Below are 525353 nucleotides of genomic sequence, written 5' to 3' on the forward strand. Positions count from 1 at the left end.
ATGAATCAGAGCAGAGACTAACAAATATATAAAAGAAAGAAAATATGTGCCATTGCCAATATGGATAACAGGAAAGAGAGGAAAGTCAAAAACCAGCAGAAAGTTCAGATCAATCAAAATGTATAACAAGATAGTAAGCCTCATAGTTGCTGCTCGCTGCTCTGCAACCCAGGTTGCAGGAAAAACGCAGACATATGTCTAGATAAGCATATATATGCTGCATACATGCCCAGTATAGAATAGTTGATAATTGTATGCTGCAGAAAAGTGAAGTAGGACTGTTCAATTTAATATATGGGAAGTTATTAAAATAAAACAAATAAAACATAATTGAAACATATGTTTAATACATTCAGTTTGCCATTATGTCTTACAGACAATAGAAAGTAAACAAGTAGGAGGTTAAGGGTATTGTATGCTTTTTGTTAAGCAGTTCCCAGATGGGTCATCCAGCCAAGGGTTTGATAAATTCACAGTTGGGAAGGGGGTGCTTTTTCCCTTCCCACTTTAAACCATTCCTGGCAATTCCCAGTTTCAGCCAAACAGTGATCCTTTTATCAGGATCTTGATCTGAAACATGTAGTGCAATTTATTTAATAAAAGGATCGCTGTTTGGCTGAAACAGTTGTGAATTCAAGAAGATGTGGTGGAGCCTGGCTCTGTGTGATGAACCTGAAACATTAAGAACGACAGGGGAGGTCCAGCAGTTGATTTATACCTCTGAACTATTAGGCTGAGTCTGTGCTATAAAACCAGTGGTTCTGGATGCATAGTTGGCCACAGGAACATAAAGTGATTTGCATGCCTTATGTGAGAGTTAAACTCTCATTTTGGGTTCTAAGGCAGTGTATCGCACGAGGTAAGTAAATACCTTCTGTTTTCAGAAGGCTTTATACTGAATGTCTTGCACATTAAAGGAAAACTATACCCCCAAAATGAACACTTAAGCAACAGATAGTTCATATCATATTAAGTGGCATATTAAAGAATCTCACCAAACTGGAATATATATTTAAGTAAATATTGCCCTTTTACATCTTTTCCCTTGAACCACCATTTTGTGATGGACTCTGTGCTGTCTCAGAGATCACCTGACCAGAAATAATTAAACTCTAACTGTAACAGGAAGAAGTGTTGAAGCAAAAGACACAACTCTGTCTGTTAATTGGCTCATGTGACCTTACATGTGGTTTGTATGTGTGCACAGTGAATCCTACGATCCCAGGGGGCGGCCCTTATTTTTTAAAATGGCAATTTTCTATTTATGATTACCCAATGGCACATACTACTAGAAAAGAGTATTATTATGAAAATGGTTTATTTACATGAAGCAGGGTTTTACATATGAGCTGTTTTATGCAATATCTTTTTATAGAGACCTACATTGTTTGGGGGGTATAGTTTTCCTTTAAGGACTTTTGGCTCCTTTTAACCAGTCCCCTCGAACAAGTCTGGACTGAGAATTAAAATAGGTCCTGGCATTTCGGGTAAACAGAGGCCCAATCAGCCCACACAGAGGCCCACACAGCCCACCACCAGCCCACTAAATACTGACTTCCTATGGCACCTTAAAGCAGCCCCTCTGGCATTTGCCAGAACCTACAGATTGCCAGTCCGGGCCTGCCCTCGAAGTTGCCTCAAGAGGAAGCTTCGGGTGACTTCGGAAATCAAAGTGCCGTGAGTGCATTGGCCCAGGCGATTTTTCATTTTAGCAGGCAGGGGGGTGGCAGTTCTGGGAGATTGTCGGCCCGAAAAAGATGCGATTAGTTGCCAAGCAACTAAATCTCCCCGAATCTGCCCGTGTGCCCCAGTCCTTATTGTTTGTTCACTGGCTTTCTGGTTACAACCTGACATATAACTTCCCTTGTCCTTTTGACTATTTTCTGTATTGTCAAAATACCCTCACCCCAATGAAATGGCGGTAGGGGTGGTGGCATAGAAAATAGCCTTTAATATTTTTACACAAGCATAACTACATGAGGAAAACATAAATTTGTCCATAAACTAGACTATAACACAGCGCAAAGTATACCAGCATAGGTATTCTCTTGAAATAAGCATAATTCAGCAAAAAAAATCTATGGCATAGTTGGTCTTTAAGTAACAATAGTCTGAATAACATTTGTAGGTAACACAGTTATAAAATAATTCACTATTCAATTCATTTGGACATTTCTCATGCCCTCAAAGTCTCTCATCAAGATCAGCAAAACTCCCAATGGCTCCAATGGTGTTCTAGCACACTGTTTCTGCACAGTAATAACCAGTGACTGACAGGTCTCTCTTGCAGAATAAAAATTAATATTCAGAAATATTCTGTTTCATTATCACTGCCTGAGTTACTGGCATGTAATTAGGTAATGGTAATACAGGCTCTCTTTTTCCCTTTGGAAGTTTAGTCTGTGATACCAATAAACACACTGTGGGGCAGATTCACTAACTTCGAGTGAAGGATTCGAATGAAAAAAAATCGAATTTCAAAGTATTTTTTGGGTACTTCGACCATCGAATTGGTTAAATTCGTTCGAATTCGAACGAAATCGAACGAATCGAAGTAAAAATCGTTCGACTATTCGACCATTCGATAGTCGAAGTACTTTCCCTTTAAAAAAAACTTCGACCCCCTACTTCGGCAGATAAAACCTACCGAAGTCAATGTTAGCCTATGGGGAAGGTCCCCATAGGTTTGCTAACCTTTTTTTGATCGAAGGATTTTCCTTCGATCGTTGGATTAAAATCGTTCGAATCGTTCGATTCGAAGGATTTAATCGTTCGATCGAACGAAAAATCCTTCGATCGATCGATCGCAGGATTAGCGCTAAATCCTTCGACTTCGATATTCGAAGTCGAAGGATTTCAATTCGAGGGTCGAATTTCGAAGTATTTTTAACCTCGAAATTCGACCCTTAATGAATCTGCCCCATAGCTATATATTTACCCTGAGGTACACTCAGATATAAAAATGGTACATCCACTAATTTATTGGAAGTTATTCCGTATTTATTGAGATCTAACTGCCAAACCAATAGTTGAGCATTTGGCTGGATGCTAAGGGTTTTATTATGAGATAAAATGGAAGGCTAACAATTATCTAACTGAAAAGTATTGTTGAGCAGGCACTCAAATAAGGCAATCTTCCACCAGGTTGTTGCAGCAAAGTAAAAGATTTATTGTGTCCATAGCCTTTTGCGTTTCGTTTCTTTAAACACTTAAGTCATAGGCTAAATGTACAGAGCTATACACAGATATTTAAACATATGTGCACCAATCATATCGTCACAACAATTACTAGGCGAACCAATCACTGAACCCCTCACATAAAACAACTCCCATTGTGCAACTTGAACAGGTGCTTACAATAAAGCTACACGCAGTTCTCATTAAGTGCCATATTAGTACACCCTTAGTAAATTTGAGGTCAGTGGGAGCCATATTGATACACTCTAGATACAAAAGTGAAATTAAATATTATTATTATTAGATCTTATAATATCTTATAATATTATATTATTATATTATTAGATCTAATATTGATATTAGATCGAAATATTTACATATTTTCCTAACCATTTAAAATGTTGGATGTTTGAAGTAATTTATATTTCTCCATCCAACAAGATCCCCATCTTCTGTGACACACATGATTTATTTGTTACAATAATTAATTTATATCATTATTATTGTTTTAATATTTAAAACTGCTATATAAAAAGACCAGGGGCATAAGGGTAGTGTATTAATATTCCTTCTAAAGGGTCCAAGAGAATAGTATTATAAATATTACTTAAATTCAAGTGAAGAGTATCACCCTTTAAAAAACAACTCCACTTCCACAAGCACATGAGGAGAGACAAGTTGCTGGTCGAATGATAGGGTGCTGTTTCCATTTTCTGAAACTAGGCACTTACTTTCCCCAAAAAAATTGTTGCAACTCAGGCCTTGCCCTCGAACAAGGTATAAGAAGAGGAAGAAATTAAATATTGATTACATTTCTACTGTTGTAGAAATTGCCTTTTGTTAAAAGGAAAGTTATTACCTGTTTAAGATCCACCAGAACTCAACTCAATTTATAGATAAATTGCATCATTATAGTAGCTCACACACAATTTTTGTTTTTTGCAAGGGCCAGGCCCGGATTTCAATCTAAAGTGCCCGCCCGGCTGATTGTACCACCTGCCCCCCCCCGACCGCTCACACCCTATGCCCTTACTTACTTCCCACTGTTGCAGGTCACTGATTAACAGCACTGGGGGACTAAACAGATTCAAGCAACTGTCAACTTCCCCTGCCCAGTCTCTTGTTTAGATTCAGCTACCAGGTGGCATAATAGCCCAGACTTTTGCTGTGGCCTACTCACAAATCCAGGCCTAGCAAGGGCTTTGCTTATGTGTTATGGGGGTCTGAATAATAATCTATAGTCAAGCCAAGAGCAGCTGAAGGGTTATTGGGTACCAACGACCTTTCCCATAACTGTACCTGGATAGTTTTAGGACAGATCTTCTTAGTGGATTGATTGTCCCATGTTCAACATATATTGACGGCTAAATTATATTAAAGCAGATCTAAAACCAAACCATAGTTCTCTATAGAAGATGAAAAAACTTAATTATACATTCAAGAAAATTCAACAATGAAAATTCTTCTGACCAGAAACTTAATTATATATGCAAGAGAATTGACCAACGAGAAAGTTGATAACCTGCACTATATCATCTTGCAGTTATCTTATTATTATATCGTTCTTGCTTCATTATATTACATAGTAAGGGCATACATATTCGTAGGAAAAATGCAATTCAGTTTCCAACCCTTTGTTGTAGGACAAAAGGAAGTGAAGCCTGAATTGCACAAATCAGGTGGGATTCCCATTGTTGAATTACAGTACAGGTAAAGGATCCCTTATCCGGAAACCCGATATCCAGAAAGCTACGAATTACGGAATGGCTTTCTCTCATAAACTCCATTTTATCCAAATATCCAAATTTTTAAAAATGATTTCCTTTTTCTCTGTAATAATAAAACACTAGCTTGTACTTGATCCCAATTAAAATATAATTAATCCTTATTGGAAGCAAAACCAGCCTATTGGTTTATTTAATGTTTAAATTAATTTCTAGTAGACTTAAGGCATGAAGACTCAAATTACAGAAAGATCCGTTATCCGGAAACCCCCAGGTCCCGAGCATTCTGGATAACAGGTCAATGAAAACTGGAAATTTATTCCTCAGTGATCCACCAGTAGCTTTAGTAAATCAGACTCTTCCACAGACCAATGGAGTAGCCATCTCCACCTCAGTAACATGAAATAACAAGAAAGTCTGGAGAGTCTTTGCAAGTGTGTAGTTTTATTATCGCACTACATGTTTCGGACCCTGGATAACAGGTCCCATACCTGTACTGCATTTTAATGCAGCCACTGGTTCTGGAAAACTGGAGAAAAGTTTAATCGAGCTTTACTCCTTTAAGAACACATCCCTGATGGGATTTATAATCCAGAGCAAGTAGGTTAAGCAGGGCAGTGCAGCAATGTACATACCTTTTAAATAATGCCTATATAATCTATTAAACCACATAAATACAGTGGATCTTCGTTACAGACTGGCGTTGTACAGCTTTACTTTAGAATCTATCAGATTTCCAGGGGAGGAACTTAGTGAATTCCCAAAAGTGTCATCAAAAAATATAATTTCCGCACTCCCTCCCTTTGTATTAACTATAACTAAATATACAAGTAATTTCCATCAAATAAGTTATATGCGTGTATAATCAACAATATTAACCTCTGCTGTAATAATTTTTTATTACTATTTACAACAGTGCAGTATCCGGGGAACTAGAAGAAAGTAGGTCATTTAAAAAGAGGAATTTCCTTTTTAGATGGCGTTATGATATTTTTAACTGCAATGTTGTTCAGTCAATTAGACACATCCGACATAAAATAGTATCTTGGGAAATACAATTCTTCATGCAAATATTTTCAGTCTGTTTACGACCAGCAAGTTGACAGTGGGGAAGGCCTATAAAATAAAATAAATGGAAAACAAATGTAAAATACAAGAACTCTGATAGTAGGGAATATATAAGCAAATGTAGTGAAAAAGGCAGATGGGGGGAACATATCAATTTCCCAGAGAGTGGGAGCCAGGGATGTCCAGAGGAAGTAAGGATGGTCCAGGAAAAATTACAGTGGTCAGCCACAGAGAGTGAAGAGAATTATCAGAAACCAACCAAGGAACCTACCCAGTCATCGAAGACGAATGAGATAGTCCAGAGAAGAAGGGAGGAAGGGGTTCTGCTTGATGGGCCTAGAGCTCCACTAACATGAAAAGGAATCAGTGCAATGGCTGCCAAATTGCAACATGAATATGATCTGCCAAGTATATAAGAGACAGTTTATATACAGGCATGGTACTGGCACAATTACAAGTAAGAGCACCCATCGATGCCCAAATCTTTATTTGTACTTGCCCTGCTGCATCTATTTCACCTAATGGAAGATATACTTATTGGAAGATAGAGTTGCTTGTAAGATATTAGAACTCTACTGTGGGGGGACTGTAACTAAAAATGGACTGTTCTGGAAAGAGGGTCAGCTTGTATTGTGCTAAGTAGCCTAATACCGCTTGTATTTCCATTTGCAGGTACAGGTATGCGTCCTGTTATCCAAAATGCTCGGGATCTGGGGTTTTCTGGATAACAGATCTTTCCATAATTTAGAGCCTATACCTTAAGTCTACTCGAAAATCATGTTAACATTAAATAAACCCAATAGTCTGGTTTTGCTTCCATTAAGGATTAATTGTATTTTAGTTTGGATCAAGTACAAGGTACTGTTTTATTATTACAGACAAAAAGGAAATAATTTTAAAAAATTTGGATTATTTGGATAAAATAGAGTCTATGGGAGATGACCCTTCCATAATTTGGAGCTTTCTGGATATCAGATTTCTGGATAATGGATCCCATACCTGTACTGTGCAGTTGTATTAAATGTCACTTACTTTAACTTTATTAGCATATAAAGTTTTCTGTCATCACTATATCTGTGTTTTACTATTTTTATTACTAGTTGGACTACTTAAGATGTATCCCTAGCACCCAGTTATATACTTATTTTCCTAGTGCCCTTCGCCAGTACCAATGAGGAGGGTTCTGGTTGATTGCTGGCAGGTAGGTACCCTGCGTATGCTGGAGTGTATTCTACTCTTGGAGACAGTGCCAGGGAATGATTTTACTAGAAAAGTGAGAGTCCAGCTATGTTTATACCTACCTGATCCAGGGACCTAAGTTTTGCAGACTGAATCTCCTAGCAGTTCTGGAAGAGAGTCCTCTACCCCTGCCTTTAATTTTTTCATACCTATAGTGGCTACCTGCAAACTATTCCCCAATCAAGCGATTGTCTTAAAAGGCTTGTTCAACTTTAAAGGAAAACTATACCCCCAAACAATGTAGGTCTCTATAAAAATATATTGCATGAAAACAGCTTATTTGTAAAACTTTGTTTCATGTAAATAAACAATTTTCATAATAATATAGTTTTTTAATAGTATGTGCCTATCATAAATAGAATGTTGCAATTTTAGTCACTTATGCACACAAACAAACCAAGCAAACCATCTATGTTAGGTCGCATGAGCCAATTAACGGACAGAGTTGTGTCTTTCGCTTCCACACTTCTCCCTGATACAGTTAGAGCTGCAGTATTCTGGTCAGGTGATCTCTGCGGCAGCACAGAGTCCATCACAAAATGGTGGTTCAAGGCAAGAGATGTAAAAGGGCAATATTTACTTAAATATATATTCTAGTTCGGTAAGATTTTTTAATATGCCACTTAATTTGATATCTGGTGCTTACGTATTCATTTTGGGGGTATAGTTTTCCTTTAAGTTAACTTTTAGTATGTTATAAAATGTCCGATTCTAAGCAACTTTTCAAATGGTCTTCATTATTTTTGCCTTTTTCTTCTGCCCTTTTCCAGCTTTCAAATGGGGGGGTCACTGACCCCCATCTAAAAAATAAATGCTCTGTGAGCTACACATTAATTGTAATTGCTTTTTTTATTATATGTTTTTTTTTGGTCAGGTTCTCTCATATTCATTTTCCATTCTCTTATACAAAATGTTCCTGATTGTTGCATCATTGCTCCCCTGAAATAGCCTGAGTTTCAGTAGTCCTTTGCTGTTATGTGTGTGTAAGTTTTCATAATGAAATCCTCATTCTGCTACTTTTTTTATCAACTGGTTGCCCTGACCTATAGCCTCTTTATAAAAGACATATTGACTGCCTGCCTTGACTACTGCCAATTTATACAGACTTGTCACTCTCTACACTGGTGATCTCGACACCTGAGGTGCAGTAAAGCCCTGCTAAACACTGTTATTCAGATAAGAAAGCAGTGACAATGAGTGACAGACTGACTCCTATTGTCCCCTAAATATATTTTGAAGTGGGTGATTATACACATGAACAGAAATTGAAATGCTTACATTCCATATGGCTTTCCATGTGTTGGTCATCTACCATTTCACACATCAGCTGTGACAAACTTTCTGAATGTAGAAAAACTTGTTTTTTTCACTTTCTGGGCTGCTTCGAATTTTAATCTCCTCATTACTGACAAATGTTGTTCAGCGTTAACGCAGTAGTATAATTAACAACTTCCCTCTTTTATAATGATTTTCCATTTTTTGTACAAACTCTATAGTTATAATGTTGTACTCTTCACTTACATAATTTAGTTATGTAACAGTCTTCAAAAGAAACACATTTCAATGTACCGTGATTTTTGTTTGCTCTACTTCTGTTGAGTATTATTGTATCTCTCACTCTGCAGATTCATTTTATTAAAGGGGCAGTATATCCCCTTGTTCAACATGAGTTAAATAATTAGGTATTGTGCTGAACATACTTTTTGCCTGTTGTTTAATCATGAAAACCTGTGAGGTTTTTTTCATCTGAACAGAGCAAACAGGAAAAGTGAAGCTACTACATATGTGGGCCTTTGGTTCCTGATGCAGACAATTAGATTACCAGTGCTCAGACAAGCAGGAATACAATATTAAGGGGGTTATTTGAGTTTTGGTAATCTTTTAATCTACCTTGCATGGAGCAAACATGGAAAACCAGCTAAACAGTTTTCCCTATTCATTAAACGCGTTAAACAAACAGTATATTGCCCCTTTAGGGAGCTAGCACATGGGCATATTCGGGGAGATTTAGTCGCCTAGCGACTAATCACATCTTCTGCGGGCAACAATCTCCCCTGCCTTCCGCCTGCTATAATGAGAAAAGGCCAGTGCCAATGCACTTGCGGCGCTTCGATCTCGGAAGTCGCCCAAAGTTTCCTTGTGAGGCAACTTTGGGCGACTTCAGGAAATCGAAGTGCCGCGAGTGCATTGGCACAGGCGTTTTCTCATTATAGCAGGTGGAAGGCAGGGAAGCCAGTTTGGGGAGATTAGTCACCAGGCAACTAAATCTCCCCGAATCTGCCTGTGTGCTAGCTCCCTTAAAAGTTATGGTGGATATGCACCTGGAATTATCTCTCACCAAAATATATCAGGTACATGATACAGTATGTTAGCTACTCCCTCGCCAACATACAGGAGCTCATTTTCCATTAATAAAATCAATTCAGGGAGAGCAAAAAGTTGCATTTCATGGAATAGTGCAAAGTTCATTGCACTTTTCATAGTCCTTCTTTCTTTAAATGAGCCAGTATAGATGCCTTCTTATTGAGAAGATAAACACTAATAAATGATAAATCATCTGGCATGTATTATAAACTTAAAAGGGATGTAAACCTTTCCTAAACATAATTTTCTATGCCTAATAGATCTCTGAAGGGGCATCCTAGAGAGATACAAGTGGATTCTCCATTGAAAATGTTCCCTAAAAGGGATACTGTCATGGGAAAACATGTTTTTTTTCAAAATGCATCAGTTAATAGTGATACTCCAACAGACTTCTGCACTGAAATCCATTTTTCAAAAGAGCAAACTGCCCCCAGTGACTTGTGCTCTGATAAACTTCAATCACCCTTTACTGCTATACTGCAAGTCCCCCCCCAGCAACCTAACACCAGAACAATGGAAAAGTAACCAGATAGCAGCTCCCTAACACAAAATAACAGCTCCCTGGTAGATCTAAGAACAACAAACAATAGTAAAAGCCAAGTCCCACTTGCATGCACAAGTCACATGACTGGGGCAGCTGGGAAACTGACAATATGTCTAGCACCACGTCAGATTTTAAAATTGAATATAATAAAATCTGTTTGCTCTTTTGAGAATTGGATTTCAGTGCAGAAGTCCGCAGGAGCAGCACTATTAACTGATGCGTTTTGAAAAAAACATGTTTTCCCATGACCGTATCCCTTTAATTGCCCTATAATGGTTGTATCTGACATAGTGCTCTTGTCAATATTAAACTGTAACCAGCCATTTAGATCTAGAAAAAAAGTTTAAAATGCATCTGAACCTTCATTAAAACTATTCCATATGTCTCTGAAGATGAGCAAAAATGTAATTACAGATTGAAAACAGGAAGGTGATGAGTTTCTGGTATAAAGCTTGTTATCCTTCAGGCTGGTCGTGGACGCAGGGGATACTAGAGTAGTGGCATGGCAGTCCCGTCTGACCCTGGGCCCCCCAGTCTGACCCTGTTCTCACTCCAAATACATTAAAGTCATTGGGCGTTTTTGTTGTGGCGACTTTTTTGTGTCAGTGACTTTGTTGTCTTGGCGACTTTTTTGATGATTCGTAATTTTTCGCAGTGGATTTTTGCTAAATACAGGATCTCACTGCTTTTTTTTTTTTACTCTTCTTGTTAGCTTGGTTAAGTTTGTGACAGTCTCAGAGGCAGAGATGTTCTGTACTTCTGTATCCATCCTGTGGAGACCTTGATAAACTGCAAACTGCCAGAACAACTCCAAAGGTATAGTCAGCAACATCAGCAAATTACAAATCTGCCTCAAATCCACCACTTCTAATACAGCCTACCATGTTCTAATAAACACAAATATGTTCCTGTATAAGGAAGCTGTCATGCCTGGCTTGGCTGCTGCACTGATTCTGTACACACTGCAGAAATAGGTGCCTGGTAGATTTTCAAGGGAAATAGAAGTAAGTCTAAAGAGAAAATATTAAACAGCATAACAAAAGCAGGCTTTTCGGAAATAAAAAAGATCATTGACAATGCTATCATCTATTGATAAAAAGACAGATTGAAAGTTGAGATGTTTTGTAAATGGAAGTATACACTGACAGCTGTTTTTGTGTGTGCACAGACAATAGTATGACACATAATAAGAAATGGATTATGGTAGCTAGGCAAAACCTGTGATATGCAATCAATCATCCCAGGAGTCACTGTTTTATTCCAGGCAAAAATCCACCTGCAATAGATCATTCATCAAAGATAAATGAAATCTATATATGCATTCACTGGCTAATTATTGTGTTTATTTCACAATTGCAGGTGTATTTGTTTTAAACATGCAAGTGTTTCCAGGTACGTTTGTAATGTTGCATTTTTGTACAGGTAGCATAGTATAATAAAATGCATGTAGTTAAGGCACCCCTATGTAATAAATATGCAGAAAAGAAAAACACGTGCCTGTATCTCCTTAGCTGAGTGTATGTGAGGCAAAATTCCACCATCAAACATAAAAAATTTTTTATATGCATTTACCGGCCGCATTATTGTATTTATTTCCTATACAGGGTTTATCGGGGTTAGCATTAAACTTCCACGTTTCCAAGTACACATATAATATTGTAATTCTGTGCAGGAAGCATAGTATTATAAAATACCTGTCATTAAGGCACCCCTATGTAATGAATATGCAGAAAAGAAAAACACATACCTGTATATCCTAAACTGAGCGTCAGCATATTTTAAATCCAGCTAACTGCAAGGTTATACACTTTGACAAAAATAATACAAAAATGCAAGTTATATACTAAATGGCAATGTGTTGGGAGTTTCCTTAGCTGAGAAGTATCTAGGGGTTTTTGTAGATAACAAGTTGTCTAATTCTGGGCAGTGTCATTCTGTGGCTACTAAAGCAAATAAAGTTCTGTCTTGCATAAAAAAGGGCATTAACTCAAGGGATGAAAACATAATTATGTCTCTTTATAGGTCCCTGGTAAGGCCTCATCTGGAGTATGCAGTTCAGTTTTGGACTCCAGTCCTTAAGAGGGATATAAATGAGCTGGAGAGAGTGCAGAGACGTGCAACTAAATTGGTTAGAGGGATGGAAGACTTAAATTAGGAGGGGAGACTGTCAAGGTTGGGGTTGTTTTCTCTGGAAAAAAAAGTGCATGCGAGGGGACATGATTACACTTTACAAGTACATTAGAGGACATTATAGACAAATAGCAGGGGAACTTTTTACCCATAAAGAGGATCACAGTACCCTGGGGTGATCCTGGCCCCTCTGCTGCCTGAGCAGTTGCTGCTGCCCCCCCTCCCCCGAAAATTTGCTCTTAAAGTAACAGGAGCAGCATTTTTGCTGCCCCTGGTACCTAGTGGGGTTTTGCCGCCTGGGACTCTCCTCATTGGCGAAGCACCCCTGACAGTACCAGAGGCCACCCCTTTAGACTAGAAGAAAAGAACTTTGAAGCAACGTAGGGGGTTCTTCACATTGAGGACAGTAAGGTTGTCTAATGCACTGCCGATGCTGTGATGGCTGATTCAGTTAATGCCTTTAAGAGTGGCTTGGATGATTTCTTGGACAGACATAATATCAAAGGCTATTGTGATACTAAGCTCTATAGTAAGTGTATGAGTATATATGTAGTTTGTGTGAGTGTGTATGGATTCATTTGGACTTGATGGACTTTGGTCTTTTTTCAACCCGATCTAACTATGTAACTATATAACTGGATATCTACAAGCTAATGCTGAGGGGTTTTTGGGGATAGCCATTTGAACACTCTATGGTAATGAAAAATCTAACGATGTGAATTGGAATTGGGATTCTGCAAACTTGACCTTTCTCTAATTACAGTAGTACTGATGTTCAGTTTGTACAAAAATCAGAAATATTAACTAATAATTATTTCCATAATACTGCCTACAATTACAGTATTATATATAGCATAAATTAAAATTCTCTATTCTATGCCTTTAAAGTTCAAATTCTGGAACCTTGTGTCTACGCAAACTTTAAAGGGGATGTAAACCCACTTATAAACATATATACATTTTGTATAATATGTTTGCTTTTTTAATAATAAAACAAATGTAATTATAAACATAATTATAAAGCATAAATAGAATACATTCATTTTACATTTAAAATTATGTTTAAGCAGTATCTAAATTTGATTGTTCTTGAAACAGAATCTGTCCTTTAATATTCTTATTGGTCCTGATTACATGTACCATTGAAATATGGTTGTAGTGATAATAGTGATGAATGGGTAAATTGGAAATCAACGGTTCCATTTGGGTTTAACTGAGTGTTGGCTGGTTTAGGGCCCTAGGTGAGCAGGGCCCTTTGGTAGCTGATCTTGTATATCTATAACATCATGAGTGGCGTGTAGGACCAGGTTTTAGTCATAAATTGGAACAGGCCAGGTTGGGTGCTGTTGGAAATCAGTAGATTAGGTTCATCTACATGTTGAAACATATCCAATCTGCTCCTCGCTAGTCTGCTCCCCTCCAATTGCCACAATGTATTTTATGTTCAGTGATCAACACAGCTGTAAAGAAGGGGAATTGCAAAAAGTGTGCAAGATTCTATAGGAAATGCAGTCTTGGAATGGAAGAGAGTTGTACTATTTGGTTTTTACTGTTCACAGCTGGAACAGCATACAAGCATCTTGCAGAAGAAAGGGAATTCCTGGCAGTAGACTTAAAACGAGTGAACTCCTGAAATACAGTAAGACTGAGCCAGCACATTGGTGCCCGACTGTGGTTTCTCAGCGTTTCCAGCAAGACAAGCAGAGTAATTAGTGAAAATACCATCTTAGTATTAAGTAACAAGACTGAGATGAGATGTCTGTCTTGTTAGGATTAACATTGATATTGATAAATGATCTATTTTATAAACAATACAAGTTTTCACTCTTTGCTGTTTATTTTACAATCAGATTGTACTCAAAAGCATTTAATCAATTAGGCGAGGCGTTAGGGGCGGGCATAATAATATGGTGATGTAGGTTGACAGTTCTTGGTTAGCGGTTCTTTATGATGTGAATATTATCCTTGGCATGCTATTAAATAAAACTGGGACATACTATGCCTGGAGACATACAGAAACAGGAATAACTCTGTAATGAATTAGTTACAGCACATCTTCTTTCTTTCTTTCCCGTTGTGGGCTCCACCATTCCATCTTTCCAAGTTTTAAAATATCCTCCAGGTATTTAGACAGATTTTTTTCCTTTGTGATGCTGTGTTTTCCAGATCTGGAGAAAATCCTCCTTAATTGTGTTTTCAGCAGAAGAAAAACAAACCTATGGGCATCATGCATTACATAGTGCATCCAACATATATAACATAAAAGATCACATATTTTAACATGTATTCCAAAGCCACTTGTAAATTAATAATATACAGTAATAACATTCCCATGCAGAATTAGATATGACTATTATATTGATCATACTGTTTATTGTATATTTTAAAAATGATAAATCTTTAGAATTCTCAGAATCCTTAGAAGGAAGGGCTGAATTCACCTATTATAAGGGGGTTATTACTTAATAGTACTATTAAAATGCCAGACACAAGCACTGTTGGCTCGAATAGGTTACTACACATTGCACTTTCATGCGGTGCTGGTGTAGAGCATCTACACTTCTTCTTTGATGTTTTTTAATATTTTTACAACTGGTTATTTGTGACATACTTCTAACTCATTTTTAAATGCGGGTCATGGAAGTAGCACTAGCATGTGTGCATGATTTCCGTCTTGCGACACAAATGTCTGCATTCAAAGTAGCATGTTAATTGCACATTAAAACATTGGTGCACATTGCAGTGCGCATGCACTGGGCAAAAGTTTAACCTTTGGGGCCTTTTCAGTGCTGCTATACGTAAATAAATGAGTCTCAATTTTTATTGGGGTGTTGAGGTGATCACTCTTTGCAGAAGAGCCTGTCAAAGTTATTTCCATGCTTATTTTCTATAGTTGTGAGTTAACAAACATACATTTTAATTGTGAAAATAAAATCCCCAGAAGAACTTTAAAGGGATTCTGTCATGATTTTTATGGTGAAGTTTTTATTTCTAAATTTCAATGTTTACTCTGCAAACCTGGATTTTACTACTGAGTGCCGTTCTTATATCTTCAAGGCAGCTGTTATCTTGTTTTAGGGAGCTGTTATCTGGTTACCTTTCCATTGTTATGTTGCTAGGCTGCCAGGAGGCAGAAGGGAGGGGGGTGATATCACTCCAACTTGCAGTACAGCAGTAAAGAGTGATTGAAGTTTATCAGAGCACAAGTCACATGACTGGGGGCAGCAGGGAAACTAACAATATGTTGAGCCCCATGTCAGATTTCAAAATTAAATATAAATTCATCTGTTTGCTCTTTTGAGAAATGGATTTCAGTGCAGTTCAATTCTGCTGGAGCAGCACTATTAACTGATGTGTTTTGAAAATATAACATGTTTTCCTATGACTGGATGTAGCTAAACTCTTTCAGAGCTTTCTTTTAAATAATGTTTATATACTTTTTAATTCTGATTTATTTAGTTATTGGTGACATTTGAGGACAGGCAATGATTAATTTCCCATAACAAAAACAAAAAAAAAAAAGAAATTGAAGTAACCGAAAGGAAGATCAGTGGATTTCTCAGCATCTAATCCTTTTCACTCTGCAATACTTTGTCCAGGCCTTCAGGGGATTTACAAGAACATGAATGCAAGAATAAGTCTCTGAAGAGATGTGGTGGAAAGAGCTGAGAATACTGTAAATTGCAAAGCTCAATACACAGCTTGAAATAATGTATTCAGATTTCTTGTCTCATGGGAAAATAAAATCCCAAAGTGAAATATATATACGAGTGTGAGTTAATTCAACCACTCACACAATAACGTATGAACATTTGGTGGGTGGAGCAGACTCCATTCATAAAAAGAGAATTGTGGTTTCTAGGAAACACAAGCTGGAGTAAATCCCTCACCCGTGCTGCAACATGTAGGAGCCTTCAGTAACATATGTTCCAACTGTGAACAGAAACAAGGATGTATCCTGGTCCTAATAATAAAGCTCATGTAAAAGCGCCATGTAATAGACTGGAAGCAAAAAATGGACAGTCAAAAGGCATAATGATTTTGGCACATTTTCTACATAGTAACTCCTCTACTGCTGCTGGGTTAGGGTGCACTGTATTGCGTGCCTTCAGCATTGGTGGGGTGGAAAATCAATGACTGATTAATCCATAGTGCTTGTGTGTGTAGCATGGGATTTCTCTTATGAAAGATATTGATTTTGCCCTTTCACGTTTTATATTACATCCGTATAGTATTTTTGTGCATACTGTACATGCATCATCCAGCCTTTTTACATAGTTTCAATCAGTGTTTTGCAAGAAAAGGTTTTAGGCTGGGATTTCTCCCTCTGTGCATGTTCTGATACAGTATAACCAGTCAATATCACTTTATCTTTGACAATATGTTCAGCAATATATTCTTTGTAGCATAAGAATAAAAATCAGCAATCAATTGCTGCCAAGCTGAAAACATAGGCCTATATCACAAAAAAAAATGTATTTTGGCATTTAATCTTACAAAAATTACCTTAACAATGGCGTGTTCTAATTCTGACCTTTAGAAGTCTAAAGCAACAATCTGCTGCAAGGTTTTGATGTTTATCTAACGGCCAGTGACATGAATGCTGAGAGGACTGCTGGTTCCCATGATATCTGGAGCCTTTGCAGCATCGCAAGTTTCTAAAACCATTAGCAGTGAGTTTTCAATGCAGACTCCCCCTAACAAATGAATTCATTACAGTTTATTCAATTACAGTATAGCAATCAGTTATAACTTATATTGATAAAAAATAGTTAAACACTATCAAAGAAATTGATGGTGCCCCTTTTAGGGAAGCTCTATATTTTCTGTCCTTCTCATTATAGTGCACTTTGCTAGATACTGGAGCCAATGTAGTAATATGGCACAAATGTACTCAATTGCAGTGGGCCACATCATCAAATGAGCAACTAGCCTATATCATTCTAGTGTGGATACAATACTGTAGTAAAAGAAAATGTTTGTTATGTCTGGTTGTTGCTCCTGTGCTGAACTATAGTGCACCTGGTTAAAGACAGAGATAATGTAGCAGACACACAGGGTGATAGTGCTACAAGTGTATCACGCATAGTGAAAACATTCTAAAGGGAACTCCTCACACCCTATAATATGCAGTGCTTAATACAGAGATATAAAAAGGAAAGGCAAATCACTGAAGCACAGCCTCCTATGCATTGCCAGATCCTTGACATAAAACGTATACTGTCAGAGCTATTATGAGTATGGTTATTTCCCATCTGCCAGACCAGGTTTAAATCGCAGACCTTTCCTTGATCTATGAGACCTCCTCTGGGGTTTCAAGTCCAATGGAATAATGATAGTTATTATTTTTTTATGACCATCCATTCTTTTGTATTCATATAATGGAAGATAAAGAGGTCGGAAGGTCCCAGCTGCCAGCTTGATTGTGTTTTTCATCCAAATCATCTCCTACTATGACCTGATTTCTTAGCGGAGCAGAAGGAAGAGCGAGAAGCCTTTCTGACAGAGACCAACATGGAAGGCTTCTTATTCTCACTGCATCGATCAGTTCCTGACTAACAGCTGCAGCTTGACATACTGTATTCCATGGGTAGTTAGAATTTAACACAGTAAAAATACTGGCGTGCTGAGAAGTGTAACATAATTTCAAGATGTTAGATTTTTTTCAAAAACTTAACTTGACAGTATATTTGACCCATGTTCTGCTTTTATATGCACACACACACATACACATTTACACATGTGTATGCTGCATAGATAAAGCATGCTAAGTTACAGTTGACTACAATTCAAGAGCCCTGCATGGCACAGCCAGATATAAGCAAACCCTTTACCAGTCTGGTCTTGTTCTGTATGCAGTTAACATAATTATAAAAGGGTCTCCACAATGCATTGCTTATTTTCCTCAAACCTCCTCCTCTCCACTCACAGTGCAGCTTATCTACCTCTACATGTCAGTCTGCAGATAGGTGAAGACATCACACCGCTCCTGCATCTAATGCCTGTCACTTACAATCCTTGGGTCCCTGATAAGAAATGCCAGGAAAAGCTCATACTGTCTACTCTTTTATTATTAACTAAGTCTACAGTCTACAGTCTTTCCCTTGTATAAAAGTCCCTTTCACCTGTTAGACATGGCTCTTATGAACACAATGCAAGTATACAGTATATTAGCCTGTACTTGATCTTTATATCAATGAGCAGCAGGAAGTCAAGGTGGAGATGAAATTAGTGACCAAAATATCATGATGCTCAATTCACAAGTGTTGTGTTGCACATGCTCTATGAATAATACTAGGGAATAGAGAGATGGCAGATTCTTTACCTGATCTATCTCCATTCCATATTCAGGTTAGACTTCTTATTTTATAAGCAGAATTGAATTTGTGGTGTTATAAATATATGATGATAATATGTATCTATATTTTTGCTAGTGCATTTTGTATTCTTTCTTTCTTTCTTTCTTTCTTTCTTTCTTTCTTTCTTTCTTTCTTTCTTTCTTTCTTTCTTTCTTTCTTTCTTTCTTTCTTTCTTTCTTTCTTTCTTTCTTTCTTTCTTTCTTTCATTGTGAAGCAGATTGTGAAGCAGTAGGTACTGACCAACCAACCATATCTGCTAGAGAGATTTTTATATGATCCCCTTATATATTTAGACATAATTATCATTAGTGATGGGCGAATAAATTTGGCAGGCATGAATTTGCGGCGAATTTCTACATTTCGCTGCTTGGATATAAATAACCAACTATATTTGCTAGAGAGATTATTATATGATCCCCTTATATATTTATACATAGTTATCATTAGTGATGGGCGAATAAATTCGGCGGGCATGAATTCGCAGCGAATTTCCACATTTTGCCACTGGCAAATAAATTTGCGAAACTGCTGCGAAAATTCACTGGTGTCAAAAAATTTTGGATGCCCATCGGAAAAGTTGTTTGCATCAAAAGCAACATAGCAACATAGCCCCTCCACATGCCCCAACATTAGTGTCATCTATCTCAAAATCGTTTTGGGCAATTAAACGATTTATTTTGTTAATTAGAATATTGATTCTGTATGACAGCATTGATTTTGTAGTCTGCACTGTCAAACTGTGAACAAAAGGATTTTGTGAGATCTGACACTGTACCGTGGTATTTTTGGCTATGGAAGATATAGCAGAAATATAACAACATGGCTTATGAGTGGCAAATTCCTGTTGAAATCAGAGAAGTCATCCTGTCAATTTTCTTATTTAATGGAATGCAATAAAAAGAAACCTGCTGTTGGTATAAGGGCTTTATATTCCAGAACCCTATAGAGAGGGCCTATAGCTTCGCTGTTATACATGGGAACAATGAATGGCTACAGAAACACTTTATATGAATTTTCTATATCGAAAGAATGAAATACCAAGGTCTTTACCAATTCTCTGTTGGGAACTGAGAGAGAAGGCTTCAAACAAACATCTCTACAATACCACAAAGAAACAACAATAATAATAATAATAATAATAATAATAACTTCACAGACTTGAACCCTCATGTGAATCAACAACAATAGAACACTGTGAATCTAAGTCACATACAAAGCAAGGACAAACTTTATTCAGTCCCTAAGGGTCTGACATTCTATCCCACAAAACAGAATTTTGCAATGACATGGAAGACTTCTTCAGGTAATTACGCCGAAAGGAATTCTTCCATAACAGAGTGAATTCTAAACCAATGCATCCATGATAGAAGAACAAATCAAGGAGAGGAAACAACTGTCTTATATGAGCACCCAGTAAATGAAAGTTATATACCGTTGGGAAATAAAACAGAATGACCCAGATAGCTATCAAGTGTGGCTTTGAAGTGTACAAAATTAAATTGGCAAAAATGGCAACTGTCTGACATTAGGAACGAATGCAGACTACATTGGGTGTCTAGACAGACATACATAAGGTGAAATGAATAGAAATATATTTGCACAATGTAGTATAGGTCTCCAAGATAGCTAGGCATGTTGTAAATAGGACTAGGGCAGTAGAAAGACTTGTAGGACATACCTAATATTTTAGGGGACCCCCTGGTTTATATAGGAAGGGTGAAACATATTTAATATTTTGGCATCCTTCTGTGAGACAGAGGATGTAGGGAGTAGCCTAAAAGTCCCGTGACAGGAGGCATTAGGAAGAACTGCAACCAGGAAAAGGGTACTCCTTGACTAAGTGGAGTTACTGAGACATACTACTGTACATTTAGGTTCTTAAAGAGTGCCACTACAGTATTTATCTATACACTGAATCAGAAGGCTCATAAATGCCCCATAAGATATATGTCAACTAGCTTTATGTGGCAAAATAAATGCATTACAAAGAAAGATAACTTTGTAACCTTTAAGATTCCATCATCAATATCATATAGCTCACCTCATCTTGCATCTAATACCTGCAATGCCCACTCACTGTGCTCCAGTCAGGCTGCCTACCTATCAATACAGTGGGGCTTGAGCCTTATTTCTATAAGCTTTCTAAACAGTAACCACTTTGCCTCTATAGTGAATACATTAAGATGTAAGTATTACAGATGATTTATGTTTGGGCTCTAAATATATTATCCCATTCAAAAATGTAATAAACAGTAAAGCACTAAATACACAAGCATAAGTCTTGCCATTTATCACACTATCTGGGGAATGGAGAATTGGGTCAGTTGAGTTTGCTAGATGTCTGGTACATGTTATCATTAAAAACAGCCCACTTAACCTTTATTAGTGCTCCACATTGCCCAGTAACCTCATGGTTGTACTAGCACATTGCATGACTAGAGACAGACATGGTATGACTGGTAGTGAAGATTTACAAGCAACTAGTGATGGTGAATGAATCTGTCCCGTTTTGCTTCGCCGAGAAATTTGCGAAATGGAGAAAAATGCTAAACACATTGAATTTTGACATGAGCGACAATTTTTATACACGCATTAAAGTCAATAGGCGCCAGAATAATTTTGACATGCAACAATTTTGACGAGCGACAATGTTTTAGTTGCAGCGAATTTTCCCACAGTGAATTTTAGCTGCAGTTTTTCGAAGACATTTGCCATTGACGGAATCTGAAAATTTGCCGCAAATCCATGCCTGCCAAATAAATTTGCCCATCACTACAAGCAATAGGAATTTTATAGAAATACTTTTGTTCTTACCTTGGGTACATAGTCAAGCTGCAATATCTCAAGGTCCCCACATCCCCCAATTTTTACATTCATGTTCTTAGAATTCCTTTCAGACTTAGAAAAAGGTTTCTCTTGTAGCCAAAAAACATATCTTGAAGTTTCAGAATTTAACTATCAGCTGAGAAAATGCATTTTTACAGTAAGAGCAGTAAAGTTATGAAACGCCATTCTGCAAAAAAAATTCTTATTGGCGTATAGAATTGTATCTTGCTGATTATGATACAATAGATTTCAGCCTCAAAGGGCCTCCAGCTACTCAGCAATGAGCACATCATCCAGCAAACGCCGCTGCTCATCATTCTCCTCTCTATGTATATTTCACTTGTGTTATTTATATTGTATATGATGGTCCTCCAAAACCCTCTTCAATTCTTAAACAGGACTCTATTTGCAAAGATATGTCCAATAAAAGTAATACTGAAAGTTATTATTTAAATATATTATTTTTTCTTCGTTTTTTTAGTTATTTTAATACTGCATAATTCTTAATCTTTGTTTTGAGAATTTTTTTCTGCATAACACAGCAGGTAATTTAATTTAAAATTTCTCCTCAATCTCCTGTGCCCTTGAGCTGTGAGCATTACAACTTCACAAGGCAGTTTTATATAAACATGATAGTGTCTCCTCTCTGTCACTAGATGGTGTCTTTATTATTGTGTTAATTCACAGATGGTTCTGCTGAGGGTGTAAAGTGCAGCAAACTCATAACCCCACCCGAGAAATCATTTGGTACATCTCTATTGGTTTACCACTGATAATATGAAACTTTTCATAATTTGTTTCTTTCTTTCCTAATAATGGCCACAAGAATTATTTTTACCAATTGGCACCCTAAATAATAAAGAATACAAAGTCACATATTTTCTCCTTCATAAAGGCATAACCTCTATTTACTTTTCCTGACTTAGCATTATTGATGCCCAAGATGAGTTTTTTTATATTATCTCAAAATAAAAATGTTTCTCCATTTATTACATCTGTTAATACTTATTAATTGACTAACAACAAAGAAGTCACAATCTATTGTATACAGATACATATATCCATGAGCAGAATGTCTTACAAGAGATTGTTACAAACAAAAATACAGACACGCATACAAAAAAACCACAAGCACACAACCACCAATAAATATTTACTAATCTGCTCAATACCATAAGGTTCTTAGATAGGAACTCCCAAATGTAATTCTTTGTTGCTTTCTCTGGCACTGTATCCCTCACAACACAGTAAAACATTGTTCCTTGTAGGAGAGAAAGCGATAGAGTTATAAAGCTTGTTATTCTTTGGATTAACACAGGAATGCAAGAAAAACATATGTACTTTTCCTGAAAGTTTAATACAGGTACATGATCTCTTTTGTGGAAATCTGAATTACAGGAAGGCCATCTACCATATACCCCATTGTAAGCAAATAATGTTAGTTTTTAGCTTCTGTAATAATAAAACAGTACATTGTACTAGATTCCAACTAACTGATATTTAATCCATATTGGTGGTAAAACAATTCTATTGGGTTCATAAAATATTTGATTTATTTTTCAGTAAACTTAAGGTTTGACGATATAAATTATGGAAAGATCCCTTATCCAGAGAACCCCAGGTCCCAACCATTTTGGATATTCGGTCAAATGCCTGTACCTTATAAAATAAAGACAAACAAAGCAATTTAGGAATAATGGCTGACGTTTTTACCAGTTCTGTGATAGGCAAAGTGATTAATGTCAACGTTAAGTAAAATATTTCCACTAAACCACAATATTCTTCACGCTAGCCCAGCATTACCAATGAGCTTTTTGCTTACTTAATTATGCTAAAGTAGAAAGTGTCATATGTTCTTCAAAAAATATATGATGTATTTTTCTCTGAAAATTATCCAAATTATTTCTGAATTTAGAAAGCCAGTTGAATCACTGGCGAAACATCTTCAAGAAAAAACACCGATTTGACATATTTCGATTTCAAATTTTGACTTATTCCGACAGACATACCATGACATGGATAAATGTTCACAAACAAAATTATCCAAGATTCATTATTCAGATATTTGGTTTTTAGACATTAACAATCCAAGCATTAATGATGGGGTGAAGTTGAGAAGTGAAGCCACAGGTTTAGCTCCCAGTCAGTATAATATTTCTCAGTATGACTCACATATTTATTTTCAATACCAGTCCATTGTATATAATAAGTAGAAAGAAGGTGGAACTACATATTAATAATTATATTTATAGTAGGCCAAACAATGTGATTATAAATATACAATAAAATAAAGCAAAAGTAATAATTATTACTTAACCTTTAGTGCATACTGCGTCATTTGTACAATTGACCTTTCAATAATGTCTTGTTTTCAGTCACACACAAGCAGTTGCTTTATGGATAATGGGAGCTGAACAGTTGAAACTGGTAAAATCAAAGGTTAGAACAAAAATGTTTTCTGAGATGTGCATAAGCCATATGTCCAAATTCCTTGAAACTGCTATCCAGTAGCAGAAGCTGAGCAAATAAGCAGGAGTAGTGGGAGGAGGACAGGACACTTATTTTGGAGAGGGCCCTCAATTTGCATCAGCTGTAAGGTAGGATGAGGTCTTTTAAACCCCAGTGTTGCCACTTGTTTCAAGAGATCATCACTTGGAAATCCCTGCTTAGCACAAACCATAGCCATAGAGTTTCTCAATAGTCATGTAAATGTTCTACTTATTCAGAGGTATACCATCAAAAGGCTTTGCAAGAAGACCATAGTAGCCCGAGAAGTGTTTAAGCTATTTAAGTTAAAATGGTCACAGACACATTTTGTTGGGAAATAGGACTGGACTTCTTTGTAAATCTGGTCAAGTACAGTATGGCATCTTATGCCGTCCTACACTTTATTTTCCTAGAGGATCACAGTCAGTCTACCTGGAGTGAAACTGTAGTATTGCATTGACCCTAATCCCGTCGGATCGCGGCCGCATCTGTTCGTTGATGCAGTCCCGAGATTCGACCGCCCGTTAGCCATCGTTAGGATCCGATCGTTGGGCCCTAGGGCCCTTGATCGGATCAGCCCGACTGTGGGATATTGCCCACCTCAAGGTGGGCATATCGGGGAGAGATCCGCTCGTTTGGCGACATTGCCAAATGAGCGGATCTCTCCATGTATGGCCACCTTTAGGCATCTGCACATCCAACAGTTTAATGAATGAAGTGCTATTTGGGCATCCATGAGTATGTCATTGGATAAGTCACCTTTACAATTGTGCAGAGATTTGTGTTCCCCTGGTAAACCATGCTAATATACAGTAAATGAATCAGTTTGGGAACATGATGATGTTTTTTGCATGTCATTTAAAGTTTCCCTCAAACATGCAGTGTATTAAAGAAAGACCTTCTATTTCAGAGGCAGAAGACTTTGTTTAGAAAAAAAAGGGTGAGTATTGCAAAACAGATTCTGTACCTTTATATTTTGCTAAATATTTTGCTGGATTGTCCCAATTTACCTTAAACCTCTTCCTCTATGTGGGATTTCATGGCCTCACAGCAATCTGTGAGGATTAGTGCTTTCAGACAACAGACCACAAAATGATGCCTATGAAGCACATATGAAACAGTTTGGCTAACTCTGAGTATACCCCGTATCTGGCATATAAAAAACATTCCACAAGCCTTTTATTAAAAATGTTCCTTACTTTGAAAGTAGTCTGCCAATCACATAAGCACTATAAACTCTACATCGACTGTGATAGTCCCTCCCAAGCATATTAGCGTTTTATTGCCTGCACAGACCTTCATTTTTTCTTGTTAACCTACCCCCATAACCTTTGGCAAGTTAACTCAATGCACTTAACCTTTGGCAGGTTTGAAAACTGTAGTACCTCTTTTCTAGGAATTTCTAAGAGAAACCTTTTGCAATCACTCAGTTCACATCAAATTCACATGAAATACTTTTTTAAAAATAGACCAGTCCGCTACTAGTTTTATCTTATACCTGAAAGAATATATAAATGGAAATGAAGCAGCACACTTATTATCTACTCTTTCAAAACAGAAGTGCACAGTAAAAGAGACAGATATAATAGACTATAGCAATACTGAAGGAATTGTATTATTATGGCATCTTACAAAAGGGCTATATATATGGTAAGTTAGTTTAATAAGACCAGTAAGCACTGTAACATTATTAACTTTGAAAATGTTATGCTATTAAAGGTATTGGAAAGTGTGTTGAGTCACACTGTCTATTACATTTTTATTGGACATAAGGTCCTGCAGCAGACCCATGGGAACCACATAGTGTCTGGCACAGTGGTTTTTTTTAGGTTTAGATATTTCATTTTTTATGCATTTCTGATTCAGATGTTTTGAATCATTTCAAGGACCACACTTGGTGCTTATTGTCTGTGTCAATAGCTCTCCAAGCCCCTTGTTCACTCTGTTCCTACTCGCTAACTTCTCTATGACACTAAGGGGGTTATTTATCAAGGTCTGAATTTATCTCAGTATTTCTAATATCCAACTCCGAGCAACTCTGAATTCCTGAACGGACCTTATTTATGAAGAAAGAAGCCCGAAAACCTCAGAGCTTTCCCCGAAAACTCTGAATTGTTCGGAGTTTTCCCCAAAAACTACACTTTTTTCGTAGTTTTTTGCACCGAACCCCTGAAATCATATTGGTACGGACATCAGTGCAGACACTGGGACCTTCCTCATTGACTCATACAGGACCTCGACAGCTTTTAGATGTCGGGGTTTCAGATTCCGAGTTTTTAGACCATTGGACAACAAAAAAAATCTCGAAAAAATCTTCGTTTTTTTTTGCTCCGAAAACTATGAATTATTCAGGGTTTGGATATTCGGAGCTTGATAAATAACCCCCTAACCCCTCCAGCCATATCACAGCCTTCCCAACAACTGAATCGTTTACTGCAGGTATAGGATCCCTTATCCGGAAACCCAATATCCAGATAGCTCCAAATTATGGAATGGCTGTCTCCCATAGACTCCATTTTATCCAAATAATCCAAATTTTTAAAAATTGTACTTGAGCCCAACTAAGATATGATTAATTCTTATTGGAAGCAAAACCAGCCAATTGGGTTTATTTAATGTTTAAATGAATTTCTAGTAGACTTAAGGCATGAAGACCCAAATTACGGAAAGATCCATTATCCGGAAAACCCCAGGTCCCAATCATTCTCGATAACAGATCCCATACCTGTACTACTCAAAGTGAATAGAATAAATCACGCAATGCAACAGAAAAAAATAAGGGATTCTCTTCTGCTCCCTGGCACACTGCACTTTGTCTCTCTGTCTAATTTAGATGTGTACAAATTTCAACGTACATTTTTAATTTAAAAAATGTTGCATTAAATATTAGCCTTTGCATACTGTTTACAAATAAGCCTTACAGATATAACCATTTAGTACTTAGGGAAAAATAAATCACTGCCTTACTCTAAAGAACAATAAATAATTTTAAGGTAAAGATGGGTTACATGATAAAGTATAAGGTTCCACAAGGGGCCCTTGAGGCCTTAGGAGGACACAACACTACATTTCGCATGCTACAAAAGCAGTGCCATACATAAAAGGTTGTCTGCAAAGGCACAGTGATCCTAATTAATTTTAACTGCATATTTTAAAGTAGATTTGAATAATATAAATATACTGTATCTTACTGAAATGAAAGTTCTTTCCTTCCTGGCACTTTTAGGCTATACAAGAGGATATATTTTACTTGCAAGGGGAGGATGTGGCCGATGCAACTGCATTCAGCTTGAACTTTGTCAAAAGTAATTTTTGTAAAGATTTTTCAGTGCAGGTATTGCATAATTTTTGGTTCTCTGAATCAAAATGATGTCTGCACATAATTCTGTAGATGCATACAACTGCAATGAGATATGCAATGATAATAGACGCACTCGTGCATAATTTGCAACAGGAAGCGGGACAGAGGCAGAGTCACCAAGCTCAACTTTGCACATGTTCAAGGAACATTAAATGAATGGCATTCATTTGCATGATGTTTGTGAACCACAACTGCACTTGAAAATATAAATGAGCTACTGGGGTTAAACAATGCAAAAAAAAAACAAATGAACACATTTTGAGTGCCCTTAAGAAAGCAGGAGTCATTTAGGCACAGTCCTTGAGCTCTGACATTGCTAATAGGCCAAATAATCTGCACTAAAAGGGCAATAAATGCCTAGAACAGAAAACTGACTGATGGAATTATGCATGGGCTTGTCTTCATAAACCATAAATGATCTGGAATGCCAATATATGACAATGATTTGTCGATCTATTTACTGTAAATTCACAAGCTTCAAGCTATAATTAAGATATCTTTGTAATATATGTCTCCAACAGCCTGCATATTTTATATTAATATAAGACATTAGTTTCATATTAGGACTCTTCAAAAATATATATTGAATTGTTCATATTCTCGATAGCACCCATGGTTATACAGATGACACAATCATAGATCATCAGAGTCATACTTTACAGAAGAAGGCACCTAAACAAAACCTTTAGAATGTATCCATGGAAGCAAAGGCAAACCAAGCATGCAGTGTTTCACCAGGGCCTCAGTAACTCTACACCATGAAATACTTCAAAGACAGATATTGGAATGAAAAAGCAATATGTTGGCCTCAAATAAAACACTATGTTGTGAGCTATTTTTGTGATAATGACTTGAAAATGTAATTTATGAAATCATAGTTTTCTGTACCTGCTCTGGATAAATTACTATTTGCAGAGTGCACTTTCCCGGTCCTTAAATGGAAAATAAAATTCTCTTTCCCATAATTTCCTTATATCTCGACATTCCCAAACCATGTAATCAGCAGGTGTGTGGCTACATTTATGACAGATGTCCAGTGTAGTCGAATTAATCAGGTGTAGTCTATGAGGGGTTAAATCTATGCAAATATCTAAATTGTATCATTTTGTCTTTAGTACTAACAGTGCATTATGTGTTTCCAGGATATCTGACCACATTTTGGGAGTAAGGTTCAGTATATCCATTTCATGTAAAGAGCTGGTAAGACTGGGTTCTTTGGTGTGTTTAACAGGGAGTAGAATTTGGAGATTGGTTTTGACAACTCAGGGGTGAATATAATTTCCGCTAATCTCATGGGAGTGGAGTCTATAGCATAATTTCCAAACTGGGCTTTTCAAGCATGTCTAAATTGGATGTAACAGAAAAACACCTGGTTTGGTAAACTTTATTTAGCTTTCAGGGTATCAAAGGATAGTAGTGCCTCATTTTCTGTTATATGGTCTATATATTTAATAATGTATAGCGCCCATACCACGGGGTTTACCATATATGGTTAGAGCTGCTCTCCAGAGCTGTACCATGGGATAGGATGGCTTTCTTTAGAGTTCCTCTCACTGACTGGTTTACTGTATTTTCCTTGATTTCATTTTTAATTGAGATTTGTATTTCAAAAACATACACAACTAGTCAAACACCTGCTTACACCACTAAAAAGAAAGTGCTAAGGATGGTATTTCCTTTGACTCTGACTTTAACATATAAATGTACTAATATTCAAAGTGGTCTATAGAAATTTAAAATCCCTGTGTTATGCAGTCTGTATTTGTAATTTTAGCCACATTGCACAGTAACAGGATTGAAAACGTCTGTAGTTGACAAGGAAAAACTGGGTCATCTGAATACCTAATCGGTACATGTGGAAGAGGTCATTGGCCAACCTAAAGCACCCCTTCATTCAGAAGCAGATAATTAAAGACATTGTGCAAAATAGGTATTGATGTAATATCTCTGTTGGGGTACCCAAATTTATGCCCCTGTCTAATTTTATTATGATGCATATTGCATATTTTCTATTAACCCAATAAACTCTGTCACTGCTTAAATACTACTGTTTCCATAAGGCATGTTATATATTAAAAAGAAGTTGCTTCTTTGAAAGCTACATAAACATTTAGAGGCGATTTTTTTTAAACCACAACCTTTTCAGGTCAAGCTTTTAAAGACAAAAATCTGAAAAATTTGGAGAAAAAAATCACAACTTTTCCGGGATTTATTATAAGACAAAACTGCAATAATTTTGAATCTGAAAAAATACTCCAGCTAGAACCCATTACAAGCATGTAGAAGCCAATGGCAGATGCCCCTATCAAATGGAAGATCTTTCTTATGATTCATGGTTTTTGGGGTTTTTTAATGCTGGCTTTTGTGCGACAATACAAAAAGTCATAGTTGTTGTGCGACTTTTCTGCAACTTATCCTATTTGTGACATTTGTGGTTTTAGAGAAAGTGAGATTAATATATATATATATATATATATATATATATATATATATATATATATATATATATATATATATATACACAGGACAAAGTTCTTTTTGTACCAGGAACTTTAGGGGGCCGATTCACTAACTTCGAGTGAAGGATTCGAAGGTAAAAAACTTCAAATTTCGACCTTTTTTTTGGGCAACTTCGACCATCGAATAGGCTACTTCGACCTACGACTACGACTTTGAATCGAAGGATTCGTAGTAAAAATCGTTCGAATATTCGACCATTCGATAGTCAAAGTACTGTCTCTTTAAAAACAACTTCGACCCCCTAGTTCGCCATCTAAAAGCTACCGAAGTCAATGTTAGCCTATGGGGAAGGTCCCCATAGGCTTGCCTAACTTTTTTTGATCGAAGGATATTCCTTCGATCGTTGGATTAAAATCCTTTGAATCGTTAGATTCGAAGGATTTTATCGTTCAATCGAAGGAATTATCCTTCGATCGTTTGATCGAACTATCTGCGCTAAATCCTTCGACTTCGATATTCGAAGTCGAAGGATTTTAATTCCTAGTCGAATATCGAGGGTTAATTAACCCTCGATATTTGACCCTTAGTGAATCGGCCCCTAGGTATTCAGTTTTACCATCTTGGGGAATAAATATGGCCTACTGTAGCGGTGGATTCTGCAAAAATAAAAAATAAAATGCACCGTGGACCTTAATATATAAAACTCTGCGTAACTCTTAGAAACTTTGCAAATGTTCCATTACCTAACAGTTGATGCATTCAGGATTGAATTTACACCAAAGAAATAAGTATACTGCCACAGGAAAGACTGATGGCATCCCAACAGACAAGTCTATTTATGGCTAAATTTAAAAATGACTTTCAATCCACTTTACAATAGCCTGGGCTATTTCCACTTCATTGATCTCATCCTGATCATTTAGACTGACTGTGAAAAAGATCTCATCCAATTCCACAGAACATTTAATGATTTCCATATAACTATTAACCTCAAATTGAACCATTCTTATAAACAAATCAATTTTCTGGATACCACTATTTACATCAAGGACAAAACAATACTGATTTTGTGTTATCACAAGGTAGTTGATATACCTCAAATATGACACTTCTCATTCTAAACACAATAAAAATAGCAAATAACAGAAGACTTAATAAAAACATAAAGGTCGGAGAGGGATCTTCCTAAATGGGACACTATAACATCTTGTTTTATGTTTTTCCCCAAATTTATAGATACTGTACTTCTTAATGCTTAAAACCTCTTAATACTTTTTATTTTCTCATTATTTTATAGTGACCCGATCTGTTTACCTGCTCTTTATATTCTGAGCTCTGAAAGACCAACAGATTGTTCACTTTGTGACATTTTTAAGCATTTCTTCTCAGACTTAAACAGCTATTAAAATTAAGATGATCAGTCAGCTCCGATTAAAGGGGGTGTTGAAGTATATTTAGTTAAGCTTCGTATAGTTATTCGCATTTGCACTATTATACAGTACGATTAGGACACCAAGAAATAAAAGGTATCTGTGCATTGTTAAATAGTTAAAATATTAATAGCTTTTTAAAATACAGGCCTGATCTAATGGTCATGAGCTCACATATAACAATTCGCAACCTTGTCTTTAGCATAGATTACAAATAGAAAATTGTAATAAATTGGAGATCGTACTGAAAATCTGACCTGCTGCTGATCACAACGGCTATCTGTCTGCTGCTATGCACTAGTGAGAGTATTTTGGAGTTTCGAAACTAATTAAGGTGCTTATTACAATTATTGGCTTTGGGGATAATATGGATATGGGGAACTGTATTGTAGGTATGATTTGTAGTGAGAGGACAGCTGGGAATATAATTGGTTGTTTGGGCACTTCCTTTGGGGCATTAATAACTGTGGTGCTTCATATTGGTGGTATAAAGGAAGAACTGTGTTGGGGGCTTTATGGAGTGTATTTGTACTAAATTAGGGGCCTAACGTGCCACTATTTTGGCAAATTTGTGGCTGTTCAGAGGCAATTTATTGGGAGAAGCAGACTATGATGTCATGATACTGGGACATTATGGGATGTTGCAGTAGTGTGTTTGCTTTTATTTTCTACCTTATAGTAAACTGATCAAAATGAATTGCTGTGAGTAATTAAACTACTACTATTTAGCACTAATAATAGTAAACCAGCCCTTGTGCATGCACAGTAAGAAGCGCTCTCAACCAGAGCCTATCCAGAAAAGGTGGTATCCTATAAATTATGTAGATAAATAATATTAATGTATCCAGATATTGAATAGATTAGTGGAATGATCTGTTTTTCAATTCACTCTAGACCAATATAGTATCAAACTCATTAATACATGTTAAAGAGAAAAGCATGCACAATACAGACATTTGACAAGAAGCAATGGGGAACTACTTATTCCTGTTATTTTCCTTATTTCTGGTTTTTTTTTTTTTTTAAAAAAAAAACATCTACTCTACAAAGAGTTTCCAGATATGAAAAAGTAACCTGCAGTAACTAAACTGGCATTATGCCTTATATAAATCAAAGATATGATTTGGCATATACTCCTGTATTCAGAAACAATCATCCCTATACAAAAGGAAAAAATAAAACAATGAACATTTAACTGTGGATCATTTTAGTGGTATACATAATTACATGTTTAGAACACCCACTGTGGTTTCTCTGTTTAATGGAATGAATGTCATTTTGAAACCCTCAAAATAAGTTTAAATGGTTTCATGGTTAATTTTCATAGGTAAAAAATAAAAAATCTAAAGCGTAAACAAACATAAATGTTTTTAATTTGCTCAGTCAGTATGCATACACAGAAAACTGAGCACTAAAACATGGCACCAGAAAGACAGTATTACTGCACAAAAGTGTCTGACCTAAGATATCATCCAGATTTAGGATATTTCTATTCAAGGAGTAAAGACAAACTAAATATTCAGTATAAGGTTTCCATATAATATGTTTGAACAGGACACCTTTAAAACAGGTAAGGTATATTATCATCTTTTATTTATATAGTGCCAGTATAGCCCAAAGTACTTTAAAGAGGTTATCCATAATTCCTAATAGTCAGTAACCAGTTTGTTTTCATAAAAAACTTGGATAATGCATATGCAATGAGTGTTTATCAGCCATTTCTAAAAGAGTTATATAGCTAGCCTACAGATAAAGTTGAGCCAAGATTCTATTTTAACCAGGTTCTTGTGTTTTTTATAGACTCCAGTGCTGTTCGTAGTGTATAATGCTTAGAAGGATTCTTGTGCTTATAGGCTGTGACAGACATGTGAACATGTTGTTGTGTACATGGAGGTGGGAGGCAATACAAAGTTTTTCTTGACCCGCATATCTCTACACGGCATGGATAAGACAGACTTTCTAAATATTCAGCACAACCGTCCATTTTGGCAGAATGGACACAATTGCAGTAGATGCAACTGCGTCAAGAGAATCAGCCATTTCTGTCCACAATGTTGTCAGAATTCTTGGGAAAAATACTGTGTGGTGGGGAAAAACCTGGCAATTGTGCTCAAAATTGTACTTCGCGTACTGCGTCCAGATTATTCAATGTGCCTTACAGTTAATTTATGGTCTTTCTGGTGGTATGAAATTATCACTTTAATCTGTTGGGTCTTGGAAGCAGTATTAAACTACATCAAGAGTCTCAGCTTTCCTCTCCCAGCATAGAGGCTAGGGAGAGAACTTATATTGAGTTTAATTCTACTACAATTAGTAGTAATTGCAGTAACAGTAGTAGCAGCAATATTACACTGTAGTTAAAGGGGCTGTTCACCTCAGTATGACGTAGAGCGTGATATTATGAGACAATTTGCTATTGATTTTCATTTTTTCACATTTGTGGTTTTTGAGTTATTTAGCTTTTTGTTCAGCAGCTCTCCAGTTTGCCATTTCAGCAATCTGGTTTCTAAGATCCCTACCCTAGCATCATGCACTGATTTGAATGAGAGAATATAAATAGGAGAGGCCTGAATAGAAAGAGAATTAATAAGAGTAATAAAAAGTAGCAATAACATTAAATTTGTAGCCTTAGAGAGCATTCGTTTTTTTTAAATGGGGTCAATGAACTAGTGATGTGTGGGGTAGAGAAAAACTCAACCCATACCCGACCCTAACCCACTGGGCCCCAGCCCACGGGTAAACCCACTGGTCTCGTGGGCTTCAGGCTGGCCCACACAACACTTCAATGAACCCAATTTGAAAGCTAGAAGGAGTCAGAAGAAAAAGGCAAATAACTCAAAAACTATAAAATATAAATAATTAAGACAAATAGAAAGGTTGCTAGGAATCGAGCACTCTAAAACATACTAAAAGTTACCTCGAAAGTGAGCCACGCCTGTGGGTTCTGGTATAGGGTATATGGACGTCAATGGTGGAAAGGATTCTGTCACAGTTAGGCCGACTCTATGGCTACTGAAAATAACCAGAACAGAAGGTATGAATTGGGCAATACCTATAACTGGCAAATGGGTGTGTTAAGTGGAATATGATATATACTAAAACTGTATAAACACAAGCCTAGTTTGAATAGAGAAAGAGAGATGGTGGGAGAGAAGACACTCCCACGAGAGAATGCCAGAAGGAACATCAAGGCCTCAGAACCCTTCAACGTCAGGGTCACATAACATAATAGGCCAAGCAGCTTAGAATATCTTGTTTATGTGCCAAATTAATAACTGCATTCTACTTTGATGTATTCCATTGATGCCTAAAGGATTAAAATACTCTAACATATTTCTTGTGGATTTTGTGGGTTTTCAGAGAGTACCCTCCCTTTCACCTGGCAATCTTCTGGGTCAATAGGAAATATGAAAATAATTAATATGAGTTTTACAGCCCAGGAGGACTCATGAACATGTTTTATAGAGTGTTGCTTTAAGAGTCAATCTCTAAGGTTGCTGAACTGTGGTCGGGAAGAACAACACTTCCATAAAAGTTTATGTGACATTTAATGCAGTGACATTTGAAGCAAAATATTTACATTGAAAAATGCATGTATTGATTTTTTTTTAACTAGGACAGTTTCTACTTCCCAAGACCTATTGTTATCCAGCAGTGTATGTATTTGTCTCATAGGTCTTTGTGAAAGATCAAATACAAATGCACAGCTGAAAATTTGCACATCAAACATAACTGGTTTCTATGCATAAACCCTTATTCCAAGGGAAAAAAATCATTATATGAAATCCTTTAAAGGGGACATTAATGTTTCCAATCAACTTTGCCTCACCCAGATGTTGCTGGACTACAACACCTAGGGGCAGATGTATCAAGGGTCGAATATCGAGGGTTAATTAACCCTCGATATTCGACTGGCGAATTAAAATCCTTCAACTTCGAATATCAAAGTTGAAGGATTTTGCGCAATTCCATCGATCGAACGATTCGAAGGATTTTATTCCATCGATCGAAGGATTATCCTTTGATCAGAAAAAACTTGGAAAGCCTATGGGGACCTTCCCCATACGCTAACATTGGCCTCGGTAGGTTTTAGGTGGCGAACTAGGGGGTCGAAGACATTTTTAAAGAGATTATCAAATGGTCGAATAGTCGAACAATTTTTAGTTCAAATCGTTCGATTCGAAGTCGAAGGTCGTAGTTGAAGGTCGAAAGTAGCCGATTCGATGGTCGAAGTAGCCAAAAAAACCATTCGAAAATCGAAATATTTTTCCTCTATTCCTTGACTCGAACTTAGTGAATGGGACCCCCAGCATATTATCAATGATTAAAGCATGTTGGATTCTTAAAGATACACTGTACCATCACCATGCAAGTACTCCATGGCCATTAGCCTACTTTATAGTTTTATTAAACTTACCACCTAAACCATGCTACATCTGCACTTCTTACGTTAAATTTAAGTGTAATATTTGGAAGCAAAAACTGCACAGTAATCCCAGCATATTTGATATTAAGGTGACTAATGTAGTGCTAGTAAGGAATGAGATTTTTACTTCTCAGTATTACACTGCATTTTAAACTTCAGAGTGGATTTAGTGGCGTTCAGAGATAGAAAAGCATTTTTCAAGCCTTCAGCAATTATTATGTTAAATAAAAAGCAAGCAAGCAGAATAATGCATGGATAGGTCAATTGGAGGACTTATAAAAAGTTGTGCTGTGTTCCTTTAAGAATCCATCTCTGATGTTGATGGACTACAGCCCCCATCATGCTGTCCTGCTTGGTAATAAGATAGAGAATAGGGATGTAGCGAACGGCGGAAAAAATGTTCGCGAACATATTCGCGAACTTGCGTCAAAAATGCGAACGGTTCGTGAACGTCGCGAACCCCATAGACTTCAATGGGAAGGCGAATTTTAAAAGCTAGAAAAGACATTTCTGGCCAGAAAAATGATTTTAAAGTTGTTTAAAGGGTGCAACGACCTGGACAGTGGCATGCCAGATGGGGATCAAGGGCAAAAATGTATCTGAAAAATACATTGTTGACACAGCGCTGCGTTTTGTGCTGTAAAGGGCAGAAATCACACTACGTCACTCAGGTGATGTTTCTGGACATGGAATGTGAAAAAGCTCACACAGCTAGGTGGCACTTGGTTAAAGACTGGGCAAACAATGCCTGCAAGGGCAACGTATACAGTAGTGGATACGGAATATATTATTGCTGCTTGGAAAACGTCACTCAGGTGGTGTTTCTGGAGACGGTATTATTATTGATATTTAGACAGAATGTGAACAAGCTCACACAGCTAGGTGGCAGTTGTTTGAAGAACACACTGGGCAAACAATGCCTGCAAGTGCACTTCTATTGGTGCACTACTATGAAGAACAGCAAACAGCACTGGACACGTTAAAGAACAGTAAGATAAGTAAAATAAAAAAATATATATATGTATATTAAAAAAAAAAAAATTACTCTGGTTGGTGCTGAACTACTAGGAGCAGCACACCAGTCCCACTCCCCAACACAGCTAGACTAATAGCACTAGGCTCTTATAGTAGCAAAGTAAAAAACAAAAAAGAAAATAAAAGCAGTCCTTACAAGGACTATTGGGTTACAGGCAGCAGTCAGCAGATGAGAGATCAGCAGCAGGACAGCTGCCCACAGCAGCTACATACAGAGCACTGTAGTAGAAGGTAGATTACTAGCCAGCAAAGCTACCTAACCTAAAATGTCCCTCAAATCCCTGCAGAGTTCTGTCCCTACAATACAGAGCAGTATCAAGTAGATTACTAGCCAGCAAATTTACTATCAACTGTCCCTCAAATCACTCAACAGCTCTCTCCCTACACTAGCTCTTCCAAGCACACACAGGCAGAATGAAAAAACGCTGCAGGGCTTCAGTTTATATATGGAAGGGGAGTGGTCCAGGGAGTGTGGGGGTGGTCCAGGAGGGAGAGCTTCCTGATTGGCTGCCATGTATCTGCTGGTCTGGGGTGAGAGGTCAAAAATAAGCGCCAGCTAAGGCGAACCCAAATTGGCGAACGTCGCGCGACTTTCGCGAACATTCGGCGGACGCGAACAGTCGATGTTCGCGCGAATTAGTTCACGGGCGAACAGTCCGCGACATCCCTAATAGAGAATGTTGAGAGGTATAGTCCTGCAACAACCAACACAGCTACAGTATAAATGTTATTGTCTCTGCTAACTTATTTTATCAACAGCACTGTTTTTAAGCACATCTTTATGAATAAACTGTAACAATAGCAAGTGTAACCCCTTAGTTCTTTGGCTGGATATAGATTAGAATATCTGCGAATGATAGCCTATACACTGTGCTTTCTCTTGATAGGGGAATCACAGCACAATGTTACCCATTCTCTGCTAGAAAGGATTTATCTCCCAGCATCAACTAATTTCTCTTGAAGTAGGATGGATGATATGTTGTTTGTAAAAGATCAGCTTGGGGCATTGTGAATAATAAATAAAGTGGATGCATAAAGGAGAGAGAGACTGAAAAGTCTGTCCAGGCGCTAACGTTAGAGAGAGGGGAGTGGGCGTGCAGAGGAGGAATCTATGGTGTACAAAAGAACAGAATGCTTAGAGAAAGGGAATACAAAAAGCCATGAGCAGACTTAGTAAAAACAAAGCAAAGATGAAAAGACTATACAAAACAAGAAGAAGAAAATAAGACGGATCAATGAGATGGATTCACAAAGAGGAGTGAAACAGGGAAAGAAAGCAGGGAAGGAAATTATAAAAGGACAGCAAGAGAAATAGGGTGAAATACAGCAGGTATCACAGTGCCGCACTTGTACCGTCATTGGATGCTGGGAAACATCACGTGGCACTTTTTACCTCCTGTATCTGTCAGTTCTTGCATGCACGTCCTCTTTTGTACAGCACGGCGGAATATAATGGTCCTTTTAAACCATAAATTGGTCACGGTGCCAATGCATGTCAAATTAGTACAAATTAATCAGTCACACATCCTCTTCACTAGGGTGACAAGATGCTTTTTAAAAATTATTTTGTGCATGTACAAACCTGGGAAGAAAGAGCAAGAGCTGATATGGTATCTTATTAGGAGAAGGGTATTGTGACTAGTGGGTTGCTATGCCTACATCTCATACAAAGGATTCTTATAGAAAAGTCTTCTACTTATCTCTACAGGAGCATGAAGGGGAACTTCACAGACAGAAAAAGTAAGAAAAACTGAATCTTTGTGAATGGAGGAAACAGAAAACATATTTTTATTCTTTTTCCAGTGTGACATACAGAATGGGGGTTATTTATCAAAGTCTGAATTTATCTCAATATTTTCTGCTACAAACTCCAATCAAATCTGCTCCGGTTTTTTACGCATTATTATTATTTAATTTTCCCGAAAATTTCTTTGCGGGAAAAAAAAATCTGATTTTCACGATTCTTTCAGGTTTTTTCATCCGATTTTCGAGATTTTTTCCGATTTTTCACCCGAAAACTCAGATTTTTTATGCTTTTTGCCCGAAAACTCTGAAAACTTTGGGGTATTGCACGAAACCCAATGCAGATCAAAAAATCATTGGGACTTCTTCCATTGAATTATATGCAACCTCGACTGAAGGTCTGAACTGCAGGATTTTCTAATTCTGACTTTCCATCCACGGAGTTTAATAAATGCTAAAACTTTTTTAAAAGTCTGATTTTATAAAAGAAAATCACAAATTTCTCAGGATTTTTGAATTTGGATTTTAGTAAATAACCCCCTATGTGTGTGCAGTGGAGGAACAAGACCATGGTGGACTGAAATCATCACCTACAAATACCTTACAGTTACTTTATATTTCCATATTGATATCTACATAGGCCACTAAAACTGACTGGCTTTCGGTATGTCAGAACCTGCTCTAGTAAAGAAATTGGGAAGGCACAGCAACACAGGGCTCTGCCATGTTTAGTAGCAGAATGTAGACAGCATAACCTTTTGGAGGTTACTATCCATACTGTGAAGGATAAAGGGGAACTATAGCAAAAATTTAAATTCATTATAAGCTTCCTCATGATGAAGTAAGAAACTTTCTAAATACAACCAATTAAATATTCTGCATTCTTTCTGATATAATCATGTTTATGTTCACTATCCCTCTATCAGTATCTGTTTCACTTCATTCTCTCTTCATGCAGCAGTTGGGTGTCAGATGAATGTTCCAATATATCTTATGGGGGGGCTTCCTTTCCTAGTAGATGTATTAGAGCTCACTCAAATAACTGATTCCAGTACAAACAAAATCTAACAAAATATCTGCCTTTTGAACAAATTCTGCATGTAGAGAGACAGAATTTCAAGTGATTTTCATAGTGAGCTCTTATACATCTTCTAGGCAAAAGGACCCCCCCTATGAGATATATTGGATCATTCATCTGACACCCAACTCCTGAATGAAGACAGAATGAGGAGAAACAGACGCTGAGAGAGGCATAGTGAAGATAATTATTTCAGAAACGGTAAAGAATATGTAATTGATTGCATTTAGAAAGTTTCTTATTTCAGTATGCTGAAGCTTATATAAAATTTTCACAATAGTTCCCCTTTAAAAGGAGGCCCATCTTTGAAAGTTTCTGATATCCCCACTCTACCATTAAACGTGGTACAACTTATGGGGTTCCTATAAGTAGCATCCACCTTGCAAAAAAAAGTAAACAACAGAAGGAAACCACAAGAGAGTATTGTATATAATTGTTTGCCCAAAACATGCACAATTAGTAGTTCTGCCCCTGTTTGTCTTCAAGGATGTTTGAATTAGGGATGAGTGGGTCAAACTTTTCAATCCAACCCTTAACCCACTTTCAAACCTTCACACAACTCAGCCTGAAATCCTCTCCTGCTTTATGACCCACACCCAGCCCAACTTTCCATTGATGACATATATAAGCAGGATCAGCCACCACAAGGGAGGGGTCAGCACTATTAAATCACCAAAGGGGAGGGGCCATTTTGAAGTTTGACCTGCCACTAGCCTGAAGCCACAGCTGCAGCTTACCTTCTTGGCCCAAACTAACAGTGAACCAATGTTTCCCCCAAGTTAGGGCTCAACCTGCTCATCAATAGTTTGAATCTAGTTCCATCTTCTCTATTTGTTAGTAATAAACATTACTTTGAAAAGCATAAAGATATATATGAATTCAGTCACTGGGCAAATGTTTTACTAGGTTGGTAACTGATATTAACCTATGAGTAATTAGCTTTTTTTAACAGCCAGTATTCAGGTTCAACAATAAAAGCAAACATTTGACAATGCCATGTGTTTCTGACCCATGTAAATTTTGCCAAGTGTTGATAAATAAGCCCCATGTTGAACTTACTCTTTTGTAATGTCAGCCTGAATGTTGATAAGAAGTGAGCTCAATCCATGTGATGAGGAGTTATGATTTTGCAGTGTGGCACAAAAATACTTTTAGCAAAAATGCCATTACTCGTCCCTTCCTTGTTGGTATAAATCATTATTTTATAATATACTGAATATCAGTAGGGCTAATTTGTGTCTGATGCTGAAAATTTGCAAATCAATCTGTTTTTCAGAAGCAATGTGAATGAGCTTAAAAATTGTCGAAATACTTGCTGCACTGCATGTAAAAAGGGGCAAAACCATTTTCATTTATACAGGTGTGGGATCCGGAAACCCATTATCCAGAAAGATCTGAATTACGGCATGGCCATCTCCCGTAGACTCCTTTATAATCAAATAGTCTAAATTTTTGAAAATTATTTCCTTTTTCTGTGTAGTAATAAAACAGTACCTTGTACTTGATCCAAACTAAGATATAATTCATCCTTATAGGAAGCAAAACCAGTCTATTGGGTTTATTTAATGTTTACATGATTTTCTAGTAGACTTAAGTTATGAAGATCCAAATTATGGAAAGATCTGTTAGCCTGAAAACCCCAGGTCCGAGCATTCTGGATAACAGGTCCCATACCTGTATATGCATAACATACAAAATAAAATAATGTCTGTTTTTAGAATTCTGATAACATGACATCGCTATGAGGTGTGTCTACCTCCAGAATGTTTTTTTTCCTGGGGTGGAATTAATGTGTGAGCTCCTGGCAACTCTGCTGTACTATACTCTCTTTATAATAAAAGCACTAATGTTAATTAGGTGATTTCCTGGGAAAGGCAGAAGACAAGTCTCTTTGGCCCTCTAAATTCTCTTTTTGCAGGCCCTTGAATAATTTAATTTACAACATGTACATTTAAGTATTTTTATGTCTGATGTTTATGTGCATGTATATTATAAAAGTAACATGTCAAAAATATTTGCATTCCCTTATAAAAATTATATTTTACAGATACATGATGGGGCTTTTGTTTCCTTGCTGTACACATATACTGTAGCTCTTTAAAAATAAGTATGCTTCTAATTTTCAAAATCTTAAAATATTCTAAATACTAGTTCAGTTCCAACTTGTCCTTTGTTCCTTTAGTGCAGTTAGCCCATGTTTGACTGCCATTTGTTACTAGTAAGTTGTGGGTTTCCATCACATGATGGGCTAGGATGCATTACTTTGTCTTCTTGGGTTCCAAGCTAACAAATCTGTGTATACCTATCATTTAGATCAAAATGTCTTTGTATATCTTCAGACAAATGAAGAAATGTAAAAAAAGTTAAATTTCTTCAAGAGGATTTCTTGGATAAGCTACACCTAATGGACTTTATGTAAGCTAATTTAACAGTTTCTTACTATGAAGAACTGGAGACAGAATAGCTTGTGTTAAGGGGGGTCACTAAATTAAAGCTGGTCAATTTTTGGACCAGTTGTCCTGCAGTTATTGTAGGACAATGTTTTGAGGGGTAAACAGTAAACATATACAGCCATGAAGGGTTAGTGAAGCCATTATTGTAGGTTGAAGCCCTATGTGAGTTAAGTAAGTAAATAAGTTATGGGGTAACTTCCTATAATTTGTGACCTGATAAATGACACTGCCAGATCTGTTTATACGATTAGATAACATTTAAACATTGATCATTTTTAATCTACAATATAGTTTTGACAATTAAATTGCAGAGGCAACACTTTGTAAAACTAGAGTTGTCTGAGGCAAAAATCCCCACATACTTCCCCCAATAGCAGTCTAAAGACTGGGTAACCTGGGTGTAACCATGAACAGCAGTACTGAGATCAGAAGCCATGATAAACATTAAAAGAAAACTTTAATAAACTTAGGGAAGTGATTTAATAAGCAACTGTGCTCTCAATGAATGTTCAAACTTTACAGTAGAAAGGGAAGCCTGGGCCAGCGTTTGACAGGCACGGGACAAAGCTGCGAGGCAGGGGTTGTTAGTTTGGGCTTAGTTATGTAGTGGGTAGGGGGTGGAGTTACGTTTAATTTTGAAGCAGCAACAGTTAAGGAGGGTATCAATTTTGGAAAGAGAAAAGGAGTCCCACCCTCTCTTCCTTGGTTTAATCCTTTGTGCTAGTTGTCATAATTGTGGCCTGGGTTATTGGGATACAGGTTAAGTCAACATGGTATGGTAAGTATTTGGGGATGATGATTAAGCGGAGCTGCAAGGTGGATAGCCCATTGTCACAGCCGGGCAGCGGCTGGTCCCTGGCAATGGGGAGAGTTGGTTGACAAGAAGGATTTTAAGAAGTCCCTGTCAGGGGCCTTGAGGTTCCAACAGTGGAGGAGTCTGGACCATGGAGGAAGCCCAAGGGTTAAAATCCGATTCATGGTAGCCAAAGGGTTTAGGAATAAATGTGGTCAGGTTCAGGCAAAGTTCAAAGGGATGCAACACAGGATCAAGGTCAAAGTCAATAGCAAGGGTCATAAAGTCCAGAGAATAATTAAATTAGGAATACCCAGGAACACCAATATTTGGGACCCATAATTGGGCATTGAACCGGCATCCTGAGCGTCTTTTATTTTCAAATTTTGCACCAAACACAGGGTCATGACATCCCGCATCTACACGCCAACATCATGACGCCAGAGCCGGAACCTACCCCATCTTGGGAGTCACAATATATCACTCTGAAGAACCAATGCTTTTTCCGAACAGGTAATCATTTATTGAATTGCACTACATGTTTTGGATCATAGTGACCCTTCCTCAGGTGCTAGTGTTCATGTCCATCTTGGGAGCGCCACCAAGCACTCCTGACAGTCCCAAGTTGGTCAGTGGGATTTGGTTGGTGGGTTTCCTCTCTAAGAGCATTGGTGTCTGGAAGGGTATGTTACATTGGTTGAGGCATGCAATCAGGCATACCCACCATGCTGGAAGGCACAAGTGGCTGGTGGTTGGTACTATTGTCATGCACCTAATTGGGTCCATTGCCAGGGATCTTTCAGAGGATAAGTTATTTACTGTTATATCACTGTTGAATTCAGAACTGGGGAATCAATGAGCAGGGCTATCATCTCCCAAAGGTTCATAAAAAAGAGAGACCTCCTTTGGGGAGACCAATTATCTCTGGGATTGGTTCCTTAAATGAACACCTCTCAGAATGGATTGATGTACATCTCCAACCATTAGTAACACAATTAGATAGTTATACTAGGGATACTACACATAGTTACATAGTTAAATTTAAATTGGGTTGAAAAAAGACAAAGTCCATCAAGTTCAACCCCTCCAAATGAAAACCCAGCATCCATACACACACCCCTCCCTACTTTTAATTAAAATTCTATATACCCATACCTATATTAACTATAGAGTTTAGTATCACAATAGCCTTTAATATTATGTCTGTCCAAAAAATCATCCAAGCCATTCTTAAAGGCATTAACTGAATCAGCCATCACAACATCACCCGGCAGTGCATTCCACAACCTCACTGTCCTGACTGTGAAGAACCCTCTACGTTGCTTCAAATGAAAGTTCTTTTCTTCTAGTCTAAAGGGGTGGCCTCTGGTACGGTGATCCACTTTATGGGTAAAAAGGTCCCCTGCCATTTGTCTATAATGTCCTCTAATGTACTTGTAAAGTGTAATCATGTCCCCTCGCAAGCGCCTTTTTTCCAGAGAAAACAACCCCAACCTTGACAGTCTACCCTCATAATTTAAGTCTTCCGTCCCTCTAACCAATTTAGTTGCACGTCTCTGCACTCTCTCCAGCTCATTTATATCCCTCTTAAGGACTGGAGTCCAAAACTGAACTGCATACTCCAGATGAGGCCTTACCAGGGACCTATAAAGAGGCATAATTATGTTTTCATCCCTTGAGTTAATGCCCTTTTTTATGCAAGACAGAACTTTATTTGCTTTAGTAGCCACAGAATGACACTGCCCAGAATTAGACAACGTGTTATCTACAAAGACCCCTAGATCCTTTTCATTTAAGGAAACTCCCAACACATTGCCATTTAGTGTATAACTTGCATTTATATTATTTTTGCCAAAGTGCATAACCTTGCATTTATCAACATTGAACCTCATTTTCCAGTTTGCTGCCCAGTTTTCCAGTTTAGACAGATCACTTTGCAAAGTGGCAGCATCCTGCATGGAACCTATAGTTCTGCACAATTTAGTATCATCTGCAAAAATAGAAACAGTACTTTCAATGCCCACCTCCAGGTGACATATGTTACAACGTATAAATACTCTAGGATGGGCAGCAAATAATTCATGGGGTACACTGGATGTGGCCTCATTGTACTCCTCGATTCCACATGACAAAGGCATATGGGCAATTCGATATCATTTGATGAAATACAGTGATTAGTCAAGGGAATTGATAGACTTCCTATTGGATGCCATCAAATTCCTCCTGGAACATAATTATTTTACTTTTGATGCCAACTTTTATTTACAAAAACGAGGGACAGCTATGGATTGTGAAATTCGCACCCTCATATGCTAATTTGTATATGGGGTGGTGGGAGGAGACCCATATTTCTATTGAACAGAAGAAATATTTAAAATTGTACTTGCGTTATATAGACGATCTCTTGTGCATATGGCAAGGCACCCAGAGGGAGTTTGACGGCTTTGTGAAGGACATCAATACAAATGAATTGAATTTGAGGTTCACTAGTCAGTTCAGCTTAAATAAAATAGAATTTTTGGATGTGTTGTTGGTGGTGGAAGGGAATGAAATCAATACTAGCATTTTTCGCAAACCCTGCAGTGGAAATACTATCCTGCATGCCTCGTCCTGTCATCCCAGAAGGTTAATTGAAGGTATACCAGTTGGACAATTTCTGAGGCTTCGAAGAAATTGTTCCAGCAATAAGGATTTTGGTAAGCAGGCACGAGACATGCGGGAGAGATTCCTGAAAAAAGGATATAAACATAAAACTATACAGAAAGCATTCCAGAGAGCAAAAGGGAGTGATAGAAATGATCTGCTTAAGGGGAACGGTAATAGGACTAAAAATCAGGACTGGGTAGATAAAGTGGCACTTACCACCAGCTATAGTAAGCAATTTTTTGAAATTTCGAAAATTATTAAGAAATTTCTGCCCATCCTTTTCGGTGATGAGCACTTCTTCAGGATATTTAGCCCGGGGATTAATGTTATCCCTAAACGGGCTCATACCCTGAGGGACATGCTATCACTGAGCCATTTTAGATCGGAAGGACAAAAACGAGATCTGGGACCACTAACATCAATAGGGAATTACAAATGTGGGAGTCATAGATGCATAACCTGTAAACATGTGAATGTATCCTAGAAATTTAGGTCGACAGTGACAGGGAGAGAGTTTGACATCAAGGGGTGTATTAACTGTAACACCACTTTTGTGATCTACCTGATCACGTGCTTGAAGTGTAGGAAACAGTATGTTGGCTGCACAACGAGAAAACTTAAGGAAAGAGCAAGGGAGCATATTAGTCAGATATAGAGTTAATCCCCATTGAATGTCAATTGGTTTTAAACTTAATGGGAGGGGTCAACAGGGTACAAATACTAGTTGAAGCATGTTGTTAAACAGAGACACCTATGATTAAGTGCCGGAGGGTACGAAACACGTAAGGTGGACCATGTGAGGTCAGTATGTATCGCTTTTTTAATGTAACTTAAATAAATACTTTTGTTTTAACTATTTGAAAGCCTTGGGACCTATATCTTTTGAAATAAACTCTTTTGTACGTTGATTGCCTTTGGAACTGGGGCGAGTCCCTTTGGCTTAATGCATATAGAGATTAATTGCGGACTCCCATTCAAAGATTGATATAGGGCATGGAGGGACACAATGGTACAGGAACATTTACGAATTTGAACAGGTCTAGGAATCAGGAGCAAGGAACCAGAGGGGGTCACGTGAACTAGGAACTTGAACAAGGTTGGAGTTCACAGGAACCGGGAGCAAGATCACTGCAACAGTATAATGACCAAGCACTGAGCAAAGGTCAGGGGCAGTCTTATAAAGGGTCAGGATTGAATAATGAGATAGAGATGGGAATAATGAGATGGGTGGTGAGATAAAGCAGAAGGTAGGAGTATAACAGGTACAACAACAATAATGAGCAAGACATCACTAAGTTTTCTTATGCCTCCAGTGGCACAACAACTAAATGCATTAGTAAATCAGCGCAGAGTCCTGACATGCATAGCCATATCTTAGTTGGAAGACAAAGCTGTACTGATATGACCAATTGGCTTGACAATTATATTGTGCGTATGAACAGCTCTGGGTTTGCTGATCATCTCCATATATTCATTGATATGGTTCAAATAGGAGGAGGACTATGAGGAAACACTGATAAGGTTGGGGTTTCTCTGGCGAAAAGCGGACATGATAACTCTTTGCAAGTACTTTAGAGGACATTATAGACATAAAGTGCGGGATCTTTTGTCCCATGGAAAAGATCAATAGACTGCAGGATGTCCCTTTAGACTTGAGGATTTGAATTTTCACTAGAAGCAGTGTTGGTAGTTCTTTACGGTAAGGACATTGAGTTTGTGGAATACCCTTCTGGGTGATGTTGTCATGTTTGATTTATTAATAGCCTTTAGGAGTGGCTTGAATGATTTCTTAGACAAGCATAATTTCCAAGGCTATTGTGATCTTAAGATCTATAGTTAGTTAGTATAGATATTGATATTTATAGTTTATATATTTTATTGTAAAGCTAGGTCTGTATAGGTATGTATAATTTTATAAACTAATGTTCTGTTGGAGGAGTTGAACTTGATGGACTTCGTTTTTTTTTTTCACTAGAAGCAGTGTAGGTAGTTCAACCCAAAAAAATTTAACTATAGTCAAAAATAGTACTAAAAGGAGCACACCACACTGACTGATCAAATGCCTGGGTGCTATTAAATAATAAGCATTAAACAGGACTTCAAAAATATGTTTCAGTCATCACCTGTGCCCTTCTCAAGGGAAACAAACAAAAGACAACTACATAGTCATACAGTTTTGTTGGAAATTACCACATTTATGAAGTTTTCAGCCTATGTGTGGATAGATTTCTATATGTATACCATAACCTGTGTTATTTGATCAAGAAACAACATTTCTTTCTAGGCTTACCTTTGAAAGTTAAGAAGCCTTTGATAATTCCTCAAGTAGCATGAGTACGGGAATTTGCCTTTAGGTGCAGCTGCTAGCCAGCTTATGTAAAAATGAGAGGTGAAAAATACTGACAAAAGTTATTTTTAAACAAAATCTTGTTCCACTGTGCCCTCTACTAGATGACCAAAACATATTTGCAGATACAAATAGAAAATCATATTTAAGAAATACAGGATCTTTAATTAAGCAGAAGTAAAGTGTAATCAAGCAAAGGTGGTTTTATTCACCTGAAAAAAGTTTAGAGTATTGATTCCCAAACTGTGGGGCTTGAAAACATGGGGGCAGGGTGAGAAACCGGTATGGGGGGGAGAATAAGGCTCAAACTTGAAGGCCAAATAAGGTAAGAATTCATAGATCTGTAGTCATTTCATGATCTTAAGGGGTGCCCTAACCAAATTTTCAAGTAGAGATTGCTAACCACCGGTTTAGAGGCTTCCATGTAGATGTTAATACTAGTCAAGCTGCATGAAAGTTGCTGATAAATTGGCAACATTGCCAGTTTGAAACCTGAAAAATAATGAAACCATATTCTGCCAGAAAAAAGAACACGATTAACCACTTGACAAATTTTCATTGACTTCTGTAGCATCTCAGCAGGTTGAACTAACATGATTTAATTTTTTTGTAATTGCAGTTTTTTTTAATTATAAATAAAAAATAATTTTATTTTATCAACTTTTTTCTTCTTTTACTTGTATTTTAATTGCTGCTAAACTACAAATTGCTATTTCCCCTCTCTTTTCTTATTTCAAAGCAATATTTTCACACAAATGTCTTCAGAGTTGAAGCCAAGAATCTGCATTTCAATAGAGAGATCTGTGTATGTGTTTGTGGTTAGGACAAGGTAGAAAATCTATTTTAGGAGTTACAATGTTTGGAAAGTAGAAAAACTCACACCTGCATTTTAGCAGAGAATTTTAGATAAAACCAATTGCAGTTGTAGATTCATTTTCACTGTGGCTCACTTACCAGAGGTTTTATTCCATTCATTGTGACTTCTATTCGTTTTTAACAAACTCCTGTACAGGTTAGGGTTAGATTCCCATTGGTGTGGCTTCAGAGTGCAAAGCACTAGGATACAATTTTTTTTAACTCTTAAAATACAGAGATTCTGTAGTGGCATTTATACTTTCGGATTTCAGCCTCTCTTACTTTAATAAGAATACCAATAAATAAAAAAATGTCACATCATTCTTCCTGATTTAGTGTCAAAGGTTAAAAGATAGAAAACAAAGTAAAATGCTGACTTAACAAATGGAACGGATTTAGGTTGATATTAGGGAATAAATGTTAACGCACTTATCCTATTGTTAACTCAATATATGCTATATGTTTACTAAGCATGGTTGTTAACAGTCGAAAAATCTGTCAAATGTTTGAAATGGATATGTACTTTATTGCATTATATATATATATCTACAAAGTTCTCAGAAATACAAATATTTAAAAAGATAGAAAAGATAAAAATAGCTGAAGAGGACCCCAAACACCAGGACCCACCTGGGTTTTTCCATGTAACCCGGTAGGCCATAACCATAACTGACCTTCAAGGAAATTATAGGAGAGCATTCCTGTCAAATGTCTGCATAAGTGGCCTTTAGGTTGGGCCTCTCCATCCTATGCTTGGGGTTCCCATTGGGGGCAGCTCAACAATTTGGAAACTTGCTGATGCAGAGGTACAAATTGCTTTCATTTGGTACTTAAAAACTGATGGTAAGACTAATTACTGAGTAAAGAAGTGTGGAACAACTCCTTTAAAAGGTTGGTTTATTTTTTCTGACCTCCAATCAATCAAGCATTCAGTTTTCCCCTTTTTTTGCTTTCTTTCCTGACCTGCCATGCAATACTGTTGTAGACTGGAGCTTGTGGCCTCATCATACACATTAACATTGTATAAAACTTGCACTGCAAATCACAGCATACACAAATGATCTAAGCATACTGAGCGCTTTTTATAAATATAGGAAAACCACAATTTTTTTGAGATTCGTGAAAAAAAAACAAAATTCGATAAGTCAATAATTGGTTAGACATTTTGGGCAAAAAGCTACTAAAAATATCTTCCCCTTTAAACAAAACAGTGGTTGTTTGTCTATATATAGTGAGAAATATTCAAGCTGGCCAGTCTGGTCAGTCCTACTCTAACTATCATCTTATTCATTAAGCATTCTATTACCTCATTATACATTTTACAAATGGACTAAGTTTTACCTGCAATTTTATCAATTCCAACTGGTTGCCCTTTTAATTGGTTTTAGCTCCTATCCTCCCCATCTACAGACAGGAAATCCCCGGCCAATAAAAAGGGCAACAATTTGGGAGTTATATTCTTGGAATTCCAGGTAAAACTTAGTTCCTGTAAAAAACATATAATGGCTAAGGACAGCATCTCTTTACTATAAAACCTTTGTCTATGGAAGGGGATGGGGTTTGGATTCAACAGAAGTAAATATTGGCTAAATGAATGTATCATTCAAAAGATAAAGCTATAAAAATATCCTAGTAGTAAAAAAGAGAACAGAGTAAAACACTGAAGTGAAAGATTACAAAAAGAAAAAGAAAAAATATTAGTTTTTTTTTTTTTAAATAAAAACATCCTTCAAAATTGATGGTTGCATCATTACTTTGTATACATATGAATATATATATTTATTTATTTATTTTACCCAGCAATACTGCACCCAGACACAGTATTTTGATATTTTTTATCTTTCCTAACTTAGATACAATATTCCACAAATTCTGTGTGTCTTGCCTTCCTCTAAGCTCTAAGCTGCTGGCATTTTATTGTAGTGTTCGCATTTTTAGGAGGATTTTCATTAAATTTTAATAGCTGTTATCTGAAAGAAGCTACAACTAGCAGTTATAAAGTAAGAATCATTTTCAATACAAAATTCATTGTACATAGCTGTTGTGTCCAGGGCAAGACGTCTTTTCCTATGAGACGGGTTTAGAAATTGCTATACTGTTTAAAAATTAAGATGAGTACTAGTGATGGGCGAATTTATTTGCCAGGCGCGAATTCGCAGCGAATTTGCGCGATTCGCAGCGAATTTGCGTGATTCGCCACCAGCGTCAAAAAACGGGCGCCGGCATCAAATCACTAATGAGTACTAATCTATTACCTGAATTCACCCATCACTAATGAGTACTAATCTATTACCTGAAGTGACTCATAAGACTACATATACTATTATTCTTTTACTGAAGGGGAAATAGTTTTACTTTTTGGGTTATGGTTTTCCAAATAAATATTTATGGTTTTGGGATGTGTAGGGTTTGCGAAACCCTCCATAAATGCGTCCCTTTACCAGCACTGTCAGCCATCTTGTTCTTATCTTACATATGCAGAATAGTGTATAATTTTGGCTTCATGTTATCACTCTGCTGGGGGTGGGGTGTTGGTAACATATTGCTTTTTATTTGTTGTTTAACAGAATCAGAAAAGTTTTTAACTTCAGTTGCAGGAACAAAGAACATGGAGTCAGAATTACACAGATCAGATGGGATTTTCATTGGTGGATTCCTTTGCATACTAAATGGGCCGCTGTGGACCCCCATAGTTTAATTGTGCTTTAAACATACAACCCTTATATTCAGGCCTGAATTTGTGGAGAGGCCACCAAGGCCCGGGCCTAGGCAGGCAGGATTTTAGGGGGCGGCATGCTGCCCAACCACGCGCACATTGGTTCAGAAACACTGATGATGCACAGGAGATATAATAGTTTTTTACATTTCCTGTGAGCCAATCCCCATTGCTCCGTTCCTGATAAAAATGTCAGCGAATAAAAGGGAGGGGATGGGGGTGATGAACGACAGTGGGCCTAGGGGCGCCCACTATGTAAATCCAGGCCTGCTTATATTGCTCAACAACAGCTCCCAATATGCTTAAACCACTAATAATATAGTAGTATGTGCAGTGCATTGTAATGCAGCAAAATCTGAATAATGTTTGGCTAAGCAAACAGTGTTTTCTCCCCCTTTAAAATCTACCATTATTCCAGCTGAAATGGTCAGGTGCCAGACAAAGGCTACATGACAAAGAAATTAGTTGTCATATTGTGCATATTTATTATTTCAAATTCTGTTTTCTAGATTAACCTCACGCCCACCACCAAATCAATGTTATTGGAACCGCGGAACACAAATGGCCATACAAAGACAGCTATGCAAGTGATAACTCTCACACACATCTGCACACCAATCCTGTCATCTCAGCAATACAGCTGCACACTCCACTGGCTGGAATTCTAAACATGGGTTGCTTTTTTTTTTTGTTGAGAATATTAACACTGATTACAGATTCAATCAGTTGTTTGGAGTGGCCTGTACTCAGCTTTATCTGATATTAATTTAGATTCCGTTCCAGTACAGTGTTCTATTCATGTGTCTGTGGGTCTTTCTTGTTTTCCTCCCATTCCTGATCTTCTTTTATCAAATCTTTTTAATCCTGTCTTTGCGGTGGTAATTTTACCAGTCACAACCTCTGAGTTGACAAAACATTGTTGATGTGTCAGCTCCAGAAACTATTACATTTCTATTACAGGGAGATAATTAATTCACAAATTACACTAAACCTCTCACCATATTTCTTCTGCAAAGGTCTTAAATGTTTCCATTTTAAATACAGGCACTCTTGTTCCCTGCAAATCACACAAAAAAACAGACACACACAGGCTTATTGGTTATGTATAGCTTTCCCACACACCTAAACTAAGCAGATTTCTACCTAGAGGCCTTGCAGTATTGTGAGCTGCAAAATCTCATTCATGCTGTTCTATATTGTAGTTTGGCTTCCTGATTCCAGGACTCGTATATTATGTCAACTGTACCCTTTATGGACAAAAAAATCTTATTTTCTTTTGCCCATTTACACAATGAAACAAATTTAATGCAATGAAAAAGGCTTAATATCCCAGGGAACACAAAAATGAATATATAAAGTGTTTAGTAACCATACAAAAATAAATATTTCAAGTTCCGGAAGGAGGAGTGAAAAAAAATGATATGTATGTCTAGGAGGAACTCATTAAGGTGGAAAATGCATTATTTTTAAATCGGGTGTATAGTTGTATAACTACAATATACTGAAAAATGCATCTGATGTGGAGCTCTCAGGGACAACAATGCTGCCTGCATGCATACTGGATTATTTATATTAATATCTAACTGTTTTTTATTTTAACTGTTTTATTACTACTGAACCATGGCCATTTCTTTAGTGCAACCTCTTTGTCAACTAAGGTGATGACCAATAGGTTACAGTAATATATAGTCAGCAATATGATTTACAATAGGACAGGATAGATCTGTCTTTCATTGTTTTGTTTTAGTTCAGCTCAGCAAGAAGCCTGTAAAAGAAACCTCAATACTCTCTTTTAAACAATTTTTTCTTGGATCTCTCCTATGATAAATATCAAGGAGAGGAATTAAATTGTATTTGAGGAAACTACTGCTCAAAGACTTTCATATGTTCTTGCTATGAAAGTACTGGAGGCAGAATAACAGGATCAAAGGATGTGGTCAAACACAGTGATGGGCGAATAAATTCGGAAACAGTCAGACAAGCACAGTAACATCTGGTACAATTATTACAACATGGCAGGTATGTCTGGCCTGCCCCATGCTTGCTCTCAGCTCAGACATGAAGCAGGAAACAGGAACAGGAAGACAAATGGCAAAACCAAAATGTCTACATATGCATAGGTTACTACAAAATTAAATAATTCAAATATTTAAGCTACATCTGTTAAAACAAATATTTTTCTCCAGGACTAGGGAAAAAGTCAAGGTATACAATATGACTGAATGCATCCACAGCTAGTCTTTCTTGGTGAGTAAATTTACTTTAAAGATTTGTCTCTCTATTTAATTTTACTGCTCTGCATCAAGTGACTGTTCTTTAATGTATTATTTGCATTTTATTTAAGTATTAAAGCACATATTAAATCATTCTAGGTGTGAAAAGTAACAAAAAAGTCTTGAAAATGTTTTGCTATGAATATATCATTTCCCATCAGTCGCTTGAATCAGGGTGTTGGCAAGCTTCTTCAGAATGGATTCAAGAAATGACGAGAAAGGATAAAAATAATGCATGTCATTTGTTATTGCTGTAAAGATGCATCAGGTTAACGCGGATATAAAACAAGATGACACAGGATATGAGATTTTAAAAGTGCAACATAAAAGACAAACTGGGTGGCAAACATAGTTCATATCTAATGTCAATTAGTAACTATTTACTTGTGAATGAATATGTTTTACAAAGGAATCATGTAATGCCACTAAGCTAAACAATGGCCTCAGCATAATCGCACACTGTGTAATTTCACATCCAATGATCCAGCCACCTCGGGGGTGGTAATTTCACATTGTTTCTTCCTAATGTTCTCGTAGTGGATGTGAAAGCCCCCAGAGGAGGTGATAGAAAGAAGGGATGATGTTATCTGTATCCAATTACAGTTTGTTAGACTTAGACACAGAGAGAGATAGGGTGAGAAGGATATACTTAAGTTCACACTCTGTAGTTTGCCCTGCAGTTGCAAGGACAATATGCTGAGTTCTTTCACGTGCCATAGATCATCAGACATTAGGTTCAGGAGAAAGCAGGCGTGACTGCCAAATGAGAGCCTCTCAAAATTACAAAGATCACACATCTAGATTTCCTATTTCTGTAAAAACACACCGACTTGAATGTCTTTTAGTTTGTTTTATGATGCTCAAGATAAAAGAGACAAGTATTAAAATGCCAGTGCTAAACAAGGAAAGTTGTGCAGTGATACTGCACTGATGCACAAGTATACAGATGAATCATCATTATTCCAATTTTTTGTTATACATTAATGCCTCCTATGTATGCCATTACTCTATATATCTTACAGGGAATATAAACCTATCCCATTTACAACCCCTAGCTCTCAAAAGAAGCCACCATAAATTTATTTGCAGATGAAAATGTGGCAGAAATAATTATCAGTACCAGTGATACAAAAGGATGATGAAAACTGTAGTCCAGAAATAGAACATCGTTGCTTTTCTTCACTTGTACTTGCATTCATAATACATTATATAACAATATATATAATGTATATCACTGAGGAGCTAGCTAAAATAGAAGATAACTGGGGGATCTTAAATATAGATTATATAACATGGAAACGTTGGTGTCCCCCTTTTAGAATAATGCACCCTCTTAAAGATGCAGCTTTAAAATGGACAAATTATTCGCAGTGTGAAATTACCCCTTCCCAATTGTCCTCTTCTATTATAAAATTTAACAAGTATTTTACCTCAGAGGTACCTCAGAGGACTGGAGAGTCCAGCATTTCAAACTGATCCACCTGGGATACGGGAAGCTTTTTCGCAAAGATAAGGGATTAGGTCATGTCTCATTTTGCCCTAAATGTAAGCATGCGAATGTAGACCTGTTCCATTACTTTTGGAGTTGTCCCTGGATTAAGTTGGTCTGGCGAAGACTAAAAGACTTCATTAGTTCAAAGTTGAAAATATGCTTTAATTTCTCTCCAGCTTATGTCCTCTTAAATATTGATTAACTGGAACAAGGTGAAGCAGAGCACACTCTGGTATCTTTCATAAAGAACGCCTGGTGCACAGCGCAGAGAGTACGGCAACCCCCAATGTATAACTGAAGTAGAAAAATGATGGCACTCAAGGCAAGTGAAATGCAGGGTTCCCTCTTGCTGTTTATTTCTTGTGCGAACGTGCAACGTTTCGGGGCAAACCCTTGCTTGATAAAGGGGTTTGCCCCGAAATGTTGCACTTTCGCACAAGAAATAAACAGCAAGGGGGAACCCTGCATTTCACTTGCCTTGAGTGCCATCGTTTTTCTACTTCTCTTAAATATTGGCTCATCTTCTTTCTCTAAGATAAATCAATGCACTGCCAATGTTAGCCAACTTAATCCTTCGTTTTATTGCTGCTACGAAAAAAACTTTACTCTTATATTGGCTTTTAAATTCCCCCCCCCTCCATGAAAGATATTTTATCACAGATAAATCAATTGTGTTGGCAAGAAGCAATATGGGCAAAAACAGCTGAACCACATTTTAAGCGCAAATTCATGGATGACTGGTCTCTTTTTTTCAAACTAATTGATCATGGTCAAAAAACTAAAGTCTTAGAACTACTACAAATCTAAATATATTGAAATGTAAGGTGGCTTTACCAGTTCATGAATATTTTGGATACTTGATACTGCCATTTTTGTTGATAATTTTTTTTACATCAATTAGTAAATCCACTCAGTGAAGTTTGGTTTATTATTGTTTCTTTTACTTCATTATTTTATTTACTATGTTAATTATTTTCCTTTGGAATGTGTGCTTTTGATTATATATTTATAGATATTTGTTTGTATCTTTGGCATGTTATACAGCATTGTATATTCTTTTCTTTTGTTATCTTGACATACTCAATCTGCGTAATATATTCTATTGTGTTTATGGAAAACTCAATAAAATTATTGAAAACAAAAGAGTTTAGTTACACTACACAGAATTACAGGGGCATGACAGTGTCCTGAGTTTTCTCCAGTTTCTGCAAGAGTGAAGATCATACAATTGCAAGACTAACCTATCCTTTTTCTCCAGGACCTAGAGAGCACACTAGTATGCTATGAACAGTGGAACAGAAAGGGTAGTGGATTTCTGTACAGAAAGAGTCATTCACACCTCAGTCGCAAATCTGCCAGGGTGCCCTGAATGACAGTAATAAATCTCTAGTTGGAAAATAGAATGGAAATCTTATTTAGAAGATAATAAAGTGCACATGGCAATATCTGTGGCTCATATTTTATTGGTTAAATAAATAATAGTAGCTCCAGGATTGCTGCTAGTGATGTGATTTTAAACTGATAACACATGAAAGAAGTTTAGACAAGAGGCTATAATAGTTTGCTACATTCAAATAAAAAGGGATGGTTAACTATGCATGGAAGGGGAAAGGACTGTCAGAGAGAGTGAGACTGAAAGAGTAGAATGAGTCTGAATGAGAGAGAATAAAATGACACTGAATGAAACAGGACTATGTAAAATGCACACTCACAGGTTTATAAGTAGGTAGACAGTTAAATGATAGGTGGAGAGATAGATAGATGAATAAATATTTACACGTCACTGTTAGTCTGTGAAAGAGGAAGAAAATATGTGCAAACAGAAAACGAAATAAATATTGCCAGTATTGTAATACAGCCGTTGCACTCTAATCTTGGGGCTAATGCCATCTCGTTGTAACTTCAACATGAATTGGACACAATTATTATGAAAAGTCCGGCTGGCATAATTTCTGGTGATCGGCATGAGAGTTCATGCTGTTATTGACACAGGTTCCTATGGATTTCCCTGTATCAATATGTGCACCTGTCCTAGATTCAGAACAAGAGTCACAAGGAAGGTAGCAATATTGACTGCAACTATATAGAAGTACAAGGAGTGCATGTTGATGAATAGGATTTTTCTCACAACTGACACAGAAATATACAGATGTGTATGCCAGTAAATAGCTGCTATTAATGTGGCCAATAACAATAATCAACCACAGTTTATTAGATCTTCAGTCTCCCATCTGTGAGTTGAGGGTGAGTTGAAGGTAACCATATTTAAATGCTATTGGCTTATATATAACATCATTAGATAAACAAATGCAGTACATAAGATAAAACAGAAAGTCAATGTATGTCACACAACTGGAAACAATTCACAGATAAAGCAGGGTGTCAGAAGGCAGTCATTTCTGTCTGTCTCACTTGAGATAGTCATGACATTAAGTGACTGAAAAACAAAACTCTGAATTAACCTTTCTATCAGCCCAGGGTCCCAACAGAGCCCTGCTCTCCCAATTAATTACCAGTATCCATGCTGCACACTTTAGTTCTGTCAAGGATGAAGTTAGTTGGAAGTCAGTACAGACATGCTGTGGGAAGGAAATATGTGCAGTTCACTGCTGTTTCTTATTGATAACAGAGTAGTATATAACATTCAGCTGAATAAACAGAGAAGCATTCAGTAGCTGAAGAGTTTGGGTGTTAAAATGATTGCAGTGATACAAGGCTGCCACAATCCTTTTCTCAATTTATTTTTGTTATATTATAAAATATTGATTGCTAAATCATCCCTGTAGAGAAGTATGTTGCTCTAGCTACTGATACAGTTTTCATACCCTTGTGTCTTAATACAGGGAACTGGCAGCGCTTTTCATTCTTGGCTAAGGACAGACAACAGACATAACTTAAAAATGAAGAAAGTTTTTCTCTGCCACAATCTCGGACCCAGAATGAACCTTACATAGATAAAAGTCTGACCAGTGAGGAACATATAATCTATGCAAAGATGCAAAGTAACATTTTGCAGGCTTTTGAAGCAGCTGTCTGGCTCTTAGTGTTTTTGAAAACCAATAGTTGACCTTCATACTCAACACTCTTTAAAATATTAGATAGTACCTTCTGTAAGGTTTTTAGAAAATATAAAGCACTTATGAGAATAAAAATTCTGTAACAAAAAAAAACATATAAATGTACATAAGTGTTTATTTATAGATAGATTGATAGATGATAGATAGATAGATCGATAGATAATAGATAGATAGATAGATAGATAGATAATAGATGATAGATAGATAGATGATAGATAGATAGAGATATAAATACATACGCGCGTTCCTTTATATACAATCATTCAGCACTGGCTGTCTTGAAGAAGACATTTAGGTACATGACAGCAGATGCAGGAGAAAAGGTTTTTCCAGTGTTTGTAACATACAATTGACCTTTAAAGTGGTATGCGCTTACTTCCCAAAGACCACTCTTCCAATCTCTGTACTGAGTTGGAGGGTCTCTAGGGTTCCATCCTACTTGCAGCACTTATCTTATTAAATTCATATAGTTTAGGCCAAAGGCTACTCATAAGAGTGTGAAACAGCAGAGCAGTGTAAATGTCAGTCAGACTGATGCAGTATTGATTTGTTGAGTATGAACCCTCTCCACTTCGATCCATTCCATACCTTTCCTATCCACTGGCCTCTATCTTATTGTAAGCCCCAGGTAATACGGGATCATAGCCTGCATTCTGTGTTCACTGTGCCACTGATTAGAGCACTTTCTAATAGAAGCTAGAGGTAGAGAGCTGTGATTACAACTGATACCCATCTCTTGGCTGCACATCCGCTTTCAGACAATAAAAGAAGCACTTTTAGAAACACAGAATGGAACAATAAATAAAAGAATGTGACAAAAAAATAAGAAGTAATTGCTGTTTTCTGACCTGTGGTGAAATCTTGGAACCCATTAGATCCTTGACTTATTCTTGAATGTATGAAAGTTTAACACTTATAAAATATTTGATTGCTATATAATCCTACCTTCCTTCAGTAGAGACAGGGCGTTCTTTCATTGCCACAGTTTGGATACTTTGTGCATAGCCTACAATTGCTCTTACTAAGTGAAAACGGTGCCGTTATTTTAATTTATCCTTCTTCAGTACCTTACTAAGGATATACTGTACATCATTCACATCTTTACATGTTCCTGTGGAGCTTACAATCTAATGTCTCTCTCATATAAAATATCTATTTGAATAAAATCATGCTAGCCTATTTAAGCAGAAAAATTATAGTATTTTTAATCTACCGCAAAATGACTCACAAAGGAACCCATTCTATCTGACTGCAATGGAGTCTGCTTAGATAAAGAGTGAATATAGGTGCAAGGTTTACATATCTATGCATCTTAATAAGTATTCTGAGCACGGGATGAAGGGAGGAGGGAGATTATCTTCATTTAGTTGGAGTTACTTAGAAGCGTGATTCATTCCTTAAACGTGTCCTGATTTATGGCAGTATATTCAGCATCCAGGCGCTGGTGGAAAAAGTAAAGCTGCAATTTATATATAATATTGTCAGATCTGCATTATGTAGAAATTATTTTTCCATTCTGTTTAAGTAACATAGTTGTTCTGGACTTTTTTAATTTAAAAATTGAAAAATGTAAGGGGGAAATGTAATAAAATTTAGAGAACAAATTTTCGAATAAAAATTTGCATGTCGCAATGAAATATTCTTCATTAGGCTTTGCTTGCATTGCGAATCTTAATTGCCCATTGCAAATCGCCAACTATAAAATTTACAATCGCTATCGTACTGCCGTGTGAAGGGCAAAGTGTTTACAAAGGCAACATTTTTAACTTTGCCACGGATTTTGCAAATGTTCAGAGAAACGGGCAAAAGATTAGCAAAACGTGGATTTTGACTCCGGCGACAATTCACCAGCATCAAAATGGGCGCCAGCGTCAAAGAGGACACCAGCGGCCATTAAAGTCAATGGTCGCCTGTTAATCGGCACGAGCGTCTAAATTGTCACCGGTGTCAAAAAAACCTTTTTGCGCCAAATTAGCTAATTTATTTGCCGGTGGCGAAACGTGGAAATTCGCCCATCACTAATGTCCAATACAAAATAAGGAAAGGGAATACACTTACCAAGGAATGGGAGAGATAGGCATGGATTTGATGTCAGACACAAAAGGCACAATCTGGTGTAAGTCTTGAATCCCACAGGAGAAGACAGTATTGTCTATATAAATAAGTGGGAACATGGTTAGTGATGAGTATTGATAATGCTAGAAGGTGACTTTTTAATTGAAATATATATGATTTTGTTGTAGATGTCTCAAATGCCCTTTATGGATTAGGGTATTTCAGAGCTTAGCATTTACCAACTATAGTGTTTTGCAAGCTAAATCATATTCCATAATGATTTCACATTTGTGATATAGGCATATAATTGAGCCACCTATAAAACTCCACTAACTGGGTAACACTTACTAGGGTATTAAGCGTAAGACATACAGTAGTATAGGTTACCAACAACGGTTCAGGTTCACTTTCTCAATGTGGTTGAGAAGTTACAAGGACAACAATATCCTGTCGTTATTAGGTTGTCAGGTACAGAACCAGACAAGGAGCAGATCAGGAATTGGACTTAGGGCCAGGAAATAGGTATCAGAAAGAACAAAGAGCATGTACCACAAATTGCACCAAATAATTAGTCAAGGCAGACCTGCAGGGGAAACACATGATTAGCTGGAGGCTATTTGGCAGAATGTTTGAGTTAAGTACACTATTTGAAAAAAAGCACCATACTATGGTTTTGGAATTCTGTTCCATTTTGTTTTAAGACATGATAGATATTTTAACAAGTATACCAAATTTTTACTAATGACATATAATTACACAGGTATGGCATGTGCCATACTCTTTGAACACATGCAAGTATGCTTCGTTCCCCACCCACTAAACAATACCACTCCCATTTTACATATAATGCTGCCAACCGAAGTCATTAAAAAAGCGGATACTTTACTTTTGGTTTATATTTCCTTTCTGATTACTGAATATTACCTCCTACTTGACCCAAACAAATGTCAATGTGGTCTCAGAATTCTAGGACCAGTCCGTAGTGTGGGCTTTCATTGTTGCAGGAACTCTAAAAATCTGTTTATAACATACCGTGGCAAAGGTTCACATATATTAAAACTAAGCATTTGCTCATTCTCCATGGCACCTCCACTAGCTACAGGGTCTGATAATCCCCTTGACTAGTCTCTAGACACTGGGTAACAACAAATACGTTTTTGGTAACAAGGTTGATATTGTACAAGACTGCTAAATAATGCACAATTGTAACTTGTATATAAGAGTGGGGATTAAACAAGGATAATACAGCAGAGGTGAACTGTGTAATGTAAACATATTCAGTAAAAAGCAACCTCTTTATTAGGAACTATGCCTAAAACTAGTTAACTGTGTTTCCAATAAAGGATTTTTACAGACACTGAATGGATAGTTGCTGTATTTCACTTGCCCATGTTTAAATGCTCCATGGCCGAGAGGTTATCAAAGCACTTTAAGAAAAGACAAATGAATACGTGTTCTGTATATTGAACACTGAATTGAAAAAAAAACACTCTCTGTGAATGTTTCAGAAATCAATAACTCCATTTTGTTTGTATCTCCCTATGTTCTGTTCAGTGGCCATAGAAAATATTTTTCAGCTCTACATGATCATATCTTTCATGGCTGCTTTGCTAATATGACCTCATTTCCCTCTTTGTTTCGCTTAGAGGGGTTAACTTTTCAAGTGGACTTATGGATGAGTGCAGATGAGCAGACGAGTGATTCAGAGAGTCTTCCGTTGATGGAATGGTTTCAGAAATGGGTTTTGAGAGGTCCAATCTCAGAGAGACTGAGTGTGAAATAATTGAACTCGCCGGTATTCTCACCCTGGTGTATTTATATGTTAATCTTAAAACTTAGAAGGCTCTCATACAGTAACAGGGCTTCCAAGTGGTAATGGGAGGGGGTTAGCTTGATGCTCAGAGAAAAAGCTTTTTAAATGAAGCCAAAAATGCAAACAGACTGCATTTCTGTTATTTCTCTCTGCCACAGACCATCATCATATTACCTCTTGCTGTAATCGTCTCACAATATGAAGACATTTATTGTAAAAATAACCTGACAAAAAAGAAAGATTAATTGCATTAAATTATTTTAGGGCTATATAAATTACAGTTGCAGAAGACTCAAACTCTGCATAAGAAACCTGTGTACTGTACTGCGTGCAATAGCTCTGGCATGAAGCAATATCATAGCTTAAAATCTTGCGCGTAATCAATTCTTGACACCCAGACCCAACCCGAACCTGCAACCCACAGCCCGCGACCCAACTGCAACCCATATATTTATGCACTTGGATCTGCTACCTGGCCCACAACTGCCTTATCCTCAACCTCATCCAAAACTCACCAACCACCATTAAACAGGAAGTGCTGTTGCTGCAACCTGGAAGTGGGCAGAGGTAGAAAACATTTTGTCCAAGGAGAAAAATATAGACAATATAATATAAGAAATATAGTTATGACCCGCAACCTGCAGACCTGCATCTACACCGCACCCGAAAAATCCTGCTCTCATCCCAAAGGTACCCGATTTTTTTGCGTGTAACCCTCGGGTACCCGACCTGCTGCATACTCAATATGGGAGCTGCAGTAATGTTTACCTTCCCATCTCAGCACTAATGTGGTGGTGGGGGGTGTTCAACTTATATGTCAGAGCCCTGATCCTTTTTAAAATCCCTCCAAAGCGAAAAAAAAATCTTAATCTGCTCTAGTAGCAAAACTAAAATAAATTAATGTTACAAATATAGAACCAGTATATGCAGTATATTAAGTGCATTAGATGAGCGGTGGGCCTGGGTGCACACGCTCCAGACCTTCAGCAAAGGGAGGAAACATCAGAAGAGGCTGGCACAGGCCTGAACCCACAAAGTAGTAGAGCCGGAGTCAGATTGTAAAAGGTTAAAAAGCTTACATTTTTCTCTCCATAATTAAGAACCAAAGCCTCCCCCTGGTGCAAACAATCATTTGCCCATGTTCAATATAAAGCATCAAAAACCTCCCTAAGTTCCCTTAAAACAACTCCCCGAGTCCCCTTAAATAAGATGGCTACCAGTGCATCTGTGACTTTATTGTTAGTTACATCTTAATGTGCCTGCTGCTACCAGACAGTGCACATCATTCACTAAAATGGGATGCAATGACAGATCATTTCACACTCATGCAACCCAGACTGCCCTAGTTCTATGTGCTGGGAAAAAATATGTGATCTTGGGATTTCACTATTCTAAGCATCAGTTAAACTGGAACTAGGCATTTGTGGATCCTGTAACAGGAATATTATTCTTGCTTCCTCAAAGGCCATTAAGGGATGCTGAGAGTTCTTATTTACAATTAACTAAAGATATAAAGTTCCATAATCTGCCATATCATCTATTAAATACTTTTAACACATGTACATCCACTGCAGAAATGCATTTCCATGTAAAAGAAGTCTAATAATTCTACCACTGAGTTTTTTTTTTAGAATTTCTTCATTTACATGGCTTCATTACCAAGAAACTCATCTGGAGAACAGAAAAGCAGAATGGTTTGTTTAACACTGTGTCAATATGGAGCAAAGTCTTGTGTGTAGGAAAGTAAGGAGATGATTTAGGAGGGGATAGACTGCAGTTATTTCTGTCTCTCTATCTTGATAAGAACAAACATACAGCAGAAGCCAATAGTGCCTGCTGAAGGAGCATGAATCAAATCTATGCTCAAAGGGTAATGTCAAACTGCAAGGTTTCCAGCCCACCCAGTATATTCTAGAAGTGTCACTGGAGCCCAACCTTTAGCTGTTTTTCCTGACTGTTTTTCTGTAGCTTGTTTTAAATCTTGCTGCTGTATGCACCACTCCTGTAGAAAAGTAGCAATTTACCGAACTTTCAATGGATTTTTTCCCCATATGGAACAACCATTTTCTCTGTAGCTTGTTTTAAATCTTGCTGCTGTATGCACCACTCCTGTAGAAAAGTAGCAATTTACCGAACTTTCAATGGATTTTTTCCCCATATGGAACAACCATTTTCTCTCTCATAAGAGCCACTCCTTGTTTATTCATGTCATTATTAACACTTTGAAAAAAACAAACTATCAAAAGATATCAGCAAAATTGTAAAAGTAAGGAATTGTAACAACTTACCCTGGTGGTCTAGTAGGAGGGGGTCGGCAGGAACGCCTACCGCCCCCTCGACGGGGACGCCATCGCGAACTGCATCCTCTTCCTCTGTATGCACCTTTTCGGTGTTTATTGTTATTGTTGACGCCAGCGCTCAATGGCGCGAACTATGAAAATATTTAAAGGCCCATTATACAGGTTTTTATTGCCCGCTATAGGAGTTTGTTCCTGGTGCTTTCTGAGCTTTGTGCTAACCTGCTATTCTGAATCTGATTCCTGTATTGACCCCTGCCTGGCTATTTGACGATCCTGAATTCTGAATCCTGACCCTTGCCTGATTACCAACTTCGATTCTGCTTAACCCTTCTGATGGACTTCCTGGTTTGACCCTTGCCTGCCTGACTACGTTTATTGCCTGCCCCAACCCGGCCTGATCTGACTACTCTATTGCCTAACACCTTGTACCAGGACCTTCTGCCCAAAGACTTTGCCTACAATTGTGCCCCTCTGCCTGTCTAGAACTCCTCGCCTTGCACCTCTCGTTTTAAGACCTGGCGGCATCTGAGTAGCTGAGGGCTCCTCCCGAGGTCAAAGGTGGCTGCTACTGGCAGAAGCACGAGCCGAGACCAGGGTGCTTGGCATCAATTCTAGATTTAGGATGCCAACCGTTACAGGAATATACCAATTCACCAACGAGAATATTGTTCACAAGCACAATCAGCTGGGGAATATATTTGACTCATAGGTGAATTTTTTGCTTGAAAAATGACTCTGCTTCTACACAGTTGGAGTTTGTTTTGTAGATATTAAGGCCAGTGCTTGTTTACTTTGCTGTATATTCCTGTCTTTTCTCAAATTGAAGATAAAGTTTGCACTGACATAACAGCTCAAATGCCAGCTCTTTAACTGCTCTCTTCCTGAGATTTTTGGTCAATATTCTTGAAGTTTTAAGAGAACACTGTCAATCCCTATATAACATACCATATAATCGGCCGTAACTGTGCCCACCAACAGTCAACAAACATGGTAGGGCAAAGTTGATGTAGTGATAACAAGCTCAAAGTTCTAAATCAACAACTTTCTTTAACTCAGGCTAATAGAAATCAAACAAATCTGCAAGCTTGATCAAGGGCAAGTGACTTTCCAGAAACATTGCATTATGATGTGATTCTTTTAATACATGTTTTTCAGCAAATTACTAAACCTTGTGCTGCCTCTGCATCTTGGACTATATATATATATATATATATATACACACACACACACACACACACACACACACACACACACACAGATTTATTCACATTAATGTGACCTCATATTTACTGGGATCATACATACATAGCCAGGGTTATTAGTTTCCATTCAAAACCACAACAGAATCACATGATGTTATTATTGACACCACCTGCTGGAAGTATGATGGACACAGCTTAGCATGGACCCACTCTTTTGCTAATTTGCATCCAAACTTTTCTCTTTGCTCACTGCACTGCGTTAGTAAATGGTCCTTAAATACAGTGTAGTGCTGTACTGTCCAATGCACAGCCCTCCAAGCATCCTGAGCTAGCACTCTTTTAAAGCTCACTTCAGCTGGAAGTGTCTAATATTCAAGCTACTGCACTGATTAATCTTAATATGAATGGATGGAGGCCGGCACTGAGCACACAATAATGCCATAGCCCCCCAGTACAACTCAATAGAAATGTTTGCAATTGGTAAAGAAAGGAGAATGATCATCCTCACCTACTGCAAATCAATTCCAACTCCTACCTTATGTTTCTTTTGTCTCTCCCTCTCTGTCGCTCTGACACTCCCACACACTAGATGCTACAGCTGGCATGTGGGAGTGAAGGACTTTTTTTCTCTATTTGCTATTACCATAGCTTGATACACCCGCACTCTGAGAGATAAAATATCTGAGTAAAATCAGCGCATGAAATTATAAGCATTGATCACTAAATGCACTTGCATGTACTATGTACAGATGGCATGGGAATAAAGAATCACTGATTGATACTGTAACTAGTTATATGTTCTTGTTAAGTTTCCAAAAAAAATATCTATGGATTCTGTAGCATATATTAATAATGCAACAATTGGTCTGTTTCATAATTCAGTTGATATTTGCAGGTATAGGTATGGGATCTGTCATCCATAATGCTCGGGACCGGGGCTTTCTGGATACCAGATATTTAGATAATTTGGATCTTCATACCTTAAGTCTACTAGAAAATCATGCAAATATTAAATAAACCCAATAGGTTGGTTCTACTCCCAATAAGGATTAATTAAGGATTAATTATATTTTCGTTTGAATTATGTTCACGGTATTGGTCTATTATTACATAGAAGAAGGAAATAACTTCAGAACTTTAGAAATAAAATAAATTCAGAGCTTTCCGGATAATGGATTTTCCAATTATAAGATCCTATACCTGAATTGGAAAAAGATAATATTCCCACATAAGACTAAGAAGCATAAATGGCGGCGCTCACCCTCGTGTGGTAGCGTCCCCTAGTCGGTCACTGCTCTCGTTGGAGTTTGGCAACTTCCGAAACTTGCAATGCTTCAGATAAGTCTTACCGCCATTAGCGCTGACCAACATATCCAATGGAATCGCTACTGTTAATATCAATGCGGCTTTATTGAAACACACAACGTGACATTACCGTGGCAGTGGGTGTACAGACAAACTAACGTGTTTCATGCCTACAAGCTCAACACTTCCTCAGAGTCTCGTGTTTATCATGTGCTAACGAATTTAAATAGGCTCAGCAAGACGTATCAATCTGAATATTAAAGTTGAAGATAAAGTGCATACATAGTGATGAAGTTTAATGTTCCTGTCTCTAGTGTTTCAGTCTGGCAGCTCAGTGATCCAGGAGCACCTGAACTATTATAATTTGCTACATTCAGTGGTTAAATTAGTTGATACATGTCTCAGCAGTATCTGTGTAATATTAGCAACCATTGTATCAATTCTAACATCCTCCCATATGAAACTACGGGATTCTATTCCACAGGGACAAACATAACAAATGTGTCGATTTAGAACAGTTTAGAAGAGTTGGCCAACACTCCCCCCTCTCAGAGCTGCTCTAGAAGGTGAAAAATTAAACTTTACACTTCAATATTTGAAAAGCGGTCACATATAAAAAAAAATTAAAAAAAAATAGAAAGTAATTGGGAAAAAGTCTTCATTTCTAGTGAAACATTTCTCCAGAACCTCCCGCTGCCCCAAAAACTGACTATATGTAATAAAAACATCAAGGCAAGAAGCCATATTAACAGCCCAGAACAGTCTTTAGTCTCTTGGAGGCTAATACACCCATATTCAATAAAATATACCTTCTACTCACAGGGCGTTATTTATTAAAGTCACATGTTATTTATTATAGTCCGATTTTTTCAAAAACTTAAATTTTTTGGGATTTATTAAACTCTGATGGTGTTAAAAGTCTGAATAAAAAAGTTCTCCAACTCAGACCTGCCAAGTTCACGTAGAAGTCAATGGCAGATGTCACGTTGATATCCTGATCTGTGCTGAGTTTCCGAAGATTTTGTGGTTTCCGGGCGTCAAAATCCTAAAAAGTCAGAGGTTTGGGGCATCAAATTTGAAAAAGTCACAGTTTTCGGTGACAAATCGTAAAAAAATCATATGATTGTGAATTTTTTTCCTGCACAAGAAATTTTCCAAAAAATGTATTGATAAATAGGAGGGAAAGTCAGTTGGAGTCATTTTCAGAAACTAGTGGGAACTTTTCGGAGTTTGATAAATAACCCCCACAATATCATAAATCATACTCCAGGACGATTCTGTTCTTGGCAAAACCATAAACACTACAAATGATTGAAAAAGCAACTCTATAACAAACCACATTGATAGTCCATGCATTAATTGCATACATTAATTGCAGACATACATTTATGATGCTGAATTACAAGAAAATGTAAGGCTGAATATTAATAAAATTCTTCTTCCAGTTAATACGCTATGGGAAATAAAGTCACTGTAGAAATAAAAAAAAATACAAATAACCAAGCATTTCCCCTGCAATGTAGAAAATGCATTTACAGGTTTCTATAAAAAATAAGTTTACAACTTAAAGTATATTAACACACGACTATGTGTGTTAACACACGAAACGCGTTAGGAGGAGAAATGTTGGGGAAATAAAGTTACTTTTTAATCCACCGCTGACCTCTGGTTTGCGAAAGTGCACGCAGCTGTTTTGAAGTGATTGTCGGCTACAACTTAAAGTGATACTGACACAAAAAATTTTCTTTTCAAAATATTAATCTACATTAAAAGTTACCTATAGGTCATGCTGATAATTTTTCGCTGATAGTCCTGCTTTTGTAAGTAATTGTTACTTGAAATTCCTAAACCTGACTGTTTTGCCAAACTGACTGTCCTTCTTAATATGGCAGCCCCCTCATAGAGGAACATGGGGGGTAAGAAAGGTAATGTAAAAGCATCAGGGGAATACTTTTATGGCAAAATTATAAATATCATTCAAAGACAATGTTATGATATAAAAAAGGTTATTTTTGTTTTCAGAGGTGGTCTTCATGATGATCACACAGGGAACATTCTTGGGAAAGGATTTACTTGTGAATCACTTAGGGATAATACAGAGCACATTTAACAGTGTAGAAGATCAAGGACAATATGGTGGAGAAACAAAAAGGAAACAGAAACAAAAGAGTGCATTAATACAACAGCATAGATCATTGCAATCATACATTAACATTATTCACACCGCCACCTTGTGACCATTTTAATACTCCAGTGTTTTAGCATGCATGCTGTTGCATGTATTCCAACAATTTTCTGGTATCAGTATCTCTTTAAATGTGTTGTTTAAATCTTTGATTTAACTTTTTATATGATGTAGTGATAACAGTAATATTCTGAGATAGTCAGTAATTTGTCTTCATAATTGTCTTCATGTTTTTTTAACTTGTTTTATTTGGAATTTCAGCAGCTATCTGGTAGCGAGCACCAAATTTATAACCAGGCTTTTATGTGAACGAGCCTGGAAGATGAAAAGAGAGGGCCTGAATAGAAAGATAAGTAATAAAAACAACACAATTGTTGCCTCAAGTGCATTCGTTGTTGGCTGCCAGGGTCAGTAACTCCATACGAATGCTGCAAAGAGGAAAAAAAGAAGGCATATTAAAAAAAAACCAAAAAAAAAAACCTGAAGACTGAATGAAAAGTTGCTCAAAAAAGCCAATCTATAACATACTTATAGGCTTCTATTATCCATCCACACAAAAAAGAAATACAAAAAATACATCTAGGGTCCCAGACAATTACATTTATACAAACAGATCGAATCATGGCAAAAGTGTCAACATCTATATGAGAATTTCTGCAACATTAAACTCTGTTCACTGATGGATATACAAATAGGTTTTACAAAATGTCTAATTGGAGCCTTTAAAACTGCTAGGCAAAAATGGGTATTCATAAAGAAATGTTTTAACTGTCTACCCAACTCACTTTGTACAGAAATATAAAAATAGTATTAGCCAGGATACTACAACCACTACTCCCTACAATGATAACTAATGAACAGAATGGCTTTGCTAATAGATGACAGTCCTTGCAAGATTAATAGATCTAAGGCTTAGGCCACACTAGGCGATAGTGCCGCGATTTGACTCGCGGCGACTTTTCGCCGCGACTTTTAAGCCGCAATCGCTGGGGAAACTTTTGCGCTGGCGTCTATGGGGAATCGCGAAAAATCGGCAGCGTAAAAACACACGCGGCGATCTTTTCTCTACTGTCACTCGAAATTGCCTCGCTAGGCGATTTCGAGCGACAATAGAAAAAAGATCGCCGCGTGTGTTTTTACGCTGGCGATTTTTCCCGATTCCCCATAGACGCCAGCGCAAAAGTTTCCCCAGCGATTGCGGCTTAAAAGTCGCGGCGAAAAGTCGCCGCGAGTCAAATCGCGGCGCTATCGCCTAGTGTGGCCTTAGCCTAATTCAGGTGCTGACTGAATGGCATAAACCCTCAGTATTGCCCTAAATGTGGAGAAAACCTTCAACTGAGTCAATTAAGACTATATCAATCAAATGAGAAAATATACACTATCCTATAGCTTCATTGCTACTATAAAAGCACTCAACTTCTCCCCAACAGCCCAAGTTAATATAGATAGAGTTTCATCAGATTCATTTATCATAGCAAATGGCACAAGGCCAGGTTGCCCCTGTCTCCACAAATATATCTCATGTACTGAAGCTCTTATACAAACACATAAGAATCTAAGTATAAAAGGTCTTAAAAAACAAAACCAACAAGTACAATGAGCTTTTAAAGAAACATTTTAGATATTGAAATAGATCTGCAAAATTTGCTACTACAATCTTAAACATTTCCATAACACAAGCCCTCCCAATGAGGCAAAAACATATTGGTGTTCACAAACTAAAGAAACTATTTAAGCTAGACTGGCAAAATATAGCAATAAAGTACATGGAGAAGAACATTATTGCAGACCCAACATAGTTAATCGTTCGTATTTGTACAGCAAGACACCGACCTGAACTCATGGCAAACAACATATACAACATTGTTGGACTGAATTAACACAAAATTAAAATATTATATATATTTTGAGTGCTTCCTATACCTCTACTCTTATGACCTTTAGTTGGCATTCACAAACCAATAGTATAGATAGGCCATGAGACAGTATGCATGCTATACATCCTACCAATACAGACTAATGTAGGGGAAACTGTGGGACAACAAGCAACCTATTCTAAATAACACAGTAATGCAGAGTAGCATGAACTTAATTGATTTATTATGTCAAGTAATCAACTAACCCCTACATCCAGACCAAAGTCAATCAAAACTATGTGACAAAGCCTGAACACATTGTCTAACATATCCTGTTTCAAAAGATGTTTCTGAATTTTGGTTCAAGGCCTAACTACTGTATGTCAGGACAGGATAGTCAATATCTTAGAGCAAATGAATGAAAGAGAGCAGAGAAAGAAAGAAAGCAGATATCTGCACCCTGTGCACCACAGAATCCCAGTAAATAACCCAAAGATCACTTCTTTTATGGCAGTAAATATGGGGAGTTTCAATTTAACAAATATGCTGTACCTTAAACATTTGCATTGATTTTTTGAAGGTAGCCCTATCAAAACCAGTTCTGAAAAGTACCTCATCTATTGGGGTTATTTGATGTGTTATAACTGGTAAAAGTTCTGGTTATTTAATAAAACAACATGAGATAGATTTCCTTAGCCGGTCTATATGCTGCATGGTTTATAGAAATTCTGATGGTATTTTATATAAATGTATTGGGGCAATTGTAACTATACCCCTTCTGCAACCAATTGATTGCTAAGCCATCCAATACTTCTGGCTGTGAAGAAGTTAAAAATATTTGAAAAACTGCCAGGAAAATAAGCTTGGAGAAACTATCCAACAGCACTGAAAATAATTCAGTCGCACATACCGTTCCCAGGACAATCTGTTGTAGTGGTCTTCTAGAACACAAATATCTCTCAGTAATTTAAGAAACAACAATGAAGTGTTATTCAGGCAACAGAAGGATGCTGATCTAGCAAACATCATTAACGAGCTCTAATCTCTGTGCCTCCTGATAGTCAGGCCTACTATTTAATTCAGTCCCTCATCTAGCTGTCTGGCACACAGTCCTCCATGTTTTATGGTAAGCTCAGAACAGATTGTACCAACATGTATATGCCTCTCTTTTCAGAGTGCTGATGAAAGCATGCTATCCTCTCATCTCCCCTTCAACCAGGAGTAAGGAAGACGTTCGATTTCTGTCCAATAAGTCTTCTTCACGCAGTATGTCATAATTGGAATACAAATCCCTTTGCTCGCTAACTAATTCTGTGTAGCTTCACATTGTCACACATATTGACACAGAGATTGCTAAATTCTGAAACAGCTGCTTACAGCGAGAATGTGCATTTTTGCGGAATATATTTTGCCTTTATTTAGGAAATGGACTCAAACCTATACAGTATCTAGTAGAATCAAGTTAAAGGCAACTGGACATTTGAGTTGGTAGTTTTAAATTCAAATTTGTGTTTTTTGACCAAAAATAAAATTTGAAAATTTACCATTCGAACCTTAGTAAATCTGCCCCTAAATGTCCAGTTGCCTTTGAATTAATTCTACTAGATACTGTATATCATTACCTCCTGGATAAATGACAATCTTCATAGACATATTGCACTCAAATCTGGCTGACCATGTCCAATAATTTAAGAGCTGATTGTTCAATTGCATTCTGTTATGGATTTGCCATTTCAGGGTTTGCAGATCACTAAGTGGGTCATCTGAAGTGATGACCCATCATAATGTGTGTTGAAGTTTTTTTTCAAGTTAATAAAGGTATTTTTATGTTTTCTTTTTGACACTACTACGGTGTTATGAGGTGTGAGCTAAATTTATTACTTATTTTTTGCATGACAAATTACAACACGTTAGAAACATTAGCTTTAATGTTAAAACATTTACACTTCCCTTATAGTGTTGGGACTGATTTATGAACACAGGTGCTAAAGTGTACAAGTGCAGTTGCCAACAGCAACCAATCAGCAACCAACCAGCATAGTCTACAATTTAGAAAAAGAAAACTAATCCTTATTGTTTGCTGTTGGTAACTACACTTTCTCAATTTAGCAGTTAGTTTGTAAATTGGCCCCTTGTCCTCTCCTTAAAAGAAAATCTTATAATATTCTGAGTAAAGTTGTTCTCCCATGTATTTGTTCTTAAAAAGAAAAGTCTTAATGGTAGGAATGGTCCTCCTATGCCCGTATTAAATCCAAAAACATAATTAAAAGTACATGGACCTTGGGGAAAAATTAAAGCTTGACCATCCTACCCCCCTGCAAGAAAAAAATAAAAGAATAGCTGAGATATAATAAGTGTGGTCACAATAGTGGCAACATGTGAAAGAGACAGGGTGATAGTTCCCACTTGTTGTACTTGTTATCCAATGAAGAACTGCCATCTTAAATTACTTTATATTTATATTAATGGGGATGGTGCTAATTAGGGTGTACTTTGATTTTGCAGAACATGAGAGTGCACTTTAGATTTAGAATCTATCATTGGGAATGTCTTGGGACCTTGGATTTTGTGGATAAGAGGTATTTCCTTAATTATGAACACCATACCTAAATGCTACTAAAAACGAGTAAACATGAGAAAACTCAACAGGATTGCTTTACCACCATTATGGAATTATCGAGCTTGGTAACAAAGAAGTACAAGGTTATGTATTATAATTAAAACGAGAAAGGGGAATTGGTAAAAATAAGTATTGTATGCTCAAACTGAACTTAGCTGGTTTCCATATAGTAGATCCAATACCTGTACAGATATGCAGAACATGTCTACACTATATAAACATGTCTACACTAAGCTGCTTGAGCTCCATTGTTGCTAGTTTGCAATATACAAACACAATTGTGCACTTTGGTTGGTGGGCCTTCGAGAGTTTAGGTTCCTCATTTCATCACAGCCCCTGTAAGCATACTCTTGTGAAAATGATGCAGGCATTTTCATTTTCATTTTAATACCCAGAAAATACCCTGAATTTCTGAAAGGTGGATAGTTCTGATATACTGTAGCTAAATTTGTACACAAGATGTGATTTTGATATATAGCCATAGTTGAAAATAGCAGCATCTTGGGTTGTTGTTTATTAACATATTTGTACTGCTCCAGCACAGGGGTCAAACTTACAGAATTAATATGTTGGTGGGGGTGCTAATTGATATGTAAAATGTGTGTGTGTGATTATATACCCTAAGTGGGGTGCACAAAAACTATGATTCTATTGGGCCTAGTAGATTAATTTGCATTAGTATGTTGGGAATAAGGTTACATTTTCTTGGGGCTGCCAGCATCAAAGGAGGAAAACCTGTTCAACAAATGTTCAATGGACATATTATAAAGTGTAGCAATTACTAGTTATTTCCACTATGTGCATCAGGGATATTATGCCTGCAGCCCTCCAATTTTCATTGAATTGAACAGCATTCCTTCCACCACTCAAGTAATGAGAGCTGTGGTTGAGGCTGGAATAGTTTTAGAATGCATAATTCGGTTTTGTAGAAATGCACATTACTTGATTTAACACCAAACAACCTGTTTGATCTTATGTTTTGCATTCAGCAGTTCAAATGCTTATACCTACATATCCCTATAACCAGGCATTAAGCTTCAAATACTCCATTTTATGGAGATACTAAAGCTGAGCTTGAAATAACTGATTCCATTTCTAGTAAAGAGGATTATTTAATGCTCCTTGGCTAGTAAACCCACATGCAACAATTCAATACCTTCTATGTTCCCCAGACAGCAATCAGGCTTTGTGGTATTTGTACCATATAAGTATTGTTTAGAAATACACATTGTACACATTGTAAGACACTTGCATCTTAAAAGCAACAATGTAAACATAGGGAACCGATGGCATGTTTGATTATCATGTCCCCAACTCCCTTTTCTCTGTGCTCTTACTTCTAGTCTTTAAATTATAATGTACTTTTTCACAACTCTATTGAAATTCAATGATCACCACAGCCCAATAAATGGAACTCAAGGACCCTGCCTGAACAAAATAATGATTTTGGCACCACAAGATTGCATCCAAATGATGTAGGTGTTAAACAATGACTTGTCAGAAACACTGCATAATTCATACATTTTTCCAGACTTGACAATAGCTGAATTACCGGCTATTTTGTCTTCTAGTTTCACATGTTTCCTACAGAACAGGGCAGGGGGTACAAGTATATATTGCAGATACATTTAACTGTCAACCATCCTAACAAGGGGTCTTGTTTGCAATTCAGAAAACTCAGCAGTTCTACTAACTTCTCACCAAGGTGGCTACTTATTCCCTGTGGTTTCCTTGAAAGGAAAGAAAAGTGTTCAATGACGTTTCCAGCCTGGTACAAAGTGAAAGAGATGCCACTGCAGATCCAGATATGGAATGACAGGGATGTGAAATACAGCCAAAAAATACAACATATTTCTTCTCCTTTTTTTAGATAATCAATACTTGTACGACTATGCAACACTCTTAATCTAACATACTGTCCTCTGTGGGACAAGGAAGTTGATGCTGTGTCAGCAAAGGAAATTTATTGCAAAAACATAGCAAGATAGCAGCAGATGCTATGGGGGCAAAATGAGGGTGCTGATAGATGTGAAAATTCAGTAGTGAATTGGGAATTGTTTCACCTTCTACATTTTGGTTAAATTTTGGTTTAAATGGTTTTGCTAAGGTGGGGCAATTGCTAATAGTTATATTATAGTAATGGGACTTGTTATCCAGAATGCTCAGGACCTTGGGTCTCTTTCTGTAATTTGGATCTCTATACATTGTCAGCCTAAAATTAATTTAAACATTAAATAAATCCAATATAATTGTTTTACCACAAATAAAGATGAATTATACAATAGTTTGGCTAAAGAGCGTGGTACTGATTCTTTATTACAGAGAAAAAGGAAATCTATTTTAAAAATCTAAAGTCTATGGGAGATGCCCTTCCAGTAATTTGAGCTTTCTGGATCAATGGATTTCGAAAAATGGATCCCATACCTGTACTAGATAATCAGTTGTTACTTAAAGCAGTTCTGTACATCCTTTTGACACAAGTGTTTAACGATGAGTTACATTTTTCACCAGGTGAAATTCAGCATTTCCTAAACGTCCAACAGCAGCACACAATGAGATTCCCTCCCCCTAATTAGGACAGCAGGACCAATCGACAGCGTTTTACCTTCATAAGAACCCCCCCCTTCCCCCTTCCAACCGTGTTTTTTCTGTCCTACCTGGACAGTGGGCCGTTTTTTTCTTTTGTGGGGCTCGTGAGAGAGCTCAGGGACTTCCAGGGAGCCAGCTTCGGTTGGTGGTCCTTGGGGAGGGTAGAGGACACAGCTCCTACCCGTCCGTTCAGCGTGACTGCTGAGATGCGCGTCTGCACGGAGCAGGCTTTCAGGAGGCGCATAGCGATGACGTCATCACACAGTAAGGAAGCGCCGGTTTTAAAAAGCCAGCGTCTTTTTACCTTAGCTGCCTATTGTTACTTGTGGTCACGCTGCAAACAAGGGCTGTGCTAACTGAGGAAGCAATTAAGGTATTGCTGATCTTCTGATTGCCCTAAGTATGTCCCAGTATTATGAAGTGAAAATTGTATTATTTTCTTACTCTCTCTACAGATGTCCAGTCTGGAAACTAGATACGGGAAAAAGCGCTCTAAGACCAGACACTTGGCTTGTAGTCAATGTGAGGTGCCGCTCCCAGATAATTATGAGAGAGGTCGTTGTGTAACCTGTCTACAAAAAGCTAATGAAACCCCTAACACTGCAGAAACTGCAATGACCTGGTTAAAAGACTTCATGCAACAGTCTTTTTCGGAGATCAGGAGTTCTTTAACTCAGAACCTCAGTAATCCTGCTGAAAAATCACCTATATCGGTGGACGAACAGGATTACATGATTATTGATGAGGTGAATTCTTCTTCAGAGGATGAAGTAGATATGGCTGTGTTCCAATCAGAATCAATTTCAAAATTGATAAAAGCAGTTAAGGGTGCGATGGAAGATCAAGAGGGGAAGAGTGCTGAGCCAGAACAGGAGAAAGGATGGTCAAGGAAAGTACCTAGAGCCTTTCCGTTGCATCCAGTTATTAAAGATCTGATTGAATTTGAGGGGAAAAATCCAGACAGACCACCATCAATTAACAAGCGGTTTAAAACTCTTTTTCCCATATCTGAAGAATTCAAAAAATGGGAGGAGACTCCAAAGGTGGATATGGCAGTCGGCCGACTTTCAAAAAGAACCACAATTCCGGTGGAAGATGGGTCAGGCCTAAAGGATGTGATGGATAGGAAGGCGGAGACTTCCTTAAAGAGAATTTATACAGCTTCGGCTGCTCAGTGCAAGCCATTGATTGCAGCCTCAGAGGTATCGAGGGCTTTGAGGAACTGGCTGGTGCAGCTGGAGGAGGATATTCAGAACAAGGTCCCGAGAGAGGAATTGCTGAAAAATCTAAGAACAGTGAAATTGTCATCTGAATTTCTCTGTGACTCTTCCATTGAATCATTAAAGCTGGCTGCAAAAAATTTGGCACTCTCCACCACAGCGAGAAGAGCAATCTGGTTAAAACCATGGAGAGCAGATTCAACTTCGAAGATCAATCTGTGCAATATGGATTTTGAACCAGGTCAATTATTTGGAACAAAATTAGATTCTTTGATGGAAAAACTTTCAGATGATAAAGGAAAGTCACTTCCCCAAGACAGACAAAGAAACTGGAGAGGATCCTTTTTTCGCAAACAAAGGAGATCTCCACCAAGAAAAAGACAAGATAAACCTTACGATAAAGAGAAAGAGAGAACACAACCCTTTAGAGGTCAAGGGTATACAAGATCCTCTAGAGGAAGAGGGAGACCCCAGTTTGGGGACAGACAGAAAGGTTTCTGACGCCAGAAGATTGGAGGTGGGAGGAAGACTTTCGTTTTTTTACCATCAGTGGGAAAAACTCATGACAGATTCCTGGGTTCTGCAGCTTATAAGAGAAGGTTACAGGATAGAGTTTTTTCAAGACCCACCTCCTCGTTTTCTTATCACTCCAGAAAATTCTTCCCCTCAGAGGCAACTATTCTTGGAAGATTCAATCAGGAGTTATCTTCAAATGAGTGTATTAGAAGAGGTTCCACATTGCGAAAGGGGCCAGGGAACTTATTCTATAGTTTTTTTGGTCCCAAAGCCAAACGGAACTTTTCGCATGATAATCGATCTCAGGTGGGTGAATCGATTTATAAAGAAAAGGCATTTTCGCATGGAAACTATAAAGTCCGTTATTCAGATTCTCGAAGAAGGAGATTATCTCGCCACAATAGACTTAAAGGACGCCTATCTACATCTACCTATCTTTCATCACCACAGAAAGTTCCTGAGGATAGCGGTAGTTATTCAAAAAAAGCTACATCATTTCCAATTCAAGGCATTGCCTTTTGGAATAACGTCCGCACCACGAGTCTTCACCAAAGTGGTGGTAGCAGTGGTAGCAATTCTAAGGAGGGAAGGCATACATATAGTCCCGTATCTGGACGATTGGTTGTTGAAAGCAGTATCAGCCTCTCTTCTAGAAAAACAGGTTCAGAGAACTCTGGAGATTTTGGAGAAACTTGGCTGGATAATCAACAGAGAGAAATCTTCCGTCCTTCCATCCAGACAAAAACAGTTCCTGGGGAACAAACTGGATACAGTCAGGATGAAAGTTTTTCTAACTCAGGAGAGAGTGTTGTCTCTTCAGACCCAGATAAGAACTCTAGAAAGTTCTGGGCCGATATCTCTTCGTCAGAGGATGAAAGTCCTCGGTCTCATGTCGGCCTCCATAGAATCGGTACAATGGGCAAGATTGCACATGAGACCACTACAGAACGAACTGCTTTCCAGATGGGACAGAGACATAGACTCACTGGACAAAAAGTTTTTTGTATCAGCAGAAACCAAAGTCTCACTACATTGGTGGCTGCAGGAAGAAAGACTTACACAAGGAAAAAGCATAGTAGAGCCAGACTGGATTGTTGTGACAACAGACGCTTCTCTCAGCGGTTGGGGCGCTCATATGCAAGACAGGTCTGCCCAAGGGGTTTGGGACTCTATGGAAAAATCCCTTTCGTCGAACTTCAGGGAGTTAAAGGCAGTATCTCTTGCTCTAAAGTCTTTCCAGAAACATCTGATTGGTCGTGCGATAAAGATTCAGTCCGACAATACGGTAGTTGTGTCCTACTTAAACAGACAGGGAGGCACAAGATCCAGACTTCTCCTGAAGGAGACAATGAATATTCTGCACTGGGCAGAGGAAAATCTTTTGTCCCTAATGGCAGTTCATATTCGTGGTCAGGACAACAAGCTAGCAGACCGCCTGAGCAGGGTGGTGTTGGATCCGGGAGAATGGTCTCTGAATCAGAAGATGTTTCAGAGAATTATCAGGAGATGGGGGAGACCAGTGGTAGACCTGATGGCGACAAGAATGAATTCCAAACTGCCCAGGTTCTGCTCCCTCTACAGGAAAGACTAACCTTGGGTCCTGGACTCGCTGTCCATCAAGTGGGATTTCACCCTAGCGTATGTGTTTCCCCCTATTCCTCTCATAGGGAGAGTTTTGAAGAAGATTCGCATAGACCAGACTTCAGTTATTGCAGTCATACCGTTTTGGCCGAGGAGGAGCTGGTTTTCACTCCTAATGCAGATGAGTCGCGGGGAGTATTGGCACCTTCCTTGCAACAAGTCTCTGTTGTCCCAGAAGAGGGTTTTTCACACAGATCCTCAACGTTTGAACCTGACAGCCTGGAGATTGATAGGCCCCTATTAAATAATAAGGGACTCTCAGAGAAAGTAATCGGTACTCTAATGAGTGCAAGGAAAGAATCTACCTCAAAGGTTTATTCCAGAATTATAAAGGTTTTTAAGAACTGGTGTAACTTGGAAAAAAGTTGATTTCTCTTCAGTCTCTGTTAACAGTGTGTTAAATTTTCTTCAAACAGGCTTGGACAAGAATTTAAAACCTAACACTCTAAAGGTGCAAGTTTCGGCAATTTCAGCCTTCTTGGGCATAAAGCTTGCTGAAGATCCTCTTATTAGAAGATTTATAAGGGCAGCTTTTAAGTTAAGACCAACTGTTCTGGAACCTTGTCCGCAGTGGAACCTAAACATTGTGTTGGAGAAACTTTGTGATGTTCCTTTCGAGCCCATCGAGAATACAGACATTAAACATCTATCTTTTAAAGCACTGTTTCTAACGGCTATCACTTCTGCAAAAAGAGTAAGTGACCTTCAGGCACTCTCAGTAAGAGAGCCATACATCAGATTTTTTCAAGAACATGTAGTTCTGAGAACCGTACCCTTTTTTAGACCAAAAGTAGCATCTTGGACTAACATTAATCAGGAGATCTACCTTCCTGCCTTTTTTCCGCAACCTAAGACTCCAGAGGAGGAGAGGCTTCATCGGTTGGATGTGACAAGGGTTCTAAAAGAATATATAAGAAGAACAGAGGCATTCAGAAAGTCTGAGAAGCTCTTCATTTCTTTTGGGAAAAACAAGGGTCAAGGCACTTCAAAATTGACTCTAGCTAGATGGATAAAGGATACTATCCAGACATGCTATATTGCTGATAACAGATCTCCTCCAATATTTATAAAGGCACACTCTACTAGAGCGACAGCAGCATCTTGGGCAGAAAAGTTCCTTGTACCAGTGGAACAGATCTGCAGAGCAGCCTCGTGGACAACTCCACATACTTTTGCTACTCACTATAGGCTGGACATCAATGCTTCCCAGGATGCGGCCTTTGGGAGATCTATTCTACAAGCAATAACGAAAGAAGCTGCAACTTAAATCCCCCCCTTTTTGTTGTTACTTGTTATATCTCATTGTGTGCTGCTGTTGGACGTTTAGGAAAGTTGAAATTTTACTTACCGTAATTTCCCTTTCCTTTAGTCCAAGCAGCAGCACAAACAAACCCACCCTATTAAATAATTTCTGCATTCAGTGTTGTTGTATTACTTGCAAAGACACGGTTGGAAGGGGGAAGGGGGGGGTTCTTATGAAGGTAAAACGCTGTCGATTGGTCCTGCTGTCCTAATTAGGGGGAGGGAATCTCATTGTGTGCTGCTGCTTGGACTAAAGGAAAGGGAAATTACGGTAAGTAAAATTTCAACTTTTTCCCTCTGCAAATTTTATCATACAACCATGGCAAAATTTAGCTGTGACAAAAACTGACTCCAATATATTTTTTTCCCAGTGAAAAACAACAAATATCTTAGATGAAACCATGCTCCGGCTCATAGTGATATGGGTATATACCAGATTCACTAACATAAAAAAAACACCTGGGTGAACAATACCCACATTAGTTGCTAAACACTGGGGCAGATTTACTAAAGGGCGAAGTGAGTAAGGCTGGCGACGATTTGCCAGCGTTACCACTTTCAGGCACTTCACTAATGGGCGCAGGCGTAACTTCGCTAGCAAAAGAGACGGACGCTAGCGGTCATTCGCACTCTATAGGCAGGCGAATTTTGGCAAATGGACGTTACTCCGCAAATTCACTAATTTTTCTGAGCGCAGCCTCTTTCGCCAGAATTGCATTCGCCAGCTCAGACCAAGCGAAGTGCATTGGAGTCCATATATCTTTCTCAATCTTCTGTTACTTACATCATATTTTTAAGTGGAAAAAGTCCCCAAAACGCTGGTGTCTTTTCCTTTTTTCAGAGTGATAGCCTGCAAAAGTCCTTTAAATTATTTTGAGGTAACCTGGTCCCCCATACATTTTCTTACATGGAACATAAACAATACGGCTCATGTGTAGGGCATTATAACAACTCTATTTTCTTTATTAAGGTTCCCTGGACTTGTGTCATGTAATGTATTTGCTGCAACATATAAGTCCTTTCAACTTTAGATTTCCCGCTGTGTGCAAATTAGCCTCAGCGAAGACCTCTAATAAAGTTGAACGAGGCATAATTGAATGCTAGCGCATCTTCGATTTTATTGCCGAAGTGATGCTAGCGAAAATTCCCCAGCGTTCCGCACCCTGGATGCAACATTTTAGTAAATTATCGTTGCCTGATCTAATTTTTGCATGGCAATGGGTGCGAAGCCGTTGCCGGCGAATTTTCGCCGCTTATTAAATTTACCCCTAAACCTTTAATTTGTCTAATACATTAATTTCACCACTTAATAGATATAGAAGGAACGCTCATTAAGTTCAAGTCAGTGGTCCAGGTGCATAAGCCCCAAACCCATAGCTTGTGGTAGCCACCAGATAAACAAATCATGCCGTTGCTTAAAATATAATCTTTATTAGATCCATTAAAAGAAACGGAAAAGAAATAAATATGGAAAATAAACTAACTATATATGTAAAGAAAATGTTATATTGAATATTAAGTTATGCTGAATTTTTTTTGGAGTCACATTATAGTAGCAAAATGAAGCTGCTGGTTTCTATTTAATATGTACAGCTATAAAGTCACAGAGTATGTCTTTATTTTTACATGATTTCGCCCCACACAACTAATGCAAGATCTCTAACCAGTAGTGCCATTCATCAAGCATGAAACAATGTGTATCATATGTGCAATAAATACCACAGTATATATTGATTAAATTCTTAAAGGGACAATTTACGCAATTTATCTTCCATTTATTTTAGCTTTAATAGACAGTTAAACAATAAGGAACAGATTACCATGGCCACTGAACAGTCATTCTCTGCATAGCTACATTGAAATGAAATATGCAGTGGCTGCATAACTAATGATTTTGATATTTACATAGAGAATTTATTCATTTTACTCAAATCTAAGACACAGATCTACTGAATTTCAGAAAAACTATTTTCTACACCTCAGCCATTTACCTGTGTTTTTAAAACAGGTAAAAAAGGACTTTGCACAATTTACCATTATGCTGATATTTAGGGGCCGATTCACTAAGGGTCGAATATCGAGGGTTAATTAACCCTCGATATTCGACTAGGAATTAAAATCCTTCGTCTTCGAATATCGAAGTCGAAGGATTTAGCGCAGATAGTTCGATCGAACGATCGAAGGATAATTCCTTCGATCGAACGATTAAATCCTTTGAATCGAAAGATTCGAAGGATTTAAATCCAACGATCTAAGGAATATCCTTCAATCAAAAAAAGTTAGCCAAGCCTATGGGGACCTTCCCCATAGGCTAACATTGAGTTTGGTAGCTTTTAGATGGCGAACTAGGGGGTTGAAGTTTTTTTTAAAGAGACAGTACTTCGACTATCAAATGGTCGAATATTTGAACGATTTTTAGTTCGAATCCTTCGATTCGAAGTCGTAGTCGAAGGTCGTAGTAGCCCATTCGATGGTCGAAGTAGCCCAAAAAAAACTTTGAAATTCGAAGTTTTTTAACTTCGAATCCTTCACTCGAAGTTAGTGAATCGGCCCCTCAGATATTTTTCAGTTAAAACTATATTGTGTTTAAGTGTTTTAATATGTTAAAACTGAATATTCTGGCACTTCTAAAATAGTTAATTAAACAAAAAGTGTCAAACTATAGACTTTTGCTATAGGTTATAATGGTTCATGCCAGAGTAGAATGTAAATTTAGACTAATAAGAAAAAAATGAAAAAATGAAAAACGTGCTTAATAGCAAGAAAATAAATCCTAGGAATATAATCACATGCAATGGAAATCTTAAAAAATGTCACTTTGTGATGAGCCTAGTGATGGGCGAATTTATTCGGCAGGCGCGAATTTGCGGCAAATTCCTGCTATTCGTGAAACCGCCGCGAAAATTCACCGGTGTCAAAAAAAATGGACGCCGGCACATTTTTCAAAAAACGGACAACTTGAATATGGTAGCAAGGACAAGCTAATATTCTAAAATAGGCAAATGCAAGTAATAATAATGTTTTTTACAAGGTTATATTTTTTAAATTTTTGAAAAAGAGGTTCAAGTAGTGATGGGCGAATTTGGGGCGAAATGGCAAAAATTAGCGAAATGGCGCCGGGGTCTCGTTTTTTACGCCGGCGCCATTCCGCAAATTTTTTGCCGCTTCGTCCCACATTTGCCCATCACTACTTGAACCTCTTTTTCAAAATTTAAAAAAATACAACCTTGTAAAAAACATTATTATTACTTGCCTATTTTAGAATATTAGTAAATCAGCCTGTTTTTTTAAGAAAGTCCTTGCTACCTTATTCAAGGTGTGAATTAAAATGGTTTACATAGACGCTATTTCTTGTAAGGTCAGAATATGTGAGACCTGCTTGTCTAACTCCCCCTTTTGCTCTGTCACCATCTGTTGCCTTTATAACCAGGATAGATAAACACAGACTGCTTGCTTTTCCTTTAGTTTTAACCTCTGTTAAACCTGCTAGTGTATGATACCGTGAATCTAAGTGCTAGCTTTATTATGTTTGATATTATCATTTTAATGTCCAGGCTAAGATATGTTTAGCACCTGCAAAGCTAAAGAAATCATCTCTCCCTGGACAGGAAGAGAAAAAGAAAGAAAGGAGGGGAGACAGACAGACCAAGCAGGAGGCAGAGACAGGCAAAGAAAAAACTGGTAAATAATAGATTATGACAAGCAGCTCGAGGGATGACTGTTTGCAGACACACATTGTGTGATAATTCTGAACATAAAAAGGTCTAGATGAAGTGAGGCAAGCTCAGCTTCCATGGGACCTCATCTCTTAGTTTTCATCCTATTGTGCTCGTGTTGAAAGTCTTTGTTTTAACTCTCCATTGGTCCCCCATTCACCCGTGGGATGGCCTGAAAATAAAAACTTTACGTTGTTCTGCAGAAAATAAAATCAATGGAACAAAAAAGGAGAACAATTTCTAATCTGCTTAAAGGGCAGCAAAGCGTGGACGGGATCCCCAGATACATATGTGATAGAATCCTACTGCGGAGAGCAGCAGGTTTTATGATTCCCTATCATTTCTCCTCTCTGTCAATCATAATTTCCCCAGTTCCCCACACTGACTGTAGAGAAGTTGTGATGCAACAGGCTACGACCAAATCATATTGAAAAAGAAAAAATTTAACTCTATCAGAAAAAGCAAGCTGTTGCACGAATGCAGCACCATTGTGCTTAGGATGCTAAGGACAACCTATACACTACACTTCGGGCTGATTTATTAAGGGTCGACTTGAAAATTAGAATTTTTAAATATTTTTTATGGTCAAAACTGTAAAATTCGACTAGGGAATTATCCAAACTCGATTCGAGTTTTTAAAAAAATTAGAATTAGATTTTCTAGATTCATCAAACTCTGGCCCTTTAAGAATTCGACTATTCGCCACCTAAAACTTGTATAAGTCAATGGGACAGGTCCAATGACCAATTTGAAGATGTTTGTAGCCTTCCTGACATTGGAGTTTTTCTCAGAATCGAATTCGATTTGAGTTTTCGGGTCTGTAAAATTCATCCGAGTTTTAGATATTCAAATTTTTTCTTAAATAACCCTCCAGTTGAATTTCGAGTTTATTTCAATTTTAGGGAGTTTAGAACATTAGCAGAAAGTGAGGCTACATCTGTCATTGTAGGGTATGCTACAGAGCAGATTATTAATCAATTCCAATGCAGAATGTACTCTGAATCTGAATTCATTACTTATTGTTCAGACGTGCATTGTGAGTTTTACATTGTGTACATATTGTGTATTGTGTGAGTCAGTCCTATGAAACAATTCCATTTAGCATGTTTAGAGAATAGTGATGGCGCCGCCAGCAAATAAATTCGCAAAACGCCCGAGAAAATTCACGGCATCGAAAAATGGGCGCCGGCATCAAAAACGAGACGCCGGCGCCGTTTCGGGAATTTTTCGGCGAAGCGAAACGTCGCAAATTCGCCCATCACTATTAGAGAATAAATTTTTAAAGCTTTACTTCTCTTTTAAATAAAACGCTGTTAGGGTTAGTTCACACGAGGAGATTCAAGGCGCTTCAGGGAGATTTTGTCGCTGGGGACTAATCGCCTCTTCTTCTAGGCGATAATCTCCCCGAACTGCCTCTGCATGTCTTCCCATCCGCTATAATGAAAAGTCGCCTGCACTAAAGCACACGCGGCGATTTTAGCGGATGGGAAGACACGCAGAGGCAGTTCAGGGAGATTGGCCGGGCGACAAAATCTCACTGAATCTCCTCGTGTGGACTAACCCTTAAGGTGCAAAAATCTTTATTCAAGAGTTTGTGGGCAATATGTTATTGCCATTTTGGCCACCAATGCACAATCTGCATTATTCTTGACTACTTGTTATTGCCCATAAAATTCCGTGTGCGTTATTTTTATTCTCGGCCTCTGTGTGACACATAGGGGGTTATTTTTTAAAGTCCGAATGCAAAAACTCTAAAAAATTAGATTTTTTTTACTATTTTTCAAGATTTATTATACCCTGAGAATGGAAAAAGGCAGAATCTGAAAACCACCCTCCTCTGACATGCTGAGGTTTTATATAATCAATGGTAGATGTCCCTATCCTATTTGGAATTTTCTGTGGTCTGCACTGAATTAGCCCAAAAATCTGCCTAATTTGGATGTTTCTCACAAAAATCCAAAAAAATCTGTCTTTTCGGGAAAAAACCCTAAAAAATCTAGTGATTTGTGAAAAAACTCGTACATTTTGCATTGTCACTCGATTTTTTTCTGTGTTTGTCCCCGATCTAAAAAAATCATGCTTTTTTTAAATAAACAATGTCCAATCATGGATTTTAGTTTGGTCTGACTTTTTATGTTGAAATAGTGAGAATTTGGATTTTGATAAATAAGGCCCATAGTTTTGGGGTCCTATGCATGTTGGCTATTAAACTGTTCACAAGACCTCTGATATTCATATTATCCTATTCTGTAAGGATACACAGGACAAATGTAAGGTTTGAGGACATTTTGAAAAATTTCTTAAAAACTGACGTGTCCTGTGGCTTTAGCAGAAAGTTTGGTATTTTGCAGTAGACATATTTAGGCATGTTGGATTTGGCAGAATATTTTCAAAAATATGGTTTTCTGGGGTCTCCTTACTGTAAGAAACCTTATAACACTGGTGCTTATATTTGCAGCAGCCAAAGTGTCAGCCGTGAAAATGTAGATCTTTATTTTAGGATCCCTGCATGGCACATACTTTGGAAATTCTATGCATACTGGGTATCAAACTGTTACACTCTGGCATTCATACAATATTTGCAGTGTTTTATCTCTATACTTAATAATAAGTTGCTGCAAAGTGGAAGCTTTAAAACATTTTCAGAAATGTCATCAAAACTTCTAAATATACCAATGCTTTTAGGTTGAATAGTTTGTAGTAGAAAGGCACATTTACCAGTTTTATATGTTAGAATGTGCACACAGCAAAAATATATAGTTTTCTGGGGTAAAGCTACTGTAAGTGGAATTCTTGGCCTTGCAACTCCAAATATTTAGATTCTGGAGTGCTGTTTTTAACAGTTTTTTGTGTAATTCTGGGAGTTATTGCTCAATGTAAGGCAGAACCATAAGACTATACATAATGAGTTGGTGCATTGAGGAGACATGGGACTTTCCAAACCACTTTTGGAAACAAATAAATGAAAAAATATGCTTCTATATATATCAACATTATGTTTTACTGGAGTTCAATTATACAAAAACACCTAGAAAGTTAAGATTCAGAAATACAGCACATACTTTTCTAAGTAAACAATGGGGGGGGGGGCTTGTCGCGAGATCTTACAACCCAAGTTAGTGTTTGTTTCCCGAAAAGAGTCAAGCTAACCATGCAGCGTTTTAACATTGTCCAATAAAGATTTTGGCTTTTAACAGACAGTCCAGTGTGCGGAATTCATCTTTCCTGACAGTCCAGTGTGCGGAATTTATCTTTCCTCCATTGCATGCCGAGTGGGACACCAAGGCTCCCCTGCCCCCGGTCATGTGCTAAGGGCTGCTGGTCTTTAATTACAATAGTGCTGTGAGTCTGAGCGGTTACATCTTTCTTATAACACACAATGATTTCAATCTCCAATCTGAAAGTATTAGAAGCAACTTGGTTTATGCATTGAAACTTTATCCCAGTTGTTCACAAAGGGGGGGGGGAGTTACAGCACCTACCATCTTGTAGTTGGTTTTTGTCATTGTGACTAAAATAAAAGAACCAGTCACAAGGAAGATACACAAAGCAATGGCCTTGTGCTAAAACCACGTCATTGGAATCTGAGCAATGTAAAAACCATCTAATTTCCATAGCTCACATGGAAATGAAATAAGAACCTTGTTTGACACCATTGGTTTATCATTATTACACCTCCCCAGCCCCATCTAAAGTGTCACCTTCACTTGTAACACATGCTTGGCTTTTCCTCTGATTGCCAGTGGACCAGGCATGTCTTGGCTATCTAATTCTTTTTCCATCTGCACATTCTAGATTTGCAATTTATCAACTCATTTGGCTCCATTATCTTTGCTGTGCTAATGACATATGCATTTCTCTTCACTTCCCTGACTGCCTTCCTCTCTAATAATAGCCTTTTGGGCATTCCTTCATGGATGCCCTGTCATTACCTTAATATTACTAAGAGTGTAACTGAACATATTTAATTTACCAACAATCTCCAAATTGTGCCTTGAATGTTCTACCCCACTTCTTACATGTATTTCTTTATGCATGGCAAGTTTGCAGACATTTCTATGCCTAATGCTGCATGCAATAGTAGTAAATGAGGATAGCCTATTTTAAAGGTTATTACCAGGCAAACCCAAGCATTTTACCAACCATACTTTATGATAATCTGGCTTCTGTTGACACACTGTTATATCCATTGTATGATAACTTTTACCTCTATAGCATCAAAACTACGAAGCACTTACTGCGGTAACCTTTGCTCAAGAGTTTTACTGAATGGTTACATTGTTTATTCATGCAGTGACTGATTTTCAAAGATTTGCAAAGAAAAATGCTAAGGGGCCGATTTATTAACATTCAGATTTCTATTTCTTCACGAAGTGTATTTCGTTCCTGAACTGAAAAACCTGAACTTTTAGAGGTTTTGTATTTTTTTGCACTTTTTTCCCCATTGGTTTTTTTTCATAGAAGGATCTTTTAATAACTTTCATGACATTCATGATTTCAGAGAAATACAGTATAGTTTAATTGTGGTTTCAAAAAGCTCTAAAATCACTAACCTTTAATTCAACCTTTAATAAATGTGCCTCAAATCTTACAATTTCAGTTACCCACAGTGGCAGAACTACCCCCTGCAAGCCCACCTCCCCCTAGTTACGTTACTGGTTACCCATAGCAGTCACTCAAATCTTTGCTTTTATTTTGTAACTGGTTGCAAACTAATTAAAATGAATTGCTGATTGGTTGCTTTGGCAGCTGCACTTGCAAAATGAAGCCCCTATACGGTGGCATGTGATAAATGGCATTAAAAGAAGAAAAAAAAAAGATTTGTTCTCTGTGTGAATAATTTAGACTTTGTGCATATTTAAGAAAAGTTTGGCAAACGAAAACTCGCCAAGGAAAATAAAATGGCACAGTTTGGCATTTGAGCCACTGCACAGTGTGTGTAATAAATGTTTTACTGGAAAAGCTGTTATTTTGTCTCAAATAAATTTTAGCCACTAAGCAGGTCTTAAATATGGACAGTGTAACATGATGACATTGAGAAATTTAATTTTTTTATTCTTATTTTGTGGATCCCTTCTATGGGGGTAGTTAGTTAAAACTATAGTATCTGGAATGCTTTTCCTTTTCTCTAGAATAATGAGAATTGTATGTGAATAGGTTGCATGCATGCAAGGAATAGGGCTTGTGTTGAATATACTTTTTGCCTATTGTTTCAATCATATAAAATGTATGATTTTGTTATTTCTAGAGCTAGGCAAGACAGATAATTATATTACCAGTGCACAGACAATCCCCTTGCATAATGGACTCCTGCTAACAAAACAGTCACAACAGTGGGTGAAAGGAGGTGGCTGTTTACTGGGAATCAAATTATCTAACTTGCATGAAACAAACACAGAGTAGCTTTAATTTAATTGAATTAAAACAATAGACAAAATGTACAAGCCCTATTCATTGCACTTTTGTTTAACTACTGCTCCTTCAGAATGGCCTTCCTGAATGGACTCAATTATTTGAAGCTATTAAATACTATTTAAATGTTTTTATTAGCCACGGTGCTGCATATTACAGAAAGAAGCTTTATCCTTAAAATACCCAAGCACTCCACTTAAAAAAAATTCCATATACTGTACTATAATATTCCATATTCCATGTATATAACGGATCAAGCGTTTGGTACTTAACATTTAATGGAGCAAGCATTTCAGTATAAGCATATACTCCTTTTTGAATAAATAGGGGTCAAGTATTTGTCTTGGTTTATGTGTATGTGATCTGCCTTTGCTGATAATGGAAATTTTGAGAATGGAATACATTGCTTGGATGCCCCTAGCCTGTGCTATGCTATGAATCACATAATCATTGTGTGCGCCAGTGTTCCAATGTGCTACTGAATAAGAAGGCAGATGCCATGATTAAAATTTACTAAACAGTTCAAAGGTTAATTTCCTGTATTTTATTACTCTGAGCTGCAATGATGCTTGCCAGTATTTTCAATCAATTTACATAGGATAACTTCATTTCACACCTCCTAGAAAGCAACATCTGCAGAGTCACTTAAAGATTAGGCTTAATTAGCTTCTAGTAATTATTATTATTTTTTTTAATTTATTTTTGTCCCGCACCAATATTTACCCGTTTGTTGACGTGAACAGAACAACTGTGGAAACAACAGAAGAATGTTTCTGACTTCAAGAAGTGAAGAAAAAGGAAGAGCAGTCACATTACATTATCTTTGGGGCTGTTTCTAAGCAACATGAATGTAACAGTGAAACATGAACATGCAGCACCCAGAAGGATAAAGATAATTTATTAAATGCGAGGAACAAGTTCTGACTCATTGCATCCGCTTTGTAATGAGGGAAATTATTAACTTGCTAAACTGGCCATTATTCTTCCCCAGCTTTAGATGAGAAATACGCCTAATCAAATTGCCACAATTCCATGCATCACACCTGTTCCATTTTTTTAATGAAATAGATCGAAATCACTGACCAGAAAAAGGTAAACCTTACCCAGAAAGGGTAAGGGTTTTGGGTGAGCCCTAGACAATCAGTACCTGAACTCATAAGAGTTTGCTTTAGTGTAGCCCTTCAAAACTGCGTTGCTCCATCCAAATGTCAGTGACACCCAGTATATTCCAGCATAATATCAAGGGTTACACATTTTCTCTTTGGTAGTTAATAACCAAGATCATGCTGGGAATTGTAATGCAAGCAGCAGCAGCAGAAAAACAGACACATATTAATTCTAATTAATTACTAATTAGTAATTCTGCATTTTTGGCCTTGGTCAATATGCGGCATTACCTCTGTGCATCTGCTTGCAAAAAATTAAGCCCTGATCATTATAAAACATGGTGAAACCCCTATAAGTTATTGCTGACCACCCACTATCATATTGTTGTTACTTAACTAGTATATATATCTAAACATTGTTTTTAATCTGCCATGCATATGCATAGTAGACAGCAGGTGTAAGGGATCCCTGGAGTAAAGAAGATGGCAGCACTCAGTAGAATAGTACACTGGACCACCACATATTTCTACAAAGAGGTGTAATAGCCCGAGTTACAATGTGTCAAGTGTAAAACATGGATGCAAAACTTTGCATGTATTGATGCTATTCACAAAAGTACTGTGTCTAGGGGAAGGCAGTGGATACAAGGCTTTCCTGTGTACAACTGATGCACAAAATAGGGAAAGCCCATGTGCCACCTCTATGAATAAAATGTTCCTTAGCCCAGGTGTCACTGTATTCAGAGAAACGCGCAGCTCTCAGCACTCCATTCTAGGAGCAGAAATAGCTGGGCCTTTGGGTGTAACCCAAGAGACAGAATGCAAAAATCATGGCGCTTTTTTTGTCCCCAATAAAAGACACCTGTAATAAAAACCCAGACTTGTCATGATTGTTTTGCTGGCCCTTTAATGTTAGCTGGCATTTATTTCATTCATTCATTGCTTTGTTAATTTGCATACACAGAACAAGGGAATTTTTGGTAAAGGACAATCTCTAAATAAACACAGCTCATAACAAAAAGAAACAGGCAAGCACATAAAAAAGTATCAAAAAATATCAAGGACAATGAGTCAGAAGGGGACAAAAGCCAATGTGATTTTCATGCTTTTCATGCAATTTTGTTCACAAAAGGCTGAGTTTCAGAACTGCCTACACTGAAAATGGTGCCCCAAACATTAAGCAAATGAATCACCCTCCTATTTGCGGGTTTAACTTGCACACCAATTTATTTATTTCTTTATAAGCAGTATACATCAAGTAGCAGTATATAATCAAAAATATAACCTACCCATTTTTAAAAACGCATTCAGGCCCCAGTATTTTTAAAATAAACATAGCTTTAATTAGTTTCTGGTCTTCCAACAGCACTAGATATGAGCAAGATAAATCGAATTCAGCATTGAAACAGACAGAGAGGTAGAGAGTGGGAGATATCCATGAAATACACAAAAGGATACTACAGTATGTAGGGTTGCTGAGGCTAATCTGATACTAAGAAATAATTATATAAATAATGCATGCCTTTTTATGAAATATAAAGTTAGCAGATATCACCAGGGGTTTTGCCCTGAAAAAATAGAGTGACCATAGATAGATAGATGGATAGATAGATAGATAGATGATAGATGATAGATGGATAGATAGATAGATAGATAGATGATAGATGATAGATAGATGATAAATAGATAGATAGATAGATGATTGTAAGATTCGTCGGGAGATCTTCCGGTATTCTTGCCTCCCAGAACGTCAAGGACAAAGGTTCCTGTGTGGGACTGAAACGTTGGACAAATAAACCTTTTTTTCTTTTTTTGACATTTTTTGCCTGTTGTTGTTTAAATCCTGTATATATATATACAAATTCAAAGTCCTAGTGCACACCATCCATGAGTGACTCCAAAAATTAGATCACATACCTGAGTGCTACGCTGAAAAAAACCTGCAATATCCATATTCCACTGAAAAAGGTGCACACCAGGATTTTTCAGTTTAAAACTCCATATTTATTAAAAAAGTTTAAAACAGGAACCGGTAGTCGTTTCGGCCGGTTCCTGTTTTAAACTTATTTAATAAATATGGAGTTTTAAACTGAAAAATCCTGGTGTGCACCTTTTTCAGTGGAATATATATATATATATATATACATACACACACATTATATATATATTATCATCAAGATATTCAATAATATTATCAGGCTGCTCAGTGAGCCTTGCTCCTGTTCCCAGGAAAAGCACATAAGCAAATCCTGAATCATAAAAATTGAGGGTACTTGACCTAAATGTAGCATTCATTTTAATCAATAAAAGATTAAAATAATGTATTGCAATCACATATTACAAATTGAATGCTCTAACGGTCCTGGCTGTTTCAGGGTGTTTAACATCTCCTCTGTTTCCCTAGCCACTAAAATTCGCTGCAGTAGGTCTTTACAGAGTGTCACCAGCAGTGAGGGTTTCAAGCAGACAATCAGCTTTGAGAGTTCTTGTCTGTTAATGAGTCCACTGCGTTTTCAGATGGTCAGGAAGTGTTTCCACATATATAAATATATAATGTAGCTGCATTGTGCAGATAGATTTATCCCAGTGTGATGTGCTGTGACTGCTGAGAGAGTGCCATTTACAGATATATTGTCAGGCCATGCCTAGGCACTGGTAGGCCAAAAGAATGCTGATAAAGACATACAAGCATATGGTAGTGAATGAGTGAATGACAATTTAACAACAATTTGAGGGTGACAAGAAAATATACATATTAGATCATATTAGACAAATCTGCACTCAAAACTGGTTTCCTTCTAAAATAAAGTTGTTTATTTCTCAGTTAGAATACAATATTGTAAGAGTAGACAATGGAAAGAGAGAATAGCATTGTCACAACTTTGGTTGTTTGTGTAGCTGGCAATAAATTGTGTGAAATGGCACATATAATTAGATTTTCTGTACATTATAGTGTTCATTTACTTCTAACCCTGCCACAAGTACAAACACGCTAATTGCACCTCCCCTTTGTTAGTGTTTAATCTCAAATTGCTGCAAGGGGTATATCTAAACACTGCACCTCGCACAAGAGCAGGCAGGGTTCCATAATGCAATGGGGTCACTCCTAAGCCCTAACTTGTGAGTCTGTATGATGTACAAGTTAGGGACCTCTACATGTCTCCAGCACCATATTCATTGAAAGACACAGGTCTCTGAGCTTCATTTTTGAGCGGCAGAAACTCTACAAATTCAGAAAAGTTGCCAGATGCAGGACAGGGGGCAAAGGTTTAAAACACATGTGGGGGAATGTAATAAAAGTCGGTAACGGAAAAAATATTCACAATGCGAAAGTTATGCCTCTGTGCGAACAAATTTGCCTTTGCACAAATTTAATATAGATTTTGCAAACCCGGAAACTGTTTAGCGTCCACTTCCGACAGTGGAACCTAATTTGTGCCATTGCGCAGTGAATGTAATTAAACTTTTTACTGAAAAAGTTGCTACATTTGCTCCGAAAGATTACGACACCTTCAAGCACTTCTTAGAAGTCGACAATGCACAATGAAAATTCGCAATGTTATAACAGTTTAAGGAAGAATATTACATTGCAAAATGCCAATTTTTATTCTTATTAGTGCAAACTGTTTTGCTCTTTGTGACATTTATTACATTCCCCTAATGGTGTTTTTTTGCACTTTATACCATGTTCTTCACTTAGTATACTGTACCTTATGTATCTTATGATGGTTGTAACTTGATGATATGAGCCCAGGACTGCACTACATTGTGAAAAACTAATAATTCTCTAGCATCTTATTTGTTATTTGTAAATAGACTGATTTAGGCCTTGCATGTATAAGGCTATAGTAAAATGAACAGCCCTGTTGCTCTACACTAGTAGCTATACCCCAAGATATGCTCCGGATGAGACCTATATTCTTCAGGGGTGAGCCCTCATAGCGGTGTGGAGGCATGGTGAAGTATAGCTATAACAGTCAATAATTGGGCTCCAGTGGTTCTTGAACACTTAACCATAGAACAGATTATAGAGCAAGATAATTCACACGTTCAATCAGAGATAAGCAGGAACACAAAAAGCAGTGGATAGGCATATATTCACCAAGTACCATTGGTCTGTATAAGTCCCCACAGGGACAATAGCATTAACAGATTAACAGCGTCTAGGAATGTACACCCAGTTTTCAGCCTTTTCCATAAATGGAGCAAACTCTAGCATTTAAATTGCACTCTGCAAAATTACTGTGATAAATACACAGTCTGATTGTTTCCACATTGTGCTCTGTTGCTTCAGATATTTGTCCAAAAGTCACTCAATTAGCCATTAGATACCTACCCATGTCACTAGCAAACAGGGCCAGATTTACATAGTGGGTGCCCCTAGGCCTGCTGCTGTTTATTGCCCCTGTCCCCTCCCCTTTATACATGCAAATTCTCATCATTGGTAACAGAGCAATGGGGATTGGCGCACAGAAAATGTAAAGAACTATTTTATCTCCTACACATCCCCAGTGTTTCTGAACCAATATAGCTTTGGTTAGGCAACATACTGCCCCCTAAAATCCTGCCACCCTAGGCCCGCGCCTTGGTGGCCTTTCCCCAAATCCGGGTCTGCTAGCAAACAACATGCTCCCTACCATGACCCAAATTGCCCAAAAGGTAGGGGCAGATTCATTAAGGGTCGAATTTCGAAGTTAAAAATACTTCGAAATTCGACCCTCGAATTGAAATCCTTCGACTTCGAATATCGAAGTCGAAGGATTTAGCGCTAATCCTGCGATCGATCGATCGAAGGATTTTTCGTTCGGTCGAACGATTAAATCCTTCGAATCGAACGATTCGAAGGATTTTAATCCAACGATCGAAGGAAAATCCTTAGATCAAAAAAAGGTTAGCAAACCTATGGGGACCTTCCCCATAGGCTAACATTGACTTCGGTAGGTTTTATCTGCCGAAGTAGGGGGTCGAAGTTTTTTTTAAAGGGAAAGTACTTCGACTATCGAATGGTCGAATAGTCGAACGATTTTTCATTCGATTAGTTCGATTTCGTTCGAATTCGAACGAATTTAACCAATTCGATGGTCGAAGTACCCAAAAAATACTTCGAAATTCGAATTTTTTTCATTCGAATCCTTCACTCGAATTTAGTGAATCGGCCCCTTAGTGTTAGAGTTTGCTCCATTCAGGGAAAAGGTTGAAAGCCCTCACCTGGGCACGTCATCAAGTTAAAACCATCACTATATAAGATTCATAAGGGATGATTTACTAAGTGCAGGAAAGGATGTAAAGTGCAAAAAAACACCATTGGGGGAATGTAATAAAAGTCACAAAGTGCAAAACAATTTGCACAAATAAGAATAAAAATTAGCATTTCACAATGTAATATTCTTCCTTACAAATTTCCAAGGAACCATAATTAAGACTGAAGAGATCCTCTAATGCCCTACACATGAACCCACCCTAAAACAAATGTGCCATGTCCCTTAAATGTCTGGAAAAAAAATGTTAACACAAACATCTTTAATAGTTCGGACTTTTGAAGGCAATCTCGCTATAAAAAGGCAAAAGTCACCAGCGGTTTTTGCAACTTTAATGAATTTCTGGCATACAGGATATGATATCACTGACATAAGATTGAGGAAGATGTAACTTCGTTTTATCAGTTCGCCTGGTCTGAGGTGGCGAAGTAAACTCTGGCGTAAGAGGTAACATTCTGTAAAATTCGCATCTTAGTGAATTTGCGGATTAATGAACGTTCGCCATATCGAAAAGTTGGCTGTGATAGGGTGTGAACGAATACTAACGGTCTCATTTGCTAGCGAATTGTCGTCTACGCCTGTTAGTAAATTGGCAATGTCCCTGCGGATATGATTTCTGGCGAATTGTCGCTAGAGTCTGCCACTTCGACCACTTTGCCAATTACTGTAAGGCTAATACTTTAAGGTGAACCAGTAAATAACTCCTCCTCCATAAAGAAACAAAAAATACAACAGTGGCTGCTTAGCCAAATATAGGTCTCTGTGCAAGATCTACCATAAACCACTCAGCTTCAGGGCCCATACACACACCATCAAACAATACAGACATTGATCAAAAAACGGGTGCACGTCCTTAGCATTAGGTTTGAGTGATTTATGAGATAACCTTTTCAATAATAAGCAATACCATGTGAAAGCCACTTTTCTGCTCACTCTGCAAATTTACTGTGATAAATACACAGTCTCATTGTTTCCACATTGACCTCTGTTGCTTCAGACATTTGTTCAAAGGTCACTCAATTAGCCAATTCATTGACAGATACCTACCCATGTCACTAGCAAACAACATGCTCTCTATCATGGCCCAGAGTGTCTAGTTAATCTTTTATGCAGGGAAATATCAGTAATAGCAATCTTGGTAAAGATTTTTTACTTCTAAACCTATGCCTGTTGTTTTGAACTATAATCCTTCTTACCTACTCCCTAAGGGCAGAGACACACACTCAAATTCGGGGAGATAAGTCCCCAAATTTTAAATCACCTGTTCTTCGGGGCAACTATTTTCCCGAACTGCCTTTCCATGCCTTCCACCGGCTAGAATGTAAATCGCCAGTGGGATGGCACACTCATGAGGCAACTTTGGGTGACTTCGGAAAACGAAATGCCCTGAGTGCATCCCACCAACGATTTACATTCTAGCTGGCAGGAAGGCAGTTCGGGGAGATAAGTCGCCCTGAAGAAGAGGAGATTTGTCGCTGGGCAACTAATCTGCCCGAATCTGAGCATGATGCCCTTCCCTAAGCCATTTACAAAAATCAAACCATATACTGGAAGATCTGCAAGTAGTCCTGCTGAGATTTAAACCAAGGTCCTTCAAGCTCACACAACACACATACAAAGGCACTTTCTTCTAAACGGGAAGTGTACAGATTGGATACTGAATGTGAATTCCAAAAAGCCATTCCACCTTCTTTAACAGATTCTTACACTATTGCCTTTTCTTTTGATGTGATTGTTGGCATCCTATAAATTTAAAAAATCCATTATTACATTTTCAGTGACTTGCAGGACATTATCCTTGTCTGTGTGTTTTTACTTAAATAACACTAAAGAAAGTTTTACTAAAATCTTCCATTGAGCAGCCCTTGGTAATCACTGCCATGGTAATTACAATGGTAAGCCGGTGGCTCTCTATGCAAAGCTCTCTTGTATAGGCATGCATCTGCGGTTTTGATGAGCTAATGCCAGGGTGCCATCTTCTTGAGTCTCATAAGCCACACATGTAGTATTGTATACAGTTGCTCGCTGTCTTTCCATGTAATATTTTCACTTCTCACACTTTCCCTACCACTGTGAGTAATGACATTTCTGTTTACACCCATCAGGGCTCTGCTATCCAAAGAAAATTCACATTTTACCCGTTAAATGAAATGAGTTGACAATTTCTATTTTGTCTTGCAGGGTAAGGAAATGTGTGTGTATGTGTTGGGAGGGGAGGGGGTTGAGAGATGCTGTAATTATTAGCAAGAGCTAATTAGAGACAAGGAATGAGGTATCTATGTTCAGTAAATATAATTTTTCTCTTCCTCTCCTGTCTTTGATAAACACCTGCAGAAAGCAACATAACCAGTAATTATTTTTTTGCCGTGAAATAGCCCTAAAGGTGTGAAGTTATTAGTTACAGTTTCAATTATTTACATATCAATCAAGGCAAATTGTCAGGTTTGAGAATGGCTGCGACAAACCATTCCCATAACATATACAGTCGGCCTGTGAGAATGAGCTGAAATTATGGGAAGCCGCTGAATGATAAGCAATACATTTTACTAACATTTTAGCGGTATCTCTGAGATGTTTGTCAAAATAGCAAGGAACATTATTTTGTACTGGAATGATAAAAACAGAGCTCTACATAATATAATCCAAATACGCTGGCAATTGCTTTTTAACAAAAAATACATGTATGCAAACAAAACTAGTATTTCATAAAAGGAACTATTTATTGTTGGGGCAACTATGCCTTAATCTATCTTTGATCTTTCACTATGTATTTGTAAATTGTTGTAAATTATAAACAATAATAAAATGATCATTTCTATAACGCCATTACATATTCACGCGTTGCTTTAGATAGCTGACCAACTTTTAGTTTACACCTACGTTCCTCTGATCTCTTTATTGTGGCACAAGTCTGTTGACAAGTCTCCTGACAATTGCTTAGACCCACAATCGTGTGCCACGGCCCTCCAGGTACCCCCTCCTCTGCAGCCAAATTTAGTAGCCAAGTATCCAGTTATCTAGTGGCCCCTTAGAACTGCCATCCTAGGCACAGGTCCACTGGCGCCTATGTTTATAAATGTGGCGTGGGATATGCTAAGCACAATGCAGGAATAACTTATTGGTTATTTTGTGCAAATCCAAGAATTTTTATAGTTTTGATGGCTCAGAATACAAATAAATTATTCTTTATATAAAGAAAAATTACATTTTCTTTGTGGATAGTGAAATGCTATCCTGATTTACTATATTAGGATTCAGAGCATTCCTAGGATACAATGCTATGATTCTAAGTTTTTACAGGTTTTTGCCCAACCTGTAACCAACCACTGATCAAAACTTCTCAAAGGGCATCGGCACAGTGGGCAATTTTGAGCAGTTTATCTGAGTAGCCATTAGAAGCTCTGCAGTCATGCGACAAATGTTCAAAATTGTCCACTTTCGCTTGTATGGAAGCCAGATGTACAGATACATTCATTTGTCGGGCAATTGTCATTGAGAAAGCCAGTGACAGAATGTTATGCAGAGCCCCACATACCATTTACCATAATATGCCCTATTACCAGCCATCCCCCCCACTAGCTTTTTGCACTTTCATTTCATGTTGTCAACTATTGCAAAGCCGGTCAAGCAGAGTTTGTTTGCTCCTTTGCTAACACAGAGTCTTGATAAGTCTCTCAAGCAATTAAAGCAGGTAATTTCTTTTCAATCAGACCCTATTTGAATATGGAAATGATTTTAATTACTTGGAGTCAATATCATTTTAACACTAAAATTTGTTTGAATTAGGTCTTGCTGTATTTTCAGCACACTAATAAGCTGCAAGAAAATTGCATCTCCTGTTTAACTTTAACTTGCTATCCTTCGTTAGAATTGGTGTCCTTCTGCTGATCAGGATCTGTTTATTGAATGAGTAATGGGCTATCCTGCAGACTTTTTAGAGATATGTCCCATACAGCATTTTATCTGAGAACATGCAAATATGAAATTTTCCTGTAAGAATTGTTTTTTCATGACAATCTGGTTACATAGTTAGTTACATAGTTACATAGTTAAATCGGGTTGAAAAAAGACAAAGTCCATCAAGTGCAACCCCTCCAAATGAAAACCCAGCATCTACACACACCCCTCTCTACTCTCACATAAATTATATATACCCATACCTATACTAACTATAGAGTTTAGTATCATAGTATCAGTAGCATAATAGCCTATGGTTAATGTATTGTATTAGCTGCTTCTAAATTTATTATTCATTTAATTTAAAAAAAAAAAGTATACATTATTCTTTAACGCACTTTATAGTTGGATAGTGTAGGTCAGTGATCCCCAACAAGTGCCTGGTGAGCAACATATTGCCCACTAACCCATAACTCCCAATTGTCTCGTTTTCTGTAGGGCAGTTCTGATTTTCACAGCTCAGCCCACAGTTTTGGATTTGTCTTTAATCTCCTGCACTGAAAAAGATACAAAGTTTCTAAAACTTAATTCAGAACACTCAGCAGCTGCACTTAGATACCTTTGTAACATTTTAAAATAAGTAAAAGATACAGTTGTAACTATTTAAAATAAGCAGGTCTCTTGGGAGAACTTGCAGCTCACTGGTTGTTCTTCCTATGAGTAGTATGGCAACTCCAGATTGTACAAAACTAAAAATACTGCATCGGGTGATTAATCTCCCCAAACTGGTAGAATGTAAATCGCCGGTGGGATGGTTCACGGAATGCTTAGTTTTCCGCAGTTGGCTGAAGTTGCCTCACCCAAAGAGTAGCGATTTGTCGATGGGCAACTAATTTTCCAAAATAGCAGCATTTGTCTCTGCCATAAGGGTTTTACTGGTGCTGCATCTACAACTCTAAATATATGGTAATCTTCTCTTTACATTTAAATCCTTATCAATAGATAATTTTTAATCCCTAAGGGTATCGGCACACGCTAAGATTCGGGGAGATTTAGTCGCCCGGCAACAAATTGCCTCTTTTTCAGGCGACTAATCTCCCTGAAAAGTCTTCCTGCCAGCTAGAATGTAAATCGCCGGCGGGATAGCACTCAGATTGCTTCGTTTTCCAAAGTCACCCTTCCCCTAAACCTAACTTTGCATTTCAATTTTGTGACTCTACTTGCATCTAGGGCAATAGCAAATAACAAATTTTATATTTTTTTCTTGTGTTGGTGTATTTTCTCTCCCAGTGCTCTCATGTCCACAGGATGTTCCAGTATCATTTCACAATGCAAGTACTGGCAGGTTAATTGACTTCTGATGGAAATAAAATTGATAGTAAACTGTACAATGGAAAGAACTAATGTGAATTTGAAAGATGTATACAAAACAACTAATGATAATAATGCTCTTGCTTCGCTGCTATTAGGAGCAAGTCAGCAAATCAAGGTGTAACGAAAAGCCCACTCATGTTGCTCTTCTCATCCTCTGCATGTTCTACTGGCTCTTTTTCAGTTTATTTTCTGTGGTACACGACCAGTGATCTGTGCTCATAAGTTATCTAAGGGCTACAACCCCCCCTGCTCTCTTGTAGCACATCCCCTTGATCATACACCATTGCAAGGAAACATAATAATCCATGTAGGTTTCCTATATGTTTAGACACCTGCTGAAGATTTACTGAGCCACTGCAAATGATGTGCTCTCTAGACAGTTTCTCTCATATTTGCTTTATATTTCTAATAGTTTTGCTGTGCCACTTTTACTTATGTTCCAGTTAAGCAAAGAATGTCTGAGCCCAAGGTTCATGGCACACAGGCATTTGTGAAAACTGCAATACTTACAGGAAGAGCCACAGTGATCAAACTGCACATCTTCACTAGCAGACATTTCTAATGCACTTTAATGGCAAATCCTTTGCCTCTGACAAACTCAAGTACTGTGAAATAGGGGTTTACTCAGGAGCACAGAAGTCAGCAGTTTCTTAAATCATACCCAAAAACAGTCCTAGTGTGTTACAGCCAATGTATGTCCCATTTAGGCAACGGATGAGCAGTTATCACTTGAAACAGGCATTGTCATGACCCTGCAAGAAAGACCCAATGAAATAGCCTTGGAACAAAAATAATTGTTTTTATTAACAAATTAGCATTCTGTGTAGAGCCCCTTAGTGCCACAGTTTACTAAGTGGGAAAAAATAACCTTGATTGTATTTAGTTTTCTTGCAGTCTTATGGTTACAGATTGAGACAGCAGACAAGAACAATTGTATCTTGGCCATTCTGTTCTCTGTCTCCCTCACTCTTTCTAAGTCATCATTTCTTTTTGGATTTGCACTCTCTCTTACATTCAGGGCTATGGCACAAGACTTGATGATTGGCACTGCTGAGTAGCAAAAACTAAAAAAGAAAGGGTTTGCCACAGGTCATTTTTCATTGACAGTAATTGGAAGAGCTGTAAGTAGCCCTAGGTCTGCAACTGTCGACCCAAAGACACAATCAAAAGCCCTTGTATGCCACTGTCATTAGAGTTTTAGTTCTTGAGTTCACTACCTGTTATATCAGACAATATTCTCTGTAAAGTACAATCATGGTCACCAGTGGATTTTTCTTACAGGGACTGAGCATTTAACTTTGAAACACATGAACTGCAGTTGAATTGGGCATAACATAAAACAGAAAAGGCAATACACAGTTTTCGGTTGCCTTCTTTTTTGTGGTATAACATTCAACATTTCAGCAGGTTAGTACTGATAATGTGCAGCTACGCAGTATAACTATAAATAACTTGGCATGTCTGCAACAAATGTGTATGCTTCAAATTGAGATGTACCCATAAAGATGGCCACCACTCATCATATTCAATAAAAAAAAAATCATTGTTACAGTTTTTTTCCATTTTAGATTTGTATTAAAGGGGAGCATTCACCCGAAAAATTATTCCAAATCCTATTTTATCACATTAGTCAAACAAAATTAACTTTAATTACACTATATAAATCATTTGGATCTTGTTTCTTTTGGTCTGGAAACTCATAATGATAGCAACACAGCAGGAGCCATTTTGTGGACACTGTTATTAAGACAAGCCTTGCATCATCTCAAAATCTTGTTTGTGCACCAGAATGGGGGACCTGATGTCCATCCCCATCGACTGGTTACACAATTAGATGTTGAAGAAAGCTGGGGGAATGAGAGGAGTGCAGTGACATCTAGTAAGTGCTGAATGGAAAGTGAAAGTAATTACCTGTTCCACCTTAGATGCAGGCAATATTTGTTTGACAGCTGAGATTTTTAAATGAGTTTACCACAGCTATGAATGCTTTAATAAAAAAAAAAGAATTTAGATTTCATGTTTATTTTGAAATGGACTTATGTTATACAGCTTTTTATGTCTGGGTGACAGGTCCCCCTTAAGTATTTACAACAAAAGAAAAGAGCAGAGTGAATAAGAAAGGAAAAAGAGGACTTAAAGGGATACTGTCATGGGAAAATTTTTTTTTTCAAAATGCATCAGTTAAATATCAATTAAATGGGGCTAGACATATTGTCAATTTCACCCCACTCCCTTTTCCCCCCCAGCAGCCAAACAAAAGAACAATGGGAAGGTAACCAGATAACAGCTCCCTAACACAAGATAACAGCTGCCTGGTAGATCTAAGAACAACACTCAATAGTAAAAACCCATGTCCCACTGAGACACATTCAGTTACACTGAGAAGGAAAAACAGCAGCAGCCTGCCAGAAAGCATTTCTCTCCTAAAGTGCAGGCACAAGTCACATGACTTGGGGCAGCTGGGAAATTGACAAAATGTCTAGCCCCATGTCAGATTTCAAAATTGAATATAAAAAAATCTGTTTGCTCTTTTGAGAAATGGATTTCAGTGCAGAATTCTGCTGGAGTAGCACTATTAGCTGATGCATTTTGAAAAAAAACATGTTTTCCGATGACAGGATCCCTTTAAGTAAGTACAGCTTTCCGCTAAATGACAATACACTGAACAGACTGTAGTTACAAGGAAGCCTAGCCTTCTCAGCCTCTGCATCGCCTGCCTGCAGCTAAAACAAGGTGAGAATTAAGAAACAAAATCCTGGATTTGCTCACATCTCTGTTTATCAAAATAAGAAAGGTGTCTTAGGCTAAGAACATTATGGACCTTCTTATGCTATGGTCTAGGGTTTTGGGGTTATGATCCTCGGGAAATCACTGCTGATGGCAAATATCAATGCATGCCAAAGGTGAAATGCAGCTGGGATCTGGTTTCTAAACAGTATATTAGATATATATGGGTGCTAGTTGCTGATTTAGTACGGGGGGGGGGCACTCCATAAGCAGGGATATACAATTCACTGAAACCTAGTCTCTATAGTCCTTGCTTATGAGTATACCAAGATCTGTAAAAATTTCAGTTAGACTAACTATACAGAAAGTTCTGAGAAAGTCTCAAACTACAGCCAGTTTCAAACTACAAATAGTAGCTAGCACAACTAACTGTTATGTACGGTTATCTAAATTCAGAACAAGTGATAAGCTCCCGGTCATGACTCAATCTTCCGCCTGTAGCAGCCGCCCTTTGGCCTCGGGAAGAGCCCTCAGCTACTCAGTTGCTGCCAGGTCTTAACTTGAGATGAGCAAAGCGTTCTGAACAAGCAAAGGGGCATGCTCGTTACCAAGGATAGGAAGGAAGGTAACACCAGTTTCTTAAGCATGGTCATACAGGCCAGGGTCAGTACAGACAGAGTTCAAGATTCGTCAGACAGGCGGGGTTGGTGCAGGTAGAGTTTAAGGAATGGTCAGGCAGGCAAATGTAGGAATTGGCAGAATACAGCAGAGTCAGACAGGCAGAGATCAAAAACCAGATATACACAGACAGAAATCGCACCCAGGAACGAATCAAATAGGCCTAACAATGGGCAATGATTTTGGGCACCCTATAAATATTCAAATTTTTGTGCCAAATACATGATGATGTCATGCACACCATGCTTAAAACCTGGGAGTGCACGCCACATGCACCATAGGAGATCGGCGCTTAGGAAGAAGAGGATACCTGTGGCGGGTGTCCCACTAGACCACCAGGGTGAGTCTTTACACTAACCTACATCTAATGGAAAGATCAGTAACTCCATCGCCAAGAAACCCAATGCATATGGTTAGTGATGGGTGAATGAATTCGTCAGGCACCAATTTTAGTAGCGAATTTCCACATTTCTCCGCTGATGAATACATTCATAAAACTGCCGCAAAAATTCGCCAGGGAACAAAAAATTTTGGATGCGCGATGGAAAAGTCGCTTACATCAAAAATGTTGCACATCAACGTTATTCGTACGCCCATTGACTTTAACGCCAGCTTCAAAATTTACGCAAACGTCAGAATTGACAGGGGCATCAAAATTGACGTGGTCATCAAAATTCGCTAATTTTGCGCCGTTTCACAAATTTTGGGAATTTTTCAGCGGAACGGGACAAATTCACCCATCACTACATATGGACAAAGATGAACAACAATCCCAATATAACCCTCACATGTCAATCTTTTGTTGGTACACACTTTTCTGGACTCTTTTGGTGCAGTATTTTTCTGGTACAATTTTCTGAATAGCCTCAAAGTTGGACATATCTTTATTTGCTTCTTCTTGAATTTCTGTAGTTCCTAGACAACACTATGAGAATGAATTAGAGCTTGACCCCCCATCATTATAACATGACTTCTCTATATTTACATAAGGCTTATGGCACATATGTCCATGTGTGTGTGTCCAGATGCCATTAGTCAATGATGACACCAAAGTATTGACTGTGTTGATTTACGCATAAGGTTATATTTTTAGCGTATTCTTTGCTGTCATTATGGAAGCATAGTGACTTCATTTGTTAAGGTGGCCATACACGGGCAGATAAAGCTGCCGATATCGGTCGTTTGGACCAATTTGACAGCTTATCTGCCCGTGTATGGGGGCTTCCGATGGGCCTTTCCGATCGATATCTGGCCACGATATCGATCGGGAATGTTTGATTTTTACCCGACCGACCCGTCGGAGCCCCATGGCGTATCGTAATTCAATCATTTGGCCATACAGCCGAACGTTCGAATTACCCCCAATATAGCCCTGCCGTTAGTGGCATATCGGGGAAAATCCGCTCGTTTGGCGATGTCGCGAAACGAGCGGAGTCTATGGCCAGCTTTAACGTGTATATATGTGTGATATGTGTAGCTGCAGTGGAAAAACAGAATATTGATTAAATAAAATATATTGCTATTAAATTCCACAATCCCGAATGCATGGAACCATATAAAATGACATTTATCATATCTCTGCAACTTGACAAGAAGTCAACAGTAACAGTAGGTGGTTTAAGGGGTTGCTGAACTAGGCTTAATGCAGGGAACACCTTTAATTGTAGTTGCAAATGGAGCTTTATGGTGTTTTGCATTTAAAACCTTGATTGTTAGACCCTCCTTTTGGCTATTAGAGTGTTGTGGGAAAAGATAGTAGTGGACATGGCTTGAAAACAATGCAAGGCTAAACCTGCAAGCACCAGTAACATCTTCATATAAGCTAGAAAAGCAAAGCAAGAATCATGCCTTACATTACCTTTTAGACACAAAAACGAACATAAAATAAATACTTTTATTTACTACTGTCAACTAGGCAAAAAAACTTTTCCTTGGCAATTCTGGGCCTGTTCTTTGACAATGAGCATGCTTTATAAGCTCAGTCACAAGTACTTATAATGGACTTCTGGGCTTTTTAACACACTCTGTTTTATCAACCATTTAAATAGTGCACAATATGATTAGGGATGTAGCGAACGGCGGAAAAAATGTTCGCGAACATATTCGCGAACTTGCGTCAAAACTGCGAACGGTTCGCGAACGTCGCGAACCCCATAGACTTCAATGGGAAGGCGAATTTTAAAAGCTAGAAAAGACATTTCTGGCCAGAAAAATGATTTTAAAGTTGTTTAAAGGGTGCAACGACCTGGACAGTGGCATGCCAGAGGGGGATCAAGGGCAAAAATGTATCTGAAAAATACATTGTTGACACAGCGCTGCGTTTTGTGCTGTAAAGGGCAGAAATCACACTACGTCACTCAGGTGATGTTTCTGGACACGGAATGTGAAAAAGCTCACACAGCTAGGTGGCACTTGGTTAAAGACTGGGCAAACAAAGCCTGCAAGGTCAACGTATACACTACAGCAGTGGATACGGAATATATTATTGCTGCTTGGAAAACGTCACTCAGGTGGTGTTTCTGGAGACGGTATTATTATTGATATTTAGACAGAATGTCAACAAGCTCACACAGCTAGGTGGCAGTTGTTTGAAGAACACACTGGGCAAACAATGCCTGCAAGTGCACTACTATTGGTGCACTACTATGAAGAACAGCAAACAGCACTGGACACGTTAAAGAACAGTAAGATAAGTAAAATAAAAAAATATATATATGTATATTAAAAAAAAAAAAATTACTCTGGTTGGTGCTGAACTACTAGGAGCAGCACACCAGTCCCACTCCCCAACACAGCTAGACTAATAGCACTGGGCTCTTATAGTAGCAAAGTAAAAAAAACAAAAAAGAAAATAAAAGCAGTCCTTACAAGGACTATTGGGTTACAGGCAGCAGTCAGCAGATAGCAGATGAGAGATCAGAAGCAGTGCCCACAGCAGCTACATACAGAGCACTGCAGTAGAAGGTAGATTACTAGCCAGCAAAGCTACCTAACCTAAAATGTCCCTCAAATCCCTGCAGAGTTCTGTCCCTACAATACAGAGCAGTATCAAGTAGATTACTAGCCAGCAAAGTTACTATCAACTGTCCCTCAAATCACTAAACAGCTCTCTCCCTACACTAGCTCTTCCAAGCACACACAGGCAGAATGAAAAAACGCTGCAGGGCTTCAGTTTATATATGGAAGGGGAGTGGTCCAGGGGGTGTGGGGGTGGTCCAGGAGGGAGAGCTTCCTGATTGGCTGCCATGTATCTGCTGGTCTGGGGTGAGAGGTCAAAAATAAGCGCCAGCTAAGGCGAACCCAAATTGGCGAACGTCGCGCGACGTTCGCGAACATTCGGCGGACGCGAACAGTCGATGTTCGCGCGAATTAGTTCGCGGGCGAACAGTCCGCGACATCCCTAAATATGATAATCTTTTAATGTACATTTATAAACTCCTTCTTCCTTTAAAATGACACAGAATGAGCATAGCAGCAAAATAACTGTATTCATTGACCTTAAGTGGCTTATAATTAATAGAAGTCCATTAGTGTACATTTTGCAGTATCTGCCTCTGCCCTTTTTCTTCTTCCTTCCTTCATTTTACATTTCTCTCTCTCTTTCTCTTTTCTTTTTGCAGTTTAACCAACTATTTCCTGCAATCCCAGCCAGGGCAGTATTTGTCTCTGGAGACACTGGTATCATTTTGATTTATAAACAATGCCAGAGCTGTAATTGAAAGCCTAAAGTCTAGGGCGCTGATTTACACTGAACAAAGAAATCAAACTCTCTTCTTCGGATCTGAAATTTGAAGGGAATGCAGCCAGCAGATAATGCAAACTACTGAATTTTGTCTTGTGAGCATAAACGTAATGCTACAAAGATACCAGATGAGCTGAGACTGAATAACAAAAGATACATTTGAAAACAGATAGGTAAACATAACTTTTGAATGGTATTTAGCAAAATACAGTTTAATGCTTACCATTCTCATTCTTATATTAACTGCTTTTACTAACCAAAGAAAACTGAAACCAATTGAGGATTGATTTGTTACTTACAAAGAGTTACATGAGATTACGGAGGCCATTTAAGAAGACCTCACTGAAGACCAGAAGAAGTGAGACAGCACTAAGGGGACTAGAGCAGCCTCTTGTGCTCATTTATCAAGCACTTCTTCCCATAGCCTGGCTGCTGTCTACACCTTGTGAAGGCAAGGAGGCTTAGGCGCAACAGGGAAGCTAAGAGCTATGCTTCTTTTAGACTCCTGTCAGAGTCAGCTATAGCAAACAGACCTTAGCAGAGGTACTGGACTAAATCTACCTCTCATATAGGCTAGCAGCAATAATGGACAATATTGGCAGAAGATGATCATAAAGGTGACAACACTTTGTGTAAGAAGGCAATGATAAACCACTTCTTTAATTTACCAAAAAACCCAAAACATACTGTATAAATAGATGGAACAGATTGAATGTTGATAAGGTGCCAAAAGATGGTCTCCTCATGCTGGAAGTAACTAAATATATTACCAGAGATGAAGCGTTGGTATAAATGTTTTGGCTGAACTCACCCCTGGTTGTTTAGCTGCTAATGAGACAAAGCATAATTCAAAGAAAAAACTTCAAAACATGGTCAGAATATGGCATTCACAAAGTATGAATAAAGGTAGTAGGATGGATATGCATATGAATCAACATCTTATAAATCTATAAACTAAAATGGACTGGACTTTGCAATGTACTGTACCATGGATTTTTTTTAATTCCAAAATTTTAAAGGATACATGTACTGTTAATGAATTTTGTTACAACAGCACTACCTACTGGTCAGTTTCTGACCATTCTGACCACCAAGTAGTCAAGGAAATTGTCAGGAGAAAGAAGGGCTGGAAGGCTGCTGACAACTTCTTTGACTTCTTGGTGGTCGGAATGGTCGGAAACTGACCAGCGAGTGGAGTTGTAGTAAAATTCAATAATATTAACAGTACAGGTATTCTTTAGTATCTTGGAATTAAAAAAAAAAATAATGAATGTAAATTACAAAAGTGCTTAGAGTAGCGATCTCATCAATTTTACATTCACTTATTTTAAAGATTTATTTATCCTTTAAGCCCTAACAGCTAACGTGGATGAGAAATAAATTGAAACGTATTATGATCAGACAGAAGTAGTAAACAGCTTTTGTCTACTTTAATTGGTTATTAAAACCAAAGCATCCAGCAGCAAAGAAATGTAGCACAAAGTGGCACTTGGTTGAACAAGGATGACCTAGAAAAAAATCTTCAAATGTAATGATATCTCTATAAAAACTAATATTAGAATTGATTGGGCATTGGTATTTTCTGTTACTCTTTATGGGTGTGAAATCTTGAAAATGAAGAGGCAGGACAAGAATATGATTGATGCCTTTGAACTTTGGAGTTGAAGAAGACTTTAAAGAATACAGAGGACAATAAGGAAAATAAGCAATTGAATCCTTTGCTAAATCATGCTTGACCTTCCACTTGACGTAAAAAGCACTAGTATTATATTGTAAAAGTATATTGCAGATTGTATATACCAGAGGTACATTGAACACGAATCAATTCATTGAAAAAACATGTCTCCTAATTGACTTGCATGTTTTTCTTGTAGACTTCTAATCCTTCTAGATCTCTCTGCAGCCTTTGACACAGTTGACCACACACTCCTCCTTGACATTCTACACTCAGCTGGCATTCGGGACACTGCTCTTTCATGGTTTACATCTTATCTGTCTGACCGTTCCTTTAAAGTTTCCTTCTCTAACTCTACTTCTACTACTTTCCCACTCTCTGTTGGAGTTCCTCAAGGCTCTGTTCTTGGCCCCCTGCTGTTCTCGCTATATACAACTTCACTAGGAAAACTTATTCAGTCATTTGGACTTCAGTATTACCTTTATGCTGATGACACCCAACTCTACTTGTCTACTCCTGATCTTTCTAATTCTGTCCTTTCCCAAGTTACAGACTGTCTCTCTGCTGTCTCCTCCTGGATGTCACAGCGCCACCTGAAACTGAACCTATCTAAAACAGAACTCATTATATTTCCTCCAAGATCTTCCCCTGTCCCTCAGATATCACTCACCGTAAACACCACCACCTTTCATTCCACCACACAGGCACGCTGCCTAGGAGTTATCTTAGATTCTCATCTGTCTTTTTCACCACACATTCAAACACTTGCAAAATCTTGCCGTATTCAACTGCGCAACATTGCACGAATACGACCCTATCTCAGTTCAGAATCAACTCAAACACTGATTCAGTCTCTCATCATCTCCCGCCTTGATTACTGCAACTTACTCCTCATAGGTATTCCAACAAGTCACCTTTCACAACTCCAATCTGTTCTAAATGCGGCCGCTAGACTCATTCATCTAGCTCGCCGCTCAACATCAGCTGCTCCCATATGCATGTCCCTTCACTGGCTCCCAATCACTTCTAGAATCAAATTCAAATTACTTACACTCACATTCAAGGCCCTTAATAATGAAACCCCTCCCTATATTTCATCTCTAATCTCCAAATACACTCCTTCACGAAACCTACGCTCTGCTTCTGATCTTCGCCTCACTTCTCCTCTGGTCACTTCTGCCCATTCTCGTCTACAAGACTTCTCTCGGGCTTCTGCTTTTCTCTGGAACTCTCTGCCACAAGCTGTCAGACTTTCTCCTTCTTTTCAAACTTTCAAGCGTTACTTAAAGACCCACCTGTTTAAAGAGGCTTATTCGATGTACCTTAATTAATCATTGCTGTATCAAAAATGACAAAGTGTTTATATAATCCTAATGTCTCAATTGTACCCTAACCTTTTAGTTTGTAAACCCTAATCTCTAGGTCCTTCTAACCCTATTGTACTCTTTAATCCTTGTTTGTTATCCACCATTTATTCCCTGTTTGCTATAACTGCAGTAAAGCACTGCATATCTTGACAGCGCTATATAAATAAATGATGATGATGATGATGATGATGATGATGATGATGATGATGATGACTTAAGAAACCATGAGGTTTTTTTTTATCAAACTGGATCTAACCGGTCATGAGAAGACCCAGTTCAGAAAATATAATAATGTTCAGAAAATGCAAAGGGGAAAGAGGACAAGGATGACCCAAAGAGATGACAGAACATGGACATGGAGCAAAGCCAACTTGAAGGCACATGAAGATAATAATTTGAATAATAATAATAATAATAATCTTCCATTCCCTTTACTAATTAGGGGACTTTCTCTGAACTCTGTTTCAGCAATATACTATATACGTGCAAGAGATTAATACTGTACTGTGCATTCTACAGGTGATCTTACCAGTGTAAATATTTCCCTCACCTCCCATGAATGTATACTTTTACTATAAGACATTTATCATCAAAAAGCTGCTAAAATGATGTCCATTAAAATGTCATAGATAATAAGGCTCTTTTTCAAAGCAAGGGACACAAAAGCGTGGCCCTTAGTACTCATTCTAAGCGCATCTGGTCCCTTGGGTGTACTGCTCTTTGTAAGGAGAACAAGATCAAAAACCTAACACTCCCTGCAAAGAGCAGCATCAGGAGGCAAACTCCAGCCCTTATGCTGCCTGTACATCCTGCTGCTCTGTGCCTTGCTCATCTGAAACAGAGCACAAAGAGACCATGCAGTAGGCAAAGCCCCAAAAAAATGCCTTTGCTGATTGTTTGTGCCTATGCTAGTGCCAGAGCCAATTTGTCAAATATAACCACTTTGGTACATGGTGCAAGGAACAGAATATTCAGCTGATATAGAAATACTGCAATATATGAGAAAACAATACACAGCAACCTCAGCCTCATTTTTCTGAACATCTTTCAAACAGAAACAACAGACCGTCACGTGTATGCTGTATAATGTTGTGTTTGTTTCTTTTCTGCCTGGGGAAATAAAACAATTCTCTAGATAATCTATACTGGCAACAATTCATTCCACAGGTAATAATGCATGTTAACATATGGACAGAAAACCCATCTGGCTGTTGTTAGCATAATGATAAATGTATCAGTTTGTCTAGTACCACTTGCTTTTCCTGCTGGCTCAGTTTACGACTCACAAGCTAACCCACAGTATACTAAATAAAGCAATACGGTGCTGACAACACTAACAGGAAGAAAAAAGAAATATTATGCAGGTTATGTGATTATGCAGAACCGGTTTATAATAAAAAGCAATTCTCATTTTGAAACCATCTTCATTTTCCCTCTTTAACACTCTCTCAGACATCTTGAGCTGATTAACCCCCTGGCCCTTTTAGAGAGGCTTTTAAACTGTAATGAGTACAACACTTTCTCATCAAAAGTATTCGCAGTTCTTGTCTCCACGTTGACATCTCTAGCACACTTACACTAAAGACTTCTCTTCCTGCAGGGTCATTCAGTAGAGTTTTCTAACTCATAGCCTGCTGTCGACAACAAACCAGAAGTGCAATCACATTCCTCCAGGCTGCACAAACCTGTATACCATGAGTGTAGCACTTAGATTTGAAATCCATATTTCCATTCACTTATCAACGAAGACCATAAAAGAAAATAAGCGTTTAAAAAGTAACAAGTTATTTTTGTTAAATAATATTTACAAACTGATGGAAATTGATATATCGAATGTTATAGATCTATAGAATGTTATTTAAAAATGCAACATGAAAGAACATATTAAAGGGGTATTACACCTTTAAACGGGTGCTTCACCTTTTAAGTTTAATTTCAATATGTTATAGATGGCCAATTTTAAGCAACTTTCCAACTGGCCTTAATTTTTTTTCTTTTTTTTATAGTTTTTGAATTATTTGCCTTCTTCTTTTGACTCTAATCAGCTTTCAATATCTAAAAAAACACATGCTCTGTAAGGCTATATATTTAGGGGCACATTTACTTAGGGTCGAATATCGAAGTCTAAGGATTTAGCGATATTCGAACGATTTAGCGATATTCGAACGATCAAAGGAATAATCGTTCAAACTATTCGAAGGATTTTAATCCATCGATTGAACGATTTTCCTTCAATCACAAATTGGCTAGAAAGTCTATGGCTAACATTGAGGTTCGGTAGGTTTTAGGTGGCGAAGTAGGGGGTCGAAGTTTTTTTTAAAGAGACAGTACTTCGACTAACGAATGGTCGAATAGTCGAATGATTTTTAGTTTGAATCGTTCGATTCGAAGTCGTAGTCGAAGTTTGAAGTAGCCAATTCGATGGTCGAAGAAGCCAAAAATTCGGAGTATTTTTTATTCTATTCTTTCACTCGAGCTAAGTAAATGGGCCCCTTATTGTTATTGCTACTTTCTTCTACTCATCTTACTATTCAAAGCCTCTCCTCTTCATATTTCAGTCTCTTTCATATCAGTGCATGGTTGCTAGAGTAATTTGGACCCTAGCAAACAGATTGCTAAAACCAGAGAGTTGCGGAAGAAAAGATAAATAACTAAAAAGACACAAATAATAAAAACCAGAATATCACTCTCTACATCTTTATAAAAGTTAATTTAAAGGTGGACAACTCCTTTAAAATTACTTGAAGTATGATGCAGACTGCAATAATCTGAAATGTTTGCTATTAATCATCTTTTGTGTGGCAGAGAAGTTGGTCTGTATTCAGGACTCAAGAACTATGCTGCTGAACTTTAGGCATTGTGAGGCAGGTGTCCCCTACCATCATAGGACTGTGGGCAAACACCCATTATACCCTACCAAAATAGCATCCCTGCCCAGATCTGATTTTTTCACTTACCCATTTCAATCTGCCCCTTACTAAGAATAAAACTAAACACCAGTTTACAGAAGCCAACTATAGGTTTTTTTCATATTCAGCATTCAGCTATACTCTAGTAATAGTGCAGCAGCTCTTTCTAGAATATGAGACAATACCATTCCTCATTTAAATGATATCCAGCCTCTTACTTGAGCAATTACATAAAAATGTTAGTCTCCAAAACAGTTTTAGTACAGAGGTGTTTTACATTGTGAAATAAAGCACTTTTGGCTTTACTGGCTTATCACTGTGAGAACATATATCAGCTCTTTTTCACTGTACTAATGTGATAGACGAATGGAAGGCTGGTCTGGGATTGTAAAGATATCTGAACATGACTCTCATGTATATTAATTGAGGTTTAAACACGAATATAACACCATTTTTATGGACTCTGCGGTGAAGGAGAATGTGATCATTTGACTTTGCTTAAAGTCAATGATCAAAATAAAAGTTGCAGATAAGAATGACTGCAGTTTATAGTCAGTGGAGACAATTTTGTGGGGTAAGCCCAAATGTATGCAGTTAAGTTGAATGATAGAAAATGACAAGAGAGAATAGAGAAAGGGAAAAATAAAGAATGATACTCATAATTTGAAATTTAAAACAAAACAAATAATTATAAATATGGTATAGGGCTGAGGATGACTAACTGGAAATGATAATCATATGCTTTGAAGTGTGCATAATTTGGATTTTAAACCATGTTCAGCAAGAAGAATTCTATAACTTTAATTCACTGACATAAATGTGTTCATGTAACATGAACAATCATATATGTATCACATTACAGTAAGCAGAAGGCTCTGGTGAAAAATACTGATATTCGGTGACCGGTGCTGTAGCTGTGGGTCACTGGGTGGGGAGAGGGCTAAAATCCATGTGACTTGATGGAAAATTCCAGGTCAGTTGACTTGTCTGCCAAGATGTGTATTTTTTTTAAATAGACATGATTTTGATGAGTTTATGAAAATTCAAGTCCACAGCCGACAAGCATTTAATAAATAAATATATATCAAAGTCAAAATAAACTTTATTGTCATCTCAGCAGTATATGAATACACAATGAGACGAGACAACGTGGCTCCAGCTAGTACATATCACTAAAAGGCACTTAAAAATACACAACAAATATGTAAACATGAAATGTGCAATATATATATATATATATATATATATAACAAACAAGGGAAAGTTGTGCTCACCACTATTTTTTAAAACCATTAGGCGGGGGTGCAATGAGGGTGTGACCACAAAATACATATAGTCAACTACAAGAGGTCCTCTGCACTCAACCCATTATCAATATATTTAAGACAGAGACATTTTGTGCATACTGCTACTAAAAAATGCCTTACCCTTTAAACAACACAGGGATTGTTTGTCCATATATTGCAATATATTTAAGCTGGCCAACTACGTCAAAGTCATCCCATATCTGGCCAGTCCTACGCTTAATTTTCATCTGATTCATTAAGAATTCAATTGCTTAAACATTTTACAAAGGGACTAAGTTTTACCTGCAACTTACTAGCTGCTTTCAAAGTAAAACTCCCAAACTTGGCTGCCCTTTTATTAGACACCAGTGGGATCACCTGACTATAGCTGGGAGGGGTGGGAGCTACAACATAGAGCTGGTCACTGCTCCTGTATAACTATAACAAACAAGGGAAAGTTGTGCTCACCACTATTTTTTAAAACCATTAGGCGGGGGTGCAATGAGGGTGTGACCACAAAATACATATAGTCAACTACAAGAGGTCCTCTGCACTCAACCCATTATCAATATATTTAAGACAGAGACATTTTGTGCATACTGCTACTAAAAAATGCCTTACCCTTTAAACAACACAGGGATTGTTTGTCCATATATTGCAATATATTTAAGCTGGCCAACTACGTCAAAGTCATCCCATATCTGGCCAGTCCTACGCTTAATTTTCATAATTTTATATATATATATATATATATATATATATATATATATATATATATATATATATATGTATATGGGTGTGTGTATATACAGTACATACATACGTAGAGACACAATAGGATGCAGTTATATCAAAGCAGGAATCTAACATGGACATCTCTTGTTTGTCCTGAAAGTACTTGGGTAGCAAATGTTAGTTTGACTTGTATAAAAGCACTTGGCCATAGTTTTCATGCCTTTATATGGGCATGGATGTCCTGGGTAACTTCTAATATCCTTATATATGAAAAAAATTTTAATTACTGCGGCTTCCCTCTTAAGAGAAGGGCAAAGATAAGAGGCATCTAGGCAATAAACGTTGACTGTTACATTCTAACATGCTTGTTGGTTATCCTTGTCAAGGAACTGACCAGTGACTGAGCTTTTATCTCTGTCATTAACTAAATCTATCTCAATTGAAGAGAATCAGTAAAGGAATAGAGATGGGTGCAGAAGAGAAAGTACCATTTTAAATTATGGTATTTGGAAAAATTTTTGGTTATACCTAATGCTTTTGTGATGATTTCTCTTTTTATTTAAAACGGAAAACCGAACCTGGTTAGGGTGAGAAGGGCTGAAAGGAGCCAAAAAGGCCTTCATTAGCAAATACATGCTAGGCAGTGCTGCGTGTATGGCATGAGACAAGTAAATACCTTCTGATTCCAGAAGGCTTCACTTTGCATCTTTTTAATCAGAAAGCTTATACACAATAGCCCCACACTGTACCATTGTATATACTGTATATTGCAGACTAAATCATGGAATGAAGACCATAACTTGGAACAAGGAAATTAATCTAGTAAAATATGCAAATCTCTGTCTGATATCATAACTCTTATTGAAAAGTAGAGGAAGCGATATGAAGCAGATTTCTATAATATAAGAGAGGAATCTATTAGATTTCCCAGAGGTTCAATATTTGACCCATTTATCAATACAGAGAGAAAGATGTTTTAAAGCCAGTTGATTTGCCAATTTGTCAGAATATGTTTGACTTCCCTGATGGGGTCTATGGGGTGTTAAAGATCAGCAGCAACAATGAACTTTAACACCTAACCAAGGATTTTGACTTCGCAACACATGACATCACATTAACAAATCCTTTTTTATTTTTTTTGTGTGCCATTTTTGTATAATTTTACATTTATATTTTTTAAAAATGAATTTATTTCATTTTCTGCCTTAACTGTTAAGTCTCATATGATCATCATCCAACTGTATCATGAGTTGATACGTTTCATACCAACAACAGCTTCAGTCTTTGCGGAGCATGCTCCCTGACCTGAAAGCAACTAATGTATAAAATTGTAACAGAGCTCCAACTGGGAAACAAAACAGCTGAAACCTCATATATCTGAAAAACAGATTATCTTGCTAGGTTCATATATAGGGATGGGCGAATTTGACCTGTTTTGTTTCGCCAAAAATTCGGCGAAATGTCACAGACGCCCATTAAAGTCTATGGGCGTCAAAAAAATGTTGTTGCGCGCCAAAATTTTTTTTGAATGACGTCTTTTTATTTTGACTCACAACGCCATACAAGTCTATGGGTGTCATTTTTTCGGCGAAACAAGGCGAATAAATTTGCCCATCCCTATTGATATAGCTGGCATATAACTTGAAATGCCATTTCTTCCAAAACACATTTTCACATTTTGAGCTCCTAAAATGCATCCTCCAATGACAGCACAGCATTATTTAGATTGTAAGCTCTCAATAACAGATGCCTCATTAACATTTGTTTTGGCCTATATCTCTATGTCACTAATGGATACTATATTTTTATTCCAGCTCTGCAAATTTTGCTGGTGCTTTCTAAATAAATTAAAATATCATGGCTTAGCTGTCTGGTAAAATAGTTAAGTTTCCTAATGACATCTGTAATACTCTGCACACAAACAAGAATAAAGGTTATTACAAAACAACTACTGCAGAAATACACAAACAATAATAGCAAAATAATTATGTTGATATACTGTAAGAAAGGAACACAATGTAAATACACAAGCAATTGTTTGAAGACAAGGAAGGAATGAACAATAGCTATCAGTCATGAGCTGTAGGTCATGAACTGCTTCTCTTCATATCTTGGAACTCTTAGTTGATGACTCATGGTTGTGACAAAAATTTCAAGGCCCTTGGCCAAATTTTCAAGGTCCTGTACAGTCCCATTAATCATGTTTTGCATTAATTACATCTCACTGAGCTTTTATACATAGGATAATTAATGCATGAACTGTTAATTTACAAGATCTTATGGTTAGCTAGGGCCTTTCCACATATACTTCAACGTTCCTTATTTTGGACTATCTTTTGGTTACATTTTTGAATATTTAAATATTTCTGCTGGTAAATCTGTTATGTCAAAGACCCTGTCTCTAAAAACCCCTGTATGCTAAGCAATTGGAGGCTAATTAGTGGTGTATGCTCCTATTATACTGGGAGATTAGTAGATGTTGATGCTGCAAGAAGTATGACCCATTACTGTATCTCTTTTGTGACAAGCATAATGAGGAAGCCTTGTTTTCACCCATATACATTGAAAAAATGTTTTTGAAGTTACAAATATCAGTGCACATTATTGGCTTTATATTTTTTTATAGAGACTTACCAAGAAAATGCATTATTTGATTTAGAAAAATAAAGACTTTAAATGCAGGGTTTAAAAGTAAATAGAATTTCATTCTGTTGATGATGGATTATCTTAAAATGCAGCCACAATTTATGTATCTGAGGATTTGCATTAATCCGTATTTTCTTAAAGCGTCTCTCTTGCTTCCATGGCATCTTAGTTCTAATTTACTGTTAGCTTTACCTGGAAACTGAATCTGATATTTCATAAATGGGATGAAGCCTCGAGAGAATGGAAGATGCTATATAATTGCCATGTTTCATAGTTGTTTTACACACTGGAAACAATTTTCTTGATGTATAACCCTAGAATGAAAGCTTTAATGTGCAGGTAGGCATGGTATGCAATTTTACTGTGCCAACACAAATGTCACGCATGAGACTTCGTTTCACAGGCATCTGAAAAAGACATGGAAGAATAGATAATAAGGCTGCATGTTAACAGTCTCACTTCCAGAACATGCTTGCAAATACAGGTATTGGAGCTTTCTGGATAGGTTTAGGTATCCCAATTTACCTAAAAATTATCCAGAAAGCTCCAAATCACGAAAGGACATCTCCCATGGAGTCCATTTTAAGCAAATAATGTTTACAAATTATTTTGTATCTCTTTAACAGTAAAACAGTAACTTGTATTTGATGGTAGCTAAGATGCATGAATCCATATTGGTGGCAAAACAATTGGATCTATTTAATGTTTAAAGGGATACTGTCATGGGAAAAAACATTTTTTTCAAAATGAATCGGTTAATAGTGCTGCTTCAATTTTGAAATCTGACGTGGGGCTAGACATATTGTCAATTTCCCAGCTGCCCCAAGTCATGTGACTTGTGCTCTGGTAAACTTCAATCACTCTTTACTGCTGTACTGCAAGTTGGAGTGATATCACCCCCCTCCCTTTCCCCCCCAGCAGCCAAACAAAAGAACAATGGGAAGGTAACCAGATAACAGCTCCCTAACACAAGATAACAGCTGCCTGGTATATGTAAGAACAATATTCAATAGTAAAAACCCATGTCTCACTGAGACACATTCAGTTACATTGAGAAGGAAAAACAGCAGCCTGCCAGAAAGCATTTCTCTCCTAAAGTGCAGGCACAAGTCACATGACCAGAGGCAGCTGGGAAATTGGCAAAATGTCTAGCCCCATGTCAGATTTCAAAATTGAATATAAAAAAATCTGTTTGCTCTTTTGAGAAATGGATTTCAGTGCAGAATTCTGCTGGAGTAGCACTTTTAACTGATGTGTTTTGAAAAAAACATGTTTTCCGTTGACAGGATCCCTTTAAATATTTTTTCAAGCAGAATTAAGATATGGTGATCCAAATTATGGTAAAACTTCTTATCCGAAAACCCCCAGGTTCTACTTATTCCAAATAATAGATCCTAAACCTATGATTTAAGGAATAGTAAAACATAAATATTTGTTTGTCCATTTGAGAGCAAGTTATATAAAGCTGCAAGACTCCAAGTATGCCAGTATGTTTTTCAGAAATGACACCATGTTCTAAAGGCAGTGGGAACACAACCGTAGAACATGCTGTATACCTATTATCAGTTAAGCACTTCTCAAACAGCCCACACATTATATTGGGAAAAGAGAATGTTTACCAGATCATTTTGAATTATAAAATCAGACAATAATCCACAGCAGGTGTAAATGTTTATTCTTTTTCCTTATTATTCTTTATTCAAGGTAGCATTCAATGTGCATGGTGTCCTGTGGCCGTTTTTACTACCATTTAAGGATTATTTCTTAATCCTAATCTTGTTTTCCTTTGCTCCTGTCGACTGCCCACTATATCCTCCTCTGACCTCAGCACCGTGTACAAAATGCAGTTTTAAACAGAAGTCGCAATGTTTTTTTCAGATAATGTAGAATTTTTTTTCCCCTGGATCCCAGCATTATTGTAGCTGTATGGTAAACTGCATCTGCCAATGGCATTATCAGATTAAAGAAGGTGCTTTAATGTCTGAGGCTTAACCACAGCATTAGCGTTTGGCACAACCCACTGTAGGAACCCTTGAATTATTTCTACATCAAGGGCTCCTGGCTTCAAACTGCACAATTGTGCACTATTCATCAAATCAAACTGGCACTCAGCACAATTACACAGAAGTGCATGTTTAGCTGCAAGTACCTTTTATGAATATGGTTGACACAAATTTGCATCCATTTTTGTGTGCCAGACGAACAGTTGTAAATGAAGCCTTTGTGAATAAGCCCTAAGTCAGGGGTATCCAACCTTTTGGCTTCCCTGGGCCAAGAAAGAAGAATAAAAATGTTCTGGGGCCACACTCAAAATACACACAAACACTAAGGCTAACTTTTGATTTATTTTATTGTAAAAGTAAAAGAAAAGGGGGCATCATAAACCTAGTGGGATTTTTGACATTGTGTTTGAGAAACTAATGTATCAATATCTGGTTGAATGGAAGTAGTTGCAATTCTCAGTGAATTCTTGAGGTGCTCATCAGATAATTTGGTTCTAATTTTTCTCTTAGGGGCCGATTCACTAAGGGTCGAATATCGAGGGTTAATTAACCCTCGATATTCGACTGGGAATTAAAATCCTTCGACTTCGAATATCGAAGTCGAAGGATTTAGCGCAGATAGTACGATCGAACGATCGAAGGATTATTCCTTCGATCGAACGATTAAATCCTTTTAATCCAACGATCGAAGGAATATCCTTCGATCAAAAAAATTTAGGAAAGCCTATGGGGACCTTCCCCATAGGCTAACATTGAGTTCGGTAGGTTTTAGTGGCGAACTAGGGGGTCGAAGTTTTTTTTAAAGAGACAGTACTTCGACTATCGAATGGTCGAATAGTCAAACGATTTTTAGTTCGAATCCTTCGATTCAAAGTCGTAGTCGTAGTCGAAGGTCGAAGTAGCCCCTAAATGTGTGTTCATTCTTAAAAAAAGTTGTAGGCGCTGCATATATACCTAGCATAGCGGGCGATACCACTGAAGAATGCTTACCTTCCTTTGTAAATAACGGAACGCTCACATGTTAACCACTTTTCCTGCTCTAGGAAGCCACACACCGCACACCCCATGTAAAATTTAAAGCACACATGCACACAATTAGCGACCGTGTACATACACTCTCTGTGCGTCACATTGTAACATGACGTTTCCTCGATTGGCGGAAGTTCAAGCTGGGCCGCATTCATATCCATCCTGGGCCCTGTAAATTCATATGTAAATGTAGTAGGAGAGATCTGGCATTACAGAGTTTCATTTTTATTTCAGTTAGTTTCTTACAAGCCACATATTGTATATGATGGAGCTTACTCTTTAGTTCTTCCTGGGCTTGCTGAGATTCAGCCTCTGAAACATAATTCATATTTCAATATTTTTATAGGCTTCTCTTCTGTAATTTGTTCACAGGATAATTTAGAAAGCTTTAACAAAATGTTCTAGCTGGAAAAGAATTATCACAGGATTATTTGAAGTTAAAATTCTCCCTCTCTGTCTTGTGTTCCCCATCTGAAGAGTGTTCCCTGCTGTTTTTTTTTTTAGGATGATAACATCTTGCAATGCACAGTGCTGTCTTTTAAACGTTGGGCATGTGCACAGCTGAATTTGCATAAAATATTTTATGCCTCCTACAAACTGACATGATGGTTTGCACAGGAAACTAAATATAGTGTCCATGAAAGCCGAGAAAAATGATTTGGACTGTAATTTTTGCTGCAAGTTAAAGTGCAGAATATTTGGAGATGATTGTGAGCATAATAGCTGAAATAAACATGTTTTGTTTCAAAAAAAAGTAAAGACAGGACATTTCAAATGTAGGGACAAGCATATGTTTATTAAATCAGCAGCCTGTCCTAAATCAGGCACAATTCAGTCATGATAAATTATTTCAATCTGTGACTTTACAGTCACAGTAACCAGTATAGTGGTTATCAATTGCCTATTTAAATAATTTGGAATATCTGCAAAAAAAAAACCAAATTCATTAGTTATGCAAATGCTTTTTAACACAATTTTCTTGAAGAATGACTGGTTTGGGAGGAAGCTAGGGATTGTGGGGAGTCAAACGTCTTTCACAAAGGTAAAACTTACAAGACCAGAACTTAGTAGCAAAATGAGTAATAATGAAAGAAGACAATGAGACTAGTAACTTATTTTAAATAATCTTTCCTGGAAACCTTTATTTGTTAAAGGGATACTGTCATGGGAAAAAAAGTTTTTTTTTTTTTTTTAAAATGCATCAATTAATAGTGTTGCAGACTTCTGCACTGAAATTCATTTTTCAAAAGAGCAAACAGATGTTTTTTATATTTAATTTTGAAATCTGACATGGGGTTAGACATATTTTTAGTTTCCCAGATGCCCCCAGTCAAGTGACTTGTGCTCTAATAACCTTCAGTCACTCTTTACTGCTGCACTGAAAGTTGGAGTGATATCACCTCCCTCCCCATCCCCAGCAGCTCATCAGCAGAGCAATGGGAAGGAAACCAGATAACAGCAACCTGGTAGATATAAGAACAGCACTCAATAGTAAATATCCATGTCCCACTGTGAGTGAATTATGTGCAGTGTAAACAGCGTAATTTAGAAATAAAAACCACACCATAAAAAGCATGATAGAATTCCTTTAAACAACAAAATCCAGTCCTTGCCATACAATAACAAAGCCATCATTACCCAAACACCACCACAGTGGGCATGTAAAGTGAATCATATGAACTAATATCAAATGGCGAGTACATAATTATATACATTCAATTATATACATACAATTATATTTTTATTTTATTCCTCCAATTATCTCTTAAAATATACAGCAAATCATGATTACAAATAAAAATACAAATCACAACCCAAAAAAAATCACATCCATTAGAAGTGCATACAATGAAAACTGCTGTTTTCAAGAGTAACTGCAGTTCACATAGGTTAGGCACTTGGTTATATTAAAAACGCCTATTAACAGGTTCAATGCACACACTGAAATTGAGGCCCAGTGTGCCGAGGAGTAATTCATAAATTATGGGAATAATTTTCTGAAAATTATTTTTCAAAACATCATAAAGTTACTACATTTATGGCAAATGCATAGATCACATATAAACAGTTTAAAGCAGTTTAAATTATAGTTATAAAAGAGCAAAAACAAGATCTACAGTAGAAGTGTTATTCCCAAACCAATAACAGGTATGAGATCCATTTTACGGAAACCTGTTATCTAGAAAGTTCCGAATTACGGAAAGGCTGCCTCTTATAGACTCTATTTTATCCAAATAATCCAAATTTTTTAAAATGATTTCCTTTTTCTCTGTAATAACAAAACAGTACTTTGTACTAAGGTATAATTAATCCTTATTGAAAGTAGAACCAGCCCATGTTAATTTTTCATGATTTTCTAGTAGATTTAAGGTATGAAGATCCATATTACAGAAAGACCTGTTATCCAGAAAGTCCGAGGTCTTGAGAATTCTGGAAAATAGGTCCCATTACAATTATTATGATATTGTAAGTAACACAATGACCATTGGAACCAGACATCAAGGACATTTGCCATATGTTCTTAGGAATTATTATTTCCACTTTTTTTAGGTAGGTCTAGGCATTTGTATAGGGAATGACTATAGAAACAATATCTTGGGTTTGATTGTCACTTGGTGCAGTGGACAGTGTCCAATCATATTGGTGCATTTTAGAACCATCTTACTGTAACTGTATAATATAATGCAGTATAAACTAGTAAAAGAAACTTGGTAATGTTTTATTTCATGGATAAAAAAAAATATAGCTATGTAGGTGTATAACGTTAAATATGAATTTTAAATACATTCCTCTATGCCTATAGCTTTCTCTTGCAAAACCTTTTGTTTTCGATGACGTCATCATTGGAACGAAATTCACATATTTAAAGCACCCGCGGGCAAAAACATGCTGCCCAATGTAGGTCTATTTTCAATAGTTCCTGGGTGCACTATACTAGCGTTTGGATCTGTTTGTGACCCTGCCTGTCCCTGACCTCGTCTAGTCTGCTGCCTGTCCTGACTACTCTCCTCCTCAAGATGTTTCCAAGCATCTGAATAGCATTCTAGCATTAATCTCCTTTTTATATTTTGGGAAAGAGAATACAAATACAGTATATCCCACTCCAATACACAAAGGCACTCCATGTTTTTTTCAATACTTTCTAGAGCAGATTACCACAGTGCACAAAGACCAGGTAAGCACTACAATATACGACTACATTCCTACAATGCACTTAATGAACAACACAAGCAAGTGCTTGCTTTAGCAAAAACAAGGCATGTAATCTATGCCCCCTGTATTCATTTGTACAGTATGTGCCCATAAGTCTAGAAAGTCCCTACCACCGACAGCCTGTGAGACATGTAGGTTTTGACCACCTCTTAGAGTGAATTAGGTCAAATGCCTGCCTGCAGCTGCTTTAAGTTATTTAATGTGAAACACAAAACTTATTGCAGATACTGCCACTGTCACACAGAGATTACTTTATAAGTCACCCCCTGCCAATAATGTATCTATTTATTTATGCACTAGACTTCTGGGAAACAATATATAGCATGTTACTGGTCGCAATCTGTCACCTCAAATGGCTTTCAGCAAAAATATGCATAAAAATAAACCGTACCACAACAGCGTTGCACCAATATTTTGCAAGCACTGTTGTGGCATTGTTCACCATTATGCGCCAGGGCCCGCCCCCCTCTAGTTACATCACTGCTTTCTTCACACACACTCCAAAATCATACAGGCAGGCTTACGATGGAATGAACCTTAGGGGCAGATTTACTAAGCTCGAGTGCATAGTTTGAATCAAAAAATATTCGAATTTCGAAGTAATTTTTTGGGTACTTCAACCATCGAATTGGTCAAATTCGATCTAATTTGATTGAATTGAATGATTTGGACGATTCGAAGTAAAAATTGTTCGACCATTCGACCATTCGATAATCGAAGTACTGTCTGTCGACTTCATACTTCACCAAATTAAAGCTACCGAAGTCCAATGTTAGCCTATGGGGACCTTCTTCAGCACTCTTCTAAGTTTTTTTTGCTTAAAATCGTTCGAATCATTTGATTCTAATGATTTTATTGTTCGATCGAAATATTTTTATTCGATCGTTCGATCAAATCTCTTGCGCGAAAATCCTTCAAATTCAAAGGATTTTACTTCGAGGATCGAATTCGAGGGTTGCTTAACCCTCAAAATTCGACCCTTGATAAATCTGCCCCTTAGTGTAAAAGGGGGAAAATGAAATTTGGACTGCACCCTCTGCAAAAATAGATGCTAACTAATGTGAATAATGAAAAGTATATGTAAAACTCTAATGTAATGGTAGTATGCACTTAATAATACATTTTAATTTATTTAGAGTAATTCTCCAAATAGGCATTTGCTTCCTATTACAATGATCAGCTGCTGCCCCTTTATTCAACTCCAGTGACAGGGAAAACATACGCATTTGTATGTCTGTTTGTTATATACAGTATTTTACCTTTTCTTTTGCCACACATGGAAAATGTAATTTATTGAATGATTCTCTAGCTATTTTCAAGAAATGAGTTCTGAGTTTTTATTCAAGGAAACACAACATGGTAACAACAGTTTTATAAATGCAGATCCACATCATTTTTTCTTATCTCCTAGCATAAATGTACCATTTAGAGAAAGATAAATCCCTGTTACATTGTAAGTTCTTACTTTAGAATGTTAGATGAGGATAAAAGGTAAATGGAATATTGACATCTTCAAAAACTCCTCTCTTTTGTCATGTTGGCACTAATGCCATGGTTAGGACAGCAGTTTACTCTGAAGTCAGATTCATGATATGATTGAATACAATGGGTCTTTTCATTTTAAACCTCCATGAAGCAATTCTTGCAGCAAATGTTGTCGCTTACTTGCTTTCAATATTTCTTTGGTCATCAACAAAGTGGAAAAAAATATGCCTCATGTGAGAGTACTAAAATGAGTTCAGGATTGCTGCTTTTAAATACACGAAGCTTGAACCTATCTACTTGCAACTGGCACCACTGTGTTTTATTTGTTTTATATTGGAAACAATATAAAGTGGGATAGATTTAAATTGTGCTGGTTTCTGAGCTGACATATACCAATAATCTGAATTGTTTACTAATCAGCCTTATATTGTGACATTTACATTAAATATTCAGTATCTTGTTTGTCATTCCCTAAGCTCAGTAAGTGACAGCAGCACAGAGCATGTGCAGTGAATCAGCAGAAAAGAAGATGGGGAGCTACTGGGGCATCTTTGGAGACACAGATCTTTACTGCTAAAGGCTGTGGTTCCCTTGGGCTAGTACAGAAGTCCAAAACATACTGTAAGTTAATAAATACTAATACAGCTGAACACTTGCACCTGCAGTGTCATTTGTGTGTATTAGGCCAGTAGGGTTAACAGATCACACACAGTAAGAAAAACTAGTTTGAAAAACTAGTGTAGGTCAGTGATGGGCGAATTTCTTCCGAAAAATTCACGAAACTCAAAAATTGACGCCTGCGCTGCGTCCAAATAGTGTTGACACGTGATGGTTTTGATGTGAATGACACACGTCCAAAAAAAAAATTCCGCAGGAGTTTTGCGAATTTATTCGCTGCCGGTGAAACATGGAAAGTTGCTGCAAATTTGCGTCTGACAAATTTATTCGCCCATCACTAGTGTAGGTATATAGCTGTAGAATTGTGTACTTTCTCTTTTATTCAGTTTAACATAGCATCTGAGCACAATAGCAGCTGCTTAAAAGATGCTGTGGGTCCATAAAGTGGTGAAGTTGGAAAAATGTTTAAAGAAGTTGCAGGTTGTCTGGATTCTTTCTAACCTCACCTGTTTATAAAACGACAGCTTTGAAATGTTTCATACAGATATGGCCTGTCATATCTTCCAGTTTTTTTATTCACTTCACTGTCCACTTCAACAAAAACACTTCTGAAGTGACTTTAAAATGCTCAGACCTGGTGAACTCCCTTTAGAAGGATGAAAAATGTTAATTTCGCAACATACGAGAGAGAGAGAGAGAGAGAGAGAGGAAAAACAAAAAATAAAATATATATATATATATATAATACACAAAAGCCATGAATATCTTGTAAATTATATCCTTATAAACGGTGAGTTCTGATGTCATCAGTTATAAACGGTGAGTTCTGATGTCATTTCTGTCACATGACTCCCTAAAACGTGTGTATTATAATAAATAAAGTACCCCCAGTTGCAAAATATGAGGATATTAGAAGTTACCTCGGAGTTCCATGACCTGTATAAAAACACTCGGCCTTCGGCCTAGTGTTTTTATATGGTCATGAAACTCCTCGGTAACTTATAATATCCTTATATTTTACAAGAGGGGGTACTTTATTCACTGTAATATGCAAAAATGGACAGCACTCACGAATTCTATGCAAAAAGTTGTATTAAAGTGAAAAAAGCATATACATCACCATATGTGTACACATTTCGTAGCGACGTTTTGAGCCAATGTAGGCTCTTTCTCAAGCCATGTGAACAATGGTTTGAGAAAGAGCCTACATTGGCTCGAAACGTCGCTACGAAATGTGTACACATATGGTGATGTATATGCTTTTTTCACTTTAATACAACTTTTTGCATAGAATTCGTGAGTGCTGTCCATTTTTGCATATTACATAATGAGGGAAGACCGGAAAACCTCAATGGGACGTGCACCACATATAGTATACGAAGAGAACATAGCGTGAGTGCTGTTACTAACCAATACAAGCGAAAAAAAAAGAAAAGAAAAATATATATATATATATATATATATATATATATATATATATATATATATATATATATATATATATTGTATATAGTTTAACTACCTGACAATGATCTTGTTGACATTGTTGAAAAGAATGCTCGTGCCTGTGTTTTTCCAAATAACGGACCATTCCGTAATTTGGCTCTTTATACGGTAAGTCTACTAGAAAATCATGTAAACATCAAATAAACCCAATAGACTGGGTTTGCTTCCAATAAGGGTTAAGTATACCTTCATTTGGGTGAAATACAAGGTACTGTTTTATTATTACAGAGAAAAAGAAAATAATATTTACAAATTTGGATTATTTGGATAAAATGGAGTCTATGGGAGATGGCCTTTCCATAATTCAGATTTCTAGATAAAGGGTTTGGGTTATGGATGCCTGTATTACTTCACTCACCTCTATTATTGTGGAAAACAATTAAAATCTTTATAAACAGTCAATACTGGCATCAACTTCACTTTCTAAACTGACCTCTTAGGGGCAGATTTATCAAGGGTCTAATTTTGAGGGTTTAAAAACCCTCGAAGTAAAATCCTTTGAATTCGAATATCAAATCAAAGGATTTTAGCGCAAAAGGTTCGATCAAACAAAAATCGAATAAAATCCTTCTAATCGAACAAAAACTATCGATCGAATGATTTTTATTTGATCAAAAAAAAACGTCCCCATAGGCTAACATTGCACTTGGGAAGCTTTAATGTGGCGAAGTATGAAGTCGAAGATTATCGAATCGTCGAATAGTCGAACGATTTTTACTTTGAATCGTTCGAATCATTCGATTTGATCGAATTCGAACTCAAAAAAATACTTAAAAATTCGAATATTTTTGCATTCAAACTATTCACTCGAGCTTAGTAAATCTGCCCCTTAGTGTGCAATAAATTTCCAACCAACCAGCTGTCAGTTGCATAGAAAATGCTTGTGCCTATATGTGAAGATTTTTTAGCAACAAAAAGAATGGGTGAGTTTTTAAAGGGGAACATAAAGCATTATTTCAGTGTTGTTTTAAAACCATAACATGTATTTCCTCTTTAAAAATCACATAAAGCTCCTATACCACTCAACTCAAAGACTGTTAAATTACAACATCCAGAGTATGCAGAATCTTTATTTATTTAGATATGGCATGTTCTGCAGCGCTTTAGAGAGATTACACAACATTCAGATCATTCTCTGCACTAGCGGAGCTTACATATTTTTTAAGCAACTATCATGCACACAAGGAAAGTATTTACCAAAAGTCAATTAAACTGCCGGTATGATTTTTGAGAATGAGACTGGGGGATCAAAGTACAATGCAGAAACTCTTAAAATGACAGGAAGAACATAGTAGTCCATGTAGACAGTTCTTAGATTGGAATTAACTTTAGGATTCTAATACTGAATGGTAGTTTTGTTATCCACTGATTCACATGACCACTTCAATTATCAAGAATTAAAGCACACAGGAGGCTGTAGCCAATTAATGGATTAGTAAAGCAACATTACTTGGTGATTGTTTGCTCCATATTTCCAGGGCCCACATAAATGATGGGCCGCCTCCACTGAACATCAACAAAGTAGAGAAAATATGCCTCATGTGATATAGATTGTAGTAACACACAACAGTCAATGGCATCTTGGTCTTCAAATTCTATAGTAGCTCTTTGCAGGTTCCATGATGAAATCCCCATACTTTATATTTAGAGTGATGAAAACCCCCCATACTTTATATTTGAATACTTTTTATGGTTCGGTGATTATATGGGAATGTTGAGGCCATCACCTAAAATGAGCATCCAACTTTTCTCTTATAAATGTTGTGCTGCTCATAATTATTTTCAATAATAACTGCAACATGAACAATCTACTGCTGGTAGGAAGCCTTCTCAGTGGAGAAAATCTCCTTGCTTCTACCTAATTTTTATGTGTTATGTTGGCAAGTCAAAACTACATTTTAATCTCCCTATGTCATATAATAGTAAGCAATTGGCTACCTATCTTAGAGAGCTGGGGGGGAGGGGAAATTGAATAGTTTTATTTAAAGGGGAACTCCGGCTTCCAAACGAAAATTTGATAAAGAGGCCCACATTACACAGAAACCCCTAATATACCCATCACAGTTACCTGTTTCTTCAAAAAGTATGAATAAATGCCATTTTCTATGCTGTTGGTTAACGGTTCTTCTCTTTCTGCATCTTTTGAAATCCTGGCAGGGAAAGAGGGACTAAACACTGATGTTACAAAGTGTACATCTTCTCCACAGCATGCAGGAACTGCATAACCCACAATGCATTACATTGTGATGTTCCATTCCTTCTTGAAATCACGTGTGCAGGCAATTGTGGGGTTTGGAGGATGCAGGACAGCTGGCTGCTGATACAAAGTAACAGTAGTCAGCCAGCTCAGCAAAGTAGTCATAAGGATCAGCAGAAGAGCAGGGGCAAGGCTTAGGGAACTGTCAGAAACCATTAAAAATCATGAAAAGTCTGCATATTTTTTTATTGATGTATATTGCAAAGTTGCTTGAAATTATGTTTACTTTTTAAAAAGCTTGCGTTATGTTTTTGTAGAGTTCCCCTTTAAGGTTTATGTCCCCTTAGAAAAGAAGCTGGAGGAAATCTACTTGAGCATGATACAATATCAGAGAGTTTGGGTTCAACACAGATCAACAAACTATTCTGTCTAATAATACCAGTAGCTGTGCACTTCCTGATTTGCTAAAAATATTACCAACAACAACAATGACCTGTATCTTACTGCTTTGCTTCCCACAACTTCACAAATATAAAGAATTTTTACAGCTAAAGATGATTCTTCTTTCTTTGAATTTCAAAGGAAAGCCTTGTGTACTCTGGGAGTTCTATTAGTGAGCAAGTTCCCAGAGAGGAGTTTTTATGCGTGTTGGCCCACTGTAAAAAGCATCTTTTAATCTTTGAAGCTTTTTGACATTATGAGGCCTTTTTTATATGTCAGGGGTACCTTCATTCCTTGGCAACATCAAGGACATTCAAAGGCTTTTTGTACAGAAAAGAAAACTTAAAGAACGCAATGTGCTGGACACAGTAGAACAAGTTTAAACGAAAGTGGGCTTATTTAGGCATCAGACACAAAGACCAGCTCCAGTCAAATGATGTCATTCAAGAGAAAATTTCCCTTTTACTACTAATCAGAATAACGTAGGCAGCTCAACAGGAAGAAAAATTGCCTTGTCTCTGAGTAATATTGTTGCTCTGGTCTTTGTAGTAGGTTTGTAAAAAAACAAGACTTACATCATGGAGATGAACATACAGTATAAAGTACATTGATTTTATTGTGGTTACTCACTACAATGCTTAAAGGGATCCTGTCATCGGAAAACATGTTTTTTTCAAAACGCATCAGTTAATAGTGCTACTCCAGCAGAATTCTGCACTGAAATCCATTTCTCAAAAGAGCAAACAGATTTTTTTATATTCAATTTTGAAATCTGACATGGGGCTAGACATTTTGTCAATTTCCCAGCTGCCCCTGGTCATGTGACTTGTGCCTGCACTTTAGGAGAGAAATGCTTTCTGGCAGGCTGCTGTTTTTCCTTCTCAATGTAACTGAATGTGTCTCAGTGGGACATGGGTTTTTACTATTGAGTGTTGTTCTTAGATCTACCAGGCAGCTGTTTTCTTGTGTTAGGGAGCTGCTATCTGGTTACCTTCCCATTTAAATGACCACTAACATACTGCAATGTGTAGAATTCCAAATATGATTAATTGGAAGAAGTCCTAACTTATGTTTATCAAGGATAAAGAGCGAAAAATATGCAATATACACAAAAAGTCTCCATATGAGTGTCCTCAAAAGTTTAGCAATAAGAGATGTTATTTAAGGATACCGAAATATACATGCCACTTGTTAATTTGTAGCAAATTCACCCATTATCATGGGAATCTATTTACATACTTGTTGTGTCTCCTACAGCTGTTGATGTTTAGTATCCAAGGCATCCCAGCGAGCTGCATTGTACAGTAGTATTCTGATATAAGCCTTGGTTATTGCTGGAAGGCATTTCCTATTAATCGCTATGGGAAGTGGCCTGCAGGCATCCCAAGAGTTTAATGATTAAACCACCTTTGCTCTGTTTGGTGAGTACCCTCCCCTTGCCGATTGTAACTAATTGTAAACTCTAGGGGGCAGGTTCACTAAAGGACGAAGTGGCTAACACAAACGACAATTCACCAACATTGCCACCCGCAGGGACATCACCAATTCACTAACAGGCGCCAATTTGCTAGCAAAAGAGAAAGACACTAGCGTTCGTTCACACTCTATTGCCAGGTGACTTTTCTCTCTGATCGAAAGGTCGTTACTCCGCAAATTCAGGAAAGTGCTGATTTTACTGAACGTTACTTCTTTCGCCAGAGTTGCCTTGCCACCTCAGATCAGGCAAAGTGCTAAAAAGACGCTACATCTTCTTCAATCTTACATCATATCCTGTGAGCCAAAAATGCATCAAAGTTACAAAAAACTACGACTTTTCCTTTTTTGAAGCAGGATTGCCTGCAAAAGACCTAACAAACTTTTTTTCGGGAACCGGTTGTCTCCAGACACTTCCTAACATATGGAACATTCATTTTAAATTCTCTTGTCTTATTAAGGTTCCCTGGACATTTGTGATAAAAAGTGGTAACTTCAAGCATTTGCACCAACATTTATAATAAAGACCTCCATACAACTTTAAATTACCAGCTGTATGCAAATTGACCTAAGCGCAAGGTGATCTTCGCTATGAAATGCTCGCACTGCCGAAGTAACGCTAGCAAAAAGTCACCAGCATTCAGCGCCTAGGGCGCAACTTCATGCAACTTCATGCAACTTCATTAGTGAACTAGCGTAGTGGTAGCGAATTCGCACCTGGTGAAGTGGTGCGATGTGTGCAAAGCAGTCGCTGGCTGGTCGTTGGGACCCCAGCTCTACATTATACTTAAAGTTATCTCATAGGCTTACAATCCCTTTAATTGTTAAATTAAATTAAATTGTTAAATCTAATCACATTGCATTTGCACTTGCATTAATAAATAAGCCTGAGGTGTTTGCTCATAGAGCTCATTTAAGAGTGCAAGTGGAGTGAACAAGTTAGTATGTAAACTGTGTGTGGCCAATGCATTAAAACTTTTACACACACACTCAAAAACATTTCAGATGCCATTTTCTGTTTCACAACAACTGCACATGAGAAGAACTCACAAAAATTGCAGAGGTGCCGGTCTCATTCCGAAGATTACTGAAGCGGCTGAAGATGGCGCCCGTGAACTCTGCTAGACAGAATCTGCACGAAGGGGTAAGTAAAGTGTTAGGGGCATTTGCCCGGAGTAGCTAGGGGGGGAGGAGGGAAGGGGGTCTATGTAGGTTGTTAGGGGGTTAGGGTTTTTAAACTTTAGGGTTTAGGTCTCCTTTAAGGTTTCGTAGTTCCAGGTTTCTCCTGCATCAATAGGTACAAGTTCATTCATGAGAAAATGCATGGATTTACTTTAGATGAAGTACTTGTATTGAATAGCATTTTTTGTGCAAAGACTGGATCCATCATTGCATGACCGCAATTACAGTAATGATTAGTAAATGACTAGTGATGAGTGAAATTTTTCACCAGACATGAATTCATGGTGAAATTTTGTATCATGAAACCGCTGCAACATTTTAGCAAGTTTTCACAAAAATATTCACCATGAAAATAAACGTGACAACAAAATGCCCTTTGATGATATGGATTTTAAGTAAAGTCAATTGATTTCAATATAGTTTGCACATCTAAAACGTGCAGCAAAAAAACACGTCTTAAACTTTCCTGCAGTTTCAGAAAAAATATATTATGGGCAAAACGGGACAGATTCATTTGTCACGATAAATGACTCCTTGCATTTCTTTGAAATTTGTTTAACATAGCCTGACTGATAAACTTCATGAAAAAAATCTGTCTAAAGCCTGTCCTCAATTTTCTTTTGCAACATATTTCAGTGACGTTAGTGGCAGATTTATTCGTTTTCATGTGAACGTTTTGCCATAATTGCAATTTTTCCTGCCATTGAGTTGAAACAATTTAAATCTTGCCACCGATAACCAGAAGAGTTTATTATGACTGTGAAAATGATGCTGTTTTTTTTTTTCTTGCTTTCAAATAAATTGTTCAGGTTTGGCTCAGCTAAGGATTCAACTGAATCAATATACTGCATAAAGCCTTGGATTTATTGGTGGTATTAACAACCCATATGGCATATCTGTAAGGAAACATTTTACTGAATTTTATTTAATCACTGAGAATCAATATTGCAAATAAGTTTCCATGGTACCAACCCGTCTGATTAATTTCCATAAGATATCAAAATAATGGTTAAGCTGGACATTCACATAATAATTCACTGTGCATGAGTTCCTTATGATGGGTACCTAAAAGCAAAAAAAAAAAAAAAGCTGCCAGACATTGCCAGATATGCTCATTTGGTGAGGTCACCCTACAATCTATTCTGAGTCACAAATGTGCAGGGCCAAATTGGACTGAGGCAATTATTGGTCCTAAGGCTAACAATCAGATTATGCATTAGGGCCTGGTTAGAGCAATTAGACAGAGTGTGTGTGTGCCATAAGTGGTGCCTCCACCTATAATGCAACGCAATTTGTGTCAGTACATAACATTCATCAGTATACACATCAGCTAAATCAGTCTTTTCCTTAAAGAGTTTTAAATTATGATGTAGGCTTAAACAGTGTCTGGAAACAATGACAAAAATAATTTTCTGTCTTGCTATCCCTGATGATTTCCTATAAAATTCAGAATTATCTAGCGCTATTGCTAAGCCCTTCGGCTCAAAAACTTTTTTTTTAATGTAATGCAGGGAAAAAAGATTAATTTACACACTGAATACCTTGTATCTCAGAAAAGTAAAAATGAAGCATTCTGCAGTGTTATTGGTAGTGAGGAATAACGCAGGGTGCAATTTTCTTGCTTCTCTTCAAACCTTTTTAGAACACTACTTGGTACTTAATGTAATAGAAATAAACATGGAAGAAAAAGTCTGCAGCTGGCGTGCATGCCGATAGAATTGTATATACATATATACAGGGATGTGTTTTATTTGATTTAGCAAGCTTTTCCTTATCACTCTCCCACTCCATAACTAAAGTTTCACAAAATAATATGGATAAGTTTTCAAGGGGTGCTGGCAAAATGCAGTTTCTGGGTCTCATGCACAGCAATCTAGTTGCATTCAGAAATGGACCTAGAGAAGAGGAGAGTAGCTGTGTGTGTAACTGTCACACTAATCGTACAATTAGAAATAACTGTTTCAGCAGATCCATTGTCAGCCTATTGCATCACGATTGGTATGATCAAAACAAACATTCAAATTGAGAGTACCACTTATTAGAGCATGTAGGTGGACAGCTGACAACAGGGGGTAAATATCCATGTCACTTTTGTATTTGGTTCCCAGAATAAACAGCAAAAAGTTGCATTTGCACCTGGCACTGCTGCATACAAATACTGTGCTAAATGTATATGATGTGGGCATTCCCCTTGCACGTCCATTCTTTATGGCAATCCACATGCTTAGGGTAAGTGTTAAGCAAAGGCATCCCTTATACTGAATAGCACAATGCTTTTTGTTTTGTTTCCAACTGGCCATTAAAGAAAAACTATACCCCCCACACAAGGTAGGTCTCTATAAAAAGATATTGCATAAAACAGCTCATATGTAAAATCTAGCTTCATGTAAATAAACCATTTTCATAATAATATACTTTTCTAGTAGTATGTGCCATTGGGTAATCATAAATAGAAAATTGCCATTTTAAAAAATAAGGGCCGCCCCTGGGATCGTAGGATTCACTGTACTCACAAACATACCAACAAACCATACTTGTTAGGTCACATGAGCCAATTAACAGACAGTGTTGTGTCTTTTGCTTCCACACTTCTTCCTGTTACAGTTAGAGTTGTAGTATTTCAGGTCAGGTGATCTCTGAGACAGCACAGAGACCATCACGAAATTGTGGTTCAAGGCAAGAGATGTAAAAGGGCAATATTTACTTAAATATATATTCCAGTTTGGTAAGATTCTTTAATATGCCACTTAATATGATATGATCTGTTGCTTAAGTGTTCATTTTGGGGGTATAGTTTTCCTTTAAAGACACAAATGGTACATGTAGTTTGCCTGAGAGGTCAAACCTTACTTTCTGTATGAAGCACTGTTGAGGTCACATTCCTTGGGCAAAGGTTGCCAAGGCTGGTTTAACTCAATGTAGTAAGAGCTGTTGTGCTTCGCCTCTAGCTTAAAAGGGCTTAGGCTAGGCCAAATAATAAAAGTTTACTTCTGCCATGTTGCAAATAAGCACCAATGAACCTTGTTACATAGATCTTGGTATTGGTATAGAAATATAAAAAGGTCCTGCCCCCAAGTCAATTTTTTACAGATAAATCTACTGACACTTTTCTTCTTGTCAGCAAATTCTTGCTTATTATTTTTATTACTAAATATATTTTGCTCAACCTAAATATGTGATGTAACATGATTTTTATGATACATGTTTTTATGAAGCTATTCTTAGTTATTGATGTGTATTCAGTAGGATAAAGCGTTTATATATTTTTTCAACTATTTACATTATTGTTTCATAAAGAAACAGTATGCACCCATTTCAATGTGAGCTCAAAGAATACAGCTTGCATGGAACATACCTTTTACTAATTGTTTTAATTAAAGGAGGAGGAAAGGTTAAAACTAAATAAGCCTTATCTGAAAGGTCCATCTAAATATACCGGTAAACCCCCAAAGTAATGTTGCTCTGAGTCCCCTGTCAAAAGAAATACTGCATTTCTTTCCTTCTATTGTGTAAACATGGTCTTCTGTATCAGACTTCCTGCCTTCAGCTTAAACCTCATTGCCCTGGGCAAGAGCATGCTCAGTTTGCTCCCCCCCCTTCTCTTCTGTAATCTGAGCCCAGAGCAGGGAGAGACTCAGTCAGGAAGTGATCTCACACCACATTAATACTGCAGCTCCTATCCTAAACAAACAGAGAGTTTCTAGAGCTTTTTACTCAGGTATGGTAAAACATTCTACAGAATAAATATAGCATTCTAGCTTGCACTATTGCAGCTAATCTATTGGCAATAAAATGCCGTAGCTTTCCTTCTCCTTTAAGAAATATCTATGCTTTCTGTTATTTCAGGCACTTGACAAGAATATGAAGTCAGATTCACATTTAAGGCAGAGACACACTAATTTGCCCAAAATGCCTCCCATTGGCTAGACTGTTAATGCCCACAAGGAAACTTTGGGCGACTTCGGAAAACAAAGCGCTCCGAGTGCCATCCCACCGGCGTTTTAGATTCTAGCTGGCCGGAGGCATTTCGGGAGATTAGTCGCCCAGAAGAGGCGAGTTATTGCTGGGCGACTAAATCTCCTTGAATCTGAGCATGTGTCTCTTCCTCTAAATGTAACTGTCCAAAGATCCTCGAGGAACTGATAAAACCGATTGCCATTTCACAGAGAGAATGCTGCTGCTTAAAAAAGGAGTGGTTTGTTTTTTCAAAGGTAAATAATAAGCTTTGAACAAATTGCACTTTTTTTTATATTGGAACACGGATAAGTTCAGTGAAAATACACTTTCAAATGAGTGATTTACAGTACAATGGCATTTTAAAATATAATTTAACCTTAGGCAGAATATAATTTCAACACAAGTCCTATTTTTTGTGCCCGTTTTAGCTAAGGTGTTTTTTGGTGTATACTGCCCCTTTATTATTAACTTTAAGGTGTGGCATGTAAAGTAAGTAAAAAATATTCTTATAAGGAGTAAGATACCCCCAAGAATTTGTTTCTTACTCATTTCAGTTACCTAGCTTGATCTTTAGTCTGCTGGAACTGTGTCTGAAGAGACAGTATTTGAGCAGCAAATATACAATTCCAGTTCTATGCTGTGTGCGTTTAGCTGAATGTACTTTAATGGAATATAATGCAATATATATTGTATACTACAGTATTATGCAGTTGTTGGTTTTTCTTTATAGTAAATTGTGGGAAACTGTATCTCACCCTTATCAGGCATAAAAATGTAAAGGACGTTAACATTAATTTTAGGGTGTCTATTTCATGAACAATTTAAATTGCCTTTTCCATGTTGTTAATGTGCATGCAGTGTATAACAATAAAAGTATTCATTGATTGCACATTGAAGCTGTACCCAGGAAAGGGGACATAAACAAATGCAAATGCATAAAAAAAATGGAATAATCTGTAAATCTTAGTAAAGAAAACCGTGATATGCTATATAAAGATTTGCTATATTCTAATGCCATGGGGCAGATTTATAAAACATCACTTGTAACCAGTTACCACTTAATACAAATATCAAGCACTGATAATTTGACCCCTGTGTTTCTATATTGGAAGAGTAAGAATAACAAATATTTTCAGTTCACTTCCATTCCCATTTAGCAAAGCCCTTGGAACACATTCAGACATGGAGCTGCCAATCTTAAGTGTTCTTGAACATATACAATAAAATGAATAAAGCAACACTCAAATCTATTAACAAAATAGTGGATAGCGATTTCCAGTAAAAGCTACTGTAGAACAACAAGAGAAAATACACAAGGTGGAATAAGGCATCTATTGGCATGCCCAGCTCTGACTCAAGCATATGCAGCACTCATTATAATGTTAGAAATGTTCTTTTAAAAGGGAAAGGTATGGGTGCTGACTGTGATAAGCATGTGAGGCCTTGGTCCTCTAGCCCCACTGGACTACAACAAGGCCACTGTTCACTTCTTTAAATGTATATATCTATAATAAAAGCTTTTTTCAAATGAAACCTGAATCGTTTTTTTTATATTTTTATAACTGTCAATCATAAATAGGCTTATTTATCAACACTGGCGTAACTAGAAATCTTCAAAGGGCTCCGATCCAGATCGTCCAATCCCATCCCTCCCACCTCCACCTGAATCTCATCTGACTTGCTTCCCCTTTCCTCGCCAGTAAGAGAACACAGTTGGCATAAGGGTCTTAATTAGCTAAAGAGGAAGCAGACCCCACAGTCCAGGTACCCCCGGGCCCCTTTGCTACTGCGGGGTCTGTTTCCTCTATAGTTACTCCACTGTTTATCAACATTATCATTTCAGTAGTTTTAGAGGCTTTAGAAACCACGACTAAACTCAGTTTCTCTAAAACCACGAATGCCATAAAATTGATTAAAAGATCCAAATATAAAAAGTACAAATGAAAGAAATACTGACCAAACCAAGAAATTAAACTAACTCTAAAAATTTGCAGTTTTCATACAATTTCAAGCAAAAAGAAATCAGAAAAACTCAAAAACTCCAATAAGATCAGCGCAACTGTCATTGATTTCTATAAGACCTCAGCAACTTTTACCGGCCAAATTTTAGCATTAGAGGTTTGTGTGGTTTTTACACCTAATATATCTCAACTTTTTAGAGCTTTTAATAAATATAGAAAACCCACAATTTTTCGAGATTCGTGAAAAAAAAAATCAAAATCCCATTGTTAGTAAATGGGCCCTATATTGTCTTCCATACCTCTATGACAGTGGTACATCAATCATTTATTATACTGAACTTGATGACACCACCCTTTTTACATTTCTTGCATAGCCTGTTGTTGTGCATTTGAATCAAGGATTTAGGGATGCCATGAAGCTTGCCATGATGACTACATCCACAAAATGGCACCAGACTGCTTGCGGTGATATCATGGATTCCAGAAGGATTAAGGAAACACAATTTGACTGCTTTTTTAGTTCATGTAGGATTTCGCTTAAATCACACTGTAGGAATTATGTAATAGCTTGTCAGGTCCCCTTTAGGTAATTACTATATTTGTATTTTTCTCAAGAATTGTTTTTAAAACTGCACCAAGATTTTTCTATGCCGAACAATAAACCATGGGAAACTGAAGTATATGTGTTTATGCAATGCGTACTAGCAAAGGCATGCTTCTTAGAAGAACTCATAAGTACAGAAGAAAGATGACAGCATTTTAGAAAAGAAGTCCATGGAAAGGTGAATGTTACTTGGAAATTGGGTGGGATTTTACCACTATTTTTCCACTTCAGAATTGAGTTGTTTTGAGACAAGTGACTAAACCTGTTTCACATTTCTGCACACTTTATTTACTGAAGGAACCGATGATATTAATGGTCCAATTAGTCTAAAGAAAAAAAATAGTCTTTGTGAAAGTGTGAGATCATTCAAGCGAACACCTTGCCGTGGGCATGCATGCAGTGATAATTTGAAGACGACTCACACTAAACTTAAGGAAAAGAAGAGGAGACTTAATGATGTACTTGACTAATACCTTTCTGTTCTATTATAATATGTTTCTAGAGGAAAATCATCCAGTTGGAAAGCAGCCTGCAAGCAAGTAGTTCTGGCTTCCTTATGTCACACAAAAGCCCACACACATTACTTACTAGGTGGCAATCACATTTCACTAAGTCGGTAATGCAATAACATCACATAAAGTCAGTTAGCATCATGACAACATCCATTTTATCTGCTATCAAATGTCATGGTATCTTTACAGGTATTTTGTTGTTTGTTGCCACTGCTTGCTATTTGTGTAACTGAAATATTGTTTGTAAATCAATGCATTCAACAAACTCTCTATTGGAAATATTCCACACAGATCAGAGGCCAGAGAATCAGGACACATGGGCACAGGAATCTCAGCGCTGTCCAGAGTTCTAATCTGGGTACATCCTCAGACATACAAAAGACTATGAACGTTTTCATTCATCCAGGTCATGGTAGATCTAGTGGAAGTAAATCTAGAGCAACTGGAGTAATAATTGAAGACGTTTTACTCATTCTAGCAGATTCTTCAGTTAAACTGATCGGTAAGGGAAGTCCTCAGCATTTACACCCTTCTAATACTGCTAATAAATCTAATAATGCCCCTGTGCCCTGATCCCCTGGCCTCTGATCTGTGTTCTTGCCGTCTGCCCTGACCCCTGGTCTCTTTATTGACTCTATATATTGCCTGCCATGTGCCCTGACTAATAGCCTGAATACAGACCATGTATTCTAGCTTACCTTCTGTTCAGACCATTGGTCTTGTTCAATATGTATAACTACTATTGTTGTCCAACCCAGTACTTCAAACAGCGGTTGGGGATTATATAGGATTAAACATATAGTTGTGTCATCAAATCTACAAATTTACATTATACCCTTCTATAACTATGCCCATAAACAACATTATGCCAGCCGCCATGTTACCCAACATGCTTCACCTGCTAGTCAGCAAAACTTGTTTCTTTAGAAACTCTAACCCATATTCACACCCTATGTTTTTCACCTTAACTTTACAAACCAATCTAACCCGGTTTGACAAAATATAAAATATAAATGGGGCAGAAAGTGTATCTAATGCATAATACATCTACATGGTGCATGAACTTTTCCTGAAATGCCAGTGAATGTTTTTTCAGGCAGAAGTGTGCAAACAACTTCTCTAAACAATCAGAAAAACAACAGATATGGTCTTGTCAGCCTTTGAATATGTAAAAATGTAATTTGTCACAGTGAAAACATTCTTATTCATAAAGGAGTGAATGATAAACTGCTTTTAAAATTAGGAAGTCATTTGTTTTTAGTTTTACTGAATTGTTATTTATACTGTTTACACTCTCTGCCAGCTTGATTACATTCCTTCTCATCTCCATTGCCCTCTCTTCAGTTTTCAATGTACCATTAACTAACCTCGTATATTCTGTTTCCTCTTTTAGCTATTTTTCTGTCCAAACCAAATCATAGTGAAGTGTGGCTAAAATGTTTCATGTAATAGTTCTGCTATCAAATATACAACATTCTGTATTATTAATCTGTATTAAAAACAGCCTATGGGGTTTTCAAACAAGCAGTCCACATATGGCCTTTGTCCTCCACATGTAGAAAGGCCTTGAGACAACAGTGGCTGCACTTATAACCCTAATTAATTGTATCTATTCTCTTTAAAACTAAGGTTGACTTTCACTTTATTATTGTGCATATTTGCGGAAGTTAATACTGTTACAGTTGGTTGGGGACTTACCGTATATATGGCCCGTTGCAAATGTTTAATCAAAACATTTCGATTTAAACTACTAATGTAAAATTTTGGGGGGTATTTACTAAAACTATTTTTTTTCTCATATTTTACCAGAAACAAACTAACTCCCATCCATAAATGTGGCCAATTTACTAATAATTAAACGTGTAAAAATCAGATAGAAAAAAAACTTTTTTAAAATGAATATCTCAAATTTTTCGAGTTTATATGCTTAAAGGGATAGTGTCATGGGGAAATTTTTTTTTTCAAAATGAATCAGTTAATAGTGCTGCTCCAGCAGAATTCAGCACTGAAATCCATTTCTCAAAAGAGCAAACAGATTTTTTTATATTCAATTTTGAAATCTGACATGTGGCTAGACATTTTGTCAATTTCCCAGCTGCCCCTGGTCATGTGACTTGTGCCTGCCCTTTAGGAGAGAAATGCTTTCTGGCAGGCTGCTGTTTTTCCTTCTCAATGTAACTCAATGTGTCTCAGTGGGACATGCGTTTTTACTATTGAGTGTTGTTCTTAGATCTACCAGGCAGCTGTTATCTTGTGTTAGGGAGCTGTTATCTGGTTACCTTCCCATTGTTCTTTTGTTTGGCTGCTGGGGGGGAAAAGGGAGGGGGGCGATATCACTCCAACTTGCAGTACAGCAGTGATTGAAGTTTATCAGAGCACAAGTCACATGACTTGGGGCAGCTGGGAAATTGACAAAATGTCTAGCCCCATGTCAGATTTCAAAATTGAATATAAAAAAATCTGTTTGCTCTTTTGAGAAATGGATTTCAGTGCAGAATTCTGCTGGATCAGCACTATTAACTGATTCATTTTGAAAAAAATTTCAGTGCAGAATTCTGCTGGAGCAGCACTGTTAACTGATTCATTTTGAAAAAAATTTTTTTTCCCATGACAGTATCCCTTTAAATACTTCAATTTATTTTATAGGCTTAAAACCCTCAAATACTTTGCATTTAACAAGTTTTCGAGCGAAAATCAGTGTCAAATGCCCCAGAACTCCCACAATTCGTGAAGGTTAAAATCATCTTCAAATACTGTAGTTAAGGGTACAGCTGCCATTGACTTATACATGAATTCGACAGGTTTAAGATGAAGTATTTTTGGATTCGGACTTTTAACATATTTGGGGCATAATAAATCTGGAATAATTTTAGGTTTTTTTCTAAACATATGAGTAAAAATTTGAGTTTTTTTAGTGAAAAAACAGACTTTTTTGAGAAAAAATGGAGTTTAAATTAGAACTTTTAACATCCAGGTTTAAGTTTCAGCATACTATATTATGTCACTGAATCTTTTCCAGCTTATCTTAATGCTTGGATTTGATATCTACTAAATAGTCTACTATATAAATTCAATTATTCTGACACCCTGAGGATTCTTAGGCAAACAAATACACAAACATGCATTGTAGTTTCAAGTATTTCGAATCCATCTAAACATACAGTACGTACAAAAACACGGTATGTGTGTATGTAACTTTATTTATAAAGCCTTACTAGGATATGTAGTGCTATACAATCTTATAATGTAGAAAAGTACACAGGAGGACAAGCATTACAATACATAAAATAAATAATAGAAATATAGGGGGTTATTTACTAAAATCTGAAAATTTCTCATTATTTTAGTACAACCACTTAGAGCAAGCTCCCATCCACATTTTTACCTTATTTATCAATGAAGTAACTCGTCAAAACTGGCAAAAATTGGGAAAAGACTTGCTTTTAGCAGCAGTGTTTAATAAATCACGAAAAATTTGAGGGTTTTTTTTCTATGAAAAAGATTGTGTTTTTCCCTAAAAAATAGGAGTTTAGTAACTAACCCACCAAGTGTCAAATAGTAAAAGACACAGTAGGAAGGAGGTCACTGTCCCATAGAACTTACAGTCTAAGGCATTGTGGGAGATACAGTCCTCTGAACTCACCCCCTCAAACTCTATCATTCCTTCAGGCATGTTTGCATAATTTTGTTTGTGATGTCGGAATAGACACAATGACATGGGGGAACACTAGATGCTCTTGGCATTTCTAATTTTGGCACCAAAGCCATTTGTTATTTTTTATCTTACCCAAGCTGGCTACTGGACCTTACTTCTAGCCACCTCTCCTGACCTTGTACACCTCCACAATGAAGGGTCTTTTTAAAGCCTTATGTATGGCACTCAAAGTAAAAACTTATGTAAATACATTTTATTATATTAAATGAAATGATTACAGATAGAGGAAACATTAATGTATCAGTCATTCAGCTATACTTAGAATATCTAGGATAGCAAATAGATTTTCAATCCAACTGAAATTCAAGCTGAGTTTTGCATATACTATATAAAATAGACATTCTTAACTCTAATCGGCCTTCACTGGTCCAGACCCCCCCCCAGTTTGCCCCCATTATATCATTATGTATATAAATATATATAATCCTCTCCAGAAGAAGCCGCACAACTCAGGACTTATTGCAAAGTAATAAATTTATTAAACACACTAACGTTTCGGCTGCAACATCAGCCTTTGTCGACAAAGGCTGATGTTGCAGCCGAAACGTTAGTGTGTTTAATAAATTTATTACTTTGCAATAAGTCCTGAGTTGTGCGGCTTCTTCTGGAGAGGATCGTATGAAGTATCTTGATGCATGCACCCAGGCAATGAAAGTATATTTATCGTGAGTGCTGGGAGTTTGGGGGAGTATAAATATATATATATATAATATATAGTGAATAAAGTACCCCCTCTTGTAAAATATAAGGCTATTATAAGTTACCAAGAAGTTTCATGGCCATATAACCATATAAGGTCATGGAACTCCGAGGTAACTTATAATATCCTCATATTTTGCAACAGGGGGTACTTTATTTATTATAATACACAGATTTCAGTGAGTCATGTGACACAAATGACATCAGAACTCTTTGTTTATAACTGATGACATCAGAACTCACCGTTTATAAGGATATAAATTACAAGATATTCATGGCTTCTGTGTTTTATATATATATATATATATATATATATATATATATATATATATATATATAGAGATAGCAAGAAAGGTCCGCACACACAGGACTTGAGTGAAGAAAAAATTTTTTGTTTATTCAACGTTTCGGCCCAGTCACATGAGCCGTCTTCAGGAAGTCGGCTCATGTGACTGGGCCGAAACGTTGAATAAACAAAAAATTTTTTCTTCACTCAAGTCCTGTGTGTGCGGACCTTTCTTGCTATCTCCATAATATGTTTAATGGTTCCAGCACCTAGGCATCCATTTTGTGCTCTGTGTGCACCGACCCCTCTGTTGTTATATATATATATATATATATATATATATATATATATATATATATATACAATCGCAAAAAAGTCAGCACTACTCAGGTCTTAAAAATTAAACAGAATTTATTTAATAAAATAGCAGCAGACTGACGTTTCGGCTGACTGCTCAGCCTTTCTCAAAGTGAGTCAGCCTAAACGTCAGTCTGCTGCTATTTTATTAAATAAATTCTGTTTCATTTTTAAGACCTGAGTAGTGCTGATCCCCTTTTTGCGATTGTATGGAGATGTTTGTTGATCGTGCACCCAGGCAACTTATTGCATCTTATCGAGAGTGCCGGCTCCACATGGCTTTGTTTATATATATATATATATATATATATATATATATATATATATATATATATATATATATATATATATATAGTTCAATTTGAGAAAGCACTCATGCCACTTCAGCAAGTTTAAACAATATAGTAGAAAAACTTTATTCCTCCATAGTTACATCTACAACCTGATCCTGACGATGATCCCTTGAGGATCGAAACGCGTAGATGTAACTATGGAGGAATAAGGTTTTTTTACTATATTGCTTAAACTGAAGATTAAGCTGAAGTGCCATGAGTGCTTTCTCAGATTGAACTGTATTAAGAATGATAAGCACCTGGCCTATGACTTTTGGGATGGTGAGTGCAAATAAGATGGTATACACACACACACACACACACACACACACACACACACACACACACACACCACACACACACACACACACACACACACACAACACACACACACACACACACACACACACACACACCACACACACCACACACACACACACACACACACACACACACACACACACACACACACACACACACACACACACACACACACACACACACACACACACACACACACACACACACACACACACACACACACACACACTTATATAAAGTCTACTTACTGTAGGTTTTTGTTTATGCTTATTTGCTAAGTAGCACTGCTTACATTCGAGGGCATTCTCTATAGATAGTAGATAGTATGCATTTCACTGGTAAGACAGACATGTGGAGCAAAGATGAGAGCTGTTGAACTGTTTATTTGAACTGTTGTTCTAAATAAATTCTATTCTATATGACTAAGTGCTGGAGGGCACGAAACTCGTAAACAATATAGTAGAAAAACTTTATTCCTCCATAGTTACATCTACAACCTGATCCTGAGGATGATCCCTTGAGGATCGAAACGCGTAGATGTAACTATGGAGGAATAAGGTTTTTTTACTATATTGCTTAAACTGAAGATTAAGCTGAAGTGCCATGAGTGCTTTCTCAGATTGAACTGTATTAAGAATGATAAGCACCTGGCCTATGACTTTTGGGATGGTGAGTGCAAATAAGATGGTATATACACACACACACACACACACACACACACACACACACACACACACACACACACACACACACACACACACACACACACACACACACACACACACACACACACACACACACACACACACACACACACACACTTATATAAAGTCTACTTACTGTAGGTTTTTGTTTATGCTTATTTGCTAAGTAGCACTGCTTACATTCGAGGGCATTCTCTATAGATAGTAGATAGTATGCATTTCACTGGTAAGACAGACATGTGGAGCAAAGATGAGAGCTGTTGAACTGTTTATTTGAACTGTTGTTCTAAATAAATTCTATTCTATATGACTAAGTGCTGGAGGGCACGAAACTCGTAAGGTGGACCATGTGGGGTCAGTATGTATCTAATTTTTTAATGCAATCTTGAATAAACATTTTTTTTTACTTATGAAAAGCCTGGGGACATATATCTTTGGATATAACCATTTGTGTGGGTCAAAACTTTGTCTTTTGTAACTTATACCACAGAGATCAGTTTTAACAGAAAACCATACAATGACAAATGTGTTTCGAAAGTGCAATACCGGATTTTAAGAATGGCACTTATACCTACTGAAGACCTTTGAATGTAATGCTAAGAATTAGTTGTGAGTACTTTATACTGTATCCTGCTTCATTTATTACAGCATTTTAACAAGTAGAGGCTAAATAAAATGAAAATGCTGAGTAAGAGAGAGATATAAGAAGTCAATGAATGCAATGAAAGCTGGGCCATAACTGATTCAAAACATGTAATGTTATGCTTGCTGGCACTACTTAGAAATAGAAAACCACATAACACTGTTTAAACCTGTTTTAAAAGCCATTTTTCTTTTGTTGTTTATTTTAAAAAGGAAGCAATGTCTTGATATTTTGATTTTGAATTCCTTTCTTGGCAATCTATTTTCATTACTCCAAAGGAAACACTCCAGGCCATAGATAGATAAGAAGGAGAATAGTTGCCAACACTTTAAAGTAATTATCAAGGTTAGTTGACTGCCAAGCTGGCACACTTCTTTAAAGGCCACTAAAAAGGGCCATAAACATATTCAGAAATAATATTCCTTATTCTGGGGCTTCTTTATTAATGAGTAACAGTGGTATTTCCACAGGCCCTGCCAGGACTAGGAGGTCCATTATCAGCAAGCTAAACAGAGTACTGATTCTGAATGAAAATTTGTTAGTCAGGTAAGTTTTGGATTTAGTCAGATTATAGATAGTGAAGGCGCGAATTTGCGGGAATTTTCACGTTTTGCCGCTGGCGAATAAATTCACGAAATTGCCACAAAAAATCGCCAGCGAAAATTCGCTGGCGACCAAATATTTCTGACAATTCTGACGCCTTTTCATTTTTGATTCGTGGAAAAAAATCATAACTCAATTGTTAGTAAATGGGCCCCTTAGCTTCCAGATAGCGTATTGTTTAGATAACAGATAGAATAGAGTTTACAGAGCTAATTGCAAAAAACCACAGTAAATATCAGAGCCTGCATTACTACTGGTCAAAAGCTACAAGTCAGGGCTGGGCCCTAAAAATTGCATCTAAACAGCAGTATGTCTTGGGCAACATAACAGCAGTGAACACATAAATCTGAATCCTGTTTTATGGGACAGTTTAGAGATTTTAGAACGTGCATACTTTGCTATCCTTCAAGTTCATCTATAGAGCCATTCTTAAAGATGAAGTTCAGAAAATGCTGGAAACTGTTGGCATAAAAATAATTTTGGTGGGATGAAAATGTAAATTATTTAATATACTGCATAGATGTATCCATGGATTTTTGAGATTTCTAAAGGATCAAAACAAATAAACCATGTGTGGGATACCTGGAATACCTTACTTAGCTATTTAAAAAAACTGGTATCATAATTTGATCTTTAAAAAAAGGAATAGTGAAACATTTGAATGGAATTCCTAGATCCTAGATATATATTACAGTTATTGTTGAACTACAATTCTCAGTATACAACACAGCAGTCATAGGCTGCTGAATGTTTCCTTAATGCATATGCATTCTTCTACTTTGCTCTACCTCATGATTATTTCAGTGCAGCTCTGTAACAGAACATACCCAGAGGCTGCTGAATTTTTCACAACGAGTATCTTACAAAACATATTCATACACCAAAAAACAATTTTCTACATGATTTAAGGCCATCGCTTTGGATGAAGTCTCGTCAAGCTGTTTATTTTAGCTGTTCTGATCTGGGTGGCCTTACTACTCTACTGAATGTACTTTAAAAAATAAATAAATTAGAAATTAGAGAAAGAGACAGAAGAGACAGGCACCAAATCAAGGGACATAACGCAGCTCAGCAGAGCAGAAGAAGAGACCTAGATGATGTGGAAATAATACCTGTGGATAGGGGATTTCTACTCTCTGTATATAATTCAGTTTTATACTAGTGTTATGTCTCACTGCAGAATGGCAAACTGAGGCAGCTGTGCATGCCTGTGTCTGTTAGGCTACAAGTGACTGTTGTCTATGTCTGTTACAGTACAGGTGAATGTAATTCATACAGGAAATTCTGTAAATAAATAACAAAATATGAGGGTTTATTTATGACTTCATTGATCAAATGTAATTTTGAGTGCAATTGTCGTGTTTTTTTTTCTCACAATGCAGCAAGGCACATTGTGATTTGCCCTGATCCACCCTAAATGCTTCATAATTTTGGAGCTGTATTGGGACTTCTGGGAGATGATGGTCTGATTTTTATGAAGAAACACCAAGGCTGGTAACAGAATACTCCAGACCTAGCATATATATGTGAAAGTATTGTTATAGTCAATCCTGAGTTAACACTGTGCAATTAAAGATTTTACCTTGTGCTTAGTAAGAAGAAATTGCAGGCCATTTAGGATATCCAAGGCAATTTTTTTCTTTTGGTTGTTTTGTCCTACCTGTTATAACAAGAATAAGGCTGGTTTTAATCTACATTGATTAATTCAATTACATTGAATCTGGACCTTTTATACCAAGTACTTTGTATTCTATTTTAGTGACAACAAGCAATAAACTGTCTTTTATATTCTGGAGTCTACTCCTTTTCTTAAAGCCCATTCCCTGGCTCTTTTTTCTCTGGTCCCTTATGTTTGTTCATGCCACATTTTTTGCTTTCTTAATTTTTTGCTCTCTTTTTATCTCAGCCCAAAGTAATGTTCAGGACTGTTTTAGAATTTAAAGTTCATGCCCATATAATATGGTGATACTGTGAAAACTTGGTCCCCAAGGAAAGGGAGCAGGGTAGTAGGCTAGTCTGGAAAGTTAAATGTGACATTGCAAGGACAGCATTTGTGTGTAGAAGGGACCATAGTAACGATGTTTACCTGCCATGCTTGCAGTGCCCTGACTAATTCACCATCCCCAATGCCACAAAAATAGACAAAGAATAAGGCAGAAAAAACATTTGATAAGGGGATTGGATATAACATATTCAAGCAATGTCTCTGTTTCTAAATAATAAAATAATAAAACAAATTCAATATCAAATGTCCCATTGAATTTTATATTCCATGTGCCTCCAGGAGAAAGGGATGGAGTTTATGGGGCACATTTACTTAGGGTCAAATACCGAGGGTTAATTAACCCTCGATATTCGACCGTCGAGGTAAAATCCTTCGACTTCGAATATCGAAGTCGAAGGATTTACCGCATTTCCTACGATCGAACGATCGAAGGAAAAATCGTTCCCCATAAGCTAACATTGATGTTCGGTAGGTTTTAGGTGGCGAAGTACTTGGTCGAAGTTTTTTTTTTTAAAAGAGACAGTACTTCGACTATCGAATGGTCAAATAGTTGAACGATTTTTAGTTCAAATCGTTCAATTTGAAGTCAAAGTCGTAGTCGAAGTAGCCAATTGGATGGTCGAAGTAGCCAAAAAAATCATTTGAAATTCGAAGGTTTTTTTATTCTATTCCTTCACTCGAGCTAAGTAAATGTGCCCCCAAGTGTACAAATTTTTCTCCAATCATAAAATGCCATAACATCAGATCAAATGTTTACTTTAAAGCAGTAAATGCAAATTACCATAACTGAACCAAACTTTAAACTTGTTATTTTACCCCCCTCCCCAATTGATACGTGCTTGATACTCTCATCGATTTATGGGTGTAAACTCCTTTTATAGTCTTTATTCACTATCTCGATTAAAAATTTAAAAAGCTACTGTAGCAAAAAGAAATCACCTGGTATCATGGAATACTTTGTTCATGTTTTGTTCATTCCAGATTTTAAGAGAAGCATATAACCTCAGCAGATGTTCACACATTTTAAAAATATACACATAAAGGTGAAATTACTGATTGTTCGAGCACACCTCCTTATCAGACTGTCATGCAGTGGCAATTATTAAAGGAAAATGCAGACACTTTATTATCCATAATTTCTGTACTGTCATATTGAAAAGGGCATAGTTGTTGTTTGTACAGCGCAGTCCTAAAAGATGCAAAAGTGAAGCAGTGCGATCTCTGAGTGGCCACTGATATGTATAAATCAAGCAGAGAGGGATTATCCCAAATACTCAAAACATGGTCACATATCAGCAGACATTTGTGTATGTGTTTCCAGCCAATGTGTCAGCATGGGCCTCCAATGTGAACTGATTATTGGCATATTATTAGATAACGCTTCAATAATTTTGGAGGGATTTGCTCAAACCGGTATTGCTAAAGTCAAGGCAGAGTGGAGACATTAAATTTCCCTTTAAAGCAGTCTTCTCACAGCACTTTATTACTAATATTATCAATAGAGATTCACCCAAACAGCATATCAAATGCAGCTACTTTCAAACAACATAAAATTAAGTTGGACCCTCACTCTTCAGGGGTCTAATATGGATTCTCTTCCTAAAACACAATGAACACAATTAGCCAATTAGCCGGACAGCTCCCCATTTGCTACACTTCACTGCAACTCTCTTTTACTAGTGCATAGACTGGGACAGCCAGGGCTCTTCACTAGAACAGCCAATCCACCAGGTATTGGAGCCAACCACTTTGTCACCTAATGGAAGCTCTAACCTCTGCTACCACTTAATTGCTTGCCTGTAAGTAAAAATTAACCCTATATTATCGAAACCCTGTCTTATCCAGGCAAACATTTGCAGCCTATAATACAGGGCAGGCAGGTGAGTTTAGAAACCACCTTGTCACAAATATGTACTATGAGTTGCTACATACAACACATCCCTCTTTAACTGGGATCAAACAGATAAAGACAATTTATAAATTGAGTCTTATTTGATTTATTTGCTCGACAATGAAAATCCATTATTCAGTATAGAAAGTGTTTGAGGAAATTTATTCCTGAGCTTGACTGGACTGAACAGGACCTCAGTCCACAGGAAATGTATGTGTGTTCCCATAAATATGACATATTTTTGTAACCAACTGTAACCATTCTTACCATACTTTAACCATGCTTTTTATTTATTTATATAATAAACTGGTAATAAATTGATATCAATGTTATATTTTCTAATAACTAAGTTTGTGTGGTTTTGTATTAGAATTGCATTCTGACATTATTCGAGTCCCTGTAAATTAAAACATCTTTATATGTACAGACCAAAATATAATTTCTAGTACAATAAATTCATTTAACATGGCGGCATTTCACAAAGCATTTAATACAAAAGAAAGTGATTTACGTGGATCATTCAGTAGTAACTGAAAACTGCTCACATCAAGCCGTATATGTATAGTGTGCAGTATAAACTACCTTTCACCAAAAAGTCCCCTCTGTAACACTGCTACAGTAAAATCTGCAATCACGTATACTATGCAATATGTAATAGGGATACCAGCAGTAAAACTTGCAGTTAATGGGATAAGAATGGTCTCTAATGTAATCTATGCCTCAGTGTGTCTAAATATTAATAGCAACCATAAATGAATCAACTGGAAAAATGGATCAACAGAACAAGGGACTTCACACAGTTGTAAAGCCCAGTTGCAAACTAAATCTTCTCAGTGAAACTCATCAATTACTGACTCAATAAACACTGCTTTCAGTAGGAATTACATTTACAAATAAATATTAACCCATATTTTATTGCTTAGAGCTACTTTTTTTGTTAAAACACATTTCCTTTTTCTCTGTAATAAAAAAATAGTACCTTGTACACGATCCCAGCTATAATATAATTAATCCTTGTTGGTGGGAAAACAATTCTATCGTGTTTATGTAATGTTCATTTAATTATTTTAAATTTTTAATCTTTATTTAGAATTTATTTTTTTAGCAGATCTAAGGTATGGAGATCCAAATTACAGAAAGTTCCTTTATCCGGAAAACCCCAGGTCCAGAATGACAGGTCCCATACATGCATATGCTGTATTTTCCCACTGCAAGTGCAAGACGGCTTAGTGTTCATGCATATATTGCACAGGATTAGAAATGCAGTGTATCAAGCAGCATACCAGAAAGCCCAATAAATCTTTACACTCACCATATTGCAGCTTTGGTGCAAGATAGACATCTTTTATGTCTGAGAGCAAACCCTGTTTTCTGTGCTTTGCACCTTGCCCTATGCACCCTTTAGTATATGTTTGGAGGGTAGGAATGAGGATATTAGCCACCAGATACAAGGGATGATCTACTAAAATAGGTGCTAGGAGTTTAGGATTGATTAAAGTTCATGGCACTGCAATGTTAGATGATTTAAGGATTATATTCATTTTTGTTTTCCTTTAAAATATATGGTGAAAGTTGAGTTTGTTAATAATTGGTACAGGGGAAAATAAGGGTTATAGCTTGGTGGGCAAACAGGAGTCTTCTGTGAAATAAGGGAAAGATATAACAGGAGTAAGAATAGAAGCACATACTTATATAAATATACAACATTATTCCTTTTCCAAATGCAACATGAGGTTTTAGGATGAATCACCACAGTCCCTTCCCCCAAGCTTCATTTTAACTGGAGTCTTTTAATGGTGCTGTTTTTGCTGTTTTTCCAGAGAATACATACCCACACAGTTTAAGTTTCTCATGGAAATTTAAGAATTATTATATAGATGCAGCATATGAGTCCCGTGCATTTTATTTCAATCTGCACTGCTCATAACTAAACAGCTGTTGCTGGACTACAAATTCCAACATACTTTAACATAGGTTAACTCATAATCATGATTCTCATTTGTGAATTTTTTCCTTGTGTAATTAACTTCTATAGAGAACTAGGACGCGCAGTAGAACAAATTTACAGTAGGGTTAAGTGTCCCTTTAAAAAAGAGTTTTTGTTTTTACTATTGCTTTCACCATAAGTATACCCATTTACCTTGTATAAGTAGGAGTTAATTGCGAGCCTCTTTTGACTGACACATTACTTCTGTACATCCTCTCTGGGAGCCATTTTGCAAGGGCATTCTGGAATTGTTGTTTTAGCAATAATATTTGCAGACCACCACATTTAATTAATAAATTGTGGACCTTTCAGCGAGAGCAGGGTGCTAGTATTGTCCATTTCCAAATGTTTGCTCATCATGCTACTGTGAGGATACCTGATGTTTCTCTTTGGGTTATAGACATACTTCTCCAGACTCTAGCATTTGTCACACAGCCATCAGGTCATACACTGGCATGGCCAATTTTTATTCCGAACATGTACTACCATATTGTTGCATGCTCCCTACAAATGCGTATGTGAACTTTTGTCTGTGCTTGCGTTCTCCTTATCTTTGATCAATCTAGTTATGAGCTAAAAATTTTAGGCAGGTTTCGCAGAGAAAAAGGCACCCATAGACACCAATGGGTGAGAAAAATTGCTGCATGTCAAAAATTTGTCATCCATTGACTTCAATGCATTTGGCAAGTTTTCGGCAAAACGGGTCAGTCAATGACATTAACGTTTACCAGTGCCATTTTTGTGTATTTAAGGATATTAAGACACTTGCCTATCTTATCTTAATGCTTGTCATTAAGATTTTCTGTTGCAACCCTGGAAGTACTACTTCTTCCTGATTGTTCCACTGTATGGGTTCAGGACCATACCTGGGCATTCCATCCTAGAGGCGTACCTTCAACTAACCTGTTACCTCCACATGGTGTCCCATCTTGCTTTCTCTGCCTGACTGTCCTTGCCTGCCATTGCCTCTATGGATTGTGAGTATTAACCCTGTGGATCATTTGTCTTGATAAACATATAAATGTAACAAAAAAACTTGTTATATTGTTTGCTGCAAGAATTCCCTGGCATTCTTACTTTATTTTAAGCACAGTAGCCTCTGAGAGTTTTTTGTTGCTGTGGGTGCAGGGTCAAAGCATAATATGTAGTTCAAAAGAACCCGCACTCCAAAGTTAGTGAAATATCAGTGTTTTTATTCTTCAAACTTGCAAACTTGTACATCCAACGTTTCGGGCCACAATAGGATCTTTATCAAGGATGTATATATATATATATATATATATATATATATATATATATATATATATATATATATATATATATATAGATATATATATATATATACATTAAGTCATGATCAAAGGCTGATTAGGTATTAATTCAAATTTAGATTGAAATGAGGTGTAACATCAGAATGATTGCCCCACTACCAAGGGTGGTGTAGATGTAGAGATGTCTGTAACCTTCTGAAAGGATGTTCTGACTGGGCAGGGAAGGTTGGCATAAATCATCTGGACATTTAATGAAACACGTTAGAGGATATTATTAGCTACTCCTGTGTTTTCAAGGAAAGAATGGTTGGCATATGCCTGCTGTGTCTCCTGTGGAAGACATAATAAACATTTTGAAAATGTTTTCTGATGATAAAAAGAAAGTCTATGTGAATGAGCTAAAACTTTTGAGAACAAAAAATCCATTGTGATGTGGTGATGGTACTGTCATGTTGTGGGGATCATTATTCCCAGGGACTGGGAATCTGGTCAGAACTAAAGCCAAGATGGATAGAGCCGGAAGGATGGAAATTACAGAGGAAACCCTGTTTTAGTGCCAGAGACTGGGATGGTACCCTGTTCATGAGTGGTCCCCATGCAATCTGACAGAGCTTGAACAATTTTGTCAAGAATGGGAAACAATTGAATGCAGATGTGCAAACTATTAGAGACTAAAGGCAAATTACTCAAATCTGTAATTGCAACCAAAGGTGGTTCTACCAAGGGCTACAGGAACAGTAAACAAAAAATGAAAGTGTATTTAATTAACTAATATAAAATGCACTGTTGATCTGTGCTAGTAAAACGTGTATTTTTACTTCAGAAACTCTACTATAGTTTATGTAAACTATATATCGTGTGTTTGAATGGCTGCCCCATGGCTACACAGCAGCTTGTTTATATAAACTATAGTAGAGTTTCTGAAACAAACACACCAGTTTTACCAGTGTATGGCAACACTACAATATATTGTCATTCCTTTAAAACACTTTCATTTTTAGATTGATTGATTGCATTGATTGATAAAAATATATTCCACCTTAAAAGTATTAAAGAGCAAATTAATCTGAATGGTAGAGGCAAAAATATGGAAAAGTCCAACAAGGTGAATACCTCTGGACGTTTTTTATGAAGAAAAAAATGAGCAGGTAAAATTTTGTCAGACTTTAGATTCAATTAGGTTGCACTGTATGCATAGAATGATTTAATTTATGCATTCATGTTCTAAGCCAGATGTTTCTGGCTTTGGGCAGGTGCCATGAGAGAGAAGAGGACATGTTGGGAACTCCTTAAGGACACTCTTAACTGTCACAGTCATTAACTGAAATACATTTTTTTTTAAATAAAACAGTATGAATAAATTATTGTAAACACACTTGCATTGTCCTAGACGTTCTGAAATCACATACGTATATCCCCTGTAAATGAGGTTTGATATAACAAGTTCCTCTAGAGTTTTGCTAATTTGAAGTACATGTCTCTGTATTCATGTACTGATTTTACTCAACAAAATATAGTGACATTTTGCTTTAGCTAGTGTCTGATAAGGCTTTGCATGTCTTCACGCTATCAAACTAGATAAACATCTCATATAAAGCGTCTTACCTTTGGATTGCAAGAAATGACAGAACAATCTCAGAAAGATGAAAGCTTGTATCTGTAGTGGGAGATGAGAAATAACGAATTACATGAGGTAAACAAGAATGACTCCAAGTCCCATCTAGAGCTCTGTAACTTGGCTTCTCAGTTCCTGTGCCCAAAGGAATTCTTAAGCAAGAACTGGGATTTTAACATAATGAGGTTTTTCATAAAATAAAAAGGAGGGGGAACAAACAAGCTTGAACACTAATGGAAGATGCATATTTTGAAATTGATTGATAATTCAGTTCATTCTAGGCTAGAGGAATTCCTAACAAGTTCAGATCCCCTGACTGAGCAGCAGATAATGTGAAAATGCAAGGACTGCAGGGAATTGATTATTAATGAGGTTATTAATCTTTAACTAGCACATTACATATTTTATAGGTACATTACCCTAGGATTCTGTTTGTGAACCTTAGGTCTGATGGTTTTGCCTTAACCCGTATGTTTGTTTTTATGAATGTAATCAAGGGTTATATAAGGATAACTTACAGTATATAATACCATATGGTGTATAAAGTCACTGGCTGTGTATAGTGTTTCTTTGACTTCCTTTCTATACAAAAAACTGCAAACAGTTGTAATACTATTTATATATGTGTTTTTTTTTTACTTGATCAGATAACAGGGTGTTTATCAGTTCATGTATAGGACAAATATAAATGCTAAGGGCAATACAAGAAATCCATAGAGCCTATACAATCTACTGTATGTGCTGTCGAATGTTGGCCCCATAGGTGTACAGTCCCTAGAATAAATAGAATACTTAAATAAGCCACACGTGGTGCTGGAGGTCATAGTCTATCTTCCATAATTGTAAATACAGGAATAAGAGAATGCAGTTTGTTGTGTGCAATCAACATTCCTTCATAGTATGCTTACATATACAGTATACTTTATACCACAACCTGTTGAGAATACATAGAGAAGGTAATCCTCTTGATGCAAATCCTGCATCAATTTTCATTTCTGTAAATTTCAGGGGAATGATACCGTATATACTCGAGTATAAGCCGAACCGAGTATAAGCCGAGGTACATAATTTTACCTACGATAACTGGGAAAACGTATTGACTCAAGTATAAGCCTAGACACAACTACAGCCCTGCCTCCCAGCAGCGCACATTCAGCCAAAGCGACCCCCCAGCGATCAACTGGACTTCTTTGCAAAGTTGATGGTGACAGAGAATTGCCAAACGGATTACTGTGTGCATTGTCCCACTGTCCCACTACCATGAGCAAAGGGTGCTGTTTGATATTGCCATCACTGTTAATCTTTCGTATAACCAACAGAGGGCACTGTGTGATATCGCAGTCACTGTTATTCTTTCATATAACCAACAGAGGGCACTGTGTGATATCGCAGTCACTGTTATTCTTTCATATAACCAACAGAGGGCACTGTGTGATATCGCAGTCACTGTTATTCTTTCATATAACCAACAGAGGGCACTGTGTGATATTGCAGTCACTGTTAATCTTTCATATAACCAACAGATGGCGCTGTGTGAAATTGCAGTCACTGTTATTCTTTCATATAACCAACAGAGGGCGAACTGTTATTCTTTCATATAACCAACAGAGGGCACTGTGTGATATTTCTTTCCCCAAGTGAACTGTTGGTATAGGAATGATTAAAAGTGACTGCAATCTCAGCTACTGCCCACTGACTCGAGTATAAGCTGAGGTAGACTTTTTCAGCACATAGACAAATGACTCGTTTCGGCCTTGTTCTCCAAATCTAACTAATGGCAGGACCTAGTTTAGACATAATAGTGAAATGGACAGTTTGGAATTGGTTTGAAATTTAAATCATTGCATGGTTGTGTAAGTAAGAGGGACCCTGCCCACCAGACAACAGTTTCAGAACGAAAAGTTTAATAATACAAAAACCACAAAGAATATAAAATATACACAAATGCAAATTGTCTTAGACTACTATTTTTTAAAGATTTCTTTACTTTATGGCTGAAATTAAACCTTATGTGATTTATTTATTGATTGATTTAAATCTAAATATATTGGATGTATAGGTTCCATTTGTGGTGATGTTGCATTGAAATAAATAAGACATAATGGAAAAAACTCTACAAGGTGTAAAACTGGCATTTCAGGCATAATCAAAATGACTTTATACAAACATGAACTGTAAGCAATTGCATTGCATTGCAGACTGTAACATTTCCTTCTTAGCACCTTTCAAAAAGAGTCTGAAAGATTTCTTGGGGACATAGGTCATTAAATCTTGTTTGTCATCTCCTGAACATGCTTGGCCCAATTCCTACCAGCATCTCTTGTTCATTAGTATTCTTTTCTGCCTCTGAGCACATGCCTTTGGAAACAGACACTGCATTGGCAAACTATTTTATAAACCATTGACGAAAGCCTAACTTATTTTATAAATTTTTTACTCATTTGCCAAAATGCAGCTGATAGATGAGGAGGAGGAGAGCAGTGAGTGCCAGAAGTTAAAAGTAAATAAACAACTAAAATTCTCAACCTGTTTTTCTACCGTACCTGCTATGCTTTTAAGCAGTTTCATTTTTAATTAGCAATTAAAGAAAACATTCAAAACACTGCTTCCTTATCAGATGGAGTGAAAAAAGCATAAGGACAAAGAGGCTAAAATCTGGGCGAAAGGCCAAAAAATGAGGCATAAGATAAAAGATGCAGACTTAATAAGTTCTAATGCTCACAATGCACACACAGGGTTTACTGCATTAATGAACACAAGTATTGCCCACAGTATTCCAAAAGTCTTACATTAATCAGTCACGTCCCTGCTTAATTGTTCTATCACCTTTCAGCTCTCCTTTACACTCAATGATTGTTCGTTTCGGGGCTAGAAACACAATGCAAGCAAACCCAATGCTTTATTTATTCATTTACACTTTCAATTTAAGCAGCTCTACAGCAAGGACTAACTAAAAGACATACGTCTCAGCAAAAGTCATGGGGCCGTGAGTGTGGAATGACCTTGGCCACAGTGATGAATTATGTCATGAAGATACTAAATGTTGCAGTGGGTGAAAGTTACCACTCCAATATCTGATCTGAAACTCAAATGTAGTGTAGTGTTCTGTCGCAGCAACAACATACCATATACCTTCCAATAAGGGATAATGTAAATGGTAGTGATTAAATGGCACACGAGAAACTTTACCCTGATACAGAGCTCCAAAATGTTGGGTGATGGTTACTCATATGTGACATAATTCATGCTCTGCACACAGATGCCTATTTTTAAAAAATTTGGGTGCCTGGTAAATCATATACGTATAAGGCTTATGTCGTGTTTTTAACACTTCCATGTGCTTTGCACCAACAGGTGCATGTCTTTACCCATCAAAATGGAAAACAAAGACCTCCATCTCTTCAGTGAAAAAAGCACTGATTGCATATGGAAAGGCTGAAGGGTGGGCTGATCCCTAACTTGTGCAAGTAGGGTATACCAAATGCACAGTACTTACAGTCTGCCATATATTTTTTAAAAGTCATATTATGATGAACTCAATGTGGTTAAATATGCCATTCTTACCAAACTACAGAGCTTTGCAGAATTGAATAGTTTTTTATAACATTTCTTAAAATCACATCTTATTTCTACCCATGTCCTTAGTTACAAAAATAAAATATATAATTATAATGCTAGGGGTCTTTTAAACAGTTTGACTGCCTGGTTTTATGTGTAAAACCAATAAATTTACTTTAGAAAGCCATATGTAAAGTACACATTCTAATCAATTATAAATGGCTAAATATGTCTTTACATTCCAAATTACCAAACTAAAATGTATAATTTATACAGTGGCCAGCGCCAGGTTGCAGCTCCCACCCTTTCAGCTATAGTGAGGTGAGTTGAGTGTAAGAGCTGATTGTGAAATAGGAGGATATACACAGGTCCCCTGCACAAAGGAGAAGAAAGAAAAATGTTAGCAAAGTGGAATACAGAAAAAGATAAATATACAACAGAGAGAAAGAAAGATGGAGATAACAGTGCAGTTCTGACAGGAAATGTAAGTGGTGAGAGAGAATATCTATTATAGGCTATAGAAAGTAAGAGAGAGAGAGAGAGAGAGAGAGAGAGAGAGAGAGAGAGAGACTACAAGTTTACTGTGACAAGATGCATTTATTTATCTGGAGAAGCACGAGTGGTGAATGTAGATATACTGTATATTTATTCTTCTCTGCACCGTCACCCAAAATCTATAAACATCGTATATGACTTTGCAGATCTAAACAGTTCAAGCATTGGCATTCTAGAACATTCATATTATACTCATTTTGAAAGGTGTTTAATATGACAATTGATTCCACCACAGGGACCTTATCATTCTGTCATAGTGACACTGCATTGCTTCCTTTCAAAATCGTTGCTACCGCAATTGAACTGCTGTGTTTTCTCATTTATGTGCCCTAATGCTAATTGCTCAATAGTGTTATTTCTTTAATAAATCTGCAATCTGATAATACTGAACTCTGCCATGTATAATATATGCCCAGCCTCTGCATTGCTGAACTGTGTTACTTGTCTCCTAAAGAAGCTTAACTATTTTACTGCCCTCACAAAATAGTCACTGGAATTGCTTAACTTTATATGTAGGTGGCTGAATTGAGTTTAACTGTTATCTATCTTACAAGCCAACTGTCTGCAGTTATACAGTTTTTTTTCTCTGCAGCAAATTGCTGCTGGCCATAGTATATGTGGTTATTTTTAAGAAGTATTATTCTCTTTCTTTGTCGATGCCACCTGGAGCTTCCAAAAAGAGGAACCAGCATTATGTTGTAAATACATGAAAGAAATGTGATTTCTCCTCAACATACACTCTGTATATTTAATATCCAGTAGAGGATTTTTAGAAAGGCAACCTGGGCAGTTGCCAGAGACCTGCAATTCACAGAGGGCCCAGTGCTATTGGGTGGTGATTTGAGGGTTATGTAGAAGATGCAGCCCAGGATGCAAGGAGGAATAAATCCACCCCTGATTTTAACAATACACAGAACACTGGTAGCAGTTTTATAATGAATGTATAGATTGTTTACCACACCAACATTGAGTGCATTGAGTTCTCCTGTATTTTTATGTCATTAAATATAGCATATTCAAATCGTTAAGTGTAACATATGTAGATTTTTTTTAACTCCTGTTTCTGAGGAAACATGAGAAAATATCTGAAGGATTAGGATTTAGCTGCGCTAGATATGCAGCACATTGCATTCATTTTGTGCAAAACCTACATCCTTTACTACACCTTATTAACACTTATCATCAAGAGCAAACACCTGGGCTACACCCGTTAATTGCTCTCATCTAATGCTTGTGGGTCTTCGCCAGAATGTATTAACTATCTAACACTTTAATGCTTGTGTCGGGTTTTCAGTTGACACACTGAAAAGCTTCTTTGTCTATATTTTTATATATAAGATGAAGGAAGGATACATTTGAATTTAGCTAATGCGAGCATGCATATATTGTACAATGTACAGTACATGTAAGCATGTCTGAGTCACTACATTTGCTTCCGTCAGTGCTCTTTTCCAACTTTTTTTGGCAAGAAAAACAATGCAATGTCTTGCTAGCAACATGCATGTTCTTTTGCTTATTGTTAATAGCTTATACATGGATAAAAACTCGGACATGTATTTTCCAGATGCAAATGACTAGGAAGATAGCATATTATCTGCCAACTTTCTTATTAAATATATCAATTGCCATTCGTCTTTCCAGTCTCTTTCTTAAGCTAACGTCAGTAAATCATATCCTTAATCCCTTTTATAATAAAACTGCTGTAAATAATTCTATAACTAGAGTTTATATCTATGAATCTGGGATGCTGCTGGAGTACATAGTGATGAACAAACTTCATGCAGTCCATATAAAAGAATTATGGCTTCTTACAAATAACTCCTTGTGGGGTATATTTTTCAGTGGGACAGTTTTATGTAGCAGCTTATAACCCCTTTAAAGTGACACAGACACATTTTTCACAAAAGGCAATTACAGGTTTATTAAGCAATAGAGCCAAATGTTTGCCCCAGTCTAGTCAACCACAATTTTAATGTCTAGTTTATTAATAACATTTCTAACAGCATGGGTGTCCGCAGAAAATTTTCCAGGGGGGGGGGGCAAGGAAGAAAACATATTACACAAATGACTTGTACCCATATTTTGGTTTCCACACAGCTTTTCTATAAATATATAAAGTAGTAACTGTAGCTCATGTATAGCATTGCCATTTTATTAGTGACACAAACTCCTTGTTTGCCAGGACAGCACTTGGTATTTTCTATTTCTTAGCACAATTACTAGCCAATGCTTTGTAGAATGTTATTCCTTCTAGAGTTCTAGTTAAAGCTGGATACATACAGTGAAGCCTCCATTTTACATACCCTCATTTTAAGTTTTTCCATATGTTATACCATTTTTTGTAGTCCCACCAATATATAATTCATAATACATTTCCCTGACTTTACACCAGGGGTCCCCAACCGCCGGGACGCGGCGTACGACCGGGCCGCACACATACTTGAACTAGGCCGTTGAGTCGAGTTCGAATTAGATGCGGAGCGCCTGAATTTGACGTTGATGACTTTGATGTGAGCGCACAAAATTTGATGCTGGTGTGCCCGAAATAACACAGTTCGCGCACTTGATGCCCCCCAGTTCTTGCAAAATATTAGAGCTTTACACTGGTCCCAGGGGCATAAAAGGTTGGGGACGGCTGCTTTACACCATTTTTTCTGGTCCCATGAAAAATATAAAATGGGGGTTCTACTGTACATAAAGTAGAGAAACAACAGCAGGAAGAGGTTGTGCAAAACAAAATGTCACTAATATAGAATCTATGTATGTTGATACATTCTATCTCAGTCTAGGGAAAAGCTGCTTTGTTCCCAGAGTGGCAGAAGGGTTATAAAATAAGAGTCATCCAAAAACAAACAATGAGGTGGATACAGGACAGGAGAGGGGGATGAGGTGCAAAAATATACATTATATAATATTACAGATATTTCTATCTATACACATATATAGAGGGAGGCTGAAGGTTATTAGCGATGGAGAGGGGAGTGTGGGGGTAACTCAGCAGAATGAGAAGGGAAAGGGTAAAAGAGGAGAGTGTTAGAGTGAGGCAGAGGGTTATTAGAGACTTGGGGGCAAATTTGCTAAAGGGCGAATTGGCCAACGAAAATTCGCCAGCGGGATGTCATTTTGGCACTTTGCCGATTTACTAACGACAACTTTGCACTCTAAAGCCAGGCGAATTTTCACTCTGGCGAAAGAGCGTTACTACACAAATTCACTAAGATTTTGATTTTACTGACCGTTACCTCTATCGCGAGACTTGCCTATGCCACCTCAGACCAGGTGAAGTGCAATGGAGTAGATAGGACTTACTTGAAATTTTGTGAATCATTTTTCTAAGTCCCAAAAAACACTGGCGTCTTTTCCTTTTTTCAGGGTGATAGCCTGCAAAAGTGCGTAATTGTTTTTAGGGTACCCGGCTTCCCCCCTATATTTCCTTACATATGGCACATAAACTATACAGTGGGCACATATAACACCTCTATTTTATTTTATTAAGGTTCCCTGGACTTGTGTAATGTAATGTATTTGCTGCACCATATACATCCATTGTACTTTAACTGCACACCGTATGCAAATTAGCCAACGCTAGCGTAACTTTGAACTGCTGATCGTATTATCACTAGCGCAACTTCACAAGTGTTCAGTACTCTGTGTGCAACTTCGGATCTTCGTGAATTAGCATTGACCAGGCAATTTTTCACCTAGCGAAGTGTTGCAATGTGCTCGAAGCCAGCGCTGACCGATTTTTACCCCAGAGAGGTGAGTTTGGGTGTAATGAGAAGTGAAAGGATAAAAGAGGAGAGTGAATAGAATGAGGCAGAGGGTTATTAGAGATGAAGAGGTGACTGTAGTTGTAATCAAAACACATTCTGTGCCATTATTTACTAGGCTTTTGTTAAACATACACATATATTGAAACTTTGTTTATTGGAAATCACAGTGCTATGCAGATACAACACAAGCTCAATACTTATCTCTAATATGGAATAAATTTTTACAAATACGTTTTGAAGTATAAAATGTATCTAAACTTAAAATCATTTTGACTGTTATGCTGCTTGTACAAGTGCAGTTTGGTGGACAGTGGCAATTGGAATTGGCCTGCCACAGAGTTTCCCACATTTAGTAGCCCATAGGAACAGATGTTTATTTTCAGCCAGCTGACCAGTCTATGCTACCTGCTGACTGGTTGCTATGGGATACTATTCCCCTTCTACTACATGACTAGGGATGTCGCGGACTGTTCGCCCGCGAACTAATTCGCGCGAACATCGGCTGTTCGCGTCCGCCGAATGTTCGCGAACGTCGCGCGACGTTCGCCAATTTGGGTTCGCCTTTGCTGGCGCTTATTTTTGACCTCTCATCCCAGACCAGCAGATACATGGCAGCCAATCAGGAAGCTCTCCCTCCTGGACCACCCCCACACCCCCTGGACCACTCCCCTTCCATATATAAACTGAAGCCCTGCAGTGTTTTTTCATTCTGCCTGTGTGTGCTTGGAAGAGCTAGTGTAGGGAGAGAGCTGTTTAGTGATTTGAGGGACAGTTGATAGTAACTTTGCTGGCTAGTAATCTACTTGATACTGCTCTGTATTGTAGGGACAGAACTCTGCAGGGATTTGAGGGACATTTTAGGTTAGGTAGCTTTGCTGGCTAGTAATCTACCTTCTACTGCAGTGCTCTGTATGTAGCTGCTGTGGGCAGCTGTCCTGCTGCTGATCTCTCATCTGCTGACTGCTGCCTGTAACCCAATAGTCCTTGTAAGGACTGCTTTTATTTTCTTTTTTGTTTTTTTTACTTTGCTACTGTAAGAGCCCAGTGCTATTAGTCTAGCTGTGTTGGGGAGTGGGACTGGTGTGCTGCTCCTCCTAGTAGTTCACCACCACCAGCACCAACCAGAGTCAAAATTGTTACAAAGTATCTTATTTGCACCTGTTAGCTGTTCTGAGCTCTCTGCCAAAAGCTAATTAAGTTAGAAACTGTTTTTTTTCTGGCTGTTCAGTTCAGAGAAAAGAGGGACTGGTGTGCTGCTCCTCCTAGTAGTTCACCACTACCAGCACCAACCAGAGTCAAAACTGTTACAAAGTATCTTATTTGCACCTGTTAGCTGTTCTGAGCTCTCTGCCAAAAGCTAATTAAGTTAGAAACTGTTTTTTTTCTGGCTGTTCAGTGCAGAGAAAAGAGGGACTTTCCAGTACAAAAGAGGGATAGGGGGTTGAGTGGTCAAAAGAGGGACAGTTGGGAGGTATGCAAGTGCCACCTAGCTGTGTGAGCTTTTTCACATTCTGTCTAAATAACAATAATAATTCCGTGTCCGTAAACATCACCTGAGTGATGTTTTTACAGCAGCAATAATATATTCCATATCCACTACTGTATTCGATGGCCCTTGCAGGCATTGTTTGCCCAGTCTTTAACCAAGTGCCACCTAGCTGTGTGAGCTTTTTCACATTCCGTGTCCAGAAACATCACCTGAGTGACGTAGTGTGATTTCTGCCCTTTACAGCACAAAACGCAGCGCTGTGTCAACAATGTATTTTTCAGATACATTTTTGCCCTTGATCCCCCTCTGGCATGCCACTGTCCAGGTCGTTGCACCCTTTAAACAACTTTAAAATCATTTTTCTGGCCAGAAATGTCTTTTCTAGCTTTTAAAATTCGCCTTCCCATTGAAGTCTATGGGGTTCGCGACGTTCGCGAACCCGTTCGCATTTTTGACGCAAGTTCGCGAATATGTTCGCGAACATTTTTTCCGCCGTTCGCTACATCCCTATACATGACCTCTCCCCTCTTTATTACATAACCTCATTGCCTTTTATTACATATGGTGGGGGGGCAGTTTATCATATTTTCAGAAACAACTCTTCTATAACTGAACATTTAATATTGACAAATCTTGACCACATTTAGCTTGGCACTCAGAAAGTGACAGTCATCCAAGCTTTAGTTGTATGCAATTGGCTAATTGGTATTCTCATCCATGATAGCTCTTTTTTTAATATCCTTGAATTAAACATTATAGGGGCACAGAAAATGTTTATCTGTGACTTTCCCAAAATAAGTTGGATTCAGTTCAGATTGGCAGAGAAACAGTATTATGTGCTGGCTTTTACAATAACAGTTGTGATGTTGACAGAGGGATAGTTCCTCTCTTCAGGAAAAAAAAAATAGTTTACAAGCTGTCCAATTCCAGTTTTCATTGAATCAGAAAGTCATCAAAGGATTTGGTCATTTAGTGTCTCCGTGGGACAGATGGCTTGGAAATAAACCTTTCAGTGTGAAGTTCTAAAAGCATTTAGAACACAGTTATCCAATTCTTTTGCCACTCAGCCACAGGCAATCTTGCATATGTATCAAGCTACTATTACGTGCAAGACTACAAAATAGATACAATGCATAATTTTGCATATAATATCGCCCCTAGAAATTCAGATGATGAACTGATTACTAAATTGTAAAAAACAAGGCGACTTGAACACACTGATTGCATTGAGATCTGTTTTACAAAATCTGTTATGATAGTGGAGAGTCGCTTTACTTATTTTTTGGTGGATTTTCCCCTTTTTTTATTTTACTTTAGCTGGAGCTGGGTACACTTCACATTCTGCTCTGCATTCTTGTTTTTTTTTCCAAATCTTGGCCTTTTTTTCAATAGCTGGAAGTATGCCTAAAAGTAATGAAGAAATGTATGTTAAAGGAAACTGTCAGTTTATTCATTGTGAATATACATAGTACTGGCAGCATCTAATATCCCTGTTTTTAAAAAACTTTTATTAAAAAAAATTGTAAAGACACACTATTGCCTCCTCCCATTTGGATTTGGAGAACTGAGAAGCGTGATTGATATGTTAAGTGAACAAAAATAAGCCCCCCAAAGCCAATCAGCTTCGTATTAAAGCATTAAAATCTCTTGTCTTTCAGAAGCTTTACAGCCCACAAGGCCAGCCATTTTTCCAGCATATGGGAGTCTTTTCCCCATATTGTACATTCTTTGTTGAACACATATTGATCTTCAACTCAGTAAAAATTTTATTTTGGTGTCCCCTTTTTGATGTCCATTTGTTAATATGGGTTATTAATTCTTCAATCTCTAAATGTTTACTGATCTGAAAGTAATAATGCCTTCCTAAAAGAATATGAATCATTAGGGTTACAACATAGTATAAACTGTGCAAGGCTTTGGTTCAAAAGTGCTAACAAACTGAATGGGAAAAGTGAAATCTGTTGTTCATAGTGTAGTGAATCAATTGTAGTATTAGACTCAGTCAATCATAACAAATACAGTTTCCCTGCAAGCCAGACTTTCTGGCAATATATATCTAAAGCCCTGTAAGAAAATCATAGCAGGGAAAGCAAACATGAAAGATGTATTTTTTTTTTTAAGCTGAGTCGTTGGTACTACAGATTTGTTATCCAGAATGCTCAAGATCTGGATTTTTTTGGGTAAGTGGTCTATCCATAACTTGGATCTGCTTGATATTGTCAGGTATTGCTGGGATTCGAGCCGGGGACCTTTGGGTTTTTGGCTCGATACCTTAACCATTTGGCCAGGTGAGCAGCCTGTAGGGTTGCTCGCTATGTGTAACCTGTCCTCTGCAGTCCCAGCCCAGCTGCCGCCTGATTGGCCTCTCCAGCCCCAGCTCAGCTGCAGCATGTTTGGCATCTACAGCCCCAACCCAGCTGCTGCCTAGTTTAATCAGCCAATCAGGGCTGACTCTTCCCTATTTAAGGGCAGCAGTTAGACCACTCCTTGCCAGAGCATTGTATAGTTTTCCTAGTACTGCGGCAGCGCCCCTAACTAGGTAGTTCTAGCTCTTGCCCCTTTTCCCTTATTATTCCGACCATACCTTGCTTGTTCCTGATTTCTGCTTCTTGTTCCACCTTGTACTGACCTTGTCTTGCTCTAGTCCTGTCTTGTTATCCGCTCCAGTCTCCCTCTGCACTCTATCCCCAGTTTGATCTGATCTACGCCCGCACCGTCCTGTCCCATCCAGTCTGTTCCTGTTTCACTCCTGTCCAGTCTGTTCCTGTTGAGTCGTCGCCCTCTTCTTCCTGCATAGTCCAGTCCTGATATTTGCCCTCTCCATCCTGTTCTGCACCTGATCCAGACTGACTCTTTGCCCTCATCAACCTGCTCCTGCTTTCCCTTCAAGTGTTCCCTAGGCACATACAGCTCCTGCCTCAAGGACTCGCCCTTTCCCTTCAGTCTCCACAGCGCCCCCTGCCTAATCCTTGACAGATATCATTTAAATATTAAATAAATCCAATAGGATTGTTTTGCCACCAATATGCATTCATGCATCTTATGGATAAAGTACAAGCTATTGTTTTATTATTATATAAAAAAGTAATTAATTAACAAAAATATGAATTATTTAATTAAAATTGAGACATCCCATCTTAATAATAAATACCATACGTGTACTAGAGTGGGGCCCTGTAACATTGGCAGTAATTGACATAATTTTATAAGACAAATGGTAAATGAATAAAGTGCCAAGACCAAATATGTGGAAACTGGCTTGTGAAGCTGAATTATGTGAAAGTAAAGGGAAGGAGAGAGAAAGGTTAAAATGCAAAAGCTGAAGAAGAGAGAAAACGAGAGAGTTGAAATAATAAGTACAAAGAGCAGGAGATATATACAAAACAGAAGTTGGGAGAAGATTGGGGGCGGTAAGAATAAGTTAGCAAATAGGATTGTTAAAGGAACAGTTCAGTGTAAAAATAAAAACTGGATAGATAGGCTGTGAAAAATAAAAAATGTTAGCCGAAAATGTAATCTAAAAAGGCTGGAATGACTGAATGTCCAACATAACAGAACAGAACACCACGGGGCAGATTTATCAAGGGTCGGATTTCGAGGTTAAAAAACTCTTGAATTCGACCCTCAAAGTAAAAATTCGAAGGATTTTAGAGCAAAGCTTTGATCAAATAAAAATCGTTCGATCGAACAATGAAATCATTCGAATCGAATGAAAATTGGCTTCTGGGGAAGGTCCCCATAGGCTAACATAGCACCTTGGTAGGTTTAAAGTGGCGAAGTATGAAGTCATAGTATTTTTTAAAGAGACAGTACTTCGATTATCAAATGGTCGAATAGTCAAACGATTTTTACTTCAAATCGTTCGAATCATTCAATTCGATCGAATTTGACCAATTTGATGGTCGAAGTACCCAAAAAAATACTTCGAAATTCAAATTTTTTTCCATTCGAATTATTCGCTCGAGCCTAGTAAATCTGCCCCTACGTCATGCTTTGCAGCTCTCTAACTTTGAGTTAAGTTACATTGAGTTAAGCCGACAGACCGAGTCGGCAGCTTATTGGCCCGTGTATGGGGCCCTCCGACAGGCTTCCCTGATCGATATCTGGCTGAAAGTCGGCCACATGTCGATCGGACGGGACTAAAAATCCCGTCGGATCGCGGCCGCATCTGTTCGTTGATGCAGTCCCACGATCAGACCACCCGTTACCTATCGTTAGGATCCAATTGTTGGGCCCCAGGGCCCACGATCGGATCAGTCCTATATTGCCCACCTCAAGATGGGCATATAGGTGGGCATATAGGGGGAGAGATCCGCTCATTTGGCGACATCGCCAAACGAGCGGATCTCTCCGTGTATGGCCACCTTTAGTCAATCACTTTAAAGGGGGCCACATGGGACATAACTGTTCAGTGAGTTTGCAATTGATCCTTAGCATACAGCTCAGATTCAAAAGCAAACAGTTATGACCCATATGGCCCCCCTCAAGTCACTGATTGGTTACTGACTTGTAACCAATCAGTGGAAACCAAGAGAGCTGCAGAGCAGGAAGTAGTGTTCTGTTCTGTTAGACATCCAGTCACTCCAGCCACAGCTGACAGCAGCTTTTTCACTTTTTGCCTGCTTCACTGCCAGTGAAGAAATAATGATGGTTATACCTGTTGAGTAACAATAATTGTACACATCTTGGTTATCCTTTGGGTACTAAGAATGCTTAGTTGGTTTTAGACTGGCCTCTAGTTCTGATCTTCTCAGACTCACTTTCATCTGGTATGGTGCCTTGGGATTGAAAGAAAGCAGATGTCATTCCAATATTTAAAAAGGGATTACAATCTCAGCCTGGCAATTATAGGCCAGTAAATTTGACATCTGTGGTGGGCAAATTATTTGAAGACTTGTTAAGGGATTACATTCAACATTTTGTCCTAGTGAATTACGTCATGAGCAGCATTTTTTTTCAGCTATTTATGATGAGGTAAATAAGATGCTGGACAGCGGGGGAGTAATAGATGTGATCTATTTGGATTTTGCCAAAGCCTTTGATACAGTGCCCCAAAACCTTTGATGCAGTCAGGTACAGAGGTTGGTTGTTAATGGTATGTTCTTTACTTGTTCATTAATGTCTTACAGGAGGGTATTGTAAGTAATGTATCAGTGTTTGCAGATGACACATATCTATGCAGCCCAATAAATTCCATCCAGGATGCGGCATCCTTGCAGCAGGATCTTGACAAAATGTCAATCTGGGCAGCTAAGTGGCAGATGCGATTCATTGATGATAAATGTAAAGTCATACACCTGGGTTGTAAAAATATGTAAGCCCCTTAAGGGGGATTGTAATTAAAAATTGCAAGCAACGTTTAAATTAAATTTTTGCGAATGCTTAGCTCTGCTCGCTCTGTATAGTCATTCGCTGGCAAATATTATATCGCTAACTAACATTTGCAATGGTGTTTGCGAACTTTTTTGTGCAAAATTAAACATATTACATTCCCTCATTATACTATTAATGGGACTGCACTAGACAAATCCATAATGGAAAAGGATCTTGGAGTCGTAGATAATAAACTTCAGCAGCTGCAAGTGCAAACAAGGTCTTGAGCTGTATTAAAAGGGGCATAGATTTCCGGGAGGAGGGCAGCAGCCCAGATGCCGCCCCCTCTCTCCCACTCCGCACTTAAGAATCAGCGTTGGAGCGGGTCAAAAGGGGGTAGCATTGCTAGTGCATTGAGTGCAATTGCGCTCTTTGCACTAGCGGAGCCAAATTTCCGGTTTAAAACCCGGGAATTCGGCTCTTAGAGTTACAAGAGGCGGCTTTTTGCTTCCCCTTGCAACTGGCCACTCTCTGCCGCCTGAGGCAAGAATCTCACCTTGCCTCATGGCAGGAACGACCCTGACTGGCTAACACATAAGATAGCTTTAAGGAGGGGTTGGATGTCTTTTTAGCAAGTGAGGGAATACAGGGTTATAAAAGGTTTTACTATGATACTATGTAATATGTTAAAGTACAATTATTTACGGTACATGTTCATAATCTTAGTGAATCTGTCTCTATTAGGGGAATTATGTTTAATACAGTGCACAATATACATATAATAATGTAAATAACTAGGGCTTTATGTATTTCAAACCTTTTTATACTGTTTTTAGAAATGCTATAAAAAATTGTGTTTGGAGATACACTTCACAATCTACATGCTACTACGTTGCCTTCACAAATTTTTTCCTGTGCAATTAGCCATAGGCCTTGCCATTACTAAGAAGGAATTTCATCCCTAAATTGCTGTGATATGCTGTGGAGCCAAGAAGGGATGCTATTGCTAACACTGACCCCCCTTGGTTATAAAGGAAACAAAGCTTGCCTGGGTGCAGTAACCCATGGCAACCAACAAATATTTGTTTTAAAACAGGTGACCATTAAATGCTACCTGCTGCTATGATGACTAGATCTGTGGTAAACTTTGTATATTTTATTAGATTAAACAAAAAGTCACTTACTGTATATATCGTTCCCCACAGAACAGAAGGCTCAGTCATTCATAAAAAATCCAGTAATTCCATGATAAAAAAAAAAAGCATCCTTCCTGACAATAAACTAACAAACCTATGCTTTCTTTATCTATAAAAAGACAGTACCTGCACATTAGGCAAAATAATAACAAATCATTCACATTCAATATTGTTATTCAGCTCTACACCCTGTTCCCTATGCGTTTTTATACTGCCGAATCCTTGAATTAAAATTGGAAAAAAATGTAGAAAAGGGCATGCCAATAAATAACTCCTTGTTTGTATCCAGGGTAACATGCTAGACTTAAAAACTGTCAGGTTTTAACCCCATTATTTCATAGTTGTTTCATTTATAGAATAAAGAAAACAATAAGTAACGTTAAATCATAGTGTACTGTTTTAAACAGACCTTGCTTACTCCATCCTTGAGCTCTATGTTAAATCACGAAGCAGCACTACTGACCAGTGTTTTAGCCAAAGTTTTTTTTTTAACTAGAATGGCTAACATAATGATATCTGAATTGAACTGAACTGTACGACCTAAAGTATGTTTAATGGACAGAACTGAAATGACAAAATGCTTGAAATAAATAAACTTTACTCATGAAAGTCCAGAAATGAATGTAGACTACCTTAGGCTTCTATTTCCTAGAAGAAACAAGCACTGCTATAACATGACTGAACATACAACCCTTGCAAGTTCTATATTCCAACTGCAAATTTTGGGTTTGACTCCTATAAAGGGTGTGAGTAGAAATGTTTTAGCTGGATAAGGGGATAAAAAGAGCTATCACTGTGGCAAAGGAGTTTGTATACCCAGTGAATTAAAAACAGTATAAATCTCATGAGTTTATACACTGTAAGACCTAAGGAGTGTATGTATAAAAATGTGGTGTATGTATTACAATGTTCTTGCCCAGCATTGTACATTTGGAAATCTTTTCATACAATGAAAAGAAAGATGACAGTAAGATCTGTAACTTAGAGGCACTTGACTTAGTCAATGTAAAACTAGCCACAAAGGTGACCTTAATGATAGGTCTCTTACAAATTGATGCACATTATATTTATGTATTCGAAAATTTAGTTTTTTCAGTTCTTTAACGACAGGGCTGTGATCAGATGTCCACGATCAGATGTTAAAAATGTGGTAAAAATATATTTTCTAAAAATAAGGTTAAGTTGAAAGAATTTGTGCAACTTTGTTGATAAGCTGGGGTGAGAGGCTGCGTTTTTGATGTATTAGGGATGTTCCTATCCTAAATGAAATATATATTTTAATGTACTTTTTTGACTGATGCGGTCCAGTTTTGGCCAGCCAAACATTAAAAAACCTGTGATTTTTAAAAGCAAAAAGAGTCAAAGGAGGTTGCTAGGCAACTTAGCGGCCTATTTATCATGCTGTGTAAAACATTCAAGGAAAACATCACTGGTGATGTTGCCCATAGAAACCAATCAGATATTTGCTTTTGTTTCATAACTTGTAGGTGACTGTTGAAATCTAATTGCCGATTCGTTGCTATGGCCGACATATCCAGTGATCTTTTTCACTAAATATTTTATACAGCATTATAAATAGTCCCCCCTAGTATATAGGTCTGTACAGGATAGGTCTGTTTAAGCATGTGTATAATGTACAGGTATGGGATCTGTTATCTGGAAAACCTTTACCCAGATAGCTCCAATTTATGGAAAAAGCCAACTCCCATAGACTCCATTATAATCAAATAATCCACATTTTGAAAAATGATTTCCTTTTGTCTATAATAATAAAATCTAAGTACCTTGTACTTGATCTAAACTAAGAACTATTTTGTTCTTATTGGTGACAAAACCAGTTTATTGGGTTTATTTAATGTTTACATGATTTTCTAGTAGACTTAAGGTATTACACATTATAAAAAGATCCGTTATCTGGATAACTCCTGGTCCCAAGCATTCTGGATAACAAATCCCATACCTGTATATGCAATGGGGTTTGTTTGGAGCTCAAAAACAGAGCTACAACCGAATATATTAGATGTCTATTTGCCACCATTAGCCTGACCCTTACAAATGTATGCAAATGTTCAAAAAAACATGGTGGCTTGTGCTTGCTTTTTGTACTATGTAATAGGTCCACACTGTGTTTTGTGCACTTTGCACCATGTCTTTTAGAAAGGAAAAATGTAAACCCCTTTAAAACGTGAACCCATTTAATACTGAAACAGGATGTTTATTTCTAAATATGGAATGAATCTATTGTGTAGATTCATGGAACATTGATATTTTTAGCAAGTGATATTCTAAACCAGTGCTGTCCAACTGGCGGCCCGCGACACCCCCCCCTTCTGTGGCCCACCACATGAAAGTCTGCCTGTTGTGTCTGCTTACCATGTGTAAGATTTCAAGGGTATCACAGCAGAGATTTACTGGCCCCTGCATTGTTTACACCTCAAATTCAGACAATAAACTCCTGCATTGTTTACACATGTAATCCCCCTGTATTGTTCACACTTGTAACACCTCTGTTGTTTACACCCTAAAGCACTGTACTGTTCACACCTCAGACCCAGACTGAAACTGCCCACATTGTTCACCAGTTCACATCTTGTACAAAATGCTGATGGGACATCAGCACTTTGTCACTATATGTAGTACATATTAGAGTGGTCCCGATAGGTTTCCCTGTCTCCTGCTCTGCCTTCCTTTTGCTCCCCGTGTGTGCCTTATTCTCCCAATGTGTGCCATACTCTGCCTGACCTATGCTCCATGTGTGCCATACCCTGCCTGCCCTATGCTCCCTGTGTGTGTGCCATAATCTGCCTGCAGTATGCTCCCTGTGTGTCATACTCTGCTTGCCCTATGCTCCCTCTGTGTGCCATACTCTGCCTGCCCTATACTCACTGGGTGTGCCACAATATGCCTGCCCTATTTTCTTTTGTATGCCATACTCTGCCTGCCCTATGCTCCTGGGTTGTGCCATACTCTGCCTGTGTCTTCCATACTCTGACTTCCCTATGCTCCCTGTGTGCAGCATACTCTGTCTGCCCTATGCTCCCTGTGTGGGTCATACTCTGGCTGCCCTTTGCTCACTGGGTGTGCCATAATATGCCTGCCCTATTCTCCTTGGTATGCCATACTCTGCCTGCCCTATACTCCTGGGGTGTTCCATACTTTGCCTGTGACTGCCATACTCTGCCCTCCCTATGCTCCCTGTGTGTGCCATACTCTGCCTGTGTGTGCCCTGCTCTCACTGTCGAACATAAGCCTGGTAGGGGTTTGTTCTGGGGGGGTTGTTAGCATTTGAAAAATGTTTTTAGGGACCCCTAAGGTTTAATCATGTGTTGGGGGGTACTATGTTATCCACAGGGGAAGATAAGGCATATGGATTTAAGGGTATGTCTTAATATGACTGGACTTTTTTCACATATCAGTGGTAAGTGATATCCCTGCAGTGATCGCTAACCATATGGTTTGTTGGTGTGTTACCACAATTAATGTGAACATGGTCTTGTGGTAACATGGGTGTGGTTTAAAGTGGGTGTGGTTTAAAAACAGGTAGTGTTTTTATTTTTTTAGAATTTATGTTTTTTGAGTTATTTAATTTAATTTTATTCAACATTTTTCAATTTCAGCAATCTGGGTTGTAGTGTCCAATTACCATGGCAACCATGCATTCATTTAAATAAGAGATTGGGATATAAACAGGAGATGGTCTGAATATAAACATGAATAACTTTGTATTCTTACAGAGCATTTGTTTTTAGATGGCGTCAGTAATCCCCACTTCGAAGCTGGAAAGAGTCCGAAGAAGAAGACAAATAACGAAAAAACGATTAAAAAAAAATGAAGACCAATTGAATTACAACTGGCCATTCTATAACATATTAAAAATTAACTTACATAAGCAATTAAGACAAATACAAAAAATCAAATAGGAGACGAACAAAAAACAAACAACAAAAGACCCCACAATTGACGCAACATACTGTAAATTCAAAGGAACAGACTACATACAACAAATACACCTGATACTGACACCAGAAATTATGCTTTTTTTGACATCTATCATAATATTGGCTTTGCATGCTACTTATAATTTTGCCATAAAGTATTTGCCCAATGCTTTTACATTACCTATCTGATTTCCTGTGTTCGTCTATGAGGGGGCTGCCATATTTGTGCAGCAGGAGTCCGTTAGCATTAGAAACTTTAACTGACTGGCTGAGATGGGATAGTCAGGTTGGCAAAAAAAAAGTCAGGTTTAGGAACTTTAACTAACAATTACTTACAAAAACAAACCTCAGCAAAAAACAATCAGCATGACCTATAGGTAACTTTTAATGTACATTCATATTTTAAAAATTAGTTTTTTAGTGTCAGCATCACTTTAATATCTAACAATAGATTTTATACTATGTTTAGGATACCTGGAGATGTTTTCAATTTATCGGACAAGAAAACCCTCAACATAACAATTGCCTATGTGTTAGGACCCATTTTAAAAAACCCATACGCACTTAACCAAACACGCCAAGAATACTCCAATCTTCCAGCAGCACTATGACAGGTATGCATTACCCCAAGACTTAGTTGACATCACATTGCACACATCTGATGTCTGAAAACCTGTGCATGTGCACAAAGTCTACAGAAGTTCCTGAATCTCCTGCTCGCTCAGCATGTATGTGCAGCCCCAGCGTTAAAGATATAGCCAACTTCTGTGGATTGCTGCAGGTAAAGTAAGGGTTTTAGTTGAAAATGTATATAGCGTTTAGTCAGGGGCTTTAGAGGGCTTAGATGTGATGGTTTCCTTGTCTTTTAAGAGAGTACACTTCTTTTTCCAAACCACACAAAACATACTAAAGGGCAGACTTGATATGATATCATTCCCTGCAATACACAGAAAATATTTAGACTGGACATTAGACTGCACAAATCATACACTGGTCTAGTTAATGTTAGAAGAAAATAATGATTCAAATTTCAGATTTTTAGTTGCACAAAGGGGGATTGTCCCTCATGAAACTCAAAATATAGCATAGCAATAATATACCATAAAACAGTTTCCCTGTAATTCAGAGAGTTTACAGCAGACATATCATTACTCCACTACAACTACCACTGCCCTCCAGTATTCTATCCATAGTTCAAACCTGCTAGTCCACAACATCAGAGCATGAAATTTTCAGAAACTAATAAAACTGTCTCTAGCTCTCCAAGGCCAGCTTCACACTAGAGAAGATGATTTCTAGCACCAACACCTACATAATAATATGTTCAGCCTCCTGATGTTTGACTTAAGTGTCACACTGCAAAACCAAACTTACATACTTTGTTTGGTGACAGATATGTAGCTTACTAAAAAATCTGTATATTTATGGCTGTCTGCAATCACAGGGTTCATCGCAACTTTGAACTGGATGCCATGAAAAATGTGGGCAGTACCCTTCACAATACATGAGGTTTGTGAAGGGCATGAATGTGTGTGTACGGCTATGGCCACATCAAAGGCATGAAGGGCAAATGCCAGTTTTTAGCAATATATGTTTTGATAATCACTGAGGAGAATATAAAAAAAAATATTTAAAAATTAAATTTAAAAAAAGTTAATACTACCTACACTTATGCTCGCAAATATTTCTCATTGCTAAATTGAATTAAAACTTCCTTCCTATCTGCTATATAACAGGGATAACTGGAGCAATGCAAAAGAATGACTTGGTTTCAAATCTGCCAATATTCTACTGTTGGATATATGTCACACTGAGTCTATTCTATACTTGATGCATGTAGAACAAAAATACATGAGTAAAACTGCAGCTATAACATGGATAAATTGTGCCTACTACATACACAATAACAGAATCTATTAATCATCTGATGTAAGTATTGCTATGGAAGGATCAGATTAAAAGTGCAAGCATAGTAAAGTGTTCTTCTATAGCTACGAACCTCCTTGGGTTCCCTGAAAACAGGAGCATTTTATAGAATACAGTAAGGTTTTTGGAATCAAGTGTTTGTCCATTTACATATGGAGCTCATTGAGAGAATTGTACCATATTTACTGGACCAATTTACAGTATATTGTTTGTATTATATATAATATACAGTAGCAGATAATGTTATTAAAATATCTCACATTTTTTTTAAATAAGTCATGTAACGGTGTCATGTAATTTAAGAAACAATTTGATATTCTTTTATTTATATATATATATATATATATATATATATATATATATATATAGATATATAATTTTCAAAATGGACCAGCACTCCAGATATTTTCAAATCAACAATTTATTGAAACATCAATCGTGTATCCATATCGAGGTTTCAATAAATCTTTGATTTGAAAATATCTGGAGTGCTGGTCCATTTTAAAAATTGTACACAACACTTGACCAAGCATCCACAAGTGAATTGAGGAGCAAGAGTGCGGGTACTTTCAAAACCATTATATATATATATATATATATATATATATATATATATATATATACAGGTATATATATATATATATATATATACAGGTATGGGACTTGTTATCCAGAATGCTCGGGACCTGGGTTTTTTCTGGATAAGGGATCTGTTATTTGGATTTCCATACCTTGAGTCTACTAAAGAATCATTTAAACATTAATAAACAAAATACGATTGTTTTGCCTTTAAAAAAAATAACTATATAGTTGGGAAAGTACCCAGTGCTGTTTTATTACTACAGAAAAAAAGGATTTCATTTAAAAAAAAAATAATTATTATAACCCATCCCATAACTGTACATATATGGGAGACAGAACTTTGGACAATGGGTTAACACACTGGCACCAAGAATGGTACCAGTGTGTACATGAGACCAGTCTAGGGTGATATAATTTGTAACCTCAATTAAATTAAGTTTAAAATGAAGCATATCAAAACAGCTGAATTATGATTTGCAGTTGTGTAACTACTTGCCGGCAGGCCCTGGTACAGAATGGGCGTCCGTTTCCCCCTTCCTAGCCGCCCGTGATAACCGTTATCGCACCCCTGGTAGTTATGCCACTGATGATTTGTTATTTTAGCAATGCAATGAGCATTTTGCAATACCTTGACCTACCCCCAAAATCTGGAATCTAGCTAAAATTGATGTGGCCTCCAAGTCTGCAAATGTTGGAGGTTGTAGTAAAATAATATACACTGGCTATTTGCCAGGACAGTTATGCTATTGCACTTGTTTTATTTGGCTTATTGATTCATCCTTGAAAGCTGGAGGGTAAGAATACCAGGTATAAACTTTGCAAATAAACCTTTATGAAAAGCACACTGGAAATGAAGACTGATAATATTAGGCACAAGAGTGTGTATGTATGAATGTTTGTCAAAAAAAAAAAAACCTACTGGATGGTACTGTATTTTAGGGTACAAATATAATGACTTTTTCAGTGAGAAGTTTTATAACATACTTCATTAACCGGTTGACAAAATACCCCACGGGTTTTCTCCTATCACCATTGACAGTCTAGAAATTTGAGAAAGCTGCTCTTTGTATCATGCCTCAGACACTATTATATTAAGATAATTAAAATAAAGGAAAGGAGATCACTCACTGGCTTTTCTGTTTCTCTTCCTCGGCTCTCTCACCTGCACCCCACAACCCCACCCCACTTCCTGGACAGAGAGCTCAGTCCCAGTGCCACCCTTTTCCATCAATCTACCTGCATTCACCTCTACTGACTATTTCCACTTCAGTAAGCATAGGCCCAGTTATTCCACACTTTTGCTCTGTCTCAAAAGCATTTTGGGAGAGATATACATTCAGTTCAGAGTCTTCCCATCCACTGTGCCACAACCAATTGTGAAAGATTTGCAGTTCGGTGGTGCCAAGGGGTAAGGATTTGGGGTGGATTATGGGCAGGGTTTTGCCATAATGGGGAATGGCCATGCCTGCTCATGGATATTTTTTCATTGGGCAGCCAATTGGGGGCTACTTGGGAGAAGCCCCTGCTAACTTATTAGTATAGGGCCCTATGATTACTGATGGTGGCCCTGCTTATGATCCCATAGTACCAAAAATAATTATGAGGGGCAACGTTATCTTCTCCTTTTAAGGGACTTGTCTAAAGACAAGAAAAGAATGACTGAAATTCAACTAGGGCCTGACTGAACAATCATTACTTTTGTAAGAAGTCCAAAATCATATTCTGAGCAATGAATCTGAGACCAAGAGGAGAGTTTTCTGATTTAACATAGGGAGAAGACAAGTGGAGTCACCTCTCTTTAAACATATTGAAACACAGAACCTTCTAAGCAGGAATATAAAAAATGTATGCATTTTCATGGGAAAGCACACCAAGAATGACAAGGCACACAGCTGACTTGAATTCCCATGTGACATTCAGACTTCTATGGGTTTGCCTGTATAAAATCGGATTTCAAATCAGCAAACGTAATGCCAGTTGTACAAGGTTCACACAAAGTTCAGTGACATATGTCAGTGATAAAGCTCCACCTGTCTTTGCATATACGCAAATCAGTTTCATATCACTAGAGTCCTGTATTGACTGCTGCTAGGTGGAGCAGGCAATATGCAATACTTTATTGTGTTCAAGGCTAATATAGTGCCAAAGGAACTGCCCTTAAAGAGGTTGTTCACCTTCAAACACTTTTTTCAGTTCAGTTGGTTTTTCACTAAAAATAAAGACTTTTTCCAACTACTTTCTATTTGTTACCGTTTTACTAAAATTGAGTGTTAAGTTTCATTTTTCACCTTCTAAAGCACCTCTGAAAGGGGGGGGGTGTCGCCAACTCTTTAACAGTTTTAAATTGATACATTTAATTGAAACATTTGTTATCTTTGTCCCTGCTGAGTAGAATACCCGAGTTTTATTAAAGGCAGCTGTTACAATGTATACTGTAGTTGCTAATATTCCACGGATACTACTTAGAAATGTATCAACTAAATGTAGAAAATTGTAACAATTCAGAATGCTCCTAGATCACTGCCAGACTGAAACCACAGACACATGAACATTAACCCTTTAAGTGCCAGCAGAATTTCACATTTTGGTTACGCGAAATGCCAGCCGTTTTTAAGCATTTTGTGCTCTCTCACTTTAGGGGCATTTTCTGAGGGGAAACCTATAGTTTACCTAGGAAAACTATACATTGTTTTTTTCGGTAGAAACTGAGCTTTCTAAATCTGCCTGAGTTTTCATGTATTTCCACCTGTGCAAAAAAATTTATAGTGCTAAATAACAAAAAAAAATGAAAAATTACCATTTTTCATTGTATATCAATTTATACCAGAAAAATATTTCATTTTACAGATGAAAATCCAACTGATTTGGAAAGCCTTATGTCTCTCGAACGTGCCAATACCAGATATGTATAGTTTTAGGGAGATTTAGGATTTCTGTACAGCAAAAACTCCCGGCAGTATATTACTGAATTTTGAAAGCACTAAGGCAGAAAACGGCATGCTTTAGATTCCAAGGCAAAAAATCCTGAAACCATAGGTTTACCCCAGAAAACCATACATTTTTGAAAAGTACACATTCTGCCGATTACAAAATGGGTAACTATGTCTCTCTACTCCCAACTACCAAACAGAAAAGCTTGTCTGAACATAGCGGTTTTTCAAAATAAAATTCAAAATTTTGAAAAATCATTTCAAAGGTTTTATTTTGCTGCTCCGCATATCCCAAACTATATTACGTACCAAGAAAAAGCACCTGAAATATGATTGCCAGGGGTCCACTGAACAGTTTGATATCCATTATGCATAGGTTTACCAAAGTATCTGGCATTTAGAGACACAAATATGAAGTTAGCGCATCCAAATTGTTCAGGACTTTACTTCAGCTACTGAGAAATCAACACATTGACTGCATTTTTTGTGGGGTAAAAACACAGAAATATATGTTTACCCCCCAAACCCATATATTTTTGGAAAGAACACATTCTACAGAATCTAAAATGGGTACCCATGCCTTTCTGCTCCAAACTACTGAGTCGCAAGGCTTTCCCAAAATTGTCGGTTTTGGTGAAATATCTGAAAATTGCCTCAAAACTTCAACTTCCCAGCACCATATCACCCATGTATCATTACGTACTAAGAAAAAGCACCCTAAATATGATTGCCAGGGTTCCTCTGAACATTTTGGTGGCCATTGTTCATAAGTTTACCAAAGTATCTGGCATTTAGAGGCCCCAAAATGAAGTTAGCGCATACAAACAGTCCCGTGAGTAACTTCATCTAATGAGAAATCAACACATTGACTGCATTTTTGTGGGGTAAAAACACAGAAATATATGTTTACCCCCCAAAACCCATATATTTTTGGAAAGTACACATTCTACAGAATCTAAAATGGGTACCCATGCCTTTCTGCTCCAAACTACTGAGTCGCAAGGCCTTCCCACAATTGTCGGTTTTGGTGAAATATCTGAAAATTGCCTCAAAGCTTCAACTTCTCAGCACCATATCACCCATGTATCATTACGTACTAAGAAAAAGCACCCTAAATATGATTGCCAGGGTTCCTCTGAACATTTTGGTGGCCATTGTTCATAAGTTTACCAAAGTATCTGGCATTTAGAGGCCCCAAAATGAAGTTAGCGCATACAAACAGTCCCGTGGGTAACTTCAGCTAATGAAAAATCAACACATTGACTGCATTTTTGTGGGGTAAAAACACAGAAATATATGTTTACCCCCCAAAACCCATATATTTTTGGAAAGTTCACATTCTACAGAATCTAAAATGGGTACCCATGCCTTTCTGTTCCAAACTACTGAGTCGCAAGGCTTTCCCACAATTGTCGGTTTTGGTGAAATATCTGAAAATTGCCTCAAAGCTTCAACTTCTCAGCACCATATCACCCATGTATCGTTACGCACCAAGAAAAAACACCCTAAATATGATTGCCAGGGTTCCTCCAAACAGTTTGGTGGCCATTGTTCATAGGTTTACCAAAGTATCTGGCAGTTAGAGGCCTCAAAATGAAGTTAGCGCATACAAATAGTCCTGTGGGTAACTTCATCTAATGAAAAATCAACACATTGACTGCATTTTTGTGGGGTAAAAACACAGAAATATATGTTTACCCCCCAAACCCATATATTTTTGGAAAGTACACATTCTACCGAATCTAAAATGGGTACCCATGCCTTTCTGCTCCAAACTACTGAGTCGCAAGGCTTTCCCACAATTGTCGGTTTTGGTGAAATATCTGAAAATTTCCTCAAAGCTTCAACTTCTCAGCACCATATCACCCATGTATCGTTACGCACCAAAAAAAAACACCCTAAATATGATTGCCAGGGGTCCTCCAAACAGTTTGGTGCCCACTGTGCATAGGTTTACCAAAGTATATGGCAGTTAGAGGCCCCAAAATGAAGTTAGCGCATACAAATAGTCCTGTGGGTAACTTCAGCTAATGAAAAATCAACACATTGACTGCATTTTTGTGGGGTAAAAACACAGAAATATATGTTTACCCCCCAAACCCATATATTTTTGGAAAGTACACATTCTACCGAATCTAAAATGGGTACCCATGCCTTTCTGCTCCAAACTACTGAGTCGCAAGGCTTTCCCACAATTGTCGGTTTTGGTGAAATATCTGAAAATTGCCTCAAAGCTTCAACTTCTCAGCACCATATCACCCATGTATCGTTACGCACCAAAAAAAAAACACCCTAAATATGATTGCCAGGGGTCCTCCAAACAGTTTGGTGCCCACTGTGCATAGGTTTACCAAAGTATATGGCAGTTAGAGGCCCCAAAATGAAGTTAGCGCATACAAATAGTCCTGTGGGTAACTTCAGCTAATGAAAAATCAACACATTGACTGCATTTTTGTGGGGTAAAAACACAGAAATATATGTTTACCCCCCAAACCCATATATTTTTGGAAAGTACACATTCTACCGAATCTAAAATGGGTACCCATGCCTTTCTGCTCCAAACTACTGAGTCGCAAGGCTTTCCCACAATTGTCGGTTTTGGTGAAATATCTGAAAATTGCCTCAAAGCTTCAACTTCTCAGCACCATATCACCCACGTATCGTTACGCACCAAAAAAAAACACCCTAAATATGATTGCCAGGGGTCTTCCAAACAGTTTGGTGCCCACTGTGCATAGGTTTACCAAAGTATATGGCAGTTAGAGGCCCCAAAATGAAGTTAGCGCATACAAATAGTCCTGTGGGTAACTTCAGCTAATGAAAAATCAACACATTGACTGCATTTTTGTGGGGTAAAAACACAGAAATATATGTTTACCCCCCAAACCCATATATTTTTGGAAAGTACACATTATACAGAATCTAAAATGGGTACCCATGCCTTTCTGCCCCAAACTACTGAGTCGCAAGGCTTTGCCAAATTTGGCGGTTTTGGTAAAATATTTTGAAAATTGCCTCAAAGCTTCAACTTTCCAGCATCGTATTGTCCATGTATCATTACCAGCATAAAGCATCCTAAATATAAACATAGGGGTCTACTAAACAGTTTGATGCCCAATGTGCATAGATATACCAAACTATGTGGGGCACAGAGACCCCCAAATGACAATATGTATAGACATTTTCACGGCTGACGCGCTGGCTGCTGCAATATAACCACCCGGTGTGTGTATTATGCGACATTAGACCACCTAACAGTACAGAGACCCCAGAAAACCATATATTTTCAGAAAGTACACATTCTGACGAATCCAATATGGGTAAATATGTGTTCCTACTGCAAACTGTCAAACTGCAAAGCAATGCTGAACGTAACGGTTTTTATCAAATTTCTGAAAATCGTCACAAAGCTTGAATTTTACCCCATTATATGCCCCACATTTCGTAACTTATCAGCATAAAACATCCTGAATATGAACGCCAGGGGTCTACTGAACACTTTGATGCCCAATATGCATAGATATACCAAACTATGTGGCGCACAGAGACCCCCAAATGACAATAGTGTATATACATTTTCACGGCTGACGCACGCTGGCTGCTGCAATATAAGCACCCGGTGTGTGTAATATGCGACATTAGACCCCCCTAACAGTACAGAGACCCCAGAAAACCATATATTTTCAGAAAGTACACATTCTGACGAATCCAAAATGGGTAAATATGTGTTCCTACTGCAAACTGTCAAACTGCAAAGCAATGCTGAACGTAACAGTTTTTATCAAATTTCTGAAAATCGTCACAAAGCTTGAAATTTATCCCATTATATGCCCCACATTTCGTAACTTATCAGCATAAAACATCCTAAATATGAGCGCCAGGGGTCTACTGAACACTTTGATGCCCAAAATGCATAGATATACCAAACTATGTGGCGCACAGAGACCCACAAATGACAATATGTATAGACATTTTCACGGCTGACACGCTGGCTGCAGCAATATAACCACCCGGTGTGTGTGTATTATGCGACATTAGACCACCTAACAGTACAGAGACCCCAGAAAACCATATATTTTCAGAAAGTACACATTCTGACGAATCCAATATGGGTAAATAAGTGTTTCTACTGCAAACTGCCAAACTGCAAAGCAATGCTGAACATAACGGTTTTTATCAAATTTCTGAAAATCGTCACAAAGCTTGAATTTTACCCCATTATATGCCCCACATTTCGTAACTTATCAGCATAAAACATCCTGAATATGAACACCAGGGGTCTACTGAACACTTTGATGCCCAATATGCATAGATATACCAAACTATGTGGCGCACAGAGACCCCCAAATGACAATAGTGTATACATTTTCACGGCTGACGCGCGCTGGCTGCTGCAATATAAGCACCCGGTGTGTCTAATATGCGACATTAGACCCCCCTAACAGTACAGAGACCCCAGAAAACCATATATTTTCGGAAAGTACACATTCTGACGAATCCAATATGGGTAAATATGTGTTCCTACTGCATACTGTCAAACTGCAAAGCAATGCTGAACGTAACGGTTTTTATCAAATTTCTGAAAATCGTCACAAAGCTTGAATTTTACCCCATTATATGCCCCACATTTCGTAACTTATCAGCATAAAACATCCTGAATATGAACGCCAGGGGTCTACTAAACACTTTGATGCCCAATATGCATAGATATACCAAACTATGTGGCGCACAGAGACCCCCAAATGACAATAGTGTATACATTTTCACGGCTGATGCGCGCTGGCTGCTGCAATACAAGCACCTGGTGTGTGTAATATGCGACATTAGACCCCCCTAACAGTACAGAGACCCCAGAAAACCATATATTTTCAGAAAGTACACATTTTGACGAATCCAATATGGGTAAATATGTGTTCCTACTGCAAACTGTCAAACTGCAAAGCAATGCTGAACGTAACGGTTTTTATCAAATTTCTGAACATCGTCACAAAGCTTGAATTTTACCCCATTATATGCCCCACATTTCGTAACTTATCAGCATAAAACATCCTAAATATGAGCGCATGGGGTCTACTGAACACTTTGATGCCCAATATGCATAGATATACCAAACTATGTGGCGCACAGAGACCCCCAAATGACAATATGTATAGACATTTTCACGGCTGACGCGCTGGCTGCTGCAATATAACCACCCAGTGTGTGTATTATGCGACATTAGACCACCTAACAGCACAGAGACCCCAGAAAACCATATATTTTCAGAAAGTACACATTTTGACGAATCCAATATGGGTAAATAAGTGTTTCTACTGCAAACTGCCAAACTGCAAAGCAATGCTGAACATAACGGTTTTTATCAAATTTCTGAAAATCGTCACAAAGCTTGAATTCTACCCCATTATATGCCCCACATTTCGTAGCTTATCAGCATAAAACATCCTAAATATGAGCGCCAGGGGTCTACTGAACACTTTGATGCCCAATATGCATAGATATACCAAACTATGTTGCGCACAGAGACCCCCAAATGACAATATGTATAGACATTTTCACAGCTGACGCGCTGGCTGCTGCAATATAAGCACCTGGTGTGTGTATTATGCGACATTAGACCCCCCTAACAGTACAGAGACCCCAGAAAACCATATATTTTCAGAAAGTACACATTCTGACGAATCCAAAATGGGTAAATAAGTGTTTCTACAGCAAACTGCCAAACTGCAAAGCAATGCTGAACATAACGGTTTTTATCAAATTTCTGAAAATCGTCACAAAGCTTGAATTTTACCCCATTATGTGCCCCACATTTCGTAACGTATCAGCATAAAACATCCTAAATATGAATGACAGGGGTCTACTGAACACTTTGATGCCCAATATGCATAGATATACCAAACTATGTGGCGCACAGAGACCCCCAAATGGATATATAGTAGATAAAATTTACATAGGCAAAACAAAATAACACAGAACAGTGTGAAATGCAAATAAATCACCAAAAACTAATAAAACCACAAAAATCAATGCTTTTTTTTTTCACACTAGTGTAATCGGCCACCAGAATTACCGTTTGAATATTTTAGCTGGGCCAAATCGATTATACGGGCAGAAACAAGTGAACAACACAAATGCAGAGCTGAAAATGCAATAAAATGGCTAAAAATTCAATAAAATGGCTAAAAATGCACCAAAATACCCAAAATTGCAATATAACCACCAAAATAACATACAAAAGCTATTGCACAGTACGGTTAGCGAATACGCTATTCGGAACGGCAATAAAACATTTTTTTTAGCCCAAAAAGAGACGATGCGATAAGAAAAAAAAAAAAAAAAGCCACAAAGCCATATATGTACATATGCGTGTGCACAACGGGTAAATTGCATGTTATTTGCGCATGTGCGCGTGTGCAAGTGTACATGGGTGCTGTGAGTGTGTGTGACCCCCCCAATCCCCAAAAATCTATGTGTGAGTGTGTGTAAGTGTGAATGTAAGTGTATATTACTGTAATAAGTGTGTGTTGGTGTGTTTGTGTGTTTTTGTGTGTGTAAATGTTACACTTACCTGGGGTAGATGCTGCAGATCGATCAGAAAGGGTCCCACGCAGCAGATCTCCAGCTCCAACGATCATCAGCCATGTGGGGGCGGAGCTGGGCGGAAGTGCGGCGCAGGCAGCAGCAGGACGCATAGGAAACGCGTCCCTGCTGCTGCTTTGGGGCCCCTGGGCGATCGCGCCCCAGGGGCCACACGATCCCCTGCTCTGCTCGTTGTCTAGGGGCAGGGGATCGTGAAGGAGCGGAGCGAGCGGCTCTAACAGCCGCTCCTCCGCTCGCAAACCCGGAAGTGCTGCAGAACGTAGAATCTACGATCTGTGGCACTTTGGTCCTTTGATCCACAGAACGTAGATTCTACGTTCTGTGGCACTTAAAGGGTTAAACTGTAAACTTAAAGGGGAACTTCACAAAAACATAACTTGAGCATTTTTGAAAATAAACATAATTTCTGGAAACTTTGCAATATACATCATTTAAAGAATTGGTTGATTTTTCATGATTTTTAATGGTTTCTGACAGTTCCCTAAACCTATCCCCCTGCTCTTCTGACAATCTTTCTGACTACTTTGCTGACAATTCCCTGCACATGTGATTTCAATAAGAAACGGGACATCATAGTGCAATGCATTGTGGGTTATGTAGTTCCTGCATGCTGTCTGTAAGCTGTGAAGAAGTTATTGCAATTAGTAACATCAGTGTTTAGTCCCTCCTTCCCTGCCAGGTTTTCAAATGATGCAGAAAGAGAAGAACTGTTGAACAACTGGATTGCTGCATATAAAATGGCATTTATTCATACTTTTTGAAGAAACAGGTAACTGTGATGGGTATATTAGGGGCTTCTGTGTTATTTGGGCATCTTTATCAAATTTTGGTTTGAAGGCCGGAGTTCCGCTTTAAATTTTGTGAGAACAGTAAAAAATAAAAGATGGAATGCAATCGAAAAAAGTATTTGTTTACGGAAAACAATCTAAAAACACCTGAACTGAAAAAAAGTGTTTGAAAGGTGAACAACCCCTTTAAAGGTGAAACCCTTAGAGATGAATAAAACAATAGATTTGATGGTTCTTTGCAATGATATTGTGTTATTCTGCACATAGTGGTGACTACAGCAGGTAGGTGATAATAAGAATTAAGTGACTTAATGGTATGTGACACCAGCCATATGTTGATGTATCATATTTTCTTTTTGCAGACTTTAAGCATTATATGACAATGCTATTTTACATACTGCCTATAGAAACCTTTTTAGTCACATCAAGTTCCTTCCTGGCCATCAGTGCTAACAGTCTAAGCCCCTATTCCAGAAGTTCTGAGTTTCGATAGAGAACACCGTGTCTGACTTTACAAGATAAAAACACATTATTATTATTATTATATAAAACAACTAAACTCATCAACTCTGCAGAAGCATAGCAGATATTTCAGCGGCACCATTTCACTTGTGCCAGAGCTCAGAGACTACCTATTTACATCTAAGAAACATAATGAGGCATGACCCCCGCAGGATCCTATTGCTGAGATAACATTGTTACCCTAATGCAACGAAATGTCATGTCAGTGTAACAGTTTGGGAAACAAATGTGACACATTATTCATCTTGCTAATGTGACGTTGTCACCTGTCGCGGGAGAGACTGTTGGTTTTTATCACAGAATCCTCCTGTAGGAGCAGCAGATCATAAACAAATGTAAAAACCTGACGCTGCATGAATTTGTTTCAATATATGAAGCACTACCGGCTTGCTGTGGCCTCCCATGCCTGTAGCAAAATAATAACCCTAAATAAATCTCACTGAGAGTTCAGAATAATGACGCTGGCCCATGTACATCACTAAAAAAGCCAAACAATTCTTGAGCACAGCAAACTTGCCATTTGCCCTGTGAGACCAACTCATACATGTTTAATATAAAATCCAGCAAACTCTGGCTGCAGGCAGGAAAAACACACCATACTTATCCATCTTGCTTGCTCTAAAATACTGGGCCTACTTAGTTAACTTTCTGCATTGAGAACAGTGAGATTTTCTTTGTGATTCAGAGACAAAATAAAAGCTGCACCCTAATAGTGTGGTATGTGTAGTTAATTACCCTTTCCTTGAAATGTTAATAGTGTCCATCACCAGCAGCAGACATGTTTTATGCCTTATATTGGTAATTAATGGTTTTGGTCTTATCAATGACACATTAAAATAGTGATTATTGCAGCATTGTATATGGGTACTGTAATTTAAGAAAGCAATAGATAGACTGGAGCCAATAACCACGGGATATTAAGATAAAAAAAAGTCTTTATTTCCAAGCATCTTTAAAAACACAGACAGGCTTTTTTTTTTGTAATTTAAGATGTGTACTTGGAATACGGATATATTTTGCCACACAACCAGATAGCAGATGTGTTTAGATAGTAAATTGGGTCCCATTAACCTGGTCAGTGCACTGGCAGGCAAGTGGTAATTGACATTTAAAGGAGAGGTAAAGGTATAGTATATAATTTTATGCACCCCTCCATAGATTATAATCCTTTTGTAATACTCTGGGCTAGTGTTCCTGTTCGCTAAAAACTGCATTGGTGGTATTTCTGTAAAAATTCATTGTTGCCATTATTTTTAGCATTGAAAAGCTGAACTTGGACACAAAAAGCCAGCATTCACAGTCTAAAAAAAAGAAGTGGAAGAAGATTGCCCTCCTACTGATATACCCAGGGTCCTTGCAGGTGAACAGGAGCAACAGTCTGGGATGCTTAAAATGAGCACCCCACCCCCACCCATGATCATACTTTGTACAGTCCTGTACAGGAGGTAGTAGTATTTATTTAGCTGACAACAATATAAAATCAAATTTACTGAAAGAGTGTCAAGTGTAGCAGGTTCTATATAGGTTTAATGGAAGTCAAATGGAATCACATGTTGAAAGATTCACAATGGGCCACAATGGCAGGTAAAGGGTAAAACAGGATATAACGCTTCCATAAGAGATACTCTATCCAAATGCTGCTGTACTACATCTCCCATGGGAGATGGGAAAAAAAATTTTTTCAAAATGAATCAGTTAATATTGCTGCTCCAGCAGAATTCTGCACTGAAATCCATTTCTCAAAAGAGCAAACAGATTTTTTTTATATTCAATTTTGAAATCTGACATGGGGCTACACATATTGTCAATTTTCCAGCTGCCCCAAGTCATGTGACTTGTGCTCTGATAAATTTCAATCACTCTTTACTGCTGTTCTGCAAGTTGGAGTGATATCACCCCCCTCCCTTTTCCCCCCAGGAGCCAAACAAAAGAACACTGGGAAGGTAACCAAATAACAGCTTCCTAAAGCTGGCCATAGATGTTGATATTTTTAAAAGATCAGATCCTGATCTTGAGACCACGATCTTCTCAGAACGATCGTACGATCGTACGAATTTACCATCAACTAAAAAGACCAATTTGCTGCCTGCTTGGCCCTGCAAACATAGATAGATTGCACTGGGACCGACAAAGATTTTTTGACCTGGCCGATCAATTTCCTGACAGATGTCGGCCGAAAAATCGTAAGATGTACGATCGTTCGAATCCCACTAACCGCACGATAATTGCGAAGGATTGGTCGGGCTTCCCTAAAATCGGTTGTTCGGCAAGAAGAATCGTCGCGTCTATGGGGAGCTTAACACAAGATAACAGCTGCCTGGTAGATCTAAGAACAACACTCAATAGTAAAAACCCATGTCTCCCTGAGACACATTCAGTAACATTGAGAAGGAACAACAGCAGCCTGCCAGAAAGCATTTCTCTCCTAAAGTTCAGGCACAAGTCGCATGACTGGGGGCAGCTGGGAAATTGACAAAATGTCTAGCCCCATGTCAGATTTCAAAATTGAATATAAAAAAATCTGTTTGTTCTTTTCAGAAATGGATTTCTGTGCAGAATTCTGCTGGAGTAGCACTATTAAATGATGCGTTTTGAAAAAAACATGTTTTCCGATGACAGGATCCCTTTAAAGTAACACTGCGTGATAAAACTTTTCTTGTGGCGCAGAAGCTATCCATTAAGAATCCCATCTGCTTTGCTTACAGTTGATTCTCTCTTTATGGTTTTATATAATAAGACCCAAATGAATTAAACTATTTTTATTATAATTATCCTTTATTTATTTAGTGATGTAAAACACCACAAAGTATATCAGAAAACTAGAATACCCAAAGGAAACCCAAACAAGTACTGGGAGAATGTACACACGCCTTGCAGATAAGTGTTCTGGCAAAAATGTAACACTAGGACCCCAGCAATGCTAAACACTGAACCACCCTGCTGCACTGGACTCCTAAGCATTAAGATATCTAACCTTCTGAAGTAATACTGGCAGGCATAAATGCCATTAAGAATTAATGAATACCAATGGGATAACTGATGTAAGCACTAGTAAAGATGTTTCTTTATGGTGAATCCTCTTGCATCTGTAATTAGGTTTAGGAGAGCTGTATTTTGGAGAGCTAGGGGTGCAAAAGAGTTAGGTTTACATCCCCTTTGAAAACAGCAGCAGAGAACTGATGAAGCAGTGACCGAATGATCATTGATTTGGTGAATAAATCAGATTCATCCAAATGTCAGACCAGAATGAACCAGCTTGCAGGTGATATCCATGTAAACATTACATCCATTTACTGTTGACAGGTGCCATTTCATAAAGAGAAAATAAAAGAAATATTTGATCAGAGGCTGAGCTCCCCTTTCACACTTATGCTCACCCTCTATGTTGCTGGCTGACAAAGCCTACTGTAGCACAGAGATAGACATCCTCAAGCTGTTGCCACTACAGATATTCTAGAAGTTGCAGTTCAACAAATGATAAGGTCTGCATTGCAGACTTCAAATACCTGCAACAGGCAGAACTGAAAGTTGTAGTTCAACTACAGGTAATGTTCTTGTGGCATTGCTGCTGTAGCTGAAGGCAGGGTTGTGAATCAGAGGCTGAGGAAGTAAAAGAGCTGACAGGGAGACAAGAGGGAGGTATGAAAGAAGATAGGGTCACCACATTTAAATCCAACTTGCACCTCTGGGTCATCTGTACATAAAAGTCATTTATTTATTATCCTCTGTAACTTTCTGTTCTGTGTTGAATATATGGGATAAGGAGGCCCAGTCTGATAGTGATGTGGCCCTGAGAAGAGAGAGGGGTGTTACTGAGAATATAGACTGGGGGATATTAAGGAAGGGAGGCAAGGAGAGACAGGAGTGGAGGGAGTGAGAAAAATCCAGGTGAGGTAAGACTGAAAGGTAGAAGAAGCGTGGGGAGAAAAACCCAGGGAGATGGAGGAGTGAGGGAGAGATCCAGAGAGGAAGGAGGGACCGAGAGGAGGCAAAGCGAGGGAGAGAGCGAAGGAGGGGAGGGAGGAGAGAGTGAGCAGAGCTGAGAGATGGAGGAGAAGACAGACTGATCTCGTATAGAAAAAGAAGAACGGATACCAACACAGTGCTGGGCACCCCGGGCCTCTTCCTGGCCGCCAGCGGATACACGGGAGCTGAAGCAAAACACCAGCGAGACGGCACTTTATCACTGAGCACCGGGGACAGACACGCGCACTGACACAGCCTTCCCGGATCGAAATTGGGCACTGGGACTAAGAGAAGGAGGCTCATGAAATATTCACACACATAATCCATACATTTGGGATTCACAGAGGTATCTACAACCCTATGCCCGTACATGTGCATTCCCGCGGCCACACGCCTAGGATATGTCAGTAGTGAGAGCGTGCGGGAGACAGAGCTGATACACACACACGAGCTACCTGTCCATGCAGAAGCCACACATACACACATTAGCGCTACACTGAGCGCACACAACGCCGGATGCTGTCGGATTCCCCGGGAATAAACTTACAGTGAGACGCGCAGGAACCTTATATCGGGAGAGGAGAGGCAGCCACTCCGGATCATGGGACATCCCAGGCGGCAGAACCCAGCATCCCACCTGATAAAGTCCTGCTAACAGCGCGACCAGGTGAGACATGTCCTGTCAGTGTCTGAGAGATAGAGCGGAGCTTTCTGAGCAACAGGGCTGTCCTCCCTTTCATTCTGGGCTGCTGTTTGTGGCTAATAGAATGTCACTGGGGCTTCTTCATGTTGAGAGATGTATCTGGTCGTTATTTGGTTGCTGTGTGTACTACTAAGTACTAATACTAATATTGTCTGTGTCTGGAGCAGTGTCACATCTTATCTCGGGCTCAGTTGTGTTTCTGTCTCCCCTGGTCACTAGGGCTTGTTCTGGCTTCTCCTGCTCATGTTTAATGGTGAACTTCATATTGTGCTGCCTCACATTCCCTTTCTCCCTCTCTGTCCCTCTTACTAAATCTCTTCTCAATGTGAGCCGAATGCAGATTTTCCTTCTTTTTTCATTATCTCTCAGCTAGAAAATGTAGCAGATAACACTTGGCTTTCTATGCACATCCCTGATGCAAGCAACTCTATCGAGTCTGGAATTCATTTCTGTGTCAGGTCCTGCGTGTATCTGATGCAGGCTGTGAACATGTCTATTTCTTCCTAGCACTGTTAGCCCTGCAGAGATTGCTATCTACATTTTCTTCTTTTTTTTTCTATAACAACTACAGTCTCTCCATGTCTTTTGTTTCATTTTCTTGTCTACTTCTAGGAACATTTCAACTAGATGCAGTTGATGCAGTTTTTTCCCATTTCATCTCTGCCCTCCCTTACAAGAATGATCAGTTCTGTGGCATGATAATTCTAGGAATGAACCCGGGTGCCATTTGCCTCTCACTCACCAGTCTGACTCCTGCAGCTTTGCATGAACCAGTGCTTGACACTTTCTCTCTATTTAAGCTGTTTTGGAAGATGCTGTAGCCCCCGCTTCCAACACACAGATAATTAATGGATTTTTTATCCCTCCTAGGTCTTTCAGCCATCATAAGTAAAAAAAAGCCAGCTATTTCAGTTGATGTTTTGCTAAAGAAACTTTCAGATAATTGGTGCAGACAAAAGATAGCTTTTTTGGTTATAGTGCAGAGTGAACCATAAGGATAAGGTCACAGAAGGGTAATTAGCTGGTGATGCACGGATTTTCAATTTTGGCATGGGAAAATTCATTCCAGCAGGTTTTTTTATCGCCTCAAATGGCCATGAGATAACAAACACCATCATAAGAGAGATTTTTTAGGCAGAATTGTGTGCTAACTCCACTAAAAATCAGCTGTCATACATCATATCAGTTTTTAGTAAAGTCTGCCATGTTATGTCTGTGCTTCTTTATATACAACCCAAATGTTATATATAAGCACAGCTTTTATTTCCATCTACTCACTAAGGTAAAATTGATATACAAAGAACTTGTTAAACTTGCATCTGCTTAGTTTGCTTTCTGAATGCCATATATCTTCCTTCTCTATGTGTTTTGCATGTGTTTCTCTATTGTTGGGTATCCATAGTATTCTACGAAGCTGTAAGCATGTTATGCCCATGTCACCAGCAGAGAAAACATCAGGAGTAACACCACCGTTTATGTTCCCATTGGAGTACAGCTTGTTTACTGAAAGGCATACCTCTAATTAGATTGATTATGCAGCTATCATTAAGCAAACACAACATCAAAGAGAAAAGGGATATCAACCATTTCCCTGATTCAAAAAACGAATGTTGTGACAAAAGGGGCCAAGAGGAAAGAGTAAAGAGGAAAAACATACATTTTTTTTTTACTTTTTATTTTTATACACACAATGTAGAAAAACAAGTGCATTTTCTATTAAACTATACTATTAACAGAAGAATACCATTCCACTAAATTAATATTTTTAAAGGTATAAAACTAAACAGTATTCTTTCTTACTTGTGCCCTGCATCATAAAGGGTAAATATATGATTTTTAAAATATGGTTAATCATATATAGATATATATATATATATATATATACATACACACAGTTTTGCATACAAATATATCAGTTTCCTTTCGTATACAGCAAGGTCTTTATCTGAATACAGTGTTTTAGTTTGTAGCTGCCATATTGTCTGTCTTGACTATGGAATTCTGTATAGGGTCCATTACTATTACTAACACATCTTTTAGGCAAAATAAAAATATTTAGAGAGTGCTGTTACTTTATTTATACTTAAAGTCTCAGTTGATGAAGATAATATGGCAGCTTTAATTTTTTTTTGTAAAATAATAATATGCCCTCATACTTTACTGTCTATGGTAAAATTAAAAATAATTAACTGTGGATGAAATTTTACTCAAATTTTTTGCATTGGGTTGTGCAAGGTTTTAAGTATTATCTAAACAAAACTGGAAAAATATACGGTTTTCTAAAAAATATGTTTTTAAACCCTTCTTTTAAAGCCTTAACAAACAAAATTGAACAAACTGGTTAGCATTGGATTCTTTACAAAAGATATGCTCAACAGGTCACTCAACCATATAATTAATTTTCTCAACACATATGATATAATTGAAATTGAACAAAAGAAGCCACTTAATGAAACCACGGGGAAGATTCACTAAAGGACAAAGTGGCCGGCCAGTTGCTAGAGACAATTCGCCAGAAATCCCATTCACAGGGACATCACCAATTCACTAAAAGGCGATGAGGACAATTCGTGAACGATTGTTTGTTCGCACCCTATCGCCAGGTGACTTTTCACTAGCGAATGGAAATTCACAAAGCTGCGAATTTTACTGAACATTACCTCTTTCGCCATAGTTTACTTCTCCACCTCAGACCAGGCGAACTGATAAAAAAAAAGCTACATCTTCCTCAAACTTATGTCAGTGACATCATATCCTGTATGCTGGAAATGCATTAAATTTGTAAAAAAACGCTTTTCTAAAGCGGGATTGCTTTCAAAAGTCCGAACTATTAAAGATGTGGGATTTTTTTAAAAAAGATGATCTCTTCTGTCTTTAGTATGGCTCATTGGACATGTGTTTGAAAAAGTGGCCACATCAAGCAGTTGCACCAACATTACTAATAAAGATGTCCATACGACTTTTAGGTACTCTATTCAAATTAACCTAAGGGTAAAAGTGCTATTGAAGTTTCACTAGGCAGAAATGAACACTATCGAAAATTTGATATGAAATGCTCGCTCGGTCGGTGTAATGCTTGGGAAAATTTGCCAGCGTTAGGCAATTTTGCATTTTAGTGAATTAGCGTAGTGGTAACGAATTTGCAACTGGCGAACTGGCACGGAATGTGGGTGAAGCGGTCCCTGGCGAAAATGTCACCCTTTAGATTTCTCAGCAAGTCAAATTGTTTTATATCAAGGTCGCTCAATTCTTTTTAATTGGAACCAAATGATAGAGAGCTAAAGCCCAGTCAGACTGGGGTATTTGGGCCCACTGGGTGGATGCCTCAGGGCCCCCCACCCCAGTTGAAAATGCCAAAAATGCTGCCGGCCTCTGCTCCATTCATTTTTGATGGATACCTTCTACTTCCTTTTTGCATCAACAGGAAGGAGGTGGGAGTGGAGCAGCTTAAAGGGGTTGTTCACCTTCAAACAACTAGTTGTTTTCAGATAGATCAAGAGAAAAAATGACTTTTCCAATGAATTTCTATTTTCTATGTGTTACCGTTATTCTAATATTGAAGTGTAAAGTGTCATTTTTCACCTTCTGAAGCAACTCTGGGAGGGGGAGTCGCCGACCCTGTAAACTGTTCTAAATGGATACATTTAGTTGATACATTTCTTATCTTTGTCCCTGCCGAGCAGAATCTCTGGGTTTCATTACAGTCCGCTGTTAGAATTGATACAATAGTTGCTAATTCTCAAGAGATGCTCCTGAGAAATGTATCAACTAAATGTTGAAAAATTTTAACAGTTTAGAGTCTGCACCTGAATTACTGATCTGTCAGATTCAAACACCAGAGACACAAACATTCAACTTTAAACGTAGATTTTGGAAAGTAATTTAAAAAAGTCTTTATTTCTGGGGAACAATCTAAAAACAGTTGAATTGAAAAAAGTGTTTGGAAGGTGAACAACCCCTTTAAGGTCCTGTCTGAGAGATGGACCAGTGGGGCCCCATCCTCATAGTAACATAGTAAGTTAGGTTTAAAAATCAAGTTTATCCTTTTAACTTTTTTTTTTAACCTGCCTAACTGCCAGTTGATCCAGACTGGGGTATCTGGGCCCACCGGGGCTGCTTCCTCAAGGTCCCCCCACCCGCAAACTTTTTTTGCCTCTGCTACTCTTAGCTTGTGCCACATACCTTCTTCTATTTCATTTTTGCGGCCACAGTCGGGGCGTCTGACTGGAGCTAAGTGTCTTGCTTGTGAGTTGGCGCAGGTGTGGGATTGCATGGCCCACTGGCCCAGTCCAAAAACCTAAAGGCTCTTTAAAAACTTAGGCAATTTCCAAAGACCTCACAAGTCCCAATCCCTTATGAATCCCCCACAACTGCAGAACGAAAAGTGACCCGTTCACTATACCTGTTCCTAAAAGCACAGTAGCACAATGGGCTTGGTGGGTGCCATCTCATGTGGCTCGATGTTCTTCTTCTATGTTACACTGATCATTGACCTGAAGCATTTGCAGATAAAGTCAGGTATAGTTTGTTTCCAGCTGTATATTCTTCTGGCAAGAGATCGCTGGGAAGAGAATATCAAGTGGCATGAAATGGCAAATGTGAGCACCTTTGCACTACTCCGCCCTTTAAGAACATATACTGCAATCTTGACACTGTTGGGGTCTGCATTATGCAGTTTTAAGGGGGATTAGGGTTTTCAGAAGGCCTTTCTGTATGAATGAGGACAGAAATAGGCTTCTGATGTTGTTCAGGCTAGTGTTTCATAAGAGATTCATACCTCACAATTGTCACTAAAAAGCAGGGCAGAGCATAAAAGTAGCAGGATTATGTTGCCGGATTGGGTCTAAATCTTGTTACCCTTTTTTATATGTATGGCTTTTATCCAGCTGCTCCTTAGCAGAACACTATTAGATTTGTGATCCTTTTCCTTTGGTGGAACCTCGTGGTTATGTTGGAGGAAGAGATGTTGGAGGAAGAGATAGTTGAACTACAACTTAGATACAGTGATGAGCCAAATGATGGTAGTTGTGGTTCTTAACCAGTGTTGTTTAATATGTATGCAGTACAATAGATCCATATGAGTTAACTTAACCATATAGTCACTTCAGATAAGAGGCAGACATGTAGGCAAAGAGAAGGGGCAGGTGAAGGCTTAAGGTCACCATTATTAAGATGCCTGTTGTGGTCTGTATTCCATCCAATAGAAGGCTCTCAATGATTTAAACTAGTCTGAGTCATTTTTTCAACTGTTTGTCCCCTCACTTTAGGTAAGGAATCATAATGAAGAGCTAAGATTAGCCTGTCAATCCTCATTTGCTGCTTTTCATTAGGTTAACTTGACTTGCATCCCTGCAGTGTCCTATGAGAGGTTAAAGTTGTAGCTGTCAGTAGCTAAAACTTTGTTCACAGGGTCCCTGCTCCCCAGCTTAACTAAGGGTTTTGTTACCTTAGGGCACAGTTCCTGGGGCCATCTGCTCCTCAGCACCATCCACCCCTGGTAATAAATAGCACTGAAAACAATGTTTCACATTAAACAGGTATATTAGCCTTGTAGCGCTGCTCTTATTCCAGTCATTAAATACTCAATCCCAGTGTCTTTTATTTTGCACACTTGGAAGGGATAGGGGTTAAGAGGGATAAGATCTAAAGAAAAACTGACCTCAAGGGTCACAGCTGATTCTGAAACAAAGAGAAACTAAATGCATGAGGCATGTGGCTCTAAAATGTGTTCAAACTTCTTTTAGATGTCATCATATCTTTTCATATAACATGTAGTACTTAGGATGTCGCTTTTCCACCCTAGTACCAATATCTGTGGTTTGGTGATATATCATGGCACTGTACAAGATGAGTGAGGATAGTATGTATAGACCACAGACACTTACCATGTTGACATATCAGACATCAAAGTTCAAGGTCAGGCAGCCAGGATCCAATTTCTCCATATTAAGGATTCGTCCATGAGCCAACCATCCAGTAGGGCATACATTCACTCATGAACCCAAAGTGGAGCATAGAGCATATAATAGCTACAGTAATGAAGACATAGTAGTTCATGACACATTGGACCCCGGTCATTGACCTAAAAATCTCCAGGTTGGTTCACCCAGTCTGAACCCAGAAGTTATTTTCCTTCTTGCTGATTTTAGGAGGGCCTTGAAACTTTTTGACATGTTCAAGAACGGGGTATCTTTAACCTCTGCCTCTACCAGGGCCTCCTTGTAATTCTCAAAGTTTCCACTGTAAAAATGCTGCTGGTGTCTTCCCTAGAAGGTCCACTTTAATAGGGGGTTATTTTTCTAGATGGACAGGTCCCTGTTACATAGACTAAAACATTACTAAACCTCGCTGGGTCACTTGGACTGACCGCTCATATGAAGAACATCCCACAGCCAAGGGTACTGAATTGTTTTAGCTTTGCTTGATAAAATCAAGGAGGCCAAAAATTCTATGTTCATTGCCATAAGCATCCCGGCAAAACCCAACATGGGTCTGTCTCATGTTTGCAGCAATGCTGAGGAACTAGAGTGTACAGAGGTTTTTCCATTTTAGGTTTGTGGTTTCCAGTTGCATCTGTGTTACCACACATGAGAGATGATATATATTAAATAAAAATAAATAGTAATAATAATCATACTACACAAGACTACACATACTACATTAGAGCCATGAATATCCTGTAAAGTATATGTTTATGAAGGGTGTTTAGTGATGTAATTGGTTATAATGGGTGCTAAGTAATGTAACTTTTGTGACATGGCAGACTGAAAAGGGTATATTATAAAAAAACAATGCACCTATTTTGTAAAAAATTAGGATAGTAGAAGTCACCTCAAAATAAGTCACTCCATGAAACACAGAAAGAAATCGCCAGTGCTTGGTCAAACCCTCGCCATAGCATTGATCAGCTGCTAGAAGCACACTTGTACCAGAGCTCACTCTAACCCACATTCTGGAGTTGACCAGCTGCTATAAACAATAAAAAGCCAATATGTGTACCGAAAGACTTTAAAGGAGATGGAAAGATTAAACTGAAGCAAGATTTATCAGGAAGGTCTATATAGGTACACCAGTAAACCTTCAAAGTAATGCTGCTCTGAGTCCTCTGTCAAAAGAAACACTGAATTTCTGTCCTTCTATTGTGTTCTCATGGGCTTCCTAATCATACTTCCTGTTTTCATCTTAAACCTCCAGGGCTGGGGCTTGAGCATGCTCAGTTTGCTCCTCTCTCTCACTCCTCCTCCCCTCCCTGCTATAATCTGAGCCCAGAGCTATGAGTGAGCAAAGAGAGACTCAGGCAGGAAGTGATGTCACACCAAGCTAATATGCAATCCTGTAAGATGCAATCCTAAACAAACAGAGAGAGTTTCTAGAGCTGTTTTTCAGCTATGGTAAAGCATTCTACAGAATAAATATAGTAGTCTAGCCTGCACTATTGTGGTTAAACTATTGGCAATAAACTGCCTTGATAGCTTTCATTGTCCTTTAAAAATAGTCATTACAAAAAATTAGATGGTAGTACCACATTTTTAGTACTTTTTCCATATATATTATAGTAAGCACAAACATAGCAACAAGTTACAATGACAAATGGGAACTGCTGTTGTGTATGGTTAAGATTAGTTTAAAAGATATATCTCATCCTTGAGAAATATTCAGTGGTGACAGAAACAGTGGCTTTTTAGGCTAAGGCCACACTAGGCGATAGCGCCGCGATTTGACTCGCGGCGACTTTTCGCGGCGACTTTTAAGCCGCAATCGCTGGGGAAACTTTTGCGCTGGCGTCTATGGGGAATCACGAAAAATCGCCAGCGTAAAAACACACGCGGCGATCTTTTTTCTATTGTCGCTCGAAATCGCCTAGCGAGGCAATTTCGAGCGACAGTAGAGAAAAGATCGCCGCGTGTGTTTTTACGCTGGCGATTTTTCGCGATTCCCCATAGACGCCAGCGCAAAAGTTTCCCCAGCGATTGCGGCTTAAAAGTCGCAGCGAAAAGTCGCTGCGAGTCAAATCGCGGCGCTATCGCCTAGTGTGGCCTTAGCCTTATAGCCTCAATTCAAATTTTGCAACTTGAGAACTGTGCTTTTTTCTTTTTAGATTTGTTTAAAGTTAACACGTATGTGTTATGCACATGAGCTGGTTTAGTTGCCTAGATAGACCTTTTTCAAAATTCAGGTCCAGGAAATTTTGAAAAATAAACTATAATCTACTTATATTAATTTTAGAGACATAACATAGTAAGAGTAAGGTATATGTATGTATCATTGTTCCAGAAGACATCCCTGTTATCTTGAGCTAAATCATTTTAATATAGTGATCAAGATACAGCAATGTAGAACAATCAGGGATCACAGTATGGGACAATACTGACTATACATGTAACTTACTTTTCTAACATGTTTATCTGTGTTTCATAGGGTGTGTATTTTTATAGAAGGGGACAACTTTCAGCCTTTTCTTCCTTTTATTGGAAGATAATAACTATTCCTCACCCCAATTCTAATAATCCTAACCACTATCAATCTCAAGGGTGGGGTCTCTCTCTACTCCTGTAGATAGTATATCAGTGAATTGGTCCCCAAAAATGCTAAGTAACTTCTCTTATTTCATTATATTATAATGGTCATAAAAGGTAAATTCAGAGTTCTATTTCTATTCTAGAGCAAAATGACCTTCTGTGGGTATAACTGGAACTTTAAAATCCTCCCACAGATAATTTCTTTGAATTGCTGTTGGATGAGGACTGTTGGATGTTTTTTTTTGTTGTGCACTGACCAGCTGGATATAAAATCAGAGGTGGCTGTGACCTAAATCCACTCTGATCAAGTTCATTCTTGTTCTCATCCTACACAATGTCATAATAAATGGACTCTGCATGCAACTTTATTTTTTTCTTCTTTGTGGAACAGTTTGGCTTCAGCATAGAGCTCTAGATGGGATAAATTGCTTTAGTTTTACAGGAAGAGCAGAGTCAGAAAATGGAGTATTTTTGATGCTGCAGTTCTATCCCTGTAATGAGGTGACGTTAATTGAACAGTGATGTGTTCAGTGTTAAATTGGCGCAAAATTGCTGAAATTTCAAGCAGAAATTAAATTTTCTACCAGAAATGCATCCTTTGAAATGCATCCTTGAGTTGAGAAGAATAAACTACAATACTACCAGAGGGCATTAAGGCAATTTGGCTTTATATAGAATAACTTGTGCCTCTCTCATCTAGTTCATCAGCTCATTTGAACACTACCTCTCATCATCCATAGTTTCCAGCAGCCAGAGTTTAGCGGTTTTATTGAAATATTGTCACTTTACAGGATTCAAACTATTATTTTTTTAATCAGATATATCACAATTAAACAGTATAAAAGTGACAAATGTTTTATGTGAACATTGCGTTTAAAAAAAAATCAGTGTAAACAAAAGAATTGACTTAAAAAAATGACATATGATTTTATTAATTCACATTTCATATTTTCAAGTTTTTCAGGTGCACAAAACATTCACCACCATACATTAAAAGCAATGGCACACATACTGCCAGGTAATAAATGTCAGGCTAAACTGGTACAGATTTTAGGGATCATTTACAGAAGTGCAAGATTTCAGGATATGCAACTGTACTTACCACCTGCCTTAGGGCCCCTTAATGCACATTTACCACCACTTGTGTCCCCAGGGTTGTTGCTCTCTGCTCTCTGTACAGAGAGTAGCATCAAGAGACACAGCTCAGTCCTGTCCTTACTGCCTTCCCTGAGACAAGTTGATTACAATGTAATTCTCCTACCGCACACCTGTAGTTCACCAATCCTGCAAGCTGGTGGTGCGTTCCTTCCGTTGACCCGGCAGGGTCCCTTAGCAACCAATGTGTAAAAGAAACGGATCCGCACACACACCGATTAATGCAGTCGGGGAATATCCCCTTTTATTCAGCCACCAAACATCAACGTTTCGGGGGGGAACACCCACCACACCAATTAATGCAGTCGGGGAATATCCCCTTTTATTCAGCCACCAAACATCAACGCCTGGGTGGGTGTTCCCCCCCCGAAACGTTGATGTTTGGTGGCTGAATAAAAGGGGATATTCCCCGACTGCATTAATCGGTGTGTGTGCGGATCCGTTTCTTTTACACATTGGTTCCCTGAGACAAGGACAGGGCCCTAATGAGGGCTGCACCTCATTCCACACTTACCTTGTGCCTCAGAATGATACAGAAGATAGGGACGGGAAGCAGAAACAACTATGTGAATCCTACTGCCTGTCCCTCACCAGTACACACTAATGCTGTCAGTGCTCTATTAGCAAAGTGAGCCACGGGTCTCTGTGGTTTTCACAATGCCTCATGCAGTGGGTAAAGTGCAAAAAAATCGGCAATTCAGTCTTCTCTATTAAAGTATAGTTATAAAAAGAATCTTTCTGGCCTCTAAACATACCATTGGTTTGACAAATCACCACTTATTACTTCAGTAAAGGAGTTGCTTCAGTTAGCAAGTTAGACTGTAAGCTTACTTAGACTGTAAGCTCTATGGGGCAGGGACCTCCTTCCCACTATGTCTCTTACCACATAGACAAATGCCATAGACAAATGCCACATAGCTCTTTGTCCTGATATGTATTCTGTGTGTATTTATGTGATTTGTCTTCCCTGTGCATACTTTTATATATATATTGTACTTTTATGCACTGTACAGCGCTCCGACTCCTTAACAAATAAAGTTATAAATACATACATACATTATTTTGTTAAAGCTTTTAATGTATGATTTTTTAATTTGCAAAAGAAACTTGTAAGGAGTAGGATAAATGGCATGGTATGGGACTATTATCCAGAATGCTCAGGGCATGGGTTTTTATGGATAAGGGTTCTTTCCATAAATTGGATCTCCATACCTTAAGTCTACTAAAAAAACATATTTATATTTATTTATAAGGGAGAGAGCAGGTTACCAGAGACGCCTGTGTCTTCTCAGAAAGGTACCAAACAGAACAGTCGGATAATGGCAGGATATTGTTGTGGAGTTCGCTGTAGGTGCTGCTGAGACCCTATGAGGAAAGAGGAAGGAACCAGTGTCCTCGCTGAACCTCACCCTAATAAGACCCAGTGAAAAAGGGAGTAAGTTAAGTAGGGCCTAGTGTAGTTCAAAAGCAAGGCTGACCCCTTTGCTGAAAGTCTGTAAGAAGATACAGCCTCCCTAACAGGGAGAATGGAGAAGGAGAAGGGAAGTAGGCATGCAATATTGTTCTTCAGGGAAATCATGTGTGGCAACAAATATTTTAGAACTGTGTTGGTGACTGTAAATAAAGTGTTCCTGTGTTTATCTGTAGCATTGTGTGAACCTTCAATTTATTCATTACTAAGGTATGCTACAAGTTCCCCGACAGTATGTGACAGTGGCACAGGAACTAAACGGCTAAGTGGACGAGAAGTTAAAGGCCACCACATTAAGCCTTAAAGTTTTTCTCATTTTATATAAATTATGCATCATTATCATGATCATTACCATGTAATGTTTGATTTATCCCTAAAATCCATGTACAGTACTGAGTATGGGTATACTTGAATTTTGAAATGTTATTGTTTTATATTATTATGGTATAATAAAAGTTTTATTCTTTCATGTAGGGTTGTCCTCGATGAAAAATGACAATAGTTGTTGTTAAGCATCAATTTTAGAAAACTTAAAAATTACACAAAAAGGCTCTTGATTTGGTTCTTTTCCCTGATGTCCTAGATTGGGAGCATTTTAGCATACACATGGACAACAGGAGAAAGACTGATTCGACTGATTTTGACTGATCAAAACATATGATGATAATCTTATGAGGGCATATGCCTAAAAACAAATAGTGTTGATTGGCATAGCTATATGCCAACTTAAAGGACAAGGAAAGCCCTAATATGGATTCTCTCTACCAGACAGAGCACATGAAAAGCAGTATTGTAATAGTGCACCCTTAATACTTCAGCTCTAAATCAAGCCAACTGCTTGATGATTTAAAGCACATGACTTCCTCCATGTGTAGAGCTCCTCAATTTAGAATAAGACTGTTGATCATCTGCATCTCCAGGTTGTTTCAGATGTGTATATCACTTGCACCATCTGAAGCCAGTGAAGAAGTGAACGAACCAAGTGTATCCAAGATGGTGGCTGCAAGCTGCTGTGGAACAGCATTTTTTTGGAAGCTAGATTTAGGAAAAGAAAAGTTTGTTTTCTGCAAAATAAACCAAAAGGGAGGACTTGTAAAGAGCAAAGTGATAGTTTGTGGTTTTTCTTTGTCCTTTAATAGAATGTTTTAAGATCATGATGGCAATTGCTGGATGTTTACTGTTTTTTCCCAGTAGTTTATTATGAAATGGCAATATCAATCATCTTATAACATTGTATTAAATTGGCATAAACTATAATGGTACCTTAAGAACTGCTTTACTGTTAGCAGTATGGCAGGGAAGATAACCATCAAAGCCATTACCAGCAAACACTAGATTAAAGCAATACACACTGTATATAAGACGAAAAGAAGAGCAAGCTCACTATACTCTTTATCCTGTCAATTTGAAGTTATCCACTAATCATTCTGTCTCTCAAAGCTCAGTCCCATGGGAAGGTGACTTACCAGAAACAGTCTGATGTTGAAACAAATACAAAAATGCCTTAAACTCAGCAATGTAGCACCAAAGAAAAAAAAAAAACGTGTGAGTATTTTGCCTGTAAGAATGTTTATATTTAATTTAAAAAGGGTTATAAAAGCATTTAGGTGTTCTCCTAAAACCTGTTTTGTTTTGTACCTATTGCCACTTTATTATATGCTTTCATCAAAAGCTATTTGTATGATACATGTTAGGCATTATAAGATGGGCCAGCTTACCGTTACTGCTTATTTTTAAAATGGAGATCCATTGCTGCATTGCAAAATCTTCACTATATTTGTTCAGCTACTGCTGGGTTGAATTCAATGTGCCACATATCTGTGTTAAGAGAATATAAATGCTGGGCAGAACTTCAACTGTGCTTTAGCAAGCACTAAAAGGGCTCCTAAAAAGGTATTTTTATTGTGTTTTTATTATATACAGTATATATATATTAGATGGATGCACAATGATCAACATTATAATCATTTTGTTGGGACCCCTAAATTTATTCTCTTGTACTAAGCTGCTTTAAGCAAAAAAACTCTAGGGGTGAGTGTTGCTAGATAAGAATTGACTTTGTCTGGACTCCACTGTTTATAGGGAATGTTGCATTTTGGTACGAATTTACTGGAAAAGTTTGGCTGAAGCAAATACAGTCTGCAAAAGAACAAATATGAACCAATATATAACTACCAACACATTACACGCTTGAAACTCTAATTGCTTTTTTCCTAATTTTCTTTTTGGAGAATGCTAATTTCTCTAGTTACCTCTAGAAACAAAACAGTTTATATCACTGCTAATCACTGAACTTTGAAGTTGTAGCTAGCATATCACCTTTCAGGGCATAATTATCGAGGCTGGTGAAGGACCATGTGGTTTGAAATGTTGTATTTATTAAAATGCTCTAAAAATAATTTGTATCCTCAATATAGCAACACAATTATTGTAGCATCCAATAAACACTGTTCATCGTTTACATCAGTCCCTGCCCCAGTAAAGTCATTTAAAAGGATAAGGCAAGTTAAAGTTATTAGCATTCAGATAGAAAGGCCATAAATATTAATGCAAATTGAATGCAGCTCTTTCCCCGATTTTTTCTCAGTATATTGTCCTTTACTTCCTCCCAAAATGTGTAGTTTTTGCTGTTGAAAAAAGTTACTTATCACCTGTATAGTAGTCACAGAATGCAGAGATCATCAGTGCCACCACCATCATGACTGTGTCACTTCCAGTAACCCTAACTGTGAATAACATTGCTGATCTTTGCATTCTTTGTCTAAATTATTAAACTACAATATCTAGGCAGCTACATGTATTCTCTTAGGGCACTGTATGTTTGGTAACAATACCTAAAATCTTAAACAGAAACAATGTTATTTGGGGTGCTCACTAGAGGGGAAAAAAAAATTGTCTCCTTTCGTGACTTTGCGTGTTTTCGCCACTTCAGAACTTTGAGTACTTTTGTGACTTCGGGTCTTTTGGCCACTTCCGGACTTTAACTTTGGCTTGGTCTTTTCAGCTTTTCGGGACTTCAGGAGAGGATTATGGATGATTTTGGGAGAGTCCAATTTAAGTGCAAGACTCGTCTATCCCTCAGGATTTGCAGTTTTCTTTATAACTTGCTAATTGTACTTTAAGAGAGGTCATTTGTTAACACAGGCCTAATCACATGCATTAATATTCTCTCTCATAGAAATGCCAAATGGGTGTACCATAAACAACAGCAATCTTGTAGAATCACTCACCAAAATAGAAATGTGACCCAGGTGCTCCAGCCCCAAGCCATCAGCTAAAGGGAGCAGACAATTCGTATGCAAAAAGTAAATGTAGGTGCAGGGCACACTGGTAACTCATGTAAAAATCAGACAAGGTTTGTAGATAAAAAAATCGATACTTTATTTATACAATCATCTCTTGCCTGACGCTCTTCGTGTCACTAGGACACTTAGCCTATGATTAAGTGTCCTAGTGACATGAAACGCATCAGGCAAGAGATGTTTGTATACATAAAGTATACATTTTTTATCTACAAATCTTGGTCTGATCTATTTGTGAGTTACCAGTGTGCCCTGCACCTACTTTTTTTTTTTTTTTGCAAATGGGTGTACCATGACATTTTTTGTACTCTATCCCTACTGCTATAGGCTAAAATAAAATAGCATTCACCGACAAGTGGTTCACATAATTGCTTGATATATAGTGTAACCCTATTGTACTCTGTAATCCTTGTCTGTTATCCACCATTTATTCCCTGTTTGCTATAACTGCAGTAAAGCACTGCGTATCTTGACAGCGCTATATAAATAAATGATGATGATGATGATGATGATATCCCTAATTGCTAGAAGTGATTACTAAGTCAACATTTTGTTTTAACTAAATGTTAATATGTTTAAACTCTAGTAAGTGCCCCAGACTACACTAAAGAAGTAATTTACCTATACAGTATGTTGGAAGGAAGCATAAAACACAAAGCAGGCAGTAAAGGCAGGGCCCAGTTGCAGCCTGCACCCAAGGCAGGAGGGAGTTGCCTATATGTCTCCCTTTATAAATATATTCCTGCCAAATGCAGACAGCTCTATATCTATTGGGGCAGTGTTGTCCGACTTCTATGGTACTGAGGGCCACATTTGTTCTGGTCTAAATATAAGAGGCTGGAGTTGTCCCAAAGCTAACTGCCTGTTGTTTTCTAAGTCTGGGACACCACAAAGAGGAAGGCAGGACAGGGTAACCGAGACTGTGGCCTTGGTATATTAACTTGCCCTGATCTTAGAGAGACTAAGTTGACCCTAATAAGCCATAAATCACCGGCTCCTTGGAATGGAAGGATGATGAATAAGAATAAAAAGACCGTAGCAATAAAGATTAAGTCCAAACCCAGTAAAACACCAGGAAAAGTGTTTAAAAACAAGAATTTAGCGACTCGCCAACGCGCGTTTCGCTTAATAGCTTTCTCAAGGCGAAATTCGCCTAGGGCGCCATCATTGAGGGGCACACTTTTAAGGGGATTTTTTTGTTATTTTAATTTTTTTCAAGCGTTTATTTAATAATTTGTTTCAGTAATCATGGTCACTCAGTTGCGTGGAATCCACCTCCCTCACCTTCTCCCTCTTTCCGGCAAGTAATAGCCCCTTCTGTGCGTTGCGGCGCAACGTGCGTACATGTGTCAATGACATCACTGATGAGGTTAGGTGGCAGAGAGAGGCAGAGTGCTGGTGGCCTGCTTGGTGTGGCTCACGCTTGCTGCTCTCAGCCAGATACAGATTTTGGGGCCATATGTTTGCTGTTGCTGCTGGGCTGGGTGCTGGCACAGGTACATAAATACTTGGGGGCAATATAATGATCAGATTTATTTTTGGCTGCTGCTGGCACAGGTAAAGATTGGGGGCAATATGATGGGTGCTGGGCTTGCTGGCATCGGTACAGGAGGGCTGTATGATGGATGGCTGCTGAGCTTGCTGGTACAGGTATGGGGGGGGGCAGTATGATGGATGGCTGCTGGGCTTGCTGGTACATGTACAGGGGGCAGTAATATAAATGAAAAAGTTCTGTGCGCTTTCTTGCTTTCTTTAATTAAAAACATCATGGTGAGAAGGGAAATGGTAATGCAGGACAGGGGTGCACTGATTGAAGCTCTTGCCTAGGGTGCCAAACTACCTTGGCCTGGGCCTGGCAGGGATGTCACTCATGTGAAAAAACAGGGAGTATAGGGCAAGCAGAGGATGGCACACACAGGAAGCATAGGGCAGAACAGAGCAGGAGACATGGAAACCTATAAGGACCACTCTAAGATGTGTTGCATACAGTGACACAGTGCTGGTGCTCCATTAGCATTTTGAATAATATGTGAACAGATGAACAATGTGGGCAGTTTCAGTCTGGGTCTCAGTTGTGAACTTTACAAAAGGGGGGGGGGTCACGGGAAGCCAGTTGGACAGATCTGTGTTAGGGGAATGCAGGTCTTTGTGCTTCAATTTAAAGCACTGAGACTTTCATTAATTAAATTGCATGCATGGCAGGCCACAAAAAACATGGTGGATTGTGCCTGATTTTTGGACACTTCACTTTCTGCATGTGGTAAATGACTCTCTGTTTCTGTTTATTGTTTTAGGTAATTTAGGTATATCTTTTCTAAAATACCACAAGCAGGCCTAGAGCACCAGGGCAGCCTAAAAAAGATATCAAAGCTCAGCTAGATACTGTAGCACCATGGCCCAAGGACCTTAGGTAATGCAGACACAAATGTTTGTATTTGATTACAATTGTGTCTTGCTGTGCACAGTAATGTCCCACTTGCAATCTAATTGCCGGGGATTCTGGGAATCAATATTAAAGCCTGGAATGGTTTGATTATTGGAGTTACATTGGTACTGTAGTAAATAGCAATGATGATATGTTGATTTTAGACGAGTAATGCATGAATCCATTTCTATATAAGTACATTTGGAACTTTATGGTAAAAGATAAAAAACAAGTCAGTTGCCAGTTGGCAGTCACTAAACTTTAAGTAAACCAATTTACTCATTCACATTACAAATAATCTCTCTCTGCACACACTTTTCTAGAAACACCTTATTTCAACACATTCTAAATGTTGAATAGTGTTTGGTAATTTGCAGTTAATCAAACCCATTTCTGCATACTGTACCCTGCTGTTTGGGGACCTGGCTGTTCTGCATTCACCTGGATAAATGGTCTTTATGTGAGAATGTGGGAGAGCCTATCATTATGCAAGTACATTTCTGGTTTAAACAGAGAGATTGCACCACAAGACAGCCTTGCTTGTTGCAAGAAAGAGAGAGGAGGAAACAGCCTGACAGCTTATCACTCTCCTCTGCTCTAGATCCTGCTGTTTTCCAGATTTTTCAGGTGCAGACACCGTGACTTATTTGTAAATAATACATTTTAAAACGACCCAACTCTCTGTCCTCATTGTGTCAGTTAAACATCTCTACTTTTTCTAGCAGAGACGCTACAGGTCATGCATATAAAATACATTGGGGTTTGTTGATCAAGCATACAGAATGATTGTCTTGGATTAAAGTGGATAGAAGCAGGGTCATTTGTTAAATATGTCTCCTTTGCTGCCAGTTTGTTCAACTTACAATAAAAAATGAAAGTGCTTGTACATTAAAATATATAAGGATCCTTTTGTAGGAGCATATATATATATATATATATATATATATATATATATATATATATATATATATCAGCACACATAGGCCGCACTCTCCCAAATATCTCTCAGGTGATGTCGGGTGCTGCACTTAGTTGTATATTCACACCAAAATCCAAGAAGATGTGCGCACTCCGTCAAAAATTGAAGTCTTTATTGCGAAATTCAAACGATTACATTGACGTTTCGGTTCTGGTACCAGAACCGAAAACGTCAATGTAATCGTTTGAATTTCGCAATAAAGACTTCAATTTTTGACGGAGTGCGCACATCTTCTTGGATTTTGGTATATATATATATATATATATATATATATATATATATATATATATACACACACACACACACACACACACACACACACACACACACACACACACACACACACAGGGAATTCCTCTATATTCTTTGTAGTTTTGTTTATCATTGGCTGAGTAGCAACTTCCTTTTGATATATAACATGCCTTACAGAAACAGTGGTATTTCAGCAGTGACATAAGGTTTCTATCTATCTATCTATCTATCTATCTATCTATCTATCTATCTATCTATCAATCTATCTATCTATACATTATCATTATCATTTTACAGTACAAGCAAAGCAGTAAATAGGCAAATATTCAACACAAAGGCAAGTCCAGAACAATAATAAGTAAGGATTGAAAAAAGAAGGAAAAGAAAAGACAAAGCAAGGCAGTGGTACAGTCTAGAATCATGTGACCTCTCTTATGTGAGATGTAAGTAAAGTAACAAATGGGGCAGATGATTAAGCTTTGTCATATTTTGTTGGAAATGCTTACTATTATTGTAAATGTTTATTTATATAGCTCTGACACATTAAACAGATGTTGACATAGATTGTTCATCATTTACCTCAATCTGAGCCCACAGCACAGATGTGCACACGCCAAACAAACACATACAGATTTTCCATGTCAGTTTCAACAGGACCAAAAAAAAAAAAAAATACAAAATGGATTATGCATCACCGCTTATAATACAGAATCAAATGTTTCAGTCCTCACAGAGACAATTTTCAATGACCAATTAACCTGCATGGATGGTGCTTCTAAGTAAGTGTATGCCATTTAAGTTGAAAACGGACAAATTATTGAACTAGATTGCATCCAGAGTAGTGCAATCATATTTATTTAAAGGCTTTAAAATCCACATGTTATTCTGGGTAGTAAGCAGTCCCCTTTCTTTACCATCTGCCTGTTCATCAGCTGCACCTCTGCAAGTGCCAATTGCAGGAGAAGAAAGTGGATGAAACAGGATATTTTGAGTTGTTAGCCAGGCATGTGTTTACCATTTGTTAATGGGCTTGTGGCAAGGACAGGGCCCTGTTGCAGCCTGAATCCTCTATATCTCTTAAGAAATAATTGGGTGTGGGAGGAGGGCTCCTACCTGCCCCCTACAGACATTTTTGTATTCAGTGGGGTACTGCAGGCCTGCACACTCTGAAACAGACCAAAGAGACCTGTGGCAATGCTACAACATGCAAATTGTGCAAAGTGCAAAAAATGGCCATATTGATGGTTATTTGCACTTTCCATACTGTCTTGGTGGTCATAAATGACTCCTAGGAACTATATACACTATAAATGTCCATGACGATTCTTATTATTCTTTAGTTTTTCCTCTTTTCATTATTTTTATCATTTCTTTAAGCTTTCGTTTTTATATTGCAATTCTTTACCCCTTACCACAGCCTACTCCAAATTTTAGCCCCCGATGCTAGTTTATAATGATCTGGACCAAGTCTAATTACACCTTTCATGTTCCCCCTCTGTTTGTACCTCAGGTAGTTTGCTGATAGACATATACTGGTTTTTATTCCTGGTAAACCCACATTACTAGGGACTTCAAGCGCCATTTAGAGGTTTCTTAAAATCCAATGGATTCATATGGCAGACATAGTTGTAACGGTTAGTTTGAGGCTGTCTCTGGATGTTAAATATACTGTACATGCTACTATTCATGTAGAATTGTAACAATGTACAGTAATAATGTTAAAAACACAACGTGAATACTATACTGATTAGAAAGAAATTTGAATTTGTAGATTACATTTCCTGTGTTTAAGAATATTTAGTAATTTCTGTGTTAAATTCATTGGAAATTGCAGCTCAGAGAGTGTTAAGTTATAAGCTAAGATAAGCAAAGAAAATGGCCATTGTTCTGTGTGATATCAACCCGTTCCATATTGTCATTTGTGTACTTAATGAGATACATGTCTCTTTGGTGAGATGTGTATATGAAATATGGTTATTAAAATGCTTACATGTCTCAGGTGTCTACTTGTGTAAGCATGAATAACAAAAAATAGTGTCCCCCTCTGTTTGGACCTCAGGTAGTTTGCTTATAGAGTGTTTTTATTCATGGTGAACCCACATTTTTGAAAGGAAATGTAATTCTAAGTAACTTTTCAATATAATATGCTTTGGGATACAAAGCACAATATAATAGCTCTATAATAATAATTGAAACAGTTTAACAGAAGTAAATTCACTAACAGGTCAGCTGGCTTCTGCAACAATGTTAGATATAGAAATGAGTTAAAGGGGACCTGTCATTAAAAAAATAAAAATTGTAATTCATTTTCTTTCATTTAAAAATAAGCCTCCCTGCACTATATTTTTATTAAAAATTTTGCACTGTTTTCATACCAAAGCTGCTTTTTCACTAAGTAGATATTTCTTTTCTCTCATATTGCACTCTGATCTACTGCCAGCTGCCAGCTGCCAGCTGCAGGACAGCAGTGCTCTGAGTTTTAGATCCCAAGAAAACTTCATGCATGCATTCTTTAGTGCAACATCGATCAGCCAATTCCATATTGTCGTTTGTGGGTGTAACTAATGAGATGCATGTCTCTTTTATGAGATTTGTATATGAAATATGGTTTTTAAAATAGTTACATGTCTCAGGTGTCTATTTGTGTATGCATAAATTACAACAAAGAGTGTCCATGCTATAACCATTGTAATACATTGTTTGGCCATGCAGCTACTTGCCAGTGAGCAGAGGCTAGGGTTCACATTTTGGTTTTCACTTATTTATTAAACTGCAGGACTTCCTACACAGGAGCAAGTGTAAACAGGCAGTAGTTGCAAAAACAATACGTGAGATTAATTGTAAACTAGTTGTAGATTTCATCAACTGTAGGAAGTTACAGCACTGTATGGGTTGGGGCATCCTCTTCAGTCTCAAAGTGCTTGGCTGCAAGACTGTGTTATTAGCATATGAAGAAAATTAACCCGCTATTGAAAATAAATGTAAAGAGTTGAAGACACAGATTGTTGGTAAAGTAATTGGTTACTCGGAAAAGTGTGATTGCCTTAAAATGAACAGTTTTCTGGTTTCTACGGTCTAAATTACCCAAGCAACCTTGCATGGATTTGAATAAGAGACTGGAATATGGATAAGAGAGGGCCTGAAAAAAGGGATCAGTAATAAAAAGTCACAATAACAATACATTTGTAGCTTTCCATGACCCCCATTTGAAAGTCAGAAGAAGCAGACAAATAATTCAAAAACTATAACAAAGAAAGAATGAAGGCAAATTGAAAAGTTGCTTAGCATTAGCCATTCTATAACATACTAAAGTTAACTCAAAGGTGAACCACCCCCTTTAAGGGGAGGCTGCAATTTAAACAGATTGGAAAACAGAGTGAATGGTATAAAAACATGGTGCTTTGTGACCATTTTATGTATTTTGCACCCTGCATTCTATGATGTAAATTACCATTTTTATCTTTTGCAAATATATTGTGGTGACTGAGCTGGCATAGGGATCCTGGGATTTGCAATTCTGAAATGCAAAGGGTTGCCTACATTTATACTTGGAAGCTAAGGATTCTTTGTTGCTGAAGTATTTCTCTCAAGTCGTTTTTATGAGTTAGGATGAGCAATAAACTATTTATTTGAGAAATCTCCTGTTACGTTTCAGTGCTTTACAGACACATTCCAGTGTATTAATTTCCTTTGAAATGTGGCTCCTTTGGTTGTATTTCTAACAAACAGCCTTATCACTTGTAGCACACCAACCGATAGCAATAAAACACACCTTTGCTTTCCTTGCACGTAGGAATGACTGAGCTGCTCTCTCCTCCATTTGCTGATTAATATTTTCAATATATCCATCACTTTTCAGGATATCATAAGCCTTATTTGTAATTAATAAATGCAAAAGCAGCTCAGGATAAAAAAAGAACCAAAGAAATGGTTTAAAAAGACGAATAAACAAACCAATGTGACATTTCTGGCGCAGGCGGACTCGTTAACCAAACAGAAGCTAATTAATCTCACCAATAAATGAAAAAAATAAAAAATCACAAAGAAAACAAAATGTTCTCATTATTTCACAGCTGCCGTAACTATATTAATTTCCCACTCCTTTTCCAAAGCTAAGTTCCAGCATTCCAGATTGAAAAAAAATACCTTTTCTACCATCAGTTTAGGAGAATTGCAGAAAGTGATGGCATAAAGAGTGCTTTCCATTAAATTGTAAAATGCTTCTGAGTGTATTTCATGTTCATATTAGATTCAGGATAGATAGATATAAAAATGGGGACATTCCATCAACCCAGATAAATATTTTTTGTGAATAGACAGTCTTTTATGGATAAAAAATAGAAATACAAACTCCTTTTTGAGATGGATCGCAGAGCAGGCACACTAATACTATTTAACTAATTCTTTTTTTACTGTTGCTACACTACTAAACAATGAGTTAAGTTGTATACATCTGCCTGAAGGCTGCTTAAACTTCCCTAGAATATTGGTAGTTTTAGGACAACTGATTGTGTAATAATAAACAAAAAGTTATGAATTGTTGATAAAACAAAACTATTTATTGGCCATGATTTCCTTAGAGCAGTGATCCCAAACCAGTAGCTCGCGAGCAACATGTTGCTCTCCAACCCTTTGGATGTTGCTCTCAGGGTCCTTAAAGCAGGTGCTTATTTTTGAATTCCATGCTTGAAAGCAAGTTTTGGTTGCATAAAAACTGAGTATAGTGCCAAGTAGAGACTCCTGTAGGCTGCCAGTCCACATAGGGGATACCAAATAGCCAATCACAGCCCTTATTTTGCACCCCAAGGGACTTTTTTATGCTTGTGTTGCTCCCCAACTCTTTTTACATTTGAATGTGGCTCACGGGTAAAAAAGGTTGGGGACCCCTGCCTTAGAGGGTAAGTTTACCTTTACAAAAATTAGGGCTCATTTACCAAGGGCTCAGAAGTGCAAATGCACCCGGCTGCAACCCCCTACCTTGCATAAAGGATGCACAAGACAGGAGTGCCTGAGAACACAGCACTGCAGTCTGCACCTTAAGGTGGCCATAGACGTAACAATTACGATCTTTCTTGGAAAAGATCTTTCCAAGAAAGATCGTTCGTTTCAATACACACGTGTAGAGCTGAATCGTCAGATATACAGGTAGATATACAGGGAGAAACAATAGAATTCTACCTGTATCTGACGATTCAGCACTAACCATGGGCGATGTTTGGGTCCCTTCAAAGGCACCCGATCAAAATTTTCCGTCCAGCCCGATCAACGAGCCGACCGATATCCAAGTCTTCTGCCGATATCAGTCGGCTCTTTTTCCACCATACACGCAACGAATATCGGACGAAAATTCGTTTCGTACGATATTATCTGTGCGTCTATGGCCATTTACACTTTTTTTTTTATTATTCCCATCAATTTGTAATTAAAAGTACTCTGTGAGATTCAACATTATTTTTAATTACTTGTATGAATTGTGAGGAAGGACGGTTAATTGTGGCTGGTGGGTGCCTTTGAGCCATATACAATAGTATTTCATTTAGTGGCTTCGTGCTGGAGCCAGGTCTCTAGTCCAATTCTTGCTCTGAATATGTGTAGGTGAATAAAATGTTTATAATTCTAGTCATACGTCAAGGCCAGTTTAATGGGGCACTCAGGCTGATTTAACATCTCTACAAATTTCTTGACTGATTGTGTATTCTCCTTGCATATTCCTAGAATATTATCTAAGAAAAAAGATGCATGTAAGGCTTGCTTCCTACTCTACAGTATGGCTATTCATATTTAAAAAGCTTGTCATGGACTGCCTTAGTATAACTAAGAGTAACAAATAATTTTTTCTTTCTCTATAAAGTAAAGATGTATAATGTTATGTTTTCCTTAATGGAACCCCAATAACAAGTTTTAACTTAGCATTCTCTTCCACTTCCAGCTACTGTAGATCCACAGCACATTTTAACTCAGATCACACTTTTTTTCTTCCAAAAATGGTTGGGAAAGATCAGCTGGGCTTCACTTAGGAGTGTCAAGCAGGGGGTTGCACTAGCCATACCTTGACTTTTAGGCTAGAAAATCACTTTTTAACAGAAAAAATAGATATTTCTACAAAATAACTTACTGTTAGTTACTTACTTTTGGTTAAGCACAATCATTCTATAAAAATACCTGGGGGCTATCTAGGGGTATAGAAGCCAATGTGCAGTGTCATAAGGCACAGGCACAGATTTATTTAATTGCAAAATGTCTTTTTGTTTTCCAAAGCCATTATCTACAATATTTCTTAAGAATCCTGAATTTATTTCAGGTTATAATTGAACCTTCATGATATAGGAAATCTAATTAATCCTGTCTCCTGAACCATTTTGCCATTAATGGACATTTTGCAGACAGCACACCAGACCCAATTCCAGCTTTTTGCATGTGTTCCATTAAGGCATTATGTTAATAAAGATTATATATATAAAGATTGGGACAAAATATGCCCCCTACTCCTTTTGAGCTTCTTGCAAGATTAGGACTTCCACAATAGGACTATTTAACATTTTAAAATCCAGTCAAAAGGAGCAAGTATACAGTATTCAGGGTCAGACTGGGCCCCGCCGTCACAAACCAGCTCCCTACATTTCCTCCTTACCTCCCGGACCCCGGTGCAAAAGGTATGCACGCGTGTCATGGGTGGGGGGAAGGTGGTTTCGTGGCAGATTGGAGCCCAGGGGACAGTGTGGGGGGCCCTGAGGCTGTGGCCCAGTGGGCCCTGGGCCCCCCAGTCCGACGCTGAGTATATTGATGTCTTGATACCATAAAAGCCAACAGAGAAAAGTCAGTTCTCTGCCTTGCACTTACTGAATGTGTGTGCTCTTACAGGCTGAACTAGGCCTGTCAGTGCACACATATTCAGGCAGCAGATTGGCTTTTAGTCAATGAAATTGTTGCAGGTTTCTGTCTCAAAGGAGAAGCCTCTAAAATGAATTACAAGTCCTTTGAGTAGCACTGTGAATAATGAGCTGCTCTGTATCTCAAAGCTGAGATTATATATATATATATATATATATATATATATATATATATATATATATATATATATATATATATATATATATTGAGATGATGAATTATTTGAATGCTGCTCTGCCTACACCTATTTGATTTACAACATGTTGTGATAAACAAAATATCGTTTTTGGACATGGAGGTGTGCATCGGTTACATTACTCCTTGTTCTGTAAACCGACAGACAGGTATATGTTATTGCATAGATCAAGTTGTCACCCTTCCATGCTTAAGAGGTCACAATTTTGTTGAGTGTTATGAAATAATTCCAATGCTGATAGATGTGAATTACAGATACAGGAGAATGTTCTGCAGAGAGAGTAGGATACAGCTAGAAAGAGAATTCAGTACCCTCCTAATATGGGGAATGGGAGGGGAGCACAATTAACTTTTGGCACAAGATTTAATGAAGCCTCGGATCAGAAAGGACAATTGGTGAGGGATTGCTGGCCAATCATAAGAGCTGATATGGATCTGGCAAAACTTTGTCCTTAAGCTCCTACTATGGCATATACCTGGCGACACAATCTACATGATCTGTTAGTTTTAACTGATCCAGGGAATTGTTACCAGAAGTCACATTCCACTTGGCTTTCATATGATAAACCAGGTTGCTTTAAATGCCCAAACTGTATTCATGTAGATGTCCCCTGGGGAAGTTTTCCTCTATCCACAAACAGGGACCAAAAGTCAGTGAAACCAGTTGCCAAGCATCTGGAAATGGGTCATAGATTACCAACATTTTAATATATTTGAATTGATCATGTGCCTATGCCAAGGAGAGTAGGGCATAGATCCTGCCTTTTATTACAACGTGAAACATATTGGATAAAGAGATTAAATGAACAATGGCATTTTAGTTGTTTTTAGAATCAGAGATCTAGCTTGATCCTACTGTGTAGAATGGTTTATAAAGTATTTATGTTGCCTGTATATTTATTGGAGAATGTTTTTAATGGAATTGTTATAATCAATGATGATGGAGGGTTTTAGTGTAAAAGATTTCCCAAGGTATTCCCAAAATACATGGGAGATGATGTGATGTCACATGGAATTTGGTGATTTGTTGGGGGATTGGACATTAATGCTAATGATGATAAAAGTACACAGATGCGTGTGGATCAGTGAGGTGCATATATATATATATATATTTATACAAACACACACTGTATGCAGATGGACTGGTTATTCATATGACTCATATATTTAATATTTATTCCTTCTGGTTTTGATCTGCGAGTTTAAGTATTGAACACCATTTGATTGGAGAAGGATAGGATCATAGTATTTTTGAAAATGTGACTTGTGAGAAGCAGTTCATTTATTGGAAAAGGCAGACAATTGCTTCTTAACCACAGTGGATAAGAAGCCTAAGATCCAAACAAACTGTCATATCAATCATGAATTCTCATAACCAAAAGAATGAGAATGCATATATGCAATACAGTATTTTATGTAGCAGGGTAAAGGTTTTGATAACCTTTATGTTCTTTGGTTTCACTTTTCCTATGTGAAGGTATTCTGTTGGCAGTTCAGTGACTGGCCAGTAGATGTCCCTATAGAAAAGGGTAAAGGTTTTCCTATGCCCCAGTGAAAGTGTTAGCCAGCTAGGCTGGGTCCTTAGCAAGCTAGGCTGGGTCCTTTTTCCCATAGGGGAGGGGAAGTAGTTCCCCAGAGGTTATAAAAAGGGATGTTGCCATGTGTTCTGCCTCTTTCCAGTACACCCATTGGAAGTGGGTGTGTTGCTTGGGCCTGAGGTGAAGGTAGGCCTCAGTATAAAAGTAAGTAAGTGTCAGGTCAGAACATGTAATAGGTCACCATAGGAGTGACAGATCAGTTCAGGAAAGTTAGTGAGCAGCTAAGGCTCCAACGAGGAGTTAGTGAAGGGTTAGCACCCTGCAGTGACATTGCCACCAGGTTAGGGACTCAAGTGGTTAAGCTCAGGGATAGAGAAATCCATGGAGTGTAAGACCAGCTGTGAGATTCACCTTCAATGGGGATTGTGCACCAAAGGCGGCTCAATTCACAAAGCTGACTAACAAAGGATCAGACAGTATCTGTGAGTAATACAATTGTGTGTAAATGACCTGCTGCCACTACTTGCTTCATAAAGTGTACCATCAGTTCAATAAATGTTCTACTGTTTTAAAGAACCACTGGCACCCAAAGTTTATTTGATCAAGAGTGAATACTGTGTGTGCGCTTATACCAAGTGGTAATCCCTTCCTCCATAACATAAGCGAGTGCCCCACCTGAGGATAAAGAGTCTAATTATATTGTGCCTACCAGGAGTTGCTGGAAGTTGGACCCCTTGCCCGGGTACCGAAACCAATGGATAGTAACCCAAGGGAAGGTTTAGGAAGACCCTGACCCATCCACCTGTTACATTTACATGGTGTTTTTTTAAAGTTCTTTTAGTAGCAACATTTCATTAACTGTTCTTGTACAGTAGGTATAAATAACTTAGTTGAATGCTAGATACAAATTGATGGACAATGTCATTGGACATATTTTCACAAAACTAATATGAATCTACCTGTGTATTAGCCTATAGTAAGCAACTTTCTGGTTAGACTTTCTGAATCCGGCTCCTGTCATATATGCTAGAAAATGGGTTCAGCCATGATCGTGTGGGCTCCCCCAAGTGATGCAACCATTTAAATGATTGCCAGAATATATTTTTTGGCTAGCTTGACTAGTCATTTTAGCTACCAAATGTTCCAATCATGCTTATCTAGTAGTCAGGGTAAATAATAAGAGCATCTCTCGATAGTGTTGCCAGCATAAGTCCAAGTACATTTACACCTACTTTATTCTAATAATTAAAATCTGCATAATGGCAATCTGCTGCTGTAATTAAATACAAAGGGGTTCTTTTTCATTGCAATAGCTTTGTTAATCAAGATGATGTGCTTGTAAATAGATGTGTGTCTGCTTGCTGGAATAGTAATGAAATGTATATGCCTTTGTAATGTAAAAGCAGGAGTTGGCCTAGAGTTTAAGTGATCAGCAGTTAACAGGGCTGGATTTCATCTCTTCGTGCCCCTTGGCCGACTGGGTCCAAGCACCGTCCGTGAACGAGTGCGCCCCCCTACGAGCGCATACTCTGTCCCCTAGGCTGCCAGGTCCTAGCGCCCGCACACGCACATCCTCCATGAGCACCCTGCTCCCCAGTGCGCTTCTAAATGCGGCTAGACAGCATGCCACCCTTCAAATTTTGCTGCCCTAGGCCTGGGCTTTTGTGGCCTCGCCACATATTTGGGCCTGGCAGTTGATGTAGAATCTGATTCTAGAGACCCTGGTGTAATCCCTATGCCAACTCATTGTAAACATGCAGAAGTCACCTACCTAGTTTAGCTGTTTCCATCTATTCTTACAGGTAGTTCTGTCATGGTTGCTTTGGATGCTGTGAAAAACTTTCAGTCACATGGTAGAAAAGTGCTGTAAAAACAATTCCCATTCCTCAAGAGTCAAATCTAATGATACAGCTGAAGGAAGTTTGTGAAAGCAGCACTGGTGCTAATCTCTATACATCTGACCAAAGATTACAGTATTATATGGTCTGTATGAAGAAACAAGTCTATTTACATAAACTGTCTCCTGTACTTCCTAACCCTGCAAATTGTACATTTACCTATCCAGTTTAATTAAGGTTGGCACTGTGACAACACAAAAAGTACAAGAATGGTGTCAAGTTCACCCTGAGTCAGTAGTATACACATTAAAATTATGGTAAAATATGCTGCCTTTAGGGCTTGAGATTGCCAGCTGAAATTGTAATAATATTAAAATATAGAGCTCAGAAAACAGTGTTGGCTGAGTATACTACAGAAACAAAAAAGGATAGAGTATGGAAAATTAAGTGGCACAAGATCCTTGGGAATGTGAACATTACAAGAGGGACTACATCTTTCAAAAGCCCCTTGCATTCCAAAACAACTTGTTTTTGAGCCCAGGCTTGCTGGGCCCCACTGACCTGACCTGCTTCCCACCAGGAACTTTGGGCACTTTTCCCCACCCGACATCGCAGCCACTAGTAATAGGAACAGTGACTGGGGGTTGCTGGAGTTTAGACTGGTGGCTAGTTTCAGGAGTGGAGCAGTTCACAACTGGGCTGGTGGTGTCCCTGACTCCAGTCTTTCACTGAATGAGCCTCAACCAGATGTTGGCTACAAGAATGTAACATTATCCTACCCCTAGATTAGATATTCCATCTGATTTAGAGTTTTCAGAGCTGCATAACATAAAAGCATTGATTGCTCACCTCGCTCTAAAGCTTTAGATTTTAGCCAGCGTATTTTGGTTCTTCACCGACCATCAAGTCAGCAATAGAGTGCAAGATAACAAGCATCCAAACAAAAGCTAATTATCTTGTCTCTCATGTTCTTTTTATAGCTTTTTTCACTTGAATGGAGACCATTTAAGCAAGTGTTAGATGATGGTGATTGTTAAGATTGTGAGCGGAAGCAAGTTCATAGGCATCATCCTGCTTTGTTAAAAAAAATGCTATTTGAGTCCCACAGCCATGCATTTGCTATCTGGACATTGTAAGGGCAGAATGTTTCTGTAAAATCTTTTCAATGTAGAGCACAGCTAAAACAATTATAAGCCAGTAATACAAAAAGAAACTTAAAAGCAAATCTTCGTTATATTCCAGTGTTTTTCACCAATAAAAAGACCATTATAAAGGTATTTGTTGAATACCCATCTTGAATTATTCACTTAGGGGGAAATGGAATAAAAATTACAAAGAGAAAAATAAAATAAGTAACAATAACAATGTAATATTCTTCAATATACTGTTATTGCATTGCAATTGTTTTATTACATACACTGCTCACTAGTGCAAACTATCAAACTTGCAATATTTCTTCCACTGTCAGAGGTGGTCGCTAAAGCGTTATTAAATTTGCAGATTAAATCACAGCATCATTCACCTGAAACAGCTGCTCCCTCACTTTCAACTTGCTTCTGGGGTGGGGCCATTCTACCTAAATCAGGTGATCTCTAGGCACCAGTATATACTCTAACATAAAATGAACATTCTAAGGACATATTTATTAACATGGGAGACAAACATCACCAGTGATGTTGCCAATAGTAACCAATCAGCTTTTAGTTTGGACAGTCACCTACAAGTTAGAAAACAAAAGCAAAGATTTGATTGGTTGCTATGGGGAACATCACCGGTGATAATTGTCTCCCATGCTAATAACTATACCCCTAAGTGTGTAAACTAGGGGGCATTTATATTATGCTGCAAAATGAAATTCACAAAAAAATGGTGTAAAAAGCTGTGTAAATTAAACAGCAAATTTATCAAGGTGTGTGTAAATGTAGCCCATGCAAACGCCTAATTTGACTACAGCAATTACATGGATCCCATTAACTTGGGTGCTGGCTTCCCTTTTAATATAATTTGATTTGAAATGTACAAGTTTAAATTGATAAGTTTAATTACATGTAATTTATTACCAGTGGAAATAAGGCCCATGTACCAGAAGGATGAAGTATTATTGGGAAAGGAATAAATCACTCTAAAGAGGACTGAATATATGGAGAGACTTTAATTTAAAGGTAGAGCTTTTCTATTACAAATTTGGTTTAAAATTGAGGTTTTCCTTAAGTGTGAATACATGCTCCAATTTATGAAAAGTCAAGTTAGCATAGTTAAGTCAGGTTGAAAAAAGTGCATCAAGTTCAGCTCCTCCAAATGAAACCCATCCATACACATTCACACCGACCCTCCATACACTCACAAAAACTGTACACATCAATATCTATGCTAATTGTAATTGTAAATTTTGGTATTACAATAGCCTTGAAATTATCCAGCAGTGCATTCCACAACCTCACTGCCCTCACTGTGAAGAACCACCTACGTTGCTTCAAATGAAAGTTCTTTTATTCTAAAGGGGGGCCTCTGGTACGGTGATCCACTTTATGGGTAAAAAGGTCCCCTGCTATTTGTCTATAATGTCCTCTAATGTACTTGTAAAGAGTAATCATGTCCCCTCGCAATCACCTTTTTTCCAGAGAAAGCAACCCCAACCCTGACAGTTTACCATCCCTCTAACCAGTTTAGTTGCACGTCTCTGCACTCTCTCCAGCTCATTTATTTCCCTCTTAAGCACTGGAGCCCAAAACTGTATTGTATGCTCCAGATTAGGCCTTACTAGGTACCTATAAAGAGGCAAAATTATGATTTCATCCCTTGAGTTTATGCCCGTTTTTATGCAAGACAGAACTTTATTTGCTTTACTAGCCACAGAATGACACTGCCCAGAATTAGACAACTTATTACATACAAAAATCCCTAGATCCTTCTCAGTTAAGGAAACTCCAAACACACTGCTATTTAGTGTATAACTTTCATTTATATTATTTTTGCCAAAGTGCATAGCCTTGCATTTATCAACATTGAACCTGATTTTCCAGTTTGCTGCCCAGTTTCACAATTTAGACAAATCACTCTGCAAAGTGGCAGCATCCTGCATGGAACCTATTTTTCTGCACAATTTAGTATCATCAGCAAAAATAAAAACTGTACTTTCAATGCCCACCTCCAGTACATTAAATGGGTTGTTCACCTTCCAAACACTTTTTTCAGTTTAGTTGAAAAACAGTTGTGTTCACCAGTTCTCTGTCCAAGTACAAATACTATGTTCCAGGACAACATTCCTTAATTTAGCCAGTAACCTTCTGTGTGGCACTGTATCAAAAGCTTTAGCAAAGTCTAAGTAGATCACATCCACTGCCATGCCAGAGTCAAGGTCCCTGCTCACCTTCTCATAAAAATAAATTAAAGGGATCCTGTCATCGGAAAACATGTTTTTTTTCAAAACGCATCAGTTAATAGTGCTACTCTAGCAGAATTCTGCACTGAAATCCATTTCTCAAAATAACAAACAGATTTTTTTAAATTCAATTTTGAAATCTGACATGGGGCTAGACATTTTGTCAATTTCCCAGCTGCCCCTGGTTATGAGACTTGTGCCTGCACTTTAGGAGAGAAATGCTTTCTGGCAGGCTGCTGTTTTTCCTTCTCAATGTAACTGAATGTGTCTCAGTGGGACATGGGTTTTTACTATTGAGTGCTGTTCTTAGATCTACCAGGCAGCTGTTATCTTGTGTTAGGGAGCGGTTATCTGGTTAACTTCCCATTGTTCTTTTGTTTGGCTGCTGGGGGGGAAAGGGAGGGGGTGATATCACTCTAACTTGCAGTACAGCAGTAAAGAGTGATTGAAGTTTATCAGAGCACAAGTCACATGACTTGGGGCAGCTGGGAAATTGACAATGTCTAGTCCCATGTCAGATTTCAAAATTGAATATAAAAAAATCTGTTTGCTCTTTTGAGAAATGGATTTCAGTGTAGAATTCTGCTGGAGCAGCACTATTAACTGATTCATTTTGAAAAAATGTTTTTTCCCATGATAGTATCCCTTTAAATAAGTCTGGCAAGTTCTATTACACATAAAATAATGCTGGCACAAACTCATAAGGGGGAATGTAATTAAAAATTGCAAGTGATGTTTAAAATGATGTTTTTGTGAATGTTTAGCACTGCTCACAATGTAAAATCATTCACTGGTGAATATGACATCTCTAAGCAAAGGTTAGCATTAACACCTGCTCTGGAGTTTTGTTAAATACTTTCTCCCAAAATATTGTGAAATTTTATTACATACACTGCGAATGTTCTCAAAAGCCATTTGGTTGCAAATTTTGCAAGAAAGTCATTGAGGTCTGTAATCGGTAAAAAATGACAAAAACATGGTCGCTGACATTCACGATGGTCTTTGCAAAAGTTTTTTGTACTAACTAAATATATTACATTCAATAGTATTATTATTTAAGTCAAGTATCTAATCCATTAATACCCCTTCGAAAAGCTTTCCTACCAACCGACGGCAGACGTTTTGCTGAGAACAGGATCCCTTTTTGAATAGCGGCACCACATTAGCAATTCGCCAGTCTCTCAGCACCATGCCAGACCTCAATGAATCCTGAAAAGTAAAGATGTTTGGCAATTGGGACTATTAAGATGCAAACCTTCATTAGCTGTTTCCTCATTTTTGTAGACAGATGTGCATTTCAACATTTCATTAGAGATAAAAAGACTTAACTTAAAGGGGTGGTTCACTTTCAAGTTAACTTTTAATATGTTATAGAACAGCTAATTCTAAGCACTTTTTTAATTGGTCTTTTTTTTAGTTTTTGAATGATTCAGAGGGGTACATTTTCAGAAAGAGCAAGTATTGTATCTGGTAAAATGTTACATTTCCTTGATATTGCATAGTATAGAATACCTTTTTTTCTATTTTTGGGATTACACTAAAGCTGCCACACTCTGATTGACTCTTAGAGAGGTGCAGTGCTCTGACACTTGTCACACAAAGGTACTTTCTGCAAACTGTGCCTGCACTTGACATAGTTGAGTTGACAATATGGGCTCAGCAGGGGATGCTGGTTCATAAAACAATGCAGGAGGCTGTGTGTGTAGCAAGTGAAGGTTTCCTCAATGCATTATAGAGATCTAAGAATAAGTGTGAACCTTTTATCGCAATATGATGTACTGAGCTGCTCTGCTATATTCTGTCTTTAAGATCACAGGAGACAATGATCTCTCTGTAAAAATTATAAAAGATGATAAGAACAAGCAAGCAAACTTTGCAAAGCTATATACAAAGGCAATGCATAGTATTTATCCCATCAGATCTCTTACATCAAAATCATTGGGTGTTAGTGAAAGAGCTATACAAACACAATGTCCAACAGACATGCTTGGTGTCAAAGTGTTAAAAATGTTTTGTTCATATTGTTTAAAAGTAAAAAATGCAGTTTTATGTAATCATTGAAAAGGCTCCACAAAACACATTTTTTTTTAAACTTTTTATTGTCATTTTATAAATTCGCGAAGGCTCAGGAGCGAAACAGATGTTGAAATAATTAAGTAAGTATTTGTCATATGAAGCACAAACATAGGAAATATCCTGGAAGCATATTGATATTGGAAATAAAACTACCCATAAACAATTCTGTCAACAGGCCAACTTTTAGGATCAGTATAATACTGTGTAATTACACCACACACATGGATGGCCAAATAGAAATTATGGATTAGTTGGATCACAATGGAAGTCTGTTGAGAGTCAGCCAGTGACCCCTTACCCAGCATGAAGCATGCCACCGATCATTTAAATTGATATTTTGGCTCGTCAGCAATGTGATATCACAGTAGAGTTGTTTGCATTTCTCATTTGTGAGCCTGGCACATGAATAATAGATCATTCAGCTTTGTAAGACATCACAGAACTGGATGAACCAGTGCCCATCACCTGCTAGATATCTTGATGTTTTGTGTGCTTACAATGCCATTCTCCTACAGTCAGGCCCCAAGACTTTTGCTGTTTACAATGTTAGAACATGCCTCACAAACACTGAGAATCTGTCCAGTTTTAATCAACTCTATCAACTGGTTTATCTCAGAGGATGAAGAAAATGCCAGTTTCTCGAGGAACATGTGGATAAAAATCGGTAAGGAAGCAGTCACTGAAACTGTGCCTGTACTGACATGTACCCAGTTATACGTTAGTGCTGTGTGGGTTTTTTCACGTAACAAGAAAATAAATGATATACCACACATACACAGGCTTATACAGGTATTGAACCTGTTATCGAGAATACTCGGGACCTGGAGTTTTCCAGATAACAGATCTTGCCCTAATTAAGATCTTTATACCTTAATTCTACTAGAAAATCATGTAAACATTAAATAAATTCAATAGGCTGGTTTTGCTTCCAATAAGGATTAATTATATCTTAGTTTCAATTAAGTACAAGGCACTGTTTTATTGATACAGAGAAAAAAATAATTTCTAAAAATTTGGATCTTTTGGCGCTTTCTGGATAACGGGTTTCCAGGTTAATAGATCCCATACCTGTATATATAATTTAAAGACCCATATATGTTATAAAGTGCTGTGAAACTTGACAAACCTATCAAGTTTTAAGTCTAACTCCTATTTGTTAAGTCTATTCTTTGTAATTAAATGTGATATTCTATAACAGCTATTCCTTTATTGTTTGCAGTCTGGATTCATGTTAAAAAAATTACAATATTCAAAACAACATTAGTTGTTCTTGAGTTCTTGGGCAGACTGGGACCTGTTAAAATTCCCTGGTTCTACACTTTAGATTGCCCTATTCTAGAGCATATTTTAACTAGGGGAGTGTTCATTTTACTTTAGACACCAATATAATCAACAAATTACTAATGTTGTTGACCACTGACACCCATGCAAACTGCTGTAAGGCAAAATATTAAATGATTTTATGGAGAGAGAAAAATGTGAAATGTTTCTTGAACATCAGGGGTAAATTGGGAAAGTACTTGCAAGAGTTGACATGTAATAGAGATCTTCTGTATGGTGGAGAGTTCTCGGCTTCCAGCAAAGAGTAAAAAAGTTAGATTTGCTATTTTATTTAATTCTAGAATTGCCCATCTACAAGAAAACAGGAATGTTTTACCACCTTGTGGCTTGTACAGAAGAAGAAGGGACACACAACTCAAGGCCATAGTTGTGGGTAGGGATGGGCGAATTTGACCCGTTTCACTTCGCCAAAAATTCGCCGCCGGCGAAATGACGCAGACGCCCATTAAAGTCTATGGGCGTCAAAAAAAATTTGTTTTGACGCGCGTCTTTTTTTTTGACGCACGCCGCCATACAAGTCTATGGCCGTAATTTTTTCGGCGAAACGAGGCGAAAAAAATCGCCCATCCCTAGTTGTGGGTAATGATGAGAGAGATTTGCTGTTTTCCTTATGTTTCTCATAGGGTAATCAAATGTATGGCCCAGCAGCTAAGGATGTTTAGTCATAGTCCATAACAGTTGAGGGACATGGGCTTAGCAACCCTGATCTAATGAAAGCACTGGAGGAAAGCAAAAACTAGGAAAAAAGTAAAGATGAGCATAATTACACGTGTTAAAATGTACTAAAGGGCTGCAAGTAAAGTGAATTTAACAGCTACTGTATAAATCACGAGTGCAATTTAAAGAAGGCTCAAACAGTTTTTACAAGATAAAGTAATAAAATATAGCAGTAAATACATTTAAAGATCTCTTGACATTTTCCATGAAAACTTCACTGTCTGAAAATTTCAGTCATTATCAGATTATGTGACAAAGTTTCAAACCATGTATTATATAGGCAACACACTATTATTTGGCAAGTATGCATATGATTAACCCCCTATTCATATGCATTAAAAATATTTATATCCTTTGGTTTGCTGCCACTTGAAGAAACTGTCTGTCCTATTAAGAGCTAATTCAATATGTATTCAATATGTTCTCCAAAATAGAAACTATACAAACTAAAGGGTAGTATATTGTAGAATAACCTATTCTTATTAACATTTCATTTGGTCTTTATTTTCTTATCTTTTAACAGTTTTTAAATTACTTTCCTTCTTATTCTGCTTTATTACAGCTTCCAGGGTACCGTTTTATTTTTATTGTTTTCCCAGTCTCTGATTTAAATCACTGCCTGCCTGCTAGAGTAAATTGCACCCTATCAAGCAGAAAAAGATGTTGTGAAAATTCCAAGCTGGCAAGCGCCTGAACAAAAAGCTTAATAATTCAAATACCACAAAAAATAAATAAAGACAAACTGCAATTTTTCTCAGCAGTTTTCTTGGGAGAACACAGTTTAAAGGGCAATTCACCTTCATTAGCAAAACTGTTATAACACATAAAAAATGTGTTCAAAAATGTGTTCAAACTGTAATAACCTGGCAAATTTTGTAAAATGGACATGGTAATTAGGGGGTGTGGCCACAAAATGGGCGTGAGCCCGCTCCTCTTTTTATCTCTCTTTCTGTTTTTAAAATGTTAGGGGGTATGATACGGCAATAAACAGTGTAATCACAGTATCCTAAACAATGGTACTACCATATATTTTATTTAGATTATAAAACAGTAAGTTCAATTGCTGTAAACGGTGATACCACTCATAAAACTGAGAGAGTCCAACTAATAAGCAGGCAGTATTGTAGATTCTTTGGTTAAAGTGCACAAACCCCTGCACGTATGGCATAGTACCCATTTACTCCATGGGGCAAATTCACTAAGTGGCGAAAATCCACTAGTGACGGCTTTGCCGCATTTCGTCACACTTTGCCAGGCGTTTTTTCGCCAGATCTGTGCAAATTCAAGAAGATCCAAAGTTGCGCACTGGTTGCCAAACGGTTGCGAAGTTGCGCTAGCGATAATACGATAAGCAGTCCGAAGTTACGCTAGCGATGACTAATTAGCATACGTCATGCAGTTAAAGTACAATGGACGAGTATGCTGCAGCAAATACATTATACTACACAAGGCCAGGGAAACTTAATGAAATTAAATAGAGGTCTTATATTGCCCTACACATGTGCCTATTGTATAGTTTAGGTGCCAAATGTAAGGGGGAAGGCGGGTACCCCAAAAAAAATTATGATCTTTTTCAGCCTATCACCCAGTAAAAAGTAAAAAAACGCCAGTGTTTTTTGGGATCTTCGAAATTTGTTCAACTCTATTGCACTTCACCTGGTCTGAGCCAGCAAAGTCAAGTCTGGCGCAAGAGGTAACGTTCAGTAAAATCCACAAGTTAGTGAATTAGCGTAGTTACGTCCCTTCGCCATAGCGCAACTTCGCCTGCGAAGTAGCGCTAGAGTATGTCTACTTCACTAGCGAATTTACACCAGCACCCGTTAGTAAACCAGCGAAGTGGCAAAATGACATCACGCTGGCAAATTTTTTAGCGTTAGCCATTTTGCCCTTTAGTAAATTTGCCCCCATGTGAGAATTTTCTGAGATATTAGTCCATTGGGAAGACACAGGCACTCAGTAGTTTTCATTATTTAAAAAAGACAGCTTGGCGAGGTAAATACCGAAGATACAATTCTGCATGTGTATATGTGACATATGTAGGTCACTGTACACTAAGCAAAATGGTGTTTATTTTTATTCCTCTGGTATTTGAATGACTCACCTTTCTATTCTGCCTATCTAAAAATGCTGGGTTCTCTGCTTAAGCTGGCCATAGATGCAAAGATCCGATCATATGTATCGTGGATTTGTACGATTTCCGGACTGTGTGTGGAGAGTCCCAACATTTTTTGTCCGGCGGAGATTGGTCGTTTGGTCGATTGGACAGGTTAGAAAATTTCTGTCGGCTGCCGATAATATCTCTGTGTGTATTGCCGATCATACGATTTTCAGAGGGAGACTGTCACTAGCTTTGTCAGACATAACTATCGTACGATTGCTGTCAGGGGCAGAACATCGGCTGATCTGTTCTTTAACTACTTTATTTGATCGGAATGATAAGACTTTGATCTGAATGGTTAGTGGAGGGAAGGGAGATGGGAAAGTCCGATCGTAAGTTGATTCCATATCTTGTCTGCTAAAAAACCTTGAAACATTCAATAAACCCAATAGGATTGTTTTGAACACCAGTAGGGATCCATGCAGCTTAGTTGCCGTCAAGTATTAGGTTGTGTTTTATTATTACAGAGAAAAAGGAAATTATTTTAAAAATTCATTGAAACTTTCAATAAACCCAATAGGATTATTTTGAACACTGATTTGGATTCATGCAGCTTAGTTGCCATCAAGTATAAGGTTCTGTTTTATTATTACAAAGAAAAAGGAAATCATTTTTTAAAATAATTTTCTTTAGATTTTTTGGGAGATGGCCTTCCAGTAATTTGGAGCTTTTTGGATAATGCGTTCCCACAAAAGGGATCCCATATCTCTACTGATCTTGTAATCATTCTAGTACTTTAAAAATGAATTCTAAAAACTGTTGTCTTTGATTTACATTTAGTTTAGCCAGTAAATTCACTGCATAATGTAAGCAGTTTAATAATGTTGACAAAAAGTATTGTATAGTAGTGTATGATTCAGTGGTTACACAGTAGTCACATATATAATATGGTTTAACTGTTTGACAAAGCTCTTAAATATGTAAAAAGCAATATCAATCAGTATGTCATACAAATTAATTTTTTTTTCTACACCATAAATGTACCTTCAGACTGTAGGTCAAAATACCTAGATAACTTTATTAATGTTAACAATGTAATCTATATGTACCAGTTTAAATCACTGATAGACTGTTGTTCATAAAGAGCACCAAAGATTTTGTGGAAAAAGTTTGCTTGTACTGACAGAAACCAAAATGTCACCAGAAAAATTTTCATACACAGATTTTTGTTTTATACAGACCCATACTCCAGTTTTCTTACTTATATGGCCCTATCTGTTAAGTTCTTAATGGAGGTACTTAATGGAAGGCTCAAAACTGGTGTTAAACCAAGTGTGGAAGGGGTTTAAGGACAGTGCCCAGGTCAAGGATCAAGGGTTGTTCAAGATTTGGTGGCAGTTTAAAGGGATACTGTCATTGGAAATTTTTTTTTTTCAAAATGAATCAGTTAATAGTGCTGTTCCAGCAGAATTCTGCACTGAAATCCATTTCTCAAAAGAACAAACAGATGTTTTTATATTCAATTTTGAAATCTGACATGGGTCTATACATTTTGTCAATTTCCCAGCTGCCCCAAGTCATGTGACTTGTGCTCTGCTCTGCTAAACTTCAAACACTCTTTACTGCTGTACTGCAAATTAGAGTGATATCACCCCCTCCCTTTTTTCCCCCAGCAGCCAAACAAAAGAACAATGGGAAGGTAACCAGATAACAGCTCCCTAACACAAGATAACAGAAGATAACAGCTGCCTGGTAGATCTAAGAACAACACTCAATAGTAAAAACCCATGTCTCACTGAGACACATTGAGTTACATTGTGAAGGAAAAACAGCAGCCTGCCAGAAAGCATTTATCTCCTAAAGTGCAGGCACAAGTCACATAACTGGGGGCAGGTGGGAAATTTACAAAATGTCTAGCCCCATGTCAGATTTTAAAATTGAATATAAAAAAATCAGTTTGCTCTTTTGAGAAATGGATTTCAGTGCAGAATTCTGCTGGAGCAGCACTATTAACTGATTAATTTTGAAAAAAAATTTTTTCCCATGACAGTATCCCTTTAAAGATGCCACTAGAATGCATGGAAAGTTGAGGATGGCTTTAGTTTGAGGGTGTTGTCAAATTGATCAATAGAACTTTACATTTGTTGGGAAATAGATTTGACTGGATGACAAAAATGAAAGTGGTAGTAGATTGATTAGCAGTAATATAAATTTAGAGCCTTGTTGTATTAATCTGGGGTATTCCCTGAAACATACAAATATGGTGATAAATATGGGGATAAATTATGTTGTCAAGTGATGTGAGATGTGAGAAGAGATGTGCAACCTAATATATATGGTTTAGCCAATGGTGACCGAGAGTCTTCCTGTGGGAAGTGTCCAGAACCACTGAATCATACAGAGGAGCACTGGAATATTAGCTGTAACAAGGTAATAACTTGCCTTCAATTAACATCTACCAAATTAAAGGCAATACAAGGCAGTATATATACTTAACAATTGTAAACAATATACTGTATTAGGCAGCTGAAAAAGTGCAAAGCAGCATATGGTTCTACAGCTGTCGATGGACTACAGTTCCCGTTATCCTTATCCTACAAGAAAAAAATGAATGCGGTATAAGTTGGGTAGAGGTCTGACTCAAAGTGTATGCCCTACACTTAGCTTTGTCCATTATTCCTTAGTCACCTGCTAAAGGTAAATTGGCTTTACAGTTACATTCAATTTACTGCATATAAGGCATTAACAATGCACACATAAAGCACACCATTTTGTGTCTACAATGTCAGCTCAGAGGAAAAGGAAACGTATGCGCTTGCATTTCTGAGAATGATATCCTGCCCTCCCCCCCAAAATAGAAATTAACGTTTATGATTTCACAGTTTTGTACATTAAAATGTAATCACAGATAAGAACCAATTCATTTGCATAATTAATGCTTATGTGTGTGTTTAAAATCCATGAATGCGGTAGTCTCCCAGCAGTACATCAAGATATTTTCTGGAAACCTATTAAGTTTATTATTTCTTATGTCAGTTAGGAAGGTTTTGATAAATGGACAAAATATCAAACTGCTGGGAATCCTTCAGTATTCCCCAGTTTAATCTTTAATACATCAGGCCCCTCAGTGAATTAGGTCAACAACATAATATTTATGATTTAGGTAGCAACATATTTTCACTATATACAGCATTAGGATTGCAATGAAACCTCAGTTTGCACCCCCTGATTTTAAATGTTCACAATACTTAGGTAAAAGCATAACTTAAAAATATATTCAGACAATTTAAGCATTAGCACCACTGAGCAATCTATCAGTTCACTCACTTCACATGCATTCTTGATGGAGCAATATCAAAAGTTTAAACCTTTCAACATCACCTTTACAGAAGGGTTCATTTAGGCATATCAATGGCATTGGCACCAAAAGGCCCTCCATGCACTTGTGCTTTTTGGTGCCAAATGTTAATCCCTTCTACCAGTCTGTTTGGGTGAATCATGCACAATTCACCTATTGAAGCTGGGGAACCCTGGAACTGAGAGTATTGTCAGATTTATGAAGGGAATTTCAGAATGGGATTTAGATGGTAGTGTCTCACTGGATGACAGAAGAGGGGGTGGTGATAGATTTATAGATGCAAAACATCTATAAATATATCATGTTATTTATCTGAGAGCTTGTCAGATGTTAATGAGATGATATTAGGTCTATTATAATGATGTTCTAGGTTTGAAGAAAACTGAAAAAGCCATATCATCTCAAATCATCATACTTATAGTTTGCATGCTTTTCTTTTAAATTAGCTTCAAAATGTTTAAAACATTATTATTTCAGTTTTGGGCCAATTTTTCTGTCAAAACAGCATTATACTGTCATCATTTTGTTACAGTTTCCAATTTACCAAGGAAAGACCAGTAAATGGACATCAATTTAGACATAGCTTATAATTAAGTAATGTTAAGTATATTTGCTTCTTATTGGTTTAGTCATTTGAATTTTTTAATAGAATTGATTTTGTGGAAATAGAAACATTAGTTTTGTGGAACTTGTGGGCCTATTTATTAAACCTTGTATTTTTCTGGTTGAGCTTTTATAAAGAGGAAAAAAATTAAGGAAAAAAGATTTATTATGCTCCGAAGCTGCTAAAAATTCGAATACGAAAAAATACTCAAGCTAAAACCTGTTGAAATCATGTAGAAGTCAATGGCAGATGAGCCCTTTAACAATTGGAATATGTTTTATACCTTCAGGATTCTCAATAGGTTCAGGCTGTTTGATGCTGGTTTTGTTCGATAATCTGCTAAATTCCAGTTGTCAAGGTAACAATTATATGAAGTTGAGTTTTCAAGGCGACAATTTTTTTGAGGAGATTTATTGGTAAATTAAGGGGATATAGGTTTGGGAGTTTGGTCAAATAGTTTTTTAAATCATAGTGAGGAAAAGTCGGGTATTAATACATAGCACCCTTGTGTTCATTTTTTGAAATAATAAATTCTGTGATATACTATCTTCCTTTCTGTAAGGAATAAATATTAATTGTATAGCTGCTTTTCCCAACTGTTGGTGTGCTCACCCCTAGGACATCCACAAGTGGCCATGACCAGTATCTTCTACATTCTGGTTGGTTGCTATTGGTTACTGTACCTAGCAAAATTTGTGGGTAATATATATAAATATATATATTGTTTATAAAGTAGACTATCAGCTGGCAGCATTTATTGATGAGCTTTTTTGAAAACAAACATCTGATTGTTGGGTATTAGTCACTAGATATGGACAAACTCTTTATTATAATACCCCCAAAATGTTTTGGTTCGGTTATAAATGACTAAATTGAATGATCAGATTTTTGTGTATATTACCATATTTAAAAAACATAGAGGCTTTATCGTTACTGCACACAGCCCACCCACTTAAACCATCTTATTAGCAAGATATGGAATGTTATCTTACCATTGATCCAGTTTCAGTAAGCTAAGTAAACATCATGTGAATACCAAACATAGCCACGTGCATTTAACAGAGAGTGTAAGAATAATCTTCTTATATTATATGTGCTTACCGTATTCCACTTGGCAGGTAGAATTATGTATGGAAATTTCTACTCTTGCTTTTAGATTCTCTTTTTTGTATTAGCCACTGTTTTGAAATGGCTGTGCAGAATTTAAATCCCTTCAGTATTTATCAGTAGTTATGAAACCAATTAAAGCTGTCTGGTGAACACAGAGAGCTGGACAGGTGATACAAATGGATTTTACTCACTAATTACTGTGCCTCTACTCACACTTCATGATAAATATATCTATGAACAGAAATTTACTTTGCTGCAGAAAAATCAAGTTGCTATGAAGCCAAAATGCCAGACCAATGCCTGTTTAAAAAGAAAGACCTTAAGCAGTATCCTTGTCCTGTTAAGAACAGCTGCCCAACAATATCACATAACAACAATGCAAATGGGCAAACAATTTACTCTACATTATAAATGCAAAATGCAGTGGCATCAGAAGTTACCGTGTTCACGTCCAGGAATCATAGCAGCAGACAATGGGATTTATGATCAGGCATCGTGAGATGGAAAAAACTGTTCTCAATACTTTAATGCATAGTGTTTACCTTCATACGAGACTTCCTACAAATTCAGAAAGGATCATCTTGAAATATGCCATTCTTAGAATACATCTTAAAATACAATAGAAAAATTATGGGGTACTGTAATATTGGTCGCTAATGCAAAAATCGTTCACAATTCATTCGCAATGTGAATAAATGTTTACAAAGTGAAAGATTTTGCCTTTGCAAACACTTTTCCCGTCATGCGGCAGTAGTGTATGGATTGCAAATTTTATAGTGTGCAGTGTCCTTCTTCTTAATGAAAAAGTTGTTATGTTTGCTCCAAAAGTTTACTCCACCTTCAAGCAGGTGTAAAAGGTTCACAGTGCACAATTAAGATTCACAATGCAATAAAAGTCTAATAAAGAATTTGACATAGTGGCATGCAAATTTTTATTCACAAATGTGTTCTCTTTGCGAATTTTATGAAATTTCCCTGTTAGTCTCTTTATTTTGAAACCACCCTTTGTGATCAAACATATTAATTTGGTACATTACAACATCACAACAGGGCTACAGATATATAAAGATAACATAATAGTCACAATCAATAAGGGGGTTATTTATTAAAGTCAGAATGCAAAAAAACTTGAAAAATTTTAGTTTTTTTTTTTACTATAGTGAAAAAAAAAACGACATTTTTTCAAGATTTATTAAACCCTGAGGTCCAAATCCAAAAATACTCCATCTTTAACTTGTCAAGGTCGTATAGAAGTCAATGGCAGAGGTCCCATATATTTGAAGATATTATGGTCTGTGCTGGGTTTCGTACAATAACCCAAACATTTCTGGCTTTTCCGTTGATTACTCTGATTTCATTAAAAATTCAGACTTTTCAAATGTCAAAGTTGTTTTTGTGCAACAATCCAGAAAAGTCGCGATTTTTCTAGATCCGATGTTTTGTGTTTGTAATGATTAATAAGGATAAATCGTTGATTCTAGTTTGGTCAGACTTTTTTTATTTAAAACATGAGTAAATTTGGATTTTGATAAATAACCCCCCATAGTTTCAGGAATATCTAGCACCACCACTAATAATCATTCACCTAAAATAGCAGTCTACTTGTCCCTCAGACAGGGCCTCTACAGCAATGCTCTGGGGCAATTTTGGGACAAGCCCCACGTTTTGAAAACCTAAGCCAGATTTAAGATTGTCTGCACTCTCCATCCTGCTACACTGTGTTTTTTTCCAGATGGAAAATCATGTGCTGTGATGGTTCCTCTCATTTTTCTGCCATTTAGAGTTTTATATGTAAATTTCAAGAAAAGATGGGGTTACATTATTCTGGTACAGGTATAGGATCCCTTATCTGGAAACCCGATATCCAGAAAGCTCCGAATTAAGGAATGGCTGTCTCCCATAGACTCCATTTTATCCAAATAATCCAAATTTTTTAAAATGATTTAATTTTTCTCTGTAATGATAAAACAGTAGCTTGTACTTGCTCCCAACTAAGATATAATTAATCGTTATTGGAAGCAAAACCAGCCTGTTGGGTTTATTTAATGTTTAAATGAATTTCGAGTAGACTGAAGGCATGAAGACCCAAATTACAGAAAGATACGTTATCCGGAAAACCCCAGGTCCCGAGCATTTTGGATAACAGGTCCCATACCTGTATAAGGTAAATACAAAATAAAGCACCAGATGGAACATCTTTTTGCCTGCACCATTATTATGTTGCCTTCCATTCTCATTAATAATAGCTTCTGTCTCTGCTGCCAACTGAGGGCCCATCAAGGGGTATAAAACTGTGACCCAACAAGTGTAGAATACTTCAGCACTGTGAGTTATATATACTGTATATGTAAAACTACCTTTATTATAACTTATGGCATGATCACAGCAAAGTTTTGGGCATGTTAGCCCTCTATCGTGTTAGTCCTGTTTTTAGTGCAATTGGTAAAAGTTGCCTATTCACAATCATTATTTGCCATCTTCCAAAATAGTCACACTTTGACACTTTTTCCTGCTTTACTTTATAATTGCAGACCCAATGGATACTAAAACTGCTCACAATTAAATTATTTTTAATAAAGAAAATTAGCTTTCTGCCCATGCCATAATAAGTGACCACTACTGACATTTATCAGTGCATGGAATCCTGATAGGAACTACAGTTTTCTGTTAAAGAAAATGACTTTCTAGAAGAACCCACTAAGGGGTCTTGCATCTAGATGATAGATGCCTTCACTCAGTGAACTTGCAGTTTGTAGTGGGGAAACTGTCTAGCGAATGTATATCTTGCGAGAAAACCTCCTACAGAGTTTACAGCATTTAAGAATCCTAAATCTGCATTTGCAACATAAGAACAGTGTTTGCATACCAATGAGACTAGGCCAGGGAGGATTCAGCAAACTGGGTGGCATACATTATAGATGATAATGAAAGGAATTCCAAAGAAAATTAAATCCGAAGAGAGGGGACTATTATATTTTTCACTGATTCAGACAGTCTATAGAGACTGGCACTTGTAGCTGACTGGCACTTGAATATGACTGACCCTTTAAAGCAAGACTATCCAATGAACATTGTATCCCACAAAGAAAACACTGTTATTTATGGAGAGTCTATAAACTGCATAAAGCTGTATGATGAAGAAGGGAGCTCATGGAAGAAGAAAGGCTTTCTAAAAATGCTTTACAGAGTAGTAAAAAGTCATATTTAGGTGGCATTAGTGGGTGTGTAAAAATATGGACAGAGGAGGAGAAGAAGATTTTAGAAAGAGATTAATCTGTTGAACATAATGAATGGGTAGACTAAGGAGAAAAGTAGAAAAGGTAAAAGGCTGGATAAAATGAATAAGCAGATAAAAACTATTTATTAATACACATGCCTCAGTGTTCACAGTACCACTAACTGTAATACTGAACTTTGAAGCAGCAGTGCAGAGGCAAGCATATGGCTACTGACACGGCTGATAGCTAAAACAAGGACAAGTATGAAAAATAGGCTCAATGGAACAGCTCCATATGTCCTCCCCATATTAAGCCAACACGGAGCAGGGATAGCTACTGTGCTGCGGATCCAAATAATTTAAAAAAAGAAGAAGGAATTAAATGCAGCTCATCTATAGACATGGTTCATCATTTCCCCCCAAAAAATATCAAATAAATGAATATTAGTTCTTAGGAGTATGGGACAAAAATTGGATCCTTGTAAATAACAATACCACAGGCACTAAAGAGAAATATACTGATGTGCTTGGTTATATGTCAAGTCATAAGCTTTTCCAGGTACAAGGGCTGCTCTTTTTGTATGTAATCAGTACAGCCCAGCAACCTGCATTGTACAACTAGAGTTGTGCCCAATTTTTCAAATGATAACTCAGCATATATGGATATAGAGATATGAATTGCAGAAAGGCTGTCTCCCATAGACATCATTTTGTCCAAATAATCCAAATTTTAGAAAATGATTACCTTTTACTTTGTAGTAATAAAACTTGTACTTGACCCAGATATAATGAAACCTTATTAGAAGCAAATCTAGCCTATTGGGTTGATTTAATGTTTATATGATTTGCTAGTAAATAGGGATGGGCAAATTTGACCCGTTTCTTTTCGTCAAAAATTCGCCGCCGGCGAAATGCGGCAGACACCCATTAAAGTCTATGGTTGTCAAAAAATTTTTTTGACGCGCGTCTTTTTATTTTGACGCACGCCGACATACAAGTCTATGGGGGTCATTTTTTTGGCGAAACGAGACAAAAAAATTCGCCCATCCCTACTAGTAAACTAAAGGTAAGAAGTCCAAATTACAAAAAGATCCATTATCCAGAAAACCCCAGGTCCCAAGCATTCTAGATAACAGGGCCCATACCTGTATATAAAGCTGAGTAAATATTTTCACATTTATGCTACAGTGCACTTGAAAAAACCTCAAATAGCATAGGAACTCACCAACTTAGCCAGTGACTTCATTCCAGTGAAACATTTTCAATTATTTCTTATTTCAAGAATGCACACAGTAGTAAATTTTTTTCCAGACAAATGTTTTAGGGCATATTTCCTTCATGAAAATTACATATATATCTATGGATAAACAATATCCGATTTTTAAAAGCTGAACCCCCAAAAAAATCTGATTACTTTTATGGGAAACAAATATAATAATTATTCTTTTGAGACTACATACTATATCAGTAAAGCTGGGTATACTTTGTAAAATCCAGTTGTCAGTACAGTCACCAAAAGAGCGTATCTTTAGCTGATTTGGCCACCAACACAGAGGACCACAATGATTTAGTGTTTGGCCCCTGCCCACAGTGAAGGTGTATGAAGACCCATAAAAAGAAGATAACATAAACTCATTGATGCAGTGTTTACCTAACAGGATTTTTAAACCTGTCTGTTCGATATCTGCCTGATTTTTGGCCAGATACCAAGTCGACAGGGCCTTGAGAATGTGCATAGGCATTTTAAAGTTAACAGTTATTGGGTCCAAATTGTAAAAATACATTTCTGGTTTATTATAGGTTAAGAGACATTGATAATGGTTGGAATTTAGACACTTCTAATTTGCATCGTAATTTTTCTGCACTTTTTAAGGGCCTAATCTATCTTTTCTATCTTAAACCCTGATTGATTTGCAGGGTCTTCATGTAAACAGAGAAGAAGATTGTGAAGCAACATGTGTCAATGCCTACAAAGAAGTTGATTTAATGTGAATGCATGCTCAATTAGAAGTATCCACCTCTAGTTTTAAAAAGGCAATTATGTTGTGCTGTACCATATGTTGCTGGTAGAGTAAAAACTGCAGCAAGAAAAATGCCTCTTCGCAAGATGAAAGTGCATTTTCCTAATCGGTTGTTTCTGTCAATAAAATACCAGTTTAGAAATGAAAAGTTTTGGCTATTTGATGCTAAATGGCAGGGTGTCCAAGTATTTGGATGTGTCATAATATTCACAGATGCTTGTTGGTAGTAATTATGCATTTATTTGCAAAATGTATTTTATGTTAAATTTTTTACCCTATAGAGGCAAATTTGGCTCCTAAGCACTTAGGGATTCTGTTTATCAATTGGATAGGGTTTTTTAAGCTTACACCCTCAATTGTAAATATCCAGAGGAACATGTTCTGGATCTATGGATATTAATTATGTGGTTCGTGCTTATTAATGTAGTTTAAGGCTAGGTTTACATACCTTGGGAACCCAAAGATAGATTAATGCTATCCTGGTATGGTAGTATGCTGTGGTTAGGCAACATCTTCTGTACACACCCTGGAGTGTAAGGTGCTAATTTTCCAACAGTGAAAAATGAATTCTGGTTCTTACACACAGTGTGCTACAGATTTTTCCATAAATCCCAGAATCACGCAGATGCTAGTAATGAAGATGTCGAAATAGAACAAAATCTACAGTACAAGGTAGAAGAAAGATCATAATCTTGATCAAAGGTTCATCCTTAAGTTCAAGCAGGTCTCTAAATTAGCTGCCAGGCACTGGGGGATAGAATCCACTGTTGATATAAAAAATGAATTACTGTCCCATCCACAGTTCACTTTATCTCATGGCATGCTGGATATGGAGGTATAGAACCTCAATAAAAAAGAGCATTTCTGCTTCTTACTCTGGGTTATTTTTCTTGTGTTTTTTGCTTCCTTTTTCTTGTGCTGTCATGCTGAAATAAGAGACTAGAAAACTAAGAACAATACTGAACAGTACATTTATTATAAACTGGCTGAATTATCAGTGTATGAGCAGTTTGAATACACTTACTAAAACAGGTATGGGACCTGTGAATCCTCAGGACCTGGGGTTTTCTGAATAATCATTTGAACATTAAAAAAATAGGCTGCAATTGCCTCCAATAAGCTTTTTAGTTGGGATCATATATATGTTACTTTTTATCACTACAGAGAAAAAGAAAATAAAGTGTGAATTATTTGATTAAAATAGAGTTTAGGAGAGTAGGTAATTCTAAGCTTTCTTCCATGCATCCCATGCATTCGTACTGAATACATTATTTATAATTTTTGTATTCTTTTTTTTATCTAATATAACATACATTTGACTGGGCTCAGATGAACATGTTCATTGACATATCTTTTTTAGTAAGTTGTGTATTTTGTCAGTCTTACAAGCACAAGGTTCACTGGCCATTTTTAGAAAACCTCATGAGTCCTATTTAGTGGTGCAACTAGAAGTCTGTCCCCATGGGGAAAAAAATGGCTCCCTACTCTCTATAGTAGTTCCATAGCAGACCTGCTCTTAAGCAGTGGTGTAACTATAGAGGCAGCAGACCCTGCAGTCACAGGGGGGCCCAGAGTGCAGGGTCTGCTTACTCTATATCCAACAAGAACCCCCCCTGTCCCAGGCACTCTGTAACCTGCGACGGGGAAGCAGAGCACGTTGGCACTGGGCAGATAGTGGGCAGAGTCTGGGTGCTGGGGTGGGTGGGGTCTGAACATGGAGTGCGTGGGGGAGTGGCAGGTGTCCAGGTGGGAAGTGGGCTGAGACAGGAAGTGGATAGGAGGATGGGGATTGGAGTGTGCTGGGTCTAGCACACTCTAGTTACGCCATTGCTCTTAAACAACATCAAACTTAAAAAACGTCAGTAATCCTATTGCTTATTTACCAGTATCAAAGGGTTATGTTACATTACAAAATGTTATGTTTTTGCTATGTTGATATGCTTTTACCCATCACCCTTCCCTGCAGTGAGCTCAGAAGAGTGCAAGGACCTGCTCTTTCTGGGATGAATTCAGAGCTTCCTGCATTTGGCAACACTATATTCATGAGAAAATGTATCTAATTACCCGCACCAAACTTGCACTTCATTCCTTGCACTTTGTGAGCTTCAGCACTACAATCTGCGCCTCAGACTGGATTTTTAATTCCTAACGAGAAAGCTATGGAACACAATGTTTAATCATTTAAAAAATCACAAAAAAAAAAGAAAATCATCAGAAAATATCATATAATATAACTGGCTGTATAATGCTGAAATTCAGTTGTAAGGTATGTGTTAAAAGTTGAGAGCCATTTTCATCTTATTTCTTTACATTCCCTTGTAAATCATGTTCTTCTGTTTGCAATCATTCTTCCTTTCAGATGAATGAAGTGTGCCAAGGAATTGCAGGCTTCCGGCATATTCCTTTAAGAGAAATGCTGAGACCTCTACATATATTCAATTGTGAAGCAACTTAGTATAAACCACCAGGTACCTATATTAAGTACATCAAGATGAAATATACCAGATGCATCCTATAAATAAAGATGTCACAGAGTAAATATGTTATTGTTAAGCACAAAATTGTTATTTTTCTCTCAAAGCTTTTTTTGGAATTTATACCGGTAAGTCATTTTCTGACTGCATTTTAGTGCAGTTATATGGTTATTGGCAAGGAATTCATAACTCAGACTGCAGAACAGTGTAGAACAATTCACAGATATTTCTTCAACAATGGTGGCTGTTTCACAGAATTAAAAAGAACTCCCACAGTCAATCTATGAAATTATTTGAGTTTTTTGGATAATTACCAGCTAAAAAAATTGAAAACCTCTAAAAGTCTGAATGGCTAAAAAAAAGTCCAAAAGCATCAGCACACCTTCCAATGACTTCTATGGGACCTCAACTGCTTTTACTTGGAGAAGTTTTGTATTAGAGTTTTTTACACTTGTATTTTTAGAGTTTTGGAGAAATAGAAAAAACTCAAATTTTTAGAGAAAAAAATAAGAATGTTGTGTTGTTGAAACTTATTTTGTGGAAAAATCCTGCTGTGACTTAAATTCATCTGCTTGAAGTTAGCCTAGGTATGGCTGTTCCAACTTAACAACCTGATATTGTTGAACTTGATATTGTTAGTGATATAGCTCCCACTGTTCTTTTCACTGTTAAAACGATACAGCACTTGGTTTTAACATGGGGTAAAAACTCAAAATGTTCTCCATGATGAGAGAGGAAGAGGAAAGTACACAGTACTTTACACTCAATTTTAATGAACAGGGAACAGACAGTAATAAGTAGGGTTTACAGAGTACGATAGCATTAGAGAGCCCTACTCGCAAGAGTTTACGAAGTAAAGGGTTAGGGTGCAATTGAGACATTAGAGTTACAGAAACAAATTTGGGATTTATAATACATGTATGTTTTAGTAATTAATTACACCTTGCTTCTCTAAACAGGTGGGTCTTTAGAGAGGGTTTGAAAGAAAGTCTGACAGCTTGAGGCATACAGTTCTAAAGAAAAGTAGAAGCCCAAGAGAAGTGTTGTAGAATGGGCTGCATGCGCAGTTGGAGCAATTTTCTGTTTTTAAGTTTAGGGTTGAATTCTCCTTCAAGGGCCTTGAATGTAAGTGTTAATAGGTTAAATTTGATTCTACATGAGATTGGGAATGGGAGCCAATGAAGGGATATGCATAGGGGAGCAGCAGATGTGGAGTGTTGAGATAGACGAATGAGTCTAGCAGCAGCATTTAGAACAGATTGGAGTTGTAAAATGCAACATGTTGAATACCTGCATGGATCAAGTTGCAATATTCAAGGATGAAGATAATAAAAGACTGGATAAGTGTTTTGGTTGTATCTGAGATGTGATCGTATTAGGGCAATGTTGCACAGCTGAATAAGACAAGCGTTAGCAAATGTGTGGTGAAAAAGAGAGTCTAAGATAATTCCTAGGCAGCATGTCTGTGTGGTCAAATGAAAGGTGATGCTGTTAACGGTGAATGAGATGTGAAGGACAGGGGAAGATCTTGGGGAAATATAATGAGTATAAAGAGGAGTGGGTGGTCAACTGTGTTAAAGGTTGCAGAGAGATCTAGAAGGATGAGTATGGAATAGTGACATCAAGTGCAGATCCATTAAAGGGCGAATTGTCACCACCGAGCGCTACGCACACATTGCATCACTTCCCCAGGCGCAAATTCGCTACTATTACGCTAATTCACTAATATGCGAAATTGCACCCTGGGTGGCGAACGATGGCGACTTTTCACTTGCGTTACTTCAGCAGTGCAAGCATTTCATAGCGAAGATGCGCTAGCCTTCGTTTGTGCCTAGGGAAAATTCACTAGTGATCCTGCACTTAGGTCAATTTGCATACGGCGGGTAATTTAAAGTTGCATGGAGGTCTTTATTATAAATGTTAGTGCAAATGCTTGAAGTTACCACTTTTTCTTACAAATGTCCAGGGAACTTTAATAAAAAAAAGAGTCGATAAATGCCCTACACATGAGCCCACTGTAAAATGAATGTTCCATATGAAATGTCTGGAGAAAACCAGTTACCCAAAAAAAAGTTTGTCAGGACTTTTGCAGGCAATTCCACTTCAAAAAAGGAAAAGTTGCCAGCGTTTTTGGAACTTTAATGCATTTTCAGCGCACAGGATATAAGTGACAGAAGACTGAGGAAGATTTAGCTTCTTTTTAGCACTTCGCCTGGACTGAGGTGGCAAAGTAAACTCTGGCGAAAGAGTTAACTTTCATTAAAATCTGCACTTTACTGAATTTGCAGAGTAATTACCTTTCGCCAGAGCGAAAAGTCACCTGCCGATATAGTGCAAACGAACGCTAGCACATCGGTCTCTTTCACTAGCGAATTGACGCCTGCAACTGTTATTGCAGTGAATTGTTGATGTGCCTGCGGATGTGATTTCTGGCGAAAAGTCGCTAGCTTTAGCCACTTTGCCCTTTAGTAAATCTGCCCATTAGGCTTTTGCAAGATTGGTTACTTTGGAAAGGAAAGTTTCTATTTAGTCTTTTGTTCACTAATGATATTTTGCAAAAATAGGGGCCTATTTATAAAACCTCAAATTTTTGTGATCATTTTTAAAAGGGAAACATTTTTTATAAATGTATTTGTTAAAGAAATGTATTATGCTCCAAAAGCTGATAAAAATCCAAATCCTCAAGCTAAAACCTGTCAAAGCCATGTAAAAGTCAATGGCAGATTGTCCTTTTAAAGATGTTTTTTGCCTTCATGATTTGCAATAGTTTTGGGCTCAAGTTTTTTGACGATTATTTCATAAAGTCGCACAATTCAAGTTGTCACACGATTTTGTCAAGACTTTTTCTGCATGGACAATTTTCAATCTTAACTGTGAGTAAATTAAGCCAGATCGTGGAGAAAAATACTAGTTTTAGTAAATATGTCCCATAGAGTGCAGTTTTTAAGTAGTTTTTTGTGCAATCTTATTTCATTCTATCTAGTCTCTCTTGTGAACCGTCCCAACAAATATTGCTGAAAACATTCATATCCCTGCATCTTTTAAAGCATAATACATTATCATTGTCAGTAATTCTCGGTAGCACAAATAGTTTCCTGTAAACATTTTTATATGCTTCCTACTGGAAACCCAAACATAAATTCCCCTTACACTCAATTACTTGCAAGTTTCACATTTATTCTGTGCTTGGAAAAAGATGCCTGAATATTTTCAGACATGTCTGAACTGTTGCAAAGTGGTATCTTCTTTGCTACTCCTACCCCGCTTCACATTCTGTCCTGTCCTTCAAATACTGCTTGCAGCAACATATTATAAGGCTAAACATCAGCTGGTCTCCCTTATCTCTGCTGTTGTACCTGTGTCTTTGTCCAATTTAGACCCTCACACTTTTTTAGGACTTTGTGGGTTATCAAAATCCACATTTTTTTGATTATTTTATTAAAAAAAGTCAGAGCAAGCTAGAATCCACGACTTGACCTTATTTATTATTAAAAAAGCATAAATTAATCCTATCGGGGGAAAAACTCTTTAAAATCGAGCGAAAATCCGAATTCTATGATTTTTCATATTAATTCCTGAAGCAATTCAAAAACTCCCTAAAAGTCCGAATTTTTTGGATTTATGCCCAAAAAGCCTGAAATAGTTGGATTTTCGGGCTAATTCCAGCTCAGACCACAGAAACTTCCAAATAGCATAGGGACCTCTTCCATTGGCTTGTACAACCTGAGCAGGTCTGAGATGGAGGATTTTCAGATTTTGACTTTTTCCATCCTCAGGGGTATAATAAATCTCAAAATATTTTAGTTTTTTCCAGGAACAATTCAGATTTTATAGTATAAAAAAACCTAAAACTTTTCAAAAATGTTGGCATTCAGGCTTTAATAAATAAACCTCTTAAAGTAGATGAAAAAACAAATGTTACTTGGGAGTCAAATGTTACTTGTGTGATATTTAGCCTTTGAATATGCTACTTTATCTGCTAAATAGCTGTTACCCTTAAATTACAGCAAATAGCATATTAAATAATCTGTGTCCTCCAACTTTGGAATGGATAGAAACCCACATTTAGTAAATTAGTAAATGCTGCCTTCTCATTAGTTGTCAATGATCTGATGCAAACTTTTAGGGGCAGATTCATTAAGGGTCGAATTTCGAAGTTAAAAATACTTCGAAATTCGACCCTCGAATTGAAATCCTTCGACTTCGAATATCGAAGTCGAAGGATTTAGCGCTAATCCTGCGATCGATCGATCGAAGGATTTTTCGTTCGATCGAACGATTAAATCCTTCGAATCGAACGATTCGAACGATTTTAATCCAACGATCGAAGGAAAATCCTTCGATCAAAAAAAGGTTAGCAAACCTATGGGGACCTTCCCCATAGGCTAACATTGACTTCGGTAGGTTTTATCTGCCGAAGTAGGGGGTCGAAGTTTTTTTTAAAGGGAAAGTACTTCGACTATCGAATGGTCGAATAGTCGAACGATTTTTACTTCGATTCGTTCGATTTCGTTCGAATTCGAACGAATTTAACCAATTCGATGGTCGAAGTACCCAAAAAATACTTCGAAATTCGAATTTTTTTCATTCGAATCCTTCACTCGAAGTTAGTGAATCTGCCCCTTAATATAATCCCTCAATCGTAGTTTATCAGTGCTATTGCTGTGATATAGGGTGACACTGCTAAATCCATCTTTCATGATCATTATTTCCGATATGTCAAAAATTGCTCAAATTGTTCCTTGGAAATACATTACATTCTAGGGCCTCAGCATTGTACCAGCCCTTTAAAGGAGAAATATAGCCTAAACAGTGATATTGTATAGTGGCTATAGGATTAAAATAAAATACTGACAGCAAGCATGCCTTCTGTTGGTTAGTCCTTAGGACTATTGTGCCAGTACAGCATATGTTCCTAGAAATCAGAAGGCATAAGTAAAGTGAACTTTGGCTGATACCAGATGTGCACTTGCCCCAACCGCTAAATAGAGGGCACAATTATACACAGCTCAGATACAATGTGATGGACAGTGAAGGGAAAGTTGCTGTTTTTATTGCAAGTCAGTATAAAAACAATACATTTTTTGCTATTTGAATTTGCATATTTGTGGCAATTCTCTTTTCCCTGAGATTAATTATAATGTATATTTCAAGTTAACATTGTTGTGGTTAGGTTAGAGGGAAAGTTCTGTGGTGCGTGTTCAAATAGTATGTCTTTGACAGTCACTCAGTAAAACTCTGAATTTTGCATAAATTCTATCAGTTGCAAAAAGATAGTGCATGTAAGCATATGAAACACAAGAATATTTTTAGCTATGTAATGCCAGAGATGGTCTCCCTTGTGGCATCTAGGAATCTAAAGATTAGAAACAATGGCAGTATAAGGATGGAAATAATGACGTATGTTTTATACACTTGATAATGAGAAGAGGGGCACCATGTGTCCCCATGAAATGTCATCTTTCTGTTCTTCGATGAGCTTGGTGACCTTTCTAATAGTTTAATAATTAGAACGTTTGCAGGAAAATAGAGGAAGACATTTATTCATTATATTGTTTATAATGAGGATAGAAGTATTTGCCTATAGAAATGACCTTTCTATTATGACCCTTGTAAGCCAACCAAAAATTCCTATGCTACCAAGTCAGTAGTCCATTTTGTGGAACATAGCATTGAGATGTCTTAGTGAATATTAATTGCAATCAGTGATTGAGAAAAGCTAATTAGTGAGACAGGAAAGGTTCTGCTTGACAGTTTTGAGTGACCAGGATTGATATGATGATGTGAATGCTGTCACATCCCTTTTTATTTCTCTACAACCTACTCAACACCACCACCTAAACTATTCCAAGCAATTCCCTCAAACGGTTTCAGCAGATGTTGAATGCTATAGTTAAGAAAAGCTGGATGCTGGTTGATCCAAAATTCTATATACTGCCTCTTTTAGTGTGTAAACATTTTCTTTAAGTTTTCTAATTCTGAATTTCAACCTTGCTCTATAAATTGTGCTATTGCTAATTGGAGCAAATTACAAATTGTTCAGATTAAAGGTTGGATAGACATTTTAAAAGGCCATTTATAATATAGAATACCTATTATACGCCTCTGTGGAGCTCTTTTATAAATCCCTTTTGTTCCTTCAGATATACTTTATTTGGTATTAAGTACTTGCTGTTCCAAGTGTTCCCTATATTTGTTTCTCCAGAGCACTGCTTCATTAGAAAGTGAACCTTGTGTATACTTTCCATTTTGTAATTTATAATAACTACAAAAAAATCAAACAATATATAAAATATATACCAGGATATATATATAGCATCCTTTTTAGGTGTTAATACCATCAGCTAGAGAATAAATCCATATTATTTTGGATTTGTTTAAAATATAATCTTAGTATTTAATTTATTAAAGGATGGGCACACTAAAATGTACAAAAATTTTTTTTGCAGGTTTTCTTGTTTACTTTTTTTTAGCCCCACTTGTTGTCAAGCCATCACTGTAAACCTCTTTTTGTGCCCTGAGGCTCCCTTCTGTGCATTCAGCAGCGCTGCATCCATAGGGTGTTTAAAGGGTGATAAATGGTCATTCCCTGGATTTTTATTCCGGAGCAAGGTGGAGAGAGTATATTGCACAGACTATTGTCACAGGTGCCCAGTGCATGGGTCATAAGGGGAAGGCAATATAAGATTGACAACTGAGATTTTTAATGAGCTTATAATAGGTTTGGATACTTTCATTAAATAATGAATTTAATGTTTAATTTGTAAAAGACATTTGTTATACAGCTTTTTGTATCTGGTCTCCTTTAACACCTACATGTGGCACAAGCATGTCATGCATGAGCCCAGAGGGGAAACATTTTACAACTGTATCATTGGTAAACTACCCATTTAGTATTTTGTTGCTTGGCATACTGCCAGCCAAAAGGTAAACATATAAGCTGGATAAGTTCATTGCTATACTGGTACTGTTGCAAGAGAGCATCTGGTAGTTCAAAGTAAATAGGAGAATTATTAGGTCATGTTGATAAATCTTCTGTACACATTTGCTCTAAAGGATCCCTTTCCCTCCCATGTACAGTAAAATATCTTTAGTACTTCTATCTCTCACTGATGGCCCCACCTTTTTTGGCCCCAATAACAATACTGAACTCATCTCTAACATTTGTGTGGGTGAGCATTTAGGGAATAGTGATCATAAAAAGGTCTCCTATGAGATTCCGTTGCAGAAGCAATTCTATAAGGGAGTAACTAAAACACTAAATTTCAGACGTGCAAACTTTGACAGTATAAGGGCATCTCTGCAACATATTAAGTGGGAAATGCTTTTCACAGGGTTAAACACAGAACAAAAATGGGAAGTCTTTAAAATGCTGCTTAATAAATATACTTGTCAGTATATTCCACTTGTAAGCAAGGAACGACGTTGCAAAGCAAAACTTTTTTGGTTCAATAGAAGTGTTGGTGTTGAGGTGGGTAAGAAAAGACGTGCTTTTAAGGCTTTCAAGTTAGCTGGGACAGCCGAATCTTTTACAAGGTACAAGGAGGCCAATAAATCATGCAGAAGCTATAAGGCAAGCTGAATTGATATGGAAAAGGATATTGCAGCAAGCAGTAAAAAAAAATCCAAAATTATTTTTTAAACATGTTAATAGTAAAAAAATGAAGCAGGAAGGGGTGGGACCTTTACTATCAGAGGGGGGTCAGCTGGTTGATGAAAACAAAATAAAAGCGCAGATTCTACACAAATGAGGAACCAGTTAATAAAGGTTTCCTTCTTAATAGTCCCAATTCTAGTAATACAACTAATGATGCATGGTTCACACATGAGGAAATTCAAAAGAGACTAGAACATGTTAAGATTAACAAAGGTCAGATGGTATTCATCCCAGAGTACTTAGCAAGCTTAGCTCTGTGATTGCCAAACCTCTTTACTTAATTTTTCAGGATTCATTGAGATCTGGCATAGTGCCGAGAGACTGGCGAATTGCTAATGTGGTGCCTCTATTCAAAAAAGGATCCCGTTCTCAGCCTCAAAACTATAGGCCAGTTAGTCTGACGTCAGTGGTAGGAAAGCTTTTTGAAAGGTTAATAAAGGATAATATACTGGACTTCATAGCAAATCACAATACTATGGGGCACATTAACTTAGCTCGAGTGAAGGATTCGAAGTAAAAAAACTTTGAATTTCGAAGGTTTTTTTTGAGTACTTAGACCATCGAATAGGCTATTTCGACCTTTGACTACCACTTCACCTTCAAATCGAATGATTCAAACTAAAAAACTTTCTAATATTCGACCATTAGATAGTCGAAGTACTGTCTCTTTAAAAAAAACTTCGACTACCTACTTCGGCACTTTAAACCTACCGAGCATTAATGATAACCTATGGGGACCTTCCCCATAAGCTTTCTAAGCTTTTTTTGATCGAAGGAAAATCCTTCGATCGATGAAATAAAATCCTTCGATCAATGTATTAAAATCCTTCGATTTTTCGTTCGATCTAAGTATTTGCGGTAAATCCTTTGATATTTGAAGTATTTTACTTAGATGGTCGAATATCGAGGGTTAATTAACCCTCGATATTCGACCCTTAGTAAATGTGCCCCTAAGAGTTTGTGCCAGCATGGTTTTATGCGTAATAGATCTTGCCAGACTAACTTAATTTCTTTTTATGAGAAGGTAAGTAGGGACATCGATTCTGGGATGGCAGTGGATGTGATTTACTTAGACTTTGCTAAAGCATTTGATACAATGCCACACAAAAGGTTACTGGTTAAATTAAGGAATGTTGGCCTGGAACATATTATTTGTACCTGACAGAGAACTGGCTAAAAGATAGACTACAAAGAGTAGTGGTAAATGGAAGATTTTCTAATTGGACCAGTGTTGTTAGTGGAGTAGCGCAGGGCTCTGTACTAGGTCCCTTGCTTTTCAACTTGTTTATTAATGACCTGGAGGTGGGCATTGAAAGTACTGTTTCTATTTTTGCAGATGATACTAAATTGTGCAGAACTAAAGGTTCCATGCAGGATGCTGCCACTTTGCAGAGTGATTTGTCTAAGTTGGGAAACTGGGCAGCAAACTGGAAAATGAGGTTCAATGTTGATAAATGCAAGGTTATGCACTTTGGCAAAAATAATATAAATGCAAGTTATACACTAAATGGCAGTGTGTTGGGAGTTTCCTTAAATGAGAAGGATCTAGGGGTTTTTGTAGATAACAAGTTGTCTAATTCTGGGCAGTGTCATTCTGTGGCTACTAAAGCAAATAAAGTTCTGTCTTGCATAAAAAAGGGCATTAACTCAAGGGATGAAAACATAATTATGCCTCTTTATAGGTCCCTGGTGAGGCCTCATCTGGAGTATGCAGTGCAGTTTTGGTCTCCAGTCCTTAAGAGGGATATAAATGAGCTGGAGAGAGTGCAGAGACGTGCAACTAAATTGGTTAGGGGGATGGAAGACTTAAGTTATGAGGGTAGACTGTCAAGTTTGGGGTTATTTTCTCTGGAAAAAAGGCGCTTGCGAGGGGACATGATTACACTTTACAAGTACATTAGAGGACATTATAGACAAATAGCAGGGGATCTTTTTACCCATAAAGTGGATCACCGTACCAGAGGCCACCCCTTTAGACTATACGAAAAGAGATTTCATTTGAAGCAACGTAGGTGGTTCTTCACAGTCAGGACAGTGAGGTTGTGTAATGCACTGCCGGGTGATGTTTTGATGGCTGATTCTGTCAATTCCTTTAAGAATGGCTTGGATGATTTTTTGAACAGACATAATATCAAAGGCGATTATGATACTAAACTCTATAGTTAGTATAGGTATGGGTATATAGTATTTATGTGAAAGTAGGGAGGGGTGTGTGTATGGATGCTGGGTTTTCATTTGGAGGGGTTGAACATGATGACTTTGTCTTTTTTCAACCCAATTTAACTATGTAACTAAATATGTAACATATTTTATTATAGTGACTCCCTATACTGTACATTAGCTGGTATGCTTACGTTTTTCAATACAGTTGCGCCAAATTGCCCCTTAAGGTTCTGCCCCAGGTGCTGGCTTTTGTGACTTTCCCATAAATTGAAGCTTTATTTCAGACTTGAAAAACATATTTAAGCCAACTCTTTAAAAAAAACAAAACAATCTGTATTTTCACCACCAGTCTCAGTAATTCTAACCTAGTCAGTGCTAGTATTTCAACAGATCTTATAGTTAGGTAACCTTTCTTTACCTACTGTTGGTATTCAATGCAAATTAGAAATACAATCATTTTCATACTATTTGTGACAAAATATGCTTTTCAGAGCTCTTATTCTTCTAGCCGATAGTTAAGCTGTAAGGAATGATGCTCTGGAGAGCTTAGGTGGTTTTCTATGAGCGGTAATAATCCGAGTGCATCAATTCCAAAACATGGAGACACCCTGGTGTCTAGCTGCAGCCTGCAGGAGGTGGGCACAGTTTATCCTGAGAATTATGTGACAGCTTTGAACTTCTCTGACTGTTAGAGAGAGGGAGGAATGGGGGAGCGACATATTAATTTATTTGTTTTCTCCTGGGAAATGTGCAACAGTGGAGGAGAAACCCCAGCACCCTATAAATATTTATAATGCACATGAAATTTTTAAAGCACTGCAGTAATAATGTTGTGTATGGCTATTTGGAAAAAACATATTGAATGCCTTTCTGGCCTGTATGTGTCGAGTAGGTATCTGCTGTACTCACATTGCGTTTGTTACTGCAGTGAAAGAAAAGTTCATTCAGCCATCAATGATATGATGTGGGCCATGGACTGTTACAGTTAAATTCCTGCATCACATCAACCTTTCCGACAGTTATATGGAATTTCTCAGAACCAAAACTATAATGTTTAGAATTAATTTAGTGTGTTTGTGCACCTTGAAATTAAATTCCTTACAAATGTGCTAATAGAATTTGCCAACCATTAAGCGGGGGTGCAATGAGGCAGTTACCACAAAATACATATAGATACAAGTGGTCCTCTGCACTCAACCCATTATTAATATATTTAAGACATTGAGACTTTTGTGCATACAGCTACTAAAAAATGACTTACCCTTTAAACAAAACAGGGATTGTTGTATATTGCAATATATTTAAGCTGGCCATCTACGTCAAAGTATATAGGAGGCAGTTTTCTTACAGTAACTGGGAAATAGATCAAGCAGATGTGACAAGAAAAGTTTCAGTTTTTGCACAAGATCTGATTTTACTGATTGGACAGAAAATGATCTATTAATTGTGATTGTCAAGGTTGAACTGCATGGAGTTGCACATTAGGTTCAAAGTAAGACATAACTAGGGAAACTTGAAATTAACAACTGCCTTGAGGAGTTGTGACTTCAGGGCTATTGCAATTACACCATTTTCATAAAGAAGTACAGAAAAGGCACCGGGCTCCTCAACTTGCACGCAGTTTACAAAAAAGGATGCTAATTGTCACCTGCAAAATATGCGTCATTCTAGCTTATGAGTACCAGTTATTAAAGGGGACCCGTCACCCAAAAAAATTATTCCAAATCATATTTTATCATGGTAGTCAAGCAAAACGAATTTTAATTACACTGTATAAATTATTTGAATGCTGTTTCCTTTAATCTGGGAACTCGTAATTATAGCAAGCAGGCAGGAGCCATTTTGTGGACACTGTTATTAAGGCAAGCCTTGCATCATCTTGATTGTGCATCTTGTTTGGGGACCTGATGTCCATACCCATGCACTAGCTACACAATGAAATGGTTAAGAGCATGGGGAGAATGTGGGAAGAGCAGTGATATCTTGGAAGTGCTGAATTGAAAGTGAAAGTATTTGCTTGCCCCACCTCTATGCCTAAGGCATAGAGGAGGGGCAGGCAATATTTGATTGACAGCTCAGAATTTGAAATGAGTTTACAACAGCTATGAACGCTTTAACAGAAAAAGGATTTGGATTTCATACTTAATTTAAAAGGACTTTTATTATACAGCTTTTTATGTCTGGGTGACAGGTCCACTTTAAGATGGAATTTCAGGGATTGCTGGCCGCCCAGCCCACCACAGGGTCTGATTCCTCTGTAGTTATGCACCTGGCTCTGTGGCATGCTCATTGATCAAGGGCCCATATGGTTTGTTTATCCGAAGGAACCTGAGTTCTGACCCACAAAAACATTTCTAAAAGAAGAAGCCAGAGCCTTCATAAGAGGCTTACCCCAGACAGGCAGCCCTAGAATATTGTGATAGCTGCCCATTCAGATGTGTATTAGGAGCCTTTACAGTCCTCATTCTAATGTTTCTTTCAAACAACATGGGCCCTGCTGCCTTGGCATTCAGAGAGCTAATAAGTTAATAGGCTTACAAGTGTTCGCTAGTACCATCCATAATTTTGCGATTAACATTTCAGTTAAACCAGAAAAGATAGAAAAGCTGCATTTCTATAAAACCAGAGGTGCATTTTAATACCAATTGGGTGAATATACAATGTTACTCTAGAAATGTCAAGATTAATGTAATGGAATAAATATGAGTTAAATGTTTTTGCCATAATAAAAGAATAAGGTTACAGGGAATAAAAATGTAAAAAAAAATGTGTGAAAGCAAAATCTCCAGTGGTTCGGAATGATAGGATCAAGAAATTGGCTAGTTCTATTCTGTTCGCAGAGCACACACAGAGGCAACTAGCAAACATTTGCAGAGCAAAGCCATAGCATGAGATAAGGGGGCAAATTGAAGGAGAGAAGAATCCCAGCACCTCTGGCAAACAAATTCCCTAAGCACTCAATGTGCGGCCATTTGAACCATGTTGTTTATACATGATACCGTTTTGGATAAGTCGGATATTCAGGATTATAGGAAATAATGCAAACACAGGGAGCATCTTGATTATGAATAAGAAATCGGATTACACCAGATGCCTAGTTTGTTCCATCTCAATATTAGGTAATAGTACCAAACTGAAGCATCTATGTTATTATGTATATTGTACAGAAATAAATAATGATAAAAACGTATGATATTGTTACAAAATAACAGGCATCCTATATTTCATATTCACTTAGTGGTATGGTGATAACTAGGGGGCTGATTCACTAACTTCGAGTGAAGGATTCGAAGGTAAAAAACTTAGAATTTCGAAGTTTTTTTTGGGCTACTTCGACCATCGAATGGGCTACTTCGACCTTCAACTACGACTTCGAATCGAAGGATTCGAAATAAAAATCATTCGACTATTCGACCATTCGATAGTCGAAGTACTGTCTCTTTAAAAAAAACTTCGACCCCCTAGTTCGCCTTTTAAAAGCTACCAAAGTCAATGTTAGCCTATGGGGAAGGTCCCCTTAGGCTTGGCTAACTTTTTTTGATCGAAGGATATTCCTTCGATCGTTGGATTAAAATCCTTCGAATCGTTCGATTCGAAGGATTTTATCGTTCGATTGAACTATCTGTGCTAAATCCTTCGACTTCGATATTCGAAGTCGAAGGATTTTAATTCCTAGGCGAATATCGAGGGTTAATTAACCCTCAATATTCGACCCTTAGTGAATCGGCCCCCTAGTGTTGTGTTTCTAAGTGTGTATCCTATGGTAAAGTTTGTTATCCTTCCTTCAATTGAGAAATAAAACAAAAAGTAGAAAATTAGTAAACTATAAGCTTTTACAAACACAGGTGCTGAATTTCACAAGTGTGTGTTGCCAATAGCAATTATTTCTGAAAAGTATTTTAAAAGTTAGGAAGCAAAGGACATATTGATTGTTATTGATTATTGGGCTTGTGCAAGAGAACACCTGTAATAGAAAATGAGCTCTATAATGTCTACATTCAAATGGAGTTATCTCTTTAGCTACCAATGAATAGTGGATTTCTAAAATAGATCTATTCTGGAGATTCGGTGTTGGAAGGAAGGATCTCCTGTGCTAACTGTTGTTTTCTTGACCGTGGTACTGCTAGTTAATGATAATCAAAACTGGCCTGTTTCACTTCGCAAAAAAAAAAAATTAGCAAAACTATGGGAAAATGCTTGTAATAGCAAACTTGCGAAAATCGTTGGAGCCAATGGAAAGGCAAAATGACATTGAAGTTAAGTGTTTTTAATTCTTAGAGAAGACACTTTCCACTATGCTCTAACAGTCCTTCGTATGAAAAAAGCTTCTCCTATTTCTTCCAAACCTCCACTCAAGTAGTGCCTCAGATAGACAGGGGCAGGGCTGGGGAGGACCCCAAATCTAATGTGATGTGGGAGGCATGAGGCAAGGGTGTGCATAATAATGTCTGCAGTCTTTTTTGGCACAATAGACCATCATAGATTCACAAAACCTTTCAATGCTGGTAAAATCATGAATTTTGCTCAAAATTGTTCTGGGAAAAAATATTTTCTCAGTCCTACTGGTAGTAGAACAGCACTGCTGTATTTCAAAACTGCTGCTTAAGTCTTATATTATATTTCTGTGGTTTTCTCTCCATCCATTAACACAAAAAGTGTACTGCAATTAACCTGGGCAGGTCATATAAATGAAAATGTCTGCTACTCTTTCTGGGACAGATTCTGCTCAACACCACTTTTTAATGTTAAGGTGATTGAATGTGGACACCCAAGTTGGCCAGAAAAATTGATGTCTTTGTGATGGTAAATGCATTTAGATGAGCTTTAAAAGTCAAAAAGCAATAGAAAATGTGGAAAAAAGGAGACAGATAATAATCTAAAGAGGATAATGGGTAAGAAAGCTTTGATGATTAGTAAATGTAAGGGTGAAGACACACAGAGCTACTAGTACCAGCTATCTTTATGGCTACAAAATGCCCTACAATAGACAATACTGAGAATTACTTCTTCTAATGGTTCAAGCACACCGGCAGATTCGGGGAGATTTAGTCACCTGGCGACTAATCGCCTCTTCTGTGGGGCAACATCTCCCCGAACTGCCTTCCCCCTGCCTGCCACCTGCTATAGTGACAATACGCCAGCGCCAAAGCACTCGCAGTGCTTCGATTTCCAAAGCCGCCCGAAGTTTCCTCGTGTAGCCTTGACAAGCAGCTGCTACTAGTACCTCTATGAGTCTTTACCCTAAGGATAAGGAAAACAATGTAAAAAAAATGCAAGTGGCAAGATCCTCGATAAATGAAGATAGCAAAAAGTGAGTGGAGAATGACAGCAGAGGAAAGAATAGTGGCAAAATGAGGGTGTAGTGACAAGAGTTGGTGCCTTAGGTTCCTTGATGGGCACAAAAGTGTGATCGTCCTTCCTTTTGAAACAGGAACCCAAATATAGTAATGCTTAAAGAAGAAGGAAAACTACAGAGACAGTTTATGCTAACAGATTTGCCATCATCGTACAAGCTATAACACTGTATTTATTCTGTAGAATGCTGTACCATACCTGAGTAAACAGCTCTAGAAGCTCTCTCTGTTTGTTTAGGATTGCAGCTGCCTTATTAGCTTGGTGTGGCATCACTTCCTGCTTAAATCTCTCCCTGCTCACTCATAGCTATGGGCTCAGATTACAGGAGGGAGGGGGGAGAGGAGCAAACTGAGCACATTCATGTCCTGCCTTGGAGGTTTGAAAACAGGAAGCCTGATACAGAAGCCCATGTATACACAATATAAGGAAAGAAATGCAGTGTCTCTTTTGACTCCGAGGACTCCGAGCAGCATTACTTTGAGGGTTTACTGATATATTTATATAGAACTTTATGATAAAGCTTACTTAGTTTTAACCTTTCCTTCTCCTTTAAGCAAAAACTAAAAAGCAGATAATCTTGAAAATGGTGATTATTACAATCTAAAGGAATGTATTTTTTATCTGAACATTTTACTTGGTGCAGCACATTTTACAGCACAGTACATAGCTTATCAGTGAAGTGAAATGCAAATTTGCTTTTCCAAAGCCAGCAAAACAAAACACATTTGTAATTTATCTCTTTAGGACCATAACAGTATGAAAACTTTTTGTACTTTTGTGAATCCTAAAACAAGTTTGTTTTATATAAGTGTGCAGCCTTTTTCCCTCAAATTCTAGTGCTTTCATATTTATCAGTTAAATATAATTAAAGAAACAATTCTTGCCTTCAAAGTGACTAAAGAAATCAGAGAATATAGGCTCTGAAAACTATATAACATGTGCGGCTCTATACAATATATGGAGCATTTATTTATTTCTAAAAGGTGAAGTTTAAAGGTATCCTGTCATCAGAAAACATGTTGTTTTCAAAATGCATCAGTTAATAGTGCTACTCCAGCAGACTTCTGCACTGAAATCCATTTCTCAAAAGAGCAAACAGATTTTTTTATATTCAATTTTGAAATCTAACATGGAGCTAGACATTTTGTCAATTTCCCAGCTGCCCCTGGTCATGTGACTTGTTCCTGTACTTTAGGAGAGAAATGCTTTCTGGCAGGCTGCTGGTTTTCCTTCTCAATGTAACTGAATGTGTTTCAGTGGGACATGGGTTTTTACTATTGAGTGCTGTTCTTAGATCTACCAGGCAGTTGTTATCTTGTGTTAGGGAGCTGCTATCTGGTTACCTTCTCATTGTTCTTTTGTTTGGCTGCTGGGGGGAAAGGGAGGGGGTTGATATCACTCCAACTTGCAGTACAGCAGCAAAGAGTGATTGAAGTTTATCAGAGCACAAGTCACATGACTTGGGGCAGCTGGGAAATTGACAATATGTCTAACCCATGTCAGATTTCAAAATTGAATATAAAAAAATCTGTTTGCTCTTTTGAGAAATGGATTTCAGTGCAGAATTCTGCTGGAGCAGCACTATTAACGGATTCATTTTGAAAACATTTTTTTTCCTATGACGGTATCACTTTAATGAAGAGAACTTTATATTTGTTATAATGTTATCTATTTTGGAATGTTAAATCTTAAAGGGTATTAATTACTTATCTGGGTTTTTAATTTAGCCCAATAAGACAGCCCAGACAGACATAAATTTGTGGCAGCTTTTTGTTTTTGATAATCTTTTATGCAGGTCAAACTGTACATAAGCAATCAGGGCCGGAACTAAGGGTAGGCAGAAGAGGCACCTGCCTAGGGTGCAAACATAAGGGGGCGCTTGGCAGGTAGCTATTAAGCATATTCTGTCTACCCCATTCCGTGTTCACTACATCTCTGTAGCTCACCCCTCCCTCCTCCTCATCACTCCCTCCCTCCTCCCCTCTCCCTCCCTCCTCCCCTCTCCCTCCCTCCTCCCCTCTCCGTCACTCCCTTCCCCTCTACTTCACTCCTTTCCCCTCTCCGCCACTCCCCTCCCTCCTCCCCTCTCCATTATTACCCTCCCTACCCTCTGCTCTACGCATGGGCGCATTGGCCGGGTTGCCTAGGGTGCCGGGTCGGCTTGGCCTGGCCCTGTATGCAATCTTTTAATGTTTCTAATGTTAATTCTATAAAGCCTAATATTAGTATTCATATATGTGTTTATATGATTTATTGATTTAGGTAAACTGATAAAGGCTAATTTACAATCAAGTGCAGCGTGCAAAGCGCAATTCAGGAAGCAGGTTGTCACAATGCAAAATTTACCCCATAAGTGCAGCATTATTGCCAGTGCATCTGCATCTGATGCTGCAATGTGAGTCCCAATTGGGTCATTTCCAGAGCTCCATTTCTAAGTAGCATCTGAGCATTTTTTTCAGTGCAAATACAAACACCTTTTGAGGCTGAAGTTTGAGGAAACCCGTGGACTACCCCTGTTAGCTCCAGGGCTCACCAGTGTCATTAAAACATTTGCACACAATTTGCAACAGGAAGCTGTTGCACCATGCATAACTATGCAGAACAGCAAAGAATGGCTGCAAGTACCTTAAATAAGTTGAAAGTTGATACACACACTGATTGCATCAATGTTTGTGTGACCATGACTGCAATTGCAGTCATAATTGAGCCATAGAGTGAATTGCTGGGGAAGTGTCAATGTTAGCAAGCCAGTTGCTTGTTTTGCATCAGATTTCCAACTTACTCAAAAAATGGCCATGGGTCATTAAGCTATATAAAGGATTTGCAGAAATTGTCATTTACATGTTATGATCATACATTATCATACCTCCCAACATTTTGGAAACAGAAAGAGGGACAAAAAGATTTGCCGAGGCAAAATTTTATTGAGCATGCTCTTTTTTGTGGCCACACCCCCTAATTACCATGTTCAAAATTTGGCAGGTTATGAACGTTTGAACACATCGCTGTGGTTTTTATTTGTTATTACAGTATTGTTAAAAAAGGTGAATTGCCCTTTAAGCTGCAAGTCAGTTTCCCCAAGAGACCTTCTTATCTTAAATTGTTACAATTACTTATTTGTTTATCTTAAATTGTTAAAAAAGTACCACGTGCACCTGGCGACTGTTCTGGGCTCTCTGCCAAAAGCCAGTTAAGTTAGAAACGTTGTATCTTTTTGTGTCTGTTCAGTGCAGGAGATCAAAGAGAAAGTCGGACATTTCAGTAACAAGCCAGGACTGCAGATTGAGCTGTCAAACAGACAGTTGGGAGGTATGTTGTTAGTTATAAAAAGTTAACAGAGATATTAGTATATATAGTTATATATGTGACTGTATAGATAGGTCTGTATAAGTATTTGCACATATGTGCACTGGGATATATCTATTGATGTTGAACTTGGTGGTTATTAATGGTTATTTCAACACATATAGCTATGTAAACCACTGGTCGTTATATATCTCTGCACCTGTAAAGCTGACACCAACATAGAAATGTACCAAAAATATTCATTGGCCATTCGCTTGATACTGAAATGTAGCTGGCAGCCTGTTGGTTAATGTATCTTGTAGACTTATTTTGAGCTGAGCCACAGTTCTCTGTACTTTTTCATTTATACATATTTCCATCCTTGGGTAGTTTAAACCAGACACTTCAGTGTCAAATAAAAACTGAATCTAAATCGGCATCCCACACTTCATATGGAATTTGCAGATGGCAAATTCCCCTCAATGTGCCCTCCACGGTATGATTCGACATGGCACCTATGCAGAGAGAGTTTGTTTGTGACAGCGTATATTCCACCAGGAGAAATTTTCTTAACATCCCCTGCAATTTTTGAAGTGGCAGTTTATTCTAAATCATCCTTAGCTATGTCAAATTCCTCCAGCGAGTGTGCTTGCCATAGCTGTGGCAGATGCATTGTATCTGCTATCGGGGAAGACATTTTGGGTGGTTGTTCATGTTCAATGACTCTTGTATAGTTTCTACAGTAGTTACATTAATCTAGGGAGACCTCTAATAATCATAGTACTTAATTTATACATTGTCTAAAGTGAAAACTGAATCTCTCTGGGAGGCATAGCTTTCATTTTTTTGTCCTTCTTGAGACTTTCGGCAACTCAATCCCTCTGTGCTTTAGGCATCAGAACATTATGGCACAGGTTTTTAACCCAATGATTTTTGACAGGTGCTGCCTAGAACTGTGAAGACTCTTGGGATTTTGAACATATATTCTTGTATGACTCTAAACTTTAACCTTGTTCTCAAAGTATCATTATTTCATCAATTTTGACACCATAGTGTACATTCTGTAATTCTGATAGATTAGTGGATTCTTTTTGATAATTCTGATAGCAATTAGGCATCACAATACTGTGACCATACCTCCCAACTGTCCCATTTTTAGAGGAACAGTCCCTCTTTTGACAGCTTAACTTGCAGTCCCTCATTTGTACTGGAAAGTCCCATTTTTCTCTGCACTGAACAGCCAGAAAAAGAAACAGAGTTTCTAACTTAATTGGCTTTTGGCAAAGAGCCCAGAACAGCCACAGGTTCAGATAAAATACTTTGTAACAATTCAGAGATAAGCAAAAAAGTAATTGTAACAATATAAGATAACAGGTCCCTTGGGAACAGTTAGGGGACCTTTTACTTAGCTCAAGTGAAGGAATAGAAGAAAAAAACTTCGAATTTCGAATGTGTTTTTTGGCTACTTCGACCATCGAATGGGCTACTTCGACCTTCGACTACGACTTTGAACGATTTGAACTAAAAATCGTTCGACTATTCGACCATTCGATAGTGGAAGTACTGTCTCTTTAAAAAAAAACTTCGACCCCCTAGTTCGCCACCTAAAAGCTACAGAAGTCAATGTTAGCCTATGGAGAAGGTCCCTATAGGTTTAGCTATCTTTTTTTGGTTGAACAAAAATCGTTCGATCGATGGATTAAAATCCTTTGCATCGAATGATTCAAAGGATTTAATCGTTCAAACGAAGGATTTTTCGTTCGATCGAAAAATGCTAAATTCTTCAACATCGATATTCAAAGTCGAAGGATTTAACTTCGACAGTCGAATATCGAGGGTTAATTAACCCTCGATATTCGAGATAAGGGTTAGATGAGGGTGGAGTTTCAGGCTCACGTTGTGAGAGTAACAGTTTGGCTTCCTTTTGTGCAAGTAAACAACAGCAAATAGGTCCCCACTAACTCACGTAGCCTTGGTAGGTAGGGCCTACAATAAATGACAGAGAAGTGTGAGCTCTGCGCAATGTCTGATTTTAAAGTTGTGAGCAGCATCAAATGTATGTATGACCCACTTGTCCAAAGTTTTCAGATTAAATGTAGATATAGGTATTAAGTGCGCTGATTGCCAGTATACTGTTCCCTAGGTTCCTAGATGAAAAAAAAAAACTATATAGTGTATTACACTTTTTCAGGGTCGGTATATGAAATTGGATCTACTTACAAGATTGAATCTTGATTGTTCGCTTATCGCGGAAGTCCTTTCCGCATAGAGTGGAAAATACAGATCATTTTGTGACCTGAAAATCAAAGATTCAATAGTGAGGTATCGACGGAGCTTTGTTTAAGGCCCCACGGGCAGTTAAACTTACCGAGCCGTATAGAGGTAAATTGCCTTAATCGAAGCGTTCGTAGTTTCTCAGACTGTTTGCGGAAGTGCCTTTTGCCGGTTCCAAATGTGTTGATTGCCGGTTCCGAATGCTTGCTGGGAATCGTAGGCGGCGTTTCTAATCTCCAGCGTGCTTGGTGTTCTGAATTGGTCTCCCGTGGCTGATCTCTCTCTGTACTTTGCGCAGGGGTCTCTAGGGATCGTGTACTTAGCAGGACCCAGTGATTATTTTTTTAAAATATGTTTTATTTAATCATAGAACCCCAACGTTTCGTATTACATATGCTTCATCAGGGACACATCCCATGGTAAATTTCGTTTCCTTTTAACCTAATATCACTCTGTCTCAATTAATTAATTAACATCATTGGAGTCATCCTTGTTTATCGTTATTCAATTATGTTACTCAAGGTAGTTAAAATAAAAAAAGGGGAAGAAATCCTTTCTTAGTTAGACAATTGATATAAAAGCAGTTTTTGTAAAACCATATTTCATATATTCATATAGGGTCTCTTCTCTTGATATTTTTTGTAAATTATGCATGGATTCTTGGACAGATGTTCTTCAAGATCCTTGCCTTTCCGCAATATATGCCAATGTTTTTGTATTATATTCTCTAGTCCTTTGTTTGAATTGTTATAAGTGGTAATAAAAGAAATGGAATAGTTTGTTGTGTTTTCTTGTTTGATTTTATTCTTCTGTAGTTCTTTTCTGTCTTTGCCATCACATATTGTTTTGGCCTTCTCTATAATTTTTTCGTTGTATCCATTTTCTTGAAACAGTTTTTTTTAGGATTTGGCATTCGTTTTCATAATCTATTTGTCGACTACAGTTTCTTTTACTCTGTTGAATTGGCTATATGGAATGTTGTTAATCCATTTTCTATGGTGGCAGCTCTTATTTAGGATAAATCCGTTGCAATCAGTTGGTTTTACAATAGTTCTAGTTAATGACTGGGTGAGTAGTAGGCTTATCCTTATTATGAAATGCCACAGCTTCTGGGATCATATATTTGTCAAGTTATTGGTTGTATGGAATGTCTTATACCATAGTAAAAACTGTTGTATAAGGTGGGTAACCATGGTAATAACTCTTGGATATAACATAATCTATAAAGGTCTCAGCCCCTCTGGAGAAATAGAATGGAATTTCATTAGATGCAGTGGACCTTGTTGGAAGGGCAGAATGTCAGGGGGCACAGGATTGTTCATGTAAAGATATACGTATTATAAACTGTTATGTTATAGGGTTAAAATGTTACATTTCTGTTATGTTTAGTATTGCTATCATGCGGTATCATGAGGTATTTTGTTGTGTATGACAGCTGTATTGTGAACCTATAAAATTGTCGCCAGTATCATCCAACAATATTGTCACACATTTTAGTGTGGGCAGGTAGTTAGGTAGGAGTCATGAAACATTTAATTATTAAATTAAACACTTATTATTAAATTAAACCTATTAACCATGTATTCCCTCCCTTCCTTGCCTGGTCCTTTATTTTAGTATTATCGTTTTTGGGATAAGAATGGTTTGACTGCTTATTCATCATCCTTACACTTTTCCTGCTGCAAATGTAGATCTGCTGTTTGCAGAGGTCCTTTCAATAGCACATTTGCCATTTAATAGGTTTCTGGTTCTAAATTGACTGAGGGAATGGCATAGGGCCATTTCTTAGAGGACATTTATACACAACAAACTCTACCCACTTATCAAACATTCTTGAGTTCTCTTTTTTTAAGCTTCATTTAATTTTAATTTACAATTAAGCACATTAGGCATAGTGAAAAATGTAATAGTCAACTCAAAAGAATGATAATTCAAGACCATTGGCACAATACTGTAATAGTTAAAACTGCCAACAATGGCAAGTTGCCCAGGCGATATATGAAATAGGAGTTACAAGAAACTCCTGAACCGCCCTCCAATAAAATGTGCCATTTTTAAGTAAATTGTTTTGTGGTCATTCTGGTCTCATGTGCCTCATTAAGAAATATGATAACACTTCTGCATATTCTTGACTTAATATATGAAAGGCAACTTCATTCAGACAGGGCTGCCATCAGAAATCATGTAGCAACATTTTCAGGGCCCTCCCCCCATACAAGTTAAAAAAAAAAACATTGGGGATCTGGGCTCCCCTGTACAAGTTAAAAAAAAAACATTGGGGATCTGGGCTCCCCCGTACAAGTTAAAAAAAAAAGATTTTTGTGGCCAGTGCCCCTCCCAAAGGTTAAAAAACATTGGTGGCCAGGCCCCTCCAAGGGTAAAAAAACATTGGTGGCCAGGCTTCCCAGGGCCCCTAGAAGTGGGTAGGGACCCCTACACATTCAAAAACACATTGTGGCCAGGCCACCCCCAAAAGTTAAATAAAGTTACCTTTAAAGGAGAATTCAACCCTTTAAGAAAAAAGCCGTACCCCCCACCCCACGGAGACCCCCTTTCCTCCTCCCCTCCAGCCAAACTGCCCCCCCCCGGGGAAATGCCTCATACTTTATACTTTCCCCTTCGGTGCAGATTCTGGTATCGGAGTTTCACGCAGCCATCTTCCTGGTCTTTGTGTCTTCTTCTGGCGCTTCAGCAATTTTCGTGAGTTTCTGCACATGCGCAGTTGTCGCAAGCGGGCAAATTGTTCCAACTACGCATGCGCCAACATGCCGATCTCCCACTCAGCTTGCCGAAGACCCGGAAGATGGCTTTGTGGAACTCCGATGCCAGAATCTGCTCAAGGGGTAAGTATAAAGTATGGGGCATTTCTCCGGGGGGGCTGTTAGGCTGGGGGGAGGAGGGAGGGGGGTCTCCATAGGGTGGGGGTACGGGTTTTTTCTTAAAGGGTTGAATTCTCCGTTAAATTTCAGCAGGTTTCTTTCATCATTCTTGGCGAGCGGTCATCTTCACTCTTCCATTACTGCTCCTTCACTCTTACCTGGTGTGGCTTCTTTGTTCTTCTAAGGAGCGGTCTTCTTCGTTCGATTCTATCACAGCTTTTTCATTCATTTCCATTGTGGCATCTTTGTTCTTCTCCAGAGCAGGCTTCTTTGTTCTTTCCTGGAGCTTTTTCTGCAGCAGGCCTGGGCCTCCCTTAGAACCCTAAATCACTCGGGCCTGTGACAACAGTGACCCCATGCCCCCCTGATGGTGGCCCTGCATTTAGACATGTGAGATAAGTATAAGCTCTTACTTTTGCAATATTTCATTGATCCATATGTAAAGTTGCAGCACCATTTAAGGAATACAATTAAAATTTGATTAGCACCTACCAAACCATTACATAAAAGCAAGTTTTTTGAGGTTAGTGGCCATATAATGATTTTTACATAGGCCACTTCATTTATAGGTTCTGATTTTGAAGCTGTGCTTTACAACATGTCATAAATTAGTGAGTAGTGATATTTTGAGACAATATGCAATTGGTTTTCATTTTTCATTATTTGTGGTTTTTGAGTTATTTAGCTTTTTATTCAACATCTTGAAAGTTTGCAGTTTCAGCAAGCTGGTTGCTAGGGTTCAAATTACCCTAGCAACCATGAACTGATTTGATTTGAACTGATATGAAAAGGGAGGGCCTGAATAGAAAGATGGATAATAAAAGGTAATAAATTTGTAGCTTTACAGAACATTTGTTGTAGATGGGATCAGTGACCCCCATTAGAAAGCTGAGAAGAAATGGGCAGAAAATATAAAAATGCTAAAAAATAAATAATGAAGATCGATTGAAAAGTTGCATAAAATTGGCCATTCTATAACCTACTAGAAGTTCACTTAAAAGTGAACTACCCATTTAATTAGAAAAGTATCCTTTTCATTAAAATGTATTGCTTTTTTTTAATATCCTTCAAATACCCAATTTTCCATGATGGCCACACATGTAGGTGATTGAGAACATTAGCACATACCCATGCAAGTTCATGTTGTTTACACTGTTACCATGGTGATTATTGTAAGGAAAATATTTCATTGTTACCTAAGAACCAAAATCAGTGCCAAGAAAACTGTATTTTAGGAATTAAGAATATCCCTTCTTAATATAGGACAGATGAATTGAGAGGTAGCACAGATGGAAAGCTGATAAACCAAGATTCTTTGTGAATAAGGTTGGAAAGTTTGTATTTATTGCTCTCTATGCTTATTGATCACTTTCTTAATATATTGTAGAGGCATCTTTGTATGAATTACATTTTTTTGTACCTTTTACTATCTTTTGTAGGAAAAGGCAAAACAAAAGAGAATGGGAAATCTAAATATAATAGAAAAGTAAGGAATCGTTCAGCTTTTTCTTGAACAATATCCTCTGTAGAGCTACATGCAGCCCAGAAGATTAAATAGATTTCTTTGAATTCTACCCTGTCTGTATGCACACAGTTTCCAGTTGCTAGGTATTGACCTAGTAAAGACTAGGTATTTAACTGTTTAGAAACAATATGCAATGTCTTTCCATAATTTGGAGTTTTCTGGATAATGGTTTTCCAGATAATGGATCTCATACTTAAAGTTAAAGCCTTAATTAGATCTTCAAACATTTTTAGCTTTTAATATAGTGTTTTCCATATCAATACAAATAATTATTATTCATACCCATTTTTTCAACTTTCTAGAGTGCTGCAGGGCTTCTCCTCAGAAGGTATCCAAATAGCACTTGGCTGAATGAAACATGACTTTAAGGCAGTAGCTGGAAACTGTGTCAGTCTGAAGATATGTAGGACAGAAAATGTCTGACAGTCATATTCTAGACAACAAGATGAGTTAGGCGAGAATGTGATTTATAGCACATTGCTGTGTACTTGGGTGATATATTATTTTGTGCAGTTTGTACAGGGGGACCAGTAGCACCATGGCCTGAATAAAGCAAATCAGGCTTACTGACAATGAGTATTTTCACTGATTTCCTCCTCTGCAACTGCTGAAAGTCCTGTGTTGCTGCTGCCGCTGCCATCAATATCTCTGCAAAAGTGAGGCCCAGCATGGCAGGTTTATGACCCAGCAGTTACTGATCATTAAGATCATTGTATATAACTGCTGTGCTGCTCGCTTTTCCTTGACTCCTTTGCGGTAGGCAGTCATATCAAACCAAGGAGGCTGCGTGGTTGAGCCCACTGTACAGAAATAAATTATAACTCATGGCTTTGTGATTTTTGTAAGGAATCTATATAGTTTTGCAGCCACATTAGAAGTGGTTTTGCTATCCAATCTTACTTGCATGTTGAAGCTGCTTAAAATGATGGAATGGAGATGCTGTCTGTCTAGGGGCTTTATAGCATTGTCTATAATCTTGTGACTCTTTGGAATAGAAATATTTACTTTATTACATTACACTAATAGAAAATATATTTTCACAAATTATTCTCTCACAAAATGCAAATGCAGGTTGCCATTATCGCTGCTTAGAGGGCATCTGGTATAATGCTGGAATAACAAAAACATGAATATTTGTCAACAATTTTGTACCTTGCACTTAGGATTAGTAAATCAGACCCGCAGCATTGTATTTAAATAAAGTACAATAACTTCTAAAACCAATGTAGCAAACATTTCAATAATACTATCTAGTAGAGTGAGTGGAATTGCTTGTCAGCAGAGCTGTGGAGTCAGAGTCAGAAGCAGTTTTTGGTATCCAGAGTCGGAGTTGCCAAAAATGTACTGACTCCAACTCCTAATAACTTTTAATACAAGCACTGAAAATAATCAAATCAGATTTAAAAGAGAAGGAAAGTCGTTTACCACTTGGAGATGCCAAATGTTAGACACCCACAAGTGAATGTATTTACTTACCTGAAACCGCGGGCCGGTGCTCCAATCAGCAGAAAACTGCACCAGCCCAGGGTTATTCCAGCGAGCACCACGGAGAGATCCTATTCTGTCTTCCTTTTTCTTCTCGCGGCTGCGTATGCGCATTAGAGTGAGAAGCCAAACTAAAAAGCCGGCTATTTCATTCTACTGTGTATACATCTTTTTGAAAGAAAGAAGAAGCGGGAATAGAAGTGCTCTGTGGTGCACCGACCCGGCGGTTTAGGTAAGTAAATACATTCTCTTGGGGGTGCCTAACATTTGCTAAACAACTTTCCTTCTCCTTTAAGAGCATCTATGAAGGAGGATATGGCAGAAGCAATTCTGTTCCTAAGAACAAAACTTTTATATTAAATATAATAAACATATGCTACACAGCAACAGTACATAATATTTTCATTACTTTGATACACTTTTTTTTGTGTTATTATTCCTTTAAAAACAGAGGCGTTGGGTCGAAGGTACCATAAACTGAGGGGTCGAAGTCTAAGGATTTACGTACCGACTCCACAGCCCTGCTTGTCACCCATGCCATTTTGGTCTCCAACTCGAAATCTATAGCTAGATCACAATCTAATTTGTAGGGACCCCTGACTAGAAATAATATTTGAAGATCGATCTGGATAGAAAACCCATGATACGAGACTACATGTACAGCATGCTTTTAGGGGTAATGTAATAAAAGCTGCAAAGATTTTATCAGGTTTTTTAACCCACAGCAACCAATATTTTATTTTAAAACATTGATCGTTAATGCTAACTGAAAATGTGTTGTTATGGGTTACTTGACTTGGTGCAAACTTTGCCCCTTTCATTAAATTGCCACCTTTAACTTTCTTTTGGAATATATGATCATAAGTACTATTTCTTATATAAAACATTTTTGTGTGGTCCTTTGTAGAAGTGTGTGTGAGGGTTTCCTTTTCATTTTCTCCCCAACAGCACAAACTAGAAACTATGATATAGCCATAGTTCACTTTGCACATAGTATTACCAGTATAACAGACTAAAGGTGCCTTGGTTTAAGTGTAAGTCCAGTGCCTCAGGTGAAGGATGAATTTAAGTAATTAATATGGCACTAATTTAATATTGGATAATCCAAAGGCATATACTATTTGAAAAATCTATTTATCCTGAAGTTTTATTTATACAGTATAACATTTTTTATAAACATTGTTACTGTTCAGGGGTATAGTTTCCCTTGAATTGTCAAGGGGGAATCATGAACATGATTCAAGGAATAAGTCAGTAAATGTACAGCATGTGTTTATGTGTGGAATTAGCCTTTGACAAGTCTCTTTGTGCAAGAATAAAAGTTAAAAAGCACACAAGCATTTTAGTTATATTTCCATGAAATACTTCACAAAAACGAACAGGGTTTCTTTTAGCATATGAAAAAGATGAAGGATAGGCTTGGATTTTTCTTGAAGACACAAGGGATTAGATGAAAAAGAAGCTATTAACTTGAAAAAAGGGTCAAAATAATCTCACGCTTATGTAACAGTACCGAAAGAATGGAAAATGGTGGGTGCTTTTGTAGAATGTTAGAAAATATAAAGCTATTGATTGTAGGGCTACCACTATTTTAACCTTAAAGGAGAACTCAACCCCCCAATTAAGAAAAGCCCCTACCTACTAAGCAAGATAGTCCCTACTCCCTGCTTCCCCCAGCATACTTAAATAGGTCTGAAACGGTCCGTAAAATATTTCTCACCTAACAGTGCAGAGTAAGCACAGCAGAGCTTGTGGGCGCCATCTTCCAGATCAGGGCCGGAACTAGGGGTAGGCAGAGTAGGCACGTGCCTAGGGCGCAATGCTGGAGGGGCGCCAGGCACGCACCTTCTCTGCCTCTGCTTTCCCCTAGTCCGGTCCCTGCTGTGGCCGACGTGCGTGAAAAATACTAGTGCGCATGCGCGAAAAACAAAAGTTTTTTCACGCATGCGCACTTGTGTCTTTTCGCGCATGCGCACTAGCGTATTGGGCGCTTTGCCGGGCCAGACTGCCTAGGGCGCCTGCCCGCGTTGGCCCGGCATTGTTCCAGATAGCCAGTCTTCATCTGTAATAGAGCGCCGTACTGGCACATGCGCAGTTGGAGCAGTCTTCCGGTTCATACCGCATTCTCCAAAAGTGCTGGAAATTGCCAAAGAGGACCCGAAGAAATTGGAAAATCCAGAAAATTACACCCACAAGCTCTGCTGCACTTACTCTGCACTGTTAGGTGAGAAATATTTTAGGGACATTTTCAAACCTATTGAAGTATGTGGGGGACAAGCAGGGAGGGGGGACTATCCTGCTTAGTAGGTAGGGGCTTTTCTTAATTTGGGGGTTGAGTTCTCCTTTAAAAGGGGATCTAAGGATAGCATTTTGGAAGCAGACACAAGATCCCTCTTCATTTATTTTCTAGTCTGTTCTGGCGAAGGTTTCAGTTGCCTCATCTTATATACAAATTCTACATTGTCATAATAGTTTCAATTTTCACTGGAGAATCTGAAATCATGTACTCTAGGAAAGAGTAGGTTATACTGGAATAGGGCCATAGCCTAAGTCATACTGTTTTACAGTATACAACCCCAAATGTTGGAAGGTAAGCATTGCATGGAGCCCTCTATATTCCTGAGTTCCCATACTCTCAAACTCTTTCACCTCCAACTGCATTCCTGACTGGCACAATTAACCAGAAAAAGTGTAGTTGGTAGTAGTAGATTTTTTTGAGGCTCCTAGGCAACCGGATTGGCTAACTCCGCCCCCCAAATAACCATGCACCATAATGGAGGGGGATGGCAATAAAGGGGGAGGGCAATGAAGGGGAGGGAACAAAAGGGAGTGAGAGGAAGGGCAGGAGAGGAAGGTGGGAGGGAGGTAGAAATGGGTGAGTGACAGAGGAGGAATACACAGGCCCAGTGCCCCCACATTGTAGATGCCTCTTCTGCCTATGTCTAGTTCTGACCCTGAATGAAACATTTTGATGGCAGCAGTGAAATTATGATCCAGAGACTTGCTTTGCCATTTTTGGGGTCAGAAAGGATTTTTTCCAGCAAAATTAGTTAAGGCTTCAGGTTTTTTTAAGCCTCATCGTGATCAGATAGAAAATCCTAAGGAAGTATACCCAAGAAGGGTTTGACTGACGATCAAGAGTCTTTTTCAACTTTCACTATTATTATGATTAATAATAAATCAGAATATTTTCCTTTCATTTATATCTTCCGAAGGCAATTGCAGGCCCCATACTTCCAGTGTTGTTACACTTCCAATATCTAGTATGCCAGATTGTCATAGGTCATAACCTAACAAAAGCTCAGATTAAAATAGATAACAAAATAATTTTATTTATTTGTACATTTGCTAAGCACCTTAAAAAGGTTTGCAATGCTGTGTTCAAGATGATTATGCCAAATCCCTTGGTATAAGGATTAAAGTGGTACATTCCTCAATTGTTGTACAAAGAAAAGCAATTTCATTTGTTCAGGATCCATTAAATTTTTGTGGCTGCACATAATATGAAGTGCTGAAGGTTTACTGTACACGTGCCATATTAAAAATGGAACTAAGGGAAGGGCCTTAGAGTTGGTTTTACTAACTACAGAACAAAATGCAGACATAGCAAAATAAAGTCTAATCCATCTCAGTGGTTATAATTAACTTGTGGAAGGTTTGTGTTAATACAACTAATCTATTATTTAGAATTAATTTACTGTAGTAGAATACATTGGAACACATAGATGCCAACTGTAAAGAGGAGGGAGGATTTGAAAGGAAAAAAAACTGTACTTGATAAAGTCTAAAGCTATATATGCATGATAGATCCCCTGATTTGGCTAATTCAGCACCCAAGTGATGGATCAAACCATGCTAGTCAAATTGGTCAACCTTCCAGACAGCTATTAGATCACATGGAGAGTTTGTACAGGCATGTCACCCATGGGCCTGTGAGCTGTTGCTCCATAATGCTCCCTAGAATGCCGCTGAGCAGCATGCCGCTGTTGAAATTTTGCTGCCCTAGGCCCAGGCCTTTGTGATCTTGCCACAAATCCAGGCCTGCAATACATAACATAGTCATATGTGATATGTGCCCTATATTGGAACCATATATTACATGTATTTTTGGAACCAGGGAAGGAGGAAGAAAATCAACCTCGTATTGCAATACCGCAGGACCAGTACAGTACTGTAGTTAGCAACCTGTAGGTTTTTTTTGCATATTTGGTCATGATATTATTAAAGACAACATTCTTTTTTGCTTCTGCTTGCTACATAAACTCTATATAATGTTTATTGTTGTAGTACTGACAAAACATATAACTTTTGTTTAATGGAGATTTTCATTCTAATTTGGAGGATTACATCAGAATACATTAAGGGAGTTATTTTTTCTGGTGGAGGGGAAAAACACAAATTTTTCAAAGAAAAAAACCTCAAATATATTTTAGATTTATTAAACTCAGATGGTGTTAAAAGTCCAGACCTGCCGAGTTCATATAGAAATCAGATGTCCTGATCTGTTATGGGTTTCGTTCAATAACCCAAAAATATCGGGCGTTGAACTGGAAAAAGTCGATGGTTTTGGGTGTCAAATCTGAAGTCACAGTTTTTGGAGACAAATATGAAAAATGTGTCACAATTTTTTCACAATTTTATCGAGTTTTTTCCCCCACAAGAAATTTCCAAAAAAACGTATTGATTATTAGAGGGAAAAAGTCTGTGCGGATTTGGTCTGAGTAGTTTTGATAAATAACCCCCTAAATATTTTGGCAGTCTGATATATACCTTCTTTCCTGGCCACTTCATGTCAGCAATACTATGGGTATTCGCCCCGCCCCCATATCCCAGTTAGCATTGTCCCTCCCCCAAAGAAAACGATAAAGGACCCAACCCCTCCTCACTTACTTGTCTTTTTTGCTTAGTCTTCATTCTAGTTAGCATGGGACATCTTGGCGGCAGTTTTTGATCAGATCCAACTCTTCAGAAAGGTTGGCGATTTCTGAGGGCTATTCATTCAGTGAAACTGTCGCATGAAGCCCCCTCAGCAGGAATCCAATTCCTTATTACAGGCTGCTCCAGGTTAGTGATTTGAAAAGTCGCTACTGGTGTGTGGGATCCCAGGTGGTTTTTTTACCAAACATACTTCCTAAGGTGCATGTTTTTCGAGTGCACGTTTTTTTCGCGCGCGTGCGTATGGTCGCGCGCACACGCGTATTGTCGCGCGCACGTTTTTTCTGGCATTTTTCAGCTTTTTAAAAGAAGTCGCCATTTTGGTATGCTGGAAAGTGCATACATTTGGAAGTGGATACTTCAGTTTTTCTGTTCCAGTCAGGTAATTAGATGCCTGTCTTACAGAAAGGTCGGGTTTGTAAAAACTCAATTCTCATTGTTTTTTCTCCTGTATTGCTTGTAGCACACCAGGAGGGACTGAAGTGTACTGGTGATCTCACAGCCTCAGTTACAGCTGCCCTTGTTGCTTGGTATGTCCCTCTTAGTTTTCTCTTAGCAGTGTTTTTTTTTTAACACTTTCATTTTCAATTGGTTTTTTTTTTTTTTTTTTTTTTTGTTGTCTCTTCAGCTTGCCTTATGGAGTCCTTACAGAGGAAAAGAAGGAAGCTTGGCTCTTCTTCTCAAGTTTGTGCAGGCTGCTTTGACGCTCCTTTGCCGGGGAAGAAATTTTGTAAATCATGCTTTGGCCTTCTACTACAGGATACGCCTGTTAGTGAAATCCCTTCAGGCCAAGGGGCTTCAGTGTCCAGGGAGGAGTCTGACTCCTCTGATTTCTCAGGAGAGGAAAGTCTAGAACCGATGTCGGAGTTGTTTTCTGAGGAGGAAGAAGAGGAGACGGAATCTTCATCATTTGATTTGACCTTAATCCCTCCGTTAATTAAAGCAATAAAATTAATCTTGGGAGTAGAAGAGGAAGCGGACGCCCAGAAGTCTAAGGTGCTCCCATCTTCTTCAAAGCCAAAACAATTTTTTCCTCTTTTTCCGGAAGTGGCAGAATTAATCTCGGCAGAATGGGGAAAAGCAGCTAAAAAGGTCTCTTTTGCGTCTATGACTACGAGATTTGCAAAATTATATCCATTTAAAGAACAGGATACCAAGAACTGGGATACAGCCCCAGCAGTGGATTCACCTGTGATTCATTTGGCAAAGAAGACAATTTTGCCAATTGATGATTCGTCAGTACTAAGAGATCCCATGGATAAAAGAGTGGAGACGGAGCTTCGTAAGGCATATCAAGTGGCAGGAGCCTCATGTAAGCCGGCAGTAGCTCTGGTTTCAGTGGCAAAGGCAGTCTCCTTGTGGATCGACAGTTTGGATAAAGCGATTGCTGAAGGTACGGATACAGCTGACATTAGTGCTGGATTATCAGAATTAAAGATGGCAGTGGCATTTATGTCGGAAGCAGCAGTGGATTTGACGCGGTTGGCTTCCAGGTCGATGGCTGTGTCAGTGTCGGCAAGAAGAGCATTGTGGCTCAGATCTTGGGGTGCAGATGCGGCTTCTAAGCTAAGTCTCTGTAACCTACCTTATGTTGGGGAAAATCTTTTTGGTCCTAAATTACAAGAGGTCATAGAAAAAGCGACAGGTGGGAAGAGTACTTTCCTGCCGCAAGAAAGGAAAAAATTGAAGGCTCAACCCTTTAAAGGTTTTTTTTTTCGAGGCTCAGGAAGAGCTAGAGGTTATGCCAGTAACTATAGATACTTTGGCAGAGGCAGTTCAAGACAGTCGTCTTGGAGAGGGGGTCACTCCGCAGTTATCAGGGGGAACAGAATCAAACTGTCCCCAACTTCTAAAAAATCCTCCTGACGATCATGGAGTAATGGATGCTCGAGTAGGGGCAAGACTTTCAAGGTTTTACGAGGTCTGGAAGCAGTCAATTTCAGACCAGTGGGTACTGGACTTATTGAAAAGAGGTTACCGCATAGAATTTTTGTCGGTTCCAACTCTGAATTTTTTTTTGGTTTCCCCTATGCCTCGAGGTCAAGAAAAGAAAAAAGCCCTCGAAGAGTATGTCCAAATCATGTTGGACCAGGAGGTAGTGGTGCCAGTGCCTCAGGAAGAAAGGGAAAAAGGCATTTATTCCCTGCTCTTTCTAGTGAAGAAGGCTTCGGGAGGGTGGAGGCCAGTGCTGGATTTGAAGAAACTGAATTCCTTGGTGCATCTTCAAAAATTCAAAATGGAGTCGATAAACACCATTATTGCGGCAGTCCAGGCAGGAGACTGGCTCTTGTCGATCGATTTGAAAGATGCATACCTTCATCTTCCGATAGCAGATCAGCATCAGCGTTTTCTACGCTTTGCGGTTGGACACAGGCATTTTCAGTTTCGGGCCCTTCCCTTTGGTCTCTCAACATCTCCAAGAACGTTTACCAAGGTACTCATCACCCTGGTCGCAGAGCTAAGGAAACAGGGCCTGACGGTCTGGCATTACTTGGACGATATCCTCCTATCCGCAAGGTCTCCAGAAGTCCTTTTGTTACACAGAGAGATTGCAATTTCTTTTCTTCAATCTCACGGGTGGCTAATCAACTGGGAAAAAAGTCAGTTGCAGCCATCTCAATCCCTAATTTACCTGGGGGCTCTATTCAACACAGCAGACAATGTGGTTCAATTGCCACAACAGAAGATAGAGCGCATGGTGAAAGAAATGGAAGTTTTCTGTCTCCAAGGGGAGGTCTCAGCGAGACGATTTATGTCTCTCCTAGGCTTGATGGCAGCCTCCATTCCAATGACCAAATGGGCCAGATTCCATATGAGGGAGGCACAACGTTATTTCCTGACCCATTGGAATCGATGGGAAATCAATTGGAATCAGTTAATTCCTCTTTCTCCCGAACTCAAGGTCGGCCTTCAATGGTGGATGAACCCTTCAAATTTGTCCAGGGGTTTTCCCCTTGCTCCAATAAATTGGAGGATAATAACAACAGATGCCTCCTCCCAAGGTTGGGGAGCTCTCCTGGAGAGCAGTGTGGCCCAAGGAATCTGGAAGTCTCCATTGAAAGTGCACGCAAATGTGTTAGAGCTAAGAGCAGTGTTTCAAGCACTGCAGGCCTTTGCTCCAGATATAAAAGGAATGGCGGTAAAGGTCAAGGGAGACAATTCCTCAGCAGTGTCCTATATAAGGAAACAGGGAGGAACAAAAAGTTTGCTACTATGGAAAGCAGTATGTCCAATCCTGAGCTGGGCGGAGCAGAATCTGGAGAATCTGACAGCAGTTCATGTTCCAGGGATTCTCAATCAGAAAGCGGACTTTCTCAGTCGTATGACTTTGTCAAACACGAGTGGAAGCTGCATCCAGACATTTTCCACCGGCTAGTAGAGAAGTGGGGTCTTCCGGAAGTGGACCTCATGGCCTCTCCGGACAATGCTCAACTGCCGATATTCTATGCAAGATATTTCAGCCCTCTAGCTCAGGGGACAGATGCACTCCTTCAGCCCTGGTCGTTCCGTCTAGCCTATGTGTTCCCACCAATCCCTCTCCTCCTTCAAGTCCTACTGAAGGTGATTCAGGAGGAAGCGGAGCTCATCCTCGTGGCCCCTTATTGGCTTCGTCGCCCATGGTTTCCTCTGCTCAGAAGACTGGCAGTAGCAGACCCGTGGCCGATTCCTATGAGGGAGAATCTACTGACCCAGGGACCAGTGGCACATCCAGACCCACACTCGCTCTCATTGATGGCATGGAGATTGAGCGCAAAAGGCTTGTAGCTTTGGGGCTCTCTGAAGCAGTGGTGGCTACATTGCTTAGGGCAAGAAAAAGTAATACGTCTACCACATATTATAAGATTTGGGAAAGATTTCTCCTATGGCAATTGGAGAAGGCTAATTCCTGTTTTCCACCACCTTTACCTCAGGTTTTAGAATTCCTGCAGGAAGGATTGAGCAAAGGTTTGCAATACAGAACTCTAAAAGTTCATGTAGCAGCACTTTCAGCTATGACTGGGATAAGATGGGCAGAAGATCCGTTAGTAAAGCGTTTCTTCTCAGCCACATTAAAGATTTGTCCTCCAAAAAGGACTTTATCTCCTGCTTGGGATCTACCAACGGTGCTAAAAGCCCTTTGTGAACCTCCATTCGAGCCTTTGCAAGAGGCGTCCTTATGGTTGGTGACCCTAAAGACTTTATTCTTGGTGGCAATAGTTTCAGCAGCGAGAGTCAGTCTCCTACATGCTCTGTCTGTAGAAGAGCAAAACATTTCCTTTTGGCCGGATAAAGTAATTTTAAAGCCTCCAGACTCATTTCTACCCAAGGTGGTTTCCACATTTCACCTTGCACAGGACATAATAATCCCTATCATACCGGAGGAGCCCAACCTTTCCTCGAAGCTCCAGAAGCTAGATCCGGTGAGGATGCTGAGACATTATTTGGCTATGACTCAGTCTTTGAGAAAGTCTGGAAGTCTGTTTGTGATACCGGCAGGTCCTCGAAAAGGGGAACAACCAGCGAAGTCTACAATTGCTAGATGGATTGTGATCTTGATACAAAAATCTTACAATCTTCAAGGCAAGCAGGCACCAGCAGGGCTAAAAGCTCATTCAACTAGGGCTGTGGCTACCTCCTGGGCAGCAGAAGCGGAGGTTTCAGAATCGGCAATTTGTGAGACAGCAGTTTGGTCATCTGCTCGAACCTTCTTTAAATTCTATCGTTTGAATGTTAAGAAACCTTCTCAACATAATTTTGCTTCCGCAGTTCTGCGGTCTTTTTCTGTTAATTAAAAGCTGTTTATGCCCTCCCTCTTGTTTGGTTGTCATTGCTTGGGTATAACCCATAGTATTGCTGACATGAAGTGGCCAGGAAAAATGAAATTTCCTATCATACTTACTGTAAATTTCTTTTCCTGGCCACTTATCATGTCAGCAAACCCACCCTCTGTTGACTAAATTATGAGACAAGTAAGTGAGGAGGGGTTGGGTCCTTTATCGTTTTCTTTGGGGGAGGGACAATGCTAACTGGGATATGGGGGCGGGGCGAATACCCATAGTATTGCTGACATGATAAGTGGCCAGGAAAAGAAATTTACGGTAAGTATGATAGGAAATTTCATTTTTGTTGTAATGTAGGATCATGCTAGTCTTCAAGAATTTCTGTCCATCTTGTATGAAAAATGATGGAATCAGATGAAAGAGTGATCGACTAGAGGTCAATCAACAGGGGAAGGTTGATGAACAGATAAGCAGAGAGAGCAAGAGAAACTAGCATAGGAATTGAAGGAAAATAGCATAGGAACTGAAGGATAAGGGAAAATGGATATAGAATAGTAGTTCTGAATAATGTAGAAGGAAAGAGTGAAAGGAAAGGAGAAAAGAAGTGGAAGAAAAAAAGAAGGATGTAGGAAAAGAGAGGGAAGAGGCAGGTACGTACTATGGAGAGAGTGAACAGGAAATAGGGAGAAGGGGATTACCATAGAAAAGTGTTCAGTAGGGAGAACTGACTATAGGGGAGAAAATATGGACTGAAGAAAAGAGAAGAAGGAGTGAAACGGGTGAATGGGACTATGTGGTATGAAGAGAAGGTAGTAAAAATAATTTTTCCAGAAATGTCCTTGTTTTCATTTGATAGCTGGTAACCCTGGTAACCCTATGGGCAATGCTTTCTATTTTTAATTAGTCCTTATACCATTATGAAGAAGATAACATGCCTCGATACAAAATCATTTACTGATATAATGTACTTTGTTTAATCTTGTAATTAGGCATCTTCCCTTGAAGTCTTAATTGTTTTCTTGTACTTTGTATTAGTAACATTATTCTGCATTTAGTAGATGAATAAAGGCTTCATCCCCTGACCCTCCCCATCTTCCATTAGGCATATCATAAATGTAAATTACTATTCATACAGGTTTTGATTGGCAGGTCCTGTATAAATGTGTATGTAAATGTAGACAGCATATAAGAAAAAAGGGAGGGTACAAAGAATCAACTTTTACATTTCTGGCAGACTAATAAAAATAATGCAATTAAAATACAAACGCTTGGAAGCCAGCACACAAGATGAAAGTTGCAAGAGCAAGTATTTCTCTTTAAGTATTCTTCTATTAGTGGACAAACAAGATAACTAAGATTAAATTATTTACATTTTTAAGTAATGTGTGTGAAACTTTCTGAGTTGCCTGCATGATTGCTGGGAACTGTCTGGAGATCCTGAAGGTCAGTTAATATGGGAAATTTTTCCGTAGTCCGTGTTTATAGATCATAAGACAGCTGATTACTGGTCAAACTTTTCAGTTTTACTGATGTTGACCATTTGTGAAAAAGTGTATTTTGACAAAAATATAAATTGTTCACAAGTGGCTTTTTTGCCATTTAGGATCATTACATTAAATATTTCCATTAAGGTTTTTAACCACATCTAATCATATGTTATTTTATATTCCTGAGCTAGCTAAAAATGTTTCTTATGGGAAAATATATGGCAGTAGAATCCCTCTTTTACATTTTCCACAGGAATATAAAAAAAAAGTCTAAAATTCAGTCAAATTTAAATTATGAATAGTATATTGCTCGGGACCTGGGGTTTTCCAGATTATGGGTCTTTCCATAATAAAGAAATTCATACCTTAAGGCTACTAGAAAATCATTTAAACATTAAATAAATAGAATAGAATAGGCAGATTTTGCCTCCAGTAAGGATCAACTGTATCTTAGTAAGGGTTAAGTTGAAAGTACTGTTTTATTATTACAGACAAGAAGAAAACAATTTAAACAATTTTTTGGATAAAATGGAGGCCATGTGAGAGATGGCCTTCCCGTAATTCTGAACTTTCTGTTTCCGGATAACGGATTCCCATACCTGCACTAACAAATTTGTGGTTCTTTTTAGGTACTGTATATCAATACACTTATACTAAATCTTTGGCTAGAATATAGACTGTTCTATCATGAAGTTTTATAATTAAATATCAGACTCAGCAATCCCGTATGATAAGCAAATGTTAGGAATCTAAGAAATAATAATACAGATTGCAATGCTTGAATAGTTTTATTGACTTGTACAGCAAAATGCACTGTCTTCATAATTACATCTTTAAAGGAATCTAGAATCTTCTGGCAAGTAATGCCATTGTTTAATACTAATGAATTTTACCAAGGACTTTAACAAACAGCATTAAAACAGCTTATACAGTGTGTTTATGCATTTGATAATAGCTCACTTACAGAAGAGCATATAATACAGTAATGAGCAATTTATTTCTTTGAGGGTTGGGTGTCTCTTGGAAGGTCACTGTGAACTAAAAATGACAGTCACTTTTAATTTGGTCTCAGTTGTGAAGGGAACACACAGCTGCTTTGACGAAGTTCTCCTTAATTAACCAGCACTGGAAACCAGGGGTGGGAGGTAAGAAAGGGAAGGAAGAGGGCTGCTGACTACACACTCATGTGTCTTGTAAAAAAATAGAAAATAAAATATAAAGTCCTCCCCTTTCATTGTTTTAGTCAAAGCCGTGTGCTTACCCCATCAGTAGTCTGAAAAGAATCATGTTTTTGTAGAGGTTTACGCTTAAGATTTTAGCTGTCTAGGGCCTGAATTTATTTTTCCTCTGCATTTAACCATCGATTACTTGCTGTTGCCGATCTCTAAAAAGACCTCCCAAATTGCTAAGCCTTTATATTTCATTGGCAAGTGATAATAACTGTTTTAGAACTGGAAGGCTTCGGCCATTTTCCTTTAGAATCTGTGTGTTAATGAGACTGACTTACAGAATGAGATACTTTGAATGCAAGGACATTTCATAATTAAATCATTGTAAAATGTTCTCCTTATTTCTAGGCTGTCATTATAGAAATATAGGTATAGTTTTACCTAATTCTCCATTTGCCCAATTTAGTGAGCAGCCCTCCTGGGGGGATAGTGGTTAAACGCTAGATGAGCATAAATGAGTGTTCTCTTGTAGAGGGTTTCATTTCATGGGTGATATGATAAATGGCATACTTGTTTTGAAAATTCTACAGTATGTTTTTGTAGAGACATCTTTATGGTCTTGACACAATACCTGCCACACTCCCAAGTACTACAGTCTCACTGCACCTTGTTCATACCTTTTTCTTATGTATAGTCAGTTCATGAAAGGAGCAAATTACTATATTATTTATTTTTGCAACAAGTGGAATTCAGCTATGGACCATTCGTCACGATCCCTCTGATGTTTGCCATTAAATACCATTGGAAATATATGGGTGAATGTAATAAATGTCGGTAACACAAAAAATAAAAGTGAAAAATTATGCCTTTGTGCGAACAGATTTTCCTTTGCACAAATTTAATATAGCTATTGTGAACCTGGAAACGGTTTTGCTACCTCCTCCTCCCCCAGTGGAAGAAGGTTTGAATGTAATAAGATTACGACACCTTTAAGCACTTCTTAAAAGTAGGCAATGCGCAATTAAAATTTACAATGCAGTTTAAAAAGATGCACATTTTTATTCTTATTTTTTTGCTCTTTGCAACCTTTATTACATTCCCCTAATAGTCACTTAGATTGCATATGGTTTGGAATGGTCACTTTATCAGCTGTTGTCTCTGTATGTGCTCATATACAACTCATAGTTAGTCAAATCCTATGGATTTTAATGTCAATTGACTAGGACTGACATTGGATCATATGTCATGAGCCTCCAAGAAAGGAACTTATTTTAATATTAATCTTTGTGTATAGTTTGTACAAATTGCACCAGTAGAGCCACGGTACCAAATACCTTTCCTGCTTTTTTTTAATGTCTGCCTTTACTTATGTTAGAAGATGAATGTATAGATTGAACAGAATGCAGTCCCAGTGTAATAGAATCCCAGTAAGAACTTATGATAAGGAAATCCATGAAGGGAGAAGGAGTAAACATTCACTAAACAAAGGGAAAGATTTTTTCAAATTACATGAAATTGGGAACAGATGAATAGCTCCCTTAATTTGTAGACATGTGCAAACACAAGTAGTAATTTCAGCACAGACAACATTGCCACAATAGATTGAAAGTCAATACCATGTGAAGCAAGTGTTACCAAACATGCATGCTCTGCTTACAATCTCAACATGTCTTGCAAAATGTGCACAAAGAAAACTATTCAAATTTGAGGGAGTATTGGCTCAGTACTAATCTACCATAATATGTTTAATTTCCATGCATATTCAGTGAAAATCACAGCAATTTTCATGTCAGTTAATTAGTGTCAATTAGTTTATCAAGTTATCAAGTAATTGAGAGTTTGCATTACTGTAAAAATACAGTGTTCCTCTTTGAGAATTAAACTACACATAGCTTAGTTAAACCAATACAGTACAAATTGAATTCCCAAAATCATTTAGTAATATAAAGAACATTACAAGCAAAGCCATCCATAGTGTTAGATTTTATCTATTTTAGTTATATCTTTCCAGAGGAAAAAAAAGTATGAAAATGGAGAATTATAAAGCAAATCAATTGTAATGAACATCCTAGACAACATTTTCACATTAAAATCTATCACACTGTATAGCATTATCAAATAAGTGGACAGATTAAGTGAGATTCATTGAGAAAAAGGTGAAAAATCATGGATGGAATTCAATCTGAGATGCAATTCAATTCAGAAAAACTTTCTCACTGTTTATCACATGAATACTCTATTGAAGGCTATGGAAAAAAACTCGAACTGAATTTGGAGAAAAGTTTTTTCTTCTTGAATTGAATCTCGTCCATGAGTTTTCAAGTGATAAATCGTGACTTTTTCTCATTGAATAAATTATGGCACAATATGTGCTATATTATTTAATAATAAATATTTTACCAATTCAGTTTATAATATTATTCTGTTTTGGGGCATATTGTTTGTAAAGCCTTACAGTTAGATATGAGAAGCTATTGCACAGTAAAAAATCATTCATTGGGCCAGATTCAATTAAGTGAGAAAAAGGTTTATCATGTGAATTCATGTACGAGCTTCAATTTGAGATGCAGTTAATTTTAGGAAAACGTATCTCACTGTTTATCACGTAAATGCTACTAAAGTCTATGGGAAAAACTGGAAATTTGAAGAAAAGTTTTTTTTCTCCTCGAATTGAATCTAGTACATGACTTTTCCCATGATAAATCATGAGATACATATTTCTCGCTAAATTGAATCTGGCCCATAATCTGGATTCAGTAATACAACATTTGGAATTAGTGGGCAACAGATATTCCCATGTCTCCAATGTAAAACCAAATTATGTGACCCTAGTTCAGTCTATGACAGATTTCTATATATCATTATGAAAGGTGCATTTGCAAGTTTTTATTAAGCTTTAAGAGGCAATTCAAAAAGACCAACCAAAATAAAGTGGGAGGTTTTCTTTGGCCAAATAGGTCAGTTTTCAGTCGAATTAGAATCATACAAATCAAATTAATAGCGCATTTGATCAAATTCTAATCAAAATTTTTCGCAAAAAACTTTGTTTTAGTAGTCCACCAATTGACTCCAAATAAGTTCTAGGAGGTGCCCCATAGGCTAAAACATCAATTCGGCAGATTTAAGATGGCGAATGGTCGAAGTCGAATTTTGAAAGAGACAGTACAGGATACATTTCGATATTCGAATTTTCAAATTTTTTTCAAATTCGAATTGACTTTGGACTTTTCTCTGGTCAAAGTACACAAAAATAGCTTGAAATTAAATTTTTCTGATAAATCTGCCTCTTAGTGTTTTGCAGCTAGTCAACTGCGAGTTTATTGCTCCACCTTAATATGTATTAATAAAGAATAAAGGCCTGTTTTATGAAATATATAATGCAACCCATGGGTTAGGATTACATTTTAGGACAACACAACACCTCAACATCTGGTCAATATGTGAACTATAAGGATATGCTTCGCCCCCTGATTTGATTCCCTCCATATATAACTACCAGACTACCGCACCCACTATGAGAAAATCATATAAAATAAGAAACCAATATGCACAGCACTGTAATGTACTTATATCTGCTGTTAATCAGTTTTCCTTTCTTTTCCTTTATTTCCTTTTGTTGGAAAACTACAATTTATTTTTAATTTCTTCTTTTAATCCCTTTGCTCAACATGTAGTTATGAGATAATAATGCATTTTTAAATATTATAACACTCCTGTGGAACCTGTATAATGTTTCAGGCTATGAAAAAACATAACAAGAATGTATTTCTAAATAAACCTGGGATTTTTTTTCACTCCAGCTGCTGTGTTTCTATGTATAATGTATATTAGTGTATGCTAATACAATTGATTGTAAAGCTCTAGTTTCATTTCTTTTTGCTATTAAATTTCTTCCTTTATCAGATTCAGCAGAGATCTTGAAAAATTAATCCAACCACAATATACTGTATGACACAACAAGGTTTACATTCCTGAGTGTTCCTTTATGCTCCCAGTTAGATTCTGTTGTTAATAATATCCCCATTAGCACACTGTTGTACTATTAAGGTACTTTACTTTTGACATGACACTACAAATTATCACAATCTGTGATACATTAGCATTTTGTAGGTTTCAAAATGAATTTCTTGTAAGGGCCAGTATTCTTAAATTGTCCCTTGAGATGACATTGAATAGTGTTAGGATACAAGGACTCTGGTAAATAGGAGTTAGGCTGTGAAAGTATAGCAACACAATATATCACTAGGGTGGTCAAAGTTTGTGTAATGCAACAGATCAAATGTATGTCATTAAACAACTAGAATGTATGTGATAGAATGGATAGAAAAGGAGGATAGAATGATTACTATATGGGTCTTTACAAGCAAACTGCATTGCCAATAATGTCATTCAGTACTTTTAGGGGGTTATTTATTAAAGTAAGATTTTTCTGGTTGGAGGGGAAAACAACTTTTTGGAGGAAAAAAAAACTCAAAATGTTCATTATTTATTAAACCCTGAGGCTGATAAAAATCTGAATAAAAAAGTACTCCATCACAAACCTGCTGAAGTCATGTAGAAGTCAATGACAGATGTCCCATTTACAATTGCAAGCTATTATGATCTGTGCTGGGTTTAGTACAATAATCCGAAGAATATGTGGTTTTTGGACGATAATCCAAAAAAAATCGTATAATTCAACTTTTATCGAGTCTTTTCCTGCACCAGATTTTTTAAACTAAATTTATTGATAAATATGGTAAAAATGTGCACGGGACTTTGGTCAAAGTTGTTTTAAGGAAATAGTGAGATTTTTTTTGAAGTAAGTAAATAACCCCCTTAGAAACTAACATGTTGCTGCCACTGCTCCCCTTTAATGAAACATTCCTCCTTTAAATACAAAGGTAATGCAGTCTGGTCTCGAAAACTAAACATCAGTAAGCTTCTAGTTCTGGTAATTTATCTTTATTCGGATAAATGAAAGTAAGGGTATGGGTAGGAAAGTTAAAGGGGTGGTTCGCCTATAAGTTAATTTTTAGTATATTATAGAAATGGACAACCGAACCTGGTTAGGGTGAGAAGGGCTGAAAGGAGCCACAAAGCCCTTAACATACAAAGTGAAGCCTTCTGAAATCAGAAGGTACTGTATACAGTATAGTTGTCAAAAGCCATACACATAGCACTGCCTAGATAACAAAATGAGTGTTTAAATTCTCCCATAAGGCATCATGGGCAGAGACACGCAAATCACTCCTTTATGTACCTTTGGCCAACGTAGAAAAGACCTGCAAAAAGAATATCAAAGTCTGCAGAATATTAAAGTTAATACAAAGGTAAACTATCACGTTAATTTAAAGTGGCAATATATTTCTTATCTAAAATGGAATTTTAGGCAAAGTGCAATATTTTATTAATGCACTAGTAGTTCATGTTTATATTTTGTTTTAAGACGATTCGAAAATTCATATACCTGTGTTCTCTCACTTACAATCCAACCAATCACATTCCCATCTATCTGTACCTATTAAACTATGTCCCTGTTGTGCTGTTTTAGTCCTCTGCTCATCACCCATTAACATTATCCTGTTGTATATATATATATATATATATATATGTATATATATATATATATACACACACACACATAAATATGTGTGTCTGTGCGTGTAAATGTATACACATATTTATTTCAATACAGGTAAAGTTAACCCACATTAAAGGGCACATCTTTATAAAATAAGAGGTAAAAGATAAAAAGATGTGAAACGTCATGTGTAACAGAGCATTGACTAGGAGGTTGTACAGAAAACTTTCATTTCCTGTCCTATTAAGGAATGTTTTTCAGATTAGGAAATCACATTTTGTATTTTGTTCTTCACTCTCCAAAGATGTTAAAAGCATGCAGTACTTGCACATCAGTGGGTCTTTATTGGGACTGTGGTGTCCTAGTAAGCTCTTTGTGTCATGATGCACTGCAATTTTTCTGTAATCTAGTGTGAAAACACAAACATTTTGGCATGTACTAAACAGTATCCACTGACTACTAACTTGTTGTAAATAATTTTACCAGTTTATGACCCTAATCTTTCCATGCTGTGGTTTCCAAGGTGCGTCAGCTCTTATTGCTATGTGTAAACACATATTTGTACTCAGTTTTTGTACTCTCGCAATTATTGTTATTACTGTGCATAAATCCTGGTGCAACTGGCTTTTTACCACTTCATGATAGATTTATTTTCATATTATAAAAATAAAAGTTTTAGCAGTGTTCATTAGAAAAGAAAAATGTAGAGCATTGCAATGATTTCACAAATATTAAAATTACAATTAAAATCATAGAAGATATTAATATTCCCAGGTTGCCCCATAAGGTCTTCCCGCCTTCCCTGTGCTCCTGCGGATTTTTGACTCACTTTGTAACGGGTGCATTTTAATGACACCTAATCTAAGACCCAATGGGATCTGTGGTCATATTAAATGTGGTATACTTTTTCAAATTGCTGCCACAAGAAAAGTATAAACTCCCCAAATGCCTTGGGTTAAGCTTTCTAATGTTAGTCTCATTAATAGGATTCCCTTCTTTGGGTCTTCTCTTATACATTAATTAGTGTTTTGTTTCTTCACGATTGTTTCAGAGAATGGAGTTAATTTACCCCATACGACTCAATTTGTCACGCCTTCCCTTATTAGCAGCGAGTGAATAAACTCAATCAAAGAACGTATTTGAGCATTATATTTTACTGTTGTATATACCACATCGTGTTTGTGAGTGGCTCGCTGTAATGTGATCTGCACCTGCGTTTCATTAAAAATTGTAATTCTCTGCTTTTAATGTGTCGTTAACCTCTGTGGGCAGAATGCTAACTAAGATTAATGCTGATTTGCATACCAATAGCGCAATGTAAATATGGGTCACGAGATAAAAGAAGGAGGTCAGAAAAGGTGAGTGGGAGGATGTGACAGTGAGGAGGAAGGAGAATGGTTAAATGGCCACTAAGAGAGCACATAGGGGCAATGTGATGAAATAGAAAAAAAAGTCTTCACCAGGCATCTGCAAACATGAGCTGTGTTGCAAATGTTATACTGATAATTGGATTGTGGGAGCTTAGCATTAGCAGCATGATTTGTAGAGTACTTCTCTGCAATACATACTGAGAGTCATTTACTGTTTTGCCTGTTTACCAGCATTACACTGCCACCTTTTATAAGAGATATTGGTATCCATTTATATTCAGTTACCCCTAAGGGTTTATTGCCTTTGGCTGCTCATTGTATATTTTATTTATGTATGCCATCTCACTCTATAACTACAGTGTGTACTGTATATACTTCATGCAATGGTGAATGGCTTTTAGCTCACAAACTCCTCATGAGGCAAGTTTCTGTCAGTCACACTGTATGTATATGGTATAACTAATTTGCCTTGCATGCATTATCAATAATGCATCAATAAAGTGTTGGCTTTTTATCTCCAGAGAATGCTTCACTCGACAGATGTTGCCATTGCAAAATCTCCATAGGCAGCCAGAGAGCAGTGCCACTATGATGTTTCTTTCTCCAGATAAAACAATTCTTAAGCTAGCCATGGACACAAAGATACATTCACACAAAACAAAGATTTGTACAATTTTCGGATCGTGTATGGAGTGGCCTGCCATTTTTCGTAGCATGGCTGTCGGCCATTTAGTCATAAAAGATTTATATCTGCTACTGATAATTTCTCTGCATGTATTGTCTTTCTGACAATATCAATGGGTGACTGACATTCTACAATTGCTGTCAATTAATGGCCAGAACATTGTTGGCTTCTTTATTTTTCCTACTTATTTTTATCTGAATGGATAATGGTACATCGCTGAAACGAACGTGCGTTCCTCGCACAAAGAGTAAAATCTGCTATGTCTAAGGCCATGCTTAATTGTCTCCTAAAAAAAATGTGTACAACCAGCAAATTTAAGGGAAGGGAGTTTGACATAAAGTAGCATAAATTAAAAGTGACAAAGCAAGCAAAAATGAAGCAAAATCTTTATTGCCTTTTCTTGTTTTCTTTTGTTTTTCATAGCAATAAAAATGATGGGACACAAGTAGGCACAATCTGTACACAGTCCCTGTCCATTTTTAGCATTAACTCCATTGTGCCATAATAGTAAATGAGCCCATTAGTTCATACACTTTTTTAGCTCAGTGTTCATTTTCTGAAAAACCATGCGAAAATACTGAGCTGAAGCACCAGCAGATATAGTCCAACCTTTTCTCTTATATCAGGATACAAATACAAATAACATGTTAGTCTTTTTTGTTCTAATGATAAAGAGAAGATATACTGTAGGTTGAGTAGGTTTTGCTGGTGCATTCCAGATTTCTCAGCATATAACACCACTTGTACCATACCACTGAAGTCCTTTTGCAGTAAAAAAGACTTCCCACCCTGTAATGAAGGATGTCAGTGGTTCAGCTGATGCAGAATGACTGATAACACTCTTGATTATTAGTGACACTATATCTACTTTATTCATTGCATTGGGTACTTCTATAATATTTTGTTTGATTAATGATCCTAAATAGGATTTGATTTTACTTTGTATTATAAAATAATATCAGAAGAAGAATACTCTGAGATGAACATGTTACATGGACATTGTCCATGTAACATGTTCATTTCATATCCACAATGCTCTGGGCCTGCGATTTTCCAGATAACTAATCATTCCATAATTTGGGTCATCAAACCAAAGTCTACTAGAAAATCATTAAATAATAGGTTGGTTTTGCTTCCAATAAGGATTTATTATATCTTAGTTTGGATCAAGTACAAGGTACTGTTTTATTATTACAGAGAAAACGGGAATCATTTTAAAAAATTGGATTATTTGGATAAAATGGAGTCTATAAAATAATAAGTGATGTCCATCCTGCTAGACAACCCCCCCCCCCGTATCCCCTGGCAGCCTTTAGCAGGTTAGTCGTCCTTGCAATATATCCACTTATTGCAACTCAGCACATACAATAAATAAAAGATACTGAAATCACAGACGCCAACTGGTAACACCATGGGTTTTCATAGGACACCACTTTCACTGTAGCTTCCTTTAGATTCAAATAAATAACAAGTAGTGATGGGCGAATTTATTCGCCAGGCGCGAATTCGCGGCGAATTTGCGCGATTCACCGCCAGCGAATAAATTTGCGAAACGCCCGTGAAAATTCGCGGCAAAAAATTCGAAAAAAAACCGGCCGCCAGCATCAAAAACGGGCGCCGGCGTTGAAAAAACGGGCGCCGGCGTCAAAAACGGGCGCCGGTGTCAAAAACGAGATGCCGTCGGCGCTTCGCAAATTTTTTGCCGTTTTGCGAATTTTTTGGCGAAGCGAAACGGCGCAAATTCGCCCATCACTAATAACAAGAGGTAAACTGCGAAAAAAACATTGTGTATCTGGGTCACACACTGCACATGAAGGCTGGTGTCTGGCTTTTACTATACAGTATGTGATGTGACTGCAGTGCACAAAGCTTATTGCTCTTAATAAAAGTAGACAAAGAATATAGAAGGAAGTACAATAGCTGATCCCATTAAAAGACTTATTATCATGCAAAGCGTACACTTGGAGTAATTTAGTTATATATAAACTTCTCATTATCAGCAGTATCCATTCTCTTATAAATAGAATTTCCTGCTATGAAGCCCACGTACATCAGAATGCTCAGTGGTGCAAGCCCAGGGTCACAGATGAGAAATCGTGTGGCCCTGGTATACCACTGGTGGGACCACGGTCAGGTAATTTTCACTATATATCTATTATATTTTTTGCTGACATATATATGGCTTTATCTATCCAGTATATGGATAATAGGAACTATTGCTTTTCACCTTTAAATAAAAAAAAAAAAAAACTATTGCAGCAGATTATGTGTGGGTGTACAAAGCAGAATGCCAGCAAGCAAGTGTAGATTTCTGAAGCTGCAGAGCCTGGTGAAAAATAAGTGCAATAGAATAAAATAATTATCTTAAAGGACTACTACATTATGAAACTTAATGATTAGTCAACAGTCAGACCCAGTCCAAGATTTGAGTTTTACTGCCTAGGTAAAGGCAAAGGGGGTTATTTATCAAAATCCGAATTTATATCAATAATCCAGATCAAATCCACTCGGGTTTTTTACACTTATTTATCATTAAATTTTCCAGAAAATTTGCTTTGCAGGGAAAAATCAGTTTTTCACATTTTTTTCAGATTTTTTCATCAGATGTTCACGAATTTCACTATTTTTCTGAAATTTTTTCCTGAAAACTTCAGGGTATTGCACAAAAAATCAGCGCACATCAAAAAATCATTGGGACTTCTCCCATTGACTTATATGCAACCTTGGCAGATCTGAGATGCCGGATTTTTAGATTCTGACTTTTCCATCCTTAGGGTTTAATACATTCTGAAAAATTCTTGATTTTTTAAAAGCCAGATTTTATTAAAAGAAATCACAATTTTTTTGTGATTTTTGCATTCTGAGTTTAGTAGATGACCCCCATAGTGTTAGTGACTTTATATAAAGCCTTTTATTGTGAATAAAGTTCTCCCTATTGTGAAAAGGATATAAGGATATTGTAAGTTACTGAGGAGTTCCATGACCATATAAAAATGTTTTTATACAGGTCATGGAACCCCGAGGTGACTTCTAATATCCTCATACTTTGCAACAGGGGGTACTTTATTTATTATAATACACAAGTTTCAGTGAGTTATGTGACAGAAATAACATCACTAAGCTTCAATTATAACAGATGACATCACCAAGCACCATTTATAAGGATATAGGATATTTGAAGGTAGGGTCAGACTGGGCCAGCGGGAAGCCCGGAAAAAACCCAGTGGGCCCAAGCCCCTATGGGCCCTGCCAGGCCAGACCCCCTCTCCTGATCTATCGGCCCCCCAGAAAAACAATTGTGGCACCACACGCCATCGTTCTGACTTGCGCTCCGCACACTGGCTCTTGTGCATGGCCGGCAAACGGTCCGACCCTGTTTACAGGATATTAATGCTTCTTGTGTATTGTATAAAGTTATCCAACGCAGCACTGATTTCATTCAGTGACTAACATATTTCTTTTGTCAGCATAAGAACTTTTAAGTAGGCTACCAAAACAGATGGCACCTGTTATCCAGAATGTTCAGGACCCGGGCTTTCTGAATATGGGATCTTTCCAAAATGTAGATCTCCATACTTTGTCACCTAAAAAATCATTTTAACATTAAATAAATCCAAAAGATTTGTTTTGCCTCAAATAAGGATTCATTATATTCTAGTCAGGATCAAATGCAAGTGTGAGGACTCACCCTGGTGGTCTAGGGGGTTGGTGGGGACGCCCACCATTCGTCCGGCGGGAACGCCCGCCTCGTGGTCCTGCTGTGTTGCCAGCTGCTTGATACTAGGGTGCTTGGCAAGAACCCTTTGGCTCCTCTCTTTATAAGACCTGGCGGCATCCAATTAGCCGAGGGCTCCTCCCGAGGTGAAAGGCAGATATTAAAGGCAGAAGCAAGAGCCGAGACCAGGGAGCCTTGCACAGGTTCTGGATTCTGGGTGCCGATCATGACAGCAAGGTATTGTTTTATTATTACAAAGAAGAAAAAGGAATTAATTTCTAAAATATGCAATTATTTGCTTATAATGGAGTCTATATGAGCTTTCTGGATAATGGGTTTCCTTTTATAACTTTCAGCTGTCTATAATAGGCTGTTCTAGGAGAAGACAGCTTGGGGACTACTTTAGTGAACACTAGATGCTCACTCTAAAGCACAAGATTGAAGACAAGGTTAAAAGTCAGTACAGAAGCTAAAGATGTAGTCTGCACTTCTAATTAATAGAATGCACTGATGGCATAGCGCATATATATGTTTTGGAACCTGTAGAAGGAACAAGCTACTTGGTGCTTATGTGGCCATGTTTGCCTCAGGATTGTGCTGACTAACCAAATCTTTCAGCACCCATGGATTACTTAATAGAGGGATCTCTGCAATATTTTCATGGTTGATAAAGTACAGTTGGGAAAATTTCTGGCTACATTTTTAATAAAGCAATTCATAAAGCCATGAAACAATACAAAATAGAACTGCCATATTATAAGTGGACATCTGCAACATATACACATTTTTATAGCTCAGAGAATAGTTTCGATAGGTGAAGGCTGTGTTAAGGTGGCCATACACGGATAGATCCGCTCGTTTGGCGATGTCGCCAAACGAGCGGATCTCCCTCCGATATGCCCACCTTGAGGTGGGCAATATCGGGCTGATCCGATCGTGGGCCCTAGGGCCCAACGATCGGATCCTAGCGTTCACCAAACGGGCGGTCGGATCGCGGGGCCGCATCAACGAACAGATGCGGCCGCGATCCGACGGGATTTTTAATCCCATCCGATCGAGATCTGGCCGACTTTCGGCCAGATCTCGATCGGGGAAGCCCGTCGGGGGCCCCCATACACGGGCCAATAAGCTGCCGACACGGTCTGTCGGCAGCTTTTATCGGCCCGTGTATGGCCACCTTTAGTCGCATTGTATAAATGATGTATGCACCTGCAATAAGTAGCAAGTGCACAGGAAATGATAGGGTCCCAGTATTAAAGAGATCATTTTGTAGCTGTACACTACAACGTGATTGATAGATTCCCCCCAATATCTGCACCATTGTGCAGATATTGTGGATTTTTTTTTTATATTAGTACTGAGCAATGTACAACTGTATAAGAAGGGAGAAACTTTTTGAAAAAAAAATATTACAAAGTATCAATTAAAGGAGAGGTTAGCTTTAAAAATAAATCATTCAGAGCTTTTTTGGAGCAACACAAATGATGACTTTTTTCCACAATCTCTAGTGGCATTTGATATGTTGTTATATTTCAGCAGCTGCAGATCCTATTGAACATGGGACCCATTTTGTACGAAAGTGTATCACAGAGTGACTGTAACAAATGATACATTCATTGCTGGCATTTCTCTGATGCTGCTGCTCTAATGTATCAGATGTAAATACTTTGAAAGGTTGATGACTTACAGATCTTATGTTAAAGGAAGGAAGCAAATGGCAAAGTTGTTGTGAAGTCTATGGAAAAAAATATGATAACAGAAGTACTATGTCAGTCCCCATATGTAGAGTATGTATAATTCAAAGTAGGTAAGTTCTTTGCACAGCAAGCATTGACCACATGTTATTGTCCATTTAACTTGAAATAAACAAGCCCCTCCTTCAAAAGAATATAAAAGTATTTTTCCATTTAAATTGAACATTCTAATTTCTTAAATAATTATGCTTAATTTTATGTAGAGTATTATTTGCTTTTTGCAGCAGCTTTGGGGTTAACTAATCACTATGATTTGCTTGCCTATTTATTTATCTATGTATTTATATCATGCTAATGGCAGATCAATTGTAATTAAAGCTCAGGTCACCAATCTTTACTTGCTAGCATAAAGTACATGGAAATGATACATGTTAGAGGTGCTGTAGTCTTGCTTTTAATTAGTTAATTGTTCTTATTAAGATTCATTTTAGAAATACCCATCACAGGTTAGTAAATAAAATACTTCACAGTTTCCTTGATTGGTTTCAGTATTGTTCCATAAGAAAATAAAATATGCTCATAAGTGCTAAATTGCCTCTACCTTTTCTGTGTGTACTTTATTATTCGAATGGTCAGTGTCAGTGATTTCCATCCTGTTCCCTGTATTTTACATCATCTCATTACTTAGTCTGTAACTACAAATATAGCACAAAACAGGAATATAAATGTCATGGGTCTTCTTGACAGTTTGATGCCTTATATGCATATAATTTTTTTTAACTATATGCCATTTAAAAAACACAGTATGGACCTAGCATTACAAATCTTTATAGCTGATAATTCAGCTCCTTCTAGACTGCATGTTAGGGGCAGATTCACTAACCGACGAAAGTCACCAGCGACCACTCCGCACCCACGCTACACTTCACTAAAAGGCAGAGTTTTGTCATGGGCGCTGAATGCTGGTGACTTTTTGAACGATCGAAGGAAAAATCGAACGATTCAAAGGATTTTAATCCATCGAGCGAATGATTTTCCTTCGATCAGAAATTGCTTAGAAAGCTTATGGGGAAGGTCCCCATAGGCTAACATTGGTGCTCGGTAGGTTTTAGGTGGCAAAGTAGGTAGTCTAAGTTTTTTTTAAAGAGACAGTACTTCAACTATCGAATGGTCGAATAGTCAAATGATTTTTAGTTTGAGTCGTTCGATTCGAAGTCGTAGTCGAAGGTGGAAGTGGCCAATTATATGGTCGAAGTAGCCAAAAAAAACCTTCAAAATTCGAAGTTTTTTTCATTCTAATCCTTCACTCGAGCTTAGTAAATGTGCCCCTACATGTCCACTGTTGGTCCAGGGAACCTTAATAAAGACTATAGAGTTGTTATATGATATACATGAGCCCACTGTATATAGTTTATGTTCCATATGTTAGAAAATGTACGGGGGAAACCGGCTACCCAAAAAAAATTTTAGGACTTTGGCAGGGTATCACAAAAAGGAAAAGACGTCAGCGATTTTTGAACTTTTTGAACTGATGCTTTTTCCACTCACAGAATATGATGTAAGTGACAGCAGATTGAGGAATATCTATGCACTCCATTGCACTTCGCCTGGTCTGTGCTGGCGAAGGCAAGTCTGGCGAATGAGGTAGCGTTCAGTAAAATTCGCATTTTAGTGAATTTGCGGAGCAACATCCATTCACCCGAGAGCATTGTCACCTGATGATATAGTATAAATGAGCCCTAGCGCCCGTTAGTAAAGTGCCGATGTCCCTGTGGGCGGTTTTCCACTTTGCCCTTTAGTAAGTCTGCCCCTTTGTGTTGTCAGAGCCCATAACACTAACTTGATCCCAGCAACCCATATATTTTATAAATTACGTTTTCTGATGAATAAAAAAAATATTAACATGCCTTTCTACTTTAAACTACCAAACTTTATAACACAATGCATATTTACATCTACATGCCCAATGATACCATGTGGCACAAAGAGACCCAAAAATGCAAATACTGCACATAGTGCTAATAAGTAATCATATAAAACCAATTACGATAATATAAAGAATATCACAAATGCTATAAAATCACAGATATAAAAACAGTAACAAGTATGTTCAATTTTCAAATAATATGTTGGCAGCAACAATGGCAAATCCAGTAAACTAGCCACAACATCTGGGCTTGCAAAGATAAATGGGATAGTGAGAAATAACTTCAGGCTTTAAATTCGGGATCGTGTTATAGTCTGATCTGAAAAGCTGAAAGCAAAATGTAAGTGGATGCTATAGTCTTGCACATGATGTACTGCACATGTTTGATTACAATATAATGAAGTCAAAGACAGCTGCAAGACACCTGACATAGTCAAGGTAATTAACATTCTCATTGGTGCATTCTTCTGCATCTATAATTTAAACATTGGTCAGTAGTATTCTCATTGGTGAATTATTTTGCATCTATAATTAAGTCTTTGGTAAGCAGAATTCTCATTCACTGATTTTTTTTTTTCCAGGTGCAATTATGTTTTTTGCCAACTTCTATAGAGAATTAGGGGAGCAGTAGGAGAGCTTTACGGTAGGGTATAAAGTCCCTTTAAGTACAAAATCCTCTCTTATTTTTGTTGTGCTTTCTGGAATGATACATAAGCATGATGAGGTGTTTCCCAGGGAAACTAAATGGGAATGTATTATGATGGAGGTGAAGAAACACCTACACCATGGTATGGTATATGAATTACTCAGCAGCATGAGGAGAGATAAGAAATTAATGAGCAAGAAAAACAAAAATCCCGTAAGTGTGTAAATAACTGGCTTTATGGTGATGGAAATTAGCAGTGAAGCAAATTAACACTTGTGCATTAGGGGACATAATTCTTGTAAAGATGTTACTGAATGCATGTAAACTAGGCACTGGGTTAAAAAATGGTCTTCAATGAAATGAAGCTCCCATTCTTTTTTCTAATATGGTCTTGTATAATAGCATTGGAGACAAAAGACAGTGGTAATCACATCTTACTGCGTAAAAAAAAAAAATATAGTCAATACTGTAATAGTATAAATTCATTGGTGGAACAAAATGTGAGAGCTTTCCTGTCTGATGTTTAGTGATTCTTTTCCATTTGTACCCGTGACTTAATAGCATTACATTATTGATTGTATTGTTCACAGTTCCTAGGAACTTTTTTTTCCGATTTCTACAGCATTTTCTTTTGGGGATACCCAGCTGTACTGCAGTTATTTTCTTCCAATATACTTGCACATTATCCATTAGCTCTCACAATAACCTAACTTTCACTATACTGATAGTGCCGGATATATCATATATCATTTGTACGTCTTCATAAAAACTATGATCCAATATACTAGGAAGAAATTTATCAAACCTGCAGAGCAAAGCCAGGCAGAAATAAAATAATCTTTATATTACTGTCATTCTAAGACACTTATTTTTTAATGAAATTGTCTAATCAAAAATACTTGCCAATTCCTGGTCTCTTACTAATACCTCTACTTCTGAAACTAGAGATGCGTTTGCTTTCAAATGATCATATTATATTATCTGGTGGTACTTCATTATTTGCAAAGAAATTTCAGATGCTGCAAAGTTCACACTTCATAAACTGTTACAATGTTCAACAAGACGCTCAGCATTATATTCTTCTTCAACTTCGACTTTTACCATCTAAAACCTGACAAATTGCTGTTTTAGCTTATGGGGGACCTCCTATTTTGAGTTATTTAGTGGACTTTGAAAAATTTAAGTTTTTTTTGGAAAATACTTTGATTCGATTGCGATCCAATACGATCCGAACATCAAAATACAAATACAGCCTTTTTTAATACATTTCGGTTGGTCTCTTATTCGAATTTCGAGGTGATGGGAGTTTAAAAATACTCCCATCACCTCGAAATTCGACCCTTGATAAATCTCCCCCCTAAGTAAGATATGTTCGGGCTGATTACTAACATAGATGCTGAATTGTACTTTCCTAGAGTAATAAAAGTGTTGTTTTAATTAAGTCAAACCTTTAGTATTCTTATTAAAACTAACTGTAAATTAGTAATGTGGCACCTATGTTAATATATCAGAACCATTATTGCTTGGTTACATTGCATAAAGGTATTATACTATCTTTCATTTTGTTAGTAAACTGTATGAAATAAAATGTATTTTACTCAGCTATACATACTGTATTAAACAAAACTGGTCTTATCTATGAATTAAATGAAAGGGAATGGGAGGGGGTGCACAGTTTTCCTGCACTGAATTTGCATCTGATATATTAAGATAGAATATCCTTTCTGAAATCTTTGGCTTTGAGTGTTTTTAGTCTGACGGAGATGGATGAAAGGCAGAGTCTTACACAATCTGAAGAGTAGGTGACAGTTCAGTGAAGGGAGGGTGGGTAAATTTGGGTACAATTAGCATAGTGATGAAACAGGTTTGCTGGTCAAATCTTCGCTGACAAGGACAAACCGGTGCGAAAGATTTGCTGTGTTTAGCATTTTTTACTCCGGTAAAGATCTACAAATTATTTTCTGCCATATAAAATATCTTTGCATTTGAGAAGCAAATCTGTAACTAACAATGTCACCGAGTGAACCCTTCTCAGACCTTGCAACGGTTACAAGGAATGAAGTGGAATTTATAACCTTGTGATATGTAATTTATAAGTGTTAGGTCAAGAGTGGGAAATATTAATGAAAAATGAAATTGCAAGCAGCTGCAGGTGACCCCTGACAGTGCATCTCTTGTATATTCCCAGACTATTGTGATGTCACCAACAGAAGTAATATTGTAACATAGTGCTGTGTGCATCAGGTCATATAATCTGCACTCAATCTTACCCACTCTTGGAGTACGATTTAACAAAGTCAAAGCTTTCTTATAAATCCACAATACTTTTGTTTATGTATATTCCTTTCAGTCCTTCAAGTCAAATATGCATTAAATCAGCAGCATTTATCTGTAAAAATAAAGCTACTGTAGCTTATTACTTGGAAAAATAGAAAACAATTTGTTATTAGCAATGGAGACTCTGAGCACTGTGAGCTCATTTTTGCTGATACAGTTTTTAAGGGAGTGAGGGCCCTCAAAAAACTCTCCAAACCCTCAGCATAAACCTAATTACAGATGAACTTGGATGCTCCAATAAGAATCTAACCAAGCTGATACAGTATCCATTCTCTTACTGCTGTCTAAAGTAGCAATATTACTGTCCAATTTTCAGCTTCTTGGAACACATCAGCAGGGAAGATATATTGCTGTTAAGGTGTTAAGAGCTAGAAGAAATATGTTTAATACTGTCAGTAACAATTGAGTGACTAAAGAAAAGGGAAACTTGTTTATGCAGAATAGATAGGCTTCTCATCCTTTTGTGTCAAGGGAACTGCTAATCTTGTATCATGCAATGTTGCCTTAGGAATCCAGCCCCAGGTAAAGCTCCCATCATGCTTTAACCTTTGATAATATAGAGAATGCTGGAAGCTTTAGTTTCAATATTTGGGTGGTAAAAATGTGTTATCTGATATTTATAATACATACCAAATACAAGAGGGTGTTTCAAAATAAAGATTTTTATTATTCTCAAAGATCTAGCAAAGATGCTATGTACAAACATTTCTAACAATAAAAATATCCATATATATATATAATTAGAATATAAAGTACAATACATACCAGTAAAAGAGACAAAATGGCAGTGTGTGACAGAAACCCAAACATTTCACATATATGCATGTCTCAGGGCTTCATATGTCCCCAATTATGTTCCCAGTGATGATCCCACTTAAATTACTTTATACATGATTCACTTAAATTACTATATAAATCTCAGAAAATACAAAATCCCATTTTTACTTTCTCTAAAGAAAAGGAAACCTATCTCCAATATACTTTAATTAAAAAATGTGTACCGTTTTTATAAGAAACCTGACTGTATGCAGTGAAATTCTCCCTTCATTTACTGATGTGAATAGGAATTGTCAGACGGTTCCTAACTGCTCTGCAGGGAAACAATTATACTTATGAACAGCAGGGGGAGCCCCCGCCTTACTTCCCAGCCATGCAGAACTCAAGCAGCTTTGTTTGTTTCCCTGTAGAGCAGTCAGTGACTGTGTAGAGATTTGTATTGGATTTTATTTTTGCCTTTACATCCCCTTTACTGTTTCAAACTCCAGCTGCAGGGACAAAAATCATGCAGCCACATTTAAACAGATAAACTGGGATTCTATTTGGAGGATTATTTTGCTGCAGCCACTGGTTCTGCAGAGTTGGAGAAAGTTTGTAGTAAACAATACAAAAACTATAAAATCCACATTAGATTACAGTCTTGCTGTATCGGCTTCTGGCAGATATTATTTGACTTGTGCTGTTTTGGAGAATTTATGATGAACCCCAAGAAGCCTAGATGACACTGAGCATGTGCACAGTCTTGGTCTTGCAAAGATGTTTAACACAGTTACAAGATGGCAGCCCCCTGTGGCCAACTTTGAAAGCATAAATCATTTGTTTGATTAAGCTTGTGGTGCAGTAAGTTCATGTTTATGTTTAGTATACAAAATACAGCATTTCTAGCCTTATTCTATTTAAGACTTTGCTTCCCCTTTAACTTTCATGATATATTCTAACTTGCAGTAAATCGATTAAAACGAATTGCTGGTTGACTGTTATGGGTAACATTGATTGTCAGTTCAGCACCCATTTTGGTAAATTAGACTCAGAAAGTGAATCCCCTGCAAAGGTTAAAAAACAGATGAATAGGGGGGAGGAACAACTGATATATGGGTATTTATTCTAAAGTCAAAAACATGGCAGCTGGAATGAAGTCTGTTGAAGTTGCAGAGTCCTAGACAGATTACAGTTTTATATAATACATAATTATATCTAAAATAATGGAGTTTTTTTTTATTATAGTGTCCTGATTTTCTCTGAAGGACTGAAATTAAAAAAGCAACAGAGAGAAGCAGCAATTTCTTCCTATCAGGACGTTCTTCTTGCAGAGATGGTGTTTCTCCCGAGAGAGTCGCACACATGCTGCCATCCCATTAAATGATTTACACGTGGGCCAGTAATCTCCATACGGTGCTATAAATCTCATTAAAAAGTAATACAACTGCAACGCGTAATTGGTTCCAAATGAGCAAGTGCATCGAACTGCCGGCTCGCTCCCTAGAATGCTTTCAGAAACCTGCTGTACATAAGCTTAGAGGCTCACATTCATTCAAAGCCACAGTTGGGCATTTCACTGGCACTGCCACTAGGTATTAATCAAAGCATTGATTTTGCAGCGTCTTGGACATAGGGTGAACACTTTTTCTGGAAAAAATGCCATCTATTCTATTTGAATTCTTGGCACATTGGGTTTTCAGGATAAAGAATTTTCCCATAGTTTAGATCTCTATACCTGACGTCTGCTAAAATATCATTAAGGGGCAGATTTACTAAGCTTGAGTGAAGAATTAGAATGGTAAAAAATTTGAATTTCGAAGTATTTTTTTGGGTACTTTGACCACTTCGTCAAATTCAATTCGAATTCGATCGAATAGAATGATTCGAACGATGCAAAGAAAAAAAATTTCGACTTCATACTTCGCCAGATTAAACCTACCGAGGTTCAATGTTAGCCTATAGAGACCTTCCCCAGCACTTTTCTAAAGTTTTTTTGATCGAATAAAAATCCTTCGATCGATCGCTTAAAATCGTTTGATTCGAAGGATTTTATCGTTTGATCGAACAATTTTTATTCAATCGTTCAATCGCAGCATTTGCGCTAAATCCAGCAAATTCGAGGGTCTATATCTATAAGCCCATGATTAAGTGCCCTTGTGGGTACGAAACACATAGGGGCAAATTCACTAAGATGCGAAGTTGCGCCAGGCGCAACTTCGCCGCACTTCGCCACACTTCGCCAGGCGTAGTTTCGCCAGGGCTCCGCAAATTCACTAAAATCCGAAGTTGCGCACAGGGGTAGCGTAAGGTTGCGAAGTTGCGCTAGCGTTGATTCGCTATATAAAGCAAAGTTACGCTAGCGAAGGCTAATTTGCATACGGCGCGAAATTCAAATTTCAATGGAGGAACACGTATCTGCACTACAAATGCCTACAAAACCTTCAAATCAGCAAATAAAAATTTTATTTTGCCCTACACATGTGCCCACTGTCTAGGTAAGTTGCCATGAGTCAGGAAAAGTAGGGGGGAGGAAGGGGAGCCCCAAAAATTTTTCGATCTTTTTCAGCCTATTAGCCATCATGTAGAAAACACGCCAGCGTTTTTTATCGTAAAAGGTAGCGTTCAGTACACTGCGCAAGTTAGTGAATTTGCGTAGTTTCGTCGCTAGCGAAGATTCGCCTGGCGTAAGGTTGCGAAGTAACACTAGCGAAACTACGCCAGCGTTCGTTAGTGAATTTGCGCAGTAGCGAAAATGGCAAACGCTAGCGAATTAACGCTAGCGTTCGGCGCTTCGCGCCTTAGTGAATTTGCCCCATAGAGCGGATGGAGATGCAAGTATACTTTTTTATACTACTGTATACTAATAAAGATATATATTTTTTAACTAAAATATTTTGGTCCTGTGGATCTATTTGAGTGCCGGACAGTCCTGCTTCCTTTTCTGGTGTGCTGCTCCCTGAAGCTGGGGGTCTGGGGCTGGTGCACCTACTACTTGGTGAGCCATCTAAATTTTATTCTGGGGCACCTTGTCTCTTTTACTATTGCCTTTTTATGTCTAAGCCAGAAAAGGGGGATTAAAGAGAATGTGCAGTTTAGCATTCCGAAAGGATGCTTTCAGAATATTAAGAGGCTTAATCTTGGTAGTTCAAGCACTTTAAAGGATGTTTATAGTGTCACTGTGTGCAAAACATAAAAAGAATAAATAGTCTTTAATGCCAAGTAATAAAAGTGTCATTGGCCAATCTACAAATACATCAGCATGCAATTGCAAAGTTTTTTTAGTTAGCACTTTGGTGGCACTATAAAATGTGCCTCTGGCATTTATTTGACACACAAACTTCTCTCTCATTGAATTAGTTCTGTAGAATGGAACTAAAATGGACATGGCACTTTATAGGCTCACCTTCTAACCTTATCCTCTTTGCCTTGAATCTGTGGGCTGCTAGGCCTGCTTCTTAGAACCACATGTCCAGGCCATTATGCTTCCTACATGTGTGGTCGGTCCAGTTCTAGGTGTGGGCAGTCATTTATTCAACCACATTCTCTGTGGGTGGTTATTTGCTGCCCCTGCATGTATGGAGTCTGGGGCAAGGTGTTTAACACTGTGATAAGCTTATAGCTGCAATTCCCAATAAATTCTTGCCATGGCACAAATCGTGAGAACTTTAAAACAATTGTCTCATCCCTTAATATAGCAGCTCTGAATATAAATCTACCATGCTATGTGGCATAGACATAGAGATAGGCCATCTAGACTACATGACCAAATGGCTGCTGTTTGTGACATATTCCCTGGTCATTATTAAGTTTGAGGAATGTCCCTTTAAATGTGGAAAAAATTCTATTTCTATAATATATACTTTTCCTAGGAGATGCTAAGTGTCTTCGTATGGGCAATACCTGCCTCCCTTTTCTGTTCTCAATAAAAAGTGTGACGTTTTTCTGCAATTTACCTTTTTTATTATATTAGCCTTTTGTGCCAATACGATGAAGCTGTGCCATAAATCTGCTAGTAATTGTTCAGAACAGCTCTTACTCACACATTCATTCAAAGTGAGATGCAGCACGGTTCAATGCTGAAGAGTGATATGTCATCCTAGGTGTGGCGACAAACTGTCCATGACGGGTCATGTCTTGTCCTATGGACTAAAAATGTCTGCTTGTGGCCATGACACAAATTTCTTTAGTCTAAAGTTTTTAGGCTTTATACAGAAGCAAACCATAGATAGTAAACATAATTATATTGGGTATCTTCCATTCATGTGTGCTTCAAAAAGGCTTTTCATACATGCAGAGTAATGGTGGTAAGTTTAAATGACTCTGATCTTCAGTCAAGAGAGACCTTATACTGCCTCAATGAGTGGTGCATTTATTTTTGGTAGCATTTGCCTGTAATTCCAGTGTAATTGTGGTCACCATGGAAAGTTGCACCTAATGCAATTGCAACTGATTCATAAAAATGTAGGTACACTGATAATTTTCTAAATCCAGATCACTTCTGGTGTTTACTATCAAAATTACACGTGCATCTAATTCTTTAGGCACAAAAGTGCTGCATCTGTTGACTAAGACTTTTGATAAAATCCTGGAGGTACCACCATTTGGAGGTAAAGGTAGCTGCAAGGTTCCCCTGTGTCAGTATGCACACTGCACTCAATTCAGGAAACAGGTAGGGTCTGACTGTCCGGAAGGACACTGAGAACAAACTTGGTGGGACCCTGCCATCTCAGACTCGCACCCTGCCAAAAACTGTGTGCACTTGCATGTTCCCCTTGACCTCCCACCAATCATTCCATTAAGGACAGAAATTAAAAGTACATGTGAGAGAAGAGGAAAGAGAGGGTTTCAGAATTGGGTACTTCCAGGGGGGCTGCTGAAGGGGTGTGGGTATCCCTGAGGTTGTAGCCCCAGTGGGCCCTGAACCCCCAGTCTGACCCTGGAAACAGGTGGTGCAAAAGTGCAGAGAGAGCATTTGACAAAATTATCTTCATTGAATGGTATATTTTTCATGCTACGACCTGCACTTGCAGTTTGACGAGACCCCTACATAGTTTGCCCTGTTCATATAAAGCAAATAGTGCTTTATTTACATTTTCTTTCTCCACTAGACCAGTTAAAGCAAACAGATGACTGCTTGATATGTTTTTCAGGACTCAGGCAAACTTAGCTGCATTTCTCTGTATTTCCATACTTTGCTTCCCCACCATAAGAGCTGGCAATCCATGTATAGTATTTTGTTACTTTTGTTTTTTGCTGCAGCCAGCGTGAAGTGGAATGACGTTGTGAGCACAAGATTTGAGCCGCAACAGATCAATTCACAATCTACTCAGCTGTGACTGAAAGACTGAGAATGAGGACTATTTAACCAGGCAGGGAGCAGCCGTTGCAGAGAGCTCTGAAGCTGATACATATTCAGACCTAAGCTTGTGGAAAGCAACACTCTAACACCCATGAGTGTCAGCCCTCTAAAAACACTTCAGTCGCTACCTAGAAATCAAAATACCTTTAGCAAACGAGGCACTGAGATGCAAGCAGACAACACTTTGCATCTATTAAACTTGGAATTTTTCCCCTCTTCCCTCCTGCATCTGCTATTCTCCCTCATGTCTTCCTGTTTTCTTTTTGCATCACCTCTCTGCTTCACTCCATCAGCTCTGCCAGAGTTTGCGAAACACACACACAAAAGGTTTAATCAAAAGTAGGTCGATCTGACAAACAAATAAATTAGATCACTTACATTTTTTTTTTTCTTCTTAGACCTCAAGGGATTCAGACAGGGTTTCTTTTATTTTGAAAGACAGGAAGTCAGCATCCTTAGAAATGAAAATTGTTAGGAAAAAAACAACAAAGACCAGGTTGGATGGTTAGAAACACAAGTTACAGTTACCTAATGTTATGCTGGAAACATAAAGTCCTGAAAAGAACTTTTGGATATTTAGTCACTCAGGAAAACAGATGTTCATGTGCAAGCAAATGATACTACCTAGGATATATTTCCCATTAAGATCTGCTTTTTTAAATGATAATTGAGCTATATTCTCTTTTATACATCACCTTTCTCTTAATCCCTCCCATAGCTTAAAGTGACCATACACGGGCAGATTTAAGCTTCTGATGCAGGTCATTTATACAAATATGTTGGCATATCTGACCATGTATAGGGTCCTCCGATTGGCAGATCTTCGTGCGCTATTTTGCTGAAAATAATCCAGATGTCGATTGGGCAGGTTTGATTGCCCCAGCCAATCGTGGGACACATTCGGTTAGTTAATGCGGTCCTTATTCTGTCTGTGACTATTCCTTCATTGTAACCAATTGTTTGGTCCTAGGGCAAAAGGATTGGATTAGCCTGATATTGCCTGCCTTTGGTGGGCATATTGTGGGAAAGATCACCCGTTTGGCGACATTGCCAAACAAGTGGATCTTATAGTTTGTGTGGCCGCCTTTATTGTTTCTCCCTGGTGGGAAAGGATTGCGAAAACAAAGCATGCTTAATGTGGCTTGTTGTTGCTTTCACCATTAAAAATGCAGTCGCCATCTGTTCTGCTTCAGTGCATATGTTGCCTGTATAGAAACAGGCTGCAAAAACGTCCTATTTCTCCTTGATTCTCTCCTGTTTGTAATTGTCTCGTGTTGGCTGGAGGTGTCGGCACCTCTCCCAACTGTATCAAAGAAGAAATTTGCCAAACACAGAATTCTAGTGTAGAGGGGAAATCCCCTGCACGTTTATTTTGTCATATGATGTAACGTTTCGGGGGCGTGCCCTTTCTTCAGACATCGAAACGTTACATCATATGACAAAATAAACGTGCAGGGGATTTCCCCGCTACACTAGCCTTCTGTGTTTGGCAAATTTCTTCTTGCCTGTATAGAAACATACAGACCAGTGGAGGTGACACATTCTGCTGTTTGCAGCTAGACACAAATCCACCAAAAACTCATTCTCAGCTGCCCAACATCCAAACCAAACCTGCAGGAACACATCAGGTTATCCAAACAGTCTCGCCATGCCTGCGTAGGATACTTGTGATGTTGTTACCTTTAATTTGTGTGCCCACCAGGGAGCCTGGATATGCACTCTTGAAAGATTATCAGCAAACAACATCTGTGAAGAAGCTGTGCTTTCTACCAATTAATGAAACCATTTCTTGTGAAAGAATCCCTTGTGATGTTAACAACGTTCTGAATTATTTCACTAACACTTAATGCCGTAGTCCACAGGTAACTTTTGAACAGAAGAGGTGCCTTTAGCCTGCTCATAAATGTTCTGTTTAGCAGAAATGATTTGTCCTGTGCTGTGAAATATATCATACTATAGCAAGGGCAGCAGCAAAGTCAAGCAGTAATATAGGAACTGAGAACCAAAACATCTGTGCATGGTGCGGTACCTCAAAATACCTTTCTTGAACCAAAATACCATTTATCACTACTAAGGGGCACATTTACTATTGGTCGAATATCGAAGGTTAATTAACCCTCGATATTTGACAGTCGAAGTAAAATCCTTCGACTTCGAATATCGAAGTCAAAGGATTTACCGCATTTCCTTAGTTCTTAGATCAAAAAAAGCTTGGAAAGCCTATGGGGACCTTCCCCATGGGCTAACATTGGTGCTCGGTAGGTTTTAGGTGGCGAAGTAGGTGCTCGAAGTTTTTTTTAAAGAGACAGTACTTCGACTATTGAGTGGTCGAATAGTCAAACGATTTTTAGTTCGAATCATTTGATTCGAAGTCGAAGGTCGATGTAGCCAATTCGATGGTCGAAGTAGCCAAAAAAACACTTCGAAATTCAAAGTATTTTTTATTCTAATCCTTCACTCGAGTAAATGTGCCCCTAACTGTTGTATAACATAACATCCATTGCGGTAGTTAACTAGACATGATATTGCAACATTATTGGCAATACAAATCCAACAAGGTTCCTAAAATGAGTTAGGGGGTAACTGAAATTTAAATACTTATAAATAAGGTGCCCCTTATATTGTCCAATAGACATTGATTTATCGATGCTCTTTAGAGAAGCATGCTCATGTTGGCTATGAATGTTAGTTCATATGACATCTCATGATAGCTCAGTCTTTTTGGAGTTAGGTTGTATCATGTCATATGTAGCCTTATAATATAATTTTATGTCACTATAAGGGAACTTTCAGTATGTTATAGAATGACCTATTACTAGCAACTTTAAATTAGGTTTTCATGATTTCATAAATACATCTAGTTTTTTAATTATTTGTCTTCCTCTTCTGACTCTTTCCAGCTTTCAACTAACCCTGGCAGCCAAAATTGCTCTGTGAGGCTACAATTTATTGTTATTGTTACTTTATTTTTACCTATCTTTCTAGGCAGGCCCTTTCCTAATCATATTCAAATCTCTTGCTCAAACCACTGGCTAGTTGCTAAGGTGACTAAGACCCTAGCAACCAGATTGCTGCTGAAATACCAAATTTGAGGGCTGTTGAACAAAAAGCTAAATAACGTAAAAAAACACAAAAAAAAATAAAAATGAAGAGCAATTCCAAATATGTCTTCATGATAATAATTTAAAGGTGAACAACCTCTTCAAATATATTCTTGTAAATGGTGCATAGTGATGTCATTGCTAACAGCCCTGGATTTGTAATGTGGCCGCCCCTAGTCCAGAGTTCCTCGCAACACCCCCCTCATGAGTACACTGGTTCCTGATGGAGCACTAGGTTCTATGATAAAATTAGAATCCGGCTGTGCGGCAAACTGCCCCTAAAATGTTTGCTGCCCTTTACCCAGACCAAATTATAAATTTATAAACATTGTTTATACAGCTTATAATAATTGTTATAAATAAGCACTCCTTGCTTTTAAATACAATGCCAGCTCCCATTTATATAGTTGTGAAACTTCAGTTCATGGAGATGTAATATTTGTAATAATATTTTTAATTGTAACTTCTGTAATCTGTAACTTCATAGAGTGAAACCTATAAGGATATTGGTAACTATGCATTTAATTCACTTGGCGTATTACATTATGATACAGTTCTAATTTCTGTAGCAGAGAATTTTCCTCATTTTTACAAAGTAGGATTCTGTTGCCATTTATGAAGCCATGCATCAAGCTCCTAGACAAGGCATTTTAGCTAAAAATGTCATTTGGTATACGTGTCCCTTAACATCACTGAATTAAGTGGCAACCCTGTTTGCAACTGAAAGCTAAATGCCGAAGGTTTGTTCAGTTACCAAGTGGACTAGAGCAGTTGATATTTTAATGGGGCTTGTCAATTGCTGCCTGTCATAGCATTTTTTCTCTCTATTTCTCCCTGTGCAGAAAGGAGTGCAATTTTTGAAAAGTATGGTATCCATAATAACAGTACCAAATAGATAGCACTCCACCAAAAATTACAATATATATAACACAATCTGGGCATACACATAATAAACATACTCATTGCACCGACTCTGCTGTTACCACTCAGATTCAAAGCATATCAGTGATAAAGTGATTAATGACACTAAAATAAAATACAAAAAACACAAGAGTGCTAGTTTTCCCTATATTTTGGCATAATTGCAGCCACATAGGGAGCCACACTACATCCAAACGACTCGAGCACAATTTGAGTGAGTTTGCCTTTGCTAGTAAATCATATACAAGTTGCAGTTAATACTTTCAGAATCGGGATTGTAACATTCCTGTTGCATGAAGTTAAGCTAACATTTGCAAGTGATTGTTTTGTCTCAAGCCTGCTGCTCCTACTGTTGTAACCCGCCATGGGAACCCTGCAATTAACTTCGCATTTAAAGTGGTGGTAGCACCAGGGTTTCCCAATGTCAATAGGCACACTTTCTCTCCGTTCATCAGGGAGTATTCAGTCAATGGCACTTGGCACAACTAAATGGGAATGCAAGGTGTATGTTGGGATTTAAGTACCTTTACTGAATGGTGCAAAATCATTAGCACAACCTGTTTTACTTAAAACTCAGATTCCTCACAGGAAGTAGCTACCAGATGGTTCATGCAGCCAATAATAAGTGCTCTTACTGCAACTCTCAATTTGATGTGTGGGTAAATTTTCAAGCTGTGCCACAATCAGGCATGCCTTTTGGTAAATTACCCACTAAGTATTATAAATTGCTGTGTCTCATTTAAAATTATGCTTCTTGTATTTTTTTTCTTAAGTTTTAGCAGGACACTGTATTAACACGCAAGTTAAGGGGGTCAGGCTACAAGATGGCATTGGACAGCTAATAAATGCAATCAGTTGTATTGGTTTACGTAGGCAGCTATGCCAGCACTGCATGCTACAAGAGTGGAATTTAGGACAATCAAGATAGGATCCACAGGGGATGCAGGTATAAGGAACCACTGAAATTGTCCCTAAAAGGCAAGGTGTTCATTACATGGCTCCCTTGCATAGCAGGCGATAAGTACATTGGTCCCTTGCATATCAGGAATTAAATACTGTAGCCCCCTTGTATAGCAGGCATTAAGTATATCGATCCCTTGCATAGCAGGAATTAAATACAGTGCTCCCTTGCATAGCAGGCATTAAGTACATTGATTCCTTGCATATCAGAAATTTAATACTGTAGCCCCCTTGTATAGGAGGCATTAAGTATATCGATCCCTTGCATAGCAGGCATTAAGTACAATGATCCCTTGCATAGCAGGAATTAAATACAGTGCTCCCTTGCATAGCAGGCATTAAGTAAAATGAGCCCTTGCATAGCAGGAATTAAATACAGTGCTCCCTTGCATAGCAGGCATTAAGTACATTGATCCCTTGCATAGCAGGAATTAAATACAGTGCTGCCTTGCATAGCAGGTATTAAGTACAATGATCCCTTGCATAGCAGGAATTAAATACAGTGCTCCCTTGAATAGCAGGCATTAAGTACAGTGCTCTCTTAAATAGCAGGCATTAAGTACAGTGCTCCCTTGCATAGCAGGCATTATGTACAGTACTCATTTGCAGCTGTTTGTGTTACATTCTGTGTTGTGCTTTTTAATCTAGAGTGAAGCTTGCACCTGTCATTACAGTTAGAAGTGATCTGTGATATACCAGTTCCCATAGTAAATAAGCCCAAGGGTGTTAAGACATATTCTGTTTAAGAAAAATCTATATAGTCCTCTAATATTGCTTTGGGTTTCTTTATCTTACTATACATTCATTTATCACAAGTGTGTATATTGTAATCGTCTCTATCCTAGTGTTGCACCTTTTGATACTTTATGTTTGATGATGTAATAGGGGTAATTTAGAAGCACAAGTGTAGATGCAGGCCTGCAATTTTTTTTTAAAAGTACGTGTCAACATGCATACTTCCATTATAGTGGTAACGATTATAGTGATAGTTACAATGCAACCTTCCTCTTGCCTGTTTCGAATTGGCATTAGAGTCCTGCAGTGGTCCGGGTAGGGTAAGAGCGAATGAGGGCAGGATTTTCAGATGTGGGTATATATGAGGGTCTGTGGGTCGTGGGTCTGTGGGTCTGTGGGTCGTGGGTCTGCAGGTCTGGTTGTGGGTCTCATCTATATTTCTTATCTTGTGTTATATTGTCTATCGTTTACTCCTTTTAAACTTTTTTATGTCTCCATCCACTTTTGTTTAATGGTGGTCAGCGGATTGCAGATCAGGTTGCGGATAAGGCAGTCGTGGACCAGGTCGGGTAGCCAATCAAAGTGGGTAAATATGTGGTTCGGGTCGTGGGCTGCAGGTTGCGGGTTCGGTTGGGTCCAGGTTTCAAAAATTGATTCAGCGCAGGACTCTATTGTGCACCATTGCACCTATTGAACCTTGGAGCTACTGCCACCTTTAACCAGGCGTTAAGGTTCCCAAAGTGCCCTGAGGCAAAAGATTCAGGTGCACCTGTAACTGTCACAAGGAATGGCGGAAATGACACTATCCAGACTTTCAACTTAATAACATATACCTGCCTGCAATAGCACCATGTATATATAACCTTAGCCCCTAATATGTCCACTGGTCTATTCTGCTTTCCCACACTCTCCACATTACTTATCTCCTCTTGTTTTCTTCTGCCTATTCTCCCTGTAAGATTCAGGGATGGTTCAACGGGATGTCATGTAACTGTTTTTATTTAACATGCTTGGTGTCAGTCATGGATTGGGTTCCAGTGATTTACTATTCTCTTTCATGTCCACCTTGCACTTTTATAATTTCAAAATGTAGGAGTCAATCCTTTCCATCTGCACTAATACAGTACATAGCAAACCTAAAATAGAAGGTTAAATGGCTAGAATTTAATTTACCACAGCAATCCAGCCCATTGACCTACAGCAGTGAGGATGACATGACTGCAGCAATGAACGCATATAAATGAATTGTTAGTGCATGGGGGTGGGGGAAGAGGAAGGTGAGGTAGGAAAAGGGGCCTCAAAGAGGTTGATAAAGGAAAGAGAACACACAGAACTGGGTTTGAGGAAAGAATACAAAGAAAGTATATAAAAGAGAATTACAGCTGGAGAGAAATCTTAAAAGATGAGGGTAAGCAGTGGCAAGGGGCAGAAGAGAATGTGAAAGAGGTGGAATATGAAATGTGGGTATGGTAGATAAGAAGTTGGGTAAGGAGAAAGGTCAAGTGGAGCGCAGAAGAGAATGCTAAGAATATTGGAATATGGGTAATTTGCCAAGATGAGAAATTGCCAAAAAAAGTGCATAAGTAGAAGAGGAGAAGGATGAAGCACAAGTGAGGTAGGGGTATCAGTACAAATAGAGGGCACAAGAAACATAGAAGGAGAAAAACAAATATACAGGCAAAAGGAGAAGATAGCTAGAAGAAAAAAAGGGGAGAAGAAAAGTGATAGAACTGAAATAAAAAAGAACAAGTAAAGCTTAAATATGAATTCAAACTAATTCAAACATAACCTTTTTTAAAAAACAAAAAAAATTTTTTTTAAGGAGTGTTAAGTGGCACTTTCCTAGTCAGAATCCTTTTTCACAGCAATGCTTAATGTTTTATATATGATCTCTAACTCAAAGCCTGTAATGGACGGATTTGCCACGTATGGACAGTCCATAGTTCCATTGTTCCATTAAAGTAGCTTTTCACAAGCTATGTGCTGGTGTACTGTTATAATGAGTGCTTAGTGATCTCAGGTCAAATATATCACTGAAACTGTATTGTAAAAAGAAAACATTGTCCCTTATTGTCAAATATGAGTAAATTCGAGTTCCATGACCAGAATGTTGTATCCTTATACAAGCAGTCCCATGGTTACCTATAAGTTAGGTCTGTAGGTTTGTTTTTAAATTGAATTTGTATGTAAGTTTGAACAAATAGATTTACTTATTAAATGCAAATTAGACAGAAGTTTGACTTAATATAGTATTTATTTTTTTCCTTTCTGTGCTCTGCAGTAGACAACACACACCAGAGGGGATTAGGGCAGGTTTATTAAAGCTAAATGTTAATAAAAGTCAAGCAAACCATAGTATGTTACTGTAATAGCCCCCATTTGTAAGTGTGAGTTGTATGTAAGACTGGTGTATGTAACACAAGGACTTCCTGTATTTTACAATAGAAAGTACATTATTAACTATAAAAATAAATAATGATTAAAAAAATGTAAAGCTGAAACTTTTCAAATTCAAAAATCTCATTGGAAATCTTATTTAATATAGCAGAAAGTGTGGTGGATTTGTGGTTTAGCTTCCTACTTACTATGGTATGAATAAAAACCATTCAATAAAAAGCCCATTATAGTCATCAGACTGGTATAAAAATAGAGAATAATATGAAAAAGGACACGAATAATAAGTTTGTCAGCAAGCCACTCTATTTTGTTAAGCCTGGGATGACCTTTGTGTTGGCTTTATAAATGACCCTTGTTCATTTTTGACATTAAGTTATTAAGGCTAAAATCAATCAGTAGAGACTGTAGTTGTGTTTGTGTTGACACAACAGAACGCACAGTTTTTGTTCCATCGATATCAGTGAAGAAAACCGCGCAGCCAATCTGTCTATCTAATGTCAGACTGAGATGTGGAGGTTGGCAACTTTATTGACCGTGGAAAGTTGTCTGATAAAACGAAATGTAATTATACCTGATCTCCAGATCCAGAATAAATAAGTAGTTTTGCTGCTGTACCTTTAATTCAGCATCATGTTAAAGTCAACATTGGCCACACGCCTATTTATTAAGCCTCGCATTTTTCTGGTTAAGGGAAACATTTAAATTTTTAGAGGGAAAAAACAAATTTTTTGAAACCTATAATGCTCCAAAGCTGCTAAGAATCTCAAAATACTCCAGCGAAAACCTGATGAAGAAATGTAAACGTCAATGGCAGATGTCCCTTTTACAATTAGAAGATGTTTGTTGCCTTCATGATTTTCCAAACACTTAACTTGACAAAACTTTGTGATTGGCTACAAACTGCTAATTTCCCTCCAGCACCGAGCAGCCTAATGACTGCAGACTGCATTAAAAAATAGAATGGTTATTGTCCTCAATGCATGAATAAAACGGCTCCTTACCATTCCCCTCAGATAATCCTCTTTTTTTTGTTTAACTCACTCTCCTAGGTTATAAAACAGCCTGTATTTCGGCAGGGATCATGGCTGCTTGTTTTAGTTTACTGTTTTATTTATAATACTGCATGTATTATTCCTAGAAGTCCCCAAGATGGCAAGAGATGATGCACAAGTAGAAAGCCATGAAAGAAAAAGCCAGAACCACGCCAGCTCTGACAGCTGTTACTCTAGGCTGACAGAGGAGGAGAGGGGAGAAGAAGAGAATTAAGCAGGAGGAGGAGAAGCATGAAAAGGGCATTTGTAATGAAAGATTCGCCCAGGTGATAAATTATCTGGAGAGGGATTGGAGTATTCATTTTCTCACCTGAGTTTGTGACAGCAGCGTGCATGGAATTGATTTTCCCTGCTTCAGAACACAAATAACTTAATGTCTGTTCCTGATTCACACCCTGGTTCTCAGGGGATACAGAGACGGAACGTTAGCATAAGTAAGTGCCAACAGAGTTTGGGCTCGGAGCCTGCACTTGTTAACTTCCTGGCGTTTTGATTTGCAGACAGCATCAAATTCCGCTGGACCAACTTCCAGCAGCATTACATATTTAGAGGTAACAAAGGGCCGTTTCATTTGTCAGCAAGCTAATAACGAGGAAAAAAAAACAATTAGCATGTTGGGACTATTTCTGTGTTTACTTGAAGGCTTGGGCCATTATAATAACAAGGGCAGCTTTAATGTTTATCTGTAATGTTCTGTAGATTGTAGCATTAACCATCCACTTGTTTTCTAATGACTGGAAGTAATTCATTCAACTAAAGCAGAAGCGCTTAGATAAGAAATGTCAAACCAGACTATTGCTTGGTTACAGGGAGTGCTGGGAGTTGCAGCTGTAAGGCTTCACAGTGCTAACATTTCTGCTTTAGGTTAGGCTATGGCTGAATACAGACAACAGTCCTATTTGTCCTGTGGAATGCTGATATCTGACAGCTACTACATTTGATCTTGATTTTACTCACCATGAGATAACGCCTCCACAGCCACAGTCTAAAGAACTGCAAAAAAAAAAAACACTCCCATGGCAGCATAAGCATTGAGCAAGTACATTTTCCTGCTTTCGGAACAGGCATCTTATAACAGCAGCTAGGGTCTTTCTTGGTAACATTTAACAACACCATCCACTCATTGATAATATCATTAGCAACTTGGTTATCGTTTTTTTGACATTATCAGCTGAGAAGCGCTGATCTTTTGTGACATTATCTAACTGCTATATACGTATTCTTGCATAGCCTTAGTGCAATTAAAGTACATGGCTCTTTATAACAGTGACTCTTTGCCATACTTGCCAGTGAGAACAATTTTGACATTGAAATTACTTAATAAAACAATTCAACCAGCATCAGTTTAACTCGTGCTTAGAAGGAAGCAGTTGTCTTACAATGGCTTTGCATGGAAAGAAAGAGAAAGGCACAAATACAAAAACTATTTTCTAGATAGCTAGTGGTCACAGCTGGATCTGCCATGCACGAAGCACAGGTAAACTCAGGTGTACATATATGGAAGGATGAATGACATGTTTCACTTTAGCATTAAACAGAATAGTTAGACAAAGAACTGGCAAACCAGCAGTGAGCGCAGGGGCAGATACAGCTTGTATATGAGTAACATACTTACCTACTCATTGTGTGCATACTAATATTTATGCTTGAGAATCCTTAAGGGAATTCTTTATTACTGGCTTAACATCTTTGAGTATTGCCCTATTGGTGAATAAGGTGGTTCAAGTTTCTGAGTAGTCTATAAAGACTTACTGATGTTTGGGTTATCCAACCGATCTGCCCACAGTTGGACAATACCTGCTCTGGACATATACATACATTGTACTGATCTGTCTTTGGAACTATAGCTTGATAGATTTGAACAGAAATGGAAGTGAAGACTAATCCCTGTACCTACCTGGTCCAGTAATTTTAACCACCCAGAGGTTCTGTCTAAACAGACCAGCATCAATGCCATGAAATCTCAGGACAGTGTATTAGAAATTACCTTAAGAAGGACCTATATATATAGTGATGATGGTAAGTAAGGATGCCATTGGCCAATTGATAATATTTTGCACTTATGGCATATTTACACTATGGACAGATGTTGTTAATGGGCTAAAATGTTTTAGTAACTGCAATATATAATGATTCAGTATTAGAAACAGGTACGTTTTGCAGATGACGAGAGCAGGAATTTTTATTGTATTTTTGTATTTGTAAAACTATACCATGATACTCACTTCTAATGTATATAACTATCCGCATACTCAATCTTTCCATTCGAATGCCTGAATAAGAGTTCCTTGTGTGGTGCTAGTCAGAGGATACTGTCTCAGAAAATCTAAGGAAAGTGACACTTAAACCCCTCTTATTTCCAAGTAGTGTCAACATAGGAACTTAATAACTTAAGAATCATTACAGGTGCATTGATAAGAATGGGCCACTGCACCAAGCACATTTTTTATGGACTATTCTCTTAGCACTTTGGATAAAATGCATTACAGAGGATAGCAGTGTAATGTCAGCTAAGTATCTTTATATTATAGCCAGTCTGAATGCAGATTGTGTTGTAGAGCAGATGCATTGCAAGTTTGTCAACACATTACTGTACTCCAACAGCAGGAAATATACAGCCCTGTAAATGGGTTGTGACATTCCAGCTGAAGACAAGGATGTTATAATTGTAAGTGGAAAACAGGCATTTGCCCAGGACAGGGGGTACCGATCCTCAGCAATTATTATAACTTACAAAACGTTTGATTTAAGCCTCATCTAGAATAAGCAGATCCTACTTTTAAGCATCTGAAAAAGCTATTTCATATATCCCATATTCATTAATTTCTTCTTTAACTTCTAAAAATCCAATTAGTGTTATTAAAAAAGGTGAAATCTTCAGCAGGGATAGGTTTTTTTTTTAGCTAAGAAGGCGCTTGTTACAAGGCACACAAATGTTTGGGTGTTTTATTACTTTAGGATGAGGGTAGCACTACCACATGTTTATTTGGGGGGCAGCAGACCTCCCCCATTAATGAGATATTTCCTTCAGCAGGGATAGGTTGTTTTTTTTTAGCTAAGAAGGCACTTGTTACAAGGCACACAAATGAGTGGGTGTTTTATTGCTTTAGGATGATGGTAGCACTACCACATATTTATTTGGGGGGCAGCAGACCTCCCCCATTAATGAGATATTTCCACCTAAAGTGGACCTTACTAAAGATAGGGAGCTCGTACCTATGTCCCTGTGTCTATAATTAAGATGAGTTTTGCTGAAACTGAAAATAGGGAGAAATGAAAAGAAACTTAAAACAAGAACTAATTTTTGCTGAAGCAAGGCATTTTCCTTATTGTCACTCCATGAGAAACATGCCTACTTAATTGAACACCACTTCATACAGTATTTAAGGTGTAGTGACAGAGGACACCAAATATACAGTTGTTGTTATTCTATGCTAGTGCTGTGGGCCATCACAAAGCTCCCTGTGGTAGACAAGTATGTATCAAAACAGTGTGTTAATAGGTGCAGTAGGGTGTGCAGCAATGTGGTGGCATTGCTTTGTCCTCAAACTACATAAGCACTAATACAAGTGCTGAGAAGAGTGCCCAAGGCTATTTAAAAAGAAAAACTTGCTGGAAGGCATTTAAAAATGATTAGCCTCCAGAGTACATATGGACATCCCAGTCAGTAAGTTGAAAGACCTGCTGTAGCAGAATTCACATTCACGCCTGGCAACATCAGCTATTTTGCCTTTAGAAGTATGGTAGATTTAAATAACTTCAGATGAATCATTCATGCTGAACAAGCAGTTTTCCAGTAATGAAACCGGAACCTATTTGTTCTTCTCCCTCTTTATCCCAAAGCCCATTTTTCCTGCTCGAAGCTGCAATATCTGGATGTAAACTTCACCGCTCTCTGTTGTTCCATGGTGCCACAGAATGCATTTGTCTTGCTGTTTTTCCTCTGTGTGTAATGAGTTCATTACTAAATTGCTATTGTTTGTAAGACGATTATGAACCAGTTACTAATGGCGTTCTTTCTGCAAGCAATGGCTCATCTGGGATGTGAAGGACTTTACAAAATAATTTGTTTGACAAAGTGTGAGTGGACTTCACAATGAAATAGCTGCTTCTATAAAAAGACACAGTTTTATCAAAATAAAAGTATTTCTGATGATAACCATGTGTAGTGTTGAGTACAATACATTATAATTACTTTATTTTAGGCTCATTTTATATGGCGTGTCCATAACTGGTGCTTGTGATAACTGGTGCTTTGAAGCAACGTAGGGGGTTCTTCACAGTCAGGACAGTGAGGTTGTGGAATGCACTGCCAGGTGATGTTGTAAATGCTTTTAAGAGTGGCTTGGATGATTTCTTGGACAGACATAATATCAAAGTTGCTATTGTAATACTAAACTCTATAGTTAGTATAGGTATGGGTATATATCTATAAGTAAAAGTAGGGAGGGGTGTGTGTATGGATGGTGGGTTTTCATTGGGAGGGGTTGAACTTGATGGACTTTTTCTTTTTTCAACCTGATTTAACTATGTAACTCTGCCATTTAAAATGTTATTCTTTTTACAACAAATGTATTTTTTTTAGCTGTAATATTGGTGTGAAGGCAGCAATATCAGTGTATTGTGCCTGATTCTGTTCTTTGAGAAGGAGCCAGCACTTCAAAACTGAACTGCTTTGAGACAGCTACTGTTTCTCCCCATTCCGTTGTATTTAACCACAACTTAGATAATGCTCCCTAGCTAACTTCACCACCTAGTGGGGAATAAGTAAAGCACCCAAGCAGGAAAAAAGCACCTTTAGCAATGCAAACAAATCCTTCAACAGAGGTGTCTAGTAGCTGCTATCTGGTTAGCTGCCCATTGTTCTGTTGATAGGCTGCTCATGGGCTGCTGGGAAGGGAGTGACATCACTCCAACTGGCAGTTTAGCAGTAAAGAGAGACTGATTTTTATCAGAGCACAAGTCGTATGACCTGAGGACACCTGGGAAACTGACAGTATGTCTAGCCCCATGCAAAATTAAATATAAGAAAATCTGTTTGCTCTTTTAAAAGAATCCAAAGATCCAAAAATCCGCCATTTACAAGCTGTCAGGGTCCGATGGAAGTCAAAGGTCCCATTTCAATATCATGGTCCACGCTAAGTTTCTGCTAAAAGTCAGATTTTTCCGAATTGTGTTGCCAAAAGTCAGATTTTAGCAGGAAAATTTGACTTTTTGACAGAAAATAAGACTTTTCGGATTTTTTGCCTGAACCGATTTTAGCAAGCTTTTGCTATGATAAATAGGGTCCAATCAGCAATTTGGATTTGGTCGGACTTTTTTAATAAAGTCTTATAACATAAGTTATATTTCCATTTTAAAGACATTTAAAACTGACAGTTGTGCATTTAAAATATTCAATATCATGTTGGAATGTAAGATATAGAATATAATTTTACCTGCAGTCACTTATGCTATGTTAGACCAGAGGCTATAGTGATGCCCGGCCATTTCTGAGGACCAAACTATGAAAAAAGTTACACAGCTTTTCCATATTCCAAAAAAAGTGCGGTAAAGGCAATGCTAGTTTTACAAATGTGGAGATTTTTGAGAAGATAAACCTCATATAACAGAAGGCAAGCAATCTCAAACAGAGATTATACTGACATTTTAGACATGCTAGAGATGAAACTGGTGTCATCACCATAGCTTACTTTACTTTAGTTTTGTATTACTTCTTCACCGTGCCATAAACCCTAGTTCGCAGTATACCATTTATATTTTGCTGTTTATTTGTGCTGCATATATTGAATATGGAAATTAATTTATTTCTGTTTTTTTGTCAACAGGGCCCATGTCATAGGATGAACACTGCCTGTCCCCTCTTTCTATCTGTGATATTGTCTCTTGTCTTGTGCTCCTGGGGTTCCCACCCCTCACCGAGCACATGCTCAGGTCTGGCTTCTGGAGTTCTCTACGGGGTATTCTCTCTTAAAGACCTTTTTCCAATTTTCTCACCTGGATGCTCCTGGACCTTGGAGAACCCTGACCCCACCAAGTATACTTTATACCTGAAGTTCACACACGAGGAGCAGGTTTGCTCTCATCTCTCACCCATGGTGCAGCCTCTGGATCACTACCTGCCCAACCACACCTGCAGCCGACCTGAAGAAGGGGCAGAGGAGGCTCAGGAACTTTGTACACCTGGTTCTCCTTTCACTTTTTTGCACTTTGACAAAAATTTTTTACGCCTGTGTCTTTCTGAGCAGCCTCTCTCAATCCAGCTTCTACCTGATTCAGTTCTGAACTTTCGCTTTGTAGAGGTTTTGTTGGTCAACCATGATAATTCCAGCCAGTTTGCCTGTGGCGTTCTATGTCGGTGGTTTGAGGAATGCCTAAGGGCTCGAGATTGGGGGGTGCGCTGTGCAGTGACACAAACCGGTTGCACCTGTCCAGAAACGGCAGCACGAGGACACAACGACAGTGTTTCCAACTCAGTTGTACCAGCTGGACATAGTGATTGCTGTGTTACCCAACTGCTCCCAGGAAGCAGCAATGGGGAATATCCTCGCCCTATCCCTTATGGTAAGATAATATATGTTTGAAAACACACAGAATTCTAAGGAATGTAACTGATTGTTTTTTGCACTTATCCCCTTTGTACACCCTAGCTTATTTCACAAACAATGCACCCTAAAGTAAATGGGATCAAATGTATGACACAAGTATCACAGACTTCATGTGCCCATCTAGTTTTGCCCTCTGTAGGTTCTTTTAATGATTTTGTAGGTTATTTTAATGATTTAATGATGAGGTTGCTTTTAATGATTCATAACATATCTGCCTAAGTAACTGTCTCAAAAAGGTTACTGTTGCAATTTAGTTATGCAAATATAGCAGTGGTATCCAAAAGATAGATCTTTATTTGGTGAGCAGTAGATTTCCAAATGAGGACATCAGCCCAAAAACAAATGCATTCGACCACCCTTCTGTACATCATTCAGATATTTAAAAATGTACTTTTAGATACAACAATTTACAGACAGTGAATGCAATTAAATTACAATTTTAATTGAAACATAACTTAGTTTTTAGTTCAGTATGCTCTAGAGATGGTAGATTTCAGAGTACTTTGAGAAACATCTAAGCATCCCTGAGTTGAAGAGGACATGTGCTTCTGGGACTCAACAGTGGTGAGAGATCAAGTTGCTTCAGCAGGCAAATTATTATGGAACCAGTTTGATGTTCTGTTGTGTGTTGTGCTGTGACAATGCAGCAGCAAGGCAAAACCCTTATACTGGTATGATATTGAGACAAAATAAAATTGGATATAAAATTATCTATTTCCCTTCAAATTCACAAACCTCTATCTCTAGTTCTGTGAATTTGTGAATATTGAGATTGTATTTACACCAGTTTTAAAACCACTTTTACACCAAAAAAATGCATCCACCACCTTTTGTGAATTCCCCCTTTGCAGTAATGTAACTACCCCCCACTGGGTGCAGGCCGTGCAGTCAGCCCCCCCATCCCCCTCCAAAAGCAATTTTCATGTGGATTCGCTAACGTGCCAACCCACTGGCAGGCCCCTAGAGGGTGTGCACCCCCGGGAGTTCCGCCAGTGCCCCATTTGTCTCAGAAAGATGCTGTACTGAAAATTGAAAAAGGACCCCACAAATCTGCTTAGTGCACCTTTTGACTCAGACCTCTCTTAAAGGATTCTAAAAACATAGCCCAGAGTAATGTAATACAGAAGATTAAAGCAACAGTTCAGCGTAAAAATAAAATAGATAGGCTGTTCAAAATAGCAAAATAAAAAATGTGTCTAATATAGTTAGTTAGCCACAAACAGAACAGAAACCAACTTCCTGCTTTGCAGCTCTCTAACTCTGAGTTTGTCAGTGACTTTAAAGGGGGCCACATGGGACATAACTGTTCAGTGAGTTTGCAATTGATCCTTAGCATTTGGCTCAGATTCAAAGCAAACAGTTATGACCTATGTGGTCCCCCCTCAAGTCACTGACCGATTGCTTGGGAACCAATCAGTGGAAAGCAAAAGAGCTGCAAAGCAGGAAGTAGTGTTCTGGCTATTATGTTAGATATCCAGTCACTTCAGCCTTTATACATTACATTTGTGGCTAACTAACTATATTAGAAACATTTTTGCACAACCTATGTATTTATCCAGTTTTTATTTTTATACTATACAATTCCTTTAAGCTACAAACAATATGTGAGTATGACCTATGTTTTTAAGGTGCTCAGTGTCCCTCAAGACACTTAAAGGAAAACTATACCCCCAAAATGAATACTTAAGCAACAGATAGTTTATATCAAATTGAATGACATATTAAAGAATCTTACCAAACTGGAATATATATTTACATAAATATTGCCCTTTTACATCTCTTGCCTTGAACCACCATTTCGTGACTCTATCTGTGCTGCCTCAGAGATCACCTGACCAGAAATACTACAACACTAACTGTAACAGGAAGAAGTGAGGAAGCAAAAGGCTGAACTCTGTCTGTTAATTGGCTCATGTGACCTTACATGTGGTTTGCATGTGTACACAGTGAATCTTACGATCTCAGGGGGCGGCCCTTATTTTTTAAAATGGCAATTTTCTATTTATGATTACCCAATGGCACATACTACTAAAAAAGTATATTATTATGATAATGGCTCATTTACATGAAGCAGGGTTTTACACATGAGCTGTTTTACTCAGTATCTTTTAATAGAGACCTACATTGTTTGGGGGGTATAGTTTTCCTTTAAGAGAAGTCTCTTCTTTATAGCATTTGTGCAAATACAAAATGAATTAAACTGTACAATTAAGCAATACTCTAGTTTTAGTTCTATTTTAGGGAAGGTGTCATTATATCCACTATAGTTTAGCCTAAATTGATGCTGTTTTGGCCTAGCACTCTACAATTTTGCATATAAGTACATGTGAGAAAATGCCCATTTCAGGGTATAAGACATTATTTGTCAAATTGACTGCATACAATGGTAGATTTTATCAAAAGTTAAGAGCAAAGGAACACAGCAATCTAATCTTTGGCTTCAGAGCAGTTTATATGGTTTAGGGGCAGGCACATCAATTCAGTGGCAATATAAGTTAGATTTGTAATCTGCAAGAGTATTGCCAACAGCACATCTCTAGTATATAAACAGGAATTGCACGTTCTACCTGAGACGTAAAAACCTGTGCTTCAAGCTTATTCTTACTGAGCATAATACCCATTTTGATAAATACTACCATAGTATATTCACTGTTATATCACTAAATGCACTTTGCTGTATCCACTGTGTACTGACAACTTAACCACCTTGTATATTATAGAGACATTGCCTTCTTATGCTTGGTAAGTTACAGTTGCTGAATAATGTGATTGAGAAAGCTCTGAAAGGCCAACATTCAGCTCCTCTCCTTCCTATCATTTTATGGTAACTCCAAAATCCAATAATGGTTTGCTTAGAAGTCTGGGAGGGTGGAACCAATGAATAACAATGAAAGCAATGTCATAGAATGAAGGGTTATGGAACAGAAAGAGATGTATGTCTGTCACCAGAGATGGTGATGGTTTTTTATGTTTTGTTTGTGTCTTGCTTTGTCTCTTGTTATTATGTCAGTTGCAGCAAGCGGATGATTTATGGTGTAGGGTTATTCGACCATTTGCACAAACTACTGTAGCAGTAGAGTTTGTCCGTGATGAAAATGAAGTACACTTGTGCCCTTCCTGTATACTCTCTTTTCTCACCCTCTCCTGTATTCCCCATACAGTTCGAAATTGGGATTTGCACTGACCTAGTACCTTCCACCAGAGATGCTGTATCCTACAGCAAAATATGTAACAGGAGACTGCCAGTCAGACCATGCTAAATAAGAAAACTCACAACAGCACATAATGGCAGAAACATAGAGATGCAGGTATTATTAGCTGGAAATACGACTTACGGTGTACTCAGCCCAAGCTAACATTTATTATGATTTTTTACCAATATTAACACACACGTATATCACCTACTATATGCTTTCGTGAATTGCAAGGTTATACTGTATGTTTAAGCAATTAATATAAGGAATAAAGAAACACAGATATCACCTCTGTATATGACATTGTCTTCAAAGTTTTACCTTCAGGCAGCTAAGTGAAAGTGAGGAATACAGATAGATGCTAAATGCGCATAGTAAAGAAAAGATCCATGTCAGCAGCTGGCAATGTTAATCCACCATAACTGTGAGCCTGTATAGTCTTATAATCATTATAGAAAGTACTAGCCTGTAAGAAAATGTGAATGTCTGTCTGTGAATATGTATCTGGTAGTTGCAAGGGATACAAACTAGCATAGTATCAAGATGATAATGTTGGTTCAGTACATTAATATCTGTCCCCACAAAAAAAGAATTAGGTAATGGCTTGTCTTGATTATGATTATATTTAGCAACAAAATATTTACTGGTACCTGGGCAAAAAAAAGAAAAAGAAAACATGCAGTGCATGGGATAGGGCGTAGTTGGCTGAGACAGCACATTTAAGATAACAGAGCATTCTTATGATGATTGTTTTGTAAAAAAAAGCTCTTCCTTGCTCCACTTAATAACATCATTCTAAACAGTTGTATAACTCTGGATCCATGTACCCATATTCTTTTGTCCCTTGTACTGGAATTGCAGCCTAGGTGACATAATAGGTAAATACCATATAATATAAATTTAACTAGTTGTTGCTTTGGTCCAACGATTTGTGTGTGTCTTTGATTAAAAGCTTGGGAACTAACCCACCAACAACAAAGGATTTGCTATCCTAATGTATTTGTAAATTAACATACTTAACCCACGGTATTGGCAGGTACTGTACAGACAGATGTGACCTAGGCATGGAAACTATATATAGAATAATGAGTGATAATCTAGATATTCTATTTAGATTTTGTTATCTGTATATTGGGGATCACTTATAAACACTAGGCTCAATTTTTAAAACTGGGTGAAAATATATTCACTAGTGGGGACTCTTTCTCTAGGTCAGTGCTGTCCAACTTATTACATATAATGGGCTCATTGTATGTCATATAAAATGTTGGAGGGCCAGACTGAATTAAAATGATGATTTCATACAGTGACGTCTATGGAGCCTGTGAGCAGACTGGGGGTCATAAAAATCCTTTGGAGGGCCAAATCTGACCCACGGTCCTCCAGTTGGACAGCCCTGCTCTAGGCTACAGTCAGAAAGGAGAGCTGCAGGAATTTCCAGGCTGCAGAAGCAGAGGAACAGGAAATTGAAGGAGATGAGGGGCAGAGGAATAGGGAAAATAAAATAGGGTGTAAGACGCGCCGGGAGATCCTCCTCTGTTCTTACCTTAGGGCCCGTCTCTGCTCTTCTCAAGTGGCGCAGGCTCCCGGCATGACGTCATCTAATGCGAATGGACGACAGCGTCACATTGCTGGCGTTTGATGCTGAGCGTCAGGACATCATCTGTAAGTGCGGATTTTCAAACTTTGGCGCCAAATGTCCCTTAATAAGCCCAATCTCCATTTTGAAAGTGCCCAAGCTAGGCTTCAGTTTATCTGTTCCTGCTCAAGCGTGTTTCCTGTTTATCGATATCCTGGTTTTGACTTCTGATCTTTTCACTGTGGTTATTGCCGTCTGTCTTGAACCTTCGCCTGACTCTGATTACGCCTACTCTTCATCCCTGTCGGTACCTCGTTTACGTTCCTGCTACGCACTTCCTTGGCTTCCGCAGCAGAAAGCCCAGAGCCCCAAAAGGGCGTTGGTGAACACCATATTCAAGCTATTACCCAAGCTGTTTCTGGATTTCCAACATGCCTCAGCATTCATCTACCGAAGTAATATCTGTAATTACTAAAAGAAGATAGCAACTAAATTTGCTGCAACTAATGTACAAGGGAATGGAGCTGTACTAGTCATTGGCAAGTGAAGAAATCCAGGGAGATTTCACATTAGTTAAATAATAAAACCTAAGAACAATGTACACACTTCCAAAGTGAAGTCACCTCTAGAGATTCAATTAAAAGAAGGATTTATGCTCAGCGCAAATTTAGAATTGTATTGTGTGGTATAACGTATCAAATACACAGGCCCCTAGAATTTAGAGGGACCTAAACACAATTGCGTTTTAGCATTAATATTTTGCCATTTAATAATATCTTCACGTACAGTATATTAGGGATTCTTTCTTTCCATTGCAGTCCGTGCTGCCTGTCAGGGCTTTACATTTGTGTTGCGCACTAAAGCTGAAGAATTGCATGAGTAATGTTTCTGTCCTCAGGACTTGCAATAATCTGATATTACAGATTTTTTTTCTTGAAAGCAAGGAATTATGGTTATCACGTTAACGCTTTATCCGCCTCACCGATTTATCATGCAACATGCTTTGTAGAAGCAAATCAGCTGGTATACAGCTATTTTTAGCTTTTAGTGTGACCGTGTTCTTCTGCTAATTTGCTTTTTTATCATTACTTTTCATGTAACCTTTTCTATTGCATTTTTATGAGTGCTAAAATGTAACACATTTTTAAATAGAGTATAGATCCTATGTTGAGAGGCCCAAGAGCCCTGGTGCAGAATTTGATCTGATTCCAAACAGTGTCATCCCCCTAACACCCATGACTTCATTATCTTCTAATATATTAACCATACCCATTGCCATATACCAACCATCAACATCTTCATGTGTGAAATCGCAATGGATCCTTTACTCACATGGGGCTATTGCAAGCTGTACATCCATCCATGTGTGCAAGTTTGCATTTAGCTAAGCCTGCTGCCATAGTGATGATGATAATAATAATAGTAATATTTCTTCCCACAGTCCAGAAAGCTTCAGGCAGTTAAAATTGCTTCTAAAGAAGGGCAAGTAGTGACCTTATGTAAATGAACGATCATTTTAAAACACTGTACAACATGTGATTTCTGTATAAAAATAGTAATAATCCTGCATCTATGTTCCTTGGCTCCATGAAACAGGTAATACAAACTTAAAAAACATCAATCATAATTGTTTTTTTTTTGTTTTGTTGGCCCCAACACCATTAGCTGCTCTGTGCATGTTGCTATCTTTCCAACCAAAGATCTGTTTTGCTGATGCCAAATTATAATTCTTCCGGTTTGTTATCCTGTAAATAGCGCATCATTTTTTCCAGGTGGTAATTAACAAATATTGCCATTGCTTCATGGCATGCACTTTACGAATCAACCATTTTGTGTTTAATGTCTTTTGGGAGCAATAGTTTGTAACGCATTGCTCAATGCAGACAGCATTCATTTTTTATATATTATGTGAAAAAATGGCATAAGAAAACTCATCAGCATTTATCACATATGTCTGTATTGATTGTCTTAAGATAACATAATTCAATTTACCACTTTTTAATCCAGGAATTACCTGTTCAAAGAGCTCTATGCATAGCAACTGCCTCCGAGCTAAGAATTTCTCTTAATTATAGGATGTTGGATTTTAACCCAATCCTTGGCCTCCATATGTAGAACAACTCTGCAGTAGGCAGGTTTCTGCATAAAAGGAAGTGTCACATGGAACATAACTGTTCAATGAGTTTGTAATTGATTGTTAGCATGCAGCTCAGATTCAAAAACAAACAGTTATGACTCATGTGCCCCCCTCAAGTCTCTGATTGTTTACTGCCTGCTAACCAGTCAGTGGAAACCAAGATAGCTGCAGGAAGTTGGGTTTTGGCTATTATGTTAGACATCCAGTCACTCCAGCCTTTATACAGTACATGTTTGGCTAACTAACTATATTGAAAACATGTATTTACACTAAGCAGGGTTTTACACATGAGCTGTTTTATGCAATATCTTTCTATAGATACCTACATTGTTCGGGGGGTATAGTTTTCCTTTAACTAAAGAAGTAGGACAGAAAAGTTGTGCATCATGTTTTGGGCTTCCATAGCAGCCCCAGGCCACCACAGCCCTTTAGCAGTAAAAATGTGGGGCATCAGATGCCCCAGTAGCTCCCCATCTTCTTATGTTGCTGATTCACTGCACATTCTCTGTGCTGCTGTCACTTACTGAGCTTAGAAGGCGACGCATAAGATACTGAATATATAATATATATTTCACAATATAAGGCTGAAGCTGATTAGTAACTAAGTATTGGTGCATGTCAGCTCAGAAACGAGCAAAATTAACATCAGAGTTTGATAATCAGTCCTGTAGCATCTGCTTAAATTACAGGCCAGTCTCATATTCTGCTTGATGATTTGTGAAGACCCCCTAACCTTAGCTTCTCAACAGCTGCTCAAAATACACTGACTGTGCGCGTCTCACTCCTAACAAAGCTCAAAATGGGAAATTCCAGACAGCTCTGACGTCTTGGATCATTACTACTATAGAAATGTTGAACCTTTAGGCTGGTACAGTAAGTTCAGTATATAAATTATGGCATTTCTAGCCATATTTAATTTTAGGGTACAGAGTTTTGAACTATAGCTGGATTTTAGATTTTATAATGAGCTATATAAATCTGACATTGTGATAATCTGGAACATATGGTTTATTTCTGTATTTGTTGATACTAATAAATGCCCACCCTGACACCCTGGGGCTTTTTACAAATCCACCTTGTCAATAACCCAATAGGAGCATTGCTCCCCCAAAGTTATACAGGCACAAATACAGCTGTAGATCGGTATTGTAGACTATTGTAAAGCATTTTTTTTTGTGTTTTATTTAATGGGGTGATAAAACAGATATATAGGGTAATGAAACAGCAATGTTGCAATCAATATTCCTGAGAGCCATTCCTGAAATCAGATATGGATGACTATTTTGTATTAAGGAACTTGTAATGGAGGTTATGTTGAATTCTGTGTTTAATTGTGGGAAAAAACTTAATGGACATATCTGACACATGCAAGTTTATTGCTATTAGGCATGTCAGTGTATCTTACTATGCAATACAGTAATGAAAGAGTAATGATACAGATAGATGAAAATACTTCACAAAGGCAAAGTAAAGAAAATAAAAACAGAAAAAAAATGATAGTATGTATGTATTTATGTATATCAGATCAATCATGTATGAGGTTACTGAAAACAAATAATTACAAATGACTATAAATAATAATTTTTATTCCATTATACCTTTAAAGGATAATGTACTAACAATCTCTAATTTGAAACATGTCTAGTAACCAACAGCAACCAGCCAGATGTTTTCTTATAAAAATTTGTCCTTTAAAATGTCACTTAGGATAGCTAGACCTTCAACGTTTATTATATAACTTCCTTATAAGAAACTAACATTTTGTCTATATCTAGTAACTTACAACATCCAATCAGAGGTGGCTTTGTAAACAGTTGACCAATGCGTAATACCTGCTTAACTTCTTGCTTACTATATGTTACTAGACACAACATTATAACATTACATTATAAATCTTTAGCAGGTTAGAATCAGTTACAAGTAGCCCAAGATCAGGGAACACCACTGTTTTTGAATATATGTAGTAAAGCCTGACTGTATCTGTTCAAGGGGGATGTTGGAAATTTGCATTGTACCGACTTGCCCTTAATTACTAGGATCCATTAATTCATACATTATTTAACAGAGAAATAATCATCATAGAAAGCATGGTGTACCATTAGCAAGTGGAAGATTAGAGATTTGAGAAATGTTAGGTGCCAAGGATTTGGTCCACTGCTGGCATATTTTAGCAATTAGGATGGAAGTAATTAATTTAAAGAGAGGGAGGGAATCAATCTACAACTCTTGCCAGCTATTTGAAGATGCCAGCAGTAGAATAAAGCTATGGTTAAATGGATTATAACTATTAGTTACCTTTAATATAAACATGACCTCTACAATGTTTACATGCCTTTGGAAAAGTAGTGGAATTGGCACACTTGTACATATATTCTGTGGTCATATCTCGTCCCCTTACACAGATTGTTCATTGTTAAAACAATGAGTCAGTTGAGTATTTCCCTACAAAGCAGGTGGTGGGACAGTTAGGACAGCACCAGGAGTAAAGGTGGAAACTACCCAAAACTGATAGCTATACTTGAATCTATGAAGGTTTTCATTCATGAAATGATGATTTCCAAGTTATCTGACTATGCCACATTTAACCTTACTGGACATTACCAGTGTAATTGATGTGTAAAATCTGGATACAATTCCTAGAGTATTTTGTGTACCCACTTGTAAGAGGTAAATATAATTAGTATTTGTATGTGATTGGTTTTTATTGTTACACCAGTCACTAGTTGAAGCTGTTAGGCAGGAAATCCTTGAGGAGGTTCTAGAGCAGGTTCTCTTCTTTGTCTCACAGGATATCCTCAGGAAGACTATATAAGGGGAAAACCAGTTTCCTCTTTGACAAATGTAAGGAAGGAGTGGATAATGCCAGAGAAGTTAGAACATAAGGTCTGCTTCCTTAGAGAGGTGCCAAAGTAAGCTAGATATTTAGGTTAGATAGTGGCAGGCCAGTTTTATGGAGGGCATTGTTGGTGTAAATAGCTGAATACATGAGTCTCCAACAAGGAGGAAGAAAGGGTCAGCACCCCTCGGTAGTACCTCACCAGTCAGGGATCCAGAGTATGGGTGCTAGAGTTAGAATGGTACTATACTGTAGAAATGGCTCCCTTCATGCTGGTGCTTTATCCTGTGCCAGAAACCTTGGAACTAACAAAGCCAACTGATGTGAAAGAAAAGAATCAGTAAGACAGGCAGTAGGAGATCTTCAAGGTCTTTGGGTATTATAACGGCAGGGTGCTTCCTCACTGAAGATCTATAAGTATTCCATGAAATGTGGCATGTGTTAAATGTGATATGCTTGGAAGATGACCCATTTCTTTCTTTTCATTTTTTGTAAAAAGCATTCTTGCATAATAGGACGATTCAGTATTTAAATGAATGATTTAGAAGCTGTGTTTTCAGCAAGTATACATGATAACGATCATTTTTATTTTTATCAATCAGGAAGACAGGCAGAAAGAGAGAGGAATGTAGATGCCAATTCTGGAGCCTTGCCAGAATGTTATAGATGCCTGGCTTAATTCAATTACTTGCAAGTTCGTTAAAAAAGGTCTTTCTTGCTTTATCAGCCATTTTTACATTATTGTTATTCAGTTGTAGACTATTGTGACCATTCATGGCTGTCATTTTCTTTCCTATTCACCCCCCCCCCCAGACTCATGAATTTTGCAGTGCTAATGTAGCTCGTGGCTGCACTGTTGAACAACTTCTGATCTTTCTTTAGTAACGACAATCTATATTCAACAAATGCTCTCAAAATTCTAAATTCCTTTTTATCATTGACAAATGCTTTAGTGGAACAAACTTTAACAGTCCTGTAGATGTTACACAGCCGATGTATTATTTACCCAGCAATACTGCCTAAAACTTTGCTGCTGAAATCTTCTTACACAAAATAAGGTGGTTTTGACCATTTTGCTGAATTTTTGATCCAAAGTACATTGTACCTGATGGTAACTAAGTTGCATAAATCCACATTGATAACAAAACAATTATTATATTATTATTATTATCGCCAACTTTTGCAGTGAAAATGATGCCCCTAGACTCTTAATGGGTGAAAAAAATTGTTGCATTCAAAAATTTGTTGTGCAATTTGTTGTGCGTCAAAAAAAAATTGTCACCCGTAAACTTCAATGCATTTCAGCAAATTTTCATTGTTTCACTAATTTTGGCAAAGTCAAACAAGTCAAATTCGCCCATCACTAATTACAATTATATATAACTATGATTATCCAAAAGTATACTGTATCTATTAAGCCTGGGTCTATACCTATATATCTAAATATAATAGGGACCTTATGCACAGTGTGTTATCAGCCTTAGGATGGAAATGTGTGCTCTGTAGGACCCAAGCTCAGAGTACAGTAACCAAGGTGCAGATGTTACATGCAAGGCAGCCCTGTACTTATGTATGGAGCTCTTCTGAGCATTTCTGCCCTTAGCATTTTCTAGCTTGTGGGTCTGAATGATGTGCAAGACATGTCAATCACCACATGCACCCTCAAAATGCAGCTCTGCTGATAAAATCACCTCTCTATTCAGAGCAAATCCCAGTTCTCCTGCACTCTTGTTTCTTTCACTTTGTACCATTGTCCCTGGCTTCTTAAATGAGGACTCAGGTGTTCAGTTTTGACTGGGTAATAGGAGGGTGGTGATTCCAGCTTTTAATATTTCCCAAATGAACCCTTGTATCAGCAAGTCTCTTTATAAGACCCACCTTAGTGGCTGATGTCGTGGAAATCAAAATTTCTATGTAACTAAACTATTTCCAATATTTAAAATGATATACCGGTACTGTATGTACTGTATAATGTAAAATTGTACAGAATTGCGTATTCTGGTGTTGCTATATAAATAAAGTTATACATACATAGATATATAGCTTGCAAAGAAGCTGCTTTTTTAAAACTGTAGAGATTCCAGGTAGATGTGACCTCATTGAGTGATAGACCTTTACTCATAGGTCCAGTTTATTTAAGGCTTCACCAAAGATATAATCGAAAACCTGTGCTGATCTAATACATAAGTTGTTTTTTCTCACTTACCCAGGAAATGGGCCTTGTTCCTCAATCCCTTACAAGTCAAACACAGAATTAAGTCTGTCACACATACAAAATAGTAAGACCACATAGAAACAGCAAGAAACACCAAGGTTATCTCTCTCTCACACAAAAAAAATCACCAAGCAGCTACTTGTCTGGTAACTAGTGTGGCCTATTGGAATGGAGGACTCACCCACTCACTAATTTGATCCAAGGATTCTATAACCCAGCATTTACTTGAGCTACATAAAAAATAAAACATAGTTAAACTTGGCATACATAATTAATTAAGAAAAAAAACCCACCACAACCACCTTGTTTCCCAGGGTTTCTGTTACAAAACCCATAGTAGCCAATAAGCAGTCAGCATTTGCTAGTCGGCTGTTTAAAAAACACTGACATTACAATACCCAACATACAGTATTGAGGGGCAGCCTTAGAATCAGTGGTGTGACTATAGAGGAAGCAGACGCTGTCAGGGGACCCAGGGGAGGGGGTTGTCCAGACTGTTTCCTCTATATCAGGAGTGCCCATACTTTACTAATGTGGGGTCTACTTTTATTGATGTTGTCCCATTATGATCTACATCCATAATAGCATTGTTAGCATTTTGTATTGCTTAAATATTATATTGATTTATGGGTAAAGTTATATTGCTATATTAATGTTATTATTTATTATCTATTATTATATTATTATGATATTGTATTATTATTATAATAATAATCATTTATTATTATTAACTATTCCTTATGTAACCATAACACAATAAATATCTGTATTAAACAGAAGGGTGATTTAGACAAGCTGTACATCTCAAGACTAGACAGTGTCTTGAGATCTACTGATCATCAGCTAAAGGTTCCGATCTACCTTTTGGGCACCCCTGCTCTATAGTTTTAAAGACTCCCTCTCCAGTCACTCACCTACCTTTAAAGATTTTTTTTTTTCAGCGTGGCCCAACGCTTAGCATACTGTAAGTTCATAGAAAGCCTAGACTGTGCATAAAAAAAGTGTCAGCCTTGTAGTACAAGCCTTGTACTCTGTCTCTGTGTATAGATCAGCAGATGAGGGGGAGAGAATTGTGGTGTTGCTAAAGAGGTGCACAGATTGTGTAAATATTTCAAGTCACTGAGATTTGTTTGTTCCAGAGTACCATTCGGACACAAGTTCCCAACAGTTTAATTGTGGAACAGGACATTGTTTTCATGGCATGGTGCTGCCATAATTAGTGGCGTGTTGTGCAGCTTGGGGCTCTGTTCCGATTCAGTCTTTCTCTTTAGTATTTACTCTCTATTTTGTTTTTTTTCCCCTATTGCAGTTGAGTGCTCACATAAGAAGCAAAATGTCTTCATGGGAAATTTCAGAAAATAAATCTGAAATATATTTCCACTGTGCACTGTAGATCAGCTCAAGTGTTAGTTAGTTTTATTTAATTTGTGCTCTGTCCGTGCTCTAAAGTACACACTGTCTGGCTTTTTTTTTATCTTCCCCTCCGTATCTGCCAGCCCTTCCCCCTGTCTTTCCTTTTCTCCTTACTGCCGGTTTACTGCTCTTGTTCTTTCGCATCTCATTCTTTTTCTCATGATTCAGTGCTGTCTGTGTTCCTTTCTCAGGATTTTGCTCGTTAACTTTTATTAGGGCCAGAGAAGGAAACAAGGCGCCCCAAAGAAATATAGAAAAGATGGGGATCCCATTTCAAAACAATATTATGCATATACAGTACTTTAAAAACTCATAATGAAAATTACATCCAGCCTGCATCCCTCTAGCTGTTAAATGCAATTCCCATCCCATGTTCATACATATACATACCTCCCAACTGTCCAGTTTTGAGAGGGACAGTCCCTCTTTTGACAGTTCAAATAGAAAGTTCAGTTTTTCTCTGCACTGAACAGCCAGAAACAAAGTTTCTAACTTAATTAGCTTTTGGCAGAGAGCCCAGAACAGCTACAGATAAGATTTGAGATAAGCAAATAAGTAATTGTAACAATGTAAGATAACGGTCCCTTGGGAAAAGTTAGACTCACAGCTTAAAGGGGCTGTTCACCTTTCAGATAACTTTTAGTATGATGTAGAGAGTGATATTCTGAGACAATTTGCAATTGGGTTTAATTTTTTATTATTTAAGGTTTTTGAGTTATTCGGCTTTTTATTCTCCAGCTCTTCAATTTGCATTTTAAGCAATCTGGTAGCTAGGATCCAAATTCCTTTGCAATTTGAATAAGAGACTGGAATATGTATAGGAGAGGTCTGAATAGAAAGATGAGTAATAAAAAGTAGCAATAACAATAAATGTGTAGCCTTACAGAGCTTTAATTTTTAGAAGGGGTCAGCAACGCCCATTTGAAAGCTGCAAAGAGTCAGAAGAAAAAGGCAAATAACTATAAAAAATAAATAATGAAAACCAATTGAAAAGTTGCTTAGAATTGGCGATTCTATAACATACTTAAAGTTACCTTAAAGGTGAACTCCCCTTTAAAGGGCAATTCACCTTCATTAGCAAAACTGTAATAACTGAAAAAAAAACACAGAAATATGTTTAAATTTTCATAATCTGCCAAATTGTGTAAAATGAACATGGTAATTAGGGGGTGTGGCCACAAAAATTGGCGTGGTCAAACATTGCCCCACTACTCGCTGCAACTTTTTTATCCCTCTTTTTATTTCCAAAATGTTGGGAGGTATGCATGTATTTGTAGATCTCAACATAATTGATAAATATACTGCTATTCAAGAGGGAAACTACAACTGAAACAAAGTACTGAGGGGAACTGTAAATTATATACTCTTCGGATGGTACAGAGAGATAATTGGAATTCCACTTAAAGGAAAACTATACCCCCCAAACAATGTAGGTCTCTATAAAAAGATATTGCATAAAACAGCTCATATTTAAAATCCTGCATGTAAATAAACCATTTTCATAATAATATACTTTTCTAGTAGTATGTGTCATTGGGTAATCATAAATAGAAAATTGCCATTTTAAAAAATAAGGGCCGCCCCCTGGGATCGTAGGATTCACTGTACTCACAAACATACCAACAAACCATACATGTTAGGTCACATGAGCCAATTAACAGACAGTGTTGTGTCTTTTGCTTCCACACTTCTTCCTGTTACAGTTAGAGTTGAAGTATTTCTGGTCAGGTGATCTCTGAGACAGCACAGAGACCATCACGAAATGGAGGCTCAAGGCAAGAGATGTAAAAGGGCAATATTTACTAAAATATATATTCCAATTTGGTAAGATTCTTTAATATGCCACTTAATATGATATGAACTATCTGTTGCTTAAGTGTTCATTTTGGGGGTATAGTTTTCCTTTAATAAATGCGTTTCAAAATAGTTGTTTTATTTGGTTCATTTAATATTAGGGCTCTTACACAGATTTCAATGCCCCTAAACAAATAGACTATTTGGTACCATTTTATCTGGCCTCATTTGTACCCATAGCACACTGGATGCGCATAGAAGTTTATTAAAGACTACGGGCTACAATTGATGTGCATTCATAATATATTAATATAAAGAGATGAATGTTCAACATTTAAAATGCACATTTATTTGTGTTAATTCAAAGAGTCTTTACCTGCAGTATTTAACTGATATGGGCTTATTCACTTTTACATTGGGAAAGAGTGTAAGAGCACTCATTCAGAGAGTACTTGCCTAATGTTTGACTGCACTCTTCACCTACGGTTGCAGCCTTTTGCAGAACATGTTGATAGCTGGGCTAGGTGGACAAGTGGTAACACAAAGAAATGGGGTAGAATCATAAAGGGAGCTGGGTGGTGACAACAGAGGCAAGGGTTATAATGTCATAGGTAGGTCATTGGTTTGACCTAGGTAATGGGGAAGAGAAGGTGTAAATTTAGGACAGATCAGGGCTCAGGTGACCGGGCCATCGTCGCAAGAAAAGGAACTCTATCTATACTTTGTGACAGATTTGTGATAAAAAAAACCTAGTAATGTGCAGAAAGTTAGTCCTGCAACATGTACGTTAGGGCACAGGTCCTCTTGCAAGACTATAGGAGCATGTTTGATTTCCCAGCTATGGTAAATTTATTACAGGACAAATTTAGAAATCTGAAAAGTCCGAAAGCAGGATTGATTTGTTTGTAGCATGTAAAAAAAAGTGGGCTGAGGACATTTATCAATAAAATCTAAACAAAAATTAGTAAATAAAACATTTATTTAAAACAGATATACTCTTATCCACTACAGTTTGAATGGTCTTTATCTGGCTATGATTGTGGCCGAAAAAACTGAGACTGAGGACATGCATAAATTAAATAATAGAAAATCTTAAACATAAAAAAACCCAATTTGTAAAACAGATACAGCATAATACCGATCCACTACAGTTTGGGAGCAGTTTATCAGTGATGTTGATTGCCCTGTAGCTGAAATCAGAACAAAATCTGACTGTCTACTTCAGGGATGTGTAAAATATTCATTACAAATCTTTCATGTTCTATGACTCCACCTTTGCTGCATTCACATATACCATCTGATCTGACTATAGAAACTTTGATCACTCTGCTTGTATAAAAAAGGCATCAGCTATGACTATGGAATTACCACATAAGACAGATCACTGCCATGCACCCAGCTGGTATCTGAATACAGATCTACAACTCAGTATAATGGACTTATGTATGACTCTACTGCAATGGTAGTGTCAGATTTTGCACTGAAGGAGAGTGGAGGAGAGCATGCAGAGATATTGAATGAATTCATTGGAATACCATTTAAAGTGGACCTGTCACCCAGACACAGAAATCGGTATAATAAAAGTCATTTTAAAATTAAACATAAAAAACAATTTCTATTTTTTATTAAAGCATTCATAGCTGTTGTAAGCTCATTTAAAAATCTCAGCTGTCAATCAAATATTGTCTGCCCCTCCTCTATGCCATGGGCATAGAGGTGGGGCAGACAATTACTTTCACTTTCCATTGAGCACTTCCTAGATGTCACAGCTCTCCCCACATTCCCCCCGTTCTCTTTACCATTTAATTGTGTAGCCAGGGCATGAGGATGGACATCAAGTCCCACATTCTGGTGCACAAACAAGATTCTGAGATGATACAAGGCTTGCCTTAATGACTGTGTCCACAAAATGGCTCCTGCCTGCTTGCTATAATTTTGAAATCCCAGACTGAAGGAAACAAGATTCAAATAATTTATATAGTGTTCATTTTGCTTGATTGATGTGATAAAATAGGATTTTGAATATTTTTTTTGGGTGACGGGTCCCCTTTAAATACTTTTTCCATAGAAAGAAACAATTCTATATCTTAGAGCAATAATCAGGAAGAAGAATAAACTAGTGTCCAGAATTATCTATAGCTAATCCAGAAAAAGAGTTACTCTTCCAAGGTCACTGGATGATGATAAAATTCAAAACAAAGCAAGTACAGCAGCTGCAGCTATAACTGCAGGATTTATAAAACCAACAAGCCTTTCTCCTTCCCTCCCAACTGACACATTGCCTAAATTGGCTTATTAATAACATTTTATTAGCTATCTGCAGAGCGCCAAGCCTTACAGGGGTGTTTTCAAACGAGGGGTGTGTTATCAGACTCTGCTGGCGCAGATTTACTAACCGGCGAAAATTCGCCAGCGTCCACTTCACACCCATTGCAACACTTTGCCAGACGAAAATTCGCCCAGGCAACGCTAATTCACTAACATGCAGAGTTTCGTCCTGGGCTCCGAACACTGGCAAATTTTCGCTAACATTACTTCGCCAATTCGAGCAATTCAAAGCGAAGATTCGTCTGGTCTGAGCTGGCGAAAGCAAGTCTGGTGAAAGAGGTAACGTTCAGTAAAATGCACATTTTAGTGAATTTGCGAAGTAACGTCCATTCGACAGAGCGAAAAGTCGCCTGCCGATAGAGTGCGAATGACCAGCTAGCGTCTGTCTCTTTCACTAGCAAATTGACGCCTGCGCCCGTTAGTAAATGGGCGATGTCCCTGCGGGTGGTAACGCTAATGAATTGATACTAGCTTCAGCCACTTCGCCCCCTTTAATAAATCTGCCCCCAAATTTGAGTACTGACATAGATGACACACACAGACATTGAAAACAAGGAAAGCCACACAAAGAGAAGGCATTTAACATTCCAGTGGGGCTTATTTATCAAAATCTATAAAGAAGAAATGTTTAAATATACCATAAACCAAACTGTTTGGAGAATGAAGCAGATAACTGATTTGTATGATGATTCACATCCTGTTTTATTACAGATACACTCATGTGGCATTTGATAATGTGGGAACTGCTCTGCACTTACATTTTAGAGTATTTCAAGTAGTCATGAGAAGGGGGATTATTTTGCACATATAAATGTTAGGCAAGATTTATAGGTTTGTCATTTAATTTAGTTTCCTGATAACAGTAAATTGTGAGACTGTTCGGTATGATTTAAGACACTTGCTCCACTTTAATATAATTTGAAAACATTTCTATATTTTATTAGAAATTGGAGCCTCACCTATGCATTTTGCACTATATAGAAATTTTAACTAACACCACTGTGTGAGAAGAGTAAGCCATTATAACTTGTGTAGGGACTCATAGGTTATTTTCCCTCTGTTTCTATGTCAGGTATCTCTTTCCTCTATTGGCCCAGGGAGGTTAGATCTTTTCCTCTTTAGTTATAATATAGTGACTGGAAGTCCAAGTCTCTTCCTCTTTTATCACAATTTGATAGATTTTTAGTATTTCAGGCAAAATATGGCAAGCCAAAATATGACTGGATAGAAGAACTACTGAAATAACCTTGCAAATTTAAACTATTTTAAATTTGTATGAGATAGATAGGTGGCAGGTCTCAGGAGTTAAATGAAAAGTGCGAGTTCCGCAAGTCTCTGGGTTTGACCTGCCAGCTCCAGTCATGTCTGGGAGGCTGAATCCCTCCCCAGGCCAATATCAGGGACTTTGCTAATTAGATCTGACATTTAGTTCAGAGCCCAGAACTTTGAGACATTAAATGTTATTACAAGAGCCGTTAAGTGGCAGAGGGTATTAGATTTACTAGCATATCATGGCAGTGACATATCAGTTTGGAGTATTAAACTCTGTCTGCTCAAGCTGGAGCCAGAGCACTATAATAATCCTGGAAACCATACAAAATACATCTATAACCTGGGTGTAAATCTCAGTATAAGCATAATTCCCAAATGAAAATGTATGCAACCTTAGCCATGCTAATGCTCTAGAATTTTTATACGCAAAGAGGTAGTCTCAGGCATTCGTTAACCTTCATGACTGGTTCTGAAAGACATCTTTAAAGGGAACCTTTATTTTTAATGGCCTCCACCAGTGCTAGGCCTTTCACTCCAGGAGGGAGCTTGCAGTGCAGACGGCCATTTGTGGCATAAATAATTTGTGCCACAGCTTTTTATCATTGTGTGCATGTGCGCCATACAACATGGACGGCCTCACCAGGAGCCCCCTCCTAGTGAAGGTGTTCTAGTGATCACAGGGGTCATTTATTTGAGAAAAAAACTACTGGAATGGTTAAACAATTTGGAGGTGACAGGTACCCTTTAAAGGGGTAGTACACATTTTAGTTAACTTTTAATATGTTCAAGGTTGGACTAGGTCGGCAAGACACCAGGCTGACCCAGGACTTCTGGTAAGAATCTGCAGGCCCACTCTTCCTGTTGGTCAGGATCTCTGGGTGCACTCCATTCCCTATAATATTTGAGCAGCTGCCATTGTTCTGGGAGAGAGAGTAAGTACTTGGTGGGGCATGGGGGGGGGGGATTTTGCACATGGGGGAGGGACCATTCTGTTGGACACCCTAGAAAGTCCTATTCTTAGAAACTTTGCAATTGATCTCCATTTTCTATTTATTATAGTTTTTTTTTAAAAGGATAAAAAGATAAGCTACTGATGCAGTTTATTCCCAATAGTTTAGCCACAACACAGCAAGCTAGAACATTGTATTTATTCTGTAGAATGCTTTACCATACAGCCATAGAACTTCCCTTTGTTTGTTGATAGCAGCTATCAGACTTAACAGCAGCACTGTGAGTGTAACTGGGTGTATTTACATAGTCCTTTCTAATAAAGTTTACATTGTTTTAACCATTCCTTCTCCCTTAAATTGTCTTCTTTTTCTGTCTCTTTCCAGATTTAAATGGGGGTCATTGACCCTGTGTGATACAAATGTAACATGGCAGGCCATGTATGAATGTGAGTGTGATCAAGTGCATTCAATATGGCTCCTTAGTTGTAAGATGGATGTACTGATATTAGCAGGAGACCAAGGAACAACCGCAGTAGTATTAATAGGAGACCAGGGAACAACTGGAGTTGAGTTATTCAGTCAGGCTTTCCCCCCTTTATTTAGTTTTTTTCCCCTCATTTAGTAAGTTTTTAGCAGGCATGGATTCATGGCAAATTTTTGCTTTTCAGCTTCTGTAAATTGTTTTGCAAAACCAATTTTGTTGTGAAAGACAACTTTTTTGGTGAATTTTTTCACTGTTTGCAAATATTTGGGTGAAGCAACATGGGACAGATTTGCATAAAGCTTCTCCCCTTTTGATATGAGTGTTTTTTATATCCATATCAGACTTTACTGATTTTTTATTTGACACATTTTCCTCATTCCTCTGGCACAAGTTTGTAACAGAGACATTAGTCAAATGTCTCTTGTAAAGGGATGGCAACATGTGAAAGACACACACTTTATACTATATACCTACAATTCTAAGGCCAATAATTTGCATTTGAAAGTGAATAACATGGGCCATAAACATTTGATCTGTGCTGTGCTTACTTTTTATAAATTACTGTTAATCTCTGCTTTTCACAACTTGCTCTCTAGTTTACTGTTATTTTTCTTTCTGTCTCTATAATCCAATTTTTGCTCAGCTTTTCCTGCTATGATGTGATGCGTATTTCTATCAAGAAGAACTGTTGGGAGATACTGTTTGGCTACATGCCTGAGATGGAAAGAGACACAGTTGACTACCTGGCCAGCACAGGTTGCTTTGCCCTACACATTCTAAATTTAGAATGATCTTACATTTAATCTGCTATTAAAGTTGTGAAAATGAATGGATTTTACACTACTTTACCTGGGAAATGACAACTTCTGTAACAAGAATAAAACTGCCATCAGAAGGGTTCTAATTAAATAATGAATGTATCTACTAAGCCCCCTAGAGCTTTCATAGAAGATTGTACTATGAAATTGAAAAAAAAAACCTGGGGTTATCTATATAGCGGAGAGGGCTATTAGTAAGGCAGGAGTTTTAAGGTAGGAGGTATTACTAGTTGGGCAGAGGCAACTGGTAGCGTCCTATTAATACAGTTATGGACTTTATTATCAGGAATGCTTAGTACCTGGGTTGTGTGGATCATTATGCCCTAAACCTGCTAAAAACATTGAAACTTAACAAAAACCCAATAGCATTGTTTTGCCATCAGCATGTATTTATGGTAGCTGAGGTGCTGCCGTACTTACTGAGAAAAAGAAAAGAACTGTATGTTTCAATAGCACCCTACTGCCAGATTTTAAGAGCTTTCTGGAAAAATGAGTGTCATGATAAGTAAATTATTTACTTCATACACACTTAATCATTTCCTCACTCAGGGATGAACTTGCTTTTCACTACTTGCAGCACTAAACTGAGTCCTTATAACAATTTTTGCATTTTCTTATGTGGGTTCCACTTTCTGCCACCTCCATGTGAGCACTCTTGGTACTTCTTTGCCTCTCTTCTGCCCTCTCCCCTCCCAAAGCAACACCATTCCTCTTCCCTAAGTAGTCTATTTGTATGGCATGAACTATTCCAGCCATGAACCCTTCTTTGCACCCCCTGTGGCACAGTTGCAGCATACAAACACTAAGGTTAGCAACCACCAAGGTTGAAGGTACTGTTTTTCCCACTAGCACTGCTCTTCTAGCCTCCCTTTGGCTTGTGCCAGCTGTGTAGGCAGAAAGCATCAGTGAGATTATGTTTAATAGTATAAATGGACTGGGGTGACAGGGCTGCATTGAGTAAATTATTTATTAAAAACAAAAACACAGGAAACATGATTTATATTGACAACAGCCATGTTTAACCCCTAACCCAGTTGGCACTTGTATGTCTGCCTCTGGCTGTCTCTGTGAAATGGCATTGTATGGTACAAGTGATGCATTAATATGTGGCCCCATAACAGCCTTTATAATATTGTTGGTTAAAACTGATGTGTACTATTAAGTATTGACCCTCCAGATACTCACTGCCCACAAGAGCCTGTGCCCCCAAGCCTGTGGCTGTGTTGGATTCTGGGAGTTGAAGTTGTGTAATACTTGATTGTGTGGCTAGGCTGCATAAGATAAAATAAAAACAATTCGATCCACAGTGCAAACTTGCAAGACACTGTTGAGCAGAACTATCCAAATAAATTGACTGGGCAATGGCAATATTTTGTAATTTGCTTATTTTGGAGCAGGAGCATCTCAATAAATGGCCCCCACTGTATACACTTTTAGAGATGTGCTTGAAAAATAAATTACCTTCCTCTTGTGATTTAAGTGCAAACTAATGCTCCAAAAGTACCTTACAAAGAATTGTGGCCAGAAATACTAGCAACATTGTTTAAGCATAATTAATCCTAATTTATCATTTTCATGTTGTTTCTTTTAATTACCCTTGGGGTTGTGGGAAACAAATACACCCTGCTGAAGAATTCTCTCTTTCTGCATATTTTCAAAGCTCTGACAACCAATGATCTTTTAAGCAGCGTGAGCAGGATTATCATATAGGCAAAAACCATTTCACCAACAGCAGCGGGCACTTGTCATTTGGACATCCCCCCAATTTAAATCCATGCAGATGCAGGGGTTGTTCACCTTCCAAACAGTTTTTTCAATTCAGTTGTTTTTAGATTGTTCCCCATAAATAAAGACTTTTTTTAAATACTTTCCATTATTTATTTTTTACGTTTTTTCCAAAATCTAAGTGTAAAGTTGAATGTTTGTGTCTGGCAGCTCAGTAATTCAGGTGCAGACTCTGAACTGTTACAATTTTGCAACATTGAGTTGATCCATTTCTCAGCAGCATCTCTGGAGTATTAGCAACAATTGTATCAAGTCTAACAGCTGCCTGTAATGAAACCCAGAGATTCTGCTCAACAGGGACAAAGATAAGAAATGTATCAATTAAATGTATCCATTTAGAACAGTTTACAGGATCGGCGACCCCCCCCCCTCCCAGAGCTGCTTCAGAAGGAGAGAAATGACAATTTACACTTCAATATTAGAAAAACCGTCACACATAGAAAATAGAAAGTCATTGGAAAAAGTCGTTATATCTGGTGATCTATCTGAAACCAACTAGTTGTTTGAAGGTGAACAACCCCTTTAAAGTTTTGGTCTGTTTAGTCATTGCAACCCAAGCAGCTATGCAAGTGTTAAATGTGTTTTAATAATACTTCCTTTTATGGATACCAAGTTGATGCCTTGGAGTTAAATGTGATGTAATCATGCTATTGTCTGTGAATAGAGTTAGCCCCAAGCAACAATGCAAGGGAAAATTCCTTCTCTGCATCTTCTATTCCCAAGCAACGTTATGGAGGTTAAAGTCTTTCTGTGCACATTGTAAACCCACGCAGCAGCGCAAAGGGCTTTGAATTAAAAGCTACTCCCTACCCTTATACAGATACACACATAAGCGCTTGTCTTTGGCTAAAGTGTCCTTATTGTGTCAGATAGTAAGCTCCTTGGGGCAAGGTTCTTCTTTATTTCCCTTCATTAATTCTATTAATAATGCTGGATTGGACCCTTGTGGCTCTGAAAAACATACTGTATACACTTGCTGGCAACACTGCACAGATGAAATTCAATTATACATTATAGTCTTGGTGCAGGGTTAAATGTGTTTTGAAGGACCAATATCACTGGAAAAGGAAAATGTCCTAAATGCATTTACACATAGGGGCTGATCTGCAGACATTGGTGCTAAATTACATATCTTTGCTTTAATAATTGGTTTGTTCAAAGCCATTTTTTTTATTGTTTGCTATTGGCAACTGCACTTGCACAATTTAGCACGTTTTGCATGTATTTCAAGAGGGTATGATTTTTTTGTATTTAAAATATTTAATTTGTGTCTCTTGGCAGGCTTTTGGGATTCATTTTGGATATGTATTATCTAAGGCTTTACTCGCTGCCTCCATTTACCTTTTCAAATTCCACTAAAAATTGGTTGTGTTGCATAATGTCCTTACGTTCTAGACACTTATCATCCTGCTATTAACAGAGCTTGTTAGTGGTAAACAGCATACATATTGGCAAATTCACCAAAAGGTGAATTTTCACCTGCGAAGGCTTCGCCACACTCTGCGCATTTCGCCAGGTGCAAATTTGCTACCGCTACGCTAATTCAATTAAATACAAGGTTGCGTCTCTAGCAGAACATTTGTGTTAATTCATCAGCGCAAGCATTTCATAGCGAACTTTCGCTAGCGTTCATTTTTGCCTAGCAAAGCTTCGTTTGAATTTGAATAGGGCGGGTACATATAGGTCATATGTATATGTCTTTATTAGAGAAGTTGGTGCAAATGTTTAAAGTGGCCACTTATTATTACAAATGCCCAAGGAAGCAGAACAAAGACAAAATAGATTCTCTAATGCTCTAGACATGAGCCCACCCTAAAACAAATGTGGCATGTTATGTTATGCTTGATAAAGGGCTGGAATAGCCCGAAACGTCGCTCTGCTAATGGCATGAATAAATAATTGATTCACATATCGGAGTGCTGCTGGATTTATTGCTTTACTGTGGATATATTCTTTGTCGAGAGGAACACAGCTGTGCACCCGACGCTTCAAAAGGCGATTCAGTGTAAGTGTGGTACCTTTACTGATTTGAATGTTATGTTATGTTAACACAAAAATCTTTAATAGTTACAACTTTGGAAGGCAATCACGTGAAAAAAACATTTTTTAGAACTTTTATGACATTTCGGGGAACAGGAAATTATGTTATTGACATAAGATTGAGGAGGATGTAGCTTCATCTTATCAGTTCACCTGGTCTAAGGTGGCGAAGAAAACTCTGGCACTTTAGTGAATTTGCGGAGTAATGATTGTTCGCCTGAGCGAAAATGTGCCTGTCGACAGGGCTAGCGATGATCTCTTTCGCTAGCGAATTGTCCTCTACACCTGTTAGTAAATTGCCAATGTCCCTGTGAATAAGATTTCTGGCGAATTTTGACTAACAACTGCCATTTCTCCCTTTAAATCTGCCCCATAGTGTCTTTTCAGGCTCAGTATGGGGCGCTGTTTGTCCCAAATGCATTCTGTATACAAAACTATCCCTAGTACAGAGAATGAATGTCTCTCATGGTACATAAGTGTTTGTGACCATACACAGATAAAAGGTATAATAGATATAGAAAAAACAGATATTTGTGTCAGAAAGCAAGATTTTATAATATAAGATTCATTCTATCAACCAACTGAATACTCCCTTTCACAAAAAAGATAAATGATCCATTCTGTGACGCAATACTGTCAGTTACTTTATTAAACCAATAAGAACAAAAATTATTGCTAAAATAAAGAAGAAGAAAAGTTGCCAGCTCTGCTATAGAGGGTGCCTTCTAATGTCCCCTGTGCTGCACAGCAATAAACATGAAAAAATAACAAACATTCCCTAAAAGGTGGATTCATATTCCTGTTCCTGTTTCCCCTCTTCCTGTCTAAGCTGAGAGTAAGCATGAAGCAGGCAGACCTATCTGCCATGTTGTAATAAATGTACCAGAAATTACTGTGCTTGTCTGGCAGCTTTACCTGAATTAACACAGCAGAATAATTTAACCCATTGTGGGATTGGTCATGTGCACACACATTCTGTATAGTGTGTAGTCTGTATAGGTCTTATGAGCTGTTGAGCAGTAGTTAGCTGTAGTTTAATGAAATTAAATGCTCCTTGACTTGTTTGAAACAAGATAATTGACCTTTGAAACAGAGCAAATAATTAGACCAAGTTTTATAGGTGGGCTTGCCTTCCATCTGCTATAGACCTGGGTCCTTCCCCTGGCTCTATAATTAAATGCTAGTGATGAGATGATGAGATGGTTCATGCACTTCATGTTTTGCACTTGACACTGCTCTGCTGTCTCTGATAACGCATAGAGTATTTTTTTCGAACTCATACTATTTCAAGTTAAAAATCCCACTTATTCAAAAAATTCAAAACAAAATTTCAAAATTCGAAAAATAAAATGCTACCCATGTATAATCTGCTGTTACTACATGTGGCATGCCAAATGAGCGTTGTTGTTATCAAGTAGTACTATGTATGAATTCTATATTAATGATATGAGAAAAGTCTTTCTTTGTAATAGTAAAACAGTTCCTCATACTTAGTTCCAACTAAGAACGAATTAATCCTTATTGGAGGCAAAACAATCCTACTGGGTTTATTTTATCATTTTTTAATGATTTTTAGTACAAGTATGGGACCTGTTATCCAGAATGCTCAGGACCTGGGGACCTGATCTTTCAATAATGTGGATCTTCATTCAGGCCCTTAAGTCAACTAAAAAATCCTTTAACCCAATAGGCTGCGTTTGCCTCCAATAAGGATTAATTATATCTTAGTTTGGATCAAGTACAAGGTAATGTTTTATTATTATAGAGAAATGGAAATCATTTTTTAAAATTTGGATTATTTGGATAAAATGGAGTCTATGGGAGCCATTCTGGATTGGGGTTTACATATAATGGATCCCATACTGAATAACAGGTCTCATTCCTGTCCTGTATGTTGCTTGGGAATTTAAAGGGATCCTGTCATCAGAAAACATGTTTTTTCAAAACGCATCAGTTAATAGTGTTACTCCAGCAGACTTCTGCACTGAAATCCATTTCTCAAAAGAGCAAACAGATTTTTTTATATTCAATTTTGAAATCTGACATGGGGCTAGACATATTGTCAATTTCCCAGCTGCCCCAAGTCATGTGACTTGTGCCTGCACTTTAGGAGAGAAATGCTTTCTGGCAGGCTGCTGTTTTTCCTTCTCAATGTAACTGAATGTGTCTCAGTGGGACATGTGTTTTTACTATTGAGTGTTGTTCTTAGATCTACCAGGCAGTTGTTATCTTATGTTTCTCTTTTGAGAAATGGATTTCAGTGCAGAATTCTGCTGGAGCAGCACTATTAACTGATTCATTTTGAATTTTTTTTTCCCATGACAGTATCCCTTTAAGTTAACATGTGGGAAACATACAGCACTAGCTAAATAATACTAAACATTGCACATTGTTTTCACACAGGAGCATTGTTTGATTTATTGATTGGCATTTTATGGCAAACAACGTGATTTGGACAAGGGTGTTTGTGGACATGCCCCCTGTGATAAATCAGATAGGGGCATCTTGTCCCAAAATACTTTGGTGATTTTTAGAAACTTTGAGTATTCTATTTCTCTTTTGATCATTGGTATCTACTCTTCTAATAAAGATTCATATTGTCTCAGTAAAAGCTTTCTGAGTGCATGTAGAAAATGTAGATTTGTCTGTTTTGTGCCATTCTTGGTCAGATGCTACTTTCCATGGCTCTCCATGCCAGAGGTGTTAACTGCAGGTGAATAGGAGGTCAGCCTTTATGTGAATGTCCGTATCAATCACTTGCAGCCATTTCCCCTGGGACACGGTGTTCCTTTGACAGTCTGTGATTGCAGCTGTCTGCCATCAGCTCTTGCCTTTTTCTTCCCTTTCTCTACTCCTATGTTTCATTATTAGCCGTGTGGAGAGGGAGCTAGTTATTAAGTAAAGTCATTTAATGTCAACTTGAGGCAAAACCTATGCCAAAAAATCTCATATCCAACATCATTTTCTTGCGACTTATGAAGACCTTTGGCCTTTATTGACAGGTCTTAAAACTGGGTTTGTTTAGTAACATTTTGCCATCTGATGATATTTATAATCACATTACTCTGCCTCTAGGTGGTTCAGACCTTTTTAATTAAAAGAGCAGGCTAAGGGGAAATACACAGGAGAACGAAATTCAAGTATGATGTATACATCAGTATTCTAAGACTTTGCAATCAGCCTTAATTTTATATACATAGTTTGCTGTTATAACATTCGGACTCAGCATTTCACCTACAATCTGGTTGTTAGGGTTAATTATCCTAATAACCGGTAGCAATTTGAAATTCAGGATGTAAGGTCATTTAGGAAAGTGTCTTAAAACATAGATAAGCCATTACAAATTAAAAAAAAAATGTAAAGTTTTTTTTAGAGAAACTCCTATCTACTCTACTGCACTTCGCCTGGTCTGAGGTGGTGAAGGCAAGTCTGGCGCAAGAGGTAACGTTCAGTAAAATCCTCATCTTAGTGAATTGGCGTAGTTACGTCCATTCGCCAGAGCGAAAAATTCACCTTGCGTTAGTGTGCGAAGTAGCGCTAGAGTCTATCTCCTTCGCTAGTGAATTTTCGCCAGCGTTAGTCACTTCACCCTTTAGCAAATTTGCCCCTTAATCTCATGCAGAACAAAGAAATAAAGAGTTTCTCCATGTGACTTGCGAAGTAGTGTATGCATGTATTGTTTAAATCAGATTAATAGCGGATTCACATACAATCACAAAGAGAGTATGCTGCATTTTGCTTGGAAGCTATGAGTGACTCCATTGGACTCTATGGGTCTGTTTATGAATGGTAATGCCTTTAGATGGAGGTTGTGGGAGTAGAGCTGTAACAGGCTGTATCTGGCAATATTAGTTGGATCTGACATCTGGTAAACAGAGCTGTAGAACTGAATTGCTTACATTACATCCATTTTGCAACAAAACTGTGAGCCCCGGAGCTGCATCTGATTTCTCTAATAGTTTGGCCTTCTGCATTGAATCAATCAGATGCTGCTGTGTGCCGATATGCACTTACTGAAGCAGAACTTTAAGGGGGAGCCTAGAGGGCAATTTTCATAGTAGCATACCTAAGGAAAGTGCTCAAGTTTAAAGAAGGAGGATGTAGGGCTGCCCAAAGACTTGATGCTATGATGTCATCTTTTTAAAATAATCTGCCCTTCAGATATGAATTATATTGTATAACCAGCCCAGAAATTGGGAGTAAAAGGCCATTGTATAACATAGGCCAAGCAAAGAAACAAATCCAGCTAGCAGATAGTCCATGTGTTTTCTGTAGCATGCTGGATACTGCTAGCCCGAGGCAGTGCTATATTTATTATTGATTTCTAACATTATAATCTTAAAACGACAGAAACGCTTGTCCCCAGTCCTTTAGCTCACTACGGTCTCATTTTCAAATATAACTCCTTTTACAGTTATTGTTATACTTAAAAACAAATGTAAGCAACATCTAAATTGCTTTTACTGAAATACAGGTTTATTTAAAATCTGTTTGTCTATGTATCGCAGGAGATAGGGCCTAGTGGTTCTTTGACAGGGTGCCCGGTCTTAGAGAGCAGCAGAAAATGTCATTGGGAAACATACATTTTGCATATTATTATACAATGGGATAATTATTGGCTGTTTTTTGGATTCATGCCAGAGGTACCTAACCTGTTGGGGCAGAAAGTGCAGCAAGGGCAACTGCAAGAAGAAAGGAAAGGCAGTGCAGTCTTTTTACCATTGTGCGCAGTAGAGACTATGAAGCCCTTGAGAAAGTCGGAAGACGAAACGCGTCGCGCAGTTACGTCATCCACAAGCACCCAGGGTTACACGCCGCCAATTACATCTTACCGATTGCTTGGAGAACCCAGATTTTAAGTATTTTATGCGAGTTTTAACAATAACATTGCGAGTGTAATTTTAACTTTTCTAGTGATTAAAGTGGTAATGGTTTTACACTATGTCAGTGCGTTTTTATAGAGCGGTGGAAGTTGAAGCTGCATGGAGAGGCTGCTGCTAAACATTTCCTTAATGCCCATTTCTTCTTAAACGTTTGTGAGTACCCCACCATATAATTCACTACGATTCATGGATCAAAGTAGTCTAATAAGCGGCACACAGATGACATAAGCAGCATCTTATTAATGATATCTGAATCTCACTAAGCGGTGTACCAATATTATTGATAAATATTTCACTATATTGGAATTATCTTTTCTATTCCTTTATTTGTCCAACCGTGTGCTAGTGAGTGCTGGTTTTTTCGCCATTTATTGGATTTTACTTGTGGTGGGATGAAGCATGTGTATTTAGCAAGAAAAGATGGGTAGTATTGATATGCAAAAATGGAGTATGTATAAGCTGCATAAATTGTAAGGTCTGATGGCAGTATTTGTTTGTTACTTGTATATTTGATGTATACACTTGTCTCTAGCAGAGCTGAGGAATATGTTGGTGCTTTATGAATTTGTGCTAAAAATATTAATATAGGGTGTAAATACAGTATCATAGAGTGGGGTGCAGAATGGGATGGGTGTGTATATGTGCTTTGATGGAGTGGAGTATATGTGTATGCCAGATCTGAGTTTATATGTAGTATGACAGAGCAGAGGATATGTGCAAGAAGGAATTGAACATGAAGGAGTGAGATGTCTCTATGCTATATGAATGAATGGAGTGAGTACAGTACAGAGTATGATCTGGTGGACTGTAGTGATGTGTGTATGTATATATATATATATATACAAATATGTATTTGACTATATATATATATATATATATATATATATATATATATATATATATATATATATATATATATATATATATATATATATATATATATATATATACTGGGTGATGGAATGGATTACATGTATATGTGTATGCTGCTTGTGAATACGCAATACAGGTATGGGACTTGTTTTCCAACCCAATATGGTTGTTTTGCCTTTAATAAGGATTTATTATATCTTAGTTAGGAATAGTACTGCTCCATTATTACAGAAAAAGGAAATAATATTTATAAACCTGAATGATTCGTATGATGTATGTATGTGCGCAAAGGGATGGTGTGAGAACCTTGCCTCGTGGTCTAGTGGGGGTGCAGGTGCCTTTTGTACATTGCCCAACGTAAAGGTCCTTGGTGCTTTCAACTGTGTTTTCTGAGTTGTTGCTGACCCTGCCTGTCCCTGTCATTGTCTAGTCTGCTGCCTGTCCTGACCATTGCTTGTCTCTTGGGTTCCTGTGTTGTACTGCAATATTGGTGTGTTTTGACCTGGCCTGTGACCCTGACTATTCTCTCGTCTACCTGATCCTGCCTGTTCCCGACCATGCTGTTCATTTACTACGTTCAGTTCCCTTGCCTGCCCAGAACGCTCTCCCTGGTCCTCTCATGCTAAGACCTGGAGGCACCCAAGTAGCAGAGGGCTCCTCCCAATGCAAAAAGTGGCTGTTATTGGCAGAAGAGTGAGCACGACCGGGACCTTAGAATTAATTCTGTGTATGGGACTCCATCCATAACAGATGGATTGTATATGCTGCAACTGTGCTGAAATGTTATCGAGCCATGTGCTGAGCTATTTTACAAGGTGTCTGTGTCGGTAGGGTTTAAAATATCTAAATTGCTAGCTTATCATCTCTTTAACACTATTCATTTGCTTCTTAGTGAGGGCTTTCTTGATCACTGGCTGCCTCAATATTTCTCATCCCTCATTTGCCACTTTACTATTCTGTATGATGTACTTTATATCTAGGTATAAATATTGCGTATATATTTAAACCCATGCTGCCACTGACATGGATAATCCCTGTGTAGCAGCCTGTGCATGTATAGTAGTGTGGGAAGAAAGACAGTTCAAGGCTATGGTAGAATGCATTTGGGAAGTGTGTGTATGTTGAAAGGCATTGACTGGTGTTCAGAGCACACAGAGTCTTTTCTATTCTTTCAGGATATCTTAGATGCTGAGAGCCTGGTTACCAGAGCAACGTAGGGATGTGAGAGGCATGTGGGGGGGGGGGGGTGGAGGAACAACATGACAACCTGAGCCTTGCTGAGATTTTGGGGAAGTGCTAGGGAAGTGCTAGAAGGGGACAAGACCACCCAGATGCACTCCTGTTAAAATGGGGTGATGTTTGGCACTGGCATGGAGTCCTTCCACCTGCCATGACCCTTCCTGGCTTTACTGTATCAAATGGCCAAAATATTTAATATTTGAACATGTATAGTCCTTTTTTTTTCCTCTGTACTTCTATAAGACAGCCTGCTTCACTGAATGTTCGTAACCTTTCAGCAATGGGCAGTGTAAAAAAGAAACACAGTTATGAAGGCTCTGCACAACGACTATCCTAACCAGCAAATTGGATTGTACAATGCAACTTTTAAAGTGATGTAAGCCTCTTGAGAGAGCACTATGTTGAAAATGTCACTTCCCCTGCTAGGTGTCCTACTGGGACGGCACGGGGGTCCTTGGCTGGGTAAAGAAAAGAAAGCTTTGACCATTTTTGTGCCTGCATCTCTAGTGTTAAAAGACTTCTTAAACTGTTTTAAAATAAAGTTGCTTTCTTGGTTCTAGTGGTTTTTTAAATTAACTTTTATTGATATTTTATTACTTATCTCCCTTTTCTGTCTTTTACAGTATTTCCTCTAGCATTCAGACAATTGCCTGTAATTTATCTGACCCTAGGCAATCCTTGATTAGATTTCCATGTGCTTCATTTATATTATTTGCGTTCTTCTTAAACACGCCAATATGGCAGAATTGTAGTTACAGCTGGCACTAGTGTAATTTGAACATTGCAGTTTATTTCCAACTGTGAATTTAGTCACCTGCAATGAATGGTTTGTGAGACTATGCCATGTTTAATTATTTTAGTAGCAGAAGTGAATATTAGTGGAAGCATAGGAAACCTGTTCTAGAACTTTAAAATATATGCATGTTTAATCATATATAACACAGAAAGAGAAAGCACTGTAAACAAGGAAAGAAAATAATGAAAAGTGTATAAAGTCCACTATATAAAATAACCTATAAAAACTTATAGTACAAAGCAGCAAGTAAAGAGAGACTTTTGTTTAGATCATGGGTGCCTTATGGCAGTCTCAGCTTGATGTATATCATCTTTAACTATTGTACCAGTTATTGGTTGTTTTTCTATGTAAATATGTATGTTTAATTTAGTGTTTTGTATAAAAAAATAACCTATAAAAACCTATAGTACAAAGCAGCAAATACAGAGAGGCTTTTGATAAAACGTTGGGTGCCTTATGGCAGGCTCCTTAGCTTAATATCTTTACTATTGTAACAGTATTGTTTGTTCTTGTAAGTAAATCTGAATGATTTATTTTTCAGCAGGATTCAGATTCGGACAATTCCTTCTGCCCGGCCGAACCGAATCCTGATTTGCATATGGCAATTAGGGGCAGGGAGGGAAATTGTGTGACTTTTTGTCACAAAACAAGGAAGTAAAAAATGTTTTCCCCTTCCCACCCCTTAATTTGCATATGCAAATTAGGATTCGGATTTGGTTTGGCATGTGGCAAAATCTTTCGCGTAGGATTTGGGGGTTCGGCTGAATCCAAAATAGTGGATTCAGTGCATCCCTAATAAATAACAATAATAATACTTAGTGCAACAAGTGCCTGTGATTTGCTGAGGCTTCTGGGCCAGCTATAGCTCTACTCCAAAACTCCAAAGTGTGCATCAATGGGTCAGCAAAGAGCTTCTAATAAACATGGGAGGGTAGGGGTTGATATATTTTTTTAGCAAAAAGTCGCAATGCTTAGAAGCACATTTAGATCAGTCTGGTTTCAGCAAACAGCTGCTCATACCGCAAACCAGGCCAAACAAACCCAGATCTATATCCTAAACAAGAGAATAGACAGCTTTAAAATTTCCCCTTTGACAAACTGCAGTGAGTTCTATATTTACACTTTCATTAATGTACCCCAAAGGGTCTAAAAAGGTTTGGATTAGATATATCCCTATTTAGAGGAACATAGAAACATAGTATACAGTACACCAGTTATAGCTGCTATACATATACATATGTATGTATGTGTGTGTGTTACTGTGTGAGCACAATGGCACCGTACTGTAACGAATCCTTCTCACCCTGGTGGGCTAGTGGTGCGGCGGGGACGCCACCACGCCGCTCCGTCGTCTCCCCTCAGGCGCCAGTTCCTTAGGGCGCGCCGTGTGAAATTTAAAGGCGCAGTCGCATTGGCGCGAAATTCAAAATATATTAAAGGCACTTTTGGGTTTGTGATCTTTGCTCGTTATAGGTTTATTCCTGGTGCTTTTGAGCTTTGAGCTAAATCTGTATTCTGACCTTCATTCCTGTTTTGACCCCTGCCTGGCTTTTTGACGATTCTGAACTCCTGTATTCTGACCCTTGCCTGATACCCGACTCCGCTTCTGCTTAATCCCTCTGATTGATCTCCTGGTTTTGACCCTTAAGGTGGCCATAGATGCAAAGATCCGCTTGTTTGGCCACATCGCCAAACGACCGGATCTTTCACCGATATGCCATTAAAGGAGAAGGAAAGCTATGGAGGCATTTTATTGGCAATAGATTAGCTGCAATAGTGCAAGCTAGAATGCTATATTTATTCTGTAGAATGTTTTACCATACCCGAGTAAAAAGCTCTAGAAACTCTCTGTTTGTTTAGGATAGGAGCTGCAGTATTAACGTGGTGTGACATCACTTCCTGCCTGAGTCTCTCCCTGCTCTGGGCTCAGATTACAGTAGAGAAGGGAGGGGGGGAGGGAAGCAAACTGAGCATGCTCTTGCCCAGGGCAATGAGGTTTAAGCTGAAGGCAGGAAGTCTGATACAGAAGCCCATGTGTACACAATAGAAGGAAAAAAATGCTGTGTTTCTTTTGACAGGGGACTCAGAGCAGCACTACTTTGGGGTTTACTGGTATATTTAGATGGACCTTTCTGTTAAGGCTTACTTAGTTTTAGCCTTTCCTTCTTCTTTAACAAACATGATCCGATCACGATCCGATCACGATGTGCCGTGGGCTCAGGCGGGATCGATCGATCGACCAAACGACCGATCTCCGCTGGATGAAAGATGTCGGCACACGCCACACACGATCCGAAAATCGGACGAATCCTCGATTCGTATGATAGGATCTGTGTGTCTATGGCCACTTTTACTCTGCCTGACTCGACCCGGCCTGATTTGACTACTCTGTTGCCAAACGCCTTGTACTTCGACCTTCTGCCCAAAAAACTTTTTGTGCCCCTTTGCCTGTTCAGAACCCTTCGCTTGGCACCTCTCTTATTAAGACCTGGTGGTATCCGATTAGCCGTGGGTTCCTTCCGAGGTGAAAGGCGGCTGCTAAAGGCTGAAGAAAGAGCCGAGACCAGGGTGCTTAGCATCGGTTCTGGATTAGGGTGTCGACCGTGACACGTACTTGGTCTATATAAGGAAGATCCAAGCCCTTCTTTAAAAATGTAGTTGATTTTCACACAGCATAATGGTAGTCAGTGCAGCAGGTTTTGTCAATATCATCTTCAATAAAATGATGTGCTTTTTTATTACTCTATTTGTTAAACCAGGTTTTCTATTTTGTGTTTGCTATTCTAAAGACTCTGGAGTGTTGCTCATAGTGTAGCTGTAAATCATAGTTAGAGAGTGTCCAGAGATATCACAGAACAATGTAACAAAAGGTTTCAAAACGTCATTTTTACAGCTCAGGTTGAAGCGTTTGAGTTTGTTGCTCCCACACAGCAAAAAGCTGATTTAGTGCTTTGAGGGACAATCAGAGAAACCCCTTAGAAATATAAAATGTATCCAGAGAAGGATTGATTCCTGTCTAGTAAGAAGTATTTATAGCAAAGCTTTCTAGCCTGTGGCCATTGTTGTTCTTCTTCTGAAACCCCCAGTATTCCCTTACAGTTGCTTGCAAGGTGTAGTTCAAAAGTCAAAAGTTACACAGCCCTAATGTGGTAGATTTTTATTATATGTGCATTTTGTTATCTGTGGCTATCCAGCTATTGCAGAACTATAATTTACTCTGATGTCTGCCAGGATGTCAGGGAGTTGTGCTGGGTTGCATGGCCAGACATTCCAAATCACTCATTTACATGACACAAACGTACATTTAAAGCTAGTCAGCACAATCAGTATTTCGATATAGATTCCCAGTAATTAATTTAATTGGAAAATGAGTAAAGCACAGTTCAAAGCGAATGACACCTTTATAGTTCTTGATCGTGTTTATAAGTAGGCAATGAGACAGCACAAGTATAATTGCCTCACCAGAAATAGGAGGGCTGAATACAGTAAGGGGCTTGGTTTGAAGCCATAAATAAAGAATGAACCGTTGGTGTATTTATATACGTTACCCACAATAATTCCCCTCTGCAGATGAACAAAAGAAAGGGTGATATATTAGCATTGTCAGATATTGGGTTTTGGCAAGATTGTCTATTGAATAGCATTGCTGTAGATAGGGAACAAGTCAGGCCAAGGAACCATTTATAGAGCAGCTAATTGATTTAATCTCTTCACGCAGAGACCTGGGTTTCATTGAGGCAGTTTAACTACTGTATGTCTGTGCATTGTATTTTACAAAAGCAGAGAATAGCAATGTCCTTGCTAGTAGCAAAGTTGAGAAGACGATTTTCACCCCACACTATCACTACAGGAAATCTTAGAAAAGTCCTAAAGAGTTCAGCAGTATGATTTTATTTTCAGCATCCCAATGGAAGCCGTAGCATACATATTTAATCACAAAAAGATTACATCCAGAAGGGGAAATGGCTTTGGTTTCATGCCGTGATACATGCTTCTTGGCATCTGTGTTGGAGAAAAGTACATGCTGCCCAATCTATGCGTGGGGTGAAAATGCATTTTATAAGTGGGAAACTTAATCATTTTGAAGTAAAAAATGTATTTAGGGTAATTTACAGTATTTTTTGCATTTCCCCTCCATAGCTTAAACCTCCTGTGGGTAAGACAAAAAAAAAATATGTTGCCCACTTAACTTTGTGCTTTTGAAAGAGAATTCACTTTACCTCAATTATATAGTACTTCAGGATTCATTAACTCCAGGATTTATAACCAAATTCACATTGTAAAAGTTAGTCTGGTTTGACTGTGAACACAATACATTTAGGTTGAAAGTACTGTAGGTTACATGTGGGTTAAAGCTCCTGTTATTCCATCCTCTGCTCAACTTGCTTCTTTTCTGTTCTTTCTAATATTCTGCCTCTGGCCATCCTTCCATTGTCTAATAGACTCTAATGCATTTCTTGTGTCTCTTATTTCCCTTTTTTATTTCTGTTGTCTCAATCTTTCTACTCATGAGTGCTTGGTTCTGTTCTTCAATTCATGTTGTTTTATTGATCTTTATAAATTTATCTTCTGCTGCTTCTTCAATCTTTCCTGTCTTTTTCTTCTGCTCTTACCTCATCTCCCAATCTTTATCCTCTCCACCATCAATTCTGTTCTCCCATCTCTACCAATAACCTACTCCTCTATTTCCCCCTCTTCCTCGACTTCCCCTCCCCACTGTTTCACACTTCTGCTCTTCTATTACATTTATTTGACCATGTCCTACCATTTCCCTTTAATTTCCTCTAACCCATAATACTCATTTCTAATATAGTTCCAACTCCTCTGTCTTAATATAGTTCCAACTCCTCTGTCTTTAACTTTTCCTTCCGCTCTTCATTATTCTCTTGATGTCTATCTTCTTTCTGCTGCACTTTCATTTTTTGTTGCCCAATATTCCCCTTGCCCTTACTCCATCCTAATTATATTTTGTCCCCCATCACTCAGGGGCCCATTCATTAAGTTCGAGTGAAGGAATAGAAGAAAAAAAACTACGACCTTCGACTACAACTTCGACTTCGAATCGAATGATTCGAACTAAAAATCGTTCGACTATTCGACCATTCTATAGTCAAAGTACTGTCTCTTTAAGAAAAAACTTCGACCCCCCTAGTTCGCCACCTAAAAGCTACCGAACTCAATGTTAGCCTATGGGGAAGGTCCCCATAGGCTTGGCTAACTTTTTTTGGTCGAAGGATAATCCTTCGATTGTTGGATTAAAATCCTTCGAATTGTTCGATTCGAAGGATTTAATCGTTCGATCGAACGATTATTCCTTCGATCATCCGATCGAAGTACTTGCGCAAAATCCTTCGACTTCGAATATCGAAGTCGAAGGATTTTCATTCCCCAGTCGAATATCGAGGGTAAATTAACCCTCGATATTCGACCCTTGATGCATCTGCCCCTCAGTGTTCATTCACTGTGCTGTTACTTATCACATGTCCTATTCCCTTGTGTATTCACTTATAATACACAAAAGCTATGAATATCTTGTAAATGATATCCTTATAAACGGTGAGTTCTGATGTCATCAGTTATAAACGGTGAGTTCTGATGTCATTTCTGTCACATGACTCACTGAAATCTGTGTATTATTATAAATAAAGTACCCCCAGTTGCAAAATATGAGGATATTAGAAGTTACCTCGGAGTTGCATGACCTTTGTTTTTCGGCCTCGTGTTTTTATATGGTCATGAAACTCCTCGGTAACTTATAACATCCTTATATTTTACAAGAGGGGGTACTTTATTCACTGTTAAATCTGCTATGATTGGGAAGGTGGCCCATGTTAAAACAATTCTTTTTCACTTTTCCCTGCTGATAACCTGGGTTGCAGATCTCTTCCTTCTCTAACAAAGCACTTGTCAGCACATTTCACTTTCTTTTTGATTTGACCAACATTAGCAGTATGAACTCTAAACCTCTTGTCTTCTATCCAATTAAAGATTAGCTCACTGTGCACAGTTTAAAAGCACTGCCCTGTGCTATGTTAATGATAGATAAGAATAAGAATAAGTGAACTCAGTTACAATAGAATGATGCAAGAAAAGCTGCATCATGGGTCAAAAACATGGCATTTGTGTCCAAATTTGTACTTTTCACACAGCATCCACACTTGTAAATTACCTATGTGTACCATGTGTTTGCAGGAGAGATAGGAACAAGGGCAAATTAAATTTCAATAGCAGAATGCAACAGGGGGACATGATTATACTTTATAAGTACATTAGAGGACATTATAGACAAATAGCAGGGGACCTTTTTACCCATAAAGTGGATCACCGTATCAGAGGCCACCCCTTTAGACTAGACTTTGAAGCAATGTAGGTGGTTCTTCACAGTCAGGACAGTGAGGTTATGTTGTGATGGCTGATTCTGTTAATACTTTTAAGGGTGGCTTGGACGATTTCTTGGACAGATATAATATCCAAGGCTATTGTGATACTTAAATCTATAGTTAGTATAAATATGGGTATACAGTATATAGTTTATGAGTGTATGGAGGGATCAGTGTTAAATCAACCCGATTTAACTACAGTATACAATGATGTAAGAGTGTAAGGCTGAGAACAGAATGGTATAAAGTTTTGAACACAAATTGGCCTGCTTAGCATCAATATAAACCAAGTTAATGGTAATAACACATTAAAATAGTATTGAGATTATTATTCAGTTTACTAAAGAACCCTGATTGGTAGTTTGTTTTTTTCTAATTCACCCATATATGCAACTGAGCATAACATATTTGACCCTCTCTCCTGTTCTTCAAACTGAACATTTGTTTTGATATGCAGTATTTAGGGGCACATTTACTAAGGGTCGAATATCGAGGGTTAATTAACCCTCGATTTTCGACCATCTAAGTAAAATCCTTCAGCTTCTAATATCGAAGTCGAAGGATTTACTGCAAATACATCGTTCGATCGATCGAAGGAAAAATCGTTTGATCGACAATTAAATCCTTCGAATCGAACGATTCAAAGGATTTGAATCCATTGATTGAACGATTTTCCTTAGATCAGAAAAAGCTTAGAAAACTTATGGGGAAGGTCCCCATAGGCTAACATTGGTGCTCGGTAGGTTTAAAGTATGTAGTCAAAGTTTTTTTTAAAGAGACAGTACTTCGACTATCAAATGGTCGAATAGTCTAATTTTTAGTTCGAAATGTTCGAATCTAAGTCGTAGTCGAAGGTCGAAGTAGCCTATTCGATGCTCGAAGTACCCAAAAAACTTCGAAATTCGAAGTTTTTTGTATTTGAATCCTTCACTCGAGCTTAGTAAATGTGCCCCCTAGTCTTTCTTCTCTTTAACTGTCTTTGCCTCTTTACTTTAAAGCAACTTGGAAGAGTATTTTTCCATAAATCAAATGCTTACAGATAAACAAACATTTTTTACACTATGAATAAAAAGAACCCTAAATCTATTTTGACCTTTGGTGATATAACCGCTTAATCTTATCCTTCTTGTTTTAAGGTGAGGATGAACTGGAGGAGAATCAGAAGGTCAAAACCCAAAGGCCAAGGTCAGCAGATGAACCAGCCATTTACATGGCACAGACTGGTGAGTAGCCAGCTTGTAACTATGGTCAAATCATACGAAATAGTATGTGATCTAAGAAATCCTAAATAAACTCCATATTCTGTTAATGCTTCAATCTAAAATACAATTTAAAAAAAAAAAAAAAAAAAAAAATAAATATATATATATATATATATATATATATATATATATATATATATATATATAATTTTAATCTTAATATTCTTTTTTTTTAAACCCGTTATTGAATATATCATACAGAATTAGCATGGCATAAGAGATGTGGCAGCAACTAATACATTATATGAATTGAAAGATACACAGTAAGTCTACAAACACCACAGTCAAGTGGCATAAAAGTAACTGGGGGTGTTTTGCTAAGCTAAATCCAGTTTTGTTTCTGACATGTGACAGCTAGGTACTGTTGCCCCAGTACAGTTTCATTATGCAGTCTGTTTTTAAGTCTACATTAACCTATGGGATTGGAGTTCTCCCCTGCACATCTCCTGTCTATGTAAAGAGTTGTCTGAGCAATGTCTATTGCAGAACTAAAAATGCCTTAACCATAATGTAATTTGCCTTTTCATTGACTTCAATAGGTTCCAAAAGATATTTCTTGAGGCAAAACATGAATCTAGTTTTCCTAAAGAAAGATGGACTACTATTTTCTGATTCAGGTTTATTTTGCCCGTGTTTGTGAGACTCGAGAGAATACAATCCATTAAATGCCAAGTAACTAAATATTTCTCCATATTAACGGCAATTCCGCACAAGGTGACTTATGCTGTGTCATGTAAATGCCAAATTCACCCTCATTATGACAAATTTGCCTCTTTGGACACTCCCTTCAGAATGCAGCTTGGCACATCATCTCAGCCACGCTCCCAGAGAGGTCACAGAGAAGAACTAACGGCTCTTTCCTCTGCAACCCTAAATAATAGTATGAAAACACACCAGGAGACTGAAGGAGAGGAAGAGAATGTTTAGAGATTTTTATTAAAAGGGCATTCTTATGCTATTAGTCTACATGCATGTATGGTGGATGTTAAGTAATTAAACCAGAAACCAAGAGGCTAGACGTTCTAACACAAAAACAAAACAATCAATAAAAAGTAAAATTTAAAAAGAAAAATATATGTGGGCATAGCTTGTTTTATTTTCGGGTGTAGGAGACATCAGGGGTATAAGTGGACACTGAAGTCCCCACAATAATGAATAATTAAAATTAATGGATACTTAGTTTCCCTAAGAAAATAACCAGCTGCTATAGATACATGCATATTTGTAAATATATGTTCTTCAGTGCAATGTATTTTATTGGTAGCCTTCAAAACAGATAGCAGCGGTATCATAATAGGTAAATGCACTAATATACAAAAAATAAATATACATTCACTAACCAGACAGAGAGAAGAGTAATCCATGTAAGAGAAGGGACATCTTCCTTAACACTAGTGGCCATAAGGCATTTCAGTCTTCTCAGGCAGGCCGGCTGCCATATGCTTAAAGAATCTACACACAGGAACCTTAAAGTTTTAAATAGTACCGTTGCCCATATGTAATAAAAGGCACAAAGTTTACTAAGGTACTGTACCCCAGAACAATAAATAAGATGTTTGCTTTTAAACAGGTGACCAGTAATTGCTTCCTGATAAATGACTAACTAACTATAGCTGAAGCATAGTTACATAGTTACATAGTTAAATTGGGTTGAAAAAAGACAAAGTCCATCAAGTTCAACCCCTCCAAATGAAAACCCAGCATCCAGCAAACGTTATTCCTTTTATTACATAACCCCAATAGTGTCTTAAAGGGATACTGTCATCGGAAAACATGTTTTTTTCAAACCGCATCAGTTAATAGTGCTGCTCCAGCAGAGATCTGTACAGATTTTTTTATATTCAATTTTATAAATATTGCCAGTTTCCCAGCTGCTCCCAGTCATGTGACTTGTGCTCTGATAAACTTCAATCACTCTTTACTGCTGTACTGCAATTTGGAGTGATATCACCCCTCCCTTTCCTCCCCAGCAACAACAGAACAATGGGAAGATAATCAGATAGCAGCTCCATAACACAAGATAACAGCTAAATATAGTATTTAGCTGTTATCAAGAAATAACAGCCTGCCAGAAAGTAATTCCATCCTAAAGTGCAGGCACAAGTCACATGATTTCACAATTTTAATATAACAAAATCTGTTTGCTCTTTTGAGAATTGGATTTCAGTGCAGAAGTCTGCTGGAGCAGCACTATTAACTGATGTGTTAACTGATGTGTTTTGAAAAAAAACATGTTTTCCCATGACAGTACCCCTTTAAGTAAGTATTTTAGCCTCTTTTGGATGTTGGCCTCCTGACACAGAATTCTAAAAAAAATTATATTATTATTATACTTTGCTTAGCGTTCACCTGCTATGTGATGGAACATCACTGGATAGAAAGCAGGAATATACTGGTGCATTATAAATAAATGAGTATAATAAAAATAATGGTGAGATTAATCGATAGATATATGCAGAAAGGTTTCTTCAGCATTACTGCTGCAATAACAGGATGTTTAGAAGCTGAAAGATTTCTGATGGACAACTATAAAACTGACTTCTAGTTCTCTTCCAACCTCCCCTGCTCTCTATGGGGCAAATTCACTAATCGCCGAAAATACGCTAGTGACGCCTTTGCCGCACTTCGTCAGGCCGATAATTCACTAAAATCCGAAGTTGCGCTCAGGGAGGCAAAAGTTAGTGAAGTTGCGCTAGCGTTAATTCACCAAGCAAAGCAAAGTTATGCTAGCGATGCCTAATTTGCATACGGTGCCAAGTTAAAGTACAATGGACGTATATGTAGCAGCAAATACATTACACTACACAAGCCTGGGAAAGCTTCATAAAATAAAATAGAGTTGTTATTTTGCCCTATACATGTGCCCACTGTATAGTTTAGGTGCCATATGTTAGGAAATGTAGGGGGAAAGGAGGGTGCACCCAAAAAAATTTACGATCTTTTTCAGTCTTTCACCCTTAAAAAAGTAAAAGACGCCAGCGTTTTTTGGGAACTTTTTTGAAGCAAGCCCTATCTACTCTATTGCACTTCGCCTGGTCTGAGGTGGCGAAGGCAAGTCTGGCGCAAGAGGTAACGTTCAGTAAAATGCACAAGTTAGTGAATTGGCATAGTTACGTCCCTTCGCCATAGCGCAACTTCGCCTAGCGTAAGGTGCGAAGTAGCGCTAGAGTAGGTCCACTTCGCTAGTGAATTTACGCCAGCGCCCGCTAGTAAATCGGCAAAGTAACGAAATGACGTCATGCTGGCGAATTTGCGCTAGCGTTAGCCATTTTGTGCTTTAGTAAATTTGCCCCTTAGTCTGCCATCTAAAAATGGGCTGCCACGTTTCTATACCCCTGAGATGGATACTTGCATGCTTCCAGAATCCCATCATTTCTTTTGCATATATATATAAATATATATATATACAATATATATAATTTTGTCCTGATGTGGAGCTGCTCCTTTGATTCAAAGATTAGGGGAGGCACCATTTTGCTACCTCTTGTTAAGGGTTACAACATAAAGACCCCCCACCTGTATGCCAGCACATCTCTTTTCATTTGTAAAATGCTTGTGTTGTGTGTAATTTTTTATTCTAAATGTTTACTAGAAAGAGGGTGAGAGAAAACAAGCTATTTATTCAACAGTGCAGTCTTATTTATTCAGCATTTTGCTGGTTGTGATTCCATCACGGAGTGGTCCCGGCCCTTCTGATTTATGAGTCCACTTCCAGTATTCACCTGGAGATTGATGAAGTCCAAGGGCGCTTATGACAGAAACCATCTGAAAGGGAAAAAGAGCTGCTTATATGAATATTTATGCGGCTGCTAATAATGCCCTTATACCAGTGCATTGTGTGAGGCTGGGTGTTTGTGCATGGCTGCATACACTTCTGTTCTCAAAGTCTCAATATATACCACCCACGGAAGGAGGGGTCCATATCCATTGTTTAACCCTTTGGCAAATCCTTTGCTTTTCTCATAACTGAGAAGGATCTGGGGGTTTTGTAGATAACAAGTTGTCTAATTCTGGGCAGTGTCATTCTGTGGCTACTAAAGCAAATGAAGTTCTGTCTTGCATAAAAAAGGACATTAACTCAAGGGATGAAAACATAATTATGCCAATTTATAGGTCCCTGGTAGGGGCACACCTGGAGTATGCAGTGCAGTTTTGGGCTCCAGTCCTTAAGAGGGATAAAAATGAGCTGGAGAGAGTGCACAGATGTTCAACTTAACTGGTTAAGAGGGTGCAAGATTTAAATTGTGAGGGTTGGGGTTTACCCTTTATAACTACATTAGAGGGCATTAGACAGCGGGAGATATCTATTCTTCCATAAAATGGATCATCAGACCAGAGGACATTCGTTTAGACTAGAGGAAAATAACTTTATTTGAAGCAAGGTGGTTCTTTAAAGTGAGGACAGTGAGGTGGTGGAATCCTCTGCCAGATTATGTTGTGAGGGCTGATTCTGTAAATGCCTTTAAGAGGGGCTTGGATGATTTTTTTGGACAAGCATAATATCCAAGGCTATTGTGATACTAAAATCTACAATTAATATAGATATTGGTACAGTATGTGCATATAGTTTCAGTGGGTGGGTGTAAGTAAATGTGCTGGGTTTCATTTGGAGGGTTTGAATTTAAGGAACTTTGGTCTTGTAACCTGTTCATTTTTTCCAGTTTGATTGGCTGCCCCCATGGCTACATCACAGCTTATTTATATAAATTATAGTAGTCTTTCTGAAACAAACACACAGCTTTTACCAATGCAGACTAACACTATATGATATGTTAATTATATTTGGTGTTACTGATCCTTGTATTTAAAAGTGTGCTATGTGTAATTAAATTCACAAGGTACTACCTGTCAAATGAGAAAAATTGTAACGCATACATTTTTGTTTATTTTCTCTTTTTTTATTACATTTCCCCAAATAAGCACAAATAAGAGGGTGTATCCATAAGTGTACCAATTCACAATGATTAGAGCATTTACTCTAGTCATGTGCAGGCCAACATAAAGTCAACCCACACCCAACACAACCCACCTGCTGCCAACCCTCACCCATCCCAAGCCTATACATACAGACTGACAAAGTGTGGCATAGTCACATGGGCAGATGGCAGAATTTCACCAGAACCTACTTAAACCAGCAAAGAGTGTGTGCATGCCTGCCCAAACTGCTGGACCTACAAGTAAACCTGAAGGCCCCCACACATTTTAGGTCAGCCTACACATCACTAATTTAACTAATACTGTAAATGACAAGACTCATTTGTGCTCCAGGAACAAGGGTTTGAGGTTAAACAGGTCAAAGAATGGGTGTGTAAAAGTGATAACCGACCTTCCATGTGGGGTATAACCTCCAGTAAAGCACACGCTGCAGAGAGTTGCAGTTCAATCACATTATTTTTATTTGTCATGGCCCTTCGCAGGGCTCAATCTTTTGCATTTTTTACAGAACACTGCCAGGGCGGCTCAAACCCTGGCTTGCGGGATTCCTGGTGGGAACACTGTGTCTACTCAATCCTATCTAGGGCCATAGCTGTCCATGCTAGTTACTTACACTTCCTAGAGTGTACTATTACACCACTAGTCCTCACAATACCTAGGCTCAATACCTCTCCCTGGAGATGACTCTACTGCTGCAAAGCCCACTGCTCATCTTGCTTCTCATGACGCATGTCTAAAAATCACTTCCTGAAACCTTCCATTAAATAACCTACTATTCTTCACCCACTGGGGACTTTCCCTCAAAGCTGTTTTCCTCTTGCTCCCCCTAGTGGCCAACCTAAATATAAGTATTAAACATTAACATTTTACCCTATTATATTTCACCCTCCTGAAAACCAGACACGTCCTCATATCCTCCAATTAAACTATTACTCTACATCTTCAAACTTCCCCCTTTTGAAAATCAGACACGTCCTCCCTGTCTGGCAATTACTATCTATTAGTGATGGGCGAATCTGTTCCGTTTCACTTTGCCGAACAATTTGCGAAACGGCGAGAAAAACCTTTGAAACAGCGAAAATTTGTGAATGCATTGAAGTCAATGGGCATCAAAGTAATTCGGATGCATGACAATTTTCATACATGCGCCTATTTTGTCCAAATGCATTAAAGTCAATGGGAGTCCGAATAATTTTGATGCGTATCAATTTTTATGCTCTCACCAATTTAAATGCACACATATTTTTTTTTTGTCACAGTGGATTTTTCTGTGGCAGTGAATCCATGCCTGCCAAATTTATTCGCCCATTACTACCATCCATCAAAAATCACACTCTCCATATCTATATCACATTTTGCTCTACTTTTAGCATTTTACATCCTGTTTCTAAAATATCACCACTGGTCACACCTTCTTCAACAGTCTCTCCTGAGACCTGCCAAGGCACAATGGCTGCTGCAATGGAACATCATGTAAGAACATCCTAACTCTATAACTTCGCACTAGACATAATCACATTTCTCCGGAACATTTTATCTTGTTCCTTACTTTGTCTCACATACATTCTCATGTTCATGGAGGCACTCTCCACACACCTCCAGCACAAACTTATTTACTTTTAACAGTTGCCAGCCAGCCCACTCTGGTATAAGGGCTTGCTGTGGAAAATTAGTTTACATAAACCCATAACTTGCACAACACTGAAAACTGTAGGCACTTACATGGCCTTAGCATAGGTAAAACAGATCAACAGACAACTATCAGGGCAGGGCATAGCTGAGATGGTGCAACAGCACCTTCTTGCCAATGGCTTTAATGGTGTGTTTTATGATGGAATATAGGGATGGGCACATTTTTTCGCCTTGTTTTGCTGAAAAAATGACGCCCATAGACTTGTATGGCGTTGAACGTCAAAATAAAAAGATTTTCACATTTCACATTTTTTTTAAAGTCTATGGGCGTCGGTGACATTTCGCCGGCGGTGAATTTTTGGCAAAGCGAAACGGGTCAAATTCACCCACCCCTAATGGTGCATCACCACAAACACTTAGACAGCAGCTCACTGATTTTCTGCGCTTGGCCACATTGTTGATTATACTGGGGTCCAGGTTCTGGCTCTGTAAGATGTCCTGTGGATCCACTCATCAATACGGGTCTCGACCTCATCGTACACCCAAACAGGGGTGTACGTCATATAGTGCCCATAGTTTTTAAACAACTCCAGGTTAACCACTTTCTGCACCTTGGAGGTGGCATGAAATTTCCCAGTCTTGCCCTGCGCTGCACGCTGCATCTGCATCCGACAGTTGTGTCGCATCAACAATGCGACACGATCCGACAATAGCATTACTTACCTTATTTCCGTCGCATCCGATGTGACGCCTGTGTTTTTGCGCAGCGCATCGGATCGCTGCGGAATCGTCTATGGAGTCCTGCCATAAGACAGGCGCAAAGAGAGAGCACCAAGTAGTGTGGGAGCATAAAGAAAACTATACTATCGGTATTCTGCTTGTGCAGCCTTCCTACTAATCTTACTGACATGTAGAGCTCATAGACTATTTTTTCAGTGATCTTACTAGCATGTGTGAAGTTATTGGAGTGCTAATTGGACATTTCCGTGATTTTACTGGCTTGTCTGGGATTAATGGAGTGTTCATTGGCCATTTCTAGAGTGATTATACTGGCATTGCTGGGGTTAATATGTTGATCGTCCATTTTATGTAGTAATTATATTGGCACGGAAGGTAGGGGGTTTATATGCTGATTATTGATTTTCTGTTGCAATTATACTGGCACATTAAGGGTTAATATGCTCTGTTTTCCATTTTTGTAGTAATTATACTGGCACATCTGGGTTATGTTATGGTGAAATGGGATTGGTGTTTAGGGGTGTGACTTAAAAGTGGATGTGGTTAAACAATTTTTGACACAATGCGCTTAGGATAAAGGGTGCTCCAAATAGTCATTTGTGCCCAAAAACAAAAGACCATTCATGGATTTATTTACAACTGTGTGTTTAACACACAGCTGACTAATATAAAGATTTAAAAAGATTTAAACAAATGTTTTCTGACATTTCTTCAATGCAGGAGACCCAGCAGCTGAAGGCTGGTCAATGTGGGGAGTCTGCTCCATGACATGTGGCCAGGGTATACAAAGTCGCACTCGTTCTTGTGTATCTTCACCATATGGGACCCTGTGCAGTGGCCCTCTGAGGGAGACTCGCACCTGCAACAACACATCCATATGCCCAGGTACCTACAAATCATTTCTGATGTTTATGTGATCTTTTATGACCTACTTACCTTGAGATATTTAAGTGGATCTTCTCCTTTAATCTTTGCTGCTATATTGCAAACTGCCAAGCATGAAAGGAAATGGGTAATAAAACAGGGCCTGCTGGATAATGTATTCGTTTTTTTCCATGATAATATTTTGTCACAGCCAAGCAGCATCTTGTTGCTTATTTTATTTGTCCCAATTCTAGGTCAGTATTGCTTGATCTGTATTTAGGCAGAACCTTTTGACTACCTGAATGTGTGTGTGTAGGTTTCCAGAGGCCATGTCATAATAACTTGCCTTTCTTTTTCTCAAAATAATGGTGTTGCTATTTTGATTCCGAAATGAAAAGACATAAGGGTTGAATTAGGCAATTCTTATGCATCACATGACTTTTTGTGCATTGCCCTGGTGTAGAATTGTAGTTGATAATTGGGGCTCCTGGTGTTACTGTACCATAGATATCAATGGCAAGTTTCCTGTATCGCTCTGCTGAGTTTTTACTGCCAGTACTAGCAACTGCCATCAACATGCCCCATATACCATAGTTATAGAGTTATGAGTAATTATCGTAAAGCTTTTATAATTAGAGTATCTATGATTTACTGTCCTATAGGAAGATGTGTCTGCAGCAAGGGCTTTTGAAATATGACCGTCAGGATTGGAAATGCAAATTTAAAAAGCATCAGTTATTCTTAAAAGATAGCCGTTTTTAATATGATCTGTCTTTAATATCTGGCTAAATGTAATGTTGATGGCAGTCTTATTATTATTATTATTATTATTATTACTGATTTTTGATCTAACATTTGGTTTATAGAAGACAAAACTAAATCTGATTAAAAAGTCAAAAGCCGAGCTACTTGACTGGGCCATGCTAGTGGGATTATGAAATACCACATTTTTCTCTTTAGATGTTAATAGTATAAAAATCATGTCTATCCTCAAGAGATTAAATACAATTTTGAAATGTTACATCGAATGCAATGCGGCAAGGTTATTATATGTTTTCTTCTGAGTTGCAATGAATGATTTTAAGCTTCTTCATTATTCTCTTTGGTAAACCTTCTTGCTTGGTAGCCTAGACAACCTGAAAATAATATGAACCGTGTATAGGTAAAGGACAGCAATGCTCTCTGTAGTTTATCTGTTCTTATGTCCTTTGTCACTCTATAGATTAAATGCAGGGTGCTTGGCAAGTAGATCATTATAAGTGAAAAATAAATAAATAAATACTCCATTTTGCAGCTGGTCACAGATGCATTTACTATGTTGTGCTAGGCCTATTGATACTGTACATACTGGCAAAGCGTCCTCTCATTTGTTGTTATTTGTTGGGTTTATGTGAAGAACTGTAAAGACGGGGGGAGATGTTATTCATGTAAAATTGTTCAGTATAAAAATAAAAACTGAGTAAATGGATAGGCTGTGCAAAATAAAAAATGTTTCTAATATAGTTAGTTAGCAAAAATATAATGTATAAAGGCTGGAGTGACTGGATGTCTAACAGAACAGAACACTAATTCCTTCTTTGCAGCTCTCTTGCTTTCCACTGATTGGTTACCTGGCAGTAACCAATCAGTGACTTGAGGGGGGCACAAGGGGTAAAACTGTTTTCTTTTGAATCTGAGCTGAATGCTGAGGATCAATTGCAAACTCACTGAACAGTTATGTCCCATGTGGTGCCCCTTCAAGTCGCTGACTAACTCAGAGTTAGAGAGCTGAAAAGCAGGAAGTTGGGTTCTGCTCTGTTATATACAGTATGACATCTGATCATTCCAGCCTTTATAGATTACATTTTTGGCTAACTAACTATATTAGAAACATTTTTTTTTATTTTGCACGGGCTATCTATTTACACAGTTTTTATTTTAACACTGAACTGTTCTTTTAAGACAAATATAGCAGCATACTATGTATGCTTGGACACCATCGGAATGGGTGTTAAAGCTGCTTATCAGCCATATGTCTGTGTATCTAATGGATGTTAAGCAGCCTTAGCATATTGATTCAATAAGGTTTTTTCATTGGGTTTAACGAGAAAATGTGGGTTATGCTGCCATATTCATCATGCCAAGAATGGATGCAGAAACGATGAAGGGTAGCTTGAGTTTGCTTGGGAAGCAATTCTGTATAGAAATGTTGTTTTTAGTGTATGTCTGTCTGCACCTGAAAAGATTAAAGAGTTGTCAATCAAAACTTTCAGTGGTGATCATAAGGGCGGGTTGATAGACTTTACTGCTGTTTAATTCCATTAAATGGATTCATGCATTTGCAAATGACTCTATCTCATTATCTCTGTTCTAGGATTAAAAATGTTAGTCTTCTAAGACCTACAAGAGAGACTTACATGGGACCCTGAGCTTTTTGTGAATATTCCCATAGTGCTATCAAACAGACTGCTATTTTATTATACAGTTGGGAGATACATGTAATTAGACCACGGTGCGGTATGGCTTATTTTTCCCAAGTCTTTACCGCAATCTCACTTTTACATACTTAAAAAGATTTTAAACCTTGGCAATTCTTTGAGTCAATTCCCTAAATGGGAATATTCCATACGGCAGTAAACAATCTTGCAGCAATTACTGATTTCCAGCCCTGTATACGTCAAGCTTCTGAATGTTAAGTCTTTCGGAATCTTTCCATGATGCCATCTGTTTGACAGTGCCAGCCGCTTGTGCAAAGGTGTTTTATTTTCTACAGCTTTTAAAATGATCACAGTACTTAATCATTAGCAGATTTATCACATGTCGGGCTCCTAGGCTACTTCCAAACAGGCTGGGCTACTGTCGGTTATGTATGCATACCTTCCAACTGTCCCGATTATGACAGCTCAAGCCGCCGTCCCGGGTTTGTTACTGAAATGTCCCGACTTTCTCTTTGATCCCCTGCACTGAACAGGCAGAAAAAAATTACTAACTTAATTGGCTTTTGGCAGAGAACCCAGAATATGTGCAGGTGCACTGATACTTTTGTAACAATTTAAGATAAGCAAAGAAGCAATTGTAACAATTTAAGATGAGCACGTCTCTTGGGACTTTAGCCTATGATTAAGTGTTTGGAACACGAAACGCGTCAGGCTGTTTTGACACAATAAACTTTTTCACTTTTGGAACATCTGCCTGGTGGAAGTTTTTGCCCTTGAGTGCCTGCTCCTATTCGAGATTTCGGTTTATCTGCCCCTTGTGCTGAGGGCCCAGGGCGGTGCACCTGGGCCACTTCCTTGATGTGGTGAGTAACCATTGTACTACTAAGAGACCCTACCATATAGAAGATTTTGTAATAGTAAAAAGATGCAGATTGAGAGTGTTGCTCCATTAAATAATGGTACCAGTAGTTTTGTAACAGATACAGTAAAGGCAAATGCAGTTATTTTCTTCAGCAGTAACATAACTAAGCCCTTTTGGGCCCAGGTGCAGGATGTACACCCGGGCTCCCCCACCCCTCTAGATGCGCAATTTTCTTACCTCTGCTATATGGCTGCACATTTTCTGCACAGGCTGCACTGTATAGACAGAAGCTCATATGTATATATATATATATATATATATATATATATATATATATATATATATATATATATATATATATATATATATATATATATAGGTATAGGATCCCTTATCCGGAAACCTGATATCCAGAAAGCTCAGAATTACAAATAATCCAAATTTTTAAAAATGATTTCCTTTTTCTCTGTAATAATACAACAGTAGCTTGTACTTGATCCCAACTAAGATATAATTAATCCTTATTGGGAGCAAAACCAGCCTATTGGGTTTATTTAATGTTTAAATGAATTTCTAGTAGACTTAAGGCATGAAGACCCAAATTACGGAGAGATCCGTTATCCGGAAAAAAAACCTGGATAACGGGTGTGTGTGTGTGTGTGTGTGTGCGTGCGTGCGTGCGTGCGTGCATGCGTGTGTGTGTCTTTCCATACAGTCATGCTAAAGATCTGCTTTGAAAATCTACAAAAGGACAAATCTAGCCAGAAGAGATCCAACCCTTGTTAACCCAAAATTAATGCAGGTTATCTAGAGGCATCTAACTCTAATTACAGCAGATTAGGAAAGAGCTGCAAAGATTTCTATCTAAGATAGCTCAATAAATGATTTAAAGATTATACCGACTACATCTGTAGATGTTTTTAAACCAATGCAGTCAAGACACATTTAAAAGGATATTTATCGCAAAATGAATGCAACTGTGAATGTATATGTCTGCACATAAGTACAAATGTTACAGTGGGACTTCCATCACTTATTTAACCCCATTAGCATCTGATTCTTTTGGCATAAGTCTTTTGAACCTTTGGATACTTCGAACTCTGGGAACCCTGAAATTACTACCTGGACACAATGGCACTTACAACATCTATACAAAATGTGTTTGGACCAAGTAACTTTTTAAAATGGCATCAACACACTCAACATTTGCTCGATTACTCTTTATGTCTATTAAAAATATTAAAATAGAATGTTTGTATAAATTATATAGTGTTAAAAAAATATTCAAATGCATACAGAAGAGCTATAGACATGTAAACATTAGGGCTGCTGCTTTACATATACATTTCTGATGACAGAATTACATTTGTCAGCTATTTGACATCTTGCCAGTAGGTGACATTAGTTCATCTATCTAATACCACCCTTATGTGCAAAGGAAAAAGAAATTAAAACATCCCGTCTTCTGGAAAGAATGGTCAATAGGGGTTTTACTTTTAATTGGGACTATAGGGAACTGCTACAAGCAGCCATTGGGACAGAAAACATTTTCAACCTGAAATGTGGGTAACTATCTCCTATGCTGTACCTATATTAACTCACAACTGTAACGAAAATTAAGTCTTACCCTGGTGGTCCAGTCATTCGGCGGGGACGCCTGCCGCGACATCGGCAGGGACGCCCGCCACGTCAGTCCGTCTCTGCCGCCATGTTTGTACCTTAGGGTGCGTGCGCCCGCGTCTCTTTGTTCTTATTGATGCGGACGCACAATGGCGCGAAAATCTTGGCGCAAAATTAACGCTATAAAAGGCCCAGTTGGGCTGCTAGACATTGCCCGTGATAGGATTTGTTTCCTAGTGGTTTCCTGAGCCTTGTGCTAGTTCCTGTTTGTCTGAAATCTGTTCTGATCTCCTGTGTTTGACCCGGCCTGGCTTTTGACTTCTCTGAAAACCTGACCCTTGCCTGAAACCAACTTTGATTCAGCTTGTCCCTCCTGATTGACTTCCTGGTTTGACTCCTGCCTGTTGTTTGATTCCGATTCTGCCTCATCCCATCTGATTGATTACCCGGTTTGACTCTAGCCTGCTTGACGATCCTTGCTATCTACCTGCCTCGATTCTGCCTGTCTGACCATGAATTTGCCTATTCCTGCTTGTACCGTGACCTTTGGCCTTAAAGACGCTATCTACAGTCGTGCCCCTCTGCCTATCCAGAACCCTCATCTTGCACCTCTCGTTTAAGTCCAGGTGGCATCCAAGTAAGCTGAGGGCTCCTCCCGAGGCCCAAAGGCGGTTACACTACTTGTGAAGCGCGAGCCGAGACCAGGGTGCTTGGTGTTTGTTCTGGAGTTGGTGTCCGTCAGCAGACTAGGTTGAGTGACACTATAGAGCAGTGATCCACAACCAATGGCTTGTGAACAACATGTTGCTCACCAACCCCCCAGTGGCCTCAAAGCAGGTGCTTATTTTTGAGTTCCTGGCTTGGCAAGTTTTGGATGCATAAAAGCAGTGACGTAATTACAAAGGATGCAGACCCTGCGGCTGCAGGGGTCCCAGGAGGCCCCATGAGGCCCTAATTAATGAGCAATTTCAACATATATTTGTAAAACAGGTCAACATCTGGATATGTTGGGGGTCCTAAAATTAATTTGCTGTGGGGCCCATTATCATCTACAGTAGTTTCGCCACTGCATAAAAGCCAGGTTTATGGCGAGACAGAGCCTCTGTAGGCTGCCAGTCCACATAGAGATACCAAAAAAGCCAATCATATCCTTTTAGTGCTACATACAAAATAATAAAGTAACAAATCCAGGGCAATATGCAAAATGGTCTGCTGTGTGCTGCACACATGTTTATTTTCCAGATGAGGTACCTGTGACATTTTTATTAATGTACAATTAGTAAGAAATTGAACAATAATTATGTTCCTGCCAATACATACATTACTCTTAGCTTGGAGGGATCCTCCCTCCAGCATTTCTAAACAAGGCACATTTTTCTCACCCATTCAATCCCTTGGCTGTGATATTTTGATGCAAATGTTCCTTGACGATCAAGCAATTTAACACCGAACCTGCCAGTTACATACATTAGGCTTGCGAGAAGCAAGATGACATTCACATCATTTCCTCAATTATGGGTGTGATCATGTGGCAGTAATGTACCAAGTATTGCATTGTACAAACACGTGCCATCTATTATGTGAGCTTCACCTGAGAACCACTGACTCATATTGACATACCTTGTCCAATACCCTTATTTGTCTAAAAAAGAAAACATATAATGAGAAGCTAGAACACACAGTTTGTTATGTTAAATTAACACATGTATTCATGTATTTATCTGAGGGCTCAGAAAGGAAAGTAGGAGACACCAGATGCCATTTTAATAACAATGTCTTAGGTAATTTGCATTTATTGATACAAATGTATTAGATTGTAAGCTGCACTTGAGTTTGAATAATTCTGTGTTGTTTTATGCAGCCTACAGTTAAAACTGTATGAAAAATAAAGACATTATTCATTATATTAATTGCTTATTAAGTGAGCTGGCAGTTTTGAGGCTGAGAGACCTTGCAGAGTTGGTTGTGTTGTTTGATTATAGTGTAAAAGTCGAAACTTTTGGTATATGAATACGTGGGAGGATGCCTTTGCTCCATATCATGGCTTACAAATTATAGCTGTAGGTATACATGAAAATGATCATTCTGCCTAGGAATCCTGGAGCCTCAATTTCATCTTTATTACTCATGTTGTACACAATCATGCAATAACAGACCAATCAACCAAATACAAGTATGCTGCAATGGACCACTGAATATGTAATATAGCTTAATAAAATTCGATAACAAGGACTTGTTTCTAAAAATGTGTTTTGCTATTAAAAATAAATAAAGTCGGAAATATGTGTATTCATTATGAAATTCTTTACATATCCAGGTGTGAGGTTTCTCGATTTAGTCTCCCTGTGGGTGGTATCTTAGTATTTTCAACCATGAGAAAAAATAAGTGCTTATCTTATATACCCATATGGCTTTAAAACATGGGCTTTCCTGTAGTATAATGACATGGTTCTTTGTAACAGAGTTTGGCAGGGACAGCACCTACTACATGAAAGGCTGGTATATGTGAGAAGTGCATTGTAAGATTGCTATGTTGGGTCAGACATGACTTAAATCTTATTCCCCAGCAGCAGTACCTTCTGTTTCACTATGTACCCAAGCATCTTGCAGCAAGTACAGTTGCTTGACCTATCTCTCCCTCTCATAACTAGAATGCCTCCCATCATATAATGTGGATCTCTTTTGATTATATGTGAAAATTCACCCTCAATCCATGTTCTCCCATATGACTTTCCAAGCCTGCCCACAATAATGTTTGACCTTAATCTGTATATTGTCTCCAAAGGTACTTAAACACATTAATCATGTCAGATTTTGGAATGCTTTCCAAACTGTATCTGGGGCACAGTCTTACATTTGCACGTATAACCGTTCCTGCACTGCACAGACCTACAGTACAGCCAGGTACAGCAGAATGTTACAGCTGACAGTTTTACTAGGAAGGGATAAGCACTTTTGAATACACTCACCTCCTTTTAGTATTACAGGTACCAAGGCATAAATATAGGATTCTTCGGAAAAGGCCCTTCGCAATATAGCAAATATAACAAATTTCTCTCAGCTAGAGCACCACTGAAAAATATTAAAATGTTGCTTTTGTGTGTCTATTAAGGGGATAGGTTGTCACTCTGACAATCACCCTTATACAATAGCTTATTATTTATTGTAACATGTTCATATGCAGCATGTGGACTCATTCTATGTAATCAACTTATACAGTATTTATATCTAGTGTAGCAGTAAATAGACCAGCATGCCCTCGGCCCTTTTGATTTACCAAGGCTTAAAATGAGCAATACCAGAACTTCTGGGCCATTTATTGCGATATGTACAGTAGGCTGAGTGCATATCTGTTCTTCTGGAAACCCCTGGATTTACAGCAGGGTGACTCTTACTGTATGCCAGTGTTTCTATATCTGTAACCTTATTATGAGCTATGTGCCCCAGGAGCAGCCTGAGGATCAATTAGTGTAAGATGTGGGATAAGCGCTTATTTGATATTTTGAATAAAACCACCTGTGTTTCTATACAGCTGGAACAATTTAATAAGCTTAAGGGGTCTGCATTGACAAGCAATTGTAGTGATTTTATCAACAGAATCTGTACAGCAAAGTTTTTATATATATATATATATATATATATATATATATATATATATATATATATATATATATATATATATATATGTATATATATATATATATATATATCCTGTAGTGTTGGACAGCACTCCATTCCAAATTTCTACCTGGGTGCACGGTAAGGAAATTACATGTATACAAAAAACACCAGCAACACCAGGATTTTTTAGTAGGTGAAAAAGTGTTTGCCTGTTATTGCAGTTTACACATGCAATCACTCTTTTTAAGCTACTAAAAAATCCTTGTGTTTCTTGTCTTTTTTTATATGTATGTAAATATATATAGAATAATTTAATAAGCTTAAGGGGTCTGCATTGAAAAGCAATTATAGTGATTTTATCAACATATTTTGTACAGCAAAGTGTATATATATATATATATATACAGATGCAGCCACTTTGGTTTGCCTGTTTGACACAGAATAACTAAACACAGATATCCCACTTATCCCATTTAACACAGACAATTGTGTCACAGCATCCCATCTAATTAAAGCATTCCCCATTGTGAACAATGGTGCTTTGGTATGCTAATGAAAAGGTTAAATGCATTAAATGAGTTAAGATGACTTTAGATAACACAGTTTCTTTAATTAACCTTGAGTCATGACGCATTTAACTCACAAATCCAAGTGGCTTCATCTGCATATATATATATATATATATATATATATATATATATATATATATATATATATATATATATATATATATATATATATATATATATATAAAAAGACCCCTTAAGCTTATTAAATTATTCCAGCTGTGTGTGTATATATATTATTAACATGTATTTATATAGTGCCAACATATTGCGGAGCACTGTTATATACAGTATGTGTGTGTGTAACCTTTTTAAAACCTAAGCAGTTTCGGTTTTGGAATGAGTGCTTATTTTATGTCCTGAAATCACACACACGTTAATGTGTACGGTTACCATGTCATGTGAAAATCAGGGACCTTCTCAAGCTAGGTCTAGTCTAATTGCATTCAATAGAAATCCAATCAATCAGTGAAGCCCAGCAATGAGGAATTAATACAAGTGTTATTTTAAGTCATCAGGTAACCTTATGCAGACAAATTAAACTGGCGAGGGGAGAAGGGATTGAAGAAATTACATAAAGAACCACAATGTAATTTATACAGGTACCTATACAGGTATAGAATCCTTTATCTTCCATAGACTCCATTTTAAACAAAAAAATTACATTTTATAAAATGTGCTTTTTCTCTTTAATAAAACACGACCTTGGACTTGATCCTAACTGATATATAATTAATTCCTATAAAAGGCAAAACAATTACATTGGGTTTATTTAGGGGGTTACTTATTAAAGTCCGAAAGCTCGAACAATTATAGTTTTTTTACTATAAAATCCAAATTTTTCGTGATTTTTACAAGATTTATTATACTCAGAGGATGTAAAAAGTCCAAATCCAAAAATACTCCATCTTCAACTTGTCGAGGTCCTGTAGAAGTCAATTGTCTGCAATGAGTTTCGTATGATAATCAAAACATTTTGGACTTTTCCTGCAACAATTTCATGCAACAATCCAAAAAAGTTGCAGTATCCCTGATTTCTTCCTATTTTTTTAATGATAAATAAGGGTAAATCGTGGATTTTAATTTGGTCTGAGTTTTTTCTATCTAAAAATATGAGAAACACTCAGATTTTGGTAAATAACCCCCTTAATGTTTAAATGATTTTCTAGTAGACCTATATGATTGAGTTCCAAGTTAGAAAGATTCCTTATCCAGAAAACCTCAGGTCCCAAGAATTCTTGATAACAGTTCTCATACCTGTATTGAAAGTAAATAAAAGAAATATACTACCCTACCTTCTACTCATCATTAAAGGTGGATATAAATGCACAAGACTTGTAGGAACTTCATCCAGGGAAATATAATTTGAAACAATTAACTGGAATGAGATGAGATCCTAAAAATAATTTTTGTAGGTACTGTATGTGATCTAGGATCCAGAAACATGGAGCCTGGGGTTTTACCAATTAGGGATCTTTCTGTGATTTGGATCTCCATATCTTAAGTCTGCAAAAAATTATTTCGATATTAAAGGGATACTGTCATGGGAAAAAACATTTTTTTCAAAATGAATCAGTTAATAGTGCTGCTCCAGCAGAATTCTGCACTGAATCCATTTCTCAAAAGAGCAAACAGATTTTTTTATATTCAATTTTGAAATCTGACATGGGGCTAGATATTTTGTCAATTTCCCAGCTGTCCCTGTCATGTGACTTGTGCCTGCACTTTAGGAGAGAAATGCTTTCTGGCAGGCTGCTGTTTTTCCTTCTCAATGTAACTGAATGTGTCTCAGTGAGACATGGCTTTTTACTATTGAGTGTTGTTCTTAGATCTACCAGGCAGCTGTTATCTTGTGTTAGGGAGCTGTTATCTGGTTACCTTCCCATTGTTCTTTTGTTTGGCTTCTGGGGGGGAAAAGGGAGGGGGTGATATCACTCCAACTTGCAGTACAGCAGTAAAGAGTGATTGAAGTTTGTCAGAGCACAAGTCACATGACTGGGGGCAGCTGGGAAATTGACAAAATGTCTAGCCCCATGTCAGATTTCAAAATTGAATATAAAAAAATCTGTTTGCTCTTTTGAGAAATGGATTTCAGTGCAGAATTCTGCTGGAGCAGCACTATTAACTGATTCATTTTGAAATTTTTTTTTTTCCCATGACAGTATCCCTTTAAATAAACCCAACAGGATTGTTTTGCCATTAATATAGATTCATGCAGTTTAGGATCAAGCACAATGTAGTGTATTATTATTATAGAGAAAAGTCAAATCATATTTAAAAATTTGAATTATTTAATAACATTTTAATTATGCTCAAAATGGACCCTGTGGGATATTACCTTCCAGTAATTCGAAGCTTTCTGAAGATAATTCAGATTCTTGGGTTAAGTGTATGACTGACATCGATATAAAACTGGGCCATGGTTCAAATAAGGTCTCCAATGTTACAGCAGGTAAAGAACGAGTAGGATGGGTGCTGTGTTTTTATGTGCTGTCAGATTTTGTGTTTCTATGACTAATTTACAGCCTGTGATCTTGAGTCTCCAGACAATTGTATTCCATCATTTGTATTTGTACACTGAGTTCAGATGAGCAGCGCAAGGCATTGAAATCTGTATGCTTCAGTTAAAGGGGTTAAGAGTCACTGTTCCAGAACTCTGACCTCATCTATCACTGGCTACCTGCATTCTCTTGATGAATTCATCTCATTCTGTTGAAAAGGTTGCTTCCTCCTTTTGTCCTTGTCAAGGCATGTTCCCTCTGAGGTTTTAAGATTTCTGTTCTAAAGGTGTTTTTATGAGGTTGCACTTCAAGAGTGTGATTGTAGCAATAAAAAATGTTTTATTGTTTTTGGTGTTGATGCATGATGCTTTTCCAGACAGAAGGATGGACAGCTGGTTTGGGTGATTAAATAAGTGAACTTTAAAATAGCTTTTTCTTCTCTTTTATTTTCAGTGGAGGGGCAGTGGCTTGAATGGGGATCCTGGGAGAGATGCTCAGTAACATGCTCTAATGGAACCCAGCAGAGAAGTAGAAGGTGTGGTAATACCAGTCAGGCTGGAAGAGACTGCAGAGGACAAGAGACTGAAACAAGAGAGTGCAGTAATCCAGACTGCACAGGTAACATGGGCTCAGAACTCCATCGTGGATCAGGAGGGGATGTGGTTACAAAATGATTTCTTCTAAATTGTTTCTAATGTAGACACATGAATACAATTATTACTTGCACAGAAGGTGATACACAATTGAATGCTTGTACATTTTCCCATGGTGCCATCTATGTTCACACACCAACTTAAAATTTCGATTGCTTACATGCTCTCTGTGCTAACCTCTGTGTCATCCTGTATGGCCTGTATGTCATGGCATAGTGCTATTTAAAATAGATTCTCAGCGCTTTACTCTCTCATTGTGGCAGACTTCTGTGGGATGTGGAAAATTATTTGCTCTATAGGACACTGAAGATTGCACAAGCAAGTCTCTCTAACTACCTGCCTGTTCATTTCCATTAAAAAAGGGCCACTACCTGCTATTACAAATACATCCGAGTCTTGCTAGAGCATGCATCCAAAACTGTGGAGGCTGGCATTACTTCAAGTGCCCTGAAAACAATTATTTAGTACTGTTCAGTGAGCTACAAAAGTTCCCAAAAAGTGGGTTTGTGCAGGTTTCTAATGGAAACATTATTTCAGGTGGATGACAACGAGAGCAGCTAGACTATTCTATTCTTTAGTGAACCATCTCTCTCTAGCCTTTCTCCATTCTGTCTTTTATCTTTCCTCTCCCTCTCTTCCCTCTTACTTATCATGCATCCTCAATTGTATCTGCTTTTTTATTTTCTGAATCTTCCTTTATTGCTCTCCAATCTTTATGTATTCATTCCTGGGTCTCTATTAACTGTCGTTATGCTGCTTTTGAGTTCTCTTTTTCACTATTCTACTTTTCCTTCAACTCTTTACTTCTTTAGATCATTTTGCCCCCCCCCATTTATTGAGGCCTCTGCTGATTTTTCTCTTTATGCACTTTCTGCTCTTCTCCCCCCTGTTTTATCCTGATCTGATAATCCCTTTGATTATCCCATGTTTGCCTTCACATTTGATGCCTCTTCATTTTACTCATGTTTCTCTGGACTTTTCTTTCTTCCTTTTTCATTTTGATTTTATAAATATTCCCCTCATATCAATGTTTGCCCTTATCTGCTATTATTTTCCTTTGTGCTGCTCATTCTAACTTTCATTATGCCTTCTGATGCCCTCTCCCCTTTGTCTTCACATTTTGCTCTCCCCTCTTTATACACGTGCTTTTCCCCTCTTGGTACCTGTCTACCATTTCTTTATACCTTCCTGTACTCCATCTCTTGACCCATCACACACTCTAGCTGATGGAAAATGGGGCCCGTGGAATCATTGGAGCTTGTGCTCCAAAACTTGTGACAGTGGCTGGCAGCGTCGCTACCGGATGTGTCAGGGAACGGGAGTACAAGGATACCCGTGCGAGGGCTCCGGGGACGAGGTCAGGACGTGCAGTGAAAAGAAGTGCCCAGGTACCAGCACAACAATCGATGTGTATGCTGAGCAGAAGCGTCCATCAAATTCAACTCAGCATTGTTCCGTTTTTTGGCCCTATACATATAAAGAAATATATCACACTGCATCTGTGTGTCACCTAGTTTGTTCTTATATCAAGCATGCGTATAGAGCATATGATAACTTGGTGTGGGATGGTCAGTTATAACCCCCAAATGTTTGCCCTATTCAGTCACTGTAAATAAAATGCATGCAGATATGAAGCTGAAAGGTAACCCATTACTTAAGGTTGGCAGGTGTAAAGCACAGGTATCAGTTACACATGTTCTGTGTGTTTATTGCATACCATGCCTTAGTCACATTGATAGGCACTAAGGCATACAGTATGTGTGTAAGAGGTTATTACAATACTCTTTAAATGCTGCAGTTCCATGGCTCAAGGACTCTCTGTATGGCAATACTAAGGATACAGATTTGTGCCTGTTACTGTGCTTAGGGACTTCCAGTCCTTGTTGTTTACATGGACTGAGATAGTTATGTAACAGTTATATAACATCTTGCCTTTGGTAGTGGTACCAGTCCAAGATATAATCCAGGTATGTAGCTATAAGCAAATTGACACCTCAATCCCAGTGTTTCAATTCTAGAAACTCATTGACATATCATTAAAATATATATTTGTGGTTCCACTGCATTGCTCTCATTGAAATACAGGTTTAGTTTGTTGATTTTAACTTGTTTTATAATTAATATATATGTACAATAGACATTCTCTACAGATCATACAGTGCTACTTTTGCAACAACCCCATATCCCTTCATTCAGCAAATTGTCTTCATGTGTTGTTTGGAGTTGCATATAATCCATACACAATCGCTGTTACATAGCGTAGAATTCAGATGGGGAAATTTTAGCACCGAAATCTTACAGATTTTATAGGGTAATATAAAGTAAATGTAAATATGGTTATTTACATCTTTCTTCCATATTGCTTTATACCATGCATTTATTAGGAGATATATGAGTAAATACCATGTAGCAAGTTTTCTTAACAATTTACTTATTGCATACATACCTAGTGTTAGACTTTAACTCCATGCTTGCTTTAACCTCTATAATATGTTAAAGTATTCTGGGATTATGAGTCCAGCAGCAACTGCATTTTTAGGTTGAACAGCGCAGCAAAGTTGAAATCCTTCTTAAGTACCTAATGAAACTGTTGAACCATTCTATCCACATCCTAGCATGGTACCATGATTTGTACTTTAGATGGGAAAGGACTTTTTTTCTGCAGTCTATACTCCCATATATTAGCATCTATGTTCTGCATGCTTGAAGTAATGTACTTTTCAGCAAGTTCAAGAATCATTCTGCATCTGTGTAATATGTGCCACTTACACCACAGTAGACTGGCTTGATACCTTTGTTCTTTATTGCTACACAGATCCTGTTTGCTTACCCACGATCCTACTGAGAGACCTGAATATCCCTTGCACTTCATCCTGTCCTTTCTGCACCTTCTGTCCTCTGTGCTTCACATCTCTCTTCTCTTTCCTCCTTTTTCTCTTTCACACCTTTTTTGTTCTTATTTGTATATTCTTCTCCTCTTTTTTTCATCCTCTCAGCATGCCCACTTATTCTTTGTGGGCTTTAGCTATTGAGCTTACATCCAGTGAATAGCAATGATCATTCTCCAGGAAGGTCACAGCTTGCTGCTTGCACACCTTAAACGTCATCATACCTGTTTTTTACTCAAGGAATGCTAGATTATTATTTCCTCTGTAGAACACTAAGAGCTGCCATGTATAACATTATTCTGAAAATGAGAACTGACCTTGTATTTGCATGTGGCTAGTTCATTTTTCTAATTCCCATTCCTTACAGCATCACATGAGGTGTGTAAAGATGAATATGTCTTGTCTATGTCCTGGAAGAAAGCATCTGTAGGTGAAATTGTTTATAACAAGTGTCCGCCAAATGCCACAGGTTAGTCTGAATTGGTTTTAAATTACATAGTAAATGTTCTTTTATTATTACCACACTTTATCATTCTTCCCAGGCTTTTCTTCCCCCTTCCTCCATCCTTCCTTCTTTAAATTAAAAAACAGGCCGGAACAGTACCAGTCAGTTCAGTACAGGATCAGGAGCCAGGAGCATAGTCAGGATAAACAGGACGGGGTCGAAACCAAAGTCAGGACCCAGAAGAGTGGTCAAACAGGCATGGGTTGGTTCAGGCAGTGATACAGCAACCAGGCAAAGGTCAGGAACAGAATTACACACAGGAACTAACAGGAAATAGACCTACAATGGTTTTATAGCCAGATTAATGACTTACACAGATCACCTTTGGCAAGATTGGCCACAGGTGAAACAAGCCATGCTTACTTGCAATTACAAGGCATAGCCATAGGAGTGAACCAGGGTATTACTGCTCACATAGAACAGTGTAATGCAGACAGCATAGAAACCCATAGAAACAGCAGGTCCCCGGTTCAACTTCTGGCAGGTTGTTATAAACAGCCTTTCTTACACCCTTATCTTTCACACTCCTTCCTTACTTCTTTGTTTTTAACATTCTTTTATAATATCTGCCTTTGTTCCCTTCTACTTTCCTTGTTTCCTTTTTTTATTTCGTTCACCACTCCTTAAAGAGATACTGACACCAGAAAATAACCTTTTTTATTATCCATCATAACATTGTCTTTGAATGCTATTTATAATTTTGCCATAAAAGTATTTGCCTGATGATTTTACATTACTTTTCATGCTACCCTGTTCCTCTATGAGGGGGCTGACATATTTGTGCAGCTGTAGTCCGTTAGCATTAGAAACTCTAACTGACAGGTTAAGAAGGGACAGTCAGGTTGACAAAACAGTCTGGTTTAGGAACATCAAGTAACAATTACTTACAAAAGCAGAACTATCAGCGGAAAACGATCAACATGACCTATAGGTAACTTTTAATGTAGATTAATATTTTGAAAATAAAAATTTTAGTGTCAGTATCACTATAAAATTTTCTCTCTCCTCTCTTTTTTTATTCCTACCATTTCCTTTCCTTTCATTTTTCTTCCCCTACTTATTCCATTTTGTCTTAATTGAACTTGATCTTTGTGAATGTATATATTTTCTATTTTCTAATGTATATGTTATTCTCTGCACTACCTGTTCTATATTTCCTAACTCAAATTCTGTTATAATTTCCCATTATTTATCTCCTCCTTGTTCTTGTTTCAAGCTATGTTCTTTGTATCCCATAGGATCGGCTAGCCGGCGCTGTCTGCTTAGTCCTCAGGGGGTTGCATACTGGAGTTCTCCGAGTTTTGCCCGCTGCATCTCCCACGAGTACAGATACCTTCACATTGAAGTAATTACAAATTCTTCTTTTTGTTCAGTTCTCTCTTATTTCTAATATCCTTTATTTACAATGTGCATATTATAAAGCATGTGCACCATTATATGAATCAATTAATCACTTGCTTGCAGCTTGTATGAAAGACAGATCTGTCATAATATTATAATGTGTACTTTTATGATGATGAACTAAAGAATAACCTATGGCATCCCTACTGTTTTATTGGTTTGCTTTTTGTGACAAGTAAGGATTCTGCAAGTTATTCATTGTGGTAGAATGTCAGTTGTCAGTTCCTGTTTGCAGTACTGTATGTAGCAAGTGGGCTAATCTCTTGGTTTAATAAATAAAGTACTAGGTTTTGACATGTAACAAACACAATCACTTTTAGTGTCAATAGCAGTAGTGTATTTGTTGCCTTTTAAGTTAGCAAATGCTGTGAGTGGAAGTTCTCTGTGGAGGCATGCTAGCAGATTACTTTCTCTTAATTCAATTGTTTACCTGGGAAGATGGGGCTCCCTGATCTGGCACATACCTGGTAATTAAATAAAGTACCTCTAAAAATATACTACTGTGCTGACTTTGTCCTGTGCACCACTATGATACAAAGCACCAGCTGGAAAAAATTCCTCAGCTGTAACTATAATATACCTTCACAACAGAACACTATTGCTTTATTGATTTTTTTTGGGATGTTTCTTTGATTGTGGAAAAAGAGATTCAATTCCCATGCCATAGCAGAAAATGAATTCAATGACTATATATCTAGAGACATAGGACAAACTACTACATTTTCACAAAGTTTAGTGTAGAACTTTTTGGGCTCATTGCAGCAAAATGGTATGGTTACAGAGTACACGAAATCACAAAACAAAAACGGTGGCACCGTGTTAGCCAGTGGCAAAAATAACAATTAAGAACAAACAAACACAAAGTATTTTAATATTGTGTGATACCTATATTGGCTAACAATAAAATAAATTGCAAGCTTTCTGAGCACCAAGTTCCCTTTGTCAGCTGGAAAGGCACAGCATATATACTGTTAATGGGCAATAAATTAGGAAGTTTCAGACAGATGGAGATAAATTAGGATAGATTGTAAATAGTCCAGAGGTCGGGATTTAGTCAGATCACCATAGTATTACATGAAAACTTACCCTAAATAAAGGCTCTGTCTTAATGCGTTAAATAACTCCATACATTTGAATTCATAAATCTTTCTGTCTCGTTCAGTTTTTAAGTTCCCTTTTAGAATTAAGACCTGCATGTCCTGAAGACTGTGATTTTAATTGCAGAAGTGTTGCCCCACTGGTGTATCACATGCTTTGATCTTGATCTTAAGTCAGTGATGGTTCTTCATTGGTTTTGCCCTGTTTGTCTAATGTATATGCCTCCTGTCGAGCACTTAGTGCATGTAATCATGTATACCACATTGGATGAAGCACATGAATAGTAGTCCTCAGACTAGGAACTTGTCTATAAGACAGGCGAGGTAGTTCAGGGTATATTTCCTTTAGTCTGGTATCTGTATGGAGCATGGGTTGGTATTTTTCTGATAATGTTCAGTTGTAGATTGTAGGCAACTACAATAGGAACCCTGTTCTTTTCTGTGTTTTGTTGTATTCTAATCCCCATATGTAATAAAAGGTTTGTCCAGGAGCAGTAACCCATAGCAACCAATCAGCAGGTACCATTTGTTTAAAAGTGTGCATCTTATTGATTGCTATGGGTTATTGCTCCTTGGCAAACTTAGTGCCTTTTATTATAAAACCCCAAAAACTGGGTATTTGAGTTTCTGTGGATTTGATCATCAATAACCTGCGGATTAAATAAAGTACCATAGCACTTCCCATCAGTTGGAGGTATATAGCATCCCCTAATGAGAAGTAGTTGTGTGTCAGTATAAATCTGATCAGTTGTAGAGTTGGTACTGTGGCCAAATGATTTTTTTCTGGGAAGCACTGGAAGGCTGCAATACCATCTTCATGTGGGATGTTGGTATACAGAGACTCCACATCCATGGTTAGTGATGGGCGAATTTATTGCCAGGCGCGAATTCGCTGCAAATTTGCGCGATTCGCCGCCAGCGAATAAATTTGCAAAACGCCCGTGAAAATTCGCCCGAAAAAATTCACCGGCGTCAAAAACGGGCGTCAGCGTGAAAAAAGAGACGCAGGCGCTGTTTCGTGAATTTTTCGCAGTTTCGCAAATTTCGCGCAAAATTCACAAATTCTCCGGTGAAGTGAAACGTCGCAAATTCGCCCATCACTATCCATGGTAATTAAAGATGGTGCCCTAAAAATGTAAGCTCTACCACTTAACAATTCAACACTATAAGTCTATAAATGAAAATTGTCTTTCTTTTCACATCAGCAGACAGAGCAAATTTAGGCGAAACTGCAAGATAAGGTGTGAGTATATGATTTTCCGGACACCAAATACTGAGTCAGATCTTACTTGCATATTTAGATTTAGGAACACAATGTTTCACCAAGGCAGTAATTATATATTATTTACTACTGCAGCTGGATTGTGTAACAATTGCTGGAAATCAACTGAATCCCCGAACAAGTCTTAGATTAGAGACATACAGTACCTTTCCTTGTGTATTGTAGTTGAGTAATTATATAATATAACAAATGGATTTCCTATTCCACAATTGGTATTGATACAGCAGATCTCCTGCTGTGATCTGACTGAATCCCAAACCTCAAGGATCTGGCTGTTTTTGTTGTTTTATTTCCTACAACCTTTCCCCCTTTACTCTGCCCTTTTCTCTCTCTCTCTCTCTCTTTTTTGCTTTTGTTGCTATTCATTTTCTATCTCTATTGTCTATTCTCTTTTAGTGGAACTTTATTTTGATGGTATTTATGAGCCAAGAAACTTTAAAACAAAACATTTCTATGCTTTACTACTTTCTATGTTTTACTCTTTTCTTCTGTCTCTGTCCTAATAATAATGCAAGCGTGATTAGCCAAGAGAAATGACTGAAATGATAACATTTTCACATGTATTCTGCTTTTTATGGTTTTCTCTGTTTATCAGAGCCACTCAGCTACTTTGCAAAGATCCTGAAGGAAAATCTTAATTTCAGTAAAATTGATTTTTTATGAGTTTTGAGTCTAAGAAACCAGTTGATGAAATTTGATGAAGCTAGGGAATGGAAATTGCAATCCAAAATGCTAGAAAGCTGCCAAATTTCTGTTTGATGCCGACTTTAGTTCTAAGCAGCTGACAAAAGTGAATTAACATTGAATGTGCTGTCAGATGTATGATTGTAATATACTTCCTTACTCTTGATGCTGTCAGTCATTGCTTAATATCATTTGCTGTTTTGTAACAATCCTATATCATTCAAGGAAGTTCAAACAAGTGCCCTTTGGCTTTTTTTCTGACATGACTCCTTCATGGTTATAAGCCAGGAATTGAGCTGCAGTTCCCATCACACCCGACCTGGCTGATAGGGTTGATCATTTTAGTTCTAATTCAGGCTAGGGACTCTCATGCTAGGTGGTAGGACAAGACTGAGTTAAGGTCCCAATAGATGCAAAGATTGATTTCAGTGCAATCAGACCAATTTGCCGAATTATTGTGAGGTTAGTGGGAATCAAACGATCGTGCATCTTACGATTTTTCGTCCGACATCTGTCAGAAAATTGATCGCCAGGTTACAACATTTTTATCGGCCCCAGTGCAATCTATATATGTTTGCAGGGCCAAGCAGGCAGCTACCGTCAGTTTTCCTGGCAATATCGCTTGAAATGGTCTTTTTAGTTGACGGACAAATTGTACAGTTAAACTATCGTTTTGAGATACTCGTGCTTTCACTATAACGAAAAGATCTTTTAAAAATCTATGGCCAGCTTCACACTAAAGCTCCCCATACACACGACGATTCTTCTTGCCGAACGACCGATTTTAGGGAAGCCGGCCGATCCTTCGAAATTATCGTGCGGTTAGTGGGATTCAAACGATCGTACATCTTATGATTTTTCGCCCGACATCTGTCAGGAATTTGATCGGCCTGGTCAAAAAATCTTTGTCGGCCCCAGTGCAATCTATCTATGTTTGCAGGGCCAAGCAGGCAGCTCCCCTTTGTTTTCCTGGCAATTTGGTCTTTTCAGTTGATGGTAAATTCCTACGATTGTACAATGGTTCTGAGAAGATCGTGGTCTCACGATCAGGATCTGATCTTTTAAAAATCTCAACATCTATGGCCATCTTAAGTGTTTTGAGTCAGATCTTGGGTGTGATTAAATTAATTCATTTCCAGTTTGCCTGTACAGGCTCCAGGAAACACTAATCTGGCTCTGCTACTTAGGAATAGGTAGAGGACAGATCAGAAAAGCATTTTGTCAATGGAGCACCTTTGCACCACTGTTGAGCTTTTCAGAAGTAGAGCGAGCAGTGCAACATGGTGCTGTTAGCTACTACTACCTTTTACCTTTAGTAAATTAATTTCTACTCACATTAATAATCCCAGATTACTCAAGGTCTCATATCACAGTTGTCTATAAATTACTAGTGTGAAGGAGGCCTTGTACTGCAGACTGGTGTCTCTTACCTTTAACATTGGGTTGTCTAGTGAAAAGAGAAATAAGGTTTAAGATCAGCAGAGGCTCTTCCAAATGTCTGAAAGCTTTTCTTTAAAATTGTTTAGCATCATATATCTCTAATAAAAAAATAGATGTGTTAAAGAGATACTGACACCAGAAATTAAATTATTTTTTACATCTATCATAAAACTGCCTATAATTTTGTCATAAAAGTATTTGCAGATTATTTTACATTACCCATCTGATCCCCCGTGTTCCTCTGTGAGGGTATTGCCATATTTGAGCTTCAATAGTCTGTTAGCATTAGAAATTCTAACTGGCAGGCTGAGGTCAGGTTGGCAAAACAGTCAGGTTTATAAACTTCAAGTAACAATTACAGATCTATTGGTGAAAAACGATCAACATGAGCTATAGGTACATTTTAAATGCAGATTAATATTTTAAAGAATAATTTTTTAGTGTCAGTGTTCAAGTCTATGAACAAATTGTGTAGTGTCAGCACCGATAAAAATACAGGTATGGGATTCCTTATCAGGAAAACACGTTATCAAGAAAGCTCCAAAATACGGGAAGGCCATTCCCAACACAGTCCATTTTAAGCAAACAATTCAATTAAAAGCAAACAATTGCTTTTTTTCTCTGTAATAATTAAACAGTACCTTGTATTTGATGGGAACTAAGATGCATAAATCGCTCTACACATGAGCCCAGGGTATAGGATATGTGCCATATGTTAGGAAAGGTTAGGGGAAGCCGGTTACCCCCAAATAAATTTACGCGCTTTTGCAGCCTATCACCCTGAAAAAAAGAAAAGACACCAGTGTTTTTTGGGACTTAGAACATTTTTCAACTACATTTTGAGGAAGTCCTATCTACTCTATGACACTTCGCCGCAAGAGGTAACGTTCAGTAAAATCCGCATCTTAGTGAATTTGCATAGTTACGAACGTTCGCCAGAGTGCAAATTTGCCTGGCTTTAGGGAGCGAAGTACCGCTAGAGTCTATCTCCTTCACTAGCAAAGTTACGCCAGCGACTGTTAATCGGCGAAGTACTGAAATCATGTCACGCGAATTTTCGCCAGCGTTAGTCACTTCACCTTTAGTAAATTTGCCCCTTAATGTATGAAGCTCCAAATTATGGAAAGGTCCCTTATCCGTAAAAAACCTCAGGTCCAGTTCATTCCCTTTAATAGATCTTATATCAGTATATTAGAAACGCTATCAAATAACCAATGACGCATATTTATAGGAATGATATATGCCAGGGGTGCCCAAAAGGTAGACTGGGATCTACTAGTAGACCTTTAGCTGGTGATCAGTAGATCTCAAGACACTGTCAACCAACAGCTTGTTTAAATCTCCCTCCTGTTTCATTCTTTGCATTCAGATATTTATTATGTTAAGGTTACATAAGAAATAGTTGTTTGTTAAATATAGTAATATACATTTTCCCGTAAATCAATAAGTAATATTTTCCATGGAGCAAAATGCTAACAGTGATACTATGGATGTAGATCATAATGGGACAACATCAATGTATTGTTATCAGCAATATTTATTAATTGTCATGTTTTTCTTGCTTTAACACATTATTGCCATTTGATATGCTATTGCATGCTAATCAGGGCACTGAATAAAGATTACACTAATTATGCTATACTAATATTAGCCTCAACAACTTAAATACAGCCAAATGTCACTGGTACTCACCCAGAGTATAAGTAATTTTTTTTCTTTGGAGCATGGCAGTTGAGTTAACATGTATACAGGTATGAGACCTGTTATCCAAAATGCTTGGGCCTGGGGCTTTCCAGATAGTGGATCTTTCCATAATTTGGATCTTCATAACTTAAGTCTAGTAAGTTATATAAACATTAAATAAACTCAATAGGCTGGTTCTTCTGCCAATAAGGATTAATTATATCTTAGTTTGGATCAAGTACAAGCTTCACTTTTATTATTAAATAAAAAATAAATAAAATGGAGTCTATGGGAGACAGACTTTTCCTAATTCCCAACTTTCTGGATAAAGGGTTTCAGGATAAGGGATTTCATACCTGTAATAGAAGAAAAAAATAGAAGAAAAACCGGCACTCAGAGCTCAATGCATGTGGGCAAAGCCCTGCGTGTTTATTACAACGTTACGTTTCAGGGGCGGGCCCCTTCGTCAGACAGCAAATCACACCACAAAGTGAACCTTTTAAACATAGCTTAATACATATTCATAAATTAACCCACACATGATTGATAACTTAACCCTTAGTTAATACAATTAGCAAATCCATTTGTGGATAATTCATCATCAGTGAAAATACCATACATAAAAAGTTCAAAAAAAGTCCAAATACAGTTCCCAAGACCTTAGACAAATATTGGAAAAACAATGTTTTCGATACAAAAAAATCCTGTGAACAAAGTTAAATAGTATATCAGTATAAACATTAAAAATTCCTTTAATAGAGCTTAAAAACCACTAAAAACATTGTGGCATTCTGCCCAAGCTTGAAACATTATCTTGCCCTTAGCATTATCAAAAAGCTTACTTTTTACCTTGCCTTTGCAACAAACCGATTAAATTTCTCAATATCTGCAAAATAGAGAGGAGAGGCAACATATTAACATTTTTAGATATTTTAAAATAGCACGGGATCTCAGAGATAGCAGGCTAGATTGAATTCCTCATTCAGTCCACTCGGGACCCTTGTCTGCAATGCCCAGATCCAGTGGCATTCCCTTTGTAGTAATAATTTTTTATTATCCTGTTGATTATTTGGGGTAATTTTTTCAAGAATCAACCATCTTAGTTGTGACACCCTGTGACCTTTATCAAAAAAGTGTCTGGCCAAAGCCGTTTCCCTTCTTTTTTTATTGGTTTCATTTACATCCTTTTGGTCCACCGGGGGATGGTAATTGCGTATTGTGCTTTTATGTTCATTCAAGCGTAATTTTTTTGCTCTACTCGTTTGTCCGACGTAAGCGAGTCCACACGGACATTTTATACAGTACACTACAGCCTTAGTGTCGCAAGTGAACCAACCCCTTATACTGATCTTAGAACCCTTAAGGGGATGTGTAACCGTGTCACCTGCAATAATCCCACTGCAGTGTCCACAATTGTGGCAAGGGTGGGTGCCCTGTAATTTGATACTTGTAAGGGTACTTTGTAATGTGGTTCCTTGAACCGCCTTTTGTTTTACCAGGTCCCCAACTGATCGTCCTCTCCTGTATGAAAATAATGGAGGTGTACTGAAAAGATTCCCATATTTTACATCAGCACTTACCTCCCAATATTTCAACACAGTATTCTTAATGATTTTAGAATTAGAACCAAATACAGTGGTGAATGGTATCCTTGCTACCTGCCTTTTTTCCTGTCTCTGTTTATTAAGCATTTCCTTTCTAGAACATTGCAACACCTCATTTTTTACTTTTAGAAGTTCAGTATGTTTATATCCTTTTTCTTTAAACTTTTCCACCATTTTATCAGACTCTTGCTTGTATAGATCGTCATTAGATGTAATGCGTCTAATTCTGGCAAACTGTACCTGTACTAATAATATGTAACAATCCTGCACTGTCCTTTCCCAAAATAATTATGCATTAGTTCCCTGACAGTGGGGGGAGGGGGGGGGGTCAAGTTCAACCACAGATATCTGATATCTAATATAGAAAGCAAACATAGTTACGTCGGCTTTATATACTGTGAGTATGGAGCAACACTCTATTAAATTCACTTGGGCTGGACAAGGCTAAGGGGCACATTTACTAAGCGCGAGTGAAGGATTCGAATGAAAAAAACTTTGAATTTCAAAGTATTTTTTTTTGGGTGCTTCGATTCGAACTAAAAATCGTTTGACTATTCGACCATTCGACAGTCGAAGTACTGTCTCTTTAAAAAATAATTTGACTACATACTTCGGCAGTTTAGACCTACCGAGGTACAATGTTAACCTATGGGGACCTTCCCCAGCACTTTTCTTACATTTTTCTGATCGAAGAAAAATCCCTCGATCGGTCGCTTAAAATCGTTCGATTCGAAGGATTTTATCGTTTGATCGAACAATTTTTACTCTGACCGATCGAAGGATTTGCGCTAAATCCTTCGATATTCGAATTCGAAGGATTTAACTTCGAGGGTTGAATTCGAGGGTTTATTAACCCTTGAAATTCGACCCTAGATAAATGTGCCTCTAAATGTAATTTTCTGTGTCCTGAATAATCTATGTTCTTCGTATGTCTCTGTATAGGTATAGCATTCCTTATCCATAAATTTAAAAGCACAGGATTACGGGAAGGCCATTTCCTATAGAGCCTGTTATAAGCAAATAATTCTCATCTTTTAAAAATGGCTTCCTTTTTTCGCGGTAAAAATAAAACAGAAGATTGTACTTGGTCCTAAATAAGCTTCAAGAATACATATTGGAGGCACAACAATCCTGTTGGGTTTATTTATTTTTTTAATGATTTTTAGCAGATTTAGGGGCCCATTCACTAAAATCGAGTGAAGGATTAGAGGAAAATAGAGGAAAAAAAATTTGATTTTCGAATGTTTTTTTTGTCTATTTTGACCATCGAATTGGCTACTTCGACCTTCGACTACGACCTTCTACTTCGAATCGAACGATTCAAACTAAAAATCGTTAGAATATTTGACCATTCGATAATCGAAGTACTGTCTCTTTAAAAATTTCTTCGACCCCCTAGTTCGCCACCTAAAACCTACCGAGGCCAATGTTAGTCTATGGGGAAGGTCCCCATAGGCTTGCCAAGGTTTTTCTGATCGAAGGATAATCCTTTGATCGATGGATTTGAAGGATTTAATCGTTCGATCGAACGAATTGCACAAAATCCTTCGACTTCGATATTCAAAGTTGAAGGATTTTAATTCGTCAGTCGAATATCGAGGGTTAATTAACCCTCGATATTCGACCCTTGATCTGCCCCATAATGTATGGTGATCCAAATTACAAATAGATGCCTTTTCCAGAAAGTGCCAGGTCCCAAGCATAATACCTTCTAAACCTGTAAAAATACAATTTAGCAGGGATATGTGGGTGTATTAAGTAAATTAATTTGAAAAGGTCCCATGCATAATCATGTGTAATCTGTAAAGATAATTTTTTGCACAGAATCAGAATCTCTTTAAATTTGTTTCGGCAAAGGGGCTAGTTCCCATTTGGCCCTTTAATTGTGTGCTTTGTTCTTGATTTTATGTTTTTTAGTTGTGGTTTCTTTTCACGGCTTTAATCATGTAGCTCAAGTTGGACTTGGAAGATAATCATCATGTAGCATAAAGGGGTGTTTGTTGGAGAAAATGCTTTTTTGTATTACTTTGATGTTGGCAGCATATAAAAAGTTTTACTTCTAAATTGCTGCTACTCCTAAAGCATTTTTTGTACTTTTCTCTTTCTCTGTCTATTTTGAGCAATTCTCATATAATTTCTCTGCTCAGGGCTGGGAAGTACCATCAAGGCCATTTTGCTATAGCCTTCCTTACCCCTGATTTCATGAGCTTTTCTTTATCTCCTTTACAATCTTAGCAACCAATAAGTTGTTTGCACTTAAACGGGTGACCAGTAAATGCTTATTGGTTGTTGTAGGTGATCAGATCTTAAAATTTGCAGCTTTTATTACACGTATGCAGGAAGTTCAAGTCGCAGGTGGTAATGTAATAAATGGTCTTATGTTTCGCTGGCGTAAAAAATATTTTTCACCGTCAATAACAGCCCCCGGCGTCAAAAACAATGGACGCTGGCGTCAAAAATTGACGCCGACATCATAAACGAGACACCGGCGCTGTTTCGCAAATTTTTCGCCGTTTCGCAAATTCACCCATCACTACTGGTTAGTTAATTGATTGCTATGGTTTACTAGATGTGGGCAAACTTAAGGGGCAGATTTATCAAGGGTCGAATTTCAAAGAAATGGGAGGTTTTTTTTAACTCCCATAACTTCGAAATTCGAAGAAAAAAAAGATAAACCAAAATTTATTTAAAAAATCAATTTTTTTTTTTCTGCGAGTGAATAGGCTGTATTCGAATCATACAAACCAAAGTTTTACCGCATTTGATTGAATTCAAATTGAAGGATTTGCCCTAAATGGCTAAAACAGCAATTCGGCAGGTTTAAGATGGTGAATGGTCAAAGTCTAAGTTTTAAAGAGACAGTGTATGATAAATTTCGATATTAGAATAGTCACATTTTTTTCAAATTTGAATCAAATTTTCGCCTATTCGATAGCTGAAGTACACAAAAATAGCTTGAAATTCGTTTTTTTTACTTCGAATTTTCAATTCAACCCTTGATAAATCTGCCCCTTGCATTACATTACCCCTTAAGGGTGTAATGAAAAAAACATCAACAAAAGTTCAAGTTCTCGTTACCATTCAATGGCATTTAATGGACACCTGTTAAAAACAAATCTCTTATTGGTGTGGTGGCTATGGCATTTTAAACCCCTTGCAAACTTTGCAACTTTCATTACATTCTGTGTGAGCAAATGTAATTTTTTTTTCTCAAAATGTTCCCACATTGCCATGTTGCCGGAGCAACCTAATTACATAAGTCACATCTTAAGGTGCATCCTAATACCCTTAATACTCAGCACATGTTAACAATGTATACAGTATGGCACAATAATACATTGTTAACATGTGCTGAGTATTAAGAACTGTTGCACTAAAAAATAAAGAAAACACGGTATTGTAGTTACCAGGTAAGTAACAACAAGTAACAAGGAAACCACCTCTCTCAAAGTTGCTGAGATGTCCTTCTTTAGCAGTGGAGAGAACTAAAGCTAAACAAAGAAATAGAATAGAAATGCTGCTGTCGGTTACTGAGTTTAGGGATATATAGAATATAAAAATCTCACTATAAGGCTTGTTATTAATTATTTCAGATCCATATTGCATGGCAGCTCAGAAACCAATGCATTCTGCATTACGTAAATATGTAATAACTCCAGTAGCATCAGCTTCTAAGACAGACAAACTTATTTTGCTGCTTGATAATTTGCAAGTGAACCTAAGCTTAGCTTTTTAACAGCCGCTAAAACCAGCATGTGCAGTGTTACTTATATTCCAAGATGGTTCTATTCTTTACATTATTCCAAGATGGTGACCCTATATTAAATAGTCTCTGTGCCATCCTGCTGGAAATTCTGGGGGTATTTATACATGAAATTGTCACTGTGCCATCTATGTCATCTTGGTATGAGTTCTGGGGTATTTATAAATGAAATAATCTCTGTGGCATCCTACTATGAGTTCTGGGGCATGTATACATGAAATTGCCACTGTGTGATCCCTCTGTGCCATCCTACTATGAGTTCTGTGGGGGTAGTTCTACATGGAATTGCCACTCTGGCATCCTGCTATGAGTTCTGGGGGTATACCAGAAAATACAAATTTTAAGATCTTAGTGCAAGTTAATACAGAGACTGGTCCGATTGCATCTTGGAGTCAAGAAGGAATTTTTTGGAATTGCTGCTTCTCTATATGTCCTTGGGTTACCCCACAGTCTCTGCAGGTTATGTACTTTGGGTGCCAGAATCCCTTTCCTCACATGGTATAATGTGCTTGTAGTGACAACACCCACTGCTCTCAGTTTAAATTGTAGTTGTGGTGTCAATACCTACCCCCTGCCTGCAGTGCCAGCCCCTCTCTCTAAATAATGTGCTAACAGTGCCAGTTTCTGTTGCCATACACAGTAATGTTTTTGGGAAGTAGGAGCCACTTCTCTAATCATATATATGATGATATGCTGATTCTATTAGCCACTTCTCTGTCGGTATAATGAGCTGGAGGGGAAATTTACAGTGTTTCCATGATAGTGAGTGCCACTAAATCATACTACAAATCAACAGTCTCCTAACACCCTTGAATATATTATGGTTTTTGCAGCACCTGCCATATAAGTGTGCACTTCAAAATGCAATTCAATAACAGGCAGGCACCACTCCGGAACACCAATCATTAAAAAAGTTTCTTTATTTTACATTAGGTCTAAAAGATAAAGCCTTACGCGTTTCGTGTCATCCAGGGCCACTTAATCATAGTATCCCTGGATGACACAAAACGCGTAAGGCGTTTTAGACATAATGTAAAATAAAGAAACTTTTTTTTTCATATTTAAACTTTGGCTCTTTGATTCTACTATTTTTACGATTGGTGTTCCAGAGTGGTGCCTGCCTGTTATCGAATTACTGTGAATTACTCCCCTGTGCTGAAGGTCTGGGGCATGAGCACCCGGACCCACTTTGGAAAGCGGTAAGATTATCCTGATGATCCTATTGATTCATGCTTTTCATGGTTTTTCAGATATATGTATACTTCAAAATGCAACTCTGAAAAAACTAAATTCACAAAACGTTTTCTCTTTCTCAAAAAAAACCGAAAATTAATTTATCTGGTATATAGCTTTTCAGCAGAAATGTAGTAACTGTCAACTTACTGCATTTATAATCTGAATATCATGCTGTCCTGGGTTATCAATGTTGCCCTCAATGCTACGGTTTGTATTTCCTGAAAATTCTGTGAAAGCACATGTAAAATAGGTGAAGTTGAAGGGGCGTCATCATAAAAAGTGGGCATGACCAAAAATTTACAGTGGCACCGCCAGTCCTTCTCTTTCTGCCCCCCCAGCCCAAAACATCCTCTGCTGCCTATGGTTTCTCGTAATCATCATCATCATGCATTCATTCTCTATCTCTTCCTGTTTCTTTTGTTTGCTACTTTATTTACTGTCCTCTAGACTTCTTTTCTTCTGCTTTAAAGCCTTCTTCCTCTCTCATATGACTTTGTCTCTCTTTTTAGCTAAAGCTCCATGAATGCTTCGCATAGCTTCAATCCCATTCCCCAGCTCCACATTATTTCATAGTATAATGATCCAGTTAGGAGGAGAGGATGAGTTTTAGTAGCATTCCTTCAGTTCATTACAGATCTCTAGATAAAACAAGATCAGTTCCCTGTTATGTTACGGGATGGAAGCAAATCTTTGCTCTTTCCTAATGACTGCTCAAAACAATATGTCAGCTTCACAGCTCAAGTACTTACCCCTGCCAGAATGGGGGGTCTGTGCACAGGGATCCCTATTATCATTAAACACCCATTAGTTCTGGCGACATGTTGGCATGGATGCCATGCGTAGGAGAACAGTAATCAGGATTTAGTTTCCTGGCTGTTCATTCCTGCGCACACACCAATTAGCTTCTCATTATCAGGGACAGCCACAAGAGCTGCATCTTGGCCCTCTCCTTGCTTCGCTACCCACCTCCAGGCAAGGGAAAGGTCAATGTCACCAACATGTCCCAGTTGATCACATCCCGAGAGTTAATCAACCCTTGTAATGGTTATTGTGGAAACAGGAATATGTGTGATCTGCATAATATTGTAATCTAGAAGCACAATACAGACCCTTTGCTGACCAAATGTTGTTATTTTTTCTTTTGACTGCAGCTAAATAGATTTTTGTGATTGTTTATCTCCATACCAGATCCATGCTGAAGATATTTGGCACCCACAGCAAAACATATATAGGAAGGGAATAGGGAGACAAGGAGCTGCTATAGTTTATTGGATCTCCACCCCCCAAAATGGTTGTGCCCTAGGCAGGTGCCTCTGCTGCCTATTCATAGTTCCAGTCCAATTACTACAGACATGAATAAGAAATTCCAGAAATATATCTCTTCTGTCATTACAATTTGATTTATAGCTGATTGTATAGCACATGCAAAAATTGCTTAATAGCAACTGTCAGGTTACAAGAGGTTTTCGTCCTATAGGCATTTAGAAATCCACAAATAGTGATGAGCACAATTTTTCACTGCGTTTCTCCTCATAATTGATGCCCATATACTTTAATGGGTGAAAAAAGTTGTCGCCTGTCAAAAACAAAATTGACGTGCGAGACAAAAAACATTTGATGCCCATAGACTTTAATGCATTTTTGGAAATTATTGCCATTTCGCGAATTTTTGCTAAAGCAAAACCGGTCAGATTTGCCCGTCTTTATGACATTTGATCTCTGATTATTTCCATCAGTGGTGTAACTACTCTGTAGTTGTAAGAATCCACACTCGCTCCCAGGTAAGATGCAAGCCAGTGGGCGGGTGGGAAGGGGCGGGTACTAGTTCCTGTATGTGCTGGTGACGCCTCTGAAGAATTTTTTCAGGGGAGCCTGGGGCCACTTATGTATGACACTTATCTCCACATACAGTATGTATTAAAACCATTGTATTCTAATAAATGTATCTGTTATGAGGGCCCTAAACAGTTTACACTTGACTTTAGACTTGACTTGAGGTTGGTCACATTTAAATTAACTTTTAAATAGATGTAGAAAATGATGTTCTGAGACAATTTGTGATTGGTTTTCATTTAATTATTTGTGGTTTTTGAGTTATTTAGCTTTTCATTCAGCAGCTCTCCAGTTTGCACTTTCAGCAATCTGGTTGCAAGTGTCTAAATTACCCTAGCAACCATGCATTGATTTGAATCAGAGACTGGAATATGAATAGGAGAGGGCCTGAATAGAAACATAAGTAATACAATGTAGCAGTATCAATAAATGTGTAGCCTTACAGAGCATTTGCTTTTTATATGGGGTCAGTGACCCCCATTTGAAAGCTGGAAAGAGTCAAAATAAGAAGTCAAATCATTCAAAAACTATAAAAAAAAAATGATTGCAGATTAGAAAGTTTAAAATTAGCCATGGCTGGGGCAGGTATTACAAATTTACTGGCAATGTAGTTGCCGGTAAATTTGTAATACCCTTAACAAAAGCCCCTGGCCTGCCCCCAATCCGCGACCACCATCACGCTATGTGGCTCCACCCCCTTTTACATCACTGCCCGCCCATTTTACATCACAGCCCACCCCTTTTACATCACAGCCCACCCCTTTTGTTCCTCCCCCCACCACCGGCCGGTAGAAATTTTCTGAAAAGTTGGTAACCCTAGGTAGAGTTTGATTTACCAATGTGATCCAGTTTTGTACTGTGGGGGGTTTGGGATCCATCCATGTCATTGCAATTGTTTTCTTAGCATAGTATAGGAGTGTTCGATATCTGGTTGTGGCATGATTAGTGTTTATGATTTCATCTAAGACTCCTAGTATGCACACCTGTGGCGTTAGCAACTTAGGAAAGTCTAATTTTTCTGCTAAGAGATTCATCACTTCAGTCCAAAACTTGGCTACCAGTGGACAGGACCGGGCCATGTGCCAAAAGTTTGCCCCTTTCACCAGGATTGTGTCCCATGGACTTTAGTCATACAGGGGTGAGATAGAACTGGTGGAGCCATTTAAACTGGATTAATTTATCCCATATAAAGTATAGTTAGTAATAATTTATGTCTGGTTGGTCACATTTAAATTAACTTTTAAATAGATGTAGAAAATGATGTTCTGAGACAATTTGTGATTGGTTTTCATTTTAATTATTTGTGTTTTTTGAGTTATTTAGCTTTTTATTCAGCAGCTCTCCAGTTTGTACTTTCAGCAATCTGGTTGCAAGTGTCTAAATTACCCTAGCAACCATGCATTGATTTGAATCAGAGATTGGAATATGAATAGGAGAGGGCCTGAATAGAAACATAAGTAATAAAATGTAGCAGTATCAATAAATGTGTAGCCTTACAGAGCATTTGCTTTTTATATGGGGTCAGTGACCCCCATTTGAAAGCTGGAAAGAGTCAAAATAAGAAGTCAAATCATTCAGAAACTATAAAAAAAATTATTGCAGATAGATAGATAGATAGATAGATGATAGATAGATAGATAGATAGATAGATAGATAGATAGATAGATATAAAGTTTAAAATTAGCCATGGCCGGGGCAGGTATTACAAATTTACCGGCAATGTAGTTGCCGGTAAATTTGTAATACCCTTAACAAAAGCCCCTGGCCTGCCCCCAATCTGCGACCACCATCACCATTACGGATTAATTTATCCCATCATCACCATTACGGATTAATTTATCCCATATAAAGTATAGTTAGTAATAATTTATGTCTGTTGCCTCATCCCAGTCCTCTTCTGTGAGGTCTGAGATGTCAGTTAGCCATTTCCGATGTGCTGTCTGGAAGTGTGAGGGGGTTGTTTGCATCAAAGTTTTATATAATGTTGACTTAGTTAGGGTAGGAGAACTTAGTACTATTTCAAATTGGGGCTGGGATGTTTGTACATCCATTCGACCAAATTGTGTTTGGAAGACCTGCCTGAGTTGAAAGTACCTAAAGTCAGATAAGTTAGATTCTGTATGAGCTCATATGAGCCAAATGTGGCACCATCTAGCACATCTTGTAAGTGCCTGACCTCCTTTTGGAGCCAATATAGAAAGTCAGGGAATTCTTAGAAATGGGGAACGCGAGAGTTCACCCACAGTGGTACATTAAGTGTTAAGGTTAAAGAATGTTGCGGGTATAGCTTGAGTGCTGGGTTCCAGGTCTTTCTCTGAGTTGTCATAAAGGCTGGAAGTTTCTCATGATCTGTGAGCGCTGTGTATGGAAGGTGCCTAAGACTTCTCGTGACCCCACAGCCAGTACCTGAGGAGTAGTATTGGGGTTGGAGGGGTACCTTGGCTAATATTTTAGGTTTAAATTTTCATTTGGCAGTAATTGAGCACATACTGTATAATAAGGAACTTTGTTCCAAATGTTTACATGCATAAAGATTAACGTAGGTGTAAAAAAATAATTTCCCTTTCTATAGCAGCCCTTTTACAGAGCAAAAAAATAGCATTAATTTATATGTGTACAACCCACACAATACCTAAAAAAATGGCATGTGAATAAAGAAACAGGCGAAAAGCAGCTTGTCATTGCAGTACCATGCCAGCTTGTGAGTACAGAGTAAACCATATACAGGCGATAGAAATAGTGGATTTAAAATTGGTGCATTATTAAGGCTTAGCTGCTGTACAACTCTTGTACTGTAGCTCCTTTAATTTATACAGGCTCTATGCTCCGTACACACCTATGTTCAACAGACAGTAAGTCATTAAAATAGGGTTTACACTGAAAAAGTTTTCTGCCTTTTTTTAATTAAATTAAAATAATCAAATTCATATTTTATGTATAGTATTTGTTATTAAGTGCTAATTGATCATTTGTTTGAGCATTAGGGTCCAAAAACCATGCAAGAGTTCTTAAATTCTTGCACAAGTCCTTCCTTTCGAATACCTCGGCCTCCTGCCAATTCGGTTTTTTTCCCATTGCAAAAAAATTAAAAGCTTGGTGGGTTTTAGGTGCCGTGCTTTAATTTTTTTTTCAAAAACCTGCTCAGGCAAAAAAAAAATTCAAAAAAAGATAAAAGGTACTTTCATCCCAAAGTATATATATCAGCAGTAAGCAAGTCTGCAGTTGTCTTTAGGGAGCACCATTTACTCTATATTAGTTGGCACTATGCTTGTTTAGGATGGCTGTCGTTGCACCCTTGAAAATGCCTTGCATTAAAAACAGGTGTTTAGAGAAGTAGTATCATGAAAATTAAGAACGTTGTTCCCTATATATTGTCCCCTACAGAGATGTGGAGAATGGATTATGTTTCCAGAATATTCCAGAATATTTTAATTACAGCTACCATGTTCCTGCCAATCACTGCCAGGGGCACAGTACTGGGGGGGGGAAGGGGTCTGCAGCCGAGCCCTGAACTGAGGACTCCTAAACTATCCACCTTGCAGTGATCCTCACAGGAGGTACCAGATAAAATGGTGTGCGTCGTTTCCATAGTTCAGAATGAGCCCATAGTTTGACTTTGACTTGTCTATCCTGTGACATCAGCAACAGATAATTATAGCTACATAGTTTATTTGTGGATTTCTTTAAATTTCAACAAACAGAGCACATTCAGTTAAACCTTGGGGTAATGTACAGTAATGACAGATGTAAAGTTTTTTTCCTCTAGTAAACCAGAGCAACTGGATAGCTGGTAGCATTTACTGCTCTACTATTTGACAGTCAACATTTAGGTTACTGACCTTAAGTTAGTGTTTTCATTACAATAACCACCCATGAATTAATATTGCGCAATTTGTATTATAATGCTGTGATAAGCATAGAAAGCTTTTGCCTCCTTGGACCAATCATTAACAATTTTTTTTAAAAAAGTATGAGGTAGGTTGGCTCTTGGAAGAATCAAGATGAATGACCTTGAACAGACGGCTCCTTCTCTAGCTTTGCCTAATAGAGAAGTTGACCATATCTGAGATGGCAAATATTCCCTTGCTATTTTAGTCAAAATGGGTGGTGAAGTAGCAACAGGCTGCTTGTGTGAAATGTATCAACTAATGTAGTAAATTGCACCTAAAGTACTGAACTGCCAGACTGAAACAACATTAAACATTAAAATGTGAATTATAGATAAAAAGTCAAAAAATTAGAAATGAAAGCAACCTAAAAATTTTTTTTTGAGGGGCACACACCTGGTTAATTTTCTCAATTATTTGGGTGCACCTCCCGGAGTGTCCTTCCCCACTGGAATACAGGAATCAGAGACGAAATGGGCAGCACTCCAAGATAAAGTTAAAAAATTGCCTGTATTTACCAACATATATTGATGTAGATCTGTGCCAATGTTAAAAACAGACAGAGCCAAGAGAAAAGCTAAAAAACTGTTTTGTATTTAAAAAAGCAATGACGATCAGATTGGAAAGCAAATTTTTCTTTGTCTTTTGTTCGGCATGATATCAATTTTAATATTGAAATATAGTCTACCATGCCAAGGCTCGGGGGCCTTTACATACATTGGAAACAGGCTGGCTACTATTTATACAGTTTGAAAAGCATTTAAGCCCCTCCATTGCTTGTTTCTTCTGGGTTATCAGAATAAATTGCTCTGCTCAAAAGTAACAGACTGTTCATGTCATGAGATGTCAAAGCTATCAGTTTGCTGGAAAGGTCACAAAGCAATTTAAGAAATTTAGAACCCTTTAAGAGTTTAGATATTTTACATAGATTCCTAGTAAAACGTCTCTCTTTTAAATACTGTGGATTTTATCCATTACAGACATATAGCAATAAAACTAGAAGTTACAGGCCTCCCTGACAGCATGGAATTAGGGTGCATGACAGTGCCTCATTTCTCTCAGAAGCAATCTCTTATCTGCAGACACAGTTTATTCAGAAGAACAGAAAAACACTGCCAGTCAGAAGTTGCTTAAGAACATGGAATTAAGAGTTTATGAGTGGTCTGGATCTGGCCAGCATCTGCCATAAGCAGTGCCTCTCCCTTTCAAATGTATAGGAAGCAGCTACAGACAGGAAAGGGGATTTTCTTTGTCATGTTTCTTCTTAGGAGTCCACAGAACTAAAAAACCCCATATTTCATTATTTATGGGATATGCATAACTCTTGCCCTTCTTTAGTGACTCATCCAGCTTTAATGTTTATAGCATACAGTGATAGCATGAACCTGTTCTGAATTGCAAATAAAATGAGCAGATATTGGGAAGGCTAAGGCTGAGAGTACTCCCAAGGAATTCCTGTATGTGCTTGAACTCCAGCTGTGGACACTTCAAGAAGATGTGGCCCACTGGCAATCATGGTGGTGAAATTATGAACCACGTCCTAGGAGCTTTTGTCTACTCCACCTAGAATTACACCAAGCATTTTTAATAATAGTCCTTTAGACATGTTATTTGTTGCATTCAAAAATGCAGTTATAGGAAGTTACAATTTGTATGCATGGGTACATTTGTAGCAGTTTTGTGGGGGGTTTTTTCCATCATAAAGCATAGCTTTCTGATTTTCAAAAGAACACTATTTGTGTCTGAGATTAAACTGTAGTCAGAAGAATTGTATAGCGGTTCTAACTCATATGGATATACAAATACTATGAATATATACAAATATGGAACAAAGATACATTAAGTTCACAATGCAGAATAACATACAGTACAATATGTGTTAATTAAAGGAACTACACTGTATCTTTACTGCTCAATGTGAACTTACAGTAAGATTAGTCTTAGGCTACATTAGGCTACACTAGATACATTGATATATTTCTTAGATGTGAGTCAAATGTGTCTGTTTTCTTTCAGCTTCGGGAACATCTAGCAAAAGGTCAGCGCTTGTTGGCAGGACAGGGAATGTCCCAAGTTGTCCGGAGCATGCTGGATTTGGTGTCCAGCAAGAACTATTACAGCGGAGATCTTCTGTTCTGTGTTGACATTTTACGCAATGTGACTGACACTTACAAGAGAGCAACATACATCCCGTCTTTTGAGGACATTCAGGTAATTTGACATTCCAAATTTGTGAAAATAATTTGTAGGGTAGGGTATAGGGAACTTCCAACCCCCAAAAGGTATTTATGGATTTTATCTACATCAATCAAATCCAAGCTTCATCCATCCAGTTTATAGTCTAACGGGCCGATTTAATAAACCATTGCTTTTTTTGATCAACATTTTGGCGCTAAAAACCCAAAAAAGACGCAGGATTTATTTAAAAACAAAACTGAATCCAAAAATACTCTATCTAAAACCTGGCCAAAACATGTAGAAGTCAATTGAGGATCTCCCTTTTACAGCCGGAAGATCTTTCTTTGATTTGTGGTTTTAGAGGTTTTCGGGTGTTTTTTGATGCTGACTTTTGTGTGACAAAATGAAAAAGTCGTAGTTATTGAAGTTGCAGTTTTTGGAACTTTTCCAATTTGTGCTTTTTCAGTTCCGATTTTTTAATACGTTTCATGATAATTGTGGTCTTAGAGAAAGTGAATTTAGCTGTGGTTTCAAAAACCTATAAAACTGTTGAGAAATAGGCCTACAAAACTCCTTGATCTTTTGCCCTTTCTGCCAGCTACTCTTGGATAAGTAAAGGACAATAGATCCTGCAGCCATTTAGAAGGGAAGGTATACAATACACTATTTAAAGAATCTTGTCAGCCCTGCTTTTTATATCGATCTCAGCAGAGACTTCTCTTGGATCATTGGGGCATTGTCATGCCAAAACAAGAAAGGACATTCTTTAAACTGTGGCTAGAAAGTAGAAAGAACTGTCAAAATTGTATTTTTATACTGTATTTGTAAGGTTTGCTTTCAATAGAACCAGGAGCTCAAGTGAAGACCATTATTTTAGCTCCACCAAACTTTTCAGTTGGCATTACATATTCAAGCAGGTAACTTTCTATTGGAAGATGGTGAAGCAAGATAACTAATTACAGGGAACATTTTAACTACTCTAGTAGTGGTATTGGCCTTTGTATCACTGCAGCTGACATGACACTGGGAATTGTTTTGTTATGCTCATAATAAATATTTTCTTCTGACATGTCATTCTTATGCTAATATTGCTTCTAGAGACAGAACTTGGAAATGAGTGCTCCAACACATGACATACAATTTTAGAAGTGGCGTCCAGAAACCTTTGGCCATATTGTATGTCTAGATTGAGTTGCTGATATTTCCAGCACAAGGAAATGGATGGAAATTACTGAAATAATATGATATATGAATGAAGAACATTTACAAAGCAAACTAAAGAAGGTGCTAAGCACTTCAATATGTGTTTTTGAGTGAGATCATTAACTAAGGGCTCTGCAGAAGCATATTGTGTTTGTGCATAATTTATTAACTAGTCCACAGAACTATTATAGGGAGCCCTGTAAATATTGGCCACCAAAGACCTCTCTTTGAGTTCTATGGCATGTCCAGTATATCCTGTTACTGAATGCATACATACATAATAATCTGAGGGTGTTTTCCCCTCCTCATCCCTTTCTTTTCCCCTCATTTTTCTTTTTCTTTGTTTTCCCTGTTGACATATAATTTTAAAATGATGAAAGGCTAATAAAATAGGCTCTATATAATCTATATGGATGTTTTTTTTCTGCAAATAATATGCACCTTAGTAGACAATGAGCCTGTAATAGTTCCAATTTGCACTACCTTTTGTTGCTTTCTCTCTGTCCATTACCTTAACTCTGACTTTCCTTTTCCCTACATATTTCATTGTGTAAGTTCCTTTTTATTCCCTCATCCTTTGTGTATAAGACATGTAATTTAACTGCACATTCTCCAACCTGCTATTTGTTGCCACGCATAGGCCTTGTCCTTGTACAGTGCCTGATCTTCCTCCCTATTTTACTGTACATTGATGCTGGCTAGGGCTTGTAGCTCCATGTGTAACATGCAAACTGAGCCAATAAGTGCTGTCACGGTGAGTTGTAGCACAGGCATAAAAGGCTCTTTTTCTTGTTAACAGAACACATGTTGTGCTTAATGTGATATTATGAGCCAAACACTGTGCTTTTCAGATTTCGTTATTCTCTCACCCTCTTTCTACTGCATTTTCAGTATTGCCTTTACATAACTTCTCTTAATTTTATATGGTATTTTTGAAATTAGCTTCCTTGTCACAAATATATTTCCTTTTTCTAATCCTATAATGAATTAGTCTGCTCTGTTTTTGAAAAACTGTAGTTACATACTGTAAGTATAATCAAATCATTGTACATGTTGTATTACCAGACTCCAAACCAGTTTTATACAGACAAAATGCATAATTCTCCCACCCATTCTTTGCTTTTGTGTCTCCTTGTTTTCTTTATTCTTCTTTCTTTCTTTGCTTTGGCCTCTTTAAGAAGCTTGGAAGTACTACACTGCATAGCCTGTAAAAATGGTCATTCCAAGTCTGCTTTCTAAGCATCTGATTAACCTTTCTCTTACCCAGACTACTCTTTTGTCATCCTTTTTAATAACGTTCTCTTTTATTAGCACCCTGTAATTCTCTGCTCTGGCCTGATCATTCTTCCCTCCCACTTATTTCCCATTACTGCTTCTTCCCATTATAAATGTTTCTATTTTCTCTGCAGAAGTTTTTCCATGCTGTCAGCCACATGCTGGATGCGGAAAATAGAGAGAAGTGGGAGGATGCTCAGCAGGTGGGGAACAGTGACGTTGCGCCAGTTTAGCAATGTGATGTGCTGTGTGTATGAGTGTGACAAGTGGGGGGATAATACACAAGTGTAATGAAAGAATTTAGTCAATACAATTAAGTGCAGGAGAGAATAATCCTCTTACAAGAGGGCACAGAGCCATAAGAAATCTTAAGTTTTACTTAGTCAATGCAAGAGAGTGCCAGAGCAATAAATTTCACACCTAATGCATGAGTTTTCATAAAGAGGAGAAAAAAACATTCTTAAATTACAAAGCTGCACTAGCCCTGTGCAAACATTCTGTGCAGCATTATTCAATTCTAAAAGATAAACTACTTTTCCAACAGAGTTTACGAATGTTAAAAAGAAGTTGGGACGGGTGCCAGGCTCTTTATAGAACATTTCAGATGGCGTAGGACCATATCTATCAACGTGCAAATTGGCCCACTTGCTTATTTGTGAAGCTGCAATGGGGCAGTTTAGGCTACGTGTTTTTAGCTGGCACTAAAGCTTTGCCAGAAAATGCATTAAAATCTGTCTCACTATGCATATATATTAAAAATAATGAATTCAACTTTAAATTCATTTTGAGTTTGATTTGCATCCAGCAAGACAGCAACTTTCAATGTATTCAGCAGGTCATCTCGGAGGTGGTTGAAGAGCAATAGCAATTTTGAATTAAGGAATGGATGATAAACTCTGAACCGGCTTCTAAGCATCTGTTGCTGTAGATTAGTGGGGCTGTGGCTATTGAAACAAACTGATAAACAATGAGTGGTCATATGCTTTAACTTATCCATGGCGTACAGGTATGGGATTCGTTATCCAGAAATCCATTATCCAGAAAGCTCTAAATTACGGGAAGACTTTTTATCCAAATAATCCACATTTTTAAAAGCTATTTCCCTTTTCTCTGTAATAATAAAACAGTACCTTGTACTTGATGCCAACCAAGATATAATTCACCCTTATTGGAGGCAGAAGCAGCCTATTGAGTTTATTTAATGTTTAAATGATTTTCTAGTAGACTTAAGGTATGAAGATCCAAATAATGTGAATATCCATTATCCGGAAAATTTCCAGCGAAATGGCGAAAAAATTTTTGACGCCGGTGTCCGTTTTTTTGATGCCGGCACCCGTTTTTTTACGCTGGCGTCCGTTTTTTCCGACGTCGGTGACAATTTTTTTTTGACGCCGGCAAATTTTCGCCAGAGAATTTTCACGGGCATTTTGCTAATTTATTCAGTGGCGGCGAAACGCGCAAATTCGCCGCGAATTTGCGTCTGGCGAAAGAATTCACCCATCACTAGTGGCAGGTTTCTTTTTTATATTTTTAACACAGTGCTGGGTTTTTTTCTCCTACTAGAAACCTTTAGGGGCAGATTTATCAAGGGTAGAATTTCGAAGTGGAAAAAACGTTGAAATTCGACCATCGAATTGGATTACTGCGACTTCAAATGTCGAAGTTTTTTTGTATCGAATTTGGCCGTTTTCAGGCGAAGGAAAATTCTATGAAATCCTTTGAATCAAACGATTCGAACGATTTCATTGATCGAGCAATCGATTTTCCTTCGACTTCTAAAGATTTAGCCAAATGTTGGCTATGGGTTCTAAAAGGTCCCCATAGGCTAACATAGCAATTCGGCAGGTTTAAGATGGAGAAGTGTCGAATACGAACTTTTTTTAAAGCGACAGTACTTCGATTTTCGAAGTTGAACTTTTTTTTACTTCGAATCAAAGTCGAATTTAGGCCTATTCAATGGTCGAAGTACCCAAAAAATTGTTCGAAATTCGAAGTTTTTAACTTCAAAAATTCACTTCGACCCTTAGTAAATCTGCCCCTTAGTGTAAAAGTACAGGATTGAGAATTAACTGAGCAATGTAGGATTTCCTACACACCTACAAATATGGATAAACACAAATACTCAAGTAAAAAAATACTTTCTGAGGGTAACAACATGTTCCCACAAAGTAATAGAATTTTCATACATTTACAGAATATGCCCCTATATCCAAATGATTAATTCCTCTAGAACTAACAATAGCCAAGGAGAAAGAAAAACCGTTAAATTCTGTGGTTCTTTGTGTCTGTCTGCTCTCTTTTATGCTGCAATACCAAGAGCAATTTGGCATGACTCTCTCGTAATCAGCAGTAATGTGTAAATATATTCATTATATTTGATTCTGCCTAGTAAGTGGGTATTCTAATAGGTATAGTGCAAGGTAGGGCAAGAAGATAGTACAATCAAATAGCTCATGTGAAAGGAAGCTTTAATCCTGCATTTTCAATAACTTAACTGCAGAGATGAAAGAAGTGATTGTGGATGAATACCCCCTCCCCAAGCACAGCACTAAGAAGCCTATGAAAAGCTTGAATGATGTTACAGGATGCTGATGTTGCAGCTGTTAATAGCCAGGTAGTTCTGGGGGCTGAGAGAAAGGTGAAGTTGTGGGTCGGTTTTCTTTTATTCTGATTGTGGCTTATTGATGTCACTGTGTTAATGGAGGGCTTGATCCTTCTATAGAACCTAATGGAGTAAAGGTCCCCATAGACGCGACGATTCTTCTTGCCGAACGACCGATTTTAGGGAAGTCCGACCAATCCTTCGAAATTATCGTGCGGTTAGTGGTATTCGAACGATCGTACATCTTACGATTTTTCGGCCGACATCTGTCGGGAAATTGATCGGCCAGGTCAAAAAATATTTGTCGGCCCCAGTGCAATCTCTCTATGTTTGCAGGGCCAAGCAGGCAGCTCCCCTTTGTTTTCCTGCCAAATTGGTCTTTTTAGTTGATGGTAAATTCATACGATCTTACGATCGTTCTGAGAAGATATTGGTCTCACGATCAGGATCTGATCTTTTAAAAATCTCAACATCTATGGCCAGCTTAAGGACTTAAAGGTAAGATTCTGGGATATAGTTGGGTCACTGGGAAACTTTGTGCTACACTCTAGGTTGCAGTGGGACTCTAGGTTTTCTTTATTTTGCCTTGAAATGAAGGGGAAAGTAGAGGATCACTAATTGTCTCACTATAATATATATATATATATATATATATATATATATATATATATATATATATATATCCCAGATGTAGACTTTTCTAGGGTAATTATGTGTCACTTGTTCAAGCAGCTATCACTCTGTTTTCCAGGTTGCTCCAGGATCAGTCCTTCTGATGAAAGTGCTGGAAGACTATATCCATCTGATTGGAGATGCACTTAAGCCTTTCCAGAGCTCCATCATAGTCACCGAAAACCTGGGTACCACATTTACTGCTTTGATGGGGAAAACTAAAATCTCTGATCATGTCGTACAGATCAGAAAACTGTTAAATAATACTAGGTCATGGTCTAATAAGTGTACACAGCTGTGTGTTAATGTGAGCAAATCCTCAATTGCATTAAATGTAGATGACAGTCCATTAGAAAATAACTTGAATTAAGGCCCCAGGTACCGCAACTGTCTATTTCCTGCATGTTCTATTGAGACAAAAAAACAACATTTCACTAAGACCCAGTGGTTGCAGTGTCTAATCACTGGTCAAAGGCAGGTCAGGGGACCCTAACTGCAAGTACATCTTACCTTATAATGGTTTAGCCTTACTCTTCTGTGTATTCCACAAAATTGCCGGATGACATTGGGCATGAGCCAATTCTAAAATGCATGGCCATAATTTACTGTATGCAATAAAATTGATTTTCACACTTCTGTCTTTGAAATTTTGCACACTTCTATGCTATGTGGAGGCAAAAATGTGAGAACATAAGGAAAGAGTGTTTATATATTCTAAGGTAACTGTACACCTAGGGGAATGTGAGCAGAGCAAAAGAGATTAAATATATAACAGCCAATCTATTGTGCCCGTAAATGTGTTACTACTAAGTAAAGCATAGTAATCACTACAAGAATTTCCTAGCATGCTTGCGCTTAAAGGACGACGAAAGCTTTCTACCGTTGTGATTGAAGAGCTCACTCTTTCTGAGAAAAATGGTGTTGCGTCCAATAATTACATTTGTCTTGCTGTATATTCTACAGTTATCAGCATCCAGAGGGAGCCAGTGTCTGCTGTGTCCAGTGATATCAATTTCCCCATGAAGGGCCGACGTGGGATGAATGATTGGGCCAGGAACTCAGAGGATAAGCTTTTCATCCCTAAGGAGGTGCTTAGCCTACCCCCTACAGGTGAGCATTTCAGCAAGGAGGTATCATACAACTGATGACGCAGGGCCAGATAGGGAGGGCATGGTGCATTCAACCTTTTAGCTTATTTTGGAGTCTGATTACTACAACATATTAAAGGGTAATAATAATATATTACAAAAGGTGGGATTGTGGGGAACAATACATTCTGAGTTGACGAGGAGCTGGGATTGTTTGTAATGCTGATTTCTTCCTATAACATGCTTTCTCTTTACCCAACTACAGAGGCTGAGGATTCTGCATATTTTGTTATTGGGGCAGTATTGTACCGAACTCTTGGGCTTCTCCTTCCCCCTCCTGGGAATTCCTTAGCCATAAGCTCCAAGGTTCTGACTGTCACTGTCCGACCAATGACTAAACCTGCAGAGCAGTTGGTGGTAGTTGAATTGTCACATATCATTAACGTAAGTGCAATTTTACCCTTATATTTTGGTTTGAATAGTGTCATATTGTTCCATCTGTATGTTTTTCATACTACATGCAGTACTGCTCCTACTTCCATGAGATGCTTGTTCTGTCTGTGCTCAAGCCTAATGAATATATAATAAGAGTCCACATTTTGTCTTATGCTGTGGTGCTGTCCTAGGTGTTTAGTTCCATAGGCCAATTATCTACTGTTTCACATGTTTGGGGAGCCAGATTATTATAAATCCAAGATGGCATAAAAAGGGAATATAGATACAGTGTATATTGGGCATGATGGGTACACATCTCTTGGAGGTCTTTGCCATCTTACTTGACTTTGACAGCTGGCTGTTTCTTTACTTACTCCTAGTTCTTATCTTCATGTCTCCAATCTACCATATGTCTTAACCTCTTGAGTTCCAAGCTCTATGCTCCATGTTTCTACTTGTCTGTGATGTTTTAAGTTCAGTAATTCCATGCTTGTGAGGCCCAATGACTCTCTCTGTCCTCAATCATTCATTACCTTTGAACCAAGCTTTTTAATTCCTTTTATTTTGTTCTCTCTCTGACAACATGTGATTTCCAGTGCAGAATCCCTTTGATTATTTGTGCAACCATCTGGATAATTAACTGTGGAACCTTATCTGGGAACTGTTGCTGTGTTAGCGGCTCAGTGCTGCCTGGCGATTACCTATGGGTGGTAGTGACTCATTGACGCCACTGAGTATGCCTGAGTATTTCTGTATCACTCAAGTGACTACTGCTTGCTGGTTCCTTTAAAGTGATAGTTGATTTAGTGACTAGACTGAGTGCTGATGATTCCCTGTGATTACTATTTGTTGAGTTTCCCTTTGAATGTGGCTGTGGATATTGTTTAGTGACTTCAGCATATGCTACTGCATTATTCACTATGTCAGTAGATGATTGTCTCATTTTACTGAATGATGGCCAATCTCTCCCTTTTGGTGACGCTGCAGTTATTGTTCAGTAACTGATGTGTGCTGCTCCGTGAATCGCTTCAACAGAGAGATTCATAATGTGATCTTAAATTAGAGGATTCTCTGAATTGTAGCTTTGCTACAGAGGGGTTAAGCATAAAAAACAACTGTCACTGAGTGTTTATGAGTCACTGATTCATTGTAGGTATTTCTGTAAGTATTATTCAGTGACTTCAGTCCATGCTGCTTTGTAATTCTCCTTTTTATCTGGCTAACTAATTTCATCAAACATATGCCAATTGCTCCCTGTGTTTTCCTGCGTTGCTCAGAGAATCCAATGTCTATAGATTGCATTCAGTTTACTAATTCTGTTCTACTTGGGAATTTTTTTTTGTGATGGTGCTTATCTATTTGGCAATTCTCATGTTTCTTTACTTAGTTCTCCTTATTAACATGTTTTTTTCTTAAAGGGAAAATTTACAACCCCAATTTTTAACATGAGCTTATTCAGATGGGCTTATGTACATAAGATCATGCAGCATAAAGCTTCTGAAAACAGAAGGTGTTTGCTTGCTTGGTGCCATCTACACAGCACTGCTTTAATGTGTGGAGACATGCAAATCACTCATTTAAGTCCCTCTAGCCAACAGCCTAATAGTTCAGAGTCATATCTTGCACACAGTTCTCTGCTTCGCCAAAAGTCCTATATATGGCTCTGAACTATTTCACTGTATATATATATATATATATGCAGGAATAGCGACATTCACAGGACTCTTCTGAAGCTTAACAAATATGATACTTTATTGGAGACTCAACGTTTCGATCCCCCACAGGGATCGTCATCAGGAGAATACTGACCCTGTGGGGGATCGAAACGTTGAGTCTCCAATAAAGTATCACATTTGTTAAGCTTCAGAAGAGTCCTGTGAGTGTCTCTATTCCTGCAGATATACCATTACATGTTTGCTGCCACCAGGCATTTACACAGGAAACGGAGTGCAGCTTTGGGACTTGTATATATATATATATATATATATATATATATATATATATATATATATATATATATATATATATATATATATATATATATATATATATATATATATCTATATCTATATCTGTGCTATGAAACCAGTTTCCAGGTTCTGGATGAATAGTTGGCTAGAGGAACATAAAGGAGTGAGTTGCATGTCTCCGCCCATAATGCTTTATGGGAGAGTTAAACTCAAATTTTTCATATTAAGGCAGTGCTATGTGTATGGCACAAGGCAAGCAAATACCTTCTGTTTGCAAAAGTTGTTAAGATGCATGTTTTGTACGTGAAGGGCTTAATGGCTCCTTCTAGCCCTTCACCCTAACCAGGTTTAGGTACATAATATCATAAACGCTACCTGAATTACATGTTTAATTAAATATATAATTTATTAAATAAATAAATAAAAATTCCACAGACTTAAAAGGGAACATGATAATCTGCACTTACTGGAACACGTTTCCCACTCATCTCAGGCTTATAGTGTAATGCAACCTCCCTACCTGTCTCATTTCCCTCATTTTTCCTTTGGAATCAGGTATGCCAAAACTACATTTCATTTTAGAAGCTCAGATAGTGTTTATGTACCTTTTTCTCATGTGAAAAAGGTTGATCTGTTATATTCAACTGCCTAAATTCCCTGTGTGTAGAATACTGTCTTGGCTTCTTATTTAGATTCCTAATAAAAGAACCATGCTGATCCCTCTGAGGCTTTCCCTGAGGATTATATTTAATTCCCTGCACTATGATAACCTATGGATGCTATGTGAGGCCTGGTCTTTGACTTCCAGCACTACCCTTGGTCGTTATTGTTACTTTGTGACTCCTTACACATCATCAACACTTTTAGGGGCTTATTTGCAGTATAAAGCTGACTTTTTTGGATTAGGGGCAGGGGTGCTGCTGCCACGAGTTTAGAATCTTGGTTTAGAAGGCAAAAAGACTCTCCTGGTAAATTTAAGAGTGGAATTTCTGGTAATTCAACTTGATTTAATTGCTAAAACTTGAAATTCGGCTCTTCTAGTGCAAAGAGTGCAATTGCTTTCTCTGTACTAGCAATGCAGCTCCCCTTTGGTCCCGCTCCTCAGCAAAAAGGTAAGCACTGGTGAGAGAGGGGAGACTGACGCCTCAGACTGCAAGAGGCAAATCGCCCCTGATTAGAGGTATAAAACAAGAGTATAATTTCAGATATTTATCTGATGCAAAAACAGCAAAAAAAAAAAACAGTGATAGCTCCGGCTCGTTATAATGGATTATTAACAAGGTTCCTATGTTAATTCATGTATGGGAAACTACAACATAACTTCATAACCATGTAATTTTAACAACATTTTAAATGTATATGTTTAAACTGTGCTTATAACTGTATGATAAATGTTTTACTCTTATAAGACCTACCATCTCACCCCAACAGGAAACCTCCAGCCCGCAGTGTGCAGTATGGGATTACACCAAAAGGTCAGTAATCTGCGAAACCCTTGTCATTGTACCACCGATCCACTTGGCTGTATGCAATGTCATTTTAAATTAAGCAACACAATAAGCAATTAATTGTATCAAACCCTTGTGGGCCTTCCATAACAGGACGGTTATCACATTTCCTTGCAGTATAATCAGGCATGCACCTTTCATCTTTCAAGGGATTAATTCTGGAGTGAAAATACCCAAACTGACAATTTTTGGGTGTAACAAAGCAATGTTAAAGGCCACAATTCTGCATGTGATGTCTCTATTAATAAAGAATCATGGAAATAAGAGCTAAATTTGGAAGCAGCTTTAAGTAAGCATTTTCTGTTACCAGCCCATAATCAAGGCCTTAAAGTGTTGCATAAAAAGAGTGCTCGTTTTTAAGGCGATTACAATAAACCTTTTTATGCTAACGGATGTTATATAAGCTAATTAAGATCAAAACCAGCCAATATGATTATGGTAATTATTATTCCTTTATTCCTGCAATGTTTAAAAAGCTGTAGCATCTGTAGCTAGGTGCTGGAACTGAAATCCGAAAGAGCTCAGCTCAGGAGCCAGTCCAAAATATATAGTGGTGAAACCTGGCATCTGTTTCATGACTTGAGCACCTGATTGAACCATGCACATATCCTGCATGTGTGTGTTTGAGACTCTGCGTGGGTGTGCTTATATACGTACATGGATAATTTTGTATCAATATGTGACTAGCTGTGCGTGGGCATATGGAGATGTATCCTACTCTTGTGTGCTCATATCAGCATGCGGTTACATATAGAATGTAAGTAGATTGTGTCTCTTAACACTTAAGGGTAAATGTATTTGTATTTTTTATTTATTTCAAGTCTATTGTCCCATCTATCCTAAACATATAGTGTTTGATATACAGAATTATGAATTTAAGTAGAAATGTATATACAGTATAAAATATACATACTTAGTACTGAAACATCAGTTCTGCATATCCTCTCTGCCATTTTGAAAGTTAACAGAGAGCATGCTGGGAATTGTAGTTTAAGTAACAGCATCTGCTGAGCAGCCACTTTCATTTCAACATTTGAAGGCGATCATATATCAAAGGGAAAGTTTGATCAATGCACGTTCTCTGCCTCCTGGCTTCACTAATAATTCATGATTTTTAAGCACATACTATTTCAAAAACAGTGTTTTTTCAGAAATAAATCTATGACTATAAAGCTGACAAACGCAATACAACATTAAGGTAAAGCCTGTGTAGGAGTCCAGACTATTTACCTGTGGTTATACTTTTCATAGGCTGGCATCTCTCTGCTTGAATGCATATCTTGGGAAAGGTCTCCTGAGGAAAGCATTGATGTCCCCTGCTGTAGAACACCCTTTTTAAAAGGAGCACTCCTTTGCTCAACATGAGCACAATAAATATTATTTGTGTTGGATATGTATTCTGTCCAGTCTTAAAAATAAATACATATTTTCCTGGTTCTTGTAAAGCAAAACTTTGTGTTTTGCTAAACTAAACCCCAACCCCGCCCAACTAATTCATTAAATCAAATGCTTTTGAGGAGCTTGGTGTGAACAAACCCCTCCATTACCTAATGTCCAACCTTTTCAAGTCCTTGACTTAAGGAGCAGCTTGAAACTGGTGCAAACCTCCAAGTTTTTTGCACATTTGCACCCTATCCTCCACTTTTCTGAATGCCCACCAGTCTTTGCAATCCAAAATGGAAAAAGAGAGGTCTGCATGTACCCCATGAATATAATGCTGCCTATGTTTAGCAGTGTTATATTCATAAGGGGAGGACAAGGGTGGTGGTATATAGGCACCTTATATGGCGATGTATTCCTATAAGGTGCCTTTTTGCACAAGTTAGGAAGCAGCAGAGCAAGATGCAATGGAGCAGCGGAGGCAATGGTGATCAGCCTCCCGTCTGCAGTGGTTGCAGTGTGCCCCAGGTAACCATTCCAACACTGGACCTGAGGTGCTTTTCATAAGAGCAGGTGTAGGTTGCATGACAGAGCTTTCAAATTGGAGAATCATAACTGAAGACATTGTTGCGCATATGTAATCTGCAAACAGTGAATTGACTGTATAGTATGTCTTCCAAACCCTCTGGCCCTCCCATTCCTATAATAACATTCATCTCTGTGCTCCAGTTGCCAGAGTAACTCGCATATGACTGGTCCAATTTCAAGTGATGTATATTCAGCTTGTGCTTTCTCTCTTCCTCCTCCTCCTCCTTTCCCGTGGAGCTGCTGCTGTGAGCATCCTGGTTATAGGGGCTGTGGGAAATTGTACAAATAAGGAAATGGCAAACCTTACCTTGGGCCAACAATCGTAACAGGAGCCATAAAGAAATCATAGTGCTGAAAATACTGAAACCATGTAAAAGCTGTCACTGTGCTGGTATCATTTAAAGCAATATCCAAGGCTGTTTTCTCTGTCAGCCAAAGTGACTTACCTGATGCCTCTGTGTAAGGAGATAAATACTGGAAAACAGACATGCCAATGTTATATTAAAACACAATGAAATCAGCCTGTATGACCATTTCATGACTATTTCTTCCTTTATAAGGATCACTTGTGGCACATCCTGCTCCAGCTTCTCCCTACCCTGCACCACATTTTTTGGGGTTAAGGTTGTTCCCTTGCTTGTTTACCATATCATTCTTTATCCTTTATCAGGTTTTATGTTCATTCCTTGGCATGTTTTGCATGTTCATTTCTCCTGACACCTTCTCCCTTGTTTTACCAACCTTTCTAATTTCCTTTGACACCCCCTCTCTGCTTTTCCCACTGTACCCTCCCTCATCCTGCTCACTATTGTTTCTCCCCCTCGTTTTGTCATTTTCCATCTCCCCCACGCTGATCTTCCCATTGCCTCACTTCTCTCCGTGGGTTTCTCCCACACATTCAAAGAGACACACAAGCACTAGATTCACCAGCACGGAGCTGCAGGCTGGGAATTTGCACCGTCTTGCTGGGTAGCTTAGCATATGAGTCCTGCTTGGGGAGTTTGTGAGCTTTCTTCCTGACTGCTGACTACAATGCTTCTCTGCTTTTTTTGTCCTATAGCGATGCCTCCACTGGGAACTGGGACACAGAAAGCTGTCAAACTTTACCAGCACAGTCATCCCACACTAAATGCCTTTGCGACCAGCTATCCACTTTTGCTATTTTGGCTCAGCTGCCCAAGGAGATGGTGAGTAGAAAGACGTGCGGAATAACTGGCACAAGCCAAAACTCCAAAGTGAAGGTGACTTTGCAAGAACTGGAAGTGTTTTAATTAATGTATGTTCACGGTCATATTGCTAAGGATGCTGCGGAGTTGACATTGCAAAGCAGTAGAGCTGGTGAGAACAGACACTGAGGGAAATACAGTAAGTAGCAAAAGTGAATTTGCCTTTTTTTTTGTAAATAACCTGAGTTTGTCTTTGGGATTATGTGAGCCTATAATATGTCTTTTGTAATTTAAATTGTAACCCTATATTTTGTGCCAACAAATGATTTTCCAGTTCAGATACTGGACTGGAAGCTGACAAATGATGGTGTGATTGAGATCAGGATAACGGAGCCTCTGGTTGGATTTCACTTTTGATCCTTTGTACATGTAGGGCGTACATGTAGGGCATGCTGATCTGTCCTGAATAACTGCTTATGTTTGTGATGGCTGTGCTAATAACTACCACTAAAACCAAAAGTGATGTTCTTAGGGAGTTAAGGGTGTAGGTGGGCCACAGATCAGACACCTAAGTAAAGGGGCCTGGTCTGTGGCCAACCAAATTTTTTAAACTCCCATTGAAGCAGCACTTCAATATTAAAATGGATTAACAGTATTTGTTTTGGGACCCAGTTCAAAAGCTGACAGTTTGGAGTATTACCTGTATGCACACACAATAATGATCATGTTACATTATATATTGTCATACTTGTTGCCCCCAATTTTGTTTATACCCTTCACATCACCTCTTGTTTTAGACTTTAAATGCCCTTCTTGTTACACTTGTGCCTACCCCAATCTGAGTGTGATTGTTGATGTAGGGCTCGCGATACCCCTATTCAATATACTGTAAATGAAATTCCTGCTTTCTTCTGCTTTTTTCCTTGCTTCTCTTACATTGCATACTTAAATGGGAAGGCTGAATTAGTGGTATATGGGATGTGAAAAGTTCCGAATGATTCTAATTTCCTCTGTGTCACACAAGTGGTATATCTGTATATAATAACTAGCTTTCCGTAGCGTAGGAAGTTGGGCATCAGAGAGGGAGGGAGGGTTGGCAGCATGTGTCACACTGTGGGCAGAACTGCACTTATTCAGTATGTCAGTACATTGACATTTAGTGCACAAATTGCTATGTAATGTGCAGTGGGCCCTTAAGCGTTCCATATAACAGACGCATTAGCTGTGTGGGGGAAGCTGGCTAGCAATCATGTGTACATCAGTGACGTGTTTACAAAGCACCGTGCAGTGTTCTGTGAAACTGGTATGTGTGTGGCACACCATGCAGATCTGTCACTGCCATGGAAACACTCCTATATGACACCTAACAGTGATAGAATCATTGACAAACCCAAAACATCTGGGAGAAACTGGATTCTGGTGTAGGTGTTCTCTTCTGCCTGTAACAGCCATGTTTGGAATTGGGTCAAAACCAACCAAAGAATAGGGAGCATATCAATGATGGATATCAATGAAAATGACAGGGCCTGGAAAGAGTGGGAAGTACAGAGCTGATGTGAAAATATGAGAGGCCTTCAAGCCTATAACAGCTGAAGCACACCATACCATCTAAAAATCCAAGGACTACAAAGTACTGAACAAGAAACAAAATTACCTGCTTATATAGAACAGAGATATTGCAGACTTCATAGAATGCTGTGGGTTCCTTGTTCAAATCCATGAATGAACTTTGACAGGGTTTACAACTTCATGTATCTTGTATAGACCAATAAATGTAGGTCCTAGCTCAGCAGAGGGCACAGAAAGTCATATTCTTATATCCTCCTGGTAATTAGGAGCAGCACTAGGATGTCTGTCAGTGGCACTTTTCTGGTAGGCACAAGCAGATGTAACAGGGAACTGACATACTTTATATTAGCCATGTGCTGGACAGATTAATCAGTAGGCACATCTGATGGAGAACATGACTGGGAGAAGGCTTTAGCAGTCTTATTTATACCAGGGCAACCAGACTTTTTTGCATGAATATCTGCATATACAGCAGTGTTGATATTCTCAGGGGAAAAATATTTATTAGGAGTTTTAAAACCAAGATCCTCTGCATGCGTGACGTGCAGGTCAAGACCAGGCCCGGATTTGTGGAAAGACCTAGGGCAGCAATTTTTAGGGGGGGCGGCATGTTGCCCAACCACACCCACATTGGTTCAGAAACACTTTGCCACACTCCATGCCACTTTGCCAGAAGCAAAGTCGTTACCACTACACAAATTAAAAAAATCAAGTTGCAAAGTTGCATTTCAGCAGCCGAACACTGGCATATTTTCGCTAGTGTTATTTTGGTTGGACGAGCAATTCACACAACAGACGGGATTTCTGTCAAATTGTCGCTAGCGTCAGCCACTTCACACTTTAGTGAATCTGAAGGACTGTTGCAGCAAAGTGTAAAGAGCATTTAATGCAGGCAGGCTCACAACCAGTACCCCCGAATCACTAAAAGTCTTAATTAAAACATATGTGTTATTCTACGACTGAGTGACAGCATTTTCCCACCATCACTGTGCAGACAAAGTTGACTTTAGCCCCACAATACATGCATAGACACTAGGAAAGTCTGTGGAATCATTTCTCTGTTGATAGTTTAGTGGTCCCAATCTGCATGAGTTCAATAAACTATAATAAAGTTTACAAGTTTCCTGGATGCAAATTTTTTTGTTATGATTCCAGCATGAGTGGCAGACACTACAGGCACTTTCTGCATGGCATCCAGACTAGCAATTGGGTGTTGCCAGGGCCACCATCAGGGGGGCACAGGTACTCCTGTACTGGGCCTGGGCCTAAAGGGAGGCCTGGCTGTGCTGCATGTTTCAGAATAGCCGGGCCCCCCTTTACAGCGCCGAAGCTGGTCCACATCATCCGTAGCCCCGCACTGCTGAAGTCCTGAAGAGCCGAAGCTGAAGTCCCAAAGCCACGAAAAGACCCAAAGTCATGAAAGGAGCCGAACTGGAATTCCCAAAGCCGGGAAAAGACCTGAAGTCCTGAAGTTGAAGTCCCAAAATTTTTGTTATGGGGGGCGTTGGCGCCAATGTTTTTTCAAAAAAATAAACTTTTATGGGGGACCCTGACGCCAATATATTTTTATAACTTATAGTGGGCCCTGGTCACCAGTTATTTTTTTTAACTTGTAGGGGGGCCCTGACCCAATTTTTTAAAATAATTTTATGGGGGGGACCATCAATGGCTTTTTATAACAAGTGTGGGGGGGATTACCGTTTTTAGCGCTGACGTCTGTATAATCTTTTAACTGTGGTGTGGAGTTGGCAGGATCTGTGGTGGGGTTCGGGTGGGCAGGGCCCGGGGGCCCTGAAAATTTTATTGTACAGGGTCCCATGATTTCTAATGGTGGCCCTGGATGTTGCATTCAGACATAGCAGTAGATAAAAAAAAACTGTTCGCTTGGACCTGGAGGCAATTAGACTCCTTTAGCACTAATGGCTTGTTATAATGACACGTAAGGCAAACCCACAACCCAGAGAGTAAATATATTTCTGTATAAATGAGCTCTTCTGCCTATTACAACCATCTTTGGCTTGAGACCCCCTAGGGAAAGTGAGGGAGTCAAATTTATAAGGTGCTAGTAAGGATAGGACTAGACGTTGTCAGCTCAGAACCATATACCACCTTAATCATGAGGCACGCTTGTTTTTGTAGGGCAATCAATGCAAAGGATATGATCAGGGCAGGGCAGTAATCAGGATATGACTGTAGTTTTGTAGAATCACAGCAGGCTAAGAACAAGATATCTTGACCTATACCAGGCAGTAAGTGGGCTTTGAGCTAGGGATTAGATAGGGAAGCTGGAGGGAAACTCTGAGCACCTGTGGCCAGATTAGTGACATTTAAAGAAGATTGTGTCTACCTGAAAATGTCAGCATTACATAGCCCTGAACCAGGAACCTGATTGTCTGCTGGTATAAAGCAGAGGGATTGCAGACTGTGTTGAAAGCTGCAGCTCCCTTAGTTTAGATCAGGGCATTATGTTTCAGATAGGACATTTTTCTGTGTGACATAATTCACATATCGGGCTCATTTGTCATTGGCCGTTTGCGGCAATTTGGCACCTGTCATGCTATAAACTTTCTGATGATGGTTGTGGGTAGAGCTGGATTCTGCCTTGACAACCCCATACTAATCTGTCAGATTTCTGTAGAAACCTCACATTGACCTGACACCTTGCTGTAAAATGCCTCATACTGATATGGCTCTTGCTTCTCTGGCAGTTTACACCAATCTCCCTCATGTTTTGCAACAACAGCCAACATTTTTACTAATGCATAATACTTACTTTAACACATGTCAATCACATTATGGTTTAACACAGGGTGAATATTTCTCACAACAATTTTTAACTGAAACACACACATTAGAGACCCATTTATCAAATGAATGTATCTCATTATTTTCTGAAAACTACTCTGACCAAATTCGCAGAGGTTTTTCCCCTTATTTATCAATACATTTTCCCTACAATTTTCTGTGCGGGAAAAAACCTGAAAAAAACTAGTGGAAAAAATAAATTCCGAAATATTCACGTTTTTTTCCACGAAAAATTCAGATTTTATAGAAAAAACACGAATTTTTAGGGGTTTTGCCATTTGGACTTTAATAAATTACCCCTTTAATGATGAGCCATGTTTATTTGTTAGCACACAAGCAAAAACAATCACACTTTATTCCAATCGTTGTTGCCCAGTAGGACCACAAAAATATCTCACTTTTTTTTCTTACTCCCATCGAAAGGCTTGTTCAGATTATAGGCTATAGAATCCAATCAACTAATTTTTGCCATAGTTGAAATGCATGTTTTAAGTGTGTGATGAATCTCCGTTAATCAGAGCAGATTGTAGTGTGATGTGACCCACTGTGCTTCTATTATTATGCAAATGCAAAGGTAATGTGCTTAATCTTTGCTATATCCACTATCCGCACATAACATATAAAACAGAAAATGAGGGACCAGATCAGAAATGTTCTAACAGATGTTATGTGGAACTAAATGGCAGACATATAGCAAATATTATAATTATATTATTAACATGTATTTATATAGCAACAGCAACATAACAGCAACAGCAACATATTGCGTAGCACTGTGTGTCACAAACTTGGCCTGTTTGTGCTAAATCAGTTTGAACATAATTAATGGAAAATTTATTAATAACTGTGGTCTTATACTTTGATTTGTGACCATTCTCAGTATAGGAAAGCTATAATTAAAGGGATCCTGTCATCGGAAAACATGTTTTTTTTTACAAAACACACCAGTTAATAGTGCTACTCCAGCAGAATTCTGCACTGAAATCCATTTCTCAAAAGAGCAAACAGATTTTTTTATATTCAATTTTGAAATCTGACATGGGCTAGATATTTTGTCAATTTCCCAGCTGCCCCCGTCATGGGACTTGTGCCTGCACTTTAGGAGAGAAATGCTTTCTGGCAGGCTGCTGTTTTTCCTTCTCAGTGTAACTGAATGTGTCTCAGTGGGACATGGGTTTTTACTGTTGAGTGTTGTTCTTAGATCTACCAGGCAGCTGTTATCTTGTGTTAAGGAGCTGCTATCTGGTTACTTTCCCATTGTTCTTTTATGTGGCTGCTGGGGGGAAAAAGGGAGGGGGTGATATCAATCTAACTTGCAGTACAGCAGTAAAGTGTGATTGAAGTTTATCAGAGCACAAGTTTATACATGATGCTCATAGTCATACTGTATGGCACAACAGAGTAACCTGATGCTTTACCAGTTCATAGAAACCAGAAAGATCAGTGTATATTTTCATTGTTTCATAACTTTCTGCATAAGATTATAAAAAGAAAAATGAGTTGTAATCATAGCATTTCAGCTTTATCAGGTGACTGGTATATATCTGGGCCCTCAGGGAACATGGTGCAAAGGGCTCACCTCAATTAACAGATATTTATTGAGTCTTCAGATGCAATAAACCTTATGATAAGTTTCTCATCAAGCTGAATCCAAGCTATTAGTATGGTGTTATGGTGAATTGACCGAGGGGGCAGTAATAAATGTCAGTTTACTCAAGATTTTAATCTGTTCTTCTTCCAGTTTTTTCTGTTCTTGTTTGCTTCTCTATACTTCTTTTTCTTTACACCAGATATGCTCCTGTCTTTGTACCATCTTCCCTTGGTCTGTTCTCCTCTTTTCTTTTTTTAAAGTTCTCCTCTCTTTTCTTCTGCAAATCTCACTATAACCTTTTTTAACTGGTATTTCCATATAAGGCTTGTGCAGTTAAATCAGATGCCTTAAACTAAATAGTAGACTCACCACATCTCACAGGGGGTCCAGGTGCCCATGCCCAGACCTTTAGCTTGAGGAGAATATCAAATATCAAACAAGACTTCAGTCAGTAAATGGTGTCATGATTATAATAAAAGTTTCAAATACAATGCTGTCATTGTGTAAAAAACAAGCCTGATGCATTTTGTGCCTACATGGGGCACTTAGGCATATGTAGACATTTTCTGGTATTCTGGCTGGCCAGTTTGACTATGTGCTTACAACCAATCAAGGAGAAAGTTTTTCATAAGTTCTAACCATTTCCAACATATCACATGGATAAAGGAAACTGTGTGATTCTGTAGGAATTGTGAAATGAAACGTATATGTAACTTAAGGGCTTCTTTTTCAGTGACTGGATCCATGCATGTGGGAGTCGTGCACACTTTTTGTTTAATGTTTTCTGTATGATACATATCAGTGCATTGGCATTTTGCTGTGTGGTATCTCTCAGTGGCCTCATCATTTGCTTATACTCTAACCAGGTGATGGATGTCCCAGGATCCCCTTCTGTTCCGCTGATGATCGGCTGTGCCGTATCCTGCATGGCTTTGCTCATTCTTCTTGCTGTGTATGCTGCATTTTGGAGGTGAGTGCAAGTTTTAGGATAGATATATTGTTCATGCTCTCAAATACATGCATTATAATTGTTCAGTCTAACAACCCAAATAGCTCAATAGGCCTTGACTTTAGCAACTGACATGCAACATTCTTATAGCAGGTTGTAGATGATGTCTGACAGTCCTCTGTTCAGTATATCTTACTATAATAAGGCAGTATGTGCCATTAATATTGGTGATGTCAGAAAATGCTAATTAACCGTAGAATAATCATAAATTACGATACATAACAAAATCTTTTAGGATTAACCCCCAATTGCACAAATAAGTTGCACATTAGTCATGAGCCTCACGGGGCCCTCTATTCTTCTAATGCCCTAGCAACTGATTGCTATGCTAGCTTTGATGTTACTCCCTAGTGTATCAAGTACTTTCTGTCTGCACCCTTCTCTAGGTTCATTCGATCAGAGCGCTCCATCATTCTCGTTAACTTCTGCCTGTCCATCCTTGCTTCCAATATCCTTATTCTTGTGGGGCAGTCCCAGGTTCTCAGCAAGGTGAGTGGCACATGAACCTATACTTAAGCTAAAATCATAGCAGGTTGGTTTTGTAACATTTTAAATATATTATTATAATACACAAGAGACATGAATATCCTGCAAATCATATCCTTATAAACAGTGAGTAGTGATGTAATCCATTATAAACGGTGAGTAGTGATGTAATTTTTGTCACATGACTCATTAAGACTTGTGTATTATAATAAATAAAGTACCCCCAGTTGTAAAATATGAGGATATTAGAAGTTACCTCGGAGTTCCATGACCTGTATAAAAACACTCGGCCTTTGGCCTCGTGTTTTTATATGGTCATAAAACTCCTCAGTAACTTATAATATCCTTGTCATTTACAAGAGGGGGTACTTTATTCACTATATTTTAATGTAAGAAAACAATTAAACCGGTCTTTATCATGTAAAGTGAAAGCATAAAGAAGTACAGCATTGACAATTTAATACAAGCTTTAATATAAACTTTGTTACAGAACTATCTTTACATCAAAAGGGTAAATTCTGCATCAGACCATTTTCATCATAGTGGGTAAGGTAATGGCAAGAGTAAGGTGGGTATTCCTAGAAAAGAGGCAAGTTTTGCCAGATTTTTTGCTGCTGGAACCATCGAATAGGCAATTTATTTGTTTGCTATGGGTGGCTGGCACAGGGGTATCTGTAAAAGTCAACTCAGTGCTAGAGTAGGTTGCCGTGGTTTCTACTACACAAACTGTGGTCTTGTTACCAAGTACTTTCCTTTTATATACAGTACATTATAATTTGATTTAAATATGATCCCCCCAGATGCATCACCTTCTATTCTAATACTATCTAATGCTATCCATAGCAATGAATTATATAAGATTCAACATTATCAAGACACAATAAAAAGATGCATGGATTTGACATTTAACTATTATTGACACATACAGAACTCAGATCATATTTTTCCTTTACTAAACTTCAATACACTTGTGCTTACCATATTGTCTTATTGCATCTGATATTATTGGCACCAGCAGCACCCCCAGCACTTGACAATTGTAAAATACGATTGAAATCAGCTAAGTGATTTTGCCTAGTATGACCTCTGTAACTGACATTTGCAGCACAATGGGTACATATCGTTCTGACCTAGAACTGATTCTGAAAGGAAAATTGCTTTACATTTTATTACTGACATTTGATTGTTTCCTTGTACTTTCTACATATTTGTCACCTTCTTCTGGAGATACTATTATGACTTCACGGTAGAACATAATCTGTTGGTATTCAGAGTTGCAATGTGGCCTCATTAATGACTTTGGCATCAGTGGATAACACAAACATTATTATGTTATAGATTTTCTTTTCATTCTTACAGATAAAACAAAAAGAGCGAGACAGAGTTAGTCAGGTTTGTAATTTTCAAAGACATTTGCTCCCCAGGCACCTACAATGTTACTGTGTCTCACCCCTGCCTATTCTTCAGATATACATAAGGGTACATCTGTTTATTCATATTCTAAGCCCTTCAACTACTGGCACACTAATCATTGCTTAGAATCTATAATGTACTGTAAGTATGTCACAGGAAGCCTTTCATTGTATTGCCCTGTTATTTACATTAAGGGCAATGCTTTGTATTACAGCTGCTCCCTTTAATAATGAAACTCTCTGGGGTATGAAGTAGTGCAGACACGCATTAAGAACAGAAGCTCTTTGCTCATATATATTATGATTAATAATCCTGTATTTATAGCAGCTTAATTCTTTGTTTTATCTGCCTCCTCTGATATAGATGGTATTTTACCTGGACATATAATTTCAGAGAGAATGTAATTGGCAAGAACAAGCCTAAGTATAAAGGTGGCATCAGCTCAATGCAGGCCTCTATGTTCCAATGTATTTGTTCTTAGGATCCATTACTCTTGCTATCTTTAGTGGCTCAAATGAAACCATACACTTACCGATTTCTCTGAATTCATTTTCAGGTATGGTAGCACAAAAATCTTGGCCAATGCTCATATATTATGGCTTTTGGGTTGTTTATTAATTGGCAGGTTTGATTATTTTAAGAAAGTTTACATTTTGATTTTCATAATATTTTTTGGGTGATGCTGTGATGGCAGTTTCTATAAATGCCTTCTAAAGAATGATTTTTTGAACAAGCATAATATTGTGATATTAAGATCTACAGATAGTTGGTTTAGATATTGGTATATATAGTTTATATATGTAAGTGTAATGGATAAGTTGGTAGAAGTATGTGTATATATGTGCACAGGGGATCATTTGAAGGAGTTAAACGTGATGGCCTTTTTTTTTTAACCCAAATTAACTATGTACTGTAACTATAGTTCCACTTTACTGTCACTATTTCCAGCCTTGTCCCTGCTACACATATCAGCTAACAATTTTCTGTTTCATTTTAGCATCAACATCTCCACAGACGGTGAGATGTCAGTTTAATGGAACAGTAACACCAAAAAATTAAAGCGTTTAAAGGGAATGACAATATAAGGTACTGTTGCCCTGCACTGGTAAAACTGGTGTATTTGCTTTAGGAAAAACAACTGTACTTTATATAAATAAGCTGCTGTGAAACCATGGGGGCAGCCATTCAAGCACAGGATACACATCTCATTGTATACTACAGAGTTTATCTGTTATCTGCTGTGTATCATGTGCCCTTTTCTTCTTTGTCAGCTTAGAATGGCTGCCCCCATGGCTACACAGCATCAAACACATCAGTTTTACAACTGCAAAGCAACACTACATTATATTTTCATTTCTTTGAAACACTTTCATTTTTTGGTGTTCCTTTAACTAGGCTGGCTTCACCTTTTGGCCAGAAGAAGATTGCTCTACTAAACATATGTTAATTTGTTGCACAAATGAATGGGTATTGGTGGTACATTGTTACTGTGTCACTCTGTAATTTGTAGTCCCCCACAAGATATGTAACATGGGTATGTGGGCACAGATTAAACGATTGCCCACTCAAAAGATTGCAATGTTTTTTTCCCATTGTTTTTCAACAAGCTTCTATTTTCCATTTCTATCTGTAAATTTTACAGAATTTTGTTCTCTGCATTGTTTGCTCTTTCCCTTTTGAACTTATGTCTAAGCTGCAGTCTTCTGCCTTCCCTTCTTCAAGGGTCTCATCATTATCCACTCTCTTAAGTTCCCGCTTTTCAAGAAACATAATCTGTTAGCAAATAATATCTAGCCTGTGTCTTTTCAAAGAGTTCAGATATATTCAAACCTCAGGACAACCATGTCTTTGTTGTTGGCATTCTTTAATTTATTTACTGTAATTACTCATACAACATTTACTGTAAGACTGTTCCTCATAGCCTGAGGAAATCTAGACTTTACCATAGACCTGAAGACTCTCATAGTGTTTTAATGCCTGTAGAAAGTCTCCATATTGCTGCATCCTGAAAAGAAAGTGGCAGCTGAGACATTTGCTGGGGAACACAGCAGACTAAATTCCACTCGTTTTGTCACTTGGGTAATGCTATAACCAGCACTGGAGAATGACCAGATTGAGTGTGCAGGCAGCAGTTGGCAAAACTAAGACTGTATTTGTCCCCTACATTCCTGTAGCTGCCATATTTTCACCTTCTCTTCTGATATAGGAATGGGCTAAACAGTGTTGGACTGGCCCACCTGGATACCAGGAAAAGTCCCGGTGGGCCCAGGTGTCAGTGGGCCCTCATGCTGCTAAATAGTTGGCCTATTTCATGGCCATTCCCTATTTCTACGAGAAGAAAGAGGCTAAATAGATGGAAAAATAGTATAGTATTTAAAGAAATGAGACTAGGAGAATAGAGGTTGAGTTAGGAGAGGAAGAAAAACAGTACTAAGAGTGGGCCCCTGGTCTAAGATTAATTGGTGGGCCCCTGGTCAAAGGTTTTTGGGTGGGCCTCTGGTGTCCCAGTCCGACACTGGGGCTAACAACAGCGTGCTGTGCCCCTCCCCACCAGAAAAATATTTGGAGGGCGCATAGGGTAGGGACTCGTTGGGGCGCAACACTTTAAACAAAAAGAAAGCAGCAGGGAGGAAGATTTCAACACTATGGGGTGTAAGGTTTTCCAGAAAAGGGTCTTTCTGTATTTTGGATCTTCATACCTTAAAGTCTATTAACAATAATTGAAACGGTAAATAAATTAAATAGGATTGTCTTGCCAGTTGCCACCAACTAGGGTTGATTACATTTTACGATTCTGTCAAAGTATGGGAATCACACGCTGCAGGCAGAATAACTGCATTTAAGATTTATTATGTATCCACACAACATGTTTCGGGAACCAAGGCCCTTTCTCAAGTGTGATTACATTTAAGCTGTGATCAAGTACAAGGTACCATGTTATTATTACAGAGAATAAGGAAATCATGTTAAAACATTTTAATTATTTAATTAAAATGGAGTCTGTGGGAGGTGGCCTTTCCCTATTTCTAAGCGTTTTGTATAACGGATCCCATACCTGTAATATAAAAAATGTTTTTGCAGTGTGACTTTATTATGAACAGAAGATTAAAAATAATGTTAATATATGCATTCTGCAGTGACCCACAGCAGTTGCTCTGTTACATGCTAGTATAAATGACCTTCTATACAGTATGTCAGCCAGTCCTATTGTGTATTCTCTTCAGTACCAAAATAAAACAGTAAAGCAAATAAAGCTCCTCCCTGTTGTGTGTTGTGCATATGCTGGAGCTTGCAATGAAGAGTAATCTTGACCTAGCACAGCAGTTACGGGAAACATATATTTCCAGCAGTTTGGATTTTTTCCATACAGCACAAAACTGAAAAATAGTATTGATTTAATGAGCCAGCACACTCACAGCAGTAGCAAACACAGCACAGCATGAATGCTGGGAGGTAAATACCTTATGTCATTTTCTTAACAATATTTTTTCCTTAATATGCACAGTGGATATTAATTATTGTAATTTGTTTTGTTTGTCTGGTTGCTGGTGAGGCACCTGCCACTTGCAAGTATTAACCCCACATGGGACAGACATCTGTGGATTGCAAAGAGTTGGTAAAATAGTGTAAGCCAGGATTGTAGGTGGCTGGCGAAGTCCCAGAAATTAATTCCCTATCACAGCTGAGCATGATTCTACATTTTGTTTTTCTGCAGGCTGTCTGTGCTCTCATTGCCGCCTTCCTGCACTTCTTCTTCCTCTCCTCCTTCTGCTGGGTGCTGACAGAAGCCTGGCAATCCTACTTGGCAGTTATTGGGCAAATGAGAACACGACTGGTCCGGAAGCGCTTCCTGTGTTTGGGATGGGGTATGAACAAAATCAAATTTTACTTTGCTTTCTACTTTGTTTCTCTACTTTCTTTTTCTCTACTCCATCATATAAAGAGGTAAGGTGAATAGGATGAAACATAAGGTATTAGAAGGTTTATACGGTAACTGTGGAGTCCTAGTGATGATTGAATCTGTCATGTTTCTCCAAAAAATTAGAACATTTTAGCGAAAACTAGCAGAACTAACAAGGGCAAGAGGGTTTAACTTCAAACGAGTCCTGGAATGTTACCGGAGACCACTTGAGGTAAAAAGACAAAGTTTCTTCGACACAAGCTTTGTAGATTCTGAACTCAGAAAGAGTCAGACCGTAATAAAGGAATTACAGAGTTTATAGTCTTGTAAAATGGAAGTTACATGTTGGAGAGAATAGAGAAATTGCCTTACAGGACAGAAAAACAAAGAACTGCTCTTATAGCAGGTGGTTCTGTCTCAAGGCCAAGGTACTAGTAACCAAGACTAAATTTGAGAACAGAATCCATTCAAGTCAGGGATGGAGACTCCCAGAGGAATCTGCATACACAGAATTTTATTCTCTTTCAAGATCTTTCTTGATGTGGTATAGTCCATAAGGATGAAACTGCTTTGGCTGATTTATTCCTACATCAAATCTCTTTTATGGATTGCCTGGGTATGTAGATCAGTTTGACTCACTCCCCACTCCATGTTAATTCTGCATTGTACTTGTTTTAAAATGATCAGTTACAAACTCAAAGCTTTATTCATAACATATAACTTGAATGTATTCAAGTTAACTATCTCAGGCTAAGTAGATGAAGCAATCACCTGCTAGCTTCAAGCTATAGTGATATAGGCTAGTGTAGGTTATGAAATGCTAACATTAAAAGGAAGGGGGGAGAGAAAAAAATAAAATAATGTGTATTTTTCCCCTACCCTTAGGACTACCGGCCCTGGTTGTTGCAGTCTCTGTTGGATTTACAAGAACAAAGGGATATGGAACACCTCATTAGTAAGTTAATTCTTCAGTTTCTGGCCTGTTCTAGTAATTCTTTCCCTTATACATATGACTGTAGATATCAGTAGTTATTGTTCCAACTTTCTATGATTTCTAGTAACACTGTCCAGGAAAAGTTCAGAATTTTTACAATTACCACATTTCTAGTGACCAAAGCTCTTAGATCTTGTCTGTAGGCACTTTTTACTTCAAAGGTTTTGACAGTGGTTTTAAGCTTTATGAGGGCCATGGTCCTTCTTGTAGTAAGATTCAACTTAAAATATTATTTTATAATCTCCCTGCTATGGTTCCACTTCAGTGTACTATATGAAATACCAAAAACCTAATTCATCTGATAGATTAGAAGACACATTAACAGCTAAGGATCCTTTGGTGTCCCTCACGTCAATGATCATCAGTGTATGTTCTTTTTTGATTTTGAAGTCCCCTTTTCCTGTTATTGCATTACTTAGACATCCTCTTCTTGTTACCCGTCCAAGAAATGGAGTATGGCTGCTGCATGATGTCATTTCCACTCTACGTGATGCATAAGTGGGTAGGGTGGGTAGGGCAAAAAATGCAGGAAGCAGGTTGTGTCAGGTTGGGGGTAATCGGGTTTGGGTTGGGTTGTTAAAACAGACCCGTGCAGGTCTCTAAACTAAACCACCTCAGCCCAGGAGAATTCGCAATTTTATATAGCAATGTAAAAATAATAAAAAAATTTAAAAAAATAGAAATTGCAGTTTTATGAGCAATGAGAGAACTGGGATGGTGCCAGGGCCATAACCACAGAGGAAGCAGACTCTGCGAATTGCAGACAGGATGGCATACGAATCGCTTTGGATTTCCGAAGTTGCCTCACGAGGAAACATCGGGTGACTGCGGAAATCCTAAGCGACTCGTATGCCATTCCGCCATATTCTTGCCGGCAGGGAGCCATTTCGGGGAGATTAATCGCCTGTTGTAGAGAAGATTTGTCGACTGCCACTACCCTAAGAACAAATGTTATCTGATGGCAGGTGCTTCCCTGATAACAATGCTTCCCTGATAACTGTTTTCACATTTTCACAACTATGAATATTCTCCCTGGAACGTTCTCTCTATAACACATTCTCCATAGCTTAATTTAAAAGTCAGATCTCTTTATTAGTCCACACTGCAAAAGTGACATCAATTTGAAATTCATTAAAGGTGAGCCAGCATTCCCTTTCATACATTAGCCTTACTAAAGCAATATTCTACAGGCGTGTATGGCAAGGATTTCAAGCCATATTATACACATGCAACAACCTGCATCATTACTAAGACACTGGTACCCCCATAGTAGAGGGTCACTGCCCTTTACCATTAGGAATAAGTCATTTTCTCATGGGTGTCATGGAGTTCAGGTTATGTTAAATTAAATACAGGTCACAAAATATGAATACATTTTTCACTAGGAATTGCTGACTTTACAGTGTTGGAATGTAAATAGCAATTTAGCAAACAAGATAGCCTTAAACTCAGCAGAAAATCTAGAGTTCAGGAGGTTTCCCACAAACTGTACATAACATATTAAGTATGATGAATGGATTTGCATTTTAAGATAAGGATTTTGCATTTAAGATACTGCGTACATGGCAGTTATTGGTGCGGCTTTCTTGTGGCTCAGCCGTACAGCACAGCTTTTGAAAATTGAGCCATTTGGCTTTGAACCAATGGGGACAGAGACAAATGCAGATTGGTGTTCATCTCCCTTCCCATGGTTGCAGAACCATATGGCTTAATGTGCCCAATTTTTAGACACAGCGAGGTGTGCTTGAGCATATAGAAATATGCAATATGGCTTTCTGTGTGTGCTTAAAAATGTACACGTTTAACTTGGGAACTGTAGTTAATGCCTAAACACCAAGCTCAGTGGGCATTTTTAACACCATAGAGGCCATTATATATGATGTTTATACCCAACTGTGCAAGCTACAGAATGAAAGGAAAAAGACAGAATACAGAGGCTGGGTGAAGACATTTAAAAGCACATAGCATTCACATTTTAGAATTATTAGCTATTATATAATGCCTCGCAGCCACATTTTCTTTGAAAGTAAAAATAGTTTTTTTCTTCAAATAGCAGAAAAGCTCATTTCAGCTATAATAAAAAGAAATCTGTTTAATATAGCATCACAAAAACAATTTGCATAATGCTGCTACACATTGTTGCTTTATTTGTATTTTATTTTAGATTTATAGTAAAGAAGTTTCTCTTATTATTTTTCACAAATGTGCCTTATGGTAGCAAGCTTCCCAAACAAAACAAATGTCCAAGATGCAATCATTGGCTGAACAGATTATGTCCAGTCCCAATGTGATCTGGCCTGACACAAACAGATGTCAGGAGACTTTGATCGAAAGTAATCTTATTTATGGAAATATTGTTGCAGTCTTTCCTCACATTTGACCCTCAGCTGGCGACTACCATTCCTCAATTTATATAATGATAAGTGAAAATGTTCTGTGGGCAGCTTTGCACAGTGTTATATAGAAAGCAATGCAATCAATGTTGTTTCATTCACATTACTGATTTTCCAAAAGGTAACCAAACACACACACACAGACACACATACACACACACACATAGCATACATAACTTTATACCTGAAAACAAAAACATACATAGCTGGCTATATATAATAAAAAGGGTAGAGACATGATTTGCCCCAAAAAAATAAAAATAGAGGTGTGACAACAGCTTTAAGTCAAAGAGTAAAAAAAAGGTATCATCGTGCTCATATCTGCATTGCCTTCTTCATGAACTGAAGTGCACATCAACATTTCACATTCATATACAATGTATAGATTTAATGTGGAATTGAGATTTCTGTATCAAAGAGTTGACAACTCCTGTAACCTTCTTGCATTAAAAAGTTAGTGTGATCACATCCACTGGCATCAAAAGAGATGGAGTGGTCTTATATTCTGCCAGATATGCCTTTAATCCATTCCTGATATGTATTATTTTTGCATTTCAACTTTCAGATTCCTTTAGTTTTAGATGAATCTCTGTAATTTTATTTTCTAAGGCTTCAATCACAGTCTCCTGCAGTTTACATTTCTCTAGCATCTTGCTTCTAAATTTGCATTTAGTTGCTTCTTGGGATCAATTATATGGAACATTCCAGATCCCCTCACTGATCTGACTTTTTGCTTTTTCTTCCTTGCTTTCCATGCACTGTGCGATGTGCGACTTCTTTCTGCTGCTCCAGCTGCTGGCTGTCTCTAGAGGGAGGGTTACTCTACGCCTTTGTGGGACCTGCTGCAGTTATTGTTCTGGTATGTCCTGGGACATAGGTTGAACACCAGTGTTAAAGATCTCGTACTTGTTTAGATAAATAAATAGCACATAGAATGCACAGAAATGCCTCCTCTGCTAAGCTTTTCTACCTGCTGCATGCAGTATCTGATCAGTTTTTGTACCTGGCATAAATGCATCAATTTTGCAGTTCTCCTATTAACTTCTTAGATCTCTGTTTTTATATGGAGTGGCTAAAATGCATAGAGATAGGAAATAAGGCTTAATGAAGGGACACTCAGCTTCCACTGCCCTGTAGAGGAGTCTAGAATGTTAGGCTTTTATTCCACAAACTCTTTTGAGATGTGACACTGCACAGTAATTTCCTAGATCTGGGAAAGGCAAGATCAGTTGTTGACGTTAACCTGCAAGTACCTCCTGCTCCATAAATGATTTTGAATTGCCATATATAAAGGTTAATCTTTCAGTTCCACTGATGACAATTTATCAGTGAATGGTCTCATGTATTTATAGAATTTGAAAGCTACACCAAAGCTGACAAAAAAGGGCTCCCAAAATCTAAATATGGTAACTCCTTTTAGTGTTCTATTGCCAAAACCAGACTCGATATTCTCAGAAAAATGTCACATTGCAAGATGTATTCCCTGCAAAACGAGATTTTCTGCAGAATAACTGTACCGTAATGCAATATTTCTCTTTTCAATAAGGGGAAGAAAGTAGCAAATCATACTGAATAAATGGCCCATGAAATTTACAAATACTTTCTGCAATAGAATATTAGACTTTGGAATATATTCTATTGCTTTCTACTAAAACAATGTTCTTTTTTGACTTCTCAAGATTTAGCACAAGTCAAGCTTGCACTAAGGTAAAATTTAGTCAATTGTCTTTAGGGAAAATGGGGTTAGAAAGATATAAAACTGTTATGGAAAGAAGTCTATACCCTCAACTTTCACTTCAAAATAATATAGTAAAGAAAAATACCTATAGTGGCTTAGATTTATTGTATGTCTAATTACTTAATTCATTTACATTAAAAAAACTAGGGTATAATTTATCTTTATTTGAAAAAATTAGGGTATAGTGGTGTTTCAAGATAGGGTCTTGTTTATAAACTAGAATAGGATTCTTGTTTGACAGACTTGTCATTTTTAGGGGGAAATAGCCAAGCGTTGCCAATAATAAGATGAAGAGTTCTAGGAATACAAATTACATGGAAACGGTAAAATATTACTGAAATCCTGGACCTTCAAAACCCTTCCATTATTTCAATAACATATTTATAGGGTATGAATATTTTGATCTAATGTTATTTTGTAAATGTTTTAAAATAATATCTCAATAACGTTTTATTGATTACATTTTACAGTTTACACCTAGCTCCCATGATGGGCCTAAATTGTTGGTTCATTGCAAATTTGCAGCAGTGCAGCATAGCAACCATCGGCAATAACCCCAGTAATTTGTGATATACTGTATATATTTTTATTCTGTCTTACTATCTTTTTCTGTATATGATTATAACAGGTAAACATGCTTATTGGGATCATTGTATTTAACAAGTTAATGTCTCGAGATGGCATATCAGACAAGTCCAAAAAGCAGAGAGCAGGGTAAGTGCTTTTCCTTTGTGAGTCTCACTTCTGTATTAGAAAGGGAGCGACATCAGTGTTATTGTGTACATAGTGCTAGTGGTTTTCTTTGTGTCTATAAAGGCAGTGTTGCAATTTGTAAACTTAATGTCATTACGCCCGATTTTGTAATACCAGAATTTGTAATAATGTACTGCTTGCGCTTAGGTGTTTTTAAAGGAAAACTATACCTTTAGAATGAATAAAAAATGTACACAATAATATTTAATCTGTAAGAATCTTACCGAATATACACATACAATATACAAATGCATTTACAAATCAGAAAATATTGCCTTGACTTCATTTCCCTTGGGCCACCATTTTGTGTGTTTCCTGTGAGATCACCTGACAGGAAATAATGCAAATCTTAGGGGGTTATTTATCAATGTCCGAATTTATCTCAGTGTTTCTAATATCCAACTTCGAGCAACTGCGAATTCCCGAATGGACCTTACTTATGAAGAAATAAGGATGAAAAATATGTTTTTTGCTCCGAATTCCCGAAATCATCTGATATCAGTATGGACACCAGCGCAGATGCTGGGACCTTCCCCATTGACTTATACAGGACCTTGAGAGCTTTTAGATGCCGGGGTTTCAGATTCTGAGTTTTTAGACCATCGTTCTTTAAGAATTCTCGAATAAGTCGTGGTTTTATATTTTTTGCTCGGAAAACTACGAATAATTCAGGGTTCAGATATTCGGAGCTTGATAAATAACCCCCTAACTGTAACAGGAAGAAGTGTGAGAATAAAGACAGAGCTCTGTCCATCCATTGGTTGATGTAACCGTAACATGTATGTGTGCCCTTGGTTTGTATGTTTGAGTACAGAGATCATATGAGCCAGGGGGCAGCCCATAGTTCTTAAAAAGGTAATGTGTTATTTTTGAATATCCAGTGGCACATAATAGAAGAAAGGGATATATTATGAAAATGGTGTATTTATATAAAGCAGTGTTTTACATATGTGCTGTTTTATGTGATATGTTTCTGTAGAGACCTGCAAAGTTTACTGGTATAGTTTCCCTTTAATGATCTACTGTTATTGTATATGTGCCATGTTTCTGAATGCACCACTGTACAATGCTTGTATACCTTGTGTGTGTCAGAGTGTAAGGATATTTGTAACTTTTCTATGATGCTTTGTGTGCATGCCAGTCTGTTTGTGTGTATTAGGAGTTTTAGGTGTGTATGGAGCAATGTGTGCCTGAGCATGAAATATCTGGGTGAATTTAAGAAAGGTAATATTTCAAAATGTTTGTGTATGTGTATTGAGAGTAATGGAGAGTTACCATATACCCCCATAATTTACTAATACATAAGTCGAATAAATTATTATACCCAATATAAACCCAGAGAAAACAATACAATTTCAGCTTTGAAAAGTCACTGTAGATGTCCAGTGGAAAGTCCTTAAAAAGTTTGCAATTTCTTGAGTAAGAAAAAAAGTGTATTAGGCTTAAACATGATGAAATATTTGAATGTTAGTAAAAATAGACCCTTTCACTAGGGTGCAGATTTATCATAGGTCGAATTTGAATTTATGTGAATTTTTTTCTAATAAATTCAATGTACTCAAAACTCGAATGTTATCTTGTTTAAGAAAAAACTTGTATGTCTAAAATTTGAACGAATGTTAATGACCCAAAAACTCGAATCGAATTTGAATGAAACTCGATTCGAGTTTTTCCTCAAATGTCAGGAAGGCTATTAACATCTTCAATTGGGTCAACGGACATCTGCCATTGACTTCTACATGAATTTGGCATGTTATATGTGATGAACATTCAATCAGAACTGTTTCCATGGTCGAGCTGTGATAAATCTCACATTTGAATTTAGATTCGAGTTGGTGCTTTTAAATTCGAATTTGTGAGTTTAATAAATCTGCCCCAAAATGTGTTGTAGCAGGGGTTTCCTTGCCCAAGTTGCTGTGTGATTATATGTGATTATATGTGAGTGTGCGTTTGTGCCTGCATTGTGCTTATGTTATTTTGCATGGTGCTGTTAGATGAGTTGCTGTACTACTTTATGAAATATACATATATAAATAAAAGGTATTATTGAGGGTGACAAACAGGATGAGGAGTGCTTCTTGGAAACTAATTACTAGAGCAGTTCCTGAGCACAAAGATAGGAGCAGTAGAAGAGGTGGTGGGGCCTCCCATTCCTTGTGTTCATTTCATGCTAATCAGGTGCTGCCTTCCCTCCAGTCCAGCGCTGATCTAACACACTGCCTTTTATCTCTTTCTCCCATCCTCGCTGTTATGTCTTTTTTCATTTGCACTCCTTTTGCTTCTTCCTTCTGTTTCTAAAACCCTCAACCCCCCTACTTGTCTCCCTCTCCTTTGCCACCCCTCTTTTATCTGTCATCTTCCTTTAATGATGTGCGTGATATGTGTGCCGATTTTTTACTTTTACATTTCTGGATGTATTTTCATGTCGAACACCGTGGGTGTGTGCATATATATATATATATATATATATATATATTATTTTTTTTTTCATTTTTATTTCTTATCCATATTTTTATATATGTGTGTCTGTTCTCCTTTGTCCCTATAAATATATGTTTATGTATATGTGTTATATATATATATTTATACATTCTTTCCTCTCTTGTCTGTCCTAATCCCCTCTTCCCTACTGTGGTTCTCCTCTCCCTGCATGCCCCCATACTTGCTGTGGTTTGCTGGTGCAGAGGTGAGACGACCTGCAGGAACCTGCTGCTGATTTGTTCCACATGTGGAGTGCTGCCCAGCGCGAAACTGTCTGCAGCAACTGCCAGCAACGCTGTGTTAGTCTCCTGTCCTCTCCCTTTGGTTGGGTCCCTGTGCAGAAAACACTAAAATGCTGTGTCACACTTACAATAGAAACATGGATATGCAATACGAATACACAGACATGTTACTGTACAGTAAAGCTCTAACATATACAAACACACCAACATATTAAAGGAATTGTTCAGTGTGTAAATAAAAACTAGGTAAATAGATAGGCTGTGCAAAATAAAAAATGTTTCTAATATAGTTAGTTAGCCAAAAATGTAATGTATAAAGGCTGGAGTGATTTCATGTATAATGTGTCAGTCAGAACCCAACTTCCTGCTTTTCAGCTCTCTTGGTTTACACTGACTGGTTACCCTGGCTACCAGGCAGTAACCAATCAGAGACTTGAGGGGGGGCCACATGGGTCATATCTGTTGCTTTTGAATCTGAGCTGAATGCTGAGGATCAATTACAAACTCACTGAACAGAAATGTACCATGTGGCCCCCCTTCAAGTCACTGACTAACTCAGAGATATAGAGCTGAAAAGCAGGAAGTTGGATTCTGGCTGTTTTATTAGACATCTGTTCACTCCAGTCTTTATACATTACATTTTTGGCTAACTAACTATATTAGAAACATTTTTTATTTTGCACAGCCTATCTATTTATACAGTTTTTATTTTCACACTGAACTATTCCTTTAATATACACAGCTATAGTATCTGATATGCATGCTTATCATTTTAATTTTACGTGTGGATTCTTGAATGGTTCATCTGATTGGGGCAGTCATTCAAGTTTCCACTGATCCAGATAAGAGAGGGGAAATACTTTTTTTTTTCCTTTTTGTTGTTTTCACATATTATCAGGTCACTGGGATAAAGGGGATTTGTTGTTTGTTACTTGTCACCTGCACAGTGTGGTGTGTTCTCTGTAGTAAATGATTGTGCTGCTCACTGTTCTCTTTCTCATGTCTCCCCCACCTCAGACACCCTCTCACTCTGCAGAGCTCACTGCTTCTTTCCCACCACCCTCATAATCTGCATGTCACTTTGGTGGCAACTGCAGGGTGTCCCATTACATTGCACTTTCTTCTAGTACAAAGTTGGGCTGGAGACTGTAAATTTCCACTGGGATTTAGTCTGTGCCATAATTAAGAAATCCGCAGTAGTAGCATTACAGGAAATTTGGGTGGAAATAAGACACAAACCTGGGATTCATAATCTTTTATCTTTCTCTCTTTACCTATATCTCTTGCATTTCATGTCGGTGTTCATTGAATTGCTCCACCTTTTTCCCTTGCTGCCTTGGCAACTACCCTACCTTTTCTAAAATCTTCGGATTAATTTCTCTCCTGCAATTTTCTATCTCTTGCTCCCGTTCATTCCTTCCTACACCATTCTCTCATTATTACCCTCCTCTTTTTCTGCCTGTTTCTTTGCACCTCGTGTCCACTGCTTCACCACAGGGCATCTCTCTGGAGTTCCTGTGTTGTCCTCCCCCTTCTTGCACTCACCTGGATGTCTGCAGTACTTGCCATGACTGACCGCCGCTCCATCCTCTTCCAAGTTCTCTTTGCTGTGTTCAATTCTGTTCAGGGATGTGTTATTATCACCGTACACTGTTTCCTGCGCCGTGAGGTAAGAATCAATCCACAGCAATCTCATTTCTAAACACAGAGTCTCTCAATATTGTTCTAATAATACTGTATAACCCAATAATGTAGACATAATCAGCCTTTCATATGGTATGCATATACTTTGTTACAAAAAAAAGGACTCAGCCTAACCTGAAATAAATAGAAAAGTGGGATGCAGGGGCCTTTAGCAATGTTCGTACTCAAAGCTAAAACTCACAAAGGGTTTCAGAAACTCAAATGTTCGACATTTATTAAGCACTAGACAAAATGTTATTTTTTTTTTTAATTTGACTTTTCCAAATTTCTGTGAAAGTTGGTAAACTCATTAAAGATGATGAGCAGAATGTGATTTTGCTATATTCAGCTTTTGTTTCATGTTTATATTCAATAGAGTTTTTGAGATTCAAAGCATTTAAATCGATAAGTGCATATTCGAGTTTGGGGAGTTTTCCAATTTTATTTCAAATGAAAAAAAAAATGTCAAAAATTCACAGATTCGAATTTTGATCAGTATGCCTCCCCGTGTATGTCTGTACAAGAACAATGCATTTTAGGATTTTAAAGGACAAATATTGTGTGAAAAGCAAGAAAGTGCTAGGGCATTATAATCTTTTAAATATAGAAGGAAAGTGCTCAAAAAGTTGGTCATAAGTTGATTGATTGAATATTTCTTCAAAAACCCTACTTGGCCCCCCAGCTGTTCCACTTCCTGCTGCCTCCTTTCCCATGCTGTGCAGGGGAGTCGGCAGCACTCAGCACACTGCATTGTAGGATATACAATTTATTTGATTAACACATATATAAACAATAAACTGAATGACCAAGCCAAAGACTAAAAAGCAGATGCTGCAACTGGCCATGCATGCTGAAAAAAATGTTTTCTTTATAAAGTTGGCCTTATTTACAGAAAAGAAACATCCTGAAGCCTTTCTTTGCCAGTTGCAATGCCACTATATGTCTCGTGTTTGTGTCCCTCAGGTGCAGGAAGTGGTAAAATGCCAGATAGGTGGGTGTCGCAGTGACGAAAACGAGGACTCTCCAAACTCTTGTAAGAATGGTCAGCTGCAGATAATGGTGAGTATGGGCTGTACGTTTCCTTGTTCTTTTTCAATAAAGATGTTTGCAAAGGCCCTTCTATTGTGCCTGAGATTGGGTTCTGTTCCGCTAACAGATGTACAATACATTATTGAAACAGCCTTCTTTTATTCAACAGATCTTACTTTCTCCAGCACATTCTGTTTTGTATGTTGTCACCGTACATTATAGTTTGCCTTACACAGTCTCCTGTTATTCTTTTTGCTGACGTTGCCTTCCTTCTTCATGTATTGTGTTACACCTCAGTTTAGATCTGTCTAGAATGTTCTCTCCATCCGCTTATTTTCTTATTTTGTCTCTCGGTTCATCATGCCCCTCTTGTTCTTATAGACAGATTTTGAAAAAGACGTGGACCTGGCTTGTCAGTCTGAGGAAAAGGCTTCATGGTACACTGCACATGGAGAAACTGGTAAGGACATGCTCAGCATGAGGCATTTCTGCACAGATATATAGTTATTGCTGCAGACAAATTGGATCAGATTAATCCTATAAAGGAAGTTGAGCTTGTGGATGTGCAAGAGAAGTTTCTCCATTTGTTCTTAACATGGTAAATCAAATCAGAGGTATGAGATAAAAATGGTAGCAGCAAAATTGTAATTTAAAAAGGTGCTTTATCAAGTGGAAAACATAGTGGGACTCATTTATAAACACTGGGTGTATTTGCACCTGAGCACTTACCCATAACAACCAATCAAAAGTTTTTTCAGCCAGCTGAAGGTTGAATACCAAAAGAACTAATTAGATACCATGGGTTACTGCTCAGGTACAAATTTGCCCAGTGATTATAAATTACCACCAGTAAGTAGGTACAAGTCAAAATATGTGCAAAGTAAATAAAACATTTTAAAACAGGGAAATGGGTGCAAAGTAACATAGCTGGTAGGATAGTTGGTATGGGGCTCACTAAACTTATTAGATAAAATGAATTGTGTATATTATGAAGACACTTATAGGGGAATATATATTATACTGTGTAAAACGAAATTCTGAAAAAAAGGTGTAAAAAGCTGTGTAAAATAAATGGTGAGTTTATCAAGGTGTGTGTAAATTTTACACCATGCAAACACCAGATTTGATGCTATTATTTTACATTGCTTCCGCAAGAAAAAATGCATAAAATGTTACACCAGTTTTTACATGGCGAAGCCTGTTAATGCGTGTTGTATTATCCTACTGTTTTTTAAACAGCATAATAAATATGCCCCTGTACTATATGTCATCTTAACAGATGATTTTCTTTTTTGTAGTCCTTTTTAAAGAACTGAACACGTGCCATCCTTCCAGTGTGACGGGAGCCCTGTCTCGGATTTCTTTAGATGACGAAGATGATCTTAAGCTGCATAAAGGTAGTGATGGACTCAGTTTCTCACACCTCCCTGGAAACATTTCTTCACAAGGGGGTATTCTACTCCAGGTGCCTAAAATAACCCATAACCCAGTAAATGAGCTCAACGATCCACTACCCAAAAAAGAGATCAACCTTGAGCGTGGTCCTCTTTACATTAGTCCTGAAGCAAACCGCTGGCCTTTGGATTTTGGGGATTGCCAGCTGGAGCCATCACTGGAGAGCGAGTACATGGTGCTTCCCAGGCGAACTTTAAGTCTCAAACCATTCAGCCGGGAGTATGGCAAGCTTAGTGTCAAGCTGGCAGATCTAAACAAGGGACGCCAACAAGGGGAGTCAGAAGTGTATCCTAATTTTCTGTCTGTGGACCACATCAATGTAAACCTCACCCCACCCTTTGTGCCCAGTCAGCAGCAGTATGGCTTGCCCTTTAAGCAGCCTCCATCTGTCCGTCACATTCTAGCATCAGAGATGAATGAGCGCAGTCGCACCATGCCACGAACAGTGCCTGGTCCATCTCTTAGTGCTGGTTCTCTAGAGGTGAGTGGTTAAAGGCACCACTGTGATAGTCTGTAATGTGCTTCTTTATATTGAAGTTGTTGATTCTGTTTCCCTGTTTAGGTTCTTAGTCTCCCCAGTTGTTTTTATTTGCCCCTATTACCGTATGCCTCTCCTTTTCTGTCACCCCCTACAAACTCCCCTCATGTTTCTGTCATTCTTAGTCTTCTTTTTGCAAATTCCTTTTTCTATGTCTGTACATTCATGGCAGTTCTTCTGCCTTCTCTCAATCCATCTTCCTTCCTTGCTTCCTTCTTTCTCTCTCCCTTCTTACATAGAAACCACATCAACCTGTACCTGTGTTTCTCCCTCAGCGAAAGCGATTGAGATATTCAGATCTGGATTTTGAGGTGAGCTCTTTTACATAAATGTACACCACAGTTTTCATACTTGGTCTCTCTTCTCCACACTGCATGGTGGTAATTGTTGTCCTTTCTAGGACTGGTTGCATGAATGGTGGCGGGAGGGGTTTATGGTGTTAATTGTGGGGTGCTAACTCCCCAGATGACCTTTTGCAGAAAGTGATGCATACCAGAAAAAGACATTCAGAGCTTTATCATGAACTAAATCGCAAGTTTCACACCCTGGAGAGATATCGGGATGCTAATTCAAAGGTACTTAGCATTTCTTTATTTTAGATAATCCATCTCCTGTTTTTCTTTGTCAAATTAATTGTTGTTTGCACAGTTTGGCCCCATTTTACATTTGTTTGCATTCTCATTTTAAACAGTGATTCCTATTAAATCTACTGGCATTTCAGTACATTTAACTCTTGGGCATCTTTTTTAAACTTTTATTTCACCTTTATTTCATCTGTACATAAATACATAGCGGGAGAGATGGAACAATGGCCAAACAATCTTGTAATATGCAAGGTAACTTAGTGGTCAGGGATATAATGTTATAGTCATTTTATTTAGAAATCAGCACACATTTTTGGTTAATTATTGGTTTATTTTGATTAATCACAGTACTTTGGGTCATTGATTTGTGTATTAATATATATATATATATATATATATATATATATATATATATATATATATATATATATATATATATATATATATATATATAGATATAGATATATAGATATATAGATATATAGATATATAGATATATATATATATAGATATATATATATATATATCTACCTACCTGGTATAAGCCCAGTGTGTGTATTCTTAACTATATAAAAGTAATTTTAACTTTGTACTGCAGACCTGAGCAGGAGTTACTGTGAAGGCCATAGAAGGCTGGGGCGCAAAGCTGCATTCAATGAGTGTCAGAATACCTGTGATCACTCATAACTGATATGTCCATATGTTATGCTTCAATGTTAACAGCCACAAAAAGTAGAAGAAAACATATAACTGTAGTAATTAGCAGTTCATATTTATTTAATGGTGGGTCATTCTTTTCTTCCAGGTTCCATGTAAACAACTTAAATTACAGTCTGAAAACTTGAAAGTGTTTCTAAAACAGTTAATTTTGGTTACAGCATTTGGTGCCCTTAAATTACTTATGAAACTTTGTCTTAAGCTGAATTGAATGACAATCTCATACATTTTCCTGTGCTTTTGATCTGTAGAGAGATAAGCGCTGGAGTATATCTTCAGGAGGAGGAGTGGAGAGAACCTCAGCTAGCGTGAGTAAATCTTAGGGGCTATGGCAGACAAGGTGTTTTGTTGTCCCTGCTTAATCTTCTTCAACATGGACAACAAAACGTCAAAAGATACCTTCCTGACAGATTAAATATAAATTGCCAGAGGTAAACATAGGCATCACATAGTATGTGATTCATATGTTGAACCGCATTATTTAACTTTCGATTTCTTGCCTGCACCAGAGGAGATTAAGTGCAGATGACAAAACGTCTGTATCCTTGGTGTAATTAATCTTAGTCTATATTTATCCCTAGTACTTCTACAAGGTTATCTCAATGTTATTGTGCTTATATGGGTGCTAAATGCACCAATGCAGTTAATCAAAGCAGCCAATCAGATTTTTACTTTAAAATCCGCAAAAGAGGAGCGCTCCAAGTGTGATACTATAAAATAAAAGTTAGTTCACTTTTAGTATGTTCTAATCAAGTTTTCAATTGGACTTCATTATTTAGTTTATATAGCTTTTCAATTATTTGCATTCATCTCTTGACTCTTTCCAGCTTTCAAACGGGGGTCACTTACCCCATCTAAAAACAAATGCTCTGTAAGGCTAAACATTTATTGTTATTGTTACTTTTTAATTCATAGCATTCTATTCAGGCCCATGCCTATTCATATTTCACTCTCTTATTCAAATCCGTGCGTGGTTGCTCGGGTAATTTGGACCCTACCAACCAGATTGCTGGAATTGCAAACTTGAGAGCTGCTGAATAAAAATCTAAATAACTCAAAAACCACAAATAATAAAAAATGAAAACCAATTGCAAAGTGTCTCAGAATATTACTCACTATATCATATTAAAAGTTAATCTAAAGGTGAACAACCCCTTTAAAAATGCACTCACATCAAAGCACATCAAAGCAAATGAATAAAAGATCAAAAGTTTGAAACTCCCCATTAAGCCTCAACATGTATCACTCTCAGTAGTGCTTCCTCAGAAGGTCATGGGGTACTACACCAATACAACACTTCCACTCAGTTCAATCCATTTAGTTCTTAAAGGGATACTGTCATGACTGGGGGCAGCTGGGAAATTGACAAAATGTCTAGCCCCATGTCAGATTTTCAAATTGAATATAAAAAAATCTGTTTGCTCTTTTGAGAAATGGATTTCAGTGCAGAATTCTGCTGGAACAGCACTATTAACTGATTCATTTTGGAAAAAAAATGTTTTCCCATGATAGTATCCCTTTAAAGGTGAGAAATGAACTGTTTCCCTATTGGAAGATTTTTAACAAACATCTCAAGTATACATACATCTGTAGAAATAACTCAAATCAACTGAACTTGCTGTGTTTTCTGAATTCAGATAGCCAGTTGAATGACAATCACAATTGCTGTACTTATGATTCCCCACAGAAACACTGATTGGTTTCTGGGGTGCCTCCCATTTCAAACAAGAGGCTAGAATATTCTTTATGGTTTTACCTTTCGTAAAAATAATACCTGGTCTCGATGGTAGAATCCTACTAAGATCATTATCTGCAGTAAGAATAGGCCAGTGTTTTGGGGAGATAGAAGTGTCAGTTAAAAGGCCTATGATAATGGGATTTTGAAAATTAAGTTAGTTATTTGACTAAAGGTGGCCATACAAAGAGAGATCCACTCGTTTGGAGATGTTGCCAAATGAACGGTCTCTCCCCGTTATGCCCACCTTGAGGTGGGCGATATTGGACTGATCCCATCACGGGCCCTAGGGCCCAACAATCAGATCATAATGCAGCAGTACAGGTGGTAGGATCGCGGGACCGCAACAACGAACATATTTGTCTGCAATCTGACAGGTTTTTTAATCCTGTCCAATCTACATATGCCCGATTTTCGGCCAGATATCGATTGGGGAAGCCTGTTGGAGGGCCCCAAACATGGACCAATAAGCTGCCAACTAGGTCTGTTGGAAGCTTTTATCGGCCAGTGTATGGCTACCTTAAAGGGCATGTAAAGTCTAAAATAGAATAAGGCTAGAAATGCTGTATTTTGTATACTAAATATAAACATGAACTTACTGCACCACAAGTTTCAAACAAATAATTTATGCTTTCAAAGTTGGCTACAGGGGGTCACCATCTTGTAATTTTTTTAAACATCTTTGCAAGACTAAGACTGTGCACATGCTCAGTGTGGCCTGGGCTGCTTAGGGATCATCATAAACAAAGCTGTCCTTTAAGTTTCCTCTACGAGTACCATTTCTGTACCATCTCCCAAAGATTCATAACTGTTTGTTGGACCCTCCAGGCCAACCGATTGTGTTAGGTATAAATTCAGTAACCTCACAATTATCTGTTTTTATTGAAAATTCTCTGCAATCATTAGTAATAGGGCTGCCATCTTATCTAAAAAATAAATAATCAGTTTTATGTATTATGGACGATTTTGAATGGGAAAAGGACATGATGATAGCGTTCAATTGCTATATATACAGTACATGTATTCCTCACATGGGGGTGTTGAGACAGTTAAGTTCATTTTAAATCGTTCTAGTGATTTGTCTCTCCCTTGGCAGGAGTTTTTAATGGAGGGTATCAGGTAAAACAACTGGTTGAAACGAATATGTATGTAAGTACCTTCGCTCCAAGTTTTCAGATCTCTATACGGGATTTTGGAAACATCAGTTTGTTAATGGCGTTGATCCGTGGTTAGTTTTATGGTATCGCTATACTGACAACATTATACTGATCTGTAAGCAGAGGGAGGAAGATTTGATTTCCTTTTTTGACACTTTACATAGAAATGATTTTAACCTGTGCTTTACATGCACCATTTCTAAAACATCTTTGGTCTTTTTAGATCTAGAGATCTTTGTGGATAGTGATAAACTCAATACACGAACATATTTAACATCTGTGATGAGTGATAACTTCTATCTGCATCCTAAAAGCATGTATCCCTCCCATTATATTAAAACATTCACTTTAGGCAATGCTTGTGGCTGAGGAGGACCTTGCTGTCAAGTTTGTTAACAAGGGTTACAAGGCCATCTGTAGTTAGTCCCGCTATGGTTTAAAGCTAAAAAGAGTTTCAGAAGCACCCTCTTGCGACCCTGGAACAAGAACAGGAGAGTTTCCCTTTTTTATCTGTAGAAATAAGTCAATTGAACTGGACTTGCTGTGTATATTTTTCTTGAAGACGTTTCACCAGTCATCCAACTGGCTTTCTCAATTCAGAATAATTTATAACAGGATCTTCTTTTGGCAATATATTCTCTGGAATGTTGCTCCAATCAGCATAATCTGTTTATCATAATCAGCAAGGATGTCATGAAGTTAGGTGTTGATTGTATTAGCAAGATTGGAGTGGATTATGATAAACAGATTATGCTGATTGCAGCAACATTCCAGAGGATATATTGCTGAAGAAAGATCCTATTTACAAGTTATTCTGAATTGAGAAAGCCAGTTGGATGACTTGTGAAACGCCTTCAAGGAAAAAAAACACACTTGTTTCTACAGATATACTATCACCTGGATGAATGAGAATCTTCACAAACATTTTCCCTTTTTTTATTACACGCTATACTACTGCAGCCAATTCAGTTAGAAGAATTTTGAATAAATACTGGCGTATTCGTTATGCAATTCTTGTTAGTAGGATTCCAGTTATTATTTTTATGAAAGGGTAAAGCCATCAAAAATACTCTAGTTTAAAATGAGAGGTACCCCAGAAACCCATCAGTGTTTCTGTGGGGAATTATAAGTGCAGCAATTGTAAAACTTGTGCTTTTGTAAGTAAGGGTAAGAGCATCACAGCTTACCAAACAGGGAAGTCCTATAGGATTAAACCTTTTGTTACATGTTCTACTAAGGGTGTCATATATATGGCAACATGTACATGACGATATCACCATATTGGTAAAACAAACAGGCCTTTCAAAAAAAGTATTTTACAACATATTAATGGGATCATAAATGTTCCAAAGCTGATTAAATGTTTAACTCAAATGCAGCAACATGAAGAACACAATTGTGATCTGAGTTTTTGCACTTTCATGGAATGGAATTGTTGCAAAACACTATGTTAATGGGAGATGGAGATCTGAGAATTTTGCTAAGAGAACCACATTTGATTTTTAAGTGTTTTAAAAAGTTTCCCTATGGGTTTAATGTGGTAATAACATTGGCACCTTTTTTAAAGAAGTAATGGGAAATATATATTTTTGAGAAATCATTATTATTTAGATTTATTTAAGATTTATTTATTTTATTTAAGAACTAAATGGATTGCTATTTAAAGTGTTGTGGTGGTGTGGTACCCCTTGACCTCCTAAGGAAGCACTATTGAGTGCGAAACAGGTTGTGCATTTTTAACTTTTAAGTAACCACAAATTAGTATCACACTTGGAGCACTCCTCTTTTACTGTTTTTAAGGTTCTTCCTTTGTGGAGTGGAAAAAGGTGATACAGAGATCACCTGATTGAGTGTAGCAGCTCACTACCCAGAATTATTTCAGAGCTTCGCTGGAAGGCAGTGCAGACTTCAGCTTTGTTGCACTTTGTAATTTGTCTCACTCTGATCACAACTAATTACTGACTGGCACCAGTGCAGTTTAGCTCTGTGTTACTCAGGTCTGGTTGATGTATAAATCTTACATTTTCAGCTTTTGCAATTGAAAAGGAAAGAAAAAGACAAGTGTAAAAGATCATTCTGACTATGGATAAAGCTTATGGTCAAACAGTTGGTTTTGCTCTAATTAATAAAAATTCTCTAGTTTCTGAATAATACATTTCAGATCCCATTTATAACTTGGTAGGGGTTTTCTATAAAATGAGTTAAGCTGAAATAACTGGAAATCATGTATGTAGTAAGGACCGGCTTTTCAGCAAGTCTTCATTTTTGGGAAAAATTACATAAATAATGTTGCTCATTGTAGCACCACCTTATCCCAAGAACAAGTATTAAGTATGGTTCACTTAAGTCTTCTGAACAAGATATCCTGTTCATCACTGAAGGACTAGGTGTTACTGTTGCTGTTTTTACCTATTCAGTGGTGTGAGCTGAACCTTATATCTCTTGGCAGCCGTGGTATTTAATGTAGTTCAAGCGCATCATGAATCACAACCTTACTCACTAATGTCAGCTGCTGTTAAGTACAATAATCTTAAAGGTAGATGCTGTAGGATAGGGACTAAGATTTTTTTGTATTTAGCAAATAGGTACTAAGACCCCTGGAGAGGAGGTTTCATCCTACAGCCTTTGAGAACTGGGTATTTTACTAAAATGAAAATCTGCTTCTCCTAGCTTTTCCTACCCTTGCAGTTCTATAGTTAGCAGGGAAAGATTGCAGGAAATCAACCTCCTATATAGATATCATAATGGGACAAATCTAGCAACAATTACAGGAAAGCACTGTAAAGGCTTTAATGCAGAAATGTGCACTTTCCTTTCAGAACAAAAAATATCAGGACTGTAATTGTTTTCATTTTTTCAGAAACTGTAAATGTTTCTATATTTTCATGAAGCAGGATTGTTTTGCTTCCAATAAGAATTAAATGTATCTTAGTTTGGATCAAGTACAAGCTGCTGTTTTTTTATTACAGAGAAAGAGGAAAATAAGCATACATTTTTTTTATTAAAATAGAGTCTATAGGAGATGGCCTTCCCATAATTCACAGCTTTTTCATTGCGGATAATAGATCCCATACCTGTATCAGTGCAAGTTCATCTTCCTAAACTCCTGAAAGCTGTTCCATTCAACAGTGTTTATGGAGCCAAGATAATAGGGTTTAAAGAGGACTCATGTATTGACATATGACATGTTTAGGTGTGCCTAAAGTTTCAGCTTCTCCATAGCAGCAATGATTCAGGACTTCAAATTTGTTACAGGGGGTCACCATCTTGGAAAGTGTCTGCGATAGAGATGTCGCGAACTGTTCGCCGGCGAACTTGTTCGCGCGAACATCGGGTGTTCGCGCTCGCCGGAAGTTCGCGAACGTCGCGCGACGTTCGCCATTTTGGGTTCGCCATTGTTGGCGCTTTTTTTTGCCCTCTCACCCCAGACCAGCAGGTACATGGCAGCCAATCAGGAAGCTCTCCCCTTGACCACTCCCCTTCCCTATAAAAACCGAAGCCCTGCAGCGTTTTTTCACTCTGCCTGTGTGTGCTGAAGAGATAGTGTAGGGAGAGAGCTGCTGCCTGTTAGTGATTTCAGGGACAGTTGAAAGTTTGCTGGCTAGTAATCGTTTTGATACTGCTCTGTTATTGGAGGGACAGAAGTCTGCAGGGGTTTGAGGGACATTTAAGCTTAGGTAGCTTTGCTGGCTAGTAATCTACCTTCTACTGCAGTGCTCTGTATGTAGCTGCAGTGGGCAGCTGTCCTGCTTCTGATCTCATCTGCTGACTGCTGCAATAACAGTAGTCCTTGTAAGGACTGCTTTTATTTATTTTTTTGTTGTTTTACTACTACTACTACTACTACTATAAGAGCCCAGTGCTATTAGTCTAGCAGTGTTGGGGGGTGGGACTGGTGTGCTAATCTGCTGCTCCTAGTAGTTCAGCAGCACCAACTTTAATTTTTTTTTTTAATATTCATTTTTTTTTTATTTTACTTTTTTTATTTTACTACCGCTGTAGTAGTGTATAAGTTGACCTTTTAGGCATTATTTGCCCTGTAGGCATTATTTGCACACTGTTTTCTTCAACCCGCCATCTAGCTGTGTGACCTTGTTCACATTCTGTCTAAATATCCATAATATTACCGTCTCCAGAAAAAACACCGGAGTGACTTTTTTCAAGCAGCCATAATATATTTTACGTAATCCGTATCCACCGCTGTAGTAGTGTATACGTTGACCTTGTAGGCATTATTTGCACACTGTTTTCTTCAACCCGCCATCTAGCTGTGTGACCTTGTTCACATTCTGTCTAAATATCCATAATATTACCGTCTCCAGAAAAAACACCGGAGTGACTTTTTTCAAGCAGCCATAATATATTTTACGTAATCCGTATCCACCGCTGTAGTAGTGTATACGTTGACCTTGTAGGCATTATTTGCACACTGTTTTCTTCAACCCGCCATCTAGCTGTGTGACCTTGTTCACATTCTGTCTAAATATCCATAATATTACCGTCTCCAGAAAAAACACCGGAGTGACTTTTTTCAAGCAGCCATAATATATTTTACGTAATCCGTATCCACCGCTGTAGTAGTGTATACGTTGACCTTGTAGGCATTGTTTGCCCCAGTTTTTTTGGCCGCAGCCACTGAAGCACAGAGGCCAGAAAAAATATGCCATATAAATGCTGAAAATAGTAATTTTTTGCCATACGTTGACTCAACGTATATGGCAAAAAATGACTATTTTCAGCATTTATATGGCATATTTTTTCTGGCAACTGTGCTTCAGTGGCTGCGACCAAAAAATGCATATTTTCTGCATTTATATGGCATAATTTTTCTGGCCTCTGTGCTTCAGTGGCTGCAACCAAAAAAATTTATATTTTCAGCATTTATATGGCATAATTTTTCTGGCAACTGTGCTTCAGTGGCTGCGACCAAAAAAATGCATATTTTCTGCATTTATATGGCATAATTTTTCTGGCCTCTGTGCTTCAGTGGCTGCAACCAAAAAAATTTATATTTTCAGCATTTATATGGCATAATTTTTCTGGCAACTGTGCTTCAGTGGCTGCGTCCAAAAAAACTGGGCAAACAATGTCTACAAGGTCAACGTATGGCGAAAAATTACTATTTTCAGCATTTATATGGCATATTTTTTCTGGCAACTGTGCTTCAGTGGCTGCGTCCAAAAAAACTGGGCAAACAATGCCTACAAGGTCAACGTATGGCAGTTGTTTAAAGAGAACAGTAGATTACTAGCCAGCAAAGCTACCTAAGCTAAAATGTCCCTCAAATCCCTGCAGACTTCTGTCCCTCCAATACAGAGCAGTATCAAGCAGATTACTAGCCAGCAAGCTTACTATCATCTGTCCCTGAAATCACTAACAGCTCTCCCCCTACACTATCTCTTCCAAGCACACACAGGCAGATTTTTCAGATACATTTTTGCCCTTGATCCCCCTCTGGCATGCCACTGTCCAGGTCGTTGCACCCTTTAAACAACTTTAAAATCATTTTTCTGGCCAGAAATGTCTTTTCTAGATGTTAAAGTTCGCCTTCCCATTGAAGTCTATGGGGTTCGCGAACCGTTCGCGAACCGCTCGCATTTTTGCGCAAGTTCGCGAATATGTTCGCGAACTTTTTTTCCGACGTTCGCTACATCCCTAGTCTGCGACACTCACATGCTCAGTGAGACGCTAAGATTAGGGGTTGTTGCAAATTATCCAGCAGAAAATGAGATTGGCCTGTAATATAAACTGATGCTGCAAGGCTGATTATTAAATTCTGATGCTAATTGCACTGGTTTCTTTGCTGCCATGTAGTAATTATCTGTATTAATTACTAATCAGCCTTATATTGTGACATTTATATTCTATGTGTACTGTATATTGTGAGTGTGTCCCTAAGCTCAGTAAGTGACAGCAGCACAGAGCATGTGCAGTGAATCAGCAGAAAAGAAGATGGGGAGCTACTGGGGCATCTTTGGAGACACAGAATTTACTGCTAAAGGGCTGTGGTTGTCTTGGGCTGGTACAGAAGCCCAAAACATGTACAACATTTTTAGCCTACTTAATTAGTTAAGCTTTAGTTCTACTTTTACTCAACAATAGAGTAAGAATACAGTCATTTGTTTCTGTATATCAGGGAGTACAGCTTCATAAAACATAATAAAAGAGCCCTTGAAACGTTTCTTTAAGCTTTCTCTTTTTTGTATGTTGGCCGTTAGGAGAAGACTAGTCCAGCAGGACCCCATCAGAAAGTTTGGGATAGCTACAGAGCACGGTCTTCACAGATCCATGACAGACTGAGCCTGCACTGCGTAGATTGGAATCAACCTCCACGTGTTTCCATGGATGTGTCAGATGGGGACTATCAAACTGAAGTATAGAGCAGAAATAGGCCACACATTGTTATCCCTTCTTGGACAGCCATGGGAACTCTCACACCAGAGAAAAAGGCATAGTGTTTGCTGAACTGTAGCCCACTGAGGGTTATATTTGTCTTTCCAAGATGAAAGTGTACTGGGACACACTTGAAATACACCTACATTTTTGCTGTTTTGGACAAGAAGGAAGACCAGCATTACGTGATGCCCAGTAATTTCTCTGAAGTGTTCTAAGTGAGACTAAGGTTCATAAACTGGATTTATTGCTTTGTAGAGATGCAGCTCCTCTGTTCGGATCTGTATATTGAGGATTTGGATCAACTTTCCTGTTTTCTGTATCAAAGAGGCTAGTGCAAGACACTGCTAGTTCTCACTGCACATGCACACACATACCCACTCCATATCACACAACATTCTTTGTCCTGTTTCCTGGACATTGCTTGTCAAGTGACCACTTCCAGTTTATTTGCCCTCATTTCTCCAGCCCCTGTTGCTCCTGGGTGGGATTGAAGAGCCTTGCCTTGTCTTCACAGACTTCTTAAAAATAAAAAGGTCACCAAGATTAGATTGTAACTAATCTCTCCAATTGTTCCCTGAGGGTTTCTGGATATAAGGTGGGGGGCAAGGGATTTTGGTGGCACTGGGTTTTAAAACAAAATGCCTACAGTTTGTTTAAAAAGGAGAAAAAAAAATAAAAAAAAAATATTTTGAAACGTGACTAGAGGTAAGTTTTATTTATTTACTGAATCATAATCCGAATAATACGATTCTGCATTCCTTGTGGTGAACTATTGACCAGCAGTGCAGCACTTGTGTGTTTATACCGATAGAGCATGCTTTAATAGTACGTACAAAACTTCAGGCTGAGAAAAGCATAGTGTCCACATTGTGTGCCTTAGGTCATCATGCCACTTCCTGGTTTCTTGCAATGGGACCAAACTAAAATAGAGCCCCAATGGGAGGTCATAGAGAGCTTGTTGCAATGTTAAAGTAAAACAATGGCTCTTTTGGCAAATCTGAAAATGCAGACTGAGTGATCACTACAGTTACAGAATCAAGAAATTAAACAAATACAAAATAATACAAATTCAGCTTTTAGGCAATAAGTGACATTGTACTGGCCTATCAGTACAGCTCTAATTGTGTATTGTGTCCTGTGACTGCAAAATCACACACAACTGGGGGCTATGGAGGATTGTGAAACGATACATCCATGCTCATGCTTGTTGCCCAAAGTGATGTTGCTTTTGATTTTTACAGACTGAGCTAAATTTTAAATGAGTATATGAGACCATTTTGTTTCTTTGTTAATGGTCCATTCAAAAAAAAACAAAAAAAAAAAAACAAGTTCTTATTATTTGACATCGAGTAAGTGTACAGGATTTCTATAGCCAAAATGAAACCGCCATCTCTGTAATTTCTGGTTTGTATGCTTTTATCACTTTTCCATGAACCTAAGTGGTCACTAGTAAAGCAGTAATGCCTGTGTGTGTGTGAGCACTGAATGTCCTGCTTATTGGTCTGAAGTGTAGGCTATACTCACAGGTGACTACTATTTTATGGTGATATTGTGGCACAGTTTAGTGCATAGAGATACTGTCATGGTAAAAGTGCAGCAATTTCCTGGCCAGCTACTGATGTTAAGATATATATATTAAATCAAAGTTTGGTTCTGTTGAAAGTAAGTGAGAATGTGATTTGCAGAAAGAAGGTCCTGTCTCAGTTCCAATGTCCTGATCTGTGCCCTGTGTATGCGTTAAAAACACTGGTATTGATCCTTAACAGTAAATCAGAACAATTGCATAGGTGTCAAACAGACATGCTGCTGAGTTTAAGATACTGAAAGACCCCAGAATTGATCAGCTTTAATAACAAAAATAAAATAATTATTTGATTCCGTACAGCCACTAATATTTTGTAGTTGCACCATCCGTCTGTCCGTTACTGTAAAAGAAACTGTGAAAATGAATGTGATGTGTGACAAGTTGACTTTAAGAGTTTCCGAATACCTTAAAATAGCGGTGCAGGGGTGAAAGACTATAAGTTGGACTGACGGCTAAGGCAAAAAGGTAGAACAATTAGGATGTTCTCAAAAAGACTCTCGGAATCATTTGTCTTCACATACGCACATCTGGCATTGTACAGACTCTAAAATACGTTGAAGCTGTGGGATTAGCATTGTCCCTGGCATATGGTCATACCATGATTAATATTTAAAGAGCAGAAATAGACAACAGGTAAAAGTACGGCCCAACAGTTTCTCTTATACATTAGCTCATTTTTATACATGTAACTGGTCTGTTTGGTGTCTATTCTAAGCATTTTTCTGATTGCTGTTTTGGCCTCTACCATGTCTGCTGGAAGCCTTTGTAAAGAAATATGCCTTTTGGTCTATTCTGCTCTTTCCTCATTGGAGCGTGACTTTTCTATTCTGGAAATTGGCTTCATTTCTATTTGCTGCTGCATTCCAAATTTGTGGGAATAGTTTCACCCTCTCTGTTCTCGATCTAAAGCATAATGTAGCAATATCCATCACTATTTTTGAAAATATTGTGGCTGAATATGCGATCAATGCCATCGAAACATTTTATTTGTATCATAAATCTTGGTGTACATTGATTGAAACTGGTGTTTAATGAAAAAAGCTTCTTTCATTGGTTCAGCAACTGTGTGGCCCAGACTTAGAGCTATAAGCGTGAATTATTATTTTCTGCCCACAATATCCCTGCAACTATAGAATAGGGACTGCTATGACCATGGTTTTATATACCTGTAAACTTGTTATAATCTAAACAGGGCTAAATGTTGAACCACAAGGGGTAAGCCTTATGGTAATAATCACTTACATTTTGTTCAGCTTAATGATTAGATGTATCCTACAGCACTGGAGTGTTTTCTGGCTTCTAGGTAGTTGTTAATTGGTTCAATACCATTATTTAGAATTCAACAGCAAGGAAATGCCATAGACAAATGTCACAAAAGTAGATAGCAACAAATATTATGTCGAGAAAGCTCACTCAAAACACTAACAGGATAATGTAGATAGGTGCTAATTTTTTCAAAAAGCTGACCAGTAAATAGTAGTTGCTCCTGCAACTTTTGTTACCTTTTTTTGGTTTTTCATTGGTTGAGGAAAAAAAGGGGGCAGGGTAGTAGTCCCGCCTGGGGGTTCCGTATAATTACCATTAATTTTAGCAATGGAGTCACAAATTGCCCCATAAATATTTCACATTTGTACACTTGCTGTGGCACAGTCATCAAGGAGAATCAGCCCTTTGACATCAACCCATGGCACCTTTTGTTACTTTACCCCTACATATTGTAAATAAAATTTACTCATCTAATACATTTTTTTAGATCTTTTAAACCATCGCTGCCCTCATTGCTTATATAAAGGCATAACGTTTCTACATAGATATCAGAGCACTAACACATACTTCTCAATGTATCTATCAGTGTATTGATAGGTGAGCAGGGGATGGAATTTACTGATTAATTGTGTATGTAGTTGTGAAATAAGTTCTATTTAATGGGGACATTGGGAGACAGGCCCAGATATCTAAAATGAATGTAAAGTGATGCTCTTTACAGGTAAGAAGCAGTATATTTTAGTTTGGGGGTTGGTATAATGATTCAAGCATACCAAACCTCTAACACATCTTTAATAAGGGGACCAACATCCTTTTCCCAGTCAAAGCAATTGTTCTAAAGTGTTAGCGTCTCTTACAGACATGGTTTCCTCATATTCATATTATTTTTCTTTCCCCCCTTAAAGTTCCATGATATATATGTGTAATTATTTAGGAAAACCTGTGTTTTATACCACTTGTGTTTTGACCTTTTCTGTAACAGCAACCCTTCAGCCCAGCTTTTTCTCATATCTGCCTCTTCAGCTCTTCACTACTGTCATTTGCAAATCAAAATTCATCCATCAGCCAGCACCACACTCAAACAGTAAGGGGAATGGAGAGGATAAATACAGCGGGGATGTGTGCAGTGGGTCTGCCCATGCCGTCAGCAGCTGGTAGCAGTAACAGGCTGAGTATCCCTCTGGCTGCAGAGCATATACAGGGCAGCATGAGTGAGCAAGGAGCATTCAGAGTCTAATGGAGGCTCCCATCTGTTTGCATTAGTTCTGGGTCAGTACTAGCAGCATCCAGAGATGACTGAGATTGGTTCTGACGTTTGTGCAAGAAGGGTTGTTTAAATTTATGGAAGTGCAGTTTGTATATATATAGGACGTGAGAAGGTATTGAATGAGATACCCCAGGGCAGTTACCATTAAGTAAAGAGATGGAAAAACTAAGAACACATAGGGATTAAGGGATTCATTTGGCAAAGGAGAAGGATCAGAGTTATGGGGCAGCACTACAATTGGAGGTGCATTAACTCGCAGGAAAAGTTGATTCATCAAGCAGAAAAGTCAAGGTGCCAATCAAAACCAGGAAAATGCTGACACTTTTATTTAAAATCAGAGCAGTTGGAAAGCCTTGTGTAAACAGAGACAGTGGTTTACCCACAGCTGCTTGATATGCTTGGAGGCCATAATGTGTACACTGGTTATGCCGACCGCAGAGCTGGTATTAGAAGAGAAATAGCAAATCAGAGATGTTGGGTTTGGAACCCTCCTCCTGTTGAAACAGAACTCTTATAAACGCAACAATCCGTTTTTGAAAGTTGTAGTTCTTGCACAGCCCTGATGTAAATGCTGAAAATATCTACCATTTATATGAGTGCAATGTTTTCTGTCAAGGTGGTCACACAGCAATATGTAGGTCCAAGATACATGTTAATCAATACCTTTGCCATTAGCAGGAATGGACGGGACTGTTATCAGGTAATGTCTTGTTTAGCCCTCCCTACTTTCTCTATGCCAGGACTATTTATACTGGTGGCCTGTAGCATCTACTGTTAATTGTATTCTTTTGTATTATTAACTTCATTTTCATTTGTTAATTACATAAGCCTGTAACCCTGTATAAATCAAAGATGAGACAAAGAAAATTCTGCCATAGAAGATTTATTACACACAATTGTATGGGCCAATTGTGTGGATAAGAAATACCAACATACTACTGACCCCATAGAAGATTTATTACACACAGTTGTATAGACCAACAGTGTGGATCAGCAACACCAACATGTTGCTCATCCAGAGCACATCATTAGCACATATATTTATACACATATATTTATATACCATTTCAACATTACAAATGTAACCATATTTTAGATATTAATTGGATAGATGCTAACGTTGACTGTGACACAGGCTACTGAATATGCATAACTTAGGAATGTGCCTAGTTCAAAGGTTAAACATATGTGACATTATACATAGGACTCCTTATAAGGAAAGCAGAGATCTGCTAAAATGTTTGACCCTTACAGTACCAGGTGCTGACAGATGCCATATAGCTTCCATTGTGCTTTGTCCCTGCCTTGAGCCCCAGACTCCTATATATGTCTTAGATGTTCATAGTGCTCTCATAGAGTAATGGGAAACTACTGTGCCTACCAGGATCATTTATCTGGCTTTTTAAAGATAAACTGCGGAGTCGTGTCCAATCCTGGTGGTGCTCAGTGGTTCACCATTACTCTAGCAAATGCTCTGCACATCTTAGACATGAAGACAAGAATATGACATAAGGGGCATAATGTAATGTATGAAGTAGACTGGGGTTATGCAGCTGCAGGCAACCAGAAGATCATACATCATTATTGTCAGTTCCTTGATAAAAAAAAAAAGCTTGTGCCACCCTAAAATGTTGCTGTTTGTTTGTAATCTTTATATGGAAAGAGCTGTTGGCTCATGACAAATGTCCTCTTCATTGTTCGTATACCTCATTGTTCTGATACCCTTATGTGTTTTTTTGTACATTTATATTATAAACTAGTTGGAGGGGGTGGTTACGGTTTTCAGTCCAAACCAGATTGACCATCAAGCTGTGCTTCATGGTGTATTTGGGAGATTTCATTGCATTTTTTTCCAAACCTCGCCCTTCCTGGTCTTCAGTCTGCCCCAAACCAGCTCAATTATGGAAAGGTCCCTTTTATTAGAAAGTCTTAATACCCATTACAAAGTTCATGCAACGTACATCCGAACATGCCAAAACCCTTATCACCCTTATTTTTATAGCAATATTATACTGCAGGCTGGACTTGCAATATGTAGATTCTGGCAAATACAATGCTATAGACAATGACTGTTTATTGGCCATTTCGTTCCTCTGTGTACCTGAAATGCCAGGGCCTGTTCTGAATCTCAGTCCAAATCTGTATTATATACAGTGACGCTGAACCTCTTGCCAAGTCCTTTGCTTTGGCAGCTCTGAGAAAGTCATAACTTATTTTATTCCATTCTTCTTTATAATGATTTGTGCAGTTACTAAATCTGTACGTGCAGTCTATGATAGTTGCTTCATGAACCGTTACCACCCTTTCCAGAAAGTAGTAAACTGTGGAGTTAGATTTACATCCTATATTATTTGTTTCCTTGCATGCCTGAACGGCTGCGTATTTTCATGGTACTGTGGAAGAAAAAAAAACTCAAAAGCCCAAAGTCTAAGGGTTGGATTTACTAAAGACTAACAAATTAGCTGAGGTGAATAAATCAGCTTATTGTTTGATTTAGTCTTGTACTATAGTTTATATAAATAAGCTGCTGTGTAGCTGTGGGGGCAGCAATATCAGTTGAATAGAGCTATAGGATATACATCTATATAACAGATAATAGATAAACCATGTAGAATGCAATAGACTGCCTTCAGAAATCACGGGGCCCTGTACGGCAACATTTTCTGGGCTGCCTGGTCCCCGCCCACTCTCAAGCCCCACCCCACAGTAAAAAGGCCACATGGATATCAGATCTAAAACATTAAAACCCCCATAGCTATAAAAAGTCATAGGTGGCCACCCCCCCCCACATGTTATAAAAAGCCATTAGTGTTCAGCCCCCCCCCCACAAGTATAAAGCAAGTAAAGCTGTACAGGGATTGGATAGGGGAAGTAGCCTTTAGCCTATCCAATCCCAATGCAGCTTTACCAGGAATTATCCTTAAAGAACCAATGAGGGTACAGAAAATCAGAATAGGAGAAAATCTTGCGTGCACAGAGCTGCTGTCCTATTTTCTGAAGCTGGCAGCACGCTGAAAGAAGGGGGACCAGGCTATTCAAGTAAGTGAAGCATGGCAACTTTCCCCCCTGTGCCCCCCTGATGGTCGGCCCTGGACTTAGTCATTAAAGGGATACTGTCATGGGAAAAAAATGTTTTTTTTCAAAATGTGAATAGTGCTGCTCCAGCAGAATTCTGCACTGAAATCCATTTCTCAAAAGAGCAAACTGATTTTTTTATATTTAATTTTGAAATCTGACATGGGGCTAGGCATATTGTCAGTTTACCAGCTGCCCCCAGTCATGTGACTTGTGCTCTGATAAACTTCAGCCACTCTTTACTGCTGCACCGCAAGTTGGAGTGATAACATCCTCCTACCTTCCCCAGCAGCCCATCAGCAGAACAATGGGAAGGTAACCAGATAACAGCTCCCTGGTAGATCTAAGAACAGCACTCAATCTTAAAATCCAGGTCCCACTGCGACACATTTGGTTACATTTGAGTAGGAGAAACAACAGCCTGCCAGAAAGCAGTTTCATCCTAAAGTGCTGGCTCTTTCTGAAAGCACATGACCAGGCAAAATGACCTGAGATGGCTGCCTACATACCAATATTAAAACTAAAAAAAAACACACTTGCTGGTTCTGGGATTCAAATTTATACTGTAGAGTAAATTATTTGCAGTTTAAACAGTGAAATTTAGAAATCATGACAGAATCCCTTTAAGCCATGCAAAATAGGACTCAAAGGTCCTTCATGCATTTAAACAATTGTAGAATAAAAACCTGTTTTCGTAACACAGTTGTTGCCAAGAAATAGTGTATTGGTAGGTTCTTCATAGTCAATTTAAATTAGGCAAGCTCCACCGTGTCTGGGACTCGGGCTCCTCATACATTTTTAACCTCCTAGGAGTGGAACCATTCCAGCAGGGGCCAATTAGTATTCTCTGACTAGGAAATGAATGTGTATTAAGACATATAGACTGTCAAGAGTGTTTTACCTGTTGGGGGTTGTTAGAGAATTGAGGAACTGGAGGAGAATGAGTAATGTGAAACTGTGGGGGTGGGCCTAAACATGGGAGAAAAATAGAATGTATTGTTTCTGAAAAGGTTAATAAATGTTCTGAAGCTTAGACTTGTGATGGTCTCCATATCAATATCCCACTGCTGCCACCAGCTTTGTAATGGCTAGTAATAGCCCTCTGTTTGTATGTAGATGGATGCCCAGGCTTAAGATCCAAGTGTATCCAAGAATGTTGTCCGACAATGTCAAGGGCCACAGATGGAAGTTGGAAGTAGAAGTTTTTAAGGCTCATAAATGGGCAGATCAATGTAAGCTGCTGGAATGTGCTTGTTTTGAGACGCACTCACACTTTGGAAAGCATTGCATCTGATTCAGTTGTGTGAAGTTAAACATTGCCACAACTGCGACAGGTTCATCACTCCCCTCGTGACCACTGGATGTGGCTTTGTAATTATGGGGAAAAGATGCTTTCTTGTGGGTAACACCTTTTGATTCCAGTTTATGGTATTAAGCAAACCTCCAAAATCTTTGGCTGTAACGGAGGCAGCTGTTGTAAGCTTTCAACTAAGATCTCCATTTCCAAGATAATTATCCAATTCTGCATCATAGCCTAAGACTTTGGTGAGGAATGAGTTCCTTAGCTATTAACTATGCCTATTTAAATTATTGCCTAGATTTTTTTTTTAATGTTTAGAAGAATGTTTGTTGCTATGCTATTTAGCAAAGGCCACCAGCTAGAGCCATGTATAGCTTCCCACATTCTGCTCCATCTGTTGGATATTTCCATTTGCTTTTCTGCAAGTGCTTGTGGCTATGCAATTAGCATGCCTGGTTTAGCTATATACTAAATGGAGAGTTTTCCAGTTTGCTTGCTGTGTCTCATGCCAACAGATTTACATGTAATGACCCTTCCATTCTTGTTTATTGCTAGGTCAGATGCTTGTTTATATTATGGTCGGAAATTGATGTCTCAGTGAATCCATAGAAATCCATTACAACATGAATAAATGTCTTTTTGGCTTTGACTTCATTACAGCTCACAGAACCTATAGATTTCTAGAGCTGTGTTATTCACCCTCTCTTGCCTGTGGAGATGGTTAGGATCTCTTATACTTTTTCACCACACTAAACTATTCCACTAGAAGTGTCTTCTTTCCACCCCTTATAAGTCACAGGCATTGCTTTATTAGTCTCTAGGGCCTGTTTCTGCATGCACTTTGTATAGCTCATTTGAGAAAGTTACATTTTGCCTCATCAAAATAGGGATGTGTGGTCAGAATGAGTTAATGTTAGAGAATGCTGATCAGCAGACAGATGAACATCGATTCCCTGGAGTTCTGCCGGTCCCTAGGGTATTAATTATATGCACTGTACAACTGTGCAGTCAGACTATGCAGTTGCTATATTAATATGCACTAATCAGGTTTGCTTTTCCAGTAAGATTGATACATTGAAGTGGTGATTAATGAATTCCTGTCCTTCATTCTTTGGAGTTCTTTAAAAAAATCATGTAATTGTGTTATCCAAGGGCTACACTTTGTTTTATATAATTAGATCAATGGAAAACATATCCTTCTCTCCAGGAAAAGTTTCTGCAGCTGCATCGATCATGTGGTAGGACCAGAAATCTAAACGGAAAAAAAAAAACATTTGAACAATATACTGCAGTCCCAAAGAAAACAACATTTTTGTCAGAGAAAAAACAATTAAGAACCTGTCCAGCCCCCAAGCACCAAAAATACAACTGCGAGAAAATAAAGTAAATTCGTTTAGATACTTTCAGGGATCCCCAACCTTTTGAACCCGTGAGCAACATTCAGAAGTAAAAGGATTTGGGGAGCAACACTAGCATGAAAATTTTTATTGGGGTGCCAAATAAGTGCTGTAATTGGCCATTTGGTATCCCCTATGTACATTGTCAACCTACATTGAGGCTCTGTTTGGCAGTACACCTGGTTTTTATACAACCAAAACTTGCCTCCAAGCCTGGAATTCAAAAAAAAGCTCCTGCTTTGAGGCAATTGGGAGCAACATCCAAGGGGTTGGAAAGCAACATGTTGCTCACGAGCTACTGGTTGGAGATCACTGCTTTAGAGTAAGCACTGAATTTGAAGGGGTTCAGTTGTCTAATGAATACATAATCATATTTTGGGGGTTCAGCTAAGCCCAGAAATAGACACTACTTAACGGTTTAGCTCAGTAACCTAGTAATCAGAACTCTTCAGTGGTGCAGGTGTATGTGACAGGTATAGTTGCCACCTGTCAGGCTTTGACCCGGACAGCCAAAACTGCCTGCCTGGTTTTCCAAATTAGTAAAACCGGTCAGGATTCCCTATGAGTGTTATAGCCTGCTCCCTCCGTGTCACGGCCCCGTCCCCTGCCCAGTCTCCACCAGGTTAAAAGGTGGCAACCATAGTGAGAGGCGCTCTTTAGCAATTAAGCAGTCTAACCCAGCGCAGTAACAGAGGGGCGGGGAGGGTGAAGGAGAGGGGAGGAGGGAGGGGGGAGCTAAAAAGGGCAGCTAACACAGACTAGGGGTACCAGAGATCAGTGAACCCTTTGGGGCCATAACCAGATTTGTAGTTTAGCAAATGTAGATGCATATGGCATCCATGAAACATCCTGGCTCAAGTACCTTCTTGTATGGACCCTAAGGAGTGCAGTTTTCCTAGGGTAGTATAGCACAATATCCAGTTCACTGCTTTTAATGACAGCAGAATGTCATTATCATTGCCCTGTATGCAATATTATACACTGAATATGCATTCAGTCTCATCAGTCCAAAGCACTTTGTTCCAAAATGACTGTGGCTTGTCTAAATAAGCTTTTGCATACAACAAGCGACTCTGTTTGTGGCGTGAGTGCAGAAAGGGCTTCTTTCTCATCACCCTGCCATACAGATGTTCTTTGTGCTAATTGGGCTGAATTGTAGAACGATGTACAGATACACCATCTGCAGCAAGATGTTCTTGCAGGTCTTTGGAGGTGACCTTTGGGTTGTCTGTAACCATTCTCACAATCCTCCGTATATGCCGCTCCTGTATTTTTCTTGGCCTGCCAGATCGGGGTTTTACAGCAACTGTACCTGTGGCCTTCCATTTCCTGATTACATTCCTTACCGTTGAAACTGACAGTTTAAACCTCTGAGATAGCTTTTTGTATCCTTCCCATAAACCATGATACTGAACAATCTTTGTTTTCAGATTTTTTGAGAGTTGTTTTAAGGATCCCATGCTGTCACTCAGAGGAGAGTCAAACAGAAGCACAACTTGCAATTGGCCACCTTAAATACCTTTTCTCATTATTGGACAAACCTGCCTATGGCTTAACAAGCTAATCCAACCAATTTGGTGTTGCCAGTAATCAGTATTGAGCAGTAACATGCATTCAAATTAGCAAAATTACAAGAGTACACACATTTTTGCATTGCCAGCTTTTCACATTTGATTTAATTTCATACAACTGAATACTGTTTCACTATATATCTTTGTTCAGAAAACACCCCAGTACTCAGATGTTCCTGGGACATGAAAGAAATATCACTGTTTTTATTAAGTGGAATAAATTATTATGCAGGCTGAGAGGGGTTCCCAACCTTTTTCATATGACTGTAGCTATACCTTTAAGATTTAAAAAAACTGCTTTCCAAAAAGGTGATTTTTGTGTAAAAAAATATTCCAACTTTAAGCAGGACTTAAAAATGCACTACTTGTGATGTAATAACTATCTATTGAAGAATATTACATTGTGAAATGCACATTTTTGTTCTTATTTATTGAGTTTTCGTTTCTCCATGTATTACATTATGCCCCTAGATTCATTAAAATCATCTTTAGAAGATTTTTGCTCAAAAAGAGAAATAGTTAGACTGGATTTTGGCCTTCTTTACAGTAATGAGCCATAGTTGCGTTGATTCCTGAAAAACTGCTGTTAAAACATATCAGAGACAATTAAGCGTAATTTACACAAGTGCAGTTTACAAAGTGCAATTCAAGTGCAATTTGTAATGTTTTTTTATCCATAAAGCAGCATTATATTCCCATAATTCCATCTTGATCATGGCTGCCTAGAGATGCTGTGTCCGATGCAAGTCGGCTGAGGCATCTAAACACATACAATAGAGGGTGTGCCTGATGATGAATCAAATGCAGTTGCTGGCACTCGGAATCAAAGTGACATTTGTGCATGATCATTTAGGTGCAGGTTCAGCCATGAGGGATCTGGAACTGATGCATCAAAATCTGCAGAAAATTTTCACTCAGTGTCAAGATGACATCTGCAAGGGATTCTGTATATGGCCACTGTAGGATCCTTTAAAGGAATTGTTCAGTGTAAAAAATAAAAACTGGGTAAATAGGCTGTGTAAAATAAAAACATACCTCCCAACATTTTGGAAATAAAAAAAGGGACAAAAAAGTTGCCGTGCGTAGTGTGGCAAATTGTTTTAACCACGTCCATTTTTGTGGCCACACCCCCTAATTACCATGTTAATTTTACAAAATTCCGCAGGTTATAAAACATATTTTTTCAGTTATTACAGTTTTGCTAATAATGGTGAATTGCCCTTAAAGCTGTGAGTCTAACTTTTCCCAAAGGACCTGTTATCTTATATTGTTATAATTACTTATTTGCTTATCTAGATTGCTTATATAGATACATTTAAATTGTTACAAATGTATCTTATCTACTGTTGTGGCTGTTCTGGGCTCTCTGCCAAAAGCCAATTAAGTTGGAAACTTTGTTTCTTTTTCTCGATGTTCAGTGCAGAAAAAAACAGGACTTTCTAGTACAAATGAGGGACTGCAGGTTGAGCTGTCAAAAGAGGGACTGTCCCTCTAAAACTGGACAGTTGGGGAGGTATGAAAAAATGTTAGCTAGGCAAAAATTTAATGTATAAAGGCTGGAGTGACTGGGTTTGTAACATAATAGCCAGAACACTACTTCCTGCTTTTCAGCTCTGTTGGTTTACACTGATTGGTTACCAGGCAGTAACCAATCAGAGACTTGAGAGGGGGCACATGGGTCATATCTGTTGCTTTTGAATCTGAGCTGAATGCTGAGGATCAATTACAAACTCACTGAACAGAAATGTACCATGTGGCCCCCCTTCAAGTCGCTGACTAACTCAGAGTTATAGAGCTGAAAAGCAGGAAGTAGTGTTCTGGCTATTATGTTACATATCCAGTCTGTATATCGTGAGCAGTTTTCAACCCAAAACCCACTAGAGAGTTTTCAGACAGAACTTTCACACCTGCACTTCTGGGTATTTCCAATTGAAAACAATGGGAGCAACAGGAGGCAATTAAGGGTGCAATGCTGCTCTTTGTTATTAGCTGCTCTAGATCCTTGCTGCCCTGATATTTAAGGACAGTGCCTGGATTTGGCTCTGTGTTTTTTAAAAAATCAGAAGATTTTCAATGATCTTATGACAACAAATCAGCTTAGTGTCTGCTCTCAATATAACTTATGGTTATTCAAAAAGGGTTGCTTTAAAGGGGTTGTTTAAAGGGGTTAAATTAACTTTTAAGGGTTTATTTATTAAAGTCCCATTTATTTTCCGGTCAGACTTTTAAAATGGAAAAACTATTTTTTCGTATAAAAAAAATCTTAAGTTTTTACTAGATTTATTAAACTCCAATGGGGGTAAAAGTAAAAAGGTACTCCAACTTAGACCTGGCGAGTTTGTGTAGAAGTGAATGGCAGATGTCCCATTGATATCCTGATCTGCACTGGGTTACATTCTATAATCCGAAGATTTTGTTGCTTCAAGCGTCAAATCCGAAAAAGTCTGAGGTTTTGGGCATCAAACCTGTAAAAGTTTTTGGCGACAAACCAAAAAAAAAAAAAAAAAAGTAGGTTTCAGATTTTTTCAAACTTTTATCAGAAAATGTTGTTGATAAATAAGGGGGAAAAGTCAGTGTGGATTTGGTCGGTAGTTTTAGAAATTTTCAGATTTTGAAAAATAACCTCCTTAATATGATGTAGAGGGTGATATTCTGAGTGATATTATTTGTGTTTTTTGTTTTTTATGTTATTTAGCTTTTTATTCAGCAACTCTCCAGTTTGCAATTTCAGCAATCCGATTGCTAGCGACCAAAGTACCCTAGCAACCGTGCACTGATTTGAATAAGAGACTGGAATATGAATATGAGAGGAATAGAAAGATGAGTAATACAAAGCAGTAACAGTAAATGTGTAGCCTTACAGAGCATATGTTTTTATATGGGGTCATTGACATTCATTTGAAAGCTGGAAAGAGTCAGAAGATGAAGGCAAGTAATTCAGAAACTATATAAAAAATAAATAATGAAGACCTACTAAAAAAAGTTGATAAAGTTGACCGTTCATAAAAACAGAGTAGCACATTTTTATATGGGGTCAGTGACATTCATTTGAAAGCTGGCAAGAGTCAGAAGGCAAGAAATTCAGAAACTATATAAAAAAAATGAAGACCAACTGAAAGGTTGCTTGGAATTAGCCATTCTATAACATACTGAATATATACTGAACCAGCCTTATCATTCCATAGGCATTAAAATATACAGTATGGTATGTATGGCAAATTATAGACAATTTTAGAGCAGTTCTCACATGGTGGAATGGCCTAGCGACAATGGGGTATATTTATCAAAGAGTGAAGTTAGAGATCGCCACAGTTTGCCACTCTCCATTCATTTCTATGGGGATTTTAATTGGTGTATTTATCACTTTCACCCATTGATAAATACTCTTTTAAATATCCCATAGAAATGAATGGAGAGTGGTGGAATTTCACTCTAGAGGACTATGACGATCTCTAACTTCACTCTTTGATAAATACACCCCAATGTGTCACTGGATTTAGATTTAAATGTTGACAATTGAGATTACTATAACAGTTCATAAAAATAGGGTAGCAAATTCTAATTCAGTGCGTTATAGGCAGTCATTTGGATCAAGGCTCTCAGAGGTCCTGCTACTGTTTTGTTGCAACCTATCACTAAGTCTCAGGAGCACCCCATTTGTTTCCAGATGCTGGCATTTTCCACCTGTCTCTCACTGGGATCCCTTGTGTGCTGTGTGTTCCTAGTTAATGAGTTGCTCTCATGCTAGGAGCCACCCACAGCTGGAACACATGCAGCTGATTATAGCAGCCATTAAATTAAAATTGATAAAAGAACTGGAGTTAACTCTCGCCCCGTTCTCCAGTAGAAGCAAGGTGTGGACATAGGCTTGATTATGCGCTGTATTCCCTGGACTCATTTATTTAAAATGCAGCAGCAGCACGCATAATTTGAGAAGCTATAACTCGGTGTTGTCGTGTGTTTGTGATTGAATTTGCGATGCAATAATGAGAAAGGCATGAGGTGATAAGAAGATGCCGGTGACAATGACTTTGCTCTCACTTCAAAGACCACAAAAGGTTCTGCTACCCAGCAGTGTATACAGACAGTGCTCCCCTCCCACTCACTGTTATTTCCACTCACTCAGGGGCAAATTCACTAAGCGCCGAAGCGCCGAACGCTAGCGTTAATTCGCTAGCGTTTGGCATTTTCGTTACTGCGCAAATTCACTAACGAATGCTGGCGTAGTTTCGCTAGTGTTACTTCGCACCCTTACGCCTGGCGAATTTTCGCTAGCGACGTAACTACGCAAATTCATTAACTTGCGCAATGTACTGAATGCTACTTTTACGCTAGACTTTCTTCGCCACCTCAGACCTGGCGAAGCGCAATAGAGTAGATAGGGATTGTTTCAAAAAAAGTCAAATTTTTTTCTAAGTCCCAAAAAACGCTGGCGTGTTTTCTACATTATGGGTGATAGGCTGAAAAAGATCGAAAAATTTTTTGGGGCTCCCCTCCTTCCCCCCTACATTTCCTGACTCATGGCAACTTACCTAGACAGTGGGCACATGTGTAGGGCAAAATAACATTTTTATTTGATGTTTTGAAGCTTTTATAGCCATTTGTAGTGCTGATACGCATTCCTCCATTGAAATTTGAATTTGGTGCCGTATGCAAATTAGCCTTCGCTAGCGTAACTTCGCTTTACATAGCGAATCAACGCTAGCGCAACTTCGCAACCTTACGCTACCCCTGAGCGCAACTTCGGATTTTAGTGAAACTACGCTAGCCAGTGTTCATTCTGGGATATAAAGGGTTAAGCACTTTCATTTGGAAACAATCAATCAGGGAGGCAAGGGATGCTTTATGCTCACTACACTGCCCTTTTAACCAGTGCTGCCTGCTTTAGAGCATTTGAATTACAATGTAAATCTCTTCTACTACTAGAGGATAAGGCCAGGGCTCTGCATAATGTCATTCATTACTTGTGTAACCACTGAATGGTACGATGCTGCCAATACAAGAAGCAAACCTATGAACCTATGGAAAAGGGGAATTTAGGTGATCTTTCCACTGATCTGTGTGGATAACTATAACACAAGTGACGCTGCAGGGGCATTCCAGTACTACTGTCATTTGGCCATTGGTAAATATGAGATTTAATTATTATTGCCATATTAGGTACGAAAAATGGAGGAATTCACAAATGTGCTGCTAAGATGAATCGGCCATTAAACTGTAAAATATTCATTATGCCAGAAAATCATTAAACTGCTAATTTACATTAGTCCAAATACAACTTTTTCTTGCCACCCTATGCCAGCGAGTGGAGAGAAAACTGGTTAAGGACAAGGAAAGTTTAATTCACTGGGGTAGGGGGTGACAATATGTTAGGCACCATCCCCTTGTATAAGGTAAATATGTAGATATGTTATTCTTTTACTAATTCAGTGGGATGTATTTGATTTGGGTCTGTCTCCCCTTCAGCCTGTTTCCTGGAACCAGAAACCCTTTTATTCAAATAAACGGCACAGTTTCCCAGCACAAATGTAAATATTTTATTTTGATAATACCGTTTCTGAGAAGCTACTGTGAGAAAGTGTAATAGTTCTGAATTATTGCTATATACAGAAATAGCCACACAGTGGAAGTATTAGATGCTTAGAGGATAGCACAATGCCTGCAAATCATCTTGATGATGAGGGAAATGTACAGAAGAAATCCAGTCAATTCCGGGCATATTTAGACAAATTTTTAATACTTCTAATAAAACACTTCAGGGGCCTCTCCAGTGTCACGAGCAACAAAACATAGGCTTTTTTTTTTTGCTTTTAAATCAGTATTGATAAAATGCAGATATTTGAGGTAGATATACAGTGACCGCACAATGATTTTGTGAAGAGATAAAAAACCATAGTACACAAGGCAGTGGTTTATTATATGAGTAAATGTTAGGATTTCAATGAGATGAGAATCAGGTATTTTTTTGGAACTGGAACAACCGAGGAACAAAATGAATGCAACTGGGCAGGTTACGCAAAGCCAACTTTAGATAACGGTCCTACACCAGGACCGAAAGCCGATCCATACAATATGTTTTTAAATTTTGATAATAAATAAGCAATTTAAAAAAAAACTCTGGTGTGCGCTGCTTACAACCAAGCGCAAGCCTACTTTATTGACATATATAGTAGGGAAACGGTGTGCCTACAGTATATATCAATAAAGCTGACATTGTGCAACCAGCCTGTGTTGTGGCCTGTAGGGTGAGGCTGAAGTGTATTCAGTGACAATGGAAGGAACTGGGACACTCATCTTGCCCAAATGGGACAAGGAGTAGCTGAATACTCATGTGGCGTCAGGTCTGACTGTGAACAATTCTACTGATCACATATGAGATAAAGATTCATTAAAATTGGGCTTAAACATAGTAAGAATCAAGTCTCTTGATGAACAGGCATAGACTGACCCATTTGAGATAGGGATCAGGTATTGTTGGTCACAAAGAAGATCAGGTATATGAGGGCTAGGTATTACTACATATGACAATATACAGAGTATGGATCCAACATTGTTGACTAGTACAGACAATATTAACATCAAGTGTTGCAGGGAAAGAGTCAAGTCGAATTTTAGAAAGACAGTATATTAACAACTGGATGTTACTGGAGCTGGTTCTAGACATGGGTCAATAAAGTGTAATTATCTTATAGAATTTTGTACAGGTATGGGACCTGTTATCCATAATGCTCAGGATCTGGGGGTTTGCAGATAATGAATCTTTGCATAATTTGGATCTTCATACCTTAAATCTACTATAAAATCCTGTAAACATTAAATAAAGCCAATAGGCTGCATCTGCTTCCAATAAGGATTAATTACATCTTAGTTTGGATCAAGTACAAGCTACTGTTTTATTATTACAGAGAAAAAGGAAATAATTTCAAACAATTTGGATTATTTGGTTATAATGGAGGCTATGAGGGACAGCCTTTTTATAATTTGAAGCTTTCTGGATAACAGGTTTCCAGATAGCGATCCCTAACCTGTACATGGACAGTAACACCAACAATATTTGCTTAATTAGGACCACAAAAAATGGTCTTTTAACACCAGTATAAATATAGGGCTCACATCTTGAATTTCAGCTATGTTCTCTCCATTGATACAGGCACAAGTGTGGGCTCCTGGCTACCTCATAAGCCAAACATATATTTCATCTTAATTCATTCATAGTGCAGACAAGTCATTTAAAATAATAAATACTTGGGCAAACAGTAAGTGATCTACTGCAGGCTGAAATCTCGGTTCAGTAATATCCAGTTTGAGCAGGAGGACATTGAATTGTTGAATTGTTGCTCATTCCTCATCTGCCATTGCACAAATGTACTGGGCAATTGGCAGATGGAACATAAGTGGAGAACAATTAAGGTTTAGATGCTGTATTGAAAAGCTTGTTAAAAACAGTCAAACAGAATGAAGGTTTGGGGAGGCCTCCCCAAAATAGACCAGCTGCCATATAGTATAAGTATATAGTTATAAAATCTTCTATTAAAAGCCATCTATTTGTGGTCTCTGCAACATTAGATTCCCCCTGCTCCCCTGGGTCTGGCTGTGGATAATAGTTTAAGAACAAGAGGGTTCTTGGATTTCTGTTATAGTATAATAAGGCTAAAAAAAGTAAAACAGTTGATGCATCTGGAAGGAAGTCTCAGGGCATGTCTCAGTGCAGCAACGCAGTATGATGCAAGATATTCACCAAGTTCTTCCAGACCTGCAGCATTTTCTCTTTGTTTTTAATCCCACAGCTCCACCCAGTGGACAGGTATTGTCATTTCTTGGATTTCATTGGCATGTTAAACTACTTAAACTCCTGAGAAGCTTTCATTGGATGAGTTTGAGGCCAAGTTTACAAGTTGCATATATGTTGTGTTGCCATGTTTGCTACTTGTTTCTATACAATGCTCTTTTTTTGTACTTGCAAGTTGCTTTATTGTGTAGCCGAATTTATGATACAGGGGGTGCCTATAAAACTCAGATTGACTGATTGTCATATAAATACCATAATGATTATCATTAACTACACTAAGGGCCCTATTTATTAAACCTTGAGTTTTTCTGGTCAAGTTTTTAAAGGGAAAAAACTAGAATTTTTAGAGGGAAAAAACTATATTTTTTTCGACATTTATTATGCCCGAAGCTGCTAAAAATTTGAATCCAAAAATACTGCAGTCGAAATGATGTGGAAGTCAATGACAGATGTCCCTTTAACAACTGGAACAGGTTTTTTACCTTTAGGATTCTCAATAGTTTCAGGCTGGTTTTTGTTTGATAATCCAACAAATCTCAGTTTTTGGAGCAACAATTCGATAAAGTTGAGTTTTGGGGCCGACAGTTTGAAAATGTTGAACGATTCAAATTGACGCTCGATTTTGTCACGACTTTTTGTTGCACCAGTTTTTAGTGAATAATCATTGTTAAATTAAGGGGATTTGGGAGTTTGGTACAAAAAAAATTTTAATAGAAAGAGAAAAAGTTGAGTTTTAGCAAATAGGCTTCTACATATTAAAAAGCTATTAATCACTCCAGAGTTATGGCTGTAGCACTCCTTAGTAGCTGATTATATCCTTGTAATATAAAGTAGGGATGCACCAAATCCAGGATTTTCACTGGCTTTTTCAGCAGGATTCGGCCAAATCCTTCTGCCCGAACCAAATCCGAATCATATGCATATGCAAATTATGGTTTTGTCACAAAACAAGGAAGTAAAACTTTTTCCCCCTTCCCATATGCATATGCAAATTAGGATTCAGATTTGGTTCGGTATTTGGCCAAATCTTTTACAAAGGATTCGGGTGTTCAGCCGAATCCAAAATAGTGGATTTGGTGCATCCCTAATATAAAGTAAAGGGTATTTGAACCTTTTAAAATTAATTTGTCAGATGTCTGATGTTCTGCCTGAATCTTTAATATGCATCATGAATAGTATTTAATAGATGTGATATGTTTAGATTACAGGAAAAAATGCTTTAGTGCTGGAAAACCTAAGGATGCCATAAGTAATCAAGCAGTTATGCAATTAAGTCTGCTGTAGTAATAACAGCAAACTCCCCATTTCCAATAGAAGCCTGTAGTACACAATAGAGATGGTGGCTGGGGTTTGGACAGGTATAGTATTTAATCAAAGGGCCCCTAATTTCTCTCTAATAACGTGAGTTTTCATAGGTCTCACTAATCTGCTATTGGAAGCTGGCACCTGGAAGTTTGCACCTGGAGACAGGGATTGGGATAATTTCACTATTCCAATGGCTTTTAGACTCAGTTTATTAACCCTTACCAGTTTATCCAGTGTTCACATCATGGACAATGCCAGGGGCATAACCAGAAAGAGAGCAGACTAAGGAGTGAAGGGGTTGCAGTAAAACCCTAAAATGTACAATATTAAAATATGCGTAGGCTAGAGGACATCTTTATGGGCCCTAAAAAGATTTTCCTGTGGGGCCTAGTAACTTCTACATAGGCCACTGGGCATTGTAATTGTAGAATATAGCACTAGTAATAAAAGAGACATTCAGTATGGGTTAAATGAGATCAGTGAATCCATAATTTGGATGGTGAGTAGAAAGCTCTCAGGATAGCGTGAGGTGCCAATCTATTTACAGGACTTTTAGAGATCACCTCATACACACATAGTATAACATTCTCCTTATTATTACACCTTCAGTAAAACTGCTTCTTTATCAAGTTGTTTTTCTGCAGTGCTCAGACTCATCATTACTTCTTGCTAGAGGGTTTTTGATTGCGGGAGAATTGCTGCAGGGACGTTTAAGGGAAGAACAAGAAGTTTTTCTATTACCATTTAAACTTCAATGTGGTGCACAGACATGGAAGTTTACAAGTGTCTGTTAAAAAGTTAAAAAAGCATGATACGTCAAGCCTGGAGCAGATTTTATATGACAAACTTCATAACTGTAAGTTTAGCACATTATCTGCTTGTGTGATCCACAGAGGTTGCAAATGTCCTGACATCTGTTTGTGTTACAGAGAATCAAAAGTTATCTTTAGTTTTGTACCTAATGTGTCATTTAAGGGTGTTTGATGTACTTAAACACTTTTACACTATGGTGCAAGAATCACCATAGTGTAAATGAAACAAGAATCTTTTTGGAACAATGGCTCTGAGTCCTTGCAATAAAGCAAGACAGAACAGGACCACCATCAGAAATCATAAGACCCCCATACTATGAGGACTATAGGGACTCTACCCCCAATAGGGACCCCAATTATTAAAACAATGGTTAATGTGGCCCCTGGACAGAGGATCTTGACTAAAAGTAGAAAGAAGAGGACCCCAATAAAATGCATGGCCACACCCCTGATCCACATCCATTATACTAAAAACCCAACTTAATTCAACCAAACCCCGTATACTCTTCTGCATGCCCTGCACCTTCACAATTCCAAAATCACATTTTAACATCTCTTGGGGCTTCTTCTGTTATAAGTTCCCTGTGATTGCCCTGTGGCAGAAGGGAAGAAAAGCAGGTGCAAAGCGTTTTTTCAAACAGAAGTTCTTTTTATTGATTTTTATGCAAACATGGATAGGGATACAGAAAGGAAAATAGGGAGGAGGCCTGATGCACCTGATAAATGAAACATTTGAAGCCCTGATATGGCATCGCGATGGGTCTAGGTGCACTGCTTGTGCCCAAGCACTATTTGTTGCATATTAATACACCTGATTCTGTCCATTAGTATGCATAGTGCTTGCATCAGCAACTGATACATCAGCCCTTTCTATTCTGTTCCGATGACAATATCTTTCTAATGGAAGCAACTGATGTTAAGGTAGTTGTTGTAGCTACATACTTTTCAACTAAATTTCTGGCAGTTCCTAATTAGGCTTGCAATAGGACACACAACACAGAAATTACATTAATCTAATTCTGAAAATGGTTACTATAAAAACATATATATACAGTATATATATAGTCAATTCTTAGCAACTGCACACTAATCCGGACTCAATTAGATTTGGGTGCTGGGTCAAAAGCTTTACATGTAGAATTATTGAAAAGACCCGCACTCCATATTGTGAAAAAATCATATATATATATATATATATATAGACAAATACAAGATTCCTCTGCACTCAACCCATTATCAATATATTTAAGACAGCGACATTTTGTGGTCACACCCTCATTGCACCCCCGCCTAATGATTTTAAAAACTAGTGGTGAGCACAACTTTCCCTTGTTTGTTATATATATATATATATATATATATATATATATATATATATATATATATATATATATATATATATATACACTGAATGTGTTTTCACAGCTTCAGTCTTATGGGATTCTGCAGAGGAAAGTTATTGTCACAAATACTGTACATTGTACATAACTGCAGTATACTAGTCAAACATTAGTGGCTGTTTTCCAGGACACTACAAGGAGAAAATGTTGCTCCATTTTATAATAGCTAACTACTGTGCTGTCTTGCTTTCCCTTAATTGCACAGCAGAAAGCGATTATAAATTGGAGCCACATTTTCTCCTTGTAATGTCCTGGAGAACAGCCTAGTATACTGCAGTTATCTTTAAACGTGGCTACAGAACCCCACATAAATTGCCAATCATAAGTGGTAGTTAGGAAAGGGCCAATAGTTTCAGTTTGTTTCAAATTTCTATACTTTTCACAAATCAATGTTTTTCTCTACAAATGTGTGTTTTTTTAAAAAATTTTAGATTTAAAGTAAAGTAAAAAATCTAGTATAATAATTTGCCAAGTTAAAGAAGTCAAGGTCCTATAGAAATCACTGGGAACTGCGCTGATCCTCTGGGACCTTTTTTTAGCCATTCAGACTTTTCTGATTTTTTTTTCTAGTAAAACTTAAATGTTTTGAAGTTTTCAAAGTTTTTGTAGTATTCTTAGGTATCTTCTCACGTGTACTTTTTATATTAAGATCTTTTAATAGATTGCATGGCATTTGTGGTTTTTGAGAAAAAGTTTATTTGTGGTTTTTAAGAAAATGAGTTTATGTGTGGTTATTGAGAAAATTAGTTCATTTGTGGTTTTTGAGAAAATTTGTTTATTTGTGGTTTCTAAAACCATTAAAACCACTTAAATAAGAGTGGTTACAAATGGTTATTTATAAATTTATTAGGCTATCTAGCGATATATTTGGGCCTTGCTCGGAACCTTTGATGGTAAAATGGACAATTAAAGAACATTTCTATTTTGTATCAGTAAAACAGTCTCTACTGGTATGTGTAACATTTGGTTATATAGGTATTTGTATTACACATATAATACCCTGCTACCTTCTACTGGGTGGCCTTCACTTCTCAGACTCATACTCAGAAACCTGGTACCAATCAGAATTGCATACATTTAAAACAACTCTGATGCCATCTAAATCTCCCAGTTTTTACTGTGTAATTGTAGCAGGGCTAGAACCTAATGCAGTTAATCAGCATAACCTAAATTCTAGACCCTTAAAAATAGCAAAGCTAAATAATTACTAGCTTATACTTAAAGAAGAAAAAGAGCAGCATTCTGAGGCTAAGAGTTGCAATTCTATAGAGATGTGGTTGACCTCTTCAGCTGTTCAGGGTTGACTGAAGGGCAAGGAAGCTGCCTTCGAGTTCACTTTTCTGGCACAGAGCTACAGTATAAGTTGAGTTGACAAAGAATGGTCTTGTTTAATAATCCTATCATGGTATGGGTACTCTTGAAATAATTTGACCATGCCAATCAAGCGCAGACCACAGCCAGAACAGGGGGGAAATATGCCATTCAAGTGTTAGCAGTGCACACGCATATATTTGCAGATCAAGCTGGCCAAGTGGGCTTGCCAGAGGATTGTGGGATCAGTACAGACTTTCATTTCCTGTTCCTGGTTAGCTTTTAATTAGTTCTTTAAGTATGTTGGGTTCTTACTCTGCTCTGTTGTGCGTTAGTAATAAACATATTGAAAACACAACAAAAAAATAGATAAACCAAGAGAATTGATCGAACTTGTTTGTTATTAGAAAGTAGATAAAAGTAAAACAAATATATAGTCAACCATCACTTTCCAACGTAGTACTTCATAATCAAGTTAGGAGACTGTGGGGTCAAAAATGATTCACTTGCCAATATACTTTTGCAGCCATGGTAATGACCCATGAAGTCACTCCATCAGGAATATTGTCATTAACTAGTAATAGTCACAGATAAACAGTTGGCTTTCTTTGTTTTTCACCAAAGTAGCCATTCCTTGACATAAACAGCAATGTGCATCCTACCATTTTCTTGTTCAACCCTCCACAAGTGATACACATAGGGGTAAATTTACTAACCTCCGAAAATTCGCCAGCGACGGCTTCGCTCACAGCACAACACTTCGGCAGGCGAAGTTGCGCTACTGTTACTGCCAAGCGAAGCAAAGTTGCGCTAGCGTTGGCTAATTTGCATACGGTGGGAAATTAAAGTTGAATGGACATATATGTTGCAACAAATACATTACACTACACAAGCCAGGGAAACCTTAATATAATAAAATAAAGTTGTCATATTGCCCTACACATGAGCTCAGCGTATAGTTTATGTGACATATGTTAGGAAGTGTAGGGGGGAAGCCGGTTACCCCAAAAAAAATTATGCTCTTTTTCAGCCTATCACCCTGAAAAAGGAAAAAACCCTAGCGTTTTTTGGGACTTAGGATCTACTCTATTGAACTGGTCTGAGGTTGCGAAGGCAAGTCTGGCGCAAGAGCTAATGTTCAGTAAAATCCGCATCTTAGTGAATTTGAGTAGTTACGTCCATTTGCCAGAGCGCAAATTCGCCAGGCATTAGGGAGTGAAGTACCGCTAGAATCTATCTCCTTCGCTAGCGAAGTTATGCCAGCGACCGTTAGTAAATCTGTGAATTTTCGCCCGCTTTAGTAAATTTGCCCCATAGACTTCCCTTTACAAAAGTTTGTGAAAACTGTCTATATTTTTCTGCACCGAAAATAATCTACTGTGTCTCCCATGTTAAGTGCTGTGTCCAATTTGTCTTGATAAAGCTGGTGTTGTTTACATAGGTGTAACAGCTAATTTTAAGTTGTTTGTTGGTGCCTATTTATTTCATATCCATAAACTGATATAATTATTTATATATTTTTATATTTTAGCATCATTGCAAATAAGAATGCAAAACAATATATAAAGTAGAGTAATTAGCAATTCATTAATAAATTATTTCATGTATTACAGTCAATTATTTCATGTATTATTTCATGTATTACAGTCAATTCATTAATATAAGTAAGTCTGTATCATTATTTCCCATTGGAATGTTGTTAAAAACTTGACATGGTATCTCACCCTCTATATACTATATTTATACTAAATACCCACAACACTGTCTATGTGGTGATAGAAACAATTTTGACATGATTAGGGGATCATTCTGGAGCTAGATTTTAGTAAACCTGCATAACATCTTAAAGATTAAAACACTGGCTTTGGCATTTGTTTTGGCTTTATTTGTTGCAAGGTCATTGTAGCAAACGGAAACCATATGTATGTTCAACCCTTTCATGAATCTCTTAGCATCACTGACCCACATTAAGCAAATAAAACGTTTAAAGTAAAATATGCAAAGATAATATAAGTATATAGTTTGCATTGTGCGTAGTATTTTCCTGCTCGATAAAACAGCGTTTTGTTGACCAGATGGAGGAGAAAAACAGAATTAAAAAAATACAAATTTTGGTGAAGAATTTATTGTGATCATAATTTTTTTTTATAGCTTGTTTTTCTCATGGGTAATAACTGTGAAGTTTGTGCTATAAAAATAATTCTCTTTTTTTTAAAAAAAAAAAAATTGGCTTTTTTATGAAATTAACATTAAAAATTAAAAAGACAGCACTCCCAGCCATTATCAATATATTAATTTCTAAAGCAAACGTAAGGCCTTGTTAGTTAATTGTTATTTAAAAAAAGGTCCACCACAGTCCCCAGGGCAATAATAATAATAAAAAGGGTATTTGTTAAAGAAAATACTATACTGGATGACAGCCAGACATTCTTTCAATATACAATCAAGGCATTCTTTCTTTACAATCAAGGCAGAAAATGTAATAAAAGTCATAAACTTAACAAAAATACATTGCATAGATAAAACCATAAATAGCAAATATAGACATAATTTTTCAAGTTATTTTTCTGTTAATGACTTTTCTTAGATTCCTCCAAATATATTGGTTCCCACAGGCAGGTATAAAAGCATAATGCGCAGAATGCTGTGTACATATTACACCTACATTTACTTCCTTTCTCTTTGTCTTATGGAAATACAGGTATGGGATCCGTTATCCGGAAACCCATTATCCAGAAAGTTTCTGAATTACGGAAAGGTTGTCTCCCATAGACTCTATTATAATCAAATAATCCAAATTTTTTTCTCTGTAATAATAAAACAGTATCTTGTTCTTGATCCAAACTAAGATATAATTAATCCCGATTGGAAGCAAAACCAGCCTATTGGGTTTATTTAATGCTTACATGATTTTCTAGTAGTCTTAAGGTGTGAAGATCCAAATTATGGAAATACCCATTATCCAGAAAGCCCCAGGTCCCTAGCATTCTGGATAATAGGTCCCATACCTGTATAAAGAAGAATGGGCATCATTTTCCAAAGAACAAGGGGAGGAGTGCAAGAGCAAGTCCTTTTTCATCAAACACATTTCCCTCAGTTCTGGCTGTGGTCTGCACCTCATGTTGAATAAAAAATGTGCTGTGAGATGCTGATGACAACAACAGGGATTGCAGACCAACTCTGTCCCTACAACCTGCCATTACTGCCAAATAAATGTTCTCCTTTTTTACACGTCACAATGTTCCTGCCTCCTAATGGTCCTATTTTTCACTGAGAAGCCCTGAAACTCAGATCCCAAAAGGGGTATTAAAAATATGCAATAATAATGGTTATGCAAGGCTCAATAACCCTAATCGGACTAAGTTAAGCAAATCCTTAATAAAGAAAGACCAGGAAGAACTTGTTGATAATAAATGGTGTTAACAAGGGGTACATTGTCCTTTTAAAATTTGTCAATCCAGCCAATCAAGGGCAATGGCAACTACACAGTACAATAATTTTCTAATAAGAGGTCTTATCTTAATGGGATACTGTCATGGGAAAAAAAATTTTTTCAAAATGAATCAGTTAATAGTGCTGCTCCAGCAGATTTCTGCACTGAAATCCATTTCTCAATAGAGCAAACAGATTTTTTTATATTCGATTTTGAAATCTGACATGGGGCTAGACATATTGTCAATTTCCCAGCTGCCCCAAGTCATGTGATTTGTGCTCCGATAAACTTCAATCACTCTTTACTGCTTTACTGCAATTTGGAGTGATATCACCCCCTCCCTTTTCTCCCCCAGCAGCCAAACAAAAGAACAATGGGAAGGTAACCAGATAACAGCTCCCTAACACAAGATAACAGCTGCCTGGTAGATCTAAGAACAACACTCAATAAAAAAAACCCATGTCCTACTGAGACACATTCAGTTACATTGAGAAGGAAAAAACAGCAGCCTGCAAGAAAGCATTTCTCTCCTAAAGTGCAGGCACAAGTCACATGACCAGGGGCAGCTGGGAAATTGACAAAATGTCTAGCCCCATGTCCGATTTCAAAATTAAATATAAAAAAATCTGTTTGCTCTTTTGAGAAATGGACTTCAGTGCAGAAGTCTGCTGGAGTAGCACTATTAACTGATGCGTTTTGACATGTTTTCTGATGACAGGATCCCTTTAAGGTAGACAGATATAGCTGTTTTATTGCAAATTACTGCATATTAACAATTAAAAAAAATCCATAACATTGTATTCAGTCGTTCTTACCATACTGGTTATCTTGGAAAAAAAAACTATTCAAAACCACACCAAAGTTCATGTCAGTTAAAAATAACAATAAAATAATATCAGTTGCATCAGATATTCTGCCTGGATTAAAGACTCCTTGCGGTCAAAAGAAAATCAAACTTTATAATTATCATTATTTTCCTATAATTATTCGCAGCGGCGTACACAGAATTTTGCAGGCACTGCAAGTCCCTTCCTTGTAGAGCTTCAAATCAAATTTTTGTGCCTGAGGTGCAGGAGATTAAAAGCTCTATTTATAGCATTTTATAAAGACTTGAAGTGGCAACATTTACTACTTCAATGCACTTTGACAGTTTATGTTGATGATGGAAGTGCCGGTTTATAAAGCTTCAAAAAGTTGATGACAAAGTCAGAGAGACTTTGAAATTGTTGTCAATGTAGTAATTGGAATTTAGTAGTAGTAATATGTTTCTGTAATCTTATTTCAAACACATTTCAACAACTTCTACAAAAGAATCAATAGGTAGCTTTGAACCGATTTGACTTTGACTTTTTTTTTTTACTGAATGTTTTCCTGACTGCCAGGAAAAGATAATTACTTAAACTAATTCATTAAAGCAGATGAATGTGTCAGTTTGTCAGAAGGTGTACAACTGCGCTGAACAACATTCTTTTCTATGGGGTGTTAGAGCTCTACTAAGGCACTAAGCTCTAACACCTCACCTAATTATTCCTCCATCAAATGAACAAGATTTCTGTTAAAATTAAACACAATGCAAGTTAATGGAGGGACCAGCAAGCTTGCTTACTGCTCAATACAAAATGCAGATACATAATAAATCTCAAAAAGGATTTCTTCTTCCCAGGTGGAATTAAATCCAGGCCCAAAATAAGGGTTCTAAAGTTTAGCTAGATCAGGACACAGGTGTCCAAACTGATCTAAAAGAGATACTGACACCAGCGATAGTGATGCCCAATGTTCCTGTATGAGGGGGCTGCCATATTTGTGCAGCAGGAGTCCGTTAGCATTAGAAATGTTATCTGACAGGCTGAGATGGGACAGTCAGGTTTAGTAACTAACAATAACTTACAAAAACAAACCTCTCAACAAAAAACGATCAACATGACCTATAGGTAACTTTTACTGTTCATTCATTTTTTACAAGTAGTTTTTTAGTGTCAGTATCACTTTAAAACTTCTTGTTTCATATGTTCTCCAAACAAAATATAACATTTACCTTTCTAATAAGAGGCCAGACACAACAATGAATACCCCTGCCTACATTTGGTATTTATTTAATTATTTTAGCTGTTATAGTCTTAGTTAGAGAAGAAGTCTATTGAACCAAGATTGAACCAATGTTCTTGCCAATGGTCGTGCCTAACCTAGCTCCTTTAAGGGCATAGATAGCAGTTATCCAAAAGGCAGGAACTCAACTCATGGTGGAATATGATAAATGAGTTAAATGACCAATTACCAAAGTGTGCACAATTTATATTGCGTCATCTCACACCAGGGCTGGAACTAGGGGTAGGCAGAAGAATAACATACATAGGTCACAACGCTGAGAGGCGCTGGGCACATACCACTTACCTGCATACCCCTAGTCCTGGCCCTCGAGTTCCCCATTCTTGCCCGCTCTAATCAGCTCGTCAATCTCCCTGCCGCCACCCCAGCTGTCAAAATGTGTCCCCTGTTGCCGGTTTGCCTAGAATGCCTGGCCCAGTCCTGTCTCACACACACTGATATAACACATATAACTAAAGCAATCAACTCAATTTCCTAAACTGCAAATGACAATCACAGAGACCCCTGAATCGATATATGATATGCAATAAATAGGCCAAGCTATCCAATACATAATATCATGATTACTGTATGAATATCACTTTTACTAAACCAACAACTTTTTGGGTAGGACTTTTTGACGCCAAAAATGAAAAAAGTTGTGGGGGTGTGACTATTCCGGGATTGATTATGCGTCAAAATAGAGACAATTACCAATGTGAAAATACTCCAAATAAAACCCTGTCGAAATCATGTAAAAATCTATGGCAGATGCCCATTTTACAACTGAAAGATCTCTGTTTGATTTGTGGTTGTAGAGGTGTTTTTGACACTGGCTTTTGTCCAACAATAACAAAAAAATCTTAGTTATTGTGTAACAAGTCGAAGAAAGTCAAGGTTTTCTGCAACCTTTCCAGTTCATGCTTTTTCAGTTTGGATCTTTTGATAGACAACTGGCATTCGTCGAGATAAGTTTAATCGTAGTTTCAAAAACCTCTTAAACCACTAAAAGTTGACCTTTAATAGACAGGCCTCCATGTACAGTAAGTCTAAAATGACAAATTGCATCAAATTAAATAATGGAAAATGAAGGTTGTTTGAAAAATTCCTTTCTGCATGAATTATATAGTGAATAAAGTACCCCCTCTTGTATATTATAAGGATATTATAAGTTACCGAGGAGTTTCATGACCATATAAAAACACAAGGCCAAAGGCCGTGTGTTTTTATACAGGTCATGGAAATCCGAGTTAACTTCTAATATCCTCATATTTTGCAACTGGTGGTACTTTATTTATTATAATCCACACATTTCAGTGAGTCCTGTGACAGGAATTACATCAGAACTCACCATTTATAACTGATGACATCAGAACTCACTGTTTATAAGGATATAATACACAAAAGCCATGAATATCCTGTAAATTATATCCTTATAAACAGTGAGTTCTGATGTCATCAGTTATAAATGGTGAGTTCTGATGTAATTCCTGTCACAGGACTCACTGAAATGTGTGGATTATAATAAATAAAGTACCACCAGTTGCAAAATATGAGGATATTAGAAGTTAACTCGGAGTTCTATGACCTGTATAAAAACACACGGCCTTCGGCCTTGTGTTTTTATATGGTCATGAAACTCCTCGGTAACTTATAATATCCTTATATTTTACAAGAGGGGGTACTTTATTCACTATATAATGTACAAGATATTCACCAAAACTTTATTCTGTATTCAAGCTAGGCATAGCTAATGATTTTTTTAAGGCTTTAAAAGCAGGCTCTGCTCATGAACATTTATCCACCGTTTCAATCACTCTGCTTAGCATCTGTTGTTCAAGGTACAACCGAATAATTTACTCTTTTGACATGCCACCTAAATTCCATCCTTTATTAGTAGTGATGGGCGAATTTGCGCCGTTTCTAATTTGCTAATTTCGCGAAACGGTGAAAAATTCACAAAACGGCGCCGGCATCTCGTTTTTGACGCCGGCGCCTGTTTTTGGCACCTGCGCCCGTTTTTTCGGGTGAATTTTCGTGGGCGTTTCGCGAATTTATTCGCTGGCGGCGAATCAAGCAAATTCGCCTATCACTATTTATAAGCAGGATTCACAATAGCTATTCATCGGTCCAAACGGACCTAAATCAGGGTATGACATACATAGCGCAGAAGGGGAGAAAACTGAAACCCAAATGTTCTACCTGAAGTAGTTTTTTTTTATTTAAATATTGTGGGTATTGTTGCATTTCTTTTAATTGATTTTAATTGATTTTAATTTCTATATTATAAATTTTATATTTTACATTTTTCTCTTTGCTGTGTGCATGCGCATGGGTATATACCATTATGCTATCTGTGCTACTTTTGTCTCCATTGTATAAAAGGCAAATTGACTTTAGTTATATTGCCTATATAATTATATAGGGGTTTAAGGGCACTCGGCTAAGCTCTTAATTATCAACTAATAGGCCTATAAAATGTAAGTTTCACATTTCTTTGTTCAACTGCTATGCTCAGATTATTCAGAGGTGAACATCTTATTGTATTTCTAATAGTTTATGGGCTAATTACCAAGTCATTTGGAAACCTTTTGTGCCTGTTAATTCAATAGGGTTATCTTCCTCTGTTTAATTTGTAATAACACTTTCCCCAAAACAATAATTTTATAGTGAATGTGGGTTGGAAATATGTTCAGTAAAATGAAACAATTCCATGTATTTCGACAGAGCTGAGATAATAAGCCATTGTTGGCTACATTATTAATCCCAGTAGCACATTCCTTCTTGGGATACACCAAGGTAAATCTAAATGAGGGTGAAGAACTCACACTGTAACCCAACTGACTGATTTAGGCAGCACTATTGCCTGATACAACACTGACTGGGATTAAGAGGTTTCAGGGGGGTTATCACAGTGAAAACTTTACTGTTTCTATAAGTGAAATACAGTACAAAACAAATCAGCCCATGCAAAATGTATAGACATAATCATAGATTATGTCGGGGCCTAAGGGCTAACATCCAACAATTTGCATGTTCCATGAGATGAGCAGCCACAGTCCTGCCATTCTTTATTAGCATGGCAGGTAATTTGCTTATGATGTTTTGTCTTACAATATTGGACAGCAATCCATGTATCAATATTATAAACAAGAACATTCTTGTAATGTAAAATAATTGGTTTTAATAATTTTATGTGGAGCGCTGTCTAACTTTGTAAATCACTTTGACCCATCAAACAAAATGGCTGTTTTGAAGCATGCAGCCAGAAAATATTTACTGAATAACTACTGACTGACTAACTAAGCACTGACAACCATAGTTTCCCTTTTGGGTTAATAGACTGGTAATAGTGAGAAGTAAGTGAGTGCCAAGTGCATTCTGTCTCATTGGTGGTTTATTAGCAAATACAGTAGGGGTCTATTTACCATGCTGTGCAAAAATTGGAGTGAAAAACTGCTGACATATTACTTATAGCAACCAAGCAGATTTTTGATTCTGTTTTCTAATTGTTGAAATCTAATTGCTGATTGAGCAACATAACCAGTAATGTTTTTCTCCACTCCACAGGTCTTGGAAGTATGGAAGGAAGTTGTTAACAAGGCATGACCATTCTATAAGGTGACATATATTGTCATTGGTTGTTTCGACTAGTTAATTGCCATTTGGTTCCTATGGGTTATGAACTCCAAAACCAACAGCCTCCACATTCTGTAAAGAAGGAAACAATCTGATCATTTCAATCTCTTCCATTTCTTTCAACCTCTGCTTAAGACTCAATCTATTTCTCAATGATTATTTAGTCAAATGTTTATTTGTATCATAAAATTTAATCTAAATGCATTAACAAGGGACAACATTGCAGCAGCTAAACAATTAACCTCTCCAATCCAAGCAGAAGGAGCATTCTGAATGAGGTTCCATAGGCTACTAATTGCTGTAAGGACTGATTATGAACATACATGCAAAAGACTTAATTACAAAGTACAAATTTGGTGGGACAGCCCAAAACTTAGTACCTCAAATCAGGCAGGCTTTGTTTTCTGGTAGATCCCGATTTACCTTTTGGACACCCCTGCTATAACCTATGTAGAAGCATTTTGTTCTAGTTATTATTTTACATTCATACTTGCATGGCCCTCACATGATAGTCTGATAGCATTACTGCTGTGCCTTATAAAAGTATCACTGTAAGAACTGTCTCAGGTGAGTATTTATGGTTGCTTTAGGGTTCATATTATCCCGATTTATATTGCAAAATATGGTTACCTATATTAGAGCAATATAAATATAAGAGGGTGCATTAAAAAGTGGCACATCTGTGAATGTACAAGGTGTGCCAGTACAATAGACAAACCTTTGCTCCCATATTTAATAAAAGGCACTATGTTTGCCCAGGAGCAGTAACCCATAGCAACTAATAAGTTGCGTCTCAGCAGCCAAACGCTGCGTTACTTTGGCGTTACTTTGGCTGGGCGAGCATTTCACAGCAAATTTTTGCTAGCGTTCATTTCTGCCTAGCGAAACTTCGCTAGCACTCTTACGCTTAGGTTAATTTATACAGGGCGGGTACCTAAAAGTCGTAAGGACGTCTTTATTAGTAATGTTATTAGTCATTTGCTCATCAAGTTCGTCCTGTATAGGCATTTGATTGTGCTGATGTGAAAGCAGGCTGCTAATTTTACTCAGTTCTGTTACCCCAAGAAGTCAGTCAGCAACCACTGAACTTTTTATTCTTTAACATATTAATACACATTAATACAAAGGAACAACAAAAGGAAAAGGGTTTAATAATTGTTTTTTATTGTAATAATCTCTTCAAGGTTGTACATTGATACTGCTTGTTATGTATGCTTATTATGGGACTTATTTGGGAGGGGGGTGTTAAATAAAGATCTGTGGTGGTTAACCCCGAAATGTATTTTCACAAATAAACCACTTGTTTAGCTTGTCCCTGCTTGCACTTGCCAAGTGTGCCAGTGAATTACTTACCTTCTGGATTGGGAGGGTGCAGATCCCTCCATCATTGAGCACAGGCACTTAAGAATTGGAAGGCCAGGGTGTGCGAGTTGGGCTTACAGTTATTATACCTAAAATAGTGAAGGACAACATCTGATTGGTTTCTTCAGGGCAGAGTTGACCAAGGTTACTACATAAGCCTATTTTCCTAATCCCATCACACACTAAATTGCTCCTATTTAGAAGTTCCCTCAAAAAGTTGAGAAAGCGTCTGTAATGCAATAGACCAGCTACTGTACATATGCTTCTCAGTTTTTACTTAAAAACTGTAAATCCCCATATGTAATAAAAAGCACTAAGTTTGTCCAGGTGCAATAACTTATAGCAACCCAATAATTACAGGCATGCTGGGTAGTGCCGGCCAGCCCAGTGTTTTTCCGCAAGTGTTTCCTGAACATCTAATTTTGCACATCTAGCTTGCACCTTATTTATGTGCTATAGCCAGACCTATGGCATTGGCTATAGGGACATTGATCCCTTGCATTAGCACTCTTTTACTGTCCATGCTGGGCACTGGTTTATTAACTAGGGCATAGGGGACAAAAGAGTATATAAAAGGAACCAGCTTTCCATACTTACATTTTTGAGTCCCCTAATCTGTTTTTTTTTCTAAATTCTAAATACTTGTTTCTGGATAATTTTATGATTATCTGATTCACTGATCTGTCACTGAAAGGAAAGACATTATTCCATGTGATTATGATTATGTGCTCCGATCATTTCGGAGATAAAAAAGATTTATAAATGTATAACCTAGAAAATATACTATGTGCTTAATAGCTTTTGGAGGGTAAAGTGCATTGGAAGAAGATGTGAAATGAGTTTCCATTAGGGAAGGCAGGTAGGGTCACAGATAAACAGCATTTTTCTATGTCTCTGTAGCGTGTTGCACAGCACTAATGGCATCATCTAAAAAAATATGCTGTTGCATAATACTAATAACACTAAGGCAGCAGAAGGTTTGTAGGAGGTTCTCTAATTTATATTTGGATCAAGTTTTCCAGGGAGGCCCCCGTAACAGGCTGCAAGCTTGTGCATCCTTTAATACATTAAAACTACCTAAAAAGAATTCCTGCCTTCTGTAACAATGATGACAGCAAAGCACAGCACACAACGAACAGAGCATGTTTAATATGGTGAAAGACAATACCAGCTTTCTGTTATTTGTATTTTTGGCATTATTCAAACTATAGAAACAAAGAAAAAATAAATGTTATTTTCAAGTAGCAAGCTACATACTGCAGCTATACCATCAACAGGAAGTAAGCTCTTTTACCCACAGCTGTTCCAATGCTGATAGGATAATGATATGGGTACATAAAGCAGAGTGTGGATATGGGACACAAAAGTGCAAGGAATAAAAATCAATGATATGAGTGCTTAAGAAAATCCGCTGATCAATTATCTGCTCAACCTTATCCAAATTTTAAATAGTACATTCATGTCACATCCAGTACAGCAATTCCATTTGCTTTACAATGTGAATATTATCTGCCGAGGAGGAAGTATATACTTATTTGAGCTAACTTATATGGATGCCATATTTATAAATTCGAAAGTATATTTAAAGTAGAAGGAAATTGACTGAGGCAGTTTATTGGCAATAGATTAGCCGCAATAGTACAAGGTAGAAAGCTATATTTATTCTTTAGAATGCTTTACCATTACAGAATGCTTTACCATACTGTAGTGAACAGATCTAGAAGCTCTCTCTGTTTATAATAGTAGCTGCCATATTGGCATAACATAACTTCCTGCTTGAGTTTCTCCCTGCTTACATATAGCTCTAGGCTCGGATTACTACTGTGAGGGGAGGAGCGAGGGAGAGAGGAGCAAACTGAGCATGCCTAATCCCCCCTAGCCCTGGAGATTTAAGCTGAAGGCAGGAAGTCTGATACAGAAGCCCATGTATACACAATAGAAGGAAAGAAATGTGGTGTTTCTTCACATTGAAGATAACCAAATGCACAAAATGATACAGTCATGCACTCTATTTGCAGAGATATAATATATTTTTTCCATATTTTTACTTTTTAATACAATTAGACATCCATGGCTTATGGAACAGGTGTACTTTTTCAGTCTGGCACATTTCAGGGCATTTTTGCACAATAATTTCCAGTGCTGAAATATTCAAGTTAATGGGAACTTAGTTAAATTTGGGAGTCTGCAGGGGCGCTGTACCAATAAAATTTGGTATTTGGTTTGGTAACTTACTGTTACTGTAGAAAAGGACAAGTAGCCATTGGACCAGTCAATACAGAGGGGATTAGGTCACAATCAGATACCAAACAGACTTTTTTAGAAGAGTCAAGCATTATGTGACACCCTTGACAGTTCTGATATAATAAATCAAGCTGCATATTTAAAGAAGATATTAACCTTCACAGATATGCTTAATCCAAAAGTTACTGTTATAAAGTTCCCAGCATTCTCCAGAATATCAAAGAATGCGTGAACAATAGATTGTTTTACAAGTTCTCCAGGACCCTCAGCCCACCTAATACAAGAAAACAAAAAGTGTAATCTTAGCAGGGATACATTTTAGATACTTATTTAGATACTGTAGATTACAACAATTAGGCTGAAAGGAAAGGTCCTCATAAGAGAACACTCTTGGGGTGCCTACTAGGAGGCTCAAAAATTGTTGGGGTGGTTTAAAAACAAAAATGTGTCCAGTAATGAAAAACTTGGTGTGCCAGTTAAATTAGGCTACTGAATTTATTTTCCTACATAGGTATCACACAGAGGGTAAAGAAGAATGTATTTTAGCTAGGGATGCACTGAATCCAGGATTCGGATCGGGAATCGGCCTTTTTCAGCAGGATTTGGCCGAATCCTTCTGCCCGGCCGAACCGAATCCACATATGCAAATTAGGGGCAAGGAGGAAAATCACGTGACTTTTTGTCACAAAACAAGGAAGTAAAAAATGTTTTCCCCTTCCCACCCCTAATTTGCATATGCAAATTAGGATTCGGTTTGGTATTCGGCCGAATCTTTCGTGAAGGATTTGGGGGTTCGGCCGAATCCAAAATAGTGGATTCGGTGCATCCCTAATTTTAGCAGTAATCTAAAATATACACAATTATCTACACCAATGATGAATATCCATGTTGTCATGTAGATGATAAAAAATAGCAAAGTATCTGTACGTCTTTCACTTGACTTCTGTTATTAATAAAATGTTTCCCTGATACTATTCATCTTATAATGGGCCCTTCTGTCTTCTCGCTCGCAATCTGCTTTCCATATTTCCTTTGTCAGCTTCTTTGATATGCTGTTCTTCCTTCCTCTGTCTCTTTCTTCTATTTTCAGCTTATAAATTAAAAGCTGCGTGTTGCCTTGTTAACCCCATTTCCTTATCTCCAAACCACATCCATTAGAGTTGGCTGTTCCTCCATACTTCCTAGATGGAGCCATCACTAATCCTATTAAAATGTAAGCCCAGATTCTAGAAGCCCTGTACCTCTCTCACAAGATGTCAACTCATGGGTTGCTTAAAACAGTTGTAAAAACGAATAAAGAGGCACTTAAACATAGAATTAAAGGGATACCTTGTATACCTTGTCTAAAGCTTTTTGCTCCCCTTAGCTATCCCATACTAAATAACAGCGGTAAGAGAATTCTCCATGGAAAATTAAAATCACCCTGCATGTATTTGGAGTTACACGTTGCTTAACTGCTTGATATTCCACTGCAATCAAGCTTTATAAAGGCTAATTACTGAAGTGTATATATTATGAGCTATAAATAGTGGAATTTCTTCTGCAACAATCTCACAAGGTCATACACAGAAGATACATATAAATAAAGCAGGCAGGACTTTTATTAAAGATTACTCTGGTCATTTGGCCCTGCAGAACTTATGCAGTGTTACTTTAAGAACTGATCTCAGTGGCAATTAGACTGTAGTGCTCAGCATGCTTTAACCCTTTATAATATGCTGGAAAATTCTGAGAATTTTTTTTAGAGACAATACTGCTGAATGGATGTCTTCCTCTTTAACTTATTGTATGATGTAGCCAAGTAAATGGTATTTATTGTTTAATCTTTTGGAAGAAGGTAATAAAAGTCATTAATGGAAAAAATATATGCAGTACAGGAATGGGACCTGTTATTTGGAAACCAGTTTTCCAGAAAGCTATGAATTACAGACAGGTCATCTCTCATAGATTAAATTTTAACCAAATAATTCAGATTTTTAAAAATGATTTCCTTTTCTCTGTAATGAGAAAACAACACCCTGTACTACTGCATCCCTCCAATATATAATTCCTCCTAATTGGGCCAAATTAATCCTACTGTTTTTAAATAATGTTTAAATAATTTCTTTTGTAGACAAAGTATGGATCCAAATCCAGAACACCCCAGATCTTGAGCATTCTGGATAACAGGTCCAAACTTTTTTGTTTTCATTTGTGCCTGGATTTAATAAGGATTTTGTAGACGTGTAGCACCTGATCTACAAGCAGAAAAGAAGTTGCACAATGTATAGTTTGCACTCAACATGCAGGGGATATAATCAATCAAAGCTAGTCTAAAAATGCAATATACACAACTTGTTGGAAAACAACAGACAGAGATTGTTCCAGTGGATGTTACTTAATGCAGGGAGGGTCTATCGTTGCTTAGCAATGTGATGTCATGTTTGACCTGTAACCCTGTGTGTTTTTCTTCTTCCTCTTCCTGTGTATATTCTCTATGAAAAGTTCCTATTGCAGACATGTTATGCTGAGTTTTATAAAGCAACTAAGTTACTATTCACACAGAAGTTGGTTGGTGTGTGTCCTCACTTACGAAAAGCTGCACATGCAGATCAGATCAGCTCTCTGCTTACACAACTAAGATGAATTTTGTAATATCTTTTCATTTGCAAACTATTTACTATTTGACAGTGACAGTCTCCCACTGAAGATCGTCAGATCGGCAATACATGCAGAGATATGATTGTCAGTCGACAGAAATCTTTTAACCTGTCCGATCGACTGGACGACTGATCGGCATGGCAAGATAAACGTCGGGACACTCCACACGTGCTCCGAAAATCGTACGAATCGAGGATTTGTACGATCGGATCTTTGCGTCTATGGCCAGCTTTAAAAATAAAATAAGGGGCAGATTTATCAAAGGTCGAGGTGAATTTTCAAATAAAAAAATTCAAATTTCAAGCAATTATTTGTGTACTTTGACTAGGGAATAGTCCAAATTCGATTTGCCATCTAAAAACTGCCGAATTGCTGTTTTAGCCTATAGGACCTCCTCCTTTTTTGGGAAAAGCGTTGAATTCGATATTCCTTCGATTCGTGCGATTCGAAATCAGCCAAATACGGACCTATTCGATCGAAAACTGACCTATTTGACCAAAAAAGACTTAATTTCAGTTGGTCTTTTTGAATTTCGAAGATTTTTCAATTCAAAATTCGACCCTTGATAAATATGTCCCTAAGTGTTAAAATTATTAATACCAAAATAAAATCTTTAGGTATCTGCTTTCTGGTCTCTGAGCATTTTAAAAGTTAGGCTAAAACTGGTAGAACAGAACAGAAAATGCTCAGACTCAACATAAATACAAAAATCAAGAACAAATAACTTGTCTCGAAATATATTCTTTTATAGTATTAGGTTCACAAAATTGCTGCCTATCTATTAAAGGTCAAATTTTAGTGGCTTTAGAGGCTTTTGAAATTATAATAATACTAATAATACTACAACTTGACTTTTTCCTCACTTTATTTAAAAAAAATTAGATAAAATTCCCAAACCCGAATCCCCTTAATTTACCAATAAAAGTTCTTCAGAAAATTGGTGTGACAAAAAGTTGCAACAAAATTGAGCAGCATTTAGAATGTTTGACTTTTTTGAATTGTCACTCCAAAAACTTTTCACGCCGAAAACTCAAATTTATCTGATTAGTGAACGAAAATCAGCACAAACTGGCAGAAACTGAAGGTTAAAAACATGTAAAGGGACCATCTGCCATTGACTTCTAACAATTTGAGTCATTCCCCCTTTAAAAACTTGACCAGAAAAAATTGACATTTATTAAATAGGCCCCTTAAACTCTATCCCTCTAAATCTATGAAAGCCATTGAAATTATTAATTAGTTTAGAATAAAAACACAAAATTATGCTGAATGATGCGCTAAAAAATACAAATACCGCAAATACCTCTAAATATTCATGTTTTATGTACAATTGCTAGGGAAAAACAAAGATCTGAAAACCTATAAAATTCCAAATTGATTTTAAAAAGTCCAATAGGATCAGCACAGCTCCCCTTGACTTCTATAGGACCTCGGCAACTTTTACCTGGAGAAGTTTTGTATTAGTGGTTTTTATGGTTTTTACACTTAATAAGATTGCATAAATAAAAAAATGGAAAAACCACACATTTTTTAGAGATTCGTGGAAAAAATAGAAATTTGATTGTTACTAAATGGACCCCTTATAAAGCTTAAATTGTTAGTGTTTTAGAGAAATACAAAAAAAACACATTTTTAGAGAAAAATATGATTTGTGAAAAAAACCTATGCTAATTTTATTAAATCGGCCCCATAGTTTCACAGTTTATTATCCTAGAACCTTCAGAGTGGCACAGGCAGCAGGAATAAATTGTTTCACAAAAAGTTAAACATGATAGTGTATGGGCTAACACACAATAGCACAGGCAATATGATCTGACAAAGAAAGTGGAATTAAGAAACTGACAGTAACTGGTGTCATTGGAGATTGAGGTGACAAGGAGAAAAGAGAGGCAGAGGCCAATGTTCCTCTGGCTATGACACTGCAGCTAGGCATCGTCTATATGCAAACAACTAGAAGAGATTTATTGCACATTAGAAACACTGCAAAGGGTAAATGAAAGTACAGAACAGATGAATCTATTGGCAAAATTGCTAGTTCCATTTTTCCAGTCTGTTTTTAGTACACTGGCGTTTCTTCTCTAGATCCATCCATTCCCTTTCTAAGGCCTCTCTCTCTCTCTCTGAATGTTATGAACCATTCTAACGGCATGTCTCTTCTCAAAGAAACGCTCTAGTAATTGCTGTGTGCTGTAATATCGCATTTAAGTTATTGCCTCCACAGTGCGGCTCAGAGGAACCTTTTAGAACCATATGCGTAATAAAGAATAATTGTACGACGTGATCATATGTCACCAAATATATGGATGTCAGGATAAGCAGAGTTTAACCTGCAGATCTGACAGTTTAATCAATCAGCGCACACGTCTGAAAACGATGCCATTGTTTCGCTGTCTAATAAAATTATGACTCCATAATGAATCTTTTAAACAGATCCATTTTATTAAAATAAACTCTCTGCTGATCTTTTAACTCTTTGTGTGCTGTAGATCATAAGATTTAAGACTCTGCCATGGAAGATTCAGCACGCCAACACCGTAGATCCCTCATTTCCCAGTTATGCACTGGATCAGCATGGAAAAGGTTAAACATAGAGGCTACATCTATGGCCTGTGTCAGAATACACTCATGACTGATTGTCGGGAATCTGCAGTGCTGCAGGTGTTTATGAATACAGTCTTATAGATTAATAGCAGTTGGGTCTGCAGGTTAGATTGTGTATTGATCCTTTCAGCCCTCGCTTCCTGCAGCTAGATACATGATCAATATGGGCTTTATCAAGGAATATACGTGTGGCCCTGATGTCGATGGATGTTGAGGTGTTGGATCTATGAAGAAACAGCAGATGCTGGAAACTTCTTATAAACACACCGACGTTTTCTTTGTCTCCAAGAATTTAGTGTCCCCCCACCCAAAGATGTATCATGTTTTGTGACACAAGGCAAAGACATTCCAGATGCTGAAACTACCATGTAATAAGAATGAACTGTGGCAAATTTGGATACAAAATCCCTGAGCAAAGGAGATGGCAGGCAGAACCTGGCTGGAAAGGGGAGAGGCAGACTTACGCAGAAGGGAACAAGGTGTGCGAAAGAAGTGTTTGCTATGGGCTCTGCACGGGAACTTGCTCCATCAAGTGTCGATAAATAAGTAACATTTCACACAAAATATTGAATATGCATCTGAAAAAAATGCAATATTGTGACTCACAGTTCCAAATAATGAGAACAAACCACCATTTGCTAATAAATGGGAATTAGAATTAAATTTCAATCCATCTGAGAAAGAATGGGAGAAAATATGCTCTAACAACCTACACTACATGAAGCTTCTTATGAACTTACTTTCAGATGGTATCTTACATCAGTTAAACTAAAAAACATATATGGAATGACAGATATTTGTTGGAGATGTAAAGAAGAGATAGGTTCATATGAACACATATGGTATCATTGTAAAATACTTAACTACTGGAACCAAATACAATAAACAATGATAAATAAAATATTTCCTGAACAATTAAACCTCCATCCTACGGCAGTTTTACTGCTATATGATAACAATAACAAAGACATTATAACTATAGCAACTTTAAAGTATATCATCACTACAGCAAAATTAATAATTCTGCGTAAATGGAAAACAAGTGATCCTCCCCAGATAACAGAATGGATAAATTGTATAGAGGAAATAAGAAACTCAGAAGAGATGATAGCATATAGAAAGGGTAGTCCACTTAAACATTAGACAAATTGGAGACCATGGTTAGAATTTATAAAAGAATATGGTAAGAAACAATAAAACAGAAAATTATCTGAAACAACCGCTGAGAACATTTGATTGATTCCTTAAAAAAAATGCTTGTGTCTGATATACAAATATAAGACCAATAATACAGATTGTAATAGAGTGCAAACTATTATGTTGTTATAAATGCATTTGAAGGTGTGAATATGTTAAACTTTACTATCCCCCCTCTCCCCCATTTTTTTCCTTTCTGTACCCCGCTTTTTTTCCTTTAAGAAATAAAATAAACATTGAATTGAAAAAAAAAAAAGAATGTTGTAATTCCAATGTAAACGAGTTTTCTGTAAGCATTACAAACAATTATTTTACATTTTCAACAATTATTTGAAATCCAATTTGAGTGAATTCTGTGAGCTGTAATGGATGTAGGGCTGAAATTCTCTAATGTTCCCCACAGAGATATTGCTGGAGGAAAATGCACCCATATGATAATGTATATATCAGCTTTACCACCATTTTTAGCAGGTGTTAATATATGTGAACAGGAACTGGGACACAATAAATGGAATAATAAAGTAAACATAACCAATTTTTAACCACTCACAAACATTCTAGCAAATAGGCTTAGACAACAGAGTAATGTAATAAAAAGCCCAGGTCTAAGAACTCATGGGAACCAATAAGATGTTTGCTTTTTAACAGCTGACCAGTATATGTTACATGTTTATTGGTTGTTAACAAGTGCTGGCACAAAGACATGTTAGGTGTGTTCAATGCAAGTCTATATATGCATGTTTGGACACTTTGGTGTCACATGTTGCTTTTTAAAACTGTCCTTGAATGTATTCGGGTAATAATGTAAGACAAACACACCCAATTTGATGTCTACAGAATACAGCAAGAGAATGAGTGAGCATTTTCAATGCCTCTCAAAAGGAAAGTACAGTAGGTGGTACGCTAACTAAATGCAAATATAAGAGAGGTGGGCTGTAACGGATTATTAATAGAGCCAATTTGAGCAGTTCTGTCCAAGGATGCACATATCACATCTCTGTTATTAGTTAAGTAATGGAGAATTTACATTTTTGAGCTTAAGATGTCCTTCAAGATTTGTTTGCACAACTGAAGGTGTATTTTTTTGTAATCTATCTTGTTCAGAACTAGGTCAAAGCTGGCCATATATGGCAAGATCTGTTTGGTGACCTTTGCCTTATTTAACCATCTGTGTGCTGGGGCCAAATTAAGCAGATCTGAACTTTTGCCCCTTGGTAATTGATCAGATCATAACAGAGAGTTTTAAAAACTTGTTTGAAAAGGAATGCATCAATCAGGCTGATGCAGTCCTTTTCAACAGTGGAGGAACTACTGGGGGTGCGGGAGGTGCACCAGGGCGCACCCCCTCAAGCCCACCAGTGGTTCATGTAAACGTGAATCCACCAGATTTTTAAACTTGTCCAATAGATATTTGGCTTATACTTGGGCAAATTTTAGTCAGATCATCAGTTTGGTCCCATTAATAGTCTATTGGGTCATCTAAAATTAGTGTATGTTGATAATTATATAGTTTATTTCATTCATTATTTCTTAGGTTATTAGGTTTATTAGGTATACAGTGGAACATTTTAATGAGTTGGCTCACCTGTAACTTTTAGTATTTTATAGAAATGACTTCATTTTTTCTTTTTTGAATTGTTTGCCTTCTTCTTTTGACTCTTTCCAACTTTCAAATGGGGGCCACTGACCCTATCTAAAAAAATTGCTTTCTAAGGTTACATAGCTATTGTCATTGCTACTTTTTATTACTCATCTTTCTTTTCAGGCCTCTCTTGTTCATATTTCAGTCTCTTATTCAAATGAAGGTATGGTTGCTAGAGGCTAGAGGACCCTAAAAACCAGATTACTGAAATTGGGATCTGGAGAGCTGCTGAATAAAAAGCTAAATAACTCAAAAACCCCAAATAATTAAAAAAAGAAAGACAAATGAAAATTGTCTTATAATATCACTCTGTGCATCATACTAAAAGTTAATTTAAAGGTGAATTACCCCTTTGTAGTAAGTAATGGTCAGCTCCACGCACTTTACAGATAATAGGGATTTTGTACCATCCAACAATGATTTAATGAAAACTACCAGAGTCACAGTGATTCTGAGAAGGTTTTGTTGGGGTCACATGCTGGTTGTCACAATACTGTCTTATGTCTGGGGGGATTTTCTGAGATCACTATGTCATTTTCTGCACAGTGCTGTTCTGTGGTCGGTAGTTTCACATTGATCTATGCTAAGGGTTGTTTCGGGTCGTAAAGCTACTTTTTATTTTGGTAAAGTAATAAGTAAATATTCTATGGGGCCTGCTGACATCATGCTGGTAAATGTATTCCCAAAATGATTAATACAGTGAGACAGAAAACCCTGCTTTGCTAGGGACCAGTAGCAGCCAATCCTACCACAATCAATGACGTATACAAAAATAAATATAATACGCTGGGTTTTCTGTAATCAATTTAGTTCAATAAATGTCAGCCTGAAAAGTCTGTTTCAACTAACACTGCAGCCAAAGAAATTCCCTTTTTTTTTTAATGGATTTTCATATTGAAGTTTTCAATTTTTTAAATACATCTTTTTATTTTGTGTTCTTAATTAGTAGGCTGGCCAACCACAAATATTTTTAAGGTGAAATGTATGGAAATAAATTGATTACAGAAAACCCAACATATTATTTACATCATGCTGGTAAGCTTAGTGCTGACTATGTTGGGGTTGCTCAGTTATAGTGTAATTTTAAGATAGAAGTCACTGTGCCATTTTGTACAGGTGGTTATCATGGTCACTGGAGGCCATGGTGCTATTTTATGCCACTGGTTGCTATAGACCTCAGTGTTGGGGATTGTTGGGATTCTAGGAGATTATAGCGGGGGGATGTTGGGAGTCACAGTGTCATTATTTCATTATATTCTGGTTTCCATATACTAGATAGATAGATAGATAGATAGATAGATAGATAGATAGATAGATAGATAGATAGATAGATAAATAGATAGATGATAGATTAGATAGATAAATAGATAGAATAGATAGATAGATAGATAGATAGATAGATAGATAGATAGATAGATAGAGATATAATCTGGAATTAATGTGTTCCCCTTTGTAAAATGTAAAGCTATTAGATAGATAGATAGATAGATAGATAGATAGATAGATAGATGATAGATAGATAATAGATAGATAGATGATAGATAGATAGATAGATAGATAGATAGATGATAGATAGATGATAGATAGATGATAGATAAATAGATAGATAGATAGATGATTGATAGATAGATAGATAGATAGATGATAGATAGATAGATAGATAGATAGATAGATAGATAGATAGATAGATAATAGATAGATAGATAGATAGATAGTATGATATTGTCTAATTAAACAAAGGCTGTGGTGTTATTTGCCAGATGCATGTAAGTGAATGCTATCCTTTTTTCTGACCCACTTCAACAACCAAACGTGTACATGTGCTGGAAACAAACGTGTCTGGCCGCTCAGTCATTTGTTTCGGATATCTACCTGGATGAAAAAAGCTTTTCTTTTTTCCAAAAGGATATTATATCCTCTATAGCCAATAAGATTACTCCCTCTCATACAAAAAAACACTATTCGCAAGGCTGCAATCTGTTACTATATTTATCTCAGAAAAGCAATCCAAACTAGAATCTTTTCATTCATGGAGTATGGAAAGTTTTCTGTAACAGTAACAGCCCCAACATATGAGTTGCAATGTCTCCTCACTCACTACCAGAGGGAATAGACAGGCAGATAATGGTGTGATAATCACTTTGGAATCTCCAGACATTTTTACTGCATAGATTTATGTCAGCCATTTAAACATGTCTCAGCAATGTTTTTATTGCATTTATTTTGCAGTAAAAACAGTTGCCATCTGAGCATCCTGGGAACTGTAGTTGAGTATCAACAGCTGCATTGTTACATCTCTGTTCAATATTAAACCCTCTCTTATTTGCTGTCTGTGTTCCATTATAAGCAATGGATGAATCAAAAGCACAGTTACTTTGTGACGTGGAAGGCACATCTGCTGCAAATTAATGTATTTTGCGAAGGCCCATTTAACAGCTTGGAAGGGATTCCAATATTCCACATAGTGGAAGGAAGAAGCGCATCACTGCCAACCCTAAAAATTTAGCCTATTTCTTAACAAAACATTATTTTATGGAGAATATCATTCAGAATAAAATAGTTATAGATAAGATATATAAATATATATACATATACAGTGCTTGAATTGTAGTAAAAAAAGTGGAGGTATGCTCTGTGTGTGAGCATAGCACGGCTTGTTTATAAGACAAAAAGTGGCTCTATCCTACAGAAAGGCAGATAAAGAGCTGACAGTGTAAAAATAATGGTCCAGGTATGTAAAACCCCAAACTCTTCATACTAGGCAGCAATTTCAATAAAACTATGGCTCACCCGATAATGGAATTGACCTGGGTGTATATACCCAAGGTCCGCCACTTTCGGGACCAATCCACTCAGTAAATCAATCGATACAAGATAAAACAAATAGAGTTTGCATTCACCAAATTTGGCGAATGGCTCAGGTGCTGTGCCCCGAACCCGTAGTTTGGGGTGGCAATGCAGGAATAAAAAAAATGAGCATGCACTCCAAAGGCTTAAATTTGCATTTTGATGTTGCGTATTGCATTTGATAAGGTAAAAGGTTGACAATGCTATAACGTGAGAGCCTCATAGAATATCACACATTTTTAAACATCCGAAAATCCATTAAGTGAAGGGTGCCTTATTTTTTCATTCTTTCAGATTTTTATCTATTTATAAATTCACTATTTATTTAATTAATTGACTAATCAGCACATTTGTATTTATGAAATTATTTTAACATATGTATAAGTACAATATATGTATAAGTTGATCGTATGTCAATATAATGATGGATTTTATCCTTATTCATTGATTAGAATTAATTAACTCACCGAATTATTTGTACATTTAGATCATGTTCATGGAGTAACAGTAAATTTCATTTATTTATTTTCATGTCTGTACATTTGTATGCCCTTTTGAATGTACACTATAATCTTTATTTGATTCATTCATTTTCCATTTATACGTACTTACTATTGAAGACAATTTTCCATAGTAATTGAACAGGAATGTCATATGCATGAGCATATTAGTCAGATTGCTTCACAGAGTTCCAGCACTGTAGTATCTAGGATTTTATCCTAAGTCATTGATTAGAATTAATTAACTCATTAAATTATTTGTACATTTAGATCATGTTCGTGGAGTAATAGTACATTTCATTTACTTTATTTATTTTCATGGCTGTTCATTTGTACGCCCTTTTGAATGTACACTATAATCTTTATTTAATTTATTCATTTTCTATTTATAAGTATTACTATTGAAGACAATTTTCCATATTAATTGAACAGGAATCCTTAGGGTTAAATGCTCTGTGGTTTAATCGCTATGTCATATCCTTTTTAAGATGTTTCAATTCTTGTAACGGTTGGCTTGTAAATGTGCCTATGATTACATATCAGTAGATACGAAACCCGTCAGGACATGCAGTTTTAGTAATGTGGAATAAAGTCAAGTTTTAGCTTTACCAGCTGGTTCAGGAGTGCGTGCTCATTTAGTTTATTCCTAAATAAGCCCCTCTCACAATGATAAGCCACACCCATTGTTATAAAAAGCCTCACGCACCAATACTTTCTGGTTTCACCCTCTTTAAAGCAAAGCCATTTTGATATTTCCTTTTTGGTTATTACTTTTAACTCACAGTTTAATGCCCAGTATGCATAGATTTATGTAAGTGAACTGTAGGGACCCCAAAATGAAAATTGTGCATATGACTTTTCTTGGCTGCCGGTTCAGCTTCTGCAAACACAGCTCCTTTTCTGTGTATTGTGTGTCATAGCATTACCTCATCATTTTCTATAATACCCAAGATTATTTCATATATTTCATTCTCTCACTATTCCTTAATCTGCTGCTGTTTAATACCTTCGTTTTCTATTTTGTTTCCCTTCTTTTCTCTATAACCCTCTCTGATGGCTCCACCTTCTTTACCTGTTTAACACTACTCTATCTCTTCTCTACCTCTCTCCTAGCAATCTTTTCTCTCCTTTTTAACTATATTATATTTTACCTCTTCATTTATTTTGCATGCAGAAGTGGAGGGGAGCAAAATATTTTTTTTCTAAATCTGTGTCCAAGTCAGAAATAAAGACCAGTTCTCGAGATATTTTGTATCCCAGCATTATTATCTGAGTATAATGAGTAATAATAATAAAGTAGAACCATATATAGGATGTAATCTACCATATATGTATGGATACTATGGATACATCTGCACTTTATACATTTCCCCAAACATGGTAAATGAGCCCTCTCCAAATTCAGCAAGCAATCCTTACATTAGCCCAAGACATTGGAAGGTGCTTCCTGCAATCATATGGGTCAGGTATAACACAAGAACAGAATTAGTAAAGAACAAGGAACAGAAACAAGGGCAACATCAATATACTGCACTTTAATTTCCCTCACTGAAGCATTGGTAAAAAACAATATAATTATATTAGGATTTATTTTATTTTCACTTTGTGCTGCTAAGCATCATTAACTTGAGATATTGTAGGAATGGCCTAATTTAGGCATAATTTAAAACAGTATTTTTTTTGAGTAAGGACTAAAACAAATCACTGCCAGTAAAACACACATTATAGAATTTCAAGTTGGAGAACAGCAGTGAAGAGTTTAAAGGGAACCTCAAGAAAGCCCAATGGTTTGAAGTAGAAAAACCTTTAGTATCTGTTAACATACAAAAAAACATGGGTTTTAAAGGGGAACTATAGCGAAAAAAAATGAATATAAGCTTCCTCATACTTAAGTAAAAAACTTTCTAAATATAATCAATTAAAAATTTCTAAAATAATCAAGTTTATGTTCACTATTCCTCTCTCAGCTGTTTCTCTTCGTTCTGTCTTCATGCAGCAGTTGGTGTCAGAATGATCCAATATATCTTATAGGGGGGCTTCCTTTTCTAGCAGATGAATTAGAGCTCACTGAAATAACTGGTTCCAGTACAACCGTAATCTAATAATAACTGCCTTTTGCACAAATTCTGCATGTAGAGAGACAGTATTTCTGTTGATTTTAAAAGAGTGAGCTCTAATACATCTTCTAGGCAAAAGGAGCCCCCCTATAAGATATATTGGATCATTCATCTGACACCCATTTCATGAATAAAGACATAATAAAGAGAAACAGATGCTGAGAAAGGAATAGTGAAGATAAACTTGATTATTTCAGAAATGGTACATAATTTTTAGTTGATTGTATTTAGAAAGTTTGTTATTTGAGTATGATGAAGCTTATATTACATTTTCATTTTCAGCATGGCTTTATGAAGAATAGGTCATGTCAGACAAATTTGATTGCTTTTTATGATGAGGTAAGTAAGATGCTGGACAGTGGTGGGGCAGTAGATGTGATCTATTTGGATTTTGCCAAAGCATTTGATACTGTGCCCCACAAAAGACTGCTTTCTAAACTAAGGTCTGTTGGGCTTAATGAAGTCGTTTGCACATGGATAGGAAACTGGCTACAGGATCGGGTACAGAGGGTGGTTGTTAATGGGACATTCTCTACTTGGAGTAAGGTTCTTAGTGGGGTCCCTCAGGGCTCGGTATTAGATCAAATTTTATTTAACTTGTTCATTAATGACTATGGGGAGGGTGTTGTAAGTAATGTATCAGTTTTTGCAGATGACTCAAAACTATCCAGCCCAATTAATTCCAATTCCATTGCATCCTTGCAACACGGTCTTGACAAACTGGCAATCTGGGCAGCTAAGTGGCAATTGAGATTCAATGTTGATAAATGTAAAGTCATGCACCTGGGATGTACAAATATCCAAACCACTTATACCCTTAATGGGACTGCACTAGGCAAATCCATTATGGAAAAGGACCTTGGAGTCCTTGTAGATGATAAACTTGGCTGTAGCAAGCAATGTCAGTCAGCAGCATCAAGGGCAAATAAGGTCTTGAGCTGTATTAAAAGGGACATAAAGTCACGGGAGGAGGGGGTCATTCTTCCACTGTATAGAGCACTTGTAAGGCCCCATCTAGAATATGCCGTTCAGTTTTGGTCTCCATCAGTCAAACAGGACATTATTGTATTAGAGAGGGTACAGAGAAGGGCAACTAAGCTGGTGAAAGGTATTGAAAATCTTAGCTATGAGGAAAGACTGGCCAAATTGGGGATGTTCACGCTGGAGAAGAGGCGCTTAAGGGGTGATATGATAACTATGTACAAATATATAATGTGATCATATAATAATCTCTCTAATGCTTTATTTACCAGTAGGTCTTTCCAGCTGACACAAGGTCACCCATTCCGATGAGAAGAAAAGAGGTTCTGCCTAAATACTCAGAAGGGTTTTTTTTTTTTACAGTGAGAGCTGTGAAGATGTGGAATTCTCTCCCTGAATCAGTCGTACAGGCTGATTCATTGGATAGCTTTAAGAAGGGGTTGGATAGCTTTTTAGCAAGTGAGGGAATACAGGGTTATGGGAAATAGCTCATAGTAAAAGTTGATCCAGGGACTAGTCCGATTGCCATTTTGGAGTCAGGAAGGAATTTTTTCCCCCTCTGAGGCAAATTGGTGAGGCTTCAGATGGGTTTTTTGCCTTCCTCTGGATCAACTGGCAGTTAGGCAGATTTAAATTTAAAAAAAAAGGTTGAACTTGATGGACATGTGTCTTTTTTCTACCTACTTACTATATTACTATGTATGTTCCCCTTTAATGATTTTCCAGGCAGACACTTGTACAATTCTGCTGGTCTCTTGGAAGAGCATGAATATTTATGTATAACATGTAGTCACTTCTGTCCCAACCTGCTGTGCATTTCACTCTCACAGTACAAATGTTTATTTTACAAATATTTGCATTTTTTCTTCCATCCTAAACTAGTAAAATGTATCATGCAGTATACAGTATGTATAACATTTGTAGCTCAAATTTGGTATCTTTCTTACCCGATGTTTCCAGTTATTCCTGCTTCTATTCCAATTTCAGTTATTATGTTCTTTCCTTCTACATCATGTTTGTTTTACATATTCCAATCTCTCTTCTCTGCAAGCAGTACCAGATTCCCTGTCTTAAGGCTGATACAAGTAATTCTCAAATGTGAATGACAGAAAGACACAAACTAATGCTTTGGACACCTTTAGTGTGTCCCTTTATTACATTTAATATGAGCACAAAAACAGCACAATTCAAATTCCAATTCTATCCTAAAGGATGCATGCTTTAACTGTGTTTTGTATCAAGACATTTTCAGCTAAAACACTTATAATTTGCAGAAGAATAATATGTATCACCTTAGACCACTGGAGGGGTCTGACCAAAGCCAGGGGAATCAGCAAACTAGGCATGATCAGATGTCCATGTTTGGACATGTAAAGTACAAGATATGATGGATATGGGCTAATATAATAAACGTCATAATGTTTTAGCATGTCTAGTAACCCATAGCCACCAATTGCCGGTTTGCTTTCAAACAGTTGCCTAGTCGACACTACTAATGGTTGCTGCTAGGCATGCTGCAAGCTTGGCAACTTTTATTACACAAGGCAGTTGAGAAACTCGCCTCAGATGACAGCAGCCCGCAAGTTACAAGGGGCAGCAAAAAAAAAAAAAACGCTCCTGGTAACTTTAGGAGCAGAAATTCTGATTTTTAAATCCGAATTTCGGCTCTGCTAGTGCAGAGAAAGCAATTAATACCACTCTGGAAATGGTATGCGTGAGTGCGGCATCAGAAAGGATGCCTCAGGTGGTAAGGAGCCCCAAAACACCCCTGCATTAACCCCATTATATTGTGACATTTATATTCTATGTGTATTGTATATTTTGAGTTGGTCCCTAAGGTCCCTAAGTTCAGTAAGTGACAGCAGCACAGAGCATGTGCAGTGAATCAGCAGAAAAGAAGATGGGGAGCTACCGGGGCATCTTTGGGGGGACATATATTTACTGTTGTGGTTCCCTTGGGCTGGTTCAGAAGCCCAATACATAATGTATAACATTTCTAGCTTCTTCTTTAGTTAAGCTTTAGTTCTACTTTAGGAGAGAAACCTGCAAGACTGGAGAGACATTTAGAGTGAGCAAAGGGTAAAGGCAAAGCAAGCCAGTAGTGGGGCTTTTAAACATAACAATCTTTTCTTTTCCTGCCTTTCACGCCAGAATATATCCAGAGGCCATAATTGTTTCACTGTGCAGTCTAATATGTAGTTGAACAGAAAAATTAGAAGCTTTTATTATAGTCGCATCTCTGTTGGCATTGATCAATGGTAAGACCTGGGGGGCAGAGAGAGTGAAGGCTTCGGCCAATGCATGAAAATAAAATATAGGAGGAGGCTGGATAAGCCCAGTGCTAATAAGTTTTTTTCATCTTTCATTATTTATTGATTGAGCTTAATGAGCCACAAGGTGGCTGTTATTTTGTTAAGAAGACTCATAGCTTGTGATTTTGTTTAACTTTTTGTTTTCAATTGTGTGTTTATGATCATCTGAGTGCCCAAGGAAAAAATGTATAATAGCAGTTATAGGTTTTTCTTGCTCATCAGTTGCCTGGTACAATAGTTACAGTATTTGTTTACTGAAATTTAGGGTTATCTGGATATTAGACTGAAGCATCTTATTAAATACTATTTCTAAATTTAAATTATATTGGCCTGCACTCATGAGGTCTTCTACAGCAAGTAGAACATGTTTTCTCTACCTACTATGTATCCACAATACAAAAAGTCTTCATTTAATACAGTGTACCTGTTAGATACCGGCAAGTAAAGGATATTGTAATATAGTAGCATGTTTTCATTTTGGCACCAAAAAAAAGAAAGAAGTCAGATGTGCCACGCTGGGAAGCATAAATAGTTCCAGCTTTCCACATAGACCCCCCCCCTTTCATTAGTGCTGTGAGTGTGTGTGCAGAATGATCTAATGCTTAAAACACATCTGGATTGAGAAAAAGACAGGGTTTGGAGCAGACATGGGAGGGGGGAGGATCAGAGGCTTCTAAATAAAGTCTGTAATTCTTGCCAACTTTTTACATGGAGATGTAAACAGTCATGACATGAGACCAGAATGGCAGAGCAAAAAAAAAAAAATACTGTAATTGATAAGAAGAAATACAAGCATGAGAGGAATGGTACAACTATTATAGTAAGGGCTCTTTCTAACTTACATAGTTTCTTGTTTTACTTCCAACAACTCTGGGAATCTTGTTCTTACCCCTTACCTGAAATTGTCAGGTTTATGATAATGCCTTGACTTTTTTTTTTTTTTATTATTATTATTTCAGGACTAGTTAAAACATGATTTTCCTGCACGCTGTTGCTTAAATACTGATGTGTATGATGTGTAAAGAACCCAATAAATATTTGTATGATTTGTCACCGACCCTCTTACATTCTTAAAGAAAAGGTTGACTACATTTTATTTCAAAAATGTGTGTTTACTCATGAACCTTTTACAGGCACAGATGCACTTTTATGGGTAAGGGAATTAAAACGAAAACACGTGAATTTGGTTTTTCAGCTTTGCTATGCTGTTTATTGCTCAATTGTTCCACCATCAAACAACATCTCCAAGGGAGATCAAATGTCTCCATGGTTATCACATCACAAGGAATCATAATAAGAGACAAATTAACAGCGTGTAATCAAATAGAACAACCATTTAGAAATTCCAGTCTACTTTTCTGCCTTGGATCTGGAAGCTGAAGTTCTCCATTAGGCACAGGTAGTATATGATCAAAACATGCCTGCCCTTGTCTCACTTACCATTCATTAATGAGATAGCCTTTGCACCTTACTTGAGTGTATACTGCTATGTGCTACACAATATCGAGCTCAAGCAGGCTCATTAACATTAAAATACACACACACAGATATGACAATGAAAATATTTATGTACTACTTTATACAGGTATGGGACCTGTTATCCAGAATTCTCTGGACCTGGGGTTTTCCAGATAATCCATGATTTGGTAAACATGCTTCCAATAATATCTTAGTTTGGATCAAGTACAAGGTACTGTAAAATTTTAGATTATTTGAATACAATTGAGTCTATGGGAGATGGCCTTTTATAATTCGGAGCTTGCTGGGTTTCTGGATAACAGATTCCATACCTGAATAGAGTTTATAGAGGCTATTTACCCTGAAGTCTAGTTCCTTTTTTCCACAGGAATACATCTCTCTTCTACTTGAATATTCTGTACAATCTTCATATCTTATACCTTGCATCTGGAGGAATGTGAAGTTTCTTTCTGCATTATGTCTGTCATCTCCAAATATTTCTTACTGGCATAAAAAAAAAACACCAATGAGGTATGTTTTACAGATGCAGTTTGCTAAATCTAAAAGAAAAAATGCCCCCTCCCCTACTATACAGTACTACCTACTATCATAATACATCATTATACCAAAAACAGACCATATTAAATGGAAGAGAACAGTAATCTAATACTTACTTTCCTTGTGGTTTTAAAAACAATAGGGTAATAGGCAAATGTTACTCGGTTTTGAATTGTGGCAGGGTCCTTAAATGGGTGGTTCACCTTTAAGTTAACTTTAAGTATGTTCTAGAATGGCTAATTCTAATAGTTTTTTTTTTAGTTTTTTTATAGTTGTTACTTTTATTACTCATCTTTCTATCCAGGCATTCCCCATTCGTATTCCACTCTCTTATTTAAATCAAGGGACAGTTGCTAGGAAAACTTCGACCCTAGCAACCAGACTGCTGGTTTGTTTAACAGGAAATAGCCTGGTAAGCTGGATACAAAATGGTGGATTCCAACCATTTTTGCACCCTTATTCCATCTTTGTAAAATTGTACTCAAATACACACCCACAAGCCCAAGTATGGGACACTTAGAAACACAGTAAGATAACACTACAGCACCAAGTTAATAATTTCCCTGGGCTTATGATTTTTTTTCCAAAAAAGAGCTCTGAGATCAAAAGTGGATACAGGGAAGGTGCCTAATATTTAGGCACCCCCCCCCCCCAGTGAAATCCAGCTCAACATTAAAAATTAAAAACAGTAGGCAGTTCTATTTGCAGGTCCTTATTAAACAGTTCTATATTAGGCTCTACTGTATTTGTTATCTTATAGTCTTTATCCCAGACATAACTTTTCTTGGACAGCTGTTCCTATATCTTGTATTCACATCTAACTTAGTCATTGTTGTCTTCTTGGTCTAAATACTGCTGGCAAACACTCCCATCCTCATGTTGCCTGTTGTTGTCATGTGATAGTAAGCTCATGTACTTCAGTGACATATAATAGTGTTAAGTTAGCACATGAAAGGCAAGGTGAGCAGCAATTCTGTGGTGGACAGGGAACTGTTTGTTGGAACCTGCTGGGCTTAAAATGCCATCACTATTGGCAAACATCCTCAATTAATACAGATTTCACACAATGTTTTGAGTTATATCTCTTTTTGTAAAGTACTGTATGCAGGCCGGCAGTCCTTTTAAGGGAAAAAAACTTGCCCAGGCAAAAATACAGAGGGCCATAGGCCATCTTACCCTATTTTAAGGAAGTGCCTTTAGTGCTGACTCACACATGTGCAGTAGAGCAAAATGTTATGCCTGAGAATAAAGTATGATGGCAGTGTGGCACTCTACAGTTTTTCCTAAAAAGTGCCATGACCAGGTAAAAAAAAAACATAGTTGCTGCATTCAATGGCTGTGCCTAATATATTGATACCCCCACCACATGTACATTTTCTTATCCCTTACAGAAATGTCAGCATTGCAATAACATTTTAAAGAATTTAACAGGATTAAAAATGGACAAAAAAGACACCTACGTTCGAATGCTTTTCATAGACTTCAGTTCAGCATTCAACACTATAATTCCTCAGCATCTGATAGAAAAGCTGAGCCTGCTTGGACTGAACACCTCCCTCTGCAGTTGGATTCTGGACTTCTTGACCGACAGACCTCAGTCAGTCAGGATTGGAAACATCATCTCCAGAATCACCACACTGAGCACCAGAGCCCCTCATTGCTGTGTGCTTAGTCCTCTACTGTTCATTCTGCTGACACATGACTGTGCAGCCATGCACAGCACAAATCACATCATAAAGTTCGCTGATGACACGACTGTGGTGGGTCTCATCAGCAATAATGACGAGTCACCATACACAGAGGAGGTGCAGTGGTTAAAAGACTGGTGCAGAGCTAAAAACCTGCTTCTCAATGTAGACAAAACAAAGGAGATGGTTGTTGACTTTAGGAAGACTAGGAGTGACCACCTGCCACTGTACATCGAATGCTCTAATGTGGAGATCATCAAAAGCACCTGTCCACCTGGCGGAGAACCTCACCTGGTCCCACAACACCAGCTACTTAGCCAAGAAAGCCCAACAGCGCCTCTACTTCCTGCGCAAGCTGAGGAAATCCATTTTCCCATCATCCATACTCCATACTATCGAGAGCATCCTGAGCAGCTGTATCACTGTCTGGGCTGCAGAGACTGGTTGGAACAACGAAGCCTACCATGCCACTTTCTACAATGGGCTCTCTATCTGCCTTAAAGACTATCTGGTCTCCAGTGAGTTGCCTACACTGGTGGAAGACCTAATTGCTTTGGTTGTCAAGGTGGACACTCAGCAAAGAGAGCATCAAGCAGATAAGGACAGTATCAAGAGATTCCAACCTACGCTGGCTCCTCCTTTCAAAGACCTCCTCTTCCTGCTTCTTCCCAGCAACTCTCTCGAGGAACCAATGCAGATCGGGAAGGCACGTCTCTCTGCAAGAGAAACTCCGGAGACGCTCTGCCGGCTTATGTTTATACTGTGGCGGCCAAGCCCATTTTGCCAATACCTGTTCTGTGCAGCCTAAAGGTAAACCAGGGATTTCACATGTGGGTAACATAACATCAAAGCTTCAAGCAAACTCTCATCAGTTTCGTCTTCCGTTGCAGATTCGCCTGCCCGCTAGGACAATCCAAGTCTCGGCATTCCTCAATTCTGGAGCTGCTGGAAACTTTATGGATGCTACCTTTGCCAAGCAAGTCGGTATCCCATGTCTTCTAACTTGCGGGTCTTCTCTATTGACAACAGACTTCTTACATCTGATATTATCTCATGAGATAATATACACTGAGAAATTGGCATTCCTCATCATTTCCTGTCCCTCCTCTCCTGTGGTGTTGGGATTACCATGGATATCATGGTGTCTGCATAATCCCTCTATAGATTGGTCCTCTAACCAGATTTCCCGTTGGAGTCCATTCTGCCAAGAACATTGTTTACCTGCTTCTTCCCTACACCTCTTCAGTCTCTACCAACAAAGTCTGCAGAATTTCTCCCTCCTCATCGTCACTATGACTGTCCTGTCAATCTTCTTCCTGGAACCATGCCCCCTAGAGGTCATACTTATCCCCTCTCTCCTGCGGAAACCTCCGCCATGAAAGACTATATCCAAGAAAATCTCCAGCAGGGATTTTAGCCCTCTAGCTCTCCGGCAGGGGCTGGTTTCTTTTTCGTGGAGAAGAAGGGTGGTGGTCTGCGTCCCTGTATTGACTACCGTGGACTTAATAAAATTACGGTCAAAAACCAATATCCCTTACCTCTCATCACAGAACTGTTTGACCAACTGAAGGGGGCTAAGATTTTCACCATGTTGGATCTACGCGGGGCATACAATCTCATCCGCATCCGTGAAGGTGATGAATGGAAGACGGCATTCAACACTCGGGACGGGCATTACGAATATCCCGTTATGCTCTTTGGTCTCTGCAATGCCCCTGCTGTCTTCCAGGAGTTTGTGAATAATATCTTCCAAGATCTCTTGGGGAAATCTTTCGTCGAGTACCTTGATGACATCTTAATCTTTCCAAAGACTTGGAAAGTCATTGCTCCCAGGTGAAAGTAGTGTTCTCTCGTCTGAGGAAGAACTCTCTCTTTGGCAAAATGGAGAAATGCCTCTTTGAGGTGGCCAAAATCCCTTTTCTCGGTTACATCATCTCTCCAGAAGGTTTTGAGATGGACTCTGCCAAAGTTTCTGTGATCCAGAAGTGGCCCCTTCCTTTGAGCACCAAAGCCATCCAAAGATTCATGGGGTTTGCGAACTACTACCAACAGTTCATCAAGGGGTTCTGATCTCGCATAGCCCTTATCCTTGCTCTTATACATAAAGGAGGCAAAACTAATTCCTGGCCTCCTTCTGCGCTGGAAGCCTTCCAATCCCTGAAGGATGCTTTCATCTCTGTCTCGGTTCTTTGTCACCCTGATCCCCAGTTACCCTTTTTTATTGAAGTTGATGCTTCTGAGGTTGAAGCAGGGGCTATAATTTCCCAAAGACACTCTTCTGACGGGAAATTACACCCATGTGCTTACTTTAATTAATTCTCCGCTGCAAAACAGAATTATGATGTGGGAAAGCGTGAACTTCTGGCAATGAAACTCGCTCTCGAGGAGTGGCGCCACATGTTAGATGGAGCTTAAATCCTGATTACTATCTACACTAACCATAAGAAGTTCATACAAACTCTCAAGAGACTAAATCCTCTTCAGGCAAGGTGGTCCCTTTTCTTTTCTCGCTTCAACTTCGTTTTAACCTACTGACCTGGCTCCAAGAATCGGAAAGCAGATGTATTATACCGAAGTTTCACTCTGGTGGATCATTTGCCTGAAAGAGAGGATCCTATTATTCCCCCCACCATAATTATTGCTTCTCTTTTTCCCCAATTTGCTGAGCGAATCCTGTCTGGTCCGTTTTCCGCTCCTGCTAATACACCTATTGGGGTGGCATTTGTTCCCTCTGGAGCTTCTACGACGTCTAGTTTGGTTGCCGACTAGTTTGGTGACCGACTATCCGCAAAGACGTCAAAGACTTTGTTGCTGCATGTACGATTTGTGCCATGTCCAAGTGTCAAGTGTAGTCATACTCGCCCCAGCAGGCTATAACAACCTCTACCCACTCCCTCTTGACCTTGGACTCACCTAGCGATGGACTTTTTTTTTTTTTTTTTTTTTTTTTGTTTTCAATAATTTTATTGAGTTTTCCATAAACACAATAGAATATATTACGCAGATTGAGTATGTCAAGATAACAAAAGAAAAGAATATACAATGCTGTACAACATGCCAAAGATACAAACACATATCTATAAATTTATACTCAAAAGCACACATTCCAAAGGTAAATAATTAACATAGTAAATAAAATAATGAAGTAAAGAAACAATAATAAACCAAACTTCACTCAGTGGATTTACTAATTAATGTAAAAAGAATTATCAACAAAAATGGCAGTATCAAGTATCCAAAATATGCATGAACTGATAAAGCCATCTTACATTTCAATATATTTAGATTTGTAATAGTTCTAAGACTTTAGTTTTTTGACCAGGATCGATTAGTTTGAAAAAAAGAGACCAGTCATCCATGAATTTGCGCTTTAAATGTGGTTCAGCTGTTTTTGCCCATATAGCTTCTTGCCAACACAAATTATTTATCTGTGATAAAATATCTTTCATGGAGGGGGGAGATTCTAAAAGCCAATATAAGAATAAAGTTTTTTTCGTAGCAGCAACAAAACGAAGGATTAAGTTGGCTAACATTTTAACATTGGCATTGCATTGATTTATCTTAGAGAAAGAAGGTGAGCCAATATTTAAGAGGACATAAGCTGGAGAGAAATTAAAGCATATTTTCAACTTTGAACTAATGAAGTCTTTTAGTCTTTGCCAGACCAACTTAATCCGTGGACAACCCCAAAAGTAATGGAACAGGTCTACATTCTCATGCTTACATTTTGGGCAAAATGAGACATGACCCAATCCCTTACTTCTGCGAAAAAGCTTCCCGTATCCCAGGTGGATCAGTTTGAAATGCTGGACTCTCCAGTCCTCTGAGGTAAAATACTTGTTAAATTTTGTAATAGAAGAGGACAATTGGGAAGGGGTAATTTCACAATGCAAATAATTTGTCCATTTTAAAGCTGCATCTTTAAGAGGGTGCATTATTCTAAAAGGGGGACACCAAAGTTTCCATGTTATATAATCTATATTTAAGATCCCCCAGTTATCTTCTATTTTAGCTAGCTCCTCAGCTAACCAATGTTTCTGAATAGCATAGAGGTTTTTGTTGGCAACTGAAAGAAAAGCGCTTTTTACAATAATATAGAGAAAGTGATCTCCTATCTTCAAACCAAGTTGTCTTTTTAAAACTGCCCAAGAAAGAAGTTTCCCATTAGTAGGATCCACAAAGTCTCTAATCATAAGAGGATGGCGTTTTTTAGAGAGGGAAAGTAAGGAGTAGTATCCGGGTTGTGAGTTTTTCCAAAGGCGATGAATTGGCATGAAAGGAGTCTGCATATGATTAAAATTGTGACTGGAGAATAGCAATTTCCATGTAAAAATTGAGTCCCTAAATAGAGGGTTTACTTTACATTCAAAAGGAACATCCTTCCATTTCAAATGGAGGATATTTAAAATGTGGGAGGTGGATGTGGGAAAAAGTTCAAGAGCAGGATTTGTAAATTTGTCTCCTTTAAACGTCCACTCAATAAGGTATCTAGTAATTGCAGCTAAGTTAAAGATTCTGAAATTAGGTAACTTTAGGCCACCTAAAGCATAGGGGCCTCGCAATTTGGATAGGGCAATTTTAGGTTTCTTACCACTCCATATAAAACTATTCAGTACTGAATCCAGTTTCTTAATGTCATTATGTTTAATTAAAATTGGCAAGTTTGTTAATGGATAAATTAATTTGGGAAATATCAACATCTTGAATAAAGCTATCTTTCCTTTTAGATTTAGAGGGGTATTATTCCATTTATGGCAAAGAGATAATACTTTATTTATGGCAGGCGTAATGTTTAGTGAATAAAGGTTCCTCAAGTCTTTGGGAAAAATTAGCCCCAAGTATTTAAGCTGTGATTTTGGAAAGTCAAGTCTCAGGTTCTTCAATAAGGCACTAGATAAAGTAGCATTGATGTTCATAATCTCAGTTTTATGAATGTTAATTTTGTAACCTGAAAAAGTGCCAAATTTATGTAACAAGTTAAAGATATCAGGGAGTGAATTGTTAGCATTCTGAACAACTAATAATAAATCATCCGCAAATGCTAAGGTTTTAACATGACATTTATTGATTTTAACACCTTGAAATACTTCCAGATTATCTAGTGCTCTGATCAAGGGCTCTAATGAAAGATTAAAGAGGAGTGGAGATAGAGGGCATCCCTGTCTGGTCCCTCTAAAGATTTTAAATGGGGGGGATTTCACACCAGCAATTAGTAATTGAGCCATTGGAGAGGAATATAAGGATTTGACAAAACTGTTGAAGGGGCCAACAATACCAAAATGGTCCAGACAACTGAAAAGATGTTCCCATACTACATTATCAAAAGCTTTTTCAGCATCAAGACTAATCACTGTACAAGGAGTTTTATGTCTAATGGCAAAAGCAATGGTACTCAAAAGGGCTCTAATATTTTTAATACCAGAGCGCCCTTTAATAAACCCATTTTGTGCTGAAGAGATAATTGAGGGTAAAATCAAAGCCAGTCTATCAGCTAATATTTTTGAAAGTATTTTAATGTCCTGGTTTAACAGTGAGATGGGCCTATATGATGATGGGAGAGAGGGATCTTTGCCCTCTTTGGGTATTATAATCAAGCTAGACAGAGAACTGGTTGGGAGTATACTTTTATTTAATAAAATATCATTAAACAAATTGGTAATGAATGGGCAAATTTTTTCTTTTAAGATCTTATAAAAAGTTGGGGGAAGACCATCTGGACCACTAGCTTTTTTCTTTTTCAGGTTGTTAATGACGGATGAAACTTCCTCTATAGAGACTGGTTTATTTAAGTTCTCCAACT

General features: G+C 37.8%; 1 protein-coding gene across 4 annotated transcripts; it reads left to right on the top strand.

Moving 5' to 3' along the window:
* The first annotated feature begins 195015 nt into the window (after positions 1-195015).
* Positions 195016-462870, top strand: adgrb2.S (adhesion G protein-coupled receptor B2 S homeolog). 4 transcript variants are annotated; one of them, XM_041584020.1, is made up of 30 exons: positions 195016-195648; positions 324668-325403; positions 365600-365686; positions 373751-373915; positions 385935-386099; positions 387358-387522; positions 389390-389491; positions 390766-390872; positions 411454-411648; positions 414228-414296; positions 417447-417555; positions 418331-418477; positions 418721-418899; positions 422292-422335; positions 425397-425523; positions 432334-432437; positions 432863-432965; positions 438091-438241; positions 439162-439231; positions 442456-442522; positions 444030-444115; positions 446839-446934; positions 448375-448546; positions 449524-449619; positions 449971-450049; positions 450888-451525; positions 451822-451893; positions 452062-452157; positions 453135-453191; positions 461994-462870. In XM_041584020.1, exons 2-30 carry the CDS (start codon positions 324683-324685, stop codon positions 462153-462155), a joined length of 4431 nt encoding a protein of 1476 aa, XP_041439954.1. In that variant the 5' UTR covers positions 195016-195648; positions 324668-324682; the 3' UTR covers positions 462156-462870. The 4 variants fall into 4 exon arrangements, with proteins under 4 accessions (XP_041439954.1, XP_018105056.2, XP_041439956.1 ...); XM_018249567.2 differs by having other exon boundaries at positions 451858-451893; XM_041584022.1 differs by lacking the exon at positions 387358-387522.
* The last annotated feature ends 62483 nt before the right edge of the window (positions 462871-525353 follow it).

Source organism: Xenopus laevis, chromosome 2S, assembly GCF_017654675.1.
Source record: "Xenopus laevis strain J_2021 chromosome 2S, Xenopus_laevis_v10.1, whole genome shotgun sequence".
Classification (NCBI taxonomy): domain Eukaryota; kingdom Metazoa; phylum Chordata; class Amphibia; order Anura; family Pipidae; genus Xenopus; species Xenopus laevis.

What these genes read in the sequence shown, in the direction of transcription:
- adgrb2.S (XM_041584020.1), top strand. Translation starts at nt 324,683, where the DNA reads ATGAACACTGCCTGTCCCCTCTTTCTATCTGTGATATTGTCTCTTGTC. An exon ending in TCCAAAAAGCAGAGAGCAGG is followed by an intron (nt 444,116 to 446,838) that starts GTAAGTGCTTTT and finishes TTGCTGGTGCAG; the next exon opens with AGGTGAGACGACCTGCAGGA. An exon ending in GCAACTGCCAGCAACGCTGT is followed by an intron (nt 446,935 to 448,374) that starts GTTAGTCTCCTG and finishes GCTTCACCACAG; the next exon opens with GGCATCTCTCTGGAGTTCCT.